The sequence below is a fragment of the Panthera tigris genome, chromosome A2 (genome assembly GCF_018350195.1).
Source record: "Panthera tigris isolate Pti1 chromosome A2, P.tigris_Pti1_mat1.1, whole genome shotgun sequence".
Taxonomy (NCBI): domain Eukaryota; kingdom Metazoa; phylum Chordata; class Mammalia; order Carnivora; family Felidae; genus Panthera; species Panthera tigris.
In genome coordinates, this window is record NC_056661.1 from 24805478 (window position 1) to 25262714 (window position 457237).

Below are 457237 nucleotides of genomic sequence, written 5' to 3' on the forward strand. Positions count from 1 at the left end.
ATCTTTCATCTCATACATGGTAGTTTGCATCTCTAGAAGTTAGATTTGGGTCTTTCTTCGTATTTTTCATTTCTCCACTTAACATTAAAAATATGGAACACAGCTACAACTTGTGATGCACCTACATCTATGTTGGTTCTGGGTTGGTTTTAATTTTTTTTTCCTCCCTCTTCACTATGGGTTGTCCTTTCCTGAAGGGCTTGTAGCCCTCGATTAGATGTCAGACACTGTGAATTTTACCCTGTTAGATGCTGGATAATTTTGTATTCGTATAAACAATTGAGTTTTGTTCTGGTATGCAGTTAAGTTACTTGGAAATGGTTTGATCCTTTTTAGCCTTTCTTTTAAGACTTGTTAGGTGCAAACCAGGCTAGTGTTTAGTGTAGAGGTAATTATTCCCCACTACTGAAAGTAGGCCCTTCTGAGTACTTTACCCAATTATGATATTCTTCTGGTGTGGTTTGTGGGAATAGGCACTATTCCCAGCACTGTGTGAGTTCCCTCTAATCCTTTTGGATAGTTTCCCCCACCCTTGGGTAGTTTCTTCACGTGTGTGCACTCATCAGTACTCAGCTGAGCACCTGAGTGTGTCCCTCTATAGACCACCACGGTTCTCTCTCCAGGCATTGCTCTCTTCTCTGTAGCGTAGCTGCTTTGGTCTCCCAGAATTCTTAGCTATATCTCTTCCACTCAGTGAGTTCACTGGACTCAGTCTGGGTTTCCACTCTCTGCACTGCTGCCTGAAAACCTTCTCAAGGCCATAGCTGGAGCAATCACAGGGCTCAGTCATTTGCTCTCCCTCTCTCAGGGCCATTGTTCTTCAATATCTGATGTTCAGCGTCTTTAAAGCCACAGTTTCATATACGCTGCCTTTTTCTTGCTGTTTCAGGTGAAAAGGTAAAACTATCCTTATTAGTCTAGAATGGCTAGAACTCAATCCTTTAAGGAGATTTATACAATAAGAAGAGTATTTCCTATTTTCCCCACATAGTTGCTTTTTCAGTGCTTTTCTTTCTGTTGCATGGATCCATACTTCCATCCAGTATCATTTTTCTCTCTTGAAAGAAGGTTCTTTAACATTTCTTGTAGTATAGGTCTGTTGGTTATGAAATCTTTTGGCTTTGGGATGTGGCATGCCTGAAAAAGTCCTTGTTTATTTTGTCTTTGTTTTTGAAAGATATTTTCCTGTTTCTTCTCATAAAACAATCCACTGCAATAATAAGAAACAGAAACACAAAATCCAACTTTGATGAGTCCACAAGATCTTTGTATCCTTGAACCACAACATATGAAAATACAATGCAGATGTGGAATAACAGTGACAAGAGTGACGATAGCACATGTAGTATAATGTTTATTATGTCAGCCACCAGTATCCGTCAGGGGCTTAGGAGGCTCAGCAGCAGATTCAAATTAGGTTAATTCAAGGAGGACTTCATAAAGGGACTTTATGCAATTGTGAGCAGGGTACAAGAATAATGCAGTCTCCTAGGGCTAGTGACAGTTAGGGTTGTTACCATCCTAGGCTGGCAGGCTTATGGGAACTCAGAGAGGACTCCTTGAGAGGAGCTGTGACTTCCTGTCAAGAGATGCAGTCAGGCCAAGTCAATTCTTTGAGAGACCTGAGGGCATAAATACTCCAACTTCACTTGCTTCCCTCCCTGATATCATGTGAGAACTCCCCTTTGGCCAGAAGCTACAAGGAAGAGAGCCCATTGATGAAGTACACATAGATTTCACAGGCACAGAAGGATCAGGACAGAGAGTGGCTTTGGAGAGGTAAATGAAGATATCTGGCATTACCTTCTTGGACATTTAAGCTCCTTTACTCCTCCCTCAAATCCCATATATTACTATTATTATTGCCAGATTAACAAACAATGCAAGAAGAAAAACTCAACAAAACTATGATGTCCTGAGTTTACAGTAGTTATTGCCTTCACTAAACAAGAACAAGATGGTCTAAGAATAGGAATGATGATGGAAAAAGGGGGGGAAATTAGCAATAAAAACTGTGATTGGAGCACCTGGCTGGCTCAGTCAGTAAAGCATGTGAATTTGATCTTGGGGTTGTGAATTCAAGCCCTACACTGGGTGTAGAGATTACTTAAAAATAAAATCTTAAAAAAAAACAAAGCCTGTGATAGCTAACCATTTCCCCAAATTAATAGAAGGGTTAGAAGATAACAGTAAGTAAGTTTCCCTGAGACAGAACAAAATATAAGGAAATAAAAAGTAGGAATAAAGAGATAAGAACATTGAAAAACAATTAGGAGTAGAGACCAAATCCACAAGGTTCAACATCTCTCTTTCTGGAGTTCCTGAAAGAAAAAACATAATTGTGGGAAGGAAAATGCCAAAGAAAAAAAATCTAAAAAAATACTCCTGATTTGCTGGATTAAGAAGACCACTCACCCCCCCCCCTTTGAAGTGTGCAGTACAGTGAAAAAGGCCAACATCATACTTTTGAGAAATTTCATAACACCAGGTGTAAATTTAAAAGTGAGTATTGCCATTTGCGACTATGTGGATGGAACTGGAGGGTATTATGCTAAGTGAAATTAGAGAAAGACAAAAATCATATGACTTCACTCATATGAGGACTTTAAGAGACAAAACAGATGAACATAAGGAAGGGAAACAAAAATAATATAAAAACAGGGAGGGGGACAAAACAGAAGAGACTCATAAATATGGAGAACAAACTGAGGGTTACTGAAGGGGTTGTGGGGGGGGGGATGGGCTAAATGGGTAAGGAGCATTAAGGAATCTACTCCTGAAATCATTGTTTCACTATATGCTAACTAATTTGGATGTAAATTTTAAAAAATAAAAAATAAAATTAAAAAAAGTGAGTATTAAATAACAATAATGAAAACTATTAGCTCTTACTAATTTCCAAAGTGATTTCACATTCACAGTCTCACTTTTTAAAGTGTTCACAGATATGAAAATAGATACACTGAATACAATACCTTCAGGGTGATATTCTTCAAACTATTCACAGATGAGTAGCACAGGTCATTAATATTTAGGTGTGTTTGTGTGTGAATACATATGTATAAATGGACAAGTTATTTAGAATGCATGTGCAGTTTCCTGAACTAGATGATCAGTTCTCAGATACAGAGCACGGTTTCTAATTCCTTGCTATGCCGACCAGGTCAGCTGAAGAAGTGCTTAGTCTGGGGCACCTGGGTGGCTCAGTCGGTTGTGTCCAACTTCAGCTCAGGTCATGATCTCGCGGTTTGTGTGTGGGTTTGAGCCCCACATTGGGCTCTGTGTTCACAGCTCGGAGCCTGGAGCCTGCTTCAGATTCTGTGTTTCCCTCTCTCTCTGCTCCTGCCTCACTCACCCTCTGTCTCTGAAAAATAAATGCACATTTAAAAAAAAAAGAAAGAAGTGCTTATCTGGGTGGATCTACATAGCTGACTGATGTGCCAACCAAGCCTGGAGGAAGGAGCTGGGATACAAGGAACAGTGATTGTTTTGCAGCTTGTTTGTATAAACACCCTGTAGGTGCTGTGAATATAGTCACCTTTTCTCATGTGTTCCTATGGGCAAGGTTTTAAATCTTCATGATCTTCACATTTCTTCCGGTGGGTTTGGGCTTGATTCACCTTCTTCAAATTCCCTTCTGATACCATAATTCTAGCATTCTGTCAACAAATAGAATAGTATGAGTTAAATGAATCAACTACATCAGTGAGAAGTTGGAGGGGGGGGTTCAGTGGAGGGCTTTCCACAAGGCCAAGGGGAGCCGGGTAGGGGAAATGGCCCAAGTAGAATTGTGTAACCAAATCTCCTCAAAAGTCCTCAGGCTTTTGAAGAATTAGTAAAAGGTGGACATAGAATGTAAATGGAAAGTCGAACAGCTCGTCCACCAAGACAGTGGGTTGCAGTTTCCTGTACCCACTGAGACTTTGTGAAAACAACAGTGTTGTAATGACGAGTTTTGCATTCCCAGCTGCTAGAGACGGTGCCAGGAATGGAAATGAAAGCAGCCAGTGGTGGTGACCACAACCCAGAAGCTGAAACCACACTCTAATTTTGCACAAAATTGCCAGTTCTGACTCTTCTTTGCTTATGACTTTTCATTTCAACTGCAAGGATTACATTTAGTTATGTGTAAAATAACATCTTGAGAATAGACCGAAGAAAACCATTTAGCTCCCAGTCATTTGTACTAACCCACAGCATGTCAGTACATTTTCTAATACACTGCTAGGGACACACCCTCCAATATCAAAGTCAGTACAATCATGGGAATGAGAAGTGGAGGGAATACCCAAAGAGGCATAGAAGAAGGACAAGGAGGATGAAAAGGAAGGAGAAAGATGAAGAGAATGAGGAGGAATGAGTTTTTATTTGGGCAAAAAAATTGGACTTACATTCATGTGAATATCTTGACTAATCTTGGAATTAACAATATGTCAAAGAAAATGGTGGGAGCTTGTTATAAAGGTGAGACTAAGCACCAGCTCTGTTGGGCCACCTTACTACTGAGAGTGGATGACCCATAGCTTCAAACTGTTTAGCCCTTTCATCTAAAGACTACTTTTTGTAGGAATAATCATTTTAATTAAAGAAAAAGTGGCTTGAATTTCCAGTAAGAATTTCAAAGTGGAATTTGCCTTCTACTATTTGGCCTCAAGTTTCTCAACGGTCACCTATCCTAGTAATGAGTTTCAACACTTTAAAAAAAATTTTTTTTTAATCTTCATTTATTTTTGAGACAGAGAGAGACAGAGCATGAACGGGGCAGGGGGGGGGTCAGAGAGAGGGAGACACAGAATCTGAAGCAGGCTCCAGGCTCTGAGCTGTCAGCACACAGCCCGACGCGGGGCTCGAACTCACGGACCGCGAGATCACGACCTGAGCTGAAGTCGGACGCTTAACCGACTGAGCCACCCAGGCGTCCCAACACTTTTTTTTAAGTTTATTTATTTATTTTGGAGGTAGGGAGGGGCAGAGAGAGAAGGAGGGAGAGAATCCCAAGCGGGCTCTGAATGGTCAGTGCAGAGCCCAACGTGGGGCTCCATCCCATGAACCATGAAATCATGACCTGAGCTGAAATAAAGAGCTGATGCTTAACTGACTGAGCCACCCAGGCGCCCCTCAACACTTTTTTTCCTGTAACAATTATGACTTATCCCTTGACTTTACATGCAGTACAGATTGAAGACACAGTTGTTAAACATGAATAAATGAATTAAGCGAATGAGTAGGGAATGCTTGAAAAAACAGATCTTAGAAATAGGACTTCTACAAAAGTTTTGATAGATCAAATCAGAGCATTTATTTTATCCTGCACCCTATTTTAAAGTTAGTATTTGGGCAGAACAAGCAAACATTTCAGAAAGAACCTCCCAGGAAGATAGCTGAAATTTGACATTTGTAGGACACACACTATACACAGAGAGAATGACATTTTAATGTAATTTATTTGAAATGCTTCCAGAAAAGTTTAAGGCCTTTATACAAAAACATTCATTTCATCAAAACATTCACTTTCTTCCCATAGGCCAGCACTTAACAGACCTCTTGCCTCAACCCACTGGCCAAAGTGGCAGAGGGCTCCTGCAGAGAACGATTCACTCTTTCCCCCATCATCAAGCAACAGGTTCTCAGCTTCTGTCTCCTTCTATCTGCAGCAGTTCATTCACTTGCTAAATCAATAACAATTTGAGAACAAAAGCAATTTTAAATAAACTTGTAATAGAAAAAAAAAATTCACCATGTTTAAAATCTATAAATACAGAAATCTGTTTTACAGGGTATAATTGACCACAATATTTTTTTTCATTTTTGAAAAATAAGTAATATTACCTTGTTTTTATAATGATACATCTTGTCACACAGCTTCTTTGAATGCACATATTAGATGTACATCATAAAATGACAACACAGCGTTTACTGCTTTCTGTAAACTCGAAAGACACAGAAGATTAAAAAAAACTTTTTGGCAATAATTTAGAATCATTACTACTAGTGCTGGTGTGGGAATAATTTTGCACAGGTCATCCTTAATATTTACACTCACAGGGAGCTTTTCTGTGTATTCAGTTAGCTTTTTTTAAGATCTGCAATCTACCCTGCACTGTAAGCCAAAGCTGGACAAAGAGGTTACTAATTTCGCTAATTGATTCTAATTAATCAGAGTTAATTAAAATTGGCCTTTGGAGAATGTAATTATGGCTCTGATCACAGCACAGGGCCAAGGTGGCAAAGTGATGACCCAAAAGCAGAACAGGAAAACCCAAGGCTCTGGCCTTTCTCAGAAGGTCACTAGACCTGGCTTTTCTCTTAATGTTTCCTGTAAGAGGTCATGATGAAGCACTTCTTCCAAATTCTTCTTCTCATATGTTTCTGTGAACAGAGGCATGGACTCTCCTGCAGTCTCTTGCTCAATGCTCCAAAATATGAGTAGGGCTTGGCAGATGAAACAAAACGAAGATGGGCCTTCTCATTATTCTGTCAGATATTCCCAAACCTTTCGAGTTCTATTCTGGTGTTTTAGGCTAGAAATGGCTCTCTACGGCAAGCCAACAACTTTGACAGAGACACACTCCCTCCTCCCGGTGTAATTGCATTTCAGTTCAAGATTCAGAGCTGACGGCTGCTTTTGTGCTGGTCCTTTTAAGGTCAGACACTATTCCACGTCCTAATAGATTATTGCATCAAATATGCACTGAATGACATTGCAAGGTCCACACAGTGCTTCTTGCTTTGCAAAATTAAGGATCCAGAATCCCCAGGGATGTTTTCATGCTTTCTGGTTGGATAACATTGAACCAAGTTCACTGCAAGGATTGATCTTTTCCCATTTTCCTTCGAATACCATCATGATACACAAGTGACTTCCTCATGCCCTTTTTGCAAGGCCCTGTATACTCCATGCCTTCAGCTACCATGTCAAAGAGCTAGAAAAGCACTATAGAAACATGGAAAGACTCTTTTAAGCAATCTACATGGAACAGTAGTTTAGAGATTCTTTTCTAGTTTTAAAATCCAGCAGGACAATTGAAAGTAACTTGTTCAAGTACCCCTCCATCTATCCAGACACTTGTGGAATACAATACAGGGTAACGGTTGCCACAGATCCCAGCTTACACAGACAGATTGGCAGTTACAGTACTAAGGACAAAGGTACAGATACGAGAAACTGGGTCAACACGGTCACAAAAATATTAAAAAGTGCTTCTCCAAACCGTTCCATGTGTGGAATGCAAATACTGTACAGGTAAGACAAAGGGCTACTTCCAGGAAGTACACACGCTTCTGTCAGACGTTGCTTTCAATGTGCCTGCTGTTCCCACAGGAGGAGTCTGTCTGTTCCATGCGCTCACAGTCTAGGCTGACCTCACTCGTGTCCATACTACAGTCTGACTCACTGTCTGATTGGTCCATCTGCTCAAGTTTTGTTTCTCCCTGTGGCTCCCTGCTCCCGGTGGTGGGATTGAGGAACGGTCCCTCGGAGTCCAGCACCCCAGCCTGCCCGGCAGCACACAGCACTGTTTCTTTGGCTTGACGAATACAGTTGAGCCACTGCTGTTTGTTGAAGGTGTCGTTGGCTTGTAGCGAGTGGGTCTGACTTTGGGATCCGTTTTTGAAACTCACTCTGAAGAAGTTTTTAACTAGAAATGAAAAACATGCATAAGAAAGATCAATGGACAGGCAGCTCCCAGGGCAAAGATAACATAAAAGGTTGACATTAACCCCCTGAACCAGAGCAGACATCATTAATTGATTACAAAATGTGTCCCACTGGTCCGCGACATGGCTCAGCAATACCCTGTAGCCACCATCAATCAACTGGAGTTGACCTGGAGTTGACACCAGTGTAGCTTTCAGTCGCCCTTGAGGCTAGCAAACGGACATCAGCTTAAACTTGGATGTATGTTAAAATCCCCTGTGAGCTTATTAAAAACATGTATGCCGAGACCCTCCCCTTACAGGTTTGGATTCAGTAGGTGTAAGATGAGCCTGGTAATCTGGAATTTCCACAACCGCCCCAAGCTAGAGACTTTTCAAGTTGAAGAAGCTCTTTGCAATATCAAAACATGCCCCAAATCCCCCACATTATAGTACATGTACATGGAGTACCCAAATGATTGAGAAGATATGTAAAGACTTATTATAAATTTCATTTCATTTTAAAATAAAATTACAACTACCTCCATAGGAGCTACGTGCATTTGAAAAATGGTAGTGCGCAACACGGAAGACATTTTATTTAGCTTAACTGGCACATAACGGGCCCCGCATGCCATGTGCAATGCTTGGTTCACAGAAGCGTGTGTGTTCAGTCCCCTTGCACTATCCCTGGAGCCAACAGACTGGGAACCACCACTTTAGATACATTCAGGCTCCCCCTTTGCTCTTGGGCAAGTGCCTTAAGTCCTCTGTGTCTCAGTGTCCTTATTTGTAAAATGGGAGAAACAAAGAGAACCTACCTTATAAGGTTATCATGAGGCCTAAATGTGATAATACATGTAAGTGCTCATACAACGCCTGGCACATAGTCAGTATTCAAGAAATAGAAGCTACTACTACATCACCGCCATCACCACTACCACCAGGGTGGGTGGACTGATGAGTAGGTAAGAGGCAGTACAAATAATTATTTTGAAAATATGATGCCAATGTTAACCCAAAACACTCAAATGTCACTTTCTCAAGGAAGACTTCTCTGATCATTTCCTCTAAAGCAAACCGGCAACTGTTATCCCTATTTATCCCATGCTGGGGTTTAGTTCTCTGAACAGCACCTGAATATTTATGCATCATTTATCTTCCTCTCTTACAATGTAGGCTCCACAGGGGCAAGGAATTTGACTGTTTAGTTGACCAGTGTATACCAGTGCCTCGAACGACACATATAAGACACTCAGTAAACACTGCCATCTTAGCTTCTCTTGGTTAATTTCCTTGTTCATTAAGTCTCAAGTTAGAGAGGTCCATTTGCATAATTACAGATGAATCCTCAACCAGGTGACCATTCTTAAGCCTCTTTAGGGATGAGTCTGCTGGCTCAACAAGAGCCAGCAGTAAGCAGCTGGTATCTACATAGGGGCTATCTGTTAGTAAGCATGCTTTTATCCAATGGAAGGAGACAGAGAAGGGGAATTTAAAGAGCCCCTGTTATGTGCAGACAGGTTCACTTGCAGTATCTTAATCCTTATAGCAACCTGATAAAGTAGTTATGCATACATGCCCATTTTGCAGATGAGAAACTGAGGCTCACAGAGGTTGCACAAGGTTGCACAGTCAGTGAGTGATGAGATAGCACTGGAATGTAGTTTGACTCCAAGGTGATGGCTCCTCTCTTTCCCCCAGCCATCCACTCCTTCTGAACCACCACAACCAAACCCATTCAACAGATCAAAACCGACTGCCATCCGTACTTCTCTCATTGTTGCTAAATGCGCCACGCAGGGAGCCACCCAGCCTCACTTCTCCATCCTGCAGGTCTTCCAGTAGGAGGTCCTTTACAGGGATCGGCTGCCGGTACAACTGGTAGCAGAGCCGCTCATTGTGGGTGACGGCTCGAGTGATCACAAGCACTTCTTGGAACAGGAAAACATGAAGTTTCTAGGAGAAAAGAATCCACAGGATTTCTCTAAGCAACGGTCTAGAAATATTAGTGGACTTCTGTGGAGTAGAGGTCCTCAGGTACCAGGTTCACATTGTATTATGAATTTCTAGGCTCAAATCTACCTCCAGAACAGAAGCTGGGCAACTTGGAGGTATTCCCAGATGCGCCTAGTGTCTTTCACGGGGGAGTGACTCCCTAGGGCCTACAGACATCTGCAACCAGGAATGCGCACTTCAGGGACAACATTCACATTGCAGTTCATAACCTGTGCAGACACACACAGCCTCTGGCTTCCATAAGAAAAAAATAAGAAGGGGGAGTAGAATAAAGGGGCAATGAAAGAAAAAGAAGTTAGTACCCCCACCCCAGCTTTGGTTTGTAGCACCTAATATAATCCTAAGAGATCATATTGAACAATAGTCTATAAAGGATGTGCCTGGCATATCAAAGCCTAATATTAATCTTTGCTTCCCAAACCCATAAAAACACTTGTTTCTTAAACCACAGAGCTGAGTATCAGCTCCATCCAGGCACTCCAACTCAGAACAATGCCCATCCCTGAGGGAACCGGAGCATGCCACCGTAGCCACAGAGAAAGATAATCAAAGCATTGGTCCTTCTCGGTTATGTTAATCTCGGTTATGTTAACCTCAGTTCTCTGAAGAGGTTGTACTTTAAAGGCTGATGACTGATGTGTGTGTTGTGGGCACAAAGAAAATCTCAAAAATAAAGGCTTGTCTCCAACCACATCATGAAAGCCGTTTTGCTGGGTGGAGCTGGGGTACATTGGCTTTATTCCATTCCAAGTGCCAGGCTCATCTCACACTTTGGAAATGCTGATGAATTGAAGTGAAAAGATCTACAACTTTGGCAGCTGGGTTCTGGTTTTCCAGTGGAGATATTTGGGAGCGCGAACCCAGGTGGAAACTCACATTAGAATCTTGATTTGGGGCAGTGGAAGCACATTCAGCATTATCAGACAATTTTATATTTGGGAGAAAAGATGCATCCCCCCATGCCTATGCTCACACACACACACACACACACACACACACACACACACCTGCAGAAATTAAAGCTCAACCACATGTTGGCTGGTGGAAATACAAATGATAATTTTGTACTGGGTGGGAAGAGATTGAGGAGTGGGATTTTGTTTATCAAAAGGATCAAATGTTCATTTAAACAGAGTAAAACAAAAAATAACCAAGTTAAGGACTTATTTATTTATTTTTTTTGAGGGGGGAATGTAGAAAGAATGTTGAGACTTTTCTTTTAGGGATGGGGGGAGAAGGGGTTGTCATTGTAAACATGATCAGAGATTTTTACAATGTTTCTACTTCAATCAATCCTTCAGCCAAGGTAGGCAATTTGAATGCAGATTGTCTGGAAAATCTTTGAAAAACGTCCCTTATTTATGCGTGTTCACTGAGAATTCCCCTCCTTAGTCTCAGCTCCTTTTAGTTCTCAAACGATTGAGCTTTTCTCTTGATACAGGACTTAGTTCCTAATGACTTCCATAATTCTGTTGGGAAAAACAACTAAAACAAACCTCCCACCCCAACTACTATCTTTGTTTTAAAAAATCTATTGCTTGAAATATGAACTAGAGTTCATCTTTAATGCCCTAGGCACATCCAACCAGAGAGTCTCAGTCCTTGATTGATGGACAGAAAGAGAATACGCTCTCATCTCAGAAGTGATAAATCTTCCCAATTATTTCCCACAGGGCTTTTGACAAAGAATGTTCAAGAAGTCGGAGTATCAGACATTAGAAGTCCACTGGTGCTTTCTGAAAATCAGCAAGAAGCAGAATGTAGCTTTCTAGCAATCAGTAACTCTAGTCAAACAGAAACACTTCTTCAAGCAGTGGCCTGTGACCTGTCTTATTACCTCTGTTGCACCAGCAGTTGGATGGATCCCTAGTAGCTCTGATAATGGGTGCTTATGACATACACTCAGTGATTTCAAATAGCATTTCCAAGCCTGCTTACAAATGCTACTCCATACTCCAGGTCAAAGGTTGTCCTTTGAATCATCAAAGCTTTATTAAGAACTATTCAATCTAGTTTTGGCTTCCCTTCTAAGGGTTGACTAGATACTGAAGATGAAATACAATGCAAGTGGAGATTCTCTTTCTCAATGGCTTTCTCAAAATTGGATTTAAATATATATTATCTATAATAAAATCTACACATTATATATACATTTTTATGTATAATACATAGAAATTATATACATATTAGCATTAATTTCTATTGCTTATACATAAAAGTAGCCTGATGAGTTAAATGAATTTTGAACTCCCATAAAATTCAAATCCATTCTTTTTTATACAAACATTCATTCATTCATTCACTCACTCATTCACCTAACATTACTGAGTGCTTAGTACGTGTCAGGTCCCCATAATTGGTGCTGGGGATTAACAAGACACAGTCTCCACCCTAAAAGATTATAGCATAATGGACGATAGTGAGAGACAGATGGATAATTACAACCCATGGCAGTTAAGTGCTCTAGGGAGATCTGTCCAAGTTGCTATGTAGGAGAGGAGGAACAAATTCAATATCTACTCAGGAATAAAAGTCAGGAAATTGGGCAGAGTTAGATATGCAGCCAATAGAGGGTAGGTTATTGTTTTAAAAAAACAAAAACTGGTCTTAAAATAGCAGTCTGTGGATGGGTACCAATCCATAAAAACGCAAAGAATTTCTCATAAGGCTAAGAGTTTTAATTTAAGAGCTGTTTTTCTGTTTCCTGCTTTTAACAACCTGTTCAAATCACCCTGGTTTTCTGATATCAAAGTGGGAGGAGATGTTAACTGTTCTGTATTTGTTGTTGAAGGTCATGATCAAACAAAATACATAGTTGGCAACCCTATGTTGGTTTCCAAAATTCTTCCTGAAAATGTATTGGTTGTGAAATTTTAAAATATGTATATTACTTTGTGTAATATATATAAATATAAGTTAGAAACAGACAACCCATATTATTTATAAATTATATGTGTAATATAGAAATACATATATACAAGGTATATAACTAACTATATAACTATAACTATAACTATAACTATAACTATAACTATATATATATATATATATATATATATATATATATATATAGGATCCTGTGATATAAAAAAACACTGGAAAGCAATTTTTGTCTGAAGATGCTTGATGGGGAAGGCACAGTAACAGGAGGCTTAGCATCAAATGGCTTAAGTGTTGGGGGAGGCTCAGGAGGAGACCACTGAAGAAGAGGAGCCACTCACCACGCCTCGGTTGTTCTTCAGTTCTCCATGACAACACAGCACTCTCGAGCTGTCGATTAGAGAGTCTTTCTGGCCTTCTTCCAAGTAAAGAAGCCGCTCTTTATAATAGCGGCACTCAGATTCCCCGGTCTTGGTGTTGATTTCTGCCACGATTCCCTGAATGATGTTTATCTGTGGAAACAAAGAAGACAGTAGGAGGAAAGTAAGCAAACCATCCACACCAAGAAGTACCAGGGGCTCAGCCTAGAAGGTCACCAAGATAGATTTGCATCTAATTCTGAGATTCTGTTATCTAACTTGCTGTTTTGGGAAACAGCAAAAATAAATAAATGCTTTTAATATATTGTGCTATCCATCTATACATGTACACACAGATACACATATTCACACATATATATTTATATACAGATACAGATATTTGTTTATAAAACTGATGTTGATGCATACTTCTATTTGAGAGGAAGAGATATACAGTTTTCAATGTGCAGGACTCATAACTACTGAGCTTTATGTTGCACATTTCCTAAAACATGCTTACAATGTTGAAAACATAGGCATATAAAAACTTCAGCCAAGGAGAAAAAACAAAGCAAATGTAGTAGCCCAAGAAGGGAACATCTTTGGGGATTCGAACTCAGTTTCAAGGTCTCTCTACAGGTACTCAATCTAACGTACAAACAGTATTTGCAAATTGGGTGTGAAGAAATGGTTTGGATATCTTTTTAGTGATAAACATAAATGATTTATAAAGGACAGAGAACTAGAAATAGAAAGAAAAGACACTAGGCATCACGATGGGAACCATTTGTCTATATACATACACTCATACCCATGCCCAAAGCACATGTAAATAAATTAGGGGTAGAGATTTCAGAGCAATGGTGGATGTACTGTTGTTAATACAGAATGAAACAAAACAAAGCAACAAGAATACAGCACTCATACACAATCAGTGGGCATTTATTTTGATGTGTTGTTGTTCTATCACATGAATATGTCTAAAAGTTAGAAAATGCTAAAAACCAAAGGAACAAAAAATTAGTTGAGTAAAAACTCAATGACACCAATCAAAGGCAAAATGATGACTTCCTCAGCAGGGCCCTCTGTCCTCTAATAGTGAAAAGACCAACAGTCCCATATTTCTCATGGTAGTATTTTTTAAAAGTTTTTATTTAAATTCCAATGAGTTAAGATACAGTGTAATATCTTCAAGTGTACAATGTAGTGTGATTCAACACTTGCATACCACACTTGGTGCTCATCCCAGCTGCCCTCCTTAATCCCCATCACCTATTCAACCTATCCCCCACTCACCTCTCCTGTTTGTTCTCTATAGTTAAGAGTCTGTTTCTTCATTTGCACCTTTCTTTCTCTTTCCCCTTGCTGGTTTGTTTGGTTTCTTAGATTCTACATATGAGAAAATCACATGATATTTGTCTTTCTCAGACTTATTTCCCTTACTTAGCATTATACCCTCTAGCTCCATCCAGGTCATTGCAAATGGCAAGATTTCATTCTTTTTTTGTGGCTGAATAATAATCTTGTGTGTGTGTGTGTACATACACATACACACACACACCCACCACATGTTCTTTATCCATTCATCAGTTGATGGATGCTTGCACTGTTTCCATATCTTATCTATTGTAGATAATGCTGCTGTAAACACTGGGGTATATGGGTTCCTTTGAATTTGCATTATTGCATTCTTTGGGTAAATACCTAGTAGTGCAATTGCTGGATTGTAGGGTAGTTCTGTTTTTAACTTTTTGAGGAGCTTCCACAACGTTTTCCAGAGGGGCTGCGGCAATTTGCACTTCCACCAACAGCGCAAGAGGGTTCCTCTTTCTCTACATCCTCACCAACACCTGTTGTTTCTTGTGTTGTTGATTTTAGCCATTCTGACAGGTGTGAGGTGATATCTCATTGTGGTTTTGATTTGTATTTCTCTGATGATCAGTGATGTTGAGCATCTTTTCTTATGTCTGTTGGTCATATGGAAAAATATCTATTCATATCTTCTGCCCATTTTTAATTGGATTATTCATCTTTTGCGTGTTGAGTTTTATAAGTTCTTTACATATTTTGGATACTAACCCTTTATCAGATATGTCATTTGTAAATATCTTCTCCCATTCTGTAGGTTGCCTTTTAGTTTTGTTGGTTATTTCCTTCGCTGTACAGTAGCTTTTTATTTTGATTAAGTCCCAATACTTATTTTTGCTTTAGTTTCCCTTGCCTCAGGAGACATATATAGAAAGAAGTTGCTACAGCCTATATACATCAAAGAGGTTACTGCCTGTGTTCTCCCCTAGGATTTTCATGATTTCAAGTCTCACATATAGGTTCTTAATCCATATTGAGTTTTTTTGTGTGTGTATGGTGTAAGAAAGGGTCCAGTTTCATTCTTTTGCTGTCCAGTTTTCTGAATACCATGTGTTGAACAAACTCTCTTTCCCATTGGATATTCTTTCCTGTTTTGTCAAAGATTAGTTCACCATATAGTTGTGGGTTCATTTCTGGGTTTTCATTCTGTTCCATTGATCTATGTGTCTACTTTTGTTCCAGTCGACACTGTTTTGATCACTATAGCTTTGTAATATAAACTTGAAGTCTGGAATTCTGATGCCTCCAGCTTTACTTTTCTTTTTCAAGGTTGCTTTGGCTATGTGGGGTCTTTTGTGGTTCCAAACAAATTTTAGGATTGTTTGTTCTAGCTCTATGAAAAATGCTGGTGGTATTTTGATGAGGATTGCATTAAATGTACAGACTGTTTGGGGTAACATAGATATTTAAACAATATTTGTTCTTCCAATCCTTGAGCATGGAATGTCTTCCCATTTCTTGGTGTCATCTTTAATTTCTTTCATCAGTCAGTGTTTTACAGTTTTCAGAGAAGATGTCTTTCACCTCTTTAGTTAGGTTTATTCCAAGGTATCTTAATATTTTTGGTGCAATTATAAATGTGGCTGATTCCTTAATTTCTCTTTCTGCTGCTTCATTATTGCTGTATAGAAAATCAACCAACTTCTGTATGTTGATTTTGTATCCTGAGACTTTACTGAATTTGTTTATCAGTTCTGGCAGTGTTTTGGTGGAGTTTTTTGAATTTTCTATATAGAGTCTCATGTCATCTGTAAATAGTGAAAGTTTTTCTTCTTCCTTGCAGACTTGGATGTCTTTTCTTTAAGAAAAATTTTTTTTAACATTTATTTATTTTTGAGAGACAGAGCACGAGGCGGGAGGCACAGAGAGGGAGACACAGAATTGGAAGCAGGCCCCAGGCTCTGAGCTGTCAGCACAGAGCCCAAAACAGGGCTTGAACTCACAAACTGCAAGATCATGACCTGAGCCAAAGTTGGAGGCTTAACCGACTGAGCCACCCAGGTGCCCAGATACCTTTTCTTTCTTTTTGTTGTCTGACTGCTGTGGCTAGGACTTCTAGGACTATATTAACTAACAATTGTGAAAGTGGACATTCCTGTCTTGATCCTGACCATTGAGGAAAAGCTCTCAGTTTTTCCTCATTGAGGATATTAGTTGCGGGTTTTTCACATATGGCCTTTATGATTTTAAGGTATGTTCCCTCTAAACCTACCTTGTTGAGGGTCTTTATCATGAATGGATGTTGTGCTTTGTCAAATGCTTTTTCTGCATCTGTTGAAATGATCCTATGGTTCTTATCCTTTTCTTTATTAGTATGGTGTATCACGCTGATTGATTTGTGAATATTTAGCCACCTTTGCAACCCAGGACTTGTGGTGGTATTAATAGGAAAGAACTTAATAGATGAGAAATGTTAATAAGGACTCTCCTTGGTCACTTAATGGTTACTTAATGGAAAAACAAACCAATAGCTGAAAAGCAAGGTTTTAAAAGAGGCCTTTACTCCATGAGAACTTACCACATCTTATAATCTGTTAAATTGGCAGTAAAATCTAAGTGTTAAGTAATTATTTTTCACATGCTAATGAAATGATACCTTCTGCCCAAAGCCAATTGGATAGAAACTTCTACCCGGTTATAACTTTGGCACTTCCACGCAAGTCTGACATAAGATCTTACAGCTCTGCGCTGAAGTCTGGTGACTGTATCCTATGAACAGATGCATAATCTGTATACTTCTGTAGCTATTACAAGTTTCAAAGCTCATTTATTCTTTCCTCTATTTCCCAAAGTTTGGTGGTAGCACTACTTTGACAATAAAAAAAATAACGTATCATTTAAAGAAAAAACCAGGGTTTTTGTATCATAAAACAATCCTTTTGGACTTTAATGTCAATCTGGCATTAAATATAAATCCTATGAAATTAATCCTAGTTTTATTAACATAAAACAATAAAAAGAACACTTTTGTCCATAAACTTTCTCTGTTTTTTTTTTTCTCCCCTCTTGGTTTTGGTTTTCAAATATGACTGATTATTGTTACTTTCAAAAACAAACAAAAAAAGAAATTTCAGGGGTGCCTGGCTCAGTTGGTTAAGAGTTCAACTCTTGATATCAGCTCAGGTCATGATCTCATGGTTCGTGAGTTTGAGCCCTGCGTTGGGCTCTTTGCTGATGGCATAGAACCTGCTTGGGATTTTCTCTCTGGCCCTCCCCTGCTTTCTCTCTTCCTCTGCCTCTCTCTCAAAATAAATAAATAAACTTAAAAATTAAAAAAAAAAAAAGAAATTTCACAACACATACTAAAGCCATGACTCATCCTTCAAATTAATTCAATTAATCCTTGTTGATCATGGGTTCAGTGTGGAACTAGATGGCAGCATTCAAAGAAGTGAGACAGGGTCCTTGCCCTCAAGAAGCTTAAAAATATATGGGAGGTATCTGACAAATCGTTTTATGCCTACCTTAATCTTTTTTTTCTTCTTTCAGTAGGCTTCATGCCCAGCATGGAGCCCAATGTGGAGCCCAATGCGGGCCTGAACTCATGACCCTGAGATCAAGACCTGAGCTCAGACCGATGCTCAACCAACTGAGCCACCCAGGCACCCAGTCTACTTTGATCTTTTACCTTATTACATTTTTAATATGTAGTGGAATCCATACTTTTCCCTTATTTTTAAACCAGTAGCATTAATTGCTGTGGCTCTTCTTAGAGTTTACTATTACTAGGTATACCTGTAATTAACTGGGTCTTGAGTCAATTTTCTGAGTTTGGTATAGGTATCCAGGAAACCAGAAAGATGATGTACTAAATACATGTTCACTTCCTAATTTAACTCAGAAACTGAACAGCTGGCACATCACATGAAGGTTAATAAGCTCAAACACTGCAGTGGTTCCTTGGGCAGCTATGACTACTGTCAAATGCTACGTCTTTCTTTGATGTTTGAAAAAATAGAGACAAAACAATAGAATATATCAGTGTAATTCCACATTCTTTGTGGACATTAAAATAGCACCTCCGGGTCTGCTTTCATTTATTAAAATATTGTCTTTTAGTTATATCCACCTGTACACCATAAGCATCTAATCTTTGCACTGGTTGTTGAGCGGAATTTATTTTGTAGAACTGCAGCAAGAAATACAGTTGAATATAGCAGACTGCATTGCAAATAGTCACAGTAGCTTTGCATTTAAGTTAAATTTATTGTTGCATCTCTGATCAGGGTTCAAACCAAAGGGAAACGACTGGTAAAGCAAGATGATGATAGATATCTGGTAACAGAACAAGGGTTAAACCCACACAGGCTGTAATCGTCATCCTCAAAGTGAAATCTGAAAACCCTGTCTAGTTCCTTGAGCGGTAATATCATCTATTCGTAGGAACCAGGAATAGCAGCCAGCACTGCAGGAACAGCAGGACTGTTCTCATTGCTTCCAGTGATTTTTTTTTTTTTTTTTTTTTTTTTTTTTTTTTTTAAGGAGCTAGGAAACAGGGGTGGGCAGAGGGAAAGGACGGTCTGCCAGATCAGGTTTGGGCTGAAACGTTCCTTAGAATTTAAAATGTTAAACAACCAGACCTCTGGAATTTCTGAATATCCTAAGTTCTATTTAAAAATGTTCTCTTTTGGGGAAAATGTCTATCAACCCTCCAAAACACTATGAAGAAATTCTAATAAAAACGTGGTAGTTTATGCACTGCAGTAAAAGCAAGGCCTTTTTTTAGACCTAATCAGAGGACTGGACAATTGGATGTAGGAGCAATTTATTAACAGTTCTCTGATCTTCCCCTTTTCAGAGGTGGAAAATTTATTCAGGGAATCTGTAATTCAAGCTACATTGGTACTATGGGTTTTATGTTTATCAAGCATTCACAATGTACCCAAGAGTACAGGGCTAAATATTTCTGCCCATCTGGGGTAATGCCCAGAGGAATTTGAAAAGACAAAAACATCATCAACAACAACAACGAAAACACCCCACAAAAAACATTGCTGTGCTTCCATGTATAAATGGGCATTAGGAAGACTTGCTTTGCAGACATTTTGAAATACAGCTATTCCATGCTTCACACACAAATCTGCCTGAATAACTAGGTGCAGATTCAACTTGTAAAAATGACATCACATTTTTTGCACTAGGGAAACCGGTCCATCCTTTCATATTGCAAACAATTATATTCCTATCTGTTTTTAAACCCAAGCTTTAGCTCACTGGGGGATCTTGGAAACAGCATTATTCTTTCATGCTGCATATTAAAAAGAAGAAATCTTAACAGTAAACTCAGAGCAAACTCACGTGCTTCAAAAAAGTAATTATTTAGACTAGCTCGAGCTCCCTGTTGTTTTCATTCCTGCAGACCACACACTTGCTGGGATGAAATATGGAGAGGAGGCAATGCTACTGTACTCGTCCCAGTAATAAAAACAGACATGATGAAGTGAGATGGGCCTCATACCCAGTGCCTGTGTCCCCCCATCTATGCAGGACTGGGGACCTGGTCTGCGTGTGTCTGCCATTAGTCAAGAGAGTCTACACTCTTCACTATCCCTACAAGGAGGCACCTGGCCCAGCTCGGCACCAGTGAGGCCCTCTCCACAAAGCCTGGTGGCCCCAGATAGCTTTCTGCAATTCTACAGGCAAGGGGGACTCAAAGAAGCATCTAGGCTTTCAGCTCCGTGGTGCAGGAGCATAAAGAAGTGGAAGAGGCACAGGATTTGCAGTCCACACCAGCAGAGTTCAGACACAAACCTCATCACTTGCTGGTTCTGGCTCTAGGCAAGTTATTTAAGCCCTCCAAGGCTTATCTGGAATATGGTCCTAATAGGGATAGCTATCTCATAGGTTATTATAAGGATTAAATGAGATACATAACCTACAAAGCAATTATATAAAGCTAATTTACTACGTATTCAAGATATGCCAGCAGGTATTGCTATAATTATTATTGTCGTGATTACTACTTATTATTATTATTGGAGAAAATAGGCAGTTTGTTCAGCAGGTTTCATGGACTTTGATTTTCAAGTCATCTATGCAAATCCTCTTTCTGTTCAATATTCAGTCAGGGAATGAGCCCTTTGAATTAGTCTCGAAGGCTCCATCCCTGTGGCTCCTGCCTGTGTGTGTTTCCATGACTGCATGCCTGGACCTCTGCAGCATCCTCTCAACTTGCTTCCTGCCCCTGGTCCCTTCCTTCTCTGTCCCCCATCCTGCAGACAAGGACAGTAATGTGTCCACGTTTCCACAGCTTGTCAGTGATAGAGCTGGGCTGTGAACCCTGAATCCCAGCTACTTAGAAAACAAAAGAGAGGCAACTGGATAGCTTAGTCGGTTAAATGTCCAACTTCAGCTCAGGTCATGATCTCACAGTTTGTGAGTTTGAGCCCCGCCTTGGGCTCTGTGCTGATGGCTCAGAGCCTGGAGCCTGCTTTGGATTTTCTGTGTCCCCCACTCTCTCTGTCCCTCCCCCACTCAAGCTCTGTCTCTCTCTCTCTCTCAGAAATGAACATTAAAACAAATTAAAAAAAAAGGAAAAAAGACAAACAAAACACAACAAAGGAAACATATCTCAAATTGATATTTAAAATCCTCATAACCAGATCTGAACTCCCATCCTCAGCCTTCTCTTCTGCTGCTTCCTCAGAGTATCCTCTTCTCTGGGCAGACTGATCCAAAGTATTCCCCAGACATTACCTGTCCTGTCATTTCTCCATACCTTTTCTCAGGCCACTGGTTCCTCCTGGCCTGCCATTGCCTCCCTGTCCCGCAGAGCACCCCAATCAGACCCAAGCTCTCTGGACAGAACACTCACCGTTTACAATATTCTCATGATATGGACCCATTTTTCCTGGTCTTCTCTTGCTACTAAGAATCTATCTCTCCCCATATTTAATGAACATTTGCTGGTGAGCAGGACGTTTGATTAGGTCCCTCACTGCAATCAGAGGCCGAGGAGAGCTGGATCTGAAATAGGTGTCAACTTCACAAATAGGTTCAGGGGCTAAGGGAAGAGGCAACTCCCATTTGCTAACTACACAAAGACATTCAATTTAAAATCTCCAGAGATCTTAACCCTCACAACCATTGTAATAAACATTACAGTTTATTATTAATCGTAATTACAGATCAGAGAGGCACCTGTACAGAAGCAAGAACTTTTAGAAATCAAAGGGACCTTAGAGTGTATTTCATGTAAACACTGCATTTTATAGGTTAGGAGAGTGAGGCAGAGAGAGAAGAAGTGACTTGCAAAATAAAAACATGACTTGGCAGCTTCCAAGCTTAGAAGCCAAGACCCCTGGGTCCCATCCATGTCCCCAGAGACCCTTCACTCACCCAATCTCCTAGACATTATGGGAGAAAACAACAAGGGAAAGAGAGGAAGAAACAGATGAACTTACAGCCTCTTCCAGGTGCTGCTGATCTGGATTATCATTTGGTGTGTGTCTCAAGATTTCTCGAAGAAGCAGAGGGTATTTCACTAGACGGCTTCTTGGAATATCAAGAAAATTCCAGAGATCCAGTTTGCGGCTAAAGGGGGATTCTAAACATCGTTGCAGGAAATCCTGGACTCGGTGATCTTGTTTTTTGTGGTCCAGCAGAGCCTTGGCGGCTACTTGATTGCTGCAGTAACTGTCGTAGGAGCTGAGACAAGGCAGCTAAGAAAAAAACATCAACGGACGCTTGGAGTGTGGAACTAATTGTGCTCTGAAGCTATGAGCTAGTATCACATGTGGGGACTGAACAAAACTGGTCTCCAGGCCCGGCCAACATTCCCTTATCTGCATGGCTGGAGGAGACAGACTAGTGGAATTTTCAACCAAGACTTTTTTTTTAAGTTTATTTATTTTGAGAGAGCGAGTACATGAGCTGGGGAGGGGCAGAGAGAGAGGGAGAGAAAGAATCCCAAGCAGGCTTCGTGCTGTCAGCACGGAGCTGACTTGGGGCTCAAACTCATGACTCATGAGATCATGACCTGAGCCAAAATCAAGAGTTACACCCTTAACCAACTGAGCCACCAGGCACCCTTAATAGAACTTTTTAAATAGCAGGGAATGAACAGTTTTAGGCTTTAGCTTGCTTGAGGGACAGTTATTTTCTTAGTTGTGTATTAACTTTCTTGATTGTTAAGACCCCATCGTAATTTGTTCGCGTTTCTGCCAATCTAAGCTAGGAGCAAAAGAACCAGAATAACTGTATACGCATGCAACTCAAAATTTTCCTGAATTTCCAAAAGTATCTGGTGAGGGGAAAGCCTCCTATCTTTAAAAAACAAAACAGGATTTCTTTTAAAATTATTCATAAGAAACTCATCTAGAAGACCTAGTGGCATAAAAAGAAAGCAAAGTGTCAGACTCTACAGCCCTTTGCATGGCTCCATGCAAGCATCTCTATATTAGTTTAAGGTTACCTGATTCCAAGGTGGACTAATTATGAAGAACTCCAGGAACTTAAAACAAAAGTACAATTAGTAAAAGATTAGATGCGGGAAGCATTTAGAAACATCTTTTAAATTAGATTCTTGGCTGTACCTAATGGTTAACATCACAATACCATGCAAAGAACAATTTAAGCTTAAAGACTTCGGAACACTTCTACTCCTCTATCTTCCTTCCAGCAAAATACTAATTTCCCTGATATGTCCCATCAGTCACATTATGCAAACACAGAGTCAGAGACCCAGTGAAAGGGCTGTTCATCTCCCTTTTCCACACCTCCCTATTAGTGGCACCCAAGACTCACCATCTTAATGCATAGGCTGTCAGCTCCCAGAAAGGTAGCAGAAACAATAAAATGCAGCCAATGGCACCCCCTGTGTTTGCTTCTCTCCCTTGGATTAAGAAGCCACATTTACCAGGACACCTGCCCTATGGAGGGATTCAGTGCAAGAGGGGCTTTAATTTCTGCATCCTCAACACTTTGCATTGGACCTACCATTCAGCAGACATTCAAACTTTATATTCCAAATGAACAAATAAATGAATGCTTAATAGTTACCAGATTAGGTAATATTTGATGGTCTGGGAACATGGCTTAAAAATAAATTGTGGCAACATCTGAACAATGGGTCAAAGTATAAATATTGTGGTGTTTTTTTGGTACCTCTTACTGAAATTATTTTCTCAGCAACTGAAACCAAACAAAGGTACCGAGGAAGTAATGTTTAAGTCCACTGTTGAGTTTCACATTCTTTGGAAAGGTCTACCTTCCTTATGTGTCATAAACACAAAAAACAAAAAACAAAAAAACACAAACCTTTGTGTTAAAAAAAGAGCTGCAGAAATTCTTTCCTCAACCTTATATCTGAAAGTAAATGATAATTGCTACTTACACACACACACATACACACACACCCCAGATGTGGTATTGTGGCTTGTAATTTAGATTTTCAGAGTTAATTAAAAAGAGCTTCAGGCCCTCTTAATTTCATTTCCACTTCCTCGCCTTTTGAAAAGACCTGGAAATGCCGAATGTTTTCATTACAGAGAAACAAATCAGCAGTAACTGTCGGATGTATACTAGTGAGGAACTCCAACCACACTGTTGCTCACCGTCCAGTGGGCCATTCCTCTCTGATCCTGCCATTCCTGCTGCCATGGCAACCCAATCCAGCTCTGGTCCTGTGTCCACACCTGACTGGGTGCTCATTTCCTGGGCAAGACCTGAAAGGCTATCTGGTTCAACCCACTGGCTAGAAAAGGCCACAAGTGATCTGTAACTTGTTAGAGAATGAAGAATGTTCACATCTTGGTTCCCAAATACATGCACATTCACTTATATAAAACATGAGAGGTGATAACACAGTGGTTAAGAGGGCAGACTCTGGAACCAGGTATAATTATGTTTCAAAGCCTAACTTGGACAGTATCAGGTGACTCTTCTGAGCCTCAGTTGCCCCACTTGCAAAAGGCATATACTATTTTTTAATGAGATAAGGCAGATAACAAGTATGTGAGTCTGGTTTCTGGTTAAGAATCAGTAAGTACTTGGGGCGCCTGGGTGGCTCAGTCAGTTAAGCATCCAACTTTGGCTCAGGTCATGATCTCGTGGTTTGTGTGTTTGAGCTCCGCCTTGGGCTCTGTGCTGACAGCTCAGAGCCTGGAGCCTGCTTCGGATTCTATGTCTCCCTTTCTCTCTGCCCCTTCCCAGCTCAGACTCTGTCTCTCTCTCTCCCCCAAATGAGCCTGGAGACTGCTTCAGACTCTGTGTCTTCCTTCCTCTCTGCCCCTCCCCAGCTCACATTCTATCTCTCTCTCTCTCAAAAATAAATAAACATTAAAAAAAAAAACAAAACAGAATCAGTAAGTACTAGCTATTGTTATTATTTATCCCTCGGATATTTTTACTGCAGAAATTGTGGTTTAGAGGAACAAAACCACTTGCCCAGCTAGAGACAAAACCGGCCTGAAGCATGTTCTTCCCCCACCCTTCCCCCCAAAGCTCTGAACTACACAACATGTCTTTAAATAGACTATTGAGAACTTATAAGGGAAACTCTTTCACTTTTAGAAATTCTTTCTAACTCCCTAACATTGTGAAAAGCAATAGAACAAATCTGTTTTTTGCTTCCATGCACTCTGCCTCTCCCTATACAATTAAAATGGAATTAGAACCAAATTAACACAAGAACTTGCTGCTTGGAGAACTTATCAATTATTTTATTACTGAAAAAATGTTAGCATGAAGGTAAGTCACTTGGGAGGTTGTTTCTGTGCGATGGAGGGGTGAATGAAATCAGGCCTACCCGCCCAGGAGACAGATCCTCAGTGACCACAGTGGCTCCCTGAGAAAACCACCACTCTGTTTTAGGTCTTCAAAGTACAAGTAATTGATTCATCTAAGGTCAAAAGGATTGGTCAGGCATGTCCCACTTGGGAGGCTCATTTGTTTAAAAGGGTTTCTTTTTTCACCTTTTTCTCCTTGAGGGAGTTGGAAGCTGGGGGGGGGGGTGGGCGGCAAATAAATCAATTTTTCATGGGTCGAATGGGCTCTGACTTTTTCTCATTCAAAGTCCACTCAGATGTTTATTTTGTTCTGTTAAAAAGACCAGAACTCAAACAGATGTACCACTTGGTTTACAGTTCCCACTCGCATGCACACATCTGCAGTTTAAAGAGGGAAAACATTTAACAGCTCGTGGGGCCTGATCAATAAGGGCCATTCTCATGAGGCCTGGTCACAATGGGCTGGTTGTTTAATCTTGGGCTGCTCTTCAAGCTGCAAGTCCTCATGTGATGTCTGAAGGGTTCAGATAGCAATGGGGGTAGTCACATTTCCTCTGAGTGTGTACAGAAAAGAGCTGCAAAAGCTGCCCCCAGATCAAACCAATTTCCTAATAAAAGTGGCAGACATTTATTTCAGAAAAAGTTAATTATGAGGCAAACACCAACACTTTTGCTTCTGGCATGAACTGACAATTTGTACATGATGCCTAAGGAAACCATGTTGTCCTATGTTGCCTTCTCATCAAACACAGAGCAGGCATCCTGCTAATTCTGGTGTGCAGCCTCATTGTCCCCCACCCCCCCTCCCTGGCCATCAAAGCAGCCCACAGACTCAGGAAGTTTAAGAAATACTGAGGCAGAATCTCTCTTCTCATGACACCTTCTCTGTCTCCAGCTGGCTGGCTTTCTTTAGAGAAATTTCTTTGAAGGCTAAAGAAGTTAAAACATCTACCACAGCTCATAATAAAATGAAAGTCAAAAATATAAGATGAATGCCTCTCCTGAAATATTAAGGCACATTTTCTAAATTATTCATCTCAGAACATTGCTTGTCTTTCAGGTGTCCTTGGGATATTTTGGCCCCAGTGCTAAAATTGACTTGCGAACTAAAGCTATCTCAGTCATGAAACCCTCAAAATTTCTTGATCAAGGAAGTAATTGAGAATCAGAAGTTAAGGGAACCTGGGTGGCTCAGTAGGTTTAGCATCTGACTCTTGATTTCAGCTCAGGTCATGATCTCACGGTTCGTGGATTCAAGCCCTGTGTCGGGCTCCTTGCTGACAGTGCAGAGCCTGCTTGGGATTCTCTCTCTCCCTCTCTGCCCCTCCCCTGACTCTCTCAAAATAAATAAAAAACTTAAAAAAAAAAAAGAAGCAGAAGTTAGGATAAGAGATCAACGTCAAAACGTAGGAACTCGAAGACACAGGAAGTTTAAAATATAAATACAAATGTAACTGGATAAAGGGAACTCACATGATAGTAGGATTTTTAACCTTCACAAAACATTCCCCAAACAGTGGAATGACTTAATGCTTGCTGCTGTGGCACTTCCTGCTTATTTTTCTGGAACAATGTGTGGATCAGAGGCATGAGAGATCTAATCCTGCCTGGAAGAAGTCATGGAAGTGATCTGCTTTTATTACCCACTTCATGACAACTGAAGACCACTTGCAGCTGGGGTGGTGCACACAAGACTCCAAGGAAACCGAAATGTAGTAACAGGGAATGGTGAGGACTGGGAAAATAGTGCATGCCTGGGCAAATGAACAACCGCATTACGCACCCAACAAAACACAGATTCCACCCAAGACCATAATCTATTGACCCATAAGCCCCTAATCTAAGGTCACAGTTGATTTCTTTGTTCAATTAGGAAAGAGAATGGGTTATTTGGGATGAAGGTCAGCATAATCCCAAGCCTTCCTATGAAGTTACTTATAATCAGATATATGCTGAACATTAACAATGTTTAGTACTACTTGCTTATGAAATTACATTTTACCATGAGAGTTTTTGGGGGGTTTTTTTGTAGCCTAAATAAAGCACTTTTTTTTTTTTTTTTTTGGTGGTGGTGGATAAGAATATGTCTCTGAATATTTACTGGAGTAGAAAGGGTAATAATTGTATTATTAGTAATTGGCCTAAATTGGATGTTAACTAGTTTTACTTTACTTGATATAAAACTAGTAACTGTTTCATATGTGCCTTTACTTACTGCCAAAGGCCAAGTTATCTTTCAATGCTATGAATTCATAATCAGGAAAAAATTGTTTCCATACTTTAAAGAGATAAAGCCTAAACAGAATGATAACTTTTGCTAGGAATTTGCCATTTAAATTTCTTCTGAAGTAAAACCAACATTTGCCAACAAAGAAAAGTCTAGCTAAGGTGCGCCTGGGTGGCTCAGTCGGTTAAGCGTCTAAACTGTTGATTTCAGCTAAGGTCATGATCTCACGGTTCCTGAGACTGAGCCCTGTGTTGGGCTCTGTGCTGACAGCTCAGAGTCTGGAGTCTGCTTGGGATCCTCTGTCTCTCTCTCTCTCCCTCTGCTCCTGCTCTGCTTGTTCTCTCTCTCTTTCAAAAATAAACTTAAAAACAAAAGAAGTCTAGTTAAATGAAACTCCCATCTACATTATTGAAATTTATTTTTAATCAAGACCAGAGAATTCTTCTTACCCAGCCCACGAGGATGGGACCAACATGTTCAGTGGAGCCATCAGGTTTCCGAGCGTCTCGAAGCTGACTAAGGAGCTCTGGTCAAGAAACAAAAAAACAAAAAAACAGCATGCTTATTTTGTTAGGCATTCAAATATGAACAGGACTGGAAGTAGATTCTGGGTTAATCAAGTTATTACATAATCATGACTTGTAAGATGACTCAATTAAAGCCACAAGTCATGACTCATTGTGTGAACAAAATTATACCTTCATGTAGAGGAATGAGAGAGTCCAGTGTTCCGAAAATTTGATTCAACTCTTGCTCTGTCATTATGGAGAGTTTCAGCATGGGGTCGTGATAGGCCTACATAAGAAAGGCAAGAGATGGAAGCAAACATTTAAAATCAGAGGAAGTGGGGCGCCTGTGGCTCAGTTGATTAAGCATCCAACTCTTGATTTTGGCTCAAGTCATGTTCTCACGATTTGTGGGTTTGAGACCCACCTCAGGCTCTGCGCTGATGGTGCAGAGCCTGCTTGGGAATCTCTCTCCCTCTCTCTCTCTCTCTGCCCCTGCCCCACTTGTGCGCACGTGTGTGTGTGTGTGTGTGTGTGTGTGTGTGTGCGCGCGCACACACGCGCTCTCTCTCTCTCCCAAAAAAAATAAACATTAAAAACATTTTTTTTTAATCAGAGGAAGCAAGTGGTTAATGTAAAATGGCGTCTGTGTCTGTGAGGCCCTACAAAATAACAAAATACCTGGCTCTCCCTAAACAACATCTCCCATAATGCTATGGAAGCGGCAGATGGGTGTAGGTAGAACAGATAAGAATCTAGTATTGCCTTGAGCCTTTTGCGGTTGTTGATAAACCAAAGCAGATTTTTAAAAAGCTTTTTTATTCTAATATAGCCTACATCTAGGCAAGGGCACAAATCCTAAGTATAGAGAAGACTTGATTCATATGATGTTTTAAAAATTTACTTTATTGAAGATCCTGCAGCTTAAAAATATCTGTTTATACAAAATTAGTTACTAGCAGGTTCTTTTTCAATTAGTCCATATCTAAACTAAGTAAAGGAAGAAAGAAAAAGTGGTGGCATCCTTTATGATTGCTTTGAAGCCAAGACACCAAAATCTCTGTTAATCCTATCACCTCTTATTAATGATAATTAAACAAGAACACACAGTTATAGGCCACTGTAATAGAGCACAAAGACTCAGATGGCACCATCCCTGCCTCCAAGGATATTTATAAAGCTCATTGGGAGATAAGAAAAACACATGGATAATTAGATATATGTTTAAAAAATAGCTCAAGATTAAAAACAGAAGAGATATCACATAGTAGCAAAAATCAATCAAATCATAACTGCCTCGAGGGTGAGAGAATTAAAGCTGGAGTATTCAGAGCAGATTTAAGATGAGCTGTCTGAATGGAGAAGGAGGCAGTAAATACTGGTGAAGAATGAACTGAGATTTGAGCTAGTTCCCGGAGGACGGCTGGATGCGGATGGTTGAAAGGAGAGGAAGGCTCTCCAGGAAGGTAGAACCGCCACAAGCAAAAGGAAGGCAGTGAAACACCCTTAAGGTGCTTAGCCTTGGTCTTGACACAGGAAGGGGGAGCAAGATGTCTCTCAGAGTTAAACGCCTTCTCTGTCATCTCTGTCTTCCTCCTCCTCCAGCCCCACCTAAAACTCAGTTTCTTGGCTGTGTCCAAGCAAAGCGTGGATGGCCATCTCCCAGGAATGCTACAGAGGACACTTTATATCAGCAGGAATCTGGACTAAGGACACGTAAGAGAAGGGAGGCATCTTTCCAACCCTTAATTCTTTAAAGAGGCTGGGAATATTAGATGAAGGAATCTGGATTTCAGCCTTCATGGGGGTCACTGGAATGGAAAGGTTTTGGGAAAGCTTTGTTGTCAAGACTATACAGGTTACAAGGCACAGGTTTCCTCTCCCCTCTGGCACACAATGTAATTAAAACACACGTTTCTATATAAAAGACCCTAGCTTATATGATAGCATGCAATTGTCTCACTTTACCACTTTCTCTCCTTAAGGGATTCAAACGACCTTATTTCTAAGACACAGTTCCAGTTTCAGACATCCACACCCTCTCTTCCATGGGTAAGGAGGCCCCACATGAGAGACAACGAAATATATGTAGAGCCAGGCCTCTGTGAACACTTTCTGATTAAACTCAAGTATTACTTGAGGTGCCTTAGAGACATGCACAGGAGAACCCTGACAGACACCAGGTCCAGAGAACCTTCTTGTTTTGAGCCATTTCCCCCCTACTTGGTTGGTGCAGTTTCTTCTCAATTGTTGATGGCCTGTGTTAGTCACAAAAAAGAGTTCTCATACGGCACAATCTTAGAAATGTGAAATTAACTAGAAGAAAAAAAAGGAGGTGGCCCAAATGACCACTGGATTCATATTTACCTTTTTTGCCAATTTCAAGTCCTCTATCAAGTCTTCTTCTCCTTGGGAAAGCTCAAAGATTGCCTATAAGCAAAGAAAAAACACATCCACTGAACATTCCACTTATGAGACCAAATTCAAACAGCACTGGTTCTGTTGCCCAAAGCCCCAAATCTACCAACTTCTTAAGTATTTTTAAAGGATTCTTTAAAAAGTTAAATTAACCTGTAGCAAATGCATCTAGTAGCTAAAACCTATAAAGGACAATTTTTGCAATACTTCTGTATAATGTGCTTACCTGTTTGTGGGAGAAAGAGGTTTCACATATGTTTCTAACCCAGGAAGTCATCTTTCATGTTACAGAACTTGGGTGCCGCAGAGCAAGAGGGAATTTTTTTAGGTAAAATAATGACAGTTGGGTTCTGCATCTCTCGTGTGCGCAGCAGTCATCATAAATGATTTTGGGGTCTGTTCTCAGTGATGGACATGGAAGTATTATGAACTGGGCCATCACAATTTGTCTTTGCTCTACTCAACAGAAGGTGAATCTCAGGAGAAAGCTTTATTCTTATCAGCCACTTGTCTTGAGGCTGGAATTGTAGGAAGAATCCAATATTTTATCACTCTAAATGTCTGGTGGAGTTAATTCATTCTAAATTACTTCTCAGCCCTACACAGTACAATAAATAAAATTCTAGGAGCCAGTTGTGTGTAAGAGTGTGTAAATGGACCGTTTCTAATTTGGCTCTGCTAAGCCATCATAATTTAAGAACTATAATGCGTAGAATACTCTTTCACTCATCTGGGAGTCTAAACTGTTGGCAAACATTAATTGTTGAAGGGTGATACGTTTAGTAGTTTAATAGGAGTGACGGTTTGGGGACTACTACATTTCTTTCAGACTAAAGGGAAGAAGTGAGCAGGCTTGGAGAGTGCCCTCCATCTCTGGGGCTGGTGGACTATAAGACAACGAGTTTGTTCTCAGGTAAAGCAGGTGGAGGCAGAATACTGTACTAGAGGCCAGTGCATGGTGGCCCCTCCTGAGGCCCAGTAAAGCCTCCATGTCATGCCCTCCTGGCACTCTATCTTGTTAACCTTTTACTTTGAAATAATTATGGACTCACAGGAGAAATTGTAAAAATAGTGTAGAGAGGTCCTGTGCACTTATTACTCTGCTTCCCCCAATGGTGGCATCTTCCGTAATTACAGAGCATTACCAAGACCAGGAAATGGATTGGCACAATGCAGTTAACTAGACTTTATCTGGACCTTCCTCAGATTTCCTTATACATCTGTTTTACTAGAGCTCACTTCCACAGGCCTGACTGTCTGACTTCCAAATGTGGCCTCCAAGAGAGGAAAACCCCAGAACCCCATACTGAGAAACACCACATTCAGATGTTTGCTGTGGGGCAGCACACTGTCACCAGGAAGACCATGGGCTTTGGAGTAGGACAGGACCTGGGTTCAAATCACAGCTCTGTAACGCTGCAGATGGGTGAATTTATATTCACTGTGCCTTAATAATCTGATCTGCAGAATCAGTCCCTCCTTCCTTCCTTCCCTCTATCAGATTGTACAAATTACATATTTATACTATTGACACTTGGGAAAACACAAAAAAGTTATGCAACTTTTGTGTTACAAAACACAAAAGCAGAAAATTTTAATGTACCTGTAATACCATCTTTAACCATCATTAAGATTTTGCCATGTTTCTTCACAGGTTTTTTTCAGTGCATGTATTTTTTTTAAGTGTGCTTTCACCTAGCATCTCACTTTATTTATTTTAATGTCTATTTGTTTTTTGAGAGAGAGACCAAGCGTGAACAGGGGAAGGGCAGAGAGAGAGGGAGACACAGAATCCGAAGCAGGCTCCAGGCTCCGAGCTGTCAGTACAGAGCCTGATGTGGGGCTCAAACCCACAAACCACGAGATCATGACCTGAGCTGAAGTCGGATGCTTAACTGACTGAGCCACCCAGGCACCCCTTAAATGCTTTATTATTTCTTTTGACTAGATAATACATTAACATAATTCAAATTTGGGGCGCCTGGGTGGCTCAGTCGGTTAAGTGTCCAACTTCAGCTCAGGTCATGATCTCATGGTTGGTGAGTTCGAGCCCCGCGTTGGGCTCTGTGCTGACAGCTCGGAGCCTGGAACCTACTTCGGATTCTGTCTCCCTCTCTCTCTGCCCCTCCCCTGCTTGTACTCTGTCTCTCTCAAAAGTAAATAAACATTAAAAAAAAACACAACATAGTTCAAATTTTATAGTGTACATATGGGTAGGTGGTGAAAAACTTTCCTTCTAACCTCCTTCCAGCCACCCAGCTCCCTCCCAGGAAACAACAATGTTATTAGTTCCTTGTGTGTCCTTCCAGGAATATTTTATGATTCTACAAGCAAATATATGCACGTACACACATACATTTATTTTTCCTTTCTTTTACATAAATGGTAAAAGAACATAACACACCCTACTTTGTGCCTTGCCTTATCCACTTAGCCATCCGTACATGCGCATCAGCACTTCTTGTGTTTCTGCAGCTACGTAGTCTTCCATGTGCAGAGACATATTATTTAGTTTGTCCCTGGCAATAGATGTTCAGGCTCCTTCTAGCACTATTATAAACATTACTGTGATGAATATGCTTACATCTATATCTTTTCATCTGTGTATGAGTGTGTCTGGCAGATAGATTCCTAGAAAAGAATGGCTGAGTCCAAAACCTAGAAAGTTTTCAAGTATTCCTTTTGTCAATGTCAGGTTTTCCACAGAAATAGATGTTCCAAGGGTTTCACTAGATGATGCACATTTAAAGTGTTTTGGCACAGCCTGGCACCTGACAAGCTTTCTATAAAGGGCAATATTACCACAGTCATTTAGGGCCATTGGTACCAAATATTCACATGTAATGAAATTAACTGCCTTCCATAGAAAAGTTTTCCACAAAACAGAATCAAAGTTTTATCAATCAAATATCTTAAAATATTCTAGAAGTTGCTATCAAAATATACCTAAAGTGATTAACTTTGTGAGCTCCAGGATCCTAAATAGACACTTCCTAATTCATTTTCTTTGTAAATTCAGGTTTTCACATCAGTTTCTTTTTAAAGCAGGAACCACCCACCCAGCTGGGTGCTGGTTTCTTAGTTCCTTACAAGGTTTGACACCCCCATTTGTCCTCCTACAAACGCAAGGAAGAATTGATTTGGAGCCTGTGGTGTAGATAGACCCAGTTTGGCTCTCGCCTATAGTGCATTTTGTTCCAGACACAGGGCCAGCTCCTGGGTCCCAAGCCTACCTCCTGACGTTTGATTTCCTTGGACGGAAGCATCTGATTGACGCACACATCGAAGGTCTCACTCCACAGCTTGCTATCTCTCCGCTTCGTGCTTGAGGGGGCGGCATTTCTGGACCAGGGTCGGGGGGTGAGGATGTCAGGACGGCTCTCACTGCGGAAGCTAATGGAACGCTAAACAATGAGAAAAACAAACTGTCATGGGGGCAGTGGCAGGACTAGGGTGGATCGTTTGAGCAGCTTCCTGTCACTGACAGAACATAAATCAGATGTTTGCAAGAAAGAAAGGACAATGCCACAAGGCCTTTTGGGAAGTGGGGCATTTTCTTGAGCCTACGTGCTAAGGGAAATTGGGCAAAGGGGCTGCCTTCACACATGTGCTGGGAGTATCCGTTCTGTGAGACCTGGACACAGCAAAGAGACATGCACGGAGGCAGCTCTCAGGGGAGCCACGGGCTCCTCTTTTTTTCCAGGAGACAGCCCCCTCTTCAGAAGAACAAGGGTTAACAGTAGTGGATGTCCTTTACATCTGGCCGTTATTCCTATTCTTCTCTTCCATTTAGGAACGGAAGCCTGCTATCCTTGGGTATTGGGTCTGGTGCACAGTTAGGGTGGGATCCCCCAGACCTGACCAGTCAGAGTACTCCTCCACCCCGGTTCAGGGAGCAGCACCTGATTCCCTGAAATCTGCTAAGTGGTACATGGGAGAAAGAGTGGAAAGGCCTTTATTCCTTTGGTATTGTGAACTTAAGAGATAACATAAGCAGGAATTTCTTGCCACAACTCTCTCTATTCACGTGGTTAAGTCTGTTTGCTGTTGTGGAGAATAAAGGGACACACAGAATGAAGGAAAGAGAGAGAGAGAGAATGAGAGAGAGAGACAGACTGATGGAGGGAGGGCACAAGCTTTACCCACACTGTTTAAACCTCTGGATCCCACTGTGCATGAAGCCATTAAGGGTCACTTTTTATTTATTTATTTTATTATTATTTTTTTTAAGGGTCACTTTTAGATTAAGGGGCTAATACATTCCCCCTTCTGTTTACATTAATCTCAGTTGGGATTCTGTCAACTTGAAAAGTACCAACAAATATACATACTAAATACTATCTTGGCAGCAAATGATGCCTGCCCTGACATACTTTATTTTCCAAAGAGGTTCTAGTAGACTTCAGGGTGTTCTAACTACCCAAAGTTCACCCTTGTGGCTGAAACATGCTGTCAGAGTGCCTTCTCATGACAAATACAAATGATTAAGAAGAAAGCTAAGTGCACCATCTTCAGCCTTCATCCTAGAAGATTTCAACACACTTAAACGTTGCCAAAGCAATGAGGTGTTTCTGCACTCAAAACCACGTCCTCAATTAGCAAGACAAGGCTGTGGCCACATGTCTATGGCCTTCAGTGAGAAGTTCCTCAGTTTGGCATAGAAAGCCTCTTGTAATCTAACCACATTCTATATATCTAGATTCACCTCCTGCCACTCACCCGTGAGTCCTCTATTCTCCAGCCCTACTGGGCAATCTGCCATTTCCTAAATGAATCATGTTTTGCCATCCCTCTGTGCATCCTTCAAACAGTCTTCTTTTCTGAGAATGTTTTTCTTCCATTTACTAGCTGGCTAACTCCTAAGTGTCCTCAGGATATAACTCAAACTCTTCCCTTAAGAAAGCCTTTACCAATGTTGTCCCACTCTTTCCCAGGGCAATCTGGGCATATCTCTGACACAGCAATGATCACATTTTGTTATACTTCCCGGTCACCTGCTCTGACCTAAAAACTTCCTGAGGGCAAGAACTGATTTTGATTGTGGCATATATGCTGTCATCACTAAGATATTCTAGCTTCCAAATATTTTGAGATTCAACAATAAACTTTAAGAAAGTAAATTTTATGAGAGCTATTCAACATAAGGGTATTGTTAAATAAGTTATAATTCATCTGCTTGACAGTATTTTATCTAGCCAATTAGACAGTTCTGAGATAATTTTAACAGCTAAAAATTCCTTCTGTGTAAGTTAAAATCAGAACTAAAACCTGTACATGAATACTGTTTGTAATTATGAAAAAAAGCACAAGAGCTAAGATATAAAAGGAACACCACAAAATTCTTTTTTTTTTTGCCTGATGACATTATAGGTGATTTTTATTCTAGTTTATAATTTTTTTTTGTAATTCAAGAAAAAAATGAATAAATGAAAAATGTAAAAAGAAACTTCTAAGGGGCTTCAAGGTATTACCACAACCTTTTAGAAGCAGGAAGCTAGCTGTTTGCAAGTAGCAACATGAGTTCCTCAGGCTGGCACAGGCATCCATCAGCCCCTGGGCTCATTAGTGAGCTCGTGATCACTGGACCAGCCCTATGCTGGTCAAGAAAGGACTTGCACCAAATACGCAGTTCACTAAAGGCATCTTGCAAATCCTTGTGATCTCTTGAAAACAGGCCCTTATAAACAGTGACCAGACTAATGCTTGCAGATCCTCACTACTCAGAATCAATTAGCCACAGGCAGGGAAAGGTCAAAACAAGCAAAGTGAGTCATCAGGTTACTCACTGATCTCAGTTTTCACTTCTGATTATAGCTGGGGTAGGAATTAAAGAGCAGAAAGAGAGGAAAACACAAAAATAAGATTCAAAATGAAAGACATTTTCCACTTTCACTTGAATCAACCGCCCACCTTGTAACAGTTTCAACCCCTGACCCAACTTCAAATTCCCCCTCCCCACTGCCAGTTTGCAAGGAACTTACACTAACTTTAAATTTTCATACATTACAGAAGTATATAAATTAAGTACAAATCCCCTCATTTTCCCAAGTCTACTTTCCGGAAGTAACTGCTACTAAGTTTGTTCTAGATCTTTCCAAACCTCTTAAATGTATTTGCCAACAATCACAAAAAACCAGAATGTTTTCTCTTTTTACTCAACAATATGTCTCTCAATGTTAGTATATAAGACTCATTATTCTAAAAAAAAAATAATTTAGGGGGGTGAAAATCACATAACACAAATTAGCCATTTTTGTGAACAATTCAGCAGTCTTTAGTACATTCACAATGCTGTACAAACACCACCTCCATGTAGTTCCAAAACATTTCCATCATTCCAAAATCACTCTTTTTAATGGGTGCAGAGTTAGTATCCCATGGTCCAGATGGACCACATGGATTTAATCAACTGCCAACTGATGGACATTAAAATCATTTCCAGTGTTACAAAAGCACTATTACAAAAAGTGCTTCAGTGAACATCAGTGCTGCTATTTTTGTAAAGCAAATTCCTGAAGTAGAATTCCTTGGTTTAAGAAATATCAACATTTTAACATTTGATATGCACTGTCAAATTGACCTCTAAACAGGCTGTTTCAATTTTATTGTCCCCAGAAAGGTATATGAATTACCTTTTTCCATACTCTTATCGACAGGATATTATTATCAATCTAATAGAGAAAACAACCACAGTTGATGCTTACACAACATGGGTTTGAACTTTGAGGGTACACTTACACGATTTTTTTTTGATAAATACAGTCCAGTACTGTAAATGTATTTTTTTCTCTCTTATTATTTTAATAACATTTTCTTTCCTAGCTTACTTTATTGTAATAATACAGTATAGAATACATATAACATACAAAATATGTGCTAATTGGCTTTTAGGTCATTGGTAAGGCTTCCAGTCAACAGCGGGCTATAAAGTAGTTAAGTTTTAGGGGATCAAAAGTTATATATGGATTTTCAACTCTCTGTGGAATGTGGGAGATATTGGTGTCCCTAACCCCTGCATTGTTCAAGGGTCAACTGTATACCTTAACTTCAGTTTCATGTTTTGAATGTAAGACTGAGCACATTTTCACGTATTTCTTGAAAAATTTCCCAGAGAGTTGGAGATTTTCTTCCTTTGCAGTCTGGGGGGAAAAGAGAGAGGTGAGCTGTATTACTTGAGCTCTATTGTTAAGAATTCTTTGTTTTGTGTTTCCTCAGTGATTGCTGGGCTTAGGAACAAAGTGGGAAGAGACTGGGCAAAATTCACATATATCACTCTTTCTGTGCCTGCCCATGTTTAACAATTCTGATGAATTATCTCCCATCCTCACAACCACCCACAAGGTGGAGGTTTATTCCCATTTTACTGATGAGGAAACTGAGGCTCAAAGGGGCTAAGGTACTTGTTCAGGCAGGATTCAAAACCAGATCTACCTCAGTCTACAACCTGAGCTCTTTCTACCTTGAGGGCTGTGTACCTGCTACTTACATGCAAATCATGCATTGTGGGGAGGTTTCAATGATATGGGCCCTGGCCTTCTAAGATTTTAAATCTAGTTAAGGAGAGGGAATGCATTTACTCACTTTTAGGAATAATTACTGAGTGACTCTTTGACCAATCAAACTTCAGATACACACCTTTAGTCAGGCTGGATTAAAAGAAACATTTTGATATTTTTAACTCCATTTAGGGGGAGGATGTTGAAAAGAAGAATCCCAAAGAAGCAATAAAGAGTGCTGGTCAGGCGTGTGGTCAGCAGCTGGCCAGCCCACAGCCAACTAGGCCCAAGCCATGGGTGGGTGGTCAAGACCACGCACCATGACCTACACCTCTATGAGTCCTCAGTATAACTGGGCACAATTAGAGGAGAGGATTGGAGCTGGGGGAGGAACACGTGACTACACAGGAGAAAAGTCCCAAAGAAGAGGATGCCTCTTGAAAGAGGAAAACAGCCATATCCCTTCCAGTGCCTTTCCCCCTCCTCCTGCTTTACTTTTCTCTATTTTCACCATGTGCTGTTTCCTCCCATTTTAGGTAATCTCCTTGAAGGCAAGGATATCTATCTATTCTGTTCATTGATGGACTTTTCAGCAACTGGCACATACATGGTAGGATCTCAACAATTTTGCTTACTGAACAAATGGCATGTTTGTATGTGCTGGGCACAGTGAGGGCAGCTTTAAGAGCCTTGTATAGCCAACAAGTAAGGATTGCTACTCCTGTTTTACAGATGAAGAAACCAGAGGCTCAGAAAGGGTAACACTTCTCTGAAGGTCATGCAGCTAATGAATGATGCTCTAGAATTTATACTCAGGTCAGTGGTGAACTCAGAATGACTATACAGGTCTGGTCTATTTGAGTCCCCTTGTCCCCGCCCATGCCCCTGCCACCAGTTTTAACCAATATCCTATCCTCTTCCCCTAAGGTAAGTTTCAGAGTGTGGTGGGGTGCATGTGCCCAAATAAATGATTTTCAGGCTTCTGACAGGGATTGTAAACCTCACCACCAGTTAAATTTTGGACCAGAAAATTCTTTGTTGTGAGGGGTTGTCCTGTATCTTGCAGGATGTTTAGCAATATCCTATCTGTAACCCTTAGATGCCAGAAGTGCACTCATCCCAATTGTGACAATCAAAACACCTTCACTGCTGAATGTCCCTGGGAGTGAAAAACACCAGTCCATGGTGACTAGGAGAGACCCAGCATTGGGATGGATAGCATAAAAACAGAAACATATACATAGATCCCTCTGGGAGTGGGGAATGAAAAAAAATGTTCCAGGACAAGTAACAATTTCCACGAGGGAATCCAGCTTAGCAAACCAGTCAAAAACCTAAAGCTCATAATTACTGGCAGCTAAAATAACAATAGCTATTAGAAGCACAGATAATGCAGATTTAGGAAATGGGTGCTTATGTTTATGCCTGAGCTGGGTATGTGGAAAAGATGCTACGGGTGCAATGGGGACTGTCTGTCAGGTGGGAAAAGAGGGACCCTTTACATGTGTCAGAGGAAATGTAAACTCAGCAGGTGAGGCATGATGGAACAGATTTGATTTGTTACTGTCGCCTGTTCAGCAGGGTGCTCCCTCGCCCTTTTCCAAAAACAGAAGGTCTCTATAGCTAAAGATAACATGCTCCAATAAAGAGAGTTCAAGCTAGGGAAATTCTCTGTACTTAGCATTGATATTTTATAGCAGATGGTTTTTATTACTAAACATTGGAGGTTAGGGTGGGACTGTCAGAGGAAAACAGGTTTGTATGTTGCTACTACAATGTACAGTAGTTATGGATGGGATCTGAAAATGTTCTTGAAGAGCATCCTGAAGGAGTCTCTCATTTAAGGCTTTATTAGAACAATTAACTTAAATTGAGAAATAAAACTTCTGAGTTCTGGGGCTTCCATTACTTTTGAGCCTCACGCTAGTCTTGGGAGAGGCAACTGGACAGATTCTTGCATTTTTGCCCTTTTTAATAGATGAGAAATCTGAGTACCAGGGGATTTAGTGACTGGGCCCAAGGTAAGTGTTGGAATAGGAACAGAGTCTAGTCTTTTGACTATAAAACATGGCTTTATGTTAAGAACACAGGCTTTGGAGTAAAAGAGACATGGCTTCAAGTCAACTTAAGAGCTGAGGGACCTTGAGAAAGTTAATCTCTCTGGATCACAGTTTCCTTATCTGTAAAAGGGCATAGTAATGAGTACCTCACAAAGTTGCAGTGAGGATTAGGTAAGATGAAATATGTCAAGGGCTTAGCCAAGCACCTGGTAGGTGGGCAGTAGGCAATGGATGTTATCTATCACTGTTATTATACCATTGGCTGCACTGCCACCATTAGTACTGGTTTTTGTGTTTTCACTCATTAGCAAACATCAGACACATCTTTGAATTACTTGGACCAAATGGCTCCTTGGGGGACCTCCATTAGGATGACTGATAGGAGGAGAAAAGCAGCACAGTGTTGCCTATAAAAGCAAAAGATATGGAATCAGCCTAAAGTGATCAATGGGGAATAATTAAATAAATTACAATGCAACCACAAAATGGAATATTACATATTTGTTAAAAACATTCTTTTAAGAAAAGCTTAGTGATAATGGGAAAGTCTCACTTGTAGAGTTAAGTAAGAAAAGGAAGATCTCTATTTAAAAAAACAACATGTTAATAGATGTTGCCCCTAAATGGTGGGCTATGGATCGTTTCCATTTTCATCTCCATACTTCTCTACATTTATTTTTGAGGTTTTCAATAAGAGATATGAACTAAGAAAAAACAAAATCAGTAAACAAATGTGCAAGACCATGAACAGGGAGTTTGAAGTGGTGCTATAAACATAAAATCATATTTGGATTTGGTTCAGATTAATGCACGTTAAAAACATGATAAGAAGGCACCCAATCAACTCACAATAAAAAAAATATATTGAACCCCATAGACTCAGTGCAAGAAGTCACTCTGTAGCTAAGAGAGATTCTAAGTAGAATTAATGAAAAGCTGGAGAAAATATTCGGTTCAGGTGTGGGGAAAATATTGTACAATTTTCTCAGTGCAAACTAAAAATTAGGAAGCCTTCCAGAGACTTGGGGCAGCAGCTCAACCTCTTCATTAGACACCATAAAACAGCTTTTGCACAATAATGTTAATGATACAATATTCCACAAGCTGACATGGAAATGATGACTCTCCCTGCCACATAGACAAACAAACAGTAAGTAGCAACACTGAGGTGTGATGCTCCAGACCAAAAGTCTGGCCATTATTTTTAGATTCTGGCAAACTACAGGCTTTATTATGACCAAGCTGACTTTTTGCCGAAGCTGACTACATGAGAGCCACTGGGAAAACCGTACAGGATCCCGGAGACAGCACTTACACGCCATGTTACTTAGAACACATTTCTCAACCTTCAGGTTCCTCCCCTATGAGTGGTGGTAAATCCCACCTTGCATCATTATGGAAAAGGTGAAATGAAGCCACGAATTTAAAGTACTTTGCACAGAACCTGTCTCATTGTAAATACTCAACTACTGGAAGTTGTTATTGCTAAATAAAAAATGACAAGCTTTAGATTACAATAGTCAACTAGGATAGTGGTCTAACTATCACTCCAGGAATAGTAAAGACCAACAGGAAGTAAGGAGCTCCTGTTGATGTGGAATACGGTTATTTCTTAGCATCCAGACTGCAAGGCAGTGTGATTTCTGGTTGCTTCCTCCAACACACACACACACACACACACACACACACACACACACACACACACACACCAAGCTTGTTTCCATATCTGCTAAATAACTTAGGACCAAAGACTTTTTGTCAGTTAAAGAAAGTGTATGACCTCGGACCAAGAGACTAAGTTTGAGGTCTTTGGAGAGGAAAATCATGGTTTTGAATACATGGAATTAAGCACATGTATTGGGGTACTCTACTTCTTTCTCATAGCTAGATGGCACCACTCTTCTCCCACTCCTTCCTCAAACCTGAAATGCCCTCCTTCCTTTCTCCCTCTCAGCTCTGAGTCATTCCAGGCCCAACACAAATTCTTGCACCCTTTCCAGGAAGACTTCCTTTACCTGCCCCCCTCTCTTCCCAACCTGTCCATTACTAGTTCTCTCTCTAGTATATTTTATCACACAAGGTTTTAAAATCTTACCCATTTTTATCTGATTGCAAAGATAATATACAATTATTTAAAGAATTCATGCATGATAGAGATACATAACATAACAAATAAAACTCAATAGACCCAGACTGCTTATTCATTCTCTACTGATTTCTAATTCTTATGTAATAGGAGAAAAAGGAGAACATAAGACAGAAGACAGAGGAAATGTCAACATCTCTTATACTTGCGTTCCTGAGAGATAACCACTATAAGAATTTGATGATGTTCCTAGCTTTTTTCTAACCATACATTATTTTATTTTATTTTTAAAAAAATTTTTTTTTCAACTTTTTTTATTTATTTTTGGGACAGAGAGAGACAGAGCATGAACGGGGGAGGGGCAGAGAGAGAGGGAGACACAGAATCGGAAACAGGCTCCCGGCTCCGAGCCATCAGCCCAGAGCCTGACGCAGGGCTCGAACTCACAGACCGCGAGATCGTGACCTGGCTGAAGTCGGACGCATAACCGACTGCGCCACCCAGGCGCCCCTTAACCATACATTATTGTGGGTGTGTATTATTAGTTGGGATACAATGGTTTGGAATTTCCTTTTTTATAACTTGCTGATATATCTTAGACAACTGTAACCAGTAGATTTTATCCTTCTCAAGAGCCCTGCCTCCTTTTGCATACTGATGACCTCCCCCAACAAGTCTAGAGCATAATAAACAACACAGTAGAGATAATGAATGATGGAGAACACTAATATATCCCATTTTCTGCTGCATCTGGGTGAAATAAAATACTTTTCAGATCTAAGGGCCGGGGAATGTGGTTACCAAAAACCCTTCCTAAGCCACTACAATCCTCCCTGAGGGGATAGAAGTGGGAGAGGGGCTGATATTCTATTGTGAAATAGCCCAGTTATTATATAACATTACTACATGAGCACCCACTGCCACCTCCTGGAGAGCCCCAAGGAAAAGCAATGGCCAACTATTCTAGTAATAAATGCAGTGATAATAGTAACGGCTAATTTCTGAGCACACCCTAAGAAACGTGTAGTGCTAGGCATACAAAGAAAAGTAAGAGACAAACTTGGTCTGCATGGAAAGCCATGGGACCCCTGGGAAGGGCCATCTTGTGAAGATGTCATAGAAAAATAGAAAAACTGACAAAAGAGAGGGACAAATGTGACTATGAGTCTAGAACCAGGATGCACAGAGGAGTAATTCCACCCAAGACAGGTATACATCAGGAAGAGAGGCCTGACTCCAGTGATATCAGATGCCCTGACTTCACATTTTTTTTAACCAGAATTCCACTTTAGGGAATATTATGTAAGGAAAGGAAGAAATAGAGACACATATAAGATTTGCAATCCGGATGTTTAAAGCAGTGTCATCTATGATGGTAGAAAAATGGAAACAACTTAAATGTTCAACAGAAGAGTGAATCAATACCTGGTATATCTTTTTGATGAAATACTGTATGAATTCATTAAGAATTGAGTCTGAAAAATATTTAATGACACGAAAATGTATTTTCATACTGTAAGGTTATTTTATACTGTTAAGACAAAAACATGTTAGAAAATAGTATATACAGTATGATTATTATTTTGTTTTTTTAAAAAAACACGTGCAGGTATATAGTAAAAGACTGAGTGTGTGCCAAAAGGTTAATATAAGTTTTTTTTAGTGATGGGGAGATGGGATTATAAGTGAACTTTACTCCCTTTTCTGTGTTTCTCTGTATTTTTCAATTTAAAAAAGATGTTATATAATCAGAAAAGAAAGCACAATTAGAAGGTACTTTAAAAAAAATAGGACAAAAGCCCTCAAAAGACATTCAATACAGGTTATTTGATAATTTAAAAATATTCACATCCAAAATATCCATTAATAGGAGAATGGCTATGTAAAACAAGACACATCAAGACACTGGAATAATATATACTTGGTCCATTAAGATCACATTTTCCAAGCATAACTGTGATATATTACTTCCCTGAAGACATAACAAAATTCTGATCCAGCTAAATGACAAAGAGGGGGATGCAAATAAAAGAGATGGAAGAAAGAGATTCTGCAGGCAAAATGCAAAAACAAAACAAAACAAAACAAAAAAAGAAAAAAAAAGACATAACTCAAGACCAGAAGTATTAGAAGAAATAAAGATAGTTATTGAACTTTAATGAAAGGTACAATTCCCCCAAGAGGCTGTAACAATGATGAAGAGGAAACCTTTCTACCCCTATCTGTATAGCTTGGAACTATGTTAGGCCAAGACCCATAGAAACCCTAGAGAAACTGACCATGCACAGTCCCCCACAGAAGAGTTCAATCCAAGAGTGAACAGATCACACAAAGATAATGCTGGGTACACTGTGACTAACACCAAATGAGGCTCAGGGTATGTAAGGTATGTGAATATACCTAGAATAACAGTGGAAGGAAATTATTAAAATATTAACAGGGGCTGTTTGGAGTGGAATCTTTTCTCTTTCCCCTTTTTTGTATTTTTCCACAATGAGCATATACTCTTATAATGGAAAAGAAATGAAGCTCATGTTCAGAGAGAACGTAGGTCTCAACCACAGCATTGTGAGCACAGCATTCCACAACACGCACTGGACCCAGCTCAAATGCGTCTAGCAGCTGTGTGGAGCCGGGGGCAGGCACGGCTCAGCCACCCGCCCCCGCCTGCCTGAGCAGCGCTCACTGTCCTCACTAAGCAGGAGGGGCGCACGCAGGCCCCTTTAGCGCTGGGCTGGCATGTTCTTCCCCAGCAGACCAGCAAGGAGATTTTTAGGCCAAGAGGGATGCAGACATCTGTGCTCTAGTCTATCAGCAGCAGTAACTTCCCAGTCAGACACAGACGGAAGGCCAGGCAGACGGCTGTCCCTCTTCAACCTCCACAAATGCTGTCTTTGTGCTGAGGCCCGAGCCCCCCGTCCATCTGGGGCACAAGGGAGGCAAGAGAGAACAAGTCCTGCAGTGTCTTGTCGAACTGTTGCTGCCAGAGCCACTCACATTTGTGGTCGGGGTTTTAACCTTTTTGGAAAAGGGTGCCAGCCCCGGGCTGTCCTGATATCCTTCTGGGCTAACCTGTGGTCTCCCGGGGAGCCAGAGGAAGGACTGCCAAGTGTTCCATTATTGATGAAAGGATTGTGTTTAGGTGTTCGGGCCTAAGTCATCTCTTCTCCTATAATAAAAGGAACCCAACCTCAGACATAACTGGACACTAAAAGGGATATATATGTCTCTATGAGGCCAGGTGCTACGGACAAGGGATACTGTGACAGAGAACCAAGCTGCTCTGTTACAGTCCCAAGTTGTTTCTGGAAGGAGAAGAGGAATACATAATACACGCCTATGAGTAAGGAATGAATGCTGAGAGGTTTGGGGCAGCCCCTATGCCACTCTCCTTGCTCTCTGTTCCTCCCCTTTTAGAATGTGCATCAAGACGCCTGCATACAAAATGGAAGAGGATGTGAAGTTGGCCTACTGAGTACTCCTTTGGGGCCTCCTCCCCCTGCCTCTTCCTCTTCCCTGCTCTTCAGGCCACATTAGCACCCTATCCCAGTTTAGCTGGAGAGGGAAGCAGTAAAGTCACGGAGCAATTACTGGGATGCAAGGACTGGAAATAATTCTGCAAAACATGTACTGTATGCACCAAGGTGACCAACAGGGAGATATGTGGGGGGCAAGACAGCATTCTCTATGCTTTGCAGATCGTCTTGTAAACATGGCTGTCTAACTCTGCTCACAGATTCAGGGGCATATTTCTATTCGCTGACCCCTCCCCGCTCCAAGGACACACTCACAACGGAAGGACAATGCTCAAGTTCTCTCTGTGTCCGTGTGCGTAATCACTGTGAATAACAGTTCTGCTTCTGCCAGGTTGTTTCTGTCCCATAAATGGAGCCTGGAGCTAGCTATTTATCATGATATTTGAAAAAAGTAAATTAAAAAATTATTTTGCCAAAAAAATTCTTTGAGGTTTTAGAAACCAATTTCCACATGTCAGATTCCTCCCTCAGGTCTGACTTTCTCATCCTTGTTTGGCCTCAGTGTGTTGGATTTCAGACATGGCTTGATTTCTTTCTGTCCCAGTTCTCTAGGTCAACGCAAATTTTCAAGGTGATCAGATATTTCCTGAAGTGTTCCCTGTGTAGGATCCATGTAGGACAGAGGTGGGAGAAGAGGAATAAAGGTTGCCCGGGAAGCCAAAGGAAAGATTTTGAAGGTATGACAATAGAGGATCGTATAGCAACATGCAGTCAGGCCTGGGCTGTGGTGGGAGGCATAGACGAAACTATATTCTAGATAGGAGCACAAACATGGAGTCTATAGGCCAGGCAAAGTGATGCTAGTGAATCAAGGGGTTGATGTTGGAAGGATAATTGGGAGATGTGGGGACATCTGTAGGTGACAGTTGGCTAGCTACCCAGGTCTAGCTCATTACTGCCATGTGGCAACACAGGACCAGCACTGCCAAGCCTTTCAATTCTTTAAAAGAAGCCAGAACTCCAAATTCTTATATGGATTGTTTGGATTCTTATAAGTTAGCTGTAAACACTACACAGCCAAACAAAACACAACTTGAGGGACAAGTTGTCCCATAAATCTACTAGAAGGAACTCTGTCCAGGATGTAAGCAACATGAGGGCAGGATGTAGAGCTTTGTGCTTGATGAGGGCCCACTCAATGCTTACAGCGTGAGTGAGGACCTTCCCAGGGAAGAGGTTTGACTGTCCAAGGGGGGCCAATGGGAAGAGATGGCTGGCAACATGGAGGTCTCGTAATCAAGGGAGGAAATAATTAGAGAGCGAACTTGAGCCCCAGCCACTTGGATGGAAAGGAAAGGGTGAAATGGCAGTAGACAGACTAAAGAATTTTCAAAAAGCAGAACTCAGCGAAAGACCAGATGTGCAGGACTAGGGCGGTGATGAATCTTCCAGGGGAAGCCTGTGATGAACTTGGCCAGAGGGCTCAGGGACTGGTCATGGGGGAGAGAAGGTAAACACATTTTTCTTCACTAGCTTCAAAGCCCTTCATCTGGCTCCCCTAGATGACCTTATTTTTTTTTCTTCTCTATTCTCCCACAAAGGGGATCAGGGGATAACCAAGGGCCCAGAGGCCCAAGCACCGAGAGAAACAGAGACAAACCTATAGCTAATTAGGTGATAATGCATTCATTCAGGAGAAACTGAGGAGAGCTAACAGGGGCATGGACAGGGCAGGAAATAAGCACTGAATAAGGACAGCATCCACAGGGAAATGGCAAGAACAGCTTGGGCTATGCAGAATCATGACATGTTGGCTGAACGGTGCAGAAGCAATGGCAGGAAGGGGTGAGGGAGACCTAAAACAGTTCTTGAATCATAGATTTTCATAACATAGGATATGCCTTGGGTTCTGGTCCACAATTTTCTTAATAACTTGGAAAGCCAAGATAAAAATACGGCTAAGCAAAAGTATTCAGGACAAGTAAGAAATGGCAGACTCAAGACTACTCAGCTAAGCAAGGTAAGCCTTTTCATGGCATGACTTTTGTTGGTTTCAGTCTGCAAAAGGATTTTTATGATTATCAGATTTGGTCCCAGGCCTTAGAAAATCTCAGTTTTCACCTTAAAAGATAAACTTTATTGGGAGTTTAAGAACAACTATAGCCACTTGTTTACCAAAGAATTATTATAGTAGCTAATGTCTACTACTTAGCCAAGTAATTAGTAAATTAGTGATTGCTACCAAAGGGCTTAGTATAGTTTTGTTAGCAAAATAGCCCTTTTAATGCACTGTCTTATAAATACTAGGGACTTTAATTTTTTTTAATGTTTATTTTTTATTTTACTTTTTGAGAGAGAGAGAGAGAGAGAGAGAGAGAGAGAGAGAGAGAGAGAGAGAGAGAGAGAGCGTGTGTGTGAGCAGGGGAGGGGCAGAGAGAGAGAGGGAAACACAGAATTGGAAGCAGGCTCCAGGCTGTGAGCTGTCAGCACAGAACCCGACGCGGAGCTTGAACTCACAAACCGTGAGACCATGACCTGAGCCAAAGTTGTATGCTTAACCAACTGAGCCACCTAGGTGTCCCTAAATACCAAGGACTTTAAGTGTACTATCTTATAAATATTTACAATGATTCTATTCTAAAGAAGCTGGTGGCATCATCTCCAATTTACCCATTAGGAATAAAAGCAAGATCTAGAGATGTTATGTCACCTGCCCAAGGTAACAAAGTCTCTGAGTGACAGAGCCACGGTCAGAACTGAGGTACTGTGCTAAGCCTCCAGGGCCTTTGTGCTAAGCATGGAATCAGCAAACATTTTCTGCACAGGGGCCAGATGGTAAATATTTTGGGCCTTGTGTGCAATATGGTCCCTGCCACAACTCCCCGACTGTGCCACTGCAATGCAAAAGCAACTATAGACAATACATAAATATTTAGGCATGTCTGTTTTCCAATAAATCTACTTACGGACACTGAATTTGAATTTCACATGATTTTCTAGTGTCATGTAATATTATTCCTCTTTTGACTTTCGCTCCAGTCATTTTAAAAGGAAAAACTATTCTTAGCTTGTGCACCATAAGAAAACAGGGAGTGGGCTGAATTTTTCTCCCCAAGCTATAGTCTAAGCACTAGGCTCTCCTACCCTCCAGCTCAGGTCTAGTTTTCTTAGGGATTTTAGGACAAAACCTGTGAGTGTGCATATGGATGGGGTACAGGACTTGGAGGAAAGACCTGACTCCTCAAGTCAGCCCTCAAAGGACTCCATCTGACCCCAGTTTACAATTTGAAAACAAATATTTCTTCCTTTTAAGTTCCCTTACTTGCTCCCTTCTGTTGAAATAAGCACTGATTCAGATCTAAGGGGAGGTTCTGGGTAGGACAGGAATGTCCCCTCCTGCACAAATGGTTTTCTGCAAACACAAGCCCACCGTGTCCTTCTTACCTGCAGGGTTTGGCTGAAGCGTTTTAACGGTGTGGCCTTCACGGGTGGGATGAGATTTGCTAGCGATGTGACTCTGGAAAGGGGTTTGACCCGTTTATTACTAGGCTCCTACAGGGTTAAAAAAAAAAAAAGAAAGGAAAATGTCAAGGTTAATTACAGACGACATAACTCCACCACACACTCCTGTCCCAATCCACACTGGCTGCACACAGTCTGTGGAATGTAAACAGTGTCCCATCTCTCTCCAGCTGTGTGGAGGTGACCTGGCTCAGGAGCCAGGAAAGGGGAAATGGCAGGGGGACATCAACAAAAGCGGCCTCTGAGCAGACAGCAAATGGACAGGGTCTGCCCCTTACTCCTCACACCCAATATCTGACAGCTTTTTAATTCAGAAGCTTCCACTCAGAATCATTTCCCCCAATGCTTCCTGTAGAGAAAAGCTGCCTCAAATTTCCCATCTAATGACCTTGTCAGGCAGTTGTGTTTTGATGCTTCTGGTTTCATCTTTTTAAAAACGTTTTTCCTACCTTGCCTGAAGCCGCTCTCCAAATTTCTTTTATGCAATGGCTTTTCTAAAGCACAAGGAATGTTTGATTTTTTAGTTCACTAAATTAAAAAAAAATTTTTTTAAGGAATTTCTTCTATTACTAGGCCTTTTAAAAAGCATCTTTGTACCTACAGTATATTTGAAATGCACATATGAATATTTATAAAAACAACCAGCAAAAGAAAATGTACAGAGATAAAACTGCACCATGGGCATCGGTTTTTATAATTCATATAGTCACAAGTTTTGAAAATCACCTCCACATAAAACATGCAAAATAAAACTTGCAAATCTGCAAAGTTACCCCAAACCAAGCAGATGGGTGAGAGGGAGCCTACCCATTTCAGTGACTTTGCAGATGAGAATTACATAAAAACGACAAGCTGTGAGAAAGAAGGACATGACAGACAAAACATTTTACAAAGACAAAGAGACCAGTTACCCTTGCCTTCCTAAGCTCCATCTGACCTGCAGTAGATGCCGGACAGCACATGAAGACACCAAATTTTGATGGAAAAAGCCAAACTTGCCAGTTGTAGCGAACCTCAACCATTTCCAGAGGGAGCCTCAAGATGCTCATCTTTCTTTTTCAGCCATTGCTTTCAAAGTTTCGAGGGTTAAACCAGAACTTCAGATTCTCCAGGGCATCCCTGCAGGGTGTTTTGAACATAGTAGGTGCTTGGAAAAATCTTGCCTGAATTTGGAATTTTGCCGAGAAACTCTCATGTCATTTTGTGCCTTTGCTGATCTCAGGTATCAGAAGCCCCCTTGGAAATAGACCCAACCTTTTGGGCATTTAGGTAGAAAACTAATTAAAAGACCAAAGAAAAAAAAAGTGCAAAATAATTCCACGATGCTGCCAGGATTCACTTCATGATTTCTCGAAGCAGTGAAATACTTTTCCAAGACAGAGAATGAATCAGGGCTGCCGGGGACCTCTCCAGCTTTCTGGCATGCTAAGCTGAACAGACAGTAGGAAACTCTCTGAACACTGGGAAGGCTCAGTTCCAAAATGCAAAGGATGAATCTCTCAATATGAGGGACATCACGTTTACTATTGTTTAAGGGCTGAAGAAAAAGATCCAATAGCCCTTCTGCTTCCAGGTGACAGTGTCCTTCAGGATGCTTCCTGTCCAGGGCCTGGCTTCTGAGCATCTGTGCCCAGAGAAGGATTTTTAAAATATTTTTTACGTCACAGCTGCATCATCAGCAAACTAAATCCACACACACACACACACACACACATACACACACACACACACCCTCTTGAGCATCCACTGAATTTCTCTATATAAAACTCTTGCTTCGGGCTGGAAATGCCAGAGTTGTGATATCACCACCTTTGGTGGCACAAACTGCATTGCAGCAAACGAGGAGGTGAGGGATTTCACAGGGCAGCAGGACTTGGTCTCAGATGATCCTGCAGGCACCTCTGAGCCTGGAGACTCATCGCCAGATTTTTAATGGCTAAAGGTGCTGGATCACAGATTCTGTATCAGAATGGGAAAGCTGAAGGGCAAACGCCAATTGGGTTCTCCTGCTTTAAAAAGGGGCAGGGAGCATTGCACGCTTGGCGGGATGGGGGAAGGTTCAGTTCTGTTCCCCTTGCTGTATCATCTTTTCTAAGGTTTTGCTGACTTTGCTGTCCATTTCATATGACCCAGTCGATGGGTGTTTCCTACGCAGTTAGGAGATACATGCACACTGCAAATGCCAGCCACTCTGCAGGCTGTATGCCGCGCTGCTACATGAGATTGTAATTAAAACTCCTTTCCTAAGGCATTAGCCATTTGGAAGTAAATAGCAGGCTGCTCTCTGGCAATCTGACATTCCCGAGTAACGAACAATTGAACCAGAAACTGTTGCTGCCTGATTTAGGGCTGTGATGTAGCAAAGCAGGCAGGTACAATTTTAAAACCAGAACATTTGCAGGTTATTGGATCTATTGAGGAGGCTTTATGCCTGACCCACATGAGCAAAGTATGAATTATGGTTTCTCCTTGAGGGCTTCAGTGAGAATAGGAGATTAAAAAAATTCTTGGCCTAATTTGATTTTTCTTTTCCATTTACTCAGTGTGTCTCCAGCTGCATTTTACTGCTATCTAAAAAGAGCCCTCAGGGAAAATGTTTCCAGATTCTAGGTAAATAGCTCTACTGAAAACCAGCAAATGCAATTCCAAGGATGCTTTCGGGCTTTACAAAGAGATGACAGAATACAACCTGCAGAGACAACTCAGCTGCCAGACCAAGCTGGGCAAGGTCAGTGCTAAGCCCAGAAACAAGATATCTGTTTCAAGTGTGGACACTAACCCCACCATGCAGTTTTAAGACAGAGAAGGAGGGCATCTCACTAAAAAGGTTAAAAAGAAAACAGAAAAAAGAAAAAGGCATTGAGTATTGTGTGTTGGCAGTATTTTCTGAATAAAAAAGTTTGCTTCATTTTTTCTAGGTCTTACAGGGTTTTTTTGTTTGTTTGTTTTTCTTGTCTTATTGCACCAGCTAGGACCACCTGTATATTATTGATTACAAGCTGAGACAGTGGGTACACTAGGGTAATTCTTGATTCTGATGTGGTTATTATGAAGATTTCATCATTATGAATTGTGTTTGCTGACAGTATGAGAGAGATACCCTTTATCAAGGAGAAAGAGTTCCATTCTATGCTAAGTTTGCTGTGAATTTTCATAATGAATGAATATTGACCTTTATCAAATGTTCTCTGTTTATCTTTCCAGAGGACAAGGAAAGGGAAAAAAAGAAGGGAGAGGTGGCGGGAAGGGAAGGAGACAATGAAGAAAGAAGCATGGAGGTCACATATTTTTGTAAATGAATTAGCACAGCAATTTAAAACATCTCTTGTGGAGTCAAAGCATCAGAGACTCTTAAAAACTGAGAACAAACTGAGGGTTGATGGGGGGTGGGAGGGAGGGGAGGGTGGGTGATGGGTATTGAGGAGGGCACCTTTTGGGATGAGCACTGGGTGTTGTATGAAAACCAATTTGACAATAAACTTCATATATTGAAAAAAAAATAAAATAAAACATCTCTTGTGCTTGAAATACAAGCAAAGGGGAATAAAGCACTCAATGACATTTCATTTTTAATGTGAGATTTTATTAAATGATTTTCATATTCCTTCCCTAGGGGAGACAGGGAAGTCTCCTCATTCTTATCTCTTCCCTCTCCTCATTCTTATCTCCCAATAGGTAAAAACCAAAGCAGATTATATGCATGTAAGAAAGTGCCTATCATATCAATATGATCCAGCACAACTTTTTATTCCTTCAAAAATTATTCCATTCTAATAGACGTGGCATATAGCAAACCATCACTCATTCTCCCTGTACTTCATTTTTGCAGCTAGGGTAGGGTTGGGGAGCAATAGAAGGGTCTTCCTTATCATGTTTGTAGCTGCCCTGAGACTACCTTCACTTAGCCACAAACTCAGCCCAAGAGGGTGAGAAAGGACTGACCACTCTACTGCAGGACAACACTGCTCTTGCTTGTTCCACACCTGATGAGAATCGACTGTGCTAGCAGATGCTTTCGCCCATAAGTTAATGGACTCAGAAAAGTCTTTCAAATGTTTGAAAATACCAGGGAAGCCTTAGGCAGGGCTCCATCTGTGTGACAGAAGGTGTGCTGGGAACTGCACACCCAAGGGTCATGTTTAATCCACTCAGTACCCCTCTAGGAGGCTTTCACCATCCTTACGTTAAACAGGAAGTTATAATTTCAGACTGATTGAGAAGTCCTAGCATTATGAAATAATAACAACAACAACAACAACAACAATAGTCTCATATTTATTGCAGGGACTCCCCTTAATGCTTTATAGATATCTACTAGTTTATTCCTCCTAATAGCCCTGAAAGGTAGCTACTATTATGAGGCAAAAGATGAGCAATGTGCTTAAAGTCACTGAAAAAAGGTGGCCAGGATTTAAACCTAGCAGGCTGGCTTCAGAGCCAATGCCTTACAGCTTGGTGTAAGGGGCCAGATGGTAAATATTTTAGGCTTTGTGGGCATCTAGCCTCTGTCATGATTACTCATCTCTGCCATCAGTCTTAAACAGTATGTAAATAAATGAATGTGACTATGTTCCTTTAAACCTTTATTTAGAGATTAAAATTTGAATTCCATATAGTTTTTACATGTCACAAAATATTATTCTTTTGCTTTTTTCAACCATTAAAAATAGAAGCCATTCTTTTCTAAGGAAGACCAGAGGAAGTAGGCTATATTTGGCTTGTGGGCCACAGTTTTCAGACCACTGCTCAACACAGCTGCTGGCTCCTGGGTCAGTGGTCCTTAGCCTCAGCTTTTCTACTGTAACATGCCCAAGGATTCCCAGGTACAGCACCCTCCCAAGGCACACTTAGATAATCATCAAGTTCTGGAGAGGGCACAGGCTTGATTTGCTTATTCTTTCTGGAGCTAGCTAAACAGGGTCCTCCCCTGGTAAGCAGGAGATATATCTGACTTATCTTTTATGTGAGTAAACCCTATCCTACTACATTTTATTGTCTTAACTTTCCAAATAAATCAGCCCAAACATGACACAAACTTTCCCTGACCATTGATGGTTACAAATAAGGGACAAATAAAATAATAGGATGCCTGGGATCTGTTTCACAGTAACACAGGGATAGAGAGGGGGGATGTGTAGGAAACAAAGCTGATCACAGGTTGGTAATTGTCAAAGCTGGGGGCTGCGCACGGGGGACGCAGTATGCAGTCCTGCCTGTGGTACGCAGTAAAAATGCTAGATGATACAAAGGCTTATTTTAATGGACAGAGAACCATTTTGCAAATGTATCAGTGAGCAGACAGATGCCATCAAAGATCTGTACTTCAGACGTTAGTGAGGGCCTAGTGACAAAGGATACTGAAAGAGTCAGATGCTAAGACATTATCTAAAATTGAACATAATTAGAAGAAACTTGGTAAAATGAAAAAAAAATCCCACTACTGAATTTCAGTAATTTTCAACTAACATAGGCCATAATAGGGAAGGGTCCATGTAGCTGGGAAATCAAAGGCTAAGAGAGCTACCTTGAAACATTCAAACTTAAAGATGAGCAAACTGATGGAGAGGCACCGACCCAGCCACCAGACTCCCTGAAGTCTGCTTTATGCTACTGACTGGTGTTTTATTTGCTCTCATTAAAAAAGCTATCAACAGGCTGCCAATCGCCAGACTCCATGACATAAAACATTCTGGTAGAGTTCAAATCAGATGTAGAAACATACAGAGAAAATAGGAGCCATTCAAGGTTGGACTGCCCAGGGAGGGGAGACCTCTGTTCTGTTGGATTTATTTTAATCTGTGAGTATACTTTCCGTTTCCCAATTCTGCCTCCCAATGTATATTTTTCTCTCCATTTCTACAACAACACCATCTTCTACTAAGAAGGCAAAGACCTCCCATCCTTGTTAGATCCTCCCTCCTACTCTGCCTCTCTCCAGCCAAATAAATGTAAACTCATGACTACCTGACTGCTTGACTTTACCACCCCCATCCTTAGGACCAAAGGCTGGCTCATGCTGTCTTATGGTTTATGCCCAAGATTCTCACCCTTCAAAACTTCTAAGCCACCACAAATATTATGGTGTTCTCACTTATTTTGACACCTCCTATTGCCAAGGCCTCCCCACCCTTTCAGGGTTTCTCACTGACTTGCTGGCCAATTCTTTTACTCTTGCCTGTGCCCCCTCCAAGTCCTAGCTTTCCTTCAGGTGGCTCCACTCCTCCCCTTTGGGGGACCAGACAGCCTGCGTTGTACCTTGTCCCTCAAAGACAAGATATTCCTGCAGGTTCTCCTTCTAGATAATGTTTTTCTAACTAAATGATTGAAAATGAATCACATTAAAAAAATCTATCTATCTATCTATCTATCTATCTATCTATCTATCCATCTATCTATGTCTGGCTATCATACATTCTAGCTGCGTGACCTTGAGCAAGTTACCTACCCACAGTTTCTTCAACTGAAGAATAAGGAAAGAATTCTCTTATAATGCAGTAGTGAGAATTGTGGGTAAGAGCTATCATTTAATTCTGTAAGAGCTTATAATCTGTGTCAGGTTTACATGGATTTGCTCATGGCATCTTCAGAACATCCAGTGAGAGAACTAATACCATTATTTTCATTTTATAGATGAGTAAGCTGAGGTTCCATGAGCATAAGTACTTACACAGGTCACCTATCTCAGGTGGCAGAGGCAAGATGTGGATCCTATCTCAGACCACACACCTCAGCTACACTATTCCAAAAAGCTACAATATTCCAATAGCTACACTATTCCAAAAGACAATGATAATGAGTGCAAAGCACAGTGCCTTGTGAAAAGCAAGCTTTCCATGAACACAGCCTAAAATCGAACTCACAAATTGGTATGTTTTTACTAGATTATTTCTCCTCCCCTTCCCCCTTGCCACTAAGAACAGGTGAATTTATCTAATCACCCAGTGTATGCATTCTCTTTTTTAAAGAAACTGATCTTGAAGTAATTTTAGATTTATAGAAGAGTTGCAAGAATAGTGCAGAATGTTCCGTGTACTCTGTACCCCCCTTACCTGAAGTTAACATCTTACATAACCATGGCACATATATCAAATCTAAGATATTAACACTGTTACAATAATATTAACCAAACTATTAAAGGATTCACTAGAATTTCATCAGCCTTCCCACTAATGCCATTTTTCTGTTTCAGGATCCAATCCAGAATCTCACATTTATACTTCACTGTCATATATCTACAGTTTCCTCTAATCTGTGACAGTTCCTTGGTCTGTATTTCATGACATTGACACTTTTGAAGAGTACTGGTCGATTATTTTGCTAAATATCTCTCAGTTTAGATCTGTCTGATGTTTTCTCACGATTAAATTAAGATTATGCATTTTTGGCAAGAACACATCAGAAGTGATGTGTCCTTTTTGGTACATCATATCAGGGTAACATTATCTTATTGCTGGTGATGGTAACCTTGACCACTGGGCTCAGGTGGTGTCATGGCTTCAACTGTATACCCCTAAAAAGATATGTGGAGGTTGTACCCCCAAACCTGTGAAGGTGACCTTATTTGGAAATAGGAACTTTGCAGATATAATCAGTTAGGATGACTTCATACTAGATTAGAGTATGTCCTAAATCCAATCACTGGTGTCCTTCTAGAAGGGAAATTTAAAGACATAAAAGGAGAAGGCAATGTAACGATGGAGGCGGCAACTAGAGTGATGTACCTATAAGCCAAAGCACACCAAGGACTGACAGCAAATACCAGAAGCTAGGAAGAGGCAAGAAAGGACTCCCCTGCAGGTTTCAGAGGGAGCATGGCCCTGCCAATACCTTGATTTCAGGCTTCTGGTCTCCAGAACAGTGAGAAATAATTTTGTTGTTCTAAGCCACCCAGCTAGTGGCACTTTGTTGCAGATGCCCTAGGAAACTAATACAGGTGTTGTCTGCGGGATTTCTCCCAGTAAAGTTACTATTCCCTTTGTAATTAATACATACGTTGGAAGAGATACATGGTGACTACACGCATCCTTTTAAATCTAACTTTGTGACTGTTTACCCAGCATTTGCAAAATTGGCCTCACTGAAGTGTACATGTGTCACCCTTGGTGGGGGTGGGGGGGAGATGTTTCCTCGCTCAACAGGGAGAACCAGAAGGCTGATCCAGGCAAAGTACCCAAGAGAGTCAATGTTGGCTGGGGCAGTCAAAGAGAGGGGCAGGTGATCAGCAGGCAGGGCACAGTGGACCACAGGGCCATTCAGGGCGCGGAGGCAGCAATGAGGAGGCCTTCAGAGAGCTGTTTGAGCAGGAGGACCAGGGCTATAGGAACATGAAAGGGAGCTTCTATGGAGTCTGCAACTGACTCTTCATCTTTGTTTTTTTGTTTTTTTGGTTTTTTTTTTTTTTTTGAAATAGAAAAAGACAATTATGAAATAATGGTTTCAACTCCAAAATTTCCATTAATTTTTTTTTTTCTCTGCTCTTTTCCCTGGCACAGAGCTAATTGACCTGGTGTCATCTGTTACCAGAAGTTGAAAGGCAAATAATGAGGCCCAAATTCCAACGGAAACCTGGCTTCATTGATTAGGCCAAATGCATTTCAAAATTATTGGTTTTCTAACCCACAAGGTGAGCAAAAGGTCTTCACACTCAGAACTACAATTTTCCTTTAGAGATTTTTATCAGTGGTTTCAACAAAAGGGCTACAGACTTTGTGGACTTTGACAAACCACCAGGAACAGTGCCCTGAAGGGGTCCTTGATACTTTGTCTCAGCTAATCTCAAAGATGGGGGCCACACCCTTGTGCTTATTCTCTCCTGCAGTCTTGTTGCCCTGCCCTGTGCATCCAAGGGAAATCTGATTTCCTCTTTGATGAAATGGCCCAACTTTCTCCATATCAGATGCTTTAAGAAAAACATCTCAATTTCTTTCAAAAAAAAAAAAAGTTGTGTGGGTTTTGTTCACTTATTTTTATTTTTGTTTTTGTATTTTTGCTTGCTAAGGAAGAGTCAGGAAAGTCTGGATAAATAAACCAGACCACTCTGAGTTAGTTGGGTCTCATGGCCAAGCTGCAGACAGGGTATTGGATTTGCTATGTTGTGATTCCAACAATTTCTCCAGCCTCCTCTCATGGAAATGCTAACCAGCAGATGACAGAGATGTCACAAGATGGTCTATGCAAATCCACAAATTAAACCATCAGCTCTCGGGGCCATAAAACTGAACACACGAAGCTTGGAGAGATTCTATTTATTCTCTGAACATCAAGTCTTCTCTGCCCACGCCAGTTAGCACCTACAGCATCTGGCCAAAGTCTGCCTGTGAGGTGGTTGCTTTGGGGAAGCCTTGATGAAGGGGGAGGCATCAGGAGGCCATGTGACTAAGCTGAAACAATGCTGGCATGAGCCTCTGAAAGCCTGCTCCATCCCTGCCCCAAACACAGTCTCCCATAAAAAGCAAATAAAAAATGAGCATAGAAAGAAATCACACTTTATGATAACTTCTGTGGTCAGCCCGGCTTCGTTTCTTCCAGGCCTCCCTGCTTCCTTCAAGTCTACAACACATGCTGGCAAAATGCTGTAGTTCCCTAATGTGCGCATAAACTAAAATGACCAAGGGAAGGGGTGGTGTGGGGTGAGGGAGATGGATTTCAGCCAGGAGAAGCAATTAATTTTACTACAAACTCTGAGAGGGCTAATGTTCAGGGCAAACCATTTTGTTTCTGAGGGCAGACCTCAAGCAACTTATTATCTTTACTCTTCTGGTTACCATTGAATCTGTGCCCCTGCATTGGAGAATAACTGGCCCTGCTTGTCTGCCTCGGGGAAATTCATTTTTGCTGAATGACGGTGATGGGATGAAAAAAAGAAATGAACCTTGGGCAATAATTCAGTAAAATATGGGACTCTGAGAGCCGAAGCGGGCGGCAGCCTAAGTTACGAACGTAATCTCTTAGCAGTGCCAGTAAAATAAAACAGAACCACTGTTTCAGACACTGTATTTTTGGCAAACGTTTCACTCCTCAATTACTTTCAAAGATATTCGTTTCAGTCAACATTATAAGGGTAAGTCAACATTTGTCCTGGCAGCAAGCCCAAATTTGTTATTTTATTAGTCTGCTACTGGTTAAATTGGCCCAAGATTAAACACATCTAATAAATAGCCCTAAAATATTGGAGTTTAGTAGAAGACCACATTCAAATTCTCTTACACAGGATGTTACTATTAACCTTGGGCAGAGGAGAAATGCACACCCACACCCCAGTTAAGTTCCTTTTAGCAAACGCCAACCCATCGCCTGAAACTCATTTTGGTCATGCCCAGACATGGCACTATGGACCTTCAGAGAAAGAGGAAGCCAAATATTTAGCTCTCTCTGCGGTCCCTGATTCCACATCTGCCTTCCGAACATCAAGCAAAACTTTTACTTTCTTGAGGCAGACCAGGCCAGATGCTCAAGGCTGAAGCACTTCAAGAGTTTGGCCTCCTGAAAAAGGATAAGGGCTGCCAACAGAGTCACGCCTCTGTGGCCCTTAAGGGAAGGCCAGCTTTGGGCCCAGAAGGTATTTTCTCACGGTTAGATTCAGGTTATACATTTTTGGCAAGAATGCCACAGAAGTGATGTGCCCATCATGCCCGCCCATCCATAGGTCTAGAAAATGGGGTCAAAGCACACATCCCTGGTTGCAGAATGCCAACAAGGCACCTGGAAGTGGCAGTGTTGGCCTAATCACGGCCACAGGGCCCAGAGGAAGGCCTCTGTGATTCTGGGGTTTCACATTCAGTCATTTCCTACTGACTTCTTGGAAACCCTCGGGTGGGATACAAATTCTGCGTTTGTTGATCTCTATGAAAGGGATTCCCTGGCTTCCCCTTGGGCTGAGTTGGAGGGGAGGTGGAAAAGAATGCCACTGGGGATTTCAACCCTGCTTCAGGGTTTGGGAGCTGCTGTGTACAGGCTTCAAGAATACTTCAAGGATATTTGCAGAGGCTTCCCCAGAGTTTAGGAATAAGCTGCAGACTCTGCAGCAAGTCACAAAGTTCTTATCACTCTGGCCCAAAGAATGTGTTGATTCTTTGCAAAGGATCTAAGGATATAATATAAGCCAACCTTTCTGGCCAGATCACAATGTCCTATTACCTCAGATCAACAAAGTTACCTCCACGGGCTTAGTCTCCTCCTCTGTGTAGTTGGCGGGAGGGGGGGGGGTTGTGAGTCGGTGAGTCTCCTGCCCCCTCACAGGGTTTTTGGGAAGATGATATGAGATCATGTAGGTAATGTGCTTGGTACAAGCCTGCCCCATAAGTTGCTCCCTGTAAATATCAGATTATTATTGCCCTTACTTCTGATGCCCAAGGGGAGGTGTGGTCCCTTCCCCAGCCTGCTCTCCTGCCTTCATCCATCCCTGCAGCACTAGATTTTACCCTGGGCCTCCCAAGGATGAAGCTGGAACTCCATGTTACCTGCCACACCACAATCTCACTAATGACATGTTCCTGCCACTACACCTCAGGCTGCTATGAGACCACATATTTTGATTCCACATTCCTGACCTCCCTTTCTTCCTGCAGCTTTATCATCTGTTTAGTCAAGCTCTGGCTGGATAGAGCAAAACTGGGAGTGGTTTGGCAAGATCCAAGGCTACGTAGGATGAGAGGAAAATAGCCATGAAATCCCAAGATAAGAACCTGAGTGAGTTAGGGAAGGGAATCCAAGTGGGTCTTGAGGTCTACACCAAAACCCTCCTTCTTACCCAACATTGCTAAATTACGGGCTAGAAGAGCTGTGCTCCAATCTTGCCAGATCCCACTACTATGTGGGATTAGGCATTGATAGAAACTCTGAGCATTCAACCCATGTCAGGTGAGCAAGGTGGAATTTCTTCCCAAGATAACATGTTACGTTTGGCTTCCAGAAAGAACCATATAGACCCACTGGCATGTCCTCCCATCCACCTCTTTTCCTTTGAAGCTCAGAACTATCTTTACTTCCCAGAAATGGAAAAAGAAGTACAGAAATAAAAAAAAAAAAAGGATGCTCAGATCTTAATCTTGATGTCCCAAAGGAAGGACAGATTGTTCCAGCCAAATCTGGGATGATCAAGTACGTCTCAGGCAAGCAAAGCTGACAACCAGGTCTGCCATCTGACTAAAGACTAGGCTGGGACCAGGGATATACCTGCTGGGTAAAACCTACAGGGACATCTGACCAAGGGCACGGGGTATGCAGGATGAGAACACGGACCCCCTCTCTTGGGGCCCAGTCAGCTTCTGTTTTTGACAAGAACAATATCTGAGCAGACGAGACTTGCAGAAATGTGGCCTCCAGAGAGAAACATAGAATACATTTGCCACACTCCCTGGTAACCCCCAGCTGTCCCTCCTAGCACAATTTATCCCTTCAAATCACTGGGTTCACGTTCATCCTCAGCAGCACATGCCTCCTGTTAGAACCAGGGAAGGTTGCACTTGGGGGTTTTAGAACAGTCTACTCTCAACTGAGAACAGAATACACTGAAATCTGATTATTCAAAATGGAAAAAAAACTACCAGTGGCACAGCCACAAGGGGCTGACTGAATTGGGAATAAAATAAAAAAAATTTAAGCTTTCCTGTTTTCAGCTTTCAGCGACATCTTACCACCCACTGAGCAATGGTATGTAGAAAAATGAGGTACAGAGCATGCTGTTCAGGAAGCTGTGAGGTAGGTGATCTAAAATGGATTCATATGGCCTTTCTGTTGCCCCCACACACCCCAACTGGGCAGATGAATAGCTTCAAAATGTTATCCCTTGGGAGATGTGTGTTTGTGTGTGTGTGTGGGTGTGTGTGCATGCACACATGCACACGCATGCATGCACATGCACATGTGCGCACACACACAGAACACAAAACTAACTTTATTTGAGACAGTCTTCACTCTGTTGCACATTTTTCTTTTTTTTTCTTTTTTTTTTTAACATTTTATTTTAAAAAAAAAATTTTTTTTTTTAACGTTTATTTTATTTTTGAGACAGAGAGAGACAGAGCATGAACAGGGGAGGGCCGGAGAGAGAGGGAGACACAGAATCTGAAACAGGCTCCAGGCTCTGAGCTGTCAGCACAGAGCGCGACGCGGGGCTCGAACTCACGGATCGCGAGATCGTGACCTGAGCCGAAGTCGGACGCTTAACCGACTGAGCCACCCAGGCGCCCCAACATTTTATTTATTTTTGAGACAGGGAGAGACAGAGCATGAACGGGGGAGGGTCAGAGAGAGAGGGAGACACAGAATCTGAAGCAGGCTCCAGGCTCTGAGCCATCAGCACAGAGCCTGACGCGGGGCTCGAACTCACGGACTGTGAGATCATGACCTGAGCCGAAGTCGGACGCTTAACCGACTGAGCCACCCAGGCTCTCTGTTGCACATTTTTAATGACAGGAATTTAAAAATGCCCACAAACAATGGATTTTCCCCAAAGCTCATAACAAACACTGGCTCTCAGTGCTGTTCATTTGCAGCCTTGAAACATAGTGATTACGTGTTATTTCTAAGTCTGAGCAATTAATATGCTACCAGATGTATCATTATCTACAGCCTATTAAAATTCAGAAGCCTGCAAATTTGAAAAAGAGTGTGTCACACACAGGACAGAGGAGGCAGAGGCTCGGAGACCCGCTCAGCTCCCCACCTCACTTGAAGCTCATTTCAATCACAAAGTCGCAAGAGAGAAAATGAATAGACAATGGCAGTCGACTTAAAAGAGAAGAAGTAGGTACAAACCTGTGATCTGTTTGGTTTTGTAAAAAAATGCTGGAGATTCAGTGGTAAGGGATGCAAATGAAAGTTTCCAGAGAAGACAAAGGCAGTTTTGTGGTAAAAGAAAAATGTTATTTATTGTGGTAGAAAGGGGCGAAGTTCCCATGAGTCTTTCAGCTCAAGCCATCTAGAGATGGGAGGGCTCCTTTGGAAGGACCACATGGGGCCTAACCTGGCAAGAGTTCCCTGGAAAAGTTTCCCTAAGTACCCTCAGGGATCGAGGGAAAGTCTCCTTCACTGGCCAGGCGCTCCTGCTCCTCCTGCCCCACCATTTGGGGTCCGGCTCTGGGGTTGCTCCTGAATTTACAAAGCAGGGCTGCACAGAATGATGTCAGGGGCAGCAAAGCCTCCAGAATTGTTAGGAAATTGCATCCTGCGAGGTTCCCTACCTACACAGATGCTAGCAATTTTCTAGAAACAGAGAAGTCGTCCCATACCTGACCCAGGTATGACTCCTCTCTTCTGACTGTCAAATGGAGACAATGGGGAACCCCTAGGTGGGGAGGAGGAGACACCAAGAACCGTGGAGTCCCTCTGTTCCAGGTGCCGGTACACACACACTCATCTGTATCAGACAACAACTCCATCACCTCATTTTTTAGAAGAGGAAGCAGGTGTTCAGAGAACTAAAGTGACTTGCCCTAAGTCATGCTCGGTAACGAATTAATTGGCAGAGCTGAAATTCAAATTCAAATCTGACTTGAATGGCTTCCCTGCCACCCCCTACACTGGCTTCCCGGAAAACACAACTTCTTCTTATAACGTAACAGCAACAATACTGATGGTGGCTTCGTGCCAGGCTGTGACAAAGTGCTTTCTATGCATGGTTTCCTTGACTTCTCTTAAGTTAGGACTATTAGCAAACTCATTTTGCAAAGCAGGCAACTGAGGCTCAGAGGGGTTAAGAACCTTTCCTAAGGTCACACAGCCAGTGTACACAGTCAGTGGCAGAGCCTCAGTAAGATCTGCATTCTTAACCCTAGCACTGCTCACTCCCTAAGCCCTGGGGGAACCCTGACCAAAATAAACATGGTAGAGGCAGGACAATGGAGACTGAGGCAGGAAATGGAAAACTTGAAGCTGTTCATTCAACATCCGAGCCCTGTCCCTCTGGAATCAGAAGCCCCTCTTGGCTTCCCCCCAGCATCTTAGAGGTCCAGCCAGGTACACAGGTGCCCTGCTCATGTGCCCCTAGTGGGCACTGCCCTCTGTGAAGACCCACCTGGGGAATGGTGTTGTGAGCATCCAGCATCAAAGGGCTCACTGGAGGACCACCTCCTAGTACTGCCCCCCTCCCAGTCTGTGAGATTGCCTGCTTCCCCATCCCTCTTTCTGCTGATTGACAGTCACTTGTCTGTATGTCAGGGTTCGGAATGACTCGGTCAAACTCAAGTACACATTCCTTGAGGACAGAAAGCATGCCTTTCTCTTTTAAACTCGGGAGAAATTATTGAGTAGAGTCTGGTCTCAATAAATATTTACTGACAATCCAAGAGCAATAGGGGTCATTTTTAGTTGTTCAGCTCTTCACCAAGTTGTATCCATCATGCTATGGAATTTCCCCACATTTATAACAAAGGATCTATTTATAATTAAAGTGCCCTGCTAATGAATAGGGCAGGAAGGACTCCCAAAGCAACTTAATCCTCCTCACCTGCCCCGGGTCTGTCTCTGCGGTTGGAGCTTGGTTAAGATTCCCAGATGATGCATGTCAGGTGGGAGCCAGCCTTTAGGAGGGATGACACATTCCTCATCTCCCATGACTGGGGCGCCTCTCTACCCTGAGCTCACACCCCACTCCCTGCTTGAAAGCCATTCTGGGAACATCAGTAAACCATACTAGATTTTTTTTTTTTTTTCATCCTGCCTGGCAGGAATGAACGTGAATCTTGCCAGTGTGCTTGGAACATCTTTTGTTTTTTAAAAAAATAATGGCCATTGCCAACTCGAATCCCTGGGAACTTGGGTGGGTATTTCCTACAAAGGAAAGAGTGACCTTCCAGCAGACCCCTTGATAGGGATGACCAGCCACAGCTTCCACTCAACTGATGCACACTGAAAATAGATGCTGCTGTTGTGGACCATTTGCTCTGTGGAAGCCCTCTGTGTGTTCATTTAATCTTCACAGTCCCCTTGGAAATTCTCACTTACAGAGGAGGAAACTGAGGCTCAGAGGATGAGTCACTGTCCAAGATCTCCTGGCTCATAAGTGGCCAACTTGAGATTCAAGCTTGGCTCAGTCCACCCCTCAAATAGAAGTTCCTAACCACTAGACTCTATGACTGCCCCAACATAAAATACAATCTTGCTCAATCCTTCCCTGAGGGTGAGGGGGAAAAGGAAGAATATGGGTTAAATGATTTCAGCTGGAACTTTGGGACTTTGAAGCTTTGAAAAGGAAAAAAAAAAAGATCTGCGTTCTTAGGATAGAAATCCAATTTTTGTTTTTAATTTGCTAACATCTAGTCCAAGATAATTTTCTATGACACATTAAAGCCCATCTTTATCTGTTTAAAAATCTTAATATCTGAAATCTGGCTCCTATGCTCAAAGTCCAAATTTAAGATTTAGTCTATAAGCAGCTATACTCAAGCTCAGGAACCTATTGCTGCAGAAGGGGTCTCAGAACACACTGAATGCACTATTTCCAAACTCTTGGTACCACTGTGACGATTTTTTAGCCAATGTATATACCGCGTGAACTACTACATATGTAATGTTTCCTTAAATTACTTATTTTGTACTTAAGTAAACATATTATAAAAATAAATGCTATCACTGAGCCTGCCATAAATAGAAACTAACTTTAAAAAATGAACCCAATTGTTAAATTCTTGTTAGATACTGTTGCCTGCCTAAAGCTTCTAAGACTGAGGCTTGAGCTTTGTTAAAAGGAGGAATTAACAAGTGATAGAAAGGTGTTAAAGACACACTAGCTCTAAACTAAGACTTTCTCTGCAGCATGATCAGAAGGATCAGAAGAATAAGAAGAGAACTGAAAAAGAGAAAATGAGTCAAAATTATTATTTTGTGTCTCATCTCTGTATCCCCTTGTTCCTGTATCATTTGGGCGACCACAAATGGTAGGAAACCCACCTTCTGGGAAAAAAATATCTAAGCCAGTCTTCTCATTCCAGAAACAAAGACTCTGAGGTCTTCTCTGAGCGTCTCCATGTGTCCTGTCTCCAGCTAGTAGGGAGGCTCTTGTAAGAACCAGCTTAGAAATAAATGCTGCGAAAGAAATTCAGATTTAAGCATTTAGGAGTCCTTCAAAGCAAGTCCCCATTCCTTGATGCTGAGCCAGAGCAAAGTTCACTCTCCTCAGTCCTTAGAGCCCGGGCACAAAGCATTCAGAAACTGACAAGAGAAAACAAGTCCTCTTTTCGGATGTGCTGTCTTTCAAAACCGTCCAATTTAAGCCACTATCAAACAGCTGGGGCGGAAGGAGATGGCTTTGCACCATGCGCCTGTGGCCAACACTTAAGTTACCATCAACTTTTTTGCCTTTTGTAAATAGTCTGTTTCCTTCTTCACCATGGTTTCAGACCCCTTCTGCAAGACCACACCCAGAAGCACCCAAGGCAACCACCAACCAGCAAGGGGGATGGTTGAAGGTGTGTGAGAACGAACAAGACCAAAAACCTAACAGGATACTAACGAGCCACCGGCACCCCTCCCCACCCGTGCGAAGTCAAACACAAGAACAGTCTTCACCAGTGACCTTTAATTATCTTCTCTGTATTTGCCTGGGGTCGTTCTTGACATGCCTGCGTCACTTAGGGATTATGAAATGTTAGCATTTCAATGTAAGATAACACACTTGAGAGGGACTCTAGCACTGACCTTGTGTTGGAGCCAGAAAGCACATAGAGAGAAGGCTTCTATCACTTGTCCCCCTTTGGGCCGTCAGGCCTGTAGATCTATCTCTTTCCACCCACTGGCTGCTTCCCTCTTCCCTTCTGTGGCTTCTTCCTCCAGGAAGACTCCAGACTTCCAAATCTGACAATGGTGGCACCTGCTAAACATTTTTTATATATTTTCCAAGGTCCTGACACAGGCTCTTAGTTTTATTTCATTCAGGTTGCCAACTTCTCTTGGTATCTACGGAAACCGTCCCCTCGGGGGAAGTGCTCTATTTCTCCTTACCATTTAATTAGCACCTCTGCTGCAAACATTAGATCTGCAGAGCTCAGGCAGACATCTTTTTAAGGGATGTCCTCTACACGTACAGAAGTTTCTGTTTAGCCATTTTTTGTGGGCTTCTTGTTTCACAGCAATCTCACATTAAATATAAAGTAAGCTTGGGGTGCCTGGGTGTCTCAGTAGGTTGAGCGTCTGACTTCGGCTCAGGTCACGATCTCACCGCTCGTGAGTTCAAGCCCTGCGTTGGGCTCTGTGCTGACAGCTCGGAACCTGGAGCCTGCTTCAGATTCTGTGTCTCCCTCTCTCTCTGCCCCTAACCCACTCGCATTCTGTCTCTGTCTCTCTCAAAAATAAATAAACATTTAAAAAATTTTTAAATATAAAGTAGGCTTTGCACTTGAACGTGGAGTGCAGGCCAAGGGATGGGTCCACCAGCCCACTGGCTCCCAGGTGAGGTCACCGCATGCAGTGTTCTAAGTTTAATGGACTTCACTTTGAAAACCCCCCAAATAGTGCTGCTTACCACCAACCTCATTCAGGAACATGACTGGGTTAAGCCAACACTGCAGTGTGCCAACAGGTCAAGGCTGGACAAGGAGGCGACAATATTTTGGACCTGCCTCCTCATCTCTCTGAATCTCTTGTTTCTTCAGTTGACAAACAAAAAGCACAGTCCTTGCCTTGCTCAGCTCTCTCAGCCAGTGCAAGATTCAAAGGAGACAGTGCAAGTGAAAACCCCTGACTGCTATCTGAACACAGGGCAGCACTGCTGTGAATTTAGTAAGTGCAATGAGAGAGGGAGAGGGTGTGCCGACTGAACCTCCCTTCCCCGACTTCTCTACATCTCATGCACATATGTACACATTTAAATTGGTTACATCATGTGTGTCATTATGCTCACGCTTTTTCCTTTTTATGTTTTACAAGAACATTAAGGTATTTCTGTTAGCTAGTGTGTAATGGCTCAAATGCCATCGATCCCTGTGCCAGAGGCCACGGTACATGGAGCCATTCTCTCATTATAGGTCGGTTCGTTGGCTTTTCTGTTAGAAACAAGTAGGGAAGGATGCTAAACTGAAGTCAGACAGCCAGCTTCAAGCTTCAGTTCTGCCATGCCCAGCTGTGTGATCTTAGGAAAATTATTGAATCTCTCCAATTCTTGGGATCCTCATCTTTAAAATGGGGATAATTATACTCCAGTGAGGAAAAGACTATAAAAATGCTTTGAAACCTATAAAATGCACAAGCATATAACATGACAATTATTGCAAATAATATCATTATGAACAGCTTTGAATAGTATTTTCCTCCCTAAGAGCTGGAATACTGGGTCCAGAGATTTAAACATTTTCTGTGTTTTATTTTATTTTATTTTATTTTATTTTATTTTATTGTTTTTTAAAGTTTATTTATTTTGAGAGAGAGAGACAAAGAGAGCACGCATGCTGGGGAGGGACAGAGAGGGAGATTGAGAGACAATCTCAAGCGGTCTCCAATGTGGGGCTCAAACCCATAAGCTGAGATCATGACCTGAACTGAAAAAGTCAGACGCTTAGCCAACTGAGCCACCCAAGTACCTTTTTTTGTGTGTTAATATATACTGACAAGTCCCCTCATTACCCCAAAGAAGTGTGTTATTCCTTGCAACATCCCCAGGACTGGGTTCTATCATGTCTTTAAAATATTTGTGACATCAGTTAGGTATGAAACAGCACCTTATTATTGTACTTGCCTTTTGCACTTCTATAATTTCTATTAGAGTGAACATTTTAAATAATGTTTACTTTCACAGTTCCTTGTGCATGAATTATTAGTGTCTTTTTGTTCATTTATCAAAGGACATCTTGGAGGGTTCTTTTACATTTGTATAAATTACTTATATGACAAAGACATTAATCTTCAGTCTGTCATCTCTATTTCAAAAGTCTTTTTCAATGCATTAGTCTACTTCTCTTGTTTAAGGAAGCACATTAAACATAACAGAAATCTTGTTTGTTGATATAGCACTATATAGTATGTCTCTGGGCTGATCAATACTCAAGATTTCCAGGCACCCTGAGGATGTCCAGTGGAAACAAGCAAGGAAGAGAAAGAGATTGGACAGTAAGTCCCATTTGGAAAAGTTACAGGAACGAGGATGTCCAGCCAAGAGAAACAAGCACCTGGGGGAAGAGTGTGTTTATGTGTGTGTGTGTGTGTGTGTGTGTGTGTGTGTGTATGTATACATGCATACATATGCACGTGTGTGTGCAGAGTGGGAGTAGATGGGGAGAGAGAACAAATATTTAAGGAGATAACACATGAGAAAATATTCCTGTATATTATTCAGTTGCAGAAAGCAATGTTATAATTAAGACGGGATTTTTTCATGATCCACACTGAACAAAGATGGAGTGTACAGGCTCAGAAGGTAATGAGCTCTCTGTCTCTGGAGATGTTTAAGCAGAGACTGAATGGCCCCAGCACTGGGCTCCATGTTCTCAACAGGCCTTTCCCACTCTAAGGTTCTCGAATGCAATGACCCTGGGTCATTTCCTGAAGGCTAGTTTTGTTTGTGTTTCATAAATCCCCGGAAAAAAAAAAAGAGCCTGTTTTGCTACTCCTTACCTCTTCATCTTAAGAGCCAGAGGAGGAAAAAAAAAAAAAGTCCAGTGACTTTACCGTTAAGGTTTCTGGTTCTGCTCCAATTAACTGAAGTTTAGTAATAATCGGGGCTGCCTTCTCACAAAAGAATACAATGGCTCAAACACAGAAGGTCTAGACACAAGTGTTTCTAGACTTAAAAAGAACCCTCCTTTCCCAGCCAGATGAAGGTTCAGACGCCTTTCTTGATTATCGTGTGACATAGCCTCTTTTAAGCTAATAAACAGTGTCAATTCATTAAAAATGAAAGGCATTAGAAACCACTGGCCTTCATTCTTGACAGTCCATGAGCCAAGATGAAAATACATGGCAGTGCAGTTACAGCAATTTCCTCATTTTGTGTGTGACCTGTACACATTACCAATGCTGACAAATTATGGAAGGCAATTGCATGCATACATCACAAATGAAGTAGCTCTTCTAGATATATGCATGCCATTAATAACAATTACATGTGCACCGGGCTTTGCAAAAATTAGGATATGGTCAGTAATTTATTTTCATTCAGTTGTTATGAAAACAGTGGCAACAGTCCAGGATTTTATAGGCAGTTTCAGAGTGTCTTGAGAAAATGACACAATTTGCAAGTATCCAGATGGCAGTCAGGGCCTTCCAGTTATTTGGTTTAGGTGGAAGGCTGGTGGTTAACGCAGATAAGCAAAATGACTAATTGCAGAACTAACAGTGTCACCTCCACAGAGCTGAGCATGCGGAATTCTGCCAAAGACCAGCTCCTTGGTGTTGAGAAACACAGAACGGAAGTTACCCAAACCCTCCCCAAATGGAGGCTTGCAAATTCCCGCTCCTTTGGGTTGTAGCCATTCTACGAAGTGAGCTGCCAGAAGCACTGAGTGATGGTGGGGTCTTCTATCCAGACACCCAGAAAAAGTAGGCTTTTGACTGTGAGGCTATTTGCTCCAGCAAGCAGGTTCATCCTTCATGTGTTATGTGGTGAGGAGACCAGTGATTTAGTCATTTGGACGCAACGTGATGTGGTTGGGAAAGTACAGCTTCGGGGCCAGACTGGGGTGTGAATCTTGGCTCTTCCACTTAGTAGCTTAGCCATCCTGGAAAGGCTACTACCCAGCTCCGGGTCTCGGTTTCTTCTCCCAAAAGGGACCAGTGCACCAACCTTATAGGAGTGTTGTGGGGATAAAGAGAAGACCTACAATGAGGCCCTGCTATCTGTAACACAACACTCAGAAAATTAGGATGGTGATCATTAATTAAAAATGTTTGAGGAATCTTTTCAAGGTGCAGAAGTCTCAATGATGATGATGCTATTTATTGGACATTTACTATACACAAAGCACTGGGCTAAGTGCTATACATGAATCATCTCATTGACCCTCACTATGGTCCTAGAAGGTGGAATTATCATCAACCCCATTTTAACACTGAGGAAAACAGAGCTTAGGGAGGCAGAGTAGCTTGTCCACGGTGATACCACTAGCAGGTGATGGCATTAGGACTCAGTCTAGAGTTGATACCCTGAACATACTCAAATGTACATGTGTAAAGTGAATATGCTTTTCTCCAATATATCTATTCCTAGTTCATGTACATCCTATCCTGGAAGCCAAGACGCCATCTGAACAAGCCTCAGAATCATGGCTGGATGACCATAACCAGATGCTACCAGCAAGCAATGGCCTTTACCCTAGGTAACTCCATGTTACTCCCCTCCCAGCAAGATCTGAAGTCACATGATTCATGGAGTCTACTTGTTTAGTCACTTGAAGAACTACCAGGATTCTAACTGCAATAACTCCTCAGAACTATTTCCATGCAGTTGGTTATATATACTATCAGTTCAACACTACACGATACAGATTCCAAGAAATGTATACATTACTGGAAACCATTTGACTTCTTTAGCTCTCCAGCTGGCATGCAAGGAGTTGAGCCCCAGGTGCATACAATTTTCAAGTCCACATGTGGACTGACTGGGGCATAAATTATGGCAGGGGCATAGGGTTCACCTCAGTTCCATAAAGCACTCGTGATTATATACTTAAAAGAAAATATTTTAAAGCATTTTATATGTCTGTTAAGTATTCATTCCCCTCCCTCTTTCTTCACAGAGGTAAACACCCTTAGATGCCACAAGGTACACTGTATGAAATGCTGGACTAAATCCATCAGGAAACCTGGCATTGGCTCTCAGTTTAGCTGCCGATTTTCTTCATGGCTTTCTGTAAGTCACCTCCCCTCAGTGTCTTTATTCATAAAGTGAGGGAAAAAATATGTACTTTATGTTAACCCTACAACATGGCTTAGGTCTCAAGTGAGACACTAGATGTGGTACTTAGGAGAGGAATAGAGCTCCGTCATTTCTAGATACACGTCATTCCAAGAGTCACACAAATATACTGGCTGAATCAAAATCAGATCATATACTTTTGAGAGAAAGGCAATGATTACAAATTCTGCTAACTAAATCTGGCCTAATCCTGACCAACATCTGAAATAGTGCATCTTAAAACTCAAAGTGAGCTGTCCATCAAATTTTCAGATATATTCTTAGAAAGAAAATAACAGAAACATCTCTTTGTATTATCATTAAAAATGAGATTGACCCCAAACTCTTAAAACCTTCTCACCAGGCTCCAGCATCCTTAGCCAACATATCCATTCATTTGAGCCACGTTTCTTTATATTTTTAATGTTTGTTTATTTTTGAGAGAGAGAGAGAAAGAAACAGAGCACGAGTAGGGGAGGGGTAGAGAGAGGGAGACACAGAATTTGAAGCAGGCTCCAGGCTCCAAGCTGTGTCAGCATAGAACCCGATGTGGGGCTTGAATTCATGAACCACAAGATCATGACCTGAGCTGAAGTTGGACACTTAACTGACTGAGCCACCTAGGTGCCCCAGAGCCTTCTTTCTTTAAAAATTATTTTTTAACGTTTACTCATTTTTGAGAGACAGAGAGAGACAGAGTATGAGCAGGGAAGGGGCAGAGAGAGAGGCAGACACAGAATCTGAAGCAGGCTCCAGGCTCTGAGCTGTCAGCACAGAGCCTGATGAGGGGCTCAAACTCACGAACTGCGAGATCGTGACCTGAGCAGAAGTCCGACGCTCAACCGACTGAGCCACCCAGGTGCCCCAGAGCCTTCTTTCTTTAAACACAAACTTCACCATATGGAAATGGTGCCTTTAAACGTACAATCAGCGTAATTCATTAAGAGCTAACCGTTTTCCTTCTTGTGACTTGGTCAGGTGTTCAGAGGACCTAACATGCCTGGAAGGACCAGTCCCTCTTGGCATGGGAATAAGCGCCCAACAAATAAGAAAACAGATAAATTGAATGAAACTACATCAGTGATCAGAAGGAGCAAGCTTAACGATGCTTCTCTGGGAAAGTCTAGAGCCATGGACTAAAATGGACTAAGGTCCTTGGATTTCACAGTTAACGATTAGAGCAGGAAGATCTATCTGGTTATGGGTATTAAAAGTAAACACTTGCAACCCAACTCACATATCCATGCCATAAAGAAGTACCAGATTAAGAAGCAGTATTGTATTAATATCATAATCCGTGCATAATACTTTTCATGTTTAAAATAAATATTTTTGAGAAAATATTTAAAGAAAATTAAATTTAAAAATATATCACCTTTTTCCTTTCACTGGAAACCATCGCCAAAATTTTAAAAATTACAAAGCATTTAAATCTCAAGTAGGAATTTTGATATGATTTGAATTTAAGAGAATGTTTATTGTTGCAGATTTTCAACTCAAGTGTATGGTATCAGATGCACACCACTGCACACCAGGCCCTTCCCTGCAAGGCTTTCCTTGAGTGGCTTTCCCCAGCAGGCCTGCTGCAACCTCAGGAGCCATGCTAGAAGGCACTTGTCCATGCAGTGCTCCTCCCCACAGCAAATTCCAAAGGAATGGCCATTATATGTCCAAAGGGCACAGGTGCTTCGCTTCCTTTGAAGGTCAAAAAGCACTTTGGATAAGTCAGTTCTTCTCTTTATAACCACCTTATTTTTGGAAAAAAATTATCAATCTTAAAAAAGTACTTTCATAAGAATTAACAGTCAATGCTTAGCTTATAAACATGTGTATAATCATGTTTTTCAACAGGCATACCAGGGTATGCTGTTCTTCAAACACTTACAAATACTGACGACACCTGCTGGCAGAAAATATATTTTAGTTAATTGCTTATGGAGAAGTAAGGCCTACAAGGGTTGACTTATCTTTTGCACGGATAATGAAACCAGAAAACTACCCCCCTAAATTCACTTCGGTTTCTTTTTCCAACTTTGCCTATCACCATTATCAGGAAATGAAGCTAGGAGGTGCACGTCACTGGACCCTTCTGCTTCAGGATGTATAGAGCACACATGATATTTCTGATTTAAACTATACACACACACACACACACTCTCTCTCTCTCTCTCTCTCTCTCTCTCTCTCTTCAATGGTGATACCTGAAAAATATTTACCATTTTCAAAATTGTCCCTCTCCCATCCTTACTGCCATGCCAGGATATCCCCCAAAAAGGAAAATAAGTCACATTTTAAAATCTGTATCTGGGTACCATGAAGAAAACTAATATTTGACATTTGGTGATACATGTCTTTCCTCACATTTGTGACATACAGATATATTTATATTCTAAGTATATGAAAAGGTCAAGCAGATGAGTTTTACCTAAGCTTTTTGCCAAACTGCTCAGAAAACATAGGACTAAGGGATGGCAAGACGGGACTGGTTAGGGTCCAGAGCTATTCTCACTCTTCTTTCCTTTGATCCATTTCAACTTATTAAACTTGGTTATGATTTGCGTCCTTGAAAAGGAGTTTGAGGGGGCACTAGCTTCACTGCTCTTATATTCATTAAATTATGAAGTTCCTATGGAAAAATCATTATATCTATTCCAAGCCTGAACAACCTGAACTGTATGCTGGTGCTATCTTGTCAAAACTTACATAAAAATTCAAACACCATTAAGGCCATCACACTTCCACAGCTACTAGGAACAAAAACTCTTTGTGAAAATATACAACTGAGCTGGAGTGTGGGGTGGGGGTGGGGATGAGAAGTTAGTTGTGCTCAGCTTACAGAAAGCTGATTACAACTGAAGACTGGAGTCTTGTCAGCTTGGAGCAGCTCTTGTTAGAGGCAATGAATCTTTGATGCTGTCCTCCCAAACATACATAATTCAGTGAGCCAAGTGCACACAGCTAAGTAGACACAAGGGTGGTGGGTAGGTAGAGAACCCTTAAGAATGCTGCGACAAGGTCGGATGCACATCTGTCTCCAGACTTTCCCCAGTCGTGGTTGGGCACAGTGATGATCTCTCAGATACACACATGAGCAGCAGTGATGAGCTGGGTCCCGTGGGTTCCACTATAGCTCAGCCACAGCAAAGCTGTGGTCTAATGGAAGCAACTATATTCCCTAAGAACCTTAAAGACAAAGAACGATGCTTTCTCTTCCAGTTGAACCCAGCCTTTTGAGCTCTTTGCCAGAGATATAACACACAGAAGTAAATGGCAAGACGAAATACAATCCAGGAGGACTCCTTCACATCACCCTTAAGGCACTGGAAAGTTCCCTTTCAGAAAGATAATTGTTTCTAGTGTTCCAAGACAGCTTTCCACTGCCCTCAAGGAGTTTAATTCATTTTCGGGCTCCACGTACAAGACACTCAGACTACTCATTTAGCCCCCAGACTTCCAGCTGAATGACCCCAATGGCCACAGACGACAAGCAGAGGTGCCAGGTCCTGTCTTTGCTTCCAAACAACTGTGAGGTCAAGCCTGACAGGTGAGGCGGCCCCCAAAGGCCTTCTCTTGCTTCCCAACCCAGGCAAGAGGAAGCCCAAGCTTGAAAGGTAGCTCTTGGCTGACATCTGAGCCTAAGGATACAGTAAGAGAAAGTCCCTCTGTTGGGTCTAGACAGAAGACTGACAGTCTGAGAGCCCTGCAGGATGCGAGAGGCAAGGGTGAGGAGGCAGCCAGCTGTTCCCTGGCCAAGAGGAAGGGGGACAGGGATAGGGGAGGAGGCTCATGATGATCCACAGAGAAGGGGCAAAAAGGAGGCAGAGACAGAGAGTGAGACATAGAGGGAGACAGTGAGTGTGAGAAATGGGGAGAGGGAGAGGGATTCGCAGAAGCAGAGGGAGAGAAAGAAAGAGGAACACACCGAATGAAAGATGCAGGCAGAGAGAGACTGATAAAGAGAGGGAGCCGAGGGACTGAGAGATGGAGACAGACAGAGGGACTGACAGATGGACCCAGAGAGGTCCAGGTGGAGACCCTACCTCGGCGTCCTTGACCGGACTGCTGGCTGGGGGTACCTCCAGGCTGCAGTTCGCCCTCTTGACCGTGAGGTAGAAGGGGTAATCCTTGGCCACCATGGTGGCTGCCGGGCCTGCTCTTTGGGATGTCACCGCTGACCCGAGGCGACTACAAAACTCCCAGGCGAAAGGGGGCCCCAGCTCCACGGTGCCCGGCGGCAGTGGCGGCACGGAGACTGACAGCCGGCTTCTTGCCGGGTGGGACCGACTCGGCTCTCCGGCTGAAAGGGGGCGGAGCCTAGTGCGGGCACGCCCACCTGGGGCGGGGCGGGCACCGCCTCGGCCCCGCCCCCGCGCGTCCTTGGAACGCCCAGGTACCGCCCCACGGAAACGCCCCAGCGAGGCGAGGGACGATTCTACCGTGGGTCTTTTCCTTCCGCGAGGCGGAGGCCCGAGGCCACCCGTGCAACGACTACCCCTCACTCTGGGAGTGGAAGAGGCGGCGAGTAGAGAGGAGACCCGGTGGAAGGAAAAGCCAGCATTTTAAAAGCCCATATTAAGAAGAGGTAGTATTCCGTCTTGCCTTATTCCCAGCCAGTCTCCACCCCCCACAGTTGTGTTTTTTTTAATGAGCATCTGAACGTCACTGGAGTGTATAGTCTATAAACAGTAATATGTGCCCACTTTAAGTTATATAGTTAGTTGAGTGTTGACAAATGTAAACACTCACGTAACCACTTCCACAATCAGGAAATGTATTTCCACCACTTCCAGAGACTTCCCTTGGGCGCCTTCCTCTGTACCCATTTTTAAATATGAAGAGGCTGATTAGTGGCTGTCAGCCACTCACAAGGGCAGTCTGACAGGGTCTGTTCAAGATGAAGCTCTGCAGCAGGACCCGGTTGGCTATACCATGCCTTACTGGAGAAATACATTGTAAATGTTCAATAGGCAATTCTAAGATCATTTGCTGCAGTCCAGTCTGGAACAGTAAAAAGCAAACAAGCAAAACCCCCAAACTGGAACCACGGTAATATCCATCAACAGGGAATGCTTGAATAAATTCTCCTCCCTACAAAACCCCACTCAGCAGCAGTCAAAAACAAGATGGGTCCAGGGTTGTGGCATGGAGAGATCTCCAGTGTATGTATCACATTCAGTTAAAGAACAATTGCAGAGTAAGCCCAATATTAATACCATTTGTGTTGAAAACACATCTACATAATACCATGTATTTTCTATAGCAAAATGTAGGTAAATACTATTGAAAACCATCCAGAAGGATGCACAGCAAACTTATAAGTCCCCTTGGGGCTAGGGGAGGCAATCCATGCCAGGTATACACCTGGAATTAAAGGCTGTAAAAGAGACTTTCAATTTATAACTAATGTTCTTAAATTTTTTACAAGAAAAATATATTTATGTGTTACTTGGGAAATTAATTTTTTTAATATTAAAATGATCACTGTCTCAAAAGTTATTTTGTAGACTGCACTGTTGAAATCCCACCCCCTGGCCCCCATCAAAGTCATGACCACTGCAGGTGGTGGTCTAGGGAGCTGATGTCTTTTGTTTTGACTTCTTAGGTGTACAGGAGGTAATGGGAATGGAAATATCTAGACCTTGTTACAGTGTTCTCTGCTTCCAGCTAAGGCCAGAATCCCGTTTCCACTTTCCAGGCAGGAAACCTCATGATACATAGATCTTTCATCCCAGGTACCAAACACACACACCCTGGCACTAAATTCACCTACTTTCCTGTCCAGCTAGTGTGGACAAACTGCCTTCAGAAAAGAGAGAGTCTGGCCAGTTTTGCTAGCCCCATTGTTGCCACATGTGTAAAGGAGACTCCTGAATTAGTGGGTTCCGGGTGAGATTGGAGAAAACACCTGGATTTTTTTTCCCCTCAAATATACATCCTCAAGCAGTGGGAAGGAGGTGATCGAAGACGAGGTTTGCAGTGAGAAAGATGCCCATGGACCACTGGGTTTTTCTACCTGTATTCCCGAACACAACTTCATTTCTTAACCCGGGCTGTGCTGATTGGGGAGCTTATGTAAGTGCTCCCTGTGAGCTTGACCAAGCTTGGTGGGGGCATGAAGGGAATGTCATCTCCAAAGGCACCCAACTAACACAGCCCCTGATTAATTCTGCAGCCAAAGGAGGGCCAGGAGAGGCAGTGACATGCCTCACTCAGGGCTACCCTGGCTGCTGAGGATATGAGCTGAAGCACCTGGAGCTGCTCCTCATTCCCGTCTTCTTCCTGCTCCTCTGGCCCCTCAGACCCACCATCTCAACAGGATGATCTGGCCAGCAACAGCCCCTTTGAGGACGAGCTTTGACAAGTTCGCTGGGCCTTATCCTCTAGTTGGGAAGTGCACCTCCAGCACTTGGTGAGAAAGAGTGACCTTAGCAAACTTCGACTGGTCCATTCACTGCGGGATCCTCAGGGCTGGGCAGGGAGTCTGGCATACCCTAAGCCCAGTGTAGCAGCACATAAACCCCATGGAAAAGTGGGTACTTTAACCTCAAGTTTAAGTACAACTATCATACAGCGAAGAATAGTCATACTGGTTGATAGGAAGGCTGCTATATCCACTCTCTCATAACATTTTTTTTGCCCCTCCTCAAAAGATTTGGAACAATAAAAATCAATTAATATACATGGCCACAGAACATATGTGTAGCAAACTTCTGTGTTTTCTGCCAGATATGTTAGGCAGAGAGAGAGAGATAGAGATAGAAAGAGATTGCTAATGGCCAGTAATCATTTACATACATATGCTGAATACATTACATATGCTGAAAAAAAAGCATAAGCCCCCAAATGAGTGTGAAAGGAAAGATGGGGACCTGGAGTTCCCTTGGCTTGTCAGATGCTTCTAAGCTTCTCAAAGCATGAATGTCTCACCACCATAAATAGGGCTCTGGTGTTTAAAGACATATATTTTTGGTACAATAAGGTCTGTAAACTGAAGCTGGCAATTTGGGGTATACACAAGCCATGTATGTATGTGGTCCTTGAGACATTTAAAATTTTTTCAAGGGTATTTTTGACTCCATGCAATGTCTACCTTGTGCCCTGACTTCAGAACCTCCCCCGTGTGTGGTGTACTGCTCCAACATTAGCAGTTTTGGGGTTTGGGTATTCTGCCTAGGATTCCCAACAGAGGTGTCTGTGACCAAAGACTTTGTCAGAAAGCAGGCTGCTCTACAGGATGGTTCCTAAGCACACTCCTGAGGCTGGTGTCAGAACTGAGGGAAGCCAGGCCAACTCTGCAGTGCTGCCCAGCTGAGTGGGCCCCAGGAGCCCGGCATTCCCTATCCTGCCTCTGTGTGTGTGTGTGTGTGTGTGTGTGTGTGTGTGTGTGTGTGTGTGTGTTTATGGGCTTAGGAACAACACTGCCCTAACAGTCAGCTTCACTCAAAGCAGTGGCACAAAGTGCTTTTCAGAACTCGCCTTTAGCACAACCCGTTATAATCCTATAAAACGCTTCACAGCCGGGCAGTGTTCCTTGCTAGCCAGAAGCCTGGAGACTGGAATAAAGAAGCCTGTTCTTCGTTTCCAGGAACAGTGCCAAGAGTGGGGCCTGCATTCTCGCCTGGGCCGAGTGGGGCTTGTTTGTGCTGCCGGTGGAGTGGTGGGCCTCCACACACAAGCCCACCACTGGTTATTAGCTCCTTTCAGAAGAGCAGACAGCCAGGCATGGCTGGGAGACCATCAATCAACTCCTCAAATCTCACTGCTGTGGCGGTGAGCACAACAGGCCAGCCTGAGGCTGAAACTTCAGAAGTTAGTGGTTGTGGAGACCTTCTCAGCCAATGGGACGATGCCTTGTCCTGTTACCATTACACTTAACATCAGAGTTAGTGGGTTCTTTTTCTCCTTAAAGGCTCATTCATTCATTCATTCATTCATTCATTCATTCATCAAATATGAAAGAGTGTTTATTATAGAGCAGGTGCTCAATCAGCTACATTTCTCCCCTTTCTTCTCTTCCTATTCCTGAACCTCTGTGCCAGGGAGGTGTGTAATACACATCTGCTCAAGGAGTATGGTTGACTTTAAAACATGGCCTTTCAACTGTAACCTCTGCAGCAAGGTGTGCATTTGCAGAAGGAGCTCAGGTGACAGCAGCCAATCCTCTACAGCCCAGCCTTCGAACACACACACCTCCATCTGCTCCTTGGCATCTGGAACTATCTCTCCCACCCCTGCTGATCTCACACAGTCATGTAGGTACATGTTGGATACACATGTGTACCAACACCTCCCCCTTCCCCCCTTCCATTTGGGCAACATTCCCAGCTAATGACTGAGCTCCCTCTCCTCTCTGCCGCTTCAGTCTTGATGAGAGAGGGGAGTCAAAAGCCTGAAAAAGTTCTGGCAGTGAATTCTGAGAGATCAGGACTGTGGTTTCCTGCCAGACGGGTAAAAATGGCACCAACGAAACACTGATAATATCCAAAATCATATCAGTATTATTACTCTCTGCCTGCCTGGGGTTGTGTCCACTGGCTCCAGGCTAGATTTATGAAAATATATCCCTGGATATTCTAAAGCTGGAAGACTTCATTCTTTCATTCACTTAAAGATCTCATTTTGTGAAACAAGTTTGAAAAACCGGTTAAGTGATACAATCTTTTTCTTTCTCCCAAGATAGAGCTAATCCTGTGGATTACCAGCTATAATGCAAAAATAATCAAGACTTTATGTTTTTTTAAAAGGGAATGAATATTTGTCTTGCCCTGATATACCACAGACAGGTACATTCCTCACCTCTAGTTCATTACAGCAGTGATTCTCACCTGGGGACAATTTTGTCTCCCCGGTGACATTTGGCAATGTCTGAATACATTTTTTATTGTCATTGGGGTGGGGGTGGGGTCCTGGTGGCATCTAATGGATAGAGACTCAGGATGCTGGCAGACATCCTATAATGCACAGGACAGCCCCACAACAAAGAATTTACAGGTTCAAAATGTCAATAATGCTGCTGTTGAGAAAACTTGCATTAGAGAGTGTAACTGAAATATAGCATCAGGATAATCTGTTGGTTTTGACCTTAAGGATATTCTTGCTTCAGACCTCGATCACAAATGTCAGTTTGGGCATGGTGGAGCAAAGAAAAAATGCTTCAGTGCCAAGTTGCCTCAGAATATTGACATGCCTAGAATCTTTCCCTGTTGTCCAAACCTGACACTTAACAAAATCACGTATTTCATAAAACACAAAAGGACAAGAAAACAAAAGATAGGGGAATAAAGGGTGGGGGACAGAAAACTGTCTTAAACTGCTACTGATATGAAAATGCACTTCAAACGATAAGTGAAAATGAAAGTTTCAATGAAAGATAATACTTGAAGAAGAAAATCAGAGAGGAGGAAGAAATGTGTCAAAGTTTGGTCTTTCCCAGGAAAACCTTCACCACCATATTTAATTGTTTTGGGGGGCAGAAACTCAAACTCAGTGATGAAACAAAAATCCCAAGGGATTCAATTTACTGTCTTTTTGTTATATGGTATTTCTGACCACACAGCATGTACGATTGGAAACCTGTCTTCACTCATTTGTAGTAAGAATCCTGACTGTCCAATTTGAGCTGATTACTATCAGCAGGCTTGTTTTGCTTATAGAATTTAAGCCAGTTTTTAGAACACTTTCTGTATGCTACTATAGGGTCTTTGAACTTTATGGGTAGTCTGAATTTGTTTGAGAGTATTTCATATCTTTTGACCAAGAATTCAATAAATTTGTTACACTCCAAAAATATTTATTCCCCTTAGACTATAGCTAATGTTATGTGTTATATAGGTTTTCTACACTAACCACTGCATGGAGAAATTGTTGTCTAAAATATGTAAATTCTAGTTTTGGATAGTAGAACTGTTTTCCATCAACTACAAACTCAGAAATCAAAGTACCATATTTCACCAAACCTAAGATGCCAAAGACTGTAATATGTGCTATTATTTTATGTATTATCAAGAAAGAAAAATGTTGCCAATTAAATTATAACATGTGATCAATTATAAGATATATCCTAATTCTAAAAAAATTAAAATGTGGGAGAAATGTGTAAAATGTGTATATCAATGATAGCAGTATTCATATCATCTGGCCAGGATTTGAAAAATTATACATTTATGGAAATGTGACTTCTGGGAATTCAGGGACATTAATTCCAGACACCACCTGTAGTGAAATAAAGTGAGAAGCTTATCAAATCCATACCTGGGCCCCACTTTGGGTCTACTGAATTGGAATCTTCATCAATGGACTCTAGAAATTTGAATTTTTGATAAACCCTCTCAAAGTGCATTGAATAGCACAGTGGTGTGAGTTACAATTATCAGCCGGCTCCCAAATGAGCCTGCCCACCTCCCCCATTCCAGGAATATTCTGAACCACAGATTCTCAAGCCGGAGGTGCCCAAGGGTAGTTAGCCCGATGGTTATAGCATCAAAATCCTGAGTGGGCATGGAGAGCTGCTTATTTGCTCATCAAGCTATTCAACGTTGGATAGCCTGCATCCGTATGGGTGCATCAGGGATACAATGAAAAATAAACAAGTCCACACTCCGAGTAAACTACCAACTAAGCCACCCACCAGGAGACATGTTCTGGCTCTTAGAACTTGATTTACAATCTGGTATCCAGAGTTTCAATTAAAAACATGCTTATCTTCATGGCCAGGGGACATGACTGCATTTAAGCTTTTAAAAAATTAGCTGTAGCAGTAGAGAATGGGAGGAGGGCAGTTGGCTTGAGATGTTTACTTGAAAAAGACCTGGGGCAGGAGAGAGGCGGGTACAGGGAGGAGAGTAGTGTGTGTAGAAGACCTTAATTAGAGAATGAGTTCAATGAGCAGAAGCAGACCTGGGGACTCCTGGCAAGCTTGTTTGTGTCTCACTCATGTGGTACGAGCAGAAGTCGTCTGGTGCGTGTTAGAGAGCAGCCCATTAGCTAACATGTTCCTTATGCCGTGGGCGTCTGACAACACTATAGATGGGACAGAGGGTGCAGGTTCACTGGGTTCTTTGGTTAAGTGGGAGGTGAGTTCTGCTATGTTTGAATTTTTCCATATGACATTCAAAACCAAGTTCAGCAATTCAAGTCTCACATGCCCACTATTCTGACTGACTGACTTCTTGGCAACAGAAGGCTGAACAAAAGTACAGGCTTCTAGTTCACCAACTTTTACTGCTGCATGATCACTTAGTTCTTTGGCATCACAAGAACAACCACCAAATGGCTTCCTGGATAATTCCTCTCATCCAAGGCTATCCTAGATTCCTAGGTTGGGGAGCCTTTGTTCTATGCTCCCCTTTCCCCAACACTCACCCAGCTCCTAGCGACTGATTCCTCCACCACCTGACGGTGAGCTACAAGGGCACAGGGATCGTTATCTATCTCTCTCACCGTAGTGGCTCAGCTCCTTCTAGCATGTGTCACCATGACCCATATTTGTTAAAATGAAAACTAAATTGAAATGGGGCTAATCAAAGAAGCTGTCACGGAACAGGTGAATCCAGAAAAGAATTTTTGCAATAAGGAACATAGCATATATCAAGTTTCTGTGATGGGACCAAGAAATCATATGCATAGTACCAAAATGGGCTGTTAAAAATTTTTTTGAGAAGTAGACATGGGTAGACATTTTTCTTGAGGAATCCAAAACTCACTGAGACCACTTTGAGAGATGGTTCCTGCAGTATAAGCTCTGAGGCTGTCCTGGATGTTACTGAGAGCTTTCAGTTCCCTCCGTTTTTTTTACACATACCTGGCAATTTACGCTAATTCCTGAACAAGGTAGACTTGCCAGGGGGACTGAAACTGGTGGCAAAGGATGTCAAATAGTCCATTTTCAGGGGTACCTTGTAACATGCTCATCTGTCCTTTTCTTGCCCCCCAGAGGCATTTTCTTCTTTTTCCTTCTGTACGTTTGTGATTCCAGGTTAAACTGTATTTTTTCTATTCAACTTGCCATGCCCATATCTAGTGTTGTTTATATTGAGACTTTGTTCTCTTGAGTTGGGCCTTGAGGGGCTGACTTTGGAGGGGGAGGGGAGGTTCTTGCCTGGTGTTTCTGCAAGATTAACCATGGTGTTAAAGTTCCCAGGCTGATGTGAAATTATGGCTCAAGGACTTTTTGTATCCAAAGATGCCAATGGGAGAAGAAGGAAATTTCTTCGCCAGCTGCTCTAACAAGGGAGGGTATTGCTCTTCCCCTCTGGGCATCCTAACCTGGAGTCTTACAAGAGATGCCTTGAGAGCCCATTCTAGTTTCGACACGGTACATGGGAAACAAAATTCATCTGTTCGGGAGTGGGAGGAAGGGAGGGAGGAAGGTAAGAGAGAATTAAAATTGTAAAGCCAACATCACGTGGCTTCCTCCTTGAACTTTAATAACCCAGTGCTGTCTGCAGGCCCAGAAAAACCAAATGCAATGGGCAAATTCAAGGGTTGCTCTGGTGCCAGGAAAGTGCAATAAGACATAAGTTTTACAAGGTAAGCAATGAATAAATGCCCTGCAGGAGCAAAACAGCTTTTAACATCTCTGAAGTTGGCAGCCAAGTGCTTGAAATATTGGTCCAGTGCATCCAAAATGCACAACAGATAGGACCACCTTATTTAAGATGAAGTCATACTCCAGGAGAAACACTAGCTGGATAGGCTGGGTTTTTATGATTGACGGTAGGATGGGAATTCGATCAGTATTTTCCTTGCCACAGCAAGACCCATTTTGGGGCATGTTAGAGATATGCCACATGTTGGGCAAATTTTCTAGAATTTTGTAAAGGGAAACATTTCTGCAGACTACCTTGGTTTCTGAAAGAGCCATCTTTCTCTCTGGGTCAGGGAGGGATCTTATTCTGTCCCTTATGCTGTTATCGAGAAGATCTGAAACTCCAAGTCTTCATTTGGGTTCTGCTATCATAAAATGAGGTTCGGGGTGTCTCATTACGCTTTATCCCCAGAAGTGTTAAAGGAAGTGCCTGTCACCAACTCAAAAATAAAAATGAAAATGATGCTGGCAGGGCTCAAAAACCAAAGGGATCAGCATTTTGCTTCAGTTTCCTGTTCATAAAACTTTATAAAAACAACCCACCCATTAAAGAAAAAAAACCCACAACAATAGCTCATTATTCTTAAACGCTTGCCTCATGCCACTCTGAAATTAGGTGCCATCACGTTTCCTGAGTTATGGGCTCCAAACACCACATCCCTTTCCTCCCTTCCTCGTCCCCACCCCACCTGGCATCACTCCTGAATTTAGACACTTCAGTTTACGAGCTCAGCAGAAAGAGGCCAGCACTCTCCCTCCTACCTGTCCAGAGGAGGCCAAGCATCTGTACCAGCTGGAAGCAGGAGTAATGGAGCCTTCCAAATTAATTTCCATTCCCTAAAGAAACTTTTAATATGGAAGGTGCAAAGTTACAAAGTGAGGGGGAAAAAATACGTACAGACTGCTCCAGTAAACTGAAAAATAATTACACATGCATTACCTTGTGACATTGATTTTTGAAGAATAAGAGATTCCCCTTCTACCCTGGCTCTACGATACAACTTTATGGAATCCTGAACACCCCATTCTTCAGTTCCTGGTAGAATAGGAAAATACAAGCTCTAGAATAAGAAGCCTAGAGGCAAGTACCAAGTTTTCCACTTGCTAACTCTATGACTTTGTACAACTTATTTGCCATGCCAAACCTCTGTGCCATCAACTGCAAAATGAGGCTATGAGACTTTCAAGGCTTTTATGAGATAAAATATATGAATAGTTTCATGAGATAATACATATGTCAGCATTCTAGGCACAAAATAAGCACATAATCCATATTGTTATTAACCTTCCTCCTCTCTTTTTTCTCAATGAATCAGAGAGGAAAAGATGGGATTTGGGGATATTTTCTACTTTTCTTGCTTCCAAAGGGGTTAATGATTCTTTCCTCTAAATCCATGATTTCAAGTATTGATTTAACCATGGAGCATATATAAAAGCAGTGACACAGTGAAGAGCGAACTGACCTAAATTTGAAGATGTGGGATCCAATTCTGGTTCTACCTCTAAATTTGCTGTGTGACCTTGAATAAGTCAAGTAAACTCAGTGAGGCCCAGTTTCTTGAACTAAAAAATAAGGTGATTTAAACACAGATGCTTATCTTCTGTGGTTCTATAAAACAGCAAAGACCAAAGTGTCTATGAAATACTGCCTCAATTTTATGTTGTTTTATTTCAGGAAAGAAAATAAAACTGATATTATCTTGTACTGATGAAACCACCCTTATCTAAAATCAGCAGGTTTGCTGTAGTCAGCCCAGAATGGTAATATTTTATATGGGTTCATCAGAAAATTCAGCTTGGGGTGCCTGGGTGGCTTAGTCAGTTAAGTGCCTGACTTCGGCTCAGGTCGTGATCTCAGGGTTCATGGGTTTGAGCCCTACATCAGGCTCTGTACTGACAGCTTGGAGCCTGGAGCCTGCTTCAGATTCTGTGTCTCCCTCTCTCACTCTCTGCCCCTCCCCCACTCACATCTCTCTCTCTCTCTCTCTCTCTCTCTCTCTCTCTCTCTCTCTCAAAGATAAACATTAAAGGAAAAAAGCTTTCTTGGGGCACCTGCATGGCTCAGTCAGTTAAGCATCCGACTCTTGGTTTCAGCTCAGGTCATGATCTCATGGTTTCGTGGGTTCGAGCCCTATATCAGGCTCGCAGCCTGTGCTGTGCTGGCAGCATGGAGCCTGCTTGGGATTCTCTGTCTCCCTTTCTCTTTGCCCCTCCCCTGCTCATGCTCATGCTCATGCTCTGTCTCTCAAAAATAAATTTAAAAAATAAAAAGAAAATTAAGCTTGGCATCCTCATTTGCCAGGAAATGCATCGAAGAATAAAGGTTCTTTCAATACCAAATGGTCAAGAAAGCAAAGTTCAAACCGAGGTAAGATCAACTATGAGCAAACAAAACAAAAGAAAAACCCTGAAAGGGAAATGGAGCTACCTTATAAACGGGATGGAACAGGCCTGAAATATACCACTGCTACTTAAAAATAGGTACTGGGCTGTATGGTGCCTGTGTTATCTGTACAGCAACATTTGGTTCCTACTGTGTCCTCTTCCTACAGGCCTGTTATGACTAGGAGAGCTGTCTGTTCCTTCAGTGACCAAGTCTTGCTGCCTCGTGGATTTTCCCCAGTCATAACTTCCTTTCTGCTCCTCGGGTAGGCTGCTGACATCCAAGTGGAAGGACCACAGCCAGTTCTGTTCTGGATGCAACACACAGATGGCTGCTGGCATGTGGTGCGGAGTACCAGGAGCTTCAAGGCTGAGGGCTCTGTGTACCGCAGGCCAAGCTTCTGATGCAAAATATTGACATTGATGTCACCCATTTACAAAGATCAAAACCAAAGGGAAAGCTACATTGCAGCAACTTCTAAACAATGCCCTCTAAATAAATGGAACCAGATGTACTCAGTAAATCATAAGCTTCATTAGTCTTTAACATCAGTGTCTCCCACTTAACTGTAAGCTCCATAAGGTCAAAAATCATGACTCTTTTGTTCAGGGTTCTAGCCCCAGTGCTGAAAGATGCCTGGCAAGTGCCAGGAACCCAACAAATGATGACCTTAGCTAATGTGCGCTGAGAGTTTGCTCTCTGCCAGGCACTGTTTCTTGATGCTACATGACATATCTCAGGTGATCCTCACAAGAATCCAATGAGGTGGGTCCTTCTATGAAGGGAGTTCAACTTGCCCAAAGTCACAGAGCTGGTAAGTGGCAGAGCTGGGGTTCAAATGCAAGTACCTTGCTTCCAGAACCTTCAGTTCCAATCGTGAAGTGGAACATTAATTATTTGCAGGTCATTTGCAACTTATTTGTGCTGGTACCAGAGACTATGATGATGAGGGTCAAGGATTCAAGTCTATATAATATGATTAAAAGAATATCAGACAAGAGTTAGGAAACCTAGGTTCAAATCTTAGCCCTGGACTCCTACACTGACTTTGGTCAAGTCCTATGACTTCTTGGCTCACTAGGTTTCCCCTCCTGGTAAAAGAAAGAAAGAAGGTGGATGGCCACTCAGACCCCTGACAATTGTAAATCCCAAGTGCTAAAGTCACCACAGACATAATCTCACAGCCAGACAACTGCAGGTCACACAAGTGTGCCTCTCCACCTTCCAGTCTTCAACATCTTCAACTGTTGGAACAATCAAACAAGTTACTCAATCTTTCAGAGCCTCAGAGCCTTCATCTGCAATTAGGACATAATAGCACCAACTTCAAAGGGTGGAGGTAAAGATTAGAGAGAATCCAGGTAAGAGGCTAACACATAGTAGTAATTTTATAAACAGTAGCTAGGTTTATTATGGTCCCAAAGAGAGCTGGGAGGCAAGTCTGGAAGAGGAAAGAATCTCCTTAAAGCCCGGGAACCAACCAACCAGCCAATTGAAAACACATCATTGAAACAAAGCTGTTTAAATAATTTCTAAGAGGAGAGTACACGTTTGCCACATCCACAGCTCAAAATTTCCATATTGCATTCTCTTTCCAAAAAATGGAGTAACACAGACAGATGTCAGTTAACTTCCGACAGAACAAAAAGGAACCATTGTGATCTGGTGAGTTCACACGTGAGTGCTAAAATGCTAGAAAATAATTTGCTTTACACCAGACTGTGACAAGGATGTGACATGTATCATCTTACAGAGTCCTCACAACCTGCTGAAGAGGGTACTTTCTCTGTTTTATAGATGATGGTATAGAGGTTCAGAAAGGCTAAGTAACTTGCTCAAGGTCACACAGCTACTAAATAGCCACACCAGAACTTAGTCTTCTCAGGACACTAGTGGTCTTAACCCCACAGCCGCATCCCCTCCCCAAGGATGGACTGTTGTTGGCCTCAGTGTGCCGTTAGGCCACAGAGCAGCAATCCTTGTCCCCAGCATGGACAGGTGGCTTTATAGGCAGCACACGTGTGCGGGCTCAAGAAACCTTTCAGTCCCTGTTTACCCACAGACTCACAGCAGCTGCGGACAAATTATTTGACTTTCCTGGGTCCCGTTTTGATCAAACCGAACGTAATGGATTAGAGTTTTCAATCCAAGTCTCGTGGAACATTGACCGCTTACATTTTATACCTAGGGGGTTAGGGCAAAGGAGCCCAGACATGAGTGGTGTTCTGTCTGATTTCCTGGGTGGGGGAAGGAGTGGAATACATTTGTCAGCAAACCAGAACTGGGTGGCTCCACAGTTTCCTTTCATCGTGAAGATAATGAAATTCTACTGAATGTTACGTGATAGGGAAAGAGAAAGGGGAAGAGAGAGACTTTCAGGAATCAGGGGGGCTGGGGTGGCAGGAGGTTCATTTGAAACTGTTTACATAGTAACCACAATGAACATACTTAGGTGTTAAGCTTACTCAGGGCGCTTTGGAGGTGGGCAGCTAGTGGAGGGAATGGGAGGGAAGCTACATCCTTCCTCTCGAACCGACCACCACGGCACACAGCAGGCACTCAGTAGATGCTGGCAGAATTGAATTCAAATGAACACAGACTTGGATCAAACTGATAGAAGTTGAGCTGCTGCAGATGAAGGACTGTGTCAAAAAATGCTAACAATTTCTTTCCCTTGTTCCTAGCCACCCAGTCCACCGTAAGCCATTTTTAATCTCAAGATCGGTTCTTGTCCGTGTGAATGAGCGCACCTCTTCCCGCGGGATAACTGCAGGGGAGCCCTCCCTCTGCCTCTATCCCACGTTCTTGGAACCTGAACAAAGGTGAGCTGTCTGGGAGCGAAAAAATTCTTCTTGTTTTCATTTGTGTCCTTGCCCAGGGCAGTGACAAATACTGTTTCATAAGTTTCCAACTTACTTTCGAGCTCAAAGGATAAAGTGCTTTCACAAGAAAGACAAGAGAGGAAAGAAGGGAAGAGAATTTAAAATTAAAAAAAAAATATATATAAGTATATACATATATTTATATATAATTTATACATATTAAGATATTTATATATAATTATATATTTATATATAATTTTTACATATAATATATATTTATATATATAACTTATATATTTATATATTTATATTTATATAATTTTATTCAAGTAGCAGAGTCTTTTCTTCCCAGGAAAGGTGACAGTGTGCTACAGTCAGACCTAGAGATATCTGGAGATACTCTGGAGATACCAGGAGTAGCTGGTAAGTCAAGGAGTTCCTTTTGTACATTTATTCTAAAAACAAAATTTCAGAGTAAGCTCAGGTCTTCTGATTTCCAGCTGATGTTTCTCCCATGAAATCAAGTTGCCTCATGAGCCATGTTCCCATGCCACAAAAAAGGCTGGCACGTAATAGGTGTTCTGTTAATATTTGTTGAATAAATTAAAGAACAAAGGACAGAAAAAGTCTCAGAAGATAAGTACGGAAGGCCGTCAACATGAGTGGAGGGATTGGCTGACATTTAAAAAGTCTTGGGTATCTTTGAACTCAGGTCCGGAATAGCCCCTCCCTGTACTTCTCTGCCTTTCAGACGTCACCAGATATTCAAATCCTAGACCAAGGTTTTCTTCTCAGAAGCCCTCCCAGATCAACCCAGCCCACAGGGTTCCTTCTTTGGATTTCTTTCTTTCTTTCTTTTTTAAGTTTATTTATTTTGAGAGAGAGAGAGTGCATGCAAGTGGGTGGGGAAGGGGGTGGAGAAGGAGCAGAGAGAGAAAGAGAGAGAGAGAGAGAGAGAGAGAGAGAGAGAGAGAGAGAGAGGGAGACTCTAAGCAGGCTCCACGCTGTCAGCAGTGTGGAGCCCAATATGGGTTTCAAACCCACAAACTGCGAGTTCATGACCTGAGCCCAAATCAAGAGTTAGACATTTAACTGACTGAGCCACCCAGGTGCACCCCTTCTTTAGATTTCTAACAACCCTTATTACTACCACTTATTAACCATGTTCTGTCAGGTGGCAACTTCTGAAATTACTTAACCATCTATAGCCTTACAGTTACCTTTTCTGATGATCTCTTCACCTAGAACTGGAGGGTAGGGCCTGGCCTGCCCACACCTACCTGTGGATCTGTTTTTAGGGCACTGGAACAATGAAAGAATGACTTCCAGAACAATGAGTTGCTACAACTTGAATATTTTTAAGCTAATATAATCACCAGTTCCTATATTAAACTTTTTCCAACTAGTTTAATGGTCAATGGAATCTTTGAGCTGTTCTTCTAGTGCCAGGGAGGCCAGTAAAAACTGCATAAGACTCTACTGAGGGAAAGACTGTAAGGAGGTACTGTCCCCTCAAAATACCCCATTAAAATTAAGGAAGGTACTTATCAAACCTCCAGATCCACCTACCTACCAGTTTACTGAAAATAGGAGGGAAAAAAAAGTTAAGCTGCACTATGAGAAAGCCATCACCAAAACCAGGACAAAAAACATTCCACAAGACAAATGATCTGATTTCTCCAACAAATCATGGCGGGAAAAGCTGGGAGGGGGAAGTTTTACAGAGTAACGATCATAAGAAACAGGTGAACCATGTTGGGATCCTGATTCAAACAGGCCCTCTTTGATTAAGAGTCACATACTCTATCTACTGAGCCAGCCAGGCACCCCTCCCCCCCCCTCCCCCCCCAAACGGATCTCTCTGAGACAAATTAACAAGAATTCCTTCATTATCACTGAAGAAGATGCAGTCCAAAGGCAAATTTGAATTTGGGGAAATCTGACTTTGGACCGAATATTAGATGATGTGAAGGAATTCTCGTTAGTCTTGTTAAGTGGGATGAGGCTTGGGGATTATGTGAAAAGAAAAAAAGTCCTTATCAGGTAGAGACATACACCGAAGTTCTGACAACTGAAATGACACGATGCTGAAAACGTGGTGCGGAGAGACTGGGAAGAGGTTAGCCATTGTTGATTCTGGATGCTGGGTGAGTAGAGGCGCTAATTATACCATTCTCTCTACTTTTCTAATGTGGGCAGATCACAAGGTGTTGTGTCTAACACACTAAATTGCCCAACTTAGCAAATGATAGTTTCCAGTGCTGATGAAGGTATAGTGAAATGGCATACTTGGAATTGTGGGTGACAGTGGAAATGACCATGATATCGAGAGATATCAATATCCACCAAGAGCAATATAAATATGCAGATGTCTCAGCCCAGTTTTCCTACATGTGTTAATTTACCAAATGAAAATAACGTGAAAGAAAATATTTTCAGAGCATTGTCATTTAATAGTGACTAAGGAGAGATACTAAGACTAGCTATTGAATATGGAGAATGTACTATGTGCCGGGAACCATACTAAATGCTTTATATACATCGAAACAACCCTTTGAGGAAAGTATCATTATTCTCCTGGCTAGTCTCCAAGATGGCACAGCTAAGAAATGGCAGAGCAGGAAATCGGGTCAGATTGGCTCCAGGGCCCACATGTTCTAGTCCTGTGCTAAGTTGCCCTGAAATCCAAGTGCTGGACAACAGGGCATGTTTAATTAAATTACAGGATATCCAGTGTAAGCAGTAGGAAGTTACTAATGAAGTCAAGCAACACGAAAAATGCTAAGCTAAAAAAAAGCAAGGGTGAAAGCCATTTATTAGAGCACCTACATAGTATACATACATGTGGAAAGGCTGGTAGGGAAAACACACACAATAGAAATCATGGTTGTATCAATTATGCACCGTGTGGTGTGGTTATGTTCTTTTATAATGAAAACATTGCAGGGGAGAACAGTGAACCTAGGTGGGTAATAACTACAGGTAGAACCAAGGCATTTGGTAAATGGTGTTGCCATAAATATTGTCAACCATCAGTTTCTTCAAATCAGTTTTTTTTTTTTTTTTTTGTTTCTTCTTTGGAAGCCTACCAAAAGTAAAGGAAGAAATATTTCTCTCCTCCCTCAAATATCTTTCCAATGACCTCTGCTAGGAATTCACCTACTTTGATCAGGAAGCAAGAATCATCCCATAGTTTCCCCTTGCAGCAGATGCTGAGTAAAATGTTACAGTATAAGACGGATGTCTTAAACATATCACAAGAGAAAAAAAGAAAAGACAGCTTAAATGAATTTATAAAGGATTGTTTTACGATCGAGGTTCCTTCTGAGTCTTGTGAAATCCTCTCACAGGTCATTTGTTATTAGCAAAGCACCAGAAGGCAGGAGATGCACTTCTTATCAGAGTCCAGTCCAGGCACATCCCAACTGCATCTAAGGGACTGCTAATCACCTCAGAATCCCATGCCACGGCTCAGCATCCTGGACTCATTCTCCTCCTCCCCCTCACCTTCCCTGGACAGACATATCCGACCAGCTCCCAGGGACAAGTTCACTGTGAGATTATGTATGTGGAAATGCTCTGGAATCTATAATAGCTCTACAGATGGGAGGTTATTCTGATTAAAAACCTGATACGTGCCCTTGTGTGTTTCTTCTGCCATAAATGAATTCCAGATATGTCCCTTGGGGAGGAGAAAGAACTAACTAGTTCTCAGGTTATTTTAACGGCCAGAATCAGGGTTGCCATAAATAATCAACCTTTTATGATGAAGCTTCTACAGCTGCCAGGGGGATCATTATCACCTGAAAAAGGCACTAATCTGTGAGCCAAGCCACGTGACTAGGTGTGATTCTATGTGGTATTCGTCAGTACCTGTCACCAAGATAACAGCTTAATCTTGAATGGAGGAGGCAAGCATATTTTAGAGAAAGGCCTGCAAGAGATTCCCCTCTAAAGAGCTAATAAACAAAGAGAAAAGATCTCGGGGAAAAGAATGAAAACAAAACCGGCCAGACAGCCAGCTGGAAGAGAAGACTGAGCTAAAGCCACCGACCCTTCAGGGAGTTAGCACAACTTTTGTGGGAGATTATGGAAAAGCTACTGTTTCAAAGCCTCTGGACATCAGAGGAAAAAACACAAAGGAGAGTTTGCCGAACAGAGAGCTTTAAACAATTCAAGTTCAAACAAACAGAATTCCAGGAATTAGGAACAGAGGAAATTGCAAGGTGCTTTGCAAACCATTGCAAAGGAAAGGATGTTTAACTATTGAATGTCAGTGATAAAAATAAAGATCTTGTGGTGGTGGCGTTTATTTTGGAGGGGGAGGGGTGAGGTCAAGAAATAATAATAGTAATAGTAATTGTGATAATCAATGATTATATGACTGGCAGCTGGCCTTTTCTGAGCATTTCTTAGGGGCAACACTGTGCTGAGCACTTTGTAAACTTCATCTCTTTTAATCCCCACGACAGCCCTGTGAGCTCAGGCCTAACTCATGATCCCTTCGGAGATGAGGACTTGAGGCTCAGACAGACTCCACAACGTCTTTGAGCTCACAGTGGCAGGACTGTGATTCAAATCCAGATTTGCTTAAAAACTCAGCCTTTGAACCATTTACACACAGGTATATAATTACCAGATCTCACACACCAGACTATTTTTAAAGATTATTGACAATTATAAAATTCAGAGCTGATGGCCAACTTGGTCAATGTCCTGGCTACTTGCCTTCCTTCTTAAAATGAAAAGAAAGAAATACTATTCAGTTCATTTTAGCAATTGCAAATGTTTTCTGGGAAATGTGGGAGGAAAGCAATTGGAGAAATCTGGGAAATTTTTCTTTATTTGCGGTCTATCATTATTAAGAGCTAATTATATACCAGGATTCTCAGAGTAGAACACATTAGCAGCATCACTGTTCAAAGATTCTTCTAACAACCCAGTGTTCACCTGTAAAAAGGGAATGAAACCTTGTGAGGTTGACAAGGTCAGGGTTAAACAGCCAGCTAATTGCTGAGCACTGTTAGGAACCCATATGCTGGAATCCAGCAGCCTGAGTCTGAATTCTGATTCTACTACTCATTGCTCTGGGATCCTGCGTGAGTAAATCTTTCTGAGCCTCAGTTTTCTTACCTATAAAATGGGGATGAAAACAGTTCATAGGGCTATTGTGAGGACTGAATGAGATAATGCATGGGAGGCCTAAGGGACAGCCAACAAAGTAGCCAGATGGCTTCATTTACAAAGACCCCTGCACTTCATGCCATGTTCTTCATAATGCGTACAAATTCAGGTGTGGAATGAGTAAATGTCATTTGCAAAAGCACCAAATTAAGAATCTTGCCCAATTCAAGACCTTGTTCTTCCCCCAAGCCATAGTCAGTGGTGGGGAAAGGGACACACTCTTTCTGTACGTTCTCTTCTGCTGGGTTTTGGTATTTAGTAAACATTGATGACACAATGGTAGCTTTTCCAACAAATTCCATTAGAATCTCAGAAACCCATCATCAGTAATAGACAGGTGGCAATGTTTTTTGTTTGTTTAGTTTTATTTTGTCACGCTGGTGAGAAGTGGCAAAAAGCTATTGCTCTCGATTATCACATGACAGCAACCCAGGAAACCTTCATTTTTATGGGCTTAACCGGGTCCAACTGTTCCAGTCATGACTTTTCATTGTTTATGTTGTTGGCACCTGAAGTCAATTCTTCAAGGGCTCTGAGGACAGAAGGCTTATGCTGTGGGGCAATCTGGGGCTTTGACTCACTCAGCATCAGTTCCTCCTTTTTCTTTCATTTTCTCTGGGGAAATTGCCCCCCTCTCAGTGTTTGTGGTTTTAATGAGACTGAGCCCACTGTCAGTCCCCTCGGGAATACGTATGACTCAGGACAGGCCAATCAGCAGCCCCTTCTTTCTGATCACAGTGATTGGTCCAGGAAAGTCATGAGACCCAGTCCTGGGATTTTTGCAGGAAGAACTGGGCAAGAAAGTACCTGTAAATGAGAAGGGGGTAAGCTTAGAGATGTTGGTGGCTATATTTCCACCAGGAGAGAAGAACATAACTGAGAATGGAGGCAACACAGAGAAATATAAGCTGAGAGGTGGAGAGAGAAATTTCTGAGGAAAATTCGGACTTAGATCCAGCCATGCCTGCAGCCATAACTATTGGACTTTTCTGTTACATCAGCATAAATTCCTTTTCTACTTAAAGGAGTTTCAGTTGTGTTTCTGTCACTTGGAACTGGAAGAGTTTTTATCCAAATGCATACAAAAAGGTCTTTACCATATAAATGAGAATAGCACTTGCCTTCTTTCTCCCATGTATTGTTCAGGATTTATATTACATATCTAAGTCTTGCTTCCCTCAGTAAGATTGTAAGTTTCCTGAAGCCAGGAGACAAGTGTGACAACCCACTGATAAACTATCACATTTTGCCAAAACCAAGCCTAGGATGGCTGTGGAATCATTTTATACCAACATCAAAGATAAAAAAGCAGGAAAATGTTGAGGTTTTTTACAGGTGAAGTTTTAGAAACTGATGGCATGAGGAGTCAGAGGTCTCATAAGTGTCTGAAGCTGCCTCCAGCAGTTTTATTTGTATGATTGTTATCTCCTGAGCCTCCCACTACCCTGCACTTGACCATCTCAGTGGACAGGAAAACCCTTACTTAAGCTTCAGGCTAGAGTCCTAATTAGAGCGTAACAGTTTCCTACTTATCACTTGTAACATTAATAAACACTCATTCCCTCACTCACTCACTCACTTATAGACAGAGTGTGTGAATGGGGGCAGGGGAGAGAGAGAGAGAGAAAGAAAGAGAGAGAGAGAGAGAGAGAGAGAGAGAGAGAGAGAGAGAGAGAGAATGAATCCCAAGCAGGCTCCACACCACCAGCACAGAGCCCAACATGGGGCTGAATCCATGAACCGTGAGATCACAAGCTGAAATCAAGAGTTGGACACTTAGGGGCACCTGGGTGGCTCAGTTGGTTAAGCCTCAGACTTAGGCTTAGGTCATAATCTCACAGTTCGTGGGTTCAAGCCCCCCATCGGGCTCTGTGTTGTCAGCTGGGAGAGTGGAGCCTGCTTCGGATTCTGTGTCTCCCTCTCCCTGTGCCCCTACCCTGCTTGTGCTCTGTCTGTCTGTCTCTCTCTCTCAAAAATGAATAAACATTTGGGGCTATTGGGTGGCTCAGTCGGTTAAGTGTCCAACTTTGGCTCAAGTCATGTCTCTCAGCTCATGAGTTTGAGCCCCATGTCAGGTTCTGTGCTGATAGTTTGGAGCCTGGAGCCTGTTTCAGATTCTGTGTCTCCCTCTCTCTTTGCCCCTCCTCAACTCACACTCTCTGTCTCTCATAAATAAATAAACATTTAAAAAAATGAATAAACATTAAAAAATGTTTAAAAGAAAGAGCTGGATGCTTAACTGACTGAGCCACTCAGATACCCCAAACCCACTTTTAGTCTTTTCTTTTTTTTAACATTTATTTATTTTAGAGAGAGAGAGACAGAATGTGACCAGGGGAGGGACAGAAAGAGAGGAAGACACAGAATCTGAAGCAGGCTCCAGGCTGTCAGCACAGAGCCTGACACGGGGCTCGAACTCATAAACCACGAGATCATGACCTAGGCCGAAGTCAGATGCTTAACCAGCTGAGCCACCAGGTGCCCCAACCTACTTTTATTCTTAAAGAAAGATACACTACTCTAGATACTCTTCATGCACAAATGCTGACCACATTTGGGTAAGGTAATTTGTTTCGAAGGGTTTTTTAAAAAAAATTTAAACCTGTATTTCACATAGTACACCAGGATAAACTTCAAATGGATCAAAGATTTAAATGTAAATGTAAAAGCATTACAGTGCTAGAAGAAGTTGAGCAAATTCCTTGATGTAGGGAAGACTCTTGTATAACTCAACGTCCAGAAGAAAAGAAAACACTAATAGATCTTTTTATCATAAAATATAATAAAAAAACCCTTCTATGTGCAAACAAAATGACAAGAATATCATAAGCAAAGTCAAAAGGAAAACTGGGAAAGTATATTTGTAACTCAGAAAGCTCTAATCTGCACAATCTATAAGACCTCCTAGGAATCAAGAAGTGAAAGGACCAGGGCGCCAGCGTGGCTCAGTTGGTTAAGCATCCAACTCTTGATCTTGGTTCAGGTCATGATCTCACAGTTTGTGAATTGAGCCCCGTGTCGGGCTCTGCGCTGAGAGTGTGGACCCTGCTTGGGATTCTGTCTCTCCCTCTCTCCCTCTCTGTGCCCCTCTTACTTTCTCTCTCTCTCTCTTTCTCAAAAAAAAAAAAAAATAAATAAATAAAAAGAAGTGAAGGACCAACAACTGTTTCTGTATGACTGTGTGTCTGATTAGTGTGAAAACATTCATGAGGAGCACAGCCACTTATTATGCATGAGTGTTTTAAGGGCTAGTAGAGTGAGTTAAGGACTTGGTAATTCAGGTTCAAATTTCAGTCCTGCCACCTTCTAGTCTGTGACTTGGGTGAGCTATTTCACCCTGTATGAGCCTCATTTTTCTCATCTGTAATATGAGGATTATAACAGGATCCACCGTGCAGTGCCATTACAAGGACCAAACACATGTGAATGTACTGGGTGACTGTCACAGAATGAGTGCTCAATACATGTGTGCTGTTAGTATTCCAGTAGAGATTTTAAAATTAAGAACATAGAAAAAACCATAACCTAACCTTGAGATCTTGCAGATATTCAGGAGTAAGAACCATGTAAAGTAATAAAACAAGCATCTATTCTGTCTGTAAATTAGTAAGATCCTATCTTACAAATATGGTTGTGTTTGCAACAGCCATCAATATACATATTACTATTCCCCTTTTACAGATGAGGAGACTGAGACTCAGAGGGTCTAAATGACTTGCTTCAGGTGGCAGCTACTAAGTGATAAAACTAAGATTTAACTCCATTTATGACTGGCTTTGAAAGCTGGGTGGGGTTTTTTTTTGTTTTGTTTTGTTTTGTTTTTTGCTATGCCATTCTGTTTCTCTGTAATTTAAAGCTAAGAAATAAGTCGTCCAACTAAGCAGTTGCAGGAAAAGCTACCCAGAGTCACCAAAGTTCTAAAAATCCCAGCCCTCAGGTAGAGGGGCTCTGGGACTCTGGCCCAGAAGTAAAACTTGCTATCTATAGAGTCTTCTGAGTGGGAGGGAGAAGGATCTGGATTATAGCAGATCTTACCACATATTACTACTGATCTTCCTTTGTATTGCTCAGAAGACAGAAACGTTAAAGAGATCCGTGGTTGTGGGTGGAGGGGAACACTTACCACTATCTCTTTGGGACAGACTTTCACATGGCACAATTTTTATATGGCACATTTTGTCTGGGCTCCAGGTGAGTATACAACTGGGGGCTTTTCTCCAGCAGCCTGCCTGTCTGATGCATGACTGGGACAATAATGCCCCATATTTGGCCCAGATTGTTCAAAATCCATAGCTGGAATAGTCATGAAGCTCTCGCTATCCCTGAGGGCTCTACAGCTGAAACGAGGGCCTGCCTAAGATGGAGAAAGGAGATCCCCTTACCCAGCCTCCCTTTAAGATGTAATGTCTTCTGAATGACAAGCCTGCCAATCCCACACCGACATGGTTTTTCAGAACAGGCACAGAACTCCAACACTCTCTTCTGTGGAAATCCCAGTACACATTCTTGTTGCCTTTACATCTTTGGAATGCTGATTTAAAAGCCTGCAGCTAAAATGTTCTAACAAACAGTGGGGCTGTCTTAGTTCTCTGAAACTGCAGTATTTCAGAGAAATGAGAGAGCATTTCAGAGAAAGGAGAGAGCCTTCCCGTCAGCCTCATCTATCAATGGGCTACATAAAGAAGGATTTTTGACCTCTAAGGATGATATCCACAGAACGTGAAGATTTTAGCAACATTCACGAAATCTACCAAATATAGGACCATCTACCAGCCCCCAAATAATAACAACAGGGTTTAGGGTTTACTATCTGCCAAGCACATTATGGTATTTTACAATGTCCCATAAGAAAGGTGCTGTGATCCCCGTATTTTACAGAGAGGGTAACTGAGACACAGAACGGATGTATAATTTGCTCATGGCACAGCTGGGGCTTGAACCCAAGTGTGTGTCTTGAGTCTATACTCTTAACCATAATGCTACCCTATAGCTCAAGATAATGGTGGAGGAGGTGGTGGTTGGTGGGGATGGTGCCAGTGGTCCTGGTGGTGCTAATGATAGTGATGATGACAATCCTATGTCCTTGGCCCCAAGCTAAACATTCCCCATACACTATCACATTAAGTCTGATCTTCCAGCAAGTTCCATTAGTTTCACTGCCTCCATCTATTACTTCCCACCTTGCCTGCCACGGTCCCAGCCCAAGCTGCCTTCATCTCTCACCTGGACTATGCAATAGTCTCCTAACTGTTCCCCTGCTGCAAACCTTGTCTATACAATCTCACCACATTACAGCTGCCAGAAGGATCATTTGAATACTCATATCACAGTGCTAACCCTCCCATGGTTTCCACTGCACTTAGACTGAGATCCCAATTCTTTGCCACAACTGATGAGGCCCCATGAGATCTGGCCCTGTTGACCTGTCAGACCTCATCCTCCTGCTTCTTTCCTCACCCACAAGGCTGTAGCACAGCCTCCTTTCCTTCCTGACCACAGCAGTCTCATTGCCAGGCCAGGATGTTTGAACCGGCTGTTTCCTCTGCCCCCAAATCTCTGTAGGATCGCCTCTGTTTTTTTGTCACTGAGGCATCAGCTCAAAAGACTCCTCCTTAGAGGGGACTTCTCTGAACACTTAGCTGTAATAGATTCATAACCCCCATTTCTCTCCCTGTCCTCCTGCCCAGCCACCTCAAGCCCAGCTGTATCTTTGTTAGTTTACTGTTATATACCATCTGGGTTACCACTCTGTCCTTCACGTTTGCTGTTATATCACCAGCACCTCAAACAGTGCTTGGCACTGAATGGAGACCAATAAATATTTACTGATAACATGACTGAGTTATCTCATTTATATACTCCTCTCAAGAACACTGCTTAAGAAATGAGGCTTTGTAACCTCCAATGACACACCCAAGGCTGTAAGTCTGGTAAGTGGCATCTAACTCCAGAGTCCATACTCTTAACCCTCAGGCAACAACTGGCTTCTGTGACCCTGACTTTTCCTCCCATTTCTCTGCATTTCTCAAAGTGTCATCCTCACTTTGAGATAAGAAGATAGGAAGATCTTGTCTCTTAACTACCTTCTAAGGGTATTTGGAGTCAAGAACCCATGTGCCTAACCACTAGACCAGAAGCTGGCAAAGTTTCCTGTAAAGGGCAGATAATAATTATTTTAGGCTTTGTGGGCCATGTGGTCTCTGTTGCAGCTACTCAATTCTGTTCATGCAATACAAAAACACAAACAATAAGTAACAGTGTGCTTGTGTTTCAATAAAACTTTATTTGTAAAAAACAGACAGTAGGCCAGATTTGGCTGTAGTTTGATGATACCTGCACTAGGTGGCTGGGAAAGAAGCCTGCAGTTAGTTTTCATCCATCATTCAGTTATTGTGAGGACTGGTAAATACACATGAAGATCTCTTCCCCAGAACAGAGGTGAGTATGTTCAGAAGAAATAGTGTTTTAAGAGAGTTCAAGGTCTTCTCTGCAGTTCCATATTAACCAGTCACCATATTCCTAGGAACAGAAATGGATATTCTTCTGGTTTTTTTTCTGGACCTAACTTGAGCAATCTTTGGGTGAGCCTGGTGGCAGGGGATTCCCTAGCAGGAAAGAGGATTTGTGTCCAGGGTCAGAGAGGAGTCAGGAGGGCAAATATCTGCTGATGAGTCACTGGGGAATCAAGAACCTTGACACTCCTACTAAATCAGGAGGGTAATGATGGTTTTGGTCAAGTGGGGCCAGTGGAGGCTATATGGCAAGAGTGTACCAACTATAGGGCTAGGATCCAATGGGAATTTAAGAGGTGGGAAGAGGTCTGAGATGGACAAGAAGGCAACTCTTTTCATGCTGAGCTTGCATCTCTGGGTATTTTGCATCTGGTATTCGAAATTTTAAAAATCATAGAAAATGCTATGGGCAATATATAATAAATGCTGACATTCCTCCCATCCAGAATTAAGAACTATATTTTGTTAAATTTGCTTCCAGTACTTTCTTTTTATATGCAAAAGAAATAAAACATTACTAATATACCTAAATCTTCTTTCCTAACACCTCCAAACATAGAGCCACCATATCTTACCTAGAGCCACCCTAGTGGCAACTACTATGATGGGTTAGGTGTATATCTTACCAGTCCACTTACCATGACAAAAAAATGTTTTATTGAGATAAAATTCATTATTTTTAACTGTTTTAAAACATACAATTCAGTGCTGATTAGTGTATTTATAATATTATGTAACCATCACCACTATCTAATTCCAGAACATTTCTATCACTCACCCCTCAAATCTCCTCTCCTCCCCATCCCTGGCAACCAGTAATCCTCTGTCTTTATGGCTTTGCCTGTGCCAGTCATTTCATAGAAATGAGATCGCAGTATGTGTGATCTTCCATATCTGGCTTTTTGGACTTAGCATACTATTTGTAAGGTTCATCCATGTTGGAGCATGCATCAGTATTCCTTCCCTTTTTTCTGGCCAAATAATATTCCAATGTTTGGATACAATACATTTTGTTTATCTATTCATCAGTTGATGGAACTTTGAGTTGTTTACACTCTTTGGCTGTTATGAATAATGTTGCCATGAACATTTGTGTGCAAGTATTTGAGTCCATGGTTTCAATTCTTTTGGGTGTATACCTAAGAGTGAAATTACTGAGCCATATGGTAACTCCATATTTAACTTTGTTAGGAACCATCAACTCCTTTCCACAGTGGCTGTACCAATCACTTTCAAATGTCCCTTCTCTGTAAAGACACCTTTCCTGCTGTTCTTCTTTCTAATCTTAACCTCTAATAAACTTGTGCCCACTGCTCAAAACAAAAACAAAAACAAACACACACACACACAAAAAAAATAGAAGCAGGCTATATGTCCAAGAATAGTGGATTAATTAAATAAAGGTAGGTCCCAGTTGAACAATTTGATATTATGTAGATATTAAAAGTAATAAGGTCCAGGTGTGTATGAACAAGAACAATGTTCATGTATAAGAACAAGCAAGCCACAAAACACTATCTGCACATCATGTCCCCGTATTTGTGTGCATACATAATTATACATTTGGGAGAGCTGTATGTATGCCAAAACATTAAGAGTCAAGTACAATCATGACAAAATAATATTTTTTTAAATTTGTCTTTATTACCATAAAATACCTAGGAATAAACCTAACCAAAGATGTAAAAGATCTGTATGCTGAAAACTATAGAATGCTTATGAAGGAAATTGAAAAAGACACACACAAAAAAATGGAAAAACATTCCATGCCCATGGATTGGAAGAATAAATATTGTTAAAATGTCAATATTACCCAAAGCAATCTACACATTCAATGCAATCCCAATCACAATTGCACCAGCATTCTTCTCAAAGCTAAAACAAACAATCCTAAAATTTATATGGAACCACAAAAGACCCTGAATAGCCAAAATAATATTGAAGAAGAAAACCAAAGTGGGAGGCATCACAGTCCCAGACTTTAGCCTTTATTACAAAGCTGTAATTATCAAGATAGTATGGTATTGGCACAAAAACAGACACATAGACCAATGAAATAGAATAAAAAACCCAGAATTGGACCGACAAGTGTATGGCGAACTAATCTTTGACAAAGCAGGAAAGAATATCTAATGGAAAAAGACAGCCTCTTTAGCAAATGGTGCTGGGAGAACTGGACAGCAACATACAGAAGAATGAAACTAAACCACTATCTTACACCATACACAAAAATAAACTCAAAATGGATGAAAGACCTAAATGTGAGACAGGAAACCATCAAAACTCTAGAGGAGAAAACAGGCAACCTCAGCCACAGTAATTTGAGTCTGTTACCTCAGCCACAGTAATTTCTTGCTCAACATCTCCAAAGGCAAGGGAATTAAAAGCAAAAATGAATTACTGGAACCTCATCAAGATAAAAAGCTTCTGCACTGCAAAGGAAGCAATCAACAAGACTAAAAGGCAACTGACAGAATGGGAAAAGATATTTGCAAATGATATACTGGATAGAGGGTTAGTATCCAAAATCTATAAAGAACTTACCAAACTCAACACTCGAAAAGCAAATAATCCAGTGAAGAAATGGGTAGAAGACATGAATAGACACTTTTTTTAAAATATGAAATTTATTGTCAAATTGGTTTCCATACAACACCCAGTGCTCATCCCAACAGGTGCCCTCCTCAATGCCCATCACCCACTTTCCCCTCCCTCCCACCCCCCATCAACCCTCAGTTTATTCTCAGTTTTTAAGAGTCTCTTATGGTTTGCCTCCTTCCCTCTCTGTAACTTTTTTTTCTCCTTCCCCTCCCCCATGGTCTTCTGTTAAGTTTCTCAAGATCCACATAAGAGTGAAAGCATATGGTATCTGTCTTTCTCTGTATGACTTATTTTACTTAGCATAACACTCTCCAGTTCCATCCACGTTGCTACAAAAGGCCATATTTCATTCTTTCTCATTGCCTTGTAGTATTCCATTGTGTATATAAACCACAATTTCTTTATCTATTCATCAGCAGATGGACATTTAGGCTCTTTCCACAATTTGGCTATTGTTGAAAGTGCTGCTATAAACATTGGGGTCCAAGTGCCCCTATGCATCAGCACTCCTGTATCCCTTGGGTAAATTCTTAGCAGTGATATTTCTGGGTTGTAGGGAAGATCTATTTTTAATTTTTTGAGGAATCTCCACACTGTTTTCCAGAGTGGCTGCACCAGTTTGCATTCCCACCAACAGTGCAAGAGGGTTCCCATTTCTCCACATCCTCTCCAGCATCTATAGTCTCCTGATTTGTTCATTTTAGCCACTCTGACTGGCGTGAGGTGATATCAGTGTGGTTTTGATTTGTATTTCCCTGATGAGGAGTGACGTTGAGCATCTTTTCATGGAACACTTCTTTCAAAGAAGACATCCAGATGGCCAACAGACACATGAAAAGATGCTCAACATCTCAACTCATCCTCAGGGAAATACAAATCAAAACCACACTGAGGTACCACCTCACACTGGTCAGAGTGGCTAAAATGAGTAACTCAGGAAACTACAGATACTGGCGAGGGTGTGGAGAAATGGGAACCCTCTGCACTGCTGGTGGGAATGCAAACTGGTGCAGCCACTCTGGAAAATAGTGTGGAGGTTTCTTAAAAAATTAAACATAGAACTATCTTACGACCCAGCAATAGCACTACTAGGAATTTATCCAAGGGATACAGGAGTGCTGATTCATAGGGGCACATGTACCCCAATGCTTATAGCAGTGCTATCAACAATAGCCAAATTATGGAAAGAGACTAAATGTCCATCAAATGATGAATGGATAAAGAAGATGTGGTTTATATATACAATGGAATACTATTTGGCAATGAGAAAGAATGAAATCATGCCATTTGCAGCAACATGGATGGAACTGGAAGGTATTAGGCTGAGTGAAATAAGTCAGTCAGAGAAGGACAGATATCTATGTTTTCACTCATATGTGGATCTTGAGAAACTTAACAGAAGACCATGGGGGAACAGAGAGGGGGGGAGGCAAACCATAAGAGACTCTTAAATACAGAGAACAAACTGAGGGTGGATGGGGGGATGGGGGAGAGGGGAAAATGGGTGATGGGCATTGAGGAGGGCACCTGTTGGGATGAGCACTGGGAGTTGTATGTAAGCGATGAACCATGGGAATCTACTCCAAAAACTAAGAGCACACTTTACACACTGTATGTTAGCCAATTTGATGATGAATTATATTAAAAAAATAAATAAAAAAAAAAATTTGTCTTTATTTTATAATTTTCTACAACATCCATGTAATGCGACTATAATAAATAAAAATTTAAAAAGTAAGTGCATTAGAGTGCTTTTTCCCTAAAGACTAACAGTAGTGAATCCTTAGCTAAAAGTATGTTGAATATAAATTCCCTAAGTTATCTATAGTTTTGTGTTTATGATTTTAACACCAGGCTTTCTCAAAACAGATGCATGCCCATATTTCATGCATTAAAATGAAACAATTATAAGACACACTACATATTAAAGCCTTAATTCAGAGTAAAATGTAATTTGTTAATTGTTACTTCCATTTCCAAAGGTCTAAGCCACATGGAAAGACCATATTGCTCCCTTGAAAGAACTATTGAACTTTAGCAGAAAGGCTTAAACACAACCCCACTCCCCACTCTTTGCACAGACGGAAGGTGACCTATAAGGTCCAGCACACCCCAGGCCGGATGGCTAAAATGGGGCCCGATAAATTGCTCTGTGGCTGAGTCACCCTCATTTTACTCTTGACCTCTGGGAAAAAGAGAATAAAGAAGCTGAGTCATGCATCTCTACAAGGACTTCCTGTGCTAGAAAGATTTCTCATACAGGGAAGAAACAACTTAACCCTTGGTTTCCTCAGTTTCCCCCAAAAGAGAAAAATCCCATCTCTTCAGAAAACTGCCGGTGTTTAGTGGGAGAGTTTCTGCAGCAACAATAACCTCTTTCAGCAGGCGAAGGTATCACATTTACCTCTGATTCATGCAAGCCATTTTATCACTTTTCCTTGCCTCCACCCTTATCTTGAAATCCCCCATTCCTGAAAGTCAACTCCTTATGACTGCATAAAGTTTGCAATTGTAGGAAGAAACTGGTTGAAAAACAGATGCTTGCTTTTGATCAGTAGTTGATAAAAAAAAAACCAAACCAAACAAAAAAACCAAAAAAAAAATTCTAAAGGAATAAAAGCCATCTATTCCCTTTAGGGAAAGTAGTTTTCTTTAGAATGGGATTTTTTAGGATTCCTTCATATCTTCTTTGTGCACTGAAATGTTACACTAACTTCAGTCTATTACTATTTGGAGCGGGGAGGAGGAGATAGCTGACTTTTTTTTTTTAAGTTTGTTTTGAGAGAGAGAGAGAGAGAGAGAGAGAGTAAGCGGGGGGGGGGGGGGGGCAGAGAGAGAGAGAGAGAGAGAGAGAGAGAGAGAATCCCAAGCAGGCTCCACACTGTCAGAGCAGAGCCTGATGTGGAGCTCGAACCCATGAACCGTGAGATCATGACCTGAGCCAAAATCAAGAGTTGGAGGCTTACCCGACTGAGCCACTGGGTGCCCCCACATTTTTAATTAAAAGAGTTGTGAAACATTATAAATCTCACCATGGGATTGCTCTAATGAACAGTGTCATATGTTCATTTATTGATTCGCTTCATTCAGTGACTCATGTATTCAATGATTCATTCACACACTCACCCAGAGTCCCTACATGGGCCTGACACAATCCTGTGCCTAGGGAGGCAGACAGGATTTCAACCCCATTCCATGGTTGCTGCGATTTTTTTCTTCTTCTTGTTTTGTCCTATTCTGAATGATCCACACCAGTTCTGAAGATACTGATGAGACAACCAGATGAGACAAAGACACTGTGTTAAGGGCCAACAATTAGACTGTATTGCATGGTTTTTATTTCACTCTCTCCCCAATGGCCCATCTTCCGAATATTTGACATGAACTCATGCTTTCAGAGCTGCAGAGTCTGCAGAAAGTTTGCTTTATTTGATAAACAAATGGTTTCCTAAAGAAAGTGAAGAGTCAGGGTCATAATCAGAAGGTTCAGAAAGTTTATTTTGAGCTTTTGAAAAGACTAGCACTAAATTATTGATTAAAAAGAACAGTGATGAGATGGGTGAAGGAGAGTGAGAGATGCAGGCTTGTAGTTACAGAATGAACAAGTCACAGGCATAAAAGGTACAGCATAGGGAATATAGTCAATGCTACTGTCATTGTGTTGTGAGGTGACAGGTGGTAGCTACACTGTGGTGAGCTCAGCAGACTTTACAGACTTGTTGAATCACAGTGTGGTACACTTGATTGATGTGTACACTTGATGTGACACGGTGGGCCAACTATATTTCAGAAAAATAAATAAATATTTAAAAATTAAAAATTAAATTTTTGAAAAATAAAAATAAAAAAAAAACAATGGTGATGCCCAGAGCCAGAAAATGGTCTAATTAAGAGACTTTATTCAAAAGGAAGGGAAGGAAGCAAGCAAAGAATTTGTTTTCCTACTCTGCTACCATAGAAGAGCACAACCCACTGAATTCCTGGGGAATCAAACCCTTGCTTCCTGGTCCAGCATTAGTGCCACAATCCCGCCAGCTGAGCCAACTGGAATTGACCACTCAGTGGAAAGTCTTCCACTTTTAGTTGGCTAGAAAAGTTGCCAAGAAGATTTGCCTAACAGTCCACCGAGCAGGAAACATGAGGATGGTCCCACAATCACCAATGGGAATGGAAGAGGATGACTGTTCATTAAAGAGACTATGTCATGAAGTTATTTGAAGCTGCAGGGCAAGGAAACGCTGCGGGGGGAGTGGGGGCAGAGCCTGTGGGAGCCTGCCCCTCGTAAACCCTGAGTTCCAAGGCCATCACCCCCAGCAGATGAAGTCACAACGAATTGCAACAGGTCTTGGCAAACAGTTTCCTCCCAGGAGTCAGTAAGTCACCTGAAAAGGCTTAGTTCTATCTGTCTGAATTTACCTCAGTGTGAACACACTGCCAGAATGGTCCAGGTGGGGCTGTTTCCTTTGCTACTGTGAGAACAGTCACTCAAACAACTTTACTCTAGAACCTCAGGCTGTAGCTTCCTTCAGCAGGTGGAAAAGCTCATATTTCTAATGATCTGCTAGTTGTGGAAATGGCCATCAAGATGCATTAAAGTGTGTATTCTTGCTCAATAATTTCACTCCTGGGAAGCCAGCCTATTGAATGTGTGCAAAAGTATAGCTACAAGACCATTTATCACAGAACTATTTGTATTTTTGAAAGCTGAAACAACTTAAATATCATTCTATATGTGCTAAATATGGCCATAAAATGCAATATTATGTAGCCTTTCAAAATAATGACATAGAAAATAAACTTATCTATATTTCCAATTTTTCTATAATAAATATTATTGTAAAGCATGTAAAAAAAACACCATGGGGAGAAATAATTTAAAATTTCACATAGGTTAATGTTTACAGAGTTAAATGAAAATTTAAATACACTGGAAGAATATAATACTAGGGTGAGCTTTGTTTTGTTTTGTTTTTGTAAAAGTCTCTATATAAGACAGATATTCATTCCCATATTATTAAAACCTGGATTCTATTAGTTAAATTATCATTAACCTTTGCATTGTTACTTACCAAAATCTGGTCAAAAACTGGAAAATAAGATAATAAAAAGGCTTTCTGAGAAAATGTCATAAAACCCACAGACTGATATAGCCCATGAACCTCATTTACAGTTAGTTTTCCTTTCGTAGTTCTAAGAAGCCCTATTACATGGTTGCCATATCTGAACAGGTTAGCAGCTGAGGTGTAGATGTGAGAAGGTCCACCATAGACAAAAAACGCTGACGGCAGAGAAGAATTAACAGCTGGCAGCTTAGTAATGTGAGAAGATTAGAAAAACTGTGGCAAGCTGACCTGAGGACTTAAAAAGGCACAGATTCCTGGAGCCAAACCACCCTGAAACATCAAGAGGCCAATGCAGTATAGCAAAGCATAGTGACTAATGCTCATCCAAAAGTGGCAAATGATAGTTTGTATAATCTGTCTCAAAGAGAACATAGTATCTATTATTATAATGAGATAAATGTGTGTAGCTGCATATATACAGTTTAAAAGCAGGATTTTATATATCTATCTATCTATTGGCGCATGTATAGGTGTTATGTACATAACTTAGTTGTTTTGTTTTTAATTTTTTAAAGAAGAATGTGCAGTGAAATCCAAATAGACTATAGTTTCATTAGTAGTACTGTATCGATATGACTTTCTTGATTTTGACAAATGTGGTTATGTCAGATATTAACATTAAGGGAAACTTAGTGAAGGGTTTATAGGAACTCTACTAGATCTGCAACCTTTCTGTAAATCTAAAATTATTCCAAAATGAAATTTTACTTAATATATAGAAAAACAAGGGGCACCTGGGTGGCTTAGTCTGTTGTGTGCCCAGCTCTTGGCTTTGGCTCAGGTCATGATCTCATAGTTAGTGAGTTTGAGCCCCACATTGGGCTCTGCCCTGTCAGTGCAGAATCTGCTTGGGATTCTCTCCCTCTCTGCCCCTTCCTCCCTCATGCGCTCTGTTTCTCCCTCTCTCAAAATAAATAAACTTAAAAAAATTAAAAAGTATATAGAACAAAACAAAGAATAAAAGCTTGGTTATTTAAACATATTTTCTACCCCATGCACCCTCTCCCAACATCTCAAGGGTCTTAGTAGCTAAGGTCTTACTGATTGCATCTGCTCGGATCAATGCACCATTGCAAGGACTCTTTGAGTCTAGAGCGCTACCTTCCTTTAGAATGTGACAGCTCACAGCACAATATCACGATTATCCCTTCACCACCCTGGGAAAAGGAGTGATCTCCCGTAACAGAGTAGTAAGAAAGTGGGACTGGTCTCCAGGTTTGCAAAATCTGGAAAGAAAGTGGTGCAGCCCCACAGGATCCCAGTATTTTCAGGACCAGAAGTGCTTCATCTGACAGGAAGCCCCATGAGGATGACCTCAACCACCAGATCCCAGGCATTATCTCATCTTGGCAGTGTGTCATCCACTGCATTTTGCCTCCAGTTGCTAAGAGGAAATGGGGAAATGAGCTGTAGCTCCAGCAGCCCACCCTGTTGTTGGGTAAATATTTTTAGCACTTTGAGGCAACGAGGGTACTTTTTAAGACCATCCTAGACATTCTGCAAAGGAGAGATGGAGACTTTCTCTGCGACACTCTAATGAAAATCCCATGCTGTGCCTTGGAGCCAGCCAACAATGGTCAGCAACAGGAAAAAACACTCTACTTCAGGGGGCCGTAAATATTTACCATGTCTGACAGTGTATTTACTACTAACTCAGTGATGGCGGAAAACAAATGTTCTAGGGCAAGACATGTTCTGTGTTCCTACAGGTTCATAGTTTCAAAGCTGGAAAGGAGCAGAGATGTCATCCAGTTCACACATTTTAGAGACTAGAAGGGTGAGGCTCCAAGTATGTTCCCATCAAACGTCTCCTTTTTAAAGTATCTCTATTACAACACACATCCCCTGAAGCACAGTTCATTGTTTATTCATTTGTTTCTCTCATGAGATTAGAAGTGTGTGTTTGCTGAAGGACTTAGCACAGCAAGCATCATAAGCAGTCAATAAAAGTTTGAGACATCAGGCTGGAAACTCAGCTCTGCCCTGACTCATGTTCCCAGGAATCTTTTTACTGCACCTAATTTTAAAACTGAGAAGACAAATCTTACTCCTGAAAAGCTGAAACTGCAGCCAGGAGTATGTTGGAAATTCACTTGCAGATATATTATAAAATTAATACTGCCTATTCAAAAATTTCAAAAATTATTCTTTCACTCATTTCATCAGATAAAGACTAAAATGCTTTCTTTCTTTAAGTTAAGAATCTAGGATATTGCTTAATTGAATTTCATGGGTTGGAAGATTTACTGAGATAGAAAAGGTGTTCAAAAACAGTAAGATGGAAACAGAAAGGTTCCTGTTATTAACATACACACAGCTACACAATGCCAAAGAAACCCTTTAGCCCCAGAATCTATCTACCTGACCTTAAGAATGCTTAAATTAGCACTGCAGGGTGCAAAATTGCTGAAAACCTTTCTCTTGGTCTCCAATACATGAGTACCTCCAGGTCCTCCTCTGAACTAACCAAGTTCAGGGTAAAACAAAATGGCAAATTAAGATCCCTAGATACGTCCACTTGGCATCTTTATTGCAAGAGTGAGAAGGATGGACCTGGCTTGAATCTTTGTCTATGACAGCAACACCAGGGAAATCTCAGTCACCTCCACCAGCTAATCAGGCAGAAACTCTAAAGAAGCGACAAAGAAAACTTGGGAGTGTCCTAATGGGTAGGCTTCCTGAACCAAATCACCTTTTAGGCAACAAAGCACTCCAGTTTGTTCTGTTATGTGAGATCTTTGAAGGCCTCCACTGAGGCACAACTTACCCAATTAGCTGCCATCACCTCTGCCTGGCTCCCACTCTCCCACTTTCTCCATCAAGGCAGTCACTTAAAAGCCAAGGAGCGGAGGAAACTTCACTCTTCTAAGTATAAAGTTAACTAGCAAGCACTAGAACCTGAGCAGATGTATTTGATACAAAATTTAAACATAAGCACCCACAATCTGATGAGATGTTGCTAAGGCTTTAGTTACATAGTTTCATACTAGAGACTTCACCCCCACAAAGACCATTTAATTAGAAAAATTCTTGGGTATGATTCTGTGCATTTCAGAATAGCTATGTAATCACTTTGATTCTGTGTTTTGCCTTTTTCAGCCATCAGATTGATTTGAAATAGGTAATTCCATGAATTATAGCCAAAATGTTAATTTAAAAAGGACTCAAAGGCAACAGATTAGTGGAACAGGCCCCCTCACACATACATGCAAATTTCTAAAACAAGAAATTGAGCACTGAACCATCACCAAAGAATGGCAGAATCTTTTACAGATGTTATATTTAATCAATATCTTGGCATTTGTTTATTACTTGCAAGGACTTTTTTTTTTTTTTTTTTTTTGCTAATAATTTGTAAGCACTACATCTTATGTTTTATAGACATTAGTTTAGGTAATCCTTACAATTGCCCTACAAGGTAGGAACCACTAATAAGCCTTCTTGGAGGTGAGGAAGCTGAGGCTAAGAAGGTTAAGTCCCCAGGCTAATAAGTTAGTTGAGGAGGTAATATTTGAATCCAGGTCCTCACCAAAGCTCATCCCACTTCTGACAATGTTTCCCTAAACACGGCCCATGTGTTTCCCTCCAGAGATTTTTCAGTCAGCTGGGGCTTTGACATCTGGTGCTTGTCTGAACAGTGTGCTTGCTCAGGAGGCAATGATGGCCACCCTAGGGAGAGTTCTGTGATGAGCCACGTTTGGGTACCTAATAGTGGTACCTAAACACGGTACCACTATTAGAACGTGAGGTTTTAAGATGCACATGGTATATAATTTTTGCTTTAACAGTTATATATGTGTTTATTTTAATGCGGGTTAGGAAAAAAAAATGACTCAAGCAGCAGATCGAACTTGCATCTTATTGCTGAGGACCTGGCTAATTTAGCATCAGCTGCATACTTTGCAAGGGCTAGAAAAATAGTCAAGAATTTTCATGCTATTTCTTTTAAGGAATTAAGTGGCCTGGCCCACCAAGGGATGGAGTCTCATTAGATTGGCACCCAACTGACTTAATAAGCCTGGACATTAAGTGATTCCTAGCAGATACCTAGAGTTCAATGCTTTTACCTTTCAAAGAAGAGTTTCTATTTCTTACCCCTTTCTTGTCCATCAGCTAACCTCCTTACCTCTCCCTACCCCCAACACACATACTTATCTGGCCCTGGGAGATTGCCCAACATAAGGTGAAGTGATTGAGAGCAGAGATATCTAGAAGGAAACAGACCTGCTCAGTCATTCTTCTGTCCCAAACATGGCTCATCACAGAACTCTCCCTAGGGTGGCCATCATTGCCTCCTGAGCAAGCACACTGTTCAGACAAGCACCAGATGTCAAAGCCCCAACTGAGGGAAAAATCTCTGGAGGGAAAAGTCTTCTTGGTTATGTAGTATCCTTTTTCCTCACTGTTGAAGTGACTTTTGGTTGTGGCCCTCTAAGAGATAGTCTGACTCTGTGTTCTGTTTTTGTTTTGTTTATTTGTTTAGAGAGAGAGTGTGTGTGCGCCCTCATGCCTTGCACCAGGGTGGGGAAGGGGCAGAGAATCCCAAGCAGCCTCCATGCTTAGTGCTCAGTGCAGATCCTGACTTGGGGTTCGACTCTATGACCCTGGGATCATGACCTGAGCTGAAATCAAGAGACAAATGCTCAACTGACAGAGCTACCCAAGCGCCCCTGTTTTTTTTTTAAAGTAACTTCTAACTGCACAAGAAACACATGAATACTTTCTCTTGTAAAAACCTAAAATATTAAAGATTAAACTAAAGCTGTCCCAATGGCCGATGGAGCCAATACCAAATCCCACCCTCAGAGGGAATCATTTTTTTTCTTTTTTTTTTCAATATATGAAATTTATTGTCAAATTGGTTTCCATACAACAGCCAGTGCTCATCCCAAAAGGTGCCCTCCTCAATACCCATCACCCACCCTCCCCTTCCTCCCACCCCCCGTCAACCCTCAGTTTGTTCTCAGTTTTTAAGAGTCTCTTATGCTTTGGCTCACAGAGGGAATCATTTTAATGAACTTAGTGTGTTACCCTTTCAGATTGCTTTCAATACATTTGTGTACCTTTGGAATAACTACTTTTTATTTGGTTTAGTGCACAAATGGCATCATATTCAAATTTCTGGAACTTGCTTTTAACAATCTAACACTGTATCTTAATCTTCCCATCTTAGGTTAACCTCGCTTTTTCTTTTCTTTTCTTCTCTTTTTTTTTTTAAATGTTTTAATGTTTATTTATTTTTGAGAGACAGTGCGAGCCAGGGAGGGGCAGAGAGAGAAAGGGAGACACAGAATCTGAAACAGGCTCTAGGCTCTGAACTCTCAGCACAGAGCCCGACAACGGGGTTTGAACCCACAAACCATGAGATCATGATCTGATCCAAAGTTGGACGCTTAACCAACTGCGCCACCCAGGCACCCCTCTTTTTTTTTTTCTTTTCTTTTCTTTTCTTTTCTTTTCTTTTCTTTTCTTTTCTTTTCTTTTCTTTTCTCTTTTCTTTCCTTTTCTTTTTTCTTTTTCTTTTCTGTTTTTTTTAATTGCTGTATTATATTCCATAGTGTGGATATATTTTATACTTAAAAAGGTGAAAATATCATGCAATTCAACCTTCAGCTTTTCAATAGTACTGTCTCTTAGAGAACAATGACACACAAGAAGAAACTCCGCCTGTAAGTTCTGTCCTTTCTGGCTTCTAGAAAACTGCCACTGATTTTAGTAAAAATAATACATGGGTCACAATCTGAGTGAGGAATCGACCTCGGTTTCATAAATCCTGGTGCAATAACATGTTAACAGGCTATGGAGTCAGGCAGAATCCCAATTCAGAGGTGTGTGCTCTTGGACTTACTAAATGTTTCTGAATCTCAGACTCAAAATGGAGACACTAATATTTACCTTTCAAGGTCACTGTCAAGACTATGTAAGAAAAGGAAATGAAGAGAGAGCAAGCAGAGAAATGGACGCATGGTAAACACTTAGCATATGACGATTATTTAAAGCTTCGTGGCATAGCTCTGCTTAACAGTGCAGCATGCAAATCGATTTCTATTATATCAGACTGCCAGTCTATGTTAAAAAAATTATTAGTTCCCTTTGGAACATCTTGTTAGTATGGATACTGCACCCTGTGGATTTATAGATAGGGAAATTGAGAGAGATACACTCAAGGTAGATCCATTGTGGTGCCATGATTTTCTAAGAGCTGTTGAGCTCCTTCTCTTATGATTTATCATTAAATTAATAAACAGAATGCTTGAAATTGCTACCTGAAACCTTCTAATCATATTGTCTGGAATCTTGTTTGCCCTTGTTAATTGCCTTCACATGACTATTATGCAAATTAATTGAGCTAAACAAATTAAAATTTAAAACAACTGAAAGAAGCAGTCTTTCAGGCAAAGAAGGTAATATTTAATGAAATAAACCAAAACAAAAAAGAAACAGGAAAATAAAACCAATACAAATGGATGATGCCACTAGGATTCCAGCCAACAGATTATGAAATAGGTTTTGCCTCAACCTTGCAGCAGGGCTAAAATAATCAGCCTGAAGAGATTTGGGACTCTGGATCAATCTTCCAATGTTACAAGAAGTAACAGAGTGTGGTTTGCTGGCAACAGCAACGTTTCCTGGGAGCTCTACAGGCTCTGGTCTCTTCACTCTCTTACCTGCTCCATCACCTCTCCCAAGTCACTGAATATCACAGATGGCAGACAGCCTCTTAGGGTGACCCCTGTGACTCCTGCCTTCTTGTGTTCATGCCCTTGTGTGATCCCCTAACTCTGAGTATAGGTTGGCCTCATAATATGCTTTTAGCCATATAAAATACAGCAAAATGACAGGATACAAATGATTGTGTATATGTGATTACAATGGATTGTAACACCTATATTTCAAGGCAACTCTCTCCTTTGCTGGCATTGAAGAAGAGGTATGCTGGGAGGCCCATGTGTTAAGAGTTGAGGGCAGCCTTGGCCCAAGAGCCAACCCAAAGCCTTCAGTTCTGTAACCATGAGGAACTAAATGCTGCCAACAACGATTAAGTTTAAAGCCGATCTTCCCTAGTCAAACCTCGGATGAGACCACAGCCCTGGCCAACACATTCATTCCAGCCTTATGAGACGTGGAACTGGAGGACCCAGCTAAGCCATGCCGAATCCCTGACCCACAAATACCATGAGATAAATGTATGTTGTTTTAAGATGCTAAATTTTTGGTAATATTGTTATAGATAACTAATACATCACAATTGCTTTCATTTCTCCATCTGAACCAAGAGAAGAAATCATATAAAGCTTGGTCTCACCAGTAATGCCAGAGAGCAAAAATCTACAGAAGTATTGGGTGACCAGGTCTACTTGATGATACTTGAATTGAAATGAGCCTCATTCCAAAAACTGGTGCTATATTTTATGGGGTTTTGGTTCATCAATTGTTCCTTTCTTGTTCACAGTGAAAGAAAACATACATTTTAACATACAATAGAACACCAGGATTTCCTAACTTTCTAATTGATTTACCAGCTGGCAGGCCCCGAACTTCATGGATCTACTCTGTTTTTGACCTTCTGAAAAGACCACTCCAATCAGATCATCATCTTCTTCCAAAACCATCCCTGCCTGGAGAGTCAAACCCAAATTCCTTGGCAAGGTGCCAAGGCCAGGTTTGTTGAGTGATAAAGAAATGAGTAAAGGCATGTAGTAGAACACTCCTCATACTGCACTTGATGTTGTGGTTGCTCAACAGCAAAGACTGTATGTAGCTCGCTCACTTTCATTTCCCCAGCGCCCAGTGCAATGCTTGCCACACAGCAGCTCCCCTAAGCTGCTACTGTGATGCCAAAATACAAATGCAGCATCATGGTTCACTGTTGTAAGGATCGCTGTGGTACCTTAGTGACCTTGGTTCTGGCGACTTGCACTAGTGACACGGAATCCAGGCCTTCCAAGGTTCATAATCTGTCCACTATATAATAACCTTTGGCAGCTAACAATATAACACACAATCTGTTTAACAGTCTTAAAATTACCGCTTGGGTCCATAATTCCTTCTTCATTCCAATCCAAGGGACTTTTATTTATACCTTTCATTTGATATGTTTTATCCTACTTCGTATCTCGGAGGAGCATGAGGACACAATCACAACTGTACAGAAACAGAGAAATTAGAAAATGCAGCTGCAGGAAATAGGAACTGAATTAAAAGACTAGGTAATGGGCTTAGAGCTTGTGGGGATGTAGCAAGACTGAAAATGGGTAGCCAGCTCAGCGATAGTTAATGCGAGTTAACAAGAGAGGGTAAACATGACTGGAGAACCTCCAGGCCTAGGTGTTGTTTATTCAAAAGGGACGCATGTGTAGAAATTGCTGTGAATGGGCTCAACGTCTGTGTATGCTGTTTGAATTGCTGTGTTTGCTGTGTTGAATGCTCGCCTGTATACCGGAAATTATATGGTGCTGTTTATAGCACGGCTGGCTTATGCACGAACTTCACAACCTTTTCCCCATACAATCAACCTCCTCCAATCCGCTCTTTGATCAAATGCATCTTTGGTGAGCCCAGGGCCTTGTATCCCATCAAAGCACTAAGAAACTAACAATCATTCATAAGGACAGTTTACTATTCAAAGCACTCCCTTCCAAAGGCACTTGCACTGTAACAAGGAAAACACTAATAATTATTATAGAATTTATTTGCAAATTATTTTCAAATACACCATCTTATTTGATGCCCAGTGCCTAGCCCATGGTAGGCGCTGAGTTGTATTTACTGAACAGATAAGTTAAAAAACAGAGGCTCAGAGAGGTTAAGTGACTTGCCTAAGGTCACATAGTGAATTAAAGGCAGAATGGGGAGGAGAACACAGGTTTTCGGATTCCATATTGCAAGCTTTCTCTATTCCCATCAAGTCATAAACCAGAGACCAAAAGAATCACCAGAATTGCAATTTGGGGGAAAAGTGGTCTTCCCAACTCCCCAGAATTTATTCCACAAAAGCAGTTTCTTCTGCTCTGGAGCCAATTCAGCCCTACTTAAATCAAAGCATATTCTAAGAATCAATCTTGCAAACTCAAACCAGAATTCAGCCTCCTTTTGTACCTTCAAGCAGTTGTTGGCCAACTGTGCTTCTGTGTAAGCTAATTTCGAGGTAGAAACAGTGAGCTTGGGGTTCAGAAGGAGCCTTTTGTCACCTCTTCCTTCAAAGGTTCTCTGTTTCCCCAGAATTGCTTGGAAATCATGAACTTCCAATTGTTAATAAGTGGTGAAGCCTTTGAGAGCGTTTACTTTTCATTTTATAAGCAGTAGTTAGCTCCACCGGCTCAGTGCAGAGTGTGGGAGTGGGTGGGAAACGGGGAGAATGGCTCAGCCACTGCCCCCTTGGAGTTTCTGAGGCACAGGAAATAATCACACACAGACAGTGACATCACAACCACGATAAGTCCCATGAACTACAGAAAAGTTCTTTGTAGAGCAAAGCAAGCCTAAAGCGGAAAAGGAAGTAGATTTAAAGACAAACTGCTAACATGACATTTATACTACTTTTGGGTTTTATTTATGGGTTAAATGATATGATGTCTGAGATTTGCCTTAAGATACCAAAGTAAATAAATCAAGTGTGTGTGGATAGGGGGATAGGTAAAGGAAAAATGGTAAACTATAGATGACTGTCGGAGCTTGATAAACCAGGATCTGGGGGTTTCATTACATTTATCTCTCAAATTTTGTGTATGCTTGAGAATTTCTATAGTAAACAAAAATAAAATAGTAGGGGAGTTAGTTCTAAGTTGTGTTATTTGCTGCTCTGTGACTTGGGGTAATTCATTTAACTCTTCAGAGCCTCAGTTTCTCCAAGTATACAATGGCTGTGATGCCCCTTCTCTTAGAGCGTTTTTGTGAGACTTAAGTGATAATAAAATGCATGTAAAGGACCTGGTAGTGTTTCTGAAAAAATGTAGGAGCTCAACAGAAGGTAGTGTATTATTGTTACGAAGTAATAAATGTTATTTGGGGGAGGGCAGAGAACACATCTGTACCTATACACAATCTCCACTTATCTCTCCCATTAGGACATCTTAATACACTCAATGTGTATGTGGCTTTACTAAAAGGCTGAATGGCATACTAATTATTATCAGCAGGTATCCAGTTCTTTATGTATCAAAACCAATAAAAGAGTCATATTTTTATCTTAATTGCAGTGAATCAAGCTTAATTTACCTCCTGCAGATGTGAGAGCCAGCCTTTTGTGACGCCATTTCATTCATGGGGGTTTGCAAAATAGCACCTAAATATCCTGTGCCTACAGAGTCAGAAGGCTTTTTTTCTTTTTTTAACCAGGAACTTACATAATTCATCTTTGTAAGTCTGCATGAGAAGCTAGAACTCCGGTTTATTTAAAATAAAAATAGCACACACTCAAGGAGGTTTTTCCATACATACATACATACATACATACATACATACATACACGGTGGCTTCATGATAGGCTCTGGATTCATCCTAGCAAGTTATTCATCATATGCAGTTACAGCCTTGATCATGTTTCATCACCTCTTTTGGTCTGATTTGTTTTCATTTGTAAAATAGGAACAGTGATAGTAGCAACTTCCCAGGGTTGTTGAAAGGATTGAAGGAGAATATAATATACATGTGAAGTCACACTGTAAAAGCTCAATAAATGTTAGCTGCTTTTATTTTCTTTATTTTTATGTTTATTTACTATTTTGAGAGAGAGAGAGAAAGAAAGAGAGAGAGAGAGAGAGAGAGAACAGGGGAGGAGCAGAGGGAGAAGGAGACACAGAATCCAAAGCAGGCTCTAGGCTCTGAGCTGTCAGCAAAGAGCCCGACATGGGGCTGGAATCCACAGACCGTGAGATCATGACCTGAGCCGAAGTCAGATGCTCAACTGACTGAGCCACCTAGGCACCCCAAGCTTTTATTATTCATATACCGTGACCTCAACCAGAAAACTCTCACATTGATATCACTTCCCTCCCATGATGCCCGTAGCCTGTTGCCTTAAAGATGATGTTTTACCAACTCTAGTAACCCAAAATAGATGGTCCCTTCCCACTTCTGGGTGAAACAACAAGAAACTTAATTACCAGACAAAGAAAACACACTTTGTTTTCTATTTCTAGACACCAATCTTAAAGTAGCACAAAGAGTGGAAGAGTGTGTCTGAAAACACATTTCATCCAGGTTGGCTGTTTCTAGAACTCAGAGAACAATGCGTTCTAAAAATACCGTGCCTGCGTCTTCCCCCGTTTCCCCCTCAGAAGACTGCCTTAACACTCCAGCCAGGACATGACAGCTGAAAGGGCCTTTTGGAAACCTGCCTTACAAAAGGTAGTCCCGTGCCTCAGATTTTACCCATTTTGGCTCAAGATCCAAAATAAAGTTGCTCTGTGCAATTTCCGAGTTTTAAGCAGTGGTTCCCATGCCACCACCCCCCCCCCCCGATTAACAGCTGCCAGACACTTATCAACGATGTTTTTAAGCCCTATTTGTTTAATTGATGCTTTCCCACATCATCCGTCATATGTAGGTACAAGGTACTGCAGTTCCTGGAATTTTTGAACATACAGGCATTCTGATGAAATATGGTGTACCAAAATTTCTTTGTAAACTTGGTTATGTGGAACTTGAAATGAGGTGTGGTTTCCCCCCACTCCCCAGGCATAGGAAACAAAGCCATCTGAGGTCTATTTAACTCATGGTATAGCCAAATAATTATTTAAAAACCTAATTGTCATATGTATATACTTGACAACTTATTTACTTGACAGCTATAGGCAGAGTGCTTACAATATACCTGCCTACATGGTGCACTTGGGGAGAGGCCAATTAAACACACATTTTAGGCCCTCAGTGGCTCAAATTCTAGTTTCTGTTTCTGTTTATCAATCATTATATAATATACATAGAGAGAGAGCTTACAGATGACAGACACTGTGCTAACCACCTTACAAATATTAACTCAATCCATATAACAGCCTTATGAGGAACATACTATTACTAGCCCTATATACAAATGGGGAAACTAAGGCACAAGAGAGGAAGTGTAACTTGTTTTAAGGTCACACGTTACTAAGTGGTGGAGTGAAGACCAAAATCCAGGTGGTCTGGCTCCCAGATTCACCTATTTGCTTCCTCACCACATTGCCTTTCAGTGGAGGAAATGCCCTCAGATTCCACCTGAGAGCCCCAGCTGTGTGCTGGAGTGGGTGTTGTGCTCCCATGTCCCCAGTTCCTTTGTGCCTGCCGAGCACCCCTCTCCCCTCCCCTCCTCCAGCCATCTCTGCTCCGGTTACAGGCTACCAAGTCCTTACTATGGCCTTCCCTGCTGCCCCTCTGTCCTCTTGCCTGTCTCCAGGCATGGTAGATTCCATAGTAGATTCCACTTGAAAATCTCCTTCTCTTCTCTTCTCTTCTCTTCTCTTCTCTTCTCTTCTCTTCTCTTCTCTTCTCTTCTCTTCTCTTCTCTCTTCTCTTCTCTTCTCTTCTCTTCTCTTCTCTTCTCTTCTCCTCTCCTCTCCTCTCCTCTCCTCTCCCCTCCCCTCCCCTCCCCTCCCCTCTCGTCTCCTCCTCTCCCCCCTCCCCTCCCCTCCCCTCCCCTTCCCTCCCCTCTCCTCTCCTCTTTTCTTCTCTAAGCCTCTATCATTCCTCACTTGGACTATTTTGAGAATCTCCTATAGGGTTTCCCTCAGTCATCCTCCAATATTCTCTTTTCTTAAAAAAACAAACAAATAGGGGCGCCTGGGTGGCTCAGTTGGTTAAGCATCCGACTTCAGCTCAGGTCATGATCTCACGGTTTGTGAGCTCGAGCCCTGCTTTGGGGTCTGCTCTCTCTCTCCTTCTCTCTCTCTCTCTCTCTCTCTCTGCCCCTCGTGGGATTCTCTCTCTCTCTCTCTCCCCGTCTCTGTCTGCCCCTCAGTCAGTTGCACTCTCTCTCTCTCTCTCTCTCTCTCTCAAAAATAAACAAGTAAACAAACCCATGTTAAGGTTTTTTTTTTTCTTTTAGTGTGTCACACATATTTCTGCAGAAAAGGTATAAGATACAGACAAGAAAAAAGAGGAAAATTAAAATGACCCAAAGCTTATCCCCAGAGATAAGCCTGTCATCAGATCATTTCAGATCTTGTCTCTCTTTATATGTTGTATAGATATCAACATTAGTCTGTCCATCATTTATCTGTGAAATCCATTTCTTAATAATGATTCATTATTGTTAGGCTAATCGGGTCACATGTGGGGGGCACACGTAGGGGGCACACTTGGGGGGCACAAACCTTCACAGGTTCCACGTGGAGTCCAGGTTTGTCAACTTGGTCCCTTGCTCACTGTCACCTACCTTCACCCTGGGAGCATGCAGTTAGCCTTGAGGTCCTGGGAGTCTCCCTGCACCATCTGACTTATTCTGCTCCCACCTGACATTGCCCAACTCTGGACCTCCTCCTTGTGCAGGGAAAGCCCACACAAAGCAGAGGTGTGGGTCATTGCAACAAAAATGCCCTAGTGTAGAAACCAGAAGCTTCCTCCTGAGCACCACCCAGATTGAGGGCCTCCAAGCACCCTACGGGCCCTGTGAGTTCTAATCCTGTTTCATTATTGATTGCTGTCTTCATATATGGAGTGCTGTGTCTCACAGGAGGGAGAGCCTGAGTAAGTATTCTCCTGGTTCTTTGCCTTGTAGTTTCTTTGGCTGAATCAGAGCCCGGAGATATTGGAGACCTGAAAGAAAGGGATCTCTGGGCCCACCACACTGACCACCAGTGACCTGACCTCGGGAGGCACAGCCTGGCAAGTCACCTGACTTCCTGCATGCCAACATCACCTTTGGAGGTCACACAGACACACACACACACACACACACACACACACACACACGGCCTAAATTGCTGTTTTCTCAAATGCAGCCCCAGAAAGCTACAGGACTGGGGCCCCCAGGTGACTCAGTCAGTTAAGCCTCCAACTCTTGATTTCAGCTCAGGTCATGATCTCTTAGTTCATGGGATCGAGCCTCGCATCAGGCTCTGCGCTCACAGTACCCAGCCTGCTTGGGATTCTCTCTCTCACTTTCTGTCCCTCCCCTGCACACTCTTTCTCTCTCTCTCTCTCTCAAAATAAATAAATAAACATTAAAAAGGAAAAAGAAAGCTACAGGGCTGGGCCCCGTTCCCTTACTTCTGCAAATCAAAATCATGGCTAGTTCTCTTTTGTCTCATGAGATTAACGGAAAAAAACCCTACAGAATTGTCACAAGCTGATTCACATGTTGTAAAAAACCTGCTTGTATAATATGCCATTCTTAATGGTCAACTGGAAGAAGAAAATGTGAAGTATGCAGCTGGTAATCTTTCCAGCTTCGGGCTGGGCTGGCCCATTCATCAAATGCCGACCTGACATGTCTCCTTTATCCTCTCCACCATTCCCTTGGTTCCCTGGAATTATTACTTCCCAGAGAGGAAGGCTGGCTGCTCACGGTTGTACAGATCATGCATCGACTTAAAAAAACAGTGAAATCCCAGGCTCAGAATAGCCAGAGTGCTCCAGCGGAGAGTCTCTATTTGAAGTTGAAGGGATTTTGTGTTTAAGAAAACAAGACCTCCCAGAAATGGCAGATTTTTAAACACTGAATTTGATGCAAAGATGGAAATCTGTACACATGATGAGGCTTGTTTCTTAATTTTTTTTTTCAGTGCTGCTCTTTTCTCTGGTAGCTGAGCACAGGTGCAGGGCAACGGAACAGACCACAGAGTACTATCAGAGGAAAATTCAGGGAAGCTGACAGGTCACATGTTTACCAACAAACAGGTCTGCTGATGGTGTGGAAAGAAGATCGTATCTTCCACCCTCAAAAATACAACCGAGTTACCTTGCGATTCAAGGTTTTTTTGCTACATTTTAATTTTAGACAGTTTTTTAAGAACTGAAATTAATGAATGCTTTAAAATTACAGAGCCATGAGGTGCCTGGGTGGCTTAGTCAGTTGAGCATCTGACTCTTGATTTCAGCTCAGGTCATGATTCCAGGCTCATGAGATCAAGTCCTGTGTCAGGCTCTGCGCTAATGTGCAGCCCGCTTGGGATTCTTTCTCTTTCTCCCTCTGCCCCTCTCCCCTGCTCATGCATGCTCTCTCTCTCTCTAAAATTAAAATAAAATAAAATAAAATAAAATAAAATAAAATAAAATAACATAAAATAACATAAAATAACATAAAATAACATAAAATAACATAAAATAAAATAAAAATAATAAAATTACAGAGCCCCTTTCGTACACCACGGATCCTTATTTTTCCTTTCTTGGTTGAGTATTTGGGAAGCATATACTTTGTTCCAAGAGTTGTTCTAAGCCTTGCAGGCACTGACATAGCAAGTGAAAACACAGGCTCCTGTGGAAGACTCCAGAAGGGGCACCTGACTCTCTGGGTCAGGGAGGGCTTCTCACTGGAAGTTACAAGAAAGCTGAGACCCAAAGTTCAATCAGGCAAGGGTGAGGATGAAGGAAAGAAGATTCTAGCAGAAGGACCAGCAGGTGGAAAGGACTATGGTCAGGGAAGTCCGGTTTATTTCTAGGGAGAAAAGAAATGGTAAAAGACACACGGGGCAGGCAGGACGGGGACTTGAAAGCCACATTGAAAAATAGGCTTTCTTCTTGGGCTTTTTCTAGAGGGAACAGTAAAAGGTAGCAAAAAAGGTCAAGTAGCATAGCAATGGCCCAACTTGTGTTTTAGGAAGGTCCCTCTGGCTTTCTGTAGGGAATAAATGTGACGGGGAAGAAGGAGGCAGCTTGATCTGATTGGCAACAGGGGTGCAGGCCAAAGAGGAAATGCCCTCAGCAAAGGAAGAGGCATTGAGGCTAGAGAAAACCAGACAATTCCAGAGATGCTTAGAAGGCTGGCAATTTGAGACTCAGCGATAGATTCAGTGTGGGAAATGAGGGGAAGCAACAAGGCCATGATACCACCCAGGTTTCTGGCTTCGGCAACTGAGAGCTACTATTTGGGGGGACACAAATACCTTGAGGAGTGGTGGTTTGGTGGTGGAGGAAAGGCAGGGGCTGCACCTTAAACATGTTAAGGGTTAATTCTGGTAGAGACATTCAGATGCAGCTGACCAGGAGGCCTCACGCAGGACTCCTATGGAAATTTCCTGTGAAAGAATGAGTCCAAGGTGGGGTGGCCAAAAAAGGTGAGGGTGAAACAGGAGAGTGTGGGTCACAGAGGCCATGCAGAAGGGAAAGCTGGATCAGGAATGGTCAGTCACACCACACTGCAGAGGTCAGGATGGAAAAAAAAGCCATTCGATGTGGCTGTGGCAAGACCTGCTGGCCAAGGCAGTTGGGTCATTTATTCAACGCCAACATATGACGTCTGGCTACCAGGTCAGATGAGGGCTAAGGGAGGAAGCAAGACTGGAGTGGATCTAGGGGCAAATGGTGCTGAGGAGAGTGGAGAGGAGAGAGATGGCTGTGAGCGGCAGGACGGAGGGGTCCTGCAATCACCAAAGGGGTTTAACTGCAGTGATAAAGACTCGAGGTTGTCAAGCAATATTACTATCGTCATTTTTATGCAGAGGATAAAATGACTTTCCCAAGAAAGTGGAGGAACAGGAATCCAAACACATGTTTTCTGACTCTTTTCAAAACATTTAATCTTGGTAGCAATACAGGGAATTGATGGATACAAAAACAAGTACTCTGGGTTGCCTGTGCCCCAAATGACTGCAGCACAGAACTGGAGACTCTAAAGGGGGGAAAGCTGTAACACTGAACTGCAGCTCTCCCAAATCTGTGACACAGGTGGCACAGATGATGGATGACAGTTGCCAACAATAAAGGCATTCCAGATACTTACCCTTAACCCTAAAACACAAGGAAATTGAACTTCTAAAGCCACACCTCCAAAAAGACAAGTGTCATTTTTCAACTCCACTGCTTGGCTTTCAAAGGGCTTCTTTTCTCGTTCTGGTTGGGTCATTTCACTCAGTTCAGAGTGAGGATTGAGGAGTCTGCAGACCAGTTGGGGCCAATGCTGAGGAGGGAGGTGTGGGACTCGGGGGCTGAGCCAGAGTCCATGAGATGTCTCCTGGGGGTGTGTGGGAGGTGGAGCTGGATGATTCGAATTCACAACCAGCCTGTCCCAGGAAGTGGTGCCATTGAAAGACACCAAGCCACACAAAATACATAGAATTCAGGAAGAAAAAAAAATAGAGATAATAAGCGAAAGAGGAAGAGAAAGAAAAAGAAAATGACCTATGCCTGATATCTGTCTGGAAGAACACCGACTCAACATTTTTAGAAATCTCAACCTCTTTCTTTAGCTCTTTCCCCTTCATATATCAACATGGGACTAAAGGATTCTTTTTTCCCCCCCTTAGTTTATTTATTTATTTTTGAGAGAGAAAGAGACAGCACAAGCATGAGCGGGGAGGGACAGAGATGGAGAGAGAGAATCCCAAGCAGGCTCCACACTGTCAGTGCAGAGCCCGATGCAGAACTCGAACTCATGAACTGTGAGATCATGACCTACATGGAAATCAAGAGTCAGACACTTAACAGACTGAGCCACCCAGGCGCCCCCTAAAGGTTTCTTAAGTTATTAAATCTAATACTACAATTTCACTTTATTTATTGCTGATCAACGAACTCTTTTTTATTAATGTTTTATTACACCAGCAATTCATAAATGCACATCCTCCTTTCAGATATGGCTTGAGCCCCTCAGGCCCCTTCCCCCTGCACCTCCACCTCTGAGGAGCCCCCTTCTCTGCTGAAGTATAGGTGGCTCTTTTTCCAGACCTTTCTCTGTGCATTTACACACATATAGTATATAAATATATATTTCCTCATTTACTTGTATCTAGTATTTTATAATTTTCCCAAAGTGAAGCAAATTCTATTCTACCTTGAAAGGTTTTTTTTTTTTTTAATTTCATAGGACCCATCACAATTGCAGCTGACTCTTTTGCTGTAATAAAACTGGAATTAAAAAAAAAAAAAGAAAAAAGAGACAGAAAGAGGCTTTTGGGAGCTTGGTTAGAGGCTTTGCTCTGCCTTCCAAGATCAATTGACTTGCTTCTTCATAATCTAAATAAGGTCTAAGCAATGTCATTTATTTGAAAATTTATATTAGAGCTTTTCCAAATTCCTGGCACACACTCTCTTAAAACTAACTATGGAGACCAAAGCCTGTTACATAAGCATCCAAGTCTGCAGCCATGGGTCATATTTCTTCAGTTGTCAGATCACATGACTGATAACAAGGCCAAGATAAAGGCAATAATTAAAAAAGATTTTTTTTCTAGAAGAAAAATGACATATGTATTTGAAAAAACAAACAAACAAAAAAAAACCCAAAAAGATTCAAACTGTTCCCACTGGATGGAACCCATTCTAAGTAGTTATTCCTCAACATTAAAACAAAAAGATATCTGATTTTTAAAAAAGCTACACCCAGAGTGGACACTGTGGGTTGCCTTTCTAATATCTCTCCTTCTTATGGAATCCCTGATTTCTGTGAATATTTACCGCATGCCCACTGCATAGTCTAGTCAAACTGCCCAGCATTCTTCTGGGAGCTGTTACCGAAACAGGATGAGGGTATGTCTTCATGTGCCCATTACACTAAAAGGAAGGGCTTATTTTCTAGGAAAATGGAAGCACGTTGCTCCCGTAGCTACTGGCAGTCATCCTGCAACCATGAAAAGCATCAGCTTGAAGTGCACGGAGAATCAGGGGAGATGGTGGTTGCTTTGAGTTAAGTAAGTGAGTCGGTCAACAGGGGTCCAGCCTACCTCTGCACTTGTTCTGGGAGACGGAGCACCCTTATTGTCTAAGGTTCTGTGGGTCAGGATTTCTGCTGTTTTTTACAAACTGATATACCACCAAAGAAGGTGGGAGGGGAAATCTGGTGCCCTTTTCTGACCTATAAATTACATTTGACAGGTTTCTTCTTTCTTTCAGTGTCACTTATATAATCTGTTCACTATATCCATGTGCATTTTTATAGCTGAATACATTTCCCTAGGCTTTGAAGTGACACTTTTAATGGTTTTAAGCCTAGTGATTAAATAAATATGATTAACTGGCTGCTACCATGGAGAGTTCAAGAGAAGCAAACTCAGCTCTGAGGATATGGAGCCCCTTGCCAGCGTCTGCCAAGGTGCTAGGGGCTGGGGCGACAGTAGGGATTACAACAATTGACAGTCAGAGTCCCTGTATGTGCTTGTGGATTTACCTTCCAGTCACTGGTTATAATGGCCAAGAGGAAACAATGGGGGAGGGCAGGGCCTCCTCTGGATAGAATTAACAGGGATGATATGAGGCATGGCCTCTACAAGGAATAGAAAGCTGAGATTGGAAGCTGAGATCAAGATGGGAACCAGATCTAGGGAAGAAGAAAGCAGGAATGAACCTGGCATATCTGAGGAGCACCAGGACATTCAGATTTACTACAAGGTGACAAGAGAGGGGGAGGTTGCAGGGAATGAGGTTGGCAGGTAGGCAGGAGCCAAGGCATATCAGGCCCAGCAGCCCAAGGAAAGTGGATCTGTATTTTATGCTAAGTCAGAAACTCTTCATTGTTTCTGTGCCGAGAACCTCCTGGGCAGCACTGGGGCCTATGGACCGCTCCTTACAAAATGTTTTTTAAATTACAATGAAACAAAACAGAAACAAAAAAAAAATCATTGGGACTATGAAAGATCATTGTTGGGGGTAAGGGGGGAGAGGGACAATGGAAGTGGTCTGTCTTGGCAGGGAGGAGTATTTTACCAATCGCATTATTTAGAGTTGCCAGCATATAGTGATAATAAAAAGCAGATAGACTTGAAGTCAACTTCTTATCGCTTTTAACTTCTTTAGCCAATGCATCACCTTATGGACTGAAATAGGGCAACTGCCCCTGTCATTCTCCTAGATCCTGTCTTGGTACACTTCTGATGAAGGAAACTCATTACTTTAAAATAGTTATCAACATATTAGAAAATTAATTTATCATATGGTAACAAATGATTTCTTTGCTTACGCTTTAAATAACAAGATCTGGGGTGCCTGGGTGGCTCAGTCAGTTAAGCATTTGATTTCAGCTCAGGTCATGATCTCACAGCTTGTGAGTTTGAGCCCCGCATCAGGCTCTTGGGCTGACAGCTCAGAGCCTGGTGCCTCCTTCAGATTCTGTGTCTCCCTCTCTCTCTGCCCCTCCCCGACTCATGCTGTCTCTCTCTCTCATAAATAAATAAACTTAAAAAAAATTTAAATAACAAGATCTGGTGGTGGGTCTAATAACAACTGCCATTTTCAGTAATTGTGGGCATACAAGATATTTAGAGATCTATGCAGCCAGTGTAAGGTAACAAGAAAATAGCAGGGCATTCTTTTGGTCGCAAAGTCACAGGTACTGCTGTGGTTTGCTGGCTCACATTTGTAACAAAAGGATATGTAGTTTTCGGTTGGAAGTTAATGAAAATAAAGATGTAATTTTTTTCCCAACCCAAATTTACAGATCCCATGGAAATTACTGGAAGGTTTGACCAAGGGGTATAACATGATCTGATTTAGGTTGTTTAAAAATCAGACTAATAGACGGTGGTGGGTGAGTGGGTAAGGCAAAAGAAAAAATGCACAAAGGTCATTTCCTGTTGAGCTGGCAATGGCCATGTGTAAGGGAGGGCAACACCATGGTTTGTCTTGCTAAGAAGCTGCTAAAGAACAGATCCGTCTTTATGAGCACTCCCCGGGCTTGGGATGAGAAAGGTGACAAAGCAGCAATAAAACCCTGTGGCCCTCTGCTGCAGGGAGGAGAGGAGGTCACAGCCAGGAAAGACCCCTGAGCAAGTCAGTGAAGCTCAGAGAAAAGAAACCACGTTTGCCCCTGTTTCCTGTAAGATGGGCCTGATGATAACTACTCAGCAGGCTGGTTCTGCAGGTGAAAGGAGCTGCTGTACACAGAATGATGCACCTCAGTAAGTGAGCCCTCGGTACTGGAGTCGGACCATCCCCTGCTGGTGCTTTCTGCCTGGAACCTTGATCATACACTCTGGAGGGAGCGTGGGCACAAGAGCCCATCTCACCTTGCAAAGGTCATGGGATGGCCCCAGGTGACCTATAAAACCACTGGGAAGGCACTGGGGCCCAATTCTGACATCTACGGTTGGAACAACACCAGGGTAAACTCCTCAGATACTCAAGATTTAAAACTTAGATTGCCCACATGAAAACATGGCAAAGGAAATCCTCTCCCTAGCAGGAAAGCAAGGAAACTAAAACCAGGACAGGGTTAAGCAGGAGCTCCAGACCTGGGCTTTCGTTTCTTGATGCATTTGCAGAGGGGGCTATGGGTCACCCGCTTCTTGAAGGGAGCATATGCTTGTGACACCAAGGGGCTGAAAGGTGTGGCTGGCGAGGCCTAGACTTTTTGGGCCCTCAGAAGAGCCCTGCAGGGAGCGAAGAACACAGTCCACCACCACCAAGTCCTGTGCTTGGCCCAGAAGCTCCTGCCAGGCAGTACCCCCTCTCTCCCCCAAACTGAAGAATGTGCCTCAGTCAGACTTTTCCTCCTCTTTCTCTTCGGAGGGTCTTCTAAAAACTTCTACACCAGCTTTTGCTCTTTTATTTTTTACTCTTTCTCTCCTGAATGTCTCCAATCTAAAAAGCTGCAGCTCACTTCCCTTGGCCTATGACAGTTCTCAAGGCCCCCCCCCCCCAAACCCACACACAGTGACAGAGTGTGCTAAAAAAAATGGCCTCTGGCCAATCTGATACAGAGTCAAAAACACAGATTCTTATCCACAGCTTGAAATGGGGGAGCAAAAGGAACTGTGACTCCCTGACCCTCCTTGCCCATCCACCTTTCGGGACTTTACAAGGAATTTACAGAGCATAGGAAGGGGGACTGGAATAGGGATTGGAGGCAGTCTGTCCTTCTCTAAGTGCGAGGGATACAACAGAAACCCCCAGAGTGACCGAAGCACCACCCAAGAAACCCCCTACTCCACAAATCCTCTGTGCCCACTTTGAACCCAGATCCACGGAACAGCTACTGTCGAGCCAACATCAAACCACTTTTTCAGAGGTTGGGGAAATACCCCTTCCCAAATCCTGGCTCTTGTTCCAATGTCCAAACAAAAAGCTTTTATGAGGATTATTTCACTGGGTGACATGGCTCGAAGAAAGCAGTCCCCTTGCAGCCGGAAGGTCAACAGTGCTGCTTTGTTTGAATCGGTGTCCTCTGTGGGGCTGAGGTTAAGTTGTGCCGCCCTCCGGGGATCTCTGTGGCAATGAGCATTCATTTAAAGACACACAGGATGAGGTTGCTGAGGGCAGCTGACCACGGCTGAGCAGCAAATGACACCTCCTGTCTTTCCTTTGGCCCTCTCATTAGATTTGTCAATGAAAATGTTATCGACCTCCTCCATTGGAAAATGTTTGTGGTTGTAGCTGAGCACGTCTGTTACAACTGCTGACACAGGATTCCAAAATCATAGGACCTAAGAGTCAAATGAACCCGCTCAGCAAAAACTCCTCTTGCTTTTTTCCACTCCATTTGGGCTGTGTTCATGGGCTGCTCCATTAGAATCTCTGCTTTCTCTCCTACTTATATGAAGGGTTTTGTTCTGTTCTAATGAATCACATCTTGTGTGTTTCAAAAAGGCATCTGTTATGAACTGAATGTTTGTGTCGCCCTAAAATTCATATGTTGAAGCCTCAACCCTCATTGAAATGGTATTTGGAGGTGGGGCCTTTGGGAGGCAATTGGGTTTAGATGAGGTCATGAGGCTGGGGCCCCTACAATGGGATTAGTGTCCTTACAAGAAAGGGAAAGGAGACCGGAGCTCTCTCTTCTTGGCATCTGAGGACACAGACAGAAGGTGAGATGGTGGCCAGGAAGAGAGCTCTCACCAGGAACCATATCTGCTGGCATTCTGATCCAGATTTCCTAGCCTCCAGGAAGGTAAGAAATAAATTTCTGGGGGTGCCTGGGTGGCTCAGTCGGTTGAGCGTCCGACTTCAGCTCAGGTCACGATCTCGCGGTCCGTGAGTTCGAGCCCCGCGTCGGGCTCTGGGCTGATGGCTCAGAGCCTGGAGCCTGCTTCCAATTCTGTGTCTCCCTCTCTCTCTGCCCCTCCCCCGTTCATGCTCTGTCTCTCTCTGTCTCAAAAATAAATAAACGTTAAAAAAAAAAAAATTAAAAAGAAATAAATTTCTGTTAAGTCACTCAGACTAAGGTATTTTGTTACAGCAGCCTGAGCTAAGACAGCATCCTAATTAAAGAATAGTCTTAAGTTTGCCATAATGAGAAATGGAAAAGTACGCATTAGTGTCCTTAGTACGCATGCTTGTGTCTTCTTCTTCCACCATCCAAGGGGTGGAGAGAAGGACTTGAAGCAAGGTGGTCACATGAGCAAACTTAAGATACTCGTCTCCCATTATTAACCAACATCTAATGTTGGTTAAACCTTCTAATCATCTACCTGAAGAACCCATGGTACTCCAAACATCATGGATCTGGGGAATTTAGATCTAGGATCTAGGATTTAGGAACTGGATTTAGGAACGATTTAGGAAGTGGAAAGGATGTAATCTGACTGCTTTACTTTATACATGTGGAAACTGAGGCCCAGAGAGGTGAGGCAACAGGTACAAGGTCAGATAGCTACACAATGACAGAAGTCAAAATAAAACCTGAGTCTTCTAATTTACGCTGAGAAGTACCTGTACCAGATGAGGCAGGAAAGATACAAACTTCTGCACGTGTTCCTCAAACTCACCTGCTCCGTAACCAGCTAAGTCTTACAATGAATCTTGGCTTCCTCTGAGGCATTCACCACTCAGCAATGGGAAGAATCTTCTCAAAACACACACCACCCCCTTGCTTAAACCTCCCCCTCTCTCCGCTAGTGACTCCCTACTGTTCTTAGGATAACAATCGAAATCTTGAACATGTTCTTTGGGGCTCGGCATGGTCTGGTTTCTGCCAATTGCTCTAATCTTACCATCTACCACCTATCAGATGTACTTGCCTTTAAAGCAGCATGCTCCATCCTACCACAGGACCCTTGCACATGTTGTTCCCATGTTGCAACTCTTTCACTCTCCCCTTTAACCTAGTTAGCACTCTCCCTTCTTTCAGATCTCACTTCCTCAAAGAAACCTTCCTTGACCTTTCATGAATAGGTTAAGGTCCTTGATTAAATGCCCTCATAGCAACATACTACTCCCACTTTCAAAGCTTTTATTTCCACTTGTTATTATAGTCTTGTTACTGTAATTATTAATTAATATCTTCCTCCTCCACTGGACTGTAAGCTACCAGAAACTTGCCCATCTTTGTTTACCATTTTATCCTCTTACTATCAGCACAGTGCAAACATAGAGATGCTCAATAAATATGAATATGAATAAAAGAATAAATGAGAAAAAGAACTAAAAAATACATGTAAGGTCTTCGAATACCTGAGAATCTAGAAATGTCTTCTGAGTCACTTGCATATTGGGAAACTATTTCAATGATCAATACTGCTTCACATAGACCTTTCTAGGAGAGAAGGAAATGATTTGATACCCTTCTCTCAGAAGCATGCTTTCTTCCTCAAGACCACATCACATAAAATATAGTAACATGTCAACATGTCAACTCAGGCAACATGAGATCTTCCATCAAATGTGAGTTCCCAAACTAAACAAAACCTCTAGGGTCCCAATGGCAATTTTGTCCCTTACTATGGTTTCTCCAGATCCCATCAATCAAGTCCTTCATTATATAACACACAGAGATAACCCTCCCTTCATACCATCCCTGTTTTCAGACACATTCTTCATGACCGTCGTCAGCAGCCGGCTCATTTCTCATTTCAGACACTCCTCCACTTTCCCGCGGGGACAGCAAGCACATGGCAGGCCATTTTCCCGCAATCTGACAACAATTTAAATTAAATCTCAGCCTCAATTTCTGGTTGTACTGTGGAGAGAGACCGTCATCGAGGAACACGGCGAAACTTAAGACAGCCATGTGGCAGAGAACACAGTATGGCACTTCAGACACAAAAGCACAAGCAAACCCCCTTTTCTATGTGAAAGCAAATCAACATGAAATATCGACTGAAAAGGGAGACAATTTACAATTTTTCAAAGCTGAATATTTTTCAGCTAAACATAATATTCAAGTTTGTGAAAACAAAACCATGTTAAGATGTTTTCTCTCTTCTCTATGGAATTTAGTCAGTTCCTGTGGCTTTCATGATATCTGGACAGGTGGCTGGTGAGGTATAATCTGTGAGTGTGGACACATTCAAAGCACAGTCGCCTCTGTCAGCTGTGGGTGGGTCATCTGCCTTTTGAGTTATTTGCAAATAAAAACAACCCTATCTTTCTTTTAAATTGCTAGCATGATTAAACTGTGTACATCATCACGTCCATTTAGGGAGGGTCCATTCAGCACCTCTGATTTTGTCTTCCCACTGTCTTATAATCAATAAAGCCTTTTAATAAATAAAGCTTATAATCAATAAAAGCCATTTTTAAAGTTTTTTTTAATGTTTAATTTTGAGAGAGAGAGAGAGAGAGAGAGCAAGTGGGGGAGGGGCTGAGAGAGAGGGAGACGCAGAATCCAAAGCAGGCTCCAGCTCTGAACTGTCAGCACAGAGGTCGATGTGGAGCATGAACTCACCAGCCGTGAGCTCATGACCTGAGCTGAAGTCGGGATGCTCACCCAACTGAGCCACCCAGGTGCCCCAATAAAAGCCATTTTATTTTATTATTATTTTTTTTAATTTAATGTTTATTTATTTTTGAGACAGAGAGAGACAGAGCATGAACAGGGGAGGGTCAGAGAGAGAGGGAGACACAGAATCCGAAGCAGGCTCCAGGCTCTGAGCTGTCAGCACAGAGCCCGACGCGGGGCTCGAACTCATGGACCATGAGATCATGACCTGAGCCGAAGTCGGACGCTTAACCGACTGAGCCACCCAGGTGCCCCTAAAAGCCATTTTAAACCACAACCTTATTTACCTTCTCCAAGTAAAACAAGCCAGACACAAGGTACAGGGAGGCTAAAGGTGGTGACCAGCATGACAGGTGCCTGGCACCACTTTCCCACTTGGGGTCTCTCCAAAGCAGCTCCCTTATTTTCTTCGCGGTACTGAGAATGCTCAGGAATGCAAGGCACGCTCACATTTCAATGCAATCTCCAGAACACATTCCAGGGTGAGATACAAATAATGTACTGGTTCTCCGTGGGTTTTACATGGCTTAGAATACACTCCTTTCCATTAACGCGGCCCAACCACAGATGAGTCCAGTGACAACTCCTCACAAACTTCTCTCCTCCTCTGACCACATGGTGGGCACGAGGAACAGCGCTCTGCACTCAATAAATACCAGTCAAATGGAAAGGAATTGAGACTTCGAAAGGGGAATGTTTTTCATTTTAACAGAAAATTTCCGTTCTGACCATTATCCCGAGAGAGGTAGATGTGTAAGCACCAGCATTAACGATTCCACATCTGCACAAACCATGTGTACATTCCATATCGCTTATATCCTCTTATCTCCAGGCTCATTTATTTTATTAGCTCATAAAACCCTGGCGCTATGTTCACTTATCTTGCTTTGGATACCACGAGGCCTCTTCAGGTAGGTAGGTCTTGGTTTTTCCTTCTTGTCTTATCACTTTTCTTCAAAATGAGAGAACGCAAAAATGTGCATACAGGAAGACAGACATTCTCAAAAGGTTGCCAAGATAAATCCAAGTCATGTTTACAGGAACCGTCCAAAGGCAGCAAGAAACATGTACAATGAAGTGACTACTCATTCAGTTATCCAGCAAATGTTAATTGGATGCACTCTGCCAGACATGATCCCAGATGTTAGGAATAAGGCAGAAAATGAGATAAAAATTGTATTTTAGTGTGAAGAGTCACATACTAATAAATAAAAAATACATAATGTGGCATGTAATGACACATATTATGAAGAAAAAAATAAAGTTAGGTAGGAAGAGTAGGTAGTGATTGAGGGGGTGGTGGGGGCATGGGGGACAACAGAAAAAGCCCATCCAAGGACATTTGGGCAGATACCTGAAGGCAGATGAGGAAGTATGCCACATAGGTATCAAAAAGAACTTTTCATAGAGAGAATCAGCTTTGCCAAGACCCCGGGGTGTGAGTGTAGAAGAAAAAGAAGGCCAGGGTGTGAGAGCATAGGAGAAGGGAGAGTGGTAGGTGATGGGGTCCAGAAGAAGCCTCATGAGCTGATACTGCTTGGCCTCTAGGGTCACTAGGAGGGTGTAGTGATGCCACTGAGTGAGGAGGGAGACAGTGTGTAACTTAGGCTTAAGGGAAACTCTCTGAGAGTAGACAACAGAGGGTCAAGGGAAGAAGCAAGGAGACCCAGTGGGAGGCTTCTGCACCCATCCAGCCACTGTAGAGACTTGGAAGCCTGATAAAGGTGGTCCTGCTGGAGGTGATAATGGTCTGGTTCTGGCTCTATTGCAAAGCAGAGCTCAAAGAGGTGCTATCAGCCAGTTACCCCTCGTTGGTGATGCTTAGATCTGAGTCAAACTCTGCAGAATGAAATCAACAGCTGAGACATTTTGTTAAATACTTCTATTAATTATTATTTACAAATAATAATTCATTTAAAATCAAACTTGTTCCCCCTAAAAAGGCACAGAACTCCCTCTTGTTTTAAGCAACACATAAACATCATCTTTATTTCCACCTTCCTGGTATTACTTATCTTTTATGAGAGTTCCTAAATTTACATTTGAAAACAATCCACTCAACAAATCTTTCTGAGGGCTGGATATATACCAGGCACTTTCTTGGGCACCAGGATGACTATTGAGTAGTGCCTCAAATAGACAATATTTCTATGTCCCATCCCATGCTCCTGGATTATTTTACATCAGCAGTAATGAAGTGCTTACTGTTCAAAAGCCCTACTACATTATCTTTCTGAATCCTTACACAACTCAATTATCATCTATAACACAGAGAGGTTGGATATGCTGCCCAAGGTCACACAGCTAGGAAATGATGAGGCCAGAATTCAAAACACCAGAACCAGAACTCCACTTCTGCATGCTCCTGGATTTAAGGTACAATCCCGAATATGAGTCCCAAGAGACTTATACTCATTCTTCCTCGTCATTTTGGGCAGGACACTTGACTTGTCTCAACTTCAATTTTCATATCTACAAAATGAAATGTATTCAACTAAATAATCTCTTAGGTCACTGCCAGGTCTAAACTTCTAGAGATCTTGCTCCGACACCCAAGGCTCCCAGAGCCAAATACACCAACAGTGAGGACACAAAGCAAAGCCCACCCACCACACAGTATAATTTCTCAAGGTCAGCTTTTGCATAAAATAAAGTGAAGCACTTCCCCATGTGAACCTTTGCATAGACCAGCTAAAAGAAAGTAAATCAATTTCAAGGATACTCTAAGGGGGGAAAATGTTAGTAGCAGTGGAATTCACAGCAAAATTCCTTTCTTTCAGGGGCGCCTGGGTGGCTCACTCAGTTAAGTGTGTGACTTTGGCTCAGGTCATGATCTCGTGGTTTGTGGGTTCAAGCCCCACATCGGGCTCTGTGCTGACAGCCCAGAGGCTGAAGCCTGCTTCTAATTCTGTGTCTCCCTCTCTCTCTGCCACTCCCCTGCCTGCACTCGGTCTCTCTCTCTCAAAAATAAACAAACAGTAAACAATTAAAACTTTTTTTTCTTTCAAAACCAACAGTCTGGAATTAGTCCCTTAAAAGAAGGAGAAAACTAATAGGTGTAGCTAAAATGTGTCTCCACTGTGCTTGGTTAACTTGTAACAAAATCTAGAGCAACCCCACTTGTCTCTTGACAAAAAGTCTTAATAAGTCTTACTTCCTGCAGTGCCCTTGTGCCTGACACAGGGTAAAGTTCAATAACTACCAGTTGATTGAATTAGTGCATGAATAACTCAATGAATGCACTAAAGAATGAACAAGTGAACCCATTAATTCCACAGTAATAAATATTTCCTTGATAGAATTTATATAGATCTGGACAGCAAATGCTTCATTTTCCTCTGCCAAATAAAGACAAAGAAAATAGTTCAGATGTATTGATTTTAGGGTTGAGTAGAAGATTCCAATTTTGTAAATTGGTATTTTGAGGTGTATGGGGAGTAAAAGAAATCTCATTTATAGAACTATAAGAGGAAAAAGTCAGTCTGTTCAGTTAAGAACCACAAGAAACCCCTTCAGTTCCCCACAGGATTCCTAAGAAGTTAACCCCAAGCTGCACTGATGACTGAAGATAATCCCATGGTTCAGTTTCAAATGCTTTACCATCAATACAAGCCATGAATGTTGTTTGCAGAGAAAGAACCTACTCATATGGGGTCAACTCTCTCCATAAAATGATCAACACATAGCAGTGTTGAGTTAGACAGTAGGGTGGAGGAAGACACACAAACCACGAGGTTTCTTCTGGCCACTTCATTCTTTTGGCATTTTTCAGAAGTTACACAAGAATGTAAGTATCAATCAGGTGATGTAAAAATTTTATGCACAGTAAATGTCAAGGGAAAAAGTCAATATATCACCTTTTCTTCACAGAGAAGGAGCATCAGAAACAACTGAGAAAATAAGAAGAAAGAAAAACAGCTTCTGCTATTAAAACCTGGAATATATAACCAGATCAAAGAGGAAACTTGATGCAATTATGTAAGTCATTTGGGGAAAAACTCAATTAGCTGGGAACGGAAGCCTGGATGGAACTTCCTAACCAAGATTATTTACATAATTTTTAGGTGGACAGACCTCAGCTACATTTTAGGGAAAAAATCATATGCAAAAGTATTTATGAACAATTATTTTCTAGTGACTTCTTACCGCAAATAATCTCAGTCAAAATAGAGTTACTGATAAATTGCAAAATTTTAAAGGCAGTTGAGATGTAAACTTTGCCAATGTATCAAATTTACTCTTTGAATTCACAACTACAGTTTCTTCTTCTTTCCTTCCTTCCTTCTTTCTTTCCTTCTTTCCTTCCTTCCTTCCTTCCTTCCTTCCTTCCTTCTTCCTTCCTTCCTTCCTTCCTTTTAACCATGTATGATGCAGAAGGAATATGTTTCTGTATATGTAAGTTTAAAAGCTGGGGTGCCTGTGTGGCTCAGTCAGTTAAGCATCCAACTTTGGCTCAGGTCATGATCTCACAGTTCGTGAGTTTGAGCCCCACATGGGGTTCTGTGCTGACAGCTCGGAGCCTGGAGCCTGCTTCAGATTCTGTGTCTCCCTCGCTCTCTGCCCCTCCCCCGCTCACGCTCTATCACTCTCTCTCTTTCAAAAATAAACATTAAAAAAAATTTTAAGTTGCATATAGTTTTGCTTAAATGACACACATGATGGAGACAAAACAACTTTCCTCCACCATTTCTCATAGCCTATTCAAATCTGCATTTGGTGACAGTTTGGTTTTTATTTGTTTGCTTTTCTTTGGTGTCCATGAATGGAAGCAGAACAAAATAGCACAAGAATCCAAACCACAAAAGTAGTAATTTAATATTATTCATACTACCATTAAAATAGCAAGGATCCACAGGAAGTTTTTTGCATTTACCTTACTGCTTGATCTGGAGTATGACATGGTCTTTGTAACTGGAAAATATTAGACATCAAAAGTGCCCCTCAATGGAGAATCATATTAAAGTAAACTATGACCTATTTGTTTTATGCATTAATAAGCAGAAGTTAAAATAATAAGACATATCCTTCACTTGCTTAATGAATAAATAAACTGTGGTACATCCATACAATGAGATATAATTCCAGTGATAAAAAAGAAGTGAGTTCTCAAGCCACAAAAAAGACATGGAGGAAGCTTAAATTCGTATTACTAAGTGAAAGAAGCCAGTCTGAAAAGTCTACATACTGTATGACATTCTGGAAAAGGCAAAACTGTCGAGACAGCAAAAAAGACCAGTGGTTGCTAGGGGTTGGGGGAGAGAGGGATGAATAGGCTGAGCACAGAGGATTTTCAGGGCAGTGAAACTATTTTTTTAATTTTAATTTTAATTTTTAAGTTTATTTGTTTTCAAGAAAGAGAGAGAGAGAGAGTGAGCGTGATCAGGGAGGGGCAGAGAGAGGGGGAGACACAGAATCCGAAGCAGGCTCCAGCTCTGAGCTGTCAGCACAGAGCCCAATGCGGAGCTTGAACTGATAAATGGTGAGATCATGACCTGAGTCGAAGTCAGATGCTCAACTGATGAGCCACCCAGGTGCCCCAGTGAAACTATTTTGTAAGGTACCAAAACGGTGGATATTTGTCATTATACATTTGTCAAAAGCTACAGAATGTACAACATTGAGAGAAGTCTAATGTAAACTATGGACTTCAGGTAATAATTGTGTGTCAGTGTAGGTTCATTGATTACAACAAAGGTACCACTCTGGTGGAAGATGTTGATGATAATGGAGGAGGGGGCTCTGCATGTGTAGGGTCACCGGGTATAGAGAAGCTCTCTGTACCCTCTCCTCAATTTTGCTGTGAATCTAAAACTGTTCTAAATAATAAAGACTATTTTTTTTAATGTTTATTTTATTTTTGACAGAGAGAGACAGAGCATGAACAGGGGAGGGGCAGAGGGAGAGGGGGACACAGAATCTGAAGCAGGCTCCAGGCTCTGAGCTGTCAGCACGGACCCCGACGCAGGGCTCGAACTCACGGACCGCAAGATCATGACCTAAGCCGAAGTCGGACGCTTAACCGACTGAGCCACCCAGGTGCCCCAATAAAGACTATTTAAAAGGGGAAAAAAAAAACAAGTTGCAAAGTAAAATAAAAAATAACAACACTTATATCTGCAAAAATCCACCACAAGCTAATTTTTATACCTATATGTCTAACTAGGTCTAAATACCTGGAAGGAGACTAAACTGATAGCCAGGATTATACCTGGGGAGATACGTGGACTCGGAGCATGGCCAAGGGGCTGTTAGCTCTATTGCTGTTGTTTGTGGGTTTTTTTTTTTTAAATTTATTTATGTATTTTGAGAAAGACAGCATGTGCATGTATGAGCGGGGGAGGGGCAGAGAGAGAGGGAGAAAGAGAATCCCAAGCAGGCTCTGTGCTGTTAATGCAGAGCCTGACATGGAGCTTGATCTCACGAACCACGTGATCATGACCTGAGCTGAAACCAAGAGTCAGACGCTTAACCGACTGAGCCACCCAGGTGCCCCTGTTTTTTTTTTTTTTTTTAATGATGAAAATGTGTGCAGTGTTACTTGCATAATAAAAACAAAATTGTTTTTTTTTCTTTAAAATATTCACTTTATAGGGGCGCCTGGGTGGCTCAGTCGGTTAAGCGTCCGACTTTGGCTCAGTTCATGATCTCGCGGTTCATGGGTTCGTGACCCGCATCAGGCTCTGTGCTAACAGCTTGGAGCCTGGAGCCTGCTTCTGATCCTGTGACTCCCTCTCTCTCTGCCCCTCCCCTGCTCACACTCTGTCTCTCTCTGTATCTCAAAAATAAATAAATGTGAAAAAAAATTTAAATATTCACTTTATATTTTATGCTAAAGAGGTCCAAAGTAAATTACAGATATCATGACGTTCTATCCCTAAATACTTCAGAATTAATTTCTAACAAATAAAAACATTTTTATACCCTAAAATTATTTTTTTCTAATAAAAGAAACATTCTACTAAATGTTGTACTAAAAGATGTACTAAAATATTAGGGTGACTCAACCTATTTCAAAAAGCTAAGGTGATATCAGAGAAAAATCTAAATCCAAGTGTTGAAAATTGATTTAATGGTTATTGAAAGGTTTTCCTAAAAACATTATCATCATTATCCCAGCCCCTTATTATTATTTTTTTTTATTATTTTTTAAAAGTAGGTTCCATGCCCAGCATGGAGCCCAATACGGGGCTCAAACCTATGACCCTGAGATCAAGACCTGAGCTGAGATTGAGATGGACACTTAACTGACTGAGCCATCCAGGCAACCCCCCAGCCCCTTACTTTTATACAACATTTTACATTCTCTTCTTTAAAACACTAATAATTTCACACACTGACATGTCAAAATTAGTTACATTTTTTTATTTCAGTCATTTGAATTACAAAGGTAATAAAATGTAAAAGGCTATCATAACAGATGGAGCATCTTAACCAAGGACTCCTAATTTAGAATCCTCAGACCCCCAGGGAGTGCATGGATAAAATTTAGGACATCTGTGAACTTGGATGGAAAAAAATACATCGTTAGTCTGAAATTTAACATTTTCTTCCAGTTTGAATGAAGACCACAGATCACAGAAGCATTAGCAGACCTGTGACACTGTCATCATAGAAATCACTGTATTTTCAAACTACAAAGTGGTTGGTGTAGGTATTTCAAAATACCACTTACTCTTATCATCTCATAGAAGGTGTATTAGTTATTAGACTTGTCTGCCAGATCTTGTTACTTAAAGCTTTAAGAAGCTTATGTGTAATTCTTACCACCAATTTATAATTTAAATATTTTGCTAACTGTATTTCAATATAACTGGATTTTGTTTTAATCTTACATATTTGATTTTAGGCCCACATTGATGGTCTTCTGTGGGGAAGGGGTGTTCACAGGTTTCACAAGATGTCAAAGGTTAAGAACCCTAGAATTCAATCTCTTCTTCACATAATTCCAATCTCCCAAATAACCACTACCCACAACGCAGTGCATATTCTTCGATGTTTATTCCTCTACAGAGACAAATATACAAATTTATATTTTGTGTGCTCTGTCATTGTGTTTTACATTTATATTTTATAATATATGTACAAGTCTCTATAGAATTTGGGTATTCATGCTGTTTCCAGCTTTGGGCTATTATTTTTAAAATGCTGAAATAAAACTCCTTGTATATGACTCTTCATATACTGGTATTTAAAAAAAAATCATGATCAGTTTGGTTTATGGAATGCTTGTCCCAACAAAAAAAATATAACCATAATTTAACCTTAAATTTAACCATAAAGTCAGTTTTATATTATGAAATTAACAGAATAATAGCTAGTATTTTTGTACTTACTATGGGCTAGGTCCTAAGTGCTTTACATGAACTAACTCCTTTCAATCCTTACTACCCTAAGGGCACTGTTTTGATTTCAGTTTCCATGTGAGGAAACTGAAGTATAGAGCAGTGTTCAGTCTCTAAGCTCCCAAAGTGTGTGATTCTGATGACAAATTCAAACAAATAGGTATTCTCAGAGCATGAGAAGTCTCATTTAACACGGGCCCCATCAGTGTCACTTTGAAGGCAGTGGTAAATGATGATTGACACTTGGTTACATCATTACCTTCTGAAGGTGTCTCCTGAAGCTCCTTAGAATTTCATCGTCACGGTGCGTTTCAAGAGGGAGGTCAAAGAGTAAAGATCACACTGATGATTACAACCCACCACCTAGTCAATTCGGCCAAAGGCTAGAGGGAATGTGTCCAGTGTCAATAATGAGCACATTTGCCATTAGACATGGCAGCATCAGAACCACCTTGAACACAACATAGGGTCTCCATTATGTTAGGCCCAAGAAATTTCACAGGCAGCAACAGCAGATCATAAATCCAAAACAGAAAAAATGCCAACAGGTTAAATATAAGCACATGCCAGTGAAGACCAGGCTTGGTCTCCTGGGTGGTCAAAGCCTTATTACACGCTCCCATTATTCATCAAGGCCCCATCCTGGCCAGGGCAAGGCTAATCACTCTCCCCAGTTAGCAAGTTCCAGAATAGACCAAGAGAAACAAAACCACAGAAATGGTATCTTTTTAAATTATCTGGACTGTGCTGAGCAGAGATAAAGTAATCCCTGCTGCTATTCAACATTTGCTTTAACATATCCTAGCAATGAAACATCATTTAGGTTCATCGAGGCAGGAAAGTTCTTTCTCCCTTCTATATCCATATAACAGGGTAAATAATCAGAAAGCACAGGTAACAAAAATGTCATAAACCTCCAAGGTTTGCCAATAAGAGGAGCTGAATGTCCTGTACATCATCTACTACCAGAAGCCATGGAGCCTAATGATTTCACCTTCTTCCTGGCCTGGAGGCCTTGTGGGGAAGCTGTGGAATCCGACCATCCTGGGCTTGAATCTACAATAAGCTAGGACTTTGAGCAAATTGTTTATCTCTCTGAGACTCAGTTTCCTCATCTTCAAAAGGGTATGATAACACCTATGGTGACAGGGTGGTTGTGTGGATTCAGTGGATCTTATCCCATCCCCACTCATGGTTCAGCCACCTGCTCCCATGGGGAAGCCCCTTCAGCAGGGAAAGGATGCCCCCCAATACTAGCTCTACCTGTACTGGTCTCATCCCCGCCAGTCACAAGAGGGGCCTGGGCCCTGCCAGGGGCAGCAGGAGGGACTCTTCCCAAAGACGAGGTATAAGCAAATGCCCCATATAAAGTCACATACTTTGCAAGAGACCAGCAATACAGTTGAAAGAAATGGGCCAGAGAAACATGAGAACAATCCCTGTTCTGAGTTTCTGAATGAGAGTCAACTGCCCTGAACTGCATTTCTACCTCTCACTGCTAGAAGGGGTACAAACCTGCTCATGGGTTTAAAAATATTTATACTCTTTTAGCTAGGAATTTCGTATTTTATCCATTTTATCCTACTGATAAAAGATTACACAGATACTCTTAAATGCCTGTCAATGTTATTTATAATAGTAAAAAATTATAATTTACCTAAATATCCAATAAAGGATTGGCTAAAAACAACTGGTGCATTCATCTAACAAAGTACTATATAGTTATTAAAAATAATGTTCTTGGGGCGCCTGGGTGGCTTGGTCGGTTAAGCGTCCGACTTCGGCTCAGGTCATGATCTCACGGTCCATGGGTTTGAGCCTCGCATCGGGCTCTGTGCTGACAGCTCAGAGCCTGGAGCCTGTTTCGGATTCTGTGTCTCCCTCTCTCTCTCTGCCCCTCCCCTGTTCATGCTCTGTCTCTCTCTGTCTCAAAAATAAATAAACGTTAAAAAAAATTTTTTTTTTTAAAATAATGTTCTTAAGGAACATTTTTGGATGTGGTGACATGATCTCAATGTAGTAAATGAAAACTTCAGGAATAAATTAATATGTGTTATGATCCCAATTTTTAAAATTTGTGCTTATATAAACTTAAATATGTATGCTACTTAGGGATACACGTATTGTAGCAAGTTTATAGACAGGCAAGGCAACAATAAACATTAAACATCAGCAGAGCAAGGGGTTTGCAAGAACTTTCCGCTTTTCTGTTAAGGGCATATTTCCTCAGTTGCATTAGTGGTTACATTTTATATTATCTTTGATGCCATTTTGTATGTCTGCACTATTCATAATGAAACATTTTAAAGTGTGTGCATAAAATGCCAAGAAGATAATGCATCAAAATGTAGCTACTGCCTTGAGGTGGGATTATTAATAACTTGTCTTATTCACATTGTCCAAATTTTCTACAAAGAACATGTATTCATTCCTTTTCATCTTTTACATTGTTTTTATCACTGGAAACTATTTTCATGCCTGCCCCAGAACTCATTTATTTTTTGAGAAAGGATGCTTGGTGCTAGGCGGTGCCCTCCATCAGGGGCTCACCTGGTTCTTCCACCAAGGGCCTCTCCTAGGGCATCATGAACACTGGCTCTTCACTCAGGCATCTCTCTCCCGTTAGAAGTTAAACCAGAAAAGTGCTGTGGGGGAAGCAATGTCCCTGAAACCATCCCACTCGTATCCTCTGACGTGAGAGGAGATTTGTAGGCGGCTGCTAGGAGCACTCTCCACTCTGCAGTTTGTTCTCAAAAGCATAGGTTGCCTTTTTTTTTTTTTTTTTCCTTTTTTTTTCTGGAATAGTTTGTGTTCCATCCTGCCAGGAAGCTGGGGGCTCAGCCACTGGCTCGGATAAAGCGGTGGGAAAAATTAGAGAACAAATATAGCGTCAACTAGCATAGGCATTCCATCACAATTCATTTTCCACCAAGTGCTGGGGGTGGAGGGTGGGAGAATAATTCTTTGGAGATACCTTAAGACCCTTCCAATTCCCTTTTTAAGAGGAACTCTAAAATGGGGTCTTGGCTGAGCTCCACTGGGCCCATGAAATCACACGTCAATCTTGTAAAATTTTCTTGAGTCCAGATTCCCAAAAGAGTCCATGACCCCCCAAATAATGGAAGATTCTTATCTGAAAAAATAAGCTTTTTTCTTAGCTTATACACTCCTATTTGGTCTGTAAGCCCAAGTTCAATAGGAGGTTAGGAGGAAAAACTCCTTTCCAGTCACCTATCAGAATTGTCATCTGAGGCTTTAAACTGAAGCAAGATGTCAGTGGGAATGTTTGGGGTTATCATCACTCAGACACCCTGAGGGGCCCTATACATATTTTTTAATCAAAGGGGGAAGATTTCCTCTGTGTTAATATCTGCCTACTCTATGCCACAGATATAGTTCTTTAAAAGGGGTATGTATAATTCTACACACACATTAGGGTTCCCTGTTTTTTTTTTTTGCTTTTAAAAACCAATCAAACAATAAGTAAAAACCAAGAGCTCAATGTATATGCAGCACTGAGCTGCAACGCAATGGAAATTTGACCATGATCCCCAAAGGACCCCATCCCCTCATCTAGTAACTTCTTATTGAAGCTACACATCTGATGACTATCTTTCCACTTATTAAATGGAATCAAAATTGAGAGTTACTAGTATTATTTTCCCAAACCCTCACATCCTCTCATATGAGTCATCCATCAGAACCCACCTTCTTTTTAGATACTTTCCACTACACATAGAAACAGTTTCAAGCAACTCTTCAGTAATGCTGCTGGTTAGTTAAGGGACTGCAATTACTGAGCTATTGCCATTTTAAAGCATCTTCGAGTGACCTGCAAAGGCCATTTATTTATTAGAACACTTAATTTATTGGACTCATCTATTTATTTAGACATTATTGCCTTTTATGGAAAATAATGTGAGTGACTGCACCTCCTACTTATTCAGTTCAAAATATGTCTGCTGAATGGCTATTAGGTAGAAAGCATGGAAAATCAGTACCACTTCTCCCAAGGCCTCGTCTTGACCTGTCACACATCTTATTATTTCCATATGACTGGGATTGTCAGTAAACCTAGAACACACCAGTTTTCATGTCTTCTAACAGCTTCTAAGAGTCTAGGAGATTTGTAGGGTCTTTCTAACTTTTACATTTATTATAATACTATGTGATAATATCTGTAGGAAACTTGTCCCAGGTTCTAGAATCTGCCAAGATTCAGGAAAAAATGCCAGGAAAATTAGAAAGGAATTTGGCCATAGCATATCCCTAAGCATAAAGCTAGATTTCTATAAAAGTCTCTTTATTATAACAAAACATGTTATGAGATGATTAAAAGAGGGGGGGTGTGGAGAGAAATGTCTTTTGTAGCTGCACCAAGAGAAAAGAGGTTGGATCATTCATTATATGAGACTTAAGTGACCTTCATGAGAAGGCAAGGTCATTGATGCCAATCAAGACAAAAACCAAATCACAACTCATAAATAATCTTTTCATATAAGAGAGTTTAGTGGTTTTTTAATTTAAAAACTTCTAGAGACATGTTTTCCTGAAAAATAAATATAGTATAATGTAGTTGAAGAAATATGTATGATGAGGTATAATTGTAGAAACAACTAAAGTCTTACCTAAATCACTACATCTCCCTGGGCTTCTACTGTTCATTTTCAAAGTGAGAGGACAGAACTAGATGGTGGCTAAGGTTCTTTCAATTCTAAAAGTCAATGATTCTAATAATTCCCACAAAATTAAAAACATTCAAACAACAAAAACCTTACTGCTACTAAGAGTTTCATTGACTCCACCTGTCAATAATAAAACATTCAGTGAGTAAAGTAAAACCCAGAAGAACATCATCTTTTTGTCCTGTTACCATGGTATCCTAGTAAACTGGTCCAACTCCATCAATCTGATGGTCTAAAGACTGGAACAAACACCATATGGTGAAATAAAGATGTCCAAGTACCTTAATTAGACACCAGCTCAGGATCATTCCATCATGGCTATTTGCATCACAGAAAACTCTGCAATAATTAGAGGTGCCTGGATGGCTCAGTCAGTTAAGTGACAGACTCTGGATTTCGGCTCAGGTCATGATCTCACGGTTCATGAGATCAAGCCCCAAGTCGGGCTCTGTGCTGTCAGTTCAGAGCTTGCTTGGGATTCTCTCTCTGCCCCTCCCCTGCTTGTGCCCTCTCTCTGTTTCTCTGAAAATAAATAAATAAAAACATTTAAAAATAACTGGAAGAGCATTGTTTATACTGGAAGAACATTTAACTAAATGCTGTCATACGAGAACCCAATAATCCATGTTCAACAAAGTTCCAAATATTCACAATGGTTTCAGAGGACTTGATCTCAAACTTTTTTTTTTTTTTTTAACAAATGAGGAAACTGAGGCCCAGAGAGGAGATTCAACTTGCCCAAGGTTGCACTGCTAGTTATAGGCAGAGCCAGGATCATGACCCGGTTCTTAATTATTAGCACAGAAGCCTTCTCATCTCATAACAATGGCTTCTGTGGTTTCCACAGAGGAGAAGACCAGGGCCCGAAGCTGGATGGATCCACCATGCACAATGACCAGACTCCAAGGAAGTACAGATGATGGATGGACATAGGGATCCCAGGAGGGCCTGAATATCCACCCCCAGCCCTTTGATAATAAGTGCATTGGAGGCCCATGTTGGCTTCCCAGTTGTGTCACTGGGGAGACAAAGAAGCCATGCAAAGAAAGCTGCTGAAATTAAGCACCGAGGACACAGCCTGAAAAATTCAAGAAAGTTCTTTGCCTCTCTCATCACCAGCACTCGACTAACATGTCATTAAATATCTTTTGCAAACTTCTGCTTTTAAAGAAAAATAGAAGGCTCACATTTGGTGGGTGCCTAGTATGTCCCAGGAAGTGTGCTTGGTAGTCTCACTTTTGTTGTTTTATTTGATCCCCACAACAATCCTGTTAGGTGACGTCTTTTCATCCCTATTTTCCAGATGAGAAAACAGAGGCAAGGAAAGGTGTCACATAAATGGTAAGTGTAGAATCTGGAGTCAAACGAAGATCTGTTAAATCCAAAGTCACTCACTCTGCCAGCTGCTGGAGACTTCTCCCAGCCTTTGGGCACCAGCTGCCTGACCAACTCACTAACTTCCCTGTAAGGGAGACAAACATCTGACCATCTTCTGGAACCAGCCTCTAAAACAGCACGGTGGCATTTATCTAGACTCTACTCAGATGCACTGATTTCATACTTCATTTCATGAGAAAAACAAAAACAAAAACAAAACATGAGCAATGAAGAGCTTGGCTTGGGAGCTTAAGTCGGCCACGCAGCTTTCTCCAGTCAAGTGAAATGTCAAAAAGAGTTTTCCCCACTTCACAACTTCCATTGTCGGATCCTGGAAGCCCACTTATGGCGCACAGCATGTTGACAAACAGATTCAGAGCTGAGACGTGTTCTCACGGCAGAGGAAACAGGAAGCGCTGTACTTACGCTTATGTCGAGACTGCAAAGGCTAACGGCATCCTCATCCTGGGTGCTCTGCTTGCGTTTTCGCTGCAAAACAAACGATAGACAAGGTTCAAATGCAAACAGGGATTATGGCTTTGATTAAGGGAAGAAAAAAAGCAATCAATCGAATGGCACATGCAACCCTTGCCATTTCTACCGTGTTTCCCGAAAACCTTTAACCAACCTATGTAAATGAACAATTCTAAGAAAGCTTAAGAAATCATGGAGAAGCTTCAAACTCTAAGGTAATTGGCTTACATTATTCTGATTCCTGCTGCTACAATTTTTTTTTGTATTTCCTTTTTTTCTAAATGTCTTTATATATTAAGGCTTAGATATTTAGATATAAAGTTCAGATTCTGACTAACTTGGAAGAAGACGCTAGACCGGAAAGGAAATCTAATTCACTTGAAGATATTTCATTTCTAGAGGTGCTTTGTACGTGGGCAATTTAAAGTTCTAAACTTCGTCCAGGATCCTGATATAATCACAGAACCAGAATGCTGGAACAAATCTTAGACATCATCTCCAATCTTCCTATTTTATAGCCATCAACACCAAGAAAAATCATTACTGGAACTGAAGAAAACTGTATTTGCAATGAACTTATGACCATCTGCCAGGTTAGATGTGGAAAATATATTTTCTTCTTTATAAAAAGAAAAGAAACTCCATCTACAAACCATAATAGAGCTCATCAGGGATACATTCACCTCACTTCTGCATTCCAGCTCAACCAACCAGGCAAGTATCACTTGAGTCCCTATGGTATGACTTTTTAAGTCTCCTGATCATAACTTGGCAGAAACTTACCAAAGGACCAGAATCACTGGCATGAAGTTCCCATGGAATCCAGAGACATGTTGGTCTTCAATCCCTAAAGAAGCCCACCTCTTCCTCCTCCTCTATCATACCCTGAGCAGGAAAGACAGCAAGTGGAAAGCAACCAGAGCCATTCTTGTCTGTCTTACTACAATTGTCCTAGTATTTCTTCAAATCAGTTCAAGGAAGATTTGTTGAACATCTATCATGAGCCTGGCCCTGCTTTTGCTTCTGGGACTGCAAAGACCAGCAGCAGCAGAGAGTGAGTTCCTTAACTCATATTCTTTCAGGAGGGACAGACCCTGAAGGAATTAACTAGAATGTAGAAAAATCCAAACATCCTAGGAAGGTCACTTCACTTTTCTGAGTTACCCCTTCTCAACTCTTAAGGTGGGAGGGATGATATTAGCTTCTACTCTCAAAGGGAGAGGAGTAAATATGGTAACACATTTTAGAGCTTAGCAGAGTGCCTGGTACACAGTGGGTGCTCAAAACATGGCTTAGAAGACTCTGCAAGCACAGTGAGGAATAATTAGTTTAGCGTCGGTGGGGGTTGGAGAGGTCTTCTCAGAGAAGAAGGTGTTACGTAGGCCAAAGATATTGGGAGGGGACGAGGGCCTCTTGTTCCATAGCCAGCCGCCTAGATCTTTAGAACCCCACAGGTGCACATAGTTCTATCCAGAGAAATGGAGTTCTAGATCTTACATATTATTCCATCTGAGCAGTGGAATGATTTAGAGATGAAGGCCAGGAACCAGGATACCAAATCAGCCATCTGGGATGGTGCTCAAGAATCTGCATTAACAAACTCACCAGGTGATTTTTTAGGGGGTCAGATACTCTATTCAGGGGCTTTGAGGGGAGCCTTGAAAAAAAGGGGAGAGCCACGTGCCATTTTGAGAATGCTTCGTGTTGGTATAGGGACCTGACCCTTATGATTCATCATCTAGTTACAATTAAAAGCAGCACTGTGGTGTCAGTGAAGCCAATTCACTGCTTAATATTTACAAGGTGACTTTTTGAGGCAAGTACAGCAAAGGATAATTTCCATTCTAGGATAAATAAACTGAAGTCAGGGGAGATAAACAATTTGTTCAAAGTAACGTGGCTAGGGTGTAACACTCTGAATCCAGGATTCTAATTTCTGGGGCAAAACCCTTTACACATATCACTGAAAGCATGCTTGGCAAATAGGTTACAACTCATTTACTACCCGGAACGTCTGGTTGCCTCTGCCTGGAGCTGTATTGAGAAGCAGTACACAGCACAGCAAAATGGGACAATGCTGCAATCAATCAGTAACATGTGCTGGGGTGCAAGAGAGGGGACAGCTGCTACCCAGGATAGTCTGTGCCCTTCCTGAGTCTGGCTTCTCTTGCGTTGAGAGGCCACAGTGTTATACCTGGGCGTTTGGGAAATGCCATGAGGGGCAGAGGCTCTGGGATGTTGTCTATGAGATGAATAATGCCTACCAGGTAGGGTTGTTGCTAGGATCATAGATGATATGCATATGGAGGCAGGAACGAGACCTGCCACACAGTAGGCACACAATAAATAGCAGCTCCTGTCACATGTTACCCAAACTGCAAGCCACACAGATATATGCTGCTACCCAATATTGTCAAGTTATAGAATTTCATGGTGCTACAATTCCAGTCTTAGAGCTCAACAATTTTGTCAATGCAACATGTTAATGGTAGCCTGTTATCTCAAGAAGCCCATCCTGGTGAAGGAGAGGGGATAATAAGATGGGTTTTTTTTTAATGTTTATTTTTGAGAGAGAAATAGAGAGAGTGTGCTTATGAGCCAGGGCTGGGGAGAGAGAGAGAGGGAAAGAGAGAATCCCAAGCAGGCTCTGTGCTATCAGTGCAGAGCCCAACTCAGGGATTGAACCCACAAACCGTGAGATCATGACCTGAGCCAAAATCAAGAGTCAGATGCTTACCCAACTGAGCCACCCAGGCATTCCAAGAGTTTTTTCCCTCAGAGGCACATAGCTCTCTCCAGACCAACTCAACAATTACCCAGGGCTGGAACCCAGTCTCCAGAGCACCCCTAACCTCCGACACTTCATGTGCTCCAAGTGTCAAATCCAGAAGATAAACATCCTCTAGTAGCCTTTTTAATTAAGCCATGGCCACTTAATCGGGGATAGAGTGATCTCCTTAAGACCACACATTTATAAAATGAAAGCTGAAGGGTTATCAAAATGGATTTTCTTTTCGATTTCTATTACAGGGGGTGGTGACTGACCACTGCCAGCAACCAAGAAGGAGCCTGATGGTTAAGTTCTGGGCCTGAAGCAAAAACTTCACAAGTGTCGTTTAGCCATCTGTTCACTTGTTTTGTGTTTACTGAGCACTTCTGATGTGCAAAGCCCTGCGGCGGATCTGGGGATACAGCAGTGAATGAGCTAGGCAAGCTCCATGCTCACTAACTGGGAGTAAAAAGAAAACAAAATAATTACAGATTGTGATCTCCGTTGTGAATGAGTCAGATGAAGTGCTGAGACAGACTAGAAAGGGAGACACAGTTTAGAACGATAATTTACTTTTTTAATTTTTTTATGAATATAATTTATTATCAAATTGGCTTCCATACAACACCCACTGCTCATTCCAACAAGTGCCCTCCTCAATGCCCATCACCCATTTTCCCTCTCCCCCACCTCCCCATCCACCGTTAGTTTGTTTTCTGTATTTAATAGTCTCTTGTGGTTTGCCTCCCTCCCTCCCTATTTGTATCTATTTTTTTTCCTCCTTCCCTTCCCCCATTTAATTTAATCTTTTGTTTTCTGGTTTTTGGCTGACCTTCTCATGAGCCATAAGCCCATGAAGGCAGGACTTGGTCTGTCAAGGTCACGTTCCAGAACCTGCTGCAGTACCTGATGAATGGCCCTCACACCCTACGATAGCACTTGATTGTTTTGCAGATGCCCTCAGTCCTGCACCCTTTGAGAAGCTTGTTATCTTCACCAATTACCCAACTCCAACGGGGGCACAGCGGGAGAGAGAGGGGACCAAATGGGCACCCATTCCACCAGACCAGCCAGCCTGATTGGCCCACGCGATGAAAGGTGTGCAGGTGACACAGCCCCATGCATGGGTTGCATACCACAACCTAGGAGCTTCTAAATTCCACCCAGGAATTTCTAAACTATTGGAGAGCTGAGCTCATGTCAACGATCTGAAGAACAGTTCATGGGAAATTTAAATCCTGGAGACACAGACAAATGTGTATCTCAGAAAGCAGAGGGTGTTATCTCCATTTTACAGAGGAGGAGATGGAGGTTCAGAGAGGGGCAGGGATTTGCCCAAAGTTCTATAATTAGCAAGAGGCAGAGCCTGGATTCATCAGGCTCCAGGCTATGTGTTTCCCCACTACACTGTCCTGTCCCAGAGTCTGGAAGGGCACATCGTACAGAGATGGAGTAAGGAAGTGTTGCACATGAGGAGTTGGGGAGGAAACACCTTTATAACTTATTCTATTAAAGGACTGGCCTTGAAGACAGTACACCTAGATAACATTTTGTGGTCCTTTATAGTTTTAGAAGCTATCACTGCCTGCCACCAGGTAGGCTAGGGCTGAGTCAAGCCACCATTTTACTTTCCCTGTGCATCAGAAACAAAGGGCAGCTTACCTGTGGGGGAGGGGAGGTTCCTAGGCTGGAAGGACACTGAGCAAACTGTCTGCATTTACACACTTGGCCCTGCATGTTCTCATCAGCCAATTGGAGGAGCCATGGACCCACCCTGTTATTCTTGTTCAATTTACTGAAGCGAATGCAGAGTCTACTTCCCTTTCAACCATGAAAACAGAGCGCCTTGGGTGCTATAGTTTGCGCTGATTTGCGTACATAACTTTAAACCCCAGTGCCCTGTGCAGTAGGTCAATGAATAATTTCTGAATGAGTGACTAAACGAAAGAATGAATAAAGGAGGCCAGTGTTTTTGAGGTGACGCCCTTCCCTTCCGCTAACCACCTGGCTGCCAAAATTAAATCAAAACCTCAAAAGCAAAGATCACTGAAAGCTGACATTCTTCAACCTCAGATTTCCTTGGAGACACAAAACCTGCAAGTTTAAGCTACAACTCTTGCTTTCCAAATAAGAAAGGTTTTTTTTCCCTTACCAATGGAGGCATTTATTTTTCTTAAAATACATAGAGATGTTAAATCATGGCTGTTCAAACATTGGTCTAAGTGGGATATGGGTGACTTCCACTCCCCCTATGAGAAGGAATGTCAGATCTGTTCAAGGGTGAGGGACTCCCATGACCAGGGCATCTATCCAGGCACTGCCCTCAGCAATGGCACAGGGATTCATTCTTTAGGAGCAAGGAATCAAAGTATAAGAATACCTCAACTGAAGGGGAACAGCCAGCTTGAACCAAATCATAAGTGAACTTAATGGGCACTTGAACCCTTTGAACACCTAGACACCTATCTAGGGCAGGCAGGAAAGGCAATTACAGAGGGGAATTTATAAGAACAAAGGGGCTGAATATACTATCTGGTTCCTTAGACCTGCAGGTTACATATTTGATGAGATACTTTCTAGAGATGCTTGGGTGCTAGAAAAACTCTCTCATGTTTCTCGAATCAAAAGAAACAAACAGGGGCGCCTGGGTGGCTCAGTCGGTTAAGCGTCCGACTTCGGCTCAGGTCATGATCTCGCGGTCCGTGAGTTCGAGCCCCGTGTTGGGCTCTGTGCTGACAGCCCAGAGCCTGGAGCCTGTTTCAGATTCTGTGTCTCCCTCTCTCTCTGACCCTCCCCCATTCATGCTCTGTCTCTCTCTGTCTCAAAAATAAATAAACGTTAAAAAAAATTAAAAAAAAAAAGAAACAAACAAATACAAAGCCCCTTTGTTAATTTGCAACAGAGCAAAGCAAACCTCATATATTCAGATATAAGGTCTGATGGAGATAGGGGTATGTTTGGATGGATCTGAGTGGACTCTGTTTGAGACTCACTACTGGTAACACCATCCTGCTATCTCAACCATAAGTCTTCACCTGTGCTCCTTCCAACCCACTTTCACGAAGCATCTTTGTTCTCCAGGCCACTCAATGGCTCTCTCCTTTAGGCGTGGCTACCTTCTAATAGAACAAGGTAGACCACTAAATCTCATGAGTAAATGGTCCATAAACAACTAGTTTTTCTCTGGTGTCCTGGGTAAGGCTCTCTATGGAGAGCACTGACCCTATCCCTGACTGATCAATGTTCAGAAGAACTGGGCCAAGCCTTAATGTCTTATCCTTATTGGGCTCAGCTCCCATTCTCTCTAGACTCAAATCTTGAGATCTTTGAGGTTTGGAATCTCAGAATCCAAGGAGAATCCAGGTGCTTTCTAATGTTTATTTATTTTTGAGACAGAGAGAGACAGAGCATGAACGGGGGAGGGTCAGAGAGAGGGAGACACAGAATCTAAAGCAGGCTCCAGGCTCTGAGCTTTCAGCAGAGAGCCCGACACGGGGCTCGAACTCATGGACCGCGAGATCACGACCTGAGCTGAAGTTGGACGCTTAACCGACTGAGCCACCCAGGCGCCCCTCCAGGTGCTTTCTAATACACAAGCGGAAGGAAGTGAAAGCTGAAAGTGGGCACCTGCTATGAGCCAAGCACTGTGCTCACAATTTAAAGGACTGTTCCACTTAAGCTACTCTTTAACCCAGTTTAAATAAGAATTGCTGTGTTCATTTTACAGTGAGGGAAACTCATGCTCACTCAAGGTCACAAAATTAGTAAATACTAGAGAGGGATTTCTCTCTAGGCCAGCCTAATTCTCAAACCACTGATCTTTCTGCCTTACAATGCTATTTCTCTTTTTATATTGTTTAAAAACAATATGGGGTGCCTGGGTGGCTCAGTCAGTTAAGCATCCAACTTCTGCTCAGGTCATGATCTCATGGTTCATGAGTTTGAGCCCCGCATCAGGCTCTGTGCTGACAGCTCAGAGCCTGGAGCCTGCTTCAGATTCTGTGACTCTCTCTCTCTCTCTCTCTGCCCCCTCCCCCACTTGTACTCTGTCTCTCTCAAAAATAAACATTAAAAATTTAAAAAAACCCAACATGTACCTTATTTGAATATATTAAAAATATAAAATATATTTAAACACATTTAAAATAATGCCTTTTAAAAACAATATAAAAGGCTCACAAGGTATTTCCCTACATACCTGAAGGAAATTAAGAGCTTAAATGACACAGACCTGAGTTCAAAATCCAGCTCCACTATTTGCTATTTGGTGTGATAAACTTACTTCTTTATCCCTTCATTCGCTCAACAATTATTCACTGAGGACCTACAATGGGCTGGGGGCAGTTTCTAGATGTGGGGATCTGTGTCTATAAAACACTTCCATAAGCTTTGATTTCTCCATCATGGGGTTATTTCGAAGATTAAAGGAAATAAAATATTTAGAACAGGGCCCGGCAAATAGCAAAAGATTAAAAAATGGTCATTATTCTTGTTACTGTGGCACTTTCCATTACCACTGTTGTCGCCGCTGTTCTGTTGTTATTTGACATCGTGAGGTGGGCAGGGTGGGTACCAGAGATGGGGATCCTACAGGATGGGGGGAACCTGGCTAGGACGCAGCCTGACCATCCTGGAACTACCCACAGCACACAGGGGTCTAAATGGACGCTCTCCAGATACCTTCAGTCACGTTTCCAGTGTGTTGTCCTTACTCCTCTCACAGAGACAGGGCAAATGCAAGGCCTGACTTCATTTTAAATGGCTGAGATTGAATTGATTAGTGTCGGAACAGCCCTGTTATTTAATCACAGGGCTTTTCTATTTAATAACCAAGTGAGCAGAGCAGCAAAAACACACTGATGGAAGGAGTGCAGCTCCCAACCTGACAGCAAATGGCCCCCGATTAGTCGTTTGTAATTATTAAATTCAAACCAGATCTCAAACCTTTTTTGATTTATCTCTTTGCTGGCAAACAGCTATGGTGGTTTCAGAGGCTTTAATGCCTCCCTTTCATCTGCGCCTTCTTTGGGGAGAGATTAGCAAAAGGATTTTGTGTTCTTGTACTTGCCCTTAGCTGGAGCTTGACTTGCTAAACTCACGTTTGGGCAGGGAACGGATCCACATTCTGTTTTGCTCCTGTCTGAAGCTGCAGGCGTGAGCGAGAGAGGGACCCCTCCTTCATTTTTAATACACTCCTGGGAGTTCCTCCTATTTTTAAAACACCCTTCTCCAACATCCAGCAACCTCATCCTGTTTTCTAGACTCTTCAATGTGCTCATGGGGTAGCAAACCTGGAAATCCTGGTGTTCTCTGAGCTACTAGTGAAGAAACCATAACTAACATGAAATGTAATTTTATGTTCAGATGCCATTAACTATAGTTTGAAAATGCTAAGTTGGCACTGAAGTCAGACTTGGTGGCTTCACACCCAAGTTATGACTTGTATTTGTTGTAGAACCTTAAGCACATCATTTCACCTATTCAAACCTCAGTTTCCTCATCTATAAAATGGGAATACAAAAGTTATCGTGAGAGTTAACTAGATCATTGTGGGTAAAGGGCTTAGCACAATGCCTGGCACACAGTAGCTACTCAACTATCAGCGAAATAGTAGCAGAAGCAACTATAGCAGTAACAGCAAGTGAGAGCATGTGCCAGAGGAAACAAACCATAGAGAAAATACTTAAAATGTATAAAAGTCTACCCACTAACCTGACTTTGGAAAACTAGGAAAAGCCCTTATTGTTGATTTTGGCCATGGAACACCTGGCCTTTAGGCTGTTTGGAAGCAGAGATGAAATCTTCCTGGCCAAGGAAAGGTCCTTCTCTCCCACGGGAAGGAAATCACGTCCAACCGGACAAACGGGAGGAGGGGAGAGCCCTGCTAACCAACTGGCAGCCAGAGTCACTGTCATTCCTCAAACATAGACCACCTTTCCCTCCAAAAACACTCAAGGCCAGGGGAGCAGGAAAGAAGACAGGAAACGTGGTCTACTCAGGGTAGAGAGCTGGTGAGTATATTTTCCAGAGAGATTACCTAGAAAAACTTCATTATGGGCATCAATTTAACTTGGGAGAAGGGGGTGTTATTCACAAAGATTTTCAACAATAGGATGTGACAGGAAGCACAAAATTGAATTAACCAGAGTGCTTTTTTCTTGGCCTTCTAATAATTACTATAATTATTTTGTGTATATTTTTACTGGCTCTCAGGTGCACTGACTCGGACTAATCACGGTCCTTCGTTCATAACACATTACAATCGCTGATGCTTCCCTGGCCCTCTTTTATGTGTTCATTCATTTACTTTTAACAGCATAATGAACTCTCATTTATTAAAATTCTTTGCATATGCAACGGTTTGAAGCCCTTATCAACAAAAAAGTTATTTGTATGGTTTAGGGAATGTCTAAACAATTGCTTAATTTCTAGATAATTACTCTATGTAACCAATCAACTTCGATAATCCAACTGCACAATTCAGAGTCAAACGTGTTTGTGGTCCACAGTAATACTGGGAACGTGATTTTACAAGGAGAGTTCTCAGATCTTTACTCATTTTGTGTTCCTGCCTTTTCCTATCTAGAAAGATCCCGGTGCTGGTGATGCCTTATCAGCCACAGCACCCCATGCATTCCTAAGTAGGTCCTTAAATGCTAACAGGCAGGCATTTAACCATAGGGAGAGCAAGGTTTCCTTTGGTTCCCTGGTGTCTGGACCATCTACTCCTGGAGGCACCTTGCCACACAAAGCAGAGGTGAATACTGGCTGCACCTGCTGAGATGCATTGTAAATCCGGACAACTCATCAAGACAGTCCTTTAAATAGAGAAAAGGTTCCCTGGCAGAACCAGTAGGTACTGGCTTTCAGATTAGAACTCACAACTTGAGTTGCTGAAGTTTAGGGTTTTTTATGGCATATTCTGGCTGCTCTTCCTTTTCATTCCTCCTTCCCTTTGCTGGGTTTATAATGACAACCGTCTATTAAGAATCCACTGCAGGACACCTGGGTGGCTCAATCGGTTAAGTGTCCAACTTCAGCTCAGGTCCTGATCTTGCGGTTTGTGAGTCTGGGTCCCGTGTTGGACTCTGTGCTGACAGCTCAGAGCCTGGAGCCTGCTTCAGATTCTGTGTCTCCCTCTCTCTCTGCTCCTCCCCCACTCATGCTCTGTCTCTGTGTCTCAAAAATAAATAAAAACATTAAAAAATTTTTAAAAAAGGATCCACTGCATGCTGGGTACTTTCCACATGTGACATCCAATCTTTACAGCTGTATACACACACAAAAATAATTACACCTGAGGAAACTGAGACTTAAAGAGTTTAAATGGCTCATTGAGGGTGCTCTGTAAGTGCACAAAACAAAAAAATTTTATGTCAGATCTGGCTGTGTAGCCAGTCCTGCTGGTCCACATCCCTAGGCAACCACTATTCCCTTACGTAACTGGGCTTTCTACTGGCCAGAAATGCTAGGGATTTAATGCCATCAGGAGCAGCCCTCAACCTGTGATCAGGAGTTAGTAGGCAAATAGCCCAGCTTCCTACAGTTTGTGGGGACAACTCTGAGATATGGTCTCAATCTTGACCGTACACTGGAACCACCAAGGGAGTTTAAAAAACTCTCATGCCTGGCTCCCATTATCCAGGGATTCTGAACATCAGGAGTTTCAAAAGCTCCCCAGGTGATTCTAATGTGCAGCAAAGTTTGAGAACCACTGTCCTATGTAGTGTCCCAGCAGTCCCCAGCAGGATTGAAACCCAGCTGCCCACAGAGCTAACCTGTTCATGATTACGTCCTGTATCAGCTTCCTTCCCTTCCCTGTCTCTTCCCTGTTTCGTCAGCAGTGCTTCTGGGGATTATTTCCCAAATAAACCACTTTCACTTGTATTTGGGTCTGTTTCTGTGGGACTGAGCCAAAGATAAGCTGAATATAGCCCGGTGCCTCTAGCATTGGAAGTGTACTAGGAGGCAGGTGAAGCCACAGAATAAACACAGTCCATCAACTTGACTTTGCAGGAAGCCATGCCAGCCATTATTTGTATGCTTCAACAAGAACGGAATGTCAATTTACATGAGATTTTAAAGATAAGTCTGGGAAGAAATTTAAAATCAAGTGACCTTCACATTGATCTTCCCTTGTACAAGACACACAAAGGGCTGAGTCTGCTTCCTCTCTGATCAGAGGTTGGGAAGTGTCCAGAAGTCAGAGAGAGTCACAGCTCCTCCTTCTCCTGACTTCATGGTCCACCCACAGTTCTCCTCTGGCAAAAGGTCCTGGCAAGACTCTATCAGGGAGCTGCCTTCATTTGATTACAAATTAGAGACCAAACTGCTTTAAGTATAAGCCCTTACTGCTAACAAGGACAACCCCAATGTTACTTTTTTTTTGTATCTCTATTCACCAGGTGAAGTTCGTTCTTGCATGGAGAGATTAGACCTGCAGATTTTCAATTAAGGTGAGAAACAACAACACAAATAGGCATTTAATTACAGTCTTAGAATGGAAGCCTGGTTTGATTCTTGGTCTCCATGATTGGTGGGAACACTGGAGACTTATAATCAGGAGCCTTAGAAGTGTGGAGGCAGGTGTCAACAAAATCATTTAACCTGTCCTTATATACTGCAGGCAAAAGTGTGAGCTTATATAAGTGAACTTTCTGGAAGATGCTCTGATAATACCAATAAAATGACTAATAGGAACAACCGTGGGGAAACCATGGATATACTTTGACCAAGACCTGTGCAGAAGGGTGTTTACTGTAGCACTGTTTATAATAGCAAGACACTGGAAACAAAATGTCCACCAAAACAGACTGGCTAAGTAAAACTAGTCTATCCATATAATGAGACATACCATGCTATTAGAAAGAATAGTGTAGAGCCACCCAGTGTATGGAAAGACCTCCAGGATATATTGAGTTACCAAAATAATAATAATAGAATAATAATAATAAACAGTATGCACAGCCTGTTTCCTGCTATGTCAAATTCTTAAAATTAAAGGAGAAAAAGTACAAAGGCGCCTGGGTTGCTCAGTCGGTTAAGCGTCCAACTCTTGATTTCGGCTCAAGTCATGATCTCACAGTTCATGGGATAAAGCTGCACATCAGGCTCTGTGCTGACCCTGTGGGGCCTGCTTGGGATTCTCTCTCTCTCCCTCTCTCTCTGTCCTTCCCCCACTCATGCTCACTCTCTCTCTCAAAATAAATAAACATTAAAAAAAGAAGACAGAAAAAGTACATACTCTCATATACATACATACACCCTGATATATGTATTAAGTTTTTCCTGTAAGGAAGCACATGAAACTGGGGACAAGCCTAGGGTAGGAAGAAGACTATCGCTTTTTATTTGGTGCTTTCTTGTACTTATGTACCCTAAGCATGTATATATGTCATTTTATTAATGCCATTATAGATTATGTGGGTACTGGAACAACTGTCCTTTTGTTTGGTGGTGGCTATTTCCTTTATGTGTCTCTGTGCTAAAAAGAAAGATGATACATCTAAAACCATTTTTTTATAAAACAGATACATGTAGGTAGGTTGGACTTGGAGGCATCAGAACAAATTCATGGTTATACACACACATTTGTGTTTTTCCCTACCTCTATCTACTGAGAGGTATAAAAGCAGTGGCACCCTAGGAGCTATAAACACACCCAGGGCCCAGATCTTATTTTTAAACTGCCATTATCCACTAAAAGGACCCAGGGCTCCTTGGAGAAAAGGCTAATTCCAGGGCTAGGGCAGGGAAAATACAAGATGATCCTGGTAATCTTTTTGTATAAAGAAGTAATGAGGGGTGCCTGGGTGGCTCAGTCTGTTAAGCGTCTGACTCTTGATTTCAGCTCAGGTCATGATCTCATGGTTCGTGGTTTTGAGCCCCACATCAGGCTCTGCACTGACTGTGTGGAGCCTGCTTGGGATTCTCTCTCTCCCTCTCTCTGTGCCCCTCTTCTGCTCACTCTCTCTCTGTGTCTCAAAATAAATGAACTTAAAAAAAATAAAAGAAGAGGGGCACCTGGGTGGCTCAGTCTGTTAAGTGTCCGACTTCAGCTCAGGTCATGATCTTGTGGTCCATGGGTTCAAGCTCCACATTTGGCTCTGTGCTGACAGCTCAGAGCTTGGAGCCTGCTTCAGATTCTGTGTCTCCCTCTCTCTGCTCCTCCCCTGCTCGCACTCTGTCTCTCTTTCTCTCTCTCAAACATAAAAATAAACATTAAGAAAATTAAAAAAAATAAAAGAAGAAGAAAATGTATAGTTTTTAAAAAATAATTTAAAAAAAAAGAAGTAATGAAATGTTCTAAGAACAAGGGATAGAATCACCAGCTTATAGGGCTCTCCCCAGCCACATCTGAGACAATGAGTATCAAATGAATGATAGTTAACAATGGGCCAGAACTCACCGAAAAAACTAGGAATCCATGAACCCCTGCTGACATAAACAATTGAATGAACAAATGGCGGAGAAGGGAAATCTTTTCTGTTAGAACACTAACAAATAAACAGAGATGGGATGATGGAGTTTAGCATCAATAGATGCTAAAACTAAGTAGGTTAACATTTCATGACAAATAGGACTGCCATAGTTTTGATTTACTTGTTACTTAAAAAGGGAAAGACCATAACTTTACAATGGAGAAACTTACAAGATGCCACCTGAACTAAGTAATCAAAGCTAATGTCACCAATACTGATATAAAAACTGATATCCTGAATCCTCTGATATGACACACTGAGAAAAACACCCTATCAGTCCTGTAAATATTCCTATGAAAAATGCACAGCCTAAAAAAAGTATTCTCCCATCACTCTAGATATTTTTTAAATGTGTAATCTGAATCTAAACACATGAAGAAATATTTAATAAACCCACATTGAGGGAAACCATACAACATAAGTGGCCTCTACTCTTTAAAACTCTCAAAATCAAGAAATACCAAGAAATCCCGGGGAAATGTTCTAGATTAAAGGAAGCTAAAGAATACATGACAATAAATGCAATGCATGACCCTAAACTGGATTCCAGACCAGGAAAAAAATAGCTATAAAACACTGTAACAGTCGGCAAATTTTAAAAACGAATAAATGATGGGAATGCAAGCTGGTGCAGCCACTCTGGAAAACAGCATGGAGGTGCCTCAAAAAACTAAAAATAGAACTACCCTATGACCCAGCAATTGCACTACTAGACATTTATCCAAGGGATACAGGTGTGCTGTTTCGAAGGGACATATGCACCCCCATCTTTATAGCAGTACTATCAACAATAGCCAAAGTATGGAAAGAGCCCAAATGTCCATCGAGGGATGAATGGATAAAGAAGATGTGGTATATATGTGTACACACACACACACACACACACACACACACACACACAATGGAGTATTACTCGGCAATCAAAAAGAATGAAATCTTGCCATTTGCAACTGTGTGGATGGAACTGGAGGGTATTATGCTGAGTGAAATTAGTCAGTCAGAGAAAGACAAAAATCATATGACTTCACTCATCTGACGACTTTAAGAGACAAAACAGATGAACATAAAGGAAGGGAAACAAAAATAATATAAAAATGGAGGGGGACAAAACAGAAGAGACTCATAAATACAGAGAACAAACTGAGGGTTACGGGAGGGGTTGTGGGAGGGGGGGATGGGCTAAATGGGTAAGAAGCACTAAGGAATCTACTCCTGAAATCATTACTGCACTATATGCTAATTTGGATGTAAATTTAAAAAATAAAAATAAAAAGCATTTAAAAAATGAATGAATCAGTTAACATATTCTGTCAATATTAAATTTCCTGCTTTTGATAATTATATGGTATGTGAGGATGCTCTTGTTCTTACACTGAAGTATTCAAGGCCCAAGGGACATAATGTCTGTAACTCATTCTCAAATAGGAAGAGAAAAATAATTCATATTTATAGGTTATATAAATGTTTACTATATATGTGTGTGTGTGTGTGTGTGTGTGTGTGTGTGTGTATTCTCCACTATTTATATATGGTGTATACATATATATAGTATATACTACACATACATACATATATATATACATACATATATATACATACATATACATACATATATATATACAGAGATACACAGAGACAGAGAGACAAAGAAAGACAGAGAAATAAAGCAAATGTAAATAACAACTGTAAATAAACAATGAATCTGGGTAAAGTATCTTACTCTAGACACCCAACTTTTCTCTAAGTTTGAAATTATATTAAAGTTGCCAAAAACAAAACAAAATAAATTCACAAATAACGTACACACTCCTCCCCTCCCCAAGCAAAATACGTGCCATGTCCATTTGTTCCTCTTTGGGGCATCAGATATCCATGCACTGCCCAACTCCAGTGGGGATCGGACCCTCTGGGCTCAGCTCTGCAGTATCTGTTAACCCTTGGTGGCCAAGGGCCTAGAGCTCCTGCAGGTGCAGAGTCCATCCAGGCACTCCAGCAGACCTTGCTTGGGTTTTAGCTGGGATATAATTTCTTAGGCCCGAGAAGAATATAATTTAAGAATTACTTAATCAAGAGTAGCTCTCTTCCTTTTTTTTTTTTAATTTTTTTTAACGTTTATTTATTTTTGAGACAGAGAGAGACAGAGCATGAATGGGGGAGGGTCAGAGAGAGAGAGGGAGACACAGAATCCGAAACAGGCTTCAGAATCTGAGCTGTCAGCACAGAGCCCGACGCGGGGCTTGAACTCACGAACTGCGAGATCATGACCTGAGCCGAAGTCGGACGCTTAACGGACTGAGCCACCCAGGAGCCCCAAGAGTAGCTCTTTTCCAAACAAACTGGAATCTTTCACAAGAAGACGTTTATCCTTAAATTTTTCAGTAGGAAAGAAACAACTGTGAGGAAAATAACTGTGTAATAGTTATTATCCTTTCCCTGCAAATAAGGTATTTGAATATGCTAACAACCTCTCTTAACATAGCTCCTCTGATTAGTGTCTTAGGAGGCGACTGGAGCCTCAGGAGAAGCCACAGACAGTCCATGTGGCAAAGACTTCTCATCCAGTCCACCTAGAGTTCATTAGCTCCAGTTTTCAGAGGAGTCTTGACCAACTTGAGAATAATGCTCTTGGCAAAAGCCTGCAGAAAAGCCATCAGGACGGTAATGTGAAAGTGAGCCACCACTTCTGATGGGATATCTGGAAAGATGTCAACTGTGATTAGAAGGACATTTTCCTTCTGCAGCTGTCTCTGAAAGTGGAGGAGGACCTCATCACAATGCCAAATTACGTGAGGCGGGCAAACACCAGGGACACGTAGGTGTCTTCAGAGCACCCCTCCTTCATGGCACGATCATGTCCTGTCAAGTTTTGAGTAAAAAAGCAAAAGCTGTGGTGAGCCACAAATGGGCTGCAGGGAGGGGGGGAAGTACTCTGTGCTAAATTTTCTAATCCTGAATTTTTGCTTCAAAGCCTATCCCAATCACTTTTATCCTGAAGTCTGAAACCAACGTCTGGATTTTGCAAAATCAAAGCATATTTATCCAGCATTTAATCTATTTCCCAGGAAATCGGTGTTTTACTAAGAACAGAATTCTTTCACACCCAGAACTTCCCTGGACATTTCTAAGTCCTAACCCAGCACACAGAAAAGGCTCAACAAATGTTTGTGGACGGATACATGTGAACAAATGAACACACTTGCCCACAAAAAGGCAAATATAAAGCTGTAGAATTAAAAATTTTTTTTCTTTGTTTTCATTTTTTTGGAGGGGAGGAGGAAGGGCAGAAAGAGAGGACAGAATCTTAAGCAGACTCCACGCTCAGTGCATATCCCAATACAGGGCCTGATCCTACAACCCTGGGATCATGACCTGAGCCGAAATCAAGAGTCAGACACGTAACCAACTGAACCACCCAGGTGCCCCCAAAGTTGTAGAATTTCTCTTCAGGAAAACTAAACACCAAGAAGTGCCATCCATAAAATTTCATTTTTGATCCTCGGGCCCACGGTATTCCTGAATTTTGACAATAGAAACCCAGGAACGACAAGAGACTCACATAAAAGAATTTCACCAAATGGGTTCATTCAGTCAACAAATATTTTGTTGAACACATATTATGTGCGAGGTACTATGCAAGCTAGATACATGCTTAACAAAAGAGATACAGGTCCCTGCCCTCAGAAACAATAGGTCTAACTGGGGACAGAGAGTCGAGTGGGGACAGAGACAATAAACCAGTAAGCAAACAAACGGGCTAGTTTTAGTGTACTAAGAGTTATGAAGAAAGTAAACCAGGGTAATATGAAAATCTGTGAAAGGGGGTAGAGGCAGAGACTCTAGAAAGAGAAGTCAAGGAGGCTTCTTGGAGGACATCTGAGAAGAAACCTAAGCAGAATGTAGATGGGTGAGAAGGAAGAGTTTCTAAACGCCTCTCACCATTAAAGGTTCAAGTTCTTTCCTCTCATATATTCCCAACACAGTCCCTGATGCTTGTTCTAATTGGCCAGTGCCCATGCACATGTGGTGCTCCCATACCTGATGCTCATTCTGATTGGCCAGAATCCATTCATGTGATTTTTTTACATGGAAAATCATCATGTCTGATTAATAAGGATGTTATCTCTGGGGTGCCTAGGTGGCTCAGTCGGTTAAGTGTCTGGCTCTTAATTTTGGCTCAGGTCATGATCTCACTGTTCATGAGTTTGAGCTCTGCCTTGGGCTCTGTGCTATTAGCATAGAGACTACTTGGGATTCTGTCTCTCTCTCTCTCTCTCTCTTTCTTTGTCTCCCTCTCTCCCTCCCTCAAAATAGATAAATCAACTTTAAAAGAAAAATAAGGATGCGATCTGTATTAGGGTAATTTTCCTCAGTTTATTTGAAAAGAAAATGGGGGTGAATAATTTTATTCTTCTTTGTGTTATTTTCAGCCATGAAAAATGTCCTGAATTTCTGAAGACTTAATTCCTCTAAAACTCTGTGTAAAGTCAGGTCTTGGCCCACCTCCTACCTCCAACCCTCATTCTCTCTGCTCTGGGCTCCAGCCTCCTGTAATCTCAGTTCCTCTTCCTCCAAGCTCCCTCATGCCTGGAGTCCTCTCCCCTCCTCCCTTTCTTGCAGTGACCTGCTCATCTTTCAAATGCCAGCCCTGACAAGGGAAGTATTCCAAGATGGTTCTAAACCAGATCAAATCTCCCAGTTATATCCTCTCAGCATCATGTGTTTCTTCTTTGTTGTACTAACCCATCAAAATGTCACCATTTACTTGTGTGATTCCTTGATTCATATCTGATTCCTCCCTCAGAGCTGAGGTCAATGAGTGCAGAAACCAGATCAAGTTTCACCCACTGCAGCACCTCTAGCACCTTCCACTATGAGGGTAGAGTTTAATGCTATGCTGTCACCATCTTGAAATTCTTAGAAACTTCTTAACAAGGGCCCTGCATTCTCATTCTTCTCTGGACCTCACAAATTATGTAGCCAGTCCTGAGAAAGAATGTATAGGGACTCTTACGTGATTGGTACTCATTCTGAGGCCACCTTCTGGTTCTGAGGCCACCATCCCTAAAAATCCGAAGCAAGTTTGATGTCCAAGCATCTATTCATTCAAATATCACACAAATATTTATTAGGCAACTCTATTTGCCCACAGAGTGGAGCCCTTGTGAGCACAGAGCCCTGTCTATGAAGCTGGCCCTACTCCTGCCTTCCTCTTGGAGGTCCCGATCCCATGTTACTTACAGATGCTTCTGACTCTTCTGATATATCCTGGGGTATATGCCACCCTGGACTTGACCACTGTCTGGAACAGTCTAGGTTTCATGGGACAGGACCTCCCTGGCATGGGACCAACCCTGAGGACAAGAAATTCTGTCCCCATTAGAACTTCAGTTCTGCCTTCTTGGCCTGCCTTTTGGTTCAGGCCCACACAGAATCTCTATCATGCAGAAGCACCTTTTTAATCTCCCTAATTTTGAAATCCTGGTTCTCCTCAGGATGTTGTAAAAAGCCTTGCCAGAAAATGGCTCCCTGAGTTTGGCAACACTGCCTGCTGTGTTTCAGCAGGCTTATCTGTGATGCATCTGTAAGTGTTTACCTTGAGTGGCCACAGACCCACAGTGTCGTTCTACTCACTGGATGTCTCCCACTGAAAAATAACTGATAAATGCCACACAGTGAATTAAATTTACAGGCAAATTCAGGAGTGCCAAGTCTGTTAGAAAATTATAATACCATCTTGACAGAGGGATAGCAAAAGTGGAGACCGATGTTATTCATCAGAACAGAGTGTCACCAATATGTTAAGGAGAATGCTAGAGAGAGTTGAACACTAAGCATTTCAATAGATTTTTGAATTCAAAGAAAGAAAAGTGATATGTTGACTTATACCATTTGGGTATCTACTGAGGCTAGTATTTCCCAAAGGATAGGTCTGGTGCAACAGTGGTTTGTAAGATCATGTTAGGCAGAATGTTTACCAGCTGTCTTAGTTTGTGTTGCACCCAAAGCAGATCCTGGGCTAAAGATTCAGGTATAAGCTTTTTACATGGGAGGCAATCCCCCAAGAACTGTAGGGAGTGGGGACGTGAGACAGGGAAAGGGGGAAGCCATTTAAAGGGTGTGGAGCCAGCGGGTTACGGTTCCAGCCATGGGCAGCCAGAGTTCAACCCACTGAGGACGGAAAGACCGTGTAGGACATACCTCATAATTTTCCACTGAAGGATGAGGTGGGGCAAGTATTCCATCCACTAACTCCTGCCTCTCTTTGACGGAGAAGGGATCCTCAGGATGTTAACTCCCCTGGCTGGAAATCCCCTCAAGTAGAAGGGCACAGGAAGTCACAGGTGGGTACAGGGGACTCTGCAGGTGATAAGAGCCGGGGCACTGGGAGAGTCTGCTTTACCCAGATCCAATCACATAATAAGAAAGTCATTATGTTTTCAGTTCACTGTCCAGTTTGAATCCATCAAAGAGAAAGGCTGAGCTTGGGTTACCTCACCTTAGATGCCCACCTAATCCTTACCAACCTCGGTCTTTCTCTTCTGGGTTCAGAGGCTCAGGTAACAGCACCTAGCTAGAATTTAGTTACATTGTTTTGTGTATATTTATTTGTCTTAATAGTTCTATTCTATTTAATGCAAGCATACTGGTTTTCACAATAATATAAACTTTTTTTTGAGGGGGGTAGGAAGCACACACATGCATGCATGAGCCAGGAAGGAGCAGAGAGAAAAGAGAGAGAGAACCCCAAGCAGGTTCCATGCCCAGCATGGAGCTTGAGGGACACAGGGCTCAATCCCACAACCATGAGATCATGACCTGAACCGAAATCAAGAGTCAGACGTTAACAAACTGAGCCACCCAGGTGCCTCTAAACTTTCCATCAAAAATAGAAGAGAAAAAAACTGTTGTTTTGTAGAAAATTACTAAGTATTTTTCAGTGTTAAGGGCTAAGGTAAAAGGTGATCCACAAAGGTTTAGCAAACACTTTCTTTGTGGAAAATCCCCCTTGTAATTGTCACACAAAGTAACCATCCCTTGTGTTTTGCTCATGACAAGTACAGAAGAGCAACACTGTGATGCCCTCTGCCTGGGATGACTGCAAGGGGACTCCTTTTTCCCTGTGACTTCTGGAGAGGATCTGTAGTCTTCTGTCTGCCCAGTCATGGATTAAAAATGAAATTCATATCTAATAGGTCTAACTTTAGCCACAGGAAATGGGAGTGCTTGGGACCCAAAGGGTTAGCCATACTTTGTTTGAGGATGGACACATTATCTTTACTGAGCCTTCTTCCTTCCCCTTTTTGGGAGGGGAGGGAGTGGAGGCTAAGGTTTGGGGAATAGGCAGGAAGGGAGGACTGCTGGATCTGTTTCCTGGTCTCCTCTGTGGGAGATTTCTCCCCTCTTGGTTGTCAGTCCTGGCACTCAAATTTATGCTACATTTATTAGGACCAAGCAGTGCCCACTTTTGGATGTATTATAAAAGATATTTTGATAATGAAAACCACCCAAATGAGGAATTTAAAAACCCTCTATGTTGCAAACATCCAGACACCTTGACAGCAGATATGAAATGCTTCTGTAAAAAAAACAAACAAAACAAAAACAAAGACAAAAAACAAAAAAAGGAAAAAGGCAAAGAAAGAAGGAAAGAAAATTTAAACCTAGTTTTTAAAAACTTGTATTTATCAATTTTCTCTGGCTTTATTACAATGTACACAATTTGCAGAAATCTATTTTATCAGAAGGTGCAGATCACAACTGATGTTATCTTTCTCTTAGGGGATGCATACGTAGTAAATAGAGCAAATGAGGAATAATTTTTACCTGGTTTTTTTCTTTTTTTTTTTAATGTTTATTTATTTTGAGGGAGACAGACAGAGAGTGAGTGGGAAAGGGGAAGAGAGAGAGGGAGACACAGATTCTGAAGCAGGCTCCAGGCTCTGAGCTGTCAGCACAGAGCCCAACACAGGGCTCCAACTCATGAACCATGAGATCATGACCTGAACTGAAGCCAGACACTTAACCGACTGAGCCACCCAGGCACCCCTATCTGGTGGTTTTCCAGTTTTTTAGGTCACCAAACTAGCTATATGACCTCAGGCATTTCACTTTCCCTCTTTGGATATCAGTTTCATTGTCTGTGAAATGAGGGAGTCAGACCAGGTGACCTCTGAAGTCTCCTTCTAACATTGTTTGGATCTGTGACAACATGTGGCCAAAGAAAATGCTGAGTGGGGAATATTTCTAAAAATAAATAGGAGATTCTCAATTTGCCTCAAAATCATGGATTACAATCCTATCTGTAAAGAATATTTTTGAAACATAAGACCCCAGCATAGCCTAGTGAATTGCACAAAGAAGGTGACCCACAAATGCGTAGTGAATGAATGGACAAAGGCACCTTCCCTGAGCATCTTTTGAGGAAACAAGGCTAACGCCAGTATGACCAATGGTCAGTGAGAGAGAATAGAAAATTCAAGAGTTAGGAGAAGAAAGAAAGGGCAAAAAGGAGAGTGAGCAAGGGAGAGGGGACAGGAGAGAAAAAATAAACACACATAAATAGTCAATGCTGGTTATTCGCAGAAGTTACGTTCTATAAAGTCTCCTTGAACAGGGAGTTAATGAATGCAAGGCTGTTTCTGAGAGCCTCTGGTCACAATGTTTTCATCAACCAATCAAGACATAATCTTGTTTTGGGACACCTGGGTGGCTCAGCTGGTTGAGCGTCCGACTTCAGCTCAGGTCATGACCTCAAGGTTCATGAGTTCGAGACCCGCATCGGGCTCACTGCTGTCAATGTGGAGCCTGCTTCAGATCCTCTGTGCCCTCCTTTCTCTGCCTCTCCCCTGCTCATGCTCTCACCCTCAAAAATGAATAAACATTAAAAAAAAAGAAATGACTTACAAAAAAAGACATAATCTTGTTTTATGTGTATTTCTAATTAAAGACACCTTCTTTAATATACATTGTTGACTCACTTAACATTGAACTCACAGCCAAGAGCACTATAACTTGTGCCTGCAGGGAGCCTACTGAACACATGTATTTTCTCTATAAGGCGCACTGCAGCCATCCTGTGCTTAGACAACACAGCACTGCTACACTCAGGGGCCATGTTAAATAATGAAATGAACAAGTAGCACAAAAATGTGAAAAACATGGTACTAAATAGACCATGAAAAAGACCCTTGTTTACAGCATAAGAGCGAAACAGTAAGGCAGGGTGTTACCTTGATTGACCTCAGGTGAGAACAGGCGTGTACAGTCATTCAAATTTTTTGCTACTCTATTCACCTCCATGAATGACTGCAAACGTGCTCTGGGTATTGGTTTGGGGGTTACAAACACATTTTAGCAAGCAGGCACATAAAGAATTTCTAAAGGATGAAGACTGACAGTGTGTGTGTGTGTGTGTGTGTGTGTGTGTGTGTGTGTGTGTGGAGAGAGAGAGAGAGAGAGAGAGAGAGAGAGAGAGAGAGAGAGAGAAGTAAAAAAAGAAATGCATGAAATGAGGAAATGAATGTTTCGCTCGAAAGAGCTTTGGAGTTCACGGTGGGGTCAGGCCCTGCACAGAGTGAGGAGAATAGTGTTACCATGTTGCTGTACCCCTCTCCCCACACCCTTTTTAATACGAGAGACACAAAGATGCTTCAGGCAGGACTGGCTATATAACTTGCAGAACTCAGAGCAAAATGAAAATGTGGGGCCCCTTGTCCAAAAATAATTGTTTCAGGTCAGCTACAGCAGAGCATTAAACTGCACATGTGGCCCTTCTGAATGGAGGAAGGACCCTAAGCACCCAAACAGGTACAGGCAGGAGAAGCAGGTCGTGGCTTCAGGCCCACAGGGAGGCCTGAGTCCGGTGAGGATATGTGGCTGGTTCAAAGAAGGCACTTTACCCCACACTACACTTCTTTGCCCAAAGCCTCAGGTCTTGTCTTACTGTCTCAGGCTGGGCCTTACCCCACACACCAGCCCAGGTCAGGCAGTGCAGAAAAGCCCAATTTCTTTTCCTTCAGTGCAGATCCACCCGGCCCCAAGTTACAGCAAACACCATAAGAGCAAGAAGGGTTGACTGGGTGATTTCTATCTAAAATAAAGAGTAGAGGGGCATCTGGGTGGCTGAGTTGGTTAAGGGCCAACTTTGGCTCAGGTCATGATCTCACAGTCCGTGAGTTTGAGCCCAGCGTCAGGCTCTGTGCTGACAGCTCACAGCCTGGAGCCTAGTTCAGATTCTGTGTCTCCCTCGCTCATGCTCTGTCTCTCTCACTCTCAAAACTAAATAAACATAAATTTTTTTAATAAAGAGTGGAGGGTCCCCAATTTTTTGTTCCTTCCTTATCCAGAACACCAGAATACAGAACTTGCCTCTGCATTCACACATTCACACACAGAAATGGGTGTGTTTCTTTGAGGCAAAGACTCTTTCTAAATTGTCTACAATTCAGACTTTAGTAACTTATGCTCCAAGGTGAGGAATGGGGGTAGGAATGACGGTGGGCTTGGGGTTAAAACAAGATGCCATTTCACACCCATCAGACCAGCAAAATTTAAAAATCTGACAACACTAAGGGTTGCAGAAATGGAGACTCACATAAGGTTGGAGGGAGGGTCACAGACTAGAGAATAGTTTGACCGCTTCCAGTCAAGCCAAAGACGTGCATGTCTTACTGGCCAGCATCCCTCTTTCAGGGAGATACTCCAGAGTAATTCTTGCATGTGCTGGGCACATGACATCCATGCGCATGGATGGTTAGGGTGTTTATAAAAGCAAAGGACTAGAAATAACAGGAATACCTATTAGTGCAGAAGCTGAGGAGAGGACCTGCACCAACATCCCTGTCAGTCAAAACCAATCCATCAAGCAAGCTTCCTCTTTGACACATACCTGCCCAGACCATTTCTTTGCTCTCAGATGTATATCGTGCACATCAGCTCCAGCACCATTAGCTCAAGCCTCCTACCTGACTACATTTGTATTCCAGAATCACATGGGGCCTTCATGCTTGCAGACCAGTAATTCTCAGATTTTTTTGTTTCAGGACCCCTTTACTTTTAAAAACTATTGAGGGCTCTGAAGAACTTTTGTTTATGTGGGTTATGTCTGTCAATATTTACAGCATTAGAAAATAAAATGAACATATTTTAATGAAAATTAACTATATTTTCAATGTTTATTTATTTTTGAGAGACAGAGACAGAGCATGAGTGGATGAGGAGGAGAAAGAGAGAGAGACAGAGACAGAGAGAGAGACACACACACAGAATCCAAAGCAGGCTCCAGGCTCTGAGTGGTCAGCACATGATGTGGGGCTTGAACTCATGAACTGTGAGATCATGACCTGAGCTGAAGTCGGATGCTTAACCGACTGAGCCACCCAAGTGTCCCTAACTATATTTCCAAGAACAAAAACACGGTGAGAAGAGCAGCATTGTTTTATACTTTTACAACTCTCTTTACTGTCTGGCTGCATAGGAGACAGCTGATTCACATACCTCCTTCTGCAATCAACCTGCTGTGATGGTTATTTTGGTAGATGCCTATGAAGAAAATCTGTTTTGTAGTGATAACAGTGAATTTCTAGGTCTTGGGGACTCCTAGGGTCCTTGGCTCACAATTTGTAAATCACTGTTTCAAGTCACTCTCCACTCTGCCAAAGTTGTCTTACACACAAACACCATCATGTCATTTCTTGCTTCCTTCAAACTGTCAATGGCTGTCTATGGTCCAAACTCTGCTCATAAACTCTTCCCATTTGGCCATTTCAGTGCCTACCCAAACTCTATTACTGCTCTATCTTATATACTGAGAACCCTGCCCACCACTGGGTGCGCACCTGTCCTGCTTGTTCATGTCTCTGAGCCTCGGCCTTCCTCCTGCCATAAGGATTCCTATGCATCTTTTACAAGTCAATCCAAAGGCCACCACCTCCTCTAGGAAGACTTCTGTGATTTACCCTTCTCTTAGAGTTTCCTCTTTGTGTGCCTTATTATTTTTTTTTTTTGAAGAGGAAATAGAGGTAATTCAAGTGCATGAGATTAAATTCCAAAAAGATACACTCTACAGTGATAACCAGACCTCTCTCCCACCCAGCTATACCTTTCTCTCCCAGGAGAAAACCACTTTGATAGGCTCCTTCTGCCTTCTTCCAGAGCTGCTCTAGACATAAGTAAGCAAATCATTTCTTTTACCCAAATGGTGACATACTATATATACTGCTATATAGTTGCTTCACACCATATTTTGCACAGCCTTCCATGCCATCAAATAAAAATTGGCCTTGTTTTTTTCAATAGTTGCCACTTACATTTTTCAAATGTACCATAACTTTTTTTATCTAGTCCCCCATTGACAGGGGATATGTGTGGTTTCTGATCTTTTGTTGCAGCAAATATCCTTCTACATAAACCAGTCAACACACACAAGAGACACTGTAGCATTAATATCTAGAAATGGAACTGCTGGGCCCAAGGGAATGTATATTTGAAATCTGATAAACATGGCCAAACTGTCCTCCAGAAAAACCATTCTAAGTTACCTTCCCACTGGCCACGCATGAAAGGTCCTGTTAACCTCACCAAACAGTGTTATCCAACTTTTTCATCTCTGTCAATGTGGCAGATGAAAAATGATATCATGTTCAAGTTTAAGTTAATATTTCTCTAATAAGATCAAATGTCTAGAGTTGTACTGTCCATATATGATAGCCTCTAGGTATATGTGGCTGTTGAGGCTTAATTTTAATTTATTAAAATTGAATAAAATTTAAAACTCAGCTCCTCAGCTGAACTAGCTACATTTTGAGTGTTCCCTAGCCACCGGTGCCTAATGGCCTCTATAGGAGACAGTGAAGATACCATCACCATAAAAAGCTCTTCTGGACAGTCTGCTCTAGACCTGTACTGTCTAATGACTACCATGAGCCATGTGTGGGTACTGAGCACTTGAAATGTGGCTAGTCTGAACTGAGATATGTTCTAAGTAGATAATACACACTGAATTTCGAAGACTACATATGAAAAAGAGAATGTAAAATATCTTCTTAATTTTCATGTGGATAACATGTTGAAATGCTAATATTTGGATATACTGGGCTAAATAAATTGTTACAACGAATTTCACCTGTTTATTTTTCTCTCTTTCCATGTGACTACTAGGAAATTTTATATTATGCATGTGACTCAAATTCTATTTCCATGGGACAACAATGCTCCAGAGAGCACAGTGCTCTGTTGAGACTTGGATTTTAGCATTTTTCTTTGTAACACAGAAATAAGCGTGTCACTACTGCTATAAAAAGAAAAACAGCTCGGGGAGCCTGGGTGGCTCAGTTGGTTAAGCGTACAACTCTTGATTTCAGCTCAGGTCATGATTTTGGCTCAGGTCATGATCCCGCCATTGTGAGATCAAGCCCCACATTGGGCTCCACACTGGGTGTGCAGCCTGCTTAAGATTCTCTTTCTCCCTCTGTCCCTCACCCACTCATGCTCTCTCTCAGAAAGAAAGAAAGAAAGAAAGAAAGAAAGAAAGAAAGAAAGAAAGAAAGAAAGAAAGAAATAAAGAAAGAAAGAAAGAAAGAAAGAAAAAAACTCATCAGAATCTCTTCTTCTTCCTCGCCCTTCCCCACCCCATGCAGAAAGGGTGGGAACAAAAAAAGAAAGGGTGTGATGGTCCCGATGACGAACCATCAGCCCTGGAACAAACCAGTGCACTTCCCACCTGGGCGGCCACAGACAGGAACCAGTGGCATCGCTGACCCTGAGCAGGGACTGATTTCCTGGTGGCTGTTAAAACAATGCACCAGAGAACAAAGTGCCTTAGAGACTAAGAATAGAAGAATGGCTCCAAATAAGATTTGCAGGACTCTGCAGGAACAACCCTGTACCCACCCTAACCCGCCTTCCACCCTTGATTTGGCCTGGTCCCTTGGCTTGATGAATGTCCCTGTCTCAGCCCCAACCCTCCTGCATTCTCAGCAGTCTGTGCACATAGTTCTGGGTGATGACTGAGGGATGGAGTGGAAACGGGAGCCCAGGGAAAGCAGGGACAAGGGCTCTGCCCTAAAGAGCTCAAACCGTAATGGTTCTACAGTGGAGACATGGCATATGTATTTTTGTCATCTGTGTCTTTGACTTTGGATGTGAAAGTCAAGAAAACTCAAGTTTTGCAACATGATCCATAAATCTGATAGATCAGAATGACACTGTTTTCTGACCAGGTACTGAGGGAATAAGACTTAACTGTATCTGAGCATAAGTTACCTGCTTGGAAGAAAACATTATTATTATTATTATTATTATTATTATTATTATTATTAGCTATGTGCCTTTGAGCAAGTGAACTAAGCTTTCTGGGTCTTAGTATTATCTATAAAATAAAAGGGTTACCAAAGAAAATGAAAACACTAACTCAAAAAGATAGATGTTCATGTCTCTGAACATGTTTATAGCAGCATTACTTACAATAGCCAAGATATGGGAGAAACCAAAGTGTCCATCGACAGATGAAGGGATAAAGAAGATGTAACACACACACACACACACACACACACACACACACACACACACACACAGAGGAATATTACTCAGTCATAAAAAAAGAATGAAATCTTGCCATTTGCAACAATATGGACGGAGCTAGAGAGTATAATGCTAAGTGAAACAAACCAGACAAAGAAAGACAAATACCGTATCATTTCACTTACATGTGGAATCTGAAAAACAAAAACCAACAGACTCTTAAATAGAAAGAACCAACTGATGGTTGCCAGAGGGGAGGTCATTGGGGGGGATAAGCAAAAGAGGTGAAGGGGATTAAGAGGTACAAACTTCCAGCTATAAAATAAGTCACAGAGATGAAAAGCATAGCATAGGGAACATAGCTGATAATATTGTAACAATGTTGTACGGTGACAGATGGGAATGATGATTATCATGCTGAACACTGAGTAACATATAGAATCGTCAAATCATTACCTTGCACGTCAACTACACTTCAGTGATAATTTTTTTTAATAAAAATAAATAAATAAAATAAAAGGGCTAGATTATATGAGCTTTCCTATCTCATCCAGTCCAAAAGATTTGTGATCTTATGCATATGCAAACAAGATATCACAGCACCTTCATCCTTACTGTCTCAGTCACTTCAAAAACACCTTTGTGGGGGGGCCTGGGTGGCTCAGTTAGTTGAGCGTCTGGCTTTTGATTTCAGCTCAGGTCATGATCTCACGGTTTGTATGATCGAACTCCATGTGGGCTCTATGCTGACAGCATGGAGCCTGCTTGGGATTCTCTCTCACCCTCTCTCTCTCTTTGCTCCTCCCCCCACTTCAAAATAAATAAATAAACTTTAAAAAAAAACCCACTCATTGGGCCAGCCATTAAAATGAGCCAAACCCTATGCCTGACACTGGCATACAACTATGGAAAAACCTCTCTTCCAATAGATGAAGTCCTTAAGAAAGGAAGGAAAGAGGAGGGGAGGGAATAAGAATGAATACTCACAGCAGAGTTCTTTACTCAGGGCCACCTGCCTGCACAGAAATTTTCACATCTCTGTGCAATTTTCTGAAGAAAATATTAAAAAATGGATATGACCTCCAAGAAGCAGAGGGCTAGTGATTGATAGAAACTATGATAAGCAGGTACCATGCTAAACTCTTAGTACATGATGGGTGATCGAAGCGTTAGCACCCAAGGCAGTGCACGAAGTGTATGGGAAGGAACACATGAGGGATGCAATCTGGACCTTCCTTGGTGCAAAGCCTACCTCTTTCTCCATATCAGAGATGATCTCTTTGTGCATAAACTCTCTCCACTACTGTGCCTTCACATCCCTCACATCAAAAGATGATAAGCATTTAACAGGCCAAAATAGTATGCCACTTGTTTGACCTGGGATGACTGTACCAGCCCAACCAGGAATTGGAGGATAGAAGGAGATAACCTTGTATGAAATATTCATCAGTAGTCAGCACTCCAGAGGTACCAGCAGATACTCATTCATTAGGTATTTATTTAGGACCTACCCCATGCCAGGCCTTGGATTAGATGTCCTCATCACCTTTGCCATTTATCATGACTGTACTTATCTTCCCCCAACATGGCAGAATGCTGCACATAAATGCAGGTTGAATGACTAAATAATGATGATCCCTGTAGTGGATTAATTTATTCTTCAGCAAACTTTTATACTCTCTCCTGACCTCCATGGGTTGCTACTGTGACTTGTTCTGGCCAATGGAATAAGGGTGGAAGGGACAGAGTACCAATTCTGAGCCTAGTTTTTCAGGGACATCAAATATTTCTGTTTGCTCCTCTGGGAGCTTCTGACTTCCACCGGGGAAGAATATATGTGTGGATACTTAATGGACCCGTGTGAGGCAGACCGCCCCCATCAACCTGCACGCCTATAAGCATAAGAGCGAATGCTTGCTATTGTTTGCCACTGAGTTGGGGGTAGTTGTTACTTAGCAAAAACTGACTGAGATGGTCTCCTTGACCCACATCCAGAGATTTCAGGCAGAGAGTGTTCTTGGCTTCTCTTCTCGTTAAGGAGGGATTTCAGCAATTGGATTATTTCATGGCTCTCTCTACCCCATTTTCTCTGGGCTGGTAGTGTCCCATTCAAAAAAAGACAGTAGGCACTACAAAGACCCATAGTGTGGGTATCTTGGCACCTGGCACAGAGACAGGCCCAAAGGAGGTTCTCAGGCACTGCCTGGTGAATGAAAAGGTGGGCAGACTATTCATTCTTGTGGGATGAGCACTGTGAACACCAGTAGCAGGCAGCAACCTGGGCCTCGGATGCTCAGAGACACCAAAGTGCAGGAAGTGGACCTGGGGCAGACACCATATCACTTCAGACCACATGCAGTAGACCTAGATGTGTTTACTATCATGTGTTTTAAGAAACACATTAGAGCACTGAGTGACTGCAGGACTATTCCTCTTTAGAATGAGCCGAAGTTAAAAAATAACAAATAACAACTGGACAATTTAAAGAGAAACAGTAAGTGAAAAATAATAGTACAAGTAGAATATGGAAATGAGAAAAATTTGACTGAAGTCTAGGAAACACTGACCCAGCTCAAGTCTCATTTTTCTACAGATCACAACTACGATCATAGCTAGCATTTTTGAGCACTGACAAGATGTACTGTTTTAAGGGTTTCACAGGTATTATTTTATAAACTCCTCATACTAACTGAGGCAGATACTGCCATGTATCCATTTTGCAGGTGAGGTGATTGAGGCTCAGAGAGGTAAAGAACTTGCCCAAGGTCAAGCGGCAGTGAGGGTTTGAACACAGATGGTTAATCTCCAGGATCCAGGTTCTTAAAGGAGATGTCTCCATTGGAGAACTTGGTACCCAGTGAGGTTCTTCATTACCCAAGGTTAACTGCAAAACCTAGACCTTGAACCCCAAACTCCCGACTCCCACCCAGCTCCTAATACTGCTCCATGAGAAGCAAGCGCTAATGACAAGAACACCCGGGGTTTCTGGCCGGGGCTGGGTGGGGTCTGCAAGAAACAAGGGAGACAGGTGGTAAACACCACAAGGAAGACTTGGAAGGGAAGGGCTGAAGACATAAACAAGGTTGCCAAACAGAGGCAGATGCTCAACAGATGCAGAGGAGCTAGAATATGGACAGAATTATTCAGAAAAAGAGGGCCGACAGAGCAAGGCTCGGCCCACAGGGGCTGCTTCCAGAGCTCTTCCCAAGAGACCCACCCACCCTGGTCAGCATCAGGAACTGGTTTCCCTAAGTGACATCCACATAGTCTATATTTAGGTCCTAAAGTCACCCATTGTTTCTGTCTTGGTGGACACTCGGGGTCACCACCCTGACCTTGCCCTCTCCGAGTCATACCTCTGAGTGTTCTATCAAGAGAGGCCTTTTTAGGATCTGGTTTGAATCAGCTTCCCCTTTCATGACTCCCCTTGGTGTTCTGCGCAAGCTGTAAAAACATGGCTGGAATCAGGGTTTTAAAATGAAGCACTGACTAGGGGTGCTTGGGTGGCTCAGTTGGTTAAGCATCCGACTCTGGATTTCGGCTCAGGTCACAATCTCATGGTTTGTGAGTTCAAGCCCCTTGGGATTCTCTGTCTCTGTCTCTGTCTCTCTTTCTCTCTCTGCCCATCCCCTGACTGTGCTCTCTCTCTCTCTCGGAATAAATAAACTTAAAAAACATGAAGTATTGACCTTCTGTGGAGTATGCTTCCTTTCCCCCACAAAATCAAACCAGGGTCATGTTCATCTCTGTAGGTAAGATGTTTCACAGCCCTGGTGTCGCTAAGCCTTTACACACTCAGGCTTCATGTCCCTAGTGGCCACCAACATTCTACGGTCAATAAGACCTGGGACATGGATCACATTTGCTGAGTGCTGGCTCTGTGCTAGGCACTGTCATGAGTCATTTCACTTATTCCTCATGACAATCCTATAAAGTAGGCACTATTTATTATCCCCATCTTACAGAACATAAAACAGATTCACATTTGGTAACATGCCTAGGATCACATGGTTAGTAAGAGGCAAAGTTGGGATGCAAACCTACATCTGTGTGGTCCCAGAACCCATGTCCTTAATCATTACACTCTACCATTTCCCCTCCATTGCAGAACTACTTTGGCCAAATCTCAGAAGATGGATTTATGAGATTTCTCCTCCATAATCTCCGTAATTGGATTATGGATTACGAGGTTTCTCCCGTCCCTTTCTCTACACCACATCCGCTTACCAATTGACCCTCCCACACCCAGCCCCAATTCCTCCAGACTCTTTCTCTGGGGACTGTCAGAACCAAGAAATAAAAATTTATTCAGTAATAGTTTCAAGAGCAAAATAAAGGTCAACAGTCACCCAGCCAGTTACATTTTAAGTTCCTGTTGACGTCCTTGGGAAATGTATGTTCAAATGTACTCATTTAACTTCCAAATAGGAGAGATATGAGGATTCTTTTTTACTTTTTGTGGAAGATATTTGCATACCTTAGATTCATGTCAGAACTAAAATGAGTTTAGAGAAATTTCCATTTGACAGGTAGGGAAGCTGAGTCCAGAGAAGGTAGTGATTTGTCTAGTTGTCTCTTAGGTAGCCGCTAATTGGATCGTAGCAAACATCCACTAAAAGGGGCTGATTTGCCAAAGGATAAGAAAGCAAAGTGTTACTGAGATGCTGCAGGTGGATGTGGAAAGGGCCCCATAATGGAAATCCTCATGTAGCACCTACTGGCTATGAATGTCATTTTTGGATCCATTCTGCCTAAGCTTGAAGCCTGACCCACTGCTCACCAGCTAGGTGACCTTGAGAAAATTATTTGTCCTCTCTATATATCAGTTTTACCATTCTGAAAATAATAATAGCCGACTGTATAGTGTTGTAGGAATTTTGTGAACATGGGTAAGTGCTTACTAACGTGAAAAGTATCTAATAAATGCCAGCTAATATTGTATTATTTTTATTTATGTTGCATTAACTATCACTAAACTGTCCTAAGTCATTTTAAATGCTCTCAATTTCTGTATCTCAAAGACTCAAAAATGATTCTTTATCAGGTTAGCAAACAGCTGGATGAGTCAGATGGGAAAAGCAAAGAATGACAAAACCACCCAAATCACATGAAAAGATTAAAAATGTATGTCTAGAATAATCATATATGAAAGTTGGAATTAGCACTACAAAAATCAGTCTCAGGATTCCGGTGAGAGAAACAGAAAAAGCAACAGACATTTTCTTTGGAAAACAGGGGTAGCTTATCCAAAGCTAAACACCTACCCACAAACAAAGAACAGGGACAGAGGGAGTAACCTATCAGGCCTCCTAACCTACTCTTTAGTCTATAAAATGTAACATTTCCAGACGTTCCTTTAGATATAACCAAACCAGGCACCAACACTCTTTAATGAGAACACCAGTGAGTCTGAATCTCCCCTGATAATATCTGACTTCATCTTCTCAATGATGAACACATTGAAAATACCGAGACTCACTTTAAGGAAACCTACAAAAAAGTTGTTCCAAACAGAATGAACTTCCAAAATTGACTTCAGCCATCTTTCAACCCAAAGGAGAAGAGAAGATCTTGGAAATACACTTTTAAAAACTCCCCAAACAAAAACACTACAGGCCAAATGCATCCTTTTCCCCCCTTTTCCCCTCTTAACTTAAAACACATCTCTTATAAAAATTAAAATACTAGCATCCTGGAACAAAGAGCGAAAGTCACCCCACACCCTACACACACACTCTCCTCCAATCACAGATGCTAAAGGAAGCCCTAACAGCCAGGCACTCACTTAACTCACTATCTCCACCAAGCAACCATTTGTGGTCTTAAACACAACCACACAGCTCTTTCCTGATTCACACTAAAGTGACACAGAAGTCCCTCTCCATCATCCCAGGTGCTTTGAACAGCAGCTCCTTGCTCATTTTCTTGGGAGGTAAAAGGCATTTTCGCCCTCCCACACCTCAGTTCCTGGCACCACCCAGCCAGGCAGGCACGGGTGGGAGTCGGGAGCTGGTCCACCCCTGGCTGGCTCTGCCGCAGGGAGCTTACCTGAGCCCGGACAAAGAAGCAGCACCACACCATGGGGCGCTCCGACCTCATCCACGCAGAGTCCCCCGCCCCTAACTGCAACGGAGCCCAGCAGACGGGATTCTCTGAGCTGAGCAGAGCATGGTTTCCCTGAAGGAACTCCTCCCCGCCACTTGGGCTGCATGACAGGAAGTGACAGGGGGCCATCAGTTAAAAGTGTCAGAAGCTGAGACCACATCAGCCAAAGCTCCCCACCTCCAGCGGTTTCCTCGCCTGCTGCTGCTTTTTCAGAGCACTCTGCCTTCAGGCATTCAGAGGCACACCAGAAATTCAGCGTCTGGCTGGCAATCCCCAGAAACAATGCTCACTGGGCCCCCACCTAAAGCCATGCTGGGCACTCCCGGCAGCTCTAAAGAAAGAGTTCGCTGCTAGAATCTTGGGCCTTGAGTCTGGAGCTTTGCAGACCGAAACCCAAACATCAGTCTGAGACGGAGAGAGAAGGGACGCTGGGAGAACTCTGTCTTCAGAGCGGAATCAATAGTCCACTTGAACTTAACCCAAGAGGCAGCAGCCCAGCCCAGGACACAGAGCCCTCACTGAATCCCAATTTCATAGCAACTAATAAATGAGAGTGGTGATAAATACCACACCCATCCGTTTCTTTTTTCTTTCTTTTTTTTTTCCTGAGACAAATCTTCTCTTCAGAGTCCCCTTCAAAATAGCTGCCTCTGGAAACCTCCCTTTCCACTTTTGATGTGGATCACAAAAGGCCTTACTGCTTTTCTCAGAGTTATTATGGGAATAACTCATGGCTGAAAGTTCTCATTTTATGAAACGGGGTCTTTTCACAAGGATGAACACCTTGCCCGGGTCACCTGCTTTTTACAAAACCCAGACTCCTTGGGTGACACAGATTGTCTCACAGCGACCTGCAGTTTCAGGTGAAAACCCCTCTCCACAAACAATTCAACACCCTCACCCTCCTTACGTAGTACCAGTGGGTCTCAGATCCAAGGAGACATAATTCTGGTCCAGCTTTCCATGATTTGTTTTCAGTTTTCAGTTTTCTAGTGGAGTACTATTTGATCTGCAACTCTTAACTGCAAAGATTCAGGCAAAGGTTTCCCCGAGGCTGTCTTACAAATGCACAGACTTTTAAGAGCCTGCACTTGTCTCAGCCCTGAGCAAAGTGGGGGACCCAGCAAAGAGAGAACGAGCTTCAATCCAAGACTCAACTCTAGAGCGGACAAGAAAGCAGGCTCTCTCCATCCTCACGCTGCAGTGACCTGGTGCCTCACAGAGGGCCTCTGAAGAGTGCATTTGGCCCTGCAGACGTTACAGAAGAAGGCACTGGGCTCTGGAAGCACAAAGATGAACCACTGATGATCAGAGAGCGAATTAAAGGCTGCCAGGGTTTGCAAGAAAAAATACTGAGGGGGCCAAGAAATAGCTGAGCTGAGCAAATGTATTTTTTATGGGGACAAAGTCTGGGAAGGTGTCTCAGAGCAGGAGACACACGGGCAGAAATCTGAGGGGCTTTCTAGGTAGAAGAACTGGCAAGGGCAACAGCAGGAAAGTGCAGATCCACGGGGTGCTTTGCAAGAAAAGCAAATGCTTTGAAAGCACTGCTCTGACAGACTTGGGTCTTGCTTCAAGGAGCCTGAAGGTGTCCTATCTGTTTGGAGAAAGAAGGAAGTGAAATCACCGTGAAAAAGCTCAGCCCTTTCAGGCAACCACCTGGGTCACCTCAAAGCCCACATGTGGTGAGCCCACATGTGGCACTCAGGAAATACTTGGCGATGCATGTCAAAAAAACCCCCCAAAAACAGCAGTGCCCACAAAAGGTGGGCTTCAGCTCAGTCTTGGGATCCCCTATTTACAAAAGTCTGACTCCCCACAAAGCAAGCCTGGGGTAGGTGGTGGCTGGTCGGAGAGGGAGGGAAGGCGTTCCTAAAATGGCCTCTTACCCTAGCCTCCTGCATAGAAAGGGGTCTGAATTCTTACAGGCCTGTAAACAAGCTGAGATTAGCCAGCTCTGGAAACAGCTCAGCTAATGAAGAATGTCAATCTCCTAAGGACCCATGGAGATTCCCAGAAGCCCAGCCACTACTCTGCTGGAGGATTTTCAAACAAGCCACTTAATTGAGCCCCAGAAACCAGGGCCAGGATCACCCCAATGAGGATCCAAAGGAAATGTGAAACGACCACGGCACACTAGACTTTATTTCTTTTCTAGGGGAGGGAGGGCACATTCACATCAACGGATCTGAGAATGATGAAGCCTGACTTCTGGCTGCTGACTATGAATAAGAAAGAAGAACCGAAACCCGTGGGCTGCAGCACTTCGTGGAAGAGGTGGAACTTGAGTGGGTCCCAGGGCAGGTAGCAGTGAAGGAGGCAGGAAGGGCAGGAGAGCCAGCAGGTGCCCTGGCAGAGGAAAAGGAAGGAAAGAACAGGGCACGGCCATTTCCTCTCACAGCCCTGCTTTGACTAGAAGCAAGAAATTGGTCCACTCAGAGGGCACCTTGGAGGAAACTTTCAATAATAAGATGCTCCTGCTGTTCAGAGCTCAAGTTCATTTTTAGCTTTATAATGGCAGCTTATAAAGGAACAGTAAATTGGGTTTTCTCTCCATGGCACCTATGATACTACCAAGCATTCAAACATGTTTTTCTACTAATTTTTAAATTTTAATTTTTTTTAAGTTTATCTATTTATTTTGAGAGAGAGAGCACAAGCAGGGGAGGGGCAGAGAGAGGGAGAGACAGAATCCCAAGCAGGCTCCACGCACTGTCAGCACGGAGCCTGACACGGGATTCAATCCCATGAACCGTGAGATCATGACCTGAGCCAAATTCAGTAGTTGGACGCTCCATTGACTGAGCTACCCAGGCACCCCTAATTTTTAAATTTTAAAAGTAACATGGCATCATTATAATACATTCAAACCATACATAAATATATAGCGTAAAAAAGTGAGTCTTCCCAAAGGACCTGATTTTTTCGTCCACCCCAATCCCACTTGCCAGAGGCAACCATGTCAAAGCCAGCTGTCAATAAAGGGGGATATAAACCCAAAAGCCTTCAGGGCCAAGGGTCAGGTACCTGAAAGGAAAGCCGGGGTGGGCCCTAGGGCACCACTGAGTGTATTGGCCCTCAGTCAGCTCCAGCTTACTGGGGGCCAGACATTCCAACTTTTCAAGAGAAGCTGGAAACTCCAGGTTAATACAAAATCTCACAATTTTTAAAATGCTGGCAACAAATTCTTTATTTTAAAAAGTGACAGAAGACCATGGGGGAGGGGATGGAAAAAAAAATGGTTAGAGAGGGAGGGGGCCAAAACATCAGAGACTCTTAAAAACTGAGAACAAACTGAGGGTTTATGGGGGGTGGGAGGGAGGAGTGGGTGGGTGATGGGTATTGAGGAGGGCACCTGTTGGGATGAGCACTGGGTGTTGTATAGAAAACAATTTGACAATAAATTTCATATAAATAAATAAATAAATAAATAAATAAATAAATAAAATAAAAAGTGCTATACAGGCCACGCAAAACACAGGTGCTGACTGGATTTGACCCAAGTGCCACCAATTTGGCAGTTCTTCCAGACATTTCCTTCTGTCTAAACACACACAAGTTGCTGTGTACACACTTTATTTTTTGTTTGTATTTTTCAAAAATGGAATGGTAACATTATCCTGCCATTTGCTTTTTTCACTTAACATCCAGAGCATCCTTCCACCTCATACACATTTTAGACCCATACTGCAGAGCACGCTGTGGTATGGAAGTACCTGAATTCATTAGCCACTGGCCTGTGAACATTCTGCAAACATGAAAGATGCACTTGAAATGTCGCCTCTCAGTTACTTAGTCTTAGCTCCGTCAACACTGAGAACATAATTCATGATGAAAGTGCACCTGTGTGCAGATATTAAAACATCCTAAAGCCACAATTACTAAAACTATAAACGGTGACTGCAGATTTTTTATGTTTTCACAGGGGAACTTGCTCTGCCGTTTTTCACTTGACCTTCACAAGTGTCCTGAGAGAGGACTCACTGTTATCTCTACTGTACAGATTTTTAAAAACTGAGACTCAAACAGGTGGCAGGAGCCTGCCCAAGAGAGCCTAGAGGTGGCAGGGTCAGGAGTGGAGCCTGGGTGGGCTGACTTCCAAGCTCCTGTTATATGCATACAGCCTCTGGAGCAGACAGCCAGAAACCTGCCCCAGGATATTCTGGAATTTGACATATAATAAATGTTGGACCGCAAACCACTGGAGGAGAAAAGGATCGCTAACAAATGGGATAATTCATTTCTTGGAAAGAAAAGCCTCCTTTTAAAGCTCTACTTCACACTATCCAAAATAAATTCTACATAGATCAGATCAGAGTGAAATGCTAAAAAGAAAAAAAAAAACCTATGAAATTCTGGGGGCGTAGGTTCTCAGGGTATAATGTTTTTCTTTAAGTGTGTGGAGCTGAATCATTATATATTTATAATGGGGAAATACCCATTAGGGACCTATAATGCAAAAACTGGCCCCTGTTCTCCAACATCTGGTTAAATAACCATACTGCTGGCACCTTCGTATTGGACGTTAAAGAAACTAGTGCCAGAATGCAGACCTACCTAAGACACTACCACATGCTTCTTCATGATGCTGGAATTCAAAGTGATATGTTTCCCTGGGCTGTCATTCTATATAGCTCACAGCATTTTCTGTTGAGAAGTTTCAAGCAGTTTTCTCACCAAAAATGTTACAAGAAACATATTCATCAGGGTTGTGATCAGTTCATTTATACAAAATAAAATGGTGAACGTTCAGTAGAACTGACTTCATTAAAAGCTGGTGACTAATGGGGATTTTCTCCATTTGAATTTTACTCTGGTTCTTCAATCCCTTTCTTATTTTGTACCCAAGAAGCCACAGGTTTCACAAAAGCTTGGTCTTGGCTAGGAATTTCAGGGTCTTTGACCATATTCCATTTGAAGCCTGACATTTTAAAATGATTCCACAAACTGAATGGAGAAATCGGTAGTGACCCAATCTCACAAAAATGGGATAGTAGCAGGAATCAGATTAAAATGGTGTATTGCACATTGATTTAACCAAGTCTCCAGTATCCTAAAATCATTATTTCACAGATCTTAGGCTTTGGAAGCTGTTATCGAATTCAAGTAAGACTAAGAAAAAGCAAAAATTTGTGTCATGATGGGCAGGGGAGGTAGGGTGATACTGGTTGGTGTTACTAGGTTGAGATGAAGGCAAAATGCATAGCAAGTCAGTGAGAAATAAACAGAACTTTCAAGTATTTAGAGCCTGGAAGTTACTTGTGGTCATGCACTCTTACTGAATGCCTTCATATTTACTCCTCAGTGTTGGCAATGTGGTTAATCCAAGCAAAACTTGAACAACTACTCTGGCCTCTTCACCATGAATCACTGACAAATGGGGGGTCCAGATCCCATTCTAAGCCAAAGCTGGCTGGATACAAGATGGTTTAACTCAAGAGACTTCTGACCATTTAAAAATGTTGATGCTGTTCTAGAGCCCTGCTTAATATCCCAGCTCAACAAGATTACAAAATGATGAGAAGAATGTGGGAGCAAACCTGGCTGCCCAAGGTCAAGAATGAATAAATAGAAAAGTCTTCATCTACGGTTTCAACACAAGCACTAAAAATAAATGAGGCTTGAACATGGAAGCCTCAACAGACTGCTAATCATGGCTAATCTTGGATGCTTATCTTGCTGGTTTGTTACGAGCAATAGCTGGAGCACTGTATTTTTTCTCTCAAAACAAATCTGAACTTTTATAATCAAATTCCTCACATTATTTTGGCAACCGGCACATCGACAGCTATTTTAAAAAAGCAAATGAGAAATACAGAGAGCTGCCTTCTGATGTGTGCTGTGAAGCGGCCACAGGTCTGGTCTCTAGGGCCCCACCTCCTTTATGAACACAAGCAAGGATAGCCTGAAGAACTCGCACATGCCACAGATGGGGCACTAGCAAATAAGCCCATTCAATTCATTGCTCAGAAACACGAACACCCTGAGTACAGCTTTTTCAAAGGACTGTCAACACCTCTTTGTTATACTGTCAGTTAAAAGTGAAACTCCAGTGGGTTGCTGACCTCTGCCCGATTCTTAGAAAAAAGAAAGGCTTAAAAACTGATTAGCTGATAGCTATCAGCCAAAGAGCTTCCTTACTTGGAAATGAGAGTTACTATTTGGCGTTATACTGTCAAGATTGATTAGAGTGGAAAATCTGAATATGAGCAGTGGTATTCCTAACACCTGAATACTCAGGAGGATTTTAAAAAGGAATGTGCTCGTATCGAAAAACAAGTCTTGACAAACTTAATTTCTGAATTAAAAATATATAACAAAAGTAGAAATAACTTTTATAAAACAGTTTTTCATCATTATTTTGACTCCAGATTTCTGTGTAAGGATAATCTCTGGGAACAGCTTAGCTGGCTGCAACAATGAACAGCAAATTGGTGCAGAAGCTCTGTGATCTCTGGCTCTACCATTGACTAGTTGAATGACCCGGTAACTCCCTTCTTAGCTTCCTTGACCCTTAGTTTCCTCATCTGTGAAACAGGAATAATGATTCCATTATCCCTTGAGGGGTTGTAGAGAGGTCTGTAGGAATCTAACTGATACATGTGTTTAAAAGCAGAACAAAAGATGATGAGACCACTGGGGGTCATTATACTATTCTTTCCATTTTTGCATGAGTTTAAATTTTTCATAATAAAATATTTTTTCAAAGACCAAAAAAAAGGGGGGGAGGAGGGGCACCTGGATGGCTCAGTCAGTTAAGCATCCTACTTCAGCTCAGGTCATAATCTCGCAGTTTGTGGGTTCAAGCTCCGCACTGGGCTCTGTGCTGACAGCTCAGAGCCTGGAGCCTGCTTCAGATTCTGTGTCTCCCTTTCTCAACTGGTCCCCTGCTCATATTCCGTCTCCCTCTCTTTCTCTCTTTCAAAAATAAATAAACTTAAAAAAAATTTTTTTAAAGGCCAAAAAGAGCATAGTCGTAATTTCTGTACTTATTTTTTTTCAAGCAGACAAGGAGGTTTTTTGGTGTAATTATGGACGTTGGTTCAAATTTTCCTCCTAGCAAGTTGAAAAGTTGGTACCAAATCTGAAATAATTTTATTTTTATCCTGATTTGAATGACAGCTGTCACAACTGGACACCTAAGAAGAAAAAGGCAATGGAAGTTTGCAATTTCCTGTTTCCCTTCTTCATTCCAATAGAAAAAAACAAAAATATGAAGGTGGTGAAAACTTAAATCCTATTTACTTTTTCAGTGTTATAATGCGGACTTCCTTGAAATCCCCGTGTCTCTCTCAAAACTTCAAGACTAATACAAAAACACCTCCCAAGAAAATATCAAGAGATTGAAAAAGTGTGTCTTCCCCTGTGATTCAGAGCATTCATTCTGCCTACAGCACAGTGAAAGTGGTTTTTTGTTTTATTTTGGTTGGTGTGTATCCATGTGTGCTTGAAGAGTAAATACTGCCATTTTTTTCCTTAAATCAGAATCAGAAAGGCATCACCCAAACCAGCAAACCAAGAGGGGAGTACTCAGAAAAGGCTTCCAGCTGTCACCCAAGGGAAGTTCAGTGTCTTCTCCCTGGTTAGTGCTCTGTCCTGGAAACTGTCCCTTTAAGTCAGACTTCCTGGTAAGGCTCAGAGATTTCCGCATGCAGCTTCCTGGAGACGGTGTAAGATAAACAATAAACTTTGCAGCAAAATCTTGGACAATAAGCCCCACGTGGCCATAACAAGAAGCAATTATAAGCTCTGACAATGGCTAGGACATTTCCAACAGGAATGCAAATCTGTGATAAACATGGGGGAAACATGTTACCCCACACACCTGCACAAATTAAACTAATTAAAAAAAATAGTTCCTAGCCTCTCAACGGATTGAGAAATAGTTGCTTCCAAATTTGGCACTATTTTTCTTAAGTCATTGTCTAAGAGAAAGGCAGTCTGGACTTTCTTAAAGTGCTACCACCTATTGATGAAAGCTGCTGAGGCCAAGGGACTCTCCATGAGTCACTTAGTCCACATGTCTCTGTGAGGGACATTTATCCCTCTGGACACTCTGCAGTTCAACGGTCTTCCTAGGTTTGGGAAAGCCCCAACCCATGAACGAGAGCTCTTGTTCTACCAAAAGAGATAAGGATGCCACACACTTTCTTTCCCAGCCTCCCTTGCAGCTAGGGAATGAGAGCAGGAGCTAGGCTCAGCCAATCAGATACCCGGACCCCAGACTTGGCATCAAAAGCTGGTGTGCGAACAGCAGGGACACTGCAAACTCTATTCCTGTGGGGGTGGCAGCAGCTCACAGTGGCAGCAGTGAGTGCTGACTGAACAGCCACATTAGTTGGCACAACCCATGCTATCTACATCCACCCAGCAGTGGCAGCAATGGTGTGCTTGTAGGAAATGTTTGGTGGTGTAATTGGAGGTTGTTCCTGGTTTCCTAATACTTCCCCAATTTTCTGAGTGTCTTATATCCTGTAATAAATAATAAATTCCTTTTCTGCTTAAATCAATCAGAACTGGGTTTTGGGGCACCTGGGTGGCTTGGTCAGTGGAGCATCCTACTTTAGCTTAGGTCATGATCTCATAGCTAGTGAGTTCGAGCCCCACATTGGGCTCACTGCTGTCAGCACAGAGCCTGCTTTGGATCCTCTGTCCGCCTCTCCCTATGTCCCTCCCCTGCTGGTGCAATCTCTCAAAACAAAAACAAAAATAAACCTGGGTTTTATTGCTAGGGGTTAGTTCATATACACAGAAAACAAGATAGGTTAAAGCTGAAGTCATCCAAAATCTGATCCCACAGAATGATTCTGAGCATAAGCATTGAATCACTTCTTTCACATTTCAAATTCAATCCAAACACTGCCCCTTGGCCCAAAAGACCCTACATCAATTGGCCTCTGTCTCCTCCCTAGACCTTACCTCATTGTATTCTCCCTCCTTCTCCCAAGCTCTGGTCACACTTTCTGTTCCTTATCAAGGTATTTCCTGCCCCAGGGCCTTTGTACGTGTTCTCCAGAAAACTCTTTCCTCCAAATCTTCACAATGCAGCAGGATTCTTCTCATAGTTTGGTCCCAGCTTACAGGAAACCTTCCCTCCCAAGCTGCCTAATGGATCCCACTCCCCCGTCCCGCCATCTTATCCTCTAAATGACACCCTGTTGATTCTCTTTCCAGCATATATCCTGTGATTGATTAATGTATTTAATTATTAATAACATTAACAACCACCACTGATTGGAAGCCTGCTATGCACCAGACATTAAACATTTCATTTTATGACCACTCTATGAGATAGGTACTTTTATTATCCTTAGTTTATATAGATGAGGAAGCAGGTTCAGAGGGGTTAAGGAAGTTGTCCAAGCTCAGCAGTGGTGGGATGGGGATTTGAATCTAGGTCTGTAACATGGCTCATTACCACAGCGTTCATTCAAGCAGTTGTCTGATAGCGACTAAACGAACATCAACCACAGTGTAGACTCTGCAGCAACAGGACAGACTCCGTTCTCATGGAGGCTACAGCCTGATGCTCCAGCTCTATCACCGGTTCTTCTATTATCCACAGACCCTGCTTAGGGAAGAGACGCAGCCAGGCGTGTGTAAAGAGGGCACAGGGGTCCTTCGTTCAACAGAAAAGTGCCCAGCTCTGTACTCAAAGCGTTGGGCATACAAAAATATCACAGGAGAACTCACGGGCCAGAAGGAACGCAGAACTGCAAACAATGCTTGCTGCTCAATCTGTTGTGTTCCATGGCTTGGAATAGCAGGAACACTGAGGAAGCAGCCAGGGACAATTCTCAGGTTCCCCCCAGCAAAAGAGCTATTGGAGCAGTTCATTAGGGATGTGTAGGAGGTGCCAGGCTGAGGAGAGGGTAGCCAGAGCAAAGGAGAGAGGAGGGGAGATGTTTAAAGAGTTGTGGCAGGGATGGGGTATGAAGGCTGGGAGATGAGAAGGTTGGAGCCAAGGTAGAAATTCCAACTGTATCCTGTGGAAAATGGCGAATGAGAAAAAGATTTTCAGCAAGAACAGACACACGACCAGATATGAATTCTTTTTGTTAAGAACAGGGGCCATGACTATATAATACTGGTGATATGTCTTTGCCCCTTATTTCCTATTTTAAAGTACACATATATATCAGCTCAAAGCCAGGAATTTAACAACAACAACAAAATTCCATTTCTATGATTCCTAACTCCCTCTCCTTGCTGAATGAAAAGTGAGATAAATTTCTTCTCCCAACAGGAGTTAAGCACAGCCATTCTCTCCCAGAATGTGAAATTACACAGAGCTCTCACATCAGTAATTTATGGAGAAAAGAAGGAATTCCCCGCCACTTGACTTTACAACTCCAATCACCTTTGCCCAGATTCTCCCAGTGTGATAACAGGAACCTCACCTCTGGGTTGTGTCATTATTAAAATGAAAGGCTGATTTTTATTTTTTTAAAAATGTACAAGGTTGAGGCACATATGGACGCCTGTGTTGAATGAGCACCTGGGGCTTGTGAGAAGGGTCCTCAGAACCACCCTCTGAGGCTAGGTAAGGCCCAGCACATAGTAACAGGCCCTCGTTTGCGGCTGAGGAGGTCTGGGAACCCCAAGGCCAGCCAAGGTGGCGGGGGCATAGCATCTGGGAAGTAGACTGGAAGTCAATGAAAGCAGCTTAGCACCGAGGTTAGGAATAGACATTCTGAGTCAAACAACCCAAATTCAAACCCCAGTGCTATGCTTACTCTGTAACTTCTGATGATTTACTTAACTTCTCTGTACCTCCATTTTATCATCTGTCAAATGGGGGGAATAAGAGAATCCACCACACAAGGCAATATAAATTTATATTTTAATATAAATGTAAATTTCCATTTAATTAAATGTTAAATTTATATTTAACATAGAAATATGTTATATTATACATAACATTATGTAATATAGTAAATAATAATGTTATTATCACCTACTCTAACCCAATTTGAGAAAGAATCTGTCGGGAGGCCTGGGTGGCTCAATTGGTTGAGCGTCTCACTCTTGATTTCGGCTCAGGTCCTGATTCTAGGGTTATGGGATCGAGCCCCACATCGGGCTCTATGCTCAGCATGGAGCCTGCTTAAGATTCTGTCTCTCTCTCCCTCTACCCCTCACCCCTCTCTCTCTCTGTCTCTCAAAAATTAAATAAATAAATAAATAAATAAATAAATAAATAAATAAATAAATAAAAGAATTTGTCAACAAAAATGAGAGGTCTGAGGGGTAGAGCCCTGGGAGCAGATGCTGGCAATACTTATGTGGTGATTTCTGAACACCTTTAGGCCAGTGACACTGACACTAATGTGAAACCTATAGGCAGTTTGCTGAGCCAGAGTCTAGGTTCTACCACACATGAGCCACAGACTTGGGGGAGTCACTTAGTCCTTAAAACCTTGATTTCCTCATCTGTGCAAAGGGGACAGCAATAGTACCTCCATCACACATTAAGTCAAGTACTGGCATTCAACTTTACATGCATTTTTCGCAGATAATCTCCCCCCACAACACAGTAAATCATACACAATTATGATGTCTATTTTACAAACAAGAAATCCCATGGCTCAGAGATGTTAATCAAACTGCCAAAGGGTACACAGCTAGACTCACCTGCAGGAGGTCTGACCCAAAACCAGTACTCTAAGCCTCTGTCAATTCTGCACACCTGTGAAGCATGAGAAGGAGGCACCATAGTCCCTCTGCAGGATGAAGGGGTAACTGATGTGTGTGTGGGAATTGCCATTTAAGAAGGGTGTGACAGATCCCTGCCCTTATGGCACCTGCTAGGCCATGAAACTCCCACTTGTTCAGCACCTCCCAGGTGTCAGGCACCATGATGAATGCTCATCACATCATCACCATCTCATCACCATAGCAACCTTCCGAGGCAAAGACTGGAGGACACTGAGGCTCAGAGAGGTTGAATTCCTGGTCCATGGGTCACAGAGTTTGTCAGCGGTTGGCATCCCAACACACATCTGGGTCTGTCCTACACCTACTCAGACTTGTGGATGGGCTCTGAAACACCCTTAATGTCTCTCAAGTGCCCCTCTCCCCCTCATTACCTCCCACTCTGAAAGCACGAAGCTGTTTATTCTGCACCAGGATAATGACCACGGGGGCCGAGCAGGGCCATGGCACAAGCTATAATTACTGCAGACAACAATTTGCATTCCAAATCTGAAATGTGTTCAGGGCCTCACTTGAGCCCTGTAATCAGCTTAGCCTCTGCCCAAATCTCTCTCTATATGAAGACATACTTGACGACCTGAGCCACAGCGGAGTTTGGAAAATCTGCCTCTGCCCCCAGCGAACTGCCATCTGAGGAAAAACCATACTGAGAAATAGCAGGGTTGAGTAGATTTAAACCCTGGAGAGGTCAAATTCCTCTGTTGCCGAACAAGGCAAATAGTAGCCAGGACAGGGGACAGGCAGGGCAAGACCGGTAAATAATTAAAGTCAGGAAATGCATTACATAACACACGGGCCTCAGTGCCCAGAGGTGGAATGGACCGCTCCCCCCGACCTCTTTTATCACATAGTGCTGTCTTGCCTATGAGTCACATGTCAGGGCGTGGTGGTCCAGCTGCCCAGGACAACACAGGACACCTACTAGATCAGTGAAAGGCACATTATGAGAAAAAAAAAAACATCATCTGCATCAGAGGGAGAGTTCCAGGAGGACCTTTCCATGGACAAAGAATGCTATGATTTGGGTACTCCCAGGAGTGGAAGGATGGTACAGTGAGGAGAGTGGGGTTACCAGAATTTTCAACCCTGCATCTGGCCACTTTTACTGTATCTGAATCACAGAAGGATTTGTACTAAGTGGCTGGAGTCCTGAGTACTGGTTAACTGGAATTCACCAGGGCTCTACTTTCTTTTAGTAGAGAAAGAGGACAAACCACGTCAATTTCCATAACCCCCCAATCCTGACCGAAGACTTTCACATGAAACCTCTATTGCGCTGACAGTATCTGCAAGCCAAATGTAGACTGCCCTAAGAATCACAGTGCTTCTTGGGGCGCCTGGGTGGCTCAGTTGGTTGAGCGACTGACTTCAGCTGAGGTCATGATCTCGCAGTTCGTGAGTTCGAGCCCCACATCAGGGTCTGTGCTGATGGCTCAGAGCCTGGAGCCTGCTTTGGATTCTGTGTCTCCCTCTCTTTGCCCCTTCCACACTCATGCTCTGTCTCTCAAAAATGAATAAACGTTAAAAAAAAATTAAAAAAAAATAATCACAGTGTTTCTCAAACCTTCCTGTGCCACACATCAGCTGAGGAGGCTGAGGAGCCTGTTAAAATGCTGATTCTGATTCAGGTCTGGGGTACAGCCTGAGATTCTACTCCTTTTTTTTTTTTTTTTTTTTAAAGTAGGCTTCATACTCAGCGCAGAACCAAATGTGCGGCTTGAACTCACGACCCTGAGAACATGACCTGAGCTGAGATCAAGAGTCAGATGCCTAACCAACTGAGCCACCCAGGTGCTCCAAGAGTCTGCATTTCTAATGAGCTCCCAGGTGCTATTTCTGCTACTGCCCCATGGACCACACTTTGAGAATCTTTGCTGGGAGACATGCTAGTGGCTTAGGCTGAAAAAAATCGTATTTTCTATGCTTCTATGGTCATGGAGTCAAGCAGTGACTTCACTTTAAGAGCAAAGAAGTAAACTCAAGCACTAGGTATCTTTAAGGTTCCTGTTTCAAGTTATCTCATTGGTGGTTAACAGGATGACTGTTCCTCAGGGAAAATGTTGTTAAATGCTGTTAACTAAGGAAAACCCAGAAGATCTTCCATTGGCTGAAGTTTCTGGAATAGCCCTGGATCCTCTAAGGTTCAAAGGACCTGAGGCATCAAAGGACAACATAGCTGGGGATCTTGCCTTCGCCAATGTTCTCATTCACTGATGCTTGTCTCCCATTCAGCAGGGTGGCCAGACCACTGCCGGTATGGTATGTTCTAGAAGCTGAGTAACCTGTTAACCCGGTCTATCAGTTGTGGCTGAGGGTCTCTTAGGGACTCGAGCACTTCGTCATCAGTTACAGATTGCAACTTCCTAACCAGATAGGCACCTTAATAAAATCATTCAACTAATCCGATGCATTTTTAAAAAAACTGGCTGAAGCAGGCTGTCCAGTCCCGTTATGCAAACAGTACACAATGAATTGCTGATAGCATCTCCTTACCATTGCCAACATAAACTCTGCCAGGCCGGCAGAAATAAGCCCAGTGACTGTAAGCAACAATAGTTGCATGAGTTTGTTTAAATAAACATAACTAACAGGTAAAAATGTTTTTATCTCCTCCCATTGCCAAGCCAGAGATTTTGAGACTGAATTCTTGTAGAAATAAAACCAGTGTTAAGTATAAGAAACAGAAGGCAGCTAAGGAGAGAACACCCAGAAAGCCAACTTTGTGTTTCTTCCAGAAACACACATGGAGATACCAATTTTTGGAATAAGTTAACTAGAACAAATAAAACCAAATTAATTCACTTACTTGCATTGTCTATTTACTGTTTCACAGTAAGGATTTTGTTTCTTTCCTGTTCTTGTCCACTTGTCCATTTTTATGCACTTTTTTGACATTTGCCCTTTGAGTTGGCTAGTGGAAATACTTCTTAATATATTAAAGAAGTTTGATACCACTAAATAACATAAAATAACACACAAGAGATGTAATAGGCAATATTAGTCTTTAAGCCAAAACTCTAAAATAGAAAAAAAAAATGCAAGTGGACAAGGAAGGGAAATGAGCATTTATTAGAGGGATGATATTCAAGTAGGAGGCACGATCGATGAGGGAGTTTGGTATACCACGTCAGAATGACTCATGAAACAAGATGGAGAAGTCACTTCCTAAGCAATGGATATCAGAACAAAAGGAAAAGCGAATCGAGGACAAGTATTTTAGTGGCACATACGCAGAGCCTCTTAGTCACTCTGGATAATGAGATGAGTATATTTTAAAAAGAAGGAAAAAAGATATGACATCAAGACCGTAAGAATAGGCAGCAGGTTTTATTACATTTCAAGAACAGTCAATCTTGCCCATTTGTACCAATAATGCAGACTTGAAAGCACTATTCTGGTCTAAAACTCAAGCTTTTTCTTTCCTTGAGAAGTTTTAGAATTTGGCGACAAACATACATGCCTGGCAAAGGTATGGCCCAAGAAAAACATGTTTGATTTTAATTACTCGTAAAACAAATAATTTAACTCTTGTAAGACAACAAAAATACTTTGCAGGGGGAAGGGTATTTTTAAAAAGCCAGTATCTTTTTGACCCCCAAATTACTAAGCCGACCTTGCAATCTGTAGTCCTCTGAGTTTCAATAATAAACTAAACCAAAGAGAAAGAATACACAGGTTGCCATATTAAACATTTTTCTCTAATTTTCCCAAAGTGATATTCCAAAGTAGTGTCCCAAGCTATCATCCAGAACCCATCAACATAATAGACCCCAACTTAGTAAGAAGCAATTGAGTTACCTATTAATTCTTTGGAATATTAACTCTTTGGGGGATGATTTCTTTCTTGGCTGAGTACATAGTATTCATTCTTATTAAGATGCTTTCCTCCCCTCTCAAACATCCAAGTAAGATTTATGGATTCGTTGTTATTAGAAAAGGAAGACAAAATTCCTCCAAGTTCACCTTCGCCCAGTTCTCACATTTGAAACTCCTCCATAAACAGATGCCTTATTTTAAAATTCCATCTTAAGTAACCACAGGATTTAGGCAAATTCATTGAATTTCTGACTTCGATTTATTCCTGTGGCCTACTGGGATGATTTTTCTTCTTAAACCTTTAAACCTAAAACTCCACTCCAAAATTACAGTTCACATATCTGTCTCCTCACCTCAATTTTTCTTCTTGATTATGAAAATTACATATGTACACACCCTGTAGAAACTTGGAAAAAACAAAACAAAGAAAACAATGTCCCTTCAAACTCACTTACTGGGAGGAAATCATTATTAATATTTTGGCATGTTTAATTTTTTTATAGCAGAATCATTACTCTATATACAATTTTATTTCCTGCTTTTAAAAACATGCTAAACATTTTTCATTGAATAACACTCTTCCTCAACAACCCCTTATGGCTCCATAATACATGCTCATAAGGATAAGACACAACTCACCAACTGCCCCACATTATCAGACATTTAGACTTTTCCCACTTCTTTCTATCATTATAATGATTGCTGCACTAAACACTTCTATGCATAAATCTTAATCCACATGTCTGGTGGCTTCTGCAGGATAGATTCCCAGGAGTGGAATTATTGGGGCCAATGGCCATAAATACGTTTATGGTTCTTTTTTTTTTTTTTAATGTTTATTTATTTTTGAGACAGAGAGAGACAGAGCATGAACGGGGGAGGGGCAGAGAGAGAGGGAGACACAGAATCGGCAGCAGGCTCCAGGCTCTGAGCCATCAGCCCAGAGCCTGACGCGGGGCTCGAACCCACGGACCGCGAGATCGTGACCTGAGCTGAAGTCGGACGCTTAACCGACTGAGCCACCCAGGCGCCCCAATACGTTTATGGTTCTTGACACAAACAGCTTTCCAGAAAGATGACCAAATAATAATGCCACTAAACACCTGCGAGAGAATCCATCCTGCAATACCCTCACTAGCATTTCAAATTACCACTTGTTGAGAGGTGGGGCGGGGAGTGGATCTGAACCAGGCTCCATGCCCAGCACAGAGCCTGATGCGGGGCTTGATCTCATGAAACCTGGGATCATGACCCGGGCCAAAATAAAGCATCCGATGCTCAACCACTGAGCCACCCAGGCACTCCCCAAATTACCACTTTTTAAAAGGCTGATTAAATCTGTAGGTGAAAAACAACACCTTGAAAAATTTCCAATCTTTAGACTGACCTGCTGAGGTCAATGATTTCAAATGTTTCCTCAATATCAAATTAATATTTTATCCTTCAAAACATGACGCTAATTTTTCCCAGTTATAAAAATGCAATCAAAACCACAAACATGAGAAGAATGTCAACATTTGTTAGATATTTTCTTTGAGCAACTAAGGTGCCATGGTTAAGAAGCCAAGAACAGCCAGTTCGATGTACCAGTCTGTGACAATACAGAGAGACACCCCTCACAGAGAGATGCTAGCAAAATAAATTAAGAACTAAACCCACTGCCAAACTTCACAAGATACATAAGATCTGAATTATTGTAGAATAATTACTATAATTACTATGTATTCCTTCTCACAGGTATTGTATTGACTTTAGTCAATACCTGTCAGAAGGAATACATTAGAATGTTCAAGAATATATGAAGACTACATTTGAAATTCATTCATTAGTTTTCTTATGTAAGAAATTTTCTTTCCTCCTCTAAATCAGTGCATATTCCCATATACATCAAGTATATTGGGGGTTTTTTGTTTGTTTGCTTAATGGCACATACATGCAAAAAACAAATGTTCCAGACTCTGTCTACCACAAGCCAGGGCCTGAAATGATCACTCTATAACATGGAAAAATCGTAGATAAATGGAAAGTTTTTCTACTATCCTGGAAATGTTTTGGTGTTATCTTCCTCACATTCTCTTTCCAGGGAATCTGCCCCACTGTCCCCAGCATTGCCCACAGTTCCTGCTGAGTGAACATAAAAGTCGTAGTAGCAGAGGAGAAAAAAGTGTTTATTGAGCACTTACTATCTCATAGACCCGGTGCTAAATGCTTGATATGAATAATTTCACTCAATCCTCATCAGAACCCAATGAGCTAGACACATTTTCAGGTGAGGACTCTGAATCTCAGTGAAGTTAGTCACTTACCAACACTGGTGAATGGCAGATCCATTTGATCCTGACCCCCTGGCCACACACGACTGGACCAAGGAAGAGGGAAGTCCTTCTAAGAGCTGGCCAGCCGCCTGCCCATCACCTGTGAGGTCCAGTCCAAGAAAGACAACCTGATGTGATCAGAATTTTCTTAGGAAGTTGGGGACGGGGCACCTGAGACTCCCCAGTGAGTTGTGGGGGAGAGATCATGTCAGGTTTGGTCAGACCACCCCAAAGTGCCACATGCATGGAGAAGACACTGGGAGCAGGACCTACACATCAGAAGGGGAAGGCAGAGAAAGGAAAAATGAAACCAACCACAGAGATAAATCCTGGGTTCCTGCAACTGTATATTCTCTAATTAAACAGCACTTCTCTGGAGGGAGTGGAACAAGTGTCTGTTTTGTTTGTTTTTGTTTTTTTGTTTTTTTTCCAAAAGTTCTGCCTAAAACATCCACCATGGACAAACTAATGCTTCTCAGAGGGCAGGTGGGAGGGGGGAGGGGTAGGTTCAGGGGATTAAGAGTACATTTGTTGTGCTGAGCACTGAGTGATGTACAGAATGGTTGAATATTGTACACCTGAAACTAACATAACACTGGATGTTAACTATACTGGAATTAAATTTTTTTTAAAAATACAGAAAGGAGGATTGACATTAACTAATTAATTAATTAACAATATCCACCAAGGAATCTACAGTGGAATCACTCCCCAGAGACTAGGCCCCAGCATCTATCCTGTCTGGCAAGTTAGCACCGTTTATAACAAACATCCCATCGTTGTGTGCCTCTTAACGCGCCAAGTAGCTGGCAACCCTTAGTATGTTTTCCTGCCCAAAACCAGGTCTTTAGACTTATCACTTTATAAATATAAAGGATGGAGGAATAAGTTAAATGACATCATTAAGGAAGCAACCAGATAAATTCAAATGTGAGACACATTCCATAAGCAACTGGACTGGTCTTTTCAAAAGGTCAACATCATTTTAAAGAGGGGAAAGGTGATGAGGGGAGTATTTAAGAATAAAAAAGACTAAAAAACATAGTAACAAAATAAAATCATAGTCCTCAATTAGGTTTAAAAAAATCCAACCAGATGTCATGCATGACTTTTGAATGGTTTTGGGGGGAGTACCAACTATATAAGACTATTGCAGAAATTTGAATGTGGAATGAATCTTAGGAAATGTTAGAGAATTATTAATAACTTTCTTAGGTGTGATATTGATGTTATGGTAATAAAACCTCCTTATTCTTAGGACATATATATTGAAGTATTTAGAGGTGAAGCGTAATGGAATCTGCAATTGAATGGCTTATTAAAATAAATCCAAACTGTACAAACATCTATAGACAGCTAGATAGAGCAAAAAGTTAGTGATTGTTGATTTCAGATGGTTGGCCTTCATTGCAGTTATATTTCAACTTCCCATATGTTTGAAATTTTTCATAACAAAAAGTTGAAAAAAATAACACACAGAGGAAAAATAATAATCATGGAAACCCCTTAAAAAGGTACCAGGTAAAGCCTGACATCCCTTCTCTCAATAAACACACTCAATGGTTCCTACTCCACTGCTAGAACGAATGTTGTACATACATCTTCAGTTTAGCCCCTGGTAAGTGTTGCTTGTTTTCAGGGAGCATGCTACCCAAAAAGCCCACAACAAGGTCTGGAATTGCCATCTCGTCACCGGGACTGACAAGGAGGACAGCAGGTTCACCATCCCATCTAATAATGAGCCATAAGTTCTCTCCCCAGCCCCTTTTCAATGAACAGGTTTAGTTGAACCGGTGTTAATGAAATGCATATCTGTAACCACGCCATCGCACCTTCCTCAAATCAGAGCTGTGATTTTAAATAAATCTTCATCTGTCCCTAAAAAAAAGTAATCAGCCACATTTCTCTTTTTTTTTTTTTCTAAATGAGATGTTAGGTCAAATCAGCCCTAAGGATACAAAAACACATCGTGTATTGGAAGCGTTCTGCACAGAACATTTCCTCCTTCCTGAATGTGCATTTAACCAGGTCAGGGCACTGGTGGTCCACGTTGCTACTGCAGCATCAAACCCAGCTCGTTTTACTGCCAGCACCTTGTGGAAGTCAGCAATAATAGTCACGCACAAAAAGGCTGGCCCGGGAGTTGTGTTCGTTGAGATTTCCAGAGCTGAATGGCAGGAGAGAGCCTAAGTAGGGGAACAAATGTGGGAGGCCTGAAAACCAAGTAAGAGAAGAATTTTCATCATTAGGCTTATGTAGGGCAGCACATCTAAAAATGGGTCTTATGTAATCAAGTTGTAAGAAGCAATGCTTTTAGAAAATATTTATTTCAATTACTGAAGAGAAGTAAGTTTGTAAGACTTATCTTCAATAATAGAAATATTTCAGTTTGTTTTAAATATAAATAAGTGGTTAGGAGGTAGAACATGTGTATGGCAAACAGATAGCAAAGGGTGGAGGGAACAAAAGAACCTGACATTCATGAAGCACGTGGTTACTAAATGTTTGTTATGCGCTAAGTATGCCTGAGACTGGTGAGGTACTAAATATACAGAGGCACTAAATACATATGAGCACTTAACATACATAAGACTTTAATTTGGCTACCCCATTAGAGATACCCATTCTGGCTCCGTGTGTTCTCTTCCCCAAAAAACTGGTATCCTTGGCCAGGTATACTTGTCCCTGAGTCTTTTGATAAAGAAGTCTGTCTCCTTGGCCCAGGGCACCTTCAGTCTGTGGGCCTCTTGCTTGAACTTCAACTCTGCATCATCATCATCAACCACATCATCAGTAGGGAAGGCCAATGCAGTAGAGAAAGAGAAAGGATATATTGGCATTGTGGACGCCTGGATTCAGGTGAGATCCTTCCATCCTGCCTACATCCTCTCTGCAGTGTGTTCATTTACTCCATCTTTTACCCTTTGCTTCTCATTGTGCGTTTCAATTGTTTTAATGGACAGTGTGATTTGAGCACTTGAAAGGCTGGGTGGGAGGGACGTATTGTTTAGAGTCACAATGAACTAAACCAAGTTCAATCCATTAAACAGGCCATTGACTCTGAAGAGGAAGAAGTCGACAGGAGAGAAGAAAAGTCAGTGACCAGACCTTTACCAACACCCATGCAAAAGGTTTTAATTCTCATCCCCAGTTTCTCATGTGGGCAGGAAACATAAAATAAAATCTAACAGGGAGGGGGAAAGGAAAACTGAGTGGGAGGGTTCAGCTTCAGGAAAGGGATTTTCCAAATAGGTGTATCCCCTTGGCTCTCAACATTACCATCACCTCCCACATCTGCAAATAGCATCAGGACATTTTGAAGGTGACAAGATCACTGCCCTGATACTATTTGTGTAAGAAAGGTTAAATTTGATTATAATGAAAGATAAAAAGCTCCATGAAAAGTCATAACTTTGACAAACTACAAAGCAATATGGAGGCTGATATTTGGGCTATTTTCTATTTAAGCCCAACACTAAGCTCCAACACTTTCCAATATTATAGAAACAGCCATAAGCCATTTCAGAACACAATTTTCCAGAATCTGCTATTATTTCAATGAATCCAGAAAACTTACATTTTATGTCTTATGAGTAGTCTATTCTTGCTCCCAGATCAGATTGTCATGGTTGAAACAAAACAAAACAAAACAAAACAACAAGGGGCACCTGGGTGGTTCAGTCAATTGAGGGTGTGACTCTTGATTTTGGCTCAGGTCATGATCTCATTGTTCATGAAACTGGGCCCTGGGTCAGGCTCTGCACTGGTCGTGTGGAGCCTGCTTGGGATTCCCTCTTTCCCTCTTTCTCTGCCTCTACCCTACTCCCTCTCTCTCTCGAAATAAATAAATAAACAGTAAACAAACAAAAACCAAAATAACTAAAAGGACTGCTTCCTCCTACCCAATATTAAAGAAAAGGAGTTAGTTTTGTCCACCTGAGGGCCAGACCCTGGGAATCAGGATGACTATCCTCTACCATAGGAGGAGAGGGAGACTTTTGCAGACAAGAATGGTTAGTATCCGCCTAGTGCCTCCCACCTTCTTCCAGAAGCTGCCCCCTTCTTCCCTACATCACTATAGTTAGCATAGGAGCCAACACAGTGGTACAGCAGGACCCCACTCCATGGCCACTGCTGATTGGTCCAGGAGTATCCACCTGACCCAAGCTGGGCCAATCAAAACCCCTCCCTAGCAATTTTGGTTCTGAGCCAAGAAGAGGCTGGTCTCTGCAGATGGTTGCATTTCCACAGCACAGAAAAATGGAAGAAGTCAGTCTGCAGAGAAAATGCAGCAAAAACAGAGGAGTTGGAAACCCTCCCAGGCTCCTGGTGCCTGGTTCCAGTGGCTTCTAAGGCCTTGCTGTATTCCACAAGATACTCCCCAGACCTCTATAATTAAAAAACAACAACAACAACAACAACAACAACTCTCCTTATTGAAGCTAATTTGAGTTGAGTTTCCGTTACCTGCATCTAAGATTTCTTAACCCAGAAAACCAAGTCAATCAAAATTATCTTTTACCCTGCACCATGCTGGAACACAAAAAGGGAATAACTGAACTGATAACTACATAAAATAAGCAAAGGCATCTATAAATTCTGCCTCCAAAGTTCAGAATTTGTGCTACTGTCAGAGAAGCCCCTATGTCCCACAGACCTCACATGTGAGCGAAAAGAAACTACTTGCAAATCTAAAACTGAGCTTCAGTCTGCCTGGCATATTGTTGTCAGCAGACTGAAGATGACGGGGACTTTTCCTCACAGGTGTCAGCAGCTGCTCTCGAGCTGGCTTCTCCACTGCCTGAAGGGAAACGAGGCAAGAGGGCTAAGCGGAAACCAGACACAGTCAGTTTTTCCTTTTGAGGGGGCACCGCACACAGAAAAGGCATTTCTTAAACACACATATTTAGGAAAGTCATTTCAGGTGTAAGAGAACTCTGATTACAAGGAGCCAATATTTCTGCACACTTAACTACACGGAGGCATTATTATTCAGATCGCTTTACACCCATTATAACCAAGTCTCAAGGTTTGAGAAGATGGCATTATTGTCCCCATTCTGCCGATAAGGACCTGACACTGTGGAATGTGTCTTGTCTGAAGTTTCCGATCAGCATTGCACCCTCAAAGCCTGTGCCTTTTCACCACTTAGGCTTTTGTTATGACTGCCAAGGACTGTCCACCAAACTCAAGAGTTTGGCTGTCCAGAGGCCAGAGGCGGTGGGCAGTAAAACTTCTCACCCTGAGAGGCAGCCTCTAGACTGACCATTGGGGGTGGGGAGGTGAGGATGGTGAGGCAGGGTGGGGGCAAATGTCTTGCAGCCCAGCTCAGCAGGTGCCTTCCTCTTCTGTGTGCCCAGATTTGATCAGCCCCTAGATGTTTTGCCACAACACATGTTCAGTGATGCACTCTGATGTTCTCTAAGCCCCAGAAGCTTTTGTATATTTTTTTAAGTTTACTTGTTTGAGACAGAGAGAGAGCACAAGCAGGGGAAGGGCAGAGAAAAAGGGAGCCCAAGCAGACTCCATGCTTTCAGCACAGGGCCCAATGTGGGGCTTGAACCCACGAACTGGATAATCACAACCTGAGCTGAAATCAAGAGGGAGATGCTTAACTGACTGAGCCACCCTGGCGCCCCAGCCCCAGGAGGTTTTAAAATAAGCCTCCTCTTGCTTACGGAAGGTTTCGTTGTGGAGGGTGTTTGATTTTAATTGATATAAGTGTGTTTTTGCTAACTATAAAAGCAATATGTTTTCTCTCTCTCTCTCTCTCCCGGAAATTCAGACATTACCAAAAACATGTAACTACCACAGCAACAGGTTGTCAGTCAATGGTGATATTCCTTCAGACATTTTTCTGTGTATATAAGAATATATTCTCTTCCTATAAAGGGGGTTTCATTTTTGTTTTTTTTTTTTTTTTGCTTTAATCCTGGTTTAATCCTAAACATGGAGTTTTACATTATATACTTCTGCACCATCTGTACTTTGAACAATTAAGTGGCTGAGAGCACAGACTGTCCGGGTTCCAAAGCAGAATCTACCACTTTATTGCTATGAGACCTTGGAGTTGTGTAATTAAGATCCTGGGTCTCAGTTTGCCCATCAGGAAAATGGGCATAATAATAGTCCATCTGTCTGATGGAGTTGTTGGGGGTGTGATGACATGCAAAGGACTAAGAACAGTAGCTAACATATTATAAGAGCTAAATAAATGTGACACATTATGCCAGTGTCTTTTTTTTTTATTTCTTTTGTCATTTAAAAATATGTTTAAAGTATGAGTTAGAATGAACAACTTGACTTTGTTTACTTGTAATATGTGTTTTCTCTTCTGTGCTATTTACTCATATCCTTCAACTATTTTCCTGTTGAGTTTTCAAACTTGTGTTATTGCTTTGCAAGAGTCCCTTGTATATGAGGGAAGTTAGTAACTTAGTACTGAAGAGAAGTTCCCAAAAGGTACTGGCAAAGAACATGGGCTTTGGAATGAGGTGAGCTGAGGTTAGAATCCCACCTCCACCACTTACCTGTCATGTGACCCTGAGCAACCTGCTCCACTTTTTAAGTTTATTTATTTATTTTGAGAGAGAGAGAGAGAGAGACAGAGAGAGAGAGAGAGAGAGAGAGAGAGAGAGAGAGAGAGAGAGTGGGGGCACCAGAAGGCCAGCAGGGGAGGGGCAGAGAGAGGAGGGAGAGACAGAGAATCCCAAGCATGCTCCACACTGTCCACGTGAAGTCCGATGCGGGGCTTGAACTCACAAACCATGAGATCATGACCTGAACCAAAATCAAGAGTTGGAGGTTTAACCGACTAAGCCACCAGGCACCCCTCCACTTTTAAACCTCTCTTCAGTGGGCAGAATTATAGCAAGGCTCCTCAAGCCCCCAGACCCTACTGGGCACACCTTGTATAATCAATCCCCTCCCCTGAGTGCAGGCAGAATCTGAGAATGTGATGAAGTATCACCCCATGGCTACATTACTAATTATTGACTTTTAGATCATGTAAAGGAAGATGATCTGGGTGGTGATCTAATCCGGTGAGCCCTTAAAAGGAACTGGGTTCTTCCTCAAGTCAGAGAGATGTGAAGCATAAGAGGCATTTGATGTGAGGGAGATTCTCTCGTGCTGGCTTCAGAGATGGAAGACAACACACGGAAGGATCGAGAAGGGGCTCTAGGAGTTAAGAGCCACCCCCAGCTGACAACCTGCAAAGACCCAGGGACGTCCTCCTACAACCACAAGGAACTGAATTCCCCCAATAAGCTGAATAAGCTTGCAAGAGGCCTCTGTGTCTCAGATGGGACCCCACTCTGGCCGATACCTTGATTCCAGTCTGGTGAGACCCTAAGCAGAGAACCCAGCACATCACTCCCAGACTTCTGACCTGTGGAGCTGTGACCTAGTGAAGGGTTGTGGTTACAAGCTGTTAAATTTGCAGTAATTTGTTATGCAGTGATAGAAAACTGTTTACTCTAGAGTATGTTTACTCTACTTCCTCATCTGTAAAATGAGGGTGAGGCTCAAACAACATCTATCTTGGGATTTTTCTGGGAAGTAATATCAGCATAAAGCACTCAACACAGTGCCTGGTATAACCTAAGTGAATGCTACGGGCTAATTCCCTAGGATTAAGGGAACTGTTACAATTGTATTCATCATTACAAAGGCAAAATATATTTTTCATAAATATAGCGGCGAAGGTTAAACCTTTAAAAAATAAAGTCCGGGGTGCCTGGGTGGCTTAGTTGGTTAAGGGTCCAGCTCTTAATTTCGAGCTCAGGTTTTAATCTCACAGTTTGTGGGTTCAAGTCCCAAGTCGTGCTCTATACTGGCAGCATGAGCCCGCTTGAGATTCTCTCCCTCTCTCTTCAAAATAAATAAATAAACTTCAAAAAATTAAGCCCAAAGGAGGAGAAGGGAACTTAAAGGGATTCTGGGCAGTAAAAGGTTTATCGTAGAATACTCAACTTGTTTCTAGCATTTGAAAAAAAAAATCTTCATGTCTAATTTCCTTTGAAGAAAAAGTATGTGTCATCAGCCTTGTTTTAAAGAGGCAATATGCTCTAATGGCTTGGGGACAGACAGTGTCGGGTTCAAATCCTGGCTCTGTCACTTACCACAGCTGAGATTTTAGGCAAGCTAGCACATGGTGAGGCTCAGTTTCCTCAACCTTGAAATGGGAATAAATATATCTACCATGCAGGGCTGCCATAGCCTGGCCTGGAGCTGATGATCAATAAATGGAAGTAAATGTACAAACTGAGGCTGCAAGAAAAGAGAAAGCTGTGCTGCCTTCTTCTGCAGGGTAGACACAGTAAGGTCACATTAAACACTGGCCTGGCCAGATATGTTTTGACTATCCCTCTACTGAGTTGTGAATTTTGGAACATTTCAGCCTGGCTTTCAAGAAACATTCAACTACACTGAGTTTTGTGCACTTCCTTCCAAGCACAGGACCTGGGATGTGTCAAGGCAGCATGGAGCAGGCATAGGACCCTCTGCCTGGAAATACGGTTCTAATTCTGATCCCTCTACTTCGAGTGACCCTAGGAGCGGTCCCCATTATTTCCTGTCTGTGTAGAAACCAGACCCCTTTTTGTAACAGTAGCAAACTTGGCCTTGGAGAAAATGACCCTTCTCTACCTCAAGTGGCTTCTCTACCCCTAGGTGGCCAGTAACAAAACCCTGGCCACCTAGCTCCCTCAGGAGGAACAGGTGACCAAGGCCTGTCTGATCTTCTTGACTACCATGACTGGCCAAGGTATAACTATTTGCCAAGCCAGGGCAATCAGAGTCCTACGCTGGGATTTCATACATAGACTCTGGAATCAAAAGCATCTTTCTTTTCTCTGGAAAGGAGTAGTTGTTTGTGGTCATCCTCTCTTCCCAAAGCAGTTCACATGGAGTATGTAAGATAAGATCCATACCCCAGGAATAACAAAGCTGGGAGAGAGCACCCCTGGATACCACTGGATACCCTGAAGCCCACCCATTCAGTTTCCCTCAGTCACATGAGGCAAACAATCTCCCTTTCCACTTGAGCCAGTTTTAATGGAGCTTCTATCACTTGTAACCAAAAGAGTCCCCACTAATACAAGAGGCCTTGTTTCCCACATCTGAAAATTAAAAGGTCAGCTACAATGTCCAAAGTTTCTTCCAAAGCCTCAGAGTCTAGAAATTTCTTCCCAAATAGCCTAGGCAGGAGTAAAGAACAGGCACTTAGAGAAAGAGACAAGATAAGCACAGCCATGGAATCTGGCTGATATTTAATTGAAATCTCAGTTGTGACACCTAAACAATGCATTGTACGTAATAGTAAGTCTTGCTAAGTATTTCCAAGGGCAGGAGTTGTGCTCTTGATATTTTCACACTCCTAGGGAGAGTTTCCTTCCTGTATCTCTCTCTCTCTCTTTCTCTCCCTCCCTCCCTCTCTCAGCTAACTGGAGGAGTTGTAGCAAATATTTGCATAAGGAAGGTGGAAATTCTGAGCTCAGCACTGTCCCAATCAGATGGGGACCAGATGTGCAGTGAGCACCTGATGGAAGCACTTAGTAACAGTACTCCAGAGTCCCACCTCTCAGGGTCCCATCTTCTTATTCTCATCATTCTGTTCTGGTTTTACTCATAATGTTCCCTCTAGAACTGCCCCCACCCAAACCATCCTCTTGGCTTCTCTCCATGAGTGTATGTGCAGCACCCATGGGTCTGGTGAGAGACAGACACGGCATCACCCCTTGCCCAGGAAGATGGGGGAATCAGGAGGGTTGGTAACACCAAGGGCCTCTGTCTCCTTAGATGAGCGTGGGAACAAAGAAACCCAGCCTGCACTTAATAACGACAACTTCTAAAAGGGCTAAATCACTTGGTAGGTAGGAAGAGTGTCATCCAAGGGCCACCAGCTCTTCCTGAACCTCTCCTCAGCCAAAAATCCCAGACCCCCCAAAAGGAAAACCATAAACCCTACTCCCAATGCCTTGAGGAGTAATGTAGATCTGGAGTGAATGTTTCCAGGGAAGACAAGGAGGGGGTTACAATACAATTCATTCAGTGAGATTTTCCTTAAAATTATTTTGAAACATCTCATCTTTTTCCAGACTCCTTATTAAGATGCCAACCACTCCCTCTCTTCCCTCGGGCCCTGTCCCCGGCTCCCTCCTTAGCCCTCACATGTCTCCCACTTGGCTTCTCATCCAGAGTGATGTGGTTCCTTTTCCCCTTGCCTTTTACCATCCATCTCTCCCCAACACTTCTCCCTACCCCACCCCCAAAATCTACAAATGCCCAGGGCATAAGCAAACTGACACAGGATCTTTATTCTTTATAAGCCAAACAGGAATGGAATTACAAATGCTTACAATAGTTTCCTCTGCCATGCATATAAATATGGGAAATTCACGAGCACACAGATTCTAAAAACTTCCTTTCTTAATAAAGAAGAAAATAAAGCATTCACAAAAAACATGCCCTGCCCTAGGACAGCATGCATAGCTCAGTCTAACAAGCCTGGGAGTCACATTTCATTATAGAAAATGTATCAGCTAGATAATGCCTCAAATGTCTTCATTCTGGCATTCTGGGTGCTTCTCGTTCTTCATTTCCAATTACCATAACGATGGTTACAAAGCATAGCCTGGCTGGGAGTAAGGGTGTTTCCACTTGGTGGGGTTCCCTCCTAACCCTTCGATGTCACGGATGATTATGTTCCAAGAGGAAGACAGATCAATCTGGCCAATCTGGCAATTATCAGGCCCCAGACCATCTCCCTCTGGCATATCTTGATGTCAGCTTGTCTAACTTTACCAATAAGCCCCATGGGCCAGGAAAAATCAGAGCAAGGACACGGGACCACAATAAACACCACAGCTGGGCACCTGGGTGGCTGTCAGTTAAGTGTCTGACTATTGACTTTGGCTCAGGTCATGATCTCATGGTTCATAGGTTCAAGCCCGGCATCAGGCTCCGTGCTGACAGCTCAGAGCCTGGAGTCTGCTTTGGATTCTGTGTCTCCCTCTCTCTCTGCCCCTCCCCTGCTTGCACTCTGTCTCTCAAAAATGAATAAATGTTAAAAAAAAAAAAGATTCTGTCATCTATTTGGTTGCAATTAGCCAGGGACAGTTTGTTTGTTCTTCTGCAGTGATTCCCTAATTTTAAATACTACCATGCAGGGGTGAGAGTATCAAAGGGTCACTTAAACCAAGTGTGTATCTAACAGGCTCCTCTGAGCAGCAATTTCTGTAAAACAGAGTTGCGCTCAAAAACTTACAAAGCATTTTTCAAGGGAAGACATTTGAAGAGGTCTTATGGCCACAGGTAAGGTAATCAATTGTCCCAGTTTACCTGGGACTTCCAGTGCTAAACCCAGGGCAATCGCAGGCAAACTTGAGTGGTTGGTCACCCTAGATGTACTCCAGTACTTGACTAGTGACCACTGCTGAAACAGAAGGAAGGCTAGGGTGTGCTGAAGGGACACCAGAGAGGGAGGGAAAATAAATGCCTTCAAATAGGCCAACTTGCTCATAGAAGGTCCAATTTCTCTATAGCTCAAAAGTGACAATAAATGTCAACTATTCCCAAGTGTGTACAAACTGCCTCGTCAACAAAGGATTTATTGGCAATGGGGAAATGCCACCAACTCCATCAACTCTCTTTAATGTAGTCTCTAAGCACGGCAACACATCAAAGGCTCTGAGAAGTCTCACAGTGGTGAACATATTTAATTAGGTGCTCTCAGTGTGCCCCAAGGTTATTTGACCACACAGGTTTTTTTTCCACCTAATGGTTATGATCATCCAAGTGAACACACTTGGAGAAATGGGGACCTTATTCACAAAACCATAAACAACTTAGGAGACACACAGTTTACGTTCAGTAAGACATGCACATCTCCTTAAGAGGTCAACGCATTTCTCTTTGTACTTGGTGAAAAGCATATTGTACCCTTAGTTAAAATACTGCCATGATCTATATTTATTTTCAGTAAGACACTTGGGGAAAATGGCTGAGATCTATGTAAGATACTAAAGGTGAATTGAACTAGTAAAAACAGCGCTGAAAAGACCAAAGACATGACCTCGAAACACAACCTGAAGTCGATTTTGTGTCTGATGGATGTGAAAGATCTGTTTATACATTCAACAAATTAATTAAGCATGTATGTGCTAGGCCCAGAGAGACAGCAGTGAACAAGAGAGAAATACAAGGTCTCTCCTCCACACATGATGCTTAGAGCTTCCAATCTTAACGTTTTAGTAAGCACTAACTAACAATCTCATCCTATCAATGAGAAGAGAGTTCAGGGGTCTACGGGAGCGCCTCAGCTCTTGTCTTCCCACAGGAGGTGATATCAAGACTTAGACCCAAGGGAAGAAGCCGGTGGGGCAGCTTCAGTGTGTGTAGGAGTGCAGGGCTGGACAGCACAGGCAGTGCTCTAGGCAGAAGGAATGACACATGCAAACGCCAGGTCGTGAAACAGAGCTCTGAGCATTCTTTACACAGGCCAGGGTCTTCTTCCTGAGGCCAGAGCTAGAATTCATTTTAGCACACAGCAGGCTTCCATATGCTTTATTGTTGTTATTATTATTATTATTATTATTATTATTATTATTATGTTAAGGTAGAGAACTTTGCATCAAGAGGAGGTTAGATCTGACCCTTTCTACACTTCTAAGGGTCTGTGGCTTTATGATTGGGAGATTTTTATGATTCCCCTTAAAATCTGTTCAGAGCTTACAGGCTTCTCTTCTGGAAAACAAAGCTCCCCATGAAGTCGTAAATCTACATATTAACAGACTGTACATTTCCGATTTCTTTTTTCTTCATTATGCACTGGGCCCCTGCAGGTTCCCAAGAAAATGGGCACAATGTCCCCCCCTGCCCATCAACCCTGACTTGGCTTCTTCATCAGGTGCTTTCCTGAGACCTTCCAGGGCAAACGGACACTGGCGGGCGCTTACTGGGCCACTCACATTTTTTAATTGAGCCACAGCCGCTGATACGACCGACCGTGATTCCTCCAAATGCTAAAACCCAGCTTTCTTGGCGAAGATGGGTTAGTGAAGCCACCCCCAACAGCATCCTCTCTGGAGCAGCCAGAACGGGGTATAGAGCAGCAGGGAGCACTCCCGGGGAAACACTTACCCCTCTGAAATTCCAGGCTCTAGGGGAGGGGAACATAGGGAAGCTGTTTTGCAGAATCCGCCTAGGCCTAGAAGAGGAGAAAAGACAAGACAATGTGTTTCATTACTCATGGGTTAGAGACTCAGAGGAAATCACCCACTTCCGATGTAGCTTTATCAGAAACAGAAAGAGAGAGAGATGCTTGGAGAAATGGCCCAGGCAGATGCAGCAGCCAGGCTTCTTACAGCTCGGCCATCCATAGCAGCCAAACACACTCCAAACCCCTTCCTAGTCCCCCAAGAGGAAAGCTCCAGAGTCCCTTAGAAATAGTCAAGCCCTCACCCTTAAAAAAATAAAATCTAATCTAAAAGTCAACCTGGATGCAATCAAAAAGCCAGACCAAGCTCCCTATCTTGATCTTCATTTCTCACACACAAACAATTCCCAAATGAATGCCATCAGGTGGTGTTTACAGCTTCAGCAGAGCCTGGAATTCTCCCTGGTGCAGGCCACACGGGAGCTCCAGACTTTCAGGGGGACGGTACATGGACCGTCCACAGGACATGTAGCTGCTGCCTAACCAGTCGGAACTGGCTTCCTCACCTATTAATCCCTCCAAGTGAAGCAATCTCCTTAGATGTGACAGAGGTGGGCTCCAGTGGGGTCAGCACAGGAGGTGGGGACACAGTACAGGGATGGAAAGAAGCAGCGGTGTGGCTGGGCAGCTTCAGGCACACCAGGAACACCTTACTTCTGTCCTGAAGAGTGAATCCAATGTTGTAGCTGCCAACACGCCCACAGGGACACCTTTTACAATGTGTTTGTGGAGTAATAAGTTACTCCTCCCAAAAAAGCTGTGTCTGTCAACATGGAAATTCAAATTTCATGTTTGCATGAGGTACCACCTCACTGAAAAGCATCCCTGAGAAACGTCCATCTTGGACTTTCCCTGGAGTTTTAGTCAGTGATGTACCAAAGAGGTGGTGTTGGTTTTTCACGTGACAGTCACACCTTTACTTCGACCTCTGTGCCATAGTCAGCAGTAACACAAGGCAGAAGTGACCACTGCACCCTGCAGCGTTATCAGGCTTGAGGAAAAGTCTTGATAGGCTCTACCATAGGAAAGAGATAGATAAGCAATATGCAAGGTAATTATAATAACAGCAGCAGCTAATGTCTATGGAGTACTTAAAACAACACATGCTAATACTTCATAGAGTTAATCTCATTGACTCTCACACTGCGAGCTAGGGTCCTCATTGTACCCATTTAATAGGTAAGAAAACAGAGACCTAGGGATATTAAGTGATGCACGCAGGTAAAATCAGGATTCTAATCTCATTTGTCTAATCTCAGATCCCATGGTGTTTTACTAGCTGTGTGACCCTGAGCACGAGGTTTCATATTCTTATGTGCAAAACAGAAGAAATAATACCCAGAACATGGTCAAGACGAGATGAGGGTTCTAAATCCAGTTCTATCACTGCTAAGTTCTAAAAGATGTCAGCACAGATCCCCTCCCCTTCCTCCCAAATTCTGGCTCAAAGAAAAGCTTTCGACCAGGGGCACAGGACTGACACAGAAAGCTGGGACAACTCACCAAAACAGATGGGAACTCCCACCTGCTGTATCTTTATATCCAGCCCCACTCCTGTCTCACCCTCCTCCTCACCCACACGTACAACAATAAAAACCCAGGCTAATAACATCTCAAGACAAACAGAGCATGTGGGTGGTTATTTAGATTTAATACTCTTCTCTATTAAGTAACATGTTGGTCTAAGTTCTTCTAAAAAAGCATTTCTCCTTTGGGAAGAAAAAAAACTTAGAATTGAACAAAACATCTCCCTGGATACTGCTCCCTCCTCTCTCCGGTTATAATTGGGCTTTGCTCTCCTAATGATTTGATGAGCTTCACTGCTTCCAAAGCAACAACGTATACTAGAACATTGCGAGTGAATGTTCCCCTGTTTTATACAGTGTGGTTTACAGAAAATTATGATCACAACAATCAGCAGTGATTATTATGCCAGGGATGTGCCAGGGTCTGTGCTAGGCACTTTGCCTACATAATCTAAGTCTCGCAATAAGATAGGTTATTATGTTATGTTACAGTACTCTGCTAATACATGACATACAAATAGTGTTATAATGGTGCCATGTGTTACAATATTATATATATATAAATATATAAAACATATTGTAATGGCATTAGAAACTTATTTTAAAAATATTTTTTTATTTACTTAAAGTAAGCTCTACACCCAAAGTGGGGCTTGACCCCAAGATCAAGAGTCACATGCTCTACTGACGGAGCCAGTCAGGCACCCCAGCATTATATACTTTTAAATAAAATATATAACTCTGGGGGCACCTGGGTGGTTCAGTCGGTTAAACGTCCAAGTCTTGGCTTTGGTTCAGGTCATGATCTCATGGTTTGTGGGATCAAGCCCTGCATCAGGCTTTGTGCTGACAACACAGAGCGTGCTTGGGATTCTCTCTCTGCCCCTCCCCTGCGGGCATTCTCTCTCTCAAAATAAATAAATAAACTTTAAAAAATAATGTAACTTTGTATCATAAAATATTGTCATATAGGGGCGCCTGGGTGGCTCAGTCGGTTGGGCGGCCGACTTCGGCTCAGGTCATGATCTCGCGGTCCGTGAGTTCGAGCCCCACATCGGGCTCCGTGCTGACAGCTCAGAGCCTGGAGCCTGTTTCGGATTCTGTGTCACCCTCTCTCTCTGACCCTCCCCTGTTCATGTTCTGTCTCTCTCTGTCTCAAAAATAAATAAACGTTAAAAAAAAATTTTAAAAAAATATTGTCATATAATATTATGGTATAATGGGGGATATTATTATTACCCCATTTTACAGATGAGATAAAACCTCATCTGTTTAACCTCTGCAGAGAGGTTAAACCACATGTGAGAAGTCACACAGCCAAGTTGGGATTCATAACCAGATGTGTCTGACTCTAGATTCAGAGGATGTAGCCCCTCACATATAGAGAGAAGTCCCGCTAAACAGGGAAGAACATGCTTCTGGGAGAATGTAGCCTGGGGGTTTCTTGTGGGAGGGACCAGCTTAGTAGGATCTCAAATTTAGAAGCCTCATAGGCAAAGAAAAAGGATCAGAGTGAATCTGTCAATCCAGGGCATTCTTTTTTTGTTGTTTTAATTTTTATTTTAATGTTTATTTATTTTTGAGAGACAGAGTGCAAGCAGCAGAGGGGCAGAGAGAAAGAGAGACATAGAATCCGAAGCAGGCTCCAGGCCCCAGGCTCTGAGCTATCAACACAGAGCACAACACGGGACTCGAACTCACAAACTGTGAGATCGCGACCTGAGCTGAAGTCAGACACTTAACTGACTGAGCCATCCAGGTGTCCCATTTCTTGTGTTCAGAAGCAGGTTCTTGGGGAGTCTGGGTGGCTCATCGGTTGAGCGTCTGACTCTTGATTTTGGCTCAGGTCATGAGCTCACGGTTCGTGGGTTCGAGCCCAATTCAGCTCTGTGCTTGATAGCGTGGAGCCTGGTTGGGATTCCCTCTCTCTCCCTCTCTGTTCTTCCCTGACTTGTGCGCTCTCTCTCTCTCAAAACAAATAAACTTAAGAAATTATTAAAGAAAAAAAAAAAGGAATCAAGTTCTTTGCACTGTCAGCAAAAGTCCAAGTAAGAAACAGGTACTTGGTTCTACAGATCTCCAAGACACGAAGGTACACAGTTGGGCTTTCTAACAGGGCTGGGAGAAGTTATCTATAGTGTGTTCAGTCCTTGGACCCCTGATGTGAGCCAGGTCTGTGCACGGTCTGTGCATGCGTGGTTAAGAAGCACAGCCCATCCTGCAGATGCCAGGGGAACGACGTTGACCAACAACCATCCACCTCTGCGGAGGGACCAATGGGAAGCCAGGGGTGGGTGTGAAGCAGGAGAGAAACCATTGACACAGGAGGGACAGCTTCTTGGCTGGAAGGAGGTTACAACTGAAGGAAAGATTGGGAAGAAAAGTTAGAAACACTGTCCACATGGAGAAATGCCCACAGGAGGAGCAACAAGTCAGGATTCAAGATGCATTTAGGGAATGATCTCAAATTTCAGAAGTGTATGTGTGGCTGGAATCAAACAGAATAAGCTCAAGAGCTTATAACCTCAGGGTCAGCAGCAGAATGTATTTCCCACCACATGGAAATGAATACAACTTTTTTCTACCACCCTGAGAAGAGGATTAGTGACCATTTCCAGAGCAACTCCTAAGAGTATGGGTTTCCGAAGTGAATATGTAGACTGCTTTGCTGCCCATGCACTCACTATGTGGGGCCAAGAGCCTAGTGTCTGAGGTATGACCAACTTGGGGCTGCAAGAGTGGCTCCCTCTCCTTCTTGCTGGGGGACTTCGACCAGGCTACCTACTCTCTACTGTCTCTGAGCCTCCATTTTCTCATCTGTAAAATGGGGATAATAATCTCTTCTCACAAAATTGAAGCATTAAATTAATGTACTACATAAAATGTTTGGCAGAGAATCTGGCACTTATTAAATACTCTAATTAGCTATTACAGTAGCGCCTCCTTATGTATAAAGGATATGTTTCAAGGAGTGTCTGGCTAGCTCAGTCGGTGCAACACATGACTCTTGATCTTGGGGTGATGAGTTTGAGCCTCACATTGGGTATAGAGCTTACTTTAAAAGGGGGTACATTTGGGGGCACCTGGGTGGCTCATGAACCGTGAGATCATGACCTGAGCCAAGATCAAGAGTTGGATGCTTAACCAACTGAGCCATCCAGGTGCCCCAAATATTTTAATGTCTTACTTCTCAACCCAGGGCATCTTGCTAACAACACTTTCCTTTTATTTCTTTTGTTTTGTTTTACTTCGCTCTACCTATGAAGACAACTGTAGCAATACGAGGAAAGCCAAAGGGCTACATTTTATAGAGAAATTAGTGCAGACTATGGTATTTTATCCTGGTTGGACCACTCAAGACAGTGATGGTCTTTCAGGTAAATGTCTTCTTAATTCTGGTTGTGGTACGTAATTGAGGATGGACTGGCAGGTGTTTAGCCAGGTGAAGGAAGACCCAGTTCTCTGTGGAGAAGCTCACTGTGAAGAGGTCGTTTGCCCATTGGAAAGCTCATCACCTAGGCCTGCCTCTTAAACAAAGGCACAATGGCACCACCCATAACTTGTTTCCATAGTTCATAGGCCACACTCAGCTTCATTCCACTTACACCATGGCTGCAACTCCAACTCTTTATTTCCTGATAAAATATGGGGAAACAGGATCACAGAACCTCAAAAATAGTCAACTGGTACAATCACTTGGCACGGGTTGGATCTTCTCCAACAGTCCTGTTGAGAATGCACCCTGAAAGAGAGTCTTCCCTCTTTAGAGAAGGGGTCTGTATCCAGTCATAAGGGCTCACATCTTAATTTCTCTCCAACACGTAAAGAACACCTTCCATAGGGCAGGCACAGGACCAGACATTAGAGATACAGCAGTGAACAGCACAGATACAGTGTCTGCTTTCATGAAGCTTACAAAAGGATAATGGGAGTGAGAGAGGGTGGGAGAGAGAGAGAGAGAACAACATAGTAAGTCTTAAAGAAAAATAAAACAGTGGTAATGGGGAGAGCCAGAGGGGCTCAATCAACATTTGAGGAGCTAGACAGACCTCCCAGAGGAAACGAGACCTCCCTGTGACCTGACAGAGGTGAGGGACTCAACCAGGTAATAAGACAGGGAGCAGCAGGCCAGGCGACAGGAAGAGCAAGCTAAAAATGCAGGAGGTCGAACTTTGCAAAGATTACCTAAATAGACAAAACTGGCAGAACTAATTGCTGAAGTTAAGAGTCAAGAGTTAAGATGTAGAAGCAAGGTGGCATATTTGAAAAACTGGAAGCTAAGTATGACCACTTAAACATCTCTCAATAAATAAAGGGATTATTAAATGAAGCTATATTCATTCTTTACAATGGAAGACCATGTAGGACTATATATTAATGAAAAATCTCAAAAAAAATAAAGAAAGAAAATCCAAGTTGCAGGAGGTATGCATATGATAGGATATGTGATACTATGTAGAATCTCACAAAATAACACTCTCTTGTTTTGGCCACATATGTATGTAGTAAAAATGTAAGACTACATATGAAAAGGTTTTTTTTTTAAGTGTATTTATTTGAGAGAGAGAGAGAGAGAGAGTGAGAGAGAATGCTTGTACATGCACCCATGAGAGGGGGAGGGGCAGAAAGAAAGGGAGACAGAATCCCAAGCAGGACCCATGGTGTCAGTGCAGAGCCCGATGTGGGGCTTGAACACACAAACCGTGAGATCATGACCTGAGCTAAAACCAAGAGTCAGACACTTAACTGGCTGACCCAGGAGCCCCTGAAAAGGTTTTATCAACTGCAAATAAATGGTCCCCTCTGGGGACTGAAAGGGAAAGGGACTCGGGTGGGGCCCATGTGAAGCTTCATCACTACCTGTAATGTTTCATTTATTCACATAAAAATTCTGAAGCTAACAGGGCAAAAAGATTTTTATTAAATCTAAATGGTAGGTATAGATATGAATGTTATAATAGCCTATATTTTGCTACGCAGGTGAAATAGATTATAATTAATAACAATAACAAATGAATAAATTCTAGCATAGCCATGTAATACAATACTAAGGCATCCATTAAAAATAATGAGGAGTGCCTGGGTGGCTCAGTCAGTTAAGCATTTGACTCTTGATTTTGGCTCAGGTCGTGGTCTCACGGTTCATGAGTTCGAGCTCCACATCAGGCTCTATGCTCAGAGCACGGAGCGTGCTTAGGATCCTGTCTCCCTCTCTCTCTGCCCCTCCCCCCCTTCAAAAATAAATAAATGTTTAAAACAATTTTTTTATAATAATGAGGTGTACTTGTGCCATCACCAGCAAAGACCATAAAATACAGTATGTGAAGTAAGAGGCAGGGCAACATGTAAATCCATTTACTTTTACACACACGCACGTGCAGAATCAGCTCCAAGTATGCTGAGGGTCCTGGCAGGGCACATGCCCAACTGTTGACATTGATTGATCATGTATACAGCTTGGGTCAGGGGTGGGAAGCATAAATGTGGACATCAGCTTTTACATATGTATTTTTAAATCTTTACTATAGAAACGTATTATGTAATGAAAATCATAATAATGTTTACTAAAAGGCCTTAATAGGTAGGGAAGGAGGCAGAGAGGCATGAAATGAGGCTGAACAGGAGGCCAGGGCTGGACAGGGCAGAGACTTAAAGGCTAAGGTTGGGGGGCTGGTCATGGGGTGATGGGGTTCCACTGAAGCTATATGGTGAGGAATGACATGGGATTTGCCTTTAGAAAGATCCCTCTGGCTAGAGGGAAGAGAAGACAGCCAAGGGGTCCAGAATGAAGGCAGAGACCAGCAGGGAGGGTACCGCAGGCATCCAGATCCACTATAGCCTCTCTCATCTCTTTCAAGATTCTGAAGGCACAGAAGTCATAAGTGTCCGTTCAGACTGCTTTTTCCCATTTTCTCTCCCTTCCCCAGCTGTTTTCTAGAACAGCACTGTCCAGTAGAAATATCATGCGAACCACACATGTAATTTTAAATTCTCTATTAGTCACATTAAAATGGTAAACAGAAATAGGCAAGTTTAGTTTTAATAATATAGTTTATTTAACTCAATATATCCAGATACTATTATCAGTTCAACATGTAATAGAAAAAAAATATTAGAGATATTTTACATTTTTTCATGTCTTCCAAATCCAATGAGTATCTTACTCTTAGATCAATCCTCTTTTTAATGTTTATTTATTTTTCAGAGAGAGAGAGACAGCGCACAAGTGGGGGTAAGGGCAGAGAAAGAGGGAGACAGAGGATCCAAAGCAGGCCCCTTGCTGACAGCAGAGAGCCTGATGTGGGGCTCGAACTCATGAACTGTGAGATCATGACCTGAGCCAAAGTTGGACACTTAACTGACTGAGCCACCCAGATACCCCTACTCTTACCTCAGTTTTAATTGGCACTAGCCATGTTTCAAGTGCTCAGTAGCAGTATGTGGCATGTGTCTATCATACTGGACAGCACAAGTATAGAAAAATAACACGTGTAATTTCAAAGAGCCTCTTTGAAAAGCCAGACTTTGAAAAGCTACAGCTCTGTGTCTCAGCAGTTAGTGACTAACCACAATATATAAATTGAGACCCTTTTGAAAAATGAGACACTCTCCAAAATGATTTTAGTATCCATCTGAATTCAGAAAAATTCCGAACAAAAAAAATATTTTCTCAAAAGCTTTAGAGATATAGTCTCTGGAATAATTACAGGAAATTATCTTCAGGTCACATCCTTACCTGAATAGATCAACATACGAAATTTTTCCCAAATGGAGATTATCCCAAACAAAAGTCTATGATCTGGTCCTAAATAATGTAGAAGTAGTCTAATCAAACGAATTCCAGAATGAACTAAAAGGAAGACATTGAAATGATTTTTTTAAACCCATAAAATGATTATATTTGTATTTCCCCTTTTGTGAAATGTTTGTTCAGGTCATTTACCCATTTATATACAGGGATGTTCTTTTTTTGTTATTGATATGTAAGGGCTCTTTCTAGATTCGGACAAGAGTGTGTAACAAGTGGCTAGCACATGCCTGGTACTCTAGTAACCGTATTAAAAAGGCATATATTAAATTCCATCAACTGGTGAATGAAAATGGATAAACAAAGGTGTATGTGCCTGCAATGGGATGTGATTCAAAAGAATGAAGTACCAACACCTGCTAGGACATGGAGCAACCTTGAATGCCTTATGCAAAGTGAAAGAAGCCAGACACAAAAGGCCACATCATGTATGATTCCATTTATGTGAAATACCCAGAATAGGCAAATTCATAGAGTCAGAAAGCAAACTAGTGGTGGCCAGGGGCTGGGGGAAAGAGAGCAAGTAGGAAGTGACTGCTTAATGGGTGCACAATTTCCTTTTGGGGTGATGAAAATGTTCTGAAATTAGGTTGTGGTGACGGACGCACAACCCTGTATATGTACTTAATACCACTGAATTATTATACACCTAAAATGGCTAAGATGGTAAACATGTATTTTACCACAGTAGTTGTAGGCAATTTGGATTTATTGATTTATTGATTGATTGATTTTAATAATGAGGGTATTGGATTTATTTATTTATTTATTTATTTATTTATTTATTTTAATAATGAGGGTATCCTTTGGGTAAATACCTAGTAGTGTAATTGCTGAATCATAGGGTAGTTATATTTTTACGTTTGAAACCTCCACACTGTTTTCCAGAGTGGCTGCACCAGTTGGCATTCCCACCAACAGTGCAAGAGGGTTCCCTTTTCTCCACATCCTCACCAACACTTGTTGTTTCTTGTGTTGTTGATTTTAGCCATTCTGACAGGTGTGAGGTGATATTTCATTGTAGTTTTGATTTGTATTTCCCTGGTGATCAGTGATGTTGAGCATGTTTTCATGTATATCTGCTCAAAGAATACAAAAATACTAATTCAAAGGGATACATGCGCCCCAATGTTTACAGCAGCATTATCTAAATAGCCAAATTATGGAAGCAGCCCAAGTGTCCAGTGACTGATGAATGGATAAAGAAGATGTGGTATATATATACAATGGAATATTAATCAGCCATAAAAAAGAATGAAATCTTGCCATTTGCAATGGCATGGATGGAGCTAGAGAGTACTCTAATAAGTTAGTCAGAGAAAGACAAATACATTTGATTTCACTCATATGTAGAATTTAAGAAATTCTTAAATAAATGCGCAAAGAAGGAAAAAAAGAGAGAAAGAGGCAAACCAAGAAACAGACTCTTAACTACAGAAAACAACTTGCTGGTTACCAGAGGGGAGGTGGGGAGGGGGATGGGTGGAAAAGGTGATGGGGATTAAGGAGTACACCTGTCATGATGAGCACGGGCTGTTACATGGAAGTGTTGAATTGCTGTATTGTAAACCTGAAACTAATATTATACTGTGTTAACTAACAGAAATTTAAATTAAAACTTCTTTTTTAAAAAAAGGAAAAAAGCTGTAAGTTTCACTGCTTAAAAAATAAAGAAAAAATAAAATAGTGAGGGTAAAATCAAGATAATTTTCAGGCAAAATAAAAGATACATATCTAATGGAAAAAATCCTCATAAAATAATAATGCAAACTAAAATACTGTTAACCATTCCAGAAGCGGGAATTACGTAAATAAAAGCCAGGAGGGTAAACATTCTGCGCAGCCTGGGAATTGACAAAAATGGCTTAGATGTGAAGTTTTATCAGTACTTGTGAGAAATCCGCCCTACAAGTCCCTGTCTCAGAGACACATATTTATGTCAGTCCTTCAACCATGATAAAAATTCCCACACTCTGGCTTTCTCCACTTCCTCTCATTCTCCACTCTGGGCCCCGACTCTCTGTGCTCAGAGATTCTGCAGCAACACCCGTTCCATCCTCTGCTCCCACCTCATGAGGCTCATGCTGCATTTCTCTTTCACCCCTGAGCTTCCTACAAAGCTTTTATCTTCAGAAAAGCCATTCACGAGTGCAGTACTCCAGAAAAAGAACTTTCAAAGGTAAATGTCAGTGACTCCCACGTGGTGCCGTGAAGCAGAGGTTTGGTTGCAGCGGTTAAAAGTGCATCTGCTTGGAACCAGCTCTGCCATTCACGAGCTGTGTGACATGAGACAAGTGACTTACCCACTCTGTTTCCTACTTCCCCCATCTGTAAAATGGAGGTAATAACAGGATTCCCTTACAGAGTTGTTGTGAGGATTAAATGAGTTAATATATGTAAAGCGCTTGGCACATGGTGCACAGAAGGTCTACTTTAAGAGTTAGCCCGCTTCTGGGCGATGAGCTCTGGAAGGCCAGGGACCGTGTTATTTGGGTTCACTGCTGTCTCTGCATTCCCTGCACTTTGTAGGACCTTGATCGGCAGCTGGAGGATGAATGCATGGTGCTTGCCCTCAGTAAGTCTGTGGTCAGCAGTATCACAGAGTAGCCCTATAGACACAGTGACAGAACGTGAATACGACCACATGCACTTGAGAGAGAGAACAGGTGTCTATCGTTAAGGCCATCTAGTGTAGCCCTCAAGCACTGGGCTTGGACCCCGAGGCAAGCCTGACGCGGGGCTGTGGATCTGCTCCATCTCCACCTTCTCTCTTCCCAGGCCTCTCCAGACTGTGCTCGGTCCCAGAGAGGCACTTTCTGAACAAAAGCTCCTCAAATTCAAGTCAGCTCCTCGGTTAGAAACTGTTGAAATGAACAGCACCAGAGGAAGGGGACTCTGGTCACAAGGGCATGACAGGCTCCAACATGGGACCTTCCCAAGGGCATTTAAGTGCATTTTGGATTATATATGATTCTCATCTTACCAACCGCACTATAGTTCCCATGCTGTCTCATCCAGAAGAAAGTACCTACAAAATGCAATAGCTGCCCCAGGAAACTTAAACCCAAACACCCTGAGAGACACCATCCCATCATGACACCAGTGCTCCTGTCCATTCACGTATTTCAAGTCCAGGGTGGGCCACAGGTTGCCCATTCACATTTCCATGTGTTGGGCAGCCACTGTAAATCTTTCTAGAACAAAGTAAATACACTGAAGAGAGACAGCAGACACGCAGGGTGGTCATAGCATGGGATGTGCAGTCTCCAAGAATCTGGTTTAAGCCCAAGTTTACCAGGTGATCTTGGGCAACTTTTAAGGAACTTCCTTGAGCCTCACTTTCTAACTTGAAACCAAATCCAAGTCACAAACCAATGAGTCCAGGTCAAACAGTCAAATAGCAGCTATTCCTACCATCCCTTATCCCTTACTCTGCCTTGTTTTCCTCCATAGAGTTGATCACCTCCTAAAGTAAGCTCTGAGAGAACAGAACTATGTTTTACTCTGCAGCATCCTTTATGCCTACAATGATGCCCGGCACTCAGCAGACACTCAGCAAATACTTAGTGCCAATATTTATTAAGCTGTCCGTGTGAGCCAGCTAGTACGCAAAGCACTGTAAAGAAACTGTTAATGTACTCCTCATAACAACCCTATGAAGTCTGTCTCACCAGGTCCATTTTCCAGTTAGAAACTGAGGCTCGGGGAAGTTTAAGAGCAGAAATCAGGTAAGGGTCTTACAGACTACTGCAAGTTTTCCAGATTTTAGTCTGAGTGATATGGGAGGCCACGGGAAGATTTTGAGCAGAGAAGAAACACGATCTATGTATTAAAAGGACTGTTCTCAATGCTGTGTAGAGAGGACAGCTGTAGGGGCAAGACAGAGAGGAGGGAGATGGTGAGGAAGTGCCTTTGGTAGTGGGAGGAGGGAGAAGACCTTTGGGAGGAGCAGATTGGGAAACAAAAGTCAAGGGCAGACAGATCATCTGAATTGGTATGGATCTCCAAATGGAGATTGTAGTGAGCGGTTGGATATAAGAAACTGGAGAGTATATTCGAGAAGCATCAGCCTTTAGACTGAGAAGAAGCCCCACCTTGGTGAGGGAAGAGAGAGAGGAGTATTCAAGAAGCCAGGGAAGAAAGAGTTTCAGGGAGGCAGTGCTCAACTACATCACCAAGTAGGGGAGAGAAAAATGCCCACTGAATTCGGCAAAGCAGGTGTCCCTGGTGACTTGACACGATGAAGTGAGTGGAGTTGGGGACAGAGCTGAAAGGGGCTTGTCTAAAGATTACCTAAGAGCAATGTCTGTAGAAAAACTAAGTTGACAAGGATCTTAGGGATTGGCCAGTCTACTGAAGTCATTAGAATATGAGCTCCCCAAGGACAGGAACTTCATCTGTCTTTTTACTGTTTTATTCCTCCCTTTGGGCACCTGGCACATGACAGATGCTCAATAAATATTTGCAAGACTTTTTTGAACTTTCTTGACATCTCTAGCCAAACAGTACAGGTCAACAGGAACTTTGCATGCCTAACAGGATGGTATGGAAGACATTGAGGAAATGCACACACAAATTATCCCAAGATGCAATGTTCACCTTCCCTTCCCTTGCTAAAGAAACTAGAATTCATGCTACTTGGTATTTATTCAGCATGAGAATAATGTGTTTTCCAGTTACTCTTCTCATTGACATTCATATCTGTATCGTCAGTGGATTGAATGGCTTCTCACTGGCAGCACCAAATTTCAACATTCAAGCTAATTGTAAGCTGGTGTAATTAGCAGAAATTACAGAATATTTTTAAAGGGATGTTTTGTAACAGAGGTCTTTTGGAAATCCAATTTAGGAAAATTATTTTTTTCATGTTCTCAAAGTGCTGACCTGCAGATGATGTTTCAAAAGCATTTAGGGGTCACTTTGAAAAGCAAGGGGATCATTCTCCCTCTCCCCACCTGCATCCATCTGAATTATGGCACATTTTCAATGGGAAAGGCCTCATTACATCCTAAGGAAATCCACATCCTGCACCTCCAGGTCACAGTCCAGCAGAGAGCAGCCTCATGTCCCTCCGGAAAGGATAATTAGTTTTCTACCCTTTAATCAAGGAGCAGCAGATTGTTGTTTTTCTAAAGTTTTGCCTGGGGAGAGCCTGTTCTTTCCCGAATGTGTGTTTTTCTAAACAGGACTCCCTGTACGTACCCAACCTTCCCATGAGCCACCACTGACAGGCACTCCCCCGGCCTTATCTGAAACAAAAAACTGAAGCTCTCCACTGATGACAGCCTCTGGCCCCTCAACTCCACAGATGTGGGATTAGGTCATGGCCCTCACAATTTACCAGCACCAATGAGCTTTTACTTATCGACCAAGAGAATCCTCAATCTCTCTGTCATGGAGGTCATGTTTTTAAGGGTTTACTTAAAAAAAGTAATAAATGCTTATCATGTGCCAGACACTATTCTGAGTGCTTAATAAATATTAACTCATTTAACCCTCAGAACAATTTTATAAGTAAGTACTTTTATTATTCCCACTTTACAGATGAGGAAACTGAAGCTCAGAGAGGTTAAGTGACTTACCCAAAACCACACAGCTAATAGGTGGCAGAGCCAGGATTCAAACCCAGGTGGTCTGGCTCCAGAGAACAGAGAGACAGATGTTAAAACCATTGCAGAAGCAGTAACAACCAAGAAAAGAAGATGGAAATTGAATTGCTTACTATGTACTAGGCCCAGAGCCAGTGTTACTGGTTAGTTTCTCTTTACATAAAGTGCAACTGGACCTTAAAATCATCATCATCATCATCATCCTCATCATCATCCTCATCATCAAAGATTATTATGTGTATTATGTGTTGGTCTTCTACATCTACAAATAAAAATCCATGTAGATTCATTGGTATGTTTTTACCGTGTGCATGTTACTTTGATAAAAGTATGAATTTAGTTAAAAAATTTTAATGGCTGAGTTTTCTGTTTTTAAAGTGATTTGAATCAAATAAACAGCCCTTAGAAGGCATTTTTTTAAAAGCCACCCTGAACTCCCTTTCCAATTTTTGTCTTAAAAAGAAAGTAAGAAGTCTTTGGTATTGTTCTATCAAACTGTATGCCAATCAGACACAAAGAGGAAGCAGATAAACTCATGTTTTTCAAATCCTGAAAAGCTCTAACTCAAAAATTATATTTACAGACACCCTCACAGATTTTTTTTTTTGCTCAGGGTGGGGCAGAAGACAGTCTTCACACTTTATTCAATAATACATTGATCGGAAGCTAATAAATCAGTATGTAGGTGGCCCAACACCTCCACAATGAAAATCGCAATCCTAAAACTCAGGATTCAGAAATGGGATCTCTAAAAACTGATTCTAACTCAGTTAAAAACACCAAAATTCTTAAATTAGCCAGCATTGCTTAAAGCAGTTTATTGACTTTCTGATACAGGACCTACCACAGTCTCCAAGGTAATTAGAAGCACCATAAATGCTGTTTTTGGCAGTGACTGGGGCCACACATAAAAACATGTTTATTCCCAAACCGTCAGTGAAATATGGTGGTGGGGGTGGGACCACGTCAGGCTTGTAGCATATGTGGAGAAAAAGGAAAGGTAATGCCAAGGGCACCATTCAAACTGAGATTATTTCATCACTATGACAAACAGCAAGCCACCCCCCAAATTCTAGGTAAGAGAGTAATTCTGAGCAAGACAATTACTCAGAGTAAGAGAAATTCTGAGTAAGACAGGGTAATATTATTATTTTAACAATAATGAAAATAATACTATTAGTGCTGTGCTTATTATGTGGATTAATTCATTTAATTTTCATGGGGGCCCTGAAAATAAGGGCCATAACGGAAGAAGGTTCTGAGAGGTTAGACTTGGAAATGCTCCATGGCTACTGAAAGTCAGAGCCAGAGACAGCCCAATTCCAAGATGCCTGCTCTTGGTCCCTGAGTCCTGCTAAATTGTCTACGGGATTTTCTGGCCACCTAATCCACAAAAGTCATAAATTGGAGACAGGAAAAATGAACCGTGTGGGTCAGTTATGTGCTATTTATCAAATATTTCTATCAAACGTGGTCCCATTGCATAGGACAGAGCAAGCCCCCAACCATCCTCCTGGGCAGCTGGGCTCCCAGCTCGCCAGCTGGGCTCCAGTGGGAACAGGGCCCGTACTTGCATCAGCGTTGCCATAGCTGTCACCATGGCAACTGCCCACTGTCGCCCAGGCAGAGATGCTCTCCCCACTCTCGGGAGCCCTGATGCAGGATGCAGTCCAGTAGAAACTCATCCTTTTACTTCCTCCCCAACTTGCTCAAGTCTTTATAAGACTGAGAACCAGTCGGGGGTTCCCCAGGTCCCTGCTTGCATTCGGACCAGACAATACATATAAAGGCCAAGAGGGAGATGGGGTTCATGAAGAGGCTGTCCAGAACTGAAGCGTGGGTAGTTAACCTCTCCAGGGGCCTCCACACCTGGCAGGGCTGAGTCTGAGTTCTGGCTCTGGCACTGGCTACCTAGGGATGCTAAGCAAATGGTTTGGCCTCTAGGAACCCAAGTTTTAGAATATGAAAAGCCAGGATAATGTTAGCTTTTACATTTTATAGAATAGTTGTGAGATATAAGTAAACCCAAGTATATAAAGGATATACAGAGTAAATGCTGGCTATTATTAACTATTATCCCCAATTCAGTGGTGCTGGTGCTGGAAAACATCAGGGGCCCTCAACCTCTCGCTACTGCCTTTACACCACAGCAGCCTGATATTCCAAACAAAAAGCACTCCTGTCCACAGCACAGAGGCGCTGACTCAAGGCCGAATAAGGCCAGCAGACAGCGTAGTCCACACTCACACTGCTGAACGGTAGGAGACATGATGGTGGTCGGTGGGGTCCCTAAATCCAGTAATCTTCCCTCTGGGCAACACAGCTTCTCTGAAAAGATTAATTTATCAAAATAAGCCTACTAACTGTATTCAACAAAATTGCCAAGGAGAAAAACACCTTTTAAGATACTGAATCCATGTATGAACCTTCAGAAATCTTTAAGGCCAAAGGATGGCACTCAAATTTTCTAGAAAATTCTGAATAATGTCAACCCTGTTGGCAGTGGTGATTTCTCAGGGTTAGGACTGATCCAAGGAACGTGCACTTACTATGTGACACATTTATACACTGTCTGAACTTTTACGGTATGCATACATTAATTTTATAATAAAAAAAGAATAGCTTTAAAAAAAAAGCTGAAATGCTTTGTAATAACACAGTTAGCTTACAAAAGAAGAAACCCAGTCAATAAAGAAATGAAAAGTGTTCACCCTCCTTAGTAACTAGCAAAATGGAAATTTAAATAAGAGTATGTTTGCCTTTCAAATTGGTGATTTTTCTAGGATAACACCCCATTGTGGGCAAGAATGTGGAGAAACAGACATTTTGCTTCACAACTGTGAATGTATAAATTGATATGTTTCCACAGGTTAAGTTGGCAGCATTTTCCAAGAATATTAAAATGACCCAGAACTTCACCTTTACAAAAATTAATTTGACAAAATAAACTGCGAACATAGTGACGAGGATATAGCTTTCAGTGTTATTTCAGAGGGAGGAACGAGGCTCAGCTCAAACAGCCAATACTAGGGACTAGCTACTGGAAAAGTGCCTTGCAAAGTTCTACATGTTCATTATGCAAAACACAGGCAAAGAAGACTTGCTTATTCCACATTGTGAAAATATGGAATTTTCTGGATTTGGTGCTTTTAACGGTATGCTTCCATCCCACACTCACTCCATTTTGCAGCTAAGCAAACCAAGACCCAGACCTAGGAGGCAGTTTGCCCCCAAGTGGCTGGGACAGGTTCACAGTCTCTTTGCCTTTGCCTTCTGGAGGGAGGGGGCAGAATTGTCACCTTCAAGGCCAGACACAGGAACCATGGTGGGGCCAAACTATGCCCTAGTGCCTAGCTTGGGGTACAGAGGACCTAGCTGGGGGTAGAGACATCTCTTCAAAGGCCTCTCCCTCCAAGAAGCCACATCCTTCAAAGAACTCTTGGCTCTATTTCAGCCACCGGGAGCGCTCAAGACAAGGAGTAGAGCTGGGGTCTGGAAGCAAGGCCCTCTCACTAACAGTTAAACAGCCACTCTCCAGAGAAGGTCTGTTCCATGCCAGATCTGCATGCAGTGCTGGTCATCAGTCACCCGTTCCCCACGGCAACCCTAAGGCTCAGCGAGGTCAGCTTCCCTGTCTTAAATCACCCAGCTAATCAGGATGTGAACTGCTCTTTATGGGTGCTTTGACTTCCTCGTCTATAAAATGGGGAGAAAAATAGCAACCACTCAGAGGTTTGGTTGGGAGGGTTAAATGAGCCAATTTATAGAAAGTGCTTAAAACAATTCCTGACCTACAGGAAACTCTGTGTAGCTCTTATTATTTTAGTGAGACTGTAAAGCATTGTGGTCAGAACAAGGACTCGAGAGCCAGTTGCCTGGGTTCAAATCCCACATCCACCCCTCACTGGCTGTGTGACTTTGGGCAAGTTACTTAACTCTTTGTGTTTCAGTTCCCTCATCAGTAAAGTGGCAACGACAATGACAGTACCCACCTGAGTTAACATATATGATCACATTACCTAGCTGAGTTAACGTACTTAGAAGAGCTTAGAAAAGTGTCTGTCACATAGCATAATGGGCCTGTCATGTAATAACCACATGTGTTAGCCATTATAACTATGATACCCCTCTGTCTCCTGTTGTCTATGACTGCACGGGAATGACACCTGCACCACCAACATCAGTTATTCTGGCTGACAAGAGCCTGACACATGTTCTCCTATTTAATCATGACAAGACTCTAGGAGTAGGTGCTATTATTGTCCAGCTTTACAGATGGGGGAACAGAGGCACAGAGAGCTCGAGTAACTTGCCCCAGGTCACACAGCCAGGAAGCAGCAATGCTGCTGGGCTTTGAACCAAATCAGTTGGGGCCTAGGGCTCTTATCCCCCACACTGTATTGCCCAGCCCAACACTCACATATCCAATACTTCCTATGGAAGGGTGGTACATGGCTCCTAGCTTCGAGATGAGTAATGGCCACATCCCCCACCATGCAGCACAGACACTGACCCTGCAGACGTCTCATGAACATAAAGGGTAAGTAACACTAGCACAGTCACCAAGAAGCAATCCCTGTCATCTCTCCTTATCTTCCCAGGGAAATACACTGGTATTTGTCTACTGTAGAGATGAGACACAACCATTAAGACAGAATTCTGGACCGAGACATCTAATCGGTGTCTTGGAAACTCACGCTGACATCCCCACAGCTGGTTTTCCCCACAGCTGTTGATAGTCGTGTGTTGTTTAAAGCATGGCCTGCTCACAAGTTCATGCTGGGAGGTGAAGCCAGGGTAAATCTTCCATAATGCGCCATTCTGGCCTTTGGAGCATGAAATTTTGTGGCAAAGAGTTCATTTCCCATCACCAGACTAAAAAGTTTACAAAGCTTCCTTGCATACAGATGGCCAAAGCTGTAGGTGGCTGCAACTAGGAAATGGCACAAATCAAGCGGGGGTGAGTCTTATGTCCCCCACCCCCAGCTTTCTCAGCAATTCATCAAAAGAGCTGTTGTGGGGGGAAAAACTATCCATGTGTTTCACCAGGATCCATAATCCTGTATTGTTTCAAACTCAGTAATTTAATGAAATAGTGTCTGCTATCCACTAATGTGCCTAAAACTCAAACAGATTGAAGGATCTGGAAGGATCCTCAGAGAACCAGCTAGTCTACCACCCTCATTTAGACACTAGAAAACTAAGAGCTGGCTCAAGGTTGCATGGTCTATTGGTGATAGACTGGGACCCTTGACGGTATCCCTGTTTGCAGGCTCTTTTCAGCCCTGGCAAGTGTTACCAGGATGGATGTTTGCTATATCTTACTGCCCAGCATTTAGTCTCCCTTCTTTTGCCAATGGCACCCTGATCTTCTGTTGAGGGACCCCCTCCCCAGCTGTTAAGCCCTGTGATTCAGGAAGGGCCAACCCTCCCAATATGGGCATGGGACCTGGCCTGGAAGAATGAGACTTTTGCTGGAGTTAAAGAAAAAGAGATGTAGTCCTCTAGTGCAATATTTGAGCCGATGGGGTGGAAACTTGGAATTGTGCAGAGCATCTTGGTCAGAGAGCCCATCTGAGAAGTACGCTAATTTGGAGAAAGAGCGAGAGATAGTGAGTGATGGACTCCTGGTGACATAGATTAGCCACCTGGATCTAGCCATGCCGAAAGGCAGAACTATCACTGAATTCACCGAATAAGTGAGCCCCCCCCCTTTTTTTAAATTTAAGCATGTGTACACTGTATTTCCGTGACATGCAACCAAAAAACTAAGTTTGTTTCTAAGTTTGTAAAAGGAAGTAAGTAAATGACAAAATGGGAATGTTCCCAGGAGACCCTCCACAGTGCCCAACACAGTTCCTTGACATAGTCAGCGAGCAATACATGTATAATGGGGTAAAACACCTCCTTCAGGTCTCTTCTCAGCAGGACTCTCCCAGACCACCCTATTGGAAACTGCAGCCCTCCCCAGCTTGGCTCTCCCTACTCCTACCTGTTTCCTATGGTGTTTATCACCACCAGACCTACCTGTTATCATTTCTTGTTGGTTTCCCTCACTCAAATCCTACAAGGGTGGGGATTTTTGCCCACTTTGTTCACTGCTGTACCCTGGGGGTAGAATAGTGCTCAACACCTGCAGGTGCTCAGTATATATCTAGTGAATGAATGAATGACAAGAAATGGAAGATGGAATGAGTGTATACGGTACACAGAGGATGGTGCCCTGCATATAAAGGCACGCAGGCTCCCACCTGCTACCTCAGTCAACAGCCTCTGGGACCTCTTAGATATGGGTCTTCTTTCCTCCTCTCTGAGCCCATGCTCCAACAGCCATCCCCACAATCTAGACAACCAGATCGTCCCCCACCTGTCCAGATAACATAAACAACAATTCAAAGGTAAGTAGCCCTTTGAGTTATAAAGATGTTTTCCTTTTTTCCCCCTGCTTACAATAATATTGTACACTCATTATAAAAGCACACAAAATAAAAATGTAACAAGTAAACAATAAAAACCATAATTTAACCTCAAAGTTAAATTTTGGGTGCAAGTCATAAGCAGGCAGACTGCTAATATATTTTGTACAACCCACAGGATGACCCCCCCCCTTTTTAAGGTAACTTCCAACATTTAAAAAGCTAGAGGAATTCATTTGGAAATCAGGTATCTAGCTTCAGCTGAATGTCATGGAAGGCCCACGTTCTCACATATGACAATGATCAGCGGGGATTGGGTGACAGATGCCCCTTTCAGGTGGGTGTGGGCTCTTGGGGTCCCTGCCTCTCCCTACTCTGACCCTTGCACTGCCCTGGCCACTGGATTTAGGTTCCTGCTTGGTCCCTGTCACATGTAGAGTTGGTCACCCCTGGTTTGACGTATACCCTTTCAGACTTTGCTGTGGTCATAAGGCTTCTAGGAAACCCCTCTGAAAATCTCCCTCTGCCTCCAATAGTGGCCTGGGATGCCACATATAAGCCCCTAATTTCCAGCATCAGAGAACACTGCATCTGCAGCACTGTCCCGTCTGCATCGCAGTGAGCCAGGTCAGGTTCAACATCTCCTTCTCAGACTGACTATCCCAATTCAACAACTGACCTATACACACGTGAACCCCATACAGAAGGGCCCCACAGTCCTGAGCACCAGCTGGATGCCTTTTCCATAGGGAAACTCTAAATCCAGCGTTCAAACCACCGCTCCAATGTGGAGAGGCTCCATCAGTGCAGGACAGCCCCAGAGACTCGGCCACCACTGCACAGGCAGTCTGCAGCCCCACATGTATTCCCCATGGGACCCATGATTGGCTGTCTTCCTCTGGGTTGATTATGCTCCAGTCCTACTATATAATAATACCTCCCTCTGGGCAGGGATCCTGCCAGCCTCACTGATTACTGCTTACTAGAACCTAACCCTGTTCCTCGCAGAGGAGGCCCTCAATCCACAAGGGATGGACGGTCAGCGAGGGAACAGACACATGAGAGGCAGGTGGGTGGGTATGTTACAGGGCAGGGATGGAGGAGATGAGCCCCTTAGCTGTGATTTCTAATTTGCCAATGTCATAAGGAAATGATCAGATCAAAATAGTACATTGTAAAATATGGTATAAAGTTACACAGTGAATAAACTCAGATGATAAAAAAATAAGGAAAGCACTATAATATTAATAGTGGTAGAACTTTTTTTTACAATCCTTTTGTGTATTTTCCATTTTCTGTTTTATGAAGTTCACTTTTAACTACCAACATTGAACTATAACCAAACGAATGATCTTCCCCTAGACTTGTATAGATTTCAAAACACCAAGCGGCCACAGAGGAAAGGATAATATTTTGGATTAGTAAGAAGAGAAAACACAGAAGGTGAGTTTGGTCTTCCACATGGAAACCGATCCTTCAAGACTCCTTGGTGGCCCCGTAGTGACCCATTACTCCCCCTTCACCTGCTATCAGCAAAAGCAACATTAGTTCACCCTTCTAATCCTGGAAATCCAAAATGTTATGGGAGATTATATTTCTTTTGGAGCAAAGGATGGTAATTTTTTCAGCTCTGGCCTATGAATGCTCCCAAAGAAAAACAAAGAAACATAAGGAAATCTTCTAATACAAATACCTGAATTTAAATTTAAATACACATGCGCCCAGAAAAGTACCATTGCTCTGGTACGTCCTTGATTGTGGGACAGCCAAAACAGCATGTGCCTCACAGCAGGATACTGTCCTCTGATGATGTGATGTAGCCACTGCTCCTGGGAGCCCTGGACCAGGTCTCTGCACCTCAACTAGCCCCCAGACATACAGGATGGGCAGCAAGAGCTCAGGACCAGCTACTTTGTAAAGGCAGACAGGGAAACCAAGGTCCTAAGAGGAGGAGTATGTACAGGGGATGACACAGAGCTGAGAACAACTGCTTTCCTCCAGCCTGGTGCCTCCCCTTGTTCATGTGACAAACATCACCTGAGTGTCCTGAGGTACCAGATACTGGTTGACACCTTGCTATCAAGCAGGGGGGGAAGAGTGGGGACCCTTAACAATTAAGTGAATGACCAGGTAACCCCAGATGGCGATACGGGCCAGCAAACGGGAAATAAAGGCAAGGGGTAGAAAGTTATTTCTGATTTCCCAAGGAGCATCAGCCATTGAGTACTGTGCAGTTACAAATGCCCCTGGGGTTCCGCCAGACACAATTTATTAACAGATTGCATTTGGGCGCTGGAGTCTGTGAGCGATGCATGAATCACCAGCAGAGTGGATTAAATGTAAAAGACACCCACAAACTAGAGGCATCCTCCCCCCCCCCCAACTCTAAGGTTCCCACAGCAAGGCAGGAAGTGCAGGGTGTGGAGTAGGCTTGCTCTTTGGAGACGGCTAATCTGGGATCAGCCCTGCTTCAAACTGCAAAGACTTCCCAGTGCCCTCAGAATGAATTCTCCTTTGCTTACTGCCAACCACTGGCCACAGCTCACCCCCCCCCCCCCCCCGTCAAGACATCTCTGTGCCAGGCCTCACCTCGGCTCAACGTCACTTCCTCAAGGCCTTCTTCCCTGACACTGCTCTGGCCCCACAGGACCCTGACCCTTCCTCCCACACCACTCTTAGACTTACTTATTCTAGAAAGTGAGTTCTGTAGGGGTGGACTGATCCTCAGCTCCCAGAGCAGCACCCAGCACACGAGGGGCTGAGGCAGAGAGACAGAAGGGAAGAGAAAGAAGTCTCTCCACCATTTCTCAGGGTCCTGAGCCTCAGTTTCCACATCTGTAAAATCGGGGCAAGACCAACCGGCTGCAGAGTGATGACAGTGTATTCTGTGTTTCTGCCTGGCAGCCTGGATTTTGTTTTATTAACTCATTTTCTAAAAAACATTTTTACATACAAATTCACTTTTTGATGTGCAGATGTGGATTCTGACACTCGTTGGTGTATGACCACAATGCAAACACAGAGCTCTTCTATCACCAGGAAAAAGTCCCCTCGTGTTGCTCCTTGGTAGTCATACCCTCCTCCCCACCCCAGCTCCTAGCAACCATTGATCTGTTTTCTGTTCCTATATTTTGCCTTTTCCAAAATGTCATGTAAGTGGGATCATACGGTAAGTAGGCTTTTACGTCTTTTTCACTTGGCATAGTGCCTTGAGATTCATCTGTGGTGCTGCGTGTATCAGTGTTTTGTTCCTTTTTATTGTCCTTTCCCTGAGGGAAATCTCTTCTCTCAGGAACAGGGTCACAGAAAATAACAGTGGACCTATCCCCTTCTACCTCCCCTGATAATTTAGCCACCAACTTTCTAGAATCCCCTAAAGCTTGGGGAGCAACCAGGAAGTCAAAGGTCCCCCTTTCTGGCTGTGTCTATAACCTGAATTCTGAGACCTGTGCAAACCCCTTCCCACCAGGCAGCCTCTCTCTGAGGTCGCTCATTTGCAAGAATGGCCAACAAGACCCAAGCTTCCTCTGGGGTGTTGACTCAGAAAGTGGAGGTCCATTCGGGAACCAGGAGGCAGGACTGGCTGTCTGGGGATGGCTGACCACCTGGGGTGGCTGTTTGGGGGCAGTAGTGGGGGTGGCAGTCAGCTGGCCAAGTCTGGGGAGAAGTGAGTGGACAAGAAAGAAGTAGAGGCAGAAGTGCCCCAGGATGGTGAATTCTTACTCGGGGCCGGGCAATGTTTATACGGGTGTGCCGTCATCTCATATAATCCACACAACAGCTTGATGGGCAGATTCTGTTAACATCCCATCCACAGATGAGGACCCTGGGCACAAGGAGAGCACCCAGTGTGCTAGCAGGTCTGGGAGCTGAGCTCTGACTCCAAGGCTTGTTCTCTTGGCAACACAGAAGCTTAGAGCAGGAGCCAGGGAAGGAAGTGTGCGGCACAGCAGGGAGGCGGGAGGGAAGAAGCCGGTGGAAGATGAAGGGACCCAGGGGATGTGAGTGGATACTGCTCCAGGCATGCCCTTAGCTGTGAGCCATGACACTGAAGGTTTGCTTTGTTCTTTTCAGCTGCAGAACCCATGTGTCAAACCTGATCATACTCAAAACCCGAGACATAAAGCTGGTGGAAATAGAGTTGCTCAAACTGAAGGGAAAGAGGAAATGGAGCCAGACCCACTGAACTGCCCCAATCCCTATGACCTCCTGGTGGCCTCTAAGGAAGGGACCTTCCAAGGAACGCAGGACCCCTTGGACCTTCACTTTCTGATATATACTCCCTGAGGGCTGGCCTCTTTCTTTCCTTCTCACTTTCTTTCTTTCAGGTTTCAAATGATCAAAAAACACATTCAAAACTAAAATTAGCCAGAGAGGCATTGTATCTTGTGTCTGCACCACACTGTCCAGCATGTAATTAGGACTCAACAAATGGATGATGGGCAGGTCTGGGCAACACCTGTGCAGGATCAAATCCGGATCCTCCCTCAGCAGCTAAGCGACCCTCAGCAAGTGTCTGACCCTCACAAAGCCTCAGAAGCCCCAGAACTTCCCTTGCCTCTTAATATTTGGAGAGGGCTCAATAAGCAGATGCTCGTAAGAGCACTTACCACAGTGCCCAGCAAACAGTAAGAACACGGTGTTACCTAGCATTATTATTAATAGCATCCGCGAGACTAAAAGTATATTGGAGGAAAACAAAGAATCCACTGGAAGGAGTTAAAATGTCCCCATGGGAAGCACAGTGCCCTGCATGTCCCAGTGTGGTTTGCTCCTAGGACTGGCCAGTGAATGCTCCAGTTTTCTTTCAGTCGTCTCTTTCATTTTTGTACCAATGGGAGGAAGGCCTGGACTGCAGAGGTCTGAAGATCACGAGTCTGACATGCAGGGCTCATCTGGAGCCAAGTAGTTATTAATTGGTGTTTATGTAACACTCTGTGCCCCTCCGGCCTGTTTCTGTCTGAACACGTGCTCTAAGAACCTTGGAGAATGCATCTCTCTCTTCTGACTTTTGGATGCTCAGACAACAGCAGATGGTGCTGCGCAAATAACGGCACCGACACTGCAGCTCTAAAGGGAAAAGTCCACGCCTTGAGGACTCAGAGTTAAATTAGAAATAGCTGGAAGTGGATATCTTCCAGGACTGACCTTTCCAGGAGAGAGCTGGATTCCAGCCTCCATAGGAACACTGCCAAGGAGAAAGAGAGCACCGAATGTGAGTGAAGGGTGTCCTCTGCTGGCCAGCATTAGAAATCCTCAGCAGCGCCCCCTCCTCCACCTCTCTGGGAGGGCTCCGCTTCCTCTGCCTCCAGGCAAGTCTCAAATACCTTCTGTGGCTGTTTTTTTGAAAACATGAATTTGAACTGCCAACAAAAAGGATTTCTTTCCTAAAAGGAGAAGAGCTGAGAGAAAGGTCATAGAGCATTTTATTCCCTCCTCACTTAGGTTTTTCCTGCTGGAGCAAGAACATGCTCACCTAATGAATGTCACCTAAAAAATGGTCCTGTGAGGGGCACCTGGGTGGCTGTGTTGGTTAAGTGTCCGACTCTTGATTTGGGCTCGGGCCATGATCTCACAGTTCATGAGTTTGAGGGCTGTACTGTGCTCTGTGCTGACACAGCAGGGCCTGCTCGGGATTTTCTCTCTCCCTCTCTCTCTCTCTGCCCTTCCCCTGCTGGTACACACTCTCATTCTCTCTCTCCCTCCCCACCCCACTCAAAATTTAAATACATCAACATTAAAAATGATGGCCCTCTGAATGCTCCGTGTGAGTTCTGCATCAGAGAATCCAAGCAACTTGGGGAACTTGACCAAGTGTGTGCACGTGGCCCACAGCACCACCCCATTTCCATTCCAAAAGGCTACCCTCTTGACCAGACTCCAAACTTCACAGAGAGACACCCCGAGTCAAAGTTGTCTGCCTCCTCCCAGAAAATCCCTATGGGTCTGCACACAGGGACAGCAAGATCTCGGTGGCCAAGAAGACAGGCCGATCCTGGATCAAACCCAGCCATTTCTGATGTCCCGCTCCGGAATCTTGGAAACTCGGGACCAGACCCTCACACACCACTTAACACCAGAACACGGCTTGTCTGGCTTCCTGCCAGAGTGCTCCCGACAGCTGGGGCCCTTCTGACCTCTGGCTCCAGCTCTCGCACCATCCCCGCCCCATTCCCGAGGAATAACCCTGACCTCCTGGGTGAGTTCTAACTCACCTGGCATGGTGCTCACTCTGACAGAGCCAATGTGGCTGAGCTGCAACCCCCGCTCATCACTTCACAGCTGTGTGAGCATCTCCAATGAGCCTCCTTTTCTGCAACAATGCCAGGAGCTGCCATTTCCTCAAGGTCCACTACCTGCCAGAAATTTGACATATACTACTTCTAATTAGTCCTCATGACCACACTATAAGGTGCTCTTCTTTCTGGATCCAGGTCAAGAACTCTTTAAAAGCTGAGGCTACCCACCCTCTTGTCCACTGGCTAAGGAAGGACTTGGCTCCATCTGCCATTTTCTTCCCTTCATTATGCAAAGTGAGTCCTCAGAGGGCAGAGAAGCAGAGATACGGACAAAAAAGGGAATGCCAGGGGGTGGGAGAGCAGGGAAAAGTCTTCTGGAGCAGAGGAGAGGGTTTAGGGTGCCTGCAAGGCAAGGGTGACCTGGAGACAGAAAGGGATGAGGAGGAGGGACAGCAGTCCCTAAAAAGGGCTGCTCTTGAGTGTGAAATGGATCCCCCTTGGACCTTCTTTGAGAGACAGAAGTAAAGAGTGGAACTATTTTAATTGTTGACTAATGGACTTCGAACTTCTGAATGCAACAAAACCCAAAGTCTGGAGTATCAGAGGCTTTGGTATTTGCTCAGATTGCATTCCAATGCTATAGGTAAGGACACTGAGACTGAGAGGGTCGGTAACTTGCTAAGGGCTACACGACTCATGAGCAGCAGAGCCTGAATATAAACCCAAGTGCACCGGACTCCACAGCTGTTTGTGTGACACTCTGGCCTTAGCTGGAAAGGAATAATAATGCCACCTAGCAGGCCAGGTGAGGGGTAAACTTGGGATAGACTATGTGGACTAAGGCCTTCCCGCAATGAATCGCATATTGTAGGTAATGCCAGAAGTACCAGTTCCTTTATTTCCCTCCTTTGTCCTGATCTCTGGGCTCTCCTTGATTCTTAAGACCCTATTCTCACTGCTGGATTTCTAACATGTCCTTTTATTGCCCCAAATCCTATTTGGGTAACCGCCCTACTACCCTAGCCTCCCCCAGGTCTGCGCAGAAGCTGGCATTCTGGCCCCAAACTCCTCCAGTGAGAAGGTAGAGGCTCAACCCCTAATGGATGGCAGGCCGCGTGTGTGCCTGAACAGCCAACCTTGTCCCCGTGTGTCCATTCATCCAACATATAGTCACTGGTTTCTCCTCTGTGTCAGCACTGTGCTAGCCACCCAAGATAAAACGCCATTTTAAAAAGACTATCCAAGACTAGGAAAAAAAGCAGGCCTTTTCAAAGTCTTCCACAGCCTGAGCCTACCTACAGGGAAGGTAATTTTGTTTGACTTACTGTTCTTTTTTTATTACGGACCAGACTCTGTAAAGTCAGGATGTTAACTTGTAAAAGACTAGTAAGTTGCAAATAATTTCTGTCACAAATAAAAGATAATTCCAAAGGTTACAGTGTTATTTACCTATAGGATCTTAACCAGTTTTATATCTAAGTTTGCAGTCTTATCCCAACATTCTTTTCTCCACATTTTCCCATGACTATACACACGCACACATAAACACATGCATTCATGTATGTATATATGTGTACACGTGCATATAGACACATATACAAGTACATGCATGTCTAAATATATACCCACATGTATATATACACACATATCAGAGAGTACATATGTCTACACACACACATATATCTTCCTGCATACTTCTTTTTTTTTTTTTTTAAGATTTTATTTTTAAGTAACCTCTTCACCCAACGTGGGACTCAAACTCACAACCCCGAGATCGAGGGTTGCATGCTTCACGAACTGAGTCAGCCAGGTGCCCCACTCCTAAATATTTCTTAAAACCAGTCTTCTCTTCCTCATCCTTTTTGTTTTCTCATGTGTGAGTTACATAGATATTTTACTCAGACTAAGCATATATTTGTACAACAGTCAAGGTGTTAAGAGAAAAGCAGACCTTTGTATGAGATCTGTGAGATCTGATAGGGGCAAAGGCATCCCAGGCAAGGGGAACAGCATGTGCAGAGGCTCTGTGGTAGGGAGTATGGCACACTGGAGAAACCGAAGTGTGTATGACCTCCAGCATCTGTGACTAGAACCTTTCGGCTAACACCTGCTCTATCAATATCATGACATGACTGTCAAGTCCCTCCTGTCTGTCTCAGACACATGCAATGGACTAAGAACACAGAATTGGCCTCATACGGTAGAAGAAAAACGGTATTGCACCTCTGTGGCATCCCTCTCCAGTCATTGGAGAGGAGCCAGGTAAAAGACAGTTGGCAAAGTCACAGTTCTCGAGGGGGAGAAGACACCGGCCTCATCATGCAGCACAGGTAGCATTAACAGCTCAGTGCCAGGCGCTCTGTCAAGCTCAGTGTCTTCTGTGGCCTGGTCCACCTCCACCGTCTGCTCAGTCACCAAATCAATGTGGTGATAACACCTGCTCACAGAAGCCTATATGGTAGGAGGATCATAATCTCTGCACATTTTCACCAAAAACATCACTCTACACTCAAGTTTTACATCAGCCTCCTGAGAACAGAAGTTTTTGTCTCTCATAGTACAAACATCACCAGCAATGGGGGCAAAAGACCCCGGCCAGAGGCTGGTAATTAACTATGTGACGTTGGACACATAGGTGTGACGTTGCTTCACCTGCTGGAGCCTCAGGGTCTTTCTTCATCTGGATATGATAATACTCATATCTCATTAAAAGGCTGGGTGATCACGGATAAGAGCACATAATAGATTATAAAACACATTATAAACATACGTTATTTTCATAGTTATTGTGATTATCAGACACTATTTTTAAAAATACCACAAGGCTTTACGGAGTAAACAGTGCAATGCTACATGAAGCTCAGGCAAAATTTCTACGTGAAAATGTAAAACCAAAAACAACAACCAGACAAAAACATGGCAAGGAGGCAAAGTACAGTTATACAAACTCTAGTAATGAAGGCTGGCAGGCACATTTTCTGGAGTGATGTTGTGTCAGGCACTGGGCTGGGCACTGACTAGCTTTACCTCAGGCATTCAAATAACTTACACAAAATTTAAGTTCATTCATAAACATGTTTGGTTTTTCCAAAGAGCCTACTTTGCGGGAAGTGTGAATATTTCTCTAAAATTATTTGCCAGGAAGGGAAAAGGGCTTCAACAGCCTCATTAGTTTCACCCCCCCACCCCCGGAGGAGTTCATATTTTCCCAGCATTATGTATGTTACTTGTCTCAAGACACTACCACTAATATTCCTGGGTAATCTTTTAACATTTTTCCCATTAGGCCTGTAATAACACACAGCAAGCTTCCCACATTCTTCTGAACCCAGGATAATAAAATAAAATAAGATGTGTAGCAAGAAATATGGCTGGTGCACACAGCATCAGTTCTCAAGCCCCAGGTTTGCAATAGCTCAGGATATGCACTGTATCAAAGAGAAGTGTGAAAAGCTAAAAAATAAAATCTTCCAGACATAATTATGTTTTCACTTACTTCATATGCCTTGCTGATCTTTTAGGGACAGACAGAATGGCCGTCCTAAGATGAGACAATGAAGATCTTTGAGGCCTCTAGTACGTAAGGGACACACAATAATTATTTTTTGAATCCAGCGCTCCCAGAGTGGTTAGAATTGAAAAGAGGCATTCAAGAGTCTGCCACTAGAGGGCACAAGAGTAAAATTTCTTAGCATAGAATTTTCTTGTTTCAACCTGGTCTCAATTTGAGACTGTACTAGAGGGAAGCCTAAAAAAAATATCAGTTGAAGCTAAAATTGGACATTTGAAGTTTTTCTGATTAAATTATAATGAAGCTTTCAGGGCTGACCTAAGAACTCTGAGGACCTCTTTAGTTCAGGAATTGAGGATCTGTTTAAAATGGAAATAGGTTACCAGGGCTGGGTAACATATTAATACCTACCAATCATTAACTCCCACACATGACTAGAAGTAATTCATCAGCTGACCTAGCAATGGGCAAGAACTGGGTGAGTGTTGAATGAGAGGCCACGGGCACCAGTACCTCTAGGAACAGATCTGTGGGAGCATCTTTTGTATTTGTCATTGTTTCTAACCCCCATTCTGTGTATCTAGGAACTGCGGCTCCCCAGTTAAGGAAGAGACTCTTGATGAATGGTATCACCACCTTCCCCACACCCACCCTGACCCCAGGGAGTCGGCAGAGACCGCCACCACCATTTCTACACCCACTGTGCTCAGAGCCTTCCTCCCTGACCCATCCCCCTGTCTTAGCTCCCCCTGCACACTGTGACCACCAAGGAGCTGTTAAATCTCAAATACAGTCTTTCCCTCTTCATCCCTGCATCCCATTTCAAATCTTTGAAAGGCTCTCTATCTCTTAGAAAATAAAATCCAAGACAAAAAGTATAGCTAAATAGACTAAACACTACATTCGCCCCACCTGACCTACCCTTGGACCTATTTCCTGGGATCCTGACCCTAGAACCCCTATATCATGCATGCAGCCCTACAGAAGGATGCCCCCCAACTACACCAACAACATCCAGGCCTGCAGTGCTTGGTTCTCTCTAACCAGCTGAGCCTCTGGAGACTCAGCCTCATGCCACCCTTTCTGAGAAGGCTTCCTGACACCCAGGACCTCCCTAAGGAAACACCACTCCTCCTTCGGCCCCCCCAACTCTCAGTTCAGTCCATCTACATGCCCTGTGGGGAGTTCCTTCAGGGCAGGGTCCACGTTTGGTCATTTCTGCCCTAGAAGGAACAGAAGAGAATTGGCCTCAGGGATGGGGCTGGGAGCACTGGCTTCTTGGAAGGGGCCGCTATCAAGAGGAAGAGCAGCTCATGGTGGGTGGGAAGAGACATCAAAAATAAATTCTGCCCCCCGACAGCTTAGCAGCGGGCTTGTCTGAGCAAGGAGGACTGGGCAAGAGTGGGGTCTGGCAGCCTCTCCATAAACAGGGCTGACTCTGCACAGAGCCTACCCAGGGCAGGTTGTCACAGGAACTCAGAGGAGCTGTTTGCAGGGGCTTTTTCCACATCCACATCCGCATTTGCCCTACTCAACAGAGAGGGACAGCCCAGTAGAAAAATGAGCAGCCCCAGCAAGAGATGGGGAAGAAGGGATAAATGATCCCAGTGTCCCCTCTGCACCCCTCACCGCCTTGCCCTGCCTTGTCGCTCTTCTTGCAATTATAAGGAAACCCAAAGGGTTTTATGTTTTCACTACTCCAGCGGCTCCATGCTCTAACTTAGAATTCCTGGAGGATGCTTGTACCTTGTAAAACATTTCAAAAAGTCATGCTCCTTACAACTTGTATGCAGTTGTGAGCAATGGTGCATGCAAGCTCTTCTGGCCTCTGTTTCCTCATTTGCAAAATGAGGAGGGCAAGACTTAATTACCTTCGATGTCCTGAGTCTACAATGTATGGTGTAGAGTGTGGTTTTTAGGGCTCTTGAGTTATTTATGCAAATGCCAAATCAGTAACATCACAAAATGCTGCTCTATTTCCAGTGCCAAATTTTTGCAGTCAGCCAAGGCTTCCTGCACACAGACAATTGAAAAACAACCTCCCCTTTATTCAACCCATAGAACCACACAAAAGAAAAGGGGCCAAACATTCTCTGCACAAAAAAAAAAAAAAAAAAAAAAAACCCAAACCAGTAAAATCAAACAAGAGGCCCTCCATTCAATCATGTGGTAAGGCTGTTACTTGGTAACAGTACTACTCAATATTTACAAATATTTACAAACATTAATACCCATTAAATGTGACCAGGAAGGTGGCTTAGCTCCTTCTCTCCCTGTCATCCTGGCTTTTTTTCTTTCCCTCCCTGCAGCCAAAAGCAACACTGGCTGGACCCTGGTTCACTTCTCTGCTTTCCTTGCTGCGGGCTCCCTGGAGAAGAGACCGCATCCAGGGCTCTGTGGGGCCATAAGCTCCTTCGTGGCCTTAGCTGTCCACTGGAGGAGCCACAGCCAAGCCCTCAGGCCACACCCTGAGGCCCAGAGATCTTACAGGCTTTCCTCAAGTTGTCTTTCCTGAATATCAGCAGAAAGCTGGGCAGCCACGCCTGTGGATTTTCTTGGTTTGGCTTTTAACTCACACTGTTTCAAGGAACGGCCGATTCAAACACAACTTGCCTTCATCTTTTTCTCTTCATTGTGGGAAGTGACCATTTGAGGATCCAGAGGAAGTTATGTCCATGTGTTTATGCCCACAAGAACAGAGTCCTATCCTTAGCAGACACCATGAAACAGACCCATGGATACAGTTACGCACGTTGGTCAGGGGCCTCATGATACTTGATGTACATCCATATGGGGGGGGGGGGAGGGATTCTCATCGAGCTTTATTATTAGGAAATCCTTAGGACTCACTTCTTGATTTTCTACAACTAGTGCTTTGCATTAGCTCAGCCAACATTAAGTACAAAGATTTCGAAGAGCTTTTTTAAAATCAAAGTCCTTTTTCTTTTAAAGAGAACCGCTCTTTAAAAAAAAAAAAAAAGTTCATTTATTTTGAGAGAGAGAGGATCTCAAACAGGCTCTGCCCTATCAGTGTAGAATACAATGACACGGGGCTCAAACCTCAAACTCACTAACCATGAGATCGTGACCTGAGCCAAAATCAAGAGTCGGACGCTTAACTGACTGAGCCACCCAGGTGCCCCTAATCAAGTCTTTTAACCAAAGACATTTAACTTATCACAAATCATACTTGCCTACTCATCAAATCAATTACTTTGAGAAATACTACTAAATAACACACTAATTCCAAAAATAACCTCCATGCAATAGGAAGGAATATTTTCAGATCATACTGCTTTTCCTCCACTTAATTAAAAAGAACAAGTCTTTATTGAAGGAAACAACATACACGTAAACAACAAGGAAGAGATCACTACGTGTGGTATATTTAATCCATAGTGAACAAGTCCTGTTCTGCTCCATGAGCTTGAACCCCAACTCTGCCACGCACTAGCTGTGTGGCCTTGGGCAAATGACTTCACTGCTCTGAGTCTTTGCTTTCTTGGCCACAAAAGGAGATTAATAAGTGGCATCTGTATCATAAACTGGTTGTGAGGTGTCAGTGAAAAATCCCTGCCAAATGTTTAGCCCAGTGCCTGGTCTATGGTAAGGGTTTGAAAAAGGTTAGCTCTTGTGGTTGTGAATGCTATTATTACCCATCTACACAGAGCTTCCCATATAACTTTAGGAATGACTTCTCGGTATATCACATACACTCCTGCAAAGGCCAGTTTGAGGCAGATTTACAGTAAAGTCAAAGGGGGTCTCTTAAAGGGGACCCCGTCACACACAATTATATATGCAGCAGGCCCCACAAAACCTGGACCTTTCCCTGATCACAGGTAACAACTGATGCTCACTGTACATGCCTCCCTGGAAACATCCCTCCCTACTTTCTCCCTTTTGAATATGATGCTGATCACTCCTGATCAGTATTTTTTCCTTACTAGGTAACTGTAAGCAAGAGTGTTTCTGCGTGTAAACTTTATAGAAGTGGAATCATACTATGTTCTACTTTACCTTCTGCAATTTTCTGTTTGATATTTTATATGTTTGAGATTCATCCATGTTGACACATGCAGGTCATAACTGCTTTATATACTTAATTGGATGGATATAAGAGCAGTGTATTTGTGCATTTTCCCACTGATGGATATCTAGGGTGTTCACACTTTGTTGCCATTACAAACTATGTTGTAATAAACACACAGCCATTTTTGTTTAGATCTCCTTGGGGAACTGCACCGGCCAGAGTTTCTCTAGGGAATCACGACAGATGGCTGATGCATCCTTTTGTCCTTACTAACAGAATCCAACATGTTGCAGTTAAACATTCTCACCTTCCGAGACCTCCCTGCAGCTATGGAGGGACACATGCCTCAGTTCTGGTCAAAGATGTAGACAGAAATCCACTGAGGATTCCCGAAAGCCTTCGCTTCCCTGCTTTAGTGCTGGCCCATCCTTCTCCGTCCTCCCCTGCTGGAACATGGGCATGAGGGCAGGAGATGAGCAGTCATGGTGGGAACATAAGGACAAAAGCCCCACCAAGGGAATAGCAAAGTGAAAAAAGACTTGAACTGTAGCCAATTGGATTATTTAGGTGCTACGTTAACCTCTTCCTACCCTCAGCATTACTTATGTATCATTCTACAAAGGAATAGAAAATTATTTCCTCACAAAAGATGCATTAGTCTTCTAGACTTATCTTGTGTCTTAAAACTCAAAGTGAGATTCTTAAATGAAAATATATATATATATTTTTTTAATATAATGTATATATTTAGTTGAATATAATGACAAGACTTTTCGGTCTTAAGCGTCAATAGTCAGAACAGCCAAACTGGAAAATGGAACATGTATCCAAACACTTTCTGAGTGCTAACTAAGAATAAGAGACTAACAGTGATAACTGCAAATACTCAAAATGTACTTACTATGTGCCACACACTCTTCTAAGCCTTCACGTCTATCATTCAAAGTCTCAGAAGGAGAAATACTATTATCAGATGAGAAGATGTGAGAAATGCTAACTAGCTTGCCAACATCACAAAGGTGGTGAGTGTAGAGCTGAGGCTTGTGAGTCTAGCATTACAGGGAATGTGTCTGTGCGGGAGGCTAAAAAAATGGCCCCCAAAAGATGCTCATATCCTAATTCCCAGAACCTGTGAATGTGTTACCTTGCATGGCAAAAGGAACTTTGCAGATGTGATGAAGTTAAGGATCCTTGAGGCAGGGAGATTAGCTTGGACTATCCAGGTGGGCCTGACATAATCACCGGGGGCCCCTAAGAGGGAGACTGGAGGGTCAGGGAGACTGGAGGGTCGTAACAGAAGTAGGAGATCTGAGGGTAGAGACACAGGGAAGGGACTATAATCCAAGGAAAGTAGGAAGCCTCTAGAAACTAGAAAAGGCAAAGAAACAGATTCTCCCCCAGAGCCTCCAGAAGGAGCCAGTCTTACTGAAACCTTGACGTTAGCCCATTGAGGCTGATTTTAGACTTTGGACCTCTAGAACTGTAAAACAATAAATGTGTGTTGTTTGAAACCACTAAGTCTGCAGTCATGTGTTATAGCAGACACGGGAAACAAACACAGCTGATGACTCTGACCCACACATGCACACACACACACATACACCCCTAGCTAGTCCTTCCCCTCAAGAAGTTCATCCATCCACAGAGGGAGACAGACAAGCCACCACCTGCTCTTAAGACTAGATGGAATAAGAGTCACAGAACCCTGACCCTGACCAAAGTGCTATGGGAACTGGGGGCAAGTGTTTGGTTCACATCTGCGGGCCCCTGACCATCCCAGAAAAATGTCCTTGTCATCTACAACTGGTTACAAAACCCAGGGAGATAATGACAGTCTGGAGCTGCTTACTAACGGACTTGTCAGAGGACTCATTTTCTCATGGATCCACCCTGATAATGTTTCCACATTCGTAAGAGATGAAAACTTGGCAAGGGAAAGGCAACACCCTCCAAGCTTCCTTCCTGGAACCCTCCAGTTGCTTGTCTGGATCTACCACAGGGTCTTCCTTCCACTCCCTTCAGTTGGGCTCCTGGTGCTGTCAGACGGCTGATGCCTGACATTTCCTCTTTCTCTGGCCAAGGTCAAGCACATACACCAACTACTCTCATGTGAGAGGCAGCATCATCTCCGATCCACAGATCCCCTTTCAAGTAACTGCCTCCTGCATGCACCAACTCTCCACAACATCCTCCCCGACCCAGTCCAAGCACCTGTGGGTTCACCATGCACCTAAGGTAATAGTGGGATCCACGCAATCCCTGAGATAAATGGGGGTGCAAAGAAGGAAGGGGTCACCATCTTTATAAGATGTCTTCTTAAAATCCACAAAGGAGTCCAGCCCTTCCTAAAATGCAGACCATAGAAAGCCAAAATTTTAAGCTATAATGTTGGGGAAAAGAGAGTCCACTTCTGCTGAGTGTCTTCGGAACTCGGGAGATGGGAAAATGCAGGAGTAACTAAAGAGCAATGACAGTGCGTATCTATTAAGCACTTCATCTTGATTACTGTAACAATCCTACATCGTGGGTAGTAATATCAACTCCATTTGACAGATGAGGAAATTGAGTCATGACCACAGAGAGGAAGCAGCAGAGAAGAATGAGGGTCCAGGGAAGCAAACACCACCTTAAACAGTGAAAGTACCTGCCACCTGAGTGCCACCTGAGTGCCACCTGAGTGCTACCTGTCCCCACCTTCATAACAGTCAAATGAGATGACAAGGGCAGAAGGAGCATTCCCAATGAGAACTGTGTTTATTGTACAACAGAAAAGCCTCAGCATGAATCAGAGTCACAGGAAAGCCCCCTAATCAATGCAACATTCCAATAGCTGGAGAGTCTGTCCCTCCTGTCCCATCAGCTCTGTCTACAGACCTTATTCATCCATGTCTAGCAGCTAAGTGTAAAGATTTGGAGCTGCAAATCCTTAAAGGAATGAGGGCATCACTCCACAAGGCTCCGCTCCCTAATATGTAAAAGGCAGAGAATAATGTTAGTACTGTGCCCAGCACAAGGCCTGCTTCTCATAGCGTAACTTGGCACATAAACAGAAGACTGTGGAATAAAAATAACCTCTTGGACTTACTTGCCAAACATTTTCTAGTGTGCAAAATGCTTTACATGTATCATCTCGTTTGGGATAAATTTCTGGTTAGGACATCACAACACACACCAGGAGAGACAAATGCACAACATATAGCCTTGATAGACAATCAATAATTAGCTTACCTGTAGCACTGTATGTCGATAAAGGCCAAGGACCCCAATAACTGTAAATAAGGTCATCCCTAGCACCAGGTGCACAGCTGGCACTTAATAAATGCTGAATGAATCCCGAATAAATAGGTACCACTTTTAATAAAATCCACCACTTTCCTTGCTGCCTTGAGCCACACAAAGCAAGTGTATATATAGAAACCACCCCAGGCACACAGTCAAGTAACGTGAGAGCAAATCACTGAGAAGCCCAGCTATGTCCACACCTGCCGGGGGAACTCCCAGCTGTTGGTGTCAAGGACCAGTGTGAAGCGCCACACAGACAAGACAGATTTCACTTGTTTTTAAACACACCATCAAAGTGGCTAATGGCTTCCCACAAAGAAACCCCACACCTTCAGCCAAGAGACAAGGAACTCATTAGGCAGACTTGCATCCTCCAGTCCCCATTGTCAACAGGCACCATCCAGGCCATCAGAAAACAGCTCCCAGGAGCCCACATGCTGACAGGCGGCATCCGGGGACGATCAGATTTCTATCAGTAATGACACATGGCGTTTCTCTCTGGCTCCAATTCAGGATGCCACTCCACCCCCACCAGGCAGCTCTCAGCCTTTAATACTTCCTGAACAATCATGCCTTTAAGAAAACGGTCATATATCGGTGGCACACAACATCGCCAACTCAATCACAAAATCAGTGTACTATCTGCCCTGGACAGCCCCCAAATGTGGTCACGATTTCTCATGCTCCCTTGCTCTCAAGGAGATGCCCACAAACGCATCTCAGCACCAGCCAACATCTACCCCATACCATGAACACCACCACGAGAATCTTCCTTCTGACATTCAGAGAATAATCCTCCCTGGCTGAGTTTTCCCTTAGCTTCATGGCACCACCCTGCTTAGGACACTCTAAGTTCAAAACCACTGACCCAAATCCTGGTGATTCCGTTGACACAAAGTCATAAGCCAGGATAATGGTCCACCCCTCCCCCACCCCATGGCCAGAACCACAGGAAAGGATTCTGGGGAATCGGTCATGCTGTGTTTCCTGATCTCAACACAAAGTTGTGTTCTGTGTGTGAAAACCCAGACGGTGGTATGGTTATTTACAACCTCTTCTCATGTATGTTATTCATCTATAAAAAGTTAATAAATAAACTGTTGATTCACATGAATTCTGTTTGTTCTGGAACTTTAGAGATTGGAGGTGGGGGGTCAATTACGCCATACTTCAGCCACATAAATCACAGACTTTCTTTCTCAATAGCCTGAAAAACCAGTTGTTCCTGCTGTTGAGAGTCACAGATCACACTGGTTTCAGAAACCCTTCTAATAGCCCCAAAGGAACAGCGGCCACAAAATAGCTGCCACTGCACATGCCTCCTGCTGAGCCTGAGTTAGAACCAGTTTTGTTTATTCCAAGGTTGGGCTTGGGAAGTGACCACTTGGTCTTCCAGATGAAAACAGGCAGCCAGCACTGCCTACAGAAACTCCTCTATTTTTAAAACAGCCTGGTTGGTCACAGGGGATGGATGCTTTGACTGTAACACACATTGTTTTTGAAATCAGAGGCCAGGCCAGCAGCGCCCACCCAGCCCTCCACGTTTACCTCCTCACTTAGCCTCTTCCTCGCTGGCCAGGGACGGGTGTGTTCCAGGAACGTTGCTGCTCATGAGTCACCCTCCCGGGCCCTGACAGCTGCTCCTGGATCCTGATCAATTTTCTTCAAGAGACTGGCTGTGGTGTTTGGGGTTCACGCTGCAGTAACTTGCAAAAATAAAACTCCTCTCCTTTTTACGAGCCGACTGAACAGAACACGAGTACATGAGTCTCTGGCAATGTGTCCCCCTCCCCCTGGCCTCCTGCATAACAGGAAACGTTCAGTTCTGAGCCCCTTGGTCAGATAGTCATTTGGCCACACCAACCAGCTAACAAATGCAAATTTCTCATCACCTTATCCCAGCAGGGCTGCTCTTCTGGGCAGCTGAGGTTTGAGGTCACAGTCCAGGGGCAGCCTGGTCTTTCCTAGCCAAAGGACAAGGCTGACTTGGCCTGACATCATGGGGATTATCCTAGCCTGCTTTGTGCAAGCTAAGATTTCCAAAATATTTTCAACTGTATAGATTCTTGGGCAGAAAGTTCTGTTGAACCACACTGGATGTACTTTCCTAGAACAGATCAAACTTCAGCAAAATTAAATCCATGCACTTTTCAGTATGATGAATCTGAGGAGGTGGCCCTGCCAAGAACAGCCTCTTCCGGATACGTGCAAGCATCTCGGAGTCAACTGAGAATGGAGACCAGGTTCATGCTTCCTGGGGCCCCTTTCTCCTGCCTCCACAGCAGAGTTTGGATGACCCTGACACCTGCAATAAAACTCCATCCAACGGCCCTCCTGGAAGCCAAAAAGAAACACACTGGGTAAAACTGAGTTGCGGGGAGAAGGCCTGTGATAGGAGCCCCAGAGACCTGGATTCAAATCCAGCTTTGGAGTCATAGATAAGCCACTTCTCTCTGGACCTCAGTTTCCTCATCTGCAAACCCCAAAGGCACAAGTACAGCATTTCTCAACTCCCTTGCAAGCTGGTGGCTTTTCAATTCCAGCCCAGAGATGTGGTTTAAAGTGGTTGTTTTGTTTTTGTTTTTGTTTTTTTTTTTTTTTTTTTTACCAATCAGTTGCAAACATTTCAAAGTCTGGAGTACTTTCATGAGAATTTGGAGATTTTACATTAAGATCCCGATTTCTGGATTCTCTTGGGAAATCAGCAGATCTGGTCACAGTGGGCCCACATTCCCAGTAGGAGGCAAGAACTGGAAGGAGGAAAAAGTGCCCCAGACTGGGAACAAACCACCCACACTGCTGCTTTCACTGTCATCACTGGCCATCCTGTGAAGTTTGGGACTGCTGTCATAAGTCTGGCTTATTTTCTTTCCCATTAACATATTGCTTAACTTTTTCACTTTTCATTTCAGCTGGAATACTCATGAATAAATTCTGAAGTCAAAATATTTCACAAATAATCAGTGCAGATAATCTGTTACGTGGAAATCCACAAAGCTGGAGGCCTGTGCCCCAGCCTGCCAGCAATTCTGACATGATCATCCTGGGACCCAGAATTGGTTTAAGTCCGCCCCAGGGGCACCTGGGTGGCTCAGTCAGTTAAGCGTCCGACTTCGGCTCAGGTCATGATCTCGCGGTCTGTGAGTTCAAGCCCTGTGTCAGGCTCTGTGCTGACAGCTCAAGGCCTGGAGCCTGTTTCAGATTCTGTGTCTCCCTCTCTCTGACCCTCCCCCATTCATGCTCTGTCTCTCTGTGTCTCAAAAATAAATAAACGTTAAAAAAAATATTAAAAGTCCGTCCCAGACCCTCTGACCTTTGTGGACAGTCTCGACCAAACCCCTACCCCTCATCCAGGTCCCTCAGCCCCTCAGCCAGGGACACGTTTGGGAGCCGGGACAGTGAGGTCAGAGGCAGGCGGGTTTCTGAGGAGGTCAGAACCACATCTGCATTTTGTCATCCTTCTGGACAGGCCAGCATGTGCAGGGCTGCCTGTGAGCCTGCCAAGTCGCTGGAGGAGACGAAACAACAAGCAAGCCACGTTGCAGCAAGAAGGGAGTAAGCGAGTGCACGGAGAAGAGTCTCAGCCAGCGCAGGCGTGTCCCCATGATGCAGGGCAGGTAGTGGGGATGGGCCTTTGTGCCACATCTCTTCAAAGGCAACACCTGAGCCAAGAGGTGCAGGAATGGAAACTGTTCTCAAACCAGTCTCGTCTCATTGGTAACAATGACAACGTAATGACAGTGCCAGTGACAATAGCAGCAGCATACCAGCTAAAACTTAGTGAGCTCTGACTCTGTGCCAGGTGTTGGTGTTGTTATGATCATCATTCCTACTTTAGAGGAGAGGAAACTGAGGCCCGCAGAGGCTACAAACTGGAATAAGGTCTCCAGGCAGCACGTGGTAGCATGGAGACCAGATCCCAGGCAGCTGCCTCCTGAGCCCAGCTTCTGCTCACAGGGCTCTCTACTGCCTCATCCAATGTGCAGGCATCACAGCACAGGGCCCTCGTGTTCAGGATTCAGTGACACATGCTCCTTTCCATACTGTCTTACATTAAAAATCACAGCGGAAGGGCTCCTGGGTAACTCAGTCTGTTAAGCGTCCAACTCTTGATTTTGGATTTTGACTCAGGTCATGATCTCACAGTTCATGGGGTCAAACGCTGTATTGGGCTCTGCGCTGACAGTGCAGAGCCTGCTTGGGATTCTCTCTCTCCCTCTCTCTCTGCCACTCCCCTGCTCACATTTTCTCTCTCTCTCTTTATCTCAAAATAAATAAACATTAAGGAAACCACAGTGGAATTTATCTGCATGTGCCCTCCTTGCTCTGTAATAACTATGTACATTGATTTTGAAATACACAGGTCACTGTGCAGGACTATACACACAAAACCATGCATGCTGGGGCGCCTGGGTGGCTCAGTCAGTTAAGCGTCCGACTTCGGCTCAGGTCATGATCTCACGGTCCGTGGGTTCGAGCCCCGCGTCGGGCTCTGTGCTGACAGCTCAGGGCCTGGAGCCTGTTTCAGATTCTGTGTCTCCCTCTTTCTCTGACCCTCCCCTGTTCATGCTCTCTCTCTCTCTCTCTCTCTCTCTCTCTCTGTCTCAAAAATAAATAAATGTTAAAAAAAAAACCATGCATGCTATTCTTTATGCGTGGTTTGGAGAATTTTTAAGATTAATTTTGGCCATTTGCAACCTATACCTTACTTCCCAGCTTTAGGTGTGCAAAGTACCCCATTTGCCTTTGGCCCCACTCATAGTAAAGTGTCTGTTCCCTCAGAGCCCTGACTCCCAAGAACCACAACAATCCGTTAGGAGCAAAGGACCCCAGCGTTTGTGAAAAGGACTAAGGGAAGGGTTCTCTTAAAGAACAGATATGGGTTATTTTACAAAATAGACCTTAATTCCAAGGAAGAGATGTTTGGGCCCTCACTCACTACTCTTAATTTACACAAACTCCACTAAACTCAGGAAGAAAAGATTAGAGGCAGCAAAATTGGAGCAAAAGAGGAGGGTACTAACAGGTGACGCTGGATCTCCAGGAAGGTGACCAAAAGGAAATTTCAAAGCAGGATTTAGCACCAGGGACAAGGTTTCTGTTCCCGTCCCTGGTCACGGGGCACATCACTACAAGCAGGTGCCATCATAAACTTGCAAGCTGGCAACACAGAAAGTCGAGGAGGAAAAGCAAAACTGGGGTCAGTGTGCCCTATTTAATAAAGCAGGGAGGCATGCGGCCTAATGAAGAAATAGAAGCACAGCTGAACAAATGGCCTTTAGGCATCAGGAGGTAGTTAAACCATCTATAACTTACATGGACATACTGGTTCTGAGCACAAGCTCTCAAACAAGAAGCTCACTTTTCCCGCCCTGAAAGGGAACTCCCTGAAGACCCCCCATCTGGACACACTAACGACAGCAGTTCACATCTGATACTGAGGCGCTCTCAACCCCACCCACCCGCAGGCAATAGTGCCTCCTCTGTTGCCCCCAGGCAACATTCAGCAGTGTGTGGAGACATTTTTGGATGTCACAAGTTGGGGGAAGGTGTATTGGTGGCATCTAGGGGGTACAGGCTAAAAATGCCACTAAACACCCTACAATGCACAGACCAGCCCCCACAACAAAGAATTACTGTCCTGCCCACAAAGATAGTCATGTCAAGGCTGAGAAATCTAGATCTAAACCAAAGCAAAGTGGGCAGTGAGGGTTTGACCTCAAAATGAAACGTCTCCCAACACCATCGTGAATTTACCTTGTGTGACCTTGGACTTTGGTTTCCTCACCTGTACAATGGAATGATCCTGAGAGGGCTCTGCTGGTCTCAATGAGACCTGGTTTTGGCAAGTGCTTTGTCAGTCATAGGTCTTGCTCTGTCATTGTCACCACTCAAGGTTTGCAAAAGCCTCTGATTGGCACTGAGGCTAAAGGAGATGGGGTGGAAAGAAGTGGGGTCTGGCTAGGTGGAGGGGGGTGATGTCTCAGAGTGGCTGGTGAGCACAGATTGCCCCTGGGTCCTGCATGGACCCACTGAGGATGCGACTCCCTTGTGGAGTGTGTTGTCCCTTGTGACACAATGTCCCTTGTGACAGTGTGTTCTAAGGGAACTCAATGGGCTTGGGACATCACTGCTCCCATCAAGCTATGCCAGGATAGATGGGATTGATGATGGTCACAGAGCAACAGCTCCATGACCTGCCTCACAACCCAGAACTGCTACAATTCCTACAACAACACAACCACAACCATAATAATAACAACCATAATAATAACAATAACAACGACAACAATAATGTCAAACATCTATTGAGCACTTAACCTGTGCCTGGCCAAGAATGAGGCCCTCTTTGTGGGTGATCTTAACCACAACAGCACTCTCTTCCAAAATTATACCACTTCCATCACCACCTGGACCTCCATATTCTAGAAAAAAACCAGAAACCAAGCTGATAAACAGTATAATTTTAATTAAAATAATCAGTGTGTATGCATATGCTTATGAATGCAAGAAAGAAATTTCCTGCAATATTCACTGATTAACAGTATTTAGTGGTGAGTGGTAGAATTACACGTGATTATTTTACTTCCTTTTTATATTTTTCTAAACTTCTCAAAGTTTTTACAATCAACACAAATTAATAGTTAATAATATAACAAAAATTAACCTTATAAAAGCAAAAATTTATAAAATTGGTCTTTTTAACTTATTACTTTTTAGCAAAAAATCTACCAAACAGTCTTAAATTATTAATTATCTAGACCAGAAGTTGACAAACTATGGCCTGCCTGTTTATGTAAATAAAGTTTTGTTGAAACACAGCCACATACGTTCGTAAATGATGGACCCTGCTTTTTGCTACACCTGTAGAGTTGAATAGCTGCGAGTAGGCACATGGAAGCACTATACCCCTTTTCTAACCTGCCCTAAGATGGACCTTTTACTTCTTCACTTCAATTTCTCCTCACAACGTGTCGCTGCTTGTTTTGCCACACAGCCCAAACTGGATATAGCAGGAAGCTAATGAAGCTGAAGCCCCTCCTTAGAATGATACCCATATGGTCTTGTGTTTTTATAAAATTTGGAAAAGGATATTTTTAAATTCTTTTTCTTGAAGAGGCCCCCAGATTCTATGTTTCAGACTCCTCAAATGTGGACCCACCCCTACCCAAAGCCCCAGACATTTTACCACCCTTAGTCCATTTTTAAGACCATAGTGTGTTTGGTGGTTAGAAAGGTCTTGTCCACCAACCCCCAAGGAGCTTTAGGCATGGTGAGCTCTTTTGATTTCCAATCCCCAGATAGCCAGCTCTCACAGACCAAGGCAGCTACCCATCACTATACAGCTCCAGAGACCACAGGGAAGGGGGCCCACCTGGGCCGGTCCTCAGGATCCACCAGAAAGCTCAGAGCAGACCATCTAGATGGAGGACCCCTGATGGCACCACACCCATAAAAGGAAGAGAAGAACACACTGGTTCACACATACTGTCTCTTAGCCATTCGTTACCTCCATTGAAATCCTACCAGCCAATTTATGTATTTCATGATACAGAGCTTCTGTAATCATAATAGCATTTTCAAATGATAAGAGGCAGACAGATGCTGTAAAACTGCTTTCTAAAAAGTCAAGTTGATCTCGAGAACAAGAAAAAAAGGGATAAAATCACATAAGTGTGCACAAATATCTTGTTTATTTAAAAAACTTCTTCCAATTCAAACCATTATGGTGGGGCATTTATATCAATCCAGAGCCTACAGAGCCCAGCTGTCCAATCAAATGTCCATCCTCGCCTTAACTGTAGGTGGATACTGTCCTTCATTCTCTGGCTCTTGGTCCCTTCCTGGTCTATTCTTATCTTGTCTTTCCCCAGTGTGGGGGAGGGGGCATCTTTGTGGACGGCAGCTGGCGGTTTTGATAAGCAGGTGTCAGGAGTATGAAAATGACCTTGCATCAGCTGGTGGGAACCCAGCAGACAAGGGAGTCACTGTATCACTGTCTACTAGGTCCCAGCCCCCCAAAACAAGGCACTGTGAGGCCCAGGAGGAGGGAGAGAGGGAAGCTTTCTCACACACACACACACACACACACACACACACACACACACACACACTAGAGGGGGTGGGGGCTGACCAGACGAAAGAAAATCTGCATAATTTCACCCAGGAGAGGAAAAGCTTCCACTGAAGAGGAAAATTAAAACCTAGCAATGAGGATGCGTCGAGGTGTTTCCCAAACAGCAGAGATAGACAAAGAAAAACAAAGGAGATTGATCTTTAGGAAAATCAAAGGGAAAGTCTACATTCTCTGCAGCTCTGGCAAATGCAATTAGGAGAGAGTTGGCGGATGTGGAAGGAGAGGGATGTATATTCACCCAGCTGATTCCAGCATCCAGACAGCCAGGGCCGTGTCAATGGCCGTTACTGTACCAGCCACTGGAAGGGGTCCAACACACAGGACATGCTCTGGGGGGGGAGAGAATGTCCCCTAACCCAGTTTCCAATTAAATGTGGGTTAACTGGCACTGTTCCTTACAGCTCAAGGGGCCAATTCAGAGCTGAAAGGAGCGTTTTTCAAAATAAAAAAGGCTGAGCCCGCCAAACTAGCACCTTTTATTTTCTCACATCCTTTCGGTTGCTCAGCCTGACCCACTGCTAGCTGAGTTGACTCCCTGGTCCTCAGAGAAATGAGCCCTCCCCAGCACCACCAGCTCCCAACCCAGACACCCTCCCAGCACATGTGGGGTTGAACTCCATTCCACTTTTCCCATGGAGTGGTCACTGCTGCCCAAGTATGAGTCGCCTGTGAAAGCCACACATTGTCCCCAACAGACAAAACGCTCAACCCAGGAGAGTGGTCCATTCACTCTTCTCTAAGAGCCGACCTCCTCCTGTAACTTCTAGAGGATGCTGCTGCCCAAACGGTCACTCTTCTCTTCCTGAAGCCCATCACTGACTCAAACGTGAGTAAAGAGCTTTCAGTGACACACCAGCACAAAGAAAGTGCAAACTGGAAACCAAGGCAAACTTCCAGCAAGGGTTTTAAAGACCAAAGCGAAGTGTGGATATCAATTTATTGGCAGTTATAATAAGTCACATTTATTACACACCAACTGAGGTACTAGGCTAAGGAAGTGTATTTTACTCGTTATCTCATTTAGTCCTCAGAGCTACCCTATAAGGTAGGTCCTATTATTAGCCTCACTTTACATTCAAGGAAACTGTAGCCCAGAGAGGTTAAGTAATATACCCAAGGTTACACCACACAACAATCAGGATTTGAACTAAGGCAGTCCATCTCCAGAGCCTGTGTTCTTAAATACCATGCTATCATTATTACTAAACCGATTCAGAACTGTAAAATTATAGTCATGCTAACGTGTTCTTATTTGGGGGGGGGGGTTGTGATTTTTCAGCTTACTTTTAGGTCACTTCTCACCCTCCCCCCAAGAGATGCTATAAACTGACTTTTCAAATATAAAAATCACATGTGCCAAACAATGTGATGAGTATGTGATACCTGTCATCTCATTTAAACCTCATGACCACCCTACAAGGTTGGTATTAATACGATCTCATCTATAGATAAAGACACTGAGGTTCAGGAAGATTAACAGCCTTACCCAAGGTCATAAAACAGAGCAGGGATTTGAACCCAAGAATGCCTGTTACCAGCATGTACATTCTTTCTACTATATATATCATCTTTCACAGAGTTTCAAGATTTTCCAGGAAAAAAAAAAATCAAGAGTATCATGAAATGAGGGTGAGACCACAGTGGATGGCTGGACTATAGCCGTGGACCATCTGGCCTTGAACCTGCAGCAGCCCATGACCTTTGGCAAATCCCACCTCTCTTGAGGCCTCGGTTTCCTTGTCTGAGAAGGAGGAGCAAGAGAGCAAGGGAGCCTTCTAATACTCTAACTGGACAATGTGCATTCACGACCATGTAGAGCATGGGGGGGCTCTGTGTTTGTCCTCCATGGACAGTAACTTCCCTCTTCTCTCCCGACACAACTCCTCAGGACCAGGTTCGGTTCCTAACTCTGTCCTTGAATGCAGGCCAGTATAGCCAGGAGAGAGTTTTTAGGCACAGCCTGAGACCAGACAGTGGTGAAGAAGGGACAGGTCTTCTGGGAGGAGGCAGGGACTGGGGCAAAGCAGGGCGTCTGGGAAGAAGCTAGTAAAGAGTGTTTGAACAAGTATTGACCCTTGATCTGAGGGGTAGGAACACAGGTAGAAACTCACTGAGCTTTGCCTTTAATTTGATACACACCGTACATAAAATAAAGCTTAAAAAACAACAACAAAAAAAAATATTTGAAGAGATGACAAATCAGACCAGGCAAGATTCTGCCAAATTAAAACTTTGTTACTATACACACTCCACATAAAATACTTAACATCCCATCAAAGACACCCCTTTAAAATTGTCTACCTTCTAAGTTCGTCATAGAGAGGGGACGAAAATCACCAAGATGAATTATTATGTTCAGTGAGTGGGCCGGGGGTGAGAGCAGGCCCAGGGAAATCCTTCATTTAACAATCAAATCTCAAAGTGCCCAGCTAACACTTTTAACTCTACTCCTGTTTCTATGTGTAATTCAGTAGAACAAGTAAGGCCTAGAATTTCAGGTAGGGACTTAGAATCCTGGCTCTGTCACTGACTTGCTGGGTCCTAGGGTTGGGTAAGGAATCACAGCCCCTTGTAGCCATCCCTCCTACCTGTGAAAAAGGACAGCAAAGACCACAAAAGAAAGGGGATCACTGGCCCCGATGGCACAAACATTGGGGGTTTCTGCCACTGTGCCTCTGATTGCCTGTCTGTGGGTAACTGCACTTGGCTTTCCCATTGGGGGAACCACCTTTTCCCCCTCTCAGTCCATGGGTCCAGGTGAGGCTGATCTTATCCCCCCACCCTTGAGTTCCAGAGATAGCATGTGTCCCAAGTGGAACAAATATGAGTCTACTTGGGAAGTCCTATTGGAACAAGTGGGAATGATAAACTCTCCACAGCTGTGGGACAATATCAGCCTGTAGCTTCTGGGAGGTATCCTGTGAAGGAACCTTCCGGGGAATGAAGCCAATACAGAAGAAAGTGGAGCCAAGGGAAGTAAAGAGTGAAACCAAAACCTAATAACTCTGAGCCCCTGGATCCGGCCATGCCTGAAGCTACCTACTGTTGGGCCACCCATTCATAGGAACCCCATATTCCCTTAATCCAGACTGAATTTTGTTTCTGTCACTTGCAACAATAACAAATCCTGACTGAATGGAACCACTGCATACAATCACAAGAACTCCTAGTTATAAGGGACACTGAAGGCCATCCATCCAGCAGTGCACATATTAACATTCAGTAATGGCATACTGGCCTAATGAACTAATGATTTGTTCATGACTCTAGTTTCTGATGTCTCAAACTGAAGTAAAGCTATTCTGTTGGTGTTACTCTAAACCACGGGAGAAACCACTGCATCTCCAAGGGGCAATAATGCAAATTATGGCAAGTAGCTCAAAATACTTTTTTTAAAGTTTGTTTATATATTTTGAGGGGGGTGGGGCAGAGAGAAAGGGAAAAGGAGAATCCCAAACAGGCTGCCATACTGTTGGTGCAAAGTCCCACATGGAACTCGATCCCACAAACTGTGCGATCATAACCTGAGCTGAAACCAAGAGTCAGACACTTAACCAACTGAACCACCCAGGTGCCCTTTGACATACTTTTTTAATTAAAAGAGAGACAGAGGGGCGCCTGGGTGGCTCAGTCGGTTAAGCGTCCGACTTCAGCTCAGGTCACGATCTCACGGTCCGTGAGTTCGAGCCCCACGTCAGGCTCTGGCCTGATGGCTCAGAGCCTGGAGCCTGCTTCCGATTCTGTGTCTCCCTCTCTCTCTGCTCCTCCCCCGTTCATGCTCTGTCTCTCTCTGTCTCAAAAATAAATAAATGTTAAAAAAAAATTTTTTTTTAAATAAAAGAGAGACAGAGCACAACCAGATGTGGCTCACTCCGGGAATGCAAGGATGGATCAATATTAGGAAATATATCAGTACAATTTACCTCATTAACAGGTCCAAAAGGAAAAACACATATGTCTTTTTAGATGTCAATCTTGTTAAATTTCAACATTTATTCCTGACTCTTTAACAAAATCTCTTAACAAAATAGGAACAGAGAGGAACTTTCTCAAGAAATATACAGCTCAAACTGAGAGCCAGCACTCCCACTGATGTCAGTATAAGGTAAAAAAATGACGTGAAATATAGTCATTGTTTAACATTATGCAGAAAGCATTTGCCAATCTAATTAGACCAATGAACAAACAAACAAAGCTTTACCAATTGGGAAGGAAGAAGAAGCAAAATACAATTAACTTGCAGAAGATGTGATTATGTGCCTGGAAAAATCCCTCCACTCACACACAAAATAATAATAATAATAATAATAATAATAATAATAATATCTAAAAAAATATTAGAACCAATAGGACAATTTTACAATATTAGTCAACATTAATAAAATAAATTATTAACCAATAGCTTTCCTACATACAGAAAACAAAACAAAACAAAACAAGAAAAGTGATTTTTCTAAAACACATTCCTTCTTGTACTCCTGTTTCTGCTTCCTGTTTAGTTCCCAGCCCTTATAACACCTAAACTAAACTACAAAACACCCCGGGGGTGGGGGCACCTGGGTGGCTCAATCGGTTAAGCAACCAACTTAGTCGTGATCTCACAGTCTGAGTTTGAGTCCCATGTCCGGCTCTGTGCTGACAGCTCAGAGCCTGAAGCCCGCTTCGGACTCTGGGTCTCCCTCTCTCTGCCCCTCCCCTGCTCGCTCTCTCTCTCTCTCTCTCTCTCAAAAATAAATAAACATTTAAAAGATTAAAAAAAAAACACTCCAGGGAAGGGACCCTGTTAGATGTTATCCGGCTCCTGCCTGTCCTAGCCAGAGGTATATCCCTGAGTCCAGCACAGTGCCTGGCATTGAGCCTCCATCAATACCCATCCTTGAGGAAGACACTGGCTGCTGCTCGGGCTACACACGGCACACACAACACCACACACAGGTGGGACAAAGCCACATTCGGCTACAGTCCCAGCAGTAATCTTTGGGGAAGCCTTACCCCGAGTTCCCATGCTCTCCTCCCACCTACGGAACACAAGCCTCAAGACTCTCCCTATCCACACCCTAGCAGAACTCCCAAACAAAACCAGCACCTCATAAATGTATCTTGATAATTCTTGATAATTTCCATTAAGCCTACACACCACCATCCGTGGCCTCCCCAGCTCTCCAAACCCAATTCACCACCCTTGTTGTTGAAAAGGTTGATTCACCTCCAGGGAAAGTGCCAGGCTCTTGCCTGGAAGGAATTTTCTATGGATTCCCCAGAAGGGAGATTGCTGCACGTGGTCTCCACCCAGCAAAGGCTCAGCATCAGGACGGGTGCTGCTTTTCACCCAAGATCCATCCTTCCACAGAGTGGGGGCTGGTTCAGCTTCCTCTGCCAGATGAGTGGGGGCCACAGACCAAAACTCTCAAAGACTCTCTTTTCCTACCTGCTGTGTTCCATGAATTGCATTTCTTGGAACACCACGGAGTGCTTTGCCCATTCAAATGCCCTCCAGTTTGAGTGTTTTTAGAGATTTTCCAAGTACTCACTATATGTTAGATCTTGCTAGGCCCTTCTTCATGCCCTTTTTGTGTTCTATTATTTATCTCTCCTTCTTTACTGTAAGCAAGGTCCACATCTGACTATATCCCCCCAGAATGCCTGATGGAGTGCTGAGCACATGAAAGATACTCAAATAATCGCTGGCTGGTTTCTTTGAGAAATCAACATACGTTAGGGATAGTCACAGGAAAGCAACAACACAGAACTTAAGGTTCAGGAACCTGAGTCTTGTCTTGGCTCTTCCGTCCCTTGCTAGAGGACCACAGTCCAGCCCCTGACTTCTCAAAATCTCAGTTCCTCATCTATCAAATAACATCGTCTCCCTCAAGGGGTCTTCATGTGTCTCAAATAATATCACATGCACTCACTAAATTACTTTAGCAATAACCAAGTAAGCTGTCTGTGGGATTATGCCAATGAATGGAATAAGGGGCCTATTCTGCTTTCACATTTATTCAACAAATGTTTACATCCCAGGCACTGCCCGGAGAAGTCAGTGAGAAGAAGACACACAGACCCCATCTGCCCTCATGGGGCTTATAGTTGTTTTATTTTTTTTTTAATTTTTTTAATGTTTATTCATTTTTTGATATAGAGAGACAGAGCGTGAGCAGGGGAGGGGCAGAGAGAAAGAGAGATGCAAAATCTGAAGCAGGCTCCAGGCTCTGAACTGATAGCACAGAGCCCGAAGCAGGGCTAGAACTCAGGGACCGTGAGATCATGACCTGAGCTGAAGTTGGATGCTTAACCAACTGAGCCACCCAGGGACCCCATGGGGCTGATAGTTGTTTTAAACAACATGCTGAAAATTTTAGGCTTGAAAGGAAACCCACCAACCAACCTCTTTCTTTTAAGCCAGAGAAGAATCTGAAAAGCAAAGAGACACCCCCAAGGTCACAGAGCCAGGAAGAGAGCAGTGCTTGCACAACATTTTTTTAACTTGCATCTAGGGCTCTTTGCATGGGAGGGAGAGTTTCTGCTTGAATGAAAACCTTTTTGAAGATGCCTGAGCCTCCTGCTTACCCTCAACTCACTCGCCAGGAGGCTTATAATAGGGGTTGGAAGATTTGTTCTACCTTTTGCCTACTATACTATTATAAAGTTCCTAACGGAGGGGAGGCTGGGTGGCTCAGTCGGTTCAGTGCCTGACTTGGTTCATGTCATGATCTCGCCGTTTGGTTCATGGGTTCGAGCCCTGCATCGGGCTCTCTGCTGTCAGCTTAGAGTCTGCTTCAGATCCTCTGTTCCCTCTCTCTGCCCCTCCCCCACCCCCAGCCTGTGCACACACACCCTCTCTCTCTCTCTCGAAAACTAAACATTAAAAAAAACCAAAAACTAAAGTTCCTAATGGAAAAAAAAAAAGTGCTATACCATTCAAAATCCAACATCTGTGTTCTTGGTTACTTTGCCTTTCTGTCCTATGCACATCGCTGAAGCTCTGGGAGGAAACTTCAAGATTTCCCAACCCAGCACATCCCCAGTGTGACCTATGCAACAGCAGATGAGGAAGGCTACACACTCTACCCTCTCCTGAGAGGCCCCTCCATGCACACTAGCTCTGTTGGGTCCTGCGAGAAAGGCCACATTTATCTGAGCTTAAGTCAGCAATACCCAAATAAAGTTTGGCAGCAAGCCCCATTGTTCCCTGCAAAGCCTGCTGATGCTTGGAAGAAATAATATTCTAATGAGGAGACTATAGGTAACTGAGGGGACCTCTAAGAAGACAACTTGGGGAGGTAAAGCACCTTGCCCAAGGTTACCGGGCTTCTGAGTCCAAGAGATAAGGCTAGAACCTCAGGTCAGGAGAAATTATACCCTCCCTTTTGCTGGGTTTCCAGCTTCTCAAGGTCAGCAGCTGAATTTCTAGAGGAAGTAGAGCAGGGCCCCACACAGCCCTGTGGGCAGTGGACAAAGAACTAATAAAAATCAGCCACCGAAACAGCTCCAGCCTAAGGACAAGATGCACGCTGATAAGGGATCAAGAGAACAACTAACAACAGGCAGCAGCACTAAGCTGTCTACAGGTGAGGGCTCTTGAGCATGCAACAAATCAGTCACTCTGAGCATGAAACAGAACACCACTCTGGGGCAAATCTCAGTGTTGGATTCAGCCCTTCATGTCTAAAAATTACTAATCGCCATCTAAAAACTACTGTTTTCTATCCAGTTCAGTCAACTGAAGCCGCTCCCTGTGCACTGGACCCTGAGCCAGGTGTGGGTGTCCCTGCACCAGATGAGGCCAGCCTTCCAGAAGAGTAAAGTCTAGCAGAGCTGGCACAAAGGAGGTGCCTAAGACACTAAAATAAAGGAGTGAGCCAGAGAGGATCTTTATTTTCATAAAGAGACATGCATTTGTCTAATCTGAAAGTGAAAGGCCTTAATAATTCCTTATCTGAGCATTTTCCCATACAGCAACATCCCAAAGGGACGTTGACTGACTGAATAAATGAATTAATGAGTGAATGGATGAATGAGCAAATGAATGAACTTAAACCTCTCCATTTCTCCAGCATGGGTTAAGTGCTATCCACCCACCCATTTCCCCACAGGTCCATTTATAGGATGGATTTACAAGAAGAGTAAGGACTTCTCCCCTCAAAATTTTCCTCTTTGAACATCAGAAATTCCACCTGCCTAACTCCACTGCTGCACAGCTGAGGAAACTGAGGCACAGTCACTGATGGCAGCAGAAAACTGAACTCCCCAGGGGCTTAATCTTCTAGAATCCTGTGTTCTAGTGAGTTAGCAGCTAGAGCTAGACATAGTGACTCACGGTTGCTCAGTCAATAAAGGCTGTGAGATGAGGTCTCCTCAAAAAAGTCACTAGACGAAAAAGACAGAATGGCCACAAAGCTCAGGAGCAAAAACTGTGTCCCCGCACAAGGAAGTGTGGTCTGTAGGCAGGGCCTGGAGCCACTGTCCTCGGAAAAGTGGGGGTGGCCCCAGGTGAGCTGAGGTCCTTCTCTCCGGCCGCCTTTGTCACAGCACCTCACCTCAGGGACCCAGGGTCTACCCCTTGTCACTATTCCACCCCATAACTCATCAGTCCAGAAATACTAGTGGGAACCTACTGTGTGCCACACACTGGGTAAATGATAGGGGAGATTTGGCCCTATGGAATTCACAGTCCAATAGGTAAGGCAGACACTAAAAAAATGAACACATTTAGGATGAGAAATAGTGTCGACTGATTATTATTTCTAAAACACAAGTCTGACCCTATCAATCTCCTGATAAAAAAATCTTCCTAGGTTCCTCACCCTATATAGGAATAAAAATAAACAACAAAGCGGCGCCTGGGTGGCTCAGTCAGTGCAGCATCTGACTTTGGCTCCAGTCATAATCTCATGGTTGGTGAGTTCAAGCCCACGTTGGGTTCTGAGCTGACAGCTCAGAGCCTGGGACCTGCTTCAGATTCTGTGTCTCCCTCTTTCTCTGCCCCTCCCCCGTGCGCTCACGTGCTCTCTCTCTCTCTCTCTCTCTCTCTCTCTCAGAACAATAAACATTAGAAAGAAATTTAAAAAAAATAAACAACAAAAATGAAATGAGTCACCTTTATTGGGTGCTTACTATATGTTAGGTGCTTTACTATAATTAACTCAGGACATGCCCCAACAAACCAGTGCAGGAGACACTATTATTATCCCCACTGACCAATGAAGAACCACTTTTCTACTTAACCATTGCTTATCATGTGTGTGACTACCTCCTGCCCGCCACCCCCCCCCCCCCAACTCTGAATTCTCTAACAACTCATCTTACCCATCTTTTTGTCTCAGGTACACAGGTAGTATTCACTAAATGCCCACTGAACGAATAATCGAATGATCAATGGGCAAGTTTCCTTCAAGGCATTATCTGCTAATAAGCTCAATTTTTGGAACAAGTGTGATCAGTGTTCTAATAATGACATGAGAGGTAGCTGTGATGTACAAAGAGCCAGAGCCAGAGCCAGACCCTAAGACCTGAGACAGAGGCTTGTCTGTGTGAACTTGAACAATAACATCATCACCCTAGGCCTGATGGCTTAAAACTGTTGATGAAGAAGCAAGAAACGGTAATAAGGAGCCGAGGATCTTCCAGGTCTAAATTTGCTTGTCTCTGAAACATAATGGGAGGAGGGCCTCAGGAAGCCCTCTGGAATTGCATACTGCCTGCTTTTAGAATGAGATCTAAAGTTACAATTTTGTTTACGTATTTAGTTTTTAATGTTTTTAATGTTTATTTTTGAGAGAGAGAGAGAGAGAGAGAGAGAGTGTGTGTGTGTGTGTGTGTGTGTGTGAACAGGGGAGGAGCAGAAGAAAAGAGGGAAACACAGAACACAAAGCAGGCTCCAGGCTCTGAGCTGTCAGCACAGAGCCCGATAAGGGGCTCCAATTCACAAACTGCAAGATCATGACCTGAGCCGAAGTTGGATGCTTAACCGACTGAGCCACCCAGGCGCCCCTAAGATTACAATTTTAGAGTAGGGTGACTGATCAGGTCTGTGGGGGTGAGTGGCACATCTCCCTCCATAGCTCAGTGGGTGTATTTATCCTAATAAAGCAGATTTACCCCCATGATAAATATGCTCAACCTGCTGTTAAAACAAAAAAACAAAAAACAAGCCCAGGTGCCTGGCTGGCTCAGTCAGAGGAGTGTGCAACTCTTGATCTCTGGATCATGAGTTCAAGCCCCATGTTGGGGATAGAGAGGACTTAAATAAATAAATAAATAAACTTAATAATAATAATAATAACAAGCCCAAATTGAAGTCATTTCCCCCCACACCAGCAAACCAAGACTTCATTAGAGTTTCAACCTATCCCAGGAATGTGACCTTTTTACAAGTCAACCTGAAAATTTTCTAAGCAGCATTAGTCAGGTTATCTGCAAGGTTAAAACCCTGCTGTTCCCTCCCTGACCCTAAAAAGGTGTCTTGGCCTGAAACAATCTTTCTTTTGCTAATAATTCCTTGCCCCACCTTCCTTCCTATAAAAACTTTCCATTCTGTACACCTCGTCCAAGCTCCTTTCTACTTGGTATGTGAGATACTGCCCAGTTCATGAATCACATAATAAAAGCCAATTCGATCTTCAAATTTACTTGGTTGAATTCTGTTTTCTAACCCTAGAAAACCCCTTTCCAGAGAAGCATTTTGGACAAACTCAGGTGAGGCCGCCACCCCAACGATATCCCAGAGCAAAGGGGCTAGTTAGTGATCTGAAGGAGCCTGTGTTCACATACCAGCTGGAGACAAAACCCAAAACCAAACCCTCAGCTCCCACCTCCCCTCCAGGAAGACCATGGATGCAAAGTAGCAACCAAGGCAACTGCAAACATGGGCCTGATGGCCCCACAGCTACGTCCTCGAGGAGAAGTTAACATGGGTCTGTTTGCCATTGCAAGTGAGGGCAATGCTAGGAGCTGGGGCTCCGTGGCAAGGTAGTTTTTGTGGTTTGGGTTGGTTTTGAATGAATTTTTGTCTTAATGTTGCCTAGTGGCCACAATGAAGGTAATAACACAACTTCCTATCTTACGGGGCCATGTGAGAATTAAATGAGCTATGTCAGCCCAGTGATCCACACAAAGCCTGACACATACCATAAACTCAGATGGTTGCCAATGATGATGGTGGTGACAGTGGGCGGTGGAAGGAGCCACCTGAAGTAGGAAAATCCAACCAAAGTCTCTTCAAAACCAGGAGTCAAAAGAGAAGCAGGTAATCCTGATACACTCCCCTGGAGAAGCATGCTTAGATACTTTTCAGAAGGGAAAATGAAGTGGTGCCCTCTTCTGGATAGGATCAGGGCTGCCCAGATGTCCTGGGCCTCAGGAGAGGTCACTAGACCCCTGTGAGTACAGGCTCTCCATTTGCCATTGGGAGATGAAACCAGGTAACAGAGAGACCCAAGGAGATGAACTTCCCCAGAGAAGGGAGAGGAAATGACAACTATGGAGAGATACCATTGTTCACTCAACATACCAGCAAAAACAAAGGAGCATGAAGATCTGAGGGGCAGTGGGAGGGCAGGCAAACAGGAAATCTGGCACCCTATTGACAAATGGTCTTTAGAGAATGACTTGGAAATCTTTAGTAAGATCTTAAATGTACACACAGGATGGCACGACAACTTCACTCCTCGGTAACCTCCTAAGAGAACTATCCACGCATTTGTGCAGGAAGCACACACCAGAAAGTGCCCCCCAACACTGATATAAGGGCAAACAATGGGACCCACCTACCCACCGCTCACGGGAACATGGCTCAATAAACAGTGGATTCTTATACCATGAATACACTATTCATTTTGTGATAGACAAAAACAAGGTAGGGGCACCTGGGTAGCTCAGTCAGTTGAGCATCCAACTCTTGATTTCAGCTCAGGCCATGATGTCACAGTGGTGGGATCAAGCCCCGTGTTGGGCTCTGTAGTGAGCGTGGAGCTCACTTGGGGTTCTCTCTCTCCTTTTCTCTCTGCCCTTCCCCTGCTTGTGCATGTGTGCATACTCTCTCAAAAAACCAAAACCAAAAACAAAAAACAAAGTAGATTCTCATACACAGTCTTGAAAACATTTTAAGGCATATTATTGGATTTTTAAAAAACGTTACAAAATAGACCAACATGCATAGCATGACAACCTATATCAGAAAGGAAGGAAGGAAGGAAGGAAGGAAGGAAGGAAGGAAGAAAGAAAAGTTAGAAAGAAAAGAAAAAAGGAAGGAAGGAAAGAATGACTTTTTCTACATATATAAGCACCTAGAAAAAGTTCTGGAAGGAAATGTACAAAAGGAGGTCACAGTAGTTACTTCTGGGAAAGGCAGGTGTGGGATGGGGAGGCTGGCAATGAAACCAGGCAGGGTGTGTCACCTATTTTTAACTAAGAAAAAATGTATCTATGCATCTCTTGGGCATTAAAATAAAATTAAATGAATACATTTATTTTTTTAAGGAGAAAAAGAGGAGGTAGAGAGAGAGAAAGACATAGCTGCCAAGAGCTAAGGGGCTGTCTGCCTCCCTCCAGGACTGGCCACCCACACATACAGACACAGCTCATCTGAGCAAGTGTCCATAGTTCTCAGAATCCAGTATTTAATTCTATACCTCATTAGTTCTATTTATACCAACTCTTCCTTCTAATTCTTAGAAAAATTCCCTCATACTTAACAAAGGTATCCTCCTCCGGTGTCAGAAATTGGAGATATGAAAAGGGGACACATGAAATTCTGCTATCTCCAATTCTTGATGGCCTCCACTGACTTATATAGACTTAGATGAAAGCCTACATTGCATTTAATTGGTGCCTGTGAGAATTTTTTAAATCTTAATTTTTAAAGATATTTTTACCTTTCTTTGTTTTCTTCCATCCCTCTGAAGACGCACTGATTCATTACTGTGGAACTGTCCATAGACACAGCATGGCCAGGCCAGGTCTTCTTTCTGAAAAAAACAAAACAACCCAATGTTTAGAACCTGGACATATTTCTGTTATAAATGCACAGAGTTGCATTAAATACATACAAGGGGGATATGTCAAAGGCTGCCCAGTATCCATTAAAATCCATTCTCCCTTTCTTCCATAGTTATTTGAGTTTTATCAGGGACTACATTTCCCAGCATCCTTGCAGGTAGGTGTGGCACTGAGTTCCCAATTCCATTGAGTTCCCAATGGAATCAAAGAGGAAAGGTGCCATTTCCCCATATAGGTCTTAAGACATGAGCATGCCTTATCCACCCTTCCCACTGGCTCCCACTGGCTAACTCAGCTCTGATTGTGCACATGATGACCATGCATTTGGAAATAATGGAGTGACAAGACAGAAGGCACCTAGGCCTATGATTGACTGCATGGAGCACAGTCAGCCTCTCACCTTCTAACTACTACATTAGTGAGAAATTTCTTTTTTTTTTTTTTTTTTACATCATTGTTTTATTTGATTCTATTTTTATGGCTAGTTAATGCTCATCCCAGTTGGCACTGAGTAAATATTCCCTTTGGGGCCCTTCTGAGGGTGGGTTTGGTTATTTGGAGCTTACAACATGTTATGTCTATGGAGACAGGTGCTGCCAGACTATTTTGGTCACAATTTTGGTAAAACCACATGCAATTTAAGTAGTACTTAATCAGTATTAGATGGATGAAGAGATGTTAATGAGCATGTAATACCTTCTAGTGTGAAGTCTGTCAAGAGCAGAGCCTGTGGCCAGAATTAGGAACACTGGGATCCACAAGTGTGAGTTGTGAGCTTTGCTTCACAAAATGACGACTTGGAGTGGTAAAATATCCCAATGAACATGATAACCACATTTAAGGATTCAAGTCTATGTCCTTGGAAGCAACAGAAACTAAGAGAGACACAGGGATGAGACAGAGAGAGAACATTCTGTTGGGTGGAGGATTCCACCCACTCACTCTTCCACACCCTGAGCATGGCCCCAGGTGAGTCTGAGAGAGGACACTGAGGTTCCATCTCCAGCCTCAGGTACTGCATTCCTCGCCACGCAGGGGGAGTGGGTTTTGCATTAAGGCATATTCTCATTCTTCAGCATGGACCTGAACACAAACCTACTGCTTCATTTGGTGTCAGTCAAAGAAAGAAATGGTCATTAGTTCCAACACCAGAAGGACTCGCTGTGCACACCACATTGAAAGATGGTGTACTGGTCTCCAACCTTGTGCCTCCTAGGGTTCAAGGTAATTTGGACATCTGTGATCTTCTGTGATCTTCCATGCTGATGCATCAGCTGTTTTGACCCTTGAGCAACAAATCTGCTTGGCCAAATCTCCCACCCAGCCTCCTCCATCTGCCACACCGAGTCTGGCCTTTTCCCAGATCAAAGCACCATTAGTGGGGAGCCTAGCTGGCTCAGTCGGTGGAACATGTAACTCTTGATCTCAGGGTTACAAGTGTGAGCCTCACACTGGGTGTAGAGATTACTTAAAAATAAAATCTTGAAGAAAAAAAAAAAGCCCTATTAGGATAAAAACTCTCAGATCCAGGTGAGCAGGACCAGATACCTTGGACTCTGGCACCCCAAGGCATTGGAAAGAGTCAGTGTGGGGGGAAAGCCACAGTCTCCAATGCTGCTCTTTTATGTAACTTACAAAGAGCACACCATGAGATATTTTTAGCATCTGGATCCCTGTCTGGGACCACTGCTCTGGCTTCCATCAGAGCTAACTTCATCAGCTAAGGCATGTGCATTACAGAGGGGCCCAGAATAAGGCAAGAGGGAAGATGTGGATCCTGGAATGAGGAGAGATGGAAGGGTAGTGAGACATAGGCTCAGAGACTCAGAGGGGCCACCACATCCCCACGATCCCCACCATGAAGGGAGAGGGAAGAAAGTAAGAATGCCACACCATGGTCGCCTCTGCCGCTGTGAACACCTCGGTCCACCTCAGTTCAGCCTGGAAGCCACGTCTACTCAGTGTACAAGCCATTCCACAGCCCAGTAAGTGCTGCAAGGGGGGGGGGGGTTAACACCTACATCCTCAAATTATGCCAACTCTCCTCAAAGCCACGTTTCCCAAGCAGCTGTGAGAGGTCAGAGCCTGCCTTCAAAGGGACCACGAGCTAGCTCTGGGTCAGAGTTTCAGGTTTTCCCTCCTGGTATTGGAGAAAGCATTCTGTAGACAACCACTGATAAACCATCACCCTTCTGCCTGTGGCTAAGGGCAGAGATTGGGAGCACCTGACTGTACCCTAGCACTGAGGGGTGCCCAAGGCCAGGCACTGTCTTGAATTATTTCATCAATTTCTCATATCAGCCCTAGGAGGCAGATACTGCCTCACTTAACAAATCAGAGACTGGGCACAAAGAAATTAAGATTTGGCCAAATGCCATACAAACAGCAAATAAAATTGAGACTTGAACCAAGCATTTGACCTGGGAGCCTGTGCCCCTAATCAGTGTATTGTAATGTGCATGATAAAACTCATTAATGGCTGAATGAATGAACGAGCAAATGATGAATGAATAGCTTCAAAAGCAGTTTCAAAAAGGTGGGGGGGGGGGGGCGGGTACTGTGGGAGACAGTGTCTCTATAAAGCCCTAGAAGGGTGGACCATGTGCCTGACACCCCCCATCCTGGATGCCAACCAAGTGTGTGATAGTCTCAGACCCCCATCCCCCCAAGACAGCCACTTAGTCCCGTGAACACTCTGAACCCAGGGTTGCCAACTTCTATAAAAGAAATTTATACGCTTAATACCACCATCCCTAATAACCACAGCTACCTGTGATTCAGCACCTGTGTGTAGGCAGTAAACTCAGGGCTCAAACATAGAGTCTTCTCATCCATCTGTGGCCCCACAGGGTAGGTAGGACCATACCCATTTTATAGATGGCAGAACTGGAGCTCTGAGAGGTTGTGGCCTAAAGTCACAGGGCTTACAATGAAGGCAGTTTTCAAATCTGAGCAGTTGGCTGAACAGCACAGGCTTTCTGCCTGTACATGACACTCCCCACTCAGCTTGGTTAATCAAAAAGTTACAAAGGTAAGTGGTGTCCTAACTCTTAAGCTAGAAAGCTCTGTATTTTTTAAAAAAGATATTAGTTTTAAGTAATCTCTACACCCAACATGGGGCTCAAACTCATGACCCCGAGATCAAGAGTCGCATGCTCTTCTGACTGAGCCAGCCTGGAAAGTTCTATATTCGCCTAAAGTTATTCAGTATTTCCCATCCAAGTCACTTCCATGGGAGATGAATTCTACTTCTTCCCAGCTAGAAACTCAGGCACTTGCCACTTCCTCATCCCTCTCCTCAGCTGTCTGGAGCAGCACTGACCAGCACCAACCTCCTGCAAGCCCAACTGTATCCCTGGGACACCGAGCCCTGCTAATTTTTCACTGAAAAACCTCTGTCCTCAGGAGGCACTAAGTGTTGGTGAGGATTGAATGCAACCAGAGCTCTCACTCTTGCTGTTGGTAGGAGCACAAATGGGTCCAACCACTTTTGAGGACTGCGGCAATCCTTGCATTTCCTCCTAGGTACATACGTGCACCAAGAGGTTTTCTAGAAAGTTCTCAGTAGCATTATGTATAACAACCCTCTATTAGTTTCCTATTGCTGTTGTAACAAATTACCACAAACTTAGTGGCATAGAGCAACACAGATTTATCATCTTATAGTTCTGGAGGTAAGAAAAATGGGTCTAAAGTGAGTCAGCAGGGCTGTACTCCTTCTGGAAGCTCTAGAGGACAATCCATTCCTTGCCTTTTCCAGCTTCTGGAAACCACCCGCATTCCTCAGCTCATGGCCCCTTCCTCCATTTCAGAGACAGCAATGTAGTATCTTCAAATCTCTTCTCTCACCTCTGCTTCCACTTTCATGTCTCATTCTGTGAAGTGGACTTTCCTGCTTCCCTCTTGTAAGGATCCTTGTTACAATGGTCCCACCCAAATAATTCAGGGTCATCCCTATGTCATGACCCTTGACTTACATTTGCTAAGTCCCTTTTGCCATGTAGGGTAACTCAGTCTCAGGTATTACCAGTGAACAGTACCTATGACCAGGGATTAGGTCATGGACATCTTTCAAGGGGCCTACCTCAAGCCCCAAACCAGAAGCGATGTCCATGCTCCTCATCAGTAGAATGAATGAAATAAATGGTGGGGGGGTGCCTGGGTGGCTCAGTCGGTTAAGCATCTGACTTCAGCTCAGGTCACCATCTCGTGGTCCGCGAGTTCGAGCCCCGCGTCGGGCTCTGGGCTGATGGCTCAGAGCCTGGAGCCTGCTTCCGATTCTGTGTCTCTCTCTCTCTCTGCCCCTCCCCCGTTCATGCTCTGTCTCTCTCTGTCCCAAAAATAAATAAACGTTAAAAAAAAAATTTTTAGAAATAAATGGTGGTAATTCGCAGCAATGAGAATAGATGAGCTACAACTATTTGCAGCAACAAGGATGGCTCTTCACGAGAAGATTCTGAGCCAAAGACACCAAACACAAGAGTGTCTGCCATATGAGTCTGTCTGCAGAAATCCCAGAACCAGGTAAATCTATCCCATGCTGTCAGAAGTCAGGATGGAGGTTGTAGTGGGGGAGCAGTGGCTGGAAGAGTATGAGGAGGCTTTTGGGGTGCTGGCAAAGGCTGTTTCTTAATCTAGGTGCTGCTTACACAGGTGTGTTCAGTTTGTGAAAATCCATCAAGCTACAGTTATGATCTATGATATATGCCCTTTTTTGCTGGCATGTTATGCTTTAATAACAAGTTTTGAGAATTTTATAACAACTAATTGTGCCTATTTAAAGTTTCCCCCCACCCCACCCAAGTTCTCAGTAAACCTCTCAACAAATAAGGTTGCTGCAAGTTTGGTTTTCTATCAATTAACATAGCGATGCACCCTACAATTTGCATCCTACAATTTCAGGTCAATAGTTATGAAAATACAATAAAGGCATTTATAACTAAGAAAGAGGAGGAGGAAAAGAAACTAGCTTCTCTGCCTCTCTCACCCCATTTCCACTCCACAGGGACATGTCAAATTTTATCTCTGGATGAAGCAGATCCCAGCTGGCCCCCTAAACACTCCCTACCCTGACAATTGCTGCCCACCAGACTGGCTGGAATGTTTCCCTGCCACCTGCCACATGCTCCTTCCTCTGTCTCTCCTCACTCCTTTACCCATGTGACATGACCACGGGGAGCCCCATCGCCTCCTAGGAGCTCCCCCCAGCTTCTGTAGGACTTGTAATACAAACCACACCATTTGGACTTAATTGCTATTGCCATAAACTAACTGTTAATAGGACCAAGTGTCTTAATCTGATCTCCCCCCAAAAGACTGCAAACTTAAGAGAAATCAGGTCTTGTCCATTCAATTTTTGTTGTATGTGAACTTCTTATGCTAACTAAGAACTACTACCAATATTAACAGCCTTTATTGAGCACCTACTTCACATCACGTTCAGTGCTCCTAATGCATCATTTCCTCTTCTCCCACCCAGGGAAGTGGGTGCTATCAGTATCCCTCTTTTGAATAAGAGGAAACTGAGGCACGGAAAGACTAGTTAACTTGCTAAAGGTCCCAAAGCTCATCACAGGAAGGATGGGATTTGAATCCATGCAATCTGATTCCAGAGCCCATGCTTTTGACCAGACCCTACTCTGCTTCCCTAATGCCCAACCCAAAGCCAGGGTTAGGCATATTATTGGTGTTTAATAAACACCACTATGACATATTTGACCCCCCCCCCACACACACACATACACATTAAGGGGGAAAAAAACCCTCCTCAGGACACAAATAACAAATCAAGACTCTTCACCAAATAAGATCTTTTCAGCCTCAGATCTCAAAAGAAGGCACAGCCTCTGGAGAGATCTGCAAAAGTTCTGCATATTCCTTGCTCTATATCATGCCTGGCATTCAGGGGGCTTTATAAACATTTATCAGTAAACAATAGCCAGAGTTTGTCCTCCAGGCTTTTATCAGAATAGGGAGAGAGCTGGATACATTTATTTTTTTGCTTGCCAATCTCAGGGTCAAAGCCAACGTCAGAGCTGAAGGCTGACTGGACAACTCGGTCTGTGACCACAAGATCCCAAGCCACCTGCCCCAGATGACCTCATTTCCTCGACAGCCAAGAATTGTGACCCAGAGGCCTTGGCTGGTAACAAGGCCACCACCCCAGAGGGCTGCTGAAGCCACTAACCTGAACCAGAGATAATGACACCAGCAGCCCTGCTGTCCCTGGAATATGATGTGAGGTGTGGCTCCAGCCCAAGTGCTCCCTCCCCTTGAGGCCCGCCCCACGGTCAGGTACCAAGCAGTGCTCTGTCCGGCGTGGACACAGCAGTGCACCGGTGCCAGCCACTCCCCCTTAGCTTCGCACAGATCAGTTCCAGCGTCCATGTGGGTACAAGAGAAAGGGCCTGTGCCCAGGAGCGTGCTGACGACTGAGAAGACATTATTTTTAAATGGCTGCCTCTGAGGAGGAACAGGAGACTGGCTGGAGGTCAAGGCAGGCTTTAGTTACACCTGTACCACTAGCATTTTTACAGGAACAACAACAACAACAAAGTGTTTATGTATTTGGGGGCTTATTAAAACTGTCCCAAAGTTTCTTGAAAAAAAAAAACTGAGGGGCTCCTCGGTGACTCAGTTGGGTAAGCATCCGACTTCAGCTCAGGTCATGATCTCACAGCTTGTGAGTTCGAGCCCCATGGTGGGCTGTGTGCTGATAGCTCAGAGCCTGGAGCCTGCTTCGGACTCTGTGTCTCCCTCTCTCTCCCCCTCCACCACTCACACTCTGTCTCTCTCTGTCTCAAAAATAAACATTAAAAAAATGTTTTAATAAAAAATAATAAAATAAAATAAAATAAAATAAAATAAAATAAAATAAAATAAAATAAAATAAAACAAAACACTGATGATTGCAGTACAACGTGACCATGCAGTAATGGAGAGACATATGGTTACAAGGGGATCAGCACCTACATCAGCCTGAGGGAATCCTGGAAGGCTTCTCAGAGGACGCACTGCTGGGGCTGAGTTTTGAAGGAGGAATAAAAGTTTGCCATGTCAACAATCCAGGGTTGCTCTGGATAAAGGGTACAGAGTACATAATGGCAAGGAGGAAACAGAGGCCACAAGAGTAAGAAGAGGGTAGAAGGAAGTAGGAGAAAGGCTAGAACACCACGGCATCTCAGGCATCTCATCTCGGAGCGTTATGCACTGACAGGTTCAATGACATAATCTATGCTGAGGGTTCAGCCAAGAAGAGGTACTCATGAGTGGTTGGCGTTATCTACCTTTGTTTGTATTCCTATTGCATCCTTCCTGGAAGCAGACTCTGTGGACATCATCAGGGGGTTGTTGGGGCAAGAATTTGGAAATGAGGTCCCCACAACCAATTTCTGAAAGACACTTTGTAAACTCAACCACTCATGTGCCCTCGGGTTTTCCTAGAGCCTCCTAGTGCCTCACCAGTGTTCCCTCCTCACTCCTCCCGCATCCAAAGCCCACCCACATGTGTGCACATGTCTCCCCAACTGCACCGGGTTTTGTGACACCCCAACCATGAGCACAGTAGCAAGTACAATAGTTGTTGAACAAATTAACAAATTCAGCTAACTGCACTTCTCCATACTAGTAAAAGATGATGAGAACCCGACACAGAATCTGGACATCATGGATGCCATCACCACACAGCTGAAGAAATTATCTTGGGGTGTTGGCCACCCCAGAATCACAGAAAAATGAGGTTCCAAGAGGAAAAACCCCATAGTACCCACCCAAGCCCTTAAGTCACCCTGTTGAAGGAAGATATATCCTGGGGACCCAAGAATTCAGGTGCCATATCCCTAGATAGTCAAGGTGCCCCAGTGATGAAATGGATATAACAGGCTAATACCATTTTCATACTTGCTCCAACAAGTATTTTGGACTCCATTCTTGCTGTCTTGCCAGGCAGCCTTTGGGTTAGGCAACTGACTCTCCACATGGCTTAATTACATGGAGAGGCAGAGCTGCGGGTGCCACAGAGGCAGATGATAGTTCCTGTCTAGGTCAAGGCTGCCAGTGTGGGCATGACAAGCTTGCTTGGGGAGGGACGGACAGAAGGTGAGGTCAGTCCTCTGGGCTTCATCACAAATCTCCAGTCTCCCCAGTGTGAGATCACATCCCAGGGTCTAGAACAAGGGTTCAGTGGGGATACTACCAGTGGTCAAGTCCTGTCCAGGCTGCCTGTCCTTAGACAAAAGGTGTTCTGATTTCAACCAAGACATCTCCTCTTCTATATGATTCTTATGTGGGGTAAGTTCTCATACCGTAAACAGTTCCAATGCAACAAAAGAAAGTTTTAAAAACTTCATACAAAACACCTGTTACCTGCCAGCCTCTCTCTAGGTCCCTCCAGTAATGTCTTTAGTGGACACTTGGTACATTTTTATTGATGGACAGAGAGCATACTTACCCATTCACAGAGGACCCAAACGTAGAAGGGATAAGACATGGTAGTCAGAGCAGTTGGGGTCTCCCGTCTGTGCTGTCTGCTGTAAGATAGACACTGCCCAAGCAGAGCCCATCTGATGGAGGGCACACGGGCTACCCAGGGGTCACTGTGGTCCTCACTGTCCTCCTCCTCATCACCACAGGCAACAGTGGTCTCCCTACATGCCAGGTATCCCGTGGAGGGCTTCAAATGCTCTGATTCCACTTCACTCTCTCAGCAATGTTGTAAGGCAGGGGCTCTCATCCCCTTCTCACAGATGAGGAAACGGATGCACAGAGGGGCTTAAGTGACTTGCAGGCTCACAGAGCTAGTGAGTGGAAGGAAGAACCAGCACATAGGCACACTGTCCCTCCTCCCTCAGACAGAGCTCCAAAAAAGGAGATGACAGTCATATAAAATGGCCCCAGAGAAGGCCTCGTGGCAATTTTCCCAGTTGGGGATAAAACTGGATTCCTTGAGCAGTGAGCGATTTTCTGACCTGTTCCTTCGCCAACCAGGGCATTTGTGAAAATGAACTTCATAGAACTGACATACATCACACTCACTCACTCAGCTTGAGGATGGTAGTCTGGTTTGCCTTGTCATCACTCACTACCTGCAAGGACAAATGCTTAAGTACAGCACACCACATGGCCAAAGAGTGCTTTAAAACACCTGCAAAGTGGTACCTGGATGACTCAGTCAGTTAAGCATCCAACTTTGGCTCAGGTCATAATCTCGTGGTTCATGAGTTTGAGCCCCACATCGGGCTCTCTGCTATCAGCGTGGAGCCCACTTCAGATCCTCTGCCTTCTTCTCTCTCTGCCCCTCCCAACTCATGCTCTTTCAAAAATAAATAAAGCTTTTTTTTTTAAAAAACACCTGCAAAAAAGGTGAGCTCTCTTTTTATTATTTATTTTAGAAGGAGAGAGGGTGAAGGCAGGGGAGAGGGGCAGAGGGGGAGAGAGAGAATCTCAGGCAGGTTCCAAGCTCAGCGTGGAGCCCAGTGTGGGCTCAATCCCACAACCATGGGATCATGACCTGAGCTGAGATCAAGAGTCAGACATTCAACTGACTGAGCCACCAAGGTGCTCCAAGGTGATAATGTTTCATAAAATTGCATGTAGCTATCCACTTGGAGACAATTTAAGATTCATGGGAGGGGCGCCTGGGTGGCTCAGTCAGTTAAGCATCCGACTTCGGCTCAGGTCATGATCTCACAGTCCGTGAGTTCGAGCCCCGCGTTGGGCTCTGTGCTGACGGCTCAGAGCCTGGGGCCTGTTTCGGATTCTGTGTCTCCTTCTCTCTGACCCTCCCCTGCTCATGCTCTGTCTCTCTCTGTCTCAAAAATAAATAAACGTTAAAAAAAATTTTTTTTTTAAAAAGATTCATGGGAATCTATGGGGCTTTAATATAGGGGAGGAAATGACAAAGACCTATCAAGGACCTACTCTATATCCACATTAAGTCACAAGAGATACCCATGAGATGCACACTGGTACCCATACTTTGCAAAGCAGGAAACGAACTCCAGCTTAAGCAGCTTGGGTCAAGCTCCAGCAGCTGGAACATGACAGCAGGGACTGAACAGCTGGGTCTGTCTGACTCCTGGTCCAGGTCTCCACACTTCCAATACCCCATAGGCTCTGGCACCTGAGTAAATACGCAGCCTGACTCCCCTATAAAATCAAACTCTCTGCCTAAATCTTAGCTCCATCTCTGTGCTCTGACCCCAAGTGTCAGCTGAGAAAGACCCCGCAAAGGAAAGGAGCTATTACAGCCTTCTGACCCTACAGGGGAAATTCTGAAGTTGGGGGAAAAATCTGGCAGAGTCTAAAATGTCCCTGGAAAGCCCCTCAGGAAGGTGCATATGGAGAGGGGCTCCAGCCAGCTGAGAGCTAGAGGTGGCAGCTGTGTGTTCAAATGCACTCCAGATAGAGTCTGTGGTCAGGACAGACTCGTACATGGGGCTGTCCCACACTAGCCTTCCACCCCACAGGAAGTGGGGCCAGCTTGGGGGACCCTCCAGAACATACACTCACCTCAGTGCAACAGCAGGATTAAACAGTTGTTGCTTTTTTCTAAGAGCTTCTAGTTTAGTTCACATAAGTTAAGCACAAGAGAGATATGATTCCATGGTACCATAATTCCACGATAACATGATCTTCCATTTATTTTTTTATTTAAAAAAAATTTTTTTAATGTTTTATTTATTTTTGAGACAGAGAGAGACAGAGCATGAGCAGGGGAGGAGCAGAGAGAGAGGGAGACAGAATCCAAAGCAGTCTCTAGGCTCTGAGCTGTCAGCACAGAACCCGACGGAGGGCTCGAACTCACAAACTGCGAGATCACGACCTGAGGCAAAGTCGGACGCCCAACCGACTGAGCCACCCAGGCGCCCCTGATCTTCCATTTAGTACTGGAACATCTTACGTGGCAAATTATAAACACATTCACAACACAGATAACAACTGAGGCCTTGGGTTCTGAAGTTAAGACGATTGGGACTGTAATTTGACTTCTGCCACTTAGCAGCTATGAGAGCTTGGAAAGGACTCCTGTGCCTCAGTTTCCCCAAGTAAAAGAGGGGTCATAATGGTATCTACCTCCTGAGGCTTCTGTAGGAATTCAATGAAACGGTGTAAGTGAAGAGCCCGGCACAGGGCTTCACAAAGGTTAGTGTGCCCTCCCACTTCACAAAAAAACAAAAAGACAAGACAGCAGAGGCTCAAGGAAAAGTTAACTTTTCAGAGGTCCCACGGTGAGTAAGCTCCAGAGTGCACGTCACAGTCAGTGCTGCGGGTCTTGGGAGGCTGGGTGTATGAGAGGAGACCTGGCTGGGATGAAGTGGCCCAGGCATCTAGGTTTAAGAGCCCAGGGAACAGAACCTGAAGCTTCAGGAAGATAGAATGAAGCAGGGGAGAGCCCTTCCACACAATATAAAAACACCTGGTGAAGAACCATTCCAGACCCACCTAGAAGGCAAGACTATACAGGCACAGAGATCTCAGGCAGCAGTAAACTGCCACCTCAGTCACAGTAATAAAGAAGATAGTGACTTGAGTGACAGTCACCCTAGATAAGCTTTGGAGCGTTCCCCCCTTCCTGCTAGCCCAGAGAGTCAGCCCACCCAGCCCCTTCCTCCCTGACCCCCAGGCTTTGCCAGATCCCCCTCTAGGATTCCAGATCCCTACCTCTCCAAGAGTTGCACACACCCACAACACGCACAAGAAATGACAGCAAGCAATGAGTAATCTGGAGCCATGTCAGCCAAGTCGCATGTCCAACACTGGCCTGGCTCTGCTGGCTGCTGAACATTCACTCACTGCCGAGAATGAGCCGGGGAGGCCCCTCTGACGCCACAGTGGGGCCTCTATTACATGCCAGCCTTGCACAGGTCAAGAGCAAGACTGCACCTTCCACAAAACCCAACCGGAGATTTGCAGACAGCAGGGAGACAGGAGTGAAGGAGGCCCCTTCCACTTGGTGATAATCATTCCCCTGTGTCCAGGGAGGAGTGGACAACGGAAAGGGGCAGATGCTTCCGGAGGCGAAGCCTGGCATTTGAGCCCTGTGAGTGACAACAGCTGTTCCCCATCACTCCCCTTCCAAGAGGCTGGCAGGGAGCATGAGACCACAACCCAAAGCAAATTTGGAGGCACCGGTCCCCAAGTTGTTGGGACATCAGCTGTAATAAAGACACTTGCCCTTGTGTAAGTTTTGGTGACAGCAGAGGGACACTTGAGTTCAAAACAGCAGGACATTTTAATTCCTGCTAATGGTAGGAGGGGAGGAGCTGCTGCCACTCCCCAGAAACCCCACCTGGTGACCTGGCACCAACTTGATCCAGCAGGCAGGATGTGCCAGGGCATGTGGCTGAGGACAAGGACCTTGAGTTTCCATGAGAGAGTCACAAGATGTCAGAGCCAGGAGGACCCACAGCCCTCAGAACCCACAGGTGTCTTGATGCGGCAAAGCACAGAATCATCCATGTGTAGAGACATGCTTGGCCCAAGCTCAGCCCTTCTGAATCAATCACCAAGGCTGGGCCCAGGAATCTGCACTTTAAAGGCCCCTCTCAGGTGACTCTGAGGCAGCCAGCCCAGCCCAGGGCTGCTCTGGAAACAGAATCAGTCCCGCCTGCTGGTTTATCTGTGGGAGATCACAGCCATATCATGGATGCTTCAGCCATTCATGCATTCGTGATTCTAGGACCATTTACCCACAGTTGCCCATGTGACCAGCTCTGAGAAGACACAGTTCCTGCTATTCATAAAGTAGCTGGGTTCACCTGGGGAAATTCTCAAAAATGCAGACATCCAGGCTCCACCACCTGTGATTTGGATTCTGAGGGCCTCACAATCCAGTGGGAAAACCAAAGCAAGGCCTGAAAGGGAGAGGAATCTGGAAACTGATGGCTAGGCAGGTAGTTCTGACCGAGGGGCTAGGCTGCGGGTGGCCTCAAGACACAAGGGAGGGAAGATGTTATCCAGCATCCAGTACACGCCAACGCCTTGACCACTGGCAATATTCACCGCAGCCCTGCAAGAGGACTGTCTTAATCCTCATGGTCCAGATGGCAGCACAGGGCTCAGAGCAGGTGAAATGGCCTGTCCGAAGTCCTGGTGCCAGCAAGCCTGGGATTTGAACCCCAATAGCCAGAGCACTTGCTCTTTTCACTACCATTCCCTCCTCCTCCCAAGTCCCAGCCTCAGGGAAGGACACGTCTGTCTACCCACACTGTGAATCCAGAGACCTGAGAGGTGTCCTTGACCCTTCTCTCTTGTTACTCCTTATGTACAATCAGGCCTGGCCCACTGTCCTCCACCTCCTTCTCTTGAATTCAACGTCTAGTACCACTAACCGAGTCCATGATGACCTGTGGTATTTAAAATACAAGCCCAGTCAGCCAGGTCACTCCTTGGCTTAATCCTCTGCAAGGCCTCTTCACAGGCCTGAAGTTACAAATCCTTCCCCCACGTTTGCTGCAGGGCCTTCCAGAGTATCCTCTCCATTCCCCTCACTCTAGCTCCTTCAGCTCAGAGGCCTTTAGCAACCTCCCAGGAACACCAGATAGGTCCCCAGCTTCCTCCAGAAGGCAAGGCCACAGAGCAGGGGTAGCTCTGTCCATGGCTGAGCCCCTGGGGACACAGTAGGGGTGTGTGTGGTGGGGGTAGAGGGTGGTTGTTGACCGGCCACGGGACTTTGCAGCTGGTCTGAGGACCAGGTATGGTGGTGGCAGAGAAGCCATGGAGTCAGAGACTGGGCAGAATAGGCCAGGGCCAGACTGGGACAGGAAGGCTGTGAACACCACAGAAAGGAGCTAGGACATAAGCCTGGGGGCAGCCGAAGAGGCTCTTGGAAGCAGGGGGGTAATATGACCAAATTCACGTGTACACACTATTGGTAGAATTACTTCCTCTCATCTCTTTGAAAGGCATTTTGCCAATAACCACCAAAATTTAAAATCTGCATGCCCTACTGATCCAGTAATTCCAAGTCTATCAAGGATACTCACCGTAGGATCCTTCTATATTGGCAAAAAAGAAACAGTGACCTAACCAGCGAACTGGAGAATAAACTATAGCAGGCAAGTCCACAGTCCCTCTTCCCACCTTGGGAGCTGGATGTGCTTCAGAATTCATAATGTTTGCACATTAGAAAGGTAATACAAAGTGTATACACTATGTTCTGTAAGAAACCAGCAGGGTGAGGTGCGACATCCATAGTCAAATCCCTAAGTACATCTGCAGGTGTACATGTGACTATTCTGCCACATACTATAAATAGCCTCCTATTAACTCAGGTCAGGTTTGCTCATCAAATGAGTTTGCACTAAACTTTTTTAAAGGCATGCAGTTTTGCGGGGGGTGGGGGGGGTGGTTTTTTGTTGTCATTTGTTTAAGTAGGCTTGAACTTACAACCCTGAGATGAAGACTTAAGCTGAGATCAAGAGTTGGACCTTAACTGACGGAGCCAGCCAGGTGTCCCAAAAGGCATGCAGTTTTTTGATGCTTATACTGTTCCAACCAGCCAGCCCGTGGAACTGGAAATGAAGCATGGCCTTCTCCTGTCAGAAGGACACCTGCAAGAGCACCCAATCCCAGAGCCAGAGACCCTCTGGAGCAGATACCATGCCCCAGGGGCACCGAGGGCCATTCACACACCATGCCCCAGGGGCACCGAGGGCCATTCACACACCATGCCCTGGGGCACTGAGGGCCATTCAGCTCAAAGATCTGTCCCAGCAGGGCCAACCGGCTGCCACAGGCAATCTACAGAACAAGCTTTAATTTGTTGTTGAGGATCAGCCCAGGGTGTGTGTGCTGAGTGATGTGCCTGGGCAGACAAAGGCAGGTTCCACTTCCTCCGCTGGATCCTCTCTAACCTATCTGGTTAACACCAGCCACCACCATCGTTTAATCCTGGGCTTCAGGGAACACTAGCCAATAGGCAGGTTCCCTCCCTTTCCAGGCTGGGACATTACAGGGAGTCCGAGGAAAGCACCAGATAGATGCACTTCTCCTTTAAACAGCATCGGAGCGCCTGGGTGTCTCAGTCGGTTAAGCGTCTGACTTCAGCTCAGGTCATGATCTTGCGGTTGTCTAGTTCAAGTCCCGCATTGGGCTCTGTGCTGACAGCTCAGAGCCTGGAGCCTGTTTCAGATTCTGTGTCTCCCTCTCTCTCTGCCCCTCCCCTGTTCATGCTCTCTTTCTGTCTCAAAAATAAATAAACGTTAAAAAAAAAAAATTAAAAAAAAACCAGCACCACAATTAGGAAAGGCCAGCCTCCCTCTCAAGAGCTGATCTTATCTGCCAGGTAAGGACCATGCCAGCAGCCAATGGTGGTTATTGCTCACACTGCAGAGTGTGAGGGGGGATGGGTGAGGACCAGGAGGAACACACAGGAGCAGCAGGTGCTGCCAGCACGGGGTGGGGGTTGGGGGAGAAAGGGTTGGGGGCAGGGAGGAAGAGCTCTATCACAGGGAGAACTCAGGCCTCCCCTCCAGCCTGCCCTGGCCTCTGACACTGCTTCATTCCCTCCAGCCCTCCTCCAAGGACTCTAGAAAAAGACTACCAGGTATTTTTTTTTCCAATGTATACATCAATAAAATCGTTTGTGACACACATAAACTACACAAATCTTAAGTGTACAACTCAATAATGTTTTTACATATTTATACTTCCATGTACTCACCAACCAAATCAAAATATAAAACATTTCCAGCCCCCTAGAAGGTTTCACCATGCCCCTCCCAAAGGCTCTTTTACATTATTGCAGTGTATTCTGCTTGGATATGCAATTTGCTCACCCATATGGCTGTTTATGGGCATTTGGGTTACTTCCATGTTTTGGTAATGACAAATAAAGCTACTATGATCATTCATGTCCAAGTCCTTGGGCGTTCATATGCACTCACTTCTCTTGGGTATACACGTAGGAGTAGAACTGCTGTAGCACAGGTAGGCATATGTTTAGCTTTGGTAGACACTGCCAAAATGACTTTCCAAAGTGGTTGTACCAATCCCTACCCCTACCAGCAGTATGTGAGGGTTCCAGCTGCTCCGTATCTTTAACAACACTCTTACTGTCCAGTCTTTTTCATCTAGCCATTCTGGGTGCATATACAGTATTATCTCATTGTGGTTAAAATTTTCTGATGACTCCTGAGGCTAAGCACCTTTCCATATGTTTATTGGTCATTTGGAATCCTCGTTGGTGACATGTTTGCTCAAGTCTTTTGTCTTTTTTATATTGGGTTGTCTGTTTCTTGTTGGTTCGGAGAAGTTCTTTATATATTCTAGATATGAATCTTTTGTTGGACATATGTATTTCAAATATCTTTTCCCAGGAGCACCTGGGTGGCTCAGTCGGTTAAGTGTCCGACTTCGGCTCAAGTCATGATCTCACGGTCCATGAATTCGAGCCCCGTGTCAGGCTCTGTGCTGACAGCTCTGAGCCTACAGCCTGCTTCAGATTTTGTCTCTCTCTCTTTCTCTCTCTCTCTCTCTCTCTCTGCCCTTCCCCTGCTCATGCTCTCTCTCTGTCTCAAAAATAAACATTTTAAAAAATTTAAAAAAAAATCTTCTCCAAGACTGCAGTTTGCTTCTTTACTCTCTTAATAGGGTCTTTTGATAAAGAGTTCTCAATTTTAATTTTAATGAAGTACAATTTATAATTTTTTTCCTTTATGATAGTGCTTTTCATGATCTTGTCTAAGAAATCTGTGTCTAGCCTAATTTTCATTCTTCTCTATTATCTTCTAGAAGCTCTACTGATTTGCCTTCCAGATTTAGGTCCTCGACTCATTTCCAGTTATTTTTATATATGGTATGAGGTGGGGTGGCTGGCGTGTACTTTAAGTTCTTTAAGCATGACCACAAACCAGACACACAAGAAGGACCAATCGCTGTCACCTCCAGAGGAAAATGTACCTTCCCACACACCCCTAGCCTTTACAGGATTCTACAGAAGCATCTACAGCCCACAACTCACAGCCCAACAGAGTTCAGATGTACATGTCCCTATCATTTGAGAGAATTTCTGGACACAAACAATATACATATACAAAGCACTCTCATCTCATGGGAAGCTTCCACAAATTCCCACAAGTCCACTTGACAATTGTGTATAGGTCAAAATCCTTTTAAAGTGCAAAATGGTTAAGTAGGAATATGCGCAGAGACAACGTCAGACAGCACCTGGCTGTCAGGTCTGCTGGGTGCCCACTCTCTGCATCTACATGACCAGACATAGCCTCTGATATCACCATGCTCACAGCCTGGGGAAGGGACTACGAAAACAAAGGGAAGAGAAAGTGAACAGAGAGAAGAACTGAGAGGAATTCTCCCCTGTAACATTTGAGCCAAGACCTACATGTGGAAAGGAGCTGGCCCTGAGAAGAGAAGGGGTAAGAGCATTCTGGATGGAAGGAATGGCATACTCAAGGGCGGAGAAAGAACAGAGATTGGGATCTTGCTAGAAGGCATGACAGGGAGTGGCAGAGTGCGTAGCTGAAGGTAAGAAAAGGTTTGGCTTTTTTTCTAAGCAGAACTGGAATCCATTGGAGGATTATGCTACATCTGAATTGTCTTGAATATGTATCACACAAGCTCTCTAAGAGGGTGAAGGGCATTCAGTCAACTGGTCTACTTTGAAATCCTTCTATCACACGACGGTTCAGGCAGGCAAAGACCCATGAAGACTGCTCTCAGCCTTGAATGTGCTGGTATACACATGCACACAGACACACAGACACACAGACACACACACACACACACACACACTTTCCCCCGTGGTGATACCTCAAGCTGAGAACTCTAAATTCCTCCTCCAATCCTGGGTGGGATGGTGTTTACATTGCAGACTTGCATTTCTGCTCATGGTTTCTCAGCCCTTGTATCAGCTATAGTTTTACTTGCAATCATGTGACGATTTGATTAATATCTGTTTCCTGAATGAGTCTGTCTGTTGACTCCAGAAGGGCAGTTTGAGCCTGTCTTGGCCACCAAGGCCTCCCCAGCACCCAGCATATAGCCTGGCCCAACATAAAAGCTCAACACTATATATTTTAACTTTTTTGAATGCCAAAGTTCAAATACATACAGAATTAGAAAGACGTGTGCCCATCATACAACTTCAATGGTCAACTCATTCCTAATCTTATTTCTTCTATACTCCTCCCAGTGAAGTAACCTCAACCATATATGGATGGATGAATGAATGCCTCCTAGGCAAAGATTGAGGAGGGGACATCTAAATGAGTCAATTTCACCACCAAATTAGCAACTCTGGTAACATTTCAGGAGACCATATTGAAACTATTGGCTAAAATGAATTTCCTTTTCCCGTATTTACAGGGCTTTAACTTTTCATGGCTGTCCCTTGCCACATCCCTCAAGAAGTGACTATAAAACAAGGAAGGCTACATACATATCTCCCATAATCTCTTTTACATAAAAATCTTAAAAAAAAAAAAAACAAATTTATTTCCATTAGGGGCTCCTAGGTGGCTCAGCTGATTGAGCATCAGACTTCAGATTAGGACATGATCTCATGGTTTGTGAATTTGAGCCCTGCATCAGGCTAGCTACTGTCAGTGCAGAACCTGCTTTAGATCCCCTGTCCCCCCCCTTCCCCTTCTCTCTCTCTCTCTCTCTCTCTCTCTCAAAAAATAAAATAAAATAAACATTAAAAAAAAAAAAGAACCAAGGGGCGCCTGGGTGGCTCAGTCGGTTGGGCGTCCGACTTTGGCTCAGGTCATGATCTCGCGGTCCGTGGGTTCGAGCCCCGCGTTGGGCTCTGTGCTGACAGCTCAGAGCCTGGAGCCTGCTTCGGATTCTGTGTCTCCCTCTCTCTCTGCCCCTGCCCTGCTCGCACTCTGTCTTTGTCTCTCTCAAAAATAAATAAACATCAAAAAAAAATTAAAAAAAAAAAAGAACCAAGAAAAAAAATTATTTCCATAAAACAAGGCATGTCTTTTACACACAGAAAAGTAACACCTTGTTAATGAGTACTATAGTTTGCTCCCTCCTGGGGCAATCTCTGTTACTCCCTATTTTATCTATTGTAACGTTTATGGTAACTTGTTCCCAATGACCCTGGTCTTTTTGAAATGCCAATGCAGTGTTACAAACTCTGGACAGAACTGTCATGACTCTGATACCCCTAATCTCGTACAGTGAGTGGCACTCAGTACTCAGTGAGTGCTTACTGTCATTCACTTTTCTAGGTCCCAAAGGGACTCATAACAATGACCTGAAATGCTAGAATGCAACCATATTTAATATGTTTTAATTGTAAAATATGTTATCTGTATTTTCTAACTTTTTTCCATAAGCATAAGGAAAAATTATGAAATTTCTCTCTAAACCTATGACCTAGAGATAGCTCACCTTTTGGAGTCCAACCTTCCATGAGCAGGTGTGTGTGTGTGCACAAGTGTGGGTGTATACATTGGCATGGTTACAAATCCAGGCTCCTGAATCTCTGCCCTTTGCAGCCTGGGGGCCTCAGGCAGTTGCTTCACCCCATTAGCCAATTTCCTCTTCTGTAAAGCGGGGCTAATAGGACTAGCTGATGGGATGAAGCAGAGGCGTGAAAGATATAAAGTGTGCAGAGCCCTGAGCCAGGCGGGTCCACACCAAGTGCGCCACCGGTGTAGCTACTGCATAGTAGCTTTTGTTTTCCAAAGGAGCTGCAAAAGAACTCTGGGCAGCTTCTCGCTTCTGCTGGGGAGCCTTCCTAATGGCCTGCATGGCAAGTGGGTACATCTGGGTGCACCTCATAGGGGGAAGCCGAGTCAGTGAGTTGGAGAGGGCATGCACCTGGAGGAAGCTCAGGGCAGCAGTGGCCTCTGAGTCACAGCCCAGCCCCTCCCTGCCACATCCCTTTGTTCTCTGGGGTTGAGCTGTGACTCACAAGGGCTCCAGTCCTGGGCTGAGCCCATCTGACCCAAGGATCCGACTGGCCTGCCCACAATCACTAAGAACACTCTGTCTGTGCACACTGGCAGGCTGACTCGTTCCTGCCACACCAGATCCCCGCCTGCAGCAGCAGATCTTAGAGGGACACTCCGGGCCCTTGTGAGTGGTTTTACCGGCCACCCCCGCCTCCCACCAGCACCTCTTTTTTGCTGTCTGCTCCATTTTGATTTAACTTTAACCTGTGAGGAAAAAGTCCAGGAGACTCGTTGTGACATTCACACCCATTTCACACCCTCTAACTCCTCTGACTCCTCTGACACTTTTTTGTTATTATAGGAAAATACACATAACATAAAATTTACCACTTTAACCGTTTTTAAGTGTATAATTCAGTGGCATTAAGTGTATTCACAGTGTTGCACAACCATCACCACCATCTGCCTCCAAAACTTGTCCATCATCCCAAACAGAAGCTCTGTACCCAATAAATAATAAATAATTCCCCATTCTCCCCTCCCCTGACTCCTCGTAACTTTTAGTCTATTTTTTGTCACTATGAACCTGCCATTCTAGGAAGAAGTGGAATCATACAGTATCTGTTCTTTTGTGTCTGACTTATTTCACCCATCATGTTTTCAAGGGTCATCCATGTTGAAACAGGTGTGAGAATTTCCTCCCTTTCTATGGCCAGTAATACTCCATTGTACATAACCACACATTTTGTGTATCCATTCATCTACCAGCAGACACTTGGGTTGTTTCCACTTTTTAGCTTCTGTGAATAACGCTGCTATGACTATGGGTGTGCAAGTATCTGTTTGAGTCCGTGCTTTCAAAACAGTTTCCTGAGGTGGAGTGTGATTATTTTCATCCTCATTTTACAGACAAGGAAGCTGCGATTACCCCTGTCAGAGGGCGGTGCTATGCCTCTGAACCCAGGCAGATGATACTGTTACATTGTTTCTCCAGTGTGACAAAGAAATGGAGCTGTTTCTGCCCACGTGCATTTGCTGCCCTGAGCAATGCCTGACTTAGGTCTGTATCATCCTTCCTTGCTCTGACCTAGGAACAACCAAAAAAGGGTATGGGGGGATGGTCCCCTGGTTGGATTTATCTAGACTCACTCCTTGCAGTGAGAAATCCAACTCCATCTAGATTGGTGAAAAGGGGGATTTGTTGAAAGGATACTGGAACAGTTCAGTCAAGGGACTGGATCCAAAGATGATGTGCCCCACCTTTTCCTCACACTGTCCCCACTGCAACCCTGGGAACCTGTCCTTACTGCCCTGGACCCGGTACCTCTGAGCGTCTTCTCTGCCGCTTCTAAGAAAGTTAGGGTGAGCTGGGAGAAGCCCATGGCCTGGCTTGGCTGGACCTATATGGGGCCCTAAGCCAATCACCACAGCCAGGGGGTGGAGACCACTATGGGCCCAGCCTGGGCCACGGCCCCCACCCAGGCCCCCACCCAGGCTCGGGAGAATGGGGACTCCTTCCAGAGGAGAAGGAGGGAGGCATGGCAAACGTCCAACACAGACACTCATGGTGGTGTAATCTACAATAGCAACACATTGGAAGCTGTCCAATAGTAATGAACAAAACAAGGTTAAATAAATCAAGTTGCTACATCCACACAGTGAAACATTATGTAGCTATTTAACAAGTAATAATCATGAAGATTGCCTAGCAACTTTAAAAAAAAAAAGAGGTCTGTACAGGAATGCCTAGTGGGAAAAGACAGAAGACACAGGCACACATAACCTACCTATATGAACAATTCACAGGTAAGAAAAATGCAGGCAAGAGTTGTATCATAATGGTAGAATCATAAATGGCTTTTTATCTCTATTTTCCCAACTATCATTTATTGTTTCAACAAATATTTACTGAGTGTCCTACCTGGTGGGAAGCGGGGTGCTAGGGATACATCAGGGAGGAAAACAGAAGAAAAAACCTTGTCCTTGTGGAATCTACATTCCAGTGTGGGAAGAAGACAAAACAAAACAAAACAAAACAAACAAACCCAAGATGAATAAGCAAAATATCCTCTACGTCAGATAGTGACAGGAGTAAGGAGACAAAATAAATCGAGGAAGAGAGAGAGGGGAATTGGGGAGAGTGGTAATAGTTTAGACATGACAGGGAAGGTGGTGTCTGAGTAAAGGCTGAAGGAAGTAAGGGACTAAATTATGCCAAAGTCAGGAGAAGAAAAATCCCAGCAGAGGGAACAGGGAACAGGAAGCACAAAGGTTCTGGGGTATTCAATTAGAGGAGAGCACTGAGGCTGATGTGACCAGGCTAGGACAATGAGGGGAAGAACAAACTAAGGAAGAAGATGCACACAGCCAGATCATGGGGGTCCTGTAGGCCACTGGGGGATGTTAGCTTCTGCTGTGGGAGAAGATGGGAGCCCTTCGAGGGTTTTAAGCAAAAGGGTGGCAATCTCCCCTCCACCCCCGGCTTTAGGAGGATCCCTCTGGCTGTGAATTGAGAACAAGCTGGAAGGAGGTAAGGTCAGAGGCTGGGAGACCAGCAAAGAGATCGACATATTCACTCAGGTGAGAGGGGAGAGTGGCTTGGACAATGGGTGAACAGTGGCCACATGCTGGCTATATTTTGAAAGTATGCACAGTGGGATTTTCTGATAAGTGCGGAGATAAAAGATATAAGGGTCAAAGATGACACCCCAAGCTTTGGGTCTGAACCATCAGAAGGATGGAGTCACTGTTAACTGACATGTGGGAAAGGACCAGGAGAGTAAGCTGCCCTGGAAGCCAGGTGAAGAAAGCGCTTCAAGAAAAAGACCATGACCACCAGTGTCCAACACAGCTGGTCACCAGGCTGGGTGGGGCCAGAGAATAAGCGATGGGGATGAGCAACGTGGCAGTCAGCAGGAGATGTTCATGAGGGGAACCTAAGCCTGCTGGGTTTCATGGGTTCACGGAAGAATGGAATAGCAGCAGTATTCCAATAGCCAAAAGGTGGGAACAACCCAACTGTCCTTCAACGGATGCATGGAGAAACAAAGTGTGGTATATACATACCATGGAGTATTATTCAGCCTTAATGACACCTGCTGTAACATAAATGAACCTTGAAGACATTATGCTGAGTGAAATAAGCCAGTCACACATACAAAAGACAAACACTGCCTTATTTGTATTGATGCCATTTACATGAGGTATCTAGAGTCAGTAAATTCATAGAGACAGAAAGTGGAGTGGTAGTTACCCAGGGCTGGGGGGAGGGAGAAATGGAGAACTGATGGCAACAGAGTTTCCATTTAGTAAGATGAAAAAGTTCTGGAGATTGTTGGATAATAGTGTGAACATACTTCACCTTACTGAACTGGCCACTTAAAAATGGTCATGATGCTAAGTTTTATGTTATACATATTTTATCACAAGTTTTTTTTTAACAAGTGAGAGAGACAGGGAGACAAAAAATTAGAGCAAGCAAGTTCAAACAATTCTTTCAAAAAGTTTTGCTCTAAACTAAAGAGAAATAGGGTCATAACTGGAGGGAGAAGTAAGGTGACCAGAGTGTTTGGGTTGTGGGGGTTTTTCTTTAAGTTGGGACAAATAACAGCATGTTTGTTTGCTGATGGGACTGATCTGGCAGACAGTGTTCTCAAATGTTTAAATTACTTTCCAAAAAAAAAAAAAAAAAAGCTATATTCTGGGCTGATGAAAATGTTTTGGAATTAAATAGTTGTAATGGCTGCCCAATTTTGTGAATATACTAAAAACTACTAAGTCACACACTTTAAAAGAATCTATTTTATACCTTAATTATACCTTAATAAAAAATAAGAGAAAATGAAAAAGATAATAAATTTAATATTGTCTCGATAACCATGTTCTCATATACAGTCTGAGTTCCCACCCAAACAGCCCCAGGTAGTTCCTGTGGCCAGTGACCCATAGGTTACTTGGTAGCTTGAGGCATCCGAGAGGGGAGCAAAGTCTTCCAAGTTTAGGCTGAGATACAAATGCTACATCAGCACACACAGTCCCTACAGAAAAATCCACTGAACAAGCACCCGCTGGCTGGAGATAAATGGCTCTATTTACTTAGGGCCATGAACTCTCAGGTCTCTGGTCTAAAAAAGAAATGTCAGAAAAATCCATTCAAGTCAAAGCAAGAAAATCTGCACCTGCTACCCCCTCCTATCCGCCAACCCATGCTGTGCTCCCATAACTGCATGGGAACCAGGGACGGGCTTAATTGGCAATCAATCATGGGAGAGGGAGTTCTTTCTGAAATGCCCTCCTATTTGTAACAATATGACAGTCCCGCTTCCCACTGCATTTTTCCTTTCTTCTGAACAACTTCAAACAGTATCTTACTCCCTATTATGCTTAATTTTATGTGTCAACTTGTCTAGACCACAGTGCCCAGATATTGATCAAAAGTTATTCTAGGGGTGCCTGGTGGCTCAATTGGTTAAGTGTCTGTCTTCAGCTCAGGTCATGATTTCGTGGTTCATGGGTTCAAGCCCTGTGTTGGGCTTTGTGCTGACAGCTCGGAGCTTAGAACCTGCTTTGGATTCTGTGTCTCCCTCGCTGTCTGCCCCTCCCCCACTTGTGTTCTCTCTCTCTCTCTCTCTCTCTCTCTCTCTCTCCTCCCCCCTCTCTCTTTCTCTCTCAAAAATAAATAAAGATTAAAAATTATTCTAGAAGTTTCTGTGAAGGGTCAGGTATTTTTTTAGATGAAATAAACATTTAAATCAGTAGACTTTGAGTAAAACAAATTGTTCTTCATAATTTGGGTGGGCCTGATCCAATCAGTTGAAGGCCTTCATAGAACAAAGACTGACCTCCCCTAGCAAGAAGGAATTCTGACAACAGACTGCCTTTGAACTTGAATGGCCACTCTTCCCTGAGTCTCTAGCCTGCCAACCTACTCTGCAGATTTTAATGTTTATTTATTTTTGAGAGAGAGAACACAAATGGGTATAGGAAGAGGGAGAGGGAGAGAGAGAATCCCAATCAGGCTTCACACTGTCAGCACAGAGCCTGACACAGGGCTCGAACCCATGAACCATGAGATCATGACCTCAGCTGAAGTCAGACGCTCAACTGACTGAGCCACCCAGGCGCCCCTACTCTGCAAATTTCAAACCTGTCAAGCCTCCACAATCACATAGAGGAATCACCACCTCCTTAAAATAAATATATCTCTTTCTCCCTCTCTCTCTCTCTCTCGCTCTGTATGAGATATATATCGACAGAGACAGAGAAGACATCCTGTTATATAACACATATTATACAACATATATCATTATAAATTATATACATACACATTATATATGTACACATTATATATCTTTATATAATATATACTTTTATATTATACATACTGTGGTATTATATATGTGTGTGTGTGTGTGTATATATATATATATATATATATATATATATATATATATTTATGTATATAATTTATATGTAAGTATGTTGGTTTTGTTTCTCTGGAGATTCCTGACTAATATACCCCCAAAACAACTGACTTTCCATCAGAAATTATCCCTTATTATCTGGACTTGCATGAAGTTCCAAGTCATCGGATGACTAAGAAAATAAAAATAAAAAATCCACAAAATACAGTAACTTAGGAAGGATAATATGTCTATGTATTGATCCAAGCCATCATAGTGGATACATGTGTTTTTAAATGCAACTTTAGGTCAAAAAGTGGTATTAATTTTATATCCATTTTGTGGCAACCTTCTCAATATGCAGCAACTCATTAGGTATTAAATTATACCTTCTCCACTGATTGTTACAGGAGATAGATACCTGACCTGGGTTCACACCATGAACTTGTAACAGGACTTAGTCTTTTTGGGTGCAAGCCCAGCTCCACTACTCATTCACAGTGTGACCCTAGGAAAGTTATCTCTCTGTACCTTGGTTTCCCCATCAGAAAATGGAGATACTAATACCCTCTCCCTGAGGTTGTTAAATGAAATAGTACATGTAAGACACACAGCAAACTGTCTAGCACAGTGCTTTTCAAACAGTAAGTTCTGACCCATTTATGAAATAAATCTAGTGGTCTCTTAGCCATCATTTAAAAAAAAAAGCATAGGGGCGCCTGGATGGCTCAGTCAGTTAAGCATCCAGCTCTTGACTTCAGCTCAGGTCATGACCTCATGGTTCATGAGTTCAAGCCCTGCATCAGGCTCCACACTGACCGTGTGAAGCCTGCTTGAGATTCTCTCTCTCTCCCTCTCCCTCTTCCCCTCCTTCCTTGTGCTCACTTTCTCTCTCAAAATAAATAAATAAACTTAAAAAAAAATTTTAAAGCACAAATTCACTAGTGTAGGAAAGAGTTATCAGAGGACACTAAACATACATAAGGTAAGTCTTGTCTCACCAAACTTTTGTTTCAGATATGCATGTGCATGCATTAGTGTGCATGCATGTGCGCGCACACACACACACACACACACACACACACACACCCCAGGTTATAGCCTAGATTTATCTCTTACAATGTGTCACAGTCAAACACAAGTGTGAAAGCCCAGACTCCACCATATAATAAGTGCTCCATAGAATTTGGTAGCATCATAATTATTATCTCACTTGAAAAGATAATACAACTTTCTTTACTAGTGTAATAAAACAGGGTTGCTGACCCTGGTATCGGTTCTGCCACTCATTCACTGCAGTGCTGTTTAAGAGTCACTCCACCTCCCTAGATTCACTTGCCAGCTCTCTCTCCTCGAAGACCTCGGCAGTCATTTAAATATTCTCTGACTCACAAGGCTGGCCAAGGACTAGTGAGGCCCTGCCCAGCCCAGAACGTACAAAATGTGAGTGACCTGTTAAGAAAACCACTTGAGTGCACAGGACTTTTGTAAAATTAAAGCCCTGCTGGAGAGAAACAGTTCCCCCCACCCCCTTGGGAGATGTGTCACAGAAAGAGGTTACTCAAGGTCGCCTAGGCTGCATCTTCTGAGACTGGAACTTCAGCTCTGACACATGCTTCCTTGTTTGGGGGTTGGGTTATATCATTGTGTTTTTCCCCTAACTTTCCATGTGCACAGGCGTGCACACACACCCCTCAGTAACGAATGCGAATGAAATCCCTATGAACTGCCTGTTCTAACAGGTTGGGTAAAGGGAACCTGCTAAACCCAAAGGAGCTTGGCATCTGAAGATCTCAAAATACTTTCTATTGGATATAACTTTTTCCCCTCCAGAAACAAACAAAAACTCTGCCCAAATTAATACTTTTTAAAATTGCTGTGATAAACAACTCCAACCTCTCACACACATTAGCACCATTTTGTCTCAAACGGAGCCCCTAGCCCCCGCTGCGGTGCACCGTGGGTTTGCATTGCCCATTGTAGTGCCCCGGGTTGTTCCTGCAGTCTAGAAAACCAGACTCCTAGTGACACACACGTCGGTGCTTCACTTTTTCTTTCTTCTTCTGTAAGAATACAATTGTGGACTTGTGCCAAAGCATGACATCTGGAATGCATAAGTGCAGGTAGAGGTGTAAACTAATCTTCTAATAAGTGATAGTATTCCCTTCTTATTTTTATTCCATTCTTCAAAGCATGATGCCAGTTTGGGGAGAGGAGGCAAAATTGCTTTAGCAGCAGAACCTTTTCCTTCAATGAAATCCTACCTCTTTGCCCGCCAAATAAAAGAAGCTAAAATATGGCCTCACTCTAATACCCTCCACCATTCCCTGGTGCCTCTGGGGCTGTGGGCGTCCCCAGTTCTCACCACACTTGTCAAGCATGGAGGCAGGGCAATAAAGGAGGATCTCTATGGATCTCCATCATGCCCTCAGATACAAGGAAGCTGAGTCTGCCATATGCTTGGTCAGTGCCAGATCTACTCCCATTTCACACATTCAAGGCTTAAATGTTTTATCCAAGGTCTCCAGCCTTGGATTGGACACTACCCTGTACTTGTCACTTACCTCAATAAGAAAAAGAGACGCTGTGTCCCTGGGTTTTTGTCTTTGCAGCTTCAAGGATGGGACCCTGAGTGTCAACCCATCAACAAGCGAGTGATGCATCAGGATCTGAACTTAATATGGATAAACTAGCAAAACTCCACACTGACATTCTGATTCAAATGACTCCCTATTAAATCTCAGCTGCCTTTTTTGCAAAAATTGACAAGCTGGTCCTAAAATTCATATGAGGACCCAGAATAGCCAAAACAATCATGACAAAGGACAAAGCGAGAAGACTCATACTTCTTGATCTCAAAAGTTACTACAAAGCTGCAGTAACTAAGACAGTGGTACTGGCATAAAGATTTACATACAGGTCAATGCAACAGAATTAAGAAGGCAGAAACAAACACTTACATTGATGGCTAATTGATTTTCAACAAGGCTGCCCTTTCAACAAATGGCTCTGGGACAACAGGATCTCCACATGCAAAACAGTGAGGCTGTACCTCTACTTCATACCACATATAAAAATTAACCCAAACTGGATCAAAGGCCTAAACCTAAGGACTAAAAACTATAAAACTCTTAGGAGAAAATTTCAGCATAAATCTTCATGCTTTATGCTTTTTGGTGTTATACTTAAGAAACATTTAGGGGTGCCTGGGTGGCTCAGTCGGCTAAGCGTCCGACTTCAGCTCAGGTCACGATCTCGCAGTTCGTGGGTTCGAGCCCTGTGTCGGGCTCTGTGCTGACAGCTCAGAGCCTGGAGCCTGTTTCAGATTCTGTGTCTCCCTCTCTCTCTGACCCTCCCCCATTCATGCTCTATCTCTTTCTGTCTCAAAAATAAATAAACGTTAAAAAAAATTTTAAAAAAAAGAGAAACATTTACACCAAAAGCATAAGCAACACAATAAAAATAGATAAATTGGACTTCATCACACTTAAAATCCTAGGCTTCAAGGAACACAACCAAGAAAATAAAAAGACAATCCACAGAATAGGAGAAAATATTTAAAAATCATATATCTGATAAGGGACCGAATTTAGAATATATAAAGAACCCTTACAAATCAATAATAAAAAGACAAACGAAGTTTTAAAAACTGGCAAAAGATCTGGAAAGACACTTCTCCAAAGTGAAAAGATATTCAACCAACACAATGTTAAAGAAGAACAAAGTTAGAAGACTGCAGTTTCCTAACTTCAACACTTATTACAAAGCTACAATAATCAAGACAGTGTGCTATTAGCAAAATAATAGACAAATAGACCAATGGAAAAAAATAGAGAGCCCATAAATATAGTCAGCTCATCTCTGACAAAGGAGCAAAGGCAAAACAATGGAGCAAAGATAATCTTTTCAACAAATGGTGCTGGAATAAGTGGATATCCACATGCAAAACAATGAATCTAAACACAGACCTTATGCCCTTTGCAAAAATTAACTCAAAATGGATCAGAGACCTAAATATAAAATGCAAAACTATAAAACTCCTAGAAGATAACATTGGATAAAACCTAGATGACCTTGGCTATGGTGATGCTTTTTCAGCTATAATGCCAAAAACACAATCCATGAAAGAAATAATTGATAAGCTGGACTTCACTAAAATTTAAAATTTCTGCTCTGCAACAGATAATCCCAGGAGAATTAGAAGACACACCACAGACTAGGAAAAAATATTTGTGAAATATATATTTGATAAAGGACTGTTATCCAAAACATGCAAAGAGCTCTTAAACTTCAACAATAAGAAAACAAACAATCTGAACTGAAAATGAGCCAAAGACCATAATAGCCACCTCACCAAAGAAGACATACAGATGACAAGTAAACATATGAAAAGATGCTCCTCCACATCATATGTCATCAGGGAAATGCAAATTAAAACAATGAGGATACCACCCCACACCTATTAGAAAGGCCCAAATCCAAAACACTGACCATACCAAACGGACAAAGGATGTAAAGTAACAGAAACTCTTTCATTCATTGTTGGTGGGGATGCAAAATGGTACAGCCACTTTGGAAGACAGTCTGGAGGGTTTCTTACAAAACTAAATATACTCTTACCATACAATCCAGTATTTACCCTAAGGGGTTGAAAACTTATGTCTACACAAAAACCTGCACATGAATATTTAAAGCAGCTTTATTCATAACTGCCCAAACTGAGAAGCAACCAAAATGTTCTTCAGTAGGTGAATGGATAGACTTGGTACATCCGGATGATGAAATACTAAGCAGCACTAAAAACAAATGAGCTATCAAGCCATGAAAAGACAGGGAGAAACTTCAAATGCATGTTACTAAGTGAAAGAAGCCAATTGCTACATTCTGTCTGATCCCATTATATGACATTTTAAAAAAGGGGAAACTGTGGAGACAATAAAAAGCTCAGTGGTTGTAGGGGGCAGGAGGGTAGAGATGAATAGGCAGAGCAGAGAGGATTCTTGGGGCAGTGAAAATACTCTGTATGATATTATCATTGTGTTTATAATTATCTTTATACATTGGTCCAAACCCACTGAAAGTACAGCACCACGAGTGAACACTTAGATAAACTATCGGCCTTAGATGACCATGATGTGTCAATGTAGGTTCATTCTTGGTACCAAAAGTACCATTCTGGCGAGTGATGTTCATAAATGGTAGAGGCTACGGATGTGTGGGAACAGGAAGTAGAAAGGAAATCTCTGTACTTTCCTTTCAATTTTATTATTAAGAAAACAAAACTAAACTAAAACTGCTCTAAAAAAATTAAAAAAAAAGATGTTCGGAGTACTTGGGTGGTCAGTTGGTTGAGCGACTGACTTCAGCTCAGGTCATGATCTCACAGTTTACGAGTTCGAGCCCCACGTTGGGCTCTCTGCTGTCAGTGCGGAGCCCGCTTCAGATCCTCTGTCCCCCTCTCTCTCTGCCTCTCCACTGCTCACATGCTCTCTCTCAAAAAAAAAAAAAATAATTAAAAAAAAATTCAACACTACTAGCTATAGGGAAATGAAAATCAAAACCACAATGAGATATCACTTTATATGTACTAGGATGGCAGTAATAAAAAAAGATGGACAGTAACAAGTGTTGATGAGGATGTGGAGTAACCAGAACCCTCAAACACTGCTAGTGGGATTGCAAAATGGTGCTGCCATTTTGGAAAACAGTTTGGCAGTCCTCCAAAATGTAAACATAGAGTTACCATATGACCCGCAATCCCACTGGAGGTATATACCCAAGAGAACTGAAAACATATGTCCATACAAACTTGTACTCTCCTCTCTTGGTGGGGGGGGTGTGAAAAGAGAGGAAATGCATATGAACAGAGAAAGTGCTCTTGGACATGTGGTCAAATGAGGTAAATCTCATTGGAGAACAATACATATAAAATGAGCCCATTATGTTGGTTTTTAAAGATATGCACAGGTACACACACCTGTACATCAAAACAAGAAAAATATACAGTCAGCTGACCATAAATGTTCTCTCTGGAAGCAAGCCAGGGATGGGGGAGGCACAATTTAATTTTTTACTCTACAATTTCTGATTTGTTTGCATTTGTATATGTAAAGAATATAACCAGCCTTTCTTGTACAAAAGAGCATTTCTTTTTCTAGTCAAAGGGGAAGGAAAGAGGGAAAAGGCCATTGGAGCTGGGCAGTGTGGGAGATTCTGAACGTGGATAAGAGTGAAAGAGCACTCCCAGTAGTAGGAACAGTGGATGCAAAGCTGTTAATGTTGAAAAGCCTCTAGGGTATTTGGGGGGCTGTTGGGTTCAGCTCCATTGGAGGGTCTAGCAGGTGACCTGGGGTGGGGTGTGATGACGATACACCAGAACAGTCCATTGAAGCAGCCAGGTTCTGAGGGTCATGGGTACATGGAAGCCACCACTGTAGGGGGAGGCCTGGGAGAGACCACAGGAGGGGAGGGTGCGCTCGGGGGGCAGGGCATCTCATGGCATTTCACACCTGACCTCTGTCTCACAATAAATTTACCCTCAACTCCACTATCCGGATTTGGCTCCTAATATAATTGTCTCCAGAAAGGATAGCACCTGTCCCTGGTGAGGTCCCCAAATCTGAATGAAGAACTCTCTGTGTGTTTGAGCAAACCTTTCAGAGCACAAAGTAGTGACGGAGTGATGTGTGTCCATTTTAGGTCACCAGATAATGACCACAGCCAGCCTTTCCTGCACAGAGGCTGTGATAGGAATATGCTCCCTGCACATATCTTCTCACTTAATCCCCACAGCAAACCCATAAGGTACAGCCAACCACTGTCCCCATTCACAGAGGAGGAAACCAAGGTTTGCAGAGGTTAGGCACCTTGCCTGAGGTCACTTTGCTACTAATGCAATGCTGGAGCTGAGACTGGAACACAGGACCCCGACCATCACCTCCACCACCTCCGGACATGTCAATTTGCCTTCAAGTCACCCACTGCCCTGCATCACCACCCCAGCTTCCAGGAAAATAGTAAGCTCAGAATTGAAGATGAATTCAGGGCTTGGGGTTCTATCAGCAGGAGCAGCAAACCCCAACCTATAAAGTTATCACATGCTGTGTGGAAGTAGAGGTGGCAGATTGGACAAAGAACTAAGTTGGACTGTTAAATAACTAATTTGATCTTTAGCTAGCTGAGCCACACAAGGCACCAAACTGCCTCCTTTGTCTTTCAGCTCCGGCCAAGGACCCCAGCCTCTCTTTCTGGAGCACTCAGCTTTGACTTGGGCCCCATGTCCAGCTCTGTCCTGACTTGTGGGTCCACTTTAGAAAAGTCAGGAGACTCCTGGGGAAATAAGGCAATGGCCTCCTCCAGTCTCATTGCTCCGTGGCCACCAGAGACCCTGGGGATCCACTTAACACCCCAACAAATCCTCACCATGCCAGAGACTGGGCGGTTGGCCGGGAGCAGCCTTTGCGATCCCAGAGCTGACATTCCACAGCGCTGTGCACCAAAGCAAGGCCTGTCAGTGATATTTAAAAGCATCTCTCTCTCTTGACATCACTGAATCAATCTTCTGGGAAGATCCCCCTCATCTCCACCTTCCCTGATACAACTGAACAGAGTTCCAGAAAGACACAGTTGGCAAGTTATTCCACTTCCCACCTTGCTTTCTTGGTCAGGAAGATGGGGATACTAAGAGGGCATGTGCCACAGGACAGTTTTAGATAATACATGAGGATGTCAGTGTAGAGCCCAATAGCACAAGGCACGGCCTTTCACATCAACTGGCATTTACTGAGCACTGGTACGTCAGTTCCTTTTCCACAGAATACTCCAACATATGTGCACACACGCTGCCATAACCAATGAGGATCTGGCATCATCTGAGAGCTGGTACCTCTTTATCTGGACCTTTGCACATGCTCTTCCCTCTTCCTTCCATCCCCCACCCCCCGCCACTCCCCAACAGAAGTGACTTGTAGCCATCCCTTTCTTTTCTTAGATATCACTTTTTCCAAGAACCCTCCTTGTCATACCTCCTTTATGCTTTGTTAAATAACATCAAATGACCAACCAATCAACCACTCAATGGGGAGAATGGGAAGCATACATCTCCTGGTCTATGATCCTATACATTTTCATCACTTTGTTTTTTTCCATCAAAGCTTTGCTAAGTAACTACTTTCCTTCTAGATGGTTCCCTGTAGGTGATGAGATGTTTGTAACCAAATGGCACAAAAGAGGAGGCAGTCCATGGCGAGGGCAGGTGAAATGAAGCAAGTCTTACTACGTGTAGGTTTGTACTTCTAGCAGTGCCCCCCAAGGCTTATACTCGTCGCCCAGGTGGCAGTTTCAGGAAACACCATTACTCCAGGTACCTCTGGAAAGGAAGGCACAAGCCTTCTGGTCAACCATGAGAGCACACAGTGTTGAGATCTTACTCCAGCCACCTGCTAGGATCTGGGGAGGAGGTGATGGAGGTTCTGCCCACAATGTCTCATTTCCCCTCCCCCCTTCCCCAGTGAGACAGACCATGTCCAGGGCTCAAGAGCTGACTGGCCAAGCCAGGAATTCAACCACAACCTTGGGGTCCACACGCATAGAACTGTCTTCCCCCAGATAGCCACACCCCACATTCATCTAGGTTTCTGTTTGAATTGCTTCCTCAGAGAAACCATCCCTGACCTAAACCAATGCTGCCTCCACCCCACTCACTCTGGGTGAGTGGATCCCATCCAGCTTCATCTTGTTTATTACACTGACCACACTCCCTGATATCATATTATAGACCTAGTTGTCGACTGTCCATCTCTGCCCACGGGATGTAACACCATAATGGAGGAACACTGCCAGTCTTGACTGCTCTGTGGCCAGTCTCCAAGCCCTCCCTCCATAAATGGTTCTTGAATAAATGGAGTGAATGAGCTGAGCTAAGGGGATAAGGCACATGTGCAGATAGGATTCCAAATAACTATAATCTTCGATCTTTTTTTTACAAAAACGTGTACCCATTTTCATAACTGAATGAACAGTTTTCACTACAGTGAAGGAGAAGGCAAAGCTTATCTCCAAACCTCTCCACAGAAGACCCCACTCCACCCACCACACCGGCGATCTCCCACGCAGGAATGTGCATTAATTAGAATCATATATACAAGCGTTTCATTGTCACTCAAGTTTCAACCTGTGCAAAGTGATATGAATCAGACAATATTTGTACACACCATTAAGATAATGCATCCAAGGATTAATTTTTTTAGTTAATTAAACCTGGCTGGCTTGGTCAGAAGAGCGTGTGACTCTTGATCTCTGTGTTGTGAGTTCGAGGCCCATGTTGGGCGTACAGCCTACTTAAGAAAAACAAAACAAAAAAAAGCTCTTACTCACCTCACTTCACTCAGGGGATGCTCATTCATTCTGTCACTAAGGAACATTTATAAAGCATCTACTGTGTGTCAGGGGCCAGAGTTCAGTGGTAAAGAGGGCAATACCTCTACGCTCTTGGAGTCTGCATTCTCCTGTGTGGAGGCAGACAATAAACCCATAAATAGATACACGACTATGAACATTTCAGGTACGCTCCATGAATAAAATACAATGGGATAATGTGATAAATACTGATGGGGGAGGGGCTGCTTTGAACAGAGTGGTCAAGGAAACCACCTCTATAGAGAAGACATCCAAGCTAAAGGACAAGATACTGCCGGACATGAGAAGAGTGGTAGAAGAGTGTGCTCCGCAACAGGAAGAGCATGTGCAAAGGCCCTGAGGAGTCTCCTGACAACTTGAAATCAAATTTTATGAACTGCATCCCATCCTAACAGCCCCACGACAGGCCAACAATCTCTGCTCCCTCAGCTTGCCTTCTCCTTTCCCCAATTGACTTCTTTATCAGATTTTCTCAAGTCAAGGCAGACTTGAATTTTCCACTGGAAGGTGTGCCCTGAGTAAGGGCACGAAGGAACACGTGTACACTTCTACCTCTAGGAGACACAGGTAATGTTGACATCTTGACACCGTAAGAACTTGGGCCTGCTCCTGTACAAGAGGTAAGAATCTCCCCACCAGCAATTCAGGATCCCCTTTTGTGGGGTGCAGGCTTTTTGCAGAAAATGATGAAGAGAGAACTCTCTGGAAAAATACACACCTGTGCTCCAAGCATCTCATGTACGTGTCAGAAGATTCCTGGAGCCCCAGGCTCAGGACTCCCATCTGTGGTTACTACCACCAAAAGATGCTAAACTGGTGCAGGCTCCACTGGAGGGACAATCTGCTAGAGGTTAGTGAGTGGAGGGGAGGGGACAAGAGCAGGTCTTTGGGCCCCTAACTACACTCCCACACTCACAGAGATGAGACAGTATCAGCCTATCAGGGGGCCTGAGAACTGAAGGAATTCCCATGGAACCTTATTCACTCCCCCTCAGTGAGGCAAATATCCAGTCACACTCTAGAGCTTCCAGAGAAGGTCTGAGACCCCATTTCTCAGCAGTGTCCTTGACAAAGGTCATCTCTAATCTCGTATTCTGAGACACGTTTTGTAAAAGGCTGCTTAACCATAGGAAACATTACTGCAAAGCCCAAGGATTTTGCAGCCCAAAACAACTAAAGCGAGTAGAGCTTACCTGGATACAAGGCACAATTCTAAGAACTTTCACCTCACACAACACTTTAGCATTTGTACTATTATCCTCATTTTACAGATGAGAAAACTAAGGCACAGGTGGGTGAAGTAACTTGCCTGAGACTATACAGCTAAGACAGAGACACAGAAAAGCTTTCTGCTTCCACACCCCAACCAAGAAAAAACACAGTTATACCTTGTGTTGTGCCTGAAATGCTGTAAAATAAGTCTCTGCGGGTGCATCCAGGACAACTACCGTTTGGCAGTTCTCACATCTTTGCCCAGGGCTGGAAGCAAGCCGGGTTCACGCATTAAAGGGGGAAAGAGTCCTCTAGGAACAAGTCGCTCTGTTTCAGCACTGTTCAAGCCCATGTTGAGGCTGACAGTGCAAAGCGCAGCTCTACCCCGTGGCAAAGCCCAAAGGCATCCAGTTCCACCGGGCTCGGCCAACTTCCACACTCAGAAAATGCTCACCGGCCTCTGGCTATGAGGCACCGAGATTCACCCTAACCCCTTGGGGTCCGCCTCCCTCGCCTCTACCTCACGGTCCTCTGGCCGCGCTATTTAAAAGATGCAGCCGCCAGCACACGGGCCGGGCGGTCCCGGAACCGCGGCCGCCGCCCTGCGCGTCCAGAGCCGCGTTCCTCGCGGCGAAGTGACCGGCAGCCCCGCGAGCCACTACCAGCAGCGCCCGACGCGACGCTGACCTGTGGGCGACCCACCAAGGCTGGGGAAGATACCAAGGAAAAGGACAGGTGGCGCCTCCCTCCCCGGAAGTGGCTCTGGGAACGTTCGCCTAAGAGCTCCCAGCACCAAAGTCAGGGTCTCCGGCGCGAGCGGCCGCCGGTCCGGAGTGGCGGTGGCGCTGCCTACCTGCGCCGCGCCCAGGCACCCGAGTGCGCTCCGAGTGCGCCGGGACCGGACAGCGCGCCGAGTCCGCTTCGGGCACCGGGACGGGTGGGGGCGACCCGGAGGTGGGGGGTGGGGGTCCAGCTCGGGGTTGTGGGTTAAGGCAGGGGAGGAGCCAGCCCCGGAAAGTGCCCGCTCCCGGGCGCCTAGCAGGGGTGTCCAGCCAGGGAGGGTCTAGCGGAGGGGCGGGGTTCGCGGCCAGCCGCCCTCACTCACCTCGGTGCTCAGCGCTGGCTCGGCCCAGAGGAGCGGGAGAGCGCACCGCGGCGACCGCGGCGGTGGCGGCTGCTGCGGGGGCCGCTCCCCCGGGCGGGGCGGGGCCGGGGGCGGGGAGCCCGGGCCGGCCACGTGGGCGGGAGGCGGGCGGGGGACCCCCTCTGGCGCCGGAGCCGGGTGGCGCGGGACCCGGACGCAGTCACGCCTGGCTGCTGCTCGGCACTCCCCCTCCGCTAGCCCCGCCGGGGTCCCTGAGAAGACTGGGGAGGGATCTGGGCCCTGAGGCATTCCCCCCCCCGCCACCTAATCCAGACCCTGGCGGAGAGAATTTACAGCGTCGGGGAAGGGGTGTGCCTCCCGGCCCCAGCTCTTGCGGTGAAGGCGCTGCGGCCAGCCCAGGGTAGGCTCACGGGGTTAAGTATCGGAGCAGCAGGGGACTGTGGCGACTTAGGGGGCTGCCCTGACGGCGAGGGCCGGAGCCTGTGCGTGGAGCCCCCACCCCGCTGCTAGGCTGACCTGGGGCGCGTCGGGTCTTGTCCAAGCCTCCCTTTCCTGGACTGTGAGGGTCAGAATGAGGACGAGCCAGAGCTGCGCGAATCCCCGCGCCACCAAGCCCTCAGGAATCGCGGGGTTTGTGGGCGGGTGCTGAGCCAGAAAGAGCAGCAGCCTGCAGTGGCCTGGGTCACCGTGCGGAAATAGACGTGGGAATCCAACTAAAACTATTTTCTGCATTCATTCATTCAGTAGATAACCGCCTGCGGCGCTCAGGATCCCATACAATCAGAAATATAAAGAATGGGGGCGCCTAGGTGTCGCAGCTGGTTAAGCGCCAGCTTCTTGGTTTGGGCTGAGGTCATGATCTCACGGTTTGTGAGTTCGAGCTCCGCTGGCTGTGCGGACAGCCCCTCCGCCTCCGCCCCCGCCCCCTCCCCGCGCATGCTCGTTCTCTCGCTCTCTGTCTCTGTCTCTTTCTCAAAATAAATTGGGGGCGGGGGGGCGGGGAGAGATACAAAGACTGCCCTACAGGGATGCCTGGGTGGCTCATTTGGTTGAGTGTCCAGTTCTTCATTTCATCTCAGGTCTGTGATCCCAGGGTCTTGGGATGGAGCCCTGTGTCCAGTTCCAAGCTGAGCGTGGAGCTTGCTTAAGGCGGGTTCGCTCTCTCTCCCTCTGCCCCTCTCCCCTACTTGTTCTCTCTCTCTTTCTCTCTCTCGTGAAAAAAAAAATGCCATACACTGTATGGCTCTTATAAAAGTAAACCATCGTGATAAAAATCGAAAATTCATTAGTTGCTCTCATAATCCAGGTGTGCCTTTTAAGTGCTTGATCTATTTTAACATTCACAACAGCCTCGTGAGGTGTAAGAGTTGTGTGGGCCCACTTCTCAGATGAAGAAACTGAAAAAGTGAAGCCAGCCCCCAGGTCAGAGAAAAGAGGGTCAGCCCAATAATTATGGCTCTTGCCAGACTGACCTTCCGTTAAATGACAAGAACAGCCTCTGAGTGGACCCCTTCGGTCTCTAACCACCACCCCCTCATTCACAGGAAGAGGGGGCTGGTGAAGGCTCGCTGGGAGGCACCTGTCCTGACAGCAGCCTCTGGGAAGCCAGCCTCACAGCCCAGGCCCCCAGGCCCCATGGGAGGTGTTCAGAACTGCTCCAGCAAAGCTGAGACTCTTCACTGAAGCCCCTGTGTATTGTTGCAGGCACTCAGCCTCCTAGTGCTGGGTGGCCTCTTCCTGGCCGACAGCCTGCCTTTGGGGCCAGAAACTAAGCATCTTGAGCAAACTAACTTTCATTTCAACAGCTGCAACTTCATTCCACTACAACTTTAAAGGGACTCTTCGACCCCAAACCCAGTGCCTCATTACCCACCTGTTCCTTGTTCAAAGAACAGGTAGCCTATGCAGTACTCCATTTCCAAGGGCAAAACCTATATCCAGACTCCTAGTCCTCAACCTATTCCCCCAAACCTCTTTTGTTATTCTCTCCTTTACCCCTTCCACACTGAAGAAGATCCCTACTACAACCAGCCTGTTTATAAAGTAATAATAAACGGCTTCCACTCCCCCATTAACCCAGCAGGAACTTCAGATGCACAAGCCAACACGTGGGGCTCTACTCAGGCAGCCTTATCAGAAATAAAAGTTTTATTTCCATTAGATTCCACTTAACAATGATTTGAGTATCTGCTACATGCTACACACTGTGCTGGTCTCTGGGGAACAGTAGTGAATCTCAACAGGACAGAGTCCCTGACCCCATGGAGTTTGCAGGTGATGCAGGAACAGCCAGACCCTCACCAGGCAGATGGGGAGCAGGATGCGGGAAGAGACACACCTGAGGAAGAGCTGGCCCCGATTCAGGCATAGAAAGACTTCCTGCGGGAAGTGGGCCTCAGCTGACCCTTGACCAGGCAGGGAAACCAGCCGGGGAGGGCAGAACCAGAGATGCAGAAGCCCAGAGGTGGGAGAGCACAGGGCACACGTCTGTGAGGTCCGGGAAGAATGAGACTAGAGAGGCCTTGATGGCCAGGGTGAGACACCAGACCTTAACTGTTGAAAGGTGCAGGCATAAGTGATGAAGTCCCTCGGCTGCTGAGAAATGCTCCCATTGCTGCTGAATGTGACTTTCTCATGGGAAAGTCTCCTGTACACAGCAAAGGCAATGTGCATTGTTATTATTATTGCTAAAGGTAAACTCCTTGACTTCCTGTTTTATTATTCAGGGTCTCCAGAAGTCAGAACAGATCTGTAAGTAGGATATGTAGGCTAAAAGAAATCAATTTAGGGGTGCCTGCGTGGCTCAGTTGGTTAAGCGTCTGACTCTTGATCTCAACTCAGGTCTTGATCTCAGGGTTGTGAATTCAAGCCCTGTGCGGGGGCTCTGCTCTGGGCATGAAGCTACTTAAACACACACACACACACACACACACACACACACACACACACACACAAATCAACTTAATCCTACAAGGGCTTATATTCAGCATGCCATCCCCTCCCACCCACACCATACTCGGCCCCATGGAGGGGGCAGGGGAAAGGAATTGGTTCCTAGACTCATGTTAGGACTCTTTGGAGGAAAAGATGATACACCCAAATGGAGTCCTTTGGTGTGGGGGTGGGGTGGGGGAGGGATGGCAAGAAATGTGGGTTTCTATCCACCAAGTTTTGAAACTGGCAGACAGGCCAGAAGACATTGATGATGAGCTGGTTTTTCTCCTTGAAACAGTTCAGGAGGGCCTGTTCTTGAATTCAGCCCCATCTCCTCCAACTCTCCAAGACAGGATGAAATGGGGCCAGGGCAGTCACCTTACTAACTCATCAACTGGGAAAGCCGGGTGTCTGCAGGAGGCCCCCACATGGCCTGCAGAAAGGGCAGATGATGCGGTGTCACTGATCCCAACTAACAAGCAATGGCAGGAAAAGGGCCAAGGTGAGGTGCCAGGTAGCACAGCTGAGGAAAGTGACCACATGTGAAGGCATCACCAAGGACAAGGGCAAGGATGACACATTTGAGACCACTCCCCCGTCCTCCTGGTGCCCACTCAGTACCACGGGGCATTGACTATTGTGTGCAACCTTACATTCAAAACCCTCTGATGAGGGGCTCCTGGGTGACTCAGTCGGTTGAGTATCCGACTTCGGCTCAGGTCATGATCTTATGGTTCATGGGTCCAAGCCCCTCATCAGGCTCTGTGCTGACAGCTCAGAGCCTGGAGCCTGCTTTTGATTCTGTTTCCCTCTCTCTCTGCCCCTCCCCTGCTCGTGCTCTGTCTCACTCTCTTTCTCTCTCTGTCAAAAAGAAATAAATATTAAAAAAAAAAAACCCTCTGATGATGTAACACCACTCATTGTAAAACAATGCAGAGGGACAGCCTGGCTGGCACAGTCAAAAAAGCATGTTTACAGAGTATTGAAAATAAATAAATAAATAAATAAATAAATAAATAAATAAATTTTTAAATGTAGAAAATACTGACAGGTTTAAAGAATAAGATAAAACCCACACACAAGCACACCACCTAGTGATAACCACTGTTAATTTGTGTCCTTTATTTTCGCTTAACCTACTGTGAGTCTTTCCCTTTGTCATGAAATACTCTTCTGCAATATGATTGTTAAAAGCCACTTGTATGAATGTGCCCTCTTCTTAGAATCAGTCAGACCAGTATTTGGTGTGCTTCTCATTTCTCAGTATCTGGGATAAGTAATGCTTGCTAATGAAAACCCACACATAATAAATGTTGGCACACATATCTGGTTATTTCCTAAAGACAAACCTGTAAGTGGGGTCACGGGGAAAGACACTCAACTCTTCTGCAGGCAGCACTGTACAGACAGATGCCCTCTCCCTTTTGGTGGGGGAGGGGTGTTGTTGAAAGATGGGGAGCATCCAGTTGAAGTGACACTAATCTGGTACAGTCCCCATCCAGGGGATGGGGATACCTGTGGAAGGATTAAGGTATTGGTCTTACTGTTCAGGCCTCGGCAATGCAAGTGGCCACACCATTTCTTTCAAAACAGACCCCTTCTGTTCTCATAATCTTGGTTAAAGGAAAACCTGTGAAGCAACCTTTAGCAGTGGAGTGGAAAGAGAGAGAGGGGCTTTGGAGTAGAAAACGCCCAAGTTCAAATCCAACCTGGGTCCTACCCTGGGGTAGCACATCACCTAAGCTCCAAAGTTCCATTAGGAGGATGTGATGTAGTCAGGCAATGGCATAATGCTTGACACAGTAGCAGCCATCCGACTCACAGGGGTGATTCTAATATGTACCATGTCACTGACCAATCTCGTGTCTACAGGAATCTAAGTCCCACAGGGAGTGAAGCCCTGAGACAGTACAAGCCATTCAAGTGACTCTCAGCTCTGGGGATCATGGTAATGGTAAATGAATAGTGACCTCATTTCAATTTGCAAAGAAAGGAATAAATGTTGTTCCTCCAGGAAACCTTTTAAAATTTACTAGTAACTGTTACTGCTTACTCTTGATGATATCAGAGACAAATGTTAATGGTTTTGAGCACCTGCTATGTGCCAGGCACCATGCTACACCCTCTACCTGCTTTATCCTTACAACAACCCCATAAGTCAGATGCATTTTTACCCCCATCCAACAGATGAGGAAACTGAAGACCAGAGAGATGAGGTGTCTTGCCCAGTGACAATTGAATGGTAGGGCTGGGATCTCTAGCTGGTTCAAGAAATCGAATCTGAGCCCAACCCAGAAGGAAGGCCTACTGTAAATGACACAGCCCTCCCTCAAGGAGCAGCCATTCTTGTGGGCAAGAGGAACCATCACATAATCACACAAGCTGAGCTAAGTGCTCCTGAAGGCAAATGTCAGGACCTAGACCATAATGAACAGTGGTCAGGGAAGGTTTGACAGCAAAGGAGGGATGGAAACAGAGAGAGAGTGTTCCAGGCAGAAGATATGGCATACGCGAAGTTCCAAGGCAGGAACACATGAGTGAGGGATCTCAAAAAACCCTGGGATGGCCCTGAAGAAAAAATGAACACACAAAGAAGAGATTGGCAAGGGGCCAGATCAGAACATCAGAGGTCACTTCCAGGGCCACTGGCAGTTTCAAGCAGGAAGTGACCTCCTGATCAAGTAGCCATCTCTCATAGAGGTCATTGCCAGTCACTCTTGGAACTAAGACCTCCAAGAGATAGGAATTTACATCAGTTTCTAGCCCATCAGCCACCCCAGCCAGGCTGAGGCAGACATTTAAGGGATCCCTCTTTATAGCCACACAGCCCTTAACCTGCCCCAGGGGACCACCTCCCCACAGGCAGAGGGGAACTCACAAACAGTGAGATCATGACCTGAACCGAAGTTGGATGCTTAACCGACTGCCACCCAGGTGCCCCATTAAAGCTCCGTTTTAATCACAAGGATTCTCATCGTAACAATGAGAATAGACACATACACATGTGCGTACCGTCTGTAAGTACATCTAACTTCAGTGCAAAAACCAAAGGCAGGACGTGCCTGTGTTTGCATTCTGCTGCTAGGCGTGCCGGCCTTTCTTTGCTGTGAGGTCTCCTTCTCTGTGGCCTGGCCTTGCCCACACTGGTGGGAAGTGTCTATGATTTGTCTGAAAGCTGACACCCTCCCACTTCTTGGAATGTCTCTGACCAGCCAGAGGGGGCACCACCAGGCAGGACCAATCATCCTGGAGGACCACTTCTTTGTCTCTGTCCCCTCCAACTTTGTAAAGCAGAGAATTCCCTAATCTTTTCCTCATAGTCAGAGAAACAATCCCAGGGGTGCCTGGGTGGCTCAGTCAGCTAAGTGTCAAGACTCTTGATCTCACAATTTGTGAGGTCAAGCCCCACGTCTGGCTCTGCACTGACAGAGCAGAACCTGCTTGGGATTCTCTCCCTCTCTGTGTCTCTGTGTCTCTCACCGTCCCTCCCTGACTCACACGCACGCTCTCTCTCAAAATAAATAAATAAACTTAAAAAAAAAAAAAGAGTTCTCCTCCTTTAAGCAAGACCATTATATAAAAAAATTATATTACCTAAAAGAAAAATCAATGTTATTTAAAAAGACAGAGGAAAGAAAAAAAAGAAAAATTCCCAGCTTTTGTTCACATCTAGAGTGGGGCGTGTCCATCTGCCTGGCACAGGGTCCTTGAAGCACCAAGTCCAGAAAAAAGTCTCTCTCTCAGGGCTGGCAGGTGACTAGGAAAAAAGGAGGCTGGTGAATGGAACATAAGCAGATCTGAGTTCACGGTCAGTTAGCACAGGCTACATACGTTCAATTATCAAGAAAACCAGCATTACTGTCCTAATTTAATTTTGCTAGGAACACATCCTTCCTCCCCAACTCCCATCCCTTCCTTCCTAGACCAGCATCAAAACAAACAGGCATGAACCCTGTCTCTTCTTTCGGGGAGTAAGATGCTGTAACTCAGCACCTGACGAAGTCCCTGGGCTGAAGCTCCTATCAGCAGGTAACTGTCTCCCTCCCATCCCCATCTGACCCCCACAGAACCCAAGTCTTGCTCTTCCACAGACTGACTGATAAACCACTACTTACCAAGTGCCAGGCACTTCCAAGCATGACCACGGGTGCTTCATAAACCCCATCTCATTTCATCCTCACAATAGCCCCTATGCAGTGGGTATTAGTCCCAGCTTGCAGATGAAAAAAACAGGCTCAGAGCAATTAGGTGATTTGCCCACAGTCCCATATATAGAAAGAGACGGACTCAGAAGGGAAGGGATCGTGTGTGCATCTTGCCCATTACTGTGTTGCCAGTACACACTTTAGATTCTCAGATGAATGTTGTAAGAGCATTGTATCATCGGTAAATGTGACAGCTGGTGCAACATCCTCTCCAGAAAGAGCCCCGGGAGCCGAGCTCACTGATCTTGCATTACTTTCCCTTAATCCCAAAGACCCTATTTGAATTTTGTCTCATTGCAAAAGGTCTCACCTCAGGTTTGTGTCCTTCCCTCCTTCATTGCATCCTCTACCTTATCGTATTCTTGGACCACTTCTGATTTTGTTCCTGTGAACAGGGAGGGCAGGGTATGCTGGGGCTAGGGGTGGGAAACAGACATTTATTGAAGGCCCACTATGCCCAGGACAGCAAAGATATATTTTTATGTTTCCTTCCACCATCTGCTTAGCTTACTGTTAGTAGTCTCTTATTCAATTAAAGCAGATGAAATTCTAATTAAAGCCTGCAAGGGAAGCTGGTCTTTGCTACCTTTAAAGTTTGCATTTCTAAAACAAAGTAAAGCCAGTGTTGAGGCCCCACAGATGCTGGCGATTATAAGAACCCCAAACAGGAGCACCTGGCTGGCCCAGTCAGTAGAGCATGTTACTCTTGATCTTGGGGCTATGAGTTTGAGCCCCAAATTGGGTGCAAAGATTACTTTAAAACTAAAAAAAGGAAAAAGAAAAAAAAAAAACAAAACCCTGAGCAGCTGTAAAAACAGGCTCTATTTTCTAACACTGTGGTAAAAATTAGGGTTTCTCTGATGTCCAAAGAGGATTTTCCTCCTAATAGGTAAGAATTCACTTACTGCACCAACTGCCCAGTAAGATTCTTCCAATCAAGTCCCTTTAGATCTATTTGCTTAACCTGTGAAAGAAATCTACTCTCAATATTTGGATAAGGGAACCAAGCCACTATAACTTGGCACTCCAGGTCCTTCCTTCAGCCTATCGGCTATACAGAGGGACAGTTCAGCCTACTGGTTAGGGATGAGGATGCTTCAACTCGATCTACAAATCTCTGAGCTGCCAATCCCTTGTCTGTGCTCTTGGCAAAGCTAACGGATTTCCTGACTTCAGCATCTCAAAAATGAGAGTGCTAATAGTACCTTGTATATTGGGTTGTGGTGAGGAAAGACACAAAGAGCACTCAGAGTGGGAACTAACATCCTGTGGTTGTCTGTCCTCACTTGCTGTCCCCACTAACGTTATGGGAAAGCACTCTACTGCCTTTGGCCACACGTACACTTGCAAGTCCTCCCCCACCTACCTGGGCAGCCAGACCTTTACCAAGGGGACCTGTGAGCAGCCTCGGCAGGGTTTGCTGCAGCTCATATCCCAGCTCTGCTACTAGCTAGCTGTGAGATCAAGAGTAAGGGACAGCCTCTCCAAGCCTCTGTAAAATGGGGACAGTACGATTACCCACGTAGCAGAGTATCTGTGAAACTAAATGAGATGATGGCGTGTAAAGCATGTGGCGCTCAAAGGTTGGCTCTTAGAAATGTGCGGAAATGGCAGGGAGCATGGGAAAGAGGAAATGAATGAGGAAAAACATGCAGTCTCCTGGGTGAATATGAACAGGAAAACTGAAGGCTATGCCAAGCATCAGAGGCAAGAACATGGTTGAATTTCCTCCTCAGCAGTGCTTCACTCAGAGCGGTTTTTTGTTTTGTTTTTTAACAGTCCTGCGGGGAAGGGTAGGGGGAAGAACCAGCGGACGAGGAAAACCCAATGTTCCCAAGACCCAACTCGTCCACCATATTCTTTTCAGACAATGGCCAGGAGGCTTGTATCCTGTGTCCCTGCTGTTTCTTACCACTTGTTGTCCTGTCCTGGATACCTGTCATTTCTGAGCACTATGTGCCAGTAAGCACTTCACATTCACCACCCTGTGAGGGAGGGTCTTTGGCCCATTCTAGAGATGAGAAACTGAGGCCCAGAAGTGCAGCCACAGGGTCACAGTGGCAGAAACAGAGCTGGGAACTCACCCCAAAGTTGATGGGCACCAAGAAGTTAACTCACAGAGTGCTGGCACACAGGAGGTGGGATAATGTCTATAGGAAGAAATAAAAAGGCACTTCTTTGTCTTATTGGATGGCAGGAAGTTTGTGGCTCCCACATTTCAGTGGCTCTTTTCAAATTTCTGAAAAGAAAGCCCATTTGTTCTGACAGTCAAATTTCTCCTTGATAGGAGCATCCCTGCTCCTGACTCCACACAGGCAACACATCACTGCCCACCGGAGGGCAAGGCAAACAGCCACGGCAGCAGGCTTCATGTGCAAGAAAGACATACTGGCTACCCTCACCTCCTCACCCTGGATATTCTTCCTCCTTCCCAGAGGCAGAGCCCTTGGAAAGCTGTGCTAGGAACCCAGCTACTCGGGAAACAGGAAAGAGGATCTAGAATCATGAACCACTGCAATCTTAAAACATTTTATTTGATGCAGAAATCCTAAGGTACAAAAACATTTTGCAAATGTCAGCTGTGACCTACTGTCACCTATTTACAGTTATGTACAAATCAGATAAGACATTGTTTTCAATGTAAAAACATAGCACACTGCTACAGTCCTGCTATTCCACCAAACCCCACAAAGGACAAACTTAAAGATGAAACAAAGACAATGGCAACAACCACCATGTTCCAATGTTCCACAGGCTTTCCCCCCCTAGATCGTAGTCACAGGGAGCTTCTGAAGTGAAAAAAAAAAAAAAAAATAGTAAAAATAGAAGTTACCTACTCTCTAAATGAACATGTGGTTTTTACAAAAGTTTTTGCTTTGTCCAGACTCACCATGGTTTTTCTTGAGAGAAAAAACACAAGTTTTACATAACAATTACACATCAGTGTAATAACCCAAAGGAATTTTTTTGTCTAACAGATGGAGCAGCCAACTTTGTCTACAGCATGTACAAATAGAAGAATGCTTCTTTGAATATTCTCCACTGACATTTTATTTGATACAAATGTCAGAGATGCAGTCATAATGGTTTGCTTTTCTCAGACTTCTGATTGTGCAAAACACAGTGCTAGGTCATTTCAGAGCCATGGCCCCAGCCCTTCAGAACACAGGAAAGCTCCTGGAAGAGTCTGTGGTCCCAGCTGAACTTCGGGCAGGAAACAAAGAGCAGGAGGGGGGACAATTGGCCAAAATTCCCAAGAGGTTGTCCCTCACCTTCCTTAAAAATTAGCCCTTAGCAGCTGCTATCTTGCCGGTGATTAAGCTGAAGTCTGAACCATCTAATAATATTGAGTCATGAATTAAAGGCAAGGTCTAGAGGTATGTAAAATAGAATCCAAAATTGGGAGGGAGAGGTAGCTACCACTCAGAAGGTAAGAGTTGGTCTTGAAGAGAATTTTGGAGCTCAGGAATGACATCAGACACATCAGGAATAAGCACCAAGTGTCTGACCAGAAGAGGGGAAAAGAAAACACAATAGAAGACGATTGTTGGGGAGGAATGGATGGGGCGACCAAATAATCCTCAAAATGAATGCAGGCAATATACCATTTTTAAAAAGTGCCATTGTATTTGTAACTAGTAAGAGAAGCTGGGCACACGAGAATTTCCCTGTAATCCCCATCCTGAGCTTGGCCGTCACAAGGCACCAATGCGAAGAAGGCACCACATTCTGTTTCGGCAACCAAACAGAGTGTGAAGCTGGGAAACAGAAGAGCAGTGAAAATTATTAAGCCCTTGGAAAACAAGAGCTATGAAGAATGGTTTAAGTAGGTGGGATTATTTATCACTGAAATAAAAACACCAGGGGGATGACTTCACTGTGGTTTTCAAATACACGGAAGGTAACCAGCTGTTCTTTTTCCACTACATGCAGAACAAAAGGAGGCTGGTTTGAATTTCTGTAAGACGTACAAAGAACTATCTGATCAGCAGGGCAGGTTACAGAATTTCCCTCACTGAAAATCCAGAATCCCATCCATAGCCATATGTCTGAAATAATTCAGGCTCAGCCCTGGCTGACACCGGGAGGGGGGACATCCTAGATAATCCAAACTTTCTCCCAGCTCCAAAACTCTGAAATTGGAATCCAAGCTATTAGCTTACAGTCAGACTTCCTTTTGTTTATTTTCACCCTGAGCCTGGAAAGGAGGGGACACAGAAAGGATGACCCAACACCCCAGGAGGACTCCTAACTGATCTCTTGGTATCAGGAAAAGCTTTTGTCTGGATACTGTTTCACATCTCCAAAACACAGTCACTTCACAGATCATTTAAAACAGAAGACAATGCAAATACCTGGCTCTAGTGGACACTCGGGGATTCCCTGCCCCACTCCCCACAACGCCTGCTGTTCTCATTAAGTCTTGGCCTAAGCTCAGAATTGCACATCATTTAAAAAATTATGAAGCCAAGAACTAAAACTATAAATAAGGCCCTTTAGGTTGTGGAGTTTAAATGAAAATTGTTCCAAGTGTTATGCTTTTTAAATTGGGAAACATAAATCTGATTTTGAAATTAGTAACTGGCCTGCCTTTCTCTTAAGGCACCATGAAACATAAAGAAGCCCTCAAACATTTCAAATACATTCACAATCGTATCAAACTACCTTGGGGGAGGCAAGGTGGGGAAGAAGCAATCCAGACACCAGCTGCATCTAGCAAGAGCATTTTCTGGTGGTACCAGACATCTGTAATTACCATGAATGCTTTTCATTTCAAATCTTACAAGGCAGAGGTAGCAAACTGGCATCTAGTGGGCCAAATCAGGCCCACTCATGTGTTCTGTTGAATCTGAATTGAAAAAAAAAATCTCTTTTAATTTAGCTGCCAATACTTTAGAAAATTAGAAACTTTCCTATAAAATTCCAGATTCTCAGCTTCTCTTGAAAAATGGGAAGATCAGGAGACACCACATGGCCACAAATGGCTGGAGTAGCTGCCCTCCTATGGGTGGGACACGGAGCACTTCAGTTTGCCACACTCCCCACCATGCCCTATGGTCTCTCTGACACTGAGAAGGTAGGTCATTGCCATTTATCACCACACTTCATTGATCTGTCGTCCTGGCCCGCTGCACTGGCACCTCCTGAAGGCACAGCATCCGCTAAATAAAAGCGGCAGTCTTCACCAACGATATGAAACAAGAAAGGCTAACAACCTTCATGCTGTTATTGTCCGCATCTCTCCAATAAAGACACAAGGAAGGATTCCTCTCCCCTAAGAACCAAATTAGCATTGAGGCTATTGGGGACCATGGGGTTTTCTTTCTTAAGAGGAAGGTTGTGTCGTTTCTTCTCTAGGAGTAAAATAGCTTTTTCTTCATTTGTTTCTTTTAAAAGATGCTCAACTCTGAAAAAAGGAAAAGTTCTGAAAATCATGTAACTCCACATTTTTGGAGGAACAGTCTTCCTGTTTATTTGTGCTTAAGTCAGGGAACCTGAGACTAGGGCTTGGCTAGAAAAAAAAAACACCCCACATTTGCAGCTATGAAGTCGCAAGACTGAACTTTAATATACAAACACGCACGACCTCAAATTATGACCCATTGATTCTGATGATGTCATAGTTGCTAAAGACATTTTTGAACTTCTGCTCTGGGACTGTCTTCAGTTATTACTAATGTGTTAACCAAAAATGGTCTCATGACTTTAAGGCCCCATCTCATTTTTGGTTCAAAATGCTATTACCCAACCTGAGGGCCTGGGCCTGTGTCTTCTGATTCTCTCTGGAGATCAATGTGCCTCAAAGGCCCAGGATTTGGCCCTCTGGAGGATCCCCTGCAAGACACTCTGTCCACTGTGTGGCTGGACTGGGTCTGTCCAGGTGGTTCTTGTTGCTTGTGGCCAACCTCTGGGAGAAAAACACACCTTTACCTGGGCTTCCACTTCCCCAATCCATCCCTGGACAAAGCTGACTACGTCAGATGCTAAGTCCTTTCTGTAGGGCACTAGGGAGTTAAGATGAACACCTAGCTCCCTACCTTCAACTACCTTCAAGATTTGCTTACCTGGGTCCTTGGACCTACTCCAGGTGTCCTGCCCAGAGAACACCAGCTAACTTAGCCACACAAGCCTCTTATTCTCAGGACCAAGGCTTTTTATTGAGATCATCCTTATATTCTAATTCTTGTTTCCCCAATTTCAAGAAGCCTGTGATTCAGTAGAACCTTTATCTGAATTCCGTGTTATCATTTCCATTGACTGGAACAATGTATCAGTCAAAAACTGCAGGTCTGCTTAAAACAGATGTTTTGCCTTAATCTACAGGGCAACTGTTCTTATTCCCAGCACAAGATGGGGAGGTTTAAAAAAAAAAAAAAAGTGAAACTAGTAAGGCAAAACCACGAAGTTGGGACATCTCAACACTGTGGTTTTGCTACTTGGTATGTTAGAGTCTGCTTGTGTTGAACATAAGAAACATTAGTATTTCAAAATAAGTATCCAAACCATAAATCCAAACGAAAAGTTTACCTGATTTTTGGTCTAGCACATTTTTTCCCTTGCATTTTCACAAGAAGGAAGTTCATTTAGCAAGCTCTCTGCCCACATGCATGGAGCTCAGTTGATGCTCCCCACCCCCTGCCAATCCTCCGTGCTGTTCCTGGGGTCGCTTTCTCAGAGATGCATCATTTTCTGTGCAAAGCTGCATATCTAACCTAAAAGTAGCTCCTCGGGGTTCCTTTGGAGCACGTACCATTTCTTGGCTTCAATCTCTCTTGATACTGTTCCAGAGTGAATTTTCACGTTAGCAAGTTTGGACTGACCAATCTCCCTTGCAGAACGTATCCTGACAGTGGAAGGGCAGGGCAGGCATATGTGGGCAGGAGCTCTGCACTTGTCCCAGACTCTCCAGTATCATGGAACATCTCTTCTCCAACCGGATGCCTGGTTCTGTGGGGGAGGTGGTTGTGAGGCTCACTTGTCTCCCCTGCAGAGCAGCTGCAGGAAACTCGATGCCAGAGAACAGACAAACACGTTCTTCCCCCAAGAAGCCCGTCAGCTGCCTTTACAGAGCATGGAGTGTGGCATTTGCATCAAAAATACACACAAACCTCTTCTTTGCAGCAAGGCGGCAAACCTTCCCTTCCCACCTGCTAAGCATGTGCTTGGATGGAAAGTCCTGCCTCATTCTACCTCCCAACCCCTCCTTGAGACATTTCTCAGTGTCTCCCTTAATATTGGTCCTACCTGCTAAAGGAGTAAAACCCAGGGTCCCCTGTGTAGTGCTGAGTAAAAGCAGGGTGCCCGAAGCCAACAGCACCCACGGAAAGGGTGGAGAAAGATGCTCACAACCCCTCAAGGACACAGGGAGAAGGGATTCCACAAAGACATCATCACACACATGCTAATAGACAAGCAGGATTTGAACAACTGTTTTCCCTTCGGAAGGAGAAATTCTGTAGAAATGTCATTCATTAAAAACAGAACATTTACTTTTCCTTTTTTAAAGCAAATTCTTTCCTCCTAAACTCTAAATACCTATTTTTGGTAGGAGCACAAGAGACCAATCTTTCACTGGGTAAATACAACAGAAACACACAGCGAAACATGATTCACAGGCTGAGTTGTTGGGGGAGTACTTTGAGATTCAAGAATTGAATGACTTCAGGTCTCTTGTCTTCTTCAGATATTACAAGAGCAAACTCATCTTTGTGACAGTCTCCCCTCCACCTTCTTAAAATGAGATTTATCATTAGTCAAAACCAGTTCAGCAGATTAAGTGGCTGCCACCTGCACATCGCCATATTTCAATGGATTCTGATCCCTGATATTCTGGACACAGCTTTAGATCAGAAGTCAAATGAAGCACGGACTCCGGCTTCCAATAATCCAGCCCAGTTAGGTAATTAGTCTTTTAAAAATAAACTTCCAGGCAGCAACATCTAAGATACTGCACAGTAAATGTAACCCCGGGAAACTTGGTGGGCAGATCCCGCCCCCACACAAAGCCTACTCAAACCAAGAGGCGGTCCTGTGTCCTGAGTTTTGCTGCTTTCTGGACATTGACCAACCTATGTCAGAAAGAATTGTCTAGATGGTCAGCCTGACCCTGCAGCCCCCACCTCAGTGTGCCATGGCACCCACGAACACATAAAGACTCGTATTATGAAAGGTGATACGATATACAGTCACCTCCTCGACCTTTGACTCAGAGCTTTTTTAACATCCAAGCCATTGTAAATTCTACACCCAAAACAGACAAGAACATCATCTGTAGGAACATGGATTCCAGATAGACTGGCACTTGATTTCTGTGGCTGTAATGGTACTAAAAGTGCTTCTCCACAAAGCATTTCCAATCAAAGTAGCCAACAGCGAATGGGCAAAGTCGGAAGAGATAAATAAAATCTGAATGAGCAGTGCAGGTATTTTCCTGTTTCTCTGTGCATGTTTCCTCCCGACCTCCCAGAGTTGGCTCTAATCCAAGGTCTGACCTAATGTGACCAGCTGCCGTCAGACCTTGTGGACATGCCTTCCAGAGATCCATATGGTTTTAGAAAATTGGAGACTTTGCCAAGATATCAGGTAGAGGGATGGGGCAAGGAGAGCAAGTACTGGCCCGAATTTCACTCCAAATATCCTTGTAGGAGACCTCAGCTCCAAGCAGACTGCTCAACCAGGGAGAAGAGCTGGGGGACCAGAGAGAGGCAGCAGCTAAAGTGGCAATGCGTAGACTCTTCTGTTTTGTTACAAAGGGGCAACTGCGTGGAGTTCACCAGTGTAGCTGCAGCAACCAGGCTCTGCTCGGCACGCCCCAGAGGTGAGGAGCTTGGAAGGGAAGGCGGGAGGATCCTCCTCACCTAAGGAAAGAAGACAGGGCAGAGACACGTCATCGCACTTCACTGGGCTGGGGGCTAAGGCCAGAGTGTGGCTGCATCTGGGCTGGGACTATGGGCTTTACAAGCGAGGCAGGCATACCAACCGGCTCAAGACAGGGCACTCTCATCCTGGTGGCAGGCTCCCTTAGCCCAGGGTCAAGGGTTTGCATGCATGACTCCCGCTGGCCACAGGGACCGTAAGGAGCAGTCCCAGATGGCATCCTGCTGGTGCTCCCTTGGGAGGTAGGACTCTTCTACAGAGCCCTCCTACCTGGCCCTGTGCTGAGATATGATGGAGAGAATATCGTGTCCATCAACCCCTGGATCACAAGATGTGGCTTTCAAAGCACTGGCATTGGTGAGGGGTGGTGAACACCTCAAATCCCAACAAAGATACAGGTCCACAGCCCCTCATCCGATACCCCTGGGGCAAGCTGTCTTGGTAGTCAGATGTCTGTGGAGTTCAGGAAGGTGATATAATGCACACACTGCATGTTACATAACACCACTTGTGGGGCCTGGGCAAGCTCACTGTAACTTAGCATCAGTATTTCTGCAGTTCCCGTGAACACTCCCAGTGCCTGGAATAAATCGGGACTACCAATGGAGTTGGGTTACTTCCCATGAGGTTTCATTGCCAATAACTCCACCCGAAAATTAGGAAAACCCTTGCATGGATTTGGGAATTAGGGACAAAGGCTGTGGCCTGCATCAGGAACCCAACCCAAAGACACTCTGGGCTCTCCTGCACCTTACCCAGGCCAGAGGAGGAGGACACGCTCTCCGTCAGTGAAGATGTTTCTGTTTGATCCGCTGAGAGTCCTTCCATTAGGGGCAGAGACAGCTCCGAGGAGGGCACGGATGAGTCGTAGATGCCCGAGTCCCGGGGCATGTCCGAGGGGCTGGCGGCCTTCACCACGTGCAGCAGGGGGCGCAGGACTGAGCCGCTGCCGGGCCCAGGCCCCGCCTCCACGTCTGGGTCCAGGCCCAAGGGCTGGCCCTCCAAGGGCAAGTCGGCCTGCACCCCGGGGACCGCCTCGGCCTTGAGGCAGAAATCGCTGTCAGGGCCTGGTTTGCACATGACATCATTTAACACTAAGCCCGAGTCAAACTTCTCCAGCACTGGCTCCCGGTAGTGAAGTGGGGTAGGGCGTAGGGGAATGAATTGCTTCTCAAACCAGTCGGGCTCCTCATCGATAAATTGGTGCATGTTGCAAATGGCGACGTAAAGGGACCGACCTGATTTGCTGCGAAAGTAGTTCCTTCTGCTCACCTGTCCGGGGTACTGCCCGGGCTCCGGGAGACCGTGGTCTCGGGAGTGCAGGTGGGAACAGAGCTGGGGAAGGTTGTCCATGAGTTTGTACTTGGTGCTCAGGTCCAGGATGCTGGGAACATCTCCCTCGCAGGAATAGTCGAAGTAAACGGTGATGAACTTGCTGAGCTGGGCTGAGGAGCTCTGTTTGGCCTGGCGGAGCTTTTCAGCGATGGCGGACACAGCCACCAGGAAGAGCTCGCCCTTCCCGGAGCCCCGGCCGCTGCCTTTGTGCTTGTAGTTCTTCTTGTCCACAAAGTACTTCATGCCTTTGGAACACACCACGATGATGAACTGGGACTCATGGATCTTCTGGATGACCCATTCTCTCTGTCCTTCTCGGCAAAGACTGAAGTCTTCCCACAAGTCCAGAGCCACCTGGAAATAGATCACAGACTTCACTCACCCCAACCGCCTGGGGGGGGGGGGTCAGGTCAGGTAACAAAAACAAGAGTGTTACAGGAAGGTCACATCATACGTCCCTTGAGTATTATCAGCACTGCCGTGTGCAGGCTCAGAGCTGCTGGGCTTTGAGAACAGCTCACATTCTGTGGGTGATGGTCACGTGCCAGGCCCTCTGCATCGTGCCCCTGTTTTAGCCTAACGTGGGGCCATTAACACACTCACCCTATGAGGGAAGATCCTGAAGAGAAATCTGGAAGGTGATGACGGAAGGATCTGGGTGAAGGACCCCGAAGCAGGCAGCAAATGGGGCTCACATCTGGATGCCAGAGCTGCCCACCATGCTGACTGACTCACATCTAGAGAGCGTGACTGACAACGAAGACCTCCTTGGCCCCAAGGTCAGCCACGCTGTTTACCAGTCAGTCAATGGCCAGAGAGGAGAGGGTGGTGGACTGTAGTAACACAGCCACTCTCCTTAATGCACTTAGTGAATGACTGGCACCTCCCCCCATGACTTCATGGCAATCTATGGGGTCATCTCCCTAGAAGGCTTTTAACCCCAAGGAGCCTCTGGGAGGGCATTTGGGGGGAGGGGCACTGACAAAGGAAGGAAAACCAGGCACGCATGTCCTCTTCAGAGGGCTTCACCTTCTCTGACCATTTTCATGTGATTCTCCTGAAAACGTCTCTTGGCAGTTGTATTAACCTTTCTTTCTGTGGCTCAGAAACTAATTCCCGGTGGGGGGGGGGGGGGGCCTGGGTGGCTCAGTCAGTTAAGTCTTCAGCTCAGGTCATGATCTCATGGTTCATGAATTCGAGTCCTGCATTGGGCTCTGCACTTACAGTGTGAAGCCTGCCTGGGATATTTTCTCTCTCCCTCTCTCTTGCCCCTCCTCCATTTGTGCACGTGCTTGCTTGCTCTCTCTCTCAAAAATAAACAAATAAACTTTAAAAAAAAAAAAAAAGGGAAACTAATTCCCAGGGGCTATGCCTGAGTGCAGGAGCCACTGTCTCTTATGAGGAAGGGTGTTCTGAAATGATTTTCTTCCTTTTTGGCTCTAAGGTGTTATCAAAGGGAAGAAGGTCCCCAGCATTCACTCACTTGCTGAAAATAATCCTAAATCATCTTATGTTTCCTTAATTCTCACTAGCATTATACGTTCTAAAAGCTAACTAGAAATATATACCAAGCATTTTAAAATTTTTCCCATCTTTGACCCAGCAATTCCACTTCCTGGCTTCTATCTCTGGAAAAGCATTAGAAAGGAGACAAAATTGAACTACTGAGCTGTTTAACAATATGAAATAACTCAATTATAGTAAATTGATATTATGGATCATGTGGCTAAAGTTGCATGGTGCAGTCATGCTGGAAAACAGTATGGAGGTTCCCCAAAAAGTCAAAAATAGAATTGCTCTATGATCCAGCAATTGTACTATTATGTATTTCCCCACAGAATACAAAAATGCTAATGTATCCTGATGTTTATAGCAGCATTATCAACAAAAGGCAAATTATGGAAAGGCTCAAATGTCCATCGATAAAGAAGATGTGGTTTATATACACAATGGAATACTACTTGGTGATGAAAAAGAATGAAATCTTGCCATTTGCAACAATGTGGATGGAATAGGAGGGTAATATGCTAAACGAAATAAGTCAGTCAGAGAAAGACAGATATCATGTGATGTCACTCATATGTGGGATTTGAGAAACTCAACAGATGAGTTGAGGGGAAGGAAAGGAAAAATAAGATACAACAGAAAGGGAGGCAAACCATAAGAGACTCTTTAAACACGGAATGAACTGAGAGTTGATGGGGGTGGGGGATTGGGAGGGTGGGGAAGATGAATGATGGGCATGGAGAAGGGCACTTGTTGGGATGAGCACTGGGCATTGTATGTAAGTGATGAATCATGAAAATCTACTCCTGAAGCCAAGACTACACTGTATGTTAGCTAACTTGACAATGAAAAAAAAAAAAAAAGATGTGGCATGTATATATTATATATTATACATTAGATGTTATATATATTTTATTATTACATTATATTATATATATGTCCCGCATGATGGGACATTACTCAGCCATAGAAAAGAATGAAATCTTGCCATTTTCAATGACATGGATGGAGCTAGAGAAGATTATACTAAAGAAAATAAGTCAGAGAAAGACAAATACCATATGATTTCACTCATATGTGGAATTTAAGAAACAAAACAAACGATCATTGGGAAAAAAGGGAGAGAGAAAGCAAACCAAGAAACAGACTCTTAACTATAGAGAACAAACTGATGGTTACCAGAGGGGAGGTGGGTGGGGGATGGGTGAAATAGGTGATGAGGATTAAGGAGGGCACTTGTCCTGATGAGCACCAAGTGTTGTATGGAAGTGTTGAATCACTACTGTCTATACTGGAAAATAATATTACCCTGTATGTTTTACTAACAGGAATTTAAATACAAACTTAAAAAGTAATGAAATAAAATGATAGTTTACATAGAACTTTCAATAGTGTAAAAAGTTATTAAATGAAGAGACAGGAAAAAATCATTCCAATCACCCCAAAATGGAAAACTGTATGCATGACTTCATCTATGTAGAAAGGAACTGGAAGGAAATACACCAAGTATTAACTGTGGGTCCTCTTTTCTCCAGGTTGAGATTACAGGCCATTTTTTGTTTTTGTCATCCTTTAGTGTTTGCAAATTTTCTACAGTAAGCATTACCCTCATAATTGGAAGACTTTTTCCACCTGAGGCTAGTTAGTTACAAAGTAGAGCAAATGGGTTGTCTGTGTCTAAAGACTGTGTGGCACCCGCTGGAGCTTGTAATTGGTTTTTCAGTACACAGGCCAATCGGCCCATCTCTGTAGCTTCATGTGTCAGCCTTGTAAATAGGTGTTCCTGACACTAGGGGGCAGCCTCGCTACATGAAAAGACTAAAACCTACCAGGAGGCAGAGTATCAAAGCACAAACAACTTCAATTACACAATTACTGTACAATTCTTGCATTGGCAAGAAACAGAGTGTGCCTTCCATGAGAGCTTCAAACTTCACTCTAAAATTAGCACTATGACATTATAGAAAAGCTACATATTTAGAGCTTAATTCAAAAGAATAGGCAAGAAACCTGAGTGGACTATTTGAGTACTTCACAAATTATTGTTCTCCTTTCTTAGCAAAACTTCTCCAAAGAGCTGTCTAAACCCAATGCTTTATTTTTCATGTTCTCTTAGACCTTTCAAGGCTCACCAGGATATTTTGAGTGACCACCTCCCAACACTCCCGTTGCATGTTTCCAGGGCACATGCTGCTTCCCTCCATGCAACTGCATGGTCTTTTTGATGTTTATAAAACTTCCTGCCAGGTAGGTACCACTAAAGGCTTTTGAGCAGGAGTGTTTCAGGGTTAGGACTAAGCATTAGGAAACATTTAGTGCTGGCGATGGGTAGGACAGACTGAAGAAGGGTGAGGCTGACCCCGATTTGGAAGCCAGCCCCTGGTGGAAGGCAAGAGTCACCAAAGGAGGCAGGGAGGTGGTGAGGAGCATGGGAGCATGTGTCCTGCCCAGGGGAACAGAAGAGACTTCAGACTCCTCACCTCACAGCCGCAGAAGTCCTGGAGGAAGTAGGCAAAACACCGGACAACGTTCATGTGATTCTGGCCATCTTTACTGGAATAGCAGAGGAAAACCTTCGGCCGAGGCCAGAGCCTCTCTCTGGGGAGTGCCGTGGTGTACGAGGAGGACTCAGAACTCTCTTCATCTAAATGTGAATATATATTTTCTAAATTGGAAAAGAAGATAAGGTTGATGCCTATGAGCAATGCTTTGTCCTGTTCCCTGAGACTCAGGACCTCATGCCATCTTCAAGAAGCAACAGTTGACATGTCTGCCTGAGCATGTGCCCAGTGCGCCCCACCCCCCCAGCCCCTGGGGACACCACCGGGAATGGGACAGCTGATTTCTCCAGCGGAGCAACAAATGGCCAAGATTTGTTGTTCGCCTGACACTGACCTCAAGTAGGCTGGGAAAACTGCAGGGACCACCCTGGCCAGCAGAGAGCACCCAGAAGCAGCTGGTGCTCCAGGTGTTAACTACCAGACCAATTAAGCACTGACAGCTGAGCTTCTTAAACAAAAGGGGTGGGCGGGAGAAAAGAAAACCCTTTTACTGAGGTATAACTTATAAAGTATATAACTCTTAAGAGTACATCTCAACAAACTTTTATCTAAATATATACCTGTGCAACCACCACTCAGATCAAGGTATGAAACATTTCCAAGCTCCCCCAGGAAGTTCCTTTCCAACACCTGACTTTTATAAGTGATCACGCCCTACCTCTGCCCTTACACCTTTAAACTTCCTTTATGTTCTTGAATTTACTACCTTAAATTTGAGAACAGAATTACAGCTTTGTGTTCATGGCTCCTGAGGTTAAAAATCAAGCATTTTAATGCCAGGAACTACAGGAGCTATGTGGCTTCCCAGATGCCCACTCTGGGTGGGACCAAGGGCTCCCAGGCTCCCTCTGTTGGCCGTGGTCCTGCCAACCTGGGGGGAACACACCACACAGAGAGATACCTTGTTGCTTCTTGCGGCACATCACGGTGAAGAGGGTGGCAAATGCGGAGATGACAACCAGAGGCACAGTGATGGCAACAGCCCTAATGGGCCCGGCCCACGGGGAATGTGCTGGGAAATTTCAAAGACAAGAGGCTTGAAACTTAAGCAGCACAAGGTCAAAGGGAAATCTCCCCCCCTACCTTTTTAAACACAAGCTGCATAACAGATTCTAGAACCTCTTGACCACATTTCTCTAGTACTGGTCTGGTGATTATAAAAGGATTCCTTTTAAAGGGTTATAGGATACAATACCACAGTTAGAGTTGCTGGAACAGTAAATACCTATGAGTGGGAATTCTGCCCAAGGAAACCTCACCTCCCACCACTTTTCTTCCAAGGACAAGTGACTATTTAGTCCCAGCTACACACAAATACACACCAACCACACTGGCGTCAGTTTTCCAGGCACTGACATTAGTATGGAAGGAAAGTCAGCTTTGATGGGATAGCTTTTCTTTTTATTGTTTTTAAGTTTATTCTGAGAGCGTGCATACACATGTGAGAGGGGGAGGGACAGACAGAGAGAATCCCAAGCAGGCTTTGCACTGTCAGTGCAGTCTGACTTGGGGGGATGTGGGGCTCAATCTCACAAACTGTGAGATCATGACCTGAGCCAGGTGAGCCAAGATCATGACCGGAGCTGAAATCAAGAGTCAGATGCTTAACCGACTGAGACACCCAGGCACCTCTGATGGAACATCTTTTTAAAAGACAGGAGCTCAAATGCTGTGTTTTGATTTTGTAAAACATGAAGTATAGAATGTTATCAAATAGCATGGTCTGCTGTAGTCCTGTGCCAACATTTCCCACAGAAAATTAAAAAAAAAAAATCATACCTGGCTTTAAGGCATAATGCATCACTTTTCTTGTTGTATTAGTGTCATCCACCAGCTACAAAACAGAGGATGATGTATCATTATTTTATAAAAGTGATAACATCTCAACAGATTCCGTCCATGTTTCCCTATGTAGACAGTGGGGGGTAGAAGGAAGGAGAGCTGCTGTCTATGATCACGAATGAGCCAGGACTAGACATTACATCAGATCCATCTCTGCTTTACCAACTCAAAACCCTCAACCTCATCACCTTTCCTTTCATGAATCAAACGTGGTTCATTCATTGATGAATCAGCTGGTGAGTTCCACATTCTAACAATCTTCAATTACAACGGCATCCTACCACTAATTTTATGAGGCCCCCATTAATGCTTTAAGAGGGTTTAAAACCCTCTTAAAACCACATACTGCTACCAAGTCATACAACCAGTGTTTCTCCTAAAATGTTGAAACATGTTGGTTTCTCTGAATAGTGGGGCTATGGGCAAATTTTTAATTTCATTTCCTATTTTTCTTTTTTTCTATTTTTGTTTGACTCCTATTTTTTGTAGTATGTTTGATACTAAAAAAGTAATCTAAAATAAAGAAGAAAAATATATATCCCTTGCATGCTTTTTTCCGTGGTATTTAGAACTTCATATATATTAATACAGAAAATGTCAGCAGAAACCTAGAGAGGGATAGGCAGATATAATGGACAGCACTTTTGCTGTTTTATTACTAAAAGTTTTTATTTTTTTATTTTTATTTGAGAGAAAGAGCAAGCGTGTGAGTGGGGGAGGGGCAGAGAGAGAGAGAGAGAGAGAGAGAGAGAGAATCCCAAGCAGGCTCCACACACTATCAGTGCAGAGCTCGATGCCAGGACTGTGACATCATGCTCTGAGCCAAAACCAAGAGTCAGACGCTCAACCAAATGAGTCACCCAGGCGTCCCACTAAATAATTTTTAAATCTAAATTTTTAAAAACATATTTTTGTAGTATGAAGATGTAGGGGCCCAGGGCAGGTTGTCCCTGTAGGTATCACAATGGCCTATTGATAAATACTTTGAAATGAAGTTACTTGGCGAACAAGCAAGGACACTCAGACCCTCCCTTCTGTCCCCCTGAAAGCAGGAAACAGATCTCCCATATAACAAATACTCTCACTATACGAACAAGTAAAAACGACATCCTTCTGGTCTGAGATAGGGACTTGAAAGTCGAGAAAGCTGTAGAAACAAACCTTGTTATTTTTTTCTAATTTATTACCTCAGCCTAAATTCCACTTAGAATTCCTTATTAAGTAAAGCTCCCAAACATCTATTTTCTTTATCCTGTCAACTCCTCACTAATTTAGTATCTCTTTGTTTAAAAAGTATAAAAACTACACCTGCCTTTGTCATTTCTTTGGGTCTCAATTTCATTATTGGGCCTCTGTGCCCACTCAGTAAGACTCTGGTTTTTTTCTCCCCATAATCTGTCTCATGTCAATTTAATTCCTAAAACAGCTAGAAGAACCCAGGGAGGAAAGAAGGAGGCTTCTTCCTCCCCTACAAAGGAATACTGTCTAAAAATTCTAAATCATGGACTATATGGTTTCATTAAAATATTTATATGAAATATTTGAAATAATGAATGAGAAAAATCAAAGATTGATTACATATAAACTTTTTAAAAAGCATGTTAAGGACCATGTAAAAATATAATTGTACACACCCTCGATGGCTTGAAATTTTAGTGTTTTAAACAGTGGGAATTCTACATGAACTAGATTCATTCTGTAGAATTAATAATAGGGCTTTCTTGAGTTATACGTACCTCAATTATATAATCCCCAGGAGAAACATTTTGAAGGAGGCAGCTGGTTGTCTCTGTATTTTGCTCCTGCAAAGAAACAAAACACTTTTAAAACTCACTTCTTGGATAAAGGTCATCTGGACTGCTCTTTTCCCCCTAGAGCTGAAGGAGACTTGCCACCAGTCTTAATATGTTCAGAACACTTTGATTAGGGCAGAAAGCAACCATGTGTATCTGCTACATGTTATCTGAGTTTCACTTTGATAAAAAGGCCCAGGAGAGCCCAGGACCAACCCCCCAACCCCCATAGTCTAAACTTAGCTGGTGATGCCCTCAGCAGGCATATGTCATCTGAAGACAAAGAAACTAGTTAGAATACCCTTGACTTATTGAAAGGGTGAGGAAAGAAATTACCCGCCCATGTTTGTGCATGTTTTATGTGCTGTAATTTTAACTTGAGCAGAAGGTCAAGGAAGATCAATGACACAGATGAGAGCCCACAGGAAAACAAAACTCAACAATATAGGAGCATCCAGGAAGGCACTAAGTTCTGCTACCCTGACCCAAACCCTCTCCTGGTGCTCGCTAGAGGCAATCTAGCAGTTCTGTGCACTTGCACCAGACATCTTCCCCTCTTGCTGGCCACCCTCAGTTTAAGAACTTGGCTGCTGAGCTTCTACTTGACTTTGGCCTATGTGTAAAATCAGTAGGCCCCTAAAATCCTAGTGGTTTGGCTCCTAGATGTGGCATTTCCACTGACTAGCTGTGTGACCTTGAGCAAGCTAGGTGACCACCTGAGCCTCAGGTTGCCCATCTGTAAAGTGGGGTGACAGCAGCCTCTGTTGCACAGAGTTGTAATGATTCAGTGAGCATAAAGCACGGTGACTGGCACACAGTGAGCGCCCAATTAATGTTTAAAATGTAGCAGAAGGAACTAGAAATACTTCATTCTTTTGGCTCCTTGGTAATATCTTTCCCAGGCTACATCACCACGGGGATAGCTGGGGTGTAGGTAACTGGGGAGTGAGGATATCCCTAAGACTATGCTGGAATATCTACCAACTGCTGAGAGTCAAAGCCTAATGTTCATGTTGAACCACCCAGATTCCAGGGGCCCAGGGGTCACTTTAAAACATGTACTATTCCAGAGGCACCTGGGTGGCTCAGTTGGTTAAGTGTCTGACTTCGGCTCGGGTCATGATCTCACGGTTCGTGAGTTCGAGCCCTGTGTCAGGCTCTGTGCTGACAGCTCAGAGCCTGGAACCTGCTTCAGATTCTGCATCTCTCTCTCTCTTTCTGCCCCTCCCCCACTCATGCTCTGTTTCTCTCTCAAAAATAAACATTAAAAAACATTTAAAACATGTAGTATTCCTTAATGTACACATAGCAGCTCACCTGTTTACAGGTCTTTCGCTTGAAGGGCCCTTCATGCTTGAGCTTATAATGAAGATAGAAGAAACGGAAGCCAAAGGTGTGTGGTGCGTGGTCAAAGGACACCTGCATGTCCAAACCGTGCTGGGTGATGTTCAGGTTCCGAGGCTTCCAGACTGGGAGGAGGAAGGACTCGGATGAGCACCCAGAGGCCACCCCGACACCACTGTGCTGGAAAGACTTGACGGATAGGAACGGCTATACTCACAGGGTTTACAGGCCAGGTTGTCCGGCTGTAGCAGTAGGTCGCAGGCTATTAAGAAAGATGTGTATTTTTAGTTATAGTACAGTCTGACATTTTCCTCATGCAATAATTCAATAAAATGTAAATATATGGCGCTGGGTACTGCTGGTCAAAGTATAAAATAGATCAATTGAGCAATGATTTCCGGTACAGTGCAGTTATATCTCATGAAAATTTAAATTGTACAATATAAAAATATTAATGCAGTTCATTTTGTGCCAAATAAATGGAAACAGTGTAAAGTCACCCAACCTTTTAAAGCTTGTCAAGCATTACATAGTTTCAAGGCCAGTGGGACTGTGTTCAGCCCACGGCCACATGGAGGCTCTGTTTCAGCTGTAAACAGAAGTGACGCCAGCCTGCTCCACTGCACAGGTGCTTAGGCGCAAGAGAACTTTGGAGTGATCCTAGTAACTGCCTTGGGTTGTTTTCACATTTGCCAGCATTCTATTTTAAAATCCTTTTGGGGGTGTCTGGGTGGCTCAGTCAGTTAAATGTCCGATTTCAGCTCAGGTCACGATCTCAGGGTTCGTGAGTTCGAGCCCCGAGTCAGGCTCTGTGCTGACAGCGTGGAGCTTGCTTCAGATTCTGTATCTATCTCTATCTCTATCTCTCTCTCTCTCTCCCTCTCTCTCTCTCTCTCCCCCCCCGCCCCTCCCCCACTCATGCACATGCACACTCTCTCTCTCTCTCTCTCTCTCTCTCTCTCTCTCAAAAATAAATATATAAATAAATAAACATTTTAAAATCCTTTTGATGGAGTCTAAAAATGGCATGCAGGCATCTACTAAATAGTGGCACCAGCACTGAAAACTAGGCTGTAGAGTTTTGAAACAGGACTTAAATGTGATAAAAACACAAGAGAGGGGCCAAACAGCTAGTCCAATATGCCATGTTGCTAACCCAGGGAGAACCTTCTGGAAAATGTCCACATACTGCCAAGAAAATCAAAGGCAGCATCACGATCACAGGGCACGGAAATGGTGATAAACACATCTCCCGCCCCTGCCTCACCCCCAGATAGACACAATGATTCTGATGGGAAGACTTTATCTTAAATTATGCTAGTTCTGATTAAGGCAAGCTTTTCTTAAACATATTTGAATCCTCTAACTGGTTCTGTGTAAGGCACTGAGATGTAAAATGCATATAGTCTTTGCCCTATGGAATCATATTTTAATTAAGAAAATGAGACCAAACTGTTATAAAATAATTGTGCTGCACAGGAAACACAGTTTAAAAAAAGAAAAGAAAGGCAAAAAGAAAACAACCAGAGTGTGAATGCTGCAGCTGAGAACCAAAACATCACAGAGGAGGAGGACGGCAACTGGGCCACATAGGAAGGGCTGGTGAGTTGGCCTGACAGCTGACCATCAGGGGTCTGGTATGCCGGACAGAAAGACTGGACGGGAAGGCAAGAGGGAATGGCTGCAGGTTTCAGGATGCCTCGGCACCAAATCTGAAAGCAGCGATTCAGGTTGAAGAAAGACACACCACACCGTGCACAGAACAGACGGGAAAGGGTTGGCTGGTCAGCATGGTTGGCTGGAGAGTGTGGACTCCAGAGTCAGACCTTCTGGGTTCAAATCCCAGCTCCCACCAGGCTCTTTAATCTCTGGGTGTATCACTGCACACGTAATAAGTGGACATGAGAGGATTAAATTCTTGAAGGGTTGGAATGGGGGTAAACTGAGTCAGTGTTTAGAAAGCATTTAGGGGTGCCCTGGGTGGCTCGGTTGGTTAAGTATCCAACTTCAACTCAGGTCATGATCTCATGAGGTTTATGAGTTCAAGCGCCGCGTCGGGCTCTGTGCTGACAGCTCAGAACCTAGAGCCTGCTTTGGATTCTGTGTCTCCCTCTCTCTCTGCCCCTCCCCTGCTCATGCTCTGTTTCTCTCTCTCTCTCTCTTTCAAAAATAAACAAACATTAAAAAAAAAAAAAAAAAAAAAAAAAAAAAAGCACAGGACCTGACACGTGAAGGTTAAAAAAACAAACTTTCTAGAAAAAGGCAATCTCAGGGTTGTTGCTTAATTTTCTTAATGTAATCCTGAAAACAGGCAATCACTCACAGAAGCCACCTTCCTGATGACAGGTAAAAGATGGATTATTTCACGCTCTCCCCTTCACCCCAAAAAATCAACTTCTACTGTTTATTCCTGCTCTTCTTTTTTCCTAAATGGTTTTAATATATGGCTGTCTGACAGCACTTTAAAAAAAAAAGAAAAAAAAAAAGAAATCAAGCATCAACATCTACTCTTGCACAAGCGTGAAATGGGTGTCGTAGGCAGTATTGGGTGAATACTGCCTAGGCCAAATCCTAATTCTAAGAATTGCTTTTCTGGGTACTTTTCCTGGATGCTTTTCTGCTCACGATGCTGGTGTCATACCAGTATTTGGTATATTTCTCCAAAAAGTCATTAGAATCAGGAGCAGTCTCATCACGGGAACCAGGCAAGAAAGGCCATACTCACCGCGGGTTCTGAAGAAGAAAGGGTGGTAATTGCTTTCATTTTTAATGGAAGGAAAAGGGACGATCTTCACAAAGTAATCCGTTTCAAATTTCATATTCAGGAAAGGTTGAGATTCCATTCCCTAAAAGGGAATAAAAACAGACATGATATCATGAAGAAATTACCCACCCCTCCACCTACACACAGGACCTTCAGTCCTCTCTGATAGTCACCCAGACACCGCTCCAGAGCTAGGGGCTATTTTCTGGACCAAGTTTAGGTTTGGATCCCTAACCGAAATAAAGACTGACAATGCTGCCTGTGCTCTGGCAAAGAAGCCCTAGGTGGTGAACGCGGAACCTCAAAGCTGGTGGGGAGGAGTCCGCGTGCTCTTGAGTGCACAAAGCCACCTTCCAGGACATGTAACCTGAGAGGTGTGTTTACCAGCGAGAGGTGCTGGAGGGTTTCTCTGGGTGTGGAGCAGGCTCAGGGTGTTGCCGAGCTGTTTCTCGCCCACCTTGGCAGGAGGGGTGGACCCCACAGCCCCTCCTTCTCCAGTTTCACAGACATTCAATAGACCATTCAGACGCCCAGAACAATGGCTTGTCTCCAGGGGCACATTCCCCGCGTGTGACTTACAGTTCTTTTGAAGCTACTGTTGAGCTGCTTTGGGTCCTTTAGAATCAGTTGTTGGCACCGTCTTCCCTCTGACTTCAGCTCCTCCAGTATTACTCGAAATCCTTTTAGGAATTCGATGCCTAAGCAGAGCAGAATGCTTTTATTAAAAGCCGACCTAATTACTTTTGAACACACTTTCCTTCCTCCAAGATTACCATCCTTTCCACCTACACAACGGAGGTAAAGGAATTCTTACTTTGGCTAGCACATCTGAGTCTTACAGAAAGGAAAACCACATACCCCGCATTCCTCTGGTACAGGCCAGGTGATTTTCTCCATCCCATCATTACTAATTAATTAGCTCTAATCCAGCCAGCTACTTCACAAATGCCCACTGCCTCTGTGACATTAGGGTTCAAATATATAGACTCAAGTCACAAGTGATCCTAAAAGTCTACAGTGGAATACACAATTTCTAGGTCCTGACACAGAGTGTATTCAGCTGATGGTAATTCCCAATGCTGACTAGGGACTCCCGTAAACCATGTTTCTGCTTTAAGTTTTCGTCCTATATTTTGCTGGCATGGTTCATCCAAGTAATGCACAAAATTCCCAACAAAGTGTGTGCCTACACCCAAGGGGTTTCTAGACTTGGGATTAAATAGCTCAGAACGCCCATGTGATTGACAAAGTTCTTGCTCTAATCATGCCTGAAAGGCAGACACCCAAGGGCTGCCCAGTGTGCGCTCTTCATACAGCCCTCAGAGGCCCCGAGACGCCCACAGTGCCACTGAAAGACGCCCGGCCCAGCCTCCCGCCACCTGAGGATTAAGCTCCGCTGATCACAAGAGCCAGTACCAGTGCTCTTCGTCATTTGGAGACTGGAGCGGTCCGACTGCAGCTGGAGATCCCCAAAGCCGGCCTCAATTGGCACGGTATCGATTTCGCATTCTTTCTGAACACTAGACAAGGAGACAATTTCAACCCTTCCCCTCCCGGGGCAGAAGTAATGACATAGGATGCAATTAACCAGGTGGAAAAAGTACCGATGGCAAAGGACAGGAAAATCTTTTTCGAAAAGGTTCTTTTATCCTATAATTATTTGATGAAGAACACGTATTTTATGGTGAGTAGGGCAAAGGAGTTACAATTAGAGCTTCACATTTTCAGGGGTCACGGGGTACAGTGTGCAGGCACTGACTCTGCTGTACTGTATTTCAAGTTTAAAGCTTCCTGTGGGGGTGAGAGCCACCTGACCCACAGCCCAAGATTCAGACACAACAGGAGCCACAGTCTCTGACCAGCGACTAAGATTTAATTCATGTCATGTCCCTAGAACTCCTGTTTAACAAAAGCTGGATGATTCATATAATTAAAGACTGCGCACCTCACAGTTTCATAAAATTCATCAGCTGAGGTAGGAGTAGGTGGTTCTAGTCCTTATTTTTATGTATTTTTTAAATGTTTTTTCAAGTTTATTTATTTAGAGGGAGAACACAAGTTGGGGCAGAGAGAGAGAGAGAGACAGAGAATCCCAAGCAGGCTCCATGTTGTCAGCACAGAGCCCGACGTGAGGCTCGATCCCACAAACTGTGAGATCATGATCTGAGCCAAAATCAAGAGTCAAATGCTTGGGACACCGGGGTGGCTCAGTCAGTTAAGGTCCGACTTCGGCCTGGGTCATGATCTCACAGCTTGGGAGTTTGAGCCTTACGTCGGGCTCTGTGCTGACAACTCAGAGACTGAAGCTTGCTTCCAATTCTGTGTCTCCCTCTCTCTCTGCCCCTCCCCTGTTCTCTCTCTCTCTCTCTCTCTCTCTCTCTCCCCCCCCCTCCAAAATAAATAAATGTTAAAAAAATTTTTTTTTAAAAAGGGTCAGATGCTTAACCAACTGAGCCACCCAGGAGCCCCTAGTTCTTATTTTTAAGAGGTTAGCGTGAAAAACCACTATGCCAAGTCTGGCAGGTGGGGGTAAAAGCAGCAAATGTAAACCTTAACGCCTTTATCACAACACTCTGAATTCCTTTTAGTTACACGTTTAACAACTTTACAGAGCAACTTCCCATGAAGGGACGTATTTACTCCTTCTCATCATTTAAAACTCATTAATCCTTCTGGCATCCATGGGAGGAAGGTATTGTCCTCATTTTACAAATGAGGACATAGGTACAGAGACAATGACTTATCCGGGATCACACAGGAATTAAATGGCAGATGTGGGATTCAAACCCAGGAGTGTCTGGCTCTAAGCTGGTACACTTTTTTTTTTTTTTAACATTTGTTTATTTTTGAGAGACAGAGACAGAGCGCGAACAGGGGACAGGCAGAGAGAGAGGGAGACACAGAATCCGAAGCAGGCTCCAGGCTCTGAGCCGTCAGCACAGCACCCGATGTGGGGCTCAAACCCACGAACTGTGAGATCATGACCTCAGTTGAAGTTGGACACCCTTCTAAGCTGGTGCTCTTAACCCATATGCTTTTCTGTCACCCAAGGAGTCTTTTTTTTAAATGTATATTTATTTTTAAGAGAGAACACAAGTGGTGGAGGGGCAGGGAGAGAGGGAGACAGAGGATCTGAAGCAGGCTCCGCACTGACAGTTTGAGCCCAACGCGGGGCTCAAACTCACGAACCAAGAGATCATGACCTGAGCCGAAGTTGGACACTCAACCCACTAAATCACCCAGGCTCCCCAGGAGTTTCCTTGATAGAACCTGATAGGAACAGAACCTGTCCACCCACAAATCGTCATTCAGGAAAAGCACCACATTCTGCCCTCACTGCTCCACCTGTTAGTTTTCCAACCACCTAGCTTCCATCCCTTACTTGCATTCTAAAGGAGACTGCAATTTGTCAGGCCAACCCCTCAACCGTATAGCCTTACATGGAATGACCACTTCCTGTTGATCCACAGAGAATGTTTTTATCTTTAAATGTTAAGATAATGTTATTTTTGGAAAACCCACTGGGTTCAGACCCAGCAGTATTTACACGGATAAATGAGTCAGGCCCATGGATCTAATCCTTCCTCCCTCACTCTGCACTCACCTCTCCTGCAGTCTGGTTTTTCTGAGAATTATCCTGTTCAGATTAAGAAATCCAGACTTTGTTACTTTTCCCTTATCCAGATTTCTTTTTCTTTTTTTTAATTCTAAGATTCAGTGGCAATGTCAAAGAAACAGGTTTGAGGACCAGGTTTTGATGATGATAACAGTAGCCATTTTTTTTTCTTCTTAAAGACTTTATTATTATGCTTTTTTTATTTGAGAGAGAGGGAGGGAGCACAGCAGAGGAGAGGGGCAGAAGGAGAGAAAGAATCTCAAGCAGGCTCCAGACTCAGTGCAGAGCCCAATGCAGGGCTGGATCCCACCACCCTGGGATCATGACCTGAGCCAAAATCAAGAATCGGACACTCAATCAGCTGAACCACCCAGGTGCCCCTAAAGATTTTAAGTAATCTCTACATCCAACATGGGACTTGAACTCACAACTGAGATCAAGAGTTGCATGCTCTACCAACTGAGCCAGCCATGTGTCCCAATAGCCACTGTTTTAAATTTTAAGAGCTCTTTCTAGAGATGGCTGGCTGACACAGTTGGATGACTCTTGATCTCAGTGGTCGTGAGTTTGAGCTCCATGCTGGGTACCCAGATTATTTAATAAAAACTTAAAAAATAAAAGAACTCTTTCTAGAAATACTGCGTGCATGCGCGTGTGTGTGGAAATCGTACAAAAACCAGGAGGCCGTCAGTCATCTTCACATCACAGATGGGGAAGCCAGGGCTCAGCAAGGCTTAGCAGCCTCTTGTGGCAGGTAGAATCTGGGTTCACACCCAGGCCCATCTGAACAAATGAGCCCTGACCATGTCCCCCACCCAGCTGTCCCATCCTCTCTTATATCATCAACTCATTAAAGAGGACAAGCAAACTCTGCCCTAATCTGAATCTGACCAGATAATGTGGGTTTGCTTTTTTTCTGTTTCTTCATTTTGAATTTTTTTTCAGCCCACACAGTTCACATAAATTCAGTTAGTTGCCAAGATTTAAAAACTATTGACTTTAGAGTCACTTGGGTGGCTCAGTCAGTTGAGCATCCGACTTCGACTCAGGTCATGATCTCATGGTTAGGGACTTCAAGCCATGCATCGGGCTTGCTGCTGTCAGCATGGAGCCCATCTTAGATTCTCTGTCCCCTCTCTCTTTGCCCTTCCCCTGTTTGCTCTCTCAAAAAAAAACATTTTTCTTAAATTATTGATTTTATGGATTCTTACAAGCACTGAGATATTCCTGTAAACTCGTAACACGTGCCAGTGCTGTGCCCGGATATCCATGTGGGCATACAGATGGCCAATGCTGGATGCTAAAGCCATTATGCCCTTAGACAGGTCACCTGTCCCCTGGCTACTGCTTAGACCCAAAGGCTAAGGCCTCAGCACGATTTATTGCCATACACTATTATTCTTCAAACCCACATCTCTCTCAGTAACAGCCAAGGGAACAAAAGATGAGCCATGGGGTACAGTATTAAGCTCTGTACATGCCCAGGAAGTACATGCAATAAAGCAGGAAGCATATCTGTGCCCAAGCACACCTAAGCTACACGTATGTCAAGACCTGCCTGGCCCCTGCAGGTTGTCACACTGAGACCCTTACACTGGTCACCACCCACACAGGCCACATGCTGGGCTCCATTTTGACCACTTACCAAGGGCCCCTGGGGACCAAAGAATGGTGACTGCCACTTGCTCATGGCAAGCATACTGACTGATGGTGATGTTCTGGGCATCAGCAATCACGTGCTTCCCCACTGGATTCAAGTAAGTGGTGCAGTCTAGACAGTTGCGAGCACAAAAACAGTTAGATTAAAACTTTAAATTTTACAATTTTTTATTCCCAGGTTCATCTTCTCAAATTACAAAGAGCCATCCGGAGGCAACCAAAGCCATTCTGTTTAAAGACGTGTGCCTCAAAAGCCCAAATATGACAGTAAAGCGTGACTATTTGGGAAACTGTAAGATGCAGTCGTGGAATTTATTTATAGCACCACCACCATCCCACCACCACCCCCCACAAGTTAACTTCTAGGACAGCATTAGGGGAGGATCATATAGAGTCTGGAGTTGGACTATGTATCTGGCATTAACTTTTTTTTTTTTTTTTACTGTTATGACATCTTACCTAAATCAAGAATTATTTACATTACTTCCATCAGTTTTCAGCATTAGAGAGTGATCTGAAGCAAAACCAATGGCTAAATACTGGGGCTTGTTTTTAGAAGAAACCTGGAGGCAAAGTGAGCAGGGAAAGGAAGTAATAGGGTAAGACTCATGGGGGAGGGGCGCACAGCAAGACAGTTAAAACAATCCAATTAGTACCTGCAAAAGGTACTAACTGACTTCCTGATGAGTGAAGCACCTCCAGTGTTAACTGGCATCGCAAAGGGAAAACACCATGTGTTAATCAAAGACATCCACAATGCCCACCAAACCCAAAGAGTTCCACATTACTCAGCCAATGAAGACCCGATTCTCTGATTTTGCCTGAGGACACTACTTGCAGCCAGGTATCAATGTGGCCACTACCACGTGAGCAACTGTGACACCTGGTATTGCTAAACACATCTTCAAAGTCTACAGAATCCTAAAAAGCTGCCAGAAGCTTCCAGCCAGACTCAGCATGGGACTCCAGAGAATGGCCGTGGGCTGTTCTGGCCACTGACGCAGGGGAGAACCATCGGCCCTCCTCGGCAATTTTTTTAAGGTTTTTATTTATTTACGTTGAGAGAGAGAGCGCGCGCGAGTGAGTGAGCAGGGGAGGGGCAGAGACAGAGGAAGAGAGAGATTCCCAAGCAGGCTCCACACCATCAGCACAAAGCCCAATGCATGGTTCGAACTCACAAACTGTGAGATCATGACCTGAGCCCAAACCAAGAGTCAGATACTTAACAACTCCCAGGTACCCCCAACTCACAATTTTTATGCTGCTTCATCTCCATTTCTTTCTCAATGGTTAAACTTGAAAACTCTCTTTGGTATCTGTTGCAAAAGGTCCTCAGTTCCATCTAATGTCCAAAACTACTCATTACCCCTCCAAAGTCGGGGTGTTTTTCTTTGAGGTGAAGCAGTAAGGGGTTATTTTCTAGGCTCAGTGAGTCTGCTGCACTCCCAGTGCCCCTGCTGTGCACCGTAGCACACATTTCCCATTTTTATGACTAAAAACCTTCCCTCAATACTTGAAAATTATAAAAGAACATAAGAAAACTATAGAAGTCATCCATACCCTCCCACCACGGAGATAACTACTATCAACTTCTAAAGGACATGCTTCCAAGCCTTTTAATGTGCATATAACATAAGTCCTTTTAAAATTTCTTACTAAAATTCAAAACACATGCACCACAATGCACCCCCCCCCCACTCGGGTAACTCCCATCCCTCACAGAGCTTTGTGCCCTGCTTTCTTGCCTAACTGCACCCCCTTCCGGAAACTCCATCTGCTTAAAAAGCAGCCACCTCTACATTTCAATATTACTTCTTTTGAAAAGATGTTAATAATTAATAAAACCAAATTCTACTTCTAATGAAAATTGACTCTTGAAGCATACAACATATGTTCTCTGGGTGCAGAAGAGAATTTTAGAATAGAAAAAAATGTTTCTTTAAACATCTGGTTTAACACCCACATTGTACAAATGAGGAAACGTTTTGCAGTTAAGAGGCCAGCTGGGTGGCTTAGGATTCCGCTGCTGACCAGCCCTGGGTCTGGACAGAAAGCAGCCTGGCTCATGAAGGGCTCTTGCCATTCTAGCCTCAGCACAGAGATTACGACTATAGTAAATTCTGAATCAGAAGTGGTTAGCCTGAAAAAATCCCTGGCTGAAACAAGCTTCCCAATATTAAAAAAAACAAAAACAAAAACAAAAAACCATCAGATTTGTCAATTTCAAGCATTTTTCATTTTTCGAAACCTCTGACTTAAACAGCTGTTAGGAAAAGATGCACGAAAACAAGAGCAAATCATGGTTTTTTTTTTTCCTTTGTTCATTCCTAATGCCAAAATTAGCACTCTCCAGGTTTCTATAAATATAATTATGCAAATATAAAGTCAAAGAATTAAGAAAATGTATTACAACCTACTCAGGCATTACCACTCAGAGCCCAAAGAAGAAACGAGAAATGCAAAATGAAAGGAGGCGTAGAGACCTAGGAGATTCGGTTTTGACTTAATGGCAAGACATTACCTTTCTTTGTAACATCAAATGGCAAAAGAGCAGAAATATAAGATTTTGTAGTTTAACCCTTTTGGCGAAAACCTGATCATTGGCTCTCAGCTCTTCCAAACAGAATGAGTAACCAGTCAACTGAGCAAGAACAGAAACTTCCTTGTGGAAGAGAGAAAGAAATATCTTTTCAATGGAAAACAATGAATAAATTTTTTACACAAACCTGGATCCAATTATTAGCAACTCTAACATTTTGGATTCTGGTTACCAAAAAACTATGCCCAAATGACATTTTGCCAAAATGCAACCGAGCTTCAGATGTATCAGGAGTCAATTCAAGTTGCGAATTAAATTCTAATTAAATGCTGAAGAGTAAGAAAGAAAGAAATGACTAAGAGACGGGCATCAGGCACATGGGCCAAATGTTTAGTCCCATGAAGAAAACAATAGATACTTTTAAGTTTTACAGGTACAGATCCTCTTTCACAAAACCCCGTATTAAATTAGAGCTGCAAATACTTGTTTGCAGCTGACCGGAAAATTTTGAACTCTTGAATGTAATACAAGATCTGCCAGGACCAAGAGCATATATTAGAAATTAACTTTGTAGCTCAAAGAGAGCTCTCTTACACATGTCTTTACTTAGCTGAATTAAGTGTCCTGGACTTGCAAATCTTTCATTAGCATTACAGCATTTACCCAGAACAGGCACCCACCACTAACTTGAAATGTCTGTTTCAAATGTAAGTCCTCATTGGTTAACTTAAAATACTCACGTCAGCAACTGAGGGCATAAATTTGACACACATATTTGTATCTTAAAATTGTTAGATTGTATACATGACCTCAAAAATCTTGCTCTAGCAGTGATCATTTCAAAGGCCTCACTGTGACCTACACCCATTATTTACATGGATTCACAACCCTCTCCAAGAGATGAATCAAAGGTCAGGAGTCACTTAAATAGGAGTCAAGCTCCCTCTTGTTAACGTTTTTACATGTAAATTATGGCTCATAAGGCTAAAATGCTCACAATTCCATATAATTACCTTCTCAGGCATGGAAGCATTTGCTGAGGGGAGATTCTATATGCCTAATCAGAAAAAGCACCCCACCCTGCCCTTAGGAAACAATTCAGACAGATTAAGTCACACTTCCTTGAGAGAAAGGGCCAAAAAGATGCTGTATTCCAATTCTGGTTGGAATGACTTCTAATATTAACAGATATCAATTACTGAGTGCACATCTTAGGCCAGCCACTGAGTTAAGCAGGTAAAAGCATTACCTCATTTAACCCTCAAAATGATGCCAAGGAAGAACCTAATCTTTATTTTATATGATGTGAAAGCTGAGGCTTGAAGTCAAATCACCTGCCACAGCTCACAGCTGACAGGTAGGGAACCAGAGCTGGAATCCAGGCGAAGTCAGAGATGGCCAACTGGAGACCCTTGGGCAAATCTGGGGCAACGTTCACTTGGCCCACTCTATGTGTGTGAAAAATTTTAAATAGATGACAGTATTAAAAAATGGTTAGACAAAAAATGCAAATTTCTTACTCTTCTTCAAAATCACATCTGGCCACACTCAGGGAATTTCAAGGCCACCATGAGCTGGAATGGAGAGAAGCCAGTGCCCCCTTCAGACCAGACAGTCCCTGCTACTCCCTAGCATCTTGCACTTGAGTAGCTTTGTCCCATGCTGGGCCCTACAGGCATCTGCCTTAGTTCTTAAGGACATGACTATGTCCTGAAGAAATCAGGGGAGGTCTCCCTCCATCCAAAATTTCTCCCAACACTATGGAGGGCACTTGACCTATCCAGGCTCCCAAATACTTGAGTGACTTAATGGAGACTCAGCCAGCTGCTTTAGCTCTATTGATAAACCTGGGCAGGTTCAGAAAATTCCTCAACCCTAGGACCTCAAGTGTCCTTGATTGAGCATGACTGTGTGAGCTTTAGATCACTGAACGGGCCCCATTCTTCAGCGGTGAAGCCAGTTACTTACTGTCATATCTGAAGGTGATGTTGTGCAGCCCACTGTTTCTGCTGGCCGGCCCCACTCCCTGTGGGAAAACAAGAGAACATGATGAGGAGAAAAGCCAATTTGCTTTTCCAGCACAGATCCCTTGGAGTCAAAATGTACACAAGATAACAAAGACCCAGGGTCATGCCAGTCGCTGAGCAGTATCTACCACTCCTCCCGCCCACTCTGTGCCTCTTCTCCCCCCACTGACTGCCAACCTCCCTCCAGCCCAGGAGATTCCTACTGCCAGGCCAACGGCATCATGAGAACGTACTTCCCTAAGACAAGAGGAGCATGCTGTTCTGTGTTTGGGGGTTAAATAATAATTCATTAACAGTAAAATTGGGAGAGAGATCATGAGCTGCCAGCTGGAGCCCTTCCAGTTGGATCTGCTTTGAGCACTGATTGGTTATAAAATTCGCCTACCAGACACTCTCGTCCAAAAGCTCTATTAAGCCACGACAGATAGGCAATTCCTCAAGTCTAAGGAAACAGGTTTCTCATTCCAAGACCGGGAATGAGTGTGGGAATAAGCCATTACTTTTAATGAGAAAATTCTTCACTGTATCCATACCTATGCTTGGAATATATAGGGTGGGTCATAAAAGAAAAAGAAAAAAGACTTTAAAAGGGCTAACTCTAACTCTTGGTGATGTGGCCGTTAGCCATCTGCACTCTTAATAGCAGGGATAACAACTCCACCAGACTCCCCACTTTAATTACAGCATCCACAGAGGGAGCACCGGATTCCTCCCGTTGCCCAGCCTTTTCCTAACCCACCACTTATCCATCATGGGAAAGAGCAGCTACAGACCTGCCGACTCTGGTTTAACTATTTCTGTAATAATCTGCAAATGTGCCATTCAGCATTAATTGCAGAAGTCTCCAAAAACAGTTAATTCTGAAATGCTAAATGATGGGAAAATATTCTAACCACACAGCTAAAGTTTCCACTTAACAAAGGGGATGTTGGGGAAAACCATATGCTGGCAGCCCGGTATTTAATGGGCAATTGTCACACTGAGACACGATGTGCAGAATACTTCTGATGCAGCCCAGGGTCTCAGGCCACAACCCCATCATATCCATATGCTGTAGACATGTTCACGCTTTTTATCCTGAAGCCAGGCATGCCCACTGAAACTGTATCCTTGAGCTCAGATAAACATGGACCTTAGGAAAGCACAGCTGTGCAGAAAGGGACACACACACACACACACACACACTCTTCTAATTCAAGTGAGAAATAAGCAGTAACAAAATCTAAATCAACATGGTACACTAGCCCATGATCTATGGAGGCTCCCTTTCTTCCTGATTCACCTTCCTCCTCCTGTTTCCTTTCCTGTTTCCATCCTCCTTTTCCCACATACACAAGATTCCAGAATTCCTCCCCTGAGCTAAAACACTTTGGAAAGGGTTGTTTTCTTATTAAAATCCTAAATGCCTCCGTAAATCCTTAGGGACAAGGCCTCTAATGTGCCACAAGAGTCTGCCCAACTTCCAGATGGTCAAGCCCAGACAGACACAACCAGGCAGGAGAAAATGCAATCTCTCCAAAACCCTTAGGAAATGCCCCAAACCACACCTTTCTCCCTTAAAAACCCCCGACATATAAAATCACTTACCATTAATTACTATTATGAGCTAGACATCATGCTAGGTATAGTGGTGAGGAAAACAGCCACTGGTCCTGTCCTCAGGAGCACAGTAGTTCATTCCTTCAAAGGAGACTAGTTGGGTATGTGGATCACATGCCAGGTATATAGACAAATTTCAAACCACGCCTTGACTCTCCAGGAACCCTCAGCGTGGCATACAAGGAGGGTGCAACTAGGTGAAAAGCCGGCCATAAATAAACATACAGCTTATGAAATGCCATAAGGTAGCACCTTTGCTACCATGCCATGAGGTAGCACCTCACAAAGGATGATTCAAGGGTGAGGACAGCACACACCAGAAGCTTGAAAGAAGGAAGGGTAACCGAACTACGAGGGAGAGGAAAAGGGAGCATCACGGAAGGCAAACATCTACAGGCCAAGGTGGGTATCTTAATCCTTCCATCCTCCTGCTGGTGACCAAGGGCAAACCTCTTCACTCCACCGGGTTGGAGTGCCCTCAACTATTTTCCTAAAAAGATAATTTGCATGAGTTTCCCCTGGGACAGGAGTTTGAGGAGGACCACGTGAAGCCATGTAGAGGAAGCACTTTCCAAAAAGCAAATGCATTTCACTTAATAGCATGCTTTGAGGTCTGTAGGACTCTAGTGACCAGTGACTAGTCACCTTACTTGTAGGACTAGCAGCTTTTCACTTTGTTCTTGTTCTCCTCATATTTCCATCGCAGCACGTTTTTTTTTTTCTTTTTTTAAAGATTTTATTTTAAAGTAATCTCTACATCCAATGTGGGGCTCCTACTAACAACCCTGAGATCAAGAGTCACATGCTCTACTGACAGAACTGGCCAGGGGCTCCTGCTGCAGCATGTTTTTAACAGGTATGTACTGGGCACTTGCGATGAGCTTGCATTGTGGAAAGAAGCCCAATATCGTGAGATGTGTTATATCTTGCAGACAAGAACCTAAATCCTTCCAAATAAGGTCTGTGCTGTATGCAGAGCTGTTCAGAAGAGGGCCCAGTGAGCGTGGCCTCAAAGGACAGTGAGGCTTGCATACAGTGTCGATTCACTACCCACAGGGCATTCCACCTTGACCCCACCCCTGCAGGGCTGGGCACTTTTGGTCATCGACCAGAACTGGGTCCTAATCTCAGGGGCTTTGGCCACCAAAGTGATCTCCTAATGTGCAATTCTGCCTTCATTCCTCTGCTCCAAGCCCACCACTAGCTCCCTGTCCCTCCTAGAACATTCCCCATGTGGCTCCTGCCTGTCTTCTCAGCCGCTCCCCTCCCCACCTGCCAAACTCCTCCAGTCACTGCATTACTGCTCAGCACAAGTTCAGGAGCGCTTCTGTATCCCAGAATGCCCTTCCTACCAGCCAAGACCTGCTCCTCCCATGGGCTTCTGCCTTAGTCCGTCTAGCTCCATCACACGGTGTTCCTGACACACAGATGTGCCTGCATATTCACCCGATGAGAGTACAGTAACCCACCCTCACAACCTGACTGGCCTGGCACTTCTGTTAATGCACATGCAAAACGGTCATTCTAATTCCACACAAAAATCAGAGACCAAAAGACCCTGTGACTAAGCCTCATCCTTGAGTTCAGAGGCAATAGAGCACAGAGCTCAACTCCATCAGAAGTACCAGTTCCTGTGTGCACTGGGAGACCTGTCACTCTTGGCAGTCATCCAGGGCATGGCTTCTGAGCACATGCCATCAGACAGATGCTCCAACAGGCTGTCCTCGCTTCGCACCCAAATGCTCCCACTGCTCCGGAGCCCTCAGAAACCACAGGAGAAACGGTGTGCCCAGACTAGCCCACAGAGCACTACTGTTTTCTTTATGCTTTGTGGTAGACAGAATACCAGCCCCCACAAAACAACAGGTCCCCAGGACCCATGCGGTTACTGCACACAGCAAAAAGGACTGTGAAGATGCAATTAAGTTTAAGGAACCTGAGATGGAGAAAGTATGTTGATGAGCCCAATGTTATCACACAAGTCCTTGTAAGTGGGATACAGGAAGATCAGAGAAGGAGATATGGCCACAGAAGCAGAAGGCAGTGAGGCAGACATTGACTTAAAGATGCTACACTACTGGTTTTGAAGATGGGGATAGAAGGGGCTCATAAGCCAAGGAACATAGGCACCTCTAGATGCTAGAAAAGGCAGAAAAGGGTTCTCCCTAGAGCCTCCAGAAGGAGCCAGTCCTATCAACACCTTGATTTTCAACCCCACATAAGACTCATCTTGGAACTCTGACTCCAACAACTATAAGATAATGAATTCGTGCTGTTTTAAGTCACTAAATCGTGACAGTTTGTTACAGCAGTAATTGAAAGCTAATACATACATATACTTTAGCTGCAATATGGATGAGACGGATCTCAGTGTCACACATGTGCTGCGTGTTGTCATTTTCCCCTTCCCACACCCAGGGCAGACTGATCGATCACTTGTCACAGCCCTCTATCCCACCCCGGCTGCAGGCAGACATGAAACACTGTCCCATCAAGCTGTGGCTTCAGATTCTGCCATCCTAGATGCACGCTTTTGAGGGCTAGCCTGGGGCATATCTGGAGTGGAGGAGTGGTTAACAGGACGGGCTTTGGAGTTGTACAGATGTGTGTTCAAACCTCCCCCTTTCAGGCTGTATGACCTTAGACAAGCTTCCAAACTTTCCTGAGCCTCGTTTTCGTGAGCTATTAAAGTGTTTGAATAAAACTTCTTGGAAAAGTTCGGTGTGGAACTGTATGAGAAGACATGTTATCAAGTATTCTGCACAGCACATGACACATTGAAATAGTTATGTTACCATTCCTGGGAAGATTCCTGCCCTAATAAGCAAAGAGCTGTGCAGCGTGGGAGTACGTGAGGCAGACAGGGGAACGCTCACAGGAAGGGGCATCTCCAGATATGACCAGTCTTAGCATCCAAACCTGGGGGGTCTGGCAGATGGGTGGAAAGGTCAGGGCAAGGTGACAGAGGCACTAACCACCAGACTAAGGAATGGTCTTGGTGGGAACTGGGCAACCCAGTGACCCCCATCACTGGTAAGTGCTCAGGCTGGATCAGATGGGAAGAGACTGGAGGCAAAGTGACCAGGGCGGCCCCCTACTCCCTCATCCTTCTCCAAGCTTGCACCACAGTCCGGCCCTGGCCCATAAGTCAGCCCTTGATATATATTAGTTTTCTGCCTGAATGAATGAATACATGATGAAACTAGGGAATGCAGATCAAGAACCCAAGAGGACCTAGCCTTGCGTGACAGGGTGAGTTATGGGCTTAGAATCAGGACTCGCACTAAGAGAACATGGTGAGCAACTTACAAAGCTGGTGAATGGTTTTGCAAGCTGTTTTTCAGTAAACAATCCAAAGCTTTTAGCTACTATACCTGGTTTGATGTTTAATGAGCTTACAATTAAGAATACTTGTTTGTGGCCTGTTACTTAAAAACTATAAAATGCCAATGCTGTGGCCTTAGGGTGTCACATTCTTAGTTAATTAACCACCCCCATTTGCTGCACTTGGGGGCAGCTTTTAATTTGTTCCAATGCTAGGGGAGAAGCCAGCCCCAGGTGCCTGGGGCTCTGCTATGAACACTCTATGGTGAGCAGGGACGGAAGCAGCAAATGGGAACATAATGGAGAAAACATCTTTTACTCAGGAAAGGGGGAGGGGAAGATAACCCATAAGTGCTCTAAAGGAATAAAATTCAAAACCCACACTATGCTCCACCCATATGGCAAAGAAGCAAAGGCCTGGACACAAAGACAGCCACAGGGAGGGATCCCACACAGAGCAGCTAGCGCGGGCCATGAGGGGCCATCCGAAGGCCCATTTCCTGAGGGGCCCTTGGGGATTCTAAGTCCATTGAAGACACCAACTTCCCAGAGCAACATTTCCAATCCAGGTCCAAAATAGCTTAACTGCCATTTTGGAAAGATGCATTTTGAAAAGGACTGTGCTAATTATAGTAGCCCCTTTCCAGTGGAAGGCATGGCCAAACTACAAGGCCTAAACAAGACTGCTTTCAAATCAGTTAAGTGCCTCTCAGAAAGCTAGCAATGTTTTAGTGACCCGAGTTTGGATGAACATTTAAATAAGAGCATCCATCATAAGGAACTGAATGGGTTTTTTTGGTTTTTTGTTTTTGTTTTTTTTTAAAGATAACTGAACAACTACTTAAAAAACCAAGGCCAGCTTATACTTTCTATTTTCCCTTTTCCTCCACCTTGGGTTTCCAGCATGTCAAGGAGATTTAAAAGATAGCAGACAATTCTGTGAGGCTTCAAATGCACTACAGGACTGACATTTTTGCCTGTGACCAGTGGACGTGGTAAAGGCAAGAGGCAGAACATGGGGTCAATTTACTCTGCACAAGTTTCGGTTCAGATGGTTTCATAGATGAATTCAGATCCCACTTAACTTCAGTTCAAACCTTTAACTAAAAAAAGGCGGGGGGGGGGGGGGGAGAAGTCAGAAAAAAGGAGAGAAGCCCCAGGTGATGTAAGCTGAGGAGAATGCCGGCAAACCCAAAACACAAGGAAAATAAATCACAAAGCCAGCCTGGGTCTGGATCTATTCAAGATATTCTTCTCTACATTCCCGAGAGCTGTTCTCTCCCACTTTCCAAGTAGATGCAACCAACTTCAGAAACGAAGGGTGCCAGCTGTCTGATTTGGGGAGGTAAGGCTTTGGATGTCTAGTGGGGAACACACAAGCTCTGGGGGAGTGCCAGTGTGTTCCCACCAGCAATTACCACGTCGGCCCAAAAAGACCCAGAGATCTTAAGCTAATTAGAGAGATTTGCTCGAGGAGGTAGGAAATCACTACTCCAAAGCATCGCCTGTGTACCAGACCAAAGCCGTAATCATGATTCATCTCTGACATGTTGCTAATCAGCACACACATGTTCCTAATTTCACGCTCCCCAAAGGAAAGCTGAAGGGACAATTGTTTCTGAGCTCGAACATGGAGCCAACCTATGCCAAGTTACAATGTGTTTTGCTTATCAAACTGAGAGCTCTCGTTTCCAACTAAGCTGCCTTTCACTATTTTACCCCTCCTCTACACCCCCACCCTCACCTCAGACCCAAGGAAATCCATTCACTAAAGATAAAGATGTGTTAAGGTATTTATAGGAGTTGTCTCTCAGATAGTAACTTTTTTTTTAATTGAAATAGAATTGACATACAATATATAAGTTTAAGGTATACAATGTATTGACTTGATATATTTATTTATTGCAATAGCAACTTTTCTAACTGGCCATTACCTAAATGGAATTTAGTATGTTTTTAAATGTCTTTCCCTGCTCCAGATTTTGACTTTCTTATTGCTTTGCCACTGGAATACACACGTGCAGTTAATGCCCAGAGATATCAACACACACACACACACACACACACACACACACACTCTGACTTTTCTCCTGTGTTTAGAAACAAAACAAAACAAAGCTCTCCAGTCTCCTTGGTTTTCACAAAGCAAAAGCCCAAATACTTTTTTCCAATTAGTCTGTTAAGGATCTGGGCTGTGTGTTCTCCCATGGCTGATACTCACAAATAGACAGGATTGTTCCATTTCTCCAGTTCTCAAAACGTTAAAAGCAAGCTATAAAACATGCCTCCGGATAGCGAGCCAGACCCTCTCCCTTGGCTGCACACAGCACTCCCATCCACTCAAATGAGAACGGCATGTTAAAGAGCTGGCATCTGTAAGGTAACTATCAGCCCATCTGCAGTTTAAAATGCACACACAGACAACTTCGCAGACACAGATTAACTGGTGTTCTGTAAACACTGGGTACGAAGAGGAAGCAAGCAACCAGCCACCCAAACACCCACCCAGCAAACCAGCTACCGGCTTGCTCTCACTTAGCTGTTAAAGGTAGTTACAAAGACTTCACTCCAGAAGCTCAAGAAAGTATCTCCCTGCAAGGGCAAAACAGTGATTAGACAATAGAGGAAAACTTCAAGCTACACACATGCCTGTTATGCCTAAGCTCAGAGGAAATGTTCGGATCAAAACAAAACTACTAATAAAAAGCCTTAGGACCACACAGAGAGCGTGCACTGAATTGTACCGCTTCAAATACTGTTTCCGAGGCCCCGGGACAGAGTCTCCAAATACTGTATCACATCTGGAATTCTGCTTTTACAGCACAAATGCCTGCAGAAATAGGGGATTGTGATGTTGCCATGGGGACCAAGCCTCCTCCAGTCAGGCAGGTCCCCAGTGTGTCCCACACATGTGCTTCCTTCAAGGTGGATTTCACATATTTGGAAATTATGGAAGACCGCCCTTTTAGGTTTTAGTGCAAATCGAAACATCACAGGCTACACTAGAAAGCAAGGGACCTTCTGTCAGCCTATTATTTCTGTCCACATGGTGGTCTCAGAGAGAAAACCTCCTTAAAATAACAGTGGGAAGCAGCAAGTCAACATTAGACCCTTTTTCAAAAGTTATTTGTGGCTTTTCCCCCTTCCTCCAGGAGGGAGACAGGCTTCAAGCACCCCTTTTAAGCTCTCTTGTTCTCTGGCTGCAAAAATCCAAGTGAGTCCACCTATGTGCACAGCTGCCTCCCACTGCTGGTCTACGGGAGGGACCCCAGGCTCGGGCTCTGTCACTTGCCATCACAAGAAGTGAGCCACTAATGCCTTCCCAGCAGGGCTACTGGCCAAGGTAGGGGGTCTTCATTTTTAATTGTTGTTAAGGCAAAAAGGTTTCTAGAACCCATAGGAGAATCCTGTGAGAAACATTCCTTACCCAACTTCCCCCCAAAACATTCTTTTTTTTTTTAACATTTTATTTATTTTTGAGACAGGGAGAGACAGAGCATGAACAGGGGAGGGGCAGAGAGAGGGAGACACAGAATCGGAAGCAGGCTCCAGGCTCTGAGCTGTCAGCACAGAGCCCGACGCGGGGCTCGAACTCACGGACCGCGAGATCATGACCTGAGCCTAAGTCGGCCGCTTAACCGACTGAGCCACCCAGGTGCCCCCCACCCAAAAACATTCTTACACAATTTGGGGGCATTCCCAAAACTCCCAGAGGCCACCGAGGGCTTCACAGAACCCAGGTCAAAAGCCATATATAGACACAAAGAATCTGGAGCCCCCACTTAGAAATACCTTAGGAGGTATGTCTGGGCTTCTCCACTTCTCTGGGAGGCAGCCTGTCCAACCAACCCCCCCGCCCCCAGGTATGGATTCATACATACAGGAAAGCAACCCTCATTGGGTGCTGGCAGGTGCCCACGACCACTCCTCAACCTGCCATTCATCCTACCTCCCTAGGACCCCAGCTGGCTTAAAACAATGGTCAAGACCCTCATCTCTCTTTCCCCTGGGAGCATTCTCCCATCAGTTCTAACTAGAATGTCTCAAGCCAAAGCAACAGTGACTCCTCTAATACGTATCTGCTTCTCCACCAGGTCTGGCCTTTCCCAGATTTCCTGGGGGGAAGGGAGGGAATCAGCCAGCCCAGAGGTGAAGCAGCAATCACCAAGTCCCATGGGCAGATCGAGGGGGCTCAGGGGGAACTTGTTCTCGGCCCTGCCCCAGCTCAGTGTGACCTCCAGATTGAACCATTTCCATCTAGTCTCTTAGATATCACATCCCAAAATGTCCCCCTGAGATGCAGCCAAAGTTCGTGAATGTGTGTGTCTGTATGTGTGCATACCCAGCCACACAGAAGAAGGAGAAAAAAAAAAAAAAGCACCAGGAAGTCAGCAGCTCGGCTCCAGGTGTTAACACTTAGCGCATCCTGCCCAGCCCCCTCCAGCTTGAGGCCGGCCGCCTGGGAGCCGGACACAGCAATTAGGCCCTTCCCGGGCTGGGCGCCTTTGTCCCCTCACTAACATCATTAGTGTCTGACTTCCTGTGCACAACAGGGCCTCCCGGGGGGCAATCGCCGGCTGACCGGGGCAGGGCATTAGACTTCCTTTGTCAAAGACCCTCAAATGTTAACAAGCATGTGAACAAGCTTCTCCTCCCCCACAACCCCCCCCCCCCACCTCCGCCACTCCTCCGACCCACCAAACACTCAATTCTCTGAGGCCTTGGTTCTCCCCAACTTGTGGGAATCTGAGTTACTTGAGAGCAATATCAAGTCTCTGGGTTGAGTGAGCATAGCTTCCTTTTCTGCAGAAGAGGTCGACAAATGTGATTTCCTACAGCAGGTCCCCTACAAACATGCTACTTGCATTTACCCAGCGCCTGCCAGATACCAGGTCTGTATCACTTGTCTGACATTAACTGGGGAAAAAATGAACAAAGGTGAAGGTGCTTGGACAACATGAGTCCCAGGCTGTGTAACACCCAGCCCAGCATCTCTGTAGGCACAGGTGTCCCATTCATGTGTGCTCATGGGTTCAAGTGCAAGACGGTCTCAAGATGCAAGGATGTGCCGAAGGTTTGCGTGATACTCCCAGGCTTTGAAACACTGATCACATCTGAAACTGGGGGAAGTGTAAGTTGCTACACAGCTACAACCCTACTGTCACCTTCCCTTTTCTCAGCAATACTAACACCATCAGGACCAACATCACTAAAATCCTCTCGTTTATTCCTCCAGCCCTCTCAACAGAGGGTCTCAGCTTCTTACGTGGGGACACAGATGTCTTTGAGAATTTGTTGAGAGCTGTGGCACACGTACAAACACACAAAGCTGCACACAGTATGTCAGGAAGCTTCTGGCTGGACCCATGCAATCCATTCAGGGGCCCCCACCTGCCTGCCCTAACCATAGATCAATAGCTTAACACCAGGTCTGTAGAAGGACACCATGAGTGGTTCAGTGATCCAAGGGAAACTTTGGTGGTTAAAAGCTAAATTCAAAGGGCAGAGGAAGATGGTTGGTAATAAGATCTCAATTTTAAATAGAACTCTGGATTGATTCCTCAGTTATAATCCTTTATAGGCAATATTTGTTACAATTCAATAATTAAACACTAGGTTCAGGATGTTGGGACTCACAAACTTTACAAAGTAGCAATACAAAAGGCAAGTATTTCTACTGTTATGCAAAGGAACCCATTATGAGATGTGCCTAGCACCTTTCAGACAAGTGACAATAGTCATGTCTGCAGTCAAGTCAGTTTCACTGAATCAAGTTAAAAAATAAACAATGTGGCTACTTCTCACCCCCATCCGCCATAGTTAAACAGTGGAGGAACATATTATGGTATCCAGAAGATGGAGAACTGATTGCTCCTGCTCAAGTGCCTTTGCAGCCTGTGGTGTCTGTGGTCAACACACAAAACTGGGTTAGGTTTTGGATGCATTTTAAAATATTCGCCCAAGAGCCACAGTGGGGGATAATCTAAAACTCCCCCCCTTTTTTTAATGAAGAATAATCTATGGTTTTGACTTCTACTCCAGACATACCAAAACACCTTCAAAGCTTCAAAAAGATGTTGGTAGACAGCAGAGAAAGGACACCAGCACATCTATGATACCAAGTCCCCCACAAGTTTATTTTGATGAACTTTACAGGTTTCAAAGGGTAAAGTATTTCATCATTGGTTCTGATTTTTACCTTCTGCCAAGCTAATTTCAAAATAGTAGGCAATCGGAAGAATATACTCAGACATTAATGGTCTTTGCAACCTTACGTCTCCCCGCTTTTTGGATGGAAGCCAGCAGTCTGCCCTTAAACTATAAGCAATAAATCTACAAGACTCTCCTAATTTCCCAATGATACCACATGCAATTCCCATTAAAGCACACACGTACACAGTGACATACCAGTTAAATCATTGTGTGATTTAGGCCAGGAAATAATTGTGTTCGCCAAGAAATATTCAGCTTTGTTTTAAATTCCTTGAACAGTTAAAATGTCATTCTGAGAAGGAGGGCAAAGAATGATGTAAAAATGGAGAATCACTGTCTTGGTTGATTTCAGACTTAGATAAACCTTCCCATGGGTGGAGGAGGCAGTACAGACTTCCCAGGAATGAAGGCCTCCCCAAACTACCTCTCCAAGGACTCCTGGCATGGATTGATAGAGAGGGGGAAATCAGATTCATGTGAGACAGATGAGGCAGTGGAACCACACACTTCCTCCCTGAGAAAGTGGCCCTGGTACTGGGCTCCAGCTCCTCTCTGATGGGGCTGAGACCAGCAAAATGGCACACACCACTTTCTTGGCCAGGCAATAGGAAGAAATCAATGCACCTTGTCCCCTTCATTAGGTTTCCCGTGAGAGATGTTTACAAAATCAAAGCAATATGGGGGAAGTAAATTAGAAGCTTGTTATATTTTGTCATGAGGTGAAACAGAGACTTCCCAGAAAAAAAATTAAAGCAGTGACTAAGTATTTAAAAACTAAAATTAAGGGGCGCCTGGGTGGCTCAGTCGGTTAAGCATCTGACTTCGGCTCAGGTCATGATCTCGCGGTCCGTGAGTTCGAGCCCCGCATCGGGCTCTGGGCTAATGGCTCAGAGCCTGGAGCCTGCTTCCGATTCTCTGTCTCCCTCTCTCTCTGCCCCTCCCCCGTTCATGCTCTGTCTCTCTCTGTCTCAAAAATAAATAAACGTTAAAAAAAAAACCTAAAATTTAGTTAAAAACTAAAATTAAAAAGGGAGGTCAAAGTTCCTGGCTAAAATGATTACAATCTAAGAATGAGGAGCTGAGTCAATACAAGGCCATCCTTCAGGTAAGTAGCACTGTTTTGTGGACACAGAGCCAGTGAATTCACAGGAGGGCTGAGAAGGAAAAGCCCCAGACAGGCACAGCTGTCCAGGACAAGGTGGGCAGGAAGGTGGGATGGGTACCATGTTGCACCTGCCACTTCCCCATCTGCCCGTGAGGGGTGCGATATTCCCTGGTTCTCAAATAGAGCACCTGAGGACTGGGTTTTCAAGTTTCTAGGAAAAGTGTAGGCTTTTCTTTTGATGAGGGCTTTATTATTTTTTGTAAATATAACAAATTCAAAGCAAAAGGAATTTAAGTACTGAGAATACGAAAATCCTCCCTAGTCAACCTCAACAAAACTGTACTTTATAGTTCCAAATTGCTAAGGGACCAGATCTTAAACATTCTCACCACAAAAAAGAAATGATAATTATGTGACTTGGTAGAGGTGTTGGCTAAAGCTTCGGTGGTAATCCTATTGATACATGTAAGGTAACCAAATCAACTTATCATATACCTCAAAATTACACACTATCATATCTCAATTATACCTACATTAAAAACAAAGAGAAAACCCTCCCAAACATCCTCCCTGCCCCAGCATTTTGAAGACTCTTCCGGACTGTCTCTATTTCATGCATCACATGGACTATGGCTTGACCTAAGTTAGATCCTAACATACAGAACACTTGTTCTGATAAATCTCCATTAGCAAATAATGAATACAGTTCCTTTTGGGAGAAGCATGTGGGACGAATGAGAAAAACAACAAAAGATCCTAATGAGGTAAGAATTAGGACCACTGGGCCAAATGGTTTCTTAAGGTCCTGCCAGCTTTCATTATCCATCCATTTTTCACAAAGAGAAAGCACCACTATTCAAAAGCAGTAAGACAGGCCCTTTCACCTGTTCCACAGCTGGTTGTGTACATGGAAAAGGCAACAGGACACACATATCAAGAAGGTTTCCCGGTGAAGTGCCCAACACATGTAGGCGACCTGCTGATGTGGGTATCCTGAATGCTGTTCTGTTGGGTAACCCAATTACTATAACTCATCCTGAAAGTTTTAAAAAATTACACAACATTAGGGGATTTTATGATCCGTTGGCTAGTCTCATGTAAATAACAGAATTGGGTAAAATGAAAAGGGAAACTCTGACAAACCCAAGAAGAGGGCTGACAACATCCTCTAGCCCACACAGTAAATAAAAATCTAGGAGCACCACTCTTCAGAGTAAGGCAGCTGGAAGAGTGCCAGGGTGGGGAGATTCTACAGACCGAGTGGTGGAGAGGAAGTAATTTGCTTGTTAAAACTAAATTCTCGGCTAAGCGATCGACTCTTGATTTCGGCTCATGTCACATCACCGTTCGTGAGTTCAAGCCCCACATTGGGCTCTGCACTGACAGAGTGGAGGCTACTTGGGATTCTATCCCACTCTGTGCCCCTCCCCCAGTCATGCTGTCTCGCTCTCTCTCAAAATAAACACATAAACTTAAAAAAAAAAAAAACTGTAAGTGCCATTTGTGATTAAAATCACAACACATGCGTTAGCCTGGTTATCGAAGAAGAATGATCTCTGCCTAGAAAACTTTGCCTGATCTAAAAGCAGTATTTAACTGTACCCCAAGGATCTCTCTTCTCATTTATTCACGAATAACCTCAGATAATGTCCCAGAATTTATTAACCGATATTTTAAAGGTTAGAAATGTACTTTACACTGGCAAGGCCATTTTGCATGCTTGAGAATAACTTTCCTCCAAAAGTTTATAGTTCATTTTTGAAAACAAAGCTAAAAGGCATGAAATTAGAGATAATAATGTTATACCTTATAGAATGAATGCACTTAGTTATTATGCAGTTGAGCTCCAAGTGTAAGGGAATTTCAGAGAAGGGGGTGTTGAACAGAAGAAGGCTCCCCCAGAGAAGTGTCTTCACAAGGTAGACAGGTCCCTAACTGGATCCTAGGGCACTGGGAGCTTTGAGGTAGGTAGTGAAGAGACCATTTCAAGCAAATGTGTATACAAAAGGCACATGTAACCAACTACACCACCCCCATGGTAAGCATTCAGTAAATGGCCTCTACACCTCAAGGTAGACGTGGAACCTTCCTCATCAGCCAGAACAAATTGCCCTAGAAGCCCTGGAGTAAGCGACAAACACAGTAATGCTTCTGTCTGAAACACCCCAACCAGCCTGAAAGAATGGGCACCAGAGGGGCTGGGAGGCACAAAGGAGCTCATTTTGGCATGTGGCACATCTTGCCATCAGGCGAGACCGGAACACCGTGGTCCTTACAGAGGTGAGCACAAGCCTGATTTGGCAGGCAGGAGTTCAGGGAAGGGTCCCTGATCCAAGCCAAGGTGGCAATGGGCTAGGATCCAGGTAGTGAAGATAGAAGAAAGAGGCAATAAAACAGCAGCTTCAAAGGATAAACCAAAAGGACCAGAAAGTTGAATCAAAGGAATGAGTCAAACCCCAGGGCCTGCAGACAAGAGGTGCCAGTGACAAAACAGAGAAGACTAAAGCTGGGGTCTCGTTACACACATCCCCTTATTTCCAGAATGGGCCTGATTATCTGCCCATGATACAGACGAAAGGCACTCAGGAAGGAAGAAGCGGAGTCCTGGTCACCATCCACTTCCCTCCATGACCACAAACATCACTGGGGCATCTGGGTGGCTCAGTCTATTAAGCTTCTGACTCCAGCTCAGGTCATGATCTCATGGTTTCTGAGTTTGAGCCCCGCGTTAGGCTCTGCTGAAAGCTCAGAGCCTGGAGCCTGTTTCAGATTCTGTGTCTCCCTTTCTCTTTGCCCCTCCCCTGCTCACACTCTGTCTCTCTGTCTCTGTCTCTGTCTCTCTCTCAAAAATAAACATTTAAAAGATTTTTTAAAAATTACTAACTTTTGGTGTTGGTGAGTGGAAGCATCAGGACCCCTCCCATCTTCCCCAGTCCCTCCCACACATCCTGACTCCTGTCTACAGCTGGAGTAAACCAGTGCCATGCTCCCAGGTAGAGTTCATTGAGGAAGGGAAGGAGGGATGGGGGGCAGGGGGGAGAGGGAGGGAGGGAGGGAGGGAGGGAGGGAGAGAGAGAGAGAGAGAGAGAGAGAGAGAGAGAGAGAGAGAGAGAGGAAAAAGACCCTGAAATAAAGGCCCTTTGTTAGCTTTTACCAACTCTTCAACAAAATTTCTGAAGACCAGAATCACTAAATACAATAGGTAGGATATTGGAAGGTACCTGGGTGGCTTAGTCAGTTAAGTATCCAACTCTTGATTTCAGCTCAGGTTATGATCTCACGGTTTGTGGGATTGAGCCCCACGTCAGGCTCTGCACTGACAGTGTGGAGCCTGCTTGAGATTCTCTCTCCCCCTCGCTCTCTGCCCCTCCCCGACTATAAATAGATAGATAGATAGATAGATAGATAGATAGATAGATAGATAGATAGATAAATGGGGCGCCTGGCTGGCTCAGTTGGTTAAGCATCCAACTTCAGCTCGGGTCATGATCTCATGGTTCGGGAGTTCGAGCTCCATGTTGGGCTCTGTGCTGACAGCTCACCGCCTGGAGCCCGCTTTGGATTCTGTGTCTCCCTGTCTCTCTCTGCCCCTCTCCCACTCATGCTCTGTCTCTCTCTCTCTCTCAAAGATAAACATTACAAAAAAACCTTTAATTTTTTTTAATGTTTATCTTTGAGAGAGAGAGACAGATAGAGAATGAGTGGGGGAGGGGCAGAAAGAGAGGGAGACACAGAATCTGAAGCAGGCTCCAGGCTGAGCTGTCAGCACAGAGCCCGACCCAGGGCTCAAACTCATGAACCATGAGATCATGACTTGAGCCGAAGTTGGACGCTCAACTGACTGAGCCACCCAGGCGCCCCTACAAAAAAAATTTTTTAATAAAAATAAACAAAATAATCTGGTATTGGCACAAAAGGACAGATACTGTATGATTCCCTCTGATCTGAGGTTCCTAGGGTGGTCACATTCACAGAGACATAAAATAGAATCAGGAGGCTGCGGAGGGGTGAGGGGCTCAGGGCGGAGTAACTCTTTAATGGGCACAGAGTTGCAGTTTAGGAAAATCAAATTCTGGAGATGGATGGTGGTGATGGTTGCCTAACTATGTATATGTACTTAACGCCACTGAATTAATACTTAAAAATGGTTAAAATGGTACATTTTATGTTGTGTCTATTTCGCCATATTTTTTAGCAGGATTCTGAGCAGGAAAGTAACACAAATACAATAATGCTGTAGCACATCTGCAGGAAAAACTAGGAGAGTGGTCAGTTGGAGCTGAGGTGGGTAGGCTTGTGAGGCAGCCGCTGCAGACGTGCAGACGTCCAGACGTGAGGTGGGTACAGCCAGCAATGGTGGGAAGATGACAGAGGACACGCTTGAGGGGCGTTTTTAAGAAAAAATGGTGAGACTTTGGGACAAATGGGATACAGAGGTGATGATGAAATATTCCAAGGTACCTTGAGGTACCTATTTTGGGAACTTGGGAAAGTAGTGGTTTTTGCAGCAAGAAAGAAAATACCCCAAAAGAGAACTTTTCTTTTTTTAAGGAGGATGTAGAGAAGAACTTAACGGAGGTGACTAGAGAGTATCTTCTAATACCATATTTTGTTTTTTGGAAATGTGGGATTCAGAGACAGGAAGTCATGCATGTAGTCATGTCACAGAAACTTAAGGACACGTGGGCTAATTAATAGGAGGAATAAAGAAAAGCAAAGGATCAGGAATTGGGCTTTGTGGGACTACCCAGTTAGGGCACATGAAGAGGAAAAGAAGATAGAAAAAGTGAAGTTGGCCAAGTAGAAGAGCCAGGAAAAGCTATCAGGCAGTGAAAAATGAAACAGAATTAAAGAATATCAAATAGGTTACATGTAAAAGAATGTCAAGATGGATATTTTCAACATGAAAACCACCTTGCTGATGATACAAATCCCTGAGAAAATCATCATATTGATGGATCATTTAGAATCACTCCTCCATATCAATTCCCAGGTCTTTGGCTGCTATTCAGACTCATCCCCTGGTTTCCTATAAAAGAAAGCATATTTTAAAAGACCATCTAAATAAGATCTTTTTATATGTTTGAAAACTTAGAAGAAAACAAGTGATGACAGCAGTGGGAAAAGGTACTGAAAGACCGTCACTGTCAGGCTTTTGTGTGCAGGTAAAAATTACTATGCAGGCAAAGCTACCTTCAGACTCAAGATCCTGCCAGGACAAGCCTCCAAACTCTCATGTTAGGGAGAAGAACACAGGACACCAAGTCACCATGCCTCCCAAGATCTGCTCAGTGCTTTATAGTCTGAACCACTGTTAAATGTATAAAACATTTTTGCAGGTTTTGAAACAATACTATCTGAAAAATTTAGAGGCAACCAATACTGAATTTACCACTCATTCTAAATCAGATCATTTTCCTTAACCAAATACTCCCAACTGGTTTAATAGCTAGCATTCTGACTCACTGACAATTTCCTAGAACCCAAAGGAAAAAAAAAAAGATGGAAAGATAAGTTAGAACATTATCAGTATGACTCAAAATTACCAATTTCAGTTGAGTTGATGAAAATGGTAAATTTCTGCACAAAGGCACCAATACAAATATTAATTTTCAGACTATTCTGTTTTGGACATTACTCAACACTTGTGGCCATCTGACATGTGCACATCCAACAGCAACGACAGGTTTCGTAGATCAATTTTGGCTTCTGAGGCTAACAACCTTCTTCCCCAAAAGTAAAGAAATAAAGCCAAAGTGTGGTCATCACTGAAATTTAATTCATCTCTGAGAAGAGGATTATACTGTTTCCAGACACTCAGGACAGGCCAAGAGTCTGTCTGTTTCATATTCTAAGAAGCAGTAGCTACCACACTGGTTAATGCTTATCACTAATGAACATTTTTTGGGCAGTAACAAAGCCCTAATCCTCATAACTTAACCATACTACACTCCTAGGTTTCTGAAGGTACAACTTCATTTCCTAACATGACTTTTATTTATTTTTTTTTTTAATTTTTTTTAACCTTTATTTATTTTTGAGACAGAGAGAGACAGAGCATGAACGGGGGAGGGTCAGAGAGAGAGGGAGACACAGAATCTGAAACAGGCTCCAGGCTCTGAGCTGTCAGCACAGAGCCTGACGCGGGGCTCGAACTCACGGACCGCGAGATCATGACCTGAGCCGAAGTCGGACGCTCAACCGACTGAGCCACCCAGGCGCCCCTGATTTTTAAAGGCATAACAAAGAACTCCTGCAATCACCAGTTTGAAAAGAGTGACATCATCTTACACGTTCCTCAACACGGCAAACGCCTCTTATATCTTGTGTTTAAGTCTGACATACATTTAAGCTCTTTTGAAATTCTCCTGACACTAGAAAAACCCCATGCCAACAGCTAGTAGACTAATATTAATGAAAGATTAGCCTTATTTTCTCAGCAGCAATAAGCTTCTAGAAGATTTCCTTCTTTTAGAAGAAAACAAATACTATCTGATAAAGGGAAGATAGATTCCATTGCAAGACCTCTGGGCTCTTAGATCTGGAACATTACAAGCCGATTGTATCTATATGGTGTTCATCATAAGGGCAACGCATGGGTAGAGAGGGCAGAACAGAAGAACCAAGGCTATGAACACCTCTGCCTTCTGGCCCCAAAAACGCTACAGGAAGGAGAAAAAGTATTATCAAAAGGGACATATGGATCCCCTACACCTCCCTTCCCCACTCCCACCAAAAATAAACTCCCCCCAAACCATAAACTTTTAGCACCTCTCAAAGACTTCAAGAGAAGCATAAAGGAGATTGTGTTGGCCTAGCTAAGGACGCTCAAACCAGTGCAATTTCTTTCTTTACAGTTTTATTAAAATATGCAAGCACAGTACTTATAAACAAAGGAGTCATTTCAGTTTTTGCTTAGAAAAATGGGAGCCAATACATTCCTTCTGGGAATTCAGGGTAAGAGCTTTACAAAAAGTGTCTAGATGTGCCTAAAAAGTTAGTCTGTTCTTTCAGGGAAGAGTGAAGGGAGAAACAAAGGGTGGGAGAGACATTTTATTAAAAATTGAAAGGGCTATTAGTTTTTCTTGGCTCGTACCCTAACCTGCCCCCACCCCCGCCCATGGACAAACCAGACGGGAGCACCTAAGGACCACTGTGGTCTCCCGCAAAGTTGCAGGCAGGCAGGGACTGGCTGGTGGCAGCATGAGCCTCTGGACCGGCGCAAACCTCCAGAATGCCCTGAGTGGCAAACAGTTCCACCAGGTGATGAAATGGGACAGAGAATCTGAAAGCCAAGGATCCTCAAATGAGAATCAAGTACGTTTGTATTAAAACATAAAACAATAACCCTTGGGACAAAGTTTCACCAAAACAAAAAAAAAAAAAACAACAAAAAAAAAACCCAACAACAACAAAAACTTTCTTAACTGAAATGTTTTGTCAACATCACATCCCAGTTTTAACCTGGAAGCTCTGCTGAGATTTGAAACTTCCTCAGCCCAGTGATTCATTCCCAGAGTCCTTTGTAACCACAGAGAGATCTAAGTCTGTTAAGTGCTGCTTCATTCTCACAGCCGTTGATGCTGGCTCTAGGTCCTGAAGGTAAAGGAGTGTTTCAAAAAGAGCATAAATAAGGGAGACAGAGAGTCAGGCACATATTGTGAATAAAAAGATAATCCTAATAATAGTTTACATTATCACGAACCAAAGTTTATATGAGCAGCTAAGCCCCCTTTCAAAGTAGAGGGCAGCTGCTGGTACGGGCGGAGGAAAATGGTATGTCAGAAATGTGACCTACCTTCAAGTTTGTTTAACTCAGCTGTCAGCCACCGCTTCCTTCCGCCACCTTTCACTGGGCCAGGGGCGGAGGCGGCATCCTTTTTGAAGTGTTCTGTTTGCAAAGGCATGGAACTGTCTCAGTACCGAGTACCTGATCTCCACTGTTCCTCGGCACTCCTGACAAAGGCCAAGTCACCCTCATCAGTCCCCTCAGGGTGACAGTGGTGAACCCACCAGAGAGGCAGCCCTGGGGGTGCCCTCCTGTCCCCCCAGGAGTCAGAAGAACACGTTCCGGGTGAACAGTCTTCATCCCTGAGGCTGCCGGGAACCCTACATGAAGGAGGCTGGGGACTCAAGGCTGCGCTTACGTGGGGACCTGCCAGGTCATGACGACCCTCCAGGCCTCACGCATTCCCCAAAATGCCGCCCCCACGTAAACCCCTTTAGCCAAAAGCCTTAACGTGTGTAAGCTGAATATCTGCACTCAGTAGCATAATCTAGCCCTTATTCATACATCACCTGTATGAAGGTGAAGGGGCGCCTTTCAGAAGTAGCCAGCATCACCTTTCCAAATTAGAACAGGGTTACATCCCCAGACACTTATTTGGAGTTAAATATTTCTGTACGTACAGAGGCGGGAGGTACACCAGAACAGGAGAAACAGTCTATGTCATTTAACTCCTTTTCAATCGGGACATGAAGCCCATTTCAAGATGCTTTCACCCAGCCACAAGCTCTCTGCAAAGGTTGCAGCTTCGACCAGCCCAAGGCAGCACAAGGGGAAGAGCCCCACAAAAAGCGAACCCCAAGGAGGCCACCTCCTCCCTCGCCCCATCAGCCTCACCTCGGCAGTCTGGCCCCAGCCACAGGAGCACACAAATACACTCAGTGAATGACCAGCTGGTGACACCGGGGAGACCCTCAAATGATCTCGCAAGCATAAGGGAATAGCCACTGTGCCCACCGTTCTTCTGGTGGAGCACCAAAGGCCTCAGGAAAGGGACCACCATTCACGGGGTGTTGGCAAAGGTTCAGGGGAGATGTTCACGATCACGCTGCCTTTGGGTGAGAACACCTGGAGGTACAAGCTGCAGGGACGGTGCGATCTCAGGCCTTCCCACAGGGGATTAAGACACTATTTGCTCTGCAACCTGCTTCACGTGGAGCCTCTGGTTTAAAACCGCCCTGTAGTCCAGTCCCTACTACCTATTTTCTTCAAGCACATCTCTGCTTTTATCTTCTCTCTCTCTACCCACCCATGAATTGTAAGTCCGGGTCCCCTGCTTGGTCTGTTGAGGGTGGCCCAGACTCGCCTTTGTGGAAAGGAAGGGGTTGCTTTTACATTAGCTCTTCCAGAAATGCTCTTAGTGTATCCAAGGACCATCACCTGGGACCCACTAGAGCAACACCACCTCAACCTGGGTAGGTGGTGATCACTCAGGATGACAGCTCCCGGGCCCCAAAGGAATCCCAGGGGACAGCAATCCCTGGGTGAGGAGCTAGGGTGTCTGTGTGTCACAATTCCTAACCTCTTTGGGGTGCCTGAGTGGCTCAGTCGGTTAAGTATCTGACTTTGGCTCAGGTCATGATCTCACAGCTCATGAGTTCGAGCCCCGAGTCGGGCTCTGTCCTGACAGGATTCTGTGTCTCCCTCTCTCTCTCTCTGCCTCTCCCCGATTCATGCTCTGTCTCTCAAAAATGAATAAAAGTTAAACAAATTTTTTTTTTAAATTCCGAACCTCTTTAGTGTTCTTAGTAAGACAGCCTGGTACAAATGGGGGTGCAAGAGAAACAAAAAATGAAGTTAATCTCTCAGCTCTGCAATTACTCACATGCAGATTATCTGCCAAACAATTTCTTTTCTCTGATCAATTTTATCTGTGGCTGCCTTTGCCCTGCCCCCGCTACCACCCAGCACGTACCCTGGATCCTCTCCTCCCCTGACAGCTGCTGACAGAGTGGTCCAGGCCTCTGGTTCTGTCAACACCCCAATGTAATTCGGAGCTCATGGGGAATCTGAGGCAGTGCCCTTGTTTATGGATTCAGTGATTGATTAGGCCCTAAAAGCTCCTGGCCCAGAAGACTAAATGGGCTGAAATCAATCATTAACAGTAGTGCAATGTTAAAAAAACGAGTGATGCAAAGGGGCCTCTGGCCATGTGAACAAACTGGAAAGTGCACAGGAAATGCTAAAGATGAAGCAGAGGGATACCCTGGGCACCTCCCGGTAAACAACACAGGCACACCAACAATGCCCACTGCAGCTGACGGGGCACACACTGTAAAAAATAAAGTCTTCTGCGTAAGAATTTTTTTTTTTTGTTTTTTGGTCTCTATTTCTTTTCTGTTTAAATTCCAGTTAGTTGGGGTGCCTGGGTGGCTCAGTCGGTTAAGTGTCTAATTCTTGATTTCAGCTCAGGTCATGATCTCAGCTTATGGGATCTAGCCCCACATCAGGCTCTGTACTGACTGTGTGGAGCCTGCTTGTGATTCTCTCTCTCTGTCTCTCTCTCTGCCCCTCCCCCACTTGTGCAGACTCTCTCTCGCTCAAGATAAATAAACTTTAAATACACACACACACGTACATATAGATACACACACAGGTAGGGGTGCCTGGGTGGCTCAGTCGGTTAAGTGTCAACTTCAGCTCAGGTCATGATATCACAGTTTGTGAGTTTGAGCCCCACATCGGGCTCTCTTCTGTCAGCATAGAGCCAGCTTCGGATCCCCTGTCCCCATCTCTCTCTGCTCCTCCCCCACTTGCTGTCTCCTTCTCTTTCTCAAAATAAATAAACTTAAAAAAAAACAACCCTCATGTTCACCTAAACATCTTCCCTTAATATTCTCTACTAAGCAACATCTCATCCACACCTCACTTTAAAACTACCAGACTTAGGGGCACCTTGGTGGCTCAGTCAACTAAGCATCTGGTTTCAGCTCAGATCATGATCTCATGGTTTATGAGTTCAAACCCTACATCGGGGTCTCTGCTGTCAGCCCAGAACCTGCTTCAGATTCTCTATCCCCCTCTCTCTCTGCCCCTCCCCCACTCACACTATCTCTCTCTAAAATAAACATTTTTTTAGAAATCTTAAAACTACCAGACTTGGGGAGCCTGGGTGGCTCAGTCGGTTGAGCGTCCGACTTCGGCTCAGGTCACGATCTCGCGGTCTGTGAGTTCGAGCCCCGCGTCGGGCTCTGGGCTGATGGCTCAGAGCCTGGAGCCTGCTTCCGATTCTGTGTCTCCGTCTCTCTCTGACCCTCCCCCGTTCATGCTCTGTCTCTCTCTGTCTCAAAAATAAATAAACTTAAAAAAAAATAATTAAAAAAAAAAAACAACAAACTACCAGACTTAAAAGCAACAAAACTTACTCAGAAGGTAAATCATCAGGTGGAAAGATTTAGGCCTTCTCTAATAAATGCAGAATAAAACAAGTATAAGGTACACCCAAAATAACAATGAGTAAATGAGGATTATAAATGTCCATATTTTCCTGGATGTGAAAAATGAGCACACTTATTCCTCTGATAACAGACTGCCAACCAATGACCAAGCACTTGCTATGGGGCTCGGTGCAAAGTGAAATGTTTTAAAGACAGTATCTTATTAAGCCTCAAAACAATGTGGATAAACTGTTAACCCATTCTACAAATGAAGAAAATTGCCCAAGGTCATAAATGACAGCAAATGGCAGAGATGGGATTTGAAAACCAAATCTTCCCTCTTCCCCAAACACAATTCTTTGTCATTATACGGGACAAGCTGGCAAACAAGCATGCAGTAAGACCTACAAAACTTTTGCCGTGGGGGACATATGCCATGCGAACTAACCAAAATGGCAAAGCGGGCAGGCAGGAAACCAGACTGCATGACCATGTTCAAGCAGCTTGATAATGGCAAAATTTTGGAAATGGCACAAATGCTTCATCAATGGGGCTAAAGGGCCAGCAAAGGGCCAGCACACAACATGAAAGTATTATATGGCCAGTGGCAGTGACATGTCTGCGAACTGTATCAATACATGGAAATGTCTTCAAAAAACAAATTTACCTACCTTGAAGGGATACATGCACCCTGATGTTTATGGCCGCATTATCAACAATAGCCAAATTATGGAAACAGCCCAAGTGTCCATCAACTGATGAATGGATAAAGAAGATGAATGTATGTGTGTGTATATATATAATGGCATACTACTCAGCCATAAAAAGGAATGAAACCTTGCCATTTACAGCAAAGTAGATGGAGTTAGTGGAGGGTATTATGCTAAGCAAAATAAGTCATCTGAGAAAGACAAATACCATATGATTTCACTCACATGTGGAATTTAAGAAACAAAACAAATGATCATTGGGAAAAAAGGGAGAGAGAAAGCAAACCAAGAAACAGACTCTTAACTATAGAGAACAAACTGACGGTTACCAGAGGGGAGATGGGTGGGGGGATGGGTGAAAGAGGTGATAGGGATTAAGGAGGGCACTTGTGATGAGCACCGGGTGTTGTATGAAGTGTTGAATCACTAAATTTTACACCTGAAACTAAAAGCAAAAACAAAGTTAAAAAAAAACAAATTTAAGTAAATTTAAGTCAAAAATAACCATAAAAAATAAATTCAGTTCTTATAACCCTGCAGCAAGATGCATTTGTGTGTTCAAGAGTGGAAGAACCACATTTAATGTTCATTAAGCCCTGGTTTTTTTTTTTTCCCCCACTAAATTGAAGTTACTGATTTGTAAAGGTAACACAAGGAAACCCTGCCTCAAGATCCTATGATTCAGAATGTCCTTCTCTTCTGGATCCAAAGAAGTAAAGTTTTTATATAAAAATAAAGGAATAGGGGCGCCTAGGTGGCTCAGTCGGTTAAGCGTCCGACTTCGGCTCAGGTCACGATCTCGCGGTCCGTGAGTTCGAGCCCCGCGTCGGGCTCTGGGCTGATGGCTCAGAGCCTGGAGCCTGCTTCCGATTCTGTGTCTCCCTCTCTCTCTGACCCTCCCCCGTTCATGCTCTGTCTCTCTCTGTCTCAAAAATAAATAAAATGTTAAAAAAAATAAATAAATAAAATTAAAATAAATAAATAAATAAAGGAATAGCTCCACTAATTTTAAACCTCTCCCTCGTTTAGGCATTTATTTTCTTTTTTTATTTGAGAGAGAGAGAGAGAGAGAGAGAGAGAGAGAGAGAGAGAAAGTACAAGCAGGGGAGAGGAACAGAGGGAGAGAATCTTAATCAGGCTCTATGCCTAGTGCTGAGCCCAATATCGGGCTCGATCCCACAATCATGAGATCATGACCTGGGCCAAAATCAAGAGTCAGATACTTAACTGACCGAGCCACCGAGGTGCCCCTATTTTTACTTTCTTATTGAAGTATAGTTGACATACTAGGCATTCTTATTTTTAAATCAGATTAACCAAACCTCCTAAGCCCAGACCTCATGAAATTTTTGTTAGCCATTTAGTAAATTTATTTAAGACCAAATATGTTTACAAATGGAACATTATTTGTTACCATTTGGTTTGTACTCATCAGAGGCCACACTCTCAGAATCTTACTTTTTTATAACACATTTGAAAATTTAACACTATTTAAGATAACATAACTCCATGGGGGCTGGAAGAGAGAAGTTTAAGAGTGTCTGAATGGGGACACATGGGTGGCTTAGCCACTTGAGTATCCGGCTTTGAGATAGGTCATGATCTCACAATTTGTGAGTTCAAGCCCCACATCAGGTTCTCTGCTGTCAGTGCAGAGCCTGCTTCAGATCCTCTGTCCCCCTCTCTGCCCCTCCCCTTCTCATGCTCTCTCTCAAAAATAAACATTTTTTTTAAAAAAAGTGTCTGAACATAAGCCAATATGGAGGTTTATGCCCCAAATGCAATTTTTATAGGATCTCATTCCCCGAAGAGGAGCAGGATAGGCCCACATGGTTCTTCATTACACTCTCTCTAGTTTGCCAGGTGGGCCCAGCACATCCCCAGCCAGGCCACAGACATTCCCTGACGCTGTCTGCACATCACTCCTTTGGACCCTCCAATGGCTTCCTGTATAACCGATCACCTCAGGCGAACAGCAGCACAATTAAAGAGCATCCAAACTAACTGCTGCATCTTTTAAGATGGACAAGAAACTGGGCCAAAGTCCATGCTATCTGATCTGCACTAGGGAAAGAAAATCATTTTCCTCTGCTCAGCAAGCATGTCCTCTGCCTGGGCAGATCCTGCATCCGTCTTCATTCCAAGGTTCCTTTTTCCCTGTCCTTATCAACCGACACATCCTGTCCATGTTCCTGTCTCGCTCTCTACTTAGAATGACGTAACTATTGTCCCTCAAACATACAGAATCACTGGGCTCCATGTGCACCTGGCCCCAAGCCAAAGCTCCCCGCCCCCCAGTATGGCAACATCCGCCTCCAAGGGCAAGCTGTCCAACATGGTAGCCTCTAGCCATGTGTAGCTATTTAAATGTAATTTGAGTAAAATTTAAAATTCAGTTCCTCAGTTACACTAGCCACATTTCAAGTGCTCAATAGCCACAAGTGGTTAATAGTTACTGAACTGCATAGTGCAGAGAAAAAAACATGCCCATCACCACAGAAAGTTCTACTAGACAGCACTGGGCTAAGAGGTTTCAGCACTCACCCACCTGCCTCTGCAGTTCCAGGTGTCATTCTCTCACAGGTGGACAACTTTTCCTAGCTGTCACCAGGCACCATCTGTCACCTCATCTGACACCAAGGTGACAGCTCAGTTTCACCTAGGCAGGTTTTTGGGGGTTTTTTTAGCGTTTATTTAGAGACAGAGAGAGAAAAAGAGCAAGAGCAGGTTCCGTGCTGTCAGTGCAGAGCCCGATGCCCAATCTCACCAACCGTGAGATCATGACCTGAGCTGAGATCAAGAGTCAGACAACTGACTGAGCCACCCAGGCACCGCCATTTTTTAAAGCATATTTATTTATTTATTTTGAGAAAGAGAGAGAGAGAATGCACGTGTGGGCAGGGGAGGGGCAGAGAGAGGGAGAGAGAGAATTCCAAGCAGGTTCCATGCCGTTAGCACAGAGCTGGATGCAGGGCTCAATGCCACGAACCACAAGATCATGACCTGAGCAGAACTCAAGAGTATAGCAGGCTTAACCAACTGAGCCACCCAGGCACCCCTGGGCAGTTTTTTGTTGTTTTTTTAGACCTAGTAAGATGAACATTTCCATGAGTTTACACATTTATCAATGTTTACATTTGTGTATCCACCACCACACTCAGCATACCAAACAGTTCCATCATACCCCCCAAAATTCCCTTGGACAGCCCCTTTGTAGTCAAATCCTGCATCCACCCCAAAAACCCTGGCAACCACTGATCTGGCAGCTTCCTAAAAAAAAAAACTCAGATTCCTGGCCTTCTCCTGGAAATCTCACTTAAGTAGGTCTGGGATTTCCCCCCCTCCTCCCCTCCCAAAATGTTCCTTAGGTGATTCTGATATTCAGCCAGGTTTGGGAACTTCTGGGGTAAACTCCGAATCCTAGTTTAATTTAATTATCTGCAGAGAGCTCTCTGGTATCTAGACTTGCTCTCTTCCCACCCCCATTAGCTGCTCTGCTGCACATGGCAGACATCCATCGCAGGCTGGGTGATCGGAAGGCAGGGTGAGCTAGGCTGCTGGGGGCACGGGCAGGGTAAGAACCCTGTGACTCTGGTTTCTGGCAGAGAGAGGCCTTTCTGAGTCACGTGGCCTGCCATCCTAATCCCTTCCTGGCTCTTTGTGCCATGGAATCCTCATCTGGAAAAAAAAAAAAAGGAACCACATCAGAAATAACTGCCTACCTCCAAGGTTCTCTGGGAAGCGATGATTCAGATAATATGTTCAAAGGCACTGAGCAGCCATGACAAAAGGTACCCTGTCCTGGATACATCATCACCACACAGGGCTACCTTTGGATGGAACTGTCCTTACTTTGACTATTTATCTGATGGATGTGGGGGATCAGGATGCAAATTACAATAAAATTGCCGCCATAGAAAATTAAAAAAAAAAAGTCAAACTGCTTTCTCCTCCTAAATTCATGATCCCAAGGGCTAGGTGCCAAATCCCATTTTTAAAGGGGAATTCGGAAGAGTCAACATCATCCCAGAAAACGTCCTCTGCTCAGAAAGTAAACAATTATTACAAAGAGGGTCAACACTTGAGTGTAGCCACTCTGTCCAGCTTGCCTCAGCTCTGCTGAGGATTCCTGGAAAACACTTTGAAAAGTTTAAGATGATCAAAGGAAAAGCATGGCCAACACAAGAAATGCTATCACTTAACATCGCATGTTTATTTAGCCCCACCAAGCCAAAGAGAGAAGACTGTTTGAAAGGGAGAGAATGCCTGCTTAATCAACTAAAAATGCATTCATTACTATGCTATTCACCGTGGCTTTCCTGAAATCAGACACTTTTGCCCCTAGACCATAAGATTGAAGCGATTTGAAATGAAAATATTTCCTGTCCACTGCTTGCCAGTTTCTAGCCCCAGAGTGATATAACAGATGACATCCAGTACAATAAATGCTTTTATTAACCATAAATTTGAGACTGCTTTAGGGATTTGAAGTGTTGGGTTTCATGCTGAAAAAATGTAATGTTATCCACAGACCATCAGTGAGTAACAAAAACAGAGGCACAGGTTATGCTACTTTGATCAAATTATGGCAAAAAAAAAAAAAATCGTCTTTTGCATTTAAAATAGTAGTTGCATTCAGGGCATATCTTTCCAGGAGCACCACAATAGTTAAATCATATGTCTTGGAGAGTTTAATAGAAATTCATCCTGAATGCAGATTTATAGAACCAGCAGCTTCTGTTAAATAGAAAGGAAGTTGAAAAGTGTTATAAGGCTAAGTGAGCTGAGAAATTCAAATGCTAAAATGGGACCCCTAAATCAGGGTCTGTCAACCTCAGCACTACTGACACCTTGGGCTGGGTAAGTTTTTACTGGGGAGGGCTGGCCTGTGCATTTCAGGGTGTTTGGCCAGCATCCCTGGCCCCTACCCACAAAAAGCCAGTAGCAAAACCTCTTCCCCATTGTGACAACCAAAATGTCTCCAGGGATTCTCCAAATCACCCCCAATTGAGAACTATTGCTCTAAATCAAATTCTAGGCCTGCTTATTAGCAAATGCTGCCTGATTTCTCTTTATCCAAAGTACGGGTCTGAGCCCTAGGAGTCTCGCGGCCTCAGCTCTCTGCCCCAGTGCCTCCCTCTGCACAGAAATGGTGAGCCCCGAGTGATTTCTGAAAATCAGAAGCACTCTGCACCCCCTCTCCCACCGAAACCAGAGGCAGCACAGCCATGGAAACAAGAACACTCTCCCCTGTGACCACAGCCCACTAGCCTCAGCAAAGGCAAACCGCCACCCCCTCCTGAGGCACACCCTGGCCGGGCCTTTGTGTCCAGCGCATTCCAGCACAGGAGCCGGCCCTGGGCTGGGCTGGGCTGCACCGCATCCCTGCCAGCCTCCAGACTGCTGCTTTCTGGCCTTTTACTGTCAGGCCAAGGAGGGGACTAGGGACCTGGTGCCAGAAAAGAAAATGAAAAGCAAAGTTGAACCTCTGCGGCCCATTCTCTGCATGCTGAATGTCCCACTATTACAACTCGGCATGACATTTCACGGCCAGCAGGGGAGGAGGCCCGGTCCTGAAAGCTGAACAAACGCCGGGCACACAGGCCCGCCTGCGCCCTCCCCGTCTCCCCGGACTTATGAATAAAAGATGGAGGGTTTGTCTCTGCCGCTTTCCTGGTACCCTGTAAGAATAACAACTGGTCACTTTCTGACGTTTTAACTTACTTTGAAAAATAATCAATATTAACTTTACACGTCTTTTACTTTACACGCCCTGACATCTGGGGTAAGGACAAAGGAAAGAAAGAAAAGCCGTGTAATTAGGGAGAAGATAGTAATTCACATTAAACTGATGTAACGGTCTGTGAGGGACTCTAATAAAATAATTTAGACACTAGGCAATCACAGAACCAAAGGGCTGGAAACTGACTTTGAGGACATGTTTTGAGTGAAGTGACCTTTACTGGAAATAAAGTTCAATGTTTTCTTAGCACAAAGGAAAGTAATGGCTGAATTTTGGTGTGAGGATGCATTCAACCGTAAACCTGCCTGAGCCAAATAGAGGTTTTAATAGGAACTCAGTTCCCAGTCGCTGAGGGCGATATCTACAACTGTTTGCAACAAGCCTGTGTGAATAGCAAAAGCCTTAAACATTCCCCAGACACCACACTCCTGAGAGCACAGTTGATTTCAAATAGTCTTTAAGCAAAGAGATTACATGACACCCTGCATTTTGGACTCTCAGCAAAGTAAAAGGGAAGCCTTAATGTAAAGCACCAGCTTTTTATTGTTTTTTAAATTTTTTTTAAGTTTATTCATCTTTTTTGAGAAACAGAGAACGAGCCAGTGGGGGAGGGGCAGAGAGAGAGACACACACACACACACACACAGAATTTGAAGCAGGCTCCAGGCTCTGAGCTGTCAGCATAGAGCCCAATGCGGGGCTGGAACTCGGGAACCGGGAAATCATGACCTGAGTTGAAGTCAGCCGCTTCACCGACTGAGCCACCCAGGTGCCCCGGCATCGCTTTTTTAAAAAAGACAATACAAGGGGCGCCTGGGTGGCGCAGTCGGTTAAGCGTCCGACTTCAGCCAGGTCACGATCTCGCGGTCCGTGAGTTCGAGCCCCGCGTCAGGCTCTGGGCTGATGGCTCGGAGCCTGGAGCCTGTTTCCGATTCTGTGTCTCCCTCTCTCTCTGCCCCTCCCCCGTTCATGCTCTGTCTCTCTCTGTCCCAAAAATAAATAAAAAACGTTGAAAAAAAAATTAAAAAAAAAAAAAAAAAAAGACAATACAAGACTGAACTGCGTTAAACCATTGGAAAGGTCTCTGTGGGCAACAATTTCAAGTAGAAAAACCAAAGTTTGCTCATCACTGCAACTCCACCCATATTTGTAACCTATTGATATGTAACATATCAACGTCCCCATATCACCTTTACAGGGATCTTGCCAAAATATTTAACTTGACCCTAATCGTGAGGAAACAATCAGAAATCTAACTGGGACTGTCTACACCACAAGTAACCCTGACCCTTCAGAATGTGTGTGTTACAAAGGACCAAAGAAATAGGTGAAAGGACTGTCCTCAATTAAAGGAGACAGGATGTCTGTGTCTATGTAAAAGCAATGAATGATCCTTGTCTGAATCTTGAATGTGATTCAGAAAGAAATCACGAAGGACTCTATGTAAGACTACTGAGGGACGTGTGGCAAGGAACTAGTGAGTCTAGGCAAAGGGGAAATAGGTGTTCATTTTACCATGCTTTCAACCTTTCTATAGGCTTGAAAATTTTCAGAATTCAAAATACAGGAGGGAAAGTAAAGAGAAGCCCAGGCACCAGTGACTGGCCCACCTACACAGCAACAATTTAATCTTCCTGTTTAGTTTCAGAAAATATATGCCCAAAATATTACTAATGTTTTTTATAGGAAAATTACATAAAGTCGTCACACAGCATAGATCCAGAATAAAGATAAAAATTTAAAAACATCATAACATGACTTATTAGTCACTTCACTGGGCAAGGGGGGTGGAGATGTGCACACAGCAGACATTTAAGACATTCAAGACGTTCATGTTTCTACTTTTAAAAAAGTCACAGGTCCTTCAAAATCTGTTTTATGCCTTTCCCTAAAACTCTCCTGCAATTTATCATTCTCTTTCTGCTCATGTCAGAAAGCCTACTAATTTAAAAACTTCTTAGAACAGCTCTTTAAAACCCCCCACTTTCCTTCCAAAGTCTCTCCCATTATCCACCCTCATCTTTCTTTAATGAGATAAAAGCAATAATTACACTCGTCTTGACCAACTCCAAAACTATGCACTTAAAAAAAAAAAAAAAAAGTGTGACCCTTTAAGTAAAAAAGAAGAAAGCTCAGTAAATGGGAAATGTGCTCAAGTGAAAAGATGTGGGGGTAGAATTTCTGTCTGCTAAGGACTTCAAAACCCAGGCAGAACAATGAGAGAGGCAGCCTTATGAGGGACCTGGGTGACTGTCACCTTGGGCGAGTCAGACACTGGGAACCAAAGCACGGCTCCCTCCCGCCGCCCCGAAGCAGCCTTGGGGCAGCACAACCAGATGTTACATTTTCTCTGCTTAATTTCAGTAAAACTCCATGACCTCTTTCTCAAATTAAAAAGGCAATGCTATTTTTTTAAGCCACAGGAGCTATCTTTAGTGAAGCCTTCTAAGGATTTCATTAATTCATAGCCAGCCAACCAGGACCTTTCCCACAGTCTCCCACAAAAAAGCCCGGGAAGTCACTGACTGCTTGGCTGGATCTGAATATGAGCAGAGGTAAGATCAGAAATATCTAGTTCCTCCCACAGGGAGGCAAGCCATGAAAATCAAAGCAGAGCAAAAACTCATTACCACAGCTGGCCGGCAAACCCACAGCCCTGGAAAGAAGGCAAAGAGCATCTTTGATTCTGGATGGACCGTCTGGTGACTTCAGAAAATGAAACGTGTTCACAACCAGAGGGGATGAAACAGAAAGAGACCTGTACCTCTGTTAAAAAGACAGGGTTTTCATACCAGCTGGGGGCTGCTGCCTGGGAGTGAGAAACATTTCATTCACGTCATTTCATAAAGTCCAAAACCAGGATGTGTCGTTAGCACTGGGTGGTAACTTTTTACTTTTTTTTTTTTTTTTAATCCACAGTGCAGTGTAAACTGTGCGGTCCAAACATCCTCTCTGGAGGCAACCAACACTTTACAAAGTGGGATCCCCGTCCAATACCGGCCCGATCGCCACCTCAGTCATCCGGCAGCCCAGCAATTGGCCAGGATGGGCACATGGTGCCAATAATCCATGATGTGAATAAGTGGAGCATATTTTATGCTAACTCTCAGCACCTAATGCCACATGATGCACTAATGTTGAGGAAAAGAAACTACAGAACTTCCGAGGAAATCTGTATGACAATTGCTCGCCTTCTGTGCCACCGGTCAGAGAGACCGCCTGAGGTCATCCGCTTGTGCCACCATCACTCTCCTGGCTGATTTTAATTTCCTGAAGAGCACTTGGTCATTCAAGGAACAAGCAGGAGGAACCTGCGATGTGCCGGCCACTGATCTCCTGCTGCAGCACGGAACAAAACAGATACGGGCCCAGCCCTCATGCAGCTGACCCCGAGGTGGGGGAGACAGACAGAAAACACCATGTGTGTCTCATTGTGAAAAGTTCTGTGGAGAAAAGCAAAGTAAGGAAAAGAGGGCAGGTTGCTATTTTAAACAGGGTGGTCAGGTTGGTATTGTTGTTCTACTTGTCTCTATGCTCCAGAAACCAGTTGCAGTTCATAGAAAACACCAAATACTCACTGAATAAAGAAATGGTCACTGAGGGTCACTCTTATCAAACCACTCATCTGCTGGAGAAACCTGCCAAGCCTCATCATTCTTGACAGGTGCACACAGGCAAAATTCAAGGCACCACATAATCCTGTCCCCACCCCATCCCCCAGCTTTGCCACTTCTTTCTTTCAGCCACACTTTCCTTTCAAAGGATCCCCCCACCTCCTGGATGTACTCACAGACAGGGCCTGCCTCCTTCGGCCATCCAATCCCTTCTTCTAAACCTCCTCTGAACCATCCAAATGAAGTTTCTTCTTCATAAACAAATCAAGTTTCCACTTTTTCTTCAATGCATCACTGCAAAAGGCTGGATGCATTCTTACTAAATCTGGAGGCATGATGGGGTGGGTCTGACTTTACTAAATGCATGCTTTCTGGCACAGGTGATGTTCACATGGGGAGGCTGAAGGAGGAAAACACAGTGTGGCGAAGCCTCAGAAAGGTGAGCCTCTTCCAAAGCAGGGGAAACTGAGGCAGAGCAAGAGACCAGAGTTACACGGGCTAAAAAGCCAGATTTCCAAAGGTGGGTGCCAAGCAGTGCCTCGGGCACTGGCACATCATTACCCAGCTTCTCACACTGGCAACTGCATAAGCTGGAATGTTCTAGGATGAGAAGCAGCAGAAACTGTGGTTCATGTTTCTCTGGGAGGAGTGGGGAGGTGCAGAGAGTTCCCTGTACCTTGGAATCCTTCCTGCACCTCCCCGTCTCTAGGCCCCAGTGCCTTTTTCTTGCAGCCTCAGCTGGGTGGGGAGCCACTGCAGACACGGGGACCTGACCTGGTCCTACCATCTTTGTCCTTGCCCTGGAAAACATAAGTAACTACAGAACCACACTGAGACTTGACACAGAGTAGCTACTCAAAAAAACCCTGTCTTGCCTCCTCACTCCATGTAAGTCTTCTTGAACCTCAGATATTGAGCAGTTACAATAACTCCTAACCATGTGAATGCTTGTGTCCTAGCCAGAGCGACCTTGAGAGGAAGGCAGAGATAAACTGTCACTTAGCAGGGACCACACTTGCTAGGGCTGAACGCTCCTGCATTGGTCTGGATTGCATTGCATTTTCCTCTGATGAAAGGCGGGGGGATTGGGGGGGCATTTCAGGAGAGGAAAAACCAGAAATCACCTGGACAGAATAAAATCACAGAGAAAGGGTTTTTAAACCATATGGCCTGTCTCAGGAAAATGTACTTCGTTCCAAGGAAACCTTCCCTCTATCCCCATCTCAGAACAGAAGTCTGGGGCCACAGCCAGCATTTTTTAAAGGGTGACCATTCACTGGGGGGCGGGGGGGGGGGGGGAATCTACAAAACTGAGAAATGAAAAAAAAAAACTGACAAATGAGAACACTTGGAAAAACTCCTAGTTTTTAAGGGAATGAAGTACTTTTTAAATCTAAAAAAGGTTATATTTAAAGCCTAATCCCTTGCGATTGCAAAAGGATTCATTTGAAGTATTCATTTAATGTGTGAAATGTAAATATCCACTCAAACATTTAATTAATGCTATCAATTTCCATTCCCTTTCAAAGTTGCTGCTTCGGTTTTGTAGGACATCTCTGATAAGTTCAAGCAAGATTTCCTACAATGTAGTAATTTTAATTAAAAAAGCCTCATGATTAATGTCTATTAGTTCAGGTTTGGAATGAAGGAACATACAGTAAAATTACAATTTATAAAATTTCCGATACTTGCAGTCTACTGCCCTTTCAACTCTTAAGTTACCAGCCTTATGCAAATAAGACATTTTACCGTTAGGTTTACTATAAAATAAATGCTTCTTAAAAGCACACAGTAGTTTTTTAATGGAGTTAGTTTCCATTCATGCTATTAAATCAGACAATTTATAGGCCAACTTCCGTTTTAGAAGAGAATTACATGTGTGTTCACATCACATCTTTATTTTGTCATCCACCCAGTGATTTGTTGAGGACAGCTGGTACCTATTAAGTCCCCCCTTTAAATGTTGTAGCCTTAATTAGCTACATCCACCTTCCCCCAACATTTCCAAACAAGGAACCAAAGAAAAGAGAAGCCGTTTTTATCACAGATGCTTTGAACAATGGAGTTGCAAATGTTAAAATAATAGTCTCCATTAGAAACTAGCTAGTTATTCCTTAGTTAGGCCCCTCACAAAGACAGGGTATAGACAGGGTTTAAATCTTCTGTCTTTGTTACTTAGGTAATTTTTAGTTTCACGCCTGGTGTTATTAAACTTTCTCAAGAAACTGCTTGGGAAAAGTTGAGGGACAGTCTCTCCAGAGGCTTTTTTGGTATTATTCAGCTACAAACTTCTTACTTTGACTTCTGAGCACATGAAACCAGCAGACAGAATCTGCAAGTAGAGAATAAGCCTGGCATGGTTTTCTATGAAGACATCATGCTCTTCCCAGATAATGAAGAGTTTCCAACTCACACAACGAGAAATCCACTTGACTGTATGCCTGTAACCTGCCACACTAGATAAAAACTCTTTGATTTGGTTACAATTTTGGCTTCCCTTCTTAAAAACAAACAAACAAACCAAAAAGTACCCTATTCTGTACTCAGAACTTGAAGTGCGAATTGTGTCAACAAGCTACATTTCCAGCAAGATAAGGAGCTTCTCTAGCATTTCCCCCTTAGGTTTGGTTTCTTCTTAGAGATGTGCCCCGGCTTTAATCTGCAGTAAGACTATCTGTTTCAATAGGATGTGCTCACTCCTGGGTTTGTGTCTTTTCAATCAGCCGGTGGCCCTGCCGGGTTTAGAGTGGCAGAGAGGAAGTGGCCTGTGGTTAAACAGAGGAAATACCAAGGCATTTTAATAGAGCAAATAGTCTCTTTACTTCCCACAGGGAAGAGCTTCAAAGGCCCCGGGGCCCTGGAGGAGACAATGTGTTGTGGGGCCATCAGTCACCTAATCGTGTGTCAGGACCATTCAGAATGTCCCAGCAGCCAAGACAAACACTGCCCAGGAGGACATTGCCTCCCACAGGACGAGCAAGTCAGGCTGCTGGGAGATGGGGCCCGTGGCACCAGCACAGACAGGCCCCCTGAGCCTGCTGAGGGGCAGGGGAACCTCCAAATCTGGGGGAGATGTGAAACAGAAAAGGTCTCAGCTACCAGGGTAGGGTGCAGGACAGAGGTCTCCTGCGAGGGCACTGTCCTCCACCCGAGCCTGTCAAGCTTCTAGGGGTACCGGAGCCCTTGCCTCTCCGCCCATACTCTTATAAACTGAGGAGTTGGGGGGGGGGGTGGCGAGCTTCCTGAAGCCTAAAAACTCATCCATCAGAGGTAAAGGCAGTAAGAAACGAAAAGGTACAATTAATTGCTGATGGGGTGGCCCCAGCAGCAGCAGACATCTGCTGGGCATGGTGTGTGAAAAGCTCAGGGACCAATAAGGGGAAAAGAGGGTCTAAAAGCTTAAACACACACACACACACACACACACACATTTTAGGCCAAATGAAGCATGAAAAATACTCAAAATAAAGACTTAGGAAAGCATTAGCAGTTCTTTCCTTTGTAGGGACGCTGTAAGGTTTGAACTGCAGAGAATACGATTTGGATCCTACCCTACTCTTTCCTAAGATTGTTTTCCAGACAAGCCCAGCTGTTCTGGGGAGGAACCCATGGAAGTCAGGGTCCCCTTCACTCGTGACCTCCCCTTCAACCCCAGGCTAAAGGCACCCACCCAAACCAGGGTGACCTGCCCAGCTGCCTCCCCAGGATCCCCTTAGCCAGCCTGACCCTTCTCACTCGTCGGGGGCTCTGACAGTCTCCACTTCCTCTCTAAGTCCAGAGAAGTACTTTAAAGTCAAACTGATTTTAAATGTTTAGAATGTGGCTTCTCTCTCCCTCATCTGGCCTGGGGAAGCCTGGTCTTCTGAAAGCAATGGCTCTCATCATTGAGAGTGCATCAGAAGAACTGAACCCCCATCCCACTCCCATTCTGGAGGCATTATCTTTGAATCTGCCTTTTAACAAGCTCCCAAGGCAATCCTGATAGTGGAAGCTCCCGGACTTCACTTTGAGAAATTGTGTTCAGCGGGAAAGGGTCCACAGCCGGTACTTACTTGCTGTTCTCATCCACCCAGCTGTATCCCCTTGTTAATAACTAGCACAATGCCCCAGGCACTGCAGGGGCTCTGGGGGTCGGAGGGATGGATGGGGGAGGGGAGACAAGGGAGGGCGGTTCAAGAAAGGTGGACTTGGGCTGACAGAATTCCCAATTAACATGGCAAGACAAGCCAGAGGGAAGCATTGCAGTTCTTATAAAAACGTCTCTCTGAAAAATGTGTCAACCAGGGCTGAGTCATTTTTAACGAAGAATTCTGTAAGAGACACAAGAGCATGTACAACATGGAAGACATGGCCGCAAGACAGGCCGACCAGATGCAGGCTGGGGAGCCATGAGCTGCAAGTGAATGAAAACGCATCCAATTCAGAATCAAATAAACATGCCTGGGCCCACAGCCAAGGAGAGTTCTTGGATTGGACTTTTATCAGGACCTAAATTTTAACCAGCTGGAACTTCTTTTCCAAGTACCACCCTATTCCTTCCTACCTTTCGAAATGAAGTTATTTGCCTTAAATGGGAAACTTGCACTTCATCGTAAAGACGATGCCAGCATTCTGGCTTCCTGAATTCCTGAAGGAGCAGGCTTTTTGCAGGCTAGACATTTGTTTCAGAGATAAAAGACCAGAGAAGATGTACCTCACCTAGCCAGGAAGGCATTCTTGTTCCCTCCTTCTCCACTGCAGAGAATACCACTAAATAAAAACCTGTGGAAGCTGATGCCTAATTCTTTGTTCCATAAATGCTTTTCAAACAACCAGCAAGACAGGGGAGCGGGGGGGGGGGGGGACCTCAAAGCAACTGATTGACATAAAGTTACCCATCACAAACACAATCATTCCACTATCAAGAAACAAGAGTTAAGGTCCAGTGTAAATGAGGATGCTAGCCCCTCAGGAAGTTTTAGAAATTGTTACTTCTTTGGGAAAACTATTTATTACTCCAATAGTTTACCTGGCAAGGGCCCTAAGAGATTTTTTTTTTTTTTTTAAGCAGTTGAGGAAGTGTGCCCACAACTCATTTCTAAAACACTGAGCTGTGTTCAAGATGGTATCAGCCCCTTAATTGTCCCACTAATAATGGGGAGGTTGTGAAATCTGACCACTTAAACCAGGCCGGCTCCTCAGAGAGGTGTGTTAGCAGAGCTCCTGTGGGTCAGCTGGCTGCGGTCTACCTTGCAAGTCCTGGGAAAATACACATTCCTGCAGGGGCAAGAGTTCGTGGAACAAATGCTCCATGGAGATCAAGGGGGTCATTTGCTCAGTTCCTCGGTAAGCACCCAGATCCTGCCCCTCCTTCAGGGCTCATTTTTCCACCCTGGTGTCCCCTTCTCAGGTTCCATGTGACCTAGACCCACAGGAAACTGTCTCCTGTTTGCCTCACACACAATCGACCCTTCTTGTATGTCTGCATGGCCCCAACTAGACTGTAAGCAACCTCATAACTGAGACCAACATCTACGGGCTAAACACCACTATCTGGTAGGGGACTCAGACATGAATCAAATGCCCAAGTCACTGTTCACCAGTATTCACTGGCCAGCCTCTGACAGAGCAACTTCTGGAAGAACTGATGCAGGGAGGTGGGGGCAGGGAAGGCTTCCTGCAGGAAGTGCTGCTCGAGCAGAGAAGGGACGCTGAGGGGTAAAGAAAAGGAACACAGACAGGAACAGCATGTGCAAAAGCGTGCTGAGGAGAGGACACTGGGGCTCAGTGCTCTCATCTCTCCAATCCACTTCCTAAAATATATCACTTAATACAGGATTTAACAGGAAGGCTGCAGAGTCTAATTGGGCTCAGCCAAGATTTACAGGGCTCCAGGCTTTGAGGCCACTAAGATGAAGTATCTAGTTAAGGAAAACCATCCTAAGACACAGATGTGAACAAATATTGAGATGGTAGTCTGGTGGGAACCAAAGTGCAAGGACCTGCATGAGAAAGCAAACCAAGGGGAATGGCATTTAGGGAGGACTTCCCAGCGGTGGCATCACCTGAGCTGAGTCTTTGGCCAGGGGGAAGGCATCCTAGGAGCAGAGAAAGTATGCTTCAGCAGCTTTACGCTGGCACAAAAGTTAGGGAGCAGGCTGGAAAGGTGGGCTTGCAAGACAGGTAGGCAAGAGGGGTTGGGGAGAGCTGGTGGCTCCATCAGGTGTACCAAAAGGCAAGTCCAGGAGGGAAGCAGCCATGTATCAGGTTGGAAAGAGTGTAGAATCTGAGAGATGGTCCAGAGACTTCCATGCTCATTCAAGAAGGAATGAAAATGACCCAAGGAGAGGATTAGTGGGACCAAAGTAAAAGCTGTTGGGAAGGTCACTCCCAACTAGGAATTGTGGTGGGAGAAAAGAGGCCAGCCTGAGTGTAAGCCTGCTGGACCAGGGGCCACTATTAACTTGTGGAAGAATGCACAGTTAGGAGACAAACACATTCCCACAGGCAGAGAGAACAAAACCGCCAGCCTGGCTCTTTTAAGTCACTATTATACCCAAGGCATTAAGACTTCACAAGCTTTGTGCACTGACACATAAAGCCACCTAGACAATGCAGAAACACAGCAATTAGGACTGATCCACCTGTGCTGTCATAGGAAAACTCAGAATAAAATGCATGTGATGCTCCTACAGTTCTTCAAAAGCCAAAATACCTGTTTAGTCCCAAAAAGTTTAGCAGGATCTTGGGCACCTGGGGGCTCAGTCAGATAAGCATCCGACTCTTGATTTTGGCTCAGGTCATGATCTCATAGTTGAGTTCGAGCCCGGCATCAGGCTCTGCACTGTGTCCTTGTGGAGCCTGCTGGGAAATCTCTCTCCCTCTCTCTCTGCCCTTACCCCATTCACACACTCTCTCTCAAAATAAATAAATAAACTTAAAAAAAATTTTTTAAGTTTATCAGGATCAGTAAGTCAATATGAGACAGCCTTAAGGAAAACTTTTTTATCTACATACTGGGGAAAACTCGGTATCTTAAAATATAATAATAGTGATATTTTACTAAAGTGGGACAGAGTACAAAAAGGTGATGTTTTACCCAAAAAGGAAGGCTATATTCACTATGATGTGGTGGAAGGGTGTATTATAGCTGTCTATAGTGAAGCTATTGGGTTTGAAGATATCCCATCTGCTGCCTCATACTTGGTTTTCTGCACTGCGTTTCTCTGAATGTGGGGCAAAAGAGCTCAAAGCAATAGCCTAAGATCCTAAAAGGGTGCCAGGTGCTAGGCCTGGACTGCTCTGAGGCCATTCAGAACATCCCAGAAGAGGTGGCACAACGTTGTTCTAAGTAAATGACCCATCTCTCAGAGAAACAGTGCTGGGATAACTAGGAAGTCTCCATCTATTCCCATTTTCCAAGTGAAGAAACTGGAGCCCGGAAGCACAGACAAGGTCATGTTCGTGGCTGCCTATGTCCTCTCCACATGTCTGAAGGCCTTGAGTGCCCTGACGCCGGGCCGCCCTGGCTTCAGTGGGAGGTGAGGGGCAGACAGATGCACTCTCCCTGTTCTGGCGCCGCCCAAACCCAGAAACCCTGGTGGGGACATGGGAACTCAGCATCCCCGCGCACACAGCCTACCACCCCACGCCCGCCACCGGGACAGCATCAAAGTGGTCGGTTACTGGGGGAAGTCTCCAAGCACAAGACGAAATCTGTGCACCTCTCCAGTCTTCTCTGGGGCTCCTGACCGAGGTGATAAACTCATGCCTCCCTCTGGTCTAGAAAAATATCCGCAGGTCAAGCTGGGGACGGGGAGAGGGGGTGTAGGTCATCCGTGAGACCATTCTCTAGACGAAGGACGACGAGCAAAATTTCCCAGCAATTCAGGAGTCGGGGCTGGGGTGAAAGTGGGGTAAGACTGCACAGACTAGAAGGAACAATGCGGCCACGAGAGGGGGCGCATCCCTCCCCTGCGCTCTGGGTCCCTTCTCTGGCAGTCCTGGGCCTTTGCAGAGTTGTGAACCGGAGGTCCGCGGGAAGACCCCCACTCCGGGTCCAAAGCGCCCCCAGTTCGGACAGCTCGGAGAATCCCAGACCCGGGGCGAAGGAGGTACCGGTCCGGGAACAAAGGGTGGGGCGCCCTTCTCCCGCCCGCCGCGGGACGCCCTTCTCACCCGCCCTCTGGGAGCCGGACCCCAGCCAGTGACCGCGCCTCATTAGCAACACAAAGCCGGGGGTCGGGCGGCCCCTTTCATCCGGGCCGGGGCTGGCGGACGTGCACCCCGGGAGGGAAAGAAGGGCGGGAGCAGCGGGGATCCCAGCCCTGCCGCTGACTCTGCGAAGGGCAGGCACGTCTGCACCGGCTCAGCTGCCCGCGAGCACCTGTGCGCATCGCGCCCGCCGCGCTTTTGGGGACGGCGAGAAGTTTCTCCTTACCCTCCAGCCGCAGGTGTCGGCGCCCCGCGCTCTGCTGGAGCCGCCCGCGGCCACGGCCAGCTGCGAGCCGTTAAGGCAAGCGTTGACCGTGAAGAAGACGGAGCAGAGCTGCAGCCACGGGGCCATGGCCGTGCGCTTGTCCAGCCCTACCTACTCTGCACCCCGGCTGCCTGCCTCTGGCCAGCCCCAAGTGGGCGGTGGCGCCGGCGGCGGCGGCGGAGCTGGCCGCATCAACGAGCATGCGCCGCCCTCCCGAATCCTGCCCCTTCCCTCAGGGCCCCGCCCCCAGCCTCCACTTTCGCGTCCTGGCCCCGCCCCTCTAGCCCAGCCCTCCCTTTGGCCCCACCCACTCTGTAGTCCACGCCCCCTACGGCCACACCCCGAGCCTCCACCCAGAAGCCCGCAGCTGCAGTTTTTTTCCCTTCACCTGACAGGTCTGTTTTTTAATCCAAAGGATTTGTCCAAGTGACGCCTGCGCCCAGCAAAACCTCGGAAAAATACAAAGAATGTAATAAGAATGGTTCTAGTAATAATTTAACCAGCGCCTATTTGCCAGGCCTCTTTTTTGTTTTTAATGTTTATTTATTTTTGAGAGACAGAGAGAGAATCCAAAATAGGCTCCACACAGTCAGCACAGATGCCAGGCTTCTTCTTGAATCCTTCCAACCACACTGGTAAGTGTCAGTATTGTTATCTCACTTTGGGGGGGCACAGTAAAGTTAGGGCAATGTGATGGTTAGAAAAATCCTGGCTGGGACCTCCAACAAATGACTCGCTCTCTCCATGCTACTGTTCCTGCAAACTGAAATAACAAAAGTATGCTAATCTGGGGAGGATTGTACTGGTTAGCACATAGCAAGGGCTCAATAAATGCTACAATCTATCATTAACTGACTGGCAGAAGGACACCCAGCTGGTACCCACCTGAGATTCAAATCCAAATCTGACAAAAGCAATACTCTTAGTCACTACATTTGTCAAACTTACATTGTGAAATAGGTGGTGTCTCTGTTTGGAAGAGGAAGCTGAGGCTCAGAGAAATGGAGAAGCCAAGGTCATATGACTTTTCACCACAAGCCCCTTCCCACTTTCACTTGTGTCTGTGCACCTGAATCCCACCACTTCGCTCTCCTCCACTGCCCCGCCCCTCATCTAGGCCCCCACCTCCTCCTCCACAATTGCTTCCTAAGGGCTAAATTGCCTGCTTCCACTTTTGTCTCAGTATATAATGCATCTCTCTACCTGAAATCAGATCACTGACATCTGATTAAAAATCCTCCAGGGTGGCATTTATTCAATGGCCATTTACCATTAAATCCATACTGACCTCCTCTTCCCCTACATTATCTCTTCCCACTCTGCCTTCACCACCTGGCTCCAGCAGTGTGGCTCTGCTCACTCAACTGCATCTTGGGCTTCTTGTCCCAGCAAACTCTCACCTCTGTCTTTCCAACAAGGCATCCTCCTCTACTTGACTTTCTCCTTCTAGGGCCCATAATCCCCTTCTTCTCCTTGTCTGTCTGGCCTAAATGTGGTGACAGCTCAGTTGCTGCTAACACTGGGTTCCTGCAGTTTCCCTCATGGCTCCACACACCCTGCCCATACCTTGTATTTAAACTCCCTGTGGAGACAGAGGCGGCCCCAGCTTTGCATGCTACCCCTGTGGAGAAGGAAGACTCTTCTCAGTACAGCTAGCAGAAGTCCTGGGCACTGGCTCTGACAAGACCACTTTGGAACTAGGGAGCAGAGCTAGCTTCATCTGAACCCCAGAGGCTGGAAGTGAAAAACAACGGTTGTGCAAAGAAAAACTGGCATTGTTGCCAGAGAAAGCGAGGATGGGTAGCGTGTTCACCAAACAACAGCGTCCACCACAAGCCCCAGGTGCTGAGACTTCCTGTCCATGTGCACCACTGGACAGAAATGTTTTCTTTTTTATCTCGCTGCCAGGATATTCAGGAATTCAGCCAGACCCAGTGAGGGCAAGAACCGCAACTTCTTTGGTCAACCAGAAGAACCCGCATCTGCAGAAGGTTGCCTACAAAGTAGCCTTCTCTGAATAGACCTCACACAGCATGTTGCTTCTCTGGGGGGAACTGTTGGTTCAGTGCTCTGCTCCCTTCCAGCCCTCTGCCCACCTCCCTGACATTCTTGGTACTTGTCTCTGGGTCGTTCCCAACTCCTATAGCAGGGGATCTTAGAGGTCTGGCCATGAATATCATGAGCACCAGGGGCTGAGACAAGGCCAGGACCACATGGGTATCAATGAAACACCATGGAAACCATGAGGCTGCCTGCTCCTTAAGCTCCTTAATGTGTATGACATTCCAGCCTAGATAAGCTTCATAATTTATTAACCAGTCACCTGCCGAGGGACTTGTCTTATAATCAGTGATTCAAAAATATCCTCACACATTTAACTCGATACATCCATTCACCTATTTTCTTAAGATACATTCCTAGAATCAGAATTGCTGGATTATACACATTTAAAATTGCCAAACTGCTCAATATCTACTGCAAGCTTAACTGCTTTTCTGATTCACAGTGAGGCCATGTTCCCAAGTATTTAGTGGCCCTTTGCATTTCTTCTTTGTTCCAGGGTTGGACTCTAGGAAAGGCAGCAGTACTTGGAGTTTATGACCAAGGGAGAGACTTTAGGAGGGCGCTGGGGAGAGGAAAGTGTTTCTTCTTCGGCTTTACTCACATCACCATATGATTGAGTAAACAGGGAAGGCAGAGCAACACTCTCGCTCCCTTTCCAGTCTACACACACACACACACACACACACACACACACACACACCACCTCCCAGCTCACTGCCCAGCCTGGCAACTGACAGCCTCTGAAAACATGCTGCAGAGTGCAGAGTGCTCCAACTTTTCTAAAGGAGTACAGAGGACACAAGAAAGAAAAGGCCTAAGTGTCCATTCCAAAACTTGTTAGAATGACATCCCTCAGGACCAAGGATTGAGAGGCCCTCCTATTTACCTTCTAGGGAGGCCATACGCCAGTTGGGGGTAGGGGGTGGGTGGTAGGGGAGGAGAGAACCACATACATCAAAGGGTCAAATTTGGTCAGGAAATAAAGGTAGTAAATTGTCATTTGGCAACATCCTCCACATTCTGGTCTTTTCCATTGATTCCTTGCCTCTCATTCCCCCCCCCCTTTTTTTAAAGAACATTTTATTTTTTATTTTTTTAATTTTTTAAAGTTTATTTATTTAAAGAGAGAGAGAACAGGAGAGGGGCACAGAGACAGGGAGAGAGAGAGAGAATCTCAAGCAGGCTCCCACTGGAGCTGTCAGTGCTGAGCCCAATGCAGGGCTCCAACCAGTGAACTGTGAGATCATGACCTGAGCAGAAATCAAGAGTTGGACGCTCAACCGACTGAGCCACCCAGACGCCCCCTTCATCCCCTCTTTTTACCCAGGACGCTTCAGAATATTTGTGAGACTGTAAGAAGTGAATCTCTGTACTGAGAGCTGAGATAAAATGAGGGGGCTGGGCCTCTACATGGCCTCCATGGACCATACAGTCCTCCAGACTATAGTGGAGCCCAGCTGTGTACGTAGGTGACCAGAGGATGAAGCCCTCCTCAAATACAATATATGGGCTCATGTACCACAGCCAAGATTGCCTGTGGCCCAGTCACAATTTCAGCCATCCCTCACCACCCCTGACTGACCCACCTCTCCTGCCTCCACTGCCTGGCCCTCTGCCTGGTCCACATTAGTGGGCAAGAAACTGTTGCTGCCTCCATTCCAGTTTGGAATGAAGCTGGAGATTAAACAGATTAAATCATCTTTAAGCTGTTGGTGAAATGTAAATATATTTCCCCAATTTACCTAAAACCTAACCAGATAAGAAAAACCCTTAATATAAAGACTGGATTTTGTTAGGAGTCAAATTATCCCCTGAAACATAAGAAAGGGTAAAGTGATGATAGAAATAATTTGAATCCTGGAATCATTTTTAGCAGAGAAAAACTAAAGACAGTTTTAATAAGCAGTGGTTAGAAGCACTGAGCCAAGCTTCAAATTTATTTTCGGTATTATGCTCAAGTAGTATGTTTTATATATTAATCAAGACATTAAAGGTAAAGGGTGTTCCCAGCCAGGCTCCCAGCAGGCTTGGGTGCAACTTTCCCAAGGCTTTAGGGGAGCAGTATGCAGAGAACTGGCAGGGTCCTGAGAGCCCCAGCCTCTGTCCTAGCCTTCTAAGGCTGCCGGGATGCTAGCCCGGCCACGGGCAGTCCTGGATCCCAGGAGGTAGATGTCCACTTCACGGATGGGGAAGCAGAGATTCAGTGAGGAGGTCCTAAACTCATCTGACTCCCTCTTCGCCTTCCTCCTCCCTCCTTCCCTCACACTGCTTCTGGCGCCCCGCAGTCTTCCCAAACTGGTCTTGGCTCCGCCAAGAGTGCCCAGAGGCCCGGAACAGGGACTGGAGGTAGTCCTGGGGCAGACGACCGAACCCCGCGCCCGGAAATCCGCGGACCCGCAACCCCAAAGTGCCGGAGGCGGTGCGTGCTGCGGCCACTAAACAGAATTCACGGTTCCACCGCCACTTCCCATTTTTTCCCCCCAGAAGGAAAAGAGGACGGAGGCGCCCAGTGTCCACGGTAACCCCTAGGGGGCGCGCGTGGTCCAGATCGGAGACGCCAGAACAATCCTGGACCGCGCCGCTGCGAGCGCACCTCATTCTAGGGCAAAAGCCCCAGCTCAGGTGCAAATACTGGCTGTTAGAGGACCCGGTGCTAACTTTGGGGGTAAGTAGAGTTCAGGAAGTGGTAACAAAAAAGGGTTAAATATGGGCTTTCAGTAAAAAATATGGGCTTTTAGTAACTGTATGGCTTTGAGCAATTAATTCACTGAGCCACTCTTTGAGTGTCAATTTTCTCAGTGGCCACACAGGAATGAATGATGTGGATGAAGTCCTCAGTGGGTTTTTGAAATAAGCAAATGGCTATGAGGAGTGCTACTATTGCAAGCAGTAGACCAGGAGTTGATGCAGACAGGCCCAGGGGCAGCTGGCACCCAGACAGTAGCTTAGGGAAATGGGCACTTTTACCTCCTTCAGGAGCTAGTGCCCTGGTTTGGATCTGCACTAGACTGGAAGGCTATGGGCCATATCCTGTTTACCATTCATTCATTCATTCATTCAACAAGTACCATGGAATTCCTGCACTACATCAGGCATTATGCCAGAAGCTGGGAACCAGTTGAACAATCAGATACTGTACACAACAGACACGGTCCCAGCTGTCATAGAACCAACAAACAAATGTTCCATGGGGAACGCTGGCATTACTCAACTACATGCCCGGGGGATAATTAAAATTAGATGGATTGCCTCTAAGGAAGTGGTGCCTGAGATGAGGTACCTGGACAAAGGAGAGGGGAGCAAGGACAGGAAGAATGTTCTAGTCAGAGGGAGCAGCATATGCAAAGGCCCTGGGGGATTGAGAGCATGGCATCTTCAAGGAACCAAAAGAGGCCAGTGTGATTGGAGAGCAGTGAGATATGGAAGAATGGTACAAGGTGAGCTGTACCCTGGTTTGAACCTTAGAGTACCCAGCGGCTTCTGAGAGGTTTAAGGGCAATGGAAGGACTGTATTTTGAAAAGGTCCCTGCATCCCAAGTGCCAGGCACAGGGTACTACCCTGTGTGTAGTAGGCATTTGATACATACTTGTTAACTGAATAAGTTACTAGGATCATTATTGAAATTCTGGGATTGAATGTCCTGAATGCAAAAATCATTAAAAAGCCTGGAAAAGCATCCAACCCTACTAAAGTTCTAAATAATGCAAATAAAATAAAATAAAATGCATAAAGTTTTCTTGTCTTTTAAGGTTATTTATACTATAAAGCCCTTTATTATCTTTAATAGACTATTTTTTAAGAGCAATTTTAGATTTACAGAAAAATCGAGAAGATAATACAGAGAGTACCCATATACCCTGTCCCTATTTTCTTTATTATTAACATATTACATTAGTATAGTACAGTTATTATAATTAATAAACCAATATTGATACGTTATCATTACCGAAGTCCAAATTTTATTCAGACTTCCTTAGTTTTTACCTCATGTCTTTTTTCTGTTCCAGCATCCCATCCAGGACACCACATAACTTGTAGTTGCCATGTCTCAGGGTCCTTTTGACTATGACAGTTTCCCAGACTGCCCTTGTATTTGAAGAACATTGGTTAGGTACTTTGTAGGATGCCCCTCTATTGGGATTTGTCTGATGTTTCTCTCATGATATTACTGGATATTACTATGTTTTTACTTTAATCAAAGTTATACATAAAAAGTTTTGAAAGTCTCATTAGTTCTAATAGATGGAAAATGAAAAACAGTAACCTCCGACCTGTCCCTTGTGACCCTCACTCCCCAGAGCATCTTGGTTCAACTCTTCTTGCTATTTTCTGGCATTTGTTGCCATGTTTCTAAATCATAGGCTGATCTTGCTTTTCCTGACCGACCAGTTTAGATGCTGGCTCCTAACTTCCTGCTCTTTGTGCCATATGAAAACTGTGCTCTCTTTGTGTTCTTTTCCTCTATCCACGCACTGAGGTTTGTCCTGGATGTCTCCCTCTGCCCTTCCAGAACCATTCTAACCTGTACAGACCTCATCAATGGACTTTCTTGCCCTCAGTCTTCAGGGTGGGTTGGGTCAATGTGGGGCACAGGCAGGCAGTTGGGGGAGGGAGAGAGCCAAAGTGTTTCTGCCCTCAGTTACCTCTCTGTCCGGGTGCTGTGGGGGCTGCATGTCTGGCACTGGTGTCAGACAGGCTCTCCAGTTCCTGACAACTGCTCCCACCCCCTTGCCACCTCAGGTCTCTGTGTGTGCGGGGTGGGTAATAGCCCCCCATACTGGTACTGCACCTTCCTTTTTGGTTTCTTTTCATCCTGCCCACAAAGCCTCTTTCATGAAGTTCTCCTCAAATTACCCCACTTGAGAGTTGTTTCGTTTTAGAATCCTGACTAATAAATTACAATATTTTGATTAAATCAACATTCAGCATTTATATCATTGTGATAATAATTATGACACACCATTTACTTTACAGGCAAGTAGTGTTTTATGATAATATTTCCTTTCTTGGGGCATCTGGGTGGCTCACTCGGTTGAGTACCCAACTCTTGGTTTCAGCTCAGGTCACGATCTCAGGGTCATGAGATCGAGCCCTGCATCAGGCTCCACACTGACAGTGCAGAGCCTGTTTGGGATTCTCTCTCTCTCTCTCTCTCTCTCTCTCTCTCTCTCTCTCTCACACACACACACACACACACACACACAATAAATAAACTTAAAAAAATATTTCCTTTCTTGTTACAACTTTTTTTGGTGTGTGTGTGTGTGTATTAAATATTTACCTTTTTAATATAACCCTTGTTAAATTTTCCTATACAACTTTCCACATGGTCAGAGGCATTAGCTTTTCCCCTCAGGCTTTTATTTCAGGAGAATTCCCCCTGGAGTGCTCATGCTTCTGCCCAGGGTTGGAGTCAGGGTTGGAGGTTCTTCAGGTCTCCAGCCCAGCTGTCCTTTCCTTTCCTTCCCTTCTCTCTGGTGCTAAAATCCTATTTTCTGTCTCTTTAAAACTTTTTTTTTATTAATTTTGTAATGTTTATTATTTATTTTTGAGTTGCGGGGGAGGGCAGAGAGAGACGGAGACACAATCTGAAGCAGGCTCCAGGCTCTGAGCTGTCAGCACAGAGCCCGACACAGGGCTCGAACCCACGAACTGTGAGATCATGACCTGAGCAGAAGTCAGAGGTTTAACCAACTGAGCCACCCAGGGACCCCTCTCTTTTATGAAAATCCTCAGTTAGCTGATAGATATGCCAAGTTTATCCTTCAATTTTCTTATTATCAGCTATTTTCCATCTCCTACTCACTTCGTTCCATACCTTAGAACATTTCTCCAACTAGATCTTCAAAATCTGATGAATTTTTATTTTATTATATTTCCTAATATCCAAGAGCAGCTTTTTCTTATGTGGTGATTGTCCCTTTTGCAGAACATCCTATTCTTGCTTAAAGGAAGTAATTCCTTCTCTTATCTCTCTGAGAAGTAGTTTCATTCAAGTTTCCTCTATTTTCCCAAATGCCTTTTTTAGTTTGTGAACTTTTACAAATGGAATTGGATTTTTCTGGATTCTCTAGAATTATTCTTAAGGAAATGGACATGCTATGTCAGCAGGTTAGGATTCACACTGGGTAATCAATTTCCAGAAACAAAGATCCCAGACAGGTCACATATGTCAAGAGGAAAGAGGCCCCACTGAGCCACTCAGATGAGACACGGTCAATAAACAGCCTGGAGCAACCATGCAACTCAGCCATTGTATTTCTCAAATTGTCTCACCTATAATTTTTAATTTTCCATTTACCTTCTACCACCAGATTTGTTTATTCTCTCCAGTACCATCTTGAACCTAAATGATATGGCTTGTGACATATACAAGTGCAGAATCATAATGACTAGTGTTTTATTTTTATTTATTAAAAAAGTTTTTTTAATGTTTTATTTATTTTTGAGAGAGATAGAGATAGTGTTTTTATATTCAACTGTTTATTTAGCAAACATTTATTGAGTGCCTACTGTATGCCAGGCACTGGCCAGGCACTGTGCAAGGCTTTGGAATAGAACATGCACAAAGTCATGAGGTCCCTGCCCTCCAGGAACTCACTTTCCAGGACAGTACCTCACACTTAGCAGAACCTCCTGAGCTTTGGAGGCAGCCACTGAGAGCTCTACTTAACAGATGAAGGATCTGAGGCTCACAAAGGTTTCCTGGTTTGCCTGAATGACACACAGCTGTTTAGAGACTATGCTGCATCATGAACCCCAATCCTCTTTTCAAAGGGTGTAAAGAGGAGCTGTAGATAATGAACCATGGAAAGAGGGTTCACAGTAACAGGAAGAAAGCTAAAAGGAAATGGTCTTAGGGTTCTCCAGAGAAACAGAACCAACAGAATATGTAGAGATATATATAAGAAGAGATTTATTATAGGAATCTATTCCTATAGGAATAGGTTCATGCAGTCATGGACGCTGAGAAGTCCCACAATCTGCTGTCTGCCAGCTGAAGAATCAGGAAAGCTCATAGTATAATTTAGTCCAAGTCCAAAAGCCTGAGAAATAGGGGCTGATGGTATAAGTCCCAACCTGAATCTGAAAGTCTGAGACCAAGAGTACCAGTGTCTGAGGGCAAGAGAAGATGGATGTCTCAGCTCAAGCAGAGAAAGAGAGAGAATTTGCCCTTCCTCTGCCTTTTTGTTCTACTGGGGCTTCAACCAGTTGGAAAATGCCTACCTGCATTGGGGAGGGCCATCTGCTTTAGTCAATTCACCAATTAAAATGTTAATTTTTTTTCTGGAAACACACATCCAGACACAATCCAGAAATAATTTTTCACCAGCTATCTGGGCATCCCTTAACCCAGTTAAGTTGACACATAAAATTAACCATCACAGAAGCCAAGGGGAAAAAGTGTTTCAGAGTATTTGCTCAGGCCCTAGCTGCCCCAGTTTACATTTAAGCAGGAGTCAGTTCAGGGCAAATGGCCGGGAACAAGGGCTCCCAACGCACTTGGGGGAAACAGGACGGAAAGGAAGGAAGGAACACACGATGCTCATTTTACAATTGCGGGGTGCATCTTCTCTGCTCCTCTGGAGTTAATGCCAGTGGGGGAAGAGCCTCACAGTTGAATAACTTGCACGGTTGAATAGAAGCAGCAGGTGGCAACCCCAGTGTCAGAGTCTTCGAGGGTGTGCCCTCACTGTGGAGATAGGGCCAACCAGTCCCTCTCAGTTGTGAGCAAAAAAAACCAAAAAACAAAAAAACCCCACAGCACTCCCTGACTCTAGTCTCCCAACCTAAGGCCCTCAAGCAGGAAATTCTAGAGCTAAATTTCACTAGAGATGGAGCAAGGGAGTGACAGATTGCAAAAACAGACACAGAACAAGGCATTGAGCCAAGTTCACGAGCAAGAGAAATCAGCCTCGCACCAGCAACAAAAACGTACAGAGAACCCTGAGGGGCCTGCAAGCACCCACCAGGCCAGGCCTCTTCCTCCTCCCAGGGAACAGCTCTGAAGATTCAGGTGAGATGGCAGCTCCATAGCCCTGCCCCACAGGCGGAACCCCCACTCCTTGGAGGGGAGATTAGCATAGGCTGGGGGTGTGGGGACAGGAGTGGCCCCTGTCAGGGACAATGGTTCACCCTCCCCTCTCTGGAGAGGTCAGACGATGACTTCCACTGGCCTTCCCTGGTGCACATAAATATATATACTTAAACTGGAGACCTAAAATAAATTCTTCCATCGCTGCTGGCTGCCATTATGTAATGTCTCACAGTGTTTCCCTGGGACTCTCCAGGCGGTCTCATTTATTGCCTTGGTTGTGCTTCCAGCTTTGTTCATGACTTCCAAACTGCTTTCCATAAAATTGAGCCATATGTACATTGGCTACTCTCGACATAGTTTGTACCGTTAAAAGTATGCATATATTGTTGCAAGGCCAATGTTGAGAGTGGTGTGCAAGACTATAGATTGGATTCCTTTTTTAAAAACTGGCAACATTTCAAGCTCGTTTAAAAAAAAAATGTTTTTGAAATATTTTTAAATTTACAGAAAAGTTGCAAAAATAGTTCAAAGAGTACCTGTATATTCTCCACTCAGCTTCCCCTAACCTCTTATATAACCTCTTGTGTAACCGTAGCCCAATTATAGAAACCAGAAACAACATTAATATGATATTACTGCATAATCTACAGATGTTATTGGGATTTTACCATTCTCCCTACTTGTAATGTCCTCTTTTTAAAAATAATTTTTTTAATTTTAGAATTGTTTTTTTTATTTAATTTTTTATTTTTTTAAATTTACATCCAAATTAGTTAGCATATAGTGCAACAATGATTTCAGGAGTAGATTCCTTAGTGCCCCTTACCCATTTAGCCCATCCCCCCTCCCACAACCCGTCCCCTTAACCCTCCCTTTATTCTCCATATTTATGAGTCTCTTCTGTTTTGTCCCCCTCCCTGTTTTTATATTATTTTTGTTTCCCTTCCCTTATGTTCATCTGTTTTGTCTCTTAAAGTCCTCATATGAGTGAAGTCATGTGATTTTTGTTTTTCTCTGACTGCCTAATTTCACTTAGCATAATACCCTCTAGTTCCATCCACGTAGTTGCAAATGGCAAGATTTCATTCTTTTTGATTGCCGGGTAATACTCCATTGTATATGTATACCACATCTTCTTTGTCCATTCATTGATCAATGGACATTTGGGCTCTTTTCATACTTTGGCTATTGTTGATAGTGCTGCTATAAACATGGGGGTGCATGTGTCCCTTCGAAACAGCACACATGTATCCCGTGGATAAATGCCTAGTAGTGCCATTGCTGGGTCATAGGGTAGTTCTGGTTTTAGTTTTTTGAGGAACCTCCATACTGTTTTCCAGAGTGGCTGCACCAGCTTGCATTCCCATAGAATTGTTTTTAAAATCACAGAAAAATTGAGAAGATAGTACTGAGTTCCCATGTACTCATACCCAGTTTCCCCTTCCATTAACATTTTATGTTAGTATACTATATTTGCCACAATAAATGAATCAATATTAATACGTAATTATTAACTACAGCCCATACGTTATTCAGATTTCTTTCTTTTTTCTGTAATGCCACTTTTATGTGCCAGGATCCCATCTGAAATACCACATGATATTTAGTTGTTATCCTGCTTAGGTGCCTCTGGGCTGTGACAGTTTCTCAGACTTTTCTTGTTTTTGATGACTTTGACAGTTTTGAGTACTGATCAGGTATTTTGTAGGCTGCCCCTCAACTGTAATCTGCCTGGTGTTTTTCTCATGAACAGATGGGGATATGGGTTTCTGAGAGAAAGACCACAGAATTGAAGTGTCATTCTTGTCACGTTGTACCGATGGTCCACTAACGTCCTATTTCTGGTCCAGGCTCCATCTGGAATCCTGCAATGCATTTAGTTTGTCATGTCTCCTTAGTCCCCAGTCTCTGAAAGTTCCTCAGTATTTGTGCTTCATGACCTTGACACTTTTGAAGAGTATTCAAAAATGTTCCTTAATTTGGAATTGTCTGATGTTTTTTCATGACTGGATTCAAGTTATGAAATTTTGGTAAGAATGCCAGAAAAATGATGTTGTGTATCATATCATGGGGTACATGGTGTCACTATGTATTATTTCACTTTTTTAAAAGTTTTTATTTATTTATTTAATTATTTATTTATTTAGAGAAAGCATAAGTAGGGGAGGGGCAGAGAGAAAGGGGGACAGCGGATCTGAAGCAGGCTTTGCACCGACAGCAGAGAGCCCAATGAGGGGCTCGAACTCTCAAACCATGAGATCATGACCTGAAGTCAGACACTTAACCAACTGAGTCACCCAGGTGCCCCTTATTTTCTTTTTTTCCTCATATTTATTTATTTTTGAGAGAGAGAGAGACAGACAGACAGAGCATGAGCAGGGGAGGAGCAGAGAGAAAGGGAGACACAGAATCCAAAGCAGGCTCCAGGCTCTGAGCTGTCAGCACAGAACCCAACGCAGGGCTCAAACCCATGAACCTCAAGATCATGACCTGAGTCAAAGTGGGAAGCTTAACCAACTGAGCCACCCAGGCACCCCTTTACTTTTTTTAAGTAAGTGCTACAACCGAATGTGGGGACTGAACTCATATCTCCAAGATCAAGAGTTGCATGCTCTACTGATTGAACCAGCCCGGCACCCTTCTTATTTTACTTCTTTTTTCTTTTTAAATATTTTATTTATTTAAGTAGTCTCCACACCCAATGTGGGGCTTGAACCCCAAGATCAAGAGTCTCATGCTCTTCCAACTGAGTCAGCCAGGCTCCCCCTCTTGTTTTACTTTTGATCACTTGGTTAAGATGGTGTCTTCCAGATGTCTCCACTGTAACATTACTATCTTGTCTTTGTACTTAATTTCTTGGTGGTGATACTTTTAGATGACACAAATATCCTGTTATCCTCAACTTCTGCTAGCTAATTGTAGCATCCATGAGTGGATCTTGCATCCAACAATCATTTTTGGGATGTTCTAATGCTGATTTTTCTATTTCCCTTATTCCTTCTACATTTGTTAATTGAAATTCTCCTATAAGGAGATGCCCCTTCCTCCCATTAATTTATTTATTCAGTTAATTATTTATCTAAGCATGGACTAATGAATGTTTTGTGGGTTTTGTTCTAATACCTCTTTCTTTCTTTCTTTCTTTCTTTCTTTCTTTCTTTCTTTCTTTCTCAAATTGTTCCAGCTTTGGCCACTAAGAGCCCCTTCAAGATGGGTCCTGTATTCTTTCAACATGCCCCCATAATTTTTTGAGCATGTCCTACTTCCTGGCACACAAAATGCCCTGGGATCACCTTGTATTTTCCCTGTTCCAGTGCTAGCTAGATCCAATAATTTCTTTGAAAATTTCTGGCTCTTTTTATCAGAGAATCACCTTTTGAAACCAGTATCTGGACACTAAATGTGCTCATTGCTGCTGGGGTGTCTTTGCTTGTAGGCTGTGTCATCAAACACAGCTAGGAAATATATCCACGTGTACTAGCATACACATATATATACCTATATTTGTTTCTTTATCCATGTATATTCAGGGGTTCTCCAGGGTATTAGGACTTTCATGTCTAATAGTAAAGGTTAATGGAAAACCAAGACAACCAAGAAAAGCAGGTACAATTAAGTACCTAGAGTCTTTGAGAATTAAGGTTTGGGTCACCCCAACCAGCTGAGGTTCTGCCTGAGGGTGAGGGAAATAGTGAGTGGTAGTAAAGAAGAAAGTCATAGATACCAGTTATAGCCTTATGACCAATTATAGAAACCACATTTTATTTGCTTGTCATACATATATGTTTATTTGTATATGCTAACCACTTTCTTCTTTCTTCTTCTTCCCATTTTATTTTATGTACAGATTGCTGAAGCTAACTTTACAGTTTAGATTTTAGGTAACAGAATATTCCATGAGACTGTGGTTGAATTTAAGGGTTAATTAACATAGTCAATGATGGATACAATAACTATTGGGACTGTTTCCTCATTAGGGGGAGAGGATGAAAATTTCTTCATTTCTTTTTTTTTTTTTTAATGTTTTATTTATTCTTGAAAGAGAGTGTGTGAGCAGGGAAAGGGCGGGGGCGGGGTGGGGGACAGCAGCAAGCCCAATGTGGGTATTCAACTCATCAACCGTGAGATCATGACCTGAGCCTAAGTTGGACGCCCAACTGACTGAGCCACCTAAGCACCCTAAAAATCTTCATTTCTCACATAAAAAGGTGTATCTTGTTAGGTGGAATTATAGAGAGGTTTTGTTACATGAGAGTTCAAATGTGTGTAAAAGGTAGCATATGAAACATGAGTTGACAAAAGCGTGAACTCAGCCAGTTATCAATTTATTGTATCTCAAATTCAAATTCATCCTTCATTATCTGATATGCAAAAATGGAGCTGGTTCATTTAAATATGGCACCATGTTGAATTTTGTCAGGAGAGGGCGATGGAGAGACATTGCAGGAAAAAGGAGGAAGGCATGGTCTGGTGTGTTCCTTCTGGTAGGCTCCCGCAGTATGGGCTGCTCCTCCAGCATCTGCAGTGTAGGCAGCTTCTCCAATGTCCAGTTCCTGCTGTGTAGACAACTTCTCCAATACCAGATTCTAGCTGCCGGCTCCTGCAGTATGCAGCATCCAGAAACACTAGTGCCTGGCAGCTTCCCCCTGGCGCCCTTTTTGGACGGTTTCATAGTTGAGTGCCTCCAGTGAGACACCTTCCCATGAACAGTTTTCCTGGCACCATAGCGAGTGGGTTTCTGGCAAGTTCTGATAGCATGGGACCACAGTGACTTCTCTGCCATTTACTGAGCCACGGCTGTCCCCTCTCCAACTGGGTCTGAGTCTCTGCCCTGGAGGAAGGAGACTTTTCCTTGGGTTGTCTCTCTAAGCCCAGGGAAGTAGCTGCTCCTTAGATATGCTATTCCTATATTCTCTAGAGTTCTCTCTGCTTCTTACTGGCCAATCACTCATTTCTCCAATCCCTTGCTATAGTTAATAATTCTTTTTATTAAATTTTCCCTGTTCAAATTACTGTGGTTTCTGTCTCCTAATTGGACCCAGACTAGTCTGCACATAAAACAGTTTCAGAATTGCTAACTCATTCCCCTGTGAGACCCATAGAGAGGAACAAATTTACCGACTAAACTACAATCTCTGTGTACAGTCCTTCCACCTTTTGTCTTATAGTATCGAAATATCATTTTTCAGTTACTTCCATTAGGTGTTCTCTTCCCCATCTCCTCCAGTGTGGTTATATTATTTGCTTGTAATACACTTAGATTTCTTATTGTTGGTGTTCCTTGTTGGGTTTTCTTCTCATCCTGGTTGATTTGAATGGTTTATTTATTCTGGGAATATGTAAACTGGTTCTAAGAATCACAACTACATAAAAGGGCTTAGATATACTCAGAATGAGTGTGGCCACCTCATTCCCACTACTTGTTCCCATTCCCTCCTTCTTTATGTCCCATCTCTGTATACCCACCTTCAACTAATCTTTTTTTTAATCTAATATTTAGCATGTGGTTTAGCCTTCCTTTTGCCAGTTGATATATGAGGGTTCATAGATGAGTCATAAGCCTTCTTAGAAGCCAAAGACTCAGTTCATAGTCCTCCTGTCCCTGTTTTGTTTGGAGCCCAGGGTGAGCCCATTCTGAAGCTTAATAAAAAGAAATATTGGGGCACCTGGGTGGCTCAATGGGTTAAGTGCCTGACTTCAGTTCAGGTCATGATCTCACAGTTTGTGAGTTCAAGTCCCACATTGGGCTCTGTGTTGTCAGCACGGATCCCACTTGAGATTCTCTGTCCCCCTCTCTCTCTGCTCCTTTCCCTCTCTCAAAACTAAGTAAGCATTAAATATATATATATATATTTTTTTTTTTTTTCTTTCTGGAGTTGACCACTAAAAGTAATGTTGTGGGGAAAACTGGCCATTTCTATTAAAACAAAACATATGTAGAATTTCTCATTTCTTCTGCAAGGCCATTCTGCTTTATGAATATTTAACCTTGGGGAAAAAAGTCATATTCGCATATTGGTAGGTATATACAAACTTGCTTTCTGTCATGTTTTTAATGGTGAAAAGAAAAAAGTAGTGAGAAACAACCTTAATGTCTATGAATAGAGAAATAGCTAAAAACATGCATGGAATAGCCAACTTGGCACACTATACAATTCATCAGGGTTGTTCATTTTAATAAGGTAGAGTTATGGAGAACTTAGAAAAAAAGCTCTAAGACATGTTGATGGGGTGGGGGGGAGAGAAAGCTAGTTATAGAATGATAAATATGGATTAATAACATTTATGAAAAATCAACAAATAAAACAATACATATATTGGAGATAACAATACCGCATATATTGGATACCACATATATATGTGCATATATATATGAAAGCTTGGAAGCATGTATATCAAATCAAAAAAGTGATTTAATTTGGCAGGGGCTGGAAAGAGAAGACTGGAGATTTGGGGTGGAGAGAGGGTTTCAAAAGGAAATTTAATCTGCAATGTGTTCAGTTTTTCAGTGTTAATGTATTCATGTGTTATTTATATAATATTCTTTAAAATTAAGACAAACAAAGGGCGCCTGGGTGGTTCAGTCGGTTAAGCAGCAGACTTCAGCTCAGGTCATGATCTTATGTGGTCGGTGAGTTTGAGCCCCGCATTGGGCTCTGTGCTGACAGCTCAGAGCCTGGAGCCTGCTTCAGATTCTATGTCTCCCTCTCTCTCTGCCCCTCCCCCCGCTCACACTCTGTCTCTGTCTCTCAAAAATAAAATAAACATTAAAAAAAAATTAAACAAATAAACAAAGCATTGACTACATTAACTAAATCTCAAAATCCTCAGAAAGAGACTACAACCTATTGTGGAAACAGGTGACACACTCAAATACTCAGTATCTGCCCTTCCTAGAAAAAATTCCAGAAATGACTGAGAGTTTCTACCTCTCCCTCTCCCATTAAATGTAAGAATCCTTTTCTGAAAGTTGTCTGCCACTAAGGCTTGCTGTCAGCTAATGAAAGCAAGTAATATAAGTAACACAATAACTTAGAATCTGGATTTACAGTGAACACCATATACCTATTACCTGTATTCTATAGTTAATATTCAGCTAATTCAGCTCTATCACATTAGATCACTGAATGAAAACCCCAATATGCACGGTCTACTTTGATTTTTTTTTCTTTGCTGAGCTGTAGGATGGATATTCAACCTGAGGAAAGCAACTAATGGCTAAGGACAGGGTCCAGGTATCCCGAGGCCTTTGCTTTCTGTTTAAACCATTTGATGATGAAGGTGGAAAAAACCAACATTCCCACATCAAGGTTGTTAAATGCATTACCAGAGATAAAGAGTATATAAAATACCTTCAAGTTTGTATTTAAATTATTTTCCTCTGGGGGGAAATAAAAAATAAAACTAGAGCCTTAGCCTTATTACTTTAATAGTAATTTTTAAAAAAGGTTAAAATGATAATGAGCAAAAAAGCTGACTAAGCCACTAATCAAAGACACAGACACAAATACAATTAGTGTTTTGGGCGAGTTGCTCTGAGGATTCTTGGCTAATCCTGAGATATCCAGAGGCTTCACTTGGGGAGCCCCATCCCCGCCCGGACACAAAAAGGCACTTCCTGCCATTGCTCTCTGGTTTTTTGTGTAGCTTGAGTTAAGACCATGCAAAATAAACAACGGAATTTTGTCCAGGCGTCACATTCCCTTCTGGGAGGAAATTACTACACTCGTTTTGTAGCTCCTCTGTTTGGAGTATATTTTCTGGTTTTTAATTTTTAAACCCCCTAGGCCCTTTCCCGCTTTTTAGGAAAATTACTTGTGTTTTCTAACTTTATAGACTCAAAGTTATACCTTTTGAAAACCTCTCTTTGAGGAAATTTGCACAAACAGCAAAGAAACCTGGTTGAGTGAGATTCAACTTCCCCTCATCAAATGCACATCATCTATGCACCTGGAATCATACTTCATCCAGTAAGAAAAACACATTATAAAGTAGCATGTGTAGTATGATTCTACTTGGGCAAAATGCATGTGTACTCATGCAGAGAATGTCTGGAGGGACGGTAACATCTCATGGCGGTGAGATTGCCGATGATTAATTTCTTTTTTTTACTTGTCTGTATTGTTTGCATTTTAAATATTGAGAATATATTGTTTTCATAATAAAAATAACATTTTCAGGGTGCCTGGGTGGCTCGGTCAGTTGTGTGTCTGACTCTTGGTTTCGGCTCAGATCATGATCTTAGGGTTTGTGAGTTTGAGCTCCGTGATGGCAGCGAGGGGCCTGCTTGGGATTCTATCCTTCTCCTTTTCTTTCTGCCCCTCCCCACCTTTTGCAAACACGTGCGCTCTCTCTTGCTCACTCTCTCTCTCTCTCAAAATAAATAAATAAACTTAAAAAAAAAAAAGAACACTCTCATCTTGAAGTAGTAGGGGTGAGTAGGGGATAAAATAAGTGGAACAGAAGGGGATGCAAGCAGAAACAAAAGAATGCACCAGGACTGAGGTTAGTACTCAGAATCCTCACATCTCACCCTCCAGAAGCCTCCTGTCTTGTCCCTCTGCCTACCTTCTTGCTTTACAATCATCCATTCTGTACACAGCAGCCAGAGTGATTTTCTTAAAGTGACAATCTGATTTGGAGTTCTACCCACTTAAAATCTTCAGTGGCTCCTAGCTGTGCTTAGATAAAAACCCAATCTCCTTATCCCAGCCTCAAGGCCCTGCCTGTTGTGGTCCTTGCTTCTTCATCTCCTGCCTCTCAGTCTTTTTCTCACTTTATTGCTAGTTCCTGGAACACTCTTTCCTGCCTCAGGGCCTTTGCACTTGTTCCTTGTGCTCAGATAGCTCTTCCCTCGGCTCCTCATCAGCCTCTGTTCCTCGGAGCCTCCAGCGGTAGGGTCCAAGGAATCTGCATTTTAAATATGTACTTGAGATTCTCATGTACACTCATGTTGGAGAGTCCCTATTCCAAAGCACTGGCTTTTGATGAATATTCAAGGGGCAGAGAGTTCAGGATAAACTTCTGGAAGATACCTGGAGTTATTCTCTCTCAGCCCCCTGTGAGGCTACCTAAATCCTGTGGGCTTCAAAAAGGACATAGGTGTGGCAGCTCACAGAAGGATGGGATGTTAGGGTCTCAAAGTTCCTCTACCAAAGGTAACGATGGCTGAAATTTCAGCTAGGAAGATTTTTTAGTGGTGACTATTACTTATTCATCTATTGGTAAATTAAACATAAAATACCTACAGCAAGTTAGACCATCCTCTGAGCTTGGGTTTGGAAACTGACCTGGGAAGAGTTCCGAGGCAGGTACGTTCAGGTTTCTGTCTTGGGCATTCACTGCCTGAGAACTGGTGCATTCTGGAGGGCCCTGTCGGACAGACAGATGATGGGGGCAGGAGGGTGCGGAAGGTACTATAAACATGAAACAAACAAACGCTCTCTGAGCTTGTGCTGAGGGCAAGCCCCCATGCTAGACACAGGTATGTGGGGGAGGACCCCACAAGACACACCCAGGTCTGCCCAGCCTCCCCACGAGGGCTCATGGTGAGCCGTCAGAGAATCTTGTCATGGGCAAAGTGGTTACGGTAGTTTTATTTTTTATTGTTGTTGAGGAATTTACCTAGTCCCACCTGGTGGGCATAAACAGAAGTCAGAACTTTACTAGGAGGCTGTGGCAGGAAAAGCAATAGAGAGTCATTAATTTTGTTGGCCTCTCCTATGATTCCTTTCAGGAACCCCTCCCTCACTCCCTGTGGTTTTGGGGCTCACCAGTCAAGGTGGCCCCATCTCTCTCACCCCACGAGCTGGACCAATCACAGTCCTTCCTGGATCTTCTTGACAGAATCTAGGAGGCAGGCTTTCTTTCTGCTGGGCTTGCTAAACTGGCCAGAGATGACCCTTGTGCTGTCCAGTTCCATCACACCCACCCAGCAGAGAAAGCCCGAGTGACAAAGAGAGAGAGCCGCAATGATACCATTCAAGCCCCTAGATCCAGATGGACCTGAAGCTAGACCCACTCCTAATCTGTCCACGGTAGGTACTAATAAACCCCCTTAGTGCTTCGATTAGTTCGAGCTCAGTTTCTTCTCTTGCAACAGAAAGAGGCCTGACTAATGCATAGGACTTAGACTGTTTCTTCCATTATTATTCCAAGTCTCCAAATAAAAAATGTGCTATTGGCAGAAAGTCATCTTTGTAATGTAATAGTGAGGCCAATCTCATAATGTAGATGGGCAATGTTACAATCCTACAGGGTGTGGGGCTTCTATAAATAATGGGCCAGGCACAGCCCTACCATTTATGGTTCTCAGAAGCTGTTCTTGGGTCCGGGAGTGTCACAGTCTCTTACCACCAAATGCTCTGCTCTCATACACCATGAATCCCCACTATTACTTCCAATTCTAGTCTAACACCACGGGGTTCATTCCAGCTTTCCTCCTTTCCATATTTGTAACTCCCTTTCCCACCAGTGACAAACTGGCTCCCACTGTAATCAACATACTTATTGACTTGCTCAGACCTACAAAGCATAGAGAATAGCTTCAGAATGGCTAATCCATACCACTACAAAAGCAAGCCTACTAACTAGAGCTCAATATATGTTTACAATTTTTTGTCATTAGTCTGAGGGGATATGGCCAAAACACAGTGTGCAACAGTTGTCCCTGCCCTATTTCGCTATGTTTATGTTTTTCATTTGAAATAACACTAAGTTCATTGTTTCCGCTTCTATTTAAATTTAAGGGATTTTTTTTCTTCCATCCTTGTTGATATTAATTTTTGAGTATGCGAAGCATGAATACAGTCCTGAGAGAAAACTATGTGTAATATATATTCAGACAAGTGTAACCCCTATTCCCACCTCTTCCACCCTGTTCCTCTGCTTCTGTCCTCTCCACCCATCCCTACCCCCCAAAGGGGTCTCATTTCCTGGTTTATCCTTCCTGTGTTTCTCTGTTTAAAAATAAGCAGATATATCTATGTGTTATTACTGTTCCTTCTTTTCACACTATGGACACTCTTTAGCACTACTCTTTGTTCACTTAATAATATGTATCCTGCATATAGCTTCTTATTGGTTCATAGAGATGTTAAATCTTTTTTACAGCCATGTCGTGTTCCATTGTGTGCATGTACTATGGTTTACGAAACTATTCTTCTATGTATGAGCATTTTGGTTGTTTCCAATAGTTTGCAATGACAAATAGTGCTTCAGGGCATATTATGCATAAGGATTTTTGTGTTATTGGAAATTTTCGTTTTCTTTTTTTTTTAAGTAAACTGCGTTCTGAATGTGGGGCTCAAACTCATGACCCTGAGATCAAGAGTCCTCTTGCCCTACCAACTGAGCCAGTACCCCTGAAAATGTTTCTTTAAAGTAAATCCCTAGGAGTTGGATTGCTGAGTCAAAAGTAAAACACATGTCATTTTAATTTTTTTTAAATATTTATTTATTTAGAGACAGAGAGAGAGTGTGTGCATTTGTGCAAGCAGGAGAGGGGCAGAAAGAGAAGGGCAGAGAGAATCCCAAGAAGGCTCTGCACTGTCAGCATGGAGCCTGACATGGGGCTCAATCCCACGAACCATGAAATCATGACCTGAGCCAAAATCAAGAGTCAGACACTTAACCAACTGAGCCACCCAGGCACCCCGTATGTCATTCTTTACACATTGTCAGATCTCTCCTTAAATGAGTTATGGTAATTTGCATACCTACCACCAGTGAAAGTGCCTATTTCTCCACAGTCTTGCCAGCAGAATGCTTTGTCAAACTTTCAAGTTATTGCTTCTCTAATAGGAAAGAAACAGTATCTCAGTGTGGTTTTTTTCATATTTATTTATTTAAGTAATGTCTATACCCAGTGTGGGGCTTGAGCTCATGACCCCAAGGTGAGGAGTCACATGAGCCAGCCAGAGCCAGCCAGGTGCCCCACCAAAAAATTTCTACGTGATAAAAATATTTTGGTATGCAGTTCTATCACTTTTAACATATGTATAGATTCTTTTTTTTTTTTAATGTTTATTTTTGAGACAGAGAGAGACAGAGTATGAATGGGGGAGGGTCAGAGAGAGAGACACACACAGAATCTGAAACAGGCTCCAGGCTCTGAGCTGTCAGCACAGAGCCTGATGCGGGGCTTGAACTCACAGGCTGCGAGATCATGACCTGAGCCGAAGTCGGACACTTAACCAACTGAGCCACCCAGGCGCCCCTAGATTCTTGTGACCACAGTGAAGACATGGAACTCCCAATCCATTCCATGACTCCCCCAAATTTACTCATGGGACCCCTTTTTAGTCAGACACTCTCTTCACCTATAAACCCTAGTCACCACTGATCTGTTCTCCATTCCTCATGTGACTTGTCCAGTGTCATATGAATGGAATTATATAGTACGTAACCTTTTGAGACTTACTTTTTTCATCTAGCATAGTATCTTTGAGAGTCACCCACACTGCTCTGTGCATCAATAGTTCATTTCTTGGTACTGCCCATCAGTGTCCCTCTGTACCGATGCACCTCTGTGTGCTTATCCATTCACCTAATGAAAGACATTTGGATTGTTTGCAGTTTTTTCTGATTATAAGCAAAACTTCTATAAATATCTGTGTACAGTTTTAGAGATAAATGCCTAGAAGTGGGATTGCTAAGTTATTTGGTAAACATATGTTTAACTTTATAAGAAACTGAAACCATCGAACTCCTAGAAGAAAATATAGGTGGTAAGCTCCTTGACATCGGTCTTGGTGATGATTTTTTGGACTTGACACCAAAAAAGGCAAGAAAAACAAAAAATGAACAAGTGGAACACTACATCACACCAAAAGCTTCTGCACCAGCAAAAGGAAACCACCAACAAAATGTAAAGGCAATTTATTGAATGGGAGAAAATATTTGCAAATTATATATTTAAAGAGGGTTAATACCCAAAATACATAAAGAACTTATACAACTCAGTAACAAAAAACAAACAGTCTGATTAAAAAATGAGCAGAGGTGGGCACCTGGCTGGCTCAAGTCTGTGAAGCATCTGACTCTTGATCTTGGGGTTGTAAATTCAAGTCCCACCAGATTACTCAAAAGAATAAATAAATAAAATCTTTAAATACATGGGCAGAGGAACTAAATAGACATTTTTTCAAAGACATACAGATGGCCAGCAGGTACATGAACAGGTACCCACCATCACTAGCCATCAGGAAAATGCAAATCAAAAGCATAATGAGATATCACCTCACACATGGTAGAATGGCTAATATCAAAAAGATAAAAAATAAAAAGTGTTGGCGAGAATGTGGAAAAAAGGAAACCCTTGTCCACTGTTGGTGGGAATGTAAATTCGTGTAGCCACTAGGGAAAACAGTATGGGGATTCCTCAAAAATTAAAAATAAGGGCGCCTGGTTGGCTCAGCCAGTTAAGTGTCCAAGTCTTGATTTGGACTTGGGTCATGATCTCATGAGTTCGAGCCCTGTGCTGGGCTCCACACTGGGTATGGAGCCTCCTTGAGATTCTCTCTCTCCCTCTCCCTCTGCCCCTCCTCCACTCTCTCTCGTTTTCAAAATAAAAATAAATATAAAACTATCATATGATCCAGCAATTCTCCTTCTGAGTATTTGACCAAAGGAAATGATAGCACTAACTCTAAAAGATACACGCACTCTTATGTTCATTGTAACATTATTTATAATAGCCAAAACATGGAAGCAACTTAAGCGTCTGTCAATGGATAAATGGACAAAGAAAATGTAGAATATATATACAATGGAATATTATTCAGTCATAAAAAGATGGAAATCTTGCCATTTGCAACAACATAGAATGCCCTTGAAGGCATTATGCAAGTGAAATAAGAGAAAGACAAATACCAAATGGTCTCACTTATATGTGGACTCTTTAAGGAAAAAAAAAAACTGAACTCAGAAACAGAAAACAGATTGGTGGTTGCCAGAGGCAGGGAGTAGGAAGTGGGCAAAATGGGTGAAGATGGTGAAAAGGTGCAAACTTCCAGTTGTAAAATAAATATGTCTTGGTATTACCAAGTAATGTACAGCATGATGACTATAGTTAATAAAACTTTGTTGTATATCTGAAAGTTGCTAAGAGAGTAAATATTAAGTTATTATCATCAGAAAAAAATAATTTGTAGCCATATATGGTAATGGATATTAACTAGACTTACTGTGGTGATCATTTCACAAATATACAACTATTGAATCATTATGTTGTGTACCTGAAACAAATATACTGTTATATATTAATTATATCTCAATCTTTTTAAAAAGGGGGAAAAAGTTTTTTCAGATATTTCCAGTATTTGAGTCATCTTGGGGATGGTATCTTTTTCTTTTCCCATGATAATATGTCAGACTTTTGTGTTTCTTTGTATGTCAAGTAATTTTGGATTGCATCCTGGCCATTTGTATATTATGTTATGATACTCTAAGTCTTTTTTAAAAATTTTTTTAATGTTTGTTTATTATTGAGAGACAGAGACAAAGCATGAGTATGGGAGGGGCAGAGAGAGGTGGAGACACAGAATCCGAAGCAGGCTCCAGGCTCTGAGCTGTCAGCACAGAGCCTGACGCAGGGCTGGAACTCACAAACTGCGAGACCATGGCCTGAGCTGAAGTTGGACGCCCAACCAACTGACCCACCCAGGAACCCCTGATACTCTAAGTCTTGTTTCATCCCTATGGACAATTTTTTAAAGTTTATGTATTTGTTTTAAGAGAGACAGAGATAGTGTGAGTGGGGGAGGGGCAGAGAGACAAAGGGAAAGAGAGCATATGCCAAACAGGCTCCGCACTGCCAGTGCAGAACCCGATTCAGGGCTGAACTCACGACACAGCGAGATTATGACTTGAGCAGAACCCAAGAGTCAGACACTTAACTGACTGAGCCATCTAGGTGTCCTGATAATTTTTTTTAAGCAGGCAGTTGACCTGGTTAGGTACGGATTGCAAGTTCTGATCTGCCTTCTTCTTCTTCTTATTTTTCTTAATGTTTATTTTTGAGAGAGAGAGAGAGAGACAGAAAGTGTGAGTGTGCCAGCAGGGGAGGGGTAGAGAGATAGGGAGACAGAATTCGAAGCAGGCTTTGCACTGAGAGCAGAGAGCCCAATGTGGGGACGGAACTCACAAACCCTGAGATCATGACCTGAGTTAAGTTGGGTGCTTAACTGACTGAGCCGCCCCAGCACCCGCGATCTGTGTTCTGTGGGCTGCATTTCCAATGTCAATTTAATTTTCATTGCCTGTGTGGTGCCCTTAGATCTATCCTGCATGTGTGCCACCCACAGGCCAGCTGATACGTTGACAGTTACCTACCCTGTTTAGTTCTCAAAGATTTTGATGCGTGCTCAGCACAGGAGAAGTCCAGGAATTTGTTCATAACTTTATAAGATTACCTTCTGAAGCCTTGTCTCTATGATCACTCCTCTCCTCTAGTTCACAGGGGTTCCCCTTTCTAGTCCTCTGGCCAGCCAGGGCTTTAGTCTCCCCTTTGCTATGCATTTCCTATGACTTTAACTGCTTCTGCAGCCAAGCGGTGGGAAGATCGGGAGATTTAAATAAAAGAAATGGATGAGGTGCCTGGGTGGCTCAGTCAGTTAAGCTTCCAACTTTAATCTCAGCTCAGGTCTTGATCTCAGGGTTGTGAATTCAGACAAAGAAAGAAAGAAAGAAAGAAAGAAAGAAAGAAAGAAAGAAAGAAAGAAAGAAAGAAAGAAAGAAAGAAAGAAAGAAAGAAAGAAAGAAAGAAAGAAAGAAAGAAAGAAAGAAAGAAAGAAAGAAAGAAAGAAAGAGGGAAGAAAAGGAAATGGAGATTCCCTCTATGCTCTTTGAACTATGGTTCAAACTGTGGTTCCTCTGGTCAGAGTGAAGGATTATCTTTGCTCTGAGAGTGAAGACAGCGTAGAATGTGTTTAACCCATCTTAATTGGAACTGAAGGATTCTTGGTGTGATTTTAATTTGCATTTCTCTTATAAGTGAACTTGACATTTTTTGGTATCTTTAAACAAAGTCCATATTAAAATGTCTTTAATTTCTTGTTCATATCTTTTGCTCATTTTTCTACTGGATTTTTGGTCTTCTTTATCTTCAAATATTTAAGGGTTATTAGCTATTTACCTGTTATATATGCAGAAAATATTTTCTCCTAGTTTTTCATCTTTTACTTTGCTTATATTTTTAACCATGAAAAAAGTTTTTATTTTTCTATAATTAGATTTATCAGTCTTTTCCTTTATTAAATCTGGTTTTTGGATCAGTTAGAAAACTTTTCTTTCCTTATGTACAGATTATAAAGAAATTCACTGCTGTCTTTTTTTAATTTAATTTTTTATTTTTTTAAATTTACATCCAAATTAGTTAGCATATAGTGCAACAATGATTTCAGGAGTAGATTCCTTAGTGCCCCTTACCCATTTAGCCCATCCCCCCTCCCACAGCCCCTCCCCTTAACCCTCCATTTGTTCTCCATATTTATGAGTTTCTTCTGTTTTGTCCCCCTCCCTGTTTTTATATTATTTTTGTTTCCCTTCCCTTATGTTCATCTGTTTTGTCTCTTAAAGTCCTCATATGAGTGAAGTCATGTGATTTTTGTTTTTCTCTGACTGCCTAATTTCACTTAGCATAATACCCTCTAGTTCCATCCACGTAGTTGCAAATGGCAAGATTTCATTCTTTTTGATTGCCGAGTAATACTCCATTGTATATATATACCACATCTTCTTTATCCATGCAACCATCGATGGACATTTGGGCTCTTTTCATACTTTGGCTATTGTTGATAGTGCTGCTATAAACATGGGGGTGCGTGTGTCCCTTTGAAACAGCACACCTGTATCCCATGGACAAATGCCTAGGTGTCCTGATAATTTTTTATCAGGTCGTAGGGTAGTTCTATTTTTAGTTTTTTGAGGAACCTCCATACTGTTTTCCAGAGTGGCTGCACCAACTTGCATTGCCACCAACAATGCAAAAGAGATCCTCTTTCTCTGCATCCTTGCCAACATCTGTTGTTGCCTGAGTTCTTAATGTTAGCCATTCTGACAGGTGTGAGGTGGCATCTCATTGTGGTTTTGATTTGTATCTCCCTGATGATGAGTGATGTTGAGCATTTTTTCATATGTCAGTTGGCCATCTGAATGTCTTCCTTGGAGAAGTGTCTATTCATGTCTTTCGCCCATTTCTTCACTGGATTATTTGTTTTTTGGATGTTGAGTTTGATAAATTCTTTATAGATTTCAGATACTAACCTTTTATCTGATATGTCATTTGCAAATATCTTCTCCCATTCTGTTGGTTGCCTTTTAGTTTTGCTGATTGTTTCCTTCGCTGTGCTGAAGGTTTTTATTTTGATGAGATCCCAGTAGTTCATTTTTGCTTTTGTTTCCCTTGCCTCTGGAGACGTGTTGAGTACGAAGTTGCTATGGGCAAGATCAAAGAGGCTTTTGCCTCCTTTCTCCTCAAGGATTTTGATGGCTTCTTGTCTTACATTGAGGTCTTTCATCCATTTTTAGTTTATTTTTGTATGGTGTAAGAAAGTGGTCGAAGTTCATTCTTCTGCATGTCACTGTCCAGTTTTCCCAGCACCACTTGCTGAAGAGACTGTCTTTATTCCATTGGATATTCTTTCCTGCTTTGTCAGAGATTAGTTGGCCATACGTTTGTGTGTCCATTTCTGGGTTCTCTATTCTGTTCCATTGATCTGAGTGTCTGTTCTTGTGCCAGTACCATATTGTCTTGATGATTACAGCTTTGTAGTATAGCTTGAAGTCTGGGATTGTGATGCCTCCTGCTTTGGTTTGCTTTTTCAAGATCACTTTGGCTATTTGGGGTCTTTTTTGGTTCCATACAAATTTTAGGATTATTTGTTCTAGCTCTGTGAAGAATGCTGGTGTTACTTTGATAGGGATTGCATTGAATATGTAGATTGTTTTAGGTAGTATCGACATTTTAACAATATTTGTTCTTCCTATCCAGGAGCATGGAATATTTTTCCATTTTTTTGTGTCTTCTTCAATTTCTTTCATAAGCTTTCTATAGTTTTCAGTGTATAGATTTTTCACCTCTTTGGTTAGATTTATTCCTAGGTATTTTATAGTTTTTGGTGCAACTGTAAATGGGATTGATTCCTTAATTTTTCTTTCTGTCACTTCATTGTTGGTGTATAGGAATGCAACCAATTTCTGTGCATTGATTTCATATCCTGCAACTTTGCTGAATTCATGAATCAGTTCTAGCAGTTTTTTGGTGGAATCTTTTGGGTTTTCCATATAGACTGTCATGTTGGTGTTTTCTTCTAACATTTGTGTGGTCTCCTATTTAAGGTTTAACTTTCTAATCCTTTTGTGTAAGGTATGAGACATAAATCTAATTTAATTTTTTTTCTAAATGGCTATCCTGTTTTCCCAGGACTATTTATTTGAAAGTCCAACTTTACCCCCATGATTTTACTTACTAAATTTCTATATGTCTTTGGGTCTGTATCTGAATTTTCTATCCTGTTCCACAAATCTATTTATCTATTCATGTGCTAGTATGATACTTTATTTTTTATTTTTTAAAGATTTTATTTTTAAGTAATCTCTGTACCCAGTGTGGGGCTCAAACTCATAACCCCAAGATGAAGAGCCACACACTCCACCAACTGAGCCAGCTAGGTGCCCTGTATGCTTTTTAACTTAGTTTTTGTAGAATGTCTTAAGGTCTGATTGAGCTGTTGTAGATTTTTCTCTTTTGGTGTTTCCCTTGCTATTGCTCATTTTTATTTTTCCCTATGAACTTTGGCATTAACTTTGTAGCTCCATAAATAAATTTGCTGAAGGAGTGCCTGGGTGGCTCAGTCAGTTAAGTGTCTGACTCTTGATTTGGGCTCAGATCGTGATCTTATGGTTTGTAAGATAGAAGCCCACATTGAGCTCTGTGCTGACAGCATGGAGCCTGCTTGGAATTCTCTCTCTTTCTGTCCTTCTCTCTCTGCCCCTACCGTGTGTGCATGCTCTCTCTCTCTCTCTCTCTCTCTCTGTCTCTCTCAGGATGGATAAATAGGCATTAAAAAAAAAAGAACTTTGTATTTTTGATAGTGCAGGTAGAGATACCCTTGCTTTGTTCCTTATCTTTATGGAAATGTCCCTAGTGTTTCCCAGAGAAATAAAATATGTTAAGAAACTATCCATTAAAAAAAAAGAAGAAAAAGATGAAAAGAAAAAGAAAATATCCATCAATTTCTATTTTCTTGCATTTTTTTAATAGATGTCAAATTTTGACAAAGGCTTCTTTAGGATCTATGGAGGTAATCATATGATTTTTCTTTCAAGATCTATTAATATGATATTTTATTAGATGTCCTAAGATTGAACCAATCTGCATTTCTGGAATGAAATCCTACTTGGTCATGATATATTATTTTTCTTAATGTTTACTTATTTTTGAGAGAGAGAGAGAGAAAGAGAGGGGCAGAGAAAGGGAGACAGAGGATCCAAAGCAGGCTCTGTACTGACAGCAGACAGCCCAATGCAGGGCTGGGACTCATGAACCATGAGATCATGACCTGAGCCATAGTCGGATGCTTAACTGACTGAGCCACCCAGGTGCCAATGGTATATTATTCTCTTAACATGGTGTTGTATCCTGTTTGCTAATGTTTTATTCAATATTTTTGTATCAATAGTCATAAGCAATCATAGTTTGTGATTTTCTTTCCTTTTCTTTTTTTATTATCTTTTAAAAGTCAACTTCATTTGATTTGGGTATCAATGTTGTACATTTACTACATTCTACAATAATTTATGTAGCATTGGGACTATGTGGTGTTTGAAGGTTTAGTAGAATTCCCCTGTGAAACTATCTGGAGCTGGTTCTCTTTTGTGGAATAATGTTCTATTTCTTCCACAGAAATTGGTATATTTAAGATTTCTATCTTTATTTTTTTTAAAAAAAATTTTTTTAACGTTTATTTATTTTTGAGACAGAGAGAGACAGAGCATGAACAGGGGAGGGGCAGAGAGAGAGGGAGACACAGAATCCGAAACAGGCTCCAGGCTCTGAGCTGTCAGCACAGAGCCCGACGTGGGGCTGGAACTCATGGACCGTGAGATCATGGCCTAAGCCAAAGTCAGACGCTTAACCGACTGAGCCACCCAGGCGCCCCAAGATTTCTATCTTAAAAGGAATCAAATTTGGTAAACTCTGATTTTTTGTTTTATGTTTTTTGGTTTTTTCAAAAGGTTTTATTTTTAAGTAATCTCTACACCCAGCGTGGGGTTTGAACTCACAGCCCCAAGATCAAGGGTCGAGTGTTCTACCCATGAAGTCAGCCAGGTGCCCCTGTTTTTTGTTTTTTGGGGTTCTTTTGTTTTTAATTCACCATTTTGCCTAGTTGTTTTTTTTTAAGTTTATATATTTATTTTGAAAGACAGAGAGAGAGTGAGAGAGCAGGGGAGGTGCAGAAAGAGAGAGAGAGAGAGAGAGAGAGAGAGAGAATCCCAAGCAGGCTCCACTCTGTCAGCACAGAGCCTGATGCAGGGCTCGAACCCACGAACTGTGAGATCATGACCTGGGCTGAACCAAGAGCCAGACGCTTAACTGACTGAGCCACCCAGGTGCCCCTGTCTAGGTTTTTAAAATGTATTTGCTTAAAGGTCTACCAAATAGTCTCTTATGATTTAAAATTTTTCTTCTATTTAAATTACTCTTACTATTTCCCCTTGTCATTTCTTATTTTGCATATTTGTGTTTTCCTTTTTTTGCCTGATTAAGTTAGCAAGTGGCTTATGTATTTTGTTAACTTTTTCCAAAAACAAATCACGATTTTGACTTGTTCAAACATACTATTTCTCTGTTCTCTATCCACTAATTTCTGATTTATCTAATCTTTGTGGTTTCCATTTCTGTACTTTGTTGTTGTTTGTTTATTCTGTAATTATTTTCTGATGTCTTGAGCTTGGAATCTTTTTACCACTCTCTCATTTTTAATGGTATATATGGTTAGGGGTATGGATTTTCCTCTCATCCCTGCTTTGTATATACATTTATTTAATTGACTCTGTTATACAGTTTCATTATCAGTCTTCAGAGATTCGATAATTTTGGTTTGTCTCCCCCTCTGTACCCAAGAGTTAATAGGTTTAAAAATTTCCAGGTTGAAGATTCTTTTCATATTTAAACAATATGAAACTTACAAAAGTTGCAAGTATAGTACAAAAAATATTTTTCCCTGAATCATTTGAGAGTAAGTTACCAACTTCTAGCCCTAATCACCTCAAACACTTAGTGTGTATTTCCTTCAGACAGGTATGTTTCCTATATAACCACAATACAGGTACAGAAATGAGTAAATTAACATAATTAACATAGATGTTCTTGTTTTTCTTTTGTCCTGCAGAATCCCTAGGTTTCTCCCTTCTGCTCCTTTCCCACTTTTACCATACAGTCTCCTCTCTCTTCCTTTTTACTCTTTTCTCCCCCAAAAGCATTGCCTTTCCAAAGGCTGCTCATGCACACATTTTAGTCCCTTCCCTGTAATCAGTACTTTGATGTACCAAGACTCTTCACATTTAAAGTGGACTTTCCCTATTGAAAAAAAATTTTGAGATGTAATTCACATACCATAAAATCAATTTTTTTAAAGTGTACAATTCAGGGAGTCTGGGTGGCTCAGTTGGTTAAGCATCCGACTCTTGATTTCAGCTCAGGTCATGATCTCATGGGTTTGTGAGATGAAGCCCCAAATTGGGCTCTACATTGACAGCATGGAGCCCTCTTGGGATTCTCTCCCTCCCTTCCTCTCTCTGCTCTTACCCCACTTATGCGTACACATGCATGCTGTCTCTCTTTCAAAATAAATAAATGAATGGTTTTTTTTTTAAAGCATACAGGCGTACCTGGGTGGTTCAGTTGGCTGAGCGTCCAACTTCGGCTCAGGTCATGATCTCACGGTTTGTGAGTTGGAGCCCTGCGTCAGGCTCTGTGCTGACAGCTCAGAGCCTAGAGCCTGCTTCAGATTCTGTGTGTGTGTGTGTGTGTGTGTATGTGTGTGTGTGTGTGTGTCTGCCCCTCCCCTGCTCATGCTCTATCTCTCTCAAAAATAAACATTTAAAAAAACGAATAAAGGGGCACCTGGGTGGCTCAGTCGGTTAAGTGGCCGACTTCAGCTCAGGTCATGATCTCACGGTCCGTGAGTTCGAGCCCCGCGTCGGGCTCTGTGCTGACAGCTCAGAGCCTGGAGCCTGTTTCGGATTCTGTGTCTCCCTCTCTCTGACCCTCCCCCTTTCATGCTCTGTCTCTCTCTGTCTCAAAAATAAATAAACATTAAAAAAAAATTTTTTAAAACGAATAAAAAGTATACAATTCAGTGGTTTTTAGTACATTCACAAGATTGTGAAACCAATACCATATCTAATTCCAGAACATTTTTATCACCCCCTAAAAACCCCATTATCATTAGCATCATTGTCCAACCCTGCTCCCAGCCCCTAGTAACCACTAATCTTTCTTTCTCTATGGTTTTGCTTATTGTGGACATTTCATAGAGTTGGAATCATATAAAAAGAGGCTTTTGTATTTGGCTTCTTTCACTTATCATGCTCTTTTCAAAGTCTATCCATTGTAGAATATATCGTAGCATATATCAATACTTCATTCTTTTTTATGGCTGAATAATAGTCCCTTATATGGCTATACCGCATTTTCTTCAATTCATTAGTTTATGTTAATTGAGGTATTTCCAGCTTTGCGCTCTTATGAATAATGTTGCTGTAAATATTCACGTACAATTTTTTGTATGGACATGTTTTCAGTTTGAGTGTATACCTAAGAGTAGAATTTCTGAGTAATATGGTAATTTTATGTTTAATTTTTTGAAGATCTGACAAATGCTATCCAATGTGATTGCACCATTTTATATTTCCACAGCAATGTTTGAGGGTTTCCATTTCTCTACATCCTTGTCAATATTTGCTACTATCTGTCTTTTTAAAACATTATATCTATCCTAGTGGTCGTGTGGTGGTATTTCATTGTGGTTTTGATTTGCATTTTCTGGGCTTTCTCTTTCCTGTGATTTTCACCCAGTCTGCCTTTACAGCCCCTACTCTTTTTTTTTTTTTTTTAACGTTTATTTATTTGAGAGAGACAGAGAGTAGGGGAGGGACAGAGATAGAGGGAGAATTGCAAGCACGGCCCCGCACAGTCAGCGTAGAACTGGATGTCACATTCATGACATCATGACCCCAGGCGAAATCAAGTCAGATGCCTAACCGACTGAGCCACCCAGGCAGCCCAGAGTCCCTACTCTTAACCTCTCTTCTATACCAGATACCACATAAAGAGTAAAAAGTAAAAATCCCCTTTGGACTACCTCTTAATGCCACAGTAACCACTTGTTACAGCTTCAACAGTTTATAATAAATTTATTATATATCCTTATAGACCTTGTCCCTGCATATAAGCACTCTTAGGGTCATTTTAGTTTACTTTTGTTTTTTACATAAATGATGCTGTAATATGCACATTCTGTAATTTGCTTCTTTTTACTCAACATGCTATTATTTTTAAAAGTCTATAAGCATGTGTTATGTAAATAAGAATTATTGTTAAGTGGAATAATGGCATCTTCTAGATGAGTGAGTACATCTGGATTTCTTCTATAAATTTCTGATTGCTATTTTAGGGTAACAGACTTAAATCTAGTGATTTTGTTAAATCTTAATTGTAAGTTTTAATATTTATATAAACAAGAATGTACATATCTCTAGCCAAAATACCACTTATATTTAGAGAATATGTTATTTCTAAGGAATTCTGGGAACTTAATAGATGCTGATTACTTTAACTATCAAACACTCAGCCCCCCTACCTCCCCTACCTCCAAAAAAAGAAAAGAAAAAAACAAAACTTCAGTGTACTTCTTTTTAACTTAAAAACTTTTTTTAATGTTTATTTTTGAGAGAGAGAGAGACAGAGACACAGAGAGAGAGAGACAGAGCATGAGTAGGGAAGGGGCAGAGAGAGAGGGAGACACAGAATCAAAAGCAGGCTGCAGTCTTTGAGCTGTCAGCACAGAACCTGCCGGGGGCGTGAACCCGCGAAGCGTGAGATCATGACCTGAGCTGAAGTCAGACTCTCAACCAAATGAGCCACCCAGGCACCCCCAGTGTACTTTTTAATATATTGCCATTAGAGCTGTTAGCTATGTCTTCTGGAAGGTTTAGTGGGAAGAGGCAACTGTAGAGTTGGGCAGAACTTAGTCTGAATCATACCTAAGCCACTTCCTAGCTGTGTGGCCCTGATCAAATTATTTAGTCTTTCTGTATCCCACAATTTACTCATCTATAAAGTGGGGATAATAAGTCATCATAATAAAAATATCTGAGGTTAGGTTTCCTTATCTTTAAAGTGGGTTGGCTATATCCAACCTGCAGAGCTGTTGTGAAAATTAAATCAATAATTTATGTGAAGTACCATATTGCGTAGCTCGTGGTAGGCAGCTAATAAATGGTGATATTAATTATTGTTTTTATTAATAGTATCATCTTTTATCTTTATGACTTTGGTGAGGAGGCTCATTCAATTCATTGTTTGTTATGCAAAAGGATACTGATAGGCTGAAAAATGTCATAAAGATCTGTAGATCATAGAAATAACCTATTAAGACACTAGAAACATAATGGGTAATCACAGGAATGGGAAGGTGTCAGATAAAGCAGAGGGAAATAACAGTAAAGGATAAGACTGAGATTTGTCTAAAATTATTTCAATTTAGGGGCACCCAGATAGCTCAGTCCGTTAAGTGTCCAGCTTCAGCTTAGGCATGGTCTCACGGCTCATGAGTGCAAGCCCTGCATCAGACTCTCTGCTATCAGCACAGAGCCTGCTTTGGATCCTCTGCCTCCCTCCTCTGCTCTCTCTCTCAAAAATAAACATTGAAAAAATAAAAATATTTCAAATCATGTGTGGAAAAATCATAAGATTAAAAGGTAAATGTTAAGAAATTATGAGTCAAACTATGGTAATCAAATGTTTACTGTATAAGGAACTGACACAAATCAGTAAGAAAAACTGTAAGACTATATTGCTTACAACAGTGCTGGTTTTTTTTTTTTTTAACGTTTTATTTATTTTTGAGACAGAGAGAGACAGAGCATGAATGGGGCAGGGGCAGAGAGAGAGGGAGACACAGAATCAGAAGCAGGCTCCAGGCTCTGAGCCATCAGCCCAGAGCCCGACGCGGGGCTCGAACTCACGGACCGCGAGATCGTGACCTGAGCCGAAGTCGGACACTCAACTGACTGAGCCACCCAGGCGCCCCCAGTGCTGTTTTTATAACCCCTCAAACTCAGTGGTTGGAAACTCTCTCACAGGCCTGGGATTTGGAAGAATATAGGCAGGTTTGGCTGGGCTTGCCTTGGCTGCAGGCTGCAGGTTAGGTTGAGGTCTGCTTCATGTTTCTCAATTTGGAGGCTAACCTAAAGGGGCAGTAGGTACTCAGAGTGTGTGCTTCTCCCGGCAATAGCAGAAGAGCAAGTAGACAAGGGGAATGTCTCTTGAAGCCTCCTCCTGGAACTGGTACTGCATCACTTCTGTCCACATTCTATTGGCTAAAGGAGATCACATGACCAAACCCAACAGCAGCGGAGATGGCAGATGTACTCTGCCCTCAATAATGGGTGGTGCTGCAAAGCCACAGGCCAAAGGGCATGGATGTATGATTTTAAAATACGGAGGGCATGGGGCACCTGGGTGGCTCACTCAGTTGAGCATCCGACTTCGGCTCAGGTCATGATCTCATGGTTCATGAGTTTGAGCCCAGCATCGGTCTCCCTGCTGTCAGAGCAGAGCCCGCTTCAGATCCTCTGTCTGCCCTTTCTTGCACTCTCTCTCCCTTTCAAAAAAAAATGCAGAGGGCATGAAAAACTGAACAGTGACTCAACATACCACAGACTGCCAAGAAAGTAATAGGTGAAGTAAGATTGACCAAATGGGAAGATAAAGTTATCAGGTAACATGCCAAAAGTTGAATCTCAAAAAATCAAGTTGAAGTAACAATGAGAAATCACTTTTCATCTGCAAAATTAGCAAAAGTATTTCTAAAAATGATTAAACTCAGTCAGGATGAGGTAAAACAAGCAAATAAGTAAAAGATTTTCATTTTTATAGTAATAGTGCAAAGAAACAATGACATCTTTGAAGGTACTTAAAAGCTTGTTATTTATTTTCCTGAGCATGGTTTGAATTCTTGAGAGAATATATCAAAAAGGTAAAATTTGTCCTAAATTTCAATTTCTATGCCTAATACAGCTAACACACACACATGCAAATAATTGTTTTGGATCCCATTTAATTTTTTTAGGAATTCTCTGCCTTTTTAACATAGTTCTAACACTTTTCTCTAATGTACTTCTCCTAGTAATAGTGATTTTCAAATGTTTTAAAGCTTTGGGACCCTATTTGAAGTCTAGAACAAAGTGGGAAAACCATGTGGCAATCAAAGTAGAGATCATCGGAAAATTCTGTTAGCATGGTTACTGTTATTACTCATAAGGATGATCATTACTTGTAAAATTATTATTTGCAGGGATTCACTTGCAAATTGCTAAGAAAACCTTTTCTCATGACAGTATCAGAAGTAAAAGAAATAGAAGTAGGTAAGTAAAGTCCCCTACCTCCTGAGTGTGTAAGTTACAGGGCCAAACATGATCCAGTTCTTGCATATTTAGTAATTTTCAAATGTCCCAAAGCTTGCAGTGCTTTAAATTCACTGCCTTCTCCTTTTCCCACATAGTAGCTAAAGCCTCCCAAATTTCCCTTCTCTCTCTATAATCTCCACCTTTCCATCTCCACCACCCCTACCTTTACCCAGGTAAGGTAAAGGTCAACAACTTCAAAAATACGTATTGCAACTATAGGTAGGTGGGTCCCCTCAATCCGGCCTTTAACTTCACCCCGCATCCTGTTTCTGTCTTCCTAAACCATGGTGCAACCCTAGTTTAGTAAACAAACATGGTTCACCATTTCCCACCACATCGTTTTACTTCCTTGGCCTTTTTCAAAGGTTCTCCATAACCTGTATCCACCCCTAATGGGCAGGTCTGGCTGCATAATTTGGGGGGTTCAGTGCAAATTAAAATTGTAGGACTATTGGGCCAAAAATTATTAAGATTTTCAAAATGGCAGCAGCAGAGCATCAAACCAAGTATGGGGCCGTTCTGAGGGTCCTGTGTAACTACAGGGGGTGCATTGTGCCCACAAAGTTGGCCATGCCAACAGTCACCCATCACTGTAGAGAGGCCACCATTCTTGCTGTCCAGCTTCCGAGTCTTCTTACATGTTGTTTCCTCACCTGGAACACCGTCCTCCCAACACCCAGCTCCTGCCCACATTAAGCTTTAGTCTTTTCACAGACCTATTCATGTAGAGGCAACGAGTTGAGAGTTGGTCTTTACATATGTCTGATCCATCCCCTCCTATAGCTTATAGTAGTCCTGACCATCTACAAATCTACAAACGTTAATTTAGACCTTAATTATATGCTTCCATGTGTTATTGTCTTACTGCTTCATTCATTCATTCATTCATTCATTCATTCACCAGATATTGTATGCCAAATATTTGCCATGACTTTGCTAGGCACTGGGTATAGTAAGTCCCAAAACAGCAGAAACCTTGTTTTACTTGTTCACCATTCCATCCCCATAGTCTCACATAGTGATGGGCTCGTGGCAGATACTGAACAAATTGTTGTTGAATAACTGTTAACCAGTATTTTCTCTCCATCATATAGTGAGCTCCTAGAGACCAAGAACTGTTTTTATTTGTTCCAAGACTGCTGATTGAGAACCCGCTATGTGCCACATATTGTTCCAGACACAACACTGTTCTAGACAACTTTCTTTACTTCTTCTATATTTCCTAGCACATTATTATAAGTGAACATTTCCTGATCATTTTGTATTTGCCAGGAATTAGTCTAAGCCTTATCCATTATCTCATTTAATTCCCCCAATGATTCTATGAAATAGGTCCCATTTTATCCCCATTTTATAGATGACAAAATCGAGGTTCAAAGAGATTAAAGAACTGACCCAAAGTCAAAGACCTATTGGGGTTTGAACCCGGGTGACCAGACTCTACATTGCTAGGCTGCCTCCAATGAGTACTTTTTGATTGACTGACTTGACTGAAATAGAGAGCTCAAGGAAGAGTAGTATTGGTGGCTCAATACACCATCAAATAGGGGCTGTGTCCTGTAAAACCACTGTTAGGCAATTTCTTGACCAACACCAGATACAATAGGTGTATGGTTTTTTGCAAGCTTGTAATGTGGTAAATAGGACATAAACTGTGGCATCGTTTACTTCATCATATGAACTTCCAGTCATAAAATGCTAAATAAAAGAGATGCCCACTAGGCTATCCAAGGATGCCTGGAAGAAGAGACCAGACATGAAGCTCCTAAATGTTAACTCTTTACTAGACAGAAGGTAAGCAATAAACTTTTTGGGCTGGGGTTCGGTTGTGGGACTCAGTAATTCCTGTTGACACCAACAAGCTTCCTAAGGCATTAGCAGGGGAAAAGGAGAAGGGTGGGAATAAGAAGACAAGAGAGAGGAAAATGGGAAGGCGTGAGTCTAATGAGATGTGGACTGGTCAGAGCCATCAAGAGCTGCCTTGGCTGCTCGGCCACTGTGGGCTGCTGCCCCAGCAGGAGACAGAACACTTCAAATGAGCTTTAGGGACGCCTGGGTGGCTCAGTCAGTTAAGCATCTATCTATCGACTCTTGATTTTGCCTCAGATCATGATCTTGCAATTTGTGAGTTCGAGCCCTGTGTTGGGCTCTGCGCTAACAGTGCTGACAGTTTGGAGCTTGCTTGGGATTTTCTCTCTCTCCCTCTCTCTGCTCCTCCCCAGCTCATGCTCTCTCTTTCTCTCACAATAAATAAAGTTAAAAATAAATAAATAAACAAATAAAATGAGCTTTACATGCAGCCAAAGGCACACGGAAGGGCTTTTAGTCCCATGGGGCTCAGCGAGATGGAGAGGGCAGGTCACCATGTCAGACTTTGATTTCTGTTCCTCATCAAGTAAATGGACTCAGCTCCCTGCCTTTGAAAGAAGTAAAAACAAGGCCCAGGTTGATGCTGTGTGCTGGGTTTGGTAATGGGGGATTCATGCGATTCGTGTGATGTGTGATAAGATTCAGGGAGTGAAAGCAGCTATTAACACTGATTAACTCAAAAGTTGACCACCGGCACACACAGCCATTGTTTCCAACAGCACTCTCTAGCGATGGGCTTTGTCTGGCTGGCTTCACAAGAGACAAATGCCATTACAGGAGACCAAATAACCTTATTTAGGCAGCCGTCAGATAATAGAGACGCTCTAGGTATTAGCCTGACTGCATTAGTTTGATTTGTTACTACTGTTCACCTTGTCCTGGGTATTAATGGAGACAAAGGCTTGGAATTACCAGGAGCAGAGATAAGCTGTGGATTAGAGCCTGTGTGTTTTGAGGGAAAGACAATTCTATCTCGGGTTTTCATTTCCATTTCCACCTTGCTTGATTTTTCCTCAAAGTTAAAGTCCAGCTTTTTCCCTGAATATCATTATATTCACTCCAAAGTACTAGCAGTTATAATTGCTTAAAAAAAAAAAAGTTACTAACTCATTATTTCCTCTAACAAGATCAATCAGTCTTTATCTTTGGAAATGATTTTGGGGGAAATTCACTTATAATCTTGTATATTATTTTGCTTCTTTGAATATTTTAAAATATTACAGACTCACTTCAAAACATTTAATGATATTATGTTATTAGTATCTGAAAATATGTGAAATATCTGAAAGAACATGCATATTATATTCATAGTTACTTCTTTAATATTACAAATTCTAGTATTATTTAAATTTTTTCTGACTTCCAAATGTTATTTTTTATAGATGCATTGTTTCTATTATAAATGATTTCGGTTATAAGTATGTACCTTCAGTTGTAAACACAACTTGTCTCAATGATAGATAAAATTGAATTTTAGACGCACGTAAATAGGTTATATTATGGTCACTAGAGAATTCTGAGATAATGATATTCTAGAGTTATTGTTTCTTTCCTCACCAGACTTTTTATAGGTATGACCAGGTTTTATAACTAAAATATAAATTTAAGTGCATTATTAGTTATTAATCAATGTTTGTGATATTGTTTCATTTTTTTCAAAGTCTAACACTTTATATAGAAATTTCCCACTCTTCACAGGTTTAATTTCAGGTAAATTCTAGATAAACTATGATTACTCTCTGAAATATCAATTTGTGAAAAGTACTACTTTAAAAATACTTAAGTGTTAATATTGTAAAATAGCTTATAATATGCAGGGCTGAAATCCTCTTCTAAACTAAGCAAACATTAGGAAAGGGATAGAGCTAGATGTCTGACATGGCAAGATGACGGAAAGATGCACAGAATGTTAAGTGTGATGACATTTAAAAAAATAATAAATAGAGGGGCACCTGGGTGGCTCAGTTGGTTAAGCGACCAACTTCAGGTCATGATCTCATAATTCGTGGGTTTGAGCCCACATCCCACACCCGGCTCTTTGTGGACAGGGTGGAGTCTGGTTGGATCCGGTCTTCCTCTCTCTCTGCCCCTCGCCGGCTTGTGCACACACACTATCTCTCTCCCTCTCTCGCAAGAATAAACATTTTTTAAAAAAACTTTTAAAAAAGTAACAAATAGAAATGCGTGTGTATATCTATGTATACATAGGTACCTGCCTTCGTGTAGAAAAAGAGACATAACAATGTTTAATGATGATTATCTGGGAAGGATGAGGCTTGAGAGAGATTTTCTTCTATTTCTACATTACTTGAATTGTTTACAATATGTAAATATGATGTTTGGGATAAAAATAAAAGACTGTTTGAGAAGCCTACCCATCACGTGACACTTTCCTCTCCAACGCACTCCAGTTGACTTCCAGTCCTCAACTTAATATAACTTCACAGAAACCTAATGAAGAGCAAAGAAAGCTCCCAGTGGATGAATTCTTACTGATATATTTCACAAATAGTGCTTCACATTTTGTATTAGTGAAAGCAGCTCCTTATATTGGGAAAAATGGCCCAGTCTGACAGTAAACTTCCTTGGAAAACATGTAATGCCTCTGGTTTTCCAGTGGCTGCCCTTCTGTTCTTCCTCCCTCTCCATCTCAGCAATAGTGGAACAGAATAAGACCGTCTATTGCTGACTAGTTGTTGGGACACAGAGCTCTCTATCCCAAATGTGCTCTCCCTAAATGATCTTTTAAAAGCTGTAAAATCTGAGTCACACTCCTTTTCCTCAGTGATAATATGCACACTCCTTTTCACCTTTCTCATGCAATTAAACAAACAAAAATGTATATAGTAGGTATAGATTCAATAATTCAACAAGAATCTTCTACTGTGGTCGTTGCTAGGAAAGAAGAGAACAGAGGAGCAGGAAAGAAAAGGGAAGGGAGAATTCAACTCAATGAGGACAGCTGAAATATAGTTTCCAGGAGACCAAGTCAAAGTCCTCAAGCAAACATTTCAAAGAGCATACCCACTCTGGCCTTCCACTAATTAACTAGAAAACAAACACCCAGACTTCCAGTGGTAGGACTTCTTTTTTGTGATGCATCTTACCCATTCCTTCCCATCTTTAGTTGATAGGTACAATGGCAAGTGCAAGGAAAATACATAGTTTTTGTCCCAAAAAAGTGCCCTGATTTTTTCTAGCGACTATGTCACAGCACATACAAAAGGCAGATCAGTTACCTCATCAGTCAACGTATTACTTGTAACAACAAAATATACAGTTGTTTGGAAACCACTAAACTAGAAATAGATATTAGCCCGATGATCATTATTCCTTTAATGAATGAAAGTAAAACACAACATTAAATAGCTAGGAAAATATTTTAAAATTTGCATGTATTTGCAGCTCAATCCTTTTTGCAATATAATACCAAGGGTATGAATATGACAACTGATGTCTTTCTATCTCTACTTTGGCATAATGATTTTGCTTAAAAAAAACCAGCTTGAAACTGGCATGCTAGAAGGATTTGTATTGATACGTGGTGAGAAAGTTTCAATGCTTTATGTCAGAAATTAAGAGGAGCTAATAATCATGTTTCAAAATGCACTTGAAGAAAACTAATTGAAACAGAGCATATCTTTGTGCCATTCTCCAGATTATTTTACTTGAATTATTCTGTAAATAGAATCCAGCTTGTGGAGTCACTTAGTCATGAGCTTGCTGATTTTAGCGAACTAGTTTCTTAGATTAAATTTGCTCACTTAAAAAATAGCTGGCTTTTTCTGAAAATGTTTATTAAAATATATAGGAAAGGCCTTTATTGTAACTAAAAGTGCCCATGTATAATAGGTACCATGTTTTAATAGTGAATATTTACAATATATTTTCGGAAGAAAAATGACAACACTCAGATTAAATGCAGAAAAGATCACATTTTTAAAATTTGATATCTCCATTGATTCCTCGGGTTCTGCAATTGTAAAATAATCTCACGTGGTCAGTTTTCCGTCTACTCCAGGAGATTCGTGTTGAAATTTTTTTTCGCCATTAGAAACTGTGATTCTCTATGGGACCTTTTCAGCTTTGCACGCCGATTTTGGAACCAGATCTAAAATTAAGGAAAAATAAAGTAGATCTCAGGAACATTATTTTACTATTCTTAACATTTCCATCATCACAGGTAACAGCTAAGTTTGAAAATTACCTGGATTCTGTCTTCCTCTAGATTCAGTTTTCGAGCTAAGTCTTCTCTGATATCAATGCCAGGATAGCAGTTTACTCTAAAGACATTTTCCAACACTTCAATCTATGAATAAGGTAATAGTTACATAAAATGTTGATATTTCGTATGTCGTTATAAAATGGGCTTTAATTCGTATAGCAACATAATTGTATTTACATCTTGGGCAATTAATCTATATATGCCTTTTACATTTTTTAAATGACTATCCAGAAACTGTCAAAAAAAAAAAAAAAACACCTCCATAGAGTCTACTGTTTCGTTAACAAGGCTTCTAAACTGAGATCCCAAAGTGATTGGGCTTTTGCCCAACAGGGTGTTAGTTAAAACCTTTGTATTATCATTACTGCTTGAAAAAACTTCCCACCTGGTTTTGAGTAAAAGCGGTTCTTGGTCTTCGTCCTCTATACCAACTCAGTTCTCTTTTCAAAGACAGTCTTTCTGAGGGTGAAAAGTAATTTTCACATTTCAAAAATCTTTCTTCTGGCACTGGACGATCCACAGTATAAGGGAATGAGATCCCGTTAGGAAGGCTCGGGATATGTACACATAGGTTAATATCTTTCCCTAAAAGCAGAAAAATAAACTCCATCTTAGATGTCCAAACCTGTATTCCACAAAGTTCTATAAGAAGGAATTTCAGGAAGTTGTCTTTAATTTTCCTGGGGAAATTCCTCTGGGTTTCACAAGAGAACTGACCTCTCATCAACCAAAAACCAAAAAGCAAACAAAGATGGAGATCCTGCCTTGCTGCTAGAGAACATTTTGATCTCTGAATGTCATGTATTTTTTCAGTGAAAAAATAGAATATCTGATGTGTCAAATACAAGAGACCTTCTGAAATAAATGCAGGTTCTTGGCATTTCCTGTGAACGAACTTTATACTCCCTTGGATCTAAGGCCAATTCTCTTTTCATTTCCTATAGAACTCAGCTGGAGGCACTGAAAATCCTAGATACTTCAGTTATGTAATTGGATGAAACTGCAGTTTTTCTCTAACTCTACGTAATATGAAATAAAGGCCAAAATAAACACTGCAGACGAAATAACAAAGAATTTAAAAAATTAACTTGTGGTGTACCTGAGGAGCCGCAGGTGTCTGCCCAGGGCCTGTGGGGTTTCATTGATGGAACACAGTCTTTCTTCTGGTCCAATCCCAAAATGCTCTCAATTGAAAAGGAGCAGGGCGAGGGTTTGGTTTCCCCGTGCCGAGCCCCTTCCTGTAGGCTGGGAGACATCCTCGAGTGGGCTGCACAGAACAGCAGCTCTGGCCTCTCCTTGCTTCTTGGCTGGCTCTGCCCCATGTGTACAGGGCTGGGATCTTCCTGTGGTTCACCTCCTGGCTCCGCTGACAAGGGGGCTGGATTTAGAACGTCACTAATCAAAATCCTGTCTTAGAAAGTTTTAGCATGTCAATGAACACTCTCCCAGCCAGCAGCTTGAGGAGTTAATTGTTTATTTGTTTGCAAGTAATTAGCAACTAATGGCTACACCAGGGGGGCCACCTACAGGGACAAAAAGTGTTATCTCTCCTAAGCAGAACACAGACTTAACTTTCTCGAAAGAAGTGATGCACAAACTAGCACTCCTCTTTTATTTGAAATCATTAATGTATAAAATCATGCCTTTTATTCTGAAGTTTATACCTTCATGGACTCCAGTTACCTAAACACACAGGCAAGATAGGAGAGCAGTCAAGTAATAAATAATCTAATTTAAGTGAATTTTCTTCCAAGGAAATTGGAAAAAATAATAATCTCTTAATGCTATTACGGTAATTCCAATGAAAATGCCTGTTTTTCATATGCATATGTAATAGTGAATGTTGTCAATGAAAACACAATAGTATTTGGAGTGCAGCATACCGGAAAAGGTTGGCAATGTTATTAACACTGAGTGTAATTGTCTTCCAAGTGCCTGGATTAATTCATAAGGAACAGTTGCACCAAGTATTTTAAATAATTAATGAGCTAATTCCATTCTTTCATCTTTTCTTTTAAATGAGACAGATACAAGTTTATGTGAAGATCATATGTAACCACCTGCAAGTAACTTAAAAGCATGACTGTTCAAACTAAAAGGAAGAATTTCTCTTCCCAGCAGGGTTGTTTCAAAGAACAGAGCATGATTCACTGTATTTTCTTAAAGAAGAATTTCCCTGTGTTGATTTTTTGAGGGGCTGGGAAGTCTTCACAAAGACAATAAGATTTGTGAAAAATAACCAAGAACAGAATATTTTCATTTCATCCTCCTAAGAAAACTTGAAATTAAAAGAGAAATGCAGCTGCTAATTGGGAAGACTGTGAAGTAAGCACACCCTCAGATAGTGCAATATTTTTAGTCCTTGTACTCTGTGGCTCCTCTTTTTCCAGTACCTTCTTGAGGATAAATTTAAGAGTTCAACTTTATCCAGGATTTAAACAACTATGAGACAATTCTTCAGGGAAGAGGAAAAGTAGTCTCCACTCATAGAGGAAATGGACTCTACAGGATGGAGCTCAGCTTCATCTGATTTTATCCTATCATGAGGTACAAATATTGAACTAAATTCCTCTTTAAGCAACTTCTAGAATGAACAAAGGATTCACATACAAAACATCAACAGGCACACAGAAGGATGGGTTTATAAATACAGGTGTAAAGCCATTGTAAGAATGAACAAACTAGTAAACATTTAATGCCTCATGGAGGTTTTGCCTCTAGCGTCTTGGAATGTAGACTGTGTAAAGGAGGGTGACCTTACCCTGAGGAAGACTTGGAGGAAGAGAGAGAATTCAAGACCTTCACAGATTCCTTTCTCTTGAGACATTCATCCATCCACCTGTTCATTCCACTATTGGTTGAGCATCTACTCAGTACCAGAAAGAACAGGATCCTTGCCCTCATGAAGCTCACAGTGGTATGGGGGTGGGGGGGGTGGGGGTGGGTAGCAAACAATATTTGTAACAGTAATTATAAGTCAGTAAATTACCTCATATGTTAACTGGTGATAAAAATGGAAAAAGGAAGCGGGGAGCCAGGTAAGCCGGCTCATCAGTGCAGGAGGTGGAGATCCTGAAATCCTAACCCCACAGATTAGTGCCCTAGTGCACAAATTGCAATGCTCCTACAGCACACACTGAAGCAACTCTAATCCCCAATTTCTTCTTTATCAACAAGGACATTCCAATATCTTTACTGTTTGAGTTGACTTTATCTGGACTTACATAATACCATTTTATATATGGATGGTAGATGAAAATAAAAGGTAGGAAAGAATTTCTCTAAAAATATCAGGGAAACATTTTCTTATATATTTATTCAACAAATTTTATAGAGCACTTACTATGTGCTAGACACCATTCTAGGTGCTAGATATCAGTGATGAACAAGGTAATTTCAGAGAGGGATAAACTCACTGAGAGGAAGAAACAAAATGTCAACCTCTCCTATTTACTACCTTTTGCCTTATTACATTTTATATCTGTTTATTATGTTTGTTTTCTATTATCTGTTTCCTATCTCTAGAATTTTTGTCTTTTTGTTCATTCCCTGGCATCCAAAAACAGTGCTTGGCTCATACTAGATGAAAGAATCTCATTGTTTCTTTTTGCATTCCTTCAAATAAAGTTGGGCATTTATTTCTTCATGTTTTTCAGCCAATACGTGCTCTTTCTATTGTGAAATGATGGCTTATGTCTGTCTTAGTCTGTTCAGGCTGGTCTAACAAAATACCACAGACTGGGTAGCTGATAAACAACAGAAAGTTATTCCTCACAGTTCTGGAGGCTGGAAGTCTGAGATCAGGGCACTGGCATGGTTGGGTGAGGGCTCTCTTCCAGGTGGCAGATTTCTCCTTATCTTCACATGGCAGAAGGGGCTAGGGAACTCTCCAGGACCTTTTATAAGAAACTAATCCTATTCATGAGGGCTCCGCCCTCATGACCTAATCACCTCCTAAGGGCTCCCACCTCCTAATACCATCACAAGGGGTATTAGGATTGCAACATATGAATTTTGGTGGGACACACACATTCAGACCATAACATGTCCTTAGCCCATTTTGTTTTAAATTAGGGTATTTTTTTGGTTGTTGTTTCTTAATGATAAGAGTTTTTCATATATTAAAAGATGATAACTCTTTGGTATGTGTAATAAATATTTCCCCCATTTTGCCCTTGATATTTTGACTTTATTGATGCTTTTTTTTCTCGTATGAAGCTTCATATAGTAAAATGTGTTGATATTACCCTTTATGATTTCTACCTTTAAAAAGGGCCTTTCTGGCTCCATTTATGGTAGTAATGAAGTAGCTTCTATTGTACCTACCCTCCCACAGATACAAATTATAAACTCTGGATGAAATGTTTTTTAAAACTACCCCAAAGTACTGAAAAGTAGTCCCAAACAGGGAAAATACATTTAGAAGAGGTAAATAGCACTGGGTGAGCTTTCCATTTTTATGGCTTTTTGTCTGAAAGCAGGCACCAGTCAACACTATGTGGGAGGATGTACGATCTTATTGGCTTAAGGAACCAAAGGAGAGAGGTCAAGTCAACCACAGCAGCTAGGAAGTGACAGAGAATCCTAGGAAGGAAAGAGATACAGGGAAAGGCCCCAAATTCTGCATATAAATTCTGCCCAAATCCCCGGATGACTTCTGAATTTGGCATGCACATGGAAAACACCAAACATCTCAGCTAATCCTAAAATGATTGAACAAAAATTTCAACCGATGACGACCACAAGGGAAACAGAGCTTAGATACAGTTTGAGCACAGACTGATAAAACAAAACAAACAAACAAACAAACAAACAAATGCAAATCAACATTCTTCAGACAGATAAAATAGAATCTGGAGACTATAAATATCATTTACAGAGTCCAGGATACAACACAACATTATTAGCCATATGAAGAAACTGGAAAATGTGTCCCATATTGACAAGAAAATGCAATCAATGGAGACAGATCCAAGGGTGATACAGATGTTGGAATTAGCTGACAAGTTTTGAGAGCAGTAAATGTAAAGATGCTTAAGGACATAAATGAAAATGTGCTCATAATGAATGTACAGACAGTATCCATCATCAGAGAAATAATAACTACAAAAAAATCAAATGTAACTTCTATTACTGAAAAATAAAATATGAGAGATAAGAAATTCACTGGGTAGGCTTAACAGTATATAGGAGATGCCAGAAGAGTCAGTGAACTTGAAGATATATTAATGAATATGATCTGATCTGAAGAATACACAGGAAAAAACATTAAAAATAACATCAGCAGAGTCTGAGTAACCTGTAAGACAATAAAACAATATCTAGCATATGTGTAATTGGAATTACAGAGGGAGAAATAGAGAAGATATGGTAGAAAAAATATTTGAAGAAATAATGGCTGAAGTTTTCAAAAATTTGGTGAAAGACATAAATTTATAGTTTCAAGAAGCTCAAAGAACCTCAGTAGGATAAACACAAGCAAAACTACATCTAGGTATATCATAGTCAAACGGATAAAACCAAAGATAAAGAGAAAAATTTGAAAGGATTCAGAGAAAAATGGTATATACATAAGAATAACAATATGATTTGACTGAGTTCTCATCAGAAACAATGGAGGCCAGAAGACAATGAAACATCTTTAAAGTGCTAAAAGGAAAAATAAGCTTTTCAACCCAGAATTCTATGTCCAACAAAAATATCTCAGAAAATGAAAGCAAAAGAAAGACATCTCAAGATACATAAAAACAAAGAGATTTATCACCACCAGACCTGTACTACAACAAAGTGACCAGTGTGACCTCCACTGTTAGGTGTTATGGGGCACTGTGGGTTCTGCTTTGATCTTTTGGATAGCTCTGTCCAGGGGAAGCCAGCCACCATGCCCTGAGGACACTTAAGTAAAGCTGTGGAAAGCCCACATGGAGAGGAATTGAAGTTTTTGCCAACAGTCAATACCAAGTTGCCAGGTATGTGAGTGAGTCACTTGGGAAGTGAATCCTCCAGTCCTAGTAAAACCTTCAGATGAATGAAGCCCCAGCTGACATCTGACCACAATCTTAATGGATACTCTCAGACAGGACTGGATATCCAAATCACTCCTGAATTTCTGACACAAAGAAACTGTGAGAGGTATTAAATAAACACTGCTGTTTTAAACCACTTTTAGTTGATTTGTTATACAGCACTAGATAATTTACATAAGCCTCCATCATAAGAAACTGGGTTGGGGTGGGAGGACAAAATAATATCATAGTTAGAAGAAGAGAAAAAATATAAGAGCAGAAATGAATAAAATCTAAAACAAACAAAGTTGGTCTTCTGAAATAATCAACAAAATTGATAAAACTATAGGCAGACTAATCAAGAATAAAAGAAGGGTGCCTAGCTGGCTCAGTTGGTAGAACATGCAACTCTAGATCTTGGGGTTGTGAGTTGGAGCCCTGTGTTGGATGTATAGATTACTTAAAAACAAAATCTTTAAAAAAAAAAAAAGAGAGAGAACACAGAACACAAATTACTAATATCAGGAATAAAGAGGTGATATTACTATAGAGACTACAGATCATTAAAAAGATAAAAGAATATTATTAACAACTTTATACCAACAAATTCAACAACTTACACGAAATAGATAAAAATCTTGAAACAATATGATTACCAAAATTGAGACAAGATGAACTAGAATATATGACTGCTTGGATATCTATTAAAGAAATTATTTCACACACAAAAAACTCCAGGCCCAGATAACTTCATTGATGAAATTTATCAGATATTTAAAGAACAGTCTTATACAAATACCATCTTACACAAACTCCTTCATAAAATGGAAAGGGACCCTCCTAAATTCATTGCATGAGTCATGAATAACACTGATAACAAAAAATTTCCAGAAAAATTATAGACAAATATCCCTTAGGAACACAGACACAAAATCTTTAAGACATTAGCAAATAGAATATAGAAACACAAAAAGGATAATAAATTATGACCGAGGCTTTTCTCAGAAAGGAAAGGATGGTTTAACATTCAAAAATCAATGTAATTAACCATTAATAGAAAAAAAGATAATCATGTGATCGTTTTATCAGATGCAAAAAAATACTCATTTGTGACTATAAAAAATCAGCAAATTAGGTTTAGAAGTAACTTCCTCAATATGACAGAGGGCATCTATAGAAATTGTCAACTAACATTTATTTGTTTGTTTACTTATTTATAAAGCTTATTTATTTAAGTAATCTCTACACCCAAAATGGGGCTCTAACTCACAACCCCAAGATCAAGAGCTATGCACTCCTCTGAATGAGTCCACTGGGTGCTTGTTCTAAACATCAAATTTAATGGTGAAATATTGGGGTGTCTGGGTGGCTCAGTCAGTTAAGTATCTGACTCTTGATTTTGGCTCAGGTCATGATCTCACGGTTTGTGAGTTTGAGCCCTGCACTGGGTTCTGCATTGACAGTGCAGAGCCTGTTTGGGATTCTCTCTGCCCCTCCCCCACTCACACATGTACTCTTGTGCTCTCTCTCTCAAATAAACTGGTGAAATATTGAATGCTTTCTCTCTAAGAATAGAAACAAGCCAAGGATGTTCACTTTCAGTATTTCTATCCAACACTACATTGGATCTAAGCCAGTGTAATAAGACAAGAAAAAGAAAGAAAACTCATATAGATCAGAAAGGAAGAATTAGGGGTGCCTGGGTGGCTCAGTCGGTTGAGCGTCTGACTTCAGCTCAGGTCATGATTTCGCGTTGATGAGTTCAAGCCCTGTGTCGGGCTCTGTGCTGACAGCTCAAAGCCTGGAGCCTGCTTCGGATTCCATGTCTCCCTCTCTGTCTGCCCCTCCCCCGCTCATGCTCTTTCTCTCTCTGTCTCAAAAATAAATAAACATTAAAAAAAATTAAAAAACAAAGAAAGGAAGAATTAAACTTCTCTATTCACAGATGACATAATTGTTTACATTGAAAAATCTTAAGAATCTACAAAATAGATACTAAAACTAATACGTAAATTTAGCAAAATCATAAATCAAAGGTAAATATACAAAAATCAATTTAATTCTATATGTTAGCAGCCAACAACAAAACATATACCTGCTATGATCCAGCAATTCCATTTCTAGAAAAATGAAAACATATGTCCACAAAAAGCTTGCATGAGAGTGGTGCCTGGGTGGCTCAGTTGGTTGAGTGTCCGACTCTTGATTTTGGCACAGGTCATGATTCCAGGGTCATGGAATCAAGCTCTGTGTTGAGCTCTGAACTGAGTGTAGAACCTACTTAAGATTCTCTCTCCCCCCGCTCATGCTCTCTTTTTCTCAAAAAATAAAAATGAAAAAACTTGCGCAAGAATATTCACAGAAGCTCTATTCATAATAGTCAAAACTGGCAGGTAGGTATCTATCAACAGGAAAGTGGCTAAATAAACTACAGTATAGTTATACAAATTGAATACAATTCAGCAATATAAAGGTATATACTACCAATGTATGTGACAACATTGATGAATGTCAAAAACATTATGCTAAGTCAAAGGAGCCTTATACAAAAGAATATCTATGGTATGATTTCATTTATATGATGTTCAAGAACAGACAAAATTAGTTCGTATTGAAAAAAATCAGAAAGGGGTGCCTCGGTGGTTCAGTTGGTTGAACGACCGACTTTAGCTCAGGTCGTGATCTCACGGTTTGTGAGTTCAAGCCCCGCGTCGGGCTCTGTGCTGACAGCTTGGAGCCTGGAGCCTGCTTCGGATTCTGTGTCTCCCTCTCTCTCTGCCCTTCCCCCACTCATGCTCTGTCTCTCTCTGTCTCAGAAATAAATAAACATTAAAAAAAAGTTAAAAATAACAACAACAAAAAAGAAAAAAATCAGAAAGTTGAGGTAAAGGTGGGGACTAAATGGGAAGCAGAATCAGGAAACTTGGAGGGTGATGGCAATGTTCTAGGGTTTGTATTACATAGATGCAAGCATTTGTCAATATTTATTGATTGGTACTCTTTAAGATTTGTTCACTTCACTGTGTATAAAATTTCATCCATTAAAGCATAAACAAGTATTGAACTAGATGGTGAATGATATGCATTTGAAGAATTTAGGGGAGAAATACACACACACACACACACACACACACACATACATATACATATCTGCAACTTGCTTTAAAATGCATTTACTAATAAAATTAAATAAATTGATGGATGGACATGTGATTATTAAACATTATAATTGTAGATCAAAGGACTTCTAATCCAGTAGAATTTTCTAAGCTGATGTAAATGTTCTATATCTGCATTACCCAATACGGTTGCTACTAGACACATGTGGCTAATGAGCACTTGAAATGTAACTAGTGCAACTGAGGAAATGAATTTCAAAATTAATTTTATTGTAAATTATTTAAATTTAGATAGCAGATGTGGCCACTGGCTACCATTTTGGACAGCACAGACAGAACATTTCCATCACTGCAGAAAGTTCTGTCAGACAATGTTGGTCTAGAAGCACAGAACAATGTTGAAAATAGTGGTGATGACAACAGACCTCCTTGTTTTGATTCTGACAGGAGAACAGTGTTCCACCATTAATATGATGTCTACTATGGGTTTCTAATAAATGGTACTTATCTAGAGTAATGTTATAATGAATACAAACAAAATATCTATAGTGCTTTATAGCTTCTAAAGCATTTAAAAAATATTTGTATTTAATCCTTTCACAAATCCTCTATTCTTGTGGTTGAGAAAACAGAAACTGAGAGTTCAATTGTATATTACCACCAACTAGCAAGTGGTAGAGACTTGACTCAAATTTCTGTCTCCAAATTCCCTTTTCTACTGACTTTATCAATTAATGTCCACAGTAACATAGTCATCAATGATCTCATGATATAAACAGCAAAAGGTATGATAAGAAAAGGTTGTGAATAGTTGGATATGACATATCCTCAATACCTTTTAACACTTATTTTGATATAAGAAAAGCCTGACTCATTGACATTGAAAAATTATAGGAATCATAAAATTGAGCAGTCTACCTTTTAAACATCTATATGTACAAAGTGAAGTAAAAATTGAAAGGTTTATGTTTTATTTTAGTAACTTGTATATCTACCCAGGTTTTGCTAACAATTTGTTTTCTAATTGTGTATTTCAAGTAACTCCCATATCACTAACATCAGAAAAATGTTCAATGTCTTAGACGTTTTAGCAGTTTTACAAATCAAACATACAGTTATTATGCTCATGGTCTGTGAACATAAGAGAGAAACACAATAAGCAAAGCTTTAATGACTCTTGCCTCTTACTTTTGCATAGGAATTACACTGTTCTATTCGGGACTATTTTTAATTGCTAAAATGTTTTCTAAAGCAATGTAATTTTTTGCTGTTATACCTTCAGTATCTCCTAGAACAGTGGCAAAGTACACATTCAATAAATATTTGTGTATGAGTGCATAAATGGATGGATGGATGCGTAGAACTAGGAAGAGGTGACATTTGTAAGCTGAACAGGCAATGTAAATGCTGTGGGTTTACGACTGTTGTCGTTCAATGTGTTCAGGTACTCCCAGTTTTCTGTGAACTATTGATGTATCACTCTAGTGTAATCCACAAATTAGAAGACATTTTGGCATTCTGTAACTAAAATTTAATAAGAAGGAAGATGGGGGATTTGTTTTAAAAATCGGAGCGTATGTGCACTGATACAATATTGTGTACCGACTATACTTACATAAGAAAAATTAAAAATCTAAATTTAGAACCAAAAAATCCCAAGTCATATTGAACAAACAGTTCACAGCCTTGGCACTCAGTCATTCCTAAGGCCCTCATCTGCCATTATTGCTACCGGAAATGCACAGTATCTTTCCCAGTGATTCAGGAGAGTTGGGAAGGTTTCATACACATTTTTCTGCCCCCTAGCACTATCACAGTGCCCATCACACAAGAGATATTAAATAAAGGTTTGTTGAATGAGTTCATTTTCTTTATAATATTAGAACAATGTTCAACCTTTGTTCTTCTGAAATCTCAAAAGAGTAGTTTCATAGTTTTACATTATGAAATCTGTCAAAATTCTTTTCACTATAGTGTCTTGTACATACCATGCCCTTAAAATCATCTGAAACACAAATGCATTTTTATTTTTAAAAGATTCATTCAGGGTGCCTGGCTAGCTCAGTAGGCTAAGAATCTGACCCTTGATTTAGGCTCAGATCATGATCCCACAGTTTCATGGGTTTGAGCCCTGCATCAGGCTCTGCACTGCTTGGGATTCTCCCTCTCTCTCTACCCTTCCCTGCTTGCACTTTCTGTTTCTCTCTCTCCCCAAAAAATAACAAAAACAAAAACAAACAAAACCCCCAAAACTTTAAAAAATGATTCAATCTCACAGTACATAGAATAAGATATGATCATCTCCTTCAATTCTACCCCATTCTTATTCCCCAACCTACTATTGGCTACCACTACTAACAGTTTATGCTTCTCTTTCCTGCCTTTTTAAATTTATTATTATTTTTTTAATATTTTATTTTTATTTTTGAAAGAGAGAGAGAGGGAGAAAGAGAGACAGCGCAAGCAGGGGAGGGGCAGAGAGAAGGAGACACAGAATCCAAAGCAGGCTCCAGGCTCTGAACTATCAGCGTAGAGCCCGACGCTGGGTTTGAACTCAAAACTGGCTTAATCTACTGAGCCACTCAGGTGCCCCATTCCTGCCTTTTTAAAGTGCTTTGGTATAATAGGTGGGTGCACACACACATATTTTTATCGACATGGAGGCAGACATATGAATTGTTCTGCAGTGGGCTTCCCCAACATTGACATGACACTATGTCAGCACATACAGTTCTGTCTCACTCTTCAACAGCTGCTTGGCAACTACATCAGGTGGATGAACAGTAATTTATTGAATTACATCTCTGATAACGGGCACTTAGGGTTGTCTCCAACTTTTTAAACTATTATAAACATTATAGCATTGAATACCTTATACATACATTTTAGCGTACATGCATGAGTATTTCCATGAAAAATTTCTTTGAAGAGTATATTATTTTTTTTTTTGGTGGATGCTGTCATGTTTCCTTTTAAGAAATATTTACCAATGAACACTCCCACTCCGTCTAGTCCTTGCCCTTCTGTTCTCGGCAGATTAACAGTAGGAACAAGAAAACTCAGGGCTAGGCTAAATTAGACTTAGGTTTTCCCTAGACACAATATTCAAAGATGAAACAGTTTTGGATTTAGGGCTTTGAGGGGTTCGGGCCTACACTTTAGTGCCGTTTAATCTAATCATTGCAGATTAAATGAGAGTTATCAGTCAACCTTAAGACCGGTTTGTTACTTATAACATTCTTTCTGGGACAAGAATGTTATGGTTCTTATGTAAAAAACAAAAAACAAAAAACAAAAAACAAAACCCTTTTAAATCACAACAAACATTTATTAAACTTTAGCATATATATATCAAGGGTGCACTAGGTAGCCAGGAGATGAAATTGTTTCTATCCTCAAGAAACTGGTGATCAAGGTGATAGTAATTAACTTTGTTATAGGTGTGAGAATGTGATTACAGTTCTGTTAAAAAAAAAAAAAGCTCTTGTAAAAAAAGATTCTACTTTAGCATTTATAGATAGAATTTCAAGATGTCTGGGTTTTGCTTTAAAATATTTCAGGAAAACAAGGGGCGCCTGGATGGCTCAGTCAGCTAAGCGTCCAACTTCAGTTCAGGTCATGATCTCACGGCCCATGAGTTCGAGCCCTGCATCGGGCTCCGTGCTGACAGCTCAGAGCCTGGAGCCTGCTTCGGATTCTGTCTCCCTCTCTCTCTCTGCCCCTCCCCCACTCACACTCTGTATCTCAAAAAAAAACAAAACAAAACAAAAAAAAAACCAGGAAAACAAGAAAACACGGAGAGAATTAAAACAAGTGTTGCAAATGTTAAGTGTTGAATCGGAGTGATGGGTGGATGTGGATTTATTATGTCTTATTATGTGTAATGACTAGAGATATAATAATGTAAATTCATTATTTTACCTTAAAAAAAGATTTTATTTTTAATTAATCTCTCTACCCAACATGGGGCTTGAACTCATAACCCTGAGATCAAGAGTCCTATGCTCCACCAACTGAGCCAGCCAGGCACCCCTCTCTCTACCTTTGCAAATATAAATAATATTCTCATTCTTCTAGAAACACCAATATATAAATACAAAATTTCAATATAATAAAATAATAAAGATATATGCACAAGAGGTTATGAAAGCAGAAAAGGACCCAAATCTGTTTAGGTGGGATTGAGCAGGACTGAGAGTATAAGAGCCCAACTCCTGTATCAAACTATCTGGGTCCAAATTCCAGTACCTCCTCTTTTTAGTTGCGTGATATTGGCACGTAACTTGGCCACTCTGTGCTCAGTTTCCTGTATAATAAAATGGGGATAATTATAGTACCTAATTGAGGATCAAATGAGATAGCTTGCAAAGTCCTGAAACAGTGTCCAATACATAGTAAACATGAAAGTGTGTTTTATAATTTATTACCATTGTCAATGTTACTATGAAGGCTTTTCAGAGATGTCTTGAGGCAGAGATTTTTTTTTTAACGTTTATTTATTTTTGAGACAGAGAGACAGAGCATGGACGGGGGAGGGTCAGAGAGAGGGAGACACAGAATCTGAAACAGGCTCCAGGCTCTGAGCTGTCAGCACAGAGCCCAACACGGGGCTCAAACTCACGGACTGAGAAATCATGACCTGAGCTGAAGTCTGGCGCTTAACCGACTGAGCCACCCAGGCGCCCCAGAGGCAGAGATGTTTTAAGAAAAGCAACATAGGGGCGCCTGGGTGGCTCAGTCGGTTGAGCTTCTGACTTCGGCTCAGGTAATGATCTCACCGTCTGTGAGTTTGAGCCCTGCGTCAGGCTCTGTGCTGACAGCTCAGAGCCTGGAGCCTGCTTCGGATTCTGTGTCTCCCTCTCTCTCTAACCCTCCCCCGCTCATGCTCTGTCTCTCTCTGTCTCAAAAATAAAATAAAACATTAAAAAAATTTTTTTTTTTAAAAAAAGAAAAGCAACATAACTTAAGGCCAATCAGATGTAGGTGTGTGTGTGTGTGTGTGTGTGTGTGTATGCATGTGTGGAGAGAGGAAGTTAACGTGATCCCATATTTCTAGCTTAGGTGACCAGATGGATGATTACATCATTAACTAAGAAGAGAATATAGATGAAAGAGAGTTTGTCACTTTCAAATTGTATTTTTAATCATATAAACAAATGAGCAAGTATACAACAAACTGAATTACCTTAGAATTAAAATACAGTTCTGAGAATGAGAAGGTAAAGTACTAATGAAAATTGGCAACATTAAACGTAAAATGGTAAAGATTCTAAAAATACTTTAAGGGCTAACTTTATCTAGAATAGTAAACATTATTGTTATATACCTCATACACATAACCTAAATAAGTGAGGTCATTTGAGTGCTAGAAGATACCTGGAAATAACATTATTCCAGAAATCCAACAACTCAGATATTAATGGAATTGCCTTAAAAATATATATTTCTCAAAGGTTATAATCAGATAAGGTAGCTGTCATGGTTACTGATGACTCCTTCCACATAGGTACTACTTGGGAATTCTCAGCAGTGTCTGGGTCCCCATTAAAGCAGACACTGTTTAGGGGACAGGGGCAGAAAAGAGCAGAAATGATCTCTGGAATATCTTACTTCGAGTGCCCCAAAGTCTTGTCCCTTACCCACAGTTTCTTCTATTAGCCATGATACCTATTTACTTAATCATCTCTGTTTAGAATTTGAAAAAAATTAAGGAAAAAATAAGCAATTTAGTAATGTATCATGCCACTGGCCTATTCATGATTATAACTATTACCAGTTTTCATTTTAATTTTTAATGTTTTCTACTTAATTTTGAAACAATCTCAGATCTCCAGAAAAGTTGCAAGTACAGTACAAAATTTCTCTCCAGTCATTTGAGAGTAGTTGCTGATATGATGCTTCATCACCCCTGTATACTTCAGAGTGTTTTCCTGCAAGCAAGGATATTCTCCTACATAATCACAGGAAAAGCATCAAAGTCAGGAAGTTAACACTGACATATCACTATCATTTAACCATCAAACTCCATTCAAGTTTCACCATTGTCCCAAATGACATCCTTTACAGCAAAAGGATACAGTTCAGAATCACACATTGCTTTCAGGTCTGTCTCTTTAGTCTCCTTCAATTAGCAACAGATGCTCAGTATTTCCTTGATTTTTCATGACCCGGACACTTTTGAAGATTACAGTCCGTTACTTTGTGGAACATCCTTCATTTAAGGTTTGTTTGATGTTTCCTTATAATGAAATTCAGGTTAAGTATCGTTGGCAGGATGTCCACAGAAAACATGCTACGTTCTTTTCATTGTTTGCTATCAGATAGCACATGACTTTTATTTGGCCCATTACTAGTGATGTTTAACATTGAGCATTTGATTAAGATGCTTCCTCACTATGAAGTTATTCTTTTCCCCTTTATAACACAGTATTGGCGGGGAGGTACTTTAAAGTAGTATGAATATTCTGTAATAATATTCTTTACAAACTTTCTATTTATTCATTTGCTTATATCAGGATGGACTCATTTTATTCAATGAGTTATAATTTCATTATTTTTTGTGATGTTGAAAGTTTCCCTGATTTTCCCTGTTGATGGCTGCTAACTGATCAGGGTGGTAGCTGCTGAAGGTTTGTGGCTGTGGCAGTGGCTTAAATAAGACAATGAAGTTTGCCGCATCAGTTGACTCTTTCTTTCACTTGAGCACTTAGAGGCCATGGTAGGGATATTAACTGACCTAATTTCAGTATTGTTGTGTGTCAAGGGATAGGAGAGGGATAGTGGGGAGCGGTTGGCGGAACAATTAGAACACAGACAGCATTTATGGATGAAGTTTGCTGTCTTATATGAGCATGAATCCTGGCACCCCAAAACAATTAAAATAATAACATCGAAGATCACTGATCACAGATCACCATAATGAATATAATAATAATGAGAACATTTGAAATAATGTCACAGTTACCAAAATGCAACACAGAGACACAAAGTAAGCAACTGCTTTTGGAAAAATGGCACTGAGACTTGACACAGCGTTGCCACAAACCTTCAATTTATAAAAAACACAATATCTAGGGTGCCTGGGTGGCTCAATTGGTTAAGCGTCCGACTTCGGCTCAGGTCATGATCTCGCGGTTTGTGAGTTCAAGCCCGGCGTCGGGCTCTGTGCTGACAGCTCAGAGCCTGGAGCCTGTTTCAGATTCTGTGTCTCCCTCTCTCTCTCTGACCCTCCCCCGTTCATGCTCTGTCTCTCTCTGTCTCAAAAACAAATAAACGTTAAGAAAAATTTTTTTAAAAACACAACATCTGAGAAGCACGATAAAACAAAGAGCAAAAAACAAGGGATGCATGTAATTCCAAACTAGCACCATAAGGGTCATTCTAACTTTGTCCCTTTCCATACTTGTAATTCCCTTCTCTGACAGCGGGAAACCTGGTTTCCATTATCCTCAATATACTTACTTATTTGATGTATCCCCTTATGTAACCAAACTTCCATTGCTATCACCCTCTCTGTGCAGAGATGCCCTACTCCCCCATCTTGTGCTAGGCTCCCCTCCTACGTGGAAGGGTTTCTAACTCTACTAGAGCACCCATAATCTGTCCTAGGTACTTCCTCATGCACAAAATCCCTTCTTTCTCTGTTTGGGTTCTGACCCCCTGCTCGTAACCACTGTCTATGTGGGTGTTCTCTTCACCCTCCTCAGGCTCTGAGACCCTGCACTAAGCTGCCTTCCTTCATGGATATTCCTCTCACTCCTTGCATTCTGAAATCCTGCACTAGGCTCCCAACCTGCATAAAAGCCCTCCTCATCATACCTGGACTCCAAAACTGCCCTCTCATTCAGATCCTCCTCACCCCACTCTTCTTCTTCACACCTCTCTCTTAGCTGCCTTTCCACCGAAATAGCCTCTTTATCCCTCCCATGTTCTGACACCCACCAATGCAGACATCCTCCTCACCTTGAGCAGGTTCTGACACCCCACACAAGGATGCCCTTTTTGGGAATGCCCTCCTCATCCTTGTACTCCAACACCCTATTCTCGGCCCCTGTGGCTCACCCACCTTGCACAGACTTCTACTTCATTTGGCCCCACCTAATGGCTTTAGGACTGAATTATTCAAGAAGGGAAGAGGAAAAACCATACAGCTGTTTTTACATGAAGTCATTGTCTTTTGTTATTAGAACATTGTTTTTGGGGCGCCTGGGTGGCTCAGTCTGTTAAGCGCCCGACTTCGGCTTAGGTCATGATCTCGTGGGTTGTGAGTTCAAGCCCCACATTGGGCTCAGTGCTGACGGCTCAGAGCCTGGAGCCTGTTTCGGATTCTGTGTCTCCCTCTCTTTCTGCCCCTCTCCTGCTCCTGCTCTGTCTCTCAAAAATAAATAAATGTTAAACAAACAAACAAACAAAAACCATTGCTTTTGACCCTGTATACAAAATGTGATTTAGAGGCACCTGGGTGGCTCAGTCAGTTAAGCGTCCGAATTCAGCTCAGGTCATGATCTCACAGTTCATGGGTCCAAGCCCCATGTCGGACTTTGTGCTGACAGCTCACAGCCTAGAGCCTGCTTCAGATACAGTCTCCCTCTCTCTCTCTGCCCCTCCCCCTTCCCCCTTCTCTCTCTCTCTTTCTCTCTCTATCTCTCTCAAAAAGAAACATTAAAAAATGTGATTTAGCTAAACCACTGAAGTAATTTTTCCATTAAATCACTCTATCTCATAAACTATGGAGTTTACTTAGGACAATGTTAATTTGTCCATAATTTATGACATCTCCTATCACTAATTCATTCAGTTTCTCCAGCATTTGTTTCAAATCAGAACCTCTGTTAAAGGTGTTTGTATCCAAAATGAGGGTAAAACTCAAAATCCTCACATAGGCCAGAAGGCTTCATGTGATCTGTCCTCCTCTTCCTCACGTCTCCCCCTCAACTCTTTCCCCAGGCGGCTCCTTTCCTGTCACCCTGGTCTCTATGAAATTATTTTTTTCATTTGTATTAAGTATAGTTGGCATACAATATTAAATTAGTTGCAAGTTCCTGATTTGTCAATTCTATACATTATGCAATGTTCACCACAACAGGTATAGTTACCATCCGTCACCATACAAAGTGATTACAATATTACTGACTATATTCCTCATGCTGTACTTTTCATCCCCATGACTTATTTGTTTTATAACTGGAAATCTGAATCTCTTAGTCCTCTTCACCTATTTCTCCCATTTCCCAACCCCTCTCTCTTCTGGCAACTTCCAGTTTGTTCTCTGTATTTAGGAGTCTGTTTCTGGGTTTTGTTTTTTGGGTTTCTTTGCTCATTTGTTTTTTTTAGATTCCACATATAAGTGAAAGCATATGGTATTTGTCTTTCTCTGAGTTATTTCACTTAGCATAATACCTTTTGTGTCCATAATACCTTTGTGTTGTCGCAAATGGCAAGATCTCACTCTTTTTTATGGCTCATTCTTTTTTATTCATTTTCATTAATTCATTATTTATTTATACTTTACACACACACACACACACACACACACCCCATATCTTTTTTTTTTATGTTTATTTTAAGAGAGAGGGTGGAGGAGAGAGGTGGTGGGCAGAGAGAGAGGGAGAGGGAGAGAGAGAGAGAGAAAGAGAGAGAGAGAGAATCCCAAGCAGGCTCCATGCTCAGCATGGAGCCCCACGTGGGGCTCAATCTCATGACTGTGAGATCATGACCTGAGCCACAATCAAGAGTCAGACACTTAACCAACTGGGAGCCACCCAGACACTCCTGTACCATATCTTCTTGATCTCTTCATCTATCTATGGACACTTAGGTTGCTTCCATATCTTAGCTATTGTAAATAATGCTGCATTGAACATAGGGGTGCATATATCTTTTTGAAATAGTGTTTTATTTTCTTTGGGTAGATACCCAATAGTGTAATTACTGGATCATATGATATTTCTATTTTTCGTTTTTTGAGGAACCCCATACTATTTTGCATAATGGTTCCACCAATTTACATACTCACCAATGGTGCATGAGCGTTCTCTTTTCTCCACATCCTCACCAACACTTGTTATTTCTTTTCTTTTTGATACTAGTCATTCTGGCTGGTATGCAGTAATATCTCATTGTGGTATTGGTTTGCATTTCCTTGAGGATTAGTGATGTTGAGTATCTTTTCATGTATCTGTTGGCTGTGTGTCTTCTACACCAATATAAAAAGATTTGCACAGCAAAGGAAACCATCAACAAAACAAAAAGGCAACCTACTGTATGGGAGAAAATACGTGCAAATGATTTATCTGCTAAGGGGTTAATATCCGAAATATATAAAGAACTTATACAACCCAACATCCCCCAAAAAACAAATAGCCAATTAAAAAATGGGCAGAGGAAGTGAATAGATATTTTTCTAAAGGAAACATAAAGATGGCCAACAGATACACAAAAAGATGCTTTATGCAATTCTTAAAACAGAATGGCTGGGCCATTTTTGCCTTAGGGCTTAGGGCCTCTGCCCTGGTTCCTCTTCCTGAAATACTTTCTCCCCAGATGTCCCCATTACTCATTCCAGTGACTCCTTCATGTTTTTGTTTAGATCTCACCTTCTCAATGAAGCCCACTCTAATGAGCCTGTTTAAAATCGGAACTGCCTCCAACCCTGATTTCCCTGCCACTTACCGCTTTCTAATATATTATACTCCTAATACTACTTATTATGTTTATTTTTCATTTGCTGCCTTTCTTCCCACCATCCCCACTAAACTGTAGCTCCATAAGGGCAGGGATTTTTAATATTTTGTTCATTACCTAACAAATATTTGTTGAATGCAGACAGCAGTTTCCTGAAGCAGATTGAATCCCAAAACTAAATTCAGAGCACCATCTAGTGTTCTTGGAAGGATGTGCTTGCTACTTAACCCTGAGAGTCATTTGCATTAGCCATGGGATAAACAGTACTGGTGTAATCAATTCTCACTTTATTTTTTAGTGCCCTCTGTGGTTCTGTGAAAATTAAAATGTTTTCCATGATTTAACAGTCATGGGACATATTGACTTCTCTAAGAGTAATCTCTTCTCCAAGGACTTGCCTATTGCTCCCCAGAATTCCTTGGGGCTACAAGTGTAATGAAGGGGGCCCCTGGGTGCCTCAGTCTTGGTTTCAGCTTGGGTCATGATCTCACAGTTTGTGGGTTCCAGCTCCGTGGCAGGCTGGCAGGGTGGAGCCTGCTTGGGATTCTCTCTCTCCCTCTCTCTCTCTCTTTCTCTCTGCCTCTGCTCGCACGCATACTCTCAAAATAAATAAATAAACAAACATTTTTTAAAAAGTGTGGAGGCGCCTGGGTGGTTCAGTTGGTTAAGCATCTGACTCTTGGTTTTGGCTCAGGCCATGATCTCATGGTTTTGTGCATTTGAGGCTTGCATCAGGCTCCGTGCTGACAGCTCTGAATCTACTTGGGATTCTCTGTCTCCCTCTCTCTCTGCCCCTCCCCATTCCCACTGTCTCTGTCTCTCTCAAAATAAATAATAAACTAAAAAAAAAAGTGTCATGAAGGTCTCATGTCTTTAAGCCTTAGGGCATCTGTCTTTCCCCACTTGCAAAAAACCCCCTAAATACAAACACAAGGTAATAACCTTTTCTTTTTTGGTACCTACACTATTTCTCCGGAATATAATAAATTATATTTGTTGATTTTAAAATTTTTGTTTTGGCCACAAAAGTCCCTAAATCAAAGTGATAGAATGCTAGCAAGGGTAATGGTAATAATGTTTAAAATAGTATCAGGATTCTCTAAGATAATGAGCACAGACTTCTGATTTAGAAAATATTGGTTTCTTTAGATACCATAAACAGGAAAAATGCTTTAAAAGCATTAAAACATTTAATATTTGGGGCATCTGGCTGGCTCAGTCGGAAAAGCATGACTCTTGTTCTTGGGGTCATGAGTTTGAGTTTCACTTTGGGTGAGATTACTTAAGTAAATAAACTTTCAGGAAAAACATTTAATATTTAACAGTAAGTAATGAAAAGCATAATTATCTCATTTTGACTGAATGCTTATTGTGCCCAGCACTATTCGGAAAGTTCATTACCATCTTTACAACCCTAACATGTAGATTCTCTGCATTAAGTCCCATATTTCAGATGATGGAATGGAAACACAGAGAAGTTAAGTAACTTGACTGAAGTCACAGAACTAGTAAAGAGTAGAGCCTGGATTCAAAGCCAGCTAGGCTGGCTCCACAGGCCATGTCCATGAGCTTATGCCCATGCTTTTATTCACCTCCCCAAAGAAATGAATGATGCTTTGTTTCAACGTTCTTGGCTTGGTCAAAGAAATTAATTTATTAATGTCCTCATCTTCCAAAAAGGAATCCAGGCAACCATAAACAAAATAAAGGCATATACAATTATCCTAAAAGTTGAATTGTTTTTTCTTTTCACAGTTAAGAAGGTAGAAGTTATAGAATTTGCCTTTGTAAGGATTTATGTTTTGGCCACGAATTTACATTCAAAGGATGCTGTGGCAAACATCATAAGCAACATGAACATCAAGACCAAAGGGTGGTATGCAGAGGCATGGTGAAGAATCAGTTGGTCCTTGCTGCCCATCTAACTCAGAACTTTTGATGCTACCTTTTCAATTGCTCAAAGCTTCCCCCAACTCTACCACTAGTTCTAATGTTTCAAAGTAGATAGAAGTGACTTAAGTTCCCAAAATATCAATTAATATACTCCTTTCTTGAATTTGACTCGTCTCAGCTGGATGTTAGAAAACAAGTGAATTCTTGGGAATGCAAGCTGGTGCAGCCACTCTGGAAAACAGTATGGAGGTTCCTCAAAAAACTAAAAGTAGAACTACCCTATGACCCAGTAATTGCACTACTAGGTATTTATCCAAGGGATACAGTTGTGCTGTTTCAAAGGGACACATGCACCCCCATGTTTATAGCAGCACTATCAACAATAGCCAAAGTATGGAAACAGCCCAAATGTCCCTTGATGGATGAATGGATAAAGAAGATGTGGTGTGTGTGTGTGTAAATATATGTATATATATGTATATATATGTATATATATGTATATATATATATACATATATATACATATATATATATACATATATATATAATGGAGTATTACCCGGCAATCAAAAAGAATGAAACCTTGCCATTTGCAACTACATGGATGGAACTAGAGGGTATTATGCTAAGTGAAATTAGTCAGTCAGAGAAAGACAAAAATCATATGACTTCACTCATATGAGGACTTTAAGATACAAAACAGATTAACATAAGGGAAGGGAAGCAAAAATAATATAAAAACAGGGAGGGGGACAAAGCATAAGAGACTCACAAATATGGACAACAAACAGAGGGTTACTGGAGGGGGTGTGGGAAGGGGGATGGGCTAAATGGGTAAGGGGCATTAAGAATCTACTCCTGAAATCATTGTTGTACTAAACGCTAACTAATTTGGATATAAACTAAAAAAATAAAAAATAAAAAAAAAATTAATTAATTTTTAAAAAGACTAAAAAAAAGAAAACAAGTGAATTGTGTATTAAAGTGAGTCACATTAAGGAGTGATTTATTAGGTAACATCCAGAATTATTTGCATTATGCGTCACACTCTTAAAAGGAATACGAAGTCCTTAATTTCAGATTGATGGAGTGTCTAAGGGGATATTTGTAGGAAGGAGGATTCGCAACCTCTCTTAGGTGATTCTGGAAATGGTGCCCCTCTCACCATCCTCATCTGGAACCAAAAACTCTTTTCCTAAATGTTTATATAACTCTTTAAATTTCCTAAAATACAAGCTTATTTGGGAAAGGGAAATGATTATTCTCCATTAAAAAAATATTTTATTTTTAAGTAATCTACAACCAACGTGGGGCTTGAACTCATAACCCAGAGATTAAGAGTCACATGCTTCAACTGAGCCAGCCAGATGCCCCTGGTTATTCTCCATTTTGGATAGAGATTTTCAACATGTAGTTTGAAGATTATGTTTGAACTCATCAGGGATTCCCAGCCCCACCTCTGACCTACCACATTAGAATCTTCCAGCTGGGCTGAGGAATCTGTATCCTAACCATCTTCCTGAGATAACTTGTGTGTATGCACGAGTTTGGTAACCAGTAACCTACGGGGATAATGTTGAAGAGTAAAGCACCAGCATCGTTTGGATTGTTGGATTCTTTCCTATTATAGACCACAGACTAGAACTTCAAAAAGTATCATGTAAAAACCTAATTATAAGAAGATCAAATATAATTTTAGGAGGCTAATAATTAACAAATCTATTTACAAGATTATATGTCCTTTTGTTGTAAATTATATGGAAACATCTCAATGAATTATATGTGTGAAACATC

The 457237-nt window shown here is 43.0% G+C and overlaps 4 protein-coding genes and 3 long non-coding RNA genes across 20 annotated transcripts; 4 read left to right on the forward strand and 3 right to left on the reverse strand.

The window, feature by feature from the left end:
* Positions 1-5425: 5425 nt before the first annotated feature.
* On the reverse strand, positions 5426-309979 carry ARHGEF3 (Rho guanine nucleotide exchange factor 3). 10 transcript variants are annotated; one of them, XR_006214854.1, is made up of 16 exons: positions 307560-307633; positions 272791-272883; positions 214282-214348; positions 149369-149431; positions 48702-48809; positions 37180-37278; positions 33373-33543; positions 30089-30151; positions 27914-28010; positions 27665-27741; positions 21665-21922; positions 12876-13046; positions 9408-9594; positions 7395-7637; positions 5830-5923; positions 5426-5669 (listed from the first exon to the last, which is right to left on the reverse strand). XR_006214854.1 is itself a non-coding variant. In XM_042979195.1 (14 exons), exons 2-14 carry the CDS (start codon positions 272850-272852, stop codon positions 7285-7287), a joined length of 1776 nt encoding a protein of 591 aa, XP_042835129.1. In that variant the 5' UTR covers positions 272853-272883; positions 309919-309979; the 3' UTR covers positions 5836-7284. The 10 variants fall into 10 exon arrangements, 9 of the variants coding, with proteins under 9 accessions (XP_042835129.1, XP_042835127.1, XP_042835128.1 ...); XM_042979195.1 differs by lacking the exons at positions 5426-5669; positions 307560-307633 and adding an exon at positions 309919-309979 and having other exon boundaries at positions 5836-7637; XM_042979193.1 differs by lacking the exon at positions 5426-5669 and having other exon boundaries at positions 5836-7637.
* On the forward strand, positions 76069-78280 carry LOC122236677. Its single transcript, XR_006214855.1, has 3 exons — positions 76069-76183; positions 77543-77673; positions 77774-78280. It is a non-coding gene; the product is annotated as an uncharacterized LOC122236677 (long non-coding RNA).
* LOC122236679 lies at positions 89265-93473 on the forward strand. The gene is made up of 3 exons (XR_006214856.1): positions 89265-89392; positions 89745-89815; positions 92743-93473. It is a non-coding gene; the product is annotated as an uncharacterized LOC122236679 (long non-coding RNA).
* Positions 305461-306034, forward strand: SPATA12 (spermatogenesis associated 12). The gene is given in 4 exon segments (XM_042979200.1): positions 305461-305576; positions 305578-305732; positions 305735-305781; positions 305783-306034. Coding segments are annotated over 4 exon segments (570 nt in total).
* A 9591-nt stretch (positions 309980-319570) lies between the features above and the next one.
* Positions 319571-390975, reverse strand: IL17RD (interleukin 17 receptor D). Of its 2 annotated transcripts, none has more exons than XM_042979202.1 (13): positions 390811-390975; positions 348862-348919; positions 344341-344466; positions 339659-339777; positions 339041-339161; positions 336533-336577; positions 336289-336440; positions 334915-334980; positions 333116-333170; positions 332238-332348; positions 331256-331419; positions 326690-327623; positions 319571-325915 (listed from the first exon to the last, which is right to left on the reverse strand). In XM_042979202.1, the coding sequence occupies exons 1-13, from the start codon at positions 390934-390936 to the stop codon at positions 325803-325805; spliced, it is 2190 nt and encodes a 729-aa protein (XP_042835136.1). In that variant the 5' UTR covers positions 390937-390975; the 3' UTR covers positions 319571-325802. The 2 variants fall into 2 exon arrangements, with proteins under 2 accessions (XP_042835136.1, XP_042835135.1); XM_042979201.1 differs by having other exon boundaries at positions 331256-331440.
* A 234-nt stretch (positions 390976-391209) lies between these two features.
* Positions 391210-436677, forward strand: LOC122236680. 4 transcript variants are annotated; one of them, XR_006214859.1, is made up of 4 exons: positions 391210-391484; positions 395398-395578; positions 410689-410989; positions 435771-436677. It is a non-coding gene; the product is annotated as an uncharacterized LOC122236680 (long non-coding RNA). The 4 variants fall into 4 exon arrangements; XR_006214860.1 differs by lacking the exon at positions 410689-410989 and adding an exon at positions 433747-433838; XR_006214857.1 differs by lacking the exon at positions 410689-410989.
* Positions 431697-435763, reverse strand: HESX1 (HESX homeobox 1). The gene is made up of 4 exons (XM_007084424.3): positions 434843-435763; positions 434129-434328; positions 433726-433827; positions 431697-433629 (listed from the first exon to the last, which is right to left on the reverse strand). Exons 1-4 carry the CDS (start codon positions 435063-435065, stop codon positions 433531-433533), a joined length of 624 nt encoding a protein of 207 aa, XP_007084486.2. The 5' UTR covers positions 435066-435763; the 3' UTR covers positions 431697-433530.
* Positions 436678-457237: the final 20560 nt, after the last annotated feature.

What these genes read in the sequence shown, in the direction of transcription:
- HESX1 (XM_007084424.3), bottom strand. Translation starts at nt 435,065, where the DNA reads ATGGGGCAGAGCCAGCCAAGAAGCAAGGAGAGGCCAGAGCTGCTGTTC. An exon ending in AGACACCTGCGGCTCCTCAG is followed by an intron (nt 434,329 to 434,842) that starts GTACACCACAAG and finishes TTCTGCTTTTAG; the next exon opens with GGAAAGATATTAACCTATGT. An exon ending in TAGAGGAAGACAGAATCCAG is followed by an intron (nt 433,630 to 433,725) that starts GTAATTTTCAAA and finishes CCTTAATTTTAG; the next exon opens with ATCTGGTTCCAAAATCGGCG.
- ARHGEF3 (XM_042979193.1), bottom strand. Translation starts at nt 307,606, where the DNA reads ATGTTCCTTAGTGACAGAATGAATGAGCATCCCCTGAGTGAAGTGAG. An exon ending in AGCAGCACCTGGAAGAGGCT is followed by an intron (nt 13,047 to 21,664) that starts GTAAGTTCATCT and finishes TTGTTTCCACAG; the next exon opens with ATAAACATCATTCAGGGAAT. An exon ending in TGAAGAACAACCGAGGCGTG is followed by an intron (nt 9,595 to 12,875) that starts GTGAGTGGCTCC and finishes CTTTTCTCCTAG; the next exon opens with AAACTTCATGTTTTCCTGTT.
- IL17RD (XM_042979201.1), bottom strand. Translation starts at nt 390,936, where the DNA reads ATGGCCCCGTGGCTGCAGCTCTGCTCCGTCTTCTTCACGGTCAACGCT. An exon ending in ACAGTAGCTTCAAAAGAACT is followed by an intron (nt 339,162 to 339,658) that starts GTAAGTCACACG and finishes ATTCCCTTTTAG; the next exon opens with GGAATGGAATCTCAACCTTT. An exon ending in AGCGAAAGACCTGTAAACAG is followed by an intron (nt 334,981 to 336,288) that starts GTGAGCTGCTAT and finishes GTTTCTTTGCAG; the next exon opens with GAGCAAAATACAGAGACAAC.